Source organism: Cavia porcellus, unplaced genomic scaffold (assembly GCF_034190915.1).
Source record: "Cavia porcellus strain 051 isolate PalLab524CR breed Dunkin Hartley unplaced genomic scaffold, mCavPor4.1 scaffold_16, whole genome shotgun sequence".
NCBI lineage: Eukaryota > Metazoa > Chordata > Mammalia > Rodentia > Caviidae > Cavia > Cavia porcellus.
The window spans coordinates 9,911,304-10,425,538 of record NW_026947499.1 but is presented as its reverse complement, the minus strand read 5'-3'; the positions used below and the strand labels follow the sequence as shown (position 1 = coordinate 10,425,538).

General features: G+C 45.9%; 4 protein-coding genes, 4 long non-coding RNA genes, 1 other non-coding gene and 1 pseudogene across 17 annotated transcripts; 4 read left to right on the top strand and 6 right to left on the bottom strand.

Annotated features, from left to right (window-relative positions):
• Positions 1 to 45,032: 45,032 nt before the first annotated feature.
• On the bottom strand, positions 45,033 to 50,625 carry LOC134470784 (uncharacterized). Its single transcript, XR_010039946.1, has 2 exons — positions 50,524 to 50,625; positions 45,033 to 45,761 (listed from the first exon to the last, which is right to left on the bottom strand). It is a non-coding gene; the product is annotated as an uncharacterized LOC134470784 (long non-coding RNA).
• A 42,217-nt stretch (positions 50,626 to 92,842) lies between these two features.
• Positions 92,843 to 101,045, bottom strand: LOC134470629 (uncharacterized). Its single transcript, XR_010039631.1, has 2 exons — positions 100,997 to 101,045; positions 92,843 to 100,873 (listed from the first exon to the last, which is right to left on the bottom strand). It is a non-coding gene; the product is annotated as an uncharacterized LOC134470629 (long non-coding RNA).
• A 17,091-nt stretch (positions 101,046 to 118,136) lies between these two features.
• Positions 118,137 to 205,162, bottom strand: Ptpn11 (protein tyrosine phosphatase non-receptor type 11). Of its 2 annotated transcripts, none has more exons than XM_063225674.1 (16): positions 204,940 to 205,162; positions 183,235 to 183,357; positions 173,185 to 173,379; positions 167,094 to 167,286; positions 165,602 to 165,718; positions 164,500 to 164,613; positions 153,309 to 153,405; positions 149,971 to 150,050; positions 149,688 to 149,846; positions 145,443 to 145,574; positions 141,067 to 141,233; positions 140,101 to 140,168; positions 139,364 to 139,515; positions 124,443 to 124,555; positions 122,850 to 122,951; positions 118,137 to 121,921 (listed from the first exon to the last, which is right to left on the bottom strand). In XM_063225674.1, the coding sequence occupies exons 1-15, from the start codon at positions 204,951 to 204,953 to the stop codon at positions 122,882 to 122,884; spliced, it is 1,794 nt and encodes a 597-aa protein (XP_063081744.1). In that variant the 5' UTR covers positions 204,954 to 205,162; the 3' UTR covers positions 118,137 to 121,921; positions 122,850 to 122,881. The 2 variants fall into 2 exon arrangements, with proteins under 2 accessions (XP_063081744.1, XP_013000285.2); XM_013144831.3 differs by having other exon boundaries at positions 141,067 to 141,221; positions 204,940 to 205,161.
• Positions 205,163 to 215,672: 10,510 nt separating this feature from the next.
• Rpl6 (ribosomal protein L6) lies at positions 215,673 to 219,787 on the top strand. The gene is made up of 6 exons (XM_013144830.3): positions 215,673 to 215,918; positions 216,002 to 216,100; positions 217,499 to 217,642; positions 217,968 to 218,016; positions 218,976 to 219,160; positions 219,587 to 219,787. Exons 1-6 carry the CDS (start codon positions 215,673 to 215,675, stop codon positions 219,737 to 219,739), a joined length of 876 nt encoding a protein of 291 aa, XP_013000284.1. The 3' UTR covers positions 219,740 to 219,787.
• A 16,311-nt stretch (positions 219,788 to 236,098) lies between these two features.
• Positions 236,099 to 236,890, bottom strand: LOC134470628 (uncharacterized). Its single transcript, XR_010039630.1, has 2 exons — positions 236,702 to 236,890; positions 236,099 to 236,320 (listed from the first exon to the last, which is right to left on the bottom strand). It is a non-coding gene; the product is annotated as an uncharacterized LOC134470628 (long non-coding RNA).
• A 358-nt stretch (positions 236,891 to 237,248) lies between these two features.
• Positions 237,249 to 409,332, top strand: Hectd4 (HECT domain E3 ubiquitin protein ligase 4). Of its 5 annotated transcripts, none has more exons than XM_063225671.1 (76): positions 237,249 to 237,422; positions 290,012 to 290,529; positions 294,658 to 294,747; positions 295,357 to 295,487; positions 298,497 to 298,605; positions 299,217 to 299,355; positions 302,343 to 302,513; positions 312,426 to 312,618; positions 316,018 to 316,176; positions 320,745 to 320,858; positions 321,113 to 321,253; positions 322,820 to 323,052; positions 323,423 to 323,568; positions 324,847 to 324,917; positions 326,740 to 326,845; positions 327,612 to 327,732; positions 328,505 to 328,627; positions 330,548 to 330,672; positions 332,173 to 332,326; positions 332,761 to 332,861; positions 334,107 to 334,305; positions 336,510 to 336,629; positions 337,683 to 337,787; positions 338,885 to 339,048; positions 339,702 to 339,935; positions 341,004 to 341,196; positions 341,392 to 341,496; positions 341,915 to 342,003; positions 342,382 to 342,557; positions 344,853 to 344,988; positions 345,071 to 345,212; positions 345,325 to 345,491; positions 347,080 to 347,226; positions 348,061 to 348,245; positions 349,634 to 349,787; positions 351,059 to 351,339; positions 351,548 to 351,737; positions 353,026 to 353,107; positions 353,981 to 354,183; positions 355,694 to 355,829; positions 356,632 to 356,814; positions 357,281 to 357,445; positions 357,751 to 357,920; positions 359,471 to 359,586; positions 368,662 to 368,765; positions 370,534 to 370,695; positions 370,793 to 370,941; positions 371,547 to 371,626; positions 371,918 to 372,081; positions 373,953 to 374,190; positions 375,086 to 375,222; positions 375,750 to 375,876; positions 377,269 to 377,406; positions 377,944 to 378,080; positions 380,369 to 380,529; positions 382,994 to 383,175; positions 383,821 to 384,026; positions 384,279 to 384,409; positions 384,634 to 384,839; positions 387,057 to 387,236; positions 392,815 to 394,121; positions 395,004 to 395,211; positions 397,159 to 397,382; positions 397,471 to 397,622; positions 399,148 to 399,251; positions 399,843 to 399,966; positions 401,181 to 401,371; positions 402,113 to 402,259; positions 402,631 to 402,750; positions 403,124 to 403,279; positions 404,194 to 404,297; positions 404,391 to 404,612; positions 406,207 to 406,373; positions 406,560 to 406,755; positions 406,839 to 407,061; positions 407,530 to 409,332. In XM_063225671.1, exons 1-76 carry the CDS (start codon positions 237,249 to 237,251, stop codon positions 407,664 to 407,666), a joined length of 13,245 nt encoding a protein of 4,414 aa, XP_063081741.1. In that variant the 3' UTR covers positions 407,667 to 409,332. The 5 variants fall into 5 exon arrangements, with proteins under 5 accessions (XP_063081741.1, XP_063081738.1, XP_063081740.1 ...); XM_063225668.1 differs by having other exon boundaries at positions 336,483 to 336,629; XM_063225670.1 differs by having other exon boundaries at positions 328,505 to 328,633.
• LOC100732250 (coiled-coil domain-containing protein 126-like) lies at positions 260,808 to 261,227 on the bottom strand (annotated as a pseudogene).
• Positions 305,056 to 305,218, top strand: LOC111754870 (U1 spliceosomal RNA). The gene has a single exon (XR_002789547.1). It is a non-coding gene; the product is annotated as a U1 spliceosomal RNA (small nuclear RNA).
• Positions 409,333 to 412,084: 2,752 nt separating the features above from the next.
• Trafd1 (TRAF-type zinc finger domain containing 1) lies at positions 412,085 to 434,240 on the bottom strand. 4 transcript variants are annotated; one of them, XM_005000483.4, is made up of 12 exons: positions 434,103 to 434,240; positions 429,555 to 429,620; positions 425,101 to 425,236; positions 424,915 to 424,968; positions 421,093 to 421,498; positions 420,044 to 420,247; positions 417,646 to 417,722; positions 415,116 to 415,346; positions 414,105 to 414,225; positions 413,229 to 413,565; positions 412,893 to 412,950; positions 412,085 to 412,785 (listed from the first exon to the last, which is right to left on the bottom strand). In XM_005000483.4, the coding sequence occupies exons 2-12, from the start codon at positions 429,599 to 429,601 to the stop codon at positions 412,708 to 412,710; spliced, it is 1,749 nt and encodes a 582-aa protein (XP_005000540.2). In that variant the 5' UTR covers positions 429,602 to 429,620; positions 434,103 to 434,240; the 3' UTR covers positions 412,085 to 412,707. The 4 variants fall into 4 exon arrangements, with proteins under 4 accessions (XP_005000540.2, XP_003463034.2, XP_013000282.2 ...); XM_003462986.5 differs by having other exon boundaries at positions 412,893 to 412,947; XM_013144828.3 differs by lacking the exon at positions 434,103 to 434,240 and adding an exon at positions 433,559 to 433,734.
• Positions 434,241 to 450,678: 16,438 nt separating this feature from the next.
• On the top strand, positions 450,679 to 498,721 carry LOC134470627 (uncharacterized). The gene is made up of 3 exons (XR_010039629.1): positions 450,679 to 450,882; positions 451,480 to 451,815; positions 492,597 to 498,721. It is a non-coding gene; the product is annotated as an uncharacterized LOC134470627 (long non-coding RNA).
• The last annotated feature ends 15,514 nt before the right edge of the window (positions 498,722 to 514,235 follow it).

The following is a 514,235-nucleotide window of genomic DNA, read 5'->3' as shown; positions in this document are numbered from 1 at the left end:
TCCCAGAAAGTCCAGCTACTCCCCTCCTAGGTATCTTCCCAGAAGAGTTAGGGAGACACGCACACCCATGTTTACAGTGGCACGGTTCTTCATAGCTTTCAAGGAGGAACACGTCAGCCAACTCCAGACAGTGCACAGGCTCAAAGACTCTTTGTCAAGGGCAGACACAAAGGGATCAAAGATCCACCCCTGACTCGGCCAGTGGCTTCTCATGTGAGTTTCAGCAAAAGACCTCACCTTTCTGAGCCTCAGTTACTTCCTCTGGGAAATGGGTACAAAAAATGTGTGCTGGGTGGGATCGACTTAAAACACAGCACCTGGACCGTGCAGGTACTCCCCGTAAAAATACACCTGATTCCCATCTCTGCCATCCTCAGCCTTATGTAATCTACAGATGTCTCAGCTCCCTCATGCAATTATCATGTCACTTCAAGGCTGGTTGTCCCCATGAAGAGGTGACGCTGGCAGAGGAGCAATGTGAATCTTCAGGCACAGCCTCCTACTGTCTGGGTATTGTCCCAGATGACCTCGGCTGTCAAGCAAACTGACTCAAATTCACTAACAATTCCAAGCTGCTCCGGAAAGAACAGCCTGGGATTGCTGTGAATGCTGTTGATCTGTTGATTCTGGCCTCTCTTCTTAGATGAGAGCTTTTACCTCATGCTGGGGCCTGCTCTGCTTTTATTAGAAAGTTATTCACTGGAAAATGAGTAGGAAATGAATCTTTTTTTCATTAGAAAGGAAAAAAGAACCCTAAATACCCAGGCAAACAAACCCTGCTGGCAGGTCTGTTTTGCACCTTTGGTTTGGGAGGCATCAAAGTGCAGGCCACATGGGATGGGATTAGGAGGCTTAGCCCTGGGCCCAAGTTCGGGGTGAAGTCAGCTGAACTGCTCTGTGGGATGCGGGTGGCTTTAACTCTGTTGGCCCAAATCACCCAGCAGTCATCTGCCCTTTCAGACTGAGCCAGAGGTGGTGCAGACCCCAAACAACAGCACTGCGTATCTCCTAGGGGACCCTTGTCTCCCCCTCTGCACAGACAGGGCATCTCAGGCAGCCTCACTCAAAATCAGTCCCCCAAAAGTGCACGCCCGCTCAGAACCCAGAGTCTGGCCTTATTTGGAAAGAGGCTCCACAGAGGTCACGAGTCACAGTGTCATGCTAGAGTCGGGTGCAGTGGCCCACACCTGGATCTCAGCACCTAGGGAGGCTGAGGCAGGTAGATTGCAAGTTTGAGCCTTGTCTGAACAACCCAGCCACTTAGCAACTTGACCCTGTCTCAAAATAAAAACTAAAAATGGCTGAGGTGTAGCTCCAGGGTAGAGTGGCCCTGAGTTTGATTCCCATAGCAGAAGGAATAACAGGTGTCCTTTTAAGAGAAAAGCACACTCAGAGATGCAAACCAGGAAGAAAGTCACGTGACAGTAGACGCAGAGGTTGGAGAGATGCAGCTCCCAGGGGTTGCTGGGAGCACCGTGGTGACTTATTGTGTAGCCCCGCTAAAGCATCACACTGTCAATCTCTGTTCTTACCTCATCACAGCCCAGCGTCAGTTTGGGAGCCAGGACTGGCTCAGGAGACCAGAGTTCGCCCAGGCCTGTGACCCCCAGAGCCAGGCTGACTGCACTGAGAAAATCAATACGGTGCTCATAAACCTGCTTCCTCTCTGGATGGCTTTCCTGAGGTCTTCGTCTCCACTCTGTGACAGCCAGGGCTGCAAATGGCAGTCAGAGTAACATTTCCAGTTTGGGAGTGTGCGCTCTGGCTTGTGGTGTGACCTGGGCCTTGCTTCCTGCGTCTGCATAATGGGAATAACAAATGAGAAGCCTAACACAGAGACTCATGCAGCGATCCATGGAGACCACGCGTGTGATTTGCTTAGGCCCAGGGTTGGTGCCTGCACATCCACAGATGAACATGGTGGTTACAAGACCATAGCCAGAGCCACCTGATGCCGAGAGACTGTGCACACTTTGCTACTCTTCACTATTAATCTTGAAGGGAGGGGGAAATTGCCTCCTTGCCTCTGCCATAAGCACGAGGACCCGGGCCTCTACTGCACATGTCCTTCCCCTGATTATCATGGCCACTGATCAGCCTTCCAGAAATACTTCATCTGCAAGCAAGAGATCTTTAGGCATCTGCTCAGCATTGGAACCAATAACCAATAAGCCCTGGCAAATAACGGAACAGTGAGTTGCTGGGGGGAGATTCTACCAACATGAGTCATATGTCAGCCAGCTGAGCCCCGTGCAGGTGTGTGTTCAGGTGCTGTGTGCGCAGGCGAACATATGTGCAGGTGCAGATACATGCAGGTGTCAGTATGCAGGGGCGGTGTGTGCAGGGGTGGATGGCCGTGTATGTGCAGGTGTGGGTGTGTGCTGGTTGCAGGTGTATGCAGATGTGGGTGTATTTGAGTGTGCTGTGTATGTTATAGATGTCTGCAGGTGTGGGCTGTAGTGTGTGTAGGTGTGTGCAGATGTGGGTTTGGCTGATGTATATGCAGGTACACGTGTGCAGATGTAGGTATGCACACGTAGCATGCACATATGGGCATAGGTGTGCAGGTGTGGGTGTGTGCAGATGTACATTCAGAGATTGTCTTCCTGCCCAGAGCACAGCTCACCCCTGTCCAGAATCCATTAGACGTAAAGCTGGCAGACCCAAACCCCCCACCTCAAGGCTGTGTTGTGGGTGACACATTATGTCAACCTGAAAAGTTTGGAAGATTAGGAAGAGACTCAGCAGAGATCCAGGATCCTTATTTTGTAACTATCCTGAGCCTGTGCAAGAGGAGGGCTTGGAGGTGGTGTCAGTGGTACCCTGGGGTGGGAGGGTGGCCTGTATAAAATATAAGGGAGGAAGAGGGTGGCCTGGCTGCTGCCTTGAAGTGCTGCCCCAGTGCCATGTCACCCTGGCTTGGAGCCAGCTGATTATGGACTGAAACCTCCACAAACTGTAAGCTAAAAATGGGGCCAGGGATTTAGCTCAGCAGCATAAGCGCCTGCCCAGCAATCATAAAAGTGCGAGTTCAATCCCTGGTACAATTGTAAGCTAAATAAATGTTGCCTTCCGTCATCTTGAGTGTCCGCTATTTTGTCCAACAGTGAGAGAAAAGTAACCAAGACAGCGTGGGAAACCTGAGAGCAGAGGGTGCCATCAGCAGGAGCAGCTCCACACACATTCCCACATGAAGGATGACAGGGACAGCTGTACTGACTGATTCCTCTCAGGCAGCTCCAGGCCAGACAGGAAAACATTCTGAGCCCAAACTCCCTGGGTCCAGACTCAGCAACCGCAGCTGCAGCCAGTGTGAATGGGCGCAGAGATACAGATACCACCCCAGCTGCAGCCACCGTGTCCAAGGCACCTGTGGCCCTCACAGGTGGCTGACTACAGACTTCTGAGCTCTACGTCCCTCAGAGTCAGCTTTGAAGGCAGCCAGCTGTATGCGGGTTAACCATGGGGAGCAGTTGTTCACTCCAAGTCCAGATGAGAAAGTCAAGGCACCTAAACACCACACGTGAGCAGATGCAAATCTGGGCCAAAAGCCTTGCACAGTGAACGTTGGAGCCCAGCAGTTACAGCTTTGGTAAGTGAGTGCTTCCTGCCTCTGCCTCCAACTTGAGCTGTGAGGAACAAGAGGACACCCTCCAGAGCTCAGCATTTCCCTCAGGGTCCAGAACCCATCATAAACCCAGGTCTCAAATCAGACAAAACTGCAGGTCACAGGGCGCAAAGCCCTTGTTGGAGATTAGCTTGTCCACATGGTCACAGTGGAAGAAGTCATCTCCAAGCGGGCAGTGAGTTTAAGTGATGCTCACCCAGCACACCTGTCTAACCAAGACCTGCACCTGCACCTGCACCTGCACCTGCACCTGCACCTGCACCTGCACTGACTGGAAGCCTGTCAGAAACACAAGCAAGCCTACGAAATATGGAGCTTCGTTATGGATTTTTCTTGCTTTTATTTTACACCATCTCATGGGTAAGAGAAAGGGAGAGAGAAAACTACCAGGACTGCAGTAATTTCATTGAACTATTTTCTGTCTGTGCAACCCAAAGAAACCCTTTCCCTATAATTAAATGCCATCTTTCTGGAAGACTTAATTAGAAAGCCTTCGAGAGAGAAATCCCCCAAATGGGTGTGACATGATACCAACATCTGAAATTGCTAAATTAGAGGGAAGGAGGAAGAGACACAGCACAATCCACGCAGACTAGAAAAATATCCGTGAGGGGGCGAGGGGCTCTTCAACTGGGCAGAGATTACAAGGGGAATTAAGAAATCATCTCCAAAACAGTGAGGGAGTGGTCAGAAGCCAAGCTCTCCCTTTAAATTTAATAGGAGTAGGAGATGCACATTTAGGAAAGATCAAATGCTACCCGGTGGTGCATGTGTTTTGTACTTGACTGGCAGTTTTTGGCAGGCACCAGGGAATGGGTAAAACGGCTGTCACTATCGAGTTGTCTAATGCACCAAGTGTCAAGTTCTCTCTCTCTCTCTCTCTCTCTCTCTCTCTCTCTCTCTCTCTCTCTCATTCTCAGTCTCTCTCTCTCTCAGTCTCTTTCCTTCTTCTCTCGTATAAAATGCAGTGAACTATGGGAGTTCTTGTCTCTGCACAGTATAGAACACAGCACCTTCCTGCCACACCTAGCATCTCAAAACTCAGAGCCCGGGCAGCCCACACTCTCCTCCCAGAGCATTAGCACTGGGCAGCACCCGTGGCAGCTTTTTCTGCAGGAAGTCACAGAAACGTCATGGCAATGCCGAGTGCCCCGTCCTGTTCAGCCAGTCACAGGAGCTTGTGACAGCCTGCAAATGTTGGTGACTTAGGAAGCTGGGAAGATGGAGGAACAATAAGCAGCCAAGTAGAAAGCCTGTCTGAGAGGAACAGCCCAGATGCTGCAGTACGGCATTCTAGAGAAGACCAGGAGGAAGGAGACGGATCCTCTTGACTCAGGAAGAAACTAAAGTGAAGAAAAAAAAGAGAGAGAGAAAGTTGGACAGAAGGCGGTAGCCAGACACATTCTCACTGGAGCCGGTTCCACGGTGTGTGAAACACCACTGGGATCTGAGACACACGGTCACAGTGAAGCTGGGGTTGGCAAGCCCGAGGGCCATGGTGGGAGGACGCGGTCACAGAGGGGAGTGGCAGGCCAGAGAACAGCGCTGGCTCGCAGGGAGTGTGGGGGACTCAGTTCTCTTACAGGAGTGGGCGATTGGCCGGCTGCCATTTGGAGTCAGGCGGAATAAGCCAGAAACCAGAACTGCAGCTGGTTTCATTCAGCCACTCCTAGTGCAGAGCAGATTGGTAGGAATTGCTTGGACTGAGTCCCGCCCCTATACATGATCCAGTAGCCAAGGCCGAAGTTTCCCTAAAGCTATCCCTGACCAACCCTGAGCAGGCAGCACACACTAACGTGGTGAAGACTCCCAGTGGTTAACCAGCTCAGGAGGGAGAGGCCCTGCTTATACTCCGTAGTCACCAGAAGATTGGGGAGAGCAGCAATCCCTAGCCAGCATGCTTCAGAGTAATTATAACCAATACAGGGATCCCCTCTACTCACTTGTCTGGAAGAAACCAGGAACATGGCAAGAGGAAGAAGCAAAAAGCAGTCTCTGCAGCCTCCAGCCCACGTGGTACTAGTCCAGGAGAGAGTCGCACACCTGCAGTTTCTGAAGAAATGGCATCTGACATAAAGAAACAACTTCGTGAAATTATAAAAGACCTTAAAACAGAAATATTAATACAAGTAAAGGAAGATATAAGAAAAATAATAAAAGAAATGTAAGCACCTCTCAAGAAGACACAGATGGAAGAATGGAGGGGCATATAAAAAGGAGAGAAACCTTCAATGAAGAATATAAAAAAATTAGAATACATGAAAAAGATTCAAAGAGATGACCAGGAAATTAAAAGCTCCATTGAAAGCTGGCAAAATTGCTTGAAAGAAACTAAAGATAGACTATCAAACCTTGAAGACATGTTTGCAACTTGTGATCACGAAAGGAAAGATCTCTTAAAAATAACAAGGAGTCAGTAAATAACAACACAAAGGCTAGAAGATGACAAGAGGATCTATAACTTAAGAATAAAGACTGTGAGTGAAGAAGCAGGGGTAAACACAAGTGAAATACAAAGGCTATTTACAGAAATAATTAAAGAGAACTTCCCAAGCATAGGAAAAGGAAATGATATTCACATATATGAGGCATACAGAGCTCCAGCCAGCTATAATCAAAATAGATCTACACCCAGATATATAATAATCAAGATCCCAGAAATTCAACACAAAAACGGACTATTAAAAGCTGTCAGAGAAAAGAAGCAGATCATCTATAAAGGAAAACCCATCAAAATCACAACAGACTTCTTGACACAAACCATCAAAGCAAGAAGAGCTTGGAGTGAAGTATCCCAAGCCCTGAAAGAAAATGTCCAACCCAGATTGATGTACCCTGAAAAACTATGTTTCAAAATTAATGGAGAAACAAGATGCTTCCTTGACAAAGTGGAACTGGGGGAGTTCATGACCACCAATCCAACCCTACAAAAAATACTAAAGGACATTCTAGAGAGAGAGAAAAAAAGACCATGGTTTCAGGAACAGCAACATAGGAGGCTCACTGAATGAGGCAGCTGCAGATTGGTTGGAATGAAGGGGAAGCAGAAAACCAACAGCAGAAAAACAGCATTGCAGAGAAGGCTGGCCATAATCGCTAACATGGATGGCCTCGATACACTAAGAAACACAGACAGAATGGATCATTAACCTGAAAGAGGGTTTATGGAATGAAAGTTAAAGATGAGAAAATAATACTCTATGTGACGGAACCGGAAAAAAGTGGGGGTAGCTCGCCCATCAGCCGCGGATTGGTTGGAAAGTCATGACACTTTTATACAATGGAGAACTACTCAGCTATAAAGAAGGAAAACCTTGAGGCTCTTGTGGGTAAATGGATACAACTTGAGATCGCGCTCAGGGGGAAAAAGGTTCATAATCACTTAGGTAAATGGCAGGTTGCCTCCCTAATCTAAAAGCTAAAGGAGTTAGTGGGATACAAAATGTATACCCTGGGAAAGTGAAAGGGGAGGAACTGTCTAAAAAGGGAATTTTGTTAATTTTGTATCATGATTTGAAACCCATATTGTTTTCATCGCTCTGTTTAGTTTGGTTATATTCTGTTCCAGTTTGTCTACTTGTGCTGGATTTGACGGCATGGACAGCTATTCCAAAGATAGCAGCATATACTACGGTGACCATTTTTAATTTCCTGTTAACTTAATCTGAAACCCTGTATTGCTTTCACTGTCTTGTTTTGACTGATTTTACTCGAGTCTGTTTTGTTTGATAGTATCAAGGCTGAGAGTATAGGCAACTACTTTGAGGACAATAAGATTCACTATGATACCCACTCTGGTTTGACTATTATCTTCTTTTGAAGTCCTGTAATGTCTCTAATGTTTTGATTGATTTTGCTCTGTACTGCCATGTTCAATTTTATTATGCCTGATGATATGAGAAAGTCTATGGAAGATAACAAGAGACAGTATGGTAACCATTTTGATCACCTTGTATTTTGGTTTTAAGTCATGTACTATGTCCATCCTTTTGGGATCCTTTTAACTGACCCCATTTTGTTTTCTCTCATTTGGTTTTATTCTCTTCAAAATGTAAAAAAAAAAAGTGAAGTTTTGTACCAATTTCACTGCGCTGTCTCAGTTGGCTTTGTTCTGTCTTATTCTGTTGTATTTTACTACCTTCAAAATAATAAAAAAGTTTTTTAAAAAGTTGGTGACTTGTTGACCTGAGCCCAGAGCCAGGAGCCAGAGCCCGGGAAGCCAGCCTTGAACCAACAGCTGGGACCATCCGATTTCCTGGGATGCTCTCAGCGCCCTCTGCAGTGCATGGGGCAGGGAACCGACCTTGGCCAAGTGACAGCGTGACTTAGGAATGGTTTTCTGCAGCTCCCTGCAGGGGCTGACACCTGGGGCCATCTGCTGGTCACACTCTCCACAGCTGGACAAGTGTGAGCCCCAGTCCCTGTCTACCTGCATAGGGGACTCATTCCCCGAGAATGCACAACACCCAGAAAGGGCAGCTCAACCACCCAGAAGCCGCTGTCTCACCATCAGGAGCCGGAAGTCCAAGGTCAAGGCGTTGGAGGGACCGCTTCCTCCTGAGGCTGGGGAAGGGGAGGGTTCATGCCAGGTCTCCCTGGCTTCCGGTGGCTGCTGTCAACCTGGCATTCCTTGGTTTCTCCTGCGGCACCTGATCTCTGACTTCATCTTCCCTCGGGTCCTCCCTGTATGAGTCTGCGCCCAGATTTCCTCTTTGTGTCAGGGCACAAGTCACATTTGGAGAAGGGACCCGTCTTCCCTCACACGGACCATGACGTCTGCTGCAGCCCTGTCCCAGCTAGGACCATGTTCCAGAACCAGAATCAGCACTTTCATCGAAGAACAGGGATGGGGCAGGGTGCAGCTATGATACCCAGAGAGGCCGGGGAACGCGCCCGGGCTGTGGGTCCAGCCGCAGCACCTGGCCTACAGGCTAGGCCTCCAGGCTTGCACTTCATTCTCTTAACGCCACTGGCCGATCAATGTGAGGACTTTACTGGGTTCTCTGCTCCCCACAAAGTGGGTGGTGAGCTCTTCTAAGGTGAAATACAGGGTCAAGTCGAGTAATTAGTAGCCATGAGATTTTAAGTTTTCACAGGGTCTCAGGACATTCTGGTGTCCTGACGCCTGAGCCATGAGAGCCAGAAAAGCACGCCAAATGTGTCTGCACTCATGGCATGTCTGTCCGTGACCACACAGTTCGCATCACGCCTGCTGCCATCGGCCAAACTGGGGGAAACAGAAGTTTAAAAGGATTCAGGCAGGTACAAGCACGTGGAAGGGCTGGAATCAGCTGCCTCTGGGCTCCAGATCTGGGGACAGGGTCTTCCACCAAGCTGGTGGCTTTGGAATACTGAGGAAACTGGCAACCAATGTTACTCCTTCCTCGATTCCCCTTCCAGGCCTGAGGTATCAGCACAGGATCCCCCTCTGGGGTGGAGGGAGACTACACACAGCAGAGCCTCTCTCGAAGGGTCTTGCATCTGAAAGTAAACCCACACCAAGGTTTCCTGCCTGGCACATGAGTCGAAAGGAGAAGGCGGCGCTCTCCCAGAGAGCTTTGGCTTTCCTTTTCGTCTGCTTTATTTATTTGTGTGTTTTCATTTATTGAACTGTGGGGCTGAGGTCTGGCTTCAAGACAAACTATGATAGAGAAAGAAACTATTAGCCCAGGAGAAAGCTAGTGGCTTCTGACCCAGTGAGGACTACTTTTTTATTCTTGTAAACAACAGAGAACTAGAATCAAATTGGTATAAGCAAAATGTGGGGTTTGTTGTTTCAATTAATGCGCTGATAAGGTCTTCAGGAAAGGCTTGATCTGGAGTGGAAAAAACCATGCCATTAAGACTTTTCTTTCTAATCCCTAGGCTTGACTTCACTAGTTTGTTCCTTGACTCTATACGTTGCTTTTGACATTTTAGACACATCACACAAGGGCTCAATCTTTAGGGCATGTTAACAGATACCAAAACAATTACAACTCAAACCAGATAGAGGTCATTTACCTGCTAGGTAAGATGAATACAGAAATACAGCCCAGGGTTGTTATGGCAACCCTACAAAGTCACCAGCAATCTTTCCTTTCTGCCAGCTTTAGCACATGATTTTTATCTTCAAAGTTGCTTCACAGTCACAAAATGGCTGCTGCAGCCCTGAACATAATATCCCCTTACAAACAGGAAAAATAATAGAAAAAGAAATGGCCGAAGGGCTCTGGCCTCTCAGTGGACTCAGTCTTCCTGAAAGAATCTCCCAGAAACACCACTAAACACTTTCACTTACTTTTCACTGGTCACTCCTACGCATAAGTGAAGATGGGAATTGAAATTTTTTCAACCAGGTGTATGGATGCTCATCAACAGGACAGAGACTGATTACTGATTAAGATGTGGCTATGAGGTAGGCCACTAGCGGAGTAACCCAAAGCATTCCTCAGAAGGCACAGATTTAAGCACCGACATACACAGCCTTTCCATATCCCAAATTCTTCAGTCCTGAGTGGGAACCGCTATTTGGCTGCCACGTGCTTAATCCCATACTCAGCTATGCGGCCCGATCAGGACACCACCTGCGAAGGGGTGCACGTCCCTTTCCAAACGAGGTGACCCCAACAGCCAATCCCCACGTGTTCGCAGGGTGGGAGGAGCAGGAGAGGGCTAAGGGAGGAGAGTGCAGAAAACCCAGTCCTGGGGAGCAGCAGAAGGTCTCGGTCAGCCCCGGGCCCTTCTCCAGGGCAGTCTCCTCGTCTGCAAACGAGGGAAGAGGATTTCGCAGTGTCTTTAAAGATTCATTTACCACATCGTCGCTCTTGTGGACAGATTTCATCTCAGAGCCCTAGGAGAAAGACAGACACATCATTATTTTTAAAAATCCATTTCCATTCTAGTTAATAAGAGCTCCCCCCCCCCCGCCTTTTGTTAATGGAACTTGGAAATGAATGAACGTTAGAGACAGCATCTCCTGGATAGAAAGGATTTCCAAATTCCCCTGGCAGCTGTCTTTTTATCATCCGTCTCCTTGCGATTACAACACCAAGCAGGCTGTGTCTCGAACGCAGTTAGCACTGCCAGGGTGGGTTCCAAGAGTGGGTATTCCAGAGCTCGAAGCTCTTGCCAAGGAGCTGAAATAGCTAAATAAGGTGGCCCATCCCTGGGGGAAATGCACAGTCTAATCTTACTCCTCATGAGTGCTGCAAAGCTCCGTAGGCACCACAGCTACTTCCTTTATTTTTAATAAAAGGATATTTGTTAGCATAACAAATTTTAAATATTTACTGCTGACAAACATCTTTATGTTCCCTGATAGATTCCGGGATATTCAGTCCAGTCTCCCTGCTTGCCTCTCTGGAATATTGCTCCCCTGCGTGGCTATGGTTATTTTCCTGCTGGTCTTAACACTCTCAGATGCTTTAAGATCATCCCTGTGCCCACTGCCGGGCGGCTTTGGAGATTCCCAGACTCCTTTGCGTCACTCGAGGTCCAGGAGGAGTGGAGTGGTGTCCACGGTGGTCGAGTGACAAGCGGAGGCCTGGGTCACATCCACAGCCCGGGGGAGTCCGTCCTCCTACTCAGACCTCCCGTTTCCCGCTACGCTTCACTGAGTACTTGCTCCGTGCTGGACCCTGCCTCTGTGTATCATCCTATTTTGTCTTCACAGTGACAGCGAGGTGGAGATCCCAGCATCATAGCCGGGTAGATGAGAAACCAAACTCAAAGAAGCTGTCACCGTTCCACCCAGTAAATGACAGCAGGATTTAAACCCAGGTCTGTCTGACCCCATAACCCCAGTGCTCACACTGTGACAGGCTGAGCGATCACCTGGAGCCCTCGTCCTGCCCTGTGCCCTTTGCCATGTAATCTTGGCATTTCTCCCACAGAAGATAGTGTCCACCTCTCTGGATTAGCTCTGAGCTCAGAAACTAGATTTGGCCAAGACAGTATGGCAGACAGGCACCACACAGGCTTAGAATGTGTTTGCGTGGTTGGGCTTGCCCTCTTGAAACTCCATCATTATCAAGAAAAGAATATGGACCAAGCATGGTGGTCCATGCCTATAAGCCCAGCACTCAGGAGGCTGAGGCAGGAGGATTGCCATGAGTCTGAGGCCAGTGTAGGCTACATAAGCAAATTCAAGGCCAGCCTAAATGACATGGCAAGACCCTGCCTCACAAAAGAAAAGTCTCCCAAGAAAGCCAGTGAGAGGCACAGGAACAAAGCTACCCCAGTCTAACGCAAACTGGTCAACGGAGGTTACTGTTGACACCAACTTTCAGGACAGTATCTAGCATGGCTCCCCTCAGCATGACAAGCAGACAATTCCTCTCTGAATATGAGGACAGCCTAGCTGGCCCCACCATCTTCCCTTTCTATGACATCCTATCAAACAGTTCTGGATACCAGTCAAATGGCCCTGATTTGCTGCACACCATTCTTGCACAGACCAATCGGTCTCAAAGAGGAAACTGAAGACCAAGGTGCAAAGGCAACGGCCAAGACTGGAGCTCTCCCCAAAAACGGGGAAGCACAGTTCCTTCTTCTTTCCCTTTTTTTTGCCCGTCCAAGCTACAAGCCTATTGGTTGGTGCCACCCACATCCAGGTTGGATCTTTCCCCTCCAATTTGCTGGCCTATATGTCAATCATCCACAGACACACCCAGGACTTTACCAATCTACTAGGCAGTTCTTACTCAAGTCAAGCTGACATATCAGAATTAACACTCATACACTCCAGGAATCCTTATTGACTGTCTGCTACCTGCTACTTGCTACCTGCTACCACGGTATCCAACACAGCAGACATGGTCCCTGGTGGAATTTAATCCACCAGGAGTCTGGGAGATAAGCACAGTGCATGCTATTATGAGAGATGGCAGGTGCTCCAGGAAGGCCAGTTAGGAGCCACCTGCAGGTGGCAATTGTGGGAAGCTGGGATATAAATGCCCCAGCTCCATCACCTCCTGGATGTCCAGCTGAAGGGCCTGTTTTGCATTGGCTCCTGGAAGGATTCAGCTCTGCTGGGTGGTTTGCTAACAGGCCCCTCACGGAGTGCCTTCTCTGTCCGGTTGCCCTTTCTCATTTCTCTGTCGGCACCAGGCTCTGAGCTATTTACTTGGGAGCTGGTCCTGGGGCTTCTGGAGCGGGCCCAGCAGGGTTCTGTAGCCTCAGCACTGTAGTTATTTGGGGATGAGAAGGAGCTGTGCATTGCGGGATTAACAGCCCCGTCTGGAAGTACCAGTCACACCTTCCAGCTGAGATAACCTCAATGACATGGCAGGTAATCCCTGGAGGATAAAGTCTCCTCTAGGTGTGAACCTCTGGGGCAGAGCTTTGTGAATTTAGTGTCATTGGCAGCATCTAATTTCAGGACAGCAAACACGTGGTGCAGATCTACAAATTGCTGGATTCGGCCCAGGCAGACATCACCAAGCACCCACAGCCCTTCCTCCTCCTCCTGGCCCCCAGAAGCCTCTGCCTCTCTCCCTGCAGCCTTGCAGGTGGCCACTGCCAACCCACAGATGTTGGACGGGAGAATCACAGGGGCTGCTACCGTACCATGTTCTGCCAGCCCTGCATCTCGTGACAGTGCTGAGGGGTGTCTCCACCTTCCCCTGCCCCAGTGTGGCCAGAAGATGCACCTGAGCCCTCCGCAATGCACAGTGTGGAGCTCTCCACTGCAGGAGGGGCTGTCCACCTCCTGCGGGAAGAGAGGCCAGTGTCCTGGAGAGGGAGACCACATGCACAGACCCCCGGTTACTGTGAGAGCCCTGACTGCTCCCCGCCTTGTCTGCCAATTGGAAATCATTAACTGCAGGCATAATTCCTTGGAAGGAAATTTGTTCTTTCTATTTCTACATTTGTCCTTTAAGAAAACACACAAGTGTTACTTAGGCATGGAGTTCTTGATTGTCTCTGTTTTCTCCCATAACCCAAATATCAATTTAAATATGTTTTGAACCTAATCCAGTGTGAGCTGTGATGTTGTTTGAGCAGGCCGACGCTCGCTACTGGCTAATTAAGGCTGGGTTTTCTCAGACTCTCTGCTAGAAGAGATTTCTTTCTCCTGGAACAGAAAGACTAAGACCTGCTTCAGTCAAGCGCAGTTCAAAGAAAAATAAAAAATCTTTCCTCAGCTGTCACCTGTACGGACAGCAGAGACAGAAGGAAATCTAGGCTAGTGCCAATTAGGTAGACCACATTCTGCCTGAAGGGGAAAGGTCACATTTTAAAACAGGGCCCAAAGCCTTCTACGCTGACAGCAATGCCATGCACCTATTAAAGAGCTAATGACAACCAGAAGATGCCTGTGCCAAGCACCACAAGGATACAGAGCAACTGGTACCTTCTTCCTACATGGCTGGGGGGGACACAAGCAGCACAACCATCAGGCAAAGCAGTTTGGAAATTTCAGATAAAATGAAACACCAGTAATTCTATTCCTAGAGCTTGAATTAGATGAAATAAAACCCACATGCACACAAAAACCAGTACACAGATGTTTAAAACTGCTTAATTCATAATTCCCAAAGCTTGAAATGACCAAAATGACTCCATTATTGTGCGAGTCTTGAAGGTCACCCAGAGCCCCATGGGTTAAAGGCTCAGTCCCAAGGAAGCACTATTGGGAAGTAGTGGAACCTTTAAGAGGGGGGCCTCATGGAAGGCCTTTAGTTGTCGAGAGGGTGCCCTGGACGGGAATTTTGAGGTCTTTGTCTCTCCCCATGCCCTCCATGATGACTTGTCTGTCTCAACACAGACCCAACATGATGGGGTCAACTGATTATGGCCTGGAACCTCCAAAACCATGAACCAAAATAAATCTGTGTTTCTTATAAGTTCATCGTCTCAGATATTTGTTGTAGTAACAGAAAGCTGACTCACAGTTCATCAGCGGGAGAATGAACTCACAAGCTAGGATAGCCACACACAGAGAGGAATGAGCTACGGGCATGCACAACCCCACGGCGGCATCTCAAACCCATCTGGAGTGGTTAAGCTGCAGTGTCAGCTTGGTTAGCTCAGGAGCTACCTGGAGGACTAGTAAACACGTCCTGGGTGTGTCTGGGTGGGCCACAGGGGTGTGACCTTGGGGACTATGTCTGGCCGCTGGTCCCAGCTCTCTAGTCTGTTCCCTGCTCCCCGTCCCAGCCACTGTGAACTAAGCATCTCTGCTCCGGTACACCCTCCATCAGGAGGTTTCTGCCTTGAAACCCCCTGGCCATAGATCGAGTGCCCTGAAACTGTGAACCAAATAAAGCTCCCTTCTTTAAATCATGGAAAAATTATGGGGGTAAATAACAGCTCAGTGGGCTGTGGGCTGGAGGGTGGGTTGGTTTATCTCCAAAGGGGCTGCATGAGTGCGTCTGTCTCTTGATTGAGGTCAAGGTATCAAGTCTGACAGCATTAAGACCCATAGGACTGTGTACTACAAAGAGTGGATTTTCTCCTATGTAAACTTAAAGACAAATTTAAAACAAATCAAATATAGCCTCTCGATTGATTATACCACCCACAAATTTAGAATAGCTTCGAACACTTCTGAGAGGATCTTGTTTAGAACTGCTTTTTAGACTGATACAAGATTAAATGAGAACAAGAATGTCATGTGCCTTGAACATAAAAATTCTCAATAATAATGGGTACTATTTATTAATCAGCCCTTAGGTAGGCTATGTTGCGAGTGTGATCGTTACTTGCCTGTCTTGTCTACTAGGTTGTAGGTTTCTTCCTGGCAGGGAATATATCAGTGCATGTCACTATGTCCTGTCACATTCTTAGGTGAAAAAAATAATAACAAATTTTTATCAAATTGATATTGTGAGCAGAGATTGTTCATCAACTCAATTTAATAACACTACAAAGTTTTGGTGGGAAACATGGCTGCCTAGTTAGAGACTACATTTCCCAACTACCACTGCGGTTGGGCGCAGGAATTAGTACAGCCAATAAGAGGTCAGCAGAATGAGACACACCCTCCAACTGTGCCCTTAGCAGGGTGTAATGGGCTGCTAACCAGGAGGCCAAAACCAAAGCCAGTCTCTGGAACCCACAGACAGCAGTAACAGGGTGAAAATAGAGGTGTCCATTCCCCTACACCTAGAAACTATTACATGAGCAAAAAATGAGATTTTGTCTTTCTGAAAGCCTCCATTAAGGCAGGGAAATCAGTATCCCAACTCATACAGATGGGTCTCACTGTACGTACTGTTTATTCATTAGTCACTCAGCAATGTTTAAGGAATGCCTCGTGACAGCTGCTATGAGTCGCCAAGGGGGATCTGACTGGTCCTTGCCCACTGCAAGCTCAGAGTGTAATTGGGAAGAAAAACACCTACAGCCAAGAAGAGCTTAATAACTCTATGCAAATTAAGTCTTGAGATAATGCAAGCAACTCTCCAGGACCTTCATGGATTCAAATTATTCGGATGCCTTCTCAGTGCCAATCACTGTAGTGGGTGCCAGGAATACAATAAGGAATTAAACGTAATTCCCCACATTTAGGAGTGGAGGGGACAGAGAGAAAACGGGTAAACAAGCAAGCAGATAAGTCAGCGAGAGAAGGTCCAGGACAAGGAACTGGCTTGATAAAACTGGAATCATGTGACAGGAGAGACAGAGGGGGGTTTGGGGCATAGAGGTCAGGAAAGACTCCCTGAAGAGGGGACATTGTTTCAGACCTAGCTCTTGAGAAAGAGCTGGCCGTGTAACAATCTAGGGGGGAAAAGGTGTTGCAGGTGCAGGGGGATAGGGGGTGCAAAGGTCCTAAGGCAAGGGAGAACCTCAGAAGCCTAAATTTCAGGAGAAAATGGACATCAAGCAGATGGAGAGAGAGAGACAGAGAACCATCACATAAATATTCATTAAGTGGCAGAAACGCAAAGAATGGGCAGGAGAAATCATTGCTGATTGGATCTATCAGACAAGGCTTTCTGGAGGAGGAGGGACTGGATGGAGATACGGGCAGAGGCTTTGATCTATAGAGAACACAAACGAAGCAGTTTTAGAAAAACAGAAGCCAGGAGTGGTGGTGCATACCTATACTCACAGATACTCAGGAGGCTGAGGCAGGAAGGTTGCAAGTTTGAGGCCAGCCTGGGCAATTTAGTGAGATTTTGTCTCAAAATTTTAAAAAATAGGCCTGAGGCCATAACTCAGGATAGAACAGAAATGGGAGCCAAGATGGAAGCAAACCGGACCTGCCATCCATTGGATGGATGCACCGACGCAGATGCACCGCACACAGCCCACTGCACAGCACGACACTTCCTCGCTAGGGCAGACATTACTAACTGACCTCAGCACCTTCCCTGCAGAGCCTCAGCAGCCTTAAATCCTCATCCTCACTCTGCTGATTCCAATCAACTCAAGAGGGTTATGAGCAAGGAAAAAACCCTGTGAGTCAGCCCTGAGGTAATTTAAAGTCTCCCTTTCCTGCCTAGGAAAAGCAGAGAGAAAATCCCACATTTGAAAGAAATCCCACATTTGAAAGAAAGTTTGGACTTTTCTTTTTCCCGCAGGCGCAGGCCTGGCATAGAGCTGTAGGCGGACACAGCGCCCCCTGCAGCCCCGCGGCACAGAGCCCTGCCCCAGCCTGGACCCTAAAGCCCAGCACGCTCTGCCCTTTTGCCCGCGCTTGGCATTCTGAGGTCGGTGATTATGCAAGCCTTTTGGTGTGATGGGAGCAAACCCCATTTCCACACCGAGTCCACCCCAGTGCTTTCTCACATCCTCCCGTGTGCTCTGTGTGAGCTGCTCTCAAGTGTTTCTTCTGACAGCTCCATTCTGCAAATCTTGGAGAACCTTTATCAAGTCTTGCAGCGCAAGGTTGTGACTGTGCATCCCTGTTTCCAGGGACACGCACCCTTCTGAGTACCCCACACACAGGTCTCAGAGCCTAGGAGGTGTTGGCGCCCTGTCCAGCCATCCTCGTCCCACAGGGAGGGACACTGCGAGATACCTGCATTGACTGAGGACTCACTAGAGGCTGGTGTGTGTGTGTGTGTGTGTGTGTGTGTGTGTGTGTGTGGCTAAGAATATAACCCAAGGGCCTTGTCCAAGCCAAGCAAGCACTCTACCACTGAGCAACATCGCTCGGCTTTTCCGTCTTTCATTTTGAGCCCAGACTCTTCCTAAATGAACCAGGCTGGCCTCAGACTTACAGTCCTCCTGCCTCGGCCTCCTGAGTACCTGGGACTATGGGAGTGCACCACCATACTTGGCTAAGGGGGAGATTCTCTTATGATTCTCATTCCACAGATGAGGAAGCCAAAGCAGCTTGCCCATGGCTACCTCATGAATGCTCAAATTTGAACCCTGCTGCCCAGTTGTTTGCCCATTTCTCATCCCTGACTAACTCCATCTCACAACAACTTCCTTCAAAACAAAGGGCAAAGCAGATCATAACTCAGGTCTACCTTATGCCACCACTAAAATGCTTGCTGATCAGGTGGCCCTCACTTAATTTATTTATAAAACAAATATTTGTTGAAAACTCACGTCAGGTCAAGCACCAAATTGTTAATTGTTCAGCTGCTGTTTCTCTCCTCTCCGTTCTGCAAATCTTGGAGAATCTTTATCAATACAAATATTTTCCAAAAATATAGCCTGGAATAAGTCTGGGTTGGTGGTTGGGAAACCATCTTTCTTCACATATTGCTGGTTTTACTGCAAATCCTTTCAACAATTTGGTTTTTGAAATACCACTGAACTAGAGAAACACAGATCAATATGAGTAGATCACAACCATGACGGTGACTGCAAGAAGCTACTACAGCAGGAGCTATGTACTTTGTTATTATTTAAATAAAAGGAATGCATGAAACAACACAATAGATTTTGTTTGGGAGATACATACAAAAGAAATAAAAATATTTAATTATTAACATATGGGCAGTCACGGGCTGTGGGGAGGAGAAACAAGGGGCCAGCCCCTTCCTGTGAGCCAGCCAGCGTAGATAAGAGCCGATTCCCCACCACCCACCCCCAGCAACCAGCTGATCCGGAAGAAACATGGGGTAGGGTGATAGCTACTGAGATAGAAAAAAAAAAACAAATTAGTGCTTGCAGTGTTTAGTGTTTGGTTGACTTTGCAGGCCCGAGGCTGGTGGTTTGGGTGTCTATTTGTGTTTATTTGGAGGATAATAATATGCAGTATAGCAACTGTGGGAATTCCTTCTGAAGATGGTAGCCATTGTAAACTCTTTATTGTCTTGTTTTAAAGTCCTGTATCATTTTCACTGTGTCATTGTTGTTTGGTTTTATCCTGCTTTTCTTGGTTGATTTATTATATCTGACAGCACGGACAGCTATTTTAAACATAACAAGATATACTATGGTAGGCATCTTGATTTCCTTTTATCTTGTGTGGAAGTCTTGTATCACTTTCGTTGTTTATTCTGTTCTGTTTTGTTTGATTTTATTATGCTTTATGGTATGGGCAGCTATTTTGACGATAACAAGAGGCATAGGGTAGCCATTGTTGATTTCCTATGATCTTGTTTTGAAATCCTGTATCACTTTCACTGTTTTGTTTTGATTGACTTCATTCTGTTTTATTTTGTTTGGTTTGATTCTTTTTAAAAGAAAAAGAACATATGTATCACATTTAGAATGGGAGTTACTTTTGTCAGGTCATAAGCAATTGGAAGAAGACTCCAATCGCTTTAATAGGATGTTCTTTCTTTCTTTCTTTCTTTCTTTCTTTCTTTCTTTTTTTCTTTTGGGAGGGCTTGGTTTTGTAAGATAAAGTCTCACTATGTAGCCCAGGCTGGCCTCAAACTTCAGTGATCCTTCTGCCTCAGCCTCCCAAGTGCTAGGATTACATGGTGAGCCACCCCACGCAGCTCTATTTCTTAAACTGGAGGATGAGTGTGTGGGTTTTGCTCATATTATTCTGAATATTCGTACATTTAAAAGGATAGCTTTAAAATAGACATGTAGATAACTTACGTGGTTTCTATTAAGTGGAACCATAAGAAATTGTCAATACTGACTTTGTTATCCTATCAAAGGATAATTCCTTATCTTCAACAAAGAATACAGATCTACAGCGTGTTAATTCATGAAAAATCAGCCTTTTGAATAAATCTCAGTCATGGGTAATTGAGAAAGGGAAAGTGTGGTCTTGATGGCGGAGTGTGTGTGTGTGTATGTGTGTGTGTGTGTGTGTGTGTGTGTGTGAACTCCGATTGAGTACAGCTCTCAGCAGACAAAGTTAATCTAAGAGCTCAGAAGCACAGAGATGGAGAAGAGAGGTTTCAGCAATCAGTGGACAAAGGCAGTGCCTCCCGGCAATCATGGATTCTCCCTCCTCTCTTTGCCCCGGGTAACAGAGTTCTCGCAGCAGCAAGGTATCTGGAAAAACTGTCATCGGTCATTTCTTAGCAAGCCAAAATCCAGTGGATAAATTCCTGGCCATTAGAAGATCACCTAGAGAGCTTTACTGGAAAGAGGAGATGGCTCCTCATTTCAGAAACCCTAAGTACCCGAGCCATTTCCACTACCTTATACCCCCCACATCCCCCAGAAAAGGTCTATTTATGTCAAGTAACAAAGCATACCTCAAGACAGAGAGACAGAGGACAGAGTTAGACCCTATCACCATCCACTCGGCTCCTTGGTTCTTTTCAGCTGGCAGCTGTCCCCCCAGAGACATGTTCCTTTTTCTCCTCGCAGGTTTTAAGGAAAAACTCAAACTTTTTTGCAGGGAAGAGAGGCCCTGACTAGCACAAATGATCAAAGGGAAGAAATGATGCTTATGTAGGACAATTTGGATGCACAGAGAAAACACTCCTGGGCTTATTAGAAAGGCAACTTCCTCACATTAAAGCGCCTCAGAATGTGAAGATGGGGTGGGGAGCATGGGGCCAGGCGATGGGGAGGTAAAAATGATCAAAGTGTGTTACCTGCGTGTGTGGATTCACCAGTGAAGCCCGTGAATCTGCACCAGTGAGCAAAGATGCGAAACAGAACAGGAAAGAATGCAAATTCTAACTCTGCACCTAAGATCTGATGCAAGGGGTCCAGCCCTGCACCCAGGATCTGGGGGTTTTTAGCAAGTATCTTAGACTGGTGCCCACAGCCCCATGGGGAGACAAGGGCTAGAGAGGAAAGCTGGGCCACCCCGAACCTGGTCTGAATTCTCCCCAGTGTGAATCTGCCTGCCTGGAGTTCGTTCTGAACTGGAGAAATCCTTCCTTCTGAGCCAGTGTGTGGCAGCTGTCAGCAGCAGAACGCTTCCTTCCTGCCTTCCTTGATTCATTCAGCAAATATTACCAAACACTTCTGTGCTTGGTGATGTCACAATGAGAGGTTCACATTCCAGATAAAAAGAAGAGCAGGAAGGAGGCAGAAACAAAGAGAAAAATGTAGCTGAGCTGGAAAGGAAGGATTTTTAAAGAATCTTTTTGTTAAATCTCCAGGCAGTCCACGGTTGGAGACAGTACATGATTTATAATGACCACTCCATCATTTTCCAACTCAGTGCCCCTGGGTCCCTTTTCCCTTCCTTCTGGATGGTCAGCTACAGGCGGAGCTGGCTTGGCTGTTACCCATGGAGAGCCCAGGCGCTCCGGGGACGCTCTGGCTTCTGGCCTGTGGGGAGTTTGTCAGAGGTCACAGAGGCCTGCAAGGGAATTAATTAGCAGAGGCTGGGTTGCGGTGGCCCCAGATGGTGTAGTGACTGCCTGGGAACCTTACAGAGCACTGGGAGCAACCTCCTGGGTCCCCTCCTCCTGGAAGCATCCAGCTGCCACCAATCTCATCCGGTCCTCTTTGGTAGATGCAGCCAAACATTCTGTCCCAGGTCATCATGCCTGGTACTGGGATGTGCCACACATTCGGTGCTCAAACTGGGGAAGTCCCAGGCAGCCCAGGACACATTGGTCACCCTCTGTGACTGTCTCTCCCAAGACACCCACACCAGGGCAACAGAGCAGCCATGAACTCAGGGAGAGTGGAGGCTCTCTCCAGTGCTCACCAGCTGCGGGCTGCTGCATGGCTTGGGTCAGTAGACTAAACATGCCTGACCCTCAACTTGCCCTTCAGCAAAGTGGGGAGAATAATCAACTCTCACACACACTGTTACTGGGGAGATGGAATGAATCCCTGTCCCTTTGGGTGATCTGCCAGCGTGACCCACCTGCTGCCTACAAGCTCTAAACAGCATTTCTTGGAAGATGTCCCAGGCCCAGATGCAGATCACCAGCACAGAGCACAGTGCCTGGCACATAGTAGGTGCTCAATAAATATTTTCAGAGTAAATAGGCAGCATCCAGCCCCCCCCCCCAGCACCTCACAGACTGAACATTTTAGAAGAGCTCTTAGTGTCGGAGCTCTTCACAATCCAGTACCTCAGCAGCTCGTCTCTTCAGCACTAACACGGCAGATGCACTGCGAGATCTGCTTTTGAAGATTCAGGTAACATCTCAATATTTAAAAAGTAGAGTGAGATATGTGAGGTCACACGTGTCCCCAGACAACCTTCTCCGAGAGGGCTGCAGTTTCCCAGAAGAGGAGGTTTGGAGGTTTCTGTCTTTCTTTCCCATCAAGTTTTCCATGAAAGAAATCACCGGCCCAAAAGATTAAAAGCTGCTCCTTTCATTATCTGCACGCTGATGAGTCTGAGCGCCAGGAAATGAGCAGGAAAGCACAGGTGCGGTGTTGCTCTGGTTTATTTCCATATCCACGTGGTTCTTCTTAAGGTCCAGGGCTGGGAGGGAAAGAAAACACCAACAAAGGCAAATGCAGCGCGCCCAGGAGGCTCGCAGGCTGCCCTGTCTACAGCGCCCAGTGTGCCAGGCCCTGGGCCGGGACCCCTTGACGGCTCACGCAGGTGGTGCGGATCCTGAAACTCACCTGTCAGCAGCGTCCTCCGGGACAAGGGCAGCTGCCACCCTGCTCATCACGATGGGGCCCTGCTGCCACACGATACCTCTGTGGACGAGAGAATGGGCCCACGCTGTGCCGAGCACACTGTAGGTCCCCCCTGAGCACCTGCTGGCCGGCCCTCATTCCCGCTTGGCATCTGCTCCTTAACAATGAGCCGCCCCACTTGAAGCTGATCCCAGCACTGGCCCCGTTTCTCTTCCTCACAGTCCTGGAGACACTGTGTGCCCCCTTTTAACTCCCAGCCCTGGAGGACTGAGCTATTAACACCTGACTTCCCTGGGGCGTCCACAGCAAGTGAAGTCATGATTAGCTGCATTTCTCAGAGGTATAAAATCTCTCTCTGCTACGCAAATGTCCCCCAAAGACCTGGTCACATTCTGGGCCGACAAATACCCAGTGATGCAATTAGCCAAGGTAAATCTCATAATTGCTACAATTTATTAAGCGCCAATTACAAGCCAGGCACGGAGCTAAGCAATAGACCTCTGTCTTCATTAACTGTGCGGTGGGTGGTTAAAGCCACTGGCTTTGAAAGCAGACTGATGTTGGTTAAATCCCAGCACCGTGGCCAGTGGGTGACCTTCCGCTGGGGTGCTGTGTTCCCCGAGCTGTCTCCTCACCGGTGAGGTGGGTATAGAACAGCCTCACTGGAAATGTCGGTGTGAGAGTCAGTGGCAGAAAACGGCAAATCTGGTGATCAAAATCAATCAAGAAGAACCAGATGCAGATACAGCAGGTCAGAGACGCTAGTTGACTTGCCTAAGGTCACACAGCTATCGAGTGATAAAGATGAGACTCAAAGCCACCTTGGCCTTCTTCAAATCGTTTTTCCAGCACCAAGGAATGTCTTCCTGAGTGTCTCAAGTCTGAACACTTGCTCACTAGGCGAATTCTCTAGAGTGGATAGCGTTTCCCCGCAGGCAGCACAGATTAAAGAGTGGTGGCCAGCCACTCACTTGGGAGGTGTATTGGTCCATTTTCTACTACTATAATGAAATACCTGGAGCTGGGTAATTTTACAAATAAGAGGTACAGGTAGCTCTTTGGGTTTTGGAAGCCAAGAGTCCAAGATTGGGTGGCCCCATTGGTTCAGGCTCTGGGAAGGACCTAACAGTACAGGGCATCTTGGCAGAATGTGTAAAAAACAAGAGATCACATCGCCAGTCAGGAAAACAGAGCGAGGGAAGAGGCTGGGCTCGCTCCTTTTACAACAACCCTCTCTGGAGAATTCGCTAGCAGATCCCAAGGGAGCTATCTCCGTGCCTTCAAAGGACAGCACCCCAGAGCCCTCCCGGGAGACTCACCCCTCTGTGTCACCTACCAAAGACCAGGCTTCCAACATGTGAACCTTTGGAGGACAACCACACCTATGTCGTAACAGGAGGTGATCCCAGCAAGCATCCCCAGGGTCAGAGGAGCACGCTGAGCATGAAAACCGTGAGAGGGCAATGCAGGCTGTGGAGGGGCCCTCTGCAGGCCACCCAGGCCCGCTGAACTCCATCCCACCGAAGAGCTCTGGGACCTGGCAGTCATGTCTCGGTCACAGCCCTGGAGGGCAAGGCAGCTAGGTCTTTACACTGACACTTGTCACTGGTTGAGGGCCTGGAGTTCCTCCCCAGCCCTTTCACCTGCACCATACGTGAGGTCCAAGGACAGCTCTTTGCGAGTGGATGCGACTGGCACATAAGATCCCAGAGTCCAACATGGCGCACCGCCAGATTGGTCTGTCCTGTCATTTATTCTAGATCCTTCTTCTATCACGCTTAGAGCAACTGTCAGGAATTTACAAATTTTCCTGCTTACTCTCTGTTTCTCCCACCCAACTGGGAGTTCTGTGAGACCAAGAACTCTGCCTGTCCTGCCCCCACCAGCTGGAACACACTCAGTCCTGGTTGGACAGAGGGATGGGTGGGTGAGCGGAGAGGCACAGCCACTCACTGCATAAATTCTAAAAAAGTTTTGATTCATTAAAAATTTGAAACAGTGGTGGAGGTAGAAATACCATCTCCTGAAGCATAAGCTTGGGTTTTAAGACCCAATTTCAATTTTAATTAAAGTGTAAAAAGAAAGTGCACCTTGGAATCAAGTTGTCTAAGCTTCATGTATATTCCTAAGCTCCCATGGTTTTCAAAGAGTATTAATTTCCATGGGCACGGAATTGGGTTTTACTTGCTAATTTACAATTTTCCCTGAGTTTAAATCACCTCCATACTGTTCACTGTATTAACCCGATTTAAAACTCTCTCAGTATGCCTGTGCTCTGAGAGGCTGAGGCCAGCCTACACAACTTAGCAAGACCCTGTCTCAAAAAAAAAAGGGAACAGGGGCATCACTAGGGGTGGGACAGCCTTGGGTTCAATCTCGAGTTCCATAAAAGAATTACGAATCCCATCAAACTACAATACCTTCGTATAAACTATCTTTCTCTCTTTTGTATTTCCTAAGAATGCACCACCAGGAATAGAATTACTCTTGGAATTCCTACTTGTCCACCTCTGGGTATCTATTCTTTGTTCTGCAACAGAATTTTAACTGGACACATGGCGTCTGGGATAAGAGCTGTATTTCTCAGGGTCACTTGAAGCTAACATGTGGCAGGTGACTAAAGCAGGCCAATGAGATGCACGCCTAAGTGATCAGCACAGCATCTGAGTCGTGGGTCCCCAGCTCCCCTTGGTGTGGGGACAGGGTGGTGTGCCATCGGATTCTGAGATCAGGAACAAAACTCCAGGTCAAACAAAGAGAAAGAGTCAGCACCTGTCAGTTTCACCCAACGACACTTCCGGACCACTGTCTCTTGCTCGAGAAAGAGGAATTATCCAGTGTAAGGTGCTGATACCTTCTCTGTTACATTCCAGCCAACCGATTCATTTCTATGGTTCTCAAGCTCCAGAGTTTTAGCATGAGCCTTTGAAGCAGAAAATTGTTGCAAAGATTTGCATCACAATCTACATTTTGGAGGCCATTCTGCAGCTCTGAGCTCTTAGCTGCAGTGTGTTGAAATCGTCACGGCAGGGATGTGGTCCTGCTGTAGGTTTCTGGGAGGGAATGGCAGGACGGTGCCGGCTGCTTCTCCGGACACCCACCCCTTCCTCACTTAGTTCACGATTGCCTCTTGGTCTCAGAGCCTGGAGCCACCAGCCAGTCAGTCTTTTGGGACTGGACAAGACATTGGAACTCATTCAGCTGGGCCACGTCTTGCCCTTTTTCTGCCTCCCAGGCCTGAGCTGGATCATCCATGCCCTTGGCAAGCTTGCTCATGGGCTGCGCTGCAATGCCTCTAGCAATGGAGACCTCCATAGGGACACGGAGCTGGCTAACCCTCAAGGCAGCGCCTTCCCTGTAGGAAGCTCTAGACCTGACCTCAGCCTAAACCACTGCCCACCTTCTGTGGCTTCCCCACCCCTGATTCTGCTCACTGAGGCCCTTTCTCCCGTGTTGTCTGTCCTTTGGATATACGAAGAGGGAAACCCTCACGCCTTCTCTCGGAGAAGCTTTAAGCATCAGACTTGATCAGGATCCACCCTCACCCCACTTCTGGTCCACCCATCCCTCTGCCCTTTCCCTTCCCCCCGTGCTCCACTCCACCCCACCCCACCCCACCAATCACCCGTGACCTTGTGATTGAAATGGACCTGGGAATCAGTTTTCTCAAAAGGAAAAAAAAAAGGTTCCCAGACACGTTTATAGTTTGGGAGGCCTAATAATGGTGAGTCCACCAACCACAACCAGGAGAGGCAGGAGCTGGCTCAGGAGGCAGATCTGAGCTCGAGGTGAGGCTCTGATGGGTGTGAGGCCTCGGGTGAGAAGTCTGGCAGGGCGCTGGGCTGCTGGTCTGGTGGGTGGAGGTCAGGGAATCACCAGCTGGTTTAGATGAGAAAGGATGAAAGGCAACCAGAGGAATAAAGCCAACATCCCAGCGCGAGAGCCGGCCAAACCCCAGCTGCTCCAGACACGGTGAGCTCGGAGGCTGCAATTTCCACCAGGGATTGAGGCCGGCCAGCGCAGCAGAGAGGAGGCTGCAGGGAATTTCCCCTTGCTGCAGAGTGTGTGTAAGAATGAAGTTCCCAGCAGGACTTCCCAACTTAGGGAGCGGCTGTCCGGGCAGGAAAGATGCTCCGGAAATGACTCCCTCCTCCCTTGGCAATGTCTGGGCCTCAAAACTAATTTACTCCACTATCAACGCATTACAGATTTCTTCTGCAGGCAAATCACTTGTTCTCGTCAAAGTGTTTGAAGATTCAACCAGGGTCACATTATTCAACAAACACTTAGTGAACTACAAGGTGTGATCAAAAAATATGGTGAAGTTTTCACTTGAGGACAAACACCACCAATCCTGCTCCAAAGACTCCTGGCGTGTGAACCAGGCTCCACTATGCGGATCGGGAAGAGACTCAGCCAGAAGACAAACCACACCTTCTGGTGAGCTGGGAAGATGCTTGTGGTGCTTGGCTGGGGATTTAGCTCAGTGGCATAAGTGCCTACCCTGTAAAACAAGCAGTCGTGAGTTCGATCCCTGGTACCGATAAAAAGGAAAAAGACAAAAAAAAAAAAAAAAAAAGATGCTTGTGTTGCTTGGTTGGCTCTGCAAGCCTGGGCTGGCGCCTGGGCATCTATTTGGAGGGTGGCAGTGTACATTGTGGCACCTGTGGGGCATTTCCTTTTGTTTTATTTTTGAAATCCAATGTTTTGTTCTGTTTTACTGTTCCGTTTTATCCCTGTGTCTGCTAACCTGAGCAACTATTTTGAAGCGAACGATGTGCAGTGTCACAGCCCTTGTTAAATCCTTGCTTTAAAAACCGACATGGCTGTTTTTGTTAATGTTGTTGCCGCTGTCATTTTGCTTTTGTTGTTGTCTTTTCGGTTTGTTTGCTTCTTGATTTATCTGGTTTTTTTCTTTTTTCTCCTTAAAATAAAAACATAAATGCTCCAACTGCTTTGGGCACGTCTCTGTTCTGACCCTCTGGAGCTGCTGGCGTTTCCTTTTCGTGGTCATTGTGACTTTGGGGAAGAACGGGAGGTGGCTTGGTGATTTGGGGAGCAAGGTAGACGGATGCCCCAGTGCTTCCCTGGATGCACTCACCACCTCCTGTCTGTGCTCGCACCTCAGACAGGCACTCCCTGCAGAGGACTTCACACCTGCTGAGGAGCCACAGGCACAGGACACGGCGTGTTTAGGGCAGGGGTCCTGGGGGAGGAGCGGCAAGGCGTCTTTCCCGGTACCAGGCTTTTAAAATTTAAACATGTCCCATGTAATGTTATGAATGTGCCGGACACCGGGCACGAGGGTAATGGGAAGAATAATCACGAATGTAGAAGGCTCTTGTTAGGTGGCTTTTGGAATTCTTAATTTAAAAAGAGGAAACCCCGCCAGTTTTAGAAGTGCCGGGAATGTTCACTAACGCACATCTTTTCACTTGTTATGCTGAGGTGTGATCCTCATGGAATGCAATGGGCAGCTCTGCAGGGTGCAGCGCGGGAGTCCACCCTAATCAGACGGAGCACACTTCCATCACCCCCAAAGTGCTCTTTGTCTCTTTGTAGTCAAACCCAGCCCCTGGCCATCCGTGGTCTGTGTTCCATCACTGTAGATTAGTTTTGCCTTTTCTATAATTTCATTAAAAAATAGGTTTGCACCCTTTTCTTCCTACTGTTTTTGCTCATCCTAATGGTTCCGAGGTTCACCCAGGTGGTATTACCCCGTTCTATTGCACTGGATGAATTAATTATACCTCAAATATTTTTTCTATGCACCTGCTCACAGATGCATACTTGGTTTGTCTCCAATTTTGAGTCATGATGAACAAAACCGCTCTGGACTTTCCCAGCCTGGTCTGGCCATGGTTTCATTTCTGCTGGATAAATAACTTCAGGGTATGACCTGTAAATCATGATAGTGTACTTTTAGTTTCTAGAAAGTCAGTTTAGTGTTCTGAGTTCTCACACAATCCTCCCAACAATGCACAAATGTTCAGGTGGCTTCACAGCCTCACCAACCCTCGAGATTAATGACCCGTTTTCCAAGGCCGACTCCAGCGAGAACACGTCAGGTATGCCCTCTGTGTCTGGCAGATACGGTGTCCAGTCTGGGCTCATCCTGTCGCTTTCTCCACAGTGTCCCACATAGTTTCACATTTTTCTGAAGTTCAATTCATCAAAATGTTATGGTTCACGCCTTCATGTCCCAGCTTAGAAATCTTTGCCAATTAAAAAAAAAGACATCTTTGCCTATCTCCGAGTCACAGGGATTTTTCTCCTGTATTTTTTATGACCAGCTTTATAGCACTGGGGTTTACATTTAGATCTGGAACCATTTCAAGCCAAGGTTTGCATAGGGTGTGAGAGGTCTGGGTTGAGGTCATTCATTCACACGGAGTATCCAGCTGCACCCGTGCAATTGGTTGAAAAGAGGACTCTTTTTTTCATTGTTGATCTTGGTACTTTTTTTCAGATTGGTCTATCTCTCAACTCTCAATGCTGTTCCATAAATCTTTATCCACCAATAGCTCATTGCTAAATCTAACTCATTCCTCAATCTTGAACTCTAGTGGTTTGAGTCTTTTCATGCTCTTCATTTGGGCCATTCTGGATTCTTTGCACTTCCGCATAATTTTTAGGATTAGTTTGTCAATTTCTAAAACAAGAAGTCTGCTTAAGATTTCAGTGGGATTTCTGAAGTCTGTAGGTCCATGAGAGAAAGCTCCGCGTCTGCACAGGAGAGCCTTCCAACACACGGGGCGGGGTCTCCGCTGGTTATTTACCTTTCTTGAATCTCTCTGGCGGTACTTTGGCATTCTCAGTGTACAGTTCCTCCACATACTCTGTTAAATTTATCCCTAAGCACTGCATGCTTTAATGCTACTATGAATAGTACCACTTTAAAGTTTTATCTTTTACTCCTGGTATATTTTGGACCTTGATTGTCCAAATATCCAAGTCCTGAGGCTTGGTCCCCAAGGTAGCATCACTGGAAAGTGGGGGCAACCTCAGGCGACAGGACCTAGTAGAGGTCCTCGGAAACACCCTCAGGGTACTGGGGGACCTGCCCTCCCTCTTTCCTTTTTACTTCCTGGTTAATGAGATGAGTGACTTCGCCCCACCACAAGTTTCCCCCCAGGTGTACTGCCTCACCACAGGCCCAAAGCATTGTGCTTAGCCACGAACCAAAACTCCAAAACCATGAGCCAAAATAAACCTTTCCTCTTTATAACTTGATTCCCTCAGGTACTATGTGATAGTGGTAGAAAGCTCACCAATACAAATACTCCTAAGATACAGCAGTACAATTAGACATCTTATATTTCACTTGTATCCCACAACCTTACTAAATCCTTGTATGAGTTCTAGCAGGCTTTTCAACAGATTCCTTAGTAATTTCTATGTGCACGATCGTGTTGCTTAAAATAAAGTTAGTTTTTTTTTTTTTTCCCAAACCATATGCTTTTTCTTTGCTTTGCTGCCTTGGGCAAGATTTTAAATACAGTGCTGATTAGAAATGGTAAAAGAAAAAGTCTCTGCTTGTTCTCATATTTGAAAGAAAACCTTTCATTTCATTTGTCCATTATTCAGATGATGTCAATTGTAGATTTTTCATGGATTCCTCCTGCATTTTATTTTTAAAACTATATAGCATCATCATCTTTATTATTATTATTATTATTATTAAAAAGGATAAACATATTTCTTGTAAAAGAAAAAATCAAATGAGACCAAAGGGTGTGACATAAAATGCAAAAGGCTCCTCACCTAGTAATCCACCACTTATAGGCAAAATCACCCCAGTACCCACAGCTGCTGGGTCCCCTTTTTCTCTCGGAGTCTCACAAGCCCTCACTGTGCCTCAGTTTCCCTCTCCAAGTGCAGAACGAAAGGAGGACTGTTTTGGGGTCAGCAGGAATGGAATGAAAAGGCACAGGTCAGCCGTTACGAGCCCACGGCCTGCACGTAGCAAATCCACCCTAAGTGAGGGTCCCCGGCAGCCGTGGCCGTCTATCAGCCTCTAGCACTTCCTGAAGTGGGAAGACCTACTTGCCTCCCTGCGTTCTGCAGGAGTGAAATCAGACAATAAATATCAAAGACAGGGCATAAGAACAAAGGCAGGCTGGCAGCTAGAGATAGGAAGCAGAATCTCGTTTTAAGATCCATGTTTATTTTCGCTCCAAGTCCATTTCCTGTGAGCCCTAGTGCTTGGCTCCTCTATTGATCCGCCTCTGAGATTGGCCTGTATCATTTTGGGTAAGCAATATCCTCAACCTTTAAAGAAGGATTAATTTGTTCACTCTGGAATAAACCGTGGAGAAACGCAGTTTTCTCTCAAAACTGTTCATCTTTTCAAACAAAATCTCCAAACGCAAGAGTGCTTGGCGAGCCTCCCAGGTCCGTGGATTTTGGTTAAGATGCAGACCAGAAGCAAGACTGATCTTCTTAAGAACACTTTGTCTGTGGATGAGGGCTGTGAAAATTTAGAAATTAAAACACAGATCCTCGGTTACCTCTGCGTTTCAGCTAAACAATGAATGATTTTGTGTAGAAAGCCTACGCCACACACTATTGGGGACATGCTTGTAAACAAAATCCTTTGATTGTTTAGCTGAAATTCAAATGTAACTAGAAGTCTGTATTTTATCTGACAGCTTTATTATGGATTCCATTTCCTTGCTGTGCATAAAACATCCAAAAAACAAAAAATAAAATACAGCTAGCAAGTGTGAGAATTCAGACAAGAAGCAAAGAGCATCGCTGAGTGACTGCTGGATCCCATGGGTGCTTGAAACACACTTTTTCCTCTTGACTCTCTGCTCACACTCACACAAAGCCCCCAGGCTCGGTGTCACCTCGCACGTTCCCAGCGGGGGCCCCTGAGGCCACGTGCCAGCTTTCCGGCACTGTAACAAAATGCCTGAGAAAAAACAGCTTCAATGAAGAGAGGTTTATTTGGGGTCACAGTTCTAGAAGTCCCAGTCCATGGTGGAGGCTCCATTGCTGCAGGTCTGAGGCAAACAGAACATCATGGCAGAAGGGTGGGTGGAGGAGGCTGCTGACTTCCTGGAGTCCAGGAAGGAGAGAGGCAAAGAAGGAGCCGGAGACAAGATGGGGTCCCTAGGCTCGTGGCTTGTGACCCATCCCTTCAGCTAGATTCCAGATTTATTTCCATCACCTCCAATTGTGCCATCAAATCATGGCACAGTTAGAGCCTTCGTGAGCCGAGCACTTCCCAAAGCCCATCCACAACCAAGCCGTCAACACAAGCAGCCTTTCAGGGGGACACTTTGGATCCCAAACAGAACAAGCTGAGGAACATCAAGTGGCTTCTTGACTCTAAAGCAGAGGGAAGGGGATGAGGCCAAACTCTGGGGCCTGTAGGGCCAGCAAGAAAGGCAATGTCGCCCCGAGGGGGAGGACGAGTCTTTGGATGGAGCCGGAAGGGATGGGAAGGTCCCGGGTCACCAGCACTGGGGACCGGATGGGGCTGTTTTTCTTGACTTTCCTTCTCACGGCGACAGAAAGCTGACTAACACACATCTCTCAGCTCGTCCACCCGTAGAATCTGCCACGGGACTACCCAGGGGGAGGATGAAGAGTGCTGACCCCACAGTTAAGGGGGCTGCTCCCTGGGAACTGGTGCTTCCCACACTTCTGGGAGAAATACTCCAAAGGAGAATATTCTCACCTCACCTTTAGGAAGACAAGATCTCCTCTTTGCACAATTGGAGCTCTGAGCTCCTCCTCTGCTCCTTATCTGCAGTACACAGTATGATCCCCAGCAAGCCTGACCCGTGAGCCTCGGGTTTATCACCTTATTTGTTTCCTCGGCCCGCTGTAAAGATGTTTATTTTCAGCAAGGCAAGCGATCAATTCTTTCCCTCCTCCTCTCCGCGCTGCCTTCTCCTTGTCCCAAAGTGCCTTTGAAAGAGCCAAGGTACATCTCTGCACTGGCGGGAGGTAGACACACAGTCCTGTTCCTGTCCTGTCTGCGCCCGTGTTCCAGTGCTGTTTGTCCTCATTTTCTTTCTCCTGTGTGATTTCAAATTGCAGTAAAATTTTGAAAATTGCCTCATTCACAATAATGCAGATTTCTAGCTTACAGTTGAAAATCATCACATAGCACATGTCCCAGTGACAAGCCAAAATTTAGCACCTACAAGTAATGAGCAGGGTAGAGGACTGAATGTGGTCCTTAGCTGTGTCTTATTTAGCTTTTTGTACATGTCTTGGTTACTTTTCTTTCTTTCAATGCTGAGGCAAAATACCTGACACCCAAAAGGAGCAAAGGTTTATATAGCTCATAGTTTGTGGAGGTTTCAGTCCATAATCAGCTGGCTCTAAGGCAGGGTGGTATGGCAGAAGGGCAAATGTTATTCCATGGCAGCATAAGATACCAAAACAATCAAGAGCAAAACGGGGAGCGGCAGGCCTCTTTTCTTCCCTTATATTGTATGCAGGCTCCTGGTCCAAGGCCAGCAGGGCACTCACACTCCTAACCCAGCACTAGACAATAAACAAACCACAAACTCTAGATTCAGCCACTTCTGCAAAGCCTTCCCCCATGACCGCATGAGACTCTGGTGGGATATCCAGACACAAACAGTAACATTCCACTCCTGGGCCTCCAAAGACTTATGCACACCTCTTTAGGCAAAAGGCATTTAGTTAATGTCTAAGATTTGCCAAATTTCAGCATTGTTGAAAAGTCCAAGTTCCTCTGAGAGGTAAGGGAAACCCTTAGCTGCAAGCCCCTGTAATGAAAAGACACTTAAACACTCCAACGTTCAGTGGCACAAGATAAACATTTCCATTCCAGAAGTCACAAATGGGGATTCAAAGGATTCAGACTAAAGCAAGTCCAAAATCCAGCTACTGAGTCCTATAGGTCCATGTACAGCATCTGAAGCAATCTGTGGCAAGTTGTGAGTTCCAGAGGGCCTGGGTGACTCCACCCCACGGCACTTCTGATGCTTATGGCTCCCACGGTTTCTCTCTTAGGCCCACTTTGCTCCCACCTTACAGCTTTCCTTGAATGATCCACATTCCTGGATTTCCGGCCTTCTGGGGTCTCCTCTGCACCTTTGGCTTCACATTCACAGCTGCACACACTGCCCTCTCAGAGGCATGTTGCCTGAAAAGTGCCTTGTGAAATTGGGGTGGAAGCCTCCTTAACCTCATAACTCTTATTCTGCCTGTACCTAAAACCAGCACCATGTGTGTGACGCCAGTGTCTGCTGCCAGCTGGAGCAGTAGCCAGGCTTTCCTCTCTCTTTCCTGTAGAGGTAGGGTCCCTGGATTGCTGGGCACTCTGTTATACCCATTTTTTTTTGTGCCAGAGATCAAACTCATGACCTAGCCCCTGCCAAACAAGTGCTTGTGCCACTGAGCTAAATCCCCAGCCTTTTTGCTGGGCACTCTGAATCCAATTCTGAGGAACAAGTTTTCTCCACTGTTGCTGTTGTAGTTAGGTGTTGTGCAGAGAACAATTAGAATCAGGACATGAAGTTATAATATTATTTTTATAGTGGTCACCAGGAGTTAACACAAGAAAATGCAGGAAATCTATCCACAATACCAAAAACATAGAATATTTAGTCAAGGGCCTGAATCCCACAGCAATGTCCCACATGAGTCCAGATGAAAACCCAGAGCTCAGGACAATGCCTCCTACGAGTCCACCTGGAGGTCCAGAGCCCACAAGAAGGACTCACGCCAGTCTCTTTTATGGATCCGTGTGGGAAGGCCCAAATGTCAGCAGTGGAAGCCAGAAAGTCCACGCCAGCGGGGTGAAGGAGCTGCGCTGTGGAATGAAGGTTCTATGCTGGAGCCAAGAAGCCACACTCACAACAAAGACCAGGGCTGTCCTGAAAGGCACCACAGCCATCCTCAGTGACACTGAGGCCCTGAGCTCCTCCGACAACAAGCACAGTCAAGTACATGCAGGAAGCCAGTGTGACAAGTTCATCCTGGAGACAAGCAACACACATCTCCCCCTCTGGAGCTAGGAAGCAATGCTCAATGTGAGGACCAGAGCTTCTCCAGGAGAACCAACAGCTCAAACAGCAACTCATAGGAGAACCCACAATGCCTCAATGCATTAATGCCTTAACGCCCTCCTTCTCCACCTCTCTATTTATGCTGGCAACTTTCCTCAGGTGGAGCATCTATGCTCAGTGCCATGCTGATGTAATCTAGCTGACGTTAAATTGACCACCAGTTCTTAATCCATAACAGTTGCCATTCTGGAATGTGATACTCTGCAGCTTCCCTGCCCCCAAAACAAAGTCTTTCACTTTTGCTGGTTTGAGACTGCAAAGGGTGGAGACTTGCTGCTTCTTGTGATGCCCTCAGGCCAGATTTATATTCTCCTGTTCCTTCTCAGCAATGGAGATCTCCTCAGCTCTATATTTATTATTATTATCATTAAAAGAGAATAAAACCAACCAAAACAAAACAGTGGAAGTGGTAGAGGACCTCAAAACAATCTAATAGGAAATCAACAATGGCTACCATAATATATCTTGTTATCTTCTAAATAGCTGCCCATGCTATCAGATATAATAAAATTAAACAAAACAAAACAATGAAAATGATACAAGACTTTAAAACAAGATAATAAGCAATTCACAATGGCTACCACCTTCAGAAGGAAATCCCCATAATTGCTATATGTATATTGTTAGCCTCTAAATAGATGTTCAGACTACCAGTTTTAGCCTGCAAAATCAATCAAACAATACAAGCATTAAGTTGTTCCTGTTTTTCTCCAAATCAGCCAGTTGCTTACCAGGGTGGTAGGGGGCTCGACACTTCTGATCTCCAAGTCTGATACCAGCTGGATCGCAGGAAGGGGTTAGCTTTTTCTTGGTTCTCCTCCCAGCCCACTGGGCTGTAGCTGGCTCACAGCAATGGGTTGGCTCAGCCCACAACTTTCCTCAGCTCTGTCTTTGTAGTCTACAGCTTTACTGCAGCTTCCTTTCTGGCCAAATTAACATTTTAAATCATCTTACTGGGCTCTTTGCTGTTGATTTTCAACATAGATCTGGCTAAAAAGCCCCCAAGAATAGCCATGCCACCATTTCAACTCTCAACTGCCTTGAAATTTCTTCTGCTAAATTAATTAACCCACTACCCCTAACCTCAGTGTCAGGTTAAGTCTCCAGACAGGAACAAAATGCAGACAAACTTTCTGCCAAGTCATAACACATCATCCGAACTCCAACAACCAATGCAGTCCTTCTTCCCAGCAGAAACCTGAACCTGGTCTTTACTGGCAGGATTTCTGTCAGCCTTCTCGTCTTCTGAGCACTGACCAGAATTTCCCATACAGAACAGCCTAAGGTATGCCAGCTCTACATCTCCAAACCTTTCCAAACTCTTCCCACAAGCCATTCCCAAAGGCTCTTGGACCACATGGTCACAGCAACAACCCACGTCTTTAGTACCAAATTTTGTTTCAGTTACTTTTCTCTCATTGCTGAGACAAAATACCCAACACTCAAAGTTAAGGAAGGGGGCCGGGGTATAGCTCAGTGGCATTGCGTCTGCCTGGCAAACACAAGGTCCTGAGCTCAATTCTTGGGTACCAAAAAGTAATACTAACAAAGTGAATGAAGGGAAAGTTATTTACCACACAGTTGGCAGAGGTTTGAGTCCCCAGTAAGCTGGCTCCAAGACAGAGTGTTATGGTAGAGGGGCAAAGGTCCTTGTAGGGAAAGATAGCAATTAAAAACAAGAGCAAAAAGGGAAGGACATACCTTTTCCCCTCCCTTACATTGTATGCAGGGCAGGCGTAGCATTCACACCCCTAATTCCACACTAGACAATGAGCCAATCACGAACTCTAGATTCAGCTGCCTCTGAAAATCCTAACCCCATGACTGCATGAGGCTTTGATGGGACATTGAGACACAAACCATAACAGAATATTTGGCCTGCAATGTCCTTTAAATTATAAGTATTAGCAATATTAATAAATCAGGAGTTTTACTCCACAATTCAGATTCCTGGCTCCTCCCGAGAACTCTGTAGCTAAGGCAGCCCGCGGACCGGAAGTCATTTGGCAGCCTCAGCCACAGCTAAACAGCAGGGCATGGCCTCTGCTGTTCACCACGGAGTCCCGGCACTCCCTGTCGCCTCCCAACCCTGTGGCCAACTTTCATCTGCCATGTATCTTCTACACCTGGGTCGCTGCTCTCACTTAGGCTACTGTCACACGTCTGCAGACTCCTGAATTGGCAGGTTCTCATCACCTGAGTTAAATAGGGCAGATCCACAGATACCGTTTTACTTCCTCTTACAAAACTGTGGACCTGATTTGAGTTTCAGGAGGAGATGGAGTAGATGCATTGGAGTAGATGGTCAAGAACCAGATAAGGCACAAAATGACCTACATTTTAGCTTCATCCAGCCAGTTACTAGCTGGGACACCCTAAATGAGAGACATCTTCTCTCTGGGATTCAGTTTCTCTGTTCGACATTGTTTTGAGCATTTCTCCCACTCGAAGGACTGTTCTAGAAAAAGATGAAAAGAGGGATTGCAATGGAGGTTTTGCAGACATTAAAGCGTGGCTGAGAAGCCTTCAACACGCCTTCTCAACAGTTATGGTGTTTGCCTTCTTCTGAACTTGAGGACGCTTGTGGCTGCCTGACAGCTGGCTGAAGTGAAGCCCTCTGTGCTCCAAGGTCAGGCTACAAACGGCCACGGTGTTCACCTTGTCCACTGGGGGAAGCCCCAGTCATGCAGAAAAGCCACTTGCAGGTCCTCTAATTAACTGCTGGGCACAGAATTTGAGACCCTCCAGCCCTGATGTCAAGCATGTGAGTGAAACACCCCAAGCCACTCCCTGACCCTCAAGTCACCCCCAGCCATTAGAATCTTCCCAAGAACCCTCCCAGCCGAGCCCACGCACTGTGGAGTACAGACCTTTGGTTCCTTCTGTGCCATCTCCATTCCCGACCCGTGGGGACTGTAGGGGTAATGAAGTCCTCCAGACAGGCACCATTCTTCAGCGTGACTTACTATAGAGCATCAGGTAACCCAGACGGGCACTCACAGTTTTTTAGAGCTTGCTTACTGCAGCTAAGTATTTATGGGGCACTAACCAAGTTCTGGACACTTTGATGAGGTTTTGCAAAACAACTATGACCCCACATAATTCTCACCACAGTCCTAGCTCACAACTCTCATCATCTTTCCCATTCTGCAGAGGATCACCCCAAAGCAAAGAGCTAAGAAACTCACCAAAGGTCACAGGTCATTTCTAAGCAACCAGACGAGAGGCTGCACCCAGGCACGTGATTCTGTTGCCAACTGGCTTAGCCTCCTGTGTCCCGTCCACAAATAGCACATGAGCATGACCTGGGTCAGCATTAATCTAGTAGCACGGGCTCACATGGCCAAATGTAAACAGAAAGGATATTTGGGATCCCATTTTGCATCTTAAAAATCCGTAAGAACTTAGCTTTTTGTGCCTTACAACACAATCGCTCGCCACTGGATAGAACTGAGTGCCAGGAAAACGCTCCCTGCTGAGCCCAGGGTTCTAACTAGACCCAGCCCCGAGTGTGTGAGTCCCAGTGTGGATGGACCCAGCCCCTGCTCTAAGTGCTCACTTGCACACCAGCAACAGTGGAGAACACGGTGGGTGCACAGGCAGTGAGTCTGTGCTCATAAAAGCATCAGGCTTTGATCCCGGGCCCCAGTCTGATGGTCTATCTAATCCCAGCCACCCCCAAGGCCCCCTTACGAATACTCAGCCATAGCACACAGTGGTGATTAAACTCCAGCATGTGTTGCCAAGGAGACAGAACCTGCTCCCTGCCGGAGTGCAGCTCAGGGAGCCAGCACTTTCCTAGCGTGCACGAGGTCCTGGGGTCCGTTCCCAGCACTGCAACAGGGAGACAGTCAAGCCATTCAAGACATTCACTGCAAAAGGGAGACATTTCTCTTGTTACGGTTCATGTTTTTTAATAGGGGATATCACGGGAGGCCTGCGGGCTTTACCAGGTATGGACTCATCAGCTGGGTATCTGGAGACTACGACAGCACCGAGGAGGACACACGGTGCTTTGGAAAATGGGTAACTGTTGGCAGTGGTAACCACTGAGGCCCAGATCTGTGGTGCAGGTTCAAACCTCTTCTGGCCCGGAGATTTCTCTGAGTCAGTGGTTCTAATCTCTTTTAGATCACAGAATTTCCAGGGCAAACTTAGACTCTGTCCCAAAAGAGTATATACTTATTACAATCAGGCATGGGGGCACACGCCTGCAATCCCAGCACTCGGAAGGCTGAGGCAGGAGGATTGCTGTGAGTCTGAGTTTAGCTTCAACTACATAGGAAGACCTGTCTTAAACACACACACACACACACACACACACACACACACACACACTCCCTCCTCTATCCACTTTGACCCAATTCTGGGGTATCTGGAGATGCCATGCCTCTAAAACCCCATGAACTAAGGGCACTTAGACCTCGTTGCTTCCTGACGTTTCCCTGGGTTATGAATCTCATCAGGCTGAGCACAGAGCCACATCCATTGTCACCTGTGGCGAGGCTGTGACGTCCTATGCTGAGTGTCTTCCCTGCATCCACCTTGTCCTGCAAAACAGGGGCAAAGAGCCAGCGACGGCCAGACTTGCAGATTCCGCCGGCGACAGGAAGGAGTGGAGCTGCCCTCCCCCTGATAGAAACCCCTGGCGCATTGGGTTTTTTTGTTGCTGCTGCTGTCGATGGTGCCTGTCCTGATTTTGTTATCTCCACATTCAATGCAGAGTGAACCAAGATCTTAGATAGCCGCGGCGGATCCATTTCAGATACCCTTTATGCTCTCGCCCTCGCCACTGACCCCCTTTCGGTGATTTCTAGCTCTGTCCTGGATTTAGAAAACTTCCAGATACAGGCTCTGTGGCCCGGAGAGAAGGGCTCGGTCCAGGGCTCGCATACTTAGGGTACTGAGTGTCACCAAGCTCTTGGGCTCTTGGGCTGCTGCCAGGCCTGGGCTGTGTCCTGGAAAGCATCGCCTACCACTTAAGCCAGGCTCTGAGAGGGAGATCACTGTCACCTTCCTTTTTACGGAAGAGGAAACTGAGGCTGGGGGTTCAGGCAGACTGGCGAGGCCATCCGGGAGAAAGTGGTGGGCTCCGCCCTGTGTGAGTCTGAGACCCCAAGCCCTGCTCTCAAGCGCTCGGTGTTTGGACGGTGTTTGCTCAGCCACCCTCCACGGGGGCTGATTCCCACGCCTCCCTCCTAGCAAGTGAGGCCTGTGCCCCAGAGGTGCTGACCGGGCAGCCTCACGGGCCGGGCATGACTTTCCCAAGGTGAAATCCTTTGTCCACACGCTCACTTCCTGGACTCTCCAGCAGAGTGGAACCCCGATTTTGGTTCTGTTCTGCTTTAGTTTGGATTTTCACGGTATTGGGGATTGAACCCAGGACCTTCACTCTGAGCTTCGACCCCAGCCCTTGTAAGTTTTTATCTCAATAAACTAAATTGCCCAGGCCGGCCTCCCACTTGCTCTCCTCCTGCCTCAGCCTCCCAGAGTGCTGGGATCACAGGCTCGCGTCACCAGGCCTGGCTGGGACCGCATTTGTAGGAATCTAGAAAGAAATTCTAATCACAGGAAGCCTGACCTCACCACTGCGGGCGACATGTGCTGAGCTGGAGTCTTACAGGAAGAACCCAGGCCTGCTGGAGTGAGTCCGCCCTTTGCAGGGAAAGCTTGTTACCTCCCCTCCGCCCTCCTCTCCCCCGCCACCAAGACACTTTACCTCCTGTCCTCTCCTTCTGTCCACCACAGCGGCAACATAAGAAGGTGTCCCCACCCTGCGCCCGCCCGCAGTGAGCACTTTCCAACTGTCATTAGCGCAGTCGAGCGTGTGCTCTGAGAAGAGCCAGGCCATTAGCACCCCTGAATAATTTACTGCTCCCCAAACAAGGCCAGCATCTCTGGCTCCCTCTGAGGAGCTCCCGACAGGAGGGAGAAAGCAGCATTAGGAAAGAAGGCTTTTGGTGCCGCCTCATTGGCATCTGAAGGTATTACGGGGGCCAGAATCCAATTTTGAAATCAAATAAAGTCACACCGAAAGTACAGTTTAATTTGTGAGTTTCGCCCTGCTGGGAGAGAAGCTGGGAAGAGACTCGGCAAGCGAGCTCAGGGCGGTTCTGATGCGAGGCCTCGGCCAGGAGCCTGCGCTAGCAGCAATTAAGGAAAACAGCGATGAACACAGCCGGGAGGGCTGGACAGCAAGCGGTGGCAGCCGGAATCTGAGATGCACTTGTGTGCCTGACATCGGCGCCATGCCTGGGCCCCTTTGCCCACAGCGCCATCCTCCTGCAGGTGTTTGGGGTCACACAGGGCAGCCCCAGAGATGAGGGAAGCTACCTCTCCATCCCTCTGGGTGCTGCATCTCCTCTGCAACCCCTGCTCCAGCTGGACAGGCCGCCCCGGTGCCATCCCTTCCCAGAGGACTCAGACCCCCACCCCGTCACACCAACACCTCCTCTTTTCTCTTCCTGCCATCCCAGGGTCCTGGGGGTGGTGGCAGCATCCTTCTACTGCTGTCCCAGGACTTCCTCATCACCACCTATGTCTCTGTCTGTTTTATGATACTGTAAGTGAATACCAGAGACAAGGTACTTTATCAAGATGAGAGGTTTAATGGGTTCATGATTCTGATGGCTGCAAAGCACAAACAGCTTGGTACCAGCATCCAGTGAGGATCCTCCAGCCCCATCAGCCTGTGACAGAAGTAAGTGGCCAGGGAGCCAGCCAAGCGCATGGGGTGGCTTTGCTTTACATCGGCCCATTCTCAGGGGAGGGAGAGCAGAGGGGAAGGAGAAAACGAAAGGACTGACTTGTGTTCTGTCCATGTGCCAGCCGCCCATGATGAATGTGGTCATTACGTACCGCACACTTATTTTCCACAGTTCCCTGACAGAGTCCTGATTGATCAAACCCCCAGCACTGCCTCGTGCAGCCCAGGAAATACAAAATTATCAGGAATATCACTTTTCACAGCTGGAAACCTACACCACACCAAAGGGTCAGCCCCTCCGATACCCACAGAGCTGGAAATCAAGGCCTCCAAGAGGGGCAAAACCTTTCCAACCAAAAGCTTGCCCTCTTTGGAGTAATAAAGCAAAAAAAACATTTTTAAACAGACCTTTGAATTAAACCGACCTGCCTTTTACCCGCTGAAGGATGCTGGGTCGTTTATGCTTCCTGGGGCTCAGTTTCTCACCTGCAGGCTGGAGTGAATAACATCTATATTTTAAAGGGCTGTTTTAATATAGGCAGCATCTGGCACGGAGGTAACTCACCCACTCACACCAGCTGCTTTGCTCTGAAAAAAAGTTTACAGTAACTACGAGGAAGTCTGGGTCCAGCGCTTACCGCAACCCCTTCGATTTCTGAGCCCAGAAAGAAACACGAAAAGGTGCTCTCTGCACTTCATAGCGGGGCAAATGTGTCTCCAAAGAAAACTCTAAGGATAAATCATTCAAAAATAAAGTCATTTCCTTGAGCAAGGAAACAGAAAGTTCTGTTAGCAAATAATAAAACTTGATGCACAATGCTGCCCCGCATGATTTCAGCTTTGACGGAGATGAAAGAGATGCGCTGGGCAGAGATGCTTCTTCAAATGCCAGCTCTGGAGCCCCGAGGGATTGCTCCTGTTTCACAGGTTTGCAAGTGGCCCGGGGGACCCGGCTGCTCAGAGCGCTTTAGTCTGGAGCTGCTATGACAGGACCGAAAAGCTGGTCCTCACTCCCTCCTGTGATGTTTAAAATAAATCAAGGAAGTAAAGCCCTGAGCTGGGATGCTGATTGGTCTTTTTTTTTTTTTTCTTCCTCCAAATAAACCCCTGCTTAAAACTTTGAATTACCCATCTGATAAAGGATTAGCCGTGTGCTTTTGTGACTCTTTGGCAGAGACTTCTTCGCTATCTGATCTTTGGGCTCGCAGGATGAAAACTCTTCTCCTGACATCTTGATGGAGTCCTGGGACAGGGTTAGAGAGGACAAACGGCCACCGCCCCGACCTCAGGTCCCCAGGGGGAGGGAGCCAGGAGGCCTGGTGTAACTCAGGAGCCTCAAACAACCCTCCCCGGGCTGTGCGGGTTCTGTCAGGTGAAAACAGTCACAGCTGACACAGCCCCAACAGCCACCGTGCACAGCTGTTGCAAAGCCAGTGAAGATGTGGGCAGCTGCCACTATGGGGACCTGGCTCAGCTCCACAGGTCCCTATCCTGGAGCTCTGTCCCAGCGCAGCAGTGCTGAGAGGGGATGGGCCTAGAGGAAGGGGGCTACAGCACTGGGGGGACCACCCTAAGAAGAGACTAATGTAGTTCTCCTGAGACCTTGGTCAGTTCCCACGAAAGAAGAGGGTCCACTTCAGAGGCTAGAGAGGGGACTGCTTGATCTTAGACATTCAGCCTCCAAAACTATGAGCCAAATAAGTTACCCAGCCTCAGGCACTTTGTTACAGCAACAGAAAACAGACACATACACCAGCATTCGCAGACACCTGCATGTGCCACGCGGTGCCCCCACGAACAAACTGGCTAAATGTGCCAGAGACAAGTCCTGCCGTGGGGAGACGATGCTTGGAGCTGGGAGGCCTGGGCTCGGCTCTCAGCTGCTCATTCTTTTTCCTGATGAGCAAACCCCTCACCTCTTGCACATCTGAGCCACTGTATAAGAATACCACTCCTCACAACCATAAGCAATACCACACAGATCAAGGGAAAGAATGGGGAGAGGTGTGTTTGCTGGTACTAATTCTCCCCGTGAGTTGTCTGAGACTGGTTCTCCCGGAAGGGTGCAGGGGGTCTATTGGGAGGGAGACCCAGAAAGCACCTGCAGGGATAGGAAAGTGGGGAAGGAGAGAAGGGGCCCAGGAAGTGGTGCAGGGGCGGCTGCCAGGGCATGGTGCAGGACACACTCGGAGGAGCCTGGCCAGGGCCATGGCAGCAGCTCTCTCCCAGCAGGGCTCAGGGCTGGTTGGAGGATGGGCTGCACCCCACTCCGGCTGCCCTGGTGTCTGGCAGCTGGGGGACTCTGGGAGCAGCCGCGGAAGTGCAGCTGAGCCAGGACACCCGGGACTGCATCTGTAAAACAGGGGCAGCCCTGGTGCCCCAGAACTAGTCCGTGTGAGAGCTATTTCCAGGGGTGCCAGCTCCCAGCTGCACACTCAGGCACCAGCAGCTCCACCCGCCTGCCTCAGCCTACAGATTCCAGACTCCCGGCCCCTGCTAACACACCAGGGGCTTCTGGGTCCCGCTGGGGAGCCGGGATGTAAAACTCAGTCTGCTGAGCTCTCCCGCTGCTGCCCTGCAAGCCAGGCCTTCGGTTCACTGGCCGATAACATCCTATAAATCCCCGGTCTGGCAGGGGAAACACAACGCAAACCTTGGCCAGCAATTACCATTCTTTCCTTATTCTTTTAGTAGGAGATTCTTTGAACCTTAACTGAGCATGTAGCCACCCTACCTGAACACAGTTTCCTTTGCAGCTAGCTGTGGCCATCAGGAGAAATTCGGCTGGGGAGATCTGAACAGAAATGATGTGTGCAGTCTCTAAATGTGTGCAGTTTCTAATAGAGAAAGACACACACACACACACACACACACACACACATTCTCTCACCCTGCATGTGTTTAAGGGCTCAGAAGCAAGCACTAAAAGCTTTGGGTTCCCCACAAGTAGGTGAATACACAGAGCGCCCCTCTGGCAAAAGCTCTTGTCAACATCTAACAATGCTTCCAATGCATGCAGCCTTCAGTCCAGCAAGACCATTTCTAGAAATAGATCCTATAGAAACGCTTGTGCACATCCGCAAAGATATACATCCAAAGTGAGCATTAGAGCACTGCTTATAATAACAGATACCAGAAACAACCCAAGTATCTATCTATCAATTGCAGACTGGCTAAATAAATCACGCTCTCAACATGCAATGGAGTACCACACAGCCATGAAAAGAACTTGTGTATCAACCTGGAAAAGCAAATGAGATGTATTTGAGAAGAAAACAAGTAGCAGAATGTGTGTGTGTGTGTGTGTGTGTGAGAGAGAGAGAGAGAGAGGGAGAGAGAGAGAGAGAGAGAGAGAGAGAGAGAGAGAGAGAGAGCGCCAGGGAGGTCACTCAGTGGTAGGTCACTTGCCTAGCATAGGCAAGGCTCTGGGTTCCACTCCTAGAACCGCACACCCACATAGGGAAAAAAAATAGGAAAAAAATCTCATTTATATAAATAATGCACAGCTGAGGAAAATATGCTTGTAAAAACGTTTTTAAAATCTGAAAGCAGACCAAACAAACCCTTCACAGTGTTTTGTGGAGTTTGCAGGGGAAAAAAATCCTTTGCCTTTTACTCTGTTTTTGCATTTTTGTTTTACTTATAAAAATGGTTACTTTTCATTGTACAAAAAGAATTCGCAGGGAAAACCATTAAGCATGAATGGTCACAACGGGCGTAGGCGACGCATTTGTCAGGCTGCGGGAAAACATTTCTTTGAACGCAAATCAGCTTTTTCTTAACCGCTCTCTTTAGTGCTGCTTGCTAGCCTGCAGGGGTTTCTGTGTGAGATTTAGAAAATGAGGAGCCCTTCCTCCCACCCCGTCCTAGGTGGTGAAAAGAGGGGGGGGCTGGATTTCACCCCATCCATCTCCACCCTCGAGCAGTGAGCGGCCTGCACAACCGTACCCAGCACCCCTGGCTCTCACTGACGCACTGCTGTCTCTGCTGGATTTAAAGGGAGTCTGGGATTTTGAATGGGGAAGAAGAAGGAATCTGAGTCATTTGTTGTTATTGCTCATGAGGCTGCAGAGGAGGCAAATGTCTGCCTATAAATCCATATTAGTATTCTACTCTGAAGCCACAAGATGAAAGCCACAGGGCGTGCTGAGGGTATGGGGCCCGGGCAGCGCCGAGGGCACTCACAGCTCGTCCTTTCTCTGTGCCCGGCGCAGGGGAGGGAAGAGGGTCAGACAAACACGGCCAGCGCCCGCCCAGGTCTCACAGGTCTCCCCGAGTGGAGATGCTTGTTGAGTAATCGCACAAGCACACAATGACACCGCAGGACGGGCCGTGTGTAACAGGGGAGAATCCAGTCCGGGGAGTCAGGGAGGACTTCCTGGAGGAAGGGACGCTTGATCTGAGGTCCGAAGTTGTGCTGGTCCCGACTGGATAAAGGCAGGCGGGAGGTCTTGCTGCCCGTTCAGTGACGGCTTCTTCCAGATCCTTCTCATTCATCCAACTGAGAGCAAGAAACCAGAGATTTAAACAGAGAGTTAAAGTCTCAGCCTAGAAATGGCAGCAGCTCCCCCTCCGAAGGCCTGGGCACCCGCTGTCCCTGGACATCCCGTCGGTCATGTGTTCTTAGCCGGCCCCTTTATAAACACCTCTGCCCTGCATCGCCATGGTTCGATTCTCCACCTTCCCTGCTGAGCCCCGACTTACATGGCAAGGAATCTCCTGACCACCACACCTCCTGCCTGAGCCCCACAGTGAAGGCAGCATCCTCAAGACGTGGGGGTTTGGAGAAAAGAGGGCACGAGGTGAGAAAGGAATCATATTTCAGCTCCTCACTGAGTATTCAAGGAAAAGTGTGAGTATAGATCCAGTTCCTAGGTATAGACATAATTCTGTACTGCAGGGTGGAGGTTGTGGCTAGAGATGTGTACCTGGGACTTGGCAACACATTCAGATATTGAAAAACCTTAAGTCTAAAGAGGATTACCCAGAAAGGGAAGAGAGATAAAGAAGAGATGGGCTATGCAAAGGCCCTGTGGAACAAGTGGGTGTGGCGCTCTGCATGTTAAGAGCTTGGGAAAAGTCCCTGTGGTTGGAGCAGAGAGCCAGGGAGCAGTTTGGGATGAAGCTGCAGAAGACCCAGGTTTTTATCCTAAGACTCTAGAAGAGCCTTGTAAACCCTGAGGTAGAAGAGTCCCATTATGACTTCTAAATGGCAGTCCCAGTGAAGGCGTGGAAAATGGGTTTAAGCTAAGGCCCCACTGAGCAGAAATAAATTGCAAAGAAGATACAGGCCGCCTGATGACATCATGACAATGACACTAAGATCCAGTCTCCGGGAATGTGGTTTACAGTTCCTCAGGACCGTGGCTCTCAGTGAGAGAACAGCCCTGGAGTCTAAGGGTGCAGGGGCTCCTCGTCCCCACCCAGGCCCTGCCAGGGCTCCGGGGCTCTGCCCCACCGCCATCCTCTCTCTGCCCTGCAGGCTACAGCTCTCACCGCATTTGCTTTCACCAGAAAGAACTCTGCAGCTGAAAAAAAAGTCCTCCTGCCTCTCATTCCTCCAAGTCCCATGGGGAAGGGGGAGGTGAAAGCAGCCCAGTCTTGGCCCCCCAGCTGCCCGCCGGACTGTGGCGGTGAACAGGAGGGCTTTGGGTGAGGCGCACACCCACAGAAGGTGCCAGGGCTAGCGGGGGCTGGTTCCAGGGGCAGGGAGAATCCATGGCAGTGAAGGGTAAAGACGAGCCAGGGAAGAAAACTCAGAATACAGTCACTGGTCCGGGAGCTAAGACTGGACCCTAAGAGGCAAAGCTTTCAGGCATCTCTCCACCTCCCTGAGCCATGAAAACACCCCTGGCACTGCACAGCAGAGGGGGCAGACACAAGCTATCAGGTCCTGCTTCTCTCTGAAACAGCACAAGATAACTTCCCAGCAGTGACCCACATGGTGACTGCGACCGAGACTGAGGCTGCGGAGCCTGACGCCCCACTCGGGTAGGGCGGGCACAGCGTCCTCTGAGAAGCAGGTGGCAGGGGGCCAGCCTGCGGCTCTGGAGCCTGATGCCTTGGCCCTGAGGTCACTGCAAACCACCTGTGCAAAGAGCGGCTCTGTGCTTTGCAGCAGCCGCGCCCCCTAAAAAGGCCATGTGAGGCCCTGGGGAGCTCTGCGAGAGCAAAGTAGCTTTTAGGAAACCTGGTGCTTCTGGAAGCTGAGTTCCAAAGCCATTAAGGGAGGGAGGCTGGGCAAGGTGGCACACATCTGTAATCCCGGTACTAGGGAGGCTGAGGCAGGAGGATTAAGGAAGGGAGGCTGAGGCAGGAGGATTGCTCCAAGTTTGCAGTCAGCCTGGGCTACATAGTGAGTTCAAGGCCAGCCCGAACTACATAGCAAAACCCTACCTCAAAAATTAAAACCATTAAGGGTATCATTCACATCACAAGGTTATGCTTCCTCTTTGTCACCTGAGTCCACAACTGAAATTGAAATCTGACCTCCTTATGCAATTAAATTTTGTGTATAGTCCAAAATTCAAACCAGAGAGGTTAAATTTGGGGAATAAAAGATAAAAGAAATTGGAAGAAATACCATGGTTGGCCAAAATCAACAAGCATCCCAATGCAAATAAGTAACAGTGACAAATACTGAAACCTCCTGGCCCTGGCCCTGCGCCAGACGTTACTCTGAGCCTTCCGTGTGTCTGTCGCTTGTTTAATCTGCACATATTTTAGCTCTGAGATGAGGACACTGATTATCCCTGTTGTACAGGGAGGAGAAAGGTACGTGGAGGTTGGGGACCTGTCCACTTCTAGTAAATAGAACAGCCATGATTCACAGGTGGGCCCTCTAGATCCCGTATGTCAGTAGGAATACACAGCTTTTTGATTCATGAAGTTCAAGGGTCAGCCAAGATCAGTTTCCAGGTCCCTTCCATTGCTGGCATTCTGTGTAGAAAACCCATCTCTGGGACATGAACAGAGGCTTTTCCTTCTGGATTCCAAACTGAAAGCCACCCTGAATTAACCTCAAAATCCGAGCCTAAGTAGACTCGGGAAGTTTATTTGGGAGATGACCCTGGGACCAGAGATGAGGCAGGAGAGTTGTGTGCTGGTGAGCTGGTCACCTCTGCGGGCAGCCAGACCTCAGCGCTATGGGACAGTCTCCAGTGGACCATCCAGAATCTGGGGTATTTACCCACCAGGTCTTGTCGCCCACTGACTAAGGGTTCCCCCAGCCGTGCTAGCTCCCCAGCCCGCCAGCCACAGCCTGAGTGGCCTCCCGGGCATGGGAGGGAGTCCCAAGGCCAAAAAGCAGGACCTGTCTGTCTGGATACCTGGAGCGTGCACGGGCCTGAGAGGAGCTGTCCAGCTCCTCAGTGCTGAAATCTCACCTGCAGAGCGGGCCCAGCACGCACCACAACACCATCCATCCCCCACAGAGGCCAGCGGACCATCGATCCCTCTGCGGCCACCCAGACCTGAAAGCTGCTCCCCATCCAGGTCTCAGCCCTCTCTGTCCTTTCCTGGTAATGAAGACTAGACACATCTCCAGAACTAACACCGGCCAGGGGGCCAAGCCGGCACACTGATTCTTCAGTCCACAACAAAGTCCACTTGCAGGAGAGAAAATCTGATGGGATATCTCATGCTTAAGTTCCTAAAATATATCCCTGATCCTTTCAAGGCAGAATTCCAGCTCCCTCAAACCATTGTCCCCCAGGCTAAGCTGTCCCAGCCCCTCCATGTGCTGCACACTAGAACAGCATCTCCCTGACCCCTCCGCCTTGGCCACGCTGTCCCCTCCCTGGACTATGCTGCCCTCCCCGTCATGGCCTGAGACCCAGCTCAAGAGTCATCCCCTCTGGGAACTGCTGGGTGGGCTTCAGGGTCCTGGGCCCTCACTTCTCTCCTCGTCCCACTCCCACTCATGAGAAGGAAGACTTTCAGCCCACCCACACAGTGGCCCAAAGTCCACCACAGGAGTGAACAGGAGCAGACAGGCAACCCAAACTGAGAATCAGGAGTCTTCTCTGGGCTAGTGGGAAGTGCATCTCTCTCTCCGTGTTTTGATACCCCAAAGACATGGCTCTGTAGAGTTGGGAAGATCTCTTTCCCATCACAAGGGGGAAACGATCCCCCAGAAGCCAGCAGGGAGGTCAGCAGACCGGAAGTGTGTTGGTCTAGACTCCTGGTTTTGAGGAAAATAAACTGAATCCAAATCTACTTAAGCAAATAAGTGAACAAGCAAAAACTATGGCGGATCCAGCGGCATGTGTTTGACTCGGGTCAGGCCTGGCTGAATCCAGATACGCAACCGTTTTTTCCTCCCCCTGCCTCTCCTCCTCCTTTCCCATTGTCTGGTCACTCTCGCCTCTGCTTGCCTGAATTCCACACGACAGCCATCTCCAAGTCTGTGCTGTCTTCTTTCTAGCTTAGAAATGGAACAGAAAGAACAAACGTCCTCTCTTTCATCAATTCCCCAGTCCAGAGAAGTCTCTGATTAGCCCGTCCCGGTCATGTGCCACCCTGCACATCAAGGATCAGGAAGAACGACCCCCAAGATTGGCAGCCGTCGGGGCCACAGAGCAGGACAAACTGCAGCCCAAGGGTCCGATCCGGCCAGCGCCTGTTGTAAACAACACGGTACTGGAACCGGGTCATACTCGGTCATTTGTGTATTGGCTACAATTACTTACATTGTAATGGTAGAGTTTCAGTAGTTGGGAGAGGAAAGGTAGCCTTCAAAGCCTTTGTAATGGCTCTTTGGCCTTTTATGATCCCAGCCACAGGTAATGGGACAGAAGTGACCCTCCCTTGGGCTTCTTAGTGAGTAACTCTGGGCATGTGGCAACCTCTCTGAGCTTCTGGGTCCTTTTGCACCAATGAAATAATAATACCATCTTTGCAGGGGAAATGGATGGACCAGTGCACCCAGAGAGATAGCCCATGCTAAACCTTCCCCGTGCAACAGTGTGTTCTTTGGGGGTTAGATTTAATTAGTGGCATAATTAATCCAGAGCGGGAGACGAGCCAGGGAGACAGTGCACCTCACTGCAAGCAAAGAGCCAGAGCTTAATACAGAGTCACTCAGCAGTAAGCTCTCAGTGCTGGTGCCGGGCAGAGCAGAAAAATAAATAAATACGTTAATGGAAACCCGAAGGAGGCAAAGCCGCCCTGGAAAGAGGACAGAGTAAATAACTTGGCAGAGACACAGAATGACTTTCTACAGCGCATCCCCCTCTTCCCCACTGAGGTCCTGATGCAATTACCTCTCGGTCAGAAGAAAGCAACTGTGCCCCCATTGTGTAGCGGGGAGAAAATGGTCCCTGCTTTGATGCTCGAATTCCTGGCGAGGCCGAGGTAGCTGCAGGTGGCTGCCGGCCCAGAATGCACTGGGACCCTGGTTCTGGGAGCGTGTGGGGGAGGGGTGCTGTTCAGCCACGCCTCAGAAACAAAACGTTTTCATTCTAATCAGCGCAAGCGCTTCCAAAATAACTCTCCCTTATTGCTCCCGCACCTCAGAGCTCTCTGCTTCTAAGGGAACATCGTGAAGTCCGAGCAGAAACCCTCAGAGTGCAGGGTCACTCTGTGTGCCCATCGGGAGCCTCTTACTCTGTCTGGGACTCAGTGGCCTCATCTGCAAACTGGGCAGACAATGCTTCCCTCCTGTGGCTGTGGGACGAGCAGCATCTGTAATTGCCGTTTCTCCCCCTCTGCATGAAACGCTCTGTTTTCTGAAGGCCAAAAACAAGAATCCCAGGAGCGGCTGAGTGCAGTGATTCACCATGCCTGTCATCCCAGCGGGGTCGCAAGCTCAGGCCCACTGAGGCAGCTTAGCAAAACCCTGTCAAAATAAAAATGGGCTGGAGATGTAGCGCAGAAGCCTGTGTTCAATCCCCAGTAAAAAAAAAAAAAGTCCCAGGAGCACATTCACCTGCTGTTCCACGGGTTTCCACGGGCCAAGGCCACCCACCCGGAAGGCAGGCCCTGCCATTCATTAGCCCCTTTAGATGGGGAAACTGAGGTTTCTGCTTTGCCCAGGGCCCTCTGCCCAGTCACTGGTACATCCAAGCTCTGAACTGAAGTCTGCCTGGCTTTACAGCCCACACTTCTGTTTGAGAGAACTGGGACACCCCAAGGCTGAGTGACAGGCCAGTGGTCTCAGCCCACTCCTGGCCTATTCTCCACTCCAGACAGTGAGGTCCAGAATAAATGTGTGGCTCAGGGACCCAAAAGGGCACCTGGGGGATGTAATTTGTACAGCATCGCCCTGCCTCTTACAGGAACCCTCGGGGTGGGCACTTTATGATGCCCATTTTTCAGATGGGGAACACTGAGGGCCGTAACACCAGGAGTGAGACAGTGACAGGATGACTACAGGATTCACTTTGCCTGCTGTAAAGAGGGTTACTGGTGCTTGCCTGTTATTCTGAGCACCAGTCAGACTCTTTCTCCTCTATATAAACTAGCATAACCTTGATGTTCAACAAGAGTATGGGCTAGAACCAGCCTACTGGGCTTCAAATCCCGCCCCCTCCCCAACTGCTTACAACTCCTAGCATTACTTAATCATCCCTGGGCCTCAGTTTTGCCATCTGTAAAATAGAAATTAAACAATGGTATTACATCTCTTCCTCTGTGCGTCTCTTCCCCAGCCATTGTGTGGTACAGAAAGAGCCGGCTGTCTGTGCCACAGGATGTGGGGGGCAGCCTGGGCTGGGAAGAAGGGCACTGGTGTCTGGAGGGGGCGGGTGGGTAGACCGATGATGGTGGTGGTGGATAGGTAGATACATACATAGGTAGGTGACAGATGAGGGGGCGGAGAAACAGATGAGGGAGGGATGGGTGATGGGTGATGGATGGGTACGTGGATTTACAGATGGGATATTGACCAAGCACAAACTAGATAATAGAAAAAGGGCAACTTTACTTGGAGAAGGCTGGAAGATGGCACTCTAATCGTGCGACGCAAGGAAAGGTCGTCAGTCAGAAGATGGGTCAGAGTGAGGAGCCGCAGGGGGCGCAAGGAGACCACAGCGTGTCTTCTGCGACCTCCCACTAGAGAGGCTCCTCTGGAATCTAATCACCGGGAAACTCAGACGGCCCGCACACAGGAGCAGGCTGCAGGCCACCGCCCGTGACCTTCAAAAGTGGCAAGGTGACTCCAGCCCCAGAAAGTCTGAGACTAGGTGCCTGCCAAGCAAACGGAATGCCTGCCTCTGAGTTAACCCCCCAAGTGCCCAGAGGACAAGCTGGCAGCTGTGTGCCCATGTGACTGCTTGATTTGGACGGAGCTTCTATGGTTAAGCAGGGGACACCTCGTTTACAGAAAATAAGGGTGGGGAGGAGCAGGGAGCAACCTGCTCTCAAATGACCTTGGCGTTGTGCTCCCAGCTTTCCTAGAAATCTGTGATGACTTCCCCATGAAATAAAATAAGATTTAAACCAAGCAGCATCTATCAGCCATCGGGGCGGGGCAGGAAGTCCCAGTGGCTGTGAGCTGTCACCGCTATCTGCAGCCTCTCCCGTCATCCGAGCCCAGATAGACAGACCAAAGACACCAGCAGGTGACTGTCACTTAATTGGACACCTGGCCACCGGCCCGGCAGCAACCATTCCACCTGGCCAGGACCGTCCTGCCCCAGCACATCAAGGAGAAGCAGCAGGACATCTGTTCTCTTGGGAGGGTTTTACCGACAGACAGCGGCACAGCCCAGCAGCACATCGCGTCGGCTCAGCCTCCCGGAGAGCTCCAGACCTGGATGCTCCCCGTCACAATGCGGGAACACCCCCAAGCCAGGCGCCGTCCTCTCTCACCCACCCGGGGCACCCGAGCTGCTTCCACACTGGGCTGCCGTCACCCCTGGCCCACACGACACTGCAGAAGTTAACTAACGTTTAAAACCCCGATCAGGACACCGCTCCCTTCGACGTCTTCTGGAGAGGTCCTGCATGCCCACCTCTCCCATCACATCCGCTTCCTCTCCCCTCTCTCCCTCTGTCCCTCTGTCTCTCTGTCCCTCTGTCTCTCTGTCCCTCTGTCCCTCTGTCCCTCTGTCTCTCTGTCCCTCTGTCTCTCTGTCCCTCTGTCCCTCTGTCCCTCTGTCTCTCTGTCCTTCTGTCTCTCTGTCCCTCTGTCCCTCTGTCCCTCTGTCCCTCTGTCTCTCTGTCCCTCTGTCTCTCTGTCCCTCTGTCCCTCTGTCCCTCTGTCCCTCTGTCTCTCTGTCCCTCTGTCCCTCTGTCCCTCTGTCCCTCTGTCCTTCTGTCTCTCTGTCCCTCTGTCCCTCTGTCTCTCTGTCCCTCTGTCCCTCTGTCCCTCTGTCCCTCTGTCCTTCTGTCTCTCTGTCCCTCTGTCCCTCTGTCCCTCTGTCCCTCTGTCCCTCTGTCCCTCTGTCCCTCTGTCCCTCTGTCCCTCTGTCTGTCTCTCCCCTCCCCCCTGCTCAGATCCTTCCTCACAGAGACCCCTGCCCTCTCTGACGCCTCCTCTGACTCCTATTTAAGGTCGAGACCCACTTCGGCCCAGCACGTTCTCCCCCGAGGTCATGTTTTCCCCTAGCAATCTCCACCTGATAGAAGCTGTCTTTTTTATTTATTCTTTGTATTTGTCACCCTGTTTATAATTTGCACAATATTTGTTTCCTGGGGGCAGATGTCTGGGTGGATCATTTTCCACAAATTATCCCAGCACCAAAAACCGTGCCTCAAATCTGGCAAAAGAGGGACATGAGACTGCACAGGGCCACGCCTGGGGACAGGGTGTCCGAGGTCAGAGCCTCGTGTCTTCTCCTCAGCCACCGCTGACCCTGGCCAAGGAGACGCCCTCGGGAGACACAGCCACACACACCGCTGACACCTTCGCCTTGAGCTCGCAGTCTCCAGGACTGGGAGAAATCAGGCTTTTCTGCGGTCTCAGACATGCAGTCACTGGTGTTCGGTTCTGTGAGCCTCAGCAGCAAATAGATTGGGGAGAAGAGACAGGACGGGGTCAGGGTGCAGCTCAGGGATAGAGCACGGGCTCAGCAAGCACCCGGCTCTGGGTTTCATCTCCAAAAGACAGCAAGAACAAAACAGACAGGGTATCTGCCCCACAGCGCGGACAGTCTAACGCAGCGCCCCTCTGTCCTCGTGATTTTCCCATCACCAAGATACAATACTCAACACCTACAACTTAAAGGAAGGAGAGGTTCATATCTGCTCACATTCAGTCCCTAGTTTCCATGCAGGAGGGTGGCCTGGCGGAGGAGGGCGGCTCTCAGCAGGAAGCAGAGGGTGAGGGAGGCGCCCAGCAGGGAGACAAACCCTCCCAGGCCACAACCAGACCCCAGCTCCTAACAGCAAGCCAGCCACCTTCAAAAGCCCCACCACTCGCCAGTCAGTGTCCAAGAGCACACAAAGTATACAAACCATGACACCCTCAAAGGGTAGGCGCCCGGTTACTGCACGAATTTACCTTAGTGGATGCAAATAATGCTGAGGCTGGTCCAACTCTTGGAAGGCACTCAGAACCCCAGAGTCCCCAGGATTGAGTGCATGAGGGGAAACTGAGGCCAAAGAGGGGGTGGACTTACCTTGGACTGTAGACCTGGTTTGCTGGCTGGTTTGTTTGTTTTTTCCTCTGTGTCTGCAGTTCTGGGGGCCAAATCCAGGCCCTGGCACTCATGGAGTCTTTTTTTAATAATTTATTTAAGATGTTCCTGGGGCACCAAATAACAAACTTGTTGCTCTCAGAAAAAATGAACATAAACTTTGCCAACTCTATCAAAATGATCCACCCAGAATAAAATGGAATGTAGCACTCGCCAGTCTACCCAGAGACCCAGCGCATCCTGCATCGGAGGACCGCATGGATAAATACTGCTGGCTTGAGTGAAAACACCAGCTACCTTGAATTGTGAATCAGCAGTCCCGTCTCTGAGAAGGTCACCCAGGAATCCACGCCAGCAGGAGAACGAACGCATCATGACTTAGGCATGTTCACATGTGGGGGGACACAGAAAGTGACCAAAGTGTCCACTACCTGGGGAATGGGTCAGTGTGAGGCACCTCACAGAATGTTACTCCGACCTAACGAATCGTGCTGCTGACACCTCTGTGAGAAGTATTATGTCACTGGGGCAAGGTGAAAAAGAACAGAATACCATACAGTTACACGCAGTGTACACTGCGATCACACAGCACGCTGTGATCAATGAAAGACTGCATATAAAAATCCGTGTGGAATAAAACATCCGCATGGTTATCTCCATCTGTCCCCACTTCATCTCCAAATTACCTAACGTGATCAGCGACATATTTCTTCCAACACAGAAGAAAACTCAATTGATTATTTAAATATATTTTATAACATCAAAATATGTCCTTTGTTTTTCTCAGAAAACGAATCATGGAGTCAGAAAACCAACAGCAATGGAAATCATGTCAGCGGTAACGGTTCACATTTACTGAGAGTTTCCTAAACATCAGGTGTCGTTCTGAGCACTTGTGCTTGCTGGTTTGTTTGGTTTTGTGTCTTGTTTTTGTTGTCGTTTTCTGGGCATTAAGCCCAGGGCTTTCCCACCGAGCTGGCCCATCTTTACTCTTCCTTTTGAGACACGGTCCCACTAAGTGACCAAGTTGCATAGACTGAGCTCAAACCCGGAGTCTCCTGCCTCGGCCTCCCAGAGTTCACCGCCAGGCCCAGTGTAAGCACGTGGCTTTTCCTGACTCAAACTTTGCTTCCTAGATCGTGCCAGACGCACCTCAGTCAAGTTCTCTTGAACTCAGTGGCCAGCATCAAAGACACATGAATGGATGGATGGATGGATGGATGGATGGATAGATGGATGGACGGGTGGATGGGTAGATGGCATGGAGGTCAACTAAATAAAGGACCAAGAGGCTGCAGCCCGGAAATTTGATGTTTAACAACAAGCAAAGGTAGGTTCACAGGAAATTACCTCCATCAGCAGGAATTATTTGCAGGAACTGAAACCATTTTTATTTTAATACACTCGATACAATGATAAATAGCAGAGAGCAGGCAAATGCCAAAACAGAGGAATGGAAATGGCAGTATAGTTCAAACACTGACACTCGGTAAATCAGTGCTGTTTAGCCACAGCTAAAATGACAGCATGATTCACTCAATGCGGAGAGAATATATAAGGCCTAAATGTGAAGGCTTTTTTGACACTCAGCCCAGGCCTAGTTCATAGGCCCTGGCCCCGTGGGCGTGTACAAGTGTCAGTCCACCCAGACTAGAGGTGAACGCAGTCCATAATCACAGCACCAACACAGCAAGTGCCTTCCCAGCCTCCTCCGCTCCTGTCATGGCTTATGTCGGTGGGCCCGGCCTCCTGCCTTTGCATTGTGCATCTGTGATTGGTTCACTGTCTAGCGCTTGGGTTGATGGTGTCAGTGCTCCACCCACATGGGGGTGGAGCCAGCATGTGGTGTAATGGCAGGAAGAAGGTGTGTCTCTCTCTCTCTTGCCAGTTTTGGCCTTGCTGTTTTGCAGCCACCGTGAACTACAGCCCTGCCGTGCCACCCGGCCTTGGAACCAACTGAGAAGTATGGACTGAAACTTCCAAAAAACTGTAAGAAATAAACTTTCCTTTCCCAACTTGTTTGCATCAGGTATTTTGTCTCAGCAACAAGTAAAAAGTAACTAAGACAGAATTTGGTACCGAGAGTGGGGTCGTTTGCTGTGACTATACCTGACCATGTTGTTCGAGAGGTTTTAGAAATGACTTGTGGGCAGAGTTTGGGAAGGTTCAGACATGTCACCTGGATTCGTAGAGCTGGAGCAGCTTAGGCTCTTCTGCAGAGGAGATTCTGGTCAGAGCTCAGGAGACCAGAAGGCTGGTAGAAAGCCTCATGGTAAAGACCAGGCTTGGGAGGTTTCTGCTGGGAAGGACGGCATTGGTTGTTGGACTCCCCATGATGTGTGTTATGGCTTGGCAGAAAGTTTGTCTGCATTTTGCTCATGCACAGAGACTTTGCCTGAGATTGAAACAAAGGGCAATGGACTGATTAATCTGGAAAAGGAAATTTCAAAGCAGTCAAATGTTGAGGCTGTGGCATGGCTATTGTTGGAGGCTTTTAGCCAGCTTTATGTTGCAAGTCAAGAGCAAAGAGCCTAGCAGGATAATGTGAATTTGGCCAGAAGGAAAATTCCAGGAAAGCTGCGGATTATAAAGACAGGGTTGAGACTTTGATTGCTGAGGAGAAACAGAGAGATAAGAAAGATGGCTCCAGGGCATCCCAAGAAGTGGGTCCCCCCCTCCACCCTTTGCAGACTCAAAACTGCAAAACTGAAAGAATTTGCTCAGAGGAGAAAGCTGCAGAGCACCATGCTCCAGAATGGCGACAGAGGCCCACGAGGTTCCAGAATGGTGGCAGCATAGAGAAGCTTTTCTTCACAGTCAGTTCAAAGAGCCCAACAATCCAGGCAATCAATCTCTACAGCCAAGAGAGAGAAAAGCTGGCTACTGCTCCAGCTGGCAGCAGACCTTGGAGGCATCCACAGTGTGCTTATGGTACAGGAAAATGCATAAATTCTGAGGGTAAGACGGCTTCCACCTGGATTGCAAAGGGCCTGGGAGGCCAAGCAGTGTGCCCCTGGAAGGCAATTTGTAAAGAATGTGAAGCCAAAGGTGCAGTGGAGACCCCAGAAGTTTGGAAAAGCCAGAAATGTGGATCATTCAAGGAAAGCTGCAAGAAGCGAGCAGAGAGGATTTAAGGGAGAAGCTGGGGGAGCTGATATCCCTGGAAGTGCCCTGGGGGTGAAAACATCCAGACCTTTTGGCACCTGCAACCAGACTGCTTCAGATGCTGAGCATGGAGCTCTAGGACTTAATGTTTGTCCTGCTGGATGTTGGACTTGCTTTGTTTCCAATGCTTTCTATTCCCCCATTTGTAACTTTTGGAATGGTAATGTTTATCTTGTGCCTTTGCATTTCAGAAATGTTTAACCTGTTTCATTTGTACAAGGGGTTACAGTTAAGAGTGTGCCATAGATGCTGGAGGAGACTTGGGACTTGGACTGTTCAGCAATGCTGGAACTTAGGACTTTGGCAACTCTTGGAGGTAGGCTTAATGTCTTTTGTAAAAGGATGTACATGAGTCCTGAGGGCCAGGGGTGGAATGTCCCAGTTTATGTTGGTGGCCCCCAGGCCTCATGTGTTTGCATTGTGCATTTGTGATTGGTTCATTGTCTAGCGCTTGGATTGATGGTGTTAGTGCTCCACCCACAAAGGGGGGGAGCCAGGATGTAATGGCAGGAAGAAGGCGTGTCTCTCTCTCTCTCTCTCTCTCTCTCTCTCTCTCTCTCTCTCTCTCTCTCTCTCGTGGTTTTTTCCCTTGCTGTTTGCAGTCACCATGAACTGCAGCCCGCCATGCCAACCTGCCTTGGATCCAACTTAGTATGGACTAAAGCGTCCAAAAAACTGTAAGAAATAAACCTTTCCTTTCCCAACTTGGTGTCTCAGCGACAAGTAAAAAGTGACTAAGACAGTTACTCCCTCTTGCCTTTTGCCAAATGTTATTTGGTCCATAGGTCCACTCCCTGCTCTACTTCCAGAATCTAGTGACTCAGAATAACAATCATTTGCTTTGCCCCAGATCTGCACCTCGGGCAGAGCTCAGGAGCAGCTTGGCCAGAGCCGAGGACCCACCTTCAAGATGGCAGACTCGCTTTCAAAATGGCAGAGCCACCTTCAGGATGGTGACTCACAGGGCAGGCCCAAGAGTGCTGGCTGTCCACTCGGAGTTCAGCCATGGCTGTGGGCTGGGAGCCTTGGTCTCTTCTCACTGGAGACCCTCCAGAGGCTATCTGGGCCTCCTTACAATGTATGCTGGCTTCCAAGACTCTGAGTCCCAAAAAATCAGATGGAAGCCATATTGGGCTTTGATGCTGACCCTGTCTTGCTCAGATCCGGGAAAGGAACACAGACACCAACACTCAGGGAAAACAGACTCAAAGTCATGTTAGGGCATGTGAGATGGGACTATTTGATACCTGCAAAATGTAGTCTGCCCCCAGCTTTCTGGACAAGGGAGACCTTTTCCTCGGTTACAGGGACAAATCCTAAGAGCCCAGCATTCTGTTCCATGACCCACAGACCAGCTTAGATATGCGATATCCGAGCTATGGGAGAAATCTGCTGGCATCCTCACTTCTCCGTGGCTGGATGTGACGTTGCCTCTGAAAATGACACCTAGGATGAAGAAAGGCCTCTCGTCACCACGACAGCTGCTGTCATCACGATGACCAAGTAGAGCCCTGAGAACAAGGCTTCCTGGGGAGGCTGCAGTGGCACCGAGTCAGTCCTGGAGGCTCTGTCCCCTGCGGTGGTAATTCTCCTGTCTGAGCCCATGGAACCAGGACTTTTGTGTGTGCATCATAACAAGTGCAACCTGATCGCAATGGTCTGTTTTCTGCTCCTGTGGAAAGTACCAGAACCTGGGGAACCTATACAGTGAAGAACTGTATCTCTTTCCCTTTCAGAGGCCAGGAAGTCCAAGATCAAGGTGCCAGTGTCCATGAGGGCCTTCGTGTTGTGTCCTAACCCAGCAGCGGGCATCGCACAGGGACAGCAAGGGTGCTGTCCTCGAGCCGGCTTGGGCTTCCCTCGTTAGTAAGCCCCCAATTCCAGCCCAAGGGCCTCATCTTCCTGACCTCATCCAATCCTGAAGACCTCCCAAAGGGTCTGCCTGCAACTACCATCAATATCTGAAGCTGAGGATTAAGATTCCAACAGCTGAACTTTTGAGGACACATGCAAACCACAGCACTCATGGGTACAAACTGCTACTGTTTACTGAGCATCTACTATGTACACACCCAAGCCAGGCACGGTGGCCCACACCACACTGCCAAGAGATGGCAGCCCGCCTGAGAGCTGCATGAGGAATTCAAGGCCAGCCTGAGCTACATAGAGAGACCCTGTCTAATAATGACAACAAAATCGTAGCACGGACCCACAGCACACAGCCCTGACACCTCCTTGCCCCTCAGCCAGGTGGCACGCATTCCTTGTCCCCAGCCCTCACGGCAATCCATGAGTCAAGCAGTGTTCGTGGCCTCATTTTCCAGATGGGAAATCAAGGCTCAGTGGCCATTTATACCCCCCAGACCCCAAAGCCGGCGGCAGGGCTGGGGTTTGGACCTGAGACAAGGGAAGCCCGGGGTCCCACCCTCTCCCACTTCCTGCGGCCGTCTGCAAAGCCAGCTCATGTTTACAAATAGATTCAGAGAGCAGCTGTCACCCCCAGGAACGCACGACTCAGACGCAGGAGCAGCGAATGTCATCTCCCAGCAGCTCCGTGGAGACCCTCGGGAGGCCGCCCGTGAAACCCAGAGCAGATCGATTTATCCCACTGAGGACAGGAATCCAGGCTCCTGCTGGAGTGGAGATGAAACTCGCAGAAAGTGCTCACGGCTTTGAAGCGCCCTACGCCCGCTCCCCAAAAGCAAGGCCCTAATTTAGCTCAAGCACGACTTGCAGGATTTTTTATTTCCGGTTGTGATCATCTTAAACCCGTTCAGGTGCTTTTTGCTCCAGTGCTTAGCGTGCACCCCTCCAAGGACAAGTTTTCGCAGCTCCATCAAGTGTCCCGATGATCTACACCCGGGGAATCTAGAAAAAGCCACAGAGATAAGGGCATGATTGAGAAAGCAAGCAGAGACTCAGACCAAGTATCCTAACCCAGACACATCAGCCGCACTGACGCTGGGCAGAACGACTCTTCACCGCGGAATCCAAACAGCCAGAAGTGGCACACGGGGTAATAGTAAAATTGATTTTGCCTCCTGGTCTAGTCTGTCATTTCAAACTCTAGGTCTCATCAGCTTCCTGGGTCCATCTCTCCACCTCCCCATGTTTGACTTCTCAGTTAGAGTCTGCAGGCTATAGCGAACCTAAAGCCCAATTTGAAACATTAAAAAAATGAAAAGGAGCATTGGTTGCTGTCTTGGGGCACAGAAAAGGACCAGAGCTATGGCTTCAGGTATGGCTCGATCCAGGAACATGACAGACAAGATGGAAGGGTGGTCTCTCCACACATTGCTGCCCTCTCGGTTGGCTTCCTTTTCGAACAGGTTGTGGTGAACTACAGCCACCAGGTATTTTAAGATGCGGTGCTCTTCTCTACTAGATGGTGGGAGTCCTTCTGTCTCAAAGGAGCTTTTGAAGGATTAAACAATAATGCACAGAGACCGGGTCGCAGGCCAGGCTGTAGTCTGGGCCCCGGCCTTGGGCGGTCAGTCATTCCCACCGCCAGCCAGCGTCTGCGTCCTCCAGGCTCTGTACAGGACCGCTTGTCCCAGACGCTCAGACCCAAGGCCTGGGGCCAACGCAGCCCCACCCCCTCCCGGGGCCTGCAGCGGCAGCCTCCACCGAGAGCACCTTGTCCCTCCTGGCCCTGTCCCTCCCACACTCTGTGGTCAGTCCCCACAGGTCCCTGGGCTCAGCGTCTCAGCACCAGGTGCAGACCCAGGTTCAGAAGGGTCAAAACAGGCAGAGCCATGGGGTAAACATGATCCTGAGTTCGTCGGTGTCAAAGCTGAGTGACGGGCACCGCAGCACCACTGCTCCGTCCTCTGCCCGTTTGAGGTACCTAATAAAAAGTCTTAAAATAAGCTGGGCAGGACAGTGCACACCTGTGATCCCAGCAACTCAGGAGACTGAGGCGGGAGGATCATGAGTTCAAGACCAGCCTGGAAAACTCACTCACAGCAACAGTGAGATGACACCCAGGATTTGGAGGCAGATTTATTTAACATCAGACAGGTGCCGACAAGGAGGATTTTGTGGGGTTGCAAAAGGAGGGGGGTGGGTACAGAGACAGAGTACTAGGCTGCCTTTGATTGGCTCTAACCATCCTCATCACGGACGACCAGGCATTTCTAAGACACAGAGCCATCAGGACTGCAACAGGAACCGTCACCTGGGCAACTGGCCGGGGCGGAGAGGTGCACTCCCGCTGCAGAGGCTCAGTGGAGGGCACTTGCCTGGAATGAGGGGGCCCCGGGTCAGCTTTCAGCCCCGCAAAAAATAAAACGAAGCAGGAAGTAGATATTTATACGAGGGCTCGTTGGGAAGGATTCTCCTCAAGGAAAACGCGCCGGATCGGAACACAGAACTGGGCACAGAGACGCCACAGGTGTCAAACCCACTGGGCGTGGGTGTGGGGATTTGGACGCTGCTGGGAGGAAGCTGCCATGGAGGTGTGACCTGCACAACCACGTGTGGACGCCAGAAGGACACGAGGAGAGCTGGGGGTCCCCACGACACCCCAAGCCTGCACATCCCAGAACCTGCCAGTGTCAACCTCCGCACAGGCCCAATAACTGTGAAGAAACCGAGTGTGGCAGATGGCAAATGTCTCCTTCCTGCCATGTGGTGAGGAAACGCGTCTCTCACAGGCGGGAGGTCCAGGGCTTCGGTTCTGAATGTGAGAAGTCTGAGGTTCTTGGAGGTGCCAGCACCCACCGAGTAGCAGACATCAGGCAGAGGATAGAGTACTCAGTCAGGTCTACAGCAAAATGCTTTTATTTTCAACAGGACTTGACCTTTGCAGTGAAGCAGGGGCTGCCGTCAGCCCTCTCAGCACGAAGGAGCAACCTATCTGTGCCATAAGTCCATCCAGAAAGCAGAGTCGGGGATGGAGAGGGTAGACCTGGTGACTTCACTTGGCACCTGGATCAAGCCACACCTGAAGCTTGGCTTTTCTGTTGTATAGCTTTGTAGCTTCTGGCAATTTGGGTCTGATTGTTTAGTGACTTTGAAAAAATAATTCTGACTACAGAAAGAGAATGGATAAAGTCATTAGAGCGACTTCATCCTATGGGATATTATTAGGTTGCTAAAAAGAATTAAGTAAATCTGCACCTTCCGTCCTGGAAAAACACCCATGACCATTAAAGACTGGGCCTCACACCCACCACAATGACATAATTAAAAAGACAAGTAATGACACATATCATCAGCACGCAGGGAGACAGGAGCCCTCCTACACTGCTGGCGGGAGTATAAAATAGCACAGCTGCCCTGAAACAATTCTAGGATTTCTCAAAATGTTAAATACAGAAGTACCCTAAAATCCAGAAATTCTCTTCGTTCTATACTGCAGGACTTGAAAGCATAGATCCACACAAAAACTCATGGAAACTGTAGCTAGTGGCGTTGTTTGTGATTTATGATATAACCACAAGGTGGAAACCCCTCAAGTCCAGCGCCTGCTGTGGTGCCCAGGCACGAGAGAGAAGGAATGGCTGATTCACGCTCCGGGCCTCAGGACGTCGTGCTAAGTGAGAGAAACCCCTGGCAAAAGGTCAAAGATTATTCCACCAGCATCAGCTGTCCAGAACAGGAAAATCTATGGAAACAGAAAATGAGAGATTGGGGGGGGGGGGACCACATCTACGGACACCGAGTTACTGCTACTGGGTTTCTTTCGAAGACAGCAAAATGTTCTAAAATTAGATGTAATCACACAATCTGGTGAAGACACAGGAGACACTTGACCTGTACATTTCAGATGGAGGAATCGTAGGCTGGAGGAATTGTAACTCAGAAGAGCGGGTTTCAGCGGCCCTGCACTTGCCTAGCGTGGGGGAGGCCCTGGGTTCAACCCTCAGCCCTGGGGGGAAACACTGGAAAATAAAATACAAAACTAAAATTGGAAAAGAAAAGGAGAAATTGTAAGTTAGGCCTGGTGGTGCAGGCTTGTGGGTCCAGTACTCTAGGAAGCTGAAGCAGCAAGATAGCAAGCTCTCGTCTAAAAACTTTAATAATAATAATAATAATAATAATAACAGAAGACCTAGAGATTCAGCTCAGTGTGCAGGCCCTGGGTTCAATCCCCAGGTGCCACAAAAAAAATAAATACAAAATACAGGAGCAAATTGTACAGTCCGTGCAGTATAATCCTTCTAAAAGATAAAGCTCATCAACGGGTGGCAGAGAGAACGAGGCTGCACCAGCCTGGGAACCAGCACCGAGTGCGGGCCGCCCGGGACGGGAAGGGCCCCGTCCCAGCCCCTTCCAGGGCTCAGGCTGGCAAACAGCACCAACCTCCCCACCCCACCCTGTAGTGACCAGCTGATCCCGAGACACATAGGCTGCGCTGACAGCCAGTCGGACGCCTGTGGCGCTCTGGTGTCTCACTAGCATTGCAGGGCCAGGCCCGGGGGTCTGATCATGGGTTCAGAGGATAGCGGGGCACAGTGTGGCGTCTGGGGGGATCTCATTCTGGGGGTTGCAGCCACTGTTGATTCCCTACGGTCTTGTTTTGAGGTCCTATGTCATTTCCATTATTTTGTTAGGTTGGGTTTTATTCTCTTGTTTTGCTAGATTATGTCAAACCCAATGGCAGGAGCAGCTATTTCAGAGACAGCAAGGTGTATTATGGTAGCCATTTGGATTTACTACTGGCTTGTTTTGAAGTCCTTTATTGCATTCATTGTTTGGAGTGGTTTTTTGGTCTCTATTCTGTTCTGTTTGCTTGATTTTTCCTGTGTCTGAATTATCTGCAGGTGCACGGGGCCTCCTCCAGCAAGCCCCCGGCCACCGAGACCAGCCCTGGTCTCTGCTCTGCCTCAGCTCTGCCTCTCCCCCTGTCCTGTGCGGCAGGGAGGAGGACGCAGTGCCCTGGGCCCCGGAGGAAAGCGGCTGCTCCCTGAGGCCGGGGGGCTGGAGAGGGGCTCAGGGTGATTGAGTAGGTGGGAGATGGAGAAGGCTCCACTTTGCCCTCTGGCCCTGGTGAACCCACCTGCTCAGCCCAGACTGGTTCTTTGGAGACTGGCGAGGTGACAGGAGTGACCATCTGGGGACTCAGGGCCACCCAAGGTGCCTGGGATTAATTACACTCATGCCCACCCTCCAGGCGATGGGGATCTGCAGGTCTTAGTTCTGCGCAGGGCACTTGCTGGCCTCTACCTTCTCCGCCCAGAAGGAGCTGACAATCAGGGAGCAGAGGACGGGGAGGCTCCGGCTGCCCGGGTGGTGCCACAGGGGCTCAGGCAGAAAAAGGCGTCTTCTGGTATTTCCCGGTGCCTGCATGCTGGCCACCAGGCCTGCAGTAGCAGCTCTCTCCCTCTCTGATCCACCCAGGAGGAACCCTGATTCTGATGAGGTCTGTCCCCACTGAACGGAGGTGGACTGCGGCCTCCCAGCCCCCATCAGGAGCCCACAGCCTCCTTCCTGCCTCCACCGGCTCCCCAGAGGCTGCTGGCTTTAGGGGGGCGGAGAGATGATCTCCCCTGGACACTGCTCTAGGGGACACTGAAGAGAAGAGGCGTAACAGAAGGGGCAACAAAAAAGCAGGCCGGGGTTCAAATCCCAGCCTGGCCGCGAACCTGCTGTGCGCCTCTGGACCGTGGCTGGACTTCTCTGAGCTTCAGTGACACCATCAATTTTTTTACCCCCTTCGCTGTCTGGTGCCTGAAGTTTTTTCCCCCCGCCCAAGATTTTGGCTTGGAACTAATTCTCCTCTCTGCGAATCTTCTAAGAGGGAAACACCCTGACAGCCTCCTGATGCAGCCTCGAAATTTGAGAATGGATTTGTTTATGAGATCAGTCAATGTTCAGCATGGGATGGATGATGGGAGTCCACAGAGGGGTGTGTTTCCATCAGGGGAAGGAAGAAGCATTTCTCAGGAAGAAATTGCTCACAGAGAAAGGGAGAACGGGGAGAAGCTGTGGGAAATCCTGGGAACGGGATCCAGGCCTCAGTTTCCCCATCTCAAGCAACAGATCAAATAGAGAACACTTCACTGAGCACCTACTAGCTGCCTGGCATTCACTTAGGGCTTCACTGACTCTCTATTTGTGTTTATTTTATTATTTTACTTTACAGATGACAAAACTGAAGCCAGAGATGTTAAGAAATGGACCCCACGTTGGCCCACCAGTGCACAGAAGAGCTGACTTGGATTCCTGGAGCCTTTTTTGTCAGCATCCGTGGATATGTTACGGTTCCTTGAGGCACAGGGAAGCTGAGCAGGCTGGGGTGTGGAGAACTAGAAGCCCCTGAGACCAGGCCCCTGAGAAGGGCGAATCGCAGGCTGGCCTGAGGTCCCACCCTCCTTCCCTGCCTCTGGCTCTCATTGGTCAAGGCCCCTGCCGGCGTTACCATGGAGACCACTTCTCCAGGGGCCAGAGCGAGCTGGGCTGGGCCAGGTATCCCGCAGTGAGGAAAGGTTGGTGCCAGGACTGTGGAGTGAGCCACCGGGGGCCGCCAGGGGCTGTGCCAGGGTTCACCAGATGGCTGGGGACGCGAGGCCAGCCCCTGTCCCCAGGGCAGGTCCCTTGTCCTGCTGGGTCTCACCTCAAAGTGACAGCCTCCACCAGAAAAAAACTGAAAAGCAGCTGAAAATGGTTTTGCTCGCTCTGTGTATGTGTGTGTGTGTGTGTGTGTGTGTGTGTGTGTGTGTGTGTCTGTGGGGTGGGGGTGGGGTGCAGGGATCAATGCCATGCGCCCTGAAGGGCTCCACCCCTGAGGAACGCAGGGTCCCTGTCTTGAGCCCCAGTAGGCGCCGTAGCATTTCTGCAGCACCTACTGTGCACCAGCCCTGCCAGTGCTGGACATTGTCATAGGAAACGCACAGAGCAGAACACGTAGCCGGCAGGAAACAGTGTGAGGACCCAGCTAGGGGCTTGGGGTCCGCCCCACGAGAAGGCACACTCACGCTGCTCTGTAGTTTAGGACTCTGTTTTCCTGTGAGCACTAATACAAGACAGCAGCAGCCAGACCTGCTGTCCAGTCAGCACACGTCCACTCCCAGGCTACGGTGTAATGTCACTGTCACTCTCCCATCACAGACAGCAAAACCCAGGCTCAGAGAGGGTCACCCACCAGCCCGAGCACAAACAGCTGGCGAGCTGCTTCCAAGGCAGGGGGCCACAGATCAGGGCTGGACCCAAGCAGATTTCTCTTCTCATGGCTCTCAGCTCCACCGGGCTGAGGTCAAGGTATCAGGGAGCCGGTTCCTGCCAAAGGCCTGCAGGGAGAAGCCCCCCCCCCCGTGTGTCCCCTCCCCCACCCTCAGGGCCGCCAGACCAATCTGCAGCTGTCCACAGCCCCTCCTTCTCCTCCTCCTCCTCCTCCTCACCTCCCACCTCTCTCTTGTGCCCCAGCAGACCCAGGTGAACAGCCAGGTGCACGGCCCTCCCCCATGAGGCTCCTGGGCTTAAACCAGCAGATTTCTTTTGCCATCAAAGTCATAGACTGGCCGGCTGCTCCCGACTCCTGACATGGACTTCTCTGCAAAGTCCATCTGACTGCAGGGTCCGCTCTGGGCCAGTGAGAATAGCCCGGCTTGGGTTCTCCAAGCCCCAGGAGTTCTCATAAAGCTTCTCCCCACCCCAAGCCAAGAGCAGGCTTGGAGTCAAAGAGTCTGGGACCTCCATCTCTCAGCTCTGTGATTTAGCCATGCTCTTGCCTTCCGAATCCCAGCTCCACGTCTGTAAAGCGAGCATGGACAGATGCACCTCCTTTGACAAGGTCACATAGCGACAGCATTTAACACGGCTACGGATGTAGTGCAGTAGGAAAAAGCCCCGGCACAGAGTTGGAGCTGAATGGACCAGAATTATTACTGCTATCACAAAATAAGCCAGGCATGGTGGCACACACCTATAATCCCCGCACTCGGGAGGCTGAGGCAGGAGGATGTTCAGCCTGGGCTACATGGTGAGTTCACTATATAGTGAGATCTCGCCTCAAAAACAGTAAAACTTTTTCTCCAGCCGTCTCTTTGGCAAGGCCGGGGAGCGTCATTATAGCTGGATGTTCTTCTGGACTTCATCTGAAAGATCTGGAGGCTCAAAGGCTAAAACTGGTGCCCTGGACCCTCTGGGACCCAGACGCTCTTCAGGGAGCCCCGGGACGGGCAGAGAAGCCAGATGCAAGTGAGAAGCTGAGCAAAACCAACATGCAGCGCTCACAGTGTCCTGAGAGGAAGCACCACTGCGGGCTTCCTACCCCGATGCCACACCCGCGTCCGTGCTGGAGCTCAGGCCTGGCTTGATCACACGCTTGGTCTCCGCCAAGCAGAGCTTCTCCGGAGCCAGCCATGTGACAGGGCACGCGGGGCCAGAGCCTGGGGACTTGTTCTCGTGCTGCAAAAGCAGTAAAGACTATAATTAAGAGCCTCCCAGAGTCTCTACAAATGAGAAGCCCACCCCCCAAAAAAATATTTTGACAAGCGGGCGGAATGATCCAATAGGCATCACTCCCTACCCAGCGCAGCGCGTGGGCTGGCAGGGATTCTGTTTCCACTCTATTTCTTCCCTGAAGTCTTTATCGGTTGGGTTTATTATGGTTCCAAGACTGCCACGCTGCAGAGCACAGCAAAACGTGACAGGGACAACAAAGATGCTGGCAGAGGCACCTGTGTTTAACACATGCGTCTGCCACCGGCACACGTATTTAAATTAAGGAGCAGGAGAGGGCGTTACCCACTGCGGGCTGCTAATTTCATTAAGGAGACTCTTAATTATTTTCCTTCCTGGCTAGAAAAATACTAGGTCTGTAAGAGTGTGTCTTTCTGTCTGCTAGAGCTAAACATTGAATTAAAAAATAGCAACAGTGATTCAACAAGCTCTGAGGAGGGGAGGGGAGGGGAGGGGAGGGTAAGATTCCGGCCTGTGCTAACACAGTCCCTGAAGAGGGCCAGGGACAGTGTCCCAAAGGCAGACTTCTTGCACTCTTGCCATGACAGGAAAAAGGATGCCCCGGTGCCTGATCCAAGCCTTCTGGTCACGTGACTACCATCGTGCATCTGGACCCATTCAACTACAGGCCACCAGCCAGCTGTCTCATAGAAAACTGGCCTTGATCAATAAAATTGATTAATGCACTAAAAAGTTAAAAAAAAAAATAAAAGAGCACTTGGTCTACTCAAAATCAGTCCTTGCAAGCATTTTGTTGGCTAAAAAGCTGCATTCTCTAACTGTATATTCGTTGAATAAGTGTTTATTGAGTGACTGCTGTGTTCAGGAGGCCAGCAATGAATGACAAACTCTTTCCTCTCTGAGAATTCACCTTCAAGTGGGAAGAAGCAAACAGTAAACAAGACAGTAGATGCACAAAATCATTGCAGACAAGCCTAAGTGCATAAAGATAATGACAGTGGGGTGCAGAGGCTCAGGTGAGGGGTTAGTTTAGTAAGTGAGAGGGAACTTCTCAAAGGAAGAGCCGTGGAACTGAGACCAAAAACAGAAAAGCAGCAAATGCAAAGGCCCTGGGATGGAGGCAGGGAAGCTGGAGTGGGGCACGGTTTGTTAAATGGCCTACAGTGCCAAAGGCTCTAGCAGGAGGGTGCAGCAGTGAGCAGAGGGCCCAGGTTCATTCTCACACCAAGCCTCATGCTAGAAGACGGTGGGTGGGGTGCGCTAGGGGTGCACAAGGGTGTGGGGTGCCAAGGAGGAGCAGCTGGTGCAGGCAGAGAAAGCGAGCTGGAAGGGGAGAAGAAGATTCCAGAGAGAGAGAATAGGGCGTGCACGGGCCTCCAGGGTCACAGAGGAAACACAAGGAACAGCAACATGACTGAGCTGGAACAGAGGTGCGGGGCACAGCAGTGGTCACTGAGGTCTGGAGTCACATTCAGGGGTGCGCTGCATCGGCCCCAGGTTGTCAACAGAGTTCAGCCATGGCAGGGCGGGGCTAGATGATCACATCTGCATGCTAGAAGGCGCCGTGGGGGGCAGGGAGACTGGAGAAGTGGGGTGAAGACCAGAGAGGAGCACGGTGTGGTCGTAGGAGCAGCCTGGCCTGGGAAAGCGTGGCTGTGGGTGTGGAGAGGCAGGTGACCCTGCGCTGGGGTGCCGTCAATGCAGCGGGCTGCTGGGTGGGAGAGGCCGTGGTCAAGGTCAGCATCTGAACTTGTAACTTGTGGGCCCACAGCACGGATAAAGCAGTCTGTGGCACCAGACAGTGAGGTTCACCTGATTCTGCCTCCTGGTGTGATACCTTCCACAAGAAAATGTGCCTGTCCCGAGTTGGGAGGTCCCGGCATCTGAGATGCCAGCTTCCCCACGAGGCCTCATGAGTTAAGGTCGCAGGGGAAACCTGTGTGTGTCCTTAATGAATGGAACAAATAATTCACCTTGAGAACAGAAGTGTTCCCTCAAAGCTCGATCCGCGAATTTGCTAATTTAACTGGATATTTACTAAGAACCTAACCCCAGAGGGCACCTCAAATGCTTGGTATGGAGCCAACATCGCCAATCAAATAGCAGCAGTGTAACCGGGTAATTTTTCTCTCGTGCATATGCACGCGTAGCAGCCCGCTAAGCTCCCGCTGAGCTGCCACCACTCCTCCTCCATCTCTCTTCCTGCCGAACAAGACTGAGAGCCGAGGTCAAGGGACTGGTAAGCACAGCGCCCCAAAGCCCCGTGTGGCTGCAAGCTTGGGAAGCATAAATGCTACAACTTACAGCCGGGCCCAAAGGGAAGTTTATCTAAGTATCTTTTGCACTCAGTGCTGCAGAATTTGAATACGATATTTATCAGTTTTTTGTTTCAATCCCCCTGATGGTAGCTGGCAAATGTTGACCCACACAAGTTACTACAAGGTCACGTGGCCAAGGACCTGGCCAGCACAGAGAAGAGAGGGTGCGGTGGGGGACGGAACTGACCACACAGAAACACAGAGAACAGCGAGGAGCTTGTGGGTGGATGACCGTGAGCACAGACTGTGGAAAGTCATGCAAAGAAACACAGTGGCTCATGCCGTGTGGCTTCTCGGGGAACTTACTGGGCCACAGGCCCGGCCACGAGTCTGCGTCAATGTCATCAGCAACAGGGAGCCACTGAAGGTCTTAGAGCAGAAATGATCTTCGAAGCCTTTTTGGTCGCCTCCAGCTTCAGCCCGTGTCACATTCAGGTGAGTGATTAAGAAGCACTTTTTGTGCCTGAGGGCGTCTCCTTCCTTTGAAGGAGCGTAAAAGCTTCTGCCTGGCCAGCAGGAGGAGAAAGCGGTGGCTGTGGGCTCTGTGACTGCACAGGAAGAGGAGAAAGGGAAATTCTGTACATAAACACCCCCCTCACAAAGTAAAACACATTCCGAACAACTCCTCTGGCTCCTAGTAATTCTGTGCAATTGTTATCTAAAAGTATTACAGCAGGGCCAGGCTGGGGCCGGGAGGAGACCCCCATAAATCAGCCAGCGGCCTCCCTGCCCAGGAAGGCAGTCAGTGCGTCCCGGAGCCCTCCAGCCACAGCCCACCCAGCCTCCGTAAGCAGCCAAGGTCAGCCTGAGTTGATAGCAACCGAGGTACGAAAAGCAGCTAAATGCTTGTATCCTTGGTTGGTTTTGCAGGCCGGGGCCAGCGGCCTGAGCCTCTCTCGGGAGGATGACGGTATGCAGTATAGCATACCGGAAGGGGGATTTCCTTCCGTCTGTCTCAAAATTCAATATTGTTCTCACTGCTTTGTTTTGTTCCAATTAATTGTTTTCCTTTACTCAATGTCATGTTTTGATTTGTTTTATTCTGTTTTGTTTTTGGTTTGATTTTGCTGTACCTGATGGAACAGACAATCACTGTGAAGATAACAAGACACTCTACGGAGGCTACTGTTGTGCTCGGGAGCTCGCTTGGAAGTTCTGCACCAATTTTGCTACTTTGTTTTGATTGGTTTTGTTCTGTTTTTGCTTTGTTGGATTTTTATTACCTTTAAAATACAATAAAATAAAAATATTACAGGAAGCAGGGCCCAGTGAAGAGACCTTTAAAATAAACAGGCCGGGTGTTCCGCACAGCGATCTGAGGGAGGTGGCGGGTTAGGGCTGGAGGAGCCTGGAGCCAGAGAGGCTGAGCCATCTCACAGGTCACACAGCCGGCGGGACCCGACACAGGGCAGGGCACTGGTGCCCTTGGGAGGGGCTGCCTGCCCCACAGCCATGCGCTCCCCTTCCTGTGGGGTGTGGGCTGTTTTCACCCTCATTTTACAGACAAGGAAACTAAAGCCCAAAGAAGTGAAATTGCTCGCCGGAACCCTGAGCCGCGGCTATGAAGTCAGAATTAGAACCCAAGCCCGAAGCGACCCAGTGCTTTTTCCAGAGGAGAAGATGCAGCTATATTAGGGTCCCCTAATCTGGGGCAGAGTAGGGGTGGGGGTGCTGGGTGTCACTTGCCCCACTGTTGGGGTGCACTTTTTGCGCGGCTCCAGTGACACGCTGCATATGAGAGGCTTCTGCAAACTATGGGGTGACAGTAGAAGGCACGCCTCAAACAGGCCCTGGGCGCCCTCGTCTCATCCTGAAGTTACCCAGAAACCCAAATGACAGAGGAGATCACGAACAAGAAGCGGGCCCGCTCCAGAGTGTCATCAAACCATCTGGCTCAGGGGAAACGACAAACTTTCCTTCACAGCCTTCTGGACCCGTTTTATGCACAAGTCACGCCAGAGGTCACCGGGTTTCCCAACCTACAGGAGACTCGAAACCCCAACCTACCAGCACCGAAAAGGAAAAGCCGTGCTGGGGCGGGTAGGCAGGCGGAGGAGCGGAGGGAGCCGTGAAAGCCAATATAAAGGCGGGCGCTGGAGCCCCACGGGTGAAGGGCGCACATCACCCGGGCACAGCAAGACATGGCACAACGGCTGGAACCTCCGGTGACGGAGCCCGCGGTGACGGAGCCACCTAGAGCCGGCCTGGCTCAGTCCGGCCTCCCCCATCTGGGAAGCAGCAGACTCTGGCAGGGTATTGGACCTCTCTGCGTGTGATGGTTTTTTAATGTATTATTAAAAAAAAATTCTTCAGGTCAACTGGATTTAGGTCAGATTACTTGAGCAAAAACATGATTTGTGATAGAGCAGCTCCCAGAATAAGGCAGGCTCAACAGCATGATCAGAGAGAAGCGAGGCATAGAAAACAACTCTATCGACTAAGCTACAGTCAATCAAATAGCCAATCGGTTATGGCTTAGTTGATCCACCACAGGCCTCCCTGCGACCATCCAGAGCTGAACAACTGTGATTAAAGTCTCTGCTGGTTGGGTCTATTGGAGCCAGTGCAGTGGCCTACAGATTTGCCTCCACAGATTTGATTTAACAATATCTATGAACTTCTGGACACAGCTTCCTTCCAGAATAAAGCAGAGCCTCTCGTGGTGGTAAATACCTATAATCCCAGTGTGTGGGAGGCTGAGGCAGGAGGATCACAAGGTTATGATCAACCTGGACTACACAGCAAGACCCTATCTCCAAAGAGAGAGAGAGAGAGAGAGAAGGGAAAGCAGGAGGGAGGGAAGGAAAAAATAGGGAACAGAACTGACAGATACATCTTCTGAGACTAAGTCACTAAAGTCCTGTGGCGTCCATCTTGGTCTTTGATGCTCATGGATGGCTCAGTTTAGCCGAAGCCAGATGCCATGCCGGAAGGCCCCTTGGGCTCCTCTATGGGAAGGTAACCAGGGCCTCCAGCCAACGATCATCCCAGAAGTGGCTTTTCCAGTCCCTGCTGAGCCTTCCAGTGGTGGGAAGCCCTGCCCCATTCAGACCCCAGCCTCATGGGAGACCTCAGCCAGGGCCTCTCCGCTGAGCCTTCCTGAACAGTGACTCTCAGCAGCTGAGGGGGAGCCGCCTGCCTGCTGTTCAAAACTGCTACCTCTTGGATTAATTTGTTACACAGCTAGAGGTAACCAGTACACTTTGATCCCCTCAGTCTTGTAAATATACAATTGGGTCTGTTCTGTGAAACCATAATCAAATTAATAGACCTAACCATAATTCCAAAAGTCGTCTCGCGGCCTTTGCTAATACTTCCCAACCTCTCTCATCCCGTGGCAATATTTTACCTATTTCCTGCTGCTATAGATTAATTTGCACTTCCTGGGATTTTATATAAATGGAACCATGTTTTTCATCTTGGTTTGGCTTGGCTCAGCATCTTACAACGTAATTACTGAGTTTTTTCCACATTGTTCTCGTATTGATAGCTCATTTTCTGTTGTGTGACCACGCTTTGTTTATTCATCCACCTGTTAGGCAAATTTGGGTTGTCTCCAACTCTTGACTACTACAGTTACAACAGCTACACGCATTCCTGTTCCCACGCACGTCACCAGAAACAGGGCATGAATATTTAAGAGTATTTAAGAGGCCCACGGGCTCCTGGGAAGCGGCAGCCACTGAGTACGGTTCTTTTCCTCCCTGCCTTCCCCCAAGCACTCCTGAGAGGTCACCTTCAGCATGCACAGCGGGGTGGTGGCTTGGCTTTCGGTTGCTGTGACCAAATCCCTGAGGAAATCAATTTATAGGAGAAAAGACCCTTTAGGCTCAGGGTTCCAGGAGTTTCAGTCCATGGTAAGCTGGACTGAAACTTTGTTTGGACCGGAGGCCAGGCTGAACATCATGGCAGGGGAAAGCTGCCCATCTCAACACCCCCCCGGGTGGGGAAAGAGGGCGTCCTCGGGGAATGTCCTCCAGCTGCTTTTATCCCCGCCCCAATCCAGTCCCTCAGGCTATTGGATGGCGCTGCCCACACTTAGGGCAGGTCTCCTCTCTCAATTTGCTGTCCCACATGCCAATCATTTCTGGACCCTCCCTCACAGGCGCACCCGGAAGTTTGCTTCCTAGGCCTTTGTAAATCTGATCAAGTTGACAATCAAGATTGACTCTCACAGTTGGATACCTGACTGTTACAACAGAGAGAAAATTCAGTTGTTTCTGTATCCTCTTTTAGAACAGCAGAACAATTTAGAGTGAGTCCCGGAATGATTGCCACTAAAACCGCGTTGTACCAACGCACCAGCGAGGAGTTAAGAACATCATCTGGACTCCAGGCAGACCTGAGTTTCAGGCCCCAGCTGTGCAGTCTTGGGAAAATCACTTAACTTCTCTGAACCTCATATTCAGCATGCCCTGAATGACGGCCTTAGTGTCTTCTGTTTGGGTCTCCTGGGAAATACACCTCTTTAGAACTCAAAACTTGGGGCACCAAATAAAAGGGTCAGGAATTGCAGGAAGAAGACAAGAAACTGCTGCCTGGCCGCAGGTCCCCTCTTGTCTTCTGCAATCATCAAGGCAGCAATGAAACCACCCCCTTGGGGATGGGATATACTACCCACCCTGGGCCTTTGAAGGGTGCTTTTACAACTAATGTGCACACAGAAACCCTACTCCAAATATGGCCCCTGGGCACTCGGAAAAAAGGCAGAAAAAGAAGACCTCTCTCCTCCCCAACCTTAGGACACAATCCAGACCCTCACTCGAGTGCTGCCCTCCCGTACTTGGAGAAGGCCCCTCGTACCAGGAAGCAGGGTCACAGAGAATCAGGGCTCGCGGGCCTTGCCTTGTCCCCCCGGTTTCTTCCCATTAGCTCAGCCCCACCTGTTCCAGCCAGACCTCTCCACACCTACCCAAAGCTGGCGCGTGCTTGTTCCCTGGAGTCCTTGTTTTCTGAAGGCTCCCGTGTCACCCACGGCTCACAGGATAGAAATGAGCGCACTCTTCTCTGGTTAGTCTTTGTTGGTGTTGCTGTTTTGGGGCCTCAGCCATGAACTGCGGATGGGCAGAAGAGCGCTCAAGGCCGTCCCTCTGCTTCTCACACTTAGCCGGGTGTTGGATGGGGCTGGACGGCCAAGCCGTGTTGGGGCTTATCTCAGCCACACTTCTTCCCGCGAAGGTTGGGCCCTTTGCTGTGGTGATTTTTTTAAAAATTCTCTTCCCGATTCCTCCCCCTCCCTCCCCAAAAAGTCCTCAGAGGTCCGCGAGTGCTTGGCAGTGGCCAGGCAGAGGCAGGCAGGTGAGCTGGAGTTAACGCACACGGGTAAAGCAGGAAACCTGGCTGTGGGATGCTGTATTTTGGGCTGAGTGTTGTATCACTGGGGTGCTAGGGAAGGGGTGAAGGCAGGAGGAGAAAACACGTGGGGAGCCTGGCTGAAGACACCTCCAAAACCCGCTCGCCAGGGCTGAGAGGCAGCCTGTGCAGCTAACATCAGATGTGATACATCACACACTGTCAGAAGGCACAAAGCACAATCAGGCCTCAGCCTGCAGGCCTCCTGTAATCCGAGCTACTGGAAAGCTGAGGCGGGATGACCACAAGTTCAAGGTCAGCCTGGAAAATTCACAGTGATGGTCTAGTGCGTGTGAGGCCCTGGTTCATCACCAGAAAAATAGAGAGAAGCACCCCAAGATTTTCTGAGTGCCCCCCTCAGCCAGCCCGCTAATTTGAATCCGATGTTTTCCTGTCCTGTGCACGGTCTTACATTTCACTAACTGTACAGGTGATGTGTATCCCCAACTTTATACCGCTGCTGCCCAAAGGGAAATAATGTTCTCTGGGTGTTTGACCGGCTCACTTTTTCTATGCTGACGTGTGTCTGAGGGCATCGCCCTCGCTGATCCACAGGGCCAGCTCTTTCGTCTCTGGCGGCATTAATTTAACGGCATTAAAGGTGACAAAGGGAGGGTGTTTCTCATGTCTGCCCCAGAAGGGAGACGGGAATCAGGGTGAGGATCAGGGATGTGATGATCATAAATTAACTCGGATCAAGTGTTTCTGGGCCGCTGGCCTCCGGCTCTGAGCTTTGTGTTTGTGTGCACCTAACCCACCCTTCCCGGTCACCTCAGATGCAGCCAGCAGTGTCCCATTTTACAGATGAGGAAACAGCTCAAGACAGGGAGGTGATTTGCCTGAAGACAGGCTGCTTACATGAGGCGGAAGCAGGACTTGAACTCGGACCTCTGTCCCCTCCCCGGCTGCTTTAGCCCCACCATGGAAAGGACTCCCGGCAGAGTGACCTCGTCCCTATCAGGCATATGGACTCGATTTAAATCAGGTAGGGCTCTGTGAGCTGGTGTCAGTCAGCCAGCCCATTACCACAGAATGAAGACGCCCTGTGTTTAAAGGACCAAAACGGGATTTTCCAAAAGGGGGTTCTAATTACACCTCCAGGGATGCCCTAACTCTGCAAATCCTGGGAAACTGCGCTACTGTGATTCAGAAATATATGTAGTGCGATCTCTTTCTGCCAAATCCGTGGTTCTGGGTTAGGAAATGGGCCTCCCTGAGCACATACACTACCCCAGGCATGCGGCGGCTCCTCTGGATATTAACTCATGGTAAGGCAGAACATGTTACCCACAGAGAAATGGGAAGAAATGGGAAGCCAAACAGCGTAAGGACACCTATGTCGGAACACGGGGGAACCAAAAGATGCAGGTCACCTTGTCCCCTAAGCCGCCCAGGTGACCCCAGCCTGGTCCAACCTCATCTGCATTGAGAATTTGGACTTTTCTCCCCAACCTGCCTTTGGATTCCGTGACACTTTTCCAAAAGCCTGGTATGAGCAGAAACTCCCTCTCCCAACAGTTGGGCCAAGTCTGGTACCCACAGGCCACGGCCCTGTCAATCCCGAATCGTGCATCCCGTCCTAATCCCGGGACCTAAGAGCTCCAGGGCCGGCCTGTCGGGGCTGCGAGCTCCTCTCACTGGCCGGCTTCTCCCCTGCTGAGTGGACTTCTGCTTCTTTGGCTTTCGGTGAACCTTAACTCTTGTTCCTCCTGTGTCCTGCTCAGTTCTTCATTTGGGGTACACCAAACCTAGAAACAATGTCCAAGACCCTCCATCCAATAGTAATAGCACCTGGGGAGGACGGGGCTGGTCCACACCAGAAGGCGGAGGTCACTCTCCTAACACCACTGTGACAGTTAGCGGCAGACACGGTGCACCGTGTTTAACGACCAGCTGAGGTGCCAGTAATATTTTGCTTCATGCACGGTTGGAGTTATTCAGCTATTCCAACAAGTACACAGTCACTACTGTGATTAACGCTTTTAAAATCTAAGGAATACGCCAAAAAAAAAACCCAAGATGAGCGATCTTCCAAGTCATAACCAAGCCATTTATTTAGGAGTTTTCTGAATTAATCAAATCCCTACAGATCAAATTGCATTTAGTAACTTGTGCCCAAGGCAGGGTCACGTATAAAACCGTCAACAGCTTGACAGTGCCCGCCTCAACTTACAAAAAGGTTACAATGTAACAACCAAAGGTATACCGAGCCCAGAAGCGGGCATTGAGTGTGTCACCACTGATCGGCTGAGAAAATGTCACATTTCCTCGGTAGAAAAGGAAACCGGTGCCATCTGGATTTGCGGTTTCCTTTCCTGTCTCAGGGGCCAGCATTTCTCCACGGGGTACACAGATTCCCGGGGGTCCTCCCAAGACTCAGAAGCTTCCAGCCCTGGGTCTCATGGTGTCAAGTGCATGGCCAGCTGCCACCCTGGCCGGCCATGTGACTAGCAAGTCAGATTGTCCTACAGAGATACTGGACTTGCTTTTGTGTTCCTCCACATCGACCCTAGTAACGTGTCAAACCCACATAGGAGGAAGCACAGGAAAATGTTGACAGCCACGGGAGTGGGGAGGACGCCAATGATTAACAATGGCTGCCCAGAAGAGAGGTTAATTACTGGCATCTCACAGATCTGAGGGAAGATGTTTCCCACCCAAATCACCAATTAACCTCACCTCGGAAAAAATCACAGTCGCTGCAATGCACAGAAAGCACCGTCATCCTAATACCAAGAGGCCAGAGTTAGGGTAGGGGCTGCGCTTATGCCGCTGAGCTAAATCCCCAGCCCCCATACAGGTAACTTTTATTGAGCACTTACTATGTGCAAGACATTGTCCCCACACACAGGCACTTTGGTTTTTTATGGTCCCTGGTGCAATAGTTTGCTTTTTCTGTTTCCAAACACAGTCTAGGGTTTGATAGCCCAACCAAATCATTCTTCCAGCTATTCTGGAAAAGCAGCAGTTTTTTGGGGTTTTTTTTTTTTTTTTTTTTTTGCAGACTCACAAGAGAACAATGTATAAATCAGAGAGTCAATGCATGAATTCTGCCAAGAATCCAAAGCAAGGCCAAGCTCGTCTTCCCCACGGGGCACATTTTCTGCCAGTTACAGATCTATTCGGGGAGCCACAGCTCTCCACTGCTGATGTCCTTCTCAGTGTTCTCTGCACAGCAGATTTACAGATTCCGTCCTCCCGCTGCAGCGCATGCTAAGCCGGCACACAGAGCAGGGCAGAGGTGGCCACAAGATGACACGGCACCCCAGGAACAGCCCCAAAGTGGTGGATGCCCGGAGGAAACGAAGCACAAGTACTTCCCCACTCACACAGTGCGCTCAGCCTTGCATTGTGCACAACACGGGCTCCCGGACACAGCACCCTGCAGGCCCAGCCCTGGTCACCCCAGCTCAGGGCTGCACGCCGTGCTGACTCCCTGCCCTCCCCCAGGACTCACCGTCATTGGACAATCGAGGCCACTTTTATTTATGAAATGGTTCCAGCCCTCCCGACACAGGTAGGGGTCTGCAGGGCCCCCAGACTCACCAGTCCCACCACCGGGCTTCGGGAGGGGTGTCTGCTTTTGCTTTTCTTTCAATTTCACAAATGGAGTCAAGGTTCACATAAGGACATTCCATCAACAAAGGGACACATAACAAAAGGGGTCCCAGGAGGCTGTAATGGAGCTAAAAAATCCCTGTCACCTAGGATAGGTACACTGAGCAAGATGGATGCAGGACACAGCCTTGGGGCATGTAAAGTCTAACGGGAAATTAGTGCAACTGGGGAGAGGTCCAAGGAGCCGGGCGAATACAGAAGAACAATAGTTTAAATTGGGAACTAGTGAGCATGATAGATAGCACTAATTCTGGGGGCCCTTTCCTTCCTCCAGACGGTGGCCTGCCAATCTACCATCCATTTATGAAGAAAAAGACCCGGATGTATATAGTCTTAAAAACACAGACCACAAGGGATGTTGTTGGTGTCACTGTTTTTCTACCACACAAAATTCACTGAACGTTGCATGGCTGTCAAAAGGTTCTCAGGACGTGGATGTCCAATGTTTACTCATCAACTTTAATTAGAGAATGTGTTGGTCAGCCTAGGTCAAGTTATGCTGTGTAACAAACACATCTGTGTCTTGGGAGCTTCACACAACAATCTGCTGCCAACCCAACAGCTCAGGGTGCTATAACAAATTACTGTAGAGTGAGTGGTTTAAACAACCGCCATTTGCTTCTCGAACATCAAGAGGCTAAATGTCCAAGGCCAGGGTGCCAGCTGATAAGGTGCTGGTAAGGGTTCCTTTCCTGGTGTAGAGGCTGTGTTCTCCTTGTATGCTGAGCAGAGAGCGGGGAGGAAGCTTTCTGGGGTCTCTTGCTAGAAGGGCACTGATCCCATTCACAAAAGCCCCATCCTGATGACCTAGTGACCCCACCTCCTAATACCATCCCAGATGAACCGGAAGTCGGGGACACAGACAGCCTGGGGGACCAGGCTACAGTGACACTCCCCGCATTTTCAACATGAGGGCTCCATACTTCACGGAGCAGGACCTCACACGGGCTCTGCGCTGAGCCTGGAGGTGACACGGGGCCCTTCTGTTCACAGCCCGCCAGCCAGAGCAAGCCAGCTGGGCTCCAAGGGGCCACGAGTGCAGCCATGAGAGGACAGTTTCATGAGTGCTACCACAGGGCCACGCACATTGGCTCCAAAAGAGGCAGCTCCCAGCCCGCGTGAAGCTCAGGTGACAGGCAAACCTGCCACTGTCACACCGGTGCTCTCAGCACCCGCCCATGAGGCGCTCCGCTGAGTTATCGGTCCCTGCCACCGGCGAGTACCCAGGCGATGGCTTCATTCCGAGGACAAATCACCTAGAACAATGCGGTGCCCAGAAATTCCGCCACACGATTCCCACGACAGCTGTAAACACAGCCCGACGTGGCACCGTGCCCGGGATTTATTTCCTGGGCTCTGTGCTGAGTCACAATTCAGCAGGTCCAGCCGGGGCCTAAGTGGGACCAAGTTTCAGCACCAGTAAAATAAAACCTGAACCCGAATGTCCGGAGTGGGCACTGATGAGAGGAGGGGACCCCGGAGCCAGGCCACAGCTGCTCCAAACTCATCCTACACAGCCACGACGACGATGCTCAAGCGACAGGGATGTGACCCAGACTTAGCCAAGCCACGCCTCAGGCGTCCCCACAGCCCTGAGTCCTCCTGGGCCCCGCTGCCCCGCCGGGGGACCCAGGGAATGGGGCGACGCTGGGCCGGCCCATGGGGGTTACAGAGACCAAGCGGGCACGCGGTACTCTACCACGTGTGGGATCCCCACGGTGTCAGGAGAGGACTCATAGAGGCCACCGTGGGAAAAGACCAGGCCAGACCATCCCACCAGGCCTGAGTCCCAGGGCGACCTGCTCAGCTGGAGAGCAGTGGCTGAGAACTCCGGGGAGGTCACCTTGGTGCCCCAAGGCCAGCTGGGCCACGCTCTGGCTCTGTGACCTTGGGCCACACGATTGGCCTCTCTGAGCCTGTCTGCTCCCAGCAAATTGGGTGCTGATCCGATAGCAGAAGAGCGAGGTGCTGTGGAAATGAAACGGGTCCTCGGCTGAGAAGCAGCACACAGAGCCTGGCCCCGCGGGGCGGGCGGGCGAGGAGAGCATCTGTCACTCTGTACTCTGCAAGCAGTGGATCTAACCTGGGCCCCACGTCTACACAGAATAAGAGCCTGTGTGTGCTTCTGTCCTGCGCCAGGGGAGGGAGGGAAGGGCGTGTCACGGTATTAGAGGCAGCTAAGTCAGGCAGAAATAAACGTCTGGTCAGAGAGGGGTGGGCTCTCAAGGAGAGCAAAAAATAAGACAGAAAAAATAAGGCATCAGAGTTGTGGCTGGAGGCGGATCTGGAGACCAGGCTCAACCCAGACACACACGGCCAGGCCACGTCCCCCTCCGAGGGCCAAGCAGGAACTCACTAGCACCACCCGGCTCGGGGAGTCCAGACAGGCATCAGCTGCCCAGGTGGGTGACAGACACCTGGACCCACCCTTCCCAGAATGCCCTTGCTCCTCCATGCACCCCTGCTATGGGACCCGCTTCTCCGATGGACCGATAGGTGACAAGCGGCCGTCCTTGTAATCCTGTAGGTTGATGGGACTTTGACCCACGTTGCACCCACGCGTGACTTTGCTGGGGAAATCACCCTGGTAAAGGCCCTCTGTGGAGGTCCCGGGGGTCCCCGCCTGTCTCTCTGGAGCTATCTCAGGAAACCTCTCCTCCCCCAACCCCGCTGTGCCTTAGAATTCATTACCGGATCTCCAGGTAGCAGGCTGGGAGTTGTCGTCCTGGGTCACAGAGAACCCAGCCCTGCCATCCCCAGGCTCCCCGGGAAAGGGCACCTCCGTCTCTAGATGTTTTGGAATCAAGTCGACAGGTTGATTAAATGAGGTTTTCAGTTTTCAGAAGTTAGAGGAGTTTCTCCTTCCTCTCTTTCTTGAAAGCAGCAGAGGTCACTTCAGACTGAGGGGAGCTGAGACAGTCACTTGCAATGTTTGCGCTGCATCCAATAGCTTATAAAACACTTGCAGCCTCCTTTCTCAGAGCCCCAAGGAATAATTTCGGTGAGGAAGACAGCATGTCCGGTTTACACCCCTCAGAAATGCACATTTCTAACCCAGACAGACATCGCTAGCAAAACTCGGAGACAGCCTCACACCGCCCTCATTTTGGCTCTGTGTGGGTTGAGAACTTGACACCGGGCTCTGGAGGCATCTGGGAGACGGAATTGAGAGGCTGTCAGTTATCCTGTTCAAGAACAAATATTCCCACTTCCAAGATGCAAGTGCCTGCATCTCACCGAGTCTCTATTTTCCTAACTGAAAAATGGGTACAAATAATAGGGCATGCTTTGTAGGATTCTGGTAAGGATTAAATGAGGGTGTTACAGTGAAAACTGTCCCCACAAAACCTCATGTGTTTGAGGGCGGTGACTGGATCATAGGGTGCTATACTCATCCATGGATTCATTTGTTGATGAGTTTGGTAATTAAGTGCACTCTTCTCAGTGGGACTTGGAGGGAGGTGAGCCTGGGGGCGCGGCCTGGAAGGTTCTCTCCCTCCCTAGCTCCGCCCTTCTCCTTCCTCTTCCTGCCTGCTGTGCCAGGAGCAGCATTCCCTCCGCCATGGCCCTGCATCAAGCAGTTTCTGTCTGGGAGCTGTGGACCATGGACTGAACCCCTGCAGCCACAAACCCTCTGCTCTGAGGAGGTCCAAGGCAGAGGAGCTGGCTCCACCATCTGCACGATGCCCAGCACACGGGGCTCTGCGCACAGTGCGTGCAACCCGCCCTCCCCGCCCAGGCTCTGCCTGCTTCAGGACTTGAGCTTGGGACAGCCAAGCTCGCTCCACGCTCACGACCTTCGCCCTGGTCATGCCCCCTGCGAGGACCGTTATCCCCAGCCCTCTCTCAGGGCGGGGTCTGGGCCTTGGCTTCAAGCCCTGTTCCCGAAATCTCTCCGTCCCTCACAGCCCTCTCTGTGTCCCTGAACCCGGCCGCATTCCCTTCTGAACTCTGCACCAGCTGCGCCCCCACGTCCCTGTCCCCCACTTGTCCACCCTTGGCTGCTGCCCCTGTGAAAGCCCCGTGCAGCTGGGCTTCGGCTCATCTCAGTCACTGCTTGGTCCCCAGGAGCTGATGAAAACAGCAACTATTGCTGCAGGGCTGGAGGGCCGGGCAGCGGGTGGCAGGGCAGAGCTCTGAGCCTGCACCCCAACGCCACCCAGACCCACTCACCAAAGACGTCAGCGAGGAAAAATTTTGGATTTCTGTTTTTTAACTTGAAAAGGACTCTTGGGGGCCGGGGATGCCTGCCTGGCAAGCACGAGGTCTGAGTTCAATTTCTGACACCAAAGAAAAAGACTTTTGGGATTCCCTGACCGCACAAACCAGCATTGCCACGCGCAGGCTCTGTAACACATCCCTCTGCCTCCCAAGTACGTCTTACACCACCCGAGGGGTGAGCAGCTTCTGAAGAAACGGAGTTCAACCCAAGTACGGTGCATGCCTGTATTTCCAGTACTCTGGCAGGCTGAGGCAGGAGGATCACAAGTTTGAACCCAGCCTTGACAGCTCAGGGAGACCCTGCCTCGAAATAGAAGATAAAGGAAAGCTCGGGCCCTGGATTTGACTGAAAAGAAAGAAAAAAGGAAGGAAGGAGTAACCATCAGTGCTAGAGTGAAGGGCAGATTCTGTTTGAGCCTTTCTTTTCTGTGGGAGGTAAACTGAGGCACGGGTGCAGGTGCTGTTTGTTTGTGGATGCTCAGCAAACAAGGAGCAGGCCCAGAGGATGAGCTCCAGGGTGCTCCAGGCACCTGCTCCCTTCCTGGTTTATTTTTTGACTGAATTTTTTGACTGAATCATCATCCTTACAGATGTTTCCACAGCGGGCAGGGGAGGCATCCAGTGGTTAGGAGCTCAGACCTGGGAGAAGGGGAAGCTGGGTGCAGGTTCGTTCCCCATCTAACCAGAAGCCAGGAATTTACCCTCTCCGGGCCTCAGTCTCCCTGTCTGCAAAATGTCACAAGTGCCAGCTCCAGAGAGGCTGCCGTGAGGGTCCGCACACCTGGCGCTCTGCAGACGCTGAGCCCATCACCAGGCAGCCGCAGCCACTGTCACCGTTCACAGGGCCACTGTTAGTGGGCACGTGTATGTAAAGTTAGGTCCCTGGAGCATTAGAAGAACTCCCACTGAACACTCTCCAGGCGGAGTAAGGATACTTCAGTCCAGCTACAACTGCACTGACTGGGACCATGCCCTGACCTCGATGGTGGGTCACTGCAGCCCCTAAAATAAAAAGACAGCAAATGCATGAAACCATAGTTACGCTGGCCGTGGGCTCACCGGACATCAGTGCACTGAGGTGGCTTACTTAAGGGGAACGAGTGGGCGCTCTAAGGGTGCTGGCCCTGAAGTCAGAACGGATGCCTTCAAAGGTCATCTTTAGGAACCCCCACATGCGAAGGGCCTGGAGCGGGCAGAGGGATCCCTGTCCAGCGGGTTGGTGGTTTCATGGAGGGTGGTGGAACCGAGGTGGATGGTGGGCAGGGATGCTCATAGTGACCAGGGCTTCCTTGACTTCCTGGAGTCGGGCTTCGCTGGGGAGGGTGGATTATGTCAGATGGAATCTCGGCCTTGGGAGAGGCAGGGCGTGCTGCTGAGGATGGCCTGGAACGCTTCAGGCAGGGTTTGGATGAATTACACCTGCCTGACATCCGCGGGTGAGAGTTAAGGCGGACTCCGCAGGTGGCGGGCTGCGTCCTGTAACAGCTGCATGGACACTAGCGCATCCGCGGGTGGGGTGGATGCACATAACTAGAACTGGGGCACCCCGTGTGAATGTGCATCCCCCGGGCATGACGGAATAGTTTAATAAGATTTCAGTTCGGGGCACTGATGGTGTAACTTTTGTTTCTTCCTCGAGTTGTGTCCTGGGGAAATTATTTCCCTCTTGGGTTTACAAGAGCAGAGTAATTAGTTATGCTGTGAGGATCTTCACCTCAGGATTTTGTTTTCTGCTGTGTTTACTAGTGGGAAGAGAATTAGGGTAACAGACCAATAAATGGTGGGTGCTGATTGGCGACGGTGAGGTGAGGGTTCGGCTGCTTGGCCTCCGACTCATGTAAGAATTAACAGGTTTGCCACTGACACCCAGGGGAGACACGGCTAAGAGGACAGAGTGACATGCTGCGTGGTTTTGATAGGTATAAGACTGGAAATATGGCTAAGTTTACTCCTCAAGCTCATTGGGAATGGGGTGGGGACCAAGCATGCAAAGCAGAAATAGCGTCCTGGCTCAGTCTGAGGGGGGAGGGTGGCAGATAAATAGAGCCATTAAAAACCCATAGACGGGGCTGGGGATTTAGCTCGGCGGCATAAGCACCTGCTTTGCAAGCAGACAGTCGTGAGTTCGATCCCCGATACCGATAAAAAAGAAAAAGACCAAAAAAAAAAAAAAAAAAAACCCATAGACTTTGAGGGAAATCAAAACACGCAGATAGGTTTGCAAGCAAAGGAGCCCCCAGCTGCCTGCCAACGGGAATGCTGTTCAAATGCAGGCTCAGTTCAGAAAGAAACACTATATAGCCACTAAAAAACTGTCCCTGAAGACAGACAAGACACAGAGACTGCTCAGGAGAAAATATTAATTGAAATAAAAAGAATATAAAACTGTTACACATAATACAAAGCGCCACAATGTGTTAAAGCTATGTATCAAAACAAGGGCCAAAATGATAAACACTGAAATCCTCACAGTGGACTCTTACACATGCAATGATTATGCAAGCTCTCATTTTTTTCCCTTTTCCCCCAAATTATGTGGTAAATGTGTCCTTTTCACCACAGACAAAAATACGTTTAAGTTAAAAATTAAACATCTGTTAGAATATGTGTCAAGGAATTTTAGACCCAGACAAAACATTAGAGATCCACTAGTGCAAAGTTTCTTACTCAACAAGAGAAAACTGAGCCCAGAGAAGCTGAATAACTTTCCTAAGGTCACACAGCATGGGGCGGACCTCGGGTGTCTGGAATGTTCAATTTTGGACCAGTGAGCTGGAGATAATGTAGAGGGGAAGGAAAATAAAGAAAAAAGGGGGGAGGAGGGACAAGGAAGTGGGGAAGAAAAGGAAGGACAGAAGGAAGGAAGGAAGGACAGAGGGAAGGAAGGGTCTTCAAACTTTTTCCAAGCAGCCTGGTTTCCTCCCAAACCTGGGGAGACGACCTGTGCCCTGCTCAATTCCGTCCAGGCTGATGATCTTAATTTCATCAAGAGTCTGAACCAGTTCCTCTCCCTGATACTCCCCGAGGTAAGAAACATACAGGAAACCACCGAAGAGCCATCTTTCCTCTGATCTAATTACCGCAGCGCCTGCGAGGCGGCGCCCACCTCAGAGCCTCCGTGTAACCGAGCAGCTCGGGCTCCAGAAAGTTAATTCTGAATGTCAGTATGATTCCTGCGAGAACACGCTTCTATAATGCACCTTCCCGATCCATTAGGACTTTGACAGTGCAGGAACTGAATATTTTACTCACATCTCACAAACCAATCTGCACAAAATTATTAATAAAAAGGCTACACCACATGAAGGCACAGACCAGCTCGCCCCCGCGCCTTCTCACTGTGAAACAGGGAAAGGATGCTGGCTAAACACTGGCTTAGAGACCGCTGCGTCTACCTGAGGGTGACAGTAGATGCCCGTCATCCCAGGACAGGTGCAAGTTCAAGGCCAGCCAGGGCAACCGGGCCAGATGCTCTCCCAGAATAAAAAGGGCCGGGCACAGAGCTCAGCGGAGAGCGCCTCTTAGCAGGCCCGTGGTTTGATCCCCAGCACTGAAAAAAGAAAAAGGCGTCATTGGAGGGAACTGTTTCATAGTCACAGAAGGTCAAACAAGGGTTTGGAGCTGGGTGTGGTGGTGCACGCCCGGAATCCCAGCCTCCAGGAGGCTGAGGCAGGCGGATCACTGCGTGTCCGAGGCCAGCCCGGACAAACAAAAAAAAAAAGATTGAGCTAAAGATACACGGAGGGGCAGAGACACATAAATATGGAGTGAGAGACAACCAGTCAGGAAGGCAGAGGAGGAGGGCGATCTCCTCCTCCAACTTCAATGCCCAAATCAACGTCACTGTAGCAAGCGGAGGGCCATCTGGGCTCTGGGAGCAAGGTCACAACAGACTGAGGACGAGAGGAACCAAGCAGCCCAGCTCCTGTGGCTCAGCTAGAGCCCCAGGGCAGGAGGCAGAAGCTTCTGGGACATTCTAGAGCCGGTGTCCTTGGCACCCGTGTCCATCTCCTGCCCAGACATTGTCTCAGGAAGCTGCAGAAGCCAAGCCCAGGGCCACTTCCAGCCGTGAGCTGAAGACGGTATCATGCTGTCCCCAGACGTCACCGGCCTCCACACCCTCAGGATTTGGCCTGGATTTGCCCCCCAGATGGGCATTTACACAGCATGACACCCACGATGACGAAGGCGGTCACAGCAGAGAGGCACTGTGAGCGCTCCTTGCCTGGCAGGAACTGGACAAAGTCTTCACCTCAAGCTCACCACAAAACCCCTGCGTGAAGTCACCACATTCCGATCATGTCTGGAGGTTCCTGGAAGTGCCTAATGTTAACACTCAGGAGGTGAGGTCTGAACCCACAGCGCAGCTCTCAGACCCGGAGCCTCTCATCCAAGTCCCTGCCAGGAAGCTTCACAGGCTCAGGGACCCAAGCACAGCTCAGAAACGGTGTCTGAAGCCCACAGTCCTCCCACGGCCCTCTGAGCTTTGCAGGTGCTGTTCCCTCTGCCCACAATGCTTTTCTTCCCCTTCCTCCTGTCTCTCCCCCAGGCTTTGATGTCCTGCTCACCTGGAGATCTCAGCCCAACCCTCTTTGCTTCAGTGGGGGCTCCTGGTTACCTGCACCCACTCAAGGCCACCCACTCAAGGCCTCCTCAGAAAGAGATCCGTGCAGGGACGCGGAATCCGCTGGCACTCAGCCCTCTGTCCAGTGGCACCCACAGAGGCCCACTCAGGAGGCTGAGGCAGGAGGATCGTTGCAAGTTTGACACCAGCCTGGGCTACACAGTGCGCCCAAGGCCAACCTGAAACGCATAGTGAGACCCTGTCTCAAAAAGACAAAATAAATAACAGCCAAGATGCAGCTCAGTGAGAAGATCCTGGATTCAATCCCCAGTACCCAAAAAAGAAAGAAAAAAGGAGAGGAGAGGGGAAGGGAACAGAGGGGAGGGGAAAAGAAAAAGAGAAAAAGGAAGGAGGGGAATCTGAAAGTATCTGTCTAGGACTGGACCAAGCGTAGAGACACTGTTCTAAAAATCACACCTAATGGGACCGAGTCAGGGTACCTAAACCAAAGGCAACCAATCAGGACACAATATGCAGACCATGAGTGAAACTCTGTCCAATAGGAGTGTGCATAGTTGATGGTGGTAAAACCAGCCAATCAGATTCCGCTTCGGGAATTGTAACTAGGAGGGCAGCATCTGCGGGGCCACCCACAAGACTCTACAGCAATCGCCGGGAATTGTATATAAAATCACCGTGTTTTATAGTTTTCCAGGTGCTGTAGCTTTGATCAGGTTATCAAAGGAAACCATAACAAAGAAAGGTTCAAATATAGTATGTGAACGAGTAAATATGGTTGTATTTTTTAACTGGAAAATTTCATGCAAAAATCTAGATTTTCCGTATTCTCCTGAAATATAATAATGCTGTAATTTCTCACGATTATGATTGTTCAGAGCTGCTTTGCTGTGCTCCCTACAGATAGAGCGCGCATTCTCCAGCACCCTATCCCCACCTCCCCTGTGTTATCTTGCTTGCCTGCACAACATTCATGCCTGGACCGTATAAACAGTTGAGTTCGCAACTCACAGCTAGCAGAAAGTGCTAGTTCAGACTAAAATGTGAGTGGCAGCTATGTCTGCATTTTGGACCGGCTTCATGAACCTCTGTAGACCTGCACAGGTTTATCTGCATACTGTTTGTTCTTGCTTTGCTGGGGTTTATTGGCTGGTTGGGGAGGGGTTTTGTTCTGTTTCCTGTCGTGGCTTTTTATTATGCTTTGCCTCTCTGGGCATCTTGTCCCAGCTGCACCAGGACTCGCAGTGCCCTCTGGCTGACGCGAATTCCAGGAAGCTTTTGTCCCCGTCCCTGGGTGGGAGGGAACGCTCACCGCGAGCCGCTAGCACTCGGGTCGGGCTGAGAAAAACCCGCCACCGCTGCCCCACGCTGGGCTGGGCCCGTTTTCTACTGCCCCGTGGCACCTGCAAAGGGACAAGGTGACTTCACGGCCAGGGGCGACAGGGAGGGGAAACTAAGGCAGCTGCATCGCGTCCACAGCTCTCGCTAGGAACCAGGAGCAGTTTCTGCGGCTCCTGCGCAGCGAGGCAGGCAGCGCCCCTGCCGGTCGGGGCCGAGGTGCAGGCGCCCTGCTCGGCTGCAGCGGATCGCGCTGGAGTCCGTGTTTCCCGGGTGCCTCGGGTGAGGCGCCGGGTGACTGGCCGTAGAAAGTCGGTACAGGAGGTCGGGAAACAGCAGCTCGCATCACACGATTGTTCGGCTACTGTAAGTGTTGGGAGCCGCAGCCCCGAGCCCGGTCGCCTCACTTGGCGGACGTGAGGCCTGTAGTAAAGAGTAAAGCCTGAGGTAGATTACCCCTCCCATCGAGCACGTTAGTTTCCTGCTTACCGCATAAGCAACCCGCTCAACAATATAGTCTGCCTGGCAACTGATGATGTTAGCCAATCAGCTTGCCTTGCTCACTTTAACATGATTGGACATTGTATCCGTATATATACTGGTGCCACCCCTGGGGGGGAAGAAGAAGCCCGGAAGTAGAAGCCCAGAAGGAGCCGCGGGGAGCGGACCAAAGGAGGCTTCGGCTGGGAGCGATCCCAGGGCAGGCTGTACGGAGAAGGAAAATAAAAGAAAAGGTTGTCCACTGCCAGACTTTGTCGTGTGTCCTTCCTGCCGGCCGGGAGCGGACATCGACATGTAAGGAACACCTGACCTTTCCTGCCGAGCACTTATTCTCGCATTTTTCATAAACACTCCCATGCCTGGCATCGCAGACTCTGGCCCTCCTGCCTCCTGAGGGAGAGACCAAGTTCCAGTAAAGTCATTTGAAGCCAGGTGTGGTGGCCTGCAACGGTAATCCCAGAACTCAGGAGGCTGAAGCAGGAGGATCACTGTGAGTTAGAGGCCGGCCTGGGCTACACGGTGAGTTTAGGGCAGCCTGAACTACATAGTGAGACCACCTCAAAAAGCCAAACCAAAACAAAACAAAATGTTGTTTGAGCGCCTGGATCCAGCCATATCTGAAATCCTCCTCCTCCTAGTCTTTCCCAAGCCTTGAAACTATAAAGTCCTGTGGGGTTTGAGAGAGCGTTTTTGTTTTTGTTATTTTTTGCCCAGGAGGAGAGTTTATTAGGTACTCTCTTTTCAACCAAATCAAGTAATAATAAAAAATGATATACAAATGATGAATAGAAGTACATGCAAAAAATGTTTGTCTATTTGAGACAGGGTCTCACTGTGCAGCTCAGGCGGGAAGAGACTGCTGCCAGCTGCAAAACGCACACGGTGCCCGCCCCACCCCGTGTGAAGGTGGCAGCACCCGAGTGTCCCCTGTCCTGCCCCTTCCAAGGTTGTGGTGACCTTGGCCACTGTGCTCCTGCGCCCAGGAACCGGACCCCTCCCTGGGCTGAGAGCCCCTCGCCCCTTCCTCTGGCCAAACCCGAGGATCGGGGGTCAAGGGAGGCCCCCAGAGTGAGTTCCGTTTGGTTCAGCCCGTATGGGGGAGGGGGGTGTGAATTAAGGCTGCCGTGGCGGCTCCACCTCTAATCCCAGCCTCTGGGAGGCTGAGGCAGAACTGCAAATTCAAGACCAACCTGGGCGACTTAGTGAGACTCTGACTCCAAACTATATTTTAATTTTTAAAATAAATTGTCATTGCTTAACAATTGAGATCATAAAAATATTAGAGATCCCCAGTAACTTTTCTTTAAAAGCAGTCTAAGCGCAGAATGAGAGAGACAGCGCTGCCAAGCAGCAGCCTCCCAGAGTTTCCTGATGGCGGTTTCCACGCCTCCCTAGTTTCCTGTCTTCCGGGGCCCCCAGCCCTGAGTCTGACCTAAGGACAAACGGCTGAGTTTTCTCTTTTCCAGAAGTGGCTGTCATTGTCCCCATTTTCCTGGTGAGGAAACTGAGGCTCCGAGACATCTAGGCAGCTGCTCGTGGCCACACAGCAGCACGGATTTGGAACACAGTGTCTATAATAGCACCTCTAACACGGGTTTGCTGGTCTTCACCGGATCTTAAATTTTTAGCTTCGCTGAAGTCACCAGTGCCCACACTCAGCCGTCTGTGCCTCCTTCGTTCCCTCTTTCAGCATTTTGAACACTCCTGAAGGTTTGACTGAAACGGGAAATATTTCTTATTTTACCCATCCCTGGCTCCTAGCAACCAGAGGTGTCCTTGCCTGCCTGTCTCTTTCCCTTATTTAAGCTGCTTTACTTACATTTTATGCTGTGTAATTTGTCAGTTTCCTCTTGCCAGCTGCTGGCGGGATAAACTGCGCCTGCTGTGAGGTGCCCTGTGAGGGCAGCGCCGTCCTCCGGTCCTGCCGTGCCCAGCTCGGGCATGCCCGCCCACCCCACCTCCCACTGGGGTCTCTCCAGGCCTCGCTGTCCCCAAATGTCATGACAGTCACAGAAAGGAGAAGCATCGACCTGAGTCACTGATGGTTTTTAAATAGCATTATTTAATGAACATAATTTTCCACAAATTTTAAAAATTTGATTGCAAAAGTTACCCATAAAAAATACTCCTGTGTTGCTGTCAATTTTTTTTTTTTTTTTTTTTTTTTTTTGTCTTTTTGAGACAGGGTCTCTATGCAGTTCTGGCTGGCCTTGAGCTCAGTTTGTAGCCCAGGCTGGTCTCGAACTCGCAACAATCCTCCTGCCTCAGCCTCCCGAGTGCTGGGATTACAGGCGTGAGCCACCACGCCTGGCTTTATTTTTATTTTTTCCATGCTACTCTGCTTATATGTTTTTGAATAATCTTTGCCTCTCGATGAGGTGAAATGGTTCCATGAGGCGATACATCTGAGATCTGAAAATACGCAGCCAACATCATAAGACAAGGCCAAGGCAGCGAGTGTTTCACCTAAGAGAGCTCTGACATCGGGTACTGTATGATCTGGGCGCAGCTTGCTCGAAAGTGAACGAAATATAACAAATTTCAAACTAAAAGAATTTATTGGGTCATAGAGTTGAACAGTGCACAGGTTGACCTGACTTCAAGCGCAGTGCGACTCAAGGCACAAACGCTGTTATCAGGACCTGGTTTTTCTGTCTGGCATCCTGTCACCTCATGGGGTCAAAAGAGCTGCCAGCTCTTTTGAGGTTACATCCTGTCAGATTCAAGAGCAGTGGAGGAGAGCTGGTCTCTTTTTCTGGCAATTCCAGCATCCCTGGGGCTTGCTCTGATTGGCCAGCTTTAACCTGATTCCCATCTCTGAACCAATGGGCGTGGTTAATGGAATGAGAAGCACCAATCGGCTTAGACCTGGGACCCTCCTGGGGAAGACTGGGAACTGACCCTGGAGAGGGCCCAACAGATGATCCTGACCTTCTCTGCAGAAACCACCTGCTTGGCACCAAGAGGAGGAAGAATCAGCCTGCATCTGACGTGGAGATTCTTCAGAAAGTCCCGCTACAAAGCTAAGCACGGCTGCCCCAAACATTACAGGATCTCAGACATCAGGCACCCAGCGGGCTGAGGTCGGGTTCTGGGTTCAGATCCCAGCCCCGCCACTTGGCCCTGCGAGGCAGCTTGCACGGAGCCTCCGTTTAACACTAGCACCCACTACTCCACCTGTGGGGGGGCGGGGTGCAGAGCAGCACCCCTTGCTGGGCTGCAGTGCGGTCCGGTGAGGTAACCAGTGGGCAGCACAGTCCCCGGGAAGCCGCAGGCGATCAGGGCTGTCACAGTAAGTGTGATGCTCTCTAGGCAGTGCTGAGGTCAGCAGGGGCGGCCCTGGCTTTGCATGAGAAGTCTATGCTGTTGCTGGGGGGAGGAGAGGTGCTTCAGGCTCTTCTGATTTTTTCAAGCCTGAGGGCGGATTGTTATAGAAAATCTCCAGCTTGGGTTTTATTAATTCTCTGCAGTACATAATGATTACGTGCGTTGTGAGGAGCTCGTACACATGCATCGTACATCTTAGTACTTTTTACATCCTCTTTCCCTTCTTCATCTCTTGGCTCCCTTTCTAGTTTCAAAAGATCTAACTCCCTAAAAACATATAAATGTTAACAACAGATTATTTTGTGAGACACAGTCTCTCTAAACTGTCTGAACTCCAGCTTGCAACTGTCCTGCCTCAGCTTCCCCAGTGGCTGGTATTACATGCCAGAACCACCATCCTGGCTTTAAAATGTTTTAAATACACTAGACGCATCTTTCCCACTCAGAAAAGAAACCCAAATCATGGCAGATGCAAGTAATGTACCACGTCTGCTCTGAAAGACTCTCAGGGCCCTGGCCTTGGGTCAGCTGGGAACTCCGCTGGCCTGCTTGCCCCCTACCCCTTAACTCCTTGCTCCCCGGAACGTCTTTGCCCCTGTACCAGTGGACAATATGGCTTGTCAATCACCCCTTATGTCCAATAGCTCTGCAGGATGGGGTGGGGGGCGGGCAGATGAAGCAGGAGGGCCTTCAAAGGCAGAAATTGGCCAAGGGGAAACCAACAGTCCTCACTGTGGTCTGGCTTCAGCCTGAGTGTGTACAGCAGCTGCTCCCAGTGGTCTGCAGAGGGCACACCAGCATCTCCAGGGAGCTCCTTACACCCCCATCTCCACCTGGACCCCAAAACTCTGGGCCAGGCAGGACTCCCAGGACCTGTTTTAACAAGTCACCCAGTGTCATGGTTTATGTCACTGGCCCCCAGGCCTCATGCCTTTGCATTGTGCATTTGTGATTGGTTCATTGTCCAGCACTTAGATTGATGGTGTCAATGCTACATCTGCTTAGGGATGGAGCCAGCATACAATGTAATGGCAGGAAGGAGGTGTGTCTCTCTCTCTTGCTGGTTTCTGCCTTTCGGTTTGCAGCTGCCATAAACTGTAGCCCTGCCATGCCACCCTGCTTTGGAGCCAATTGGGTATAGACTAAAACTTCTAAAAACTATAAAAAATAAACCTTTCCTTTCCCAACTTTGGGCATCAGATATTTTGTTACAGCAATGAATAAAAAGTAATTAAGACAAAATTTGGTACCAGGAGTGGGGTCATTACCTTGACTATATCTGACCATGTTTTTCGAGAGACTCTAAAAATGGCTTGTGAGCAGAGTTTTAAAAGGTTCAGACATGTCACCTGGATGCATAGACTGGAGCAGCTTAGGCTGTTCTATAGAGGAGATTCTGGTCAGAGCTCAGGAGACCAGAAGGCTGATTTTTTTTTTTTTAAAAAAGCCTGATGCTAAAGACCAGGCTTGGGAGGTTTCTGCTAAAAAAAAAGAAAGGACTGCATTGGTCATTGGACTCCCCACGATGTGCATTATGGCTCGGCAGAAAGTTTGTCTGCATTTTGCTCATGCCCAGAGACTTTGCCTGAGGCTGAGACTAAGGGTAATGGGCTGATTAATCTGGCAAAAAAAATTTCAAAACAGTCAAATGTTGAGCTGTGGCATGGCTACTGTTGGGGGTTTTAGCCAGCTTTATGTTACAAATCAAAAACAAAGAGCCCAGCAGGACAATTTAAAATGCTGTGAGTAGGGGCTGGGGATTTAGCTCAGTGGCATAAGCACCTTTCTTGCAAGTGTGTGGTCGTGAGTTCGATCCCTGGTACCGATAAAAACGAAAAAGACAAAAAAAAAAAAAAAAAGGAGAAATAAAATGCTGTGAGTTTGGCCAAATATAAAAACCCAATAAAGCTGTAGATTGTAAAGATAGAGTTGAGACTTAGATTGCTGAAAAAAAATAGAGATAAAAAGATGGCCACAGGGCATCCCAAGAAGCAGCGTGTCTCCACCCTTTGCAGCCTCAAAACTGCAAAAGTAAAAAACCTTGCTCAAAAAAAAAAAAGCTGCAGAGCACCATGCTCCAAAATGGTGATGGAGGCCACATGAGGTTCCACAATGGCGACAACACAGAGAAGCTTTTCTTCACAATCAGGTTCAAAGAGCCCAAAAATCCAGGCAATCGACCCCTACAGCCCTCCCAAAAATAAAAAAGCCTGGCTACTGCTCCAGCTAGCAGCATCCACATGGTGCTGGTTTTAGATACCAAAAAATGCACAAATTCTCAGGGTAGGACGGCTTCCACCTCGATTGCAAAGGGCCTGGGAAGCCAAGCAGTGTGCCCCTGGAAGGCAATTTATAAAGATGTAAGGGTGAAGCCAAAGGTGCAGTGGAACAGAAGTTTTTAAAAGCCAAAAACATGGATCATCCAAGAACAGCTACAAAAAGTGAACAGAGAAGGTTTTTTAAAAAGCTGCCGGAGCTGATATCCCTAAAAGTGCCACGGAGGTGAAATCACCCAAGCCTGTTGGAGCTTGCAACCAGATTGCTTCAAAGGCTGAGCATAAAACTCTAAGACTTAATGTTCGCCCTGCTAGATGTTAGACTTGCTTTGTCTCCAATCCTTTATATTCCCCAGCTTGTAACTTTTAAAATGGTAATATTTATCTTGTGCCTTTGCATTTCAAAATGTTTAACCTTGTTTCACTCGTACAGGGGGTTACAGTTAAGAGTTTGCCATAGATCTTAGAGGAGACTTAAGACAGACTTTTCAACAATGTTAAAACTGTTAGGACTTTGGCAACTCTTGGAGATAAACTAAATAAACTAAGTGTCTTTTATATATAGGATGTACATGAGTCCAGGAGTCCAGGGGTGGAATGTCATGGTTTATGTCTATGGCCCTGGCCTCATACATTTGCATTGTGCATCTGTGATTGGTTCATTGTATAGTGCTTGGATTGATGGTGTCAGTGCTACACCCACAAAGGGGTGGAGCCAGGATGTGATGTAATGGCAGGAAGAAGGTGTCTCTCTCTCTCTCTCTTGCCAGTTTCCACCTTGCTGTTTGCAGCTGCCATAAACTGCAGGCCCACCATGCCACCCTGCCTTGGAGCCAACTGAGTATGGACTGACCTCCATAACTATAAAAAACCTCCAAAAACTATAAAAAATAGACCTTTCCTGTTGGGAGCCGCAGCAGCGCTAGATCACCATGCGCGGCGGTCATGCGGCCTGTAGGAAAGAGCGAAGCCTGAGCTAAATTACCCCTCCCATCGAGTGAGCCGAGATGGTGCCTGCCTCCTGCTTTCTGATTGTCCTGGCTACATAAACATCCCGCTCAGCGGAATAGTCTACCTAGCAACAACTGATGCTAGCCAATCAGCTTGCATCACCCGCTTTTGCTTGATTGGATGATGGGTCTGCATATAAGCGAGTGCCTCTCCTGCTCGAGACAGAAGCACGAAAGGAGCCGCGGGGAGCGGACCGGTAGAGGCTTCGGGGCAGACTGAAGCACGGAAGGAGCCGCGGAGAGCGGACCGGTAGAGGCTTCGGGGCAGACTGTACGGAGAGAAAATAAAGAAAAGCCTGACCACCGCCAGACCTTGTCGTGTGTCTTTCCTGCCGGCCGGGAGCAACACCGACACTTTCCTTCCCAACTTTGGGCATCAGGTATTTTGTCTCAGCGACAAATAAGAAGTAACTAAGACACCCAGAATCCGAAAAACAGGACTAAAGTTTGAGGTTAGACTCTTCTTCGATGTTTTGTGCTCAAATAATTTGTCTTTCTCCACCTTAAAATGTACTTCCAAAGACCCACTGCGTTACCCTGGCCAATCCCAGAAAGGGAAGCCTGGACACCCTCTTCGTCACATGAGAACATTCTTGTCCCCTCCCTTTGGAATGCTCTTATCAGTGAGAAGCAGATAGCCCAGTTAGCCCGAGTGCAAAACATCAGAGCAGACAGTTTACCAAAAAAGCAATATAAATGGCCCACAGACCCGGAAAGGTTTCCAACCTCACTCATCAGCAGAGAGATGCACTTTGAAAAACCATAAGGAACCACTACCTCGCCCCCCACACAGCCGAAATTAACAACACTGACAGGATCCAGCATTTGGGACTTTGGTGTGCTACTGAAGAGGATGAAAATTGGTACAATTTTGAGAGAAATGGTGATTCCTGATAAAGCTCAACACATACTTAGGATCAGTAACTGTACCCCTCAAGGTTCACACTTGCTATGGTGTATGTGGAAAATGTCCCTCAGTGACCTCGTGCACTTGTTGGTAGGGCTTTTTGGAGAGGACCGGGCCCCTGGGGTGCTCACTGTTAGGAGGCGGGGCCCAGCGGGGTCAGTGGGGTGACCTGGAAGGGTTTCTCTCCCTCCAGCTCCTCCCTTCCATCCCTCTTCCTGCCCTCCATGACACGAGCAGCCCTCCTCCGCCAAAGCCTTCAGCCATGCCTTGGAGCCAGCCAGCTCTGGACTAAACACATGAGCCAGAATAAGCTCTGGGTGTCAGGAACTGTGTCCCAGTGACAAACAGGTGACTAGGACACAGCTGTCTCCTTCAGTCGACCTGGATTCCACTCCTTTGCTTCTTTCCCAGCTTCCGATGAAGAAGGGAAGCTCCTCCTCCGTCCTTGATCTGGGCCCCCTGGCTGGGCCAAGGGCACAGGGCAGACGAACACCAGTTCCGGCCATGCGATCCCAGGCACGTCCACCTGTGCCCTTGGGTCTCTGATGGCACCAGGGGGCCGGTGCTCCCGGCTGGCAGTCTGGGCTACAGAGAGCATTGGGCAAGCGTGAGAGCTGGGCCGGCCCTCGGGCCATGCCAGAAAACATGAGCAAGATGGCAAGGCCGGCCCAGCGCCCAGGGGAAGCAGAACCAGCCACAGGGCGGGCTCTGCAGCACGCGCAGGGCCCTGGGTGCCATCCCTGCCCCGGCACATACAATGCTCCCAGCTGCTCCCAGCACCTTGTCCCACTGTCTTGACGCTTTCTGAAGCAGTGCTGAAGTCTTCTTGTGTGTCTTCACAAATGTGATCTAAAAACAACAGCACAGTGAACGCTGCTGCCGTGCGCCATCCAGTGTGAAGACGGCCCGGTGAGAGGTGACCCGTGTCCTCGGCCACCTCCTTTCGAGGATCCGGCACCGTGCGACTCCTGACTCTTCCCCAAGTCAGAATGACTGCGGTAAACGTTTTGAATCATTATAGAACATCAAGGCAGCCCCAACAGCACAAGTAAAGACCCTCATGAAAGAAGATTCCAGACTTGCTTCAGAAAGCGGCAGGAGCCACAAATAAACAATCTGCCAGCCCCTCCCTGCACCAATCCATAAACTTATAACTAAGGAAATCCTCCTCCATGCATGGTGGTGCATTTTTGCGGTTGCGTATGAAGCAGGAACAGGCAATTCAGAAGATGGAGGTCTCCGAGCTAAGCACATCGCCTCCAGGAAGCAGGAGATATTACAAAACATCGGGCCCATCACTTGACTCGGAGGGTTCTGATCGAACACTGCCCCTTCAATAAAACGGTTATGTGGGTTCTGTCTTTAAGCAATGAAATGAGATAGAGGCTCAGGGTTCACCCACGATCTTTATTTTCTTAGCTTAGTGTCAGGTCACTGACTTTGGTGTCAGAACCCTGAGCCCAAGCGGCTAGGCCCTCGGTGGGTCAGCCCCGTCCCACAGTGGAAATAAGGATGCCTCGCTGACCTCAGAAAGTCACCGGCTCTTTCAAAGGAGCACTGCTATTATTTGCAAGTGTCCATCAGTTTGTGGTCACGCTCATGAACTGAAGCAGCTCTGTCTACAAGGTCAGAGGTCTACTAGGACACTTTGCATGTGGCCCAAGGCCACTAACAAAGTCCTTCATTCCAGAGATGGGCTGCCATTACTATGGAGAGGCACTGTCATAGATGCTGGGGTACAGACAGCAGTGGGACCCACAAGACCTCTTCCTCATGGCAGGCATGGTCGAGTGAGAAAATCACACTGTGTGAGCCGGGCACAGGCAGAGTAGTGCATGCCTATAATCCCAGCACCTGGGAGGCTGAGGCAGGAGGATTGTTGCAAGTTCGAGGCCAGCCTTAGCTACAAAGTGAGCTCAAGGCCAGCCTGAACTGCATAGCGAGACCGTGTCTCAAAAAGACAAAAACAAAACAAAAATAAATATTTGCTTAAGAAGAAAAGAAAAGAAAATCACACTTCAAGGTGAGCCATACCCAGGGGGGAGTGATTCACTCTGAAACTCCAAAATTCAAAATATTCCACAGCCTGAAATTTTTTGAGCGCCAGCATGATACCATTAGTGGGGAATTCTGCATCTAACCTCATGAGTGAAACACTGCTTCGTGCACAAAATTATTTACAGTGATTAAAAATCACCTTCCAAGCTGAGGCTGTGTAGCTCAGGGTTAAAGCACCTGCCTAGCACATGTGAGGTCCCAGGTTCCAGCCCCAGCACCACAAAAGGAACCTCAGGAATGAAACAAGTGCACTGTATGTTTAAACTTGAGTTGTATCCCCAAGGTACCCCATTATTTAGCTGAAAATATTCCAAAATCTGAAAAACATCTGAATCCCAAACACTTCTGCTCGTATACATTTGAGACAAGGGATATTCAGCCTGTACGTGAAATATCTGGTTTAGTCTAGGTGCTTTTAATGGCCTGCAATAACTTAATGGAACTTGCCATGTGGTGTGGTGGCACACACCTGCAATCCCAGCACTCAGGAGGCTGAGGCAGGAGGATCACCGCAGGTTCCAAGCCAGCCTGGGCTACACAATCAGGTCAAATCCAACCTGAACTACAAAGTGGGAGTTTTAGAGTTTTCCAGGGAAATGGTCAAAGGCATTCTCAGGTTCTGTGGTCCATGCAAGCCACGGCCAACCTGACAGCTGTCTGTCCCACAGGGCCTGTGTCCACCCTGACCCCTTCCATGACCACACCCCAAACACTGGCACGTGGCAGTTCCTCATTTCTTACCATTCCAAGCAGGCTGCCGTGGCTACCTGGACACAAAATTTTTCTCCCCACAAGGTTCTCTTTGCTTTTCCTGAAAAGTGCAGAAAGTGGGTGAAATCCACGGTTTAAGGCTCCCAGATTGCTACTGACCACATTCCCAGCGCAGCTCGAAGGGCTGTTAAAAATCCCCCACGGGCTACGACAGAAGGATCATTCTGGCTCTAATTCACCATCGCTGTTCCTGTTTCTCGCCGTAAAAACAGTCACCTATCCTGGATAAAACAAGAAGAACATGAAACATACTTATTACGATAATGAAAAACTATCTATTTTCTGGCAAGGTATTTCCTGCTCTTTGCCCTTGGAATCTCCTCAAACCCTGTCCCATCACTCACCATCACCAGGGTGTCAGTTTCAGGGTAAACAGGCAGGAGGGAGGTGGGGTGAGGGGGGTGGGGCGCCCGCGATGTTGCCATAGCAACAGAGGATTTCGGTGATGAGTATCCATGGTGATTGGAGCTGCGGCCTGAGTGGTTTTAAATGCTTTATTTAAAATACTAACCCCTGTGCAGCTGTCGGGGATGTGATGGGGGAAGAGGGGAATGATCGGCTGCGTCGTGAACACATCCTCCGCGAGGAAGCAAGGTGGTTTAAGGACGGGTGCCACCCCTCCAGCACAGGCCCTTCACACCTGCGGCCCATCTGTACCCCCTGAGCCCGGCCCAGGGTCCCTAGGGGCAGCATCGCTGGAGGCTGCAAAGCAGGGCTGCTTGTCTTCCTGCATCCCTAAAGTCGCATGGAAAATGAACTGGAGAAACGGGATGAGAATCCAAATCTTCTCTTCCTAATCCAGAGTTTTGTCTCCTTTTGTATTAGAATGAAGTCTGGCTGAAATAGTAGAGACCCAACACAATAGGGGCTTTCACAAGATGGCAGTTTATTCTAATTTTACAAAGAGAAAAAAAATAACACTGAGGCTCAAGGAACCAGGTTGCTTCTGTCTTTTTAGGCACTGTGAAGGTATCCCATTTGCATGGTTACCTCATCATCAGGGAGGCTGCCTGGTTCCAGCCATCAATTCTATTCTGTTTCAATCCAAATTCTAGATCTCACTGCCAGATTCCCCAGAAGCCAGGCTCCGAGTGGCCTGAGCTGTCTTACCTGGTCCACAGTCACCCCGAGGGAAGGGCGTGTCCTTTCTCTCCCTTCCAATCTTTCTGATTATATGACACAGAAAATCTCAGCGGGGTGCTATCCAGGCTCTGATCCCCTCTCTCACATCTGCCCTGAACCCAGGGCCTTCACATAGAGCGATATCCTTAGCCCTTTGTACTCTTTATTTTGAGACAGGGTCTCACTAAGTTGCTAAATTGCCCTGGCTGGCTCAATTTGTGATTCTCTCCTGCCTCAGCCTCCCAGAATCCTGGGCTTATAGGCCTGCACCACCATGCCTAGTTTAGTGGCTCCTTTAAGCATCCCTAGGTCTCCCTGAGGGCTGAGCCAGTGTGCAGGGCACAGGTGAATGCTGGTGTCCACGTTGAGGTCTCGCCCATCAGTCTGGCTAGTGGGCCATGCTTTCCTCTAACATAAACACTGAAAACATTAACTGACCTAAAGAAAAAGCATGAAGCAGACAGGGGTGCACAGGATGCCCAGAGATGCTTAAAGCATAAGTGAAATACAGCACACAGGTGTGGCACGAGACACAGCCGTGGAGGCGGAAGAGGCCTGGGCTCTAACCCGAGCTCTGCCATTGCTGTGCTGTGTGGCTTTAGACGAGGTCCTTTACCTCTCTGGGCATCTATTCCCATTGTATCTATAAAGTGAAGAAAATGGGTTTCGGTCGTTTCTGGGGTCCCTGCTCTGAAGGCTGGAACACGGGGGTTCTACAGAGAAGCCCAGCTCTCACTCCAGGACGCCAAGCTCTCCTGCTCTAGCGATGAAGCGCTTTGGTGAGCGTTTGGGAGGATGGAGAGCAGCTTAGCTGAGCGGGGAGATTAATCTGTATTCAGAGCATCACACATAAATAAAGATGTTTAAAGCCAGCGGAGAGCCCTCTCCCAAACATGTGAAATTAGACTTGATTATTTTTAAAACAATACTTCCCTTAATGTGCAAATGAGCAGCACGGAATGCCAAGCAGGGTCTTATTTGGGGCGCTAAGCACCGCAGCTTTCTCAGTTGAAGGCGTTTATTCTCCCCCCCCCCATTTATTAATAACTCTGTCTTCTCCCAGCCTCTCAATTATCCCTGAATGTAAAGCCTGGGTGCGGAGCAGCTGCTGGCTTCTGTTCTATGTAAGTCACTTGTCTTATTATAACCCAAAACAAGGATGCGTCTCCCTGTTTGCTCAAGAAATAGTACAAGACTCTACTTTGGAGCTCCAGGGTTCCAGCTAGGGGTGGGGGGACAAGACCCACTGTCCCTCAAATACAAGTCCCATGTCCTGAAATGCATGTTAAAATCACAGTGGAGCCCAGCATGGTGGTGGCACATACCAGTAATCCCAGCGCTCAGGAGGCTGAGGCAGGACGATTGTCATGAGTTTGAGGCCAGCCTGGGCTACACAGAGAGAAGAGGGGGGAATCAGGGTGGGAGAAGATGTGTTAACAAGTTGATTAAAGAAGGGCTAAGTGACTTCTGACTCAAAGACTTGCAAGAAAACAGCCACTGTAGCCATTCAAGATGAGTACTATAAGCAGAGTGAACTACAATGCAAAGGTCCTGGGGTAGGAACATGCCCAGTCTGATTAAGGAAGAGGAAGGAAGCCCGATGCCTGGAGTATAGCAAGGGGATGGATGGCAGGAGATGAGGACACAGAAGAACACATCAGGCCTGAAAGCCAGAGTGAGGATCTTGGCTTTTATGGTGGATCAGATCAGATGAGAGCTGCAGGAGACAGACTTAGTAACCCTCAGCATGCTGGGCTGAGAGGATGGGGGGATGGTAAACAGGAATACCCGAGAGAGATTAGTGCAGTGCTCCAAACTGGTGATGGTGGCCAGGCCAGGGGTGGGATGGAAAGGTCTATCCTGGATGAGAGCAAGTGTGCTGAATCCAGGTGGAGCCGAGTTCAAATCCCAGCTCATCCACATTCTTGTGCCTGTCAGATGCCTGCTGTGAGTCTCAGTTTCACCAACCGTAAAATGGGATCATTCCCATTTGGCCATAGAGCAAACTCAAGCAACTGTTATCCTTGGACCCAGCCAGCAGCCACCTCCCCCGGCCACCCCACAGGCCCTCACTGAAGCCACCAAGTCATGGAGCCAGAGAGCTGAACTCTGAGAAACAGGGACCCACAGCCTCAATCTTCCTTCCGACCCATTGCTCCCACCCTGCCAGTGTACCCAGTGAAGGCAAGATACTCAGCCCTGCTTCCCAGCAGCCTCGCAGCTGGGCACACTGCCAGCTTTCCCCACACTGACACATGGCCACTGCAGCGGCCCCAGCACAAGGGGAGGTCACAGGCAGAGCAGGGACATGGCCGCTGGGCTCTCTCTCTGCTGCCTTCTGAGGCCCTAGGAGAAACACGAGTCAGTTTCCAGAAATGCTCACCTCCTGCTGAAAGGACTCGGGACTGTCCTTGGGGCCACTTCTTTAAAAGACTGCAAAGCCCAACCCGGAAGAGGAAAGACAGAAAACCTTAACACTGTGTGGAAGAGCCGGGGGTGCTGGACCTCAGCCCTCAGGAGGCTGAGACAGGAGGATTGCAAGCTCAAGCCCAGCATGTGCAATTTAGGACCTTAGTGAATCCCTGTCTCCAAATTATAAAAAGGCCTGAGGATGTAGCTCAGCATGAAGGCAGTGGGTTCACGCTCAGGACCAAAAAAGCCCACACAGCCAAACAGCTGTGCATTCCAGCTCTGATCTGCCTTCAAATGGATCAAACAAAACTGTTGGAGCTGAGCACACGTGCAGGGCTGTGGCGTGGCCCAGGCATGGCTAGACTGAGAACGAGGAGACGCCTTAGAGTGCACGATGGGCCACAGCTGAGGCCTCCTGGAGACGCTCTCCTGGGACAGTTCTCCTCAATTAGCATCGGCTGTTCCTGGGAGGGTCCCTGAACCCCTCCCGAGGTCCTGCTCAGCCACCAGAGTTAAGAGGGTTCTGGTCCTCCTGGAGCCCTAAACATCACACCACTTGTCTCATTCATTTGGGCCTTCGTTTGGGAGACTGGGGACTTAGGCACAGGCCCCAATACAAAGCAAGGTAGTGTTTTGTACAATCATTCTCTATGTTCTGTAACCATTTCTAGCTCTCCCTGGAAATGGCCTTGCAGAGTGAATGAATCATAAGCTGCCAGAGGACCGACGAGACTGACATCGTTCCAAGGGCGCCTCCCTCACCACGGACTCATCGTTCAAACTGTGACCCCTCTGGCACGGGAACTGGCCTCGCCCTGGGGACAGACCCGCCCTGGGAGGACACTTGGGGACGGACACCCGGGACAGGCACACCTCCCTGCTGGCTCGGCTTCCTGAACGCAGTGCTGCAGCTGCCCTCCTGTGCCAGCCTCTCCCGCGGGCTCCTCTCCTGCCTGGAGCCTGCCAAGGTACAGAAACCACGAGCCAAAAGAAACCTCTCCTCTGGGAGGTGATGGGTGGCAGGTATTGTGTGGCTGAGACACCAAGACAGTGAAGTTAGAAGGGTTTGCTTTAACTGATGCTCTGCAAAGACGGAACAGCAAGTTGGCCAACTAGACCGTGACAGAAGCAGGAGAGGAAGGAACACTTTCTTCGGTCTGGCAACACCCTGGCTGCAGGTTTAATATGCAGATAAACTGTGTCGGTCACAAGAGGTGCCCCAACCTGAGACGTCCTGAGGGGTCAGACCGTTTGCCTTCACTCAGGATTAAGTGTGGCTTCTTGGAGGCAGAGCTTGTACTCATGGTGATTTACTTTCACTGAGGCTCAGAGAGGGCAAGTGGCTTGCCCAGGGTCACACAGCGTGTTTGTCAATGCAGAGCCGTGGCTGGAACTCAGACTTCCGGCTTCCTCACAGTGTGTTTGTGCCATTCTCTCCTCATCTGTGAAACTGTCTCCCATTGCTGCCTCCCTCTGGGGACAAGCCCGAGTCCTCACGTCCCTGGAAGTAAGCACAGTCTGGGATGTGATCTCTGGCTGTGTTTCATCTTTTCCAGGTGTTAATGGTGCTTCCCATCATGCAATGCTCCGAATGCTGGCCTCTCTTCCTGCTCTTTGTGGTCTCAGAGAGATTAGAAGCGAAAGTGGCCACGTCATCTTCTTCCGGATGCGAATGTCCATCCTGACCACCTCTGCTGAGGGTTGCTTGACTGGACCCGAGGTGACCACTTCCCCTCCTGCGCGTGGTCCCACATCCCCAGTGAGACAGTGAGTGATGACAAGAGGTGCTCAGGAAGTGACAACTGTCACTGTCCCCTTCAACTGATATTCACATTGTTCTCATTACTGGGCATGGAGAGACACAGTGGGGCAGGTAAGACACAGGCATGTATGTTTGGGGTCAGACACACAGGTTTTAGGAGGCCAGAGAGGCTTCTCTTGTCTGGGGTGACATTTAGGAAGAACCCGGAACCATGAGAAAGAAGCTGCCAGCTAAAGCTCCTCTGCTGGGAGGAGCATTCCCAGCAGAGGAAAAGCATGTACAAAGGCCCTGGGGTAGGAAAAAGTGCTGAACATGTAGGAGGTGACCGCGTTTCTGCAGGAGGTGAGAAACTAGAAGACCAGGACTGCCACAGCTCCTCCCTGGCAGACGCAAGTTCATGAGTTTGATTTCTGATACTAACCCACCCCACCAAAAATTATCTCCAAAAGACCTCCAAAATCTGAAGACCAGGAAAAGTAGGAATGAGCAGGTCAGGCAGGGAGCATGGAATGAGGGTTTTGGTTGCATCGTAAATAGAACGGGAAGTAAAGATATTAAACCAGTGAAGGTCACCATGGCATTTCCTTTACAAAAAGAAAAAAGACTAAAATCTGGCCTAGGAGCAGGGTATCAGCGCCCAAAGTGATCACAGCTTTCTCCCTTTGCCCTGAAAGTTTAAACCTTGCACCCTCACGTCCCCCATCTCCATGACTACCGCGTAGCAGGGAATTCCATTCTCCCCAGCCCCGCAGGATCCTGGGAGCGGCTGTCACAGGTATTTCTGATCAACAGCCACGTTCAAGAGTTGTTTCCTGTGATTTGTATGGAATGACTCAGACATTTTAAGTGAAAGGGTGCCATCCAGACAGATGCCAGTGACAAAGCCCGCGCTGCGTTCAGGAAGCTGAGACAGCAGGGAGGAGCCAAGGAGGGCGAGAAACCCCCAACAGGCCCCGCCTCCCCAGCCAGGCCCCGCCTCCCGCCAGGCCCCGCCTCCCCGCCAGGCCCCGCCCCCTGTCTGCATGTCAGCTCCAGCGCCCCCATGCGCCAGTCGGCTTCCAAAAGCCCCAGCTATGAGACACTGGCGCTCTTAGGGGACATCAGACAGCAATGTGATAACAAATGCCACGCAGTTGCTATTGGGGGGGGGGGGAATGGGGAGCAGGAGGACCCTTGGGCCTGGGAGGAAGAGATTTGCTGTCCTTTGTTGCCAGGGAAGATCACAGGCCTGGTGTAGCCTGACCACCCCACCACCCTCAGGGGCGTTGTCATGGCTGATCCACCCATTTTTGTGGGGTTTATCTTCCCCCCACAAAACAGCGCCTGACTCCTCTGGAGATTCAGACCCGGAGCTCTGCCTGCCTGGCTCCGCTCGGCACTCAGATCTGAGAGCCCCACCCTGGCCCTCACCCAGGCAGCCTACCCTGTCCCCTGTCCCAACAGTGAATCATTCCCCGGCTCACCAGCTGCAGGCCACATCCGGCCCCCTGCTTGTTTTTGTCAATAAAGTTTTATTGGAACACAGTCGTAACCACCCGCTGGAGGGCAGCTGTAGTGAAAACCAGGGAGCTCACAAAGGTGCCCTTTCCTGTGGCACCGTATTCAGGGCCTTTGCCGAGTTTGCCGATGTCGGTTATTAATTGCTAATCTGGCTGTTGCTCCTGTTAGATAAGGCAGACTTTGGAGGTTGGCCGTTTCCATGTGCTTGTCCTTCCGCAGTGTCCCCTCTTCCCCTTCAGCTCCCTTCCCCCACCCACATCCTCGTAAATGGCTCTTTTATTAAATGACCCAGGCTCTGCGGGAAGAAGAGAGGTGATTTTTAAAGCTCCTCAGAGCTGCCGTGCGGATACCCTGGAGCTCACATCCAGCTCCTTCTGAGTACAGGGAAGCCATGTGTGTGGTTTACAGAACTAGACTTCTCAAGTCACCATTTTGCCATATTCCAGTCATACGTGCTTTACCATTTATTTAATATTTGTCTTTAAATTGATGCACACACCACCTCCTGTCTCAGCAAGGCAGAATGGCTCAGAACACAAGCAAAGCAAGGTAGTGCTTGCCTCTACTCCTAGTACTTTGGTAGGCTGAGACAAGAGGATTGCAAATTAGAGCCAAGCCTGGGCAATGCAGTGACTATAATGGTTGATACACTGTGTCAACTTGAGAAGTGTAGAAATTTAGCTAAGCAGCTCAGCAGGAAGCCAGGGTCCTTACTTTGTAAACATCCTTCTCTCATGAAGGAGAAGGGTATGCAGGTGGTGTGAGTGCTGCACCCACCCACCCCAGACAGCAGAAGGGAGGGAAAGAGGCTGGTTCTCCCCACTTTTGCTGACTTCTGCAGCCTTAAAGTGTTGCCCCAGTGCCACACCACCCTGCCTTGGAGCCAGCTGATTACAGACTGAAACCTCCACAAACTGTGAGCTAAGCAAACCTTTCCTCCTTAGTTTTGAGTGTTAAGTATTTTGTCCCTGCAAGGAGAGAAAAGTAACTAAGACAGTGACTTAGCAAGATCCTCTCAGAAAATAAAAAGATCGGGGATGTAGTTTGTAGTGACGGCCCTGGGTTCCATTCCCATTACTGAAAATTAAACCCCAAGTCTCTATCCTTGGATCATCTCAAATCCCCCTCAGTACTGCATCCTGCATTTGGCTCTGCCTTCCAGTTGGTTAGTGGCTCCCAGGTGAGGACCAGAAAATACAGGAGACGCACCCAAGGGCACAGCGGCTGCAGACTCCTGGAACGTACCTGGAAGGGGCAACCGAGGGTCTCCATCCTGCTCCGGTGCTAAGCTGGCATCCAACAGGAAAAGCCCCAAGTGTAGAGGCAAGCTTTTAGTAAATTCTACAAAAACGGGCAAGCCGTGAGGGATCTGAGCAAAGGGATCTGCAGAAGCCTCCAATGGGTTCACCTCTCCACCTGCCTTTAGGGACAATGTCACAAAAGGGAAGGCTGTAGCCACACTCCCAGGGCTGGGACGCCTGGTGTGCTGTCAACCGCGTGGCACACATTTTGCTTAGGAATCTTTTTTTTTTTTTTTTTTTGCTACTAAAAATGCCCATCATACTTCCCATTGGTTTCCAGAATTATTCAAGTTAATGTTTCCAGAAAGAAAAAGAAATGCAAATATAAAATAAAAATAAATTTTAAGTGAAGCTTCCAACTGGGTGTAGTGGCACAGGCCTGTAATCCCAGCACTCCAGAAGCTGAGGCAGGAGAATTATGAATTGAAGGCCAGCCTGGGCTACAGACAGAGACCCTGTCTGAAAAATAATAATTCATTAAACTTCTAGACAAGGCAGGCCTATAATCCCAGCACGCAGGATGCTGAGGCAGGAGGATCACAGAGAGTTCAAGTCCAGCCTGGGATACATAGTGAACTTAACTGAACTACATACTGAGATTATCTCAAAAACCAACATGAATAAATAAAAATAATAAATGTCTTAGCACCAGGTGTGGTGGCACATTCCAGCACTTGGGAGGCTGAGGCAGGAAGATTGCTGTGAGTTCGAGGCTAGCCAGGGCTACCATGGGACTTCAAGGCCAGTCTAGACAAGGGAGAGTGGAATCAGGAGAGAAGGGCCACCCCTGGGGGAGAATGGACCAAGTTCTGGGTTCCTCACCTGAACACACAGAATTGAAACAAAGGTCACCGAGCAGATGTCCCTTGTAAGCTCAGATGGTCAATCTAGCTGCTCCTTGCGCCTGCCCAGGCTTCCACATCAAGGTCAAGGTCAAGGTCAGCCCTCCCGAGTGCCCTGGGGCTGCCGAAAGAGCCCGCACTGAGGTGAGGTGCCAGGCAGAGGAGAGGGATGGTGGGGGGCCGTGGGGTGACCATGATCGTGCGGTGAGCTGTGTCCATGCTGCTGCCCTCACAGGGAGTGCAGGAGAGGAGGCGTCCTCTACTGCACGGCTCAGTGAGTCCCTGTCTCTCCGCATCCTCCTCCTCCCTGAGCAAAGCGGTCACTCTTCAGAGCCGGGGCTTCCCGTCCTGTGTCTGTCTTTGCAGTTTCCACCCAGCGATTTTTTCCTCCTCTTTTTTTCCTTCATTGGATCGTATGTTTTGTTTGTTTGTTTGTACCAGAAATTGAACTCACAACCTCGCGCTTGCCAGGCGGGTGCTTGTGCCGCTGAGCTATGTCCCTGGCCCGCTGTATTATGGTCATTTGTGTCATGCTGCACGGGTGGACAAGAGCTTTGCTCCGGTCATTTGCTGCCGTGTTTGCCCGCCTCTCTCAGCGCCCTGTTTGTGGGGATCCTGATCCGCTGCAGCGCATGATGGAACTCAGTGGGTGGAAAATACCATAACACCGTATCCACCTCTCAGGAGGGGACCTCAGGGGTGTGTCTGTGCTTCCCACCAAGTCACTTACATTTTCCTTCCGTGCCAGGGAGGAAGGCTAGGGAAGGATTTCTGATGCTAATGGGCTGTAGTAACACTAAAAAGTTGATGTGCACAAATAAGCCCTTGCAGGGGCAGTGTGAACTCGACTGCTATCCGTGAGTTTTGTTCACTGAGTCTTCCTGTTGCCATCGGTAATCCATGCAGCCTAGAAACAGGCCATCAAGGCCCTGCAGGGCATCCCCAATGCCATAAGAAAGACTCAGGTGTTTAGTGAGCACCTATTATGTGCCAGGCCATCCTGCTGCTACTCAGCTTCTAAATGACCCTTCAAAACAAGACAGGGACTGTGAGCTCCATTTTCCTCAAGAGTATCAGTGTTGTTCTAAAGTGACTAGCCGAAGGTCACATGCCTGCTAAGCACAGATTTTTCTGAGCTAAGGTCTTGGTCTGTAGTCCAGGCTGACCTCGACCTCATGGCAGTCCTTCTGCCTCAGCCTCTCAAGGGCTGGGATAACAGACATGTGCCACCATGCCCAGTTCAGGTGGTCTATTCTTAAACCTGAAGATAATAATCATATGATACCAACAAGAATTTTGGTCCATTTTCAAACGCAGAGAAGGTGTCAAACACAGTAAATCAATGCACAATAGGACACTGCTAGAGAATAATTCATATGGCTCAGCACAGGAGCTTTTCTCTGTCCATAAATCAAACCTTTGTTTGAGATTTTCTAAAACTTTCATACAATGTAACGTGGGGGAAAATCAACCCCGTAGCCAAAAAGGAAATTGATTTTAATATGAAGCAAAAATAATGGTAATGTAGAAAGCAGCAATCAAACATGTATGAATGAAGACAGGGAAAAATTACTTCTTACAAAACGAAATCTGTCAACACCCAGACATCTGTCACCTCCTGAGCAGACTTTAATTTTAGAGTTCGCTTCCTCTCCATTTCCCCCTCTTGCATAGCTAAGAGATTTAGCACATGCTTGGGAATTCACAAACTTGGGGTGCTAGGCGTGATGTCTAAGAATAGCTGGGTCTGTTCCCCAGGCATTTGTGATGATACTTTGCCTGGTTTTATGAGATCCTGTCTTTGGGTTTCTTCTTCCTATAGACCCTGGACATCCTGGCTGTCCCCTGATACCAAGATACTAGGCTCCATGACGCCAGAGATGCGCTGACCCAAATGTGCCGATAATGTCCAATGGCATTTGCTCCACAGGAAAAGCCTTAGGGCACCATGTCTCAAGCTACCCAGGGACTAGCGTGGTCCTAGTGATCTCATGCAAATGCGCACTCTGATTTCTAGGGTTGGGGGACCTGAGACTGCATTTCCACCAGCCCCGGAGAGGGTGACTGTCTTAGTTACTTTTCTCCTTGCTGAGACAAAATACCCAACAGTACAAATCAAGCGAGAAAGGTTTATTTTGCTCACAGTTTGTAGAGGTTTCAGTCATAGTCAGCTGCCTCCAAGGCAGGGTGGCATCTGGCAGAGGGGCAGCCATTCATGGCAGCAGAAACAACACAAGCAACAAGAATGGGATGGGGGACATCCTTCTGTCCCTTAGCACTCACACCCTTAACCCCAGCATTCAAACCATGAATTAATTACAAACTCTAAATTCAGCTACCTCTGGAAAACCCTTCCCTCCATGACTGCATAAAGCTTAATTACAGGGAGAGATTCCAGTAGGTCGCATCACAAAGGTGCTCTCTTTCCTGTTCTGTGCTGGGAGGCTGGGGCCTGTGGAAAGATGACAATATCTTCAGATTACAGCACCTGCAGATTACAATGCCTGTGAATTACAGCACCTGTGGATTACAGCACTTGCTGATTATAGCATCTGCAGATTACAGCCCCTGCAGATTATAACACCTGTGGATTAGAGCCCTGGAGACTACACCTGTGGATTACAGCACCTGCAGATTAAAACACCTGTGGATTACAGCACCTGCAGATTACACCACCTGTGGATTATAGCACCTGTAAATCACAGTATCTGTCAATTTTAGAAAGGAGGGCATCTGGGAGACTGGGAAAGCCAGGTAGTTCTTCCTTTGTGCTGAGCTCTTCTGAGCCTGCAGCTCCAGCCCTGGCATCTTTCTCTACAGCGCCAGACCTTGTTCCCAGACTCCTGTATCCTTAAGGCCTCACAGTGCTGTGGTAGTAGAATAATCAGCCTAGAAAGAGGACGCATCCTCAACCCTGGAACATCTGCATGGCAAACAGGACTTCACAATGCTGACTAAGAATCTTGAAATGAGATTATTCTGTATTACCCCGAGGGCCTCATGTTTCTATCAGCATCTTTATATGTCAAAGAGAGAGTAAAGAGGACCAATCAGAACTTGGGTGTGAGGCAAAGTGTGAAGGGGGAGGGAGGAGCCCTGGGGCAGGGCATGCATGTCACCTCCAAACTGAGAGAGGTGGGAATGGGAACGAGTCCCCGAGAGGGACACAGCCCTGCGGGCACCCTGACTGCGGCCCAGTGAGACCGACTCCAGATTATGGGCATAAGACACTCATCCCTCAAATGCTGGCACCTGCTGCCTGGGTGCCATAGTGGGCACTGGACACACGGCAGTGAGCAGGACGGGGGAGGGGTGTCTTTTCCGGTTCAGAAGTAATCAGTGTAAAACAGCTGGGGTGTGGCTCCATCCATTTCCACCGCTACACAAAGGAAAGAAAAGAGAGCGAGAAAGGGGGGTAGGGAGGAAGGAAAAATAACCAGTCTGAACAGCTGAGAGTGTTTGGCACCTAACTGTCCCTTAGTAAATAAAAGGTACTAGTGCCCTCTAGTCCCCTGGCCCCCCACAGCTGTTCTATTTCCCACCTTGCCTGCAGCCTGTGTCTGCTCACTCTAAATGGGCCATAAAGTCCTTAAGACAGGTGCTGAGATAGATACTTATCTCGAGCACCCAGCCCTGCCTGACCCACTGTCCTCATTAAGGAGTGATTGACCGATGGACACAGCTGGTACCTCGGGGTCTAGAAGCCAGTCTGAAGAAACTGCCCATTCAGCAGGCAGGGGGATAATTAAGACGCGGGCTGGCAGGGGGTTCGGGCATCCGTGCGGAGGCTGCAGTTCCCAAGGGCTGTGCTCCCCACCTCCAGGGGGAACTGTGCAGTTGTAACCGCAGCAAGGTGGAAAACGACAGAGCAGGCCCGGGGGAACCTGCCACCCTCACACGGAAGGGAAGGAGGAGGCTCTAGGGAAACTGCTCTCGGTGGCAGGATACAGGCACTGCTGTCACGCAGTTGTAAAGAATTCGCTACCTTCATCCCTAAAGGTAAAGACAAGACCCAGCCCTCAATGGTGAAATGTCAAGAGAAGTTCAGAGTTCACAGGCACGTGAAAAGATGACGCAGAACTGGCTTCTCTCACCCATCAGGCGGACAAGAAAGCAAGTGTGATGATACAGGATGGCGGTCCAGGCATGAACATGCTGGTGGAGACAGAACCAGGTTTAGCCTGACTGGGTGGCAATTTGGTGTAATTTATCCAAGCGACACTTGTAAAACTCAAGCACCCAGAGTCTTTATTCTTGGGACATAAGTTCAAAGCTGCTCAGGACACCTGAGTATCATAGGAAACAGTCAGGGGTGGAAGAGAGATTTCTATTATGTGCTCTTTTCAAATTTTTACATTGTATTTAAATGAATATATTACCTATTCAAAAATACATAAAAAGGTTAATAGTCAGAGGTGCTTTAAGAGGAGGCTGAGGCAGAAGGATCTTTGTGAGTTCAAGATGAGCCTGGGCTACAAAATGCGCTCAAGGCCAGCCTGAACTTCATAGAGAGACCCTGACTCAAAACACACACACACACACAAAGTATTAAGGGGTGAGAGTGGGGCTTCAGAGGCTGGGGATTTAGCTCAGCGGCATAAGCGCCTGCCTTGCAAGCAGGCAGTCGTGAGTTCGATCCCTGGTACCGATAAAAAGGAAAAAGACAAAAAAAAAAAAAAAAAGAGAGTGGGGCTTCAAAAATAAAAATGGAGTTGGGTGTATGGCTCAGTGGTAGAGTACTTACCGGGCAGGTGTGACCCTGGGTTCCATGCCCAGCACCAGGCTTGGGAGTGGGGTAAGTCATAAGGGCGAAGGTTCCCAAGATGAAAGGGAGGGGTGAGTCACCAGTGTGAGTGTATTAGTGCCACTGAGCTGTAGTCACAGACCGGCAAGACAGCAAATTGTATCCTGTATATTTTACTACCATAGAAACATTTAAAAAGAAAGATGGGTACACAAGTCTGAATCAGATCAAACTCACATATCACCACGTGGGATATGTAATCAGCAAAGATGCTAAACCCAGGGGCACAGACCACCGGATTTTCCTAGGATAGTTCCAATCAGATATAATGTTTTTTTTTTTTTTTTTTGGATTACATATTGCCATCTTAGAAATAATTGTTCCAGTCACAAAATTAAAGCTTGTAGAGTGGACATTCCAACAATGATACTGCAAACAGTTCTGTTCAATGATCCAATAAAACTCTGTGATATCATTTTCTATCTTATACATTTAAATATACATGCAGTTATATAGTTTAGAGCACTTTCTTTTCCTCTCTTTTGTACAGTGACTATTACACATTTTGGGTTTCATTGCTCCCACGGTTCGTATTGCTTTTTTGGAAGAGAGTAAAACCAAATGTGACATAACAGAACAGAATCGGTCAAGTCAAAAGGGTGGACATAATAGATAATATAAAAACATAATACAAGCTGATTAACAATGGTTACCATAATGCCTCCCGCTATTTCTAATAGAATTGCCTATATCATTAGTTGTAATACAATTGAACAAAACCGTAAAGAATAAAACCGACAAAACCAAAACATTGGAGATATTGTAGGTCTTCAAAAGTAGATAAAAGTCAACGAGAATGGGCCTCATAATGAATCTCATTATCTTCTCAGCTGATGCCTAAACTTTCGAACCTGATACTATCCAGCAAAACAGAATAGAGGAACCTCAGTCAAAAACAAGATGGTGAGAGTAATACAGGGCTTCAAATCGAGATAATAGAGAGTCAAAGTGGGTTACTATATTATATCCTGCTATATTTTTCCCTTTAATTAAATGGATAAAAATAAAAAAGTAAATAATGGAGTGGAGATTGAGAAAAAAAGAGGGCATAACAGCGAAACAGGGCAGATCAAAACATAACCATTTAAGCAGAATAGTGTTTCACCACCAGATAATCCTGACCCGAAAATAGTTACCATATTGACTCCCTCCCTGAAGTCCTTGAGTACACCTTCATATACTGTAGCATTAAGTATCAGATATAATGTTATCTTTCTTAAAGGAAATTTATTAGATGAAAACCTAATGGCTATTTAACTTTTTTAATGTGAATAAATTCAAATTAAACAAACTGTGAATTTGTATAAAAAACAATTATAATAAAAAACTTTTAAAAAATTTATTTAAAGACAGAATCCTACTATTTAGTTCAAGTTGGACTTGAACTCACTACGTAGCCCAGGCTGACCTCAGACTTGCAACAATCTTTCTGCCTCAGCCTCAGGGTGGGCTTATGGATGTCTACCACCACACTTGGTTCCAGTGAACTTGTTTTTTTCTTGCAAAACAGTGATCTTGGGCTGGACATACAGCCCAATGGGAGCGCATCTGCTGAGCCCGCCCAGGCCCTCAGTTGCATCTCTAGTGCCAAAAACTAAGAAGAGAATTGGGCCAGGGATTTAGCTCAGTGGCACAAGCACCCGCCTGGCAAGTGCAAGGTCATGAGTTCAATCCCCGGTACCAAAAAAAGACAGAGAGAATTGATCTCAGTAATGATCGCATTCAGAATCAAATGACTCATTCGAAGCCATGAATTACACTAGGGAATTCTAGCAAAACTAGCCAAGATTACTCAAGATTACTCAGATTTAGAATGAAAACACTCAAATATGTACGCACCACACTGTTGCAGCGTATCCAGAAGTGGGAGAGGGTTAGGACCCGAAAGTGATTTTCAGCTCAGTATACCACACTCTTTCAGCTATTGCTGATGTCAAGTCTCAGCATCACGTACGATCACGTTGTCCACAAACCACACACAGGCCTTGCGGTACGGTGTTGCTTGCTTATAATCCTTATTTTGGTAGCTATTTTTTCACTTTTTACATTAAGTGGACGCATAGTCTCACCTATTTATGGGGTGTGGTATGACACTGCAGTAGATGCATGGGACACATAATGGTTCCATCAGGGGAACTGGCATCTTCACCACTTTAATCACTGATCTTTTCTGTGTGTGAGGAACTGTCAACATCCTCTTTTCGCTGTTGTAAAATATGCAATTACTTGTAGTTAGCTGTGGTTGTCCTGTGTTGGCTGTCGACTTGGCTGGACTAAGGGAAGCCTAGCAGATGGGTGAAGATCTCCTGGGAGTGTCTGGGAGGTCATGGAAGCCTCATCTTGGGGACTGTATCTGGTCCCTGGCCCCTTCTCCTCCAGCACTGGCGTTCTGCAGTTTCCCAGCCACCGTGAGGTGAGCACCTCTGCGTTGTTCCCTCTCTGGAGCCGGGTGACTCTGGACCTAAACCTCTTGGAGTCCCTGAGCCAATGGGACCCACACTCTCCTGTGGGTGTCAGGAGTTTCACCCCAGGGACAGAAAGCTGACAAACCCACCCTGCGATGATTCGGAGCAGTCAGTTATTCCTCCCACTGAACTGCACCCCTCCCTGTTAACCCTGTCTCCGTCACCACCAGAGCTCCCCAGAAGCTGCATTTTATACCCTACATTGGCTGTATTTGGGGATTTATGGAGACTGACCTCAAGTGACACGAATATAAGCTCACTGGTAACTACACTGCCACCACCGACAGCAACTTCCTGTCCAGAGCAGCGTTATTTAGCATGTTCAGCGTTCAGCAACTTTCCCAGTTATTAGGGGGTGAAAAACAGCACTGCAATATAGCTATGCCTGGAGGTCGCCCCCTTCCTGCCTCTAGACGGGAGAGAACAGGGATGCAAAGCACACACAGGACGGGACCCCCCCAAGCAGCTGCTTGGTCAGAAGCCTTTTCACTGAGTGGCCAAGCTGCCCGAGCCCTCGGCCGTCTACACTGCCCTGGAGGGCATCCCCACACTGCTCTCCATCTATGCATTTTCTAGGGTTCTTTGCTGTGACAGGGACCATGGTAGGTCTAAGACCAGGGGACCATCGCAACCCTCTGCACAGCCTTGGAGCTCAGGAGGGATGACATGGACCAGGCTGTGTCTGTGTACAGCCTCTTTTGGGAACCCCTAGTGGCTGATGTGACTACCCATGAGAGACCTCCTTCTGCGGAAAACTGTGTCCCCTGCCATGTGCCCACCTGCCCACTGGAATCAGCTGCCTCATCTCTGTCTTGGCCCTTCAGGTTGAGCTACCACAGGGACAATCTGATTGTGCCAGCCTGTGGCAGCCAGCCACCAGGTCAGAGTACCGGTCTGCCCATCCCTGGGGTGTGGCACAGGCACGGTGCCTGTTTTGGAGAAGCCCCATGTTTTGCCAGCCACCAGGTGATAGGTAAAGTGTCAGGGAACCGATCTGACTGTTCTGTATTCCAGGTACCTTCAAGCTAACAGCTGCTCAATCCAGCATTCTGCCAGTGTGATAACCCAACTGATCACACATTTTTCTGGGCATTTGTTTTTGTTTGGTTTTGAGACAGTCTTGTTATGTAGTCAGGCTGGCCTAGAATTTACTTTGTAACCCAGACTGGCCTCAACCTGCGGTGACCCTCTGCCCAGCTTGCAAGTGCTGGGATCACGGTGTGCACCACTATGTCTGGCTCTTCGATCATTTTTATGAAATAAACGACAAACACTGTAATGTAAGAAAATGGTTTTATTCCTAATTTTTAGTTCCATACAGTTTACAAATACACTTTTACTCTGATAATACAGCTTTGCAACTAGCAAAGGAGTTGAACTAACACCCATAAATACAGGTAGGGAGGCAAATAACATCCACTAATGTTTCTCTACATAAACTAATCTTTAACGTCACTTTCTAAAAAACAACTGCAAAGGAACTACATAATATATGTGGGCAAAAGGCAATTAAGTGAATCTCTTGAAACACTACATGTATAATAAACAGCATATTATCAACATTTACATGATTCACATCAAAATGATGACATCCTAAAATGTATTCCTTTTAAAGGATAGATTTATCAATAAAATATTACATATCTTTTAATACTCTGGTACAACACTTCTTCATACACTGCAGGAAAATTAAATGTAGGTCTAGTCATCAGCTTAATAAAGGGCCCTTTTCCATTAGCTTTTATTAATGAAAGAATCACAATTAGGTCATAAATAAACAGGCAAATTATTAATTACATGATTTGAGGTTTAGGATGAAAACTTGTAAAAATTAGTTTGATATACAGCAAAGTTATACAACACACTAAAACCAACCATTTGATAGTTCTGCCTTGTGTGAACTGCCCATAGTGATCAAGGAACAGACTTAGTGAGGAAAGGTATAATAACTGTATTTGGGAACTCGTTTTTCAAGAGGGAGAAGGAAAAAGATTTCAGCAGAATTAAGGGCTAACACAGACCCTCAGAAACGCATCTTGAAACTGGGAGGCTCACGTGCGTGCTACGCCAAGCTCTCTTCCCCGCCAGCACGCAGAACCAGGGCCTGCAGGGGGCCTGAGGGGCCCTTGCGGACGGCTGATCTACACGCGTCACTACACATCGCATCCTGACCTAGAAACCACCCGAGGTTGTATCAGCTCTTAAAATCCCACTAAATCAATCACTAAGAAGCACCCCAACCCTATGCTTGGCTATTATAAAGCAACCAGGCTCTGTAAAGAACGCAGGGAAACCAAGGAAGGTCCCACCAGAGCCACCCACCCCATTCTGCCATGTTGGAAAAGTCATGAATTTCAGTGAAAGCCACACACTGGACACGAGCAGGCTTTTAAAAGCAAAAAAACTAGTAAGGCTCCTGACACCTGACCCAAAAAAAACCCCACTACCATGTGCCAGATAATTTCTTCACCCCCAAATATAAAATCCGATGCTTTTAATTGGAAAATAGCCAGCCAGCTACGGGATAGTGTGCACATTTAAGAACCCAGAGGAATTCCACATGGGACCACGCACACCTGTTTTCCAGGTGCCCTGACTCACCTCCTGCTGCCTGCTCTGGCCCCAGGCCCTCCGACATCCTCACGAACCCCTTCTTTAGAACTTCCACTTCCCTCTTTCTTCGACCCCGCACCTCCAGCTACCATATCCTCCCGGTCCCACTGCCCGATTCTTCCACACACAGAGCAACCACACCCAAAACCTGCTGCCACCTTTCCAAACCCAAAGCAGGCCTAGCAACCTGGACGCTGGTGAGTGTGGTCTTGGCATCAGTTACGAAGAGCAGGACGCTCTGCTGACTCTGGGGTGCACCAATGTGCTGTGACAAAGCTGGCCAAGTGAGGGCGTTTCCACTCCAAGAGCAAACACAACCGCTCCCTGGCTCCAGGCAGAGACACGGGTGCACGTCTGTTTGTCCAGTCAAACCCCTGTATGCTGGTGAAAGGCTTTACCCCCGAAGTCCAGTCAAAGCATTACCACAAACCCCTACATTATTCAATGTGAACACACAGCACAAAGAGCAGGATGCCGAATCCTGACTGCACACACTGACCTGGAGTCTCCTCCCCTGCAGGCTGACAAGAAGACAGGACCACTGCCTCCCCAACAAGGAGGCACCGGAGGCCACCCTTCCGGGTGGGGGAGGAGTCGACACACATTTTGTCCTTGACAATGGCAGCCACTGCACCCCCAGTTCCCTCAGGCTTTCCAGAGTGGAAGGTGGCCCCAGTCCTTCGGGCAGAGGCCAAGGTGAGAAGAATCTAAGGGGGACACATGCACACTACTCTCACTACAAAGCCAGCCCCGCGGTTTTCGCTGAAATCGTTCACTGAACACTGAGTCTACGCCGGGCAGAGAGGGAAGTCTTCGGAGAAGGCACTTAAGGCAGACATTCGCAAACCCCACTGGTTCAAATTAAAACGGGCCCACTCACCCTGACAAGAGGCCTGGTTCTAACCGCTCCTCCAGCGCTGCCTGCCAACCACCAGGGACGTTAAGAAAGCGTCACCCCAGCCGAGGACCACAGATGCCGTGAAGGTGGGCGATCTCCTCTCAAAGGCTCTGGCCCCCCTTACACATCCATCCTTCCCAGTTGCCCAAGTGACAGCTCAGAAAGTAGGTGCAGGCCTGTCCGAGCTGGCTCAGAAGCTTCTGGAAGGCCCTCGGTCCCTCTGTCACCTGACTCGCGGCTTCCACCAGCTACTGCAAACGGCTTCGGCTTCTCGCGGTCACAGCAGCCTCGGCTCGCACTCACTGGCTGCGCACGTGTGTCAGGCCGGACCCCACGCACTTGGCCTCCACCACACCCCTTCTTCACAAGCCTGTCACCAGGGAGCCACAGCAGGGGCTGCAGCAGGTCTGCCTTATGTCTGAAGAGGGCCTGGCCACACGTGCCACGTGCAAGGCTTCCCTCGCACCTGGCAGGTGGCACAGAGACCACAGGGAGGAGGGACCCTGAGGACTGCGGCCACCTCACGTCTCAGCCGACCTGCTGGTCACATGAGTGGCCGAGACAGAGGACAGCGTCACTGAGCCCAGCCTGCTCTCTGAACACCAGATTGTCACTAAAGGCAGAGGAAACAGGGTGCCCCTCTCCTCGTCACCACCCCCTCACAATGGCTGAGCAGCTGCTGGTCACCTGCTAAGAAAACACCTGTTACCCTGCTTCGCCCACCTCTGTGATCAACTTCTGAGTCTCCGACACTGGCCTGACCTCGGGGGAGAGGAGGAGGGAAGAAAGAAGCCACGAAAGTGAATTACCGCCTGCCAAGTGCCGTGGTGGTCAGATGGCCCCTGAAGTCTGTGCATGCGAGGTGTGACCTGGTGCCACAGTGCTGGGGGTGGCCTGTCGTCACCGGGCTGGGTTACAAAGCTCTGCCTCCCTCCCTGCTTGCGCTCCTCTCCCTCTGGTCTCGCTGTGATGCTTTTGGCCTAGTTACAATGCAGCTAGGGTCCCTCAAGAGATGTGGCCCCTGGACCTTGGACTGCCCGGACTCCAGAGCTGTAAGAAATCAATCTGTTCATCACTCTACAGGATTCTGCCAGGCAACACAAAACACATTACGACAATAAGCGACAGCGAGTGAAATCATTCTCACTTCTCAAGGATGTTGCTGCTTAATTTTCCCAAATCGTTTCTTTTTACAAGTGCCCCTTCATCCCCCACAAAAACAAAACAAAAAAACAAAATGGTTAAGGTTATTAAAAGGAAAAAGAAATTTCTCATAACTAGAATTTGTATCCCCATGATCGGCAAAATACAGAGCACAGTTTAACTGCTTCCTCAATGTAAAATAAAATTCTATAAAATGCAGCACTGTCTACATTGTAGAGATGAGTTCTTCTTAGTTGAGGAAAGGCTGGATCAGAACACAGTGGTTTCGAATTCTGCTTGTCAGAAGGTGGTGAGCCAAGGCACAAGCCTTGGGCCCCAAATTCAGCCTTCGAGAAAGCTCTCCTGCTCGTTGGTTCCTCATCGAGGGGGAGGATGAAAGTCCACATCTGGGGGAAGGAGTCAGAATTCTAAGGAGCACATATCTAAGAGGCTGCGTATTAACTTCAATGTCTGCGGTGCTGACAACGGAACCCAGGGCTTGGCACACACCGGGCAAGCACCCCTCCACTCCGCCCTCCCATGGCCCTGGACATCTTAAAGGACACTGAAAGCTTTTGGGGGAGGGGTATCTGGGGCTGAACCCAGGGTCTTCCCACCAGGCTACCCCTTCGCCCCCATGGCTTCTCTTTTGGGATAAGGTCTCACTAAATCCCTGAGGCTGGGCTCGCACTTCAAGTCTTCCTGCTTCAGCCTCCTGGAGTGCTAGGATGACAAATACACGCGACCACACCCAGCTGATTTAAGGTCTTTCAGTACTGGGTGAATTTCTCCCTTGCATTGCGTACCTGCATCCTGATCTAAAAAGGTGACCAGGCAGACATTTGCTAAAGGTGCTGGATCACTTCCCAGCCGCAGAGCTGGCAAGGATGTGGTGCTGACTCACAGAGGCCAGGGAGGCGCAGCGCCCAGGTCTCACAGCCGCTCAAGCTACTTGGGAAGAGAGCTCGGGTATCCTGCCCTCCGCCATCCGGCGGTGTCTCCGCGTCCTGGATGCCCACAGATTGTCCCAGCACAGCCTGGTAAAGCAGCGCTAATGACAACGGCAAGAACAGGGTGCCTGCTCTGTGCCACCACGCTCAGCCGTTCCCCTGGGCCGAGCGCCACCTCACAGCCCTGCACAATCAATTCTGTGTCTGGTTTTAATGCTTAATGAACTGTAAACTAAATCTACTTGGAGAAGGAAGTACAGGGCGAGGAGAAAGTTGCGAAACTCAATTATGACACGTTGTACAGGGACAGTCACAAATGACTCGCCTGCTTCCAAATGAAGCAAATTATATAAACAAGCCGCCGAGGGAGCAGTGGCCTGAATACCTTTCGCTGTGCTCAAGTCCCGGCGGCCCTCCTCATCTGAAGCTCTTCTGCTGCTGCATCAAGCCCACGTTCTCGTAGACTCTGGCACTGTCTTCTCTCATTCTGCGTGGGAAAGGAGGCAGACGCTCGAGAACTGCAGGCCACGCCATGCAAGCTTAGGCAACACTCGCCCGGCACACGCCGTGTCCTGCAGGCCCCTTCCTGTCCCCCAGGAGCTGATGCTGTTAGAGGGATGCAAGGCAGACACCAAGCAATGTCACGGTGACATGGAAAGGGGACCAGGAGTCTTAATGGGGGAAGTGGGCTGCATTCCAAGAGGGCAAGGCCAGGGGCCTGCAGGAGGTGGCGCCAGGGTACTACAAAGCGGGTGGGATATTACACAGGGAGGGGCCCCCCATCACCGCCAGCAGAGGGCCAGGGACAGGCGAGTGCACCAGGATGGGAAGGTCGGGAAGCAATCAGCGGTGATGAGTCTCAGGCCAGGGTCTGTGAAAGGCAACAGGCACTTCACCACCTAGGTCGTCGGCTTCCAGAGTCAAGGCACCCGTGTTCCTGCTGCATGTGGACATGGCAGGGTTCTGGGTGGGGAGGTCAAAGCAGCCCAGGCAGCAGAGGAGGATCAGAGCTGTGAGTGCCAGTAGGAGAGGGGCTGTGGGACAGCAGAGGCAGACAGCCTGTCTCAGGCCGGCCCCGTTACTCTGGCATTCTGGTGCCGCTGCAAATTACTGCAGATAGCAATTTAAAATATCAACTTTCCCAGTCAGCCCACTGGGACAGAAAAAGCAGGCAGAAGGAAGAGGCAACTTGCAGGAGAGAAGGCTTCTGCTACATAATCTCATTTCAATGCAAACAGAAAGCTAAGCAAACACAAGCTTCTGTTTGCTCTCTGAAACGGTCAGATACAATATGAAAGTCAGCAGGGCTTTAAAAATCCACATCAGGAGCAAACAGAGACAAGACTCTTACGGGAAAATAAAAAGTAAATGTTATACAGAGGGTGCCTTTAGAATACATAGGAAGATAGTAACTTAAAGTTGCTATTCACATCATCAATATAACACGTTTTTCCCATACTGTTTTGGTTCAAACAAGCAGCTGACAAAGTTTTTCTGAAAAGAACATAGTGAATATTTTAGGCCACACATGGTCCCTGTCACGTGTTACTCTGAAGTTTGGTTTTGTTTTGTTGTTTTTAGATTGGGCCGGTGGGCTGTAGCTTGTTGGCTGTTGGAAAGTTACAGACCACGGCTGTGCTGAGGGGTTTATAGCTGATTTATTGGTCTTAGTTAACAAAGAGTCTAAAGGCATCACAAAGGATGTTATCTCCCTCTGCAAAAAAACCTGGCCTCTGCAAAAGAAAACTCAGATTCTCCTTGACAAGCTTAAAATCCCCATCACCCGAGTCAGCACAGGGCCCGGCTTCACCCTGGGAGAAAGCAGATATGGCTTAGACAGCATCCGGGAATCCAGAGAGGCTGCGGGTCACCGCTATGCCCGCCGCAGGCAACAATCATGGGTATAGGGAGAGCCCTGGCCGTAAAGCTCGCTGCTACTGTCCTCGGGGCAGGAGGACGGTCCCTCCTCACTACTTACTCCGCACAGGGTGGCGTGGGTGTGCACGGCGGGAGAGGACTCTGATCGCCACCTGTCTGGTCCGCTAGGGAATACTTAATGTTGGTGTATTCGTGCCCTTTCCTCTTGCTTTTCTGAAAGAAAGGCAGAAAAGTACAAACATGAGGAAGTGTGCCTTTTTCTAAAGGAATAAAGAAACAAAAAAGGCATCTGACCAAGTGGGACGGAAAACAAACCAGTCGGGTTAGCGCCCTGAGGACAGGAGCGCTTGGCTGGCTGGCACGAGCCCAGGGCTGGGGTGCGAGCCCAGGGCTGGGGTGCGAGCCCAGGGCTGGGGTGCGAGCCCAGGGCTGGGGCGCTCACCTCCTCCACCCATGGAGATGCACTGTGTGCAGGAAAAGTTCACGCGGCCCAAAGCAGAGTCAGTGGCTGCTTCATGGACTGTGCTGAACACACCTAAGAATTCACACTTCCTCTCCTGCATTAGCATTCATCATTTCAGAATTCATTTGTAACCTTTTTAACAGTTTTCAGATAAAAAAGATGGGGAAAAGAGATCCAGAAATACTTCCTCCAAGGAGAAACAGGGCACAGGCGTTTGAGCCAGCAGGGCTCTTCCCGGACTCAACTTTCATTTCCAGCTGACAGGGGGCGCTGTGGGGATATAAACTCCTGTCAAACATGCAGCACAGACTATTTGGTAGGACTTCTGGTTAGATAATTTATCACCCTTCTGTATTCCAATATTCACCTACCCACAGCTGAAAAGTCCAACTCATCAAATAATCATCGTTCTTTAAGGCCACATTCATTTCAAGACAGCTGGGGAAAGTGCCAGCAGCAGCAAGGTTCCCACAGCGCACACCGACAGCCACCCACGGCTGGGGCAAATGTACCCACCTTGGTGCATGATGGGTTAGCGGAAGCAGGACTAAGGAGTCAGCGCGCAGCAAAATGAAACGGCACAGAGCTTTCGACCCTGAGCGCATCCTTCTCCAGGAAAACGCTTGTGCACGTGATGAAGGGCTGGGCGAGGGGCCCCAGGAGCCCTCACAGTCATATGGTGGAGCAGTATGTGACTGTGCTTTGCAGGATTGAAAGTATCCACACTTACATCTTAAAAATGTATCAACAGAGAATCTAGAGTAATCTCAGCTGTACCTGTTCAACTAGCTTCTCTTACAAGATGAAAAGAACTTCACAAGAACCTGACAAAAACGGTCAATTCTGAGTTGTAACACTGTACTTTTGAAGTGTTCAAAATAAAGTGTAAAGCTAGGAGCTTTAAGCCCATCGGGGAGGTATCTTCTTCCTCCCCTGCTCAAGTCACCAAAACCCACAGCTAATCACAAGTGGAACATCTCGTCACGCACAAAGCGAGAGAGTTTCCACTCGGGTCTACACTGAAGGCTTTCTGGTTGCTGGGGGCAGGGTGTGAAGGCCTTTAAAGTGAATCTGCGCTGCCTGACAGGAAACACACACGACCGGCAAAGGCTGTGCAGGTGGAGGAGCCCTTCCAGGTCCTGCGGAGACAAGTGCCACTCCCCTCTCGTGTGGCTGCCGCCACACACTGTAGGCCTCCGTTAGAACTCTCAGCTGCAAGGTCAGCAATCCTGGACCAGCCTAAGGAGAGCTGAGCCCTACAGGTGGGGTCACAGAGGTAAAAGGCTGTGAACTTCCCACCAAGCTGGGACCTGGGACCCAGGCCAGCAAGGAGAGGCCCGGGGGCAGGGACAGCATGGAGAGCACACAAGCACCTCGATCTGATGGCCCTTTCTGTTGTCCATCGCCACCCAGCTGGCTGAGGCAGCTGAGCTAAGGGACAGGGAAGAGGGAGACTTCTGAACCCTCCGATAAAGTAACAGTCGCCCTCTACATCAAAGCAACTCCAGGTCAAACTATTCAGGAAAAAAGGCAGCTGCAGTGCACCCGTTCAGACCGATTCTCCTGTTACTCCTTCACCACCCAGAGCAGAGCGCTTACTTCTGTTAGGCGGCACAAGCCACCTCGAGATGCTCTACAGCACACGGGAGGGTGTGTGTAGGTTCTGCACAAACGCTATGACATTTCACACATTTGACAGGGAGCATTCGCAGGCTTCAGGGTCCCCTTCCGCACTCTGCAGGGGTCCCAGTGATCCCACAACATCCACACACACAGAGGTGTTCCCATCGCAAGGATGACAAACATCTGAGTCAACAAATCTGAATGAAGCTGTGGACCGCAGCTACCTTCTTCCCGCACTACAAACCCATTCTAGACTGGGTGGACCACCGGAGAGCCAGCACACCCTCCTTGAAACCCAAAGGGAAAAGGGACAATACGCCACAGGCAGGCAGAGAAAACACAGCACAAACAAAATCAAACAAAAACAGAAAAGGAGAGGTGGCTTTGCATTAACCTCACAGATGTTCTAGATACGCTTCCTTTAAAAAAGACTTAAAAGGGCTGGGGACTTAGCTCAGCAGCATAGGCGCACGGCATGTGCTGCCTGGCAAGCAGAAGGTCGTGAGTTCAGTCGCTGCTACCAAGGAAGGAAGGAAGGACGGAAACAGAAAAGAGTCAAATTTTTTTAAAAAGACCTCAAAAAGAACTGAGCAATAAGCCAAGAGATGATGAGAAGCACACTGGGAAAGCACCAGAACCACAGAGTAAGAAGCACACCGGGAGCCGGCACAGTGGCACGAGCCTGCAATCCCAGCACTGAGGAAGTTGAGGCAGGAGGAGTCTGAGACCAGTCTGGGCTACAAAGTAAGCTCAAGGCCAAGCCTGAACTGCATAATGAGACCCCGTCTCAAAAACACAAAATAAATACAAGAAAAAGAAACATACTGGGCGTGATATGCATACCCTACTCAGATAGCTGAAGCAGGAGGACTGCCAGCAGTTTGAAGCCAGCCTGAGTTACACAATGAGTTCAAGGACAGCCTGAACTAAGTAGTGAGATTTCTGTCTCAAAAAAAAAAAAAAGAAAAGAAAACCTCAGTAATATAATAATACTTACACACAAAAAAACTGGAAACTGAATTCCAATGAAAGGAAACAAAAAATAGCTAAAAGTACACAAAAGGGGTCATTGTAAACAGACTGTAAGAAAATATACCACAAAGCTTGTTTAAAAAAAAATAAAAGCTGTTGGGTATGGTGGTGCATGCCTGTAATCGCAGCATTTGGGAGGCTAAAGCAGAAGGATTCCCATGAGTTTGAGGCCAACCTGGACTACACAATGAATTCAAGGCTAGCCTGAACTGCATAGTGAGCCCCTGTCTCAAAACAACAGAACAACAAAAACAAAAAAGCCTGAAACAAACAAAAACCCAATCACAATGCAACCTAGCCAACAGCTTATACATCAAAATAAATATACGTGCTGCCGAAATAAGCACTACACATCAAAATAAATAATTCAGGGAAATACAATGCCTGGCTAAACAACTGTGACAATTATAAATGTCATAAACTAGTCAGAAATCAGGATCTTCAAAACATGTACTAATTCTCTTTCATAGGTAGAACTACACATAAATGATATTAGCAAGAAGTTACATATCTAAGTACTTTTTGCCAGGCACTATTTTGAATATATTATCTCACTTTAATTTTGATGAGGACCTTCTGAAATGGATGCTTTTATTGACCCTGTTTTATGGGTGAGAAAGTATGCAATTTATAGGTAATGCCCTTAGATGAGTTGTTGGCAAAATAATAGCAAGTGTGATGCCTGGAATCTAGATTTCTTAAGGGCTGCAAGATAAGAATAATTTTGAAGTTTTAAACAGAAAAGAACACACACCAGAGCACACGTGACTTGCAAAGCCTTCCTTTCTCACTCTGAACCTTTATAGAAAACTTGCATTGACCCCTGCATTACCAGCCCTGCCCTCCCTGTCCTTGTGGCTCCTGCAACCATGCAAAAAGGAGAGGTGCCAGGGGACGAGGGGCGACCAACACAGTGTGAGCCTGGGTTCTGCCTCCCAGGACTGCGTGTCGGCCCAGGCTTGCCGGAGGAGACAAATCAGCCACCATTCTTCTCTCTGTTACAGCAGCCAAACCAGCTCCACAGACGATAAAGCAGCCGTCGCCGAATCTGAAGTCCAGCGATAGAATGCACAAGAGAAATCTAGGGTGAAAATGTCTCCATGTTGGCAGCTTTGCACTACTTTGAGTAACTTTTTAAAAAACAAACAAGAAAACTCAAAGCTGGTGAAAAGAAGCCATAGACTCAACAGTGCCGAAATCTTGATTTAGATAAAGAACAATCTTTAGAGAAATGACTTAACTTCAAATTAAATACTAGGGGCTATGGGGCGGCAGAATGCTGGGTGGGTCAGCATTCGTGTAGCCCTGGGATCGATCCCCAGATCCACTTAAGTTAAGTAAATCAAAGAATTGGTAGAATATTATTTTAAAACTTACTCTAAAGTCTAAACTTAACTCATGCTTTAAATATATAGTAAAACTAAAGAGTAAACTTGCTTTACTACTCACATTTTTTGTAAGTGATGAAAAAGTACACAGCATAGGGCCTGCTGACGAGGGCAGGGACCAGGACTGAGCCCAGGGCCCGCGCATGTCGGCCAGTGCTTGGCCCCTGAGCCTCACTCCCTGCCCATTAGCAGTATTTTTGGTGGGGACCCATGGTATTCACTGAACTCATCTCCTCCCCCTGCCCCCCTTTTTAAATTCTGAGGCACAATCTCATTAAACTGCTAAGAAGCTCAGACGGGGCTGGAACTCATGAGCCTCTTGCCTCAGTTTCCCAGTGTGCTGGGATGACAGGTGGGCACTACTGTGCCTAGCTGTTTTGTTTTGTTTCCTTTTTTGTCTTTTTGAGACAGGGTTTCACTATGCAGTTCAGGCAGGTTTTGAACTCACTTTGTAGCCCAGGCTGGTCTCAAATTTGAATGATCTCCCTGCCTCAGCCTTGAGAGTGCTGGCATTCTCGCCCGGCTGTGCCTAGCTCCTGTTAGTAACTTTTCAAATTTTCAGTACAATGTTATTAACTATATACATACTGTTGTATAGCAGATCTCTGGACCTACTGACAGCAACTGCCCCTTTCCCCTCCTTACTACATATGTTCTTGAAAGCCAAAATTAGTATTTCTACATGAAATAATTAGAATTTTATGAAGAGGGCTAATGGAACAAATGGTACAGGAACTATTTCAATGAATCAAAGTACCTAAACAAAAGCATTAAAATATTGGTGGCTTTTGAGCTTATTTAGGAAACATAAGAAATAAAACTGCCCTGAGTGCATTACAGATGAAGAAAAAAAAAATCTCGTGAAGCCAGATGTGGTGATGCATGCCTGTAATCCAAGGACTCCAGAGGCTGAGGCAGGAGGATTGCTGCAAATTCAAGAACCGTTTGGGCTACAAAGTGAGCTCGAGGCCAGCCTGCACTCCATAGAGAGACCCTGTCTTAAAACAAAACACACACAAAAAAAAAAAAAGAAAAAAAAAATCTCATGAGCCTAGTTACTGTTCTGCTTTATTTTGGGGAGGTGGAGGACATGCTTCTGAGCTTTAGAGAATAATCAGAAGCTGATCTGTCCTCTACCTGAATTCAATGACACAGCCTGGTTATCAAGTCTCCTGCCACATTTATAACAAATCTCACAGCCTCACCAACAGACACACTGCCAAGGTCAAGAGGAGGGATCCACCACAGGCTCCACAAGCATCTGGGGTGCAACAGTTTCCACGTGAAGTAATTTAAACATTAAATCACACACACACACACAAAAAAAAACGTTAAATCACAAAATCTCCAGAAGCCAAAGGTAGAAAGGGAAGGTGTCACAGCTTTGTCTGAATGTCCTCCCAAAGGCTTCCAGCGGCGGCTGGATCTGGAGTGTGACGCTGGGACTGATGCATGGAGCAATGGCAGGATTAAGAGTGGGAGAGCGCCGACCCAGGGGTAACCGGGGTGAGACGTAAGGGACAGAGAGCAGCTTGTGGCTGCAGCTCGCTTGCTTGGTACCTTCTGTCTCCCCCGCTGTGAACTTCTTCTCCTCGCCAGGCCACCCTGCCTTGGATGAGACCACCTATGGACTGGACTGGTGCCAAAATAAACCTTTCCTCCTTTCACTCTGGATTTGGGCCTTTTGTCTCAGCAACAGCGGCTAAATGTCAAGGTCACATAGCAACATGATCACCTGGCCAGGGTGTTCCGGGTCCCAGGACTGCAGACACCTCAGCAACACCTGCCACACCTAATCACCAAGGTGGGCTGGTCTTACTTGTCCCCAAAGTCATGAGCAGAGCTGCCTGCCCTCTGCACTCCTCCATCTGTTCCCATCGACACAGCTGTGGCTGCTCCAGCCTTGTACCCCTGGTCTTTACCCTCAAGCCGGGTCTTTCTGTGTTACCCCTATGCTTCAAACCACTCGAGAACCTGCCACCTCCAGAACAAGGTCTAAAAACCTTACTATGGCCCATGAGCTGAGTGAGAATCTGGTCTCTACGTCCTTGCCAACACCACCTTCACACCCCACACTCGCCACCTGCGACTCCACTCCATCCCTCCGGGCCCTCACCTCAGGACCATGGCACTTCCATTCCCTGGACCTGACACACACCCGTTACCCAGCCCCACCACTTTATATGTGGTCGAAAGGCCTTCACTGGCCAAGGAGACTGATGGGAACAAATAAAACATGCGGACACAGTGGGCATGGTCCCCAGTGAACACAGATTAACTTGGCAAAGCCGTGTCTGTCCCATTGACTGCCATAGCCCAAGCATCTACCAGCAGCTGCTACACTCAAGATGTCTATGTAAGTATTAAAGGAATGACACAAAACAGCAAGAAGATGCTTAATAAAACATAAGCAGTGAACGGGAAGCGTCACAGCAGGCCAGTTTAAGTCTTGATTAATTTGAGTTGCAGCAGGTTAAATGCAGCCCGTGCTGTCACATTTCCATCCGAGATCCATAAAGTAACTTCTGCATGGTTTACTCCAAGGGAAGGCTGCTCCGGTCCCGGTACCCCGCAGCTTAAATGCCGCTTCCAGTGGGGATGTGACTGTCCCCTTCAAAGAACAGAAGTACGGGTTCTCACAGGAGTACAGGCTAGCAATCCTGAAGCTGCTTTACATGCAGACCAGGCTGAACAAATGGGTACACAAGCTGCAGATAATGGGGGTGTAGCTTCTCCAGCAGAGAAACAAACTATCAATGTGCCAGGGGGAGGCCAGAATGAACTCGTGGTACTGGATGAACCACGCTGAACACACAGACAGACAGACAGGTCCAGAAACAAAGAGATGAACTTGTACATGCACACCTGCACCTGAGAGGATCCAGGCACATAGTTACTCTGTCTGCCAGGAGGGCACACTCAGTGATGCCCAGTGACAAGGCGCACCTCGAAGCCCCAGACTTGGTTTCTAAACTCCTTAGAAAACTGACTGGCTCTAGGGCTGCGGTGGGGACAGTGAGAGATGAGTCTGGGGCATTCTGCAGTGCCAGCAAGGATGGAAATGCTCAACAACAAAAGAATGCAGGGTTCAGAGGAGCCAACCGAAAAAGCTCCCAACGGCCAAAGCTGCGACAATTTGGGCAAAAGCATACATAGCACAGTACCGGGTTATAAGCCAAAGTATTAAGTATTCGTAGGTCTATGGTAGTATAAATGACTAAATAGATAAAAGGATAAACCTTCCCAAGGGCTCAAAGTAATTTACATGGCTATTACACATTCCAGGAGGCACAGCTTAATTCCTTTTTCTTCAATATGGTCTGGACTAACTGATTCACTTAAACAGGGAAAGAACAGGAGGCCCCGCACAGTGAGAGAAACCTGGCAGATACCACCTAGGCCGAATGACCGAGGCCGACCTCCCCTGGCCAGTGCTGCTAGCACTTAGGGTTAGTAACGAGCACACCACGGAACACCTCCGCGGTACTCTTCCCCATGATCTGCTACCATGTCTAATCACAGCAAAGCATTAGATAAACCCAGCTCAAGGGACACCGTACAAGGTGTCTGACAAGTACTCCTCAAATCATCGAGGTCCTGCCCATGTCAGCAGCACACACACAGAATTATCGAGGTCATGAAAAGCAAGAGACAACCAAGAGACGATCCCGAGTCACAGAGACTGCAGAGAAGGCCCGGAAACTCAGTGTGGGATCCAGAACTGAATCTCAGAATTGAAGAAGGACTTTCAGGAGAAAATTGGTGAAAACCACACAGATTCTAGAGGTTAGTTAACAGTAATGTGCCAATATTAACTTTTTAATTTGGTAACCGTGCCATGTTGAACTGTTAACTGTAGAAGAAAGTGGCTGAAGGGTCCAGAGAAACTTGCATATATGACATTACAGAAAGAGCAAACAGGTATTTGTCCTACGAAGACCCACGAATGGCCAACAGGCAAGTGGAGAAACACTCAATATCGGTAATTGTCTGGGAAATACAAATCAAAACCACAATAAACTATCATCTCCCATCTGCTAAAAAGGCTACTATTAAAAAGTCAAAACATAGGAGCTGGGGATTTAGCTCAGCGGCCTAAGCGCCTGCCTTGCAAGCAGGCGGTCCCGAGTTCGATCCCTGGTACCGATAAAAACGAAAAAGACAAAAAAGTCAAAAGATAACATGCTGGTAAGAGGAGAAAAGCAGTTGTTTCACATTGTAGGTGGAATGTAAATTGGTGCACTGTTACGGGAAGAAGTACCGAGGTTACTCAAAACACCGAGGCAGGAATTATCACATGATCCAGCAATCCCACTACTGGGTAAATATTTAAAAGAAGGGAAATCATACACTGTCTTCAAGAGACACTTGCCCCCAAAGTATGGAGTTACTCAAAAAATTAAAGTAGTAACTATCATGTTCCAGCGATCCTGCTAGTGGGCAAACATTTAAAAGAAATGAGATCATGTGCTGTCTCCAAGAGACACCTGCCCTCCCATGTCCTTTGCAATATTACTCAAATAGCAAAAATTTGGAACCATTCTAAGGGTCCATCAAAAGAAGAACAGATAAAGAAATGCTGTGTATACCTATACTGAAATACTATTTAGATTTAAAATAAAAGAAATCTATTTCCAACAACATGGAAGAACCTAAGGCCACTATGCTAAGTGAAATAAGGCAGACACAGAAAGATAAACACTGCATTATCTCATTTATATGTTCAATCTAAAAAACTGAATTCATAGAAACCGTGATCAGAGTGGAGGTTACCAGGGTTTGGTTGCAGGAAAATGGGGAGACCTTGATCAAAGGGTACAAACTGACTACTCAGCCGCTCCAGAACAAAGTGCCAAGGGTCTGCCAACAACAGCCCGCAGAGAAATCAAGGGATTCCAAGCCACACAAGATCCACAGGGCAATGACAGAGGAGAAGCAGCGGTGCTGCTCCCTGGGAGACGGAGCCCTGACTCAGACTGGGAGAGGCCCGCATGCCGGTCGGAGGCAGCAGTGAGAACAGCAGGTGCTTCCCGAGCGAGCGGTGCGCCCCACGGTCATGTCGAGGAGTGACCTGGAGCAGCAGCGCCCGGAGCCTTGCACCCAATCACAGGGGGCAGCAGCTGTAAGACTGAGACCATTTTCTCTCCGAGTGTTCGGGGCTTCAACTCCAGCAGCAGAACAGCCTCAGGGTCACTTCCGGGCCAAGATGCAGGAGTGGATGAGGGAAGGGCCGCCGAGCCACAGGAGATAGTGGGCAGCTGGACAGCAGACTCAGGGGAACTCAGCTGAGCAGCAGGAGCTGGGACCCAGACTCCACTCCGGTGAATGTCAAAAGCCAGTTTTAGACCTGGCTGCAAAGGCCTACAAGCAGCCCCCTGCTCAGTGACTGGCAGAGCAAGCAGGCAAGAGGCTGTGTGTGCTGGGGACAAGGACACTGCCCTCACCACCACTCCCAGGCTAGAGCCACGAGCAGGCAAGCGGCCCTGGCAGGGCAGGGACCAGCAGGTAAGAGGCCTTGGCTGAGGACAAGGGCCCTCGCCTACCGTGTCCGACCACCAGCTCGTGTAGGAGGGGTCGGCGGCGTGGCTATGGTCAGCTGGGCCCCACACACTGCAGTCACCCCGCTGCAGACTTGGGCTGCAGACTTGGCGGAGCTGTTCAGTAGGACTCCGGCTCTGACTGGGGAACCGGAGGAACTGGTTTTTAAAGTAACTGTTTTCTATCTTTACTCTTTAAATCTCTTCCCTCACCAGTCTTTCTGTATGCTCTGCTATTTACAGCTAAATGAACTCTCCCTCTAGTCTTTCTGTTTTGCTTTCTCCATTCTTCCTCTTCTTCCTCTCCTCCAGCTTCCCAGAGTTTGGGTGTCACTCTTAGTCCTCCAGCCTTGCTTCTACCACATTTTTCTTCTGCTATCACTCCGTTTTGTCCCCTACATCTCTTAGATTCCGCTTCCTCATATGATAAAATCACTCCACCCAGGAAAAACCCACCACATACAAATCCCCGCCCATGGTAGGTACTGTTCTATAACTACAGATTTGCTCCCATGATCAGCAGTTACCAGAGGTCACCAGTTTCTACGCTGTGCGTGACGATACTGTTACTGCTACCTGAACTGCTCTGGTCAGATGCCACACTTGCAGTGATCAGTGTGCACCCTTGTATGGTGACACTGTGACAAGCTAGGGTCACAATCATCTCACAGCCCAGTACCACAGAAATGGGTACCCGAGCCAAACAGCCGGCCACACAGCACCTCTAATAAAGTGGGAAGCAAGACCATGGGACAGACACAAAGACCAACAGCCAGCTACACCCAGAAGACATCTCAGAGGAGCCGATTCTTCATAGGGAAGCTTCGATACCAGTGGTAAAGCTACCCATCACTAAAAAACAAAAAAATTAACACAACAAATTAAAACTTTAAAAATATAAAATGCCAAGATGCAGAAGCAAAATGCAATTCCAGACTCCCAGCCCACCAAGGACAAATCCAGGGGACGATGAGATGGAGAAAGTCTGAAGACATCCACCCGGATTTACTGGAATCACAGGAGAAGACATATATATTTGGCTATAGAGAATATCAAAACATAATCTCATTATAAAAACCCTGCAGAAAATTAGAACAGATGGTCTTCATCTCAATCTGATACAAGCTATCTATGACAAACTAACAGTCAACATCACACTGAATGGTCAAAAACTGAAAGCTTTCACTCTAAAGTCAGAAACAAGACAAGGATGTCCACTGTCACCACTCCTATTCAATATAGTTCTAGAAACATTAGCCAGAGCAATCAGACAAAAAAAATAAAAGGAATAAAGACAGAAAAGAAGTTAAATTATCTTTATTTGCACATGACACAATACTCTATTTAGAAGGCCCCAAAAACGCTACCAAAGACTTCTAGATTTAATAACCAGATTCAGTCCCACAGCTGGATACAAAGTCAATACTGAAAAATAACAGCATTTCTGTACACAAATAAACAAAGAGAGAAATTTGGGAAACCATACCTTTCACAAAAGCACTGAAAAACAATAAAGTACTTAGGAATCAATCTAACAAAGGAAGTAAAAGATCTCTATACCAAAAACTACAGTACTCGGAAAAAGGAGATGGAAAAGGACACCAGAAAATGGAAAGACATTCCTTGCTCATGGGCAAGAAGAACATAGTGTAAACATGGCCACACTCGCAAAACTGTTACACAGATTTAATGCAATCACAAACAAAATACCATTAGCAAACCTCACAGAATTAGAGAAAACAATCCTAAAATTCATTTGCAACTAGAAGAGACTTAGAATAGCCAAGGTAATTCTGGTCAACAAAGGCAAGGTGTAACTTCCTGGTGGAGGAATTTGACGGACATGATCTTATTTCAAATGATCAAGACTAACCCACCAGTAACAAATCAACCACAACGTGCTCACGCTGGGCTGCACCAAGGGCACAGCACCCCTCTGTGGCAGTCCTGTCACAGACCTGACTCGCACTAGAACTCTGCTTTTGTTTTGTTTTGAGTTTTTTTGGTTTTTGGTTTTGTTCTTTAAGAAAGTCTCATAATTAGCCCAGTCTGGGCTTTTTTTCCCCCAGCACCGGGGACAGAACTCACTACTTTGCATTTGCCAAGCAGGCACTTACATTGCTGAGCTAAACTCCCGGCCCCTAGGCTTAATTTTCAATTTTCTTGCTTCAGCCTCCCAAGTGTTAGGATGATAGGATTATAGGTATATGCTACCATGGCCAGCTCTGAACTCTTAAAAATGTCTAAGCCATGTGGGCATGGTGGCACAAGCCTGTAATCCCTGCACTCAGCAGCAGAGGCAGGAGGATCATCTTGAATTTGAGGTCGGCCTAGACTACGTCGCAAGACCCTGTCTTAAAAACTAAACAAAAAAAATACCCTAGATTATTATGCATAAGTGTGCAACCTCGGACCACACTCAGGATGTCAGTAGGGCAAATTGATAAAGCTGAATATGGTCCCGAGGTTAGAAAACACCTTCTAGCAATGGCTGCCTCCCAATTTTGATCATTATGATTATGCAAGAGAATGTTCTTATTTTCTGGAAATACACCCCAGAGCATTAGAAGTAAGGGGGAATAAATATCTGCAACCAACAATCATTCCATTTTACAAATTTATTTATTTTCTAAATTTAAAGAGAATACATAATTATGCTAAAATGTCAACATTCAGAAAACACAGGTAAAGAAAATCTCATTTATGGTTACCAATAAAGCATGTTTTCATTCACTTAACTCACATGAAGTGTTTGGAAATTTAAAAAAGTATTACTATAGTAAATGGAAAAATTTGAGAATTTTCTCAGAACTGCTTTGCATGCACTTTCCCTGGTTTCTCGCCTCTGCGTTTTTATTTCTTCCTTCCTCATGAAAGTCCTATTTCTCTCTTCCTTCCCCATGGTTCCTATCCCCACAGTCATTTTTTTTTTCACTTACCCCTCATTAGCAAATTCTTCTAATCCCAAAAGATCTTAATTCATCCTAAATTAGAAAATGATTATATTTCAAAATAATCAATTATCTCAAATAAGTTTTGCCCCTTTGCTTAATTTAAAATGTAATTTTTTTTAGCCTGCCTCTGAAACCTTCCTTTAAATGAAGGCACTTCCCACTTGACCATGAACACAGAGCACTTTCCTAGTGCAATGTAAAGCATAGGATGCAGCTGGGCTACAATTAGGGGGAAAAAAAATAGTAGGCAAAATGTATGAGAAACAGGTTATACACACAATCTCAAGTATCTACCTACAAGGAATTAACTACAGAGCCTCGAGTGGTGGTGTACACCTCTAATCCCAGCACTCAGGAGGCTGAGACAGGAGGATCACCATGAGTTTGAGGCCAGCCTGGGTTCTATAGTGAGTTCAAGGCTAGCTTCACCTCCATAAGGAGACCATACACACATAAAACTCCTGCTGGGAGGCTAAGGAAACAAAACAAGGTATACAGTGCAGACACAATGTATTACAGGATCCTATAAATAAACTAGGCCAAGACATTTTGTAAAATCCAAAGGTTCATACATCAAACAGTTGTTAATATATGTATTAACACAGTGTTAGTACATACTGGCACCAAAAAAGTATGGGCTGAATGAATAAATGAATGAATGCAAGCGTCTACAGGAGGAGACTGTCAGGAAACTTCACTTGCTATACTCTATAAATTGTTAAAGACCATGTTTTGCTTTTGTCCCCCACTATGAAATCTCTCCTTCTAAATATAGCAGCAATAAATTCCTAAAAACTTTCCTAAATCCAATTTCACCATCAGATTTAGAGTGAGGGAGCCCCTGTGCTGGCAGTGACAAACGCTCAACTGCAACCCTGAAGTCTACTTATTCATCACGAAGTGCCAACACTGCCATGAAGCCTGGAAGACACCTGTAAAGTAAAGAGTAACTGCCAGGCGTGGTGGCTCACGTCTGTAATCCCAGCTCTCGGGAGGCTGAGGCAGGAGGATCGCTGCACGTTCGAGGCCAGCCTGGGCTACAAAGTGAGCTCAAGACCAGCCTGAACCACACAGTGAGACTTTATCTCAAAAAATTTTTTTAAAAAAAGAATATTTCATAAAGCTTAAAATAATACAAATTTGGAGGGCTAGGAATATAGCTCAGTGGCAGACTAACATGCAAGGTTTCAGATTTAAAGCACTAAAAAGCTGCACTTGATGGCACATGCCTGTAATTCCAACACTGTGTCGAGAGGAAGCAGGGTCTTGAGTTTAAGGCCCACCTGGACAACTGAGTGACTCAGGGACTCTCTCTAGAAATCATGCAGTTAGGTGGCAGATCCTACTTTGAGATATGTATAGCTCCCATTTGAGAAACTGAGTTCTCTGGGAGGTAACAAATAGCAAAAAAATAGATCAATACCACTGCTGCTCAGAAACTATCCCACCTGTGACAGCTTGATGGGACTGGGGTGGGGGGAGTTAAGTGCAGCTCCCCAAAAGAGCAGTCCTCATCTCCCCCAGCTCAGCATATTCCTAATTAACTCAGCTTTGTGTCTGTTATGAATAGCTTCAAATGGAAAGGATCCATCCCACATGCTTCTTCATTATGCACAGCTTATTAAAACTGAAATTTCACTGTTTCCAACTTGGCCAAATTAGTGACTCAAATTGCCATGAGCTATTAAGAGTGAGGCATTCATTTTAAGAGAGGGAATCAGGATAAACATGGCCTGGATCAAAGCTGGAACAGGCGCGAAGCCTCACTGCTCTCTCCCAGTTCTAAGCTTACCAGGCAAGCTTGGGAAAATCGTAACCATCCTGCACGGGAAAGCCTCAAGCTGGCAGGCCAGGACAATGGCACGGTGCCCTCCTCAATAACCTCTGGGCTGAAAACCCAGAACTGCCAAGTGGGAACAGTTTCCTGAGAGGCCCTTTTATCTGGGAATCCGTTTCCCACTCTTGAATAGACAGCTGTTGATTTAAAACCAAAAGGAGATGGTGCGTGGCCCCCAGCTCCATACCTGCTCTTCCTCGATCCTGCGCTGTAGTGTTTCGATGTAATGCTGGACAGCCATGTAGATAAACCGGTACTGGGCTTCGGTCTGGACCATCCCTGACCTCTGAGACCGCACCATCTGAATGGTTTTGGGAACGTCGATGTCACAGTCAACACCTGCAAAGAGGACACCATGAAGCAGCAGGAAAAACTGCAGAGCCAGGCGGAGCCATTCAACGCACAGCTTTCAGCAACTTGCAGAGAAGCAGATATGGCTGCTATCGCTCCAGCACTGAGGGGCAGAGGGCTGGACTTCTGAGCAGCCCTAGTGATGCCATGAGATACGCAGAAGGGCAGGGTCCCCTCCCCCTTATTTCCCTTTCAGTACCAGGGATCTAACTCACGACCTCGTGCTTGCCAGGCAGGTGCTTGTGCCAGTGATCTAAATCCTTGGCCCTAAGATCCCCCGCTTCCTAAAGGAGCCACCCCATGCTGCAAGAAAGGACTAAGCATCTGGAGAAATCATCTCCCAGAGGCATCACAAGGCCACAGCAAGGGGCCCTCTGTCCTGGACTCCAGGTTTTGCCAAAAGTTCGCACGACACCACTTCAGTTCTCAAGCAAAGTGAAGGTGAACTCTTTGGCCCAGGCTGTTACAAAAACCCTTTCCCATGCAAGTTCTCTTCCTTGGGTATTTTTCCCTGGCCCTGTCCTCCTGAACTACAAATACAAACTGTGGCTTTGTGGCCTCCAGAAAACCTACCTTTCTCTCTGATGATGTCAATAAGGATATCGATCACGATGAATGTCCCTGTCCGGCCAATTCCAGCACTGTGAGCACGAGGACAAAAGGCAGGGACAGTGGAGTCATTTGTGGGGCTCTTGTATGCAAAATCAAGCTATTAATATTCACAAAAACAATGCCTGCCCTTGGGAAGATTTATAAGATGGTCTCTGTTCTGCAAATATATTAGCAAAGAATATAGGGCTTTGGGGTCAACCCAGCCTACACCTGGTGCTCAGCCCTCCACGCAATGTGCCCAAGGCAAGTCCCTCATCTCTCTGCCCCTCTATCTCCTCTGTGAAGTGGGGACACAGGTACACACCTTACAGAGATGCTGTGAGGTTCAAATATGAACAATGGAGAAAAAACACTGAGCTCTGAGGCTGGCGCCCACATGGGCTCACTAAATAATAGCTTTAAAAAACTGAACAAAGACAGTTTCACGTGCATGTACTTGCCCAACATGAAACTAACTGAGGATACCAACTCTGCCTCATATAACCCGGAAACCAAAACTGGGTCAGCAGCAGCCACAACTGTGCAGGCCACATGCACCTTCTATCACAGGCCCAAGCAGGAAGCGGTCAGAATTTCACAGAGCAAACAAGTGTGGCATTGGGGGGAAGATTATGTCTTCTTTCCATGATAGAAGAGACGCAGAGTCAAAGACATGAATCCTAGATTATTACTATATTTAAAAAACAAAACAAAACAAAAAAACTAGCTAGACTAAAAGGGACCTTTGAGAATAAGGACTGGGTCCACCCTATCCCCTGCAAAACCTGAGAGTCCTGTAGAGCCCATGAGAAATATACTCGGGCTTCAAATGGCCCTTAATGCAGTTCACCCACACCTCAAATAGACCACAACGCCTTCCTACAGTTAAAGAGCTAGTGCAGGGAAGTAAAAGCAAGCTCTGGAATCCAGGCAGGCGCTGACTGTTACCTGCAGTGCACCACGACGGGGCCTGCATCCACGATGCTCTCCTGCTTGTGGTGGACCTCCTCCAGGAAGTCCAGCACACCCCCGGGGTCACTGGGCACACCGTGGTCCGGCCAGGTCCGAAAGTGGTATTGCCAGACCGTTCTCTCCGTATTCCCCTGGAGTAGAGCCAAGAAAAACCAGAACAGAATTAAATAAATCAAGGGGTTGAGGGTCGCCTGGTCCCAAGCTGTGCTAGATGCTGCGTAGACCAGAGGTCCAGAATCTCCCACATCCCATCCAAAGGTCCTTCTCATCACCCCCCCAGCACACTGCTCCCGTGGGACCTGACCAGGCATCTGCCCGCGTCACGGAGAACTAAGATGCCCGGTAAGGCCAGCCGCTCTGCAGGGAACTGCAAACCCAAACACCTCTTTGAACCACCAACGTAGGCCACGTCCCCTCCGCCTCAGCCAAGCGGCCCTCAGCTCCAGAGGCAACTGCGGTCTCTAAGGACTCAGGTCCCTCCAAGGAAACAGGTATCCCAAGACACCTGCTCCCTCGTGTCCTCTCCTATTCCCAACCCCCAGCAGGTCCAGGCCTGTGCTTCTATTACAGTGTTGCTGTATTTTAAGAGAGAGGTCATCACCAACACCAAGGGAAAACTACTGCAACCCAGGAACACCGCACAACGAAGAGCAGGGCCACCTGGGGTCCTGCCCATTTCTCCTCCTGTTTCTACTTGACGGCCACTCTCTTCAGCTCCTCTCCCACATCTGAGACTGACTGAACCTCCACACCTTTGCCCGCCATCATCAGGGGACCTGCACCTTGCCGACCTCGTGAATGCAGACAGCGCCCTCCACCCCCATCCGGAGCAGGGCCACAGGGCATCCTGCTCAGCTGCTGCAGCTACCAGGCTGCTCACCCTTGCCTTCTACCTGTTTCCTCCGACTCTGTCCCCTCCTGATCGAACTAGGACTCCACAGAGCACCGCTGACAGCTGCTCTCTGCCACGTGCCTCCAGCCCCAGGACCTTCCCCCAGCCACAGTGCAACTGCGCTATGCCCCAGGCCCAGATGAATCCTCTCCTACTGGCTTCATGTCCAAGGACCAGGGTGTCCTTGGAGAAAAATCACACAACCAGGTGTCTAAACACGCACACTCCCCACCTCAATCATGCACCCGCACTGCCCAGAAATTCCTGGATTTCTGGCTCTCTTTGCACAATTACTACTTCTACCTTTTCCCACAAATATCCCATCTGTTCTAAGCCCCTCTGGCTCCCAAGTGAAGGTTGTACCTCACACGTCAGAGAGAACACAGAATAAATCCGCTCCAAATGCTGACGCCTTGGCATCTGGGGACGCTTGTCCACCCTGCCCTCCTGTTACCACAGAAAAAATGCCACCACTGCTCCCACCCGGCGATCAAAAGCAATTCATTCAGGATACCCTGGGCCCATCTCCCCCATCGGGATACCCTGGGCCCGTCTCCCCCATCGGGATACCCTGGGCCCATCTCCCGCATCGGGATACCCTGGGCCCATCTCCCCCATTGGGATACCCTGGGCCCATCTCCCCCATCGGGATACCCTGGGCCCATCTCCCCCATCGGGATACCCTGGGCCCATCTCCCCCATCGGGATACCCTGGGCCCGTCTCCCCCATCGGGATACCCTGGGCCCGTCTCCCCCATCGGGATACCCTGGGCCCGTCTCCCCCATCGGGATACCCTGGGCCCGTCTCCCCCATCGGGATACCCTGGGCCCGACTCCCCCATCGGGATACCCTGGGCCCGTCTCCCCCATCGGGATACCCTGGGCCCGTCTCCCCCATCGGGATACCCTGGGCCCGTCTCCCCCATCGGGATACCCTGGGCCCGTCTCCCCCATCGGGATACCCTGGGCCCGTCTCCCCCATCGGGATACCCTGGGCCCGTCTCCCCCATCGGGATACCCTGGGCCCGTCTCCCCCATCGGGATACCCTGGGCCCGTCTCCCCCATCGGGATACCCTGGGCCCGTCTCCCCCATCGGGATACCCTGGGCCCGTCTCCCCCATCGGGACACCCTGGGCCCGGCTCCCCCATCGGGATACCCTGGGCCCGGCTCCCCCATCGGGACACCCTGGGCCCGGCTCCCCCATCGGGACACCCTGGGCCCGTCTCCCCCATCGGGACACCCTGGGCCCGTCTCCCCCATCGGGACACCCTGGGCCCGTCTCCCCCATCGGGACACCCTGGGCCCGTCTCCCCCATCGGGACACCCTGGGCCCGTCTCCCCCATCGGGACACCCTGGGCCCGTCTCCCCCATCGGGACACCCTGGGCCCGTCTCCCCCATCGGGACACCCTGGGCCCGTCTCCCCCATCGGGACACCCTGGGCCCGTCTCCCCCATCGGGACACCCTGGGCCCGTCTCCCCCATCGGGACACCCTGGGCCCGTCTCCCCCATCGGGATACCCTGGGCCCGTCTCCCCCATCGGGATACCCTGGGCCCGTCTCCCCCATCGGGATACCCTGGGCCCGTCTCCCCCATCGGGATACCCTGGGCCCGTCTCCCCCATCGGGATACCCTGGGCCCGTCTCCCCCATCGGGATACCCTGGGCCCGTCTCCCCCATCGGGATACCCTGGGCCCGTCTCCCCCATCGGGATACCCTGGGCCCGTCTCCCCCATCGGGATACCCTGGGCCCGTCTCCCCCATCGGGATACCCTGGGCCCGTCTCCCCCATCGGGATACCCTGGGCCCGTCTCCCCCATCGGGATACCCTGGGCCCGTCTCCCCCATCGGGATACCCTGGGCCCGTCTCCCCCATCGGGATACCCTGGGCCCGTCTCCCCCATCGGGATACCCTGGGCCCGTCTCCCCCATCGGGATACCCTGGGCCCGTCTCCCCCATCGGGATACCCTGGGCCCGTCTCCCCCATCGGGATACCCTGGGCCCGTCTCCCCCATCGGGATACCCTGGGCCCGTCTCCCCCATCGGGATACCCTGGGCCCGTCTCCCCCATCGGGATACCCTGGGCCCGTCTCCCCCATCGGGATACCCTGGGCCCGTCTCCCCCATCGGGATACCCTGGGCCCGTCTCCCCCATCGGGATACCCTGGGCCCGTCTCCCCCATCGGGATACCCTGGGCCCGTCTCCCCCATCGGGACACCCTGGGCCCGTCTCCCCCATCGGGACACCCTGGGCCCGTCTCCCCCATCGGGACACCCTGGGCCCGTCTCCCCCATCGGGACACCCTGGGCCCGTCTCCCCCATCGGGACACCCTGGGCCCGTCTCCCCCATCGGGACACCCTGGGCCCGTCTCCCCCATCGGGACACCCTGGGCCCGTCTCCCCCATCGGGACACCCTGGGCCCGTCTCCCCCATCGGGATACCCTGGGCCCGTCTCCCCCATCGGGATACCCTGGGCCCGTCTCCCCCATCGGGATACCCTGGGCCCGTCTCCCCCATCGGGATACACTGGGCCCGTCTCCCCCATCGGGATACCCTGGGCCCATCTCCCCCATCGGGATACCCTGGGCCCATCTCCCCCATCGGGATACCCTGGACCCATCTCCCCCATCGGGATACCCTGGGCCCATCTCCCCCATCGGGATACCCTGGGCCCATCTCCCCCATCGGGATACCCTGGGCCCACCTCCCCCATCGGGATACCCTAGGCCCCATCTCCCCTATCAGGATACCCTGGGCCCCATCTCCCCCATCAGGATACCCTGGGCCCATCTCCCCCATCAGGATACCCTGGGCCCATCTCCCCCATCAACGCCCTTCACATTCTCCTCCACCATCTCCTCCGGAAGCTCCTCGAATTTCCGGTCCCTGCCATCTTCACCATCCACCTCAGGGGGCTCCACCTTGGTCCTAATCCCTGGGCCCACAGGATGGATGCAGCACTCCTGTCCCCTCCAACCCAACAGAGTGGGGGCAAGCTGCTGAAAGCTTGGCTCACCCAGGGTTAAGCTCACACTGCTAAAAAAATCCCAACATCCCCCCACTCTTCTGACTCTGGATGCCTGGTTCCTACAAATCAGGCACTGGCTAACACATATCACCTGCTCTAACAGCTCTTCCCTGTCCACTCCATCTTGAGAACTTGGTCTCTCTTAAACACATCATCCAGCAGCCCTCACAGACCAGCATAATCTGAAGCTGAGTGGTGTAACTTTTAGATCTGGGGTTCTGCTGGCCCTATGAGGGCAGAGACAGTATCTGTCACGTACACAGTGCACCCGGAGCCTGAGCTGTACCTGGCATGGAAAAGGCACCCAGAAAGTGACTGTGCATCAACAATGCACATGTGATGCGTGCCAACCTGAACAGTGCAGGACCTCGGGTGACCACACACCCAAACGGTCACCAAAGTCTCTAAAATACGACAATATACTTACTTGTCCAACCTTGGAGAGTTTAAGTTCTCTTAGTGTGTAGTCATGAGCAGCACTCTCTTTGACATTCCTGACACGCATGACCCCATACTCTTTGAGGGCATACTCGTCCGGCCAGTACTTGACACATTTGCTCTGGTAGGGAGGGTTGGAGGAAAGACTGTTAATCTCCACAGGCACGGGGCTGGGGATTTAGCTCAGTGGCGTAAGCACCTGTCTTGCAAGCAGGCGGTCGTGAGTTTGATCCCTGGTACCGATAAAAATGAAAAAGACAAAAAAAAAAAAAAAAAAAGACTAATCTCCACAGGCACTGAGAAAAGCCTGAACCAGCAGCAAACAAGAGTTCAAATTTTAAGGAGCACCACCATGGAAAATGGCCTGCCTAACACGTTAGTCCACACAAAAGAAAAAGGGTTTTCACAGAGGCAGACAGAAGGAGAGAGAAAAAGAATAGAGGCAGAATGGGCTGATCCAAGCCACAAATCAAAGGCGAGTCAAGGCTTATTTATTTAGCTCTAAAGAAAAAAGATTCAGCCAGGTACGGTGATTGAATGTCTGTGATCCCAGTATTCTGGGAGGCTGAGGCATGAGGATTCCAAGTTTGAGCTCAGCCTGTACAAATCAGTGAGACCCTGTCTCAAAATTTTAAAAATGGGTTGGAGATGTAAAGGCCCTGGGTTTCAATCCCCAGTGCTACCACTGACGAAAAAAAAAGGGGTACAAAAAGGGAGGGACCAACAAAGTCAAGTGCTGTAGCAATCAGAGTTCTGAACTCTAGAGAGAGACCTGCCAGCCACTCGGCAGCAGAGGGCGGGAGCACTCCCCGGTGGACGGGCTGGCGCCGGTCCTGTTCACTCCGCACCCCAGCAGGAGGGCTCTGTGCCTTACCTCCCCAAGTGGGAACACCTATCACAGGAAGGCGGCTACCGGCCTCTGTGCCAGCTGCTGCTTCTACATCCAGATCATCTGACAGCTATTCCACATGGCACCGCCCCTGAACTGGGAGTGCCAAGTCTCACGTAGCAGCTGCCTTCAGGACAGGTGGGTTGAAAAATATGGCACGGAGGAGACTGTGCCTGCTGCCAAAAGGAAGCTATTCTGCTGAACGACAGGTGAGTTTGCAAGTATTTGGTAATGTGCCCTGGGTAGAAAATGCTGTTTTGTTTTGTTTTGTTTTGTTTTGTTTTGTTTTGTTTTGTTTTGTCTTGTCTTGTTTTGTTCCAGGACTGGTCACTCACACCATTCACTTTCCAAAACCATCAGACACAATTATCAGCAAAAGAAATTCACCGTGAGTATTAGAAAGAGAACAAAATGAACAGTTACACAAGCAGCAATAAGAGCACAGCTGCGGACGTCCACTGTCAGCGATAAAGTGAGAGAAAACAAACAAGGTAGCGGGAGGTCGACCGAAAGACGCCTCTTTATCATTCTTATTCTGAATTCAACTCTGCCTCTGGCATATGGTAGATCCAAAAACCTTTCAAAGGATTTTATACAAATTACATCTGCCCCCAAATATGCCCTTTTAATATGGGTTGTAATCAGTATTTTACTGGCCAATCAGTTCAGAGGATTGTTCCGATCACTAGAAAGAACACAACAGGGGACTCAACAGGGGACTTGACAGGGAACACAAAACTAAATCACGACTCTGGAAAGAACATTTTAGCCAACCACACATCTGCAGGCTGCTCTGCCCTCCTCCTGGTTTTCAAGCTCTCTCCTGGAAAGCTGGCAAACTGACACTAACTGTGGGGGCCATTACAGTATCTTTCATGTGAAGGCACAGGGACCGAGGGGTGGCCACGGCCGGCTTTCCTCCCGTGCTCTGGGGACACCAGCAGCAGGCTCTCTGCAAGGCCTGCAGAGAAGACAGAAGCCTAAGCCTGGCATGCCGCCTCTCCACACCCCCAAAGTGAAGAGGAAGGAGCCAAATGTGGAGGTAGGAGATGGGGCAGAGGGCTGAGGACTGCGGCAGGGTAACCTGGCCCTGGTTCCGTCTACTCCAGGAGCTTCCAGCACCTCTTCAGACAGGGACTGACATTTTCACCCTTGCAGCAACAAGAGACCCCTCTCCCCCAGCCCAAGTGCTCTGAGAACAGGCACCCTCATGCAACACCATCCGCTCCTGTCCCGTATTCAGGGCAGCGACCTCTCACCTGAAGCAGAAACCATGAAGACGCAGCGAGCGGCCTTTAATTCAAACCCCCTAATGTTACTGCAGCTGGAGAAGGCCTCTGCTGCACAGCCGGAATCTGAAAGGCACCAGCCGGGAGTGCAATAATGAAAATCCTGTGAGGTCACACTGCCCTTCACACCTGCCTCGGATTCACCAGCTAGGTGTGACTGTGACTGTCCACTCAGGAGACTAATTAACAGAGATCTAGAACAGAACTCTTGACTAGAACATAACAGTAACACAGTACTGTGGTCATATTAACACCCCCACCTGGGGCTGGGCTCACATCACATCAGGACAGCACAGAGGCTGCCTTTCAGTAAGATGTGTCTGCTTTTCCCTCAGTGTGGGATGTTGCGACTTGCAAGAACCAGGAGCACAGTAAAGAGTGTGGGGAGATGAGTTCTGGGCTCCGCTGTGGTGAGAATGCCCTGGGACATGCACCCTGGAGGACAACGGGCAGTGTATTAACATTCACAGCTCATGCGTCCTGGGGCCCAGCAATTCCTCTTCTTGACATCTACTGCGTGTGAGGGGAGGCCCAAGGTCGTTCACTTCAGCAAAAACTGGGACAATGAACACAGCATGACATTTAAAAAACCGGACACATCCACACCCGCACCAGTGCTCACGCGCACAAGATGGGCCAACGTGTACTAAGGGAGGGAGGCAGAGCATGGATTCAGCAGGGAGGAAAAACCAGCAAGACAGACAATGAAGTCACTGTGCGGGAGCACTGTGCAGCTGGAAAGCTGCGGGCTGGGGCGCAGCTCGGCGGTGCAGCACGCGCTTAGCATGTGCAAGGCCCTGGCCCTTACCCAGTGCCAGAAATAAGACAGAAGACAGACAGAAAGGCAGAAACACAGAATCACATGCTTCTAAAAGTGTGTACACATAAGCAATGCCAAGGCAGCTCTGCAGAAAAATTTGCACCGAACTTGGAACTGGGCTTCTATGTAGGTGCTAGGGGTGGTGTGGCAACAAGGGAAGCATCCACCTTAACTCCAATATGCTTGCATATTCATGTGTGTGTACTCTCTGTGTAATTCAAATTCAAAGTCAGAGAAGTACAGGTTATATGAACAGGAAAACCACCATGATTTCCTCACCTGAAGGGACCAGCTGACCACTTTCCCGCCCCCTGCTTCTGGGCCAATGGAAGCAGACGGTGCGTGCTCACCCTCCTCCCTTAGCTAACACACTGCAAAAGCCAAGCAACACCGATGACAGAGTCAGCAGACAAAGATACTAAACAGTTTAAATATAGTCCGTCTGCTCACAGGGCAGAGGAAATGGTACTCGTGTTCAAAGGAAGGACGCAGGAGATAATGAAAAGATCCAAATAAAACACTCAGAGGGGAAACGCACCATGTTTGCTGCTGTAAAAAAACACACTAAAAGGACTAAGAGCGGATTAAATGCTGCAAACAAAAGATCAACCAAAAAACACAGCCAAACGGCTTATTCAAATGGATGAATGGGAAAGAGAACAAAGTCAAATATGCACAGCCTCAGACCTACAGGTTAGCCGGTGTCCTGGGCAGGGTGAGACAGAGCACATGTTTAAAGAACTAATGGTGAACAATAACCAAATCTGAAAACTGTAGATCAGCAGACCTAAGGAGCAACAGGAGTCCCAAGCAAAAGATCATAACAGAAACTACACTGAGACAGTCTTAGTCAATGTCTTCCACTCCCTTCTACTCCAAAGGGTAGGTAAACATGAACTTAATTTGCTTATTCCATTTCTTGGTTTCCTTTTCTCCCTTTTTTTTTTTCTAAAGGCATGGTCAGCTTGTGTATTCCAGTCTGACCATTTGAACCCAGTGATCCTCCTGCCTCAGCCTCCTGAATGCTGGCATCAAAGACATGTTGCACCACTACACCTGGCCTTATTTTTTCCATTTCTCACCTGACAAGTACAATGCTTTAAAAATGCTTTCTCAGAGGCTGGGGCTGTAGCTCAGTGGTAAGGAATTTGCTAAGCACACATGAAGCCCTGGGTTCAATCCGTGGCATGCCAAAAGAAAGAACAGAACTTTTATCAGACAGAGGAGCCTGCGCACCTTCCCTCGCTCCACTTCTTTCGTCGTCATGACAATCACTCGAGAGTTCTCCTGGAACACCATTCGCCAAAAGTCGTTCACCGTGTTCTGCAGGCAGCCTTGTGTGGCAATGTAGCTCTTTTTGGGCTTTGAATTGTTGCACTTGGTTTCAAATTCAGGCTAGAAATTTAGGAAGAAAATCTTTCACACATCTAAAAGTTTCTTTCAGAAGGCAAGAAAGGATTTAAAACACAAAACGAAGCTAGCAGCGCACGGCGAAGACACGGAGGAACAGCGTGCTTACCATGATGATGTTGGCGTTGATGTAGTCAGACACAGGCTCATTGGGGTCACCATCGTGGAGGACGACCCTGGTGTGATCAACTGCAGGAGGAGAGAGTGTCGCCCTGTAAGGGCCAGGTGGGGCGGACCAGCTCACCCTCCCCAGTCCAATCTCAAGACACTCGCTGGAGTACCACGTGACGCCTCTGAACGCTTCTGTTACAGTTCCATGTCTGGACGATGGACCACAGGAAGCCACGTGGGCAGGGGGGATGAGGGACGGGTATGTGAACGCCTCGGTATGATTTTTTTTTTTTTTTGCCAGAGCTTTCCAAATGTTACACAAGCATTCTAGCACTAAGCAATATCCTCAGTCCCTTCTGAAATTTCATTTTGAAACCAATATCTTAAATTGCCCAGGAAGGCCTGGGACCTTCAATCCTTCTGCCCCAGCCTCCTAAGTAAATGGGATTATGGGTGTGTGCCACCCTGCTTCACCTCCACATCATGTTGGTAACTTCTTACAAGTCGAAAATTACTTCAAGCCTAAAAGTCTCTTGGCTTCTGTTTTTAAAAACAAGATCAACCTCAGTTTAGTGGGCCATATCTATAATTCCAGCACTTGGAAGCTGAGGCAGAAAGATCACCAAGCGTTCAAAAGCAGCCTGAACTATAAAGCAAAACCTGTCTCCAGAAAACAAAGAGCCAAGCATGGTGGCACACGCCTGTAATTCTAGCACTCAGGAGGCTGAGGCAGGAGGATTACCACAAGTTTAAGGCCCACTTGGGTTACATAGTAAATCCAAGGGCAGCCTCAACTACATAGCAAGATCCTATCTCAAAAAAACAAAAAAAAAAAAAGTACAGACAAATGATATTATACATGAGATTCACTTCAAAGTAATTTTGGGAGACAGGAGAAAAGAACCACAAGTATAAATGAAACAAGATGGGCTTGTGCTGATAACTGTGGAACCCAGGTGATGGAGATGGATGTGTGCAGGTTTTTGAATATATTTCCAGTTTTCCAAAATAAAAGGTTTGGTGGAGATGTAGCTCAGGGCATATGCACCTGCCTAGCAAGCACAAGGCTGTGAGTTCGATCCCCAGCACCAAAATAATAACAATAATAAAAGTTTTTAAAAGAATAAGATATGTAAAAATCCAGATTCTACCAGTATTGACTAACCAAATTCTGTACAAAAGAACATATTGGTAGCACCCAGGAGGCTGAGGCAGAAAGATCACCAAGAGATCAAAGCCAGCCTGGGCTACATAAGCAAGTTTGAGGCCAGCCTGAGCTATATGGCAAGACCCCTCTCAAAAAACAGTACATTACAGCATAAAAATCTGAGTGCTTTATCTAAGGCAACATATTTTACAAAGAAAGTGGGTGTGTGCCATACATAACTAATGCATGTAGTTGTGTATCTTTATTAACAGAATAATGGCTGGGCATGGTGATGCACTCCGGTAATCCCAGCACTCACGAGGCTGAAACAGGAGGATCACTGTGAGTTCGAGGCCAACCTGGATTACATACAGAGATCCTGCCTCAAAAAACAAAAAACAAACAGAAAAATAATAATAGAATCATGGGGGGGGTTTTGCCTGGTTCTCTGCATCTTTAAAGAGTTAAGATGTGGGCTGGGAATGTGGCTTAGGGGTGCAGCGCTTGCCTAGTATGTACCAGGCCCTGGGTACAAGCCTTAGCACTGCAGATAAAAACAGAAATAAGTGAATCAGAGAACACTTCAGATTGGACCGTTGAGGGGGCATTACTATATTTAGAAACTGCAAACTACTGTTGTACTGGTAGAGCCCCTGAGCAGAAGTGAAAACTCAGACCTAAAAAGAACCTGAAAGGAAAAGAAGCTTGGCTTCCCCAAGGACGGGAGGGCCTGCTGCTGCTCTGACCAGTTCTCTGCAAGCCCTCGTCCCTCTGCTCGGCCTGAGACATGCCTCCGTATTCCTGGCCTCGTCTGCTCCCACCGTAAAGTTGCATAAAGTAACACCCTAAAGTAACACAAACGGGGTGCCAGGCACACATACACACGCACAGTGGGTGTACAATAACCGGCCCAGTAGCCAGAACTGAAGAGGCATAGGGGGGCTGCTCTCCAAATCTGAGCATGCACCTCAATGACTCAACACTGAACACTGAAGTACACACACTCATGCCTAACAAAGCTCTACACTAGACTTATTTTTTTAAGCCAACTAAATACACTACACATGTACTCTGTCCATCAATGTATCAGATTTAAATGTTCCTTTTCTACGTAGGATATAAATAAATACAAGCTCCAAGTGGCCTTTCCCTACCCGCTGTGCACGGCCCACCCCAGGATCCCTGCGGCTCCAGGACCTGTTTCTCCCACTTACTCCTCCTTGCAAACTGGTTGACACAGTCTGTGAACGGGGACGATGGGAATGCCTGTTCGCAGGCACGTGGCATGGATTAGGTGATATCAACACGCAAAGCGTTGGGCAGAGGTGGACCCATGGAGGGGGAACTAGGACTGGAGCTGTGTCGTTTCTGGGGTCACCATACAAGGTGTTACGGTTTATACTCCAATGTACCCAAGGGGCTCATGTGCTCACAAGGCAGCCTTTAGGGAGGTGACTTTAGGGAGGTGGGTTATGGGGCCCCAGCTGGAAGAGGTGGGCCCACAGGGATGCCTGGCCCGGAAGGATTTCTCTCCCTCCCTAGCTCCCCCTCTCACTCTCTGCTTCCTGTCACCCATGCTGTGAACTGCTCTCCTCCGCCAGGCCTCTGTGCCATGCTGTCCTGCCTTGGGGCCAGCCAACTGTGGACTGAAATGTGAGCCAAAATAAACTTCTCTTTAAACTGTGGGTGTTGGTCCCTGTGTCTCAGGGCTCTTCTGCCCTTGTGGTCAGCTTGGGCTCCACTGGCAGGCTCTGTCTGGGGCACCCCTTATCTCCAGTAACTCCAGCCTGCACAAAGAGCCCCAGGAGTTTGCCTGCTTCCTGAGACTCATGTCGGCCTCATCCAGGACTCCTGAGCCCTGGCATGGAAGGCAAGGACACAAACCTTGGACCCTGGGGCAATGGGTGTGGCCTGTCACTGACCAATCACAAGCCTCCAGATTATTACACTCAGGCTGATTAAAAATTGATTTAACCGAAGGAAATGAGCACAGAAAAGGCCTTCCAGGGGCAATTTCACTCAGTCATCAGGATCCCAGAAACTCAGTGAATGAAGTCATCAGTCCCCACCATGGCTCATTACTTTGGAAACTGCTGGGACTTTGAGACACTAAGGTCAAGGATCCGTTAACACGCGCACACAGCTCCCAGGACACAGTGACAAAGACTGAGGCAAGACGTGATACTTACAGGGCAGGATGTTTTTGTACCTATTTTTGTTTTTATTTTCTTGCCTCTGGCCCTCTTTTCGGCTGTACAGAAGTTTGCACTCCTGTTGCTGTAGCGTCTAGAAAGGAAGAAAAGTAAGTATTACCATGTGCCAGAAACACGCAGAAAAAGCAAGCCAGCCAGCCTGGCTCTATGTGTGCTTTAAGGAATTCACGCAGGAAACATTCAGAGTCCATCAAAAGCTGCGAGAACGTCCATCTGCATGCTGCATCAAGCGCCAAAAACACTGTGAGCATACAGGTCCGAAAGGAAAGGGCTCACTCCACAAACGACCGGCCATCCACACAGGAGTGCTCTGTGGCCGGGCAAGAAGATGCCCTAGGAAAATGTTTATTGCCTTGGGAAGACGGTCTGAATCTCCCGAAAGAAAGAGCCAGCCTTCTTTCACGATCGTGTGAACTCAGCCACATGTGTACATTCACCTAGGAGCAAGAAAAGGCAGAACAACACCCAAAAAGGTAATGGTGATCTGATTTTCTCAAGGTAGTGGGATTATGAAGTCCTTTTCTTGTCTTTTTCCCCTAAATTTCCTCCAGTGGATAAAGAGAAAGTCAAGTAATCAGGAATGGACGCAATGAGCGCTGGGGTCACGCTCAGAATAATACACGTGCCTCCCCTGCTGGGGAGGGGAGAGGGGCAGTGCTGCTGCCACCAGGTGTGGGCAAGCAGCCCTGCCAGCACAGCATCACGGTGCTCTTAGGCCAGAACTCTGAGTTAGGGCCGCAGGCTGCAGCCAAGGTCTGCTCAGAAATCCACGCCCTGGAGGGACCCCAGCGGGACCTGGCAGTGTAAAGGGGACCTACGGGGAGAGGGGCAGGGCGCAAGCACCAGTGCACCGGGTCCCAACCAAGTGGCCACTTGGCCAGAAATCTCTGCAGAAGTAGGAAATGCAACCCAGGAAAGGAGAGAGACTCCATCAGGCAGCCCCAGAGGGCGAGGGGGGAGGGCAGAGGAAGCAAAGAGGAGGCCAACTGCAGAGTCAGACCCGCGGGGACAGGCAGGCTGGGGCCACGCCACGGGTGGGCGGGCTTCACCCTCAGAACTGCACCAGGGCCTCTGCGGGGCCACTGGCCTCCAAGAGGCCTGCTTTGTGTGTGTGCTTCTGCAGGGCTGGGCCGGGAACCCAGGGCCTCCAACAACCACACCCTGGCCCCCAGGGCTGTTTTAATGGAAAAAGCACAAATGGGCAAATCAAGAAAGTGAAAGCAGGCTAAGAAAAAAACAAAAACATTTTCTTCTATAAAAGGCCAAAAAGGGCCCCCTTGAAGACTTCCACGGGGGAGGCAGTCAGTATTTCACAAAGCCACAGCACTCTGCTGCTTCCATTTCATCTGTCTGAATTCCAAAGGCTGGTATAAAAGCCGGGATTTTAAACTGAGATTTGACTCTTGGCTTCAAAACACAATATTCAGCTCTGACACAAAACTCATAACACCAAAGCGTTCAGCTGGTTAAAATCTGGACAGAAATCAAACATGACACACAGAGAACTCTGACACCAACACCAGCACTCAGATGTCCGGAATGAGCTGGAGCACAATAATTAAAGTCACCGCTGCCCTCTGCAAGCTGGCCTTTCCCAGCTGGCCTTTCCGTGAACTGGGAGCAGCCTCCCCAGGCAATGTGGGTGCAAGAGGGAGGAGCGTGGCTCTTGACCTTCTGCAGGTCACCAAGGTGAGGATGGGAAGGAAGTTCAAGCACTGACCTGAATCGGTCACTTAAGACTCAACCAAGCTGAGGAAGAGAAACACCATCTAGGGCGTGGAAATAATAAGCAGCTCAAGTGGAGACAAACTCCAAAGCGTCCTGGCCCTCCTGAAGCGTCCTATGTGGAGGGCACTCGGCCAGAGCATCTCTAAGATGGGTCACCTTGCTTCCTGACGAATCACCTTATACTTCTCCTCTCGACGATCAAGTCCAAGGAAGTCCACAAACAGAAGGTGATCACACTATTCAACCGTTATTGTCACATGAGCTCCACGGCCTCACTGCTCTGCATATGGTCTGCAGGCCAATGACATCAACATCACCAGGAAGCTGGTGGGAGACCCAGGAGTGGACTAGGCATAGAGGCCACCCTGTGACTCTGGGTGTGCCGGAGGCTGAGGCAGGAAGATCTCAAGCTCAAGGGAAGCCTGGGTCTATGTAAAACCTGTCTCACAACAGAAAGGGTTGGGAAGGTAGCTGGGTGGTGGAGCACTTGCCTAGCATACAGCAGGCCCTCGGTCCAGTCAGTCACCTGGCCCCCCCAACCCTATTAGCTACTTCAAAACAGCCAAGTGATTGCTGTCAAGCACAGTAAGTTGCTTCACTGCATCACAGGATATCAGAATGTTCTCCTCCCGTCCACCTGCACCCTGTGCCTGTGAACCCTGCTCTCAGACACCTCCCTCTCCCATGCTCTTCCCAGGCTCTGGTAAGCACAATTCTACTTCCTACTCCTTTGAGATCAACTCTGGTCTCCACACAAGTGAGAAGACCTGGCTCTCACTAGTGAGCTGGAGACCACCTCACCACATCAGGAACCAGCACAGCGCCTGACACACAGTGGGCAGATTATTTGCAGAATGAGCAACTCAAGAGAGGGAGAGAGGGACAGGGAGGAAGACAAAGGTCACAGTGACAAACCCCAAACCAGCGAGGTGAGGTCTGGGCACTAGGGGCCACACACTTGCAAGCACCACAGGCCAATTCCAGAGTGGCATTTCCCAGGCTTTCCCCAAGCGCACCTTCCAGACGCTTTGCCATCTCTGCACCCACCTATCACATCACCGGCTCTCTTAAACTGGCTTCTCTTCTGTCTCTCTAAGACTGACTTATAAAGGAAACATCACGGAACCTGCATACACAAGAACCAGTACCACCTGCTGCCCACGGCAAGCAGCACATTGTCAGATCCCACCAGACCCCACCAGGGCAAGCCTGAGGCTTTGAGAGACAATCTGAGCCACTATAAGGGATGCTACCAAGAATCACATCACACACCCTCTCAACCAGATGACATTCCAGGGCAGAGAGTCCTTGTGGCTTCCACAGCATTTGGGCTGGACCACCCACGATGCCTGCTAGGGGCTCCTTCATCCTGCAGTAAGTCCCCAATGTCTCTTCCAGGTGGATGTGAGGTCAGACAGAAGGCTGGGCCCCGGACTCCCTCGGAAGGCAGGCCTGATGCCCTCCCCACCTGTCAGCTGTCAAGGACCGATAACAGCTAACAGTGCATCTCTCCCAGCTCCCTCCTCAGTGCCATGAGCCCATCCTCACCAGTGCCTGGGGCACGGGCTGCCTCAACACGTTTTGTTCCCACAGCAGAAGGCTGTGTCCATCTGAGTGAGGCTGCTGCAAATCAAAAGGCCTCAGAAGCTGTGACTGTCTGCACTTTGCCCCCAGAGGCTCCCTGGCCGCCCCTGCAATCAACAGCTGCCATCACTAAAGGGCACTTCCTCCCTGCACCAGGTTGGCAGCTCCTAAGAGCTGGAAGCGCATCCAGTAAGCCCAGCCCTGAGGACGCATCCTGCCCGGGTACATCTTCACAACCTTGTCATCAGCAGATCTGGTCACAGAGTCTCCCCTCATCTCCCCAGCCTCCCCAGGGACGCTAATGACACAGCTTGAGACAGGCAGCTACAATCCAGGCATTCGGGAGGCTGAGGCAGGAGAAGCAACAGTCCAAGCCTAGCCTGGGCAATTCACCAAGACTTTATCTCCAAAAATGAAAATGGGCTAGGAATGGGGTGGGTGCACTATACTCGATGAGTGAGTGGATGGCACTGTGTCTACCTAGAGTGTCACTCTAGGCCATGGGAAGAATGTACACCGCAAGGCTGCAGAAAGGGGAGCACACAGCCCTGGGCCACTCCACAGGGAGAGAAAAGCTAAGTGGCTATGGGACCTTCATGGGGCCGTCTTAACTGGCCATGAAGCTGTCAAGCAGCCCCAGCAAACAAAAACAACCCTGAAGAGAAAACCACATTGAGGAGGGTCGGAGGGGCAGAACTAAGGAGGTGACTGGGCAGAAACAAAGGAATCTCTCCACCACGGAGCATTCAACTCCATCACAAACTGCTGCCACTGAAACATTCTGTCCCAAGAAGGTGACAGTTCTATTAACCAACTGGGAGTCAGAGCCAAGGGAAGATTCTGGGGATGGTGCCAGCCTGCATCCTGACGCCCTGTGAAGAAGGGCGCTGGAGCCTGGCTAGAGGCTGGCGTTTGTGAAGCTGAGGCCTTGTCACCAAGGGAGAGGTCTCCGCTAGAGATCACCAGCAAGAATATTATTCCGAGCTCAGCTCCGGGGCGCTGTTAAAGCCTTGTTTCCATAAAACCGAACCATCTTGAAGCAGGATTTATAGTTCCCCTGAGCAGGAGGTAATCTCTAAAGAAATCACACCGGACTGTGGGCTGAAGGTCCTCTGGCTCCTCCAGTGGCACTGCAGGTAGAATCCAGGATATCCTCATGGCCGCCAGCGCTGACCCCAAGGGCTCGGCCACCTGCACCTCTGGGAGACACTGCGGACCACGCGAGGAGGAGCTGGGCTGCCAGGGCAAGAGACTACTACTGGAAGTGGGTTTAAAACACAAGACCATAACAACCCCCGGGAAGAAGGTGCTGCATAGGATGCTTTGTTTTGGGTTTATTTTTTTGTCTTGTTTGTTTTTTTTAGTGGTGATTTTTTTTTTTTTATCAGAAACAGAAAGTTCAAGAACGACAATCTTTCTGAAATTTAGCACTATGAACCTGAATTGGGCCTGTGGTAGAGGAACCTCAAAGATCAAAATGCACACCCACCATTCCGGAGTCAGGCTCCCCCTGAATGAGCTGTGTGACAGTAAAGCAGAACAGCTCAGAGTAGAGCCCAGAGCACCCACTCAGACTTCGTAAGCATCAAAAGCTGCTCTCCCCTGCATGTATACAGAGGGTCCCCATCCAATACACCCTCTCACTGCTGAAAACAGCTCAGCTTCAAGCGTCCACAAATATTTCCTGGACACAACCCTATGGCAGCTCCCCAGTACATTCTAGGGCAGCAGTGAACCAAACCTGTCCTCGTGGGGCCTGATGGGCAGGGGACTTTCCCAGATGATCTGCCCACGGCAGACATACAAAGGCAGGTCCAGCCGGGTATGCAGGACACACCTATAATCCCAGCCCTCTAGGAGGCTGATGCTGGAGACTGCAAGCTTCAAGCCCAGCTTGGGCTACTTATCAACTGTCTCAAAAACAAAAGAAAATCGGAAAGGGCTGGGGGACATAGCTCAGTATGATTTAATGTAGATTCAATCTCCACTACCACAGAGAGAGAGAGAGAGAGAGAGAGAGAGAGAGAGAGAGAGAATGCAAACAAACCTCTATGTGTGTACCCTATCAGCTTCTCCCAAGTAAAACCTCTATCCAGCCCACAGTGCACACAAATCATTCACGAAATCCAAGTGTGGTACGCAGTACCAATGAAGGATGCGTGGCCACGTGCACAGGGAACAGGAAGCACGAAGCCGGGAGGGCAGGGAACTGGACGCTTCCCCCGAGTCCCCGAGTGAAGACGCGGAGGCGCCCCAGGGAACCCTCCGCAGTCCTACTCCCACGGCACGTGCAGAGGCACCCTAACCTGAACACATGCGAACAGCTGAGGGGCCCCCGGCACCTGCTCCTTCTGGGCTTCTCCTCCTAGGCGGATGGCAGCTGCATCCACCAGCTGCTCAGGCAAACTACGCTCGCCAGGCCGGCCTCGGCTGTCGCACACACCACCACGCAACCCTCCCTTCAAACGCTGCCCATTCTACCTTCAAAGCAGCTCCACAACCCAGCCACCTCCACCTCTGCCCCCTCAGCTCCACTCTTCAGCTCGATTCCCCTGGCCTCCCCACCTCCGCCTTGCCTTTGTGTGCTCATGCCACTCGGTGCTCAAAATGCTCCACATCTTTCCATCTTCCCCTCTGTAAAAGCCAAAGGCCTTCCACAGGCCCACAGTGCCCTGCAAAACCTTACACCACCCTGCTCCCGTTTCCCGCAGCCAGCTGTACTGCCTGACTGGCTACACACACCTACTTCAGGGCCTTTGCACTTGCTCCTCACATCACTGTTCTTCCTGAGGTCCTTGCTCCAATCCACACTGTCAGAGCTTATGCAAAACTGTAATGCCCCTTAATATACCACTTCTATCTTACCCTGCTGTACTATTTCCACAATGTTTATGCTTGTCTCAGTGAATGGTTAATTTACTGCTTCTTCATTCATGGTCTCTCCCAACTGACCATCAGGTCCAAAAGGAAAGAGGCTGACTTGTTCTCCAGAACCTCTGTCACAGTCTTTGTTCAGTACCTACTTGCTAAATGAAGGAAGAAATAAATCAATGCCACTACCACTATCTGCAGTGCCCAGTATGTCTGCGAGCTTGCTACGATCCTCATCTCTGACAACTATTTTCCCCCAAACATGGTGCTCTGAGCAGGCCTATGTGTTGGACATGACTGTGTCCTTGGCACACTCTGTGGACCACAGGCAGATGGCATCTGGGCCAGAGAATCTCTGAAATGTTGGTACAAGTTGTCAGTTTCAAGATCTGAAAAGGACGTGAAGTAGGGTTGGTAGATCAGTCAACAAACAGAAGAATCTGTAAAGGTAAAGGAGAATGAGGCAGGAGACGGCGAGCAGGGAGCGGGGAGCGGGCTGGCTGGAGACGCAAGGTCCAGCGACAGCAGCAGCAGGATCACCGCCTGCAACTTGGCTCCTGTGGGCTCTGCAGTCAGACCAGTGCCCAGGCTCCGCCCACAGGGCACGCTGGCAGATCGGCCCAGAGGACGCAGAAGGCAGGACACGGCACACAGGGCGAATGCTGGGTAAATGCAGCCATGTCTTAGTCACAGCGCTGGCTCGGGAATCCAACAGTGCGCACAGTGCAGGCAGAGTTACAGACTGTGACCTGCCTTCTCCTCACTCACTGCAGACTCGCCTGAAGCCAACTGTGTTCCAACCAATCTGACAGCGACCTTTATTTTTCAACACTGGGATTAAACCTATGGAACACTGCGCAACACCCCATGCCTTTTTAAAAGACTGTATTCAGAGGCAGTCTTGCTATGTTGGCCTCCACCTTGTGACCTCCACCTTGTGACCCTCTTGCCTCAGTCTCCCAAGTAGACCCGGCTCCAGGGATGCACGTGACTCAGTGACCTCTTCACACCCACAAGCGGAGACACACAGGAGATGCAGACAATGCCACGAGTCACAAACAGGCGAACACTAAGAAAATTCAGACAGAACTCAGAGTCTGGGTCGTACAGTGTATCCTACAAAGATATCACCAGGGGTGGGGATTTAGCTCAGCGGCATAAGCGCCTGCCTTGCAAGCAGGCAGCCCTGAGTTCGATCCCTGGTACTGACAAAAAGGAAAAAGACAAAAAAAAAAAAAAAAAGAAATCACCAGCCTGAATTCATTTCCACTGCAAGGGACAAAAGAACCAAGGAGCTGCGTGAAGAGCAAAGCAAAAGTAACTTATAAGTGCCCTCTGGGAAAATATACCTCAAATGACACATAAAGATGAACAAAAAACCAGAAGCTGGCACAGAGACCAAAAAAAAGAAAGAAATAGGTGGCCAGAATTAAAGTACAATGGCATGAAAATTTGGAGCTTGGGTCTGCCCCAAAGACTACCAGAGAGTGGGGTGAGAAAGGTGTGATCCCAAGCTCATCCCCTGCACAGAAACCGTTAAGGTGCAATCACTGACATCACAATGCCTTCTGGCCATGCACCAAACTCCGCCCAGGGGATGTAAATCATAGTGAGTACATGCTTCCAAGCATCTGGGTTTTTCCTAAGATGGTTTGGTTCTGTTCACAGCCTTATTCCCCTGGCTCCAGGCTTACAGGGCCATTTTAAAACCTAACTGAACTAAAGAAACAAGTACAGAAGAGCTCTAGAAGGCTCTCCAGATACAGGTTCCACAGCCAGGAAACCTTAACACCCTGATTTAACGTGTGACGATTCTACCACCGCAGTGTGACCTCGTCAGAGACGCGGCGTGTACAGACATGCTCACTGCTTTCCGTGTCCCCCTAGGCCAACTCAGTTGTTCCCTTTTCTGTTGTTCATGGTTGATGACAGGAGGACTGCCCATGCCAGGTCACAGAGCCAAACCATCAGGTCAGCATCTATTGCTGCCACCTTTTTCCATGGCCAGGTGGTAAGTGAGGTCAAATCTTAACCACCAAGTGGATCACGAAAAATCCCCCATTGTCTTGCTGGGTGTGGGTGTGGTAACACCCACCTATCATCCCAGCGCTTGGGAGGCTGAGGCAGGAGAAGTATTGCAAGTTTAGGGCTAACCTAGACTACAGAGCTAGACCCTATTTCCAAAAAACCACAACCACAAGCTCCTTAGGATGCTTTGAACTTACTTCCCTAAAGTACTTGTCTCAATGAACCTGGTATTCAAGAATCCATCACTGTACCAGGCACTGTGTAATTTTTTTATTTTCCTACATATAATTTTTAATTTTTAAAAATGCTATTAATTTTGGGCCAGGTATGGTGGCCCACACCTGAAATCCCAGCTACTCAGGAGGCTGAGGCACCAGAATCAAAACTTTAAGACTAGCATGAGTAACTGAGCAACTTAGTGAGACCCTGTCTCAAAAAAATTACAGAGAGCTGAGGATGTAGGTGAGCACCCGAGTTCAATCAATCCCCAATATGGCAAGAAGATAAAAATGTAATAAAAATACTACAATTTTTAAAAAGTAATCACTCACTGTTAGAATTTTTTAACTTTATCATCACTTTAAACAAAAAGTCTTCATGCAACTGTGTAACTTTGGCTTTCTGTCTGCTTGCTTAATTGAGACAGGGTCTTTCTTTGTGGCCCAGGCTGGCCTCAAACTCCTGAGTTCAAGTAATCTTCCTGCCTCAGCCTCCTGGGCAGAGGGACTACAGCTGTGCACCATCACGTCCAGCTCAGCTATACATATCTAGATACGTATCTCTACTTTCTTTTCTTGCACTACTGAGGGTGGAACCCAGAGCCTTGCACATGTTGGGCTGGGGTGAGTGCTCTACTTCTCAGCTACATACCAGTTCTGTTATTTTTTAAATGAAGTATAAAAAAGTCTATGATGGGGGCTGGGGATTTAGCTCAGCAGCATAAGCACCTGCCTTGCAAGCAGGCGGTCATGAGTTTGATCCCCAGTACCAGGGGGGGAAAAAGTCTATGATGAATGTAATCATTATGAACTTCAAGCATATACTGACAAAAATAAAAACTTTTTAAATTTAAAAATACGAAGCTTAGTGTGGTAGCATGTGCCTATAATCACAGCACTCTGGCAGGCTGAACCAGGAAGATCTCAAGTTTGAACCTAGTCCATGCAACTTAGCAACTTAGTGATACCTTGTCTCAAAAGATTTTTTAAGAACATGGAGGATGCATTTCGGTGTGAAGCCCCATGTTCACTTACCACTACTGAGGGAAATAAACGGTCTCGGTTACAAAATAGCTCTATATTCTTTACAGTTAGCAAAAATTTTAAAAACAGTATTTTTCAGATGTTATATATGCCAACATAATAACGTGCATAATAAAAAGAGTAACAACCATCATTATTTTAACAGTAAACAAAAGGATTTAAGAGTGGTCAACGTGCCAGGTGTGGTGGTACATGCCTGTAATCCCAGCACTTGGGAAGCTGAGGCAGGAGAACTGCCTCGAGTTCAAGGCTAGCTTGAATTACATAGTAGGATCTGTGTCCAAAAAAAAAAAAGTGGTTGGCAAAAACAGGAGCGACGCAGGCACAAGGTGATGCCTGGGATGCCCTCTGCGGTGCATCTGGAACCCCAGCTGCGCTTCAGTAAGCCGCATCACCGATGGTGCGGCTGCACAGCGCAGCGCCAGCGCTGAGAGCAGCAAAGGAAGCTGCCTCTCACGTCACAGTGCGGCAGCAGGTACGGGGTGGACAAGAAGCAGAGCCAGGCCAAGGTCTGTCAAGCAGCAGCGTGTTTACCTCAGCACAGGCAGAAGGTGGGCAGAGAAATATGTAGCTACTTGCTTGTATTTTGAGAATGAAATAAAAAACTGTAATATTTTAAGCTGAGGCAGACATACAGGAAGGACAACAGAAGGCAAACTTGTTTGAGTATATTTTGTTTTTCAGAATTGACTTGAAGAATCAAACTCAGTATTTTACATAATTATAAATAAAACATAAAAGGAGTAAGTTTCTAAAATTTAAGTGTAAAATGAAACCAATAGGCTGAGCTGAAGTCAGAGAGTGTATGACCACACCGGGCCCATTACAGAGGAGCAAGCGGAAGGCACCGCAGCGTCTCACCGCACATCTCGGAAGGAAAAACCCAACGGGAGGCCAGACAGGCTGGGGCACACCTGTAACCCAGCACTTCGGAGGCTGGGCAGGAGGACCACTGTGAGCTCAAGGCCAGCTGGACTGCACAGCCAGCCGCTATCTCGAGAAAACCAAAATAACTCTTCAAACTTAAAAAATAACTTAAAAGCTTCCAGGGCTGAGAGGTGCAGGTCAGCGGCAGAGCACCTGGTTGGTGTGCATGTCACACCGGGTTCCCTCCCAGGCCGAAAAAGCCAAATAGAAATAAACAAAGCTTCCATTCCTGGGCATCACTGCTATTTCCCCTCTCTCAACTAGAAAGAGGCTGCAGACGGGCAGGTGACACGGAGGGGTCCGGCAGGACCTGGGTCATTTTCATCAAGGACACCCTCCTATCCACACAGGTGTCAGGGGCAGTATCAGTCCACCGAAACTCCCAAAGCTGTCCACCTGCACCACCAAATGAAAGCAAACAGGCCATGTTTCTCTTTGACCCTTTCATCGCAGTGAGGCCATGAGTCTTTGTGAAGACCCAGCGAGTGCTGGGAAATGCCCAGAGGAGTGGGTCTTTGCGGTTTCCTGGGGTTTGGCCAGTGGCTCAAACCAAAAAGAGCCACATGGAGCTGCTGGCTCGCCTGGTCAGCGCTGGATGCCACCCCTGCCCGAAAACACAGAGCCGCTCTGTCCCTGGCCGCCCGCCCCTGTGGCAGCACGATCCGCACTAGGAGGGGCGGCAGCGCCTTCAGAGCCAGGTCCAGACCTGAGGCCTCGCAGCCATCAAAGGCCACACCTCACGCACGCACAGCTCCTCCGGAACTCACCTCGAATTCTTCCCAGAAGCCTTGCTTGACCTTATCCGTGGTCTCGGCCAGTTTGCTCAACTCTCGAACCCGGCTTTCAATCTCGGCCGCGTTGATACGGGTGGTGTTGAGGGGCTGCCCAGGAGCAGCAGGTGGTGGGAAGGAAGAAAATGCTTTTCAGAGCGGTGTCAGCAGAGGGAAGAAAGACTGTTATGTCTGTGTCCACAGAGGCAAGGCAGGGAGCGCAGAGGACACAGGGGCGCACAGTGGAGCCTCACACGCAGGGGCAGCTGCACTTTCTTCTGGGTTCTGTCGGGAAACACTATGGAGCTTTCTTCACACTTCCCTCGCTATATAATTCACCTACTTTTCCTTCCAAAAAGACACAGCATGATTCCGAAATGAAACTGCAGCTGGCAAAAGGGCGCACCCTGAAGAAGCTCTACGATGAGTAAATGTGAACAACTAAAGGTAACGACCCAAAGGTGGACCCATCGGGAAAATTCTCTTTTAAATTCTCTGTAAGGAGAGCCAGGAGCCAGTGCTGTACACCCGAGAGGCTGAAGCTAGCGGACTGCAAGTTCCAGGCCAGCAGGACTGTAGAGTGAGAACTTGTCTCAAAAACAGCAACAAAAAACCAATTCTGTAAGCAGGCGGGGGAGCACTTCAGTGGGACATCACATGTTTAACATGCATGAGGCCTTCGGTTTGATTCCCAGCACCAACAAAAAAGTACAAAAAACGAACTCTTCAAGGACTTTTACAGATACACAGGGACCTGATACAACATCTGGAACCTGTTTCTAGATATCACAGGAGGAATGCCAGGTGTGATGGCACGTGCCTGAAATCCCAGCACTCAAGAGGCTGAGACAGGAGGACTGCTGTGAGTTCAAGGCCAGCCTGGGGTACACAGTGAATTCAAAGCCAGCGTAAGTACACAGCAAGACCCTGTCTCAAAAAAAAAAAGAACAAGAAAAACTTAGTTGTTTTTTTTTTTTTGGTACCGGGGATCAAACTCACTACTTTGCACTTGCCAGGCAGGTATTTACGCTGCTGAGATAAATCTCCAGCCCGGCACTTTAAACATTCTGAGGGGCTCTTAGTTTTCCAACAGGCTCACCTGCTTCAGTTGGAGCACTGTGCCCAATGTCTCTACCATGGGATTCTTCTTGTAATGCTCCACCAGATCTGTCAAGGAATCAAACCGTTCTCCTCCACCAACATCATACTTCAGTTCCTTCCAAGATAAAAAGACGATGGTTATTACAGTTACCTTAATCACTGGTTTCCATGGCCACCGCCACGTTATTCACAGTATCCAGTGTACAGAAACAACCTGTGTCCCTGTACAGAGGAAAAATGAACGTGGGGAGGGGCAGTCTGTACATAACAGAAGGAAACACGGTACTATCACAACAAAATACTAGTTTTAAAAAAAAAGGAAGGGAAATGCTATCATTTGCAACCTGTGAGCCTAAAGGATAAGCCAGCCACAGCAAGACAAATATTACATGATTTTACTTTTATATGAAATCTGGAAAGGAAAAAAAAAATCAAACAATACAGAGCATAATGGCAGTTCTCAGGGACTTGGCAGCAGGAAAAGGGGAGACATGTCCAAAGGTACACACTCTCAGCATGCCGAACGAGTTCCTGAGACCTCAGGGACAGGGTGACGGCTACCCTAGTAACAACGCCTCACGCAGGAAACTCGCTAACGGAGTAACCTCAGTGTTTCCACTTCAGGAAAAAAAAGGCAACTACCCATGGCTACACTAATTAGCCTAGATGGAAAAAAAACCTAAAACAACTTTTTCCATTTGAAACTCTAAAAGACTGACTCTTCCCTAAAATAGATCAAATAGTTGCAGTAGTACATGGGGGAGGAAGTGAAGGACAGAGACTCAAAGCAAAACAAAAAGGGGGTATCGGGGTGTAGAGCTTGTGCTCAGAAAGCACAAGGCCCCGTGTTCAACCCCAGCACCAAAAAAGGGGACTAAAATAAAATGAAATGGCACAGCATTTGCACATAACCTACAGTAGCCTTCTGTGTGCTTTAAGTCATGTCTCTGTGACATAGTAGGTACCTCATGTATGGAGGCTGGCACAATACAATCTAAATGTTACAGAAGGAGTTGTCATCCTGCATTGTGCAGGGGACGATGGCCAAAACAACTGTCCGTAAATGTTCGGTACAGAAACAACTGCTTTTCCCAAATGCTCTTTATTCACAGCAGGCGAATGCCCAGGTGTGGCACCCAGACACAAAAGGCCAGGTGTACAGTGCCGGGCTAGGCTGTGACAATCCTAAGGACAAGCTGAGGCTGCTTTGCAGACATGGAGACCTGGAGGTAACGCTAGCAGCTGTCCCAAGAAACAGAATAAACACTGCAGGGCAGAGGTGACACGTTGAAGCACAAATTAATCTGCCAGCAGAGACTGGACATCAAACAGGAGTCTGGAAATAACAAAACAATCGCAATAAACAACATAGTAACAGGGTAAAAGATCTTCGCTAAATGAACAAAGAACATCAGATTTTGGGTATAACGGCATCTGTCTTTCTCTTGCAGAAAACATCTGGAAGCATTGCCTGGAACGCAGGGCTTTACCTGGCAGCGGATCATGACGTGTGTCACCTTCGATTTGCCGTCATTGCTCTCCCCTTTGTCATCACCAGTGCGGACAGAGAGAACAAAATCTCCAGGGTGGCTCTGGCTCTCTCGGACAAGAAAGCTACCATGTTTTCCCTTCTCAGTTAGTAATTTCTCTGCTTCTTTCCCAGAAAGATGACCATGAAACCACCTAAAACATTTAAAAATGGAAATGAATTGAGTTCAGCCATGGATTCAAAACATCCTTTCACTAAACTATCATGTACAGTCAGCTCTCTAGAACACAATGTCGAAACAGACACATTCCTCCCAGGGACAGACTGATGAGCCTGCGACGAAACCAGCATCTCACACAAGCAGAAAACATGACAAGAAGGCTAAGAATGACCATGATTTTTTTTTATTTTTTTTGGAGTACTGCAGATTGAATTAGATTTTAAAAAATTAAAAATATCAGAGATAATCAGAATTGAACCAATTGTCAAACAAATGGACTTAATAAATATGTGCAGTGTTCCACGCAACAACAGAATATACATTCTTCTCAGGACACATGGAGCTTCCTCCAGAAGACCACATGCTATCTCATAAAGGATGCTTATGTATATGCAAAAGAATCAAAATTATCCCATGCATGTATTCAGATCACAGGGGAAAAGAAATCACAGAAATTATACAAATCCATGGAAACTAAACAATACCCTCTTGAATAATCACTAGGTCACACAAAAAAAATCAATGAAGAAATTAGTTCCTAGAATCCAACGATAACACTAGCACGACACACTAGAACCTATAGGACACAGAAAGCAGTCCTCTGAGGAAAGTTTCTAGTTCAGAAATATACAGCAAGCCCAAGTAAATAACCCAGTGAAGCAGCACCTCAAGGTCCTAGAAAAACAGGACCAATCCAAATCCAAAGCTACTACAAGGAAGGAAATTATAAAGGTAAGAGCAAATATTAATGAAATTGAGACTTTAAAAAGTATAAAGAATCAGTGAATCAAAGAGCTAGCTCTCTGAAAGAATAAATGAAACAGACTTAGCCAATCTTAACAAAATAAGGAAAGACTCAAATCAACACGATTAGAAATGAAAAAGTCAAAAAACTTTACAACAGGCTCTGCCGAGATCCAGATTATTAGTAACTACAATGAGAACCTGTTCTCTTAATAAAATGGAGAATTCAGAAGAAATGGGTTGATTCCTAGGTATATACAAACTACAAAGCTGACATTAGAAGACCCAAACCCCTGAATAATCCAACATCAGGCAATTACTGAGTAAGTAGTAATAATAATTTAGAAAAAAAAATGGCAACCAAGACAAGTCCAAGTCCCAGTGGATTCAATCCCAACTTGTTCCAGAACTTCAGGGAAGACACATTGCTACTCTCCAACTCTTAATGAAACTGAAAGAGGAGTAATTATTCCTGAAGTCACTCCTGGAAGGTATCCTAATTCTAAAACCAGAAAAGGACCCAACCTAAAAAGAGAACTAAAAGTCAACCTCTTTAGTGTGTTCACAGCGGGCCGTAATTGTGTCTTGCTGCTAAGGCAGCTGGATTTTAACTTCACCATCTGATGTTTTGTTTTGCTTTGCTTTGCCTTTTACAGACAGGGTCTCGTTACACAGTTCAGGCTGGTCTTGAACTATCTAGGTAGCCCAGGCTGGCCTCGACCTCACAATGATCCTCCCGCTCCAGCTTCCCCAGTGCTGGGATTTCAGGCATGTTACCTTGCCTAGCTTTCATCAGCTGCTGTTAAACTGCTAACCGCCAGTCGGTCGAGCCACCTGATGAGACAGTCATACATGTACTATGGGTGGTTTAAGCTGGCAGCAACATGTTAATGATTGTCAATGCAAAAGTCCTCAACAAAAGGGCTGGGGATATAGCTCAGCAGCACAAGCGCCTGCCTGGCAAGTACAAGGTCATGAGTTCGACCCCCAGTACCCAAAAAAAACTCAACAAGGTATCTGAAAACAGTATGCCTCTTCAAAAAGATCATACATCATGACCAAGCCTCATTCATCAAGGATGGTTCAACACACACACACATCAATATATGTAACAGACCACATAAACAGAAGCAAAGACAATAATCACATGATCATCTCAACTCATGGAAGCCTTTGACAGAATCCATGATTTCATCACAGCCATGTACACCTGGATTCCCAGCACTCAAGAAACTGAAACAGGAGGATTCAAGGCTGGCCTAGGCTGCATAATGAGCTCAAAGCCAGCCTGAACTGTGTAACAAGACCCTGTCTCAAGGAAGGAAGGAAGAAAGGAAGGAAGACAGGCAAGTCAGCCATTCGTGACAAACCAATGTCCCTAACATCATATTAAATGGGGAGAAGCTAAAAAGGTTTTCTTTAAAATCAGGAACAAGACAAAGATGTCCACTATTCACCAGTACTGTTTGCTTTTCTGCAGGGGGTGGGGGTGGGGGTGGGCAGTATGTCTGAGACAAGTTCTCAGTTTGAAGGTCAGGCTGGCCTTGAGCTCACTGTGTAGCCTCGTCTGGCCTCTCAACTTTCCAAGCTCCTCCTGCCTTACTTGTCAGTGCTGGGATTACAGGCTGCGCTACCAAAACTGGCACCAGTACTGCTCAATATGGTTCTCAAAACATGAGCTAGGGTAATCAGGCAAAAGGAAAAAATAATAAAAGGGATACGGTGTAGAAAAGGAAGAAGTAGAATTCTCATTATTTGCAGATGACATGACCCTCCACATTGAAGACCCGAAAAAGACTCTAGAGTCAATAACCAAATTCAGTAGCACAGCAGGATACAGAGTCAACACTCAAAAATCAGTAGTGTTCCTGTGTGCCAATCAGCTCACAAATTGGACAACAGCTTCAAGAAAAATTAAATACCTAGGAATTAACCTAAGCAAGGAAGTAGAAGACCTCTACAGTGAAAGCTGCAGTACTCTGAAAAAGGAGACTGGAAGAGGACGTGGAAAACAGAAAGCTAACCCCTGATCCTGGAGATGCAGAAGCAACAGTCAAAATGGCTCTTTCTTCAAAACTAATACACAGACTGAATGCAATCTCGATGCAAATGCCAACAGCCTTCCTCAAGAAACTGAACTAAAGAAACAGAACTAAAGAAAACAACCCTAAAATTCAGATAGAACCAGAAGAGGCCTAGAATAGTAAAAGCAGTCTGGGGAAACAAAAGCAAGGTAGGAAGAATCACAATTTCAGACTTCAAATTACACTACAGAGCTACGGTGACGAAAACACTGGCTGCATGGTGTAGTACATATGCCTGTAATCCCAGCACTCGGGAGGCTGAGGCAGGAGGACCACCTGTTTGAGGCCAGATCCCATCTCAAATAAATAAGTAAATAACACAAAACCAGCATGGTGTGGGAAAAAACAAAAACAAAACAAAACACCTTTATTAATGGAACAGAACAGAGAATACAGGAACAATTCAAAGCATATCGAGCTACCTGATCTTTCATAAAGGGACCAATGGGGATTTAGCTCAGTGGCTCAAGCACTTGCCTGGTAAGCACAAGGTTGTGAGTTCTATCCCCAGTACCAAAAAATAAAAAACAAAACACTGTGATAAAGGGGCCAAAAACTTTCGCTGGAGGAAAGACAGCCTCTTTGACAAATGGTGCTAGAAAAGCTAGCTATCCACATGCCAAAAATTCAATCCAGACCTATATATTTCACCAGGTACTAAAATAAAATAAAAATGGATCAAAAATGACATGTTAAAATAGAAATACTGAATGCATACGCCAGAAAATAACTAAGCAAAACTCTTAAAGGCATAGACACAGGCAAGGACTTTCTGAACAGAACCCCAACTGGAAGAGATAACCCTAAAAATCAACAAATGGGGTCATTTCAAATTCAAAGCCTCAAAATGGCTGCACCACAAAGACATACACTTAAGTAAGATTAACTGGACACTCGTGTAAACACTGCACTGCCCGAGACACGGCAGCGTAGATGAGGACCAAAATGGACAAAACACATTGTGAAACAGAAAGAAAACCTTCAAAGGGGAAGGGGAAAGAGACGAAGAGAAAAGAAAAATAACGATGAGAAAAGAAGGACAAACGGAAACAACGCTCTTGTAAGTAAGGGTGAAGGGGGTGACGGGATGATGGGAAGGAGAAAACAGAAGAATCGAGCTTTGTCATGAGCAGGTCCAAGTTCTCTGTGATGAATGTGATCATCATGTATCCCTAAAATGTACCAATAAGCTTAATTTAAAAAGCTTTGCACAGCAAAGGAAACAACCAACAGAGTGAAGAGACAACTACAAAGTGGGGTTGTATTGTTTTTTTGTCCCAGTGATTGAACTCACGACCCCACGCTTACAAGGCACATGCTTGTGCCACTGAACTAAATCCCCAGCCCTAAAAACATCATTATAAATTAATTCGAGCACGTCCAATTAACTTAAGTATTTCCAATCTGTACGTCAAAGGCCTCCAAATGTGCTACTGATGTCTTCAGACAGTATATTGGGCTAGCACCTCAAAGTGTAATGCACATAAGACTTGGAAGGGCCAAGGCTTGGATGGGCTAAAAATCCCTACACCCTATAACGAGAGATAAAAGATAGCAACACACGTAAGTCTCAACGGAAGCCAGGAGGCTTTCCAAGGTCATTCAAGGACAGATTTTTTTGGAGGCAGAGCCAATCCAGGCAGGCCTTGAACTCACTGTGTAGTACGGGCTGGCCTTCAACTCGAACTCGGTGGTGATCCTCCTGCCCCAGCCCCCAAGAGCTGGGATTACAGGCATAAGGATAGATTTTTAAATAGCACTGCTGTAAATTATCATGGAAAACAACTTGACATGGTCACATGAATGCCTGACTTTCTCCCTCCTCAAGCTGGTTACAAGGAAGCACAAGCTACCATAACAGGTCACACCAACAGCTCACCCCTAAAGGAACAGGCCAACTTAGTTTTCATCCACATATAACAGAAGAGTGAAATGTAGAAATAAACCTGAGTTTGCCCATAGTCCTTTGCTTGGATCCAGAGTGGTAGCTGAAGAAATATTAGGAGCACATAACAGCAATAACATAAAGTTGGAATAACCTGAAGATACTAAGCTAATTAAGAGACAGGATTGGGCCAGAAATACAGGTCTGCGGCACAGCATCTGCCTGGCAAGCAAAAACATTTCCAGAAGAGACATAAGATTTGTACTGAGTCAGAAAAAGAGGCTGAGAATTAGAAAACCAACACAATCGATACAAATAAACCAAGCCCCAGCCGTCACCAGCTTAGCTCCAGCACTCAGGAAAAGACCTTAACAAGAATACAACTGCCTGTAAGCAGGGCAAGCTCTCAAGCTTGTGAATACAAGGAAGCCGGGCCTCTGAGTTCTCCGCTCTTCCATTTCTGGGTTTAAACTGACATCTGTTGGTGGTTCTGCTACATAACGGGTTGGGAGCCACCACAGAGAATTGCTGGTGTTTGGGTTTATTATTTTTATTTTGTTTCATTGCCTTCAGTTTTGGTTTTTGCTTTTTCGACACAGGAATTCACTGTGTAGTCCATGCTGGTATTCAACTCACAATTCCTGCCTCAGTCTCCCAAGGGTGGGATGACACAGTCAGATACTACCATGCCCAGCGAGCTTCTTCAGCATCACCATAAGATCTGCATTCTTCTAATAATTCCCAAAGATTATCTGCTGAAATTCAATAAATCTTAAAATTACTGTATATACTGGGTATGCACAGGAACAGTGTGTGACCCTGCAGAATGAGTGTAAGTAACAATGCTGTAAGAAAAGGGTGGAAAAATGTTACTCCTATTCTTCTTTTTTCTTTTTGTAAACAAGGTCTTGCTATGTAATTCGGACTGGCCTTGAACTCACTGTGTAGCCCAGGCTGGCCCTGATCTTGTAGCAATCTCCTGCCTCCGCCCCGAGTGCTGGGATCACAGGCAGCTGTCACCACGCCCAGTTAACATACTTTAATTAAAGGTGACAGTCTTTGGAGCATTGTAGACCCCATGGTCCATCCCCAACATATTCATATGACACACAGGGCCTGACAGAGCTGCAAACTCTGTGTTGACTAAGATGCCACTGACCTTTCAGAGGTAGGATCTGCACAGTTCAGTGGATATTTGAGCTCGATAACGTCTCCATTCTTCTCTTTCAGCTGCCCATGATGTTCCATGTAATACTGGACCAGCTCAGCCAAAGTGGCAAACTTCTCTCCTCCATACAGGTCATAGTAGTCACCTGTGTTCTGAATCTTGATGTGGGTGACAGCTCCATTTCTCCTAAAATAGTCCATGCAACGAGGGAGGAAAAAAACAGAGCCACAGAATAAAACACTAGTAAAAATAGGTCTCATGTTCAGTATCAAATTTTACCTAGAAGTCAAAACCTGAGGTACAAATTTCCCCTCCTCTATACCAAATACAATGAGGGTGAAAACCTATGGTCAACCACCTCAACCGGAGGTGTCATCAGTCTCTGCACTCCACACACCTGCTATTTTGAAGGGCTGGCTATTTAACTGTATATGCTAAGTGACAACACCTGTTATCATTAAGTAAAATACATACCTTCTAATCCAGCAAATCTACTCCTAAGTATTTTGCTCAAAAGGAAGGAAATGGAAGATACCAAAAGACTTGCACAAAAGTACTCATTGCAGACCTTATAATAGAAAAAACTTGAAAATTCAAGTATCAAAAATGCATAAACAGGGGCTGGGATTTAGCTCAGCAGCATCAGCACCTGCCTTGCAAGCAGGCGGTCATGAGTTCGATCCCTGATACCGATAAAAATGAAAAAGACAAAAAAAAAAAAAATGCATAAACAACTAGTGACATGCTGATACAATAGATATCACAAAGCAAAGCAAAAAACAGAAACGAAAGACAGCAACCCCTCCTGCCTCTCAGCAGCTGTAGCTCTCACCACTGATAGATATTTCCTACTTAAAAAAAAAAAAAAGGGAGAGAGAGAGAAAAAAAAGAAAGCAAGAGAGACAGAGGCAGGGACAGAGGAAGGAAGGAAGGCAGGCAGGCAGCAGACATTACACTGGTACACTGGGCTGGGGTGGAGCCCAGTGGTGGAGTTTGCCTGGCATGAATGACACCTGGGTTCCACCTGTAACGGGGAGGGGAATGACACGAAGGAATATACCCTGTGTGGCTTCATTTATATGAAACTGTACAAGTAAAACTAGTCTACAGGGACAAAAAATGAAACTGGTAGTTGCCTCTTGGAAGGAAAACTGGAAAGGGCACAAAGCAGCTTTTTAGAATAATGGGAATGTCTCTGACTGGGCATAAACATGTTTATCAAAACTCAGTAAAGGGAGTCGGGCATGGTGGCTCATGCCTGTAATCCCAGCATTTGGGAGGCTGAGGCAGGAGGATCGATGTGAGTTCAAGATCAGCCTGGGCTACAAAGTGAGCTCAAGGCCAGCCTGAACTGCACAGAGACCCTGTCTCAAAAAGAAAAAAGGAAAAAAAAAAAAAAACCCTCAATAAAGATATTGCATATATCTTTAAAACTCACTGTAGGACTGGTGGCACAGTATGGCTTGGATTTAATCCTAAGCACGACATGCATACACATGCGTGCATGCACAAGATAGTAAAGGGAAAACCTACTTTAAAGACACATATTACTGACAGACTTCCCAACTGAGACAATTAATGTGTCAGCCCCTGATTATATGGAATTACATAAATATATCTCAAGCATACCAATATCTACCTTTGTGGAAACCAGGGGCCTGGTAGCCCCTAAAAAGGTAACCATGGCAACCACTGACATTCCCATGTTCCTTCTTTTTTCTAAGTGGTGGTGGTGGCACAGCTGCTGCTCCAAACTGAACGCAGGGCTCTGCACATGCTCGGCAAGTCCTCCACCACTGAGCCACACTGCACTGCCAGTCCTGGTCCCCAGCCCCCTGCTACACTACATTTTTTTCCTTTTAGTGCTAGAGACTGAGCCTCGTGTTCTACCACCAAGCTATCTCCTCAAGTCCCTTATTTATTTTTAGTCTGTCTCTATAACATTACTAATGAACGCTCTAGAAAATATGTTGCTACCACAGAGAAAGGAAAATGGGAACTAAGAACAAACAAAATCATCCCAAAATATTACTAAAATCTAATTCTAATTTTTCGTGACAATTTTTCCAGTGGGTTTAAAAAAAACCCACTTGAAGTCTCATGCGCCCCCAACTACATACCACATTATTTTAACACCTGCACTTCTTATTTTTAGCATTTACTTAATAGCTTATCACAAATATAGGTATTTCAAGTATGGATTAGATCAATATATAGCAACACAGGTGGCTATCAAAAACACGACACTGCACAAATAAAGGCATAATGCAGAACTAGATGACATATATACCATACCTGACAATCTAGGACTATGAGAGTATTACTCATGGGACATTTGAACACACCGTGTATATGTGCATTTATGTGTGTGTGTGTGTGTGTGTGTGTGTGTGTCACTGGGGACTGAACTCAGGGCCCTTGCTGAGCGCTTCATCCCCAGTCCTCCTTGTTTATTTGATTTTGATTTGTGCACGCATATGTGTGTTACTGGGGAATAAACTCAGGGCGACGCACTCAACTACATCCCTACTCCTTTTCTTATTTTTCATTTTAAGGAAGGACCTCGCTAAGTCACTCAGTTGCCCCGGCTGGGCTCTAATTTAAAATACCGCTGCTTCTGCCTTTCGGAGTATTAGGATTACAGCTATACACTGCCACACCTGGCCCATTTTTGTTTTTAATAAACTAAGGAGATATACACCAAATTCATGATAGTAACTACCTGTAAGGAAAACAGGAGACCAGAATCAATGAGCAATAGCTAAAAGGAAATCTCAAAAGCCGAGTGTGGTGATGCACACCTGTAATCCCAGCACTCAGGAGGCTGCAGCAGGAGGATTGTTCTGAGTTCAAAACCAGCTTGGGAGGCCAGGGATTTAACTCAGTGGCATAAACACCTGCCTGGCCAGTATGCGATCCTGAGTTCGATCCCAAGAACCCCCCCCCCCAAAAAAAGACAAGCCTGGGTTACAAAGTGAGCTCAAGGCCAGCCTGAACTACATAGTGAGACCCTGTCTCAAGAAATACAGGGGGCTGGAGATTTAGTTCAGCGGCATAAGCGCCTGCCTTGCAAGCAGGCAGTCGTGAGTTCAATCCCCAGTACCGATAAAAAGGAAAAAGACAAAAAAAAAAAAAATACAGGCAGGCAGACAGACAGAAATTTTACTTTATTCTGAAGGAAAAAAATGACTAGCAATAAATATAAGTGATTCTAACATAACGTTCTGCATCTGCCTATATTTTTCTCTCAAAGTTAAAAAAGGTGAGGATTCTCTCCTAGGCCAATTGAACACCAACATAATCATTAATTTTGCAGCACAGCAGAGTTTACATCATCTGCACAGAGAAAGAACAACATGTACACTACTTACACATACACAAGTGTATACTCAAGCATATATAGCATATATATGAGTGCCTGTAGAGTATCAGGCTCAGCATCCTTTATCTAAAAACCCCAAAAGCCATAGCTTTCTGAGCATCAACATGTCACAAAGAGAAAACCACACCTGATTTTACACAAAACTGACACCCGACAGGTCAGTCAAACCACAGGTGCATTAAAAATACTGTACAGGTAGGGCGTGTTGGTACACACCTATAATCCTAGCACTGGGAAGCCTGAGGCAGGAGGATCACTGTAAATTCAAGAGCAGTCTGGGCTACAAAGTGAGCCCAAGGTCAGTCTGAAGTGAGTAGTGAGACCCTGTCTCAAAGACCCAAAAAAACCCCAAACTATATGAGACTACCTCCAGGGTATCTGCATATGATGGCTACACAACATAAATGAACTTCATGTTTAGATTTGGGTCCCATCTCTAAGATCTCTCATTATGTATATGCAAATAGTCCAAAACTCATCTGTACTCTGAAACGCCTCTGGTCCCAAGTATTTCAAATAAAGACTACTTTACTTGTGTTCCGTATACATAAAGAAACATAAAGTCTGAAGCAGATGTGCTAGAGTCATAGCTCAGTGGTAGAACACATGTCCAGCATGCAAGAGGCCCTGAGTTTGATCCCCTGCACTAAGGGGAAAAAAAACACCTTAGAGGCAATGTTAGAGTGGTTAAAAGCACTGGTTCTGGGGCCGGGAGTTGTAGCTCTGCGGTAGAGCACCTGCCTAGCATGTGTGGGATCCCAGGTTTGCTCTCCAATACCATCAAAAACAACAATCAAACCAAAGCACTGCTTCTAAGACAGCTGACGGAAGAGATGTATAAATGGTCTTAAACTGAAAGGTGCTTTAGCTTCAATCATAAAACTAAAATTCATTTGAGACACCATTCTCATCCAAGGGGCTAAAATGAACAGCTTGAGCGCTCAATGGGCTGTGAAAAACCAGGCAGCTCTACGCACTGTGGGCAGAACCACAGCGCACCAGCCCTGTGAGGGGAACTCGGACACCCACACTGTCTAACACCTGCTGCCTGCCGCGCCCTCAGCCCCAAGGGTCCACCGTGACAAGCACAGAATAATATACGTGAATCACTCATATTCATTATGTGTATTCACTGAGGCATTATATATTTCAAAATATTGGAGAAAACTACACTGCTATCTGTAAGAGAGAATACAAAGAAACTGTGCAAGAGCCACAGGGTAGAACGCTATGTAAAGCTGATTAAAAAGATGAAGAAGTTTATAAAAAAATTCCCGAAAGTGAAAAAGAGAAACCAGAAGGAAATACATTTAACATTCTACTTCAAATACAAAAATAAAAGGAAAATAAACAATACATGTACCCCACTGATATGCATGATTTTTATGTTTTAATGTATCACATAACATAAAAAATAAATTTAAATAAGGTCATGCTCAGAGGGAGAAAAAAGAAAATAATAAGAAAAATATATATTTGCACCAGGTGTGTGGCACACACTTGTAATCTCAGCACTTGGGAGGCTGTGGTAGCAGGATTGCTGCGAGTTCAAGGCCAGCCTGGGCTACACAGTAAGTCACTGTCTAAAAACAAAAAGAAAGAAAGAGAGAGAGAAAAAAAAAAGAAAAACACAAAAGATAAATCAAAATTAGTAGAAATTAATCTCCACAGGAATGGAGACACTGTGCAAGGCATAGTTGTGAGAATGAGATTCCTGGGCCAGACATTTAGCTCAGTGGCACGAGCACCTGCCTGGCAAGCAACAAGGTCATGAGTTCAATTCCTGGTACCAAAAACAGAATGAGATTTCTCAGAATATGCCTTCTTATACAGTTTCGAAGTTTGATTCTTTTTTGTCTTTCTTTCTTTTTGTTGAGACAAGAGTCTCATGTAGTTCAGACTGGCCTTGAACTCTCGCTGATTTTCCTGTCTCACTGTTCTAAGAGCTCAGATTACAGAGATGTCCCACCACTCCCATGAATTTTGAATCCTACACGTTTCACAGGCTCAATAAATACAAATTAAATCAATAAAGACAAAACAACAATATAAATGGAAAGAAATGAACTTGTGTAACTTTACACCTATCCAGAAAATTGAATTCTAGTAAAATTCTGAAGGCAGTACAAACACTATGTCCATATTCTAGGAACAAGAGGACTCCAAAGAAATCTAGAACTTTATTTAGTAGGTTTATAATTAGAAAAGATAATAGTATAGTAATTTTAAAACTTTAATTTTAGGGTTGGGCAAATGAGGTCACACATTATGCTGTTGAAAACAGCAGCTCTCCTGCAGGACACAGGAAGTACAAACCCGTACTGCAGAAGAAGAGGAAGTTGGGCTGAAGGAGAACTATCTATCAGTAAGCACACTTGGTTTTAAACACATAAATATTTATTTCCAGCTCTGTCCACTCCTGGTAGGAGCCTAGAAGCAAAGACGTCCAGGAGCATAAACACACCCTGCACCTAGACCCTGGCTCCTGAATTCCATCTCCCACTAGAGTGGAAGAGTTGAGGCCCTGAGAGAAATGGGGGATTCCCAGTCTGGAAAAGGAAAATTTCAAGAGTCATCTGAAATGTCTCAGTCAGACCACAAGGAACTGTTCAAAGACTACTGGAGAACTGTCAACAAGATAACTCACCACACTCACCAAATCTGGGGCAATTTCATCAAAAAGAACAATGATGTCAATGAATCTGATACACACATTTGATAAAAAGAAAGAAGTCAGGCATGGTGGCACATGCCCATAATACCAGCACTTGGGAGGCTGAGGCAGGTGGATCACTGTGAGTGGATCACTGTGAGTTTAGACCAGCCTGGGCCACATAAGCGAATTCAAGCCAGCCTGAACTGCAAAGCAAAATCCTGTCTCAAAATTTAAAAAACAGAGAGAAAGAAAAAGCAACCATAAGTCCATGATACTCAAAAAGCGGGGCAGAGCTTGGAATGTTGCTCAGTGTACAGAACTTGGCTGGTATACACAAAGCCCTGGTCAGCTTGGGAGAGGAAGGGTGGTTAGAAGGAATGGGGGCTTGTTGGCACACCTCTTTATAGATGAATGCTGACCAATGAATATGGAAGAAATAACAATTACAAGCTGGGCATAGTGACCCATGCCTGTAAGTCCTAACATTTGGGAGGCTGAGGCAGGAGGACTGCTGAGTTTGAGGAAAGCCTGGACTACCCAGTGGGTTTAAAGCCAGCCTGAACTATATAGTGAGCTTGTCTCAAAAAAAAAATAAAAAATAAAAAAAATGGGGCGGGGGGGGGGGGAGGCTGAGGATTTAGCTCAGTGGCGTAAGCACCTCCCTGGCAAGTGTGAGGTCATGAATTTGATCCCTGGTACCATAAAAAGATAGTAAATTTCCAATTGCTAATATAATATTTAGTCAGATAAAATCCACCAACAAATGCTAAAACTGCTGCACAAAATTATTAGGGAGCTGTATGTGGTAGCCCATGGCTGTAATCTCAGCACTCAGGAGGCTGAGGCAGGGGATTATGTCAAGTTTGAAATCACCCTGAGCTATGTAGGAAATTCAAAGTCAACCTGAACTATACAGCGAGACCTTGTTTTAAAAAAAAAAAATTTTTTTTAAAGGAAAAACATGTATTAGGGAAGGAGAAATCTGCACTTCATAAACTATCCTTTTGCAAATCACTTACTAAGTACAAAAAGAAAACCATAACTTTATAAACAGAAAAATTCAGCAACGTTTTTACCAAGGGATTAAACTGAATACAACCAAAAGACAGGACAAACACATTTTATGTGCCTTTCAATATAAAAAAAATGAGATGCATCCAAACTCAACAACATATTATGCTTCTCAAAAATGTTTAAAACTAAAAATGAAACAACCAGCAAATCCAGTCTGGGGACCAACTGTGAAATAAAAGCAATGGCCAAAAGCCAAAAACTAAACCCTAAGTTTAAAAAAGACCAGGAGAGGGAGCTGTTCTAGAATAAAACAAAGCAAACCATAAAAATTAAATGAACTGAATCATCCTCTTTAGCTGGCTTTCTAGGCACCTGGAAGGCTTTGGGTTGGTGGATTTGGGAGATTCCTATGCAGTCTCCCTATGCAGACCAGGCTAGCCTTGAACTCACTATGGACCCAGGGTGGCTTCCAGTCCATGTTCCTCCTGCCTCGGCCTCTCAAGTGCTGAAATTACAGGTGTGCCCCGCCACATCTGGCTGAGTTTGGATTTTAGTTCCCATAAATATGTGCAATTATTAGGTACTGATTATAAATATAAAAATGTGGAGCAAAAAGCCAGACATGGTAAAGGACACCTGTAATCCTAGCACTCAGGAGGCGGGGACAGCAGAAGTATCCCCAATTCAAGGCCACCTGAGATATACAGCAAGCTCAAGGCAGGCTGAGCTACACAGAAAAACCCCGTCTCAAAAAGACTGGAAAGGGGCTGGGGATTTAGCTCAGCGGCATAAGCACCTGCCTTGCAAGCAGGCGGTCATGAGTTCGATCCCCGGTACCAATAAAAAAGAAAAAGACAAAACAAACAAACAAAAAAGACTGGAAAAACCCACAAACTTCGGGCTGGGGATATATCTTGGTGGGAAAGCATATGCCTAGTATTTGTGAGGCCCTAGTTCAAACTAGCACCCCAAAATTAAGTAAATACAAAAAACGTAAAGATGTATCAAGAACCTATTAAAACAATGAGGGATTTTTTTTCCCATTACTGGAGATGGAACCCAAAGCCTTTGCAGTGAGCCACAGTGTCTTGCTAAGTTGCCTAGGCTGGGCTTGAACTTGTGATTCTAACTGCCTCAGCTTCCCAGGGTGCTGGGATTATAACAGGCACACACCACACTTGACTAATGAATTAAATTTTTATGTGGACTATAATACTATCCAATCAATATTTTATTTTTTTTCCAATCAATTTTAAAAATCTTTCAATCCCCAGCATCACAAAATAACAAAACAAAATCTCAAATACAATAATATATTGTATAGCTATACATATCTTTGCTCATAGGAGACACACACATAAGTATTTAGAGGTGAAAATAAATGTTATCATCTGCTGCTTCCTTTCAAACAATTTGGAAGAAAATGCAAAAAAAAAAATTTTGAGATAAGTCTCACTATGTAGTCCACACTACCCTTGAACTTGAGGTGATGCTCATGTCTCAGCTTCCTGAGAGCTGGGGTTACAGGTGTAATCCCATCACCATGCCCGGCCAAAATATATGTATTACACACATAAATGCACACTGAAAAAGGAAAAAGCAAACACGGCAAAATGTTAACAGCTGAAGGGAATATGGGTATTTACTGTATCTATTCTTCAACTTTTCTCTGAAATTACTCAAAATAAAGGTAGTAGGGGGCAAAAGGAGAAAAAAAATAATGGGAAGCTGGTTCCATGATCCTGGCTCAGCTGCTCAGCAACATCAGCCTGTTTACCAACTCCGCCTCTGCCTCAGCTTCCTCCCGAGAAATAGGGGTGCTTCCTAAGTAAAATAAGGTGTGTAGAGTGCACAAGGGCTGGGCCCAGCGTCCTCAGCAGCACCTGCCATTGTCACCTCTGATCTCTACTTACACTCTGAGCTCACACGTCACCGTGGTAGGTTAGAGGCTTCTGCTGAGAGAAGGCCGAGGACTTGAGACCGCTCCAACTCACTCCTTATAGTAAAACGGAAGTAAAAGCCAACGACAAGGACTTCTCGAAAAACTAATCTATGCCAAAAGGGACTTCCTGAGTCTGAAAGAGCTTCTACGTACATTCCCAAGAGCATGTCTTACTTACCTCTTTATTCAAAACAATAATGATTTAAAAGTTAATTTATAAAACAGTTCAGTTCTAGCTTCTAGAATAAGCTAGCAGAGGGAAAATAAGAGGAAATCAATTCCTAGAAAACCTCTCCCAACATCTGCCCAAAGAAATATATGATACACTATTCATGAAAAGTAAAAAAACCACCCGATGTACCTCACTCGACATGCATGGCCCAGTGCATGAACTGGAGCGTTCACACCATCTAACTGCTAAACGGCTATCACGATGAGCAGTCAGTCAGAGGTGTCCGTGAAAGCACAGGACTCAAAAAATGTTTTCAATTGCAAAATGTTACACACGATTACAGAACCATTTATGTGAAGTTTAAAAACACGCAGGCAAGCCAACTTTTGACTGTTCGTACAGGGTACAAACGCAGTCAAGTAAAAAAACATGTTCAGGAAGGATCCAAGCCAACCTCTGGATGGTGGTTTCCTCTGGGGAGAGAGGGAGGGAAATGGGACTGGGCAGGGGAACAAAGGGGACCACAACTTCCTCAGTCATGTTTTATTTCTTGACAAAGGAAAGTGATCTGAAGAAACCCTTACGAAGTCTTTTTCCCATGAAGCAGTCAACAGCTGGGAAAGGAAAAATGCGGGAACCGGGCTCCAGATGCGTGGAGGTCCACCCTGGATCCCTGACTCGAGCCCTGCGGTCTCTCCTGGCAGGAGGTGCTGCTGTTGCCAGCTCTGGCTCCAGGACCCCGTGGAGCCCGGCAAGCAGGCCCTGCACCCAGAGGCCCAGCCACACACTCTGTGCTCCCAAGGAGGACAGGGGGGCGGCTGAGCAAGCCTGCACCCTCCCCACCATCCCCTCCCCTCCCCTTCGCTCCAGCTTACCTAACTGAAAGGGTGAAGTCTCCAGGGTTACTTTTACTGGGCCTCGCCAAAAAACTGCCATCGACTCCTCTGGTCAACAGTAGATTTTCTGCCTCCACGCCGGTGATGTTTGGGTGAAACCATCTTCAAAAGAAAGAGCGAGAGCAATGAGAAACAGAGGAGCCTGTAACGCATCTCTCCAGGCCCCAGCAGCTGGGGGTAGGCGGGAGGGGCTGAAGAAAGACCCTCCTTATCCCACACACATCCTTTTTCAAGGCAGGGCCCTGGGCTGCGGCCGCCACAGGAGCAGGGACAGGGCCAAGGTCAGTGGGCCTGGGGCAGGGGCTATTCATACGGTGCACTGGCAGGGCAAGGCCCGAAAAGCCAGTCCATAAGGTCAGGAAACTGGGCACATGGAAGAGACTGTAAAGTAAATGAAAAATAAGCTGCTCAGTAAGTAACCCTACTGCAGCCAGCAGGGGCCTTAACCCGAAACTGAACGTATCAGTGTAAGCTGGGGGCAGGCCGTTCAGAGATGGAACAGGGTTCGGCACGTAGTTCAGCAGTGCAACATAGGCTTAGCAAGTGAGGACGCAGGTTCAATCCCCAGCACAAAAGGGAGACATAGACAGAATGCACGCCTCCACACGCATGCACGGACTTCCCAGCTCCCTTCTGCAAAGGCTTGGGAGGATCAGCACAAGGAACACCCTTACTTAGATTCTAACTACCATTCTGTAATAAAAGAAACTACACTCCTTGGAGAAATGGCTGACTCCAGGATCGGGCCAATAAAAGAAAGAAGATGAGCGCAGAACGTCTGGCTGTGCCGTGGTAGGAAGTGTTCCAATGCGGACATGTTAAAGGGGTCACGGAGCCAACCTGAAGGCCTCCCACTGGTCAAAGTAGGGACAATCTGTGGCTCATAATGAACAGTGACATTAACACCTTATAACCCATGAATACAACAGGAAATCTAGAATCTATACAGGTAATTTTTTCTATTTAAAGGGAATAAAACAGAATGATAAAACAGTGAGAACCCAATATTGGATTTCAAAAATAAGACGGAATCTACAGCTTGCACCTGTAACCCCATCACTCCAGAGGCTGATGAGGCAGGAGGATCACATTCTAGGATGGACCGGAACATTCACACATCAGTGACAATATACTCGCTTCATGTTTGTAGCAACACCAGAGACTGCAAACAGGGCCTTGCACACACTAGTAGCCGGGCAAACCCCAGCCGCCCACAACCGTTTTAGAGACAGTCTTACTAAACTGCTCAGGCTGGTCTCAAACTTGCAGTCCTCTTGCCTCGGCCTCCCTAATAGCTAATAGCTCCCTAACAGATTACAGGTGTGCACTATCACGCCTAGCTAATGTAAATGTACTTCATGCCACAGAACTATGCATTTAAAAATGGCTAAAATACACTTCTGGCCATTAAAGAAATGTGAATTAAAACAACACTGAGATTCCATTTCCATAGGGTGATCAGCAAGAACTCAAGTCAAATGCTAGTGAGGTTGTAAAGGAAAGGAATTCTTCTAATACTGCTGGTGGGAGGGTAAACTAGTCCACCACTATGGAAATCGGCAGGGAAGGTCCTCAAAAAAACCAAAATGAATAGCCAGGCCTGGTGGCACATGCTTGTAATCCCAGCACTCAAAAGGCTGAGACAGAAGGATCACCACAGCTGGGGATTTAGCTCAGTGGCTTAAGTGCCTGCCTTGTAAGTGCATGGTCGTGAGTTCAATCCCCGGTACGAAGGAAAGAAAGAATGAATGAACAAAAGAAAGAAAAGAAAGATCACCACAAGTTCAAGGACACCCTGACTTACATAGTGCAACCTTGTCTCCAAGAAAAAAAAAAATTATAACAATGAAAGAATTGGCGTGGGGGACAAAGAATTATTCAGATTAAAGACCGCAATAAATCACAAAAAGGTAATAACTGTGCAATGCTGGACAATATTACGGACCAAAACAAAGAGATGAAAAAGGAAGAGCTTTTTGCCATAAAGTACATTGCTGCACCAGTCTAAGGAATCTGAAGTCTGGCTGGGTTGGTGTTTTGCAACAGGGTCTCACTATGTAGTCCAGGCTGCCTCAAACTCAAAAGCAGCTCTGCCTCAGCCTTACTAGGGCTGGGGGTACAGGCATGTGCCACCACATCCCGCATATTTTATTTCTGACATAGCATCTCATTAAATAACCCAGGCTGGCCTTGAATTTGTGATCCTCCTGCCTCGGCCTCCTAAGTAACTGGGACTACACGCATACAGCCAACATAATACAAATTGTGAGGACATACAGCAGTGCTGTGAGCAGCACTGCTTTGTTTTAGAAAATATACAGGGAAGCATTTGAGACATAAAATGTGATGTCTACAACTTAATGTCAAATGGTTCAGGAGAAAAAAAGTCATATACAATTATATACACACAAAACTGCAATGCGGGTTTGTATGACTAGCGAAGGAAACTGATAGAGCACGATGGTATAATGTCAACGGTACACACCAGTGAAAAACAAATAGGAGTTCTTTGCAATTTCTGTGGCGATTTGAAATTATTTCAAATAAAATGCTTTTTAAAACACACAAATCAAATTGGGCATGGGACTTCTCTGGAATACCAGTATTTGAGAAACTGAGGCAGGAGGACTCAGGCCAGCCTGGGTTGTACAATGAGATTCTGTTTCCAAAAAAATCCCCACAAATGACAAAGCTCACCACAGATGGCATTTGTTTCAAAGGAATCTTGCCTACTTTCAGCAAGATCTCCTTCATGGATTTCAAAGTCACCAAATTTCACTGGGTGTGGTAGTGTATACCTATAATCCCAGGACTCAGGAGGCTAAGGCTGAGGCAGGGTTATTGCTGCAAGTTCCAGGCCAGCCTGAGCTACACAGTGAAACAAACAAAAAAAAAGTCAAAGTTTCATAGTCAGAGAGTAACTTGTAAAGTCACATTATCCAGTACCTTCATTGGCTAATTAATGCCTGTAAATACGCTCAGAAATGTAAGTCAATATTAAATGTAGAGTCTCAGTACTGACAATCAAATAGACTTTTAAGAGACTTCTCAACAAATATTTGCCCAACTACATACAGTGCTTCCCAACAGGCAGGAGCGAGGGTGAGCAACCTGTGTGTCTCCAGACAGCCAGACAGGCTCACAGCCAGCAGCCCCGTGGCTCGGAGACAGGCTCTACCCTACCAGCTCTGCACCTGCACGAGGTACTCAGCGTTTCCTCTTCACGCTCCTCATCTGGAAGATGGAAACCACACTTCTTGGGTTATTTTAAGAGTAAACAAGACAGAGGGCCAGAGGAATAGCCCAGTGACAGAGTGACAGTGATAAAATGACAGGAGGTCCTGGGCAGCAGCCCAGCCCCACAGCAGAACAAAAAAAAAGTCTTTACACCAAGCTACACAGATTAAAAAGAATCCATACAACGAATTATTAATCTGAAAAAGAAAAGCGACACCAAAATCGCTAGAGGCTGGATGCAGCTTGCAAACACAGTGCTAGGGCGCCCCGTAAAAGAAGCCAGACCCCAGAGGCCAAAGGCTGCGCTGCACTGACAGGAAAAGCTCAGAAAGGGAAAGCCAAAGGACTTGCTGGGGGACAGGCGAAAGAGGGCAAAAGGGGTGGCAGCAAGGGCAGAGCGTCTCTTCTTGAGGTGACTAAATGTCCTGAAATTAAGGTGATGATTGCAATCTGTGAGTACACTAAAACCACCAAACCGGATACTTTAAATGACTAAACTGTATGGCACATAAATTATACCTCAACAGAGCTTTTTAAGAATAAGATTTATCTAGCCAAGTAGCGCACACCTGTCATCCCAGCACTCAGGGAGACTGATGTGGGAGAATCATAAATTCAAGCCCAACCTAGACAACTTAGCAAGACCCTATCTCAAAATAAAAAATAACAAAAGGGATATAGCTCAATGCAAAACCCCAAGTTTAATCCCCAGCACCATCAACCCACGTACACACAAACACCCCCCACACACACACAAAACTGCTTGAGATCCTAAAAGAAACAGGCTTCATTCATTCAGCAAACACTGAGCACCCACGATGGGCTTCCACAACCCTAGGACAGCAGTTTAAACAAAGTCTCTACCCACTCCAAGCTATCTTTATAATGGAGGAGACAGAAAATGAAAAAACAACAGGCAAATAAATGAAATGTCAGATGGTACTCAGTGCTGCAAAGAGGAACAAGGCAGGGGGAGGAAACAGAAAGCGGGGGCCCAGCACAGCGCCGGCGGCTGGGGAGGGCCCCCTGTGCTAAGCTCACTCTGCCACCAAGCACCCCGGCCCGGGACATGACATCTGATCAGGCACCAGAAGGTGTGATACGCAGGGGTGAGGGCGAAGAGGCAGGAGGAGCACAGGGGCAACACGAGGGGCCAGATCAAGGGCACGGGGAGACCATGTGTGATGCGGTCAAGTACACAACGCTGACAAAGAGCAGGCATGAGACAGAGGAAGAGATGAAGCCGGAGAGCTACTCAAAGAACAGATCTTGCAATGCTTCAGAGCACCCTGCAGAAACCCAGGGTTCGAGTTCTAGTGAAACGGGAAAGGATGGGGGGGCAGAGCAGCACCAAGATCTGAGTAAATGATCCTTCAGATGACAGTTTGAGAGCAAGGACAGAGCCTACAGCGCAGCCAGAAAGGTTCCGTGATAACACAGGCAGGAAATGGTGCCAAGAAGCCCGGGCAGAAGCTGGAGCAGCGATAAGGAGCCCCGGCGGGGCTTTTCAGATGCGGCCACAGGGCGGCTGAGGGGCTGCATGGAAGGGTGGAAAGGAAAGAAGGGGGGCTGGGGATTTAGCTCAGCGGCATAAGCGCCTGCCTTGCAAGCAAGCAGTCGTGAGTTCGATCCCCAGTACCGATAAAAACGAAAAAGACCAAAAAAAAAAAAAAAAAAAGAAAGAAAAGAAGGGAGCACGGATAAGCAGAAGTCTGGGCCAGAGCCGCTGGGGGTGAAGGTGTCCTGTGGGGAGGTGTGGAAAGGTGGGCGGGGAGGTGGGACACTAGGGCCATGCTGCACGTGTGGCAGAGGGAGCTGCCGACCAGTAGCGCAAGCGTCTGGCAGATAGCAAGCACTGACAATCGTAACAAATCCAAGATTGTTCAGATAAATCACCAGAGAGCAAGAGCCCCACCCCAAAGCAGCTCAACTTTGACATTCCCGTGGTTTCCATTAACCGAAACTTATTTTTAATTTTTCCTGTGGCATCTCATTACTGCTTTGAGAGGAATCTAAATATTATTCTGATTAACTGATTATTTTTTAAAGAAAAAATCACAAGGCTCAGAGCAAAAGAAGAAAATCTTAGCTCCCTCTGAGAGCTTGTCAGAAGATCAAGAATTTTCACCCACAGAAGCTTCGACCTCAATGTTTTTGTACCTCTTAATCCAGTGTCAATCCTTTTTATATTCTGTGTAGTTATTTCAATCATCCAATATAAAAAATAAATCAAAAACAAACAAAAAGACCTTGTCCGCAACTTCTTTGATCTGCAGTTCCCACATAGCTGCCCTGAGCTGTAAAAGATTAAAAGTAGTAGGAGCTGGGAATTTAGCTCAGCGGCACAGGCGTCGGCCTGGCAAGTGCGAGGTCGTGAGTTAGATCCCCGTTACCACAAAAAAAAAAAAAGGATTAAAACTAATAACATCCAGCTATTTGTAATTTTTCAAAAAATATACTGGAACGCATACGTTACCCACATAAGCTAGTCTACCCACACAAGCTAACTAACACGTCAATCCCCTTGGCTTTTGGCTGTCAAACAGCTAGGTTAACGCAGGATGGTAGTCTGGAAGCCGCGTGACATAGGTGTCTTCTACCAGGAGAAAAAACATGGAAAAACTATTGCATAATACAGGTCTGGGGAGCAAATCTCTTCAGAATATGAGTGCATGGTACCAAAGACAGAAAGGAAAGACAACCTTCCATTGGGTGAAAAAGCCTTGTAAATAGGAACAGAGTCTGGTGCCCGACTTTGCGCCAGTTGGAATCCAGCTGCAGACGCTCGGCTACTTATTTAGCCTGCTAACTCTCGTCTATCAAATGAAGACGGTGGTGCTCCTGGTGTCACAGGTCAGCTGCGAGGGTAGAGTGAGCTAATGTCGTCTATAGTATAATAAGTACCACAGTAAGTACAACACTAGGCCAGCACACAAGCTTCTCAGAGCCATCGGCCTAAAGGAACATCCTGCCTGATATCACCATTCAGCAACAGGACAGGGCTGGAGGGTGGTTCCGTGGGGGAGCACACAATCAGCATGAGCAGGGCCTGAAACCCAGCCCTTGGCACCAAATTAAATTAAAAAAGAAAACTACTCAAAAACCACAGCCTCAACATAAGCAGGATGCATAGAGAATGCCCTAATCCAAAAAACTCATAAGTAAAAACAAAAATAAGGCAAGGCGTAATGGCACATGCCTATAAACCCAGCACTCAGGAGGCTGAGGCAAGAGGATTGCTGTAAGTTCAAGGCCAGCCCTGGGTACACAGTGGGTTCAAGTTAGCCTCAACTGCATAATAAGATCCTGTCTCAAAAAAAAAAAAAAAACCTCATTAGGTGATGTCACACCTAACTCTGAAAGCCTTTACAGCATGCAAGAACTGAGGAAAAACTGGCAGGCAGGGCAAACAGGTGAGCCATAGGAGGCCTCAAGCTGTTCTGACATGGTATCCCAGGTAGAGAAAGTCCCTGCAGAGGTTTTCTGGTAGCTTGGAGCCTTCTTTCTAAAGAAGGGGGATGGGAGGATGGGGATTTAGCTCAGCGGCATAAGCGCCTGCCTTGCAAGCAGGCAGTTGTGAGTTTGATCCCCGGTACCGATAAAAAGGAAAAAGACAAAAAAAAAAAAAAAGAAGGGGCATGATCCCAGGAGGAAAAGACTAAAAGGTTGTGCAAATAAAGTTACAAAACCTAGATGAAATGACTAATTTTCTAGGGACATGCAGAATGCCAAAACTGACCCCACTGGAGTAAGAAGACTTAGGCAATCACTTTGTGTAGAAAAATAGAAAAGGAGCTCTTCTATAGAAAGCTAGCCCTTTAGAAGAGCGCAGGCCCAGGCTCTCACAATGGAATTCTACCAAACCTTCGAGACCTGCAGCACTCCGTAGTCCCCGTGGTCTTTCAGTTAGTTATTCCAAGACACTGGAGAGAGAGGACAATTCCCTATTTCCCTTTACAAAGCAAGTACAACGCTGACAGCTCCATTAGACAAAGTGTACGAAGAAGAAAAAAAGTACCACTGGCACCCAGAATATTCTCACCAAATTCAAACAAAGTATCACAACACATTAGGAAAAAACATATCATAACCAAATGATAAATCCATAAATGAGGGTGAATTTGTTAGAATTGTTAGAATTTCCTTAGACTAAGTCAAGTCTGTGTATAATTCAAAATCTAATAGCAATAAAACTTTTTGATAAATTAGGATTCTAATTTTAACACTGCCTTCAATTCAATTGTTTTTTGTTTTTAAGAAAGTTACCAAATGGTAAAATCCCAAGGACTGAAATCAATTCCAACCTCCAATTTGAAAGTCTTTCAACAAGCTGTTCATTCTGAGAACCAAGAAACAAGTTCAATTCCATTCCAAGGCAGCAACCAAACCGCCCACAAGCCAAGTTCTATGCTCATCTCAGCTGAAGAAGCCATCAACCCTTTCTTTCTTTCTTTCTTTCTTTCTTTCTTTTTTCTTTCTTTTCTTTCTTCTTTCTTTCTGGTACTGAAGATCGAACTCACAACCTCACGCTTGCCAGGCTGGCACCGTGCTGATGAGTTTTATCACCAGCCAGGAGACTTCATTTATAAAAGTAACAGGAGTCCAAATTCACGAAAACCACCGCATTATTAAATCTGGATGCCGGGCTTCGCTCTTCTAGCCTTTACTTGTGGTTTCTGCATTTTGTTTGTTGGTGCTGGGGATTGGACCTAGGCCCTTCTCATGCCAGCAAAATGCTCTTATCACTAAGCTACACCCTCAGCCCTGGCTCATGTTTTTCAATCTGCAAGACTAAAACCCACCCAAGGGAAAACGCTTCTGAAAAAGATTCTTATTGCTTTGTGAGACAGGCTGTTGCTTTGCAGTCCAGGCTGCCTTTAACTCACTATGTACCTCAGGTTGACTCTTGACTTTTTGATCCTCCTGCCTCAGCCTCCTGAGTGTTTGGATTACCCGGAAGCTGAGGCAAGAAAATTGAGAATTTGAGGCCAGCCTGTGTGCTAATCTTAGAGGATGTGAGCCTTAAAGCTATTAGAGCTCGTTTGCTTGTTCTCACCTTATTCAATACATAAGAGTCTTGTCTATACTCTCCACCACAGAGCATACCCTTCATCGATTTGAAATTACCTTGTATTCAATACATCATTTAATACACTTGATCGTGAATCCTATTTAGCCTGGCATCTGCTTCACCCAAATTCTCTTTGACTGATGTTTGTTTGATTTTTTCTTTGTCATTCTTTGTATGCTGATTTGTCGTTTCTAAATTCCACCTGACACAGACATTAATTGGGGGACTTAATCCATTATTACTGACAGCTTAGGTTTGATCTCGGCTTTGCTATTTAGCTACTTCCATGATTTGCAAGTTCAGACATTGTTCCTAATTCAGGTAAGATTCTAAGTACTTTTACATCATAATGATGGACCTGAACATTCAAAAAAACATCCTAAAACCCACAAGTAACAGCTGCAGAGAGGAGCCGATGCGCCCTCTGCCTGGAAATCGAGGCCCTCCCCGTTAAAGCTCTCCCTGACGCCCTGCCCCACCCTTAGCCTTCACAGAATGAAACTCTGCAGGCTGTGTAGTGGCCGCCTGTCCAACAGCTATCCAGAGGCCCCCACTGTCCACCTGCTGCTCATCGGTGCCCCGTTGCTACTGTTGTCGCTTCTTGCTTTTTTAAAAACTAGATTCTGGGGCTGGTGATTTAGCTCAGTGGCGTAAGTGCCTGCCTTGCAAGCAGGCAGTCGTGAGTTCGATCCCTGGTACTGATTTAAAAAAAAAAAAAAAACTAGTTTCTAAACTGGGCATGGTGGTGCACGCCTGTAACCTCAGCTCTCAGGAGGCTGAGGCAGAAGGATCCTCATGATTTGAGGCCTGTCTGGACTACACAGTGAGACTTTGTCTCAAAAAAAAAAGAAGAAAAAAAGCTCTAAAAGAATTTTTCAAGCTGTCTGGACCTCCTCACTGTCATGGCAGCCTTCCCACACTATTAAATGCTTCTACCAAGATCTTTGGGGCTGACCACTGTTTTTCATTCCTATTGGATCTTTCCTGATCTATTTTGGGCTGTTGATTCTGTTTGTTTGTTTGTTTGTTGTTGTTTTTGAGACAGGGTGTCACTCTATTCCCCAGACTGTCCTCCAACTCTTGAGCTGAACTGATCTTGAGCGGGTGCGGTGACCACAGGAGTGTGCCATGCTGCCCAGGGGTAGAGTCATTCTTACTGTTACACTGCAGGGTGACTCCAGAGCCTGGGGCACGCCAGGCAAGCCCTGTACCACCGACCTATACTGCAGCCCAATTTTTTCAGTCAGTTTTTTTGGACCTCATTGAGAAGACAGACTTTCTAAAATCCATTAAATTCATTTACTGTAACTGTTCAGGTAGGTAGGAAAGTGAAAAGGCCCAAGCTTCCCTCCAGATGCTCAACTGCACCTATCAGAAGTAACCGCTGGGCTGGGGGCGCAGTCAGAGGCAGAGGACTTGCAGGCACAAGGCCAAGCTCACTCCCTGCCCTCCCGGCCACCCCCACCACTCGGCCCACGCCATGAAGAAGCAACTGCACTAAGAGCAGTGTCTTAAACTGTACGGAATCTCAGGGCTGAGAGTGCAGCTCTGCGGTACAGCACTTGCGGGCGCGCACAAGGCCCTGGCTTCAGTCCCCAGTACCAACAGAAAACAGTCAGGTGTGGGCTCAACCACTGGAAGCTGAAGCAGGAGGAACATCAAGCTCAAGGCTGGCTACCTGGTGAGGCCTTGTCTCAAAATGATTTTTTAAATGCCCGTGGACATAGCTTAGTGGTAGAGTACCTCCTGGGTTCAATCCCTAGTACTGGTATAAAAAAAAGACTGTGCTTATGTATGTGTGCGCACACATTTAGGGGTCCGTGCCCAGTCGGTGAAGCAATACACATACACACAGGAGTCTCCTGATCCCTGACTAGAAGGCCTTTGGGTACCGCTACCGCTTTTCAATGGTGACACACTATCCCACTGTATGAGTGCACCAACCACAACCTAATCCTCCTTCAGGCTATTTACATTATCCCCAAGCTCGTGTTACTAAAAATCAAGCTCACCATATGTGGTGGCACACGCCTGTCATCCCAACATTCTGGGAAGCTGAGGCAGGAGGACCTCAAATTCTCTCTAGTCCACCGTGACTTTATAAAACCCTGCCTCAAATTTTATAACAAGGCTGGGGATGTGGCTCTGCACAAAGGTCCAGGATCAATCCTCAATACTGAAAAACAAACACAGAGGGAAAGCAAGAAGCAAGCAAAACCTCATCTTCAATGATCATCACTGCATAAATCTGCATCTGTAAATTTCTTTTCTTTTTTTTTTTTTTTGTCTTTTTCATTTTTATCGGTACCGGGGATCGAACTCACGACCGCCTGCTTGCAAGGCAGGTGCTTATGCCGCTGAGCTAAACCCCCAGCCCCTAAATTTCTAGGAATAGAATGCTTTACTTAGTCATGTAACATTTTATTTTGACAAGTATCGCCAAACTACCCTCAGAAGGCATCGACTGCATAAGAAATTCCATCTTTTCTCACTTTTGCCAATATCACACATATACCTTTTTTTTCAACTGTGTCTATCTGACCAATGGAAAATGGTAGCATCTTAATTTGCGTTTATTTTTAAAACCTAATACTTTTTCATGCTTTCAGATTATTTATTTTTCCGTTCTTGCCAATCTGTCACCACTTATTTCTTATTAGTTTTTTCCTTACTGATTTGTAGGAGCTCTTGATATAACCACAGAAGTACCCTTTGTTATAAGTGTGGCAAATGTCTTAGCATTTTCTCTATTTTTACTGTGTTATTTTTTTTTCCTACAGAAGTTCATCTCTGTGTCATTAGATTTATCACATTTTTCCATTATGGCTTCTGGGTTTCCTGCCACACTGAGAAACTAACTTAACACATAGCAAGCACTGTTGCATGATGGAAATAAATTAATATGCAAAATATCAGCACAGCAAAAAAAAAAAAAAAAAACTGCTTAGCACGAACCAACCTTCAACACTGCACCTTTGGAACTAGAAACTTTGCTTTTTCAGCCGGAAGCAAATACTTACAATACAGTTACAGATTTTAACGGGGTCCTGCGAGATGTGACTCCAACTGACCCATGCTCTGACAGCCTCTCCAATTTCCTCAAATGTGTCCCACGTGGCCTTAGTACATGCTTCTCCCTCCGGAAGGGATCCTGAAAAATCCCCATCCGCTCTTTTCCATGTACCCCATGCCTCGCCTGGATGATACACAAAGCTGTGGCCAACTGCAGAGTTAATACCACTGCCAGTTAAAAGGCAGGCCAGAAGTTCCCTGAAGGCAGACACACATCTGGTTCTTCCCCAATGACCTCAAAGCCAGAGCAGAGGGCTAACACAGGACAAGATGGCAGTTCCTTAATAGGCCTCAGGCACTTGAAAGGGAGGAGGAGCAGCCCGAGAGTGAACCCCACATCTGCACTCTCCTCTGCAGCTTCACAGCTCCAGCCAGGGTGGAGTCATCAGAACTGTCAGACATGCCTCCTCCTGCTGCAAGAGAAGACACCCAACAGGGGCTCACTTCAGCTGGTCCCAGCAGGCCTCTATTTCACAGAATAAAATGGCTATTGTTTACACAGTCACTTCTTACCGGATTTATAGGCACCAAAAAGAAAGTTTCCCCTATCTGTGTGCTACCATAGGATTGTTTTTTCTTTTGTGCCAAGGATCAAACTGGTCCCTGTACTCACCAGGCAGGTGCTTGTGCTGCTGAGCTACAACTCCAGCTACTACAGGAATTTTAGTATGAATCTGAGCTGGTTGTGATGGCGCTCTCCTGCAATCCCAGGGAGGCTGAGGCAGGAGGATTGCTATGAGTTTGAGACTACCCTGAACCACATGGTGAGACCCTGTCTCAAAAAACAAAAAAATTATCAGGGCTGGGTGGCATGCACTCAGGAGGCTGAGGAAGGAAGATCAAAACAAATCCAAGCCCAGCCTGGAATATATAGTGAGTTCCCGGCCAGCCTAGACTACACAGGGAGGCCGTGTCTCAACAAACAAACAAAGCCCAACCCATTCAGGCCCCTTCCTGTCCCTTAGGAGCTATTCCTATTCCTCCTCTCCCTTTCCTATTCCTCATTCCTTTTCCTCGATAAAAACCATCAATGGATCATCAATGAATTAAGGAGATTTTTGGTTGTGTATAGTGACACATGCTGGTAATCTCAGCACTTGGGAGGCTGAGGCAGGAGGACTGCCATGAGTTTGAGGGTAGCCCGGGCTAGATAGTGAATTCAAGGCCAATCTGGAGGGCCAGGGGGTTAGCTCAGTGGCACAGTGCCTGCCACACAAGCATAACATCCTGAGTTCCATTTCCAGCACCAAACAATAAATAAATAAAAGGCCAATCTGGACTACATAGCAAGACTGTCTCAAAAAATAATTTTAAAAAGGAGATCCCCAGTAACTCCCCCAGAAAATAAATTGTTTTTAGAGCTCTTATAAATTATAAAATTTAAAATAACTTACAAATGTTTAAAACTTTATTATAAAAATAAATTACCAAAAAACAGACTTGCGCTTGCCAGGTATGGTGGCACACATCTGTCATCCCAGCACCTTAGGAGGCTGAGACAGGGACTGAGAATCTGAGTCCAGTCTGGGCGCTTAATGCCTTGGTGAGATCCTGAGTCAAAAAACATCTGGGGACGGAGCTCAGTGCAAAGGTCCTGGGTTCAAGTCTCATACTGCACAGAATAGTATCAATCACTTCTTTAATGGTTATACTAGTATGTTTTTTAGTAATTATGAACCCACTCTGACAACAAGAAAAATGTGTCATCCATTTTAGAGGATACCTGGTTAAAAATCACAGTCACATTTGCTGTATACTAGCATGCAAAGCAGACTGAAGAAATTAAATTCCTGGGCAGAGGGTACAACTTGTCTAGCATGCATGAGGCCCTGGGTTCCATCCCCAGGACCAAAGAAAATGACGATGACGATGACGACGACGACAACAATAAAATAAAACAAACAAATCAAACAGCCTCTACATGCTGCTGCTTATTTCTAAAGTGGGAATTGGAATTCAGACGTCTCTTCCTGCAACTAACACTTCCCTGCACTTTCTGCTGACACCAAGGGCGGGCAGACACTGGTCAAGCAGCTGCAGGTGAGTGAGGCCCAGCACACACCTCCTCCCATCAGCAGGATCAGGGGCAGGCGATAAGGCCTGTGGTCGGCTCCTCACCCTTTTATTAAAGAACCTGTTATTGCATTTACAACTTATAATTCAACCTATCCTGTTATTAAGAGCAAACCGATGAGAGTGATAGTTTGAGAGAAACCAGCATTTAGCACATAGGCTGGACAGAGTGAGGATTTAATAAGCATTAGTTTTCAGTTGTTATGATTATCATCACCACTGGGTGCCTGCAGGATAGCGAGTTCGCAGGCATAATTACGCTGGTTTCACATGGGCCATTTTGAAGTATGTGTCGTGTAAGTTACATGGCCTATCCATACACTTACCTTCTTTGTGGCACTGAGGCTGTTTCTACATTTTTTCAAAGAACATGTAATTAGAAATTACAGTTTCTAACTGGGCATGGCAGTGCATGCCTGTAATCCCAGCACCCTAGAGGCTGAGGCAGGAAGATCACAACAAATTCAACGCCAGTGAGAGACACACAGTAAGTTCAAGGCCAGTCTTAAGGACAGTGAGACCCTGTCTCAATAAAACAAAAAAGTAATTTCTATTCCCAAACCCATCTCCTTGACTTTAATATGTTCCAAAACTCTCCACCCTTAGCTATTGTTTTCAAAAAGCATGCTAAAATCACCAGAACTTTTTTCCCAATTAGACTGCTTGCTTGTTGTTACTGCTTTACGGCACTGAAGATTAAATCCAGGACCTCACACATGCTGGGCATAAACTCTACCACTGAACTGCAGCCCCAGACCCCTTTCCCAATTATATGCCTAACACTTAATACTTCTGGTCAATCACCAACCATTTCTTGTTTGGCAGCAAGCAAAGCAACTAATGAGCAGCTGGAATTAATCCGAGACTTTACTATCAGAAGGTAGAAGACGGAATGAAAGGGACCCTCCTAAGCACTCAGGCTACCAGGAACTGAAGCCACGAAAAGCTCCACCAAGCTCCAGCTCATCTCCCTCCTGGCAGGCATCGGATACAACAGGAATGGACTACAAATCAAACAAAAAGTGTAACACACAAGCATAGATGGTATCTGATTATTAACGGCAAGACAAAGGTAAACCAGTAGGATTCCATCCGAGTCTCTCAACAAGGGGACACACAGGGGTTCAGACAGGATGAAAAGATGAAAAGAAACACATTTCCAATCTCACCATGTATCAGTGGACACTAAATAAAGGGCTGTGGACTGGATTCTGAAGGGCATGAAACAAAAGGTACAGAGGAAGACTGTGGGCGCACCTCCCTGGTAAAGCGTGCGTGTTTGTCACCTGTGAGGCCTTGGTTCATTCTCTTGTGTGGTCAAAATAAAATTAAACGTAAGATAAAGACTAAAAGATAAAATTCAATGTAAGACACTGAGGAAAGAGGTAGGAAGAAGACAAGTGAGCCTCTTTCTCTGGCTCAGTCTAACACCTGCCAGTCCTGCGGGGCCCTGATCCTCTCTTCTGACCTGCCATCTACTAGCTTTATCTGTGTTTAGTAAGGATCTCAGAATATAAAGTGCCATCCCATAGAAAGATTTATCAACACACACACACACACACACACACACACACACACACACACGCTACCAGATGGTGAAAACAAAGGACCCTCAAGTCCAAATCTCACACAGGCTCCAGGACCTGCTGTCCACGAGCCCCGTGCTCGGCGGGCTGGAAACTGGACGACAGCTCCCTCCCTGCCACGGTGTACAAAATCCTAAGGGCTGGCTCACGGGAGTGGGGGTCTCTGTGGTGGAGTGCTGGCCTCCCGGGCAATTGCAAAAACAATACAATGTTAAAACAAAAACATCAACCCCTGATTAGTGGGTACAGATTCTGCAAAGGCTTAGCTCTCTGAGGCTGGAAATTTACTTATGTCAAGTGAGTTTTTTAAAAATGCTGATAAAACAAAAAAAAAGAATACAAGGATGTGGGGAAACAGGCCAGCAGGCCAGTGATTTCAGGAACTAATTCTTGAAGCTACTATACTCAGAAAGGAGTTTAAGGTAAGGGTTCAATGTCTAATTTTAGTTTCTTGCCTATATATGAAGTGATCTCAGAATATCTTTTTTCCTCATGCTCCAGCAGAATTACCTGTGCCTTAGAGAAAAAGTTAGAAGTTTGTTACTTTCTGCAGATTATAAAAATATTCCTGTTTTCTAGTTATAGCTATAATATTCTATAAGAAAAAGTTAAACCATGAAAAGAATCAGTAAACAGGGACAAGTATTGTAAGTAAGAAGCTACCAAAAACCCTGTAAATCTCAGGTGTGATGGTGCACACCTGTAACCCCAGCACTTGGGAAGCTGAGGCAGAAGGATCTTCATATGTTGGAGGCCAGCCTAGGCTACACAGCCTAGGCGAGCTGGAAACACACAGCAACATACTGCCTCAATAAAATTAGAAACAAAGGCAAAAAAAAACGTGGTAAAAGCAGCTTTTGCCTGGTAGAGAGTTGGTAGTGTACGTCTCGTGCAGCCTCACTGGTCAGCATCCCCGCCCTGATGACAGAGCAGCTAGGGAAACTGCCTCCCCAAGCCCTTTCCAGACCGCTCCTTCCCGACTTCAAAGCCTCTCCGTCACTGTCTGCTCCCTCAGAATTCCTGCCTCCAGCAATCCTGCCTTCCGTGCAGTCAGAGGATATTTTTAAATACATCAGTTCAGTGTCGCTCCGCCTCTGATCACATCTTACTACGGTTTCACACTGCTCTCAAAACACAATCCAAACTCCTCTCTGCAGTGCACAGGACACAAGCCCTTAACAATTCTTGCAAAGGCCCGGAACGGGCGCACACCTGCAATCCCAGCATGCATGAAGCGGAGGCAGGAGGATAGTTGTGAGTTCAAGGCCAGCCTGAGTGACATAATATTCTTTCCAAAATAAGAAAGAATCCTCACAGAAGGTTGGGGGTATAGCTCACCTGACTCCTCAAGATGTGAGGCAGGACTGCAGTTCCAAAGCCAGTATGTATCTTAGTGCAGCCTTGTCTCAAAGTAAAATCAAAAAAGGACTGAGGGTGTAGTTCAGACGCTGATGTTCCTGAGCACGCACAAGGCTCTGGGTTCAATCCCCAGCACCACAAAAAATAAAACACTTTGTACAGCACGGGTGGACATGTCTATGTATGCACAGACACACACACAATTTATATACACATAAACACACGCAGTGTCTGTGTCTATGTTGGTGTCACACGGGATTCTATACCAGTCAATTTCACACTTCAGCTGCTGACTTTATCACTTTACACAGGCATGAAAATCTGTCCGCTCTCTGAACTCAGCACCTCTTGCAGATGTGGACAAGCTCTTTTCTCTTCCAGTGCTGCCAACTTCAAATGTCACAGTAAGGACTGGGGATTTAGCTCAGCGGCATAAGCACCTGCCTTGCAAGCAGGCAGTCATGAGTTCGATCTCCGGTACCGATAAAAAGCAAAAAGACAAAAAAAAAGTCACAGTAATGAACTGGGCTGTATTTTAGGGCATCTGAATCTTCCTTCATGCACCCCAAACCCTGGTATGACCCACAGTTGCCACAGAACCCTATGAACGCCAGCGTTTGCCTTTCTCTTCCTTAAAAATGTCAGCAGTGGATAGGGAGCGCTGTCTGCGTTTCCCAAGGGAAAGAGGATTGAGCTCAGCATCTCCAATGTTCCATGGCTGCAAACAAAGTACACCAAGGCCTGCTCAGCACAACTGCAAACAGGAGCTGGTCCCGTTCCCGCAGGTCACACGCCACTCCTCAGCTGCTGTCCGTGCCGGCCGTGCATAGGAAGGCAAGAATCTCAGCAGCGGCCAGTGCATGGGGGGCCATGCTGGCCGGGCCTCGGCCTCCCTGTCGGGACATGACATCAACAAAGACGACCCACTTTCTGCTGGGAAGGCTCAAAAGGCCAGTTTATTTACTCCCACGGGTGATAAACAAACACGGCCACCAAGGAGAGTCAGGGACAAAGTGTACTTGACCTGCGGCAGATAAACCAAAAGCCTGGAGTCTGAGAACAGGCTCCATTTTCTGCCCCTCTTAGTTCAAGCCACTGGGTATCTCCTTCAGAGGAGCAGAAGCAAACGTAAAGGATTCACTAGAAGTTGAAGGACAGGGAAAACACAGCCAGTTCCGTCACTGAATGGCGGGGTGGGGGAGTGGTCCAGTACAAGGACCCTCAAAATGTAAATTCAAAGGTACCTAGTGGGGTCCTGCTCAGCATCCTAGTTTAGTTTTTGAGTTTTTTGGATTTTGGAGTTTTTTTGGGTTTTTGGTTTTTCTGAGACAGAGTTTCACTGGGTAGCCCAGGCTGGCCTTGAACTTGCAGCGATCCTCCTGCTTCAGCCTCCTGTGTGCTGGGACTGCAGGCATGTGCCACCATGCCCAGCTCAATGCCTTAGTTTCTCCACCTAGGATGTTGACAGATACTAGAGCACAGAATATACTGACATTTTAATTACTGAATGCAAATGAAAATCTAAGCCTGACAAATAGGAAATATTTTTGTAACTTTGCAAAACAAAATTCAGAATATTTGTCACTCACGTGTAGGCGCATATTATCAACTCCCTAGAGAGAACTTACATTCCCTGAACTCTCTATCAAAAGAAATTATAAACTAGACAGTGGGGTCCAAATCTGTAATTCCAGCACTCGGGGAAGGTGAGGCAAAAGGTTTGGAAGTCAAGCCCAGTCTGGACAACTTAGTGACTTACTGAGATCTTGCCTCAAAATAAATAAAAAAGGGCCACAGATGTAGCTCAGTGTGAAGGCCCCGGGTTCAATCCCCAGTATTAAAACAAAACAAAAACCCACAAACTGTATTCTCCCCATCCTCACATTTTTGGAAAAACTAGCATTTATACTGAAATTATCATAAGTATTTATGTTTATTCTCTTTCTCAGTCATGAAAATAGGAATCTTTGCCTTTCTTACTGCTATATCCTACCCCAGCTCAATCACTACTTGATGAATGAATACTATTACAAAATAGTTTGAAAAAAAATAGTTTGAAAAAGAACATCACTATTTGATTTCAAGACATTATAAAACTACAGTAATTCAGACCCTGTGATACTGGTATAAGGATAAACAAATAGATCAAGAGACATAATCAAGTCCAGAAACAGATCCGTACATAAAAACAATTCATTTTCAACAAATGTACAAACTCTCTGGAGAGAAACAGTCTTTTCAACAAACAGTGCTAAGCCATCAGGTGGCACACACCTGTCATCCCAGCACTCTGGGAGACTGAGGAGGAGAATCCCAAGTTGAAGCCCAGCCCAGGCAATTTAATGATTTGGTGAGTCCCTGTCTCAAAATCTAAAACAATTTTTTTTAAAGAGTCTGAAACAATTGGATATCCATATGCAAGAAAGACACACGCACATACACCTGTGATCCCAGCATTCAGGAGGCTGAGGCAGGAAGACTACTGTAAGTTCCTGGGCTACACGGTGAGTTTAAGACCAGCCTGGACCAGCCACACAGAGGCCCTGTATTGAAAAGACAAGACGAAGAAAGAAACGGGTATCTATACCTCATTCCCTATGCAAAATTTTATTAACAGTAAATTATAAACCTAAAACTATTAAGCTTGCAGAAGAAAAAATATATTTGAAATCTTGGGTTAAATTTTCTTAGAAATGGCAACAAAAGCCATATATGTACAAAAGCAAACTGATAAACTGGACTTCATCAAAATTAAAAACTCCAGGCCCTCCGAGCACAGTGAAAGCTGGGCACAGTGGGACTTGAGTGTAATCCCAGCTTACATAGGAGGCTGAGGCAAGAGTTCAGGGCCAGCAGGGGCAACTTTGAGAGACCCTTGCCTCAGAACAAAATAAAAATGCCTCAGGATCCAGGTCAATACTATAGTGCTTAATTGGCATGCCTGTAGTTCTGGCACTCAGGAGGCTGAGGCAGGAAGATCACCTCAAGTTCTGAGGCCAGTTTGGACTACAAATGAGTTCAAGGCCACAGAGGAATACAGCGGGAGACCTGGTCTCAAAAGCAAAACAGAACAACAAAAAAAAAGTACATCCCTGCTTAATTCCATTTACATAAAAGTCATGGAAATGCAAAATGTGTAAGAATAGAATTGAAAACAAACAGTTGCCTGAGATTAAGAGGTATTATAAAAGGGCACAAAGACATTTTACCAGGGTAATGGGTACATTCATTCTCTTTAGTGTGGTGATACTTTCCCAAATGCATACACATGCCACAAGTTATCAAATCAGCCAGGCATGGAAGAGCATGCCTGTAACCCTAGCATTCAGAAGGCTGAAGCAGGAAGATCACTGTAAGTTTGAGGCCAGCCTGGAACTCTTAGGGAGTTTAAGACCAGTCAGAATGACATAGTGAAACACTGTGCCCTCCTCCAGAAAACCATCATCAAATTGTACACATGTCATTTATATCTCAGTGAAGCTGGTTAAACTATAATAATTGCCAATGATGTGTCTGTTCATAACTTGACTTTTTAGGTAGCATACACATTCCTTCTCTGTAACAGGTAAGACGGGCTGGAGGGGAGAAAGAATTATCCCATTTCAACCAGTCACCTTAACCACTTGCTGCTTTGGCTAAGCTCACACTTCACTGCTTCTAAACTAACAAGCCGGACAATGCAGGGTCTATTACTACTCGGCCCCTCTCCCCACCCCCTCCCTCAATCTTTTTGTATCTTAAAACAGCAGATCCTTACTTGTCTGGAAAAGCAGACACAAGGAACAAAAGGCTCAATGACTATTTGACAGATTAAAGAATAGACAACTGTCTTATTTAAAAGCTCCCTAAAGAATTACAGCATTTGAGGCTATACACTGTTCTGTTGAAATGCAGTTATATATTACCCAGATCTGCAAGCACTTGCCAAGAGACTTGTCCAAGTCACTCACTTCCTAAGACTTTGCAGTTTTCTTTTCCCTCCCCTTTTGTAGTCCACATCCATGCATGAATCACAGGCAGGTGTGTTTTAAGGAGACATTCCTAATATTTTTTAGTTTCTCAAGTAGCCCCAACAGCTTGAAACCATTTTTCTAATCTTCAAGGAGATGGCTATAGCTGGACAATCACGGAAAAGAATAGACAATGGGTCTTATGTGTGAATCCATGTAAAGAGAGATGACACAAATAGCAGGCTCATTATCTGAAAACCAGAGGTCACACTAGTGTTTAACAACAAAATTAAGGCTTATTAATGATTAGCAAGTTATATAAAATAATAACAGCAATGTGGTCATTAACATGGCAGACGCTGGCTCCACTTATTAGCTGAGTGACAAAGCACAGGATGCTTAACTTTTGAAACTGTTACTCATCTTTAGAACAGGATAATACTTTTGGCCTCATAGGTTTGTTGTGTGGATTAAATGCCGTGTTTGGCTCCTGGTAAGAGCTAAGTAAATGTTACGAGTAGTATTATGACCCCGAACTTTCAAAGGATCTCATTAACTCACTAATCCCCCTTCTTCTAACCCTTGTTTCAAATCCTGCCACTTACTAGCATGTTTTTATTTCTCAACCTCAGTTTCTACATCCGTAAAACGGGAATCAAGATAGTTACCTGACTTTTTTGGTGGTGGTGAAGACTTAAACACTTAACTAGATAAAAGCTGCCTTCCTTCCTAACCTCCCAAGGCTAAGATCGCTTTAGAGAAAGGAAACACTGCTTAGTGGCTTCAGATACCGTCAGTTTTTCCATTTCTGGCACGTGAGATGTGGGGGGAAAGAAGATGCAAAGGGGCACACAAAAGGGTGGGGGGATCCTGGATGAAGTCCCTGAACGCGCGCCCGCAGCAGAGTGACCACGAGCTGCTCGGCTGTCGCGCAGGTCCCCTCCCGCGTCCAGGCCGAGGAGCCTCCCCGAATGCGCGGGGTTATTTCGGAATCACCATGAGGCAATTCTCATGAGGCAATGGGTCAGGAATGCGGCGCCGAGCTGGGCCGCTGGCGTCCGCGGTTCTCTGGGCTGCTCTACCTGCCCCTGTCCAGACGGGCATCCCCGGGGCTCCGGGAGCCGGAACTCGGGAAGGCAGGAAATGAATGGGGACCCGAGGGGTGGGGGCGCCAAGGGCCCGGGGGCCCCAAGAGGTCTAGGGTTCGGCAAGGCGCCCACCCCCCACCAGGGACCGGAGTCCGAAGCCTGGCCGGGGCGCCCCCTCCCGGGCGGGGCCGAGCGGACGCGGCAGGGGCCAGGCCAAGGGCCCAGTCGGGCCCCACCGGGCTTCTCACCTCCGCGATGTCATGTTCCTCCCGCTCTCCGGCTCCGCGACGGACCCGCTCCTTCCTTAGGCTCCACTGGGCCCGGTCACATCGGGCTGGCCCGAGGGAGGCCCGCTCGGGACCGGACGGGGGGCAGAGCCAGCCGGCCGCGCGCAGACCCCCCTCCAGGCCTGGGGATCCCAGAGACTGTGCAGCCGCCCCCTGAGCCCGACTCGCTCCTCCTCCTTCCCCGCCCCTCGCGCTGGCGCCCGTGTGACGTCATCCACGCGACGCCCGCTGCCACTTCCTGCTTCCCGTCCGCAGGGGCTGAGTGGCTGCTTGTTCCTAATGGGCTTCGTAGAGCCGGCCCCGTCGCCTTTCACTTCCCAAAGCTCTGTTTCTCCGTCCTGTAAACCCTGCCTGCAAAGTGTGAGCCTCGCGTTCAGCATCGCACGCGCTCGATTGGCTCCCTTCCAGCCTGTCACTTTCCAGTCCCGCCCCGATGACCGAGTGGAGTTTCATTCATTTCATGCCACACATCTCTAGGCCACTTAATAGCTGTGTAACCTTGGGAAAGTGACTTAGTTTCTCAGAGCCTCAAGTTCTCCACTCTTTCCTTCCTGTGAAATAAAGATATTGTAGTAATTATGTTTTCCTTATAGGGTTATTGTGATGCTTCAATATGTCAAATGCTGAGGACTGAGCCTGGCCTATACTGTAAACCTTTTATGATTGTTACCTGGTATGTTAAACATCCCGTTGGGTATTTTCTGTTGAGTGTTAGGAACTATTTTAGACTACGAGTAACAGTAAACAAAAAACGCTCATAGAGGAGGTATAGTAAACAAGATAAACTTTAAAAATGCATTCATTTATGAGATGGGGTTTTTATGCAAGGCCATGAATTCCATCTCTAGCACTGCAAAACCAATTGATTGATAGAAAGGTATAAATGTACATGTATGCTACACAGATTATAAAAGGCTAAAAGAAAAGACAAAAAAGTAGAATAGGAGTAGGATACTCCTCTCCGTTGATGGATACGTTCCAAAACTCCCAGTGAATGGCTGAAACTTCAGATGGCACCAGACCCTTATGTCTTAGTTACTTTCTTCGTTGCTGAGATGAAATACCCAACACCCAAAATTAAAGGAGGAATGATTTAGCTCACAGTTTATAGAGGTTACAGTCCTGCAAGGCATGGTTGCATAGCAGACAGGTGCTACGGAAGTATTTCATGTTGGACAGAAGGTAGCACAACAATCAAGGGCCTTCCACAGCATCTATCTGCCCCTTTTGTCTTATCCAGGATACTTAGGTCAGCTAGCACCCACACCCTTCATCCTAGTGCCCTTGCACCTAATGTTGTAACAAATCAATTGTGGCCTCACACACTCTAGCTCCAGCCACTTCTGAAAAAGCCCCATCTATGACCCGTAAGTCATTGGGGGTGACATCAAAATGCAGACCATAGTACCATATTTGCTATGTTTTTAAATTCTGTGTAATAAAGTTTAATTTGTGAATTAGACACAATAAAAAATTAACAAAAATGATAGACTGTTGGATAAGTTTAATGCTATAGCAAAACATGGCTATGAGTTGATAAAACATCTTTTGTTCGATCTTCACCCACAATTTAATGCCTTTTTCTTATTCAGGCATGATCATGCATTGTGACCATAACGTCTGCATTCCAAACCGTGGCAGAAAAATTACCCCAAATTTCTTTTTTCTTCCTCACAGTCTCATGGATAGATGGTTCACTCTTACATCTTAGCCTCTGCATCTAATTTCTTTTTTTCTTATTAAGGTGATAATTTCTGGGACTGGGGATTTAACTCAGTGGCCCAAGTGCCTGCCTGGTAAGCACAAGGTCGTGAGTTCAATCCCAGCTTCCGCGAGAGAGAGAGAGAGAGAGAGAGAGAGAGAGAGAGCGCAAGAGAGAGAGAGAGAACTTCTGGGCTAGAGATATAGCTCAGTGTTACAGGGTACAGTCCCTCCCTGGCAAGCACAAGGTCCTGAATTTGATTCCTAGTATCCACCCAAAAAAAAGTGAGAATTTTTACCTTTTCCACTTAAAAGCATCCTTGTAGCTTCTCTTTGGCATCCAAACTGCCGGCATTATTACCCTTGCATTCAGGGCCTTTATTAAGTAAAAGAAGATCTACCTGAACATACTTGACGTAGCATGCAATTTAAAACCAACAAATTGTTTATTTCTGGAATTTACCAATTAATATTTTCAGCCAACAGCTGACTGTGGGTAACTGAGACCTAGGAAGAGAAAACCAGGAGAGGGGGTAGGGTTAGTAGGAAAAAGTTTTCACTGAAATGGCATTTGGATAAAAACCTGATCCGTAGGGCTGGGGATTTAGCTCAGTGGCATAAGCACCTGCCTTGCAAGCATGTAGTCATGAGTTCAATCCCTGGTACCGGTAAAAATACAAATACAAAAAAAAAAAAACCCAAAACCTGATCCGTTTGAGTAAAATACCTTAGCCTGGCATGGTGGCACATATCTTTAATCTAAGACTGAGGCTGAGGTAAAAAATCTCCACAAGTTCAAGGCCAGCCTGGGTTACATAATGAGTTCAAGACCATCCTGAACTAAAAAGCAAGATCCTGTTTCTAATCAACATCATCATCATCCCAGTACCGGGAGACTGAGGCAGTAGGATCCCAAGTTTGAGTTTATCCTGGGAAATTTAGTGAGACCCTGCCTCAAGATAACAAATAAAAAGGACTTGGGGTGTAAGGTTAGTATAAAAGTCCTGGATTCAATGTCCAGTAACATCACCACCACCATAAAAAAAAAAAGCATTTACTTGGGATGCTCTTTGAAGATTGAAACAAAAGGGTAAAGCTGGAAATAGACTATGACAGGGACTATTGTGGCTCAGGGTGAGAAGACGGAGTTTAACAAACGCCCACATGACTCATTAAAAATTGCAGATGTAAAAAAAAAAAATTGCAGATGTAGGAAATGACAGAGGCAGAATTTTAACCCCTATTTATTCTCCCCTACCAGCCTGCCCCAGCACTGGGAATTGAACGTGAAGAGAGCTAAACTATATGCTGGACTCTTTTTTCTTCTTTTTAAGGAGGAGATGGTTTGGAGGGACAGAGTTTCACTAAGTTCCACAGGCTGGCCTGAAACCTATGATCCTCCTGCCTCAGCTTCCTGGGAGACTAGAACTATGTGCCCCTACATCCAACTTAATCCACATCTATATAGCTTCAAAATTCTTCGAATTTTCTCCTAATGCTCCCATCTCATTTGAATACAAAGAACTTTCGGCCAGCTGTAGTGATACACACCTGTAATGCCGGCATTCAGGAGGCTGAGCCAGGAAGATCACCCCAAAATCAGGGACATCCTGAACTACACACACAGTGAGACCCTGTCTCAAAAAAACAAAAAAAAAAGGAGGGAAAGCAGGGGGGGAGGGAGAGAAAGAAAGAAGTAAGGAAGGAGGAAAAGGAAGAAAGAAAGAGACACAGAGAGAGGAAGGGAGAAAGAGGGAGGAAAGAAAGACTACACAGAAGCTCGTATGAGATTCCATGCAAACACCACACCATTGTATGTAAGGAAATTGAGCATCTGCCGATGCTGGAATCCATGAAACCCCCCAATTTTTTATCCCAAAAGTTTTATTTTATTTCTCTTGAAACAGGATCTCACTACACCGTTCAGGCTGACCTTGAACTCACTATGTAGTCCAAACTGCAACTTTCAGCATCCTCCGGCCTCAGCCTCCCGAGTGCTGGACTCACAGGCGGGTACCACCATGCCTGATGAAATCCAAAATTTCTGAACAGTCACCAGGTCTGGCTCCTTCTCATTTCACCGGTCAATCTCCCCGGCACCCACTTCATTTTATTTGATGTGATCGTGCTGAATGATTTCATTCTGCTCTGCGTGTTGCACTCCTTCCCTGTTCAGCTCGTGGCCACCTGCTCTGGGATAGGAAGCCGCATCTGTTCTCGCAGTATGAGATACCTGTCCTGGTTTACAACTTAACACACTCCATTGTAAGTCTAAGAGGGAGTGGGAAGTTGAGTCCCTAGTCCGCCTGCCTGGGTGTCCACAGGCAAACCATTGTGTTTCCTTCTCTGTAACATGAGGACCAAAACACAACCTGCCCCAGCTGGTCGAGTGTTGCAGGCCTGTAATCCCAGCACTTGGGAAACTGAGGCAGGAGGATCACAAATTCAATGTCAGTCCAGGCTACAGAGTGAGAGGGTTTTTTAAAGGCTGGGCATGTAGCTCAGCACTAGAGTGGGTACTAGCAGGCAGGAGGCCCTGGGTTTGATCCTCAGAACCACGGAAAAAAACAAGAGTGGGGGTGGCACATGCCTGTGATCCCGCCACTTGGGAGATTGAGGCAGGGGGACCTGGAGGCAAAGATCAGCCTGCACTGCCCAGTGAAAAACTATCTATGCCATAGGTTAGGTCTGTGAAGCACTTAAAATATTTCCTGTCAAAGGGAGCACTTTACAGGGTTTGTTGTTATGGAGGCGGTGATGGTCATTTAAGTTCTGGGAATGGAGCCCAGGGGTTCTCTACCACTAAGCTACTTGTATATCCCCAGCCCTTTTTTAAATTTTGGGACAGGGTGTTGCTAAATTGCTTCAGCCTCCTGAGCAGCCGAGATGATGGGAATCTGCCACCGTGGCCTGCCCAAGCACGTGCTTCATAAATGCTGATCTGCCTCTTTCCAAACTATAATCTCTGAGTCAGAAATTCCGTGTGACCTTGCAGTCTTTCCTGTATTCTGTGCCCTCTATAGCTAGAATGATCTAGACTACAAGGTGAATTCTGTCACTCCCCTCTTGCACGAAGGAGTTCAAAGCCTGGAGAATTAAACCGGAACCCTTCCATTGGTGCATCAAATGGACTCCTGCCAACATCTTCGTACAATTCACCAGTTTTCAAAAAGTCTTGTGCTGTTCCCTCCATTGCTGCCTTTCAAAGTTTACTCTCATTTTTTGTTGTTGTTTTTGTATGTTTGTTTTCTTTTTTGACACAAGGTTGCCCTATGTAGCTCAGGCTGGCCTTGAATTCACAGTGATCCTCCTGCCTCAGTCTCCCAAGTGCTGGGATCACAGGCGTGTGCCACCACCACCTGGCTCTCAACATTTGGTTCTTTTGGCCTGGCATATTCTTCACACTGTTCCCTATCTAAAAATGGTATGTCATGCAATACTGATCTCCAGTATTAGCAGCTCTTTCCAGGCATGTGACCCTTGACCGAGTCCTGAAAATAAAACACAGGGCCCCTTCCTATGCTCCCTGGGCTGCCTATCTGCACCGAGCACATTGCACCATTACTGCTGGCTCAGCCTTCCGCCCCTCAGCCGAGATGACAACTTCCTTTTGAGATCATGACGTTGTCTTCTTCATCTGCACATACCCAGAGCCTAGCACCGTGCCTGGTTTGTAACAGGCTCACGATAGATTCAATTAAAGATATTTTAGTTGAATTGTTTTCAACTATGAAAACAATACAGTTTTCTTGCGACAAGTCAAATAGAAACAGTAATTTTCTCCTCCGTGTCTCCATCCCCCTCATCCCAGCTCCTATCAGTGCTCATGGTTTGGCATATGTACTTCCACACTGTTTCTAGACGTGTGCAACTACATACACATCCCGTACTTACTCAAATGCATAGTACATATAAGGATTTTTTTTGTTTGAGTTTTTCGAGGCAGGTCTTCATTACGTAGTCCATATTGGCCTTGAACGCAAGATCCTCCTGCGTTAGCCTGCAAAGTACTAGGATTACAGATATGTCCTACTGCGTTGACTTTTTTTTGGTCTTTTTGAGACAGGGTTTTACTACACAGTTCAGACTGGCCTTGAGTTCACTTCGTAGCCCAGGCTGGTCTTGAACTTGTAGCAATTTTCCTGCCTCAGTTTCCTGAGTGCTGCTGAGATGACAAGCATGCACCACTACACCTGCTTTTTTGAGGTTTTATACTGGTGCACGCGTGCATGCGTGTGTATATGTGTGTGTGACTGGAGAATGACCTCAAACCACTGGATTTTTCGTTTTGAGACAATGTCTCCCTAAATTGTCTAGATGATCTTGAATTTACATTGCTCTGCCTCAGCCTCCCAAGCACTTTCCATGTAATTATGGGCATGTGCTGCTGCTATGCCTGGCTATCGAGTTTATTTTTCACTTTTTAACTGTTTAGTTGACAGTACTGGGAAGTGAACACAAGATGTTCATATAGAACTACATCCCTATCCTTTTTCTAATTTTTTAAAAAATTAAATTAAATTCCAGGTTTCTGGGATTTGAGAGGTGTGCACTGCATCTATCCGTCTAGTTTACTTTGATTTATTTATTTAGGTTTTTTTTTTTGAGACAAGGTCTCACTTAGTTTAGGTGGCTCTGAAGTCACAGTGATCCTGCTGCCTCAGCCTCCCTAGTGTTGGGATTACAGGTGTGCAGTACCACATCTAGCTTTTAATTTACTTTTAATTAATTAATTTATTTATTTTTGTACCAGGGATCAAACTCAGGACCTCACTCTTGCCAGGCAGGTACTTATGCCACTGAGCTAAGTCCCTGGCCCCCTAATTTACTTTTTAAATGGTTCATAATCAATACATATATATATTATATATATGTGCATTCATGGCTTCATAATATGTATATATTTATATTTACACACACAAGTTTCAGAGCGGATTTTTGCTTTGTTTTTGCACCAAAAATAAGACTGTCACAAAATTTCTTATGAGAAGATTATTGAGTGGCTGAATCACTATGTTGACCTTGACATCAATACTTAGAGAGGAGGTCTTATCAATCTGATTAATACCACCCCTGTTTTACTTATTTTTATTTATTTATTTATTTATTTTTAATTTTATTATTTTTTTAGATGAGATGGGGTCTCACTTTGCAGTTGTGGCTGGTCTTGAACTCACTGTGTAGCCCAAACTGACTTTGAACTCACAGCAATCCTCCTGCCTCAGCCTCCCAAGTTCTGGGATCACAGGTTTGGATCACTATGCCCGGCTCCATCTCTGTTTTATAAATGGGAAAAACAGACAAGCCAAGTTTATCATCCACACCGCACAGGCAATGTTCATCCCGCAGCACCACTGCCTATTACACTTTTCTGTCTTTCCCAGGAGGCAGATGAGAACATGTGTGTTTAAGTATATGTGTGACCTTAGAAAATTATTCATTGTAACCAAGTTTCTCTTTCATTTTAAATTCCTTCCTCAGAAGGAAGTTTTATTGATATTCACAGCCTTTAGTGTCTGTGAAAATGCCTGCTTTGTAATAAAAGTGGAACACAATTCAAGAGTATTTTATACATGACAAAACCAGGGTTAGCCATGTTTGCCCTGTAGGGAACATGTTTCTGCTGTTTTGACCTTTGCAGTACCACAACTAAACACAAGAGGGGGTTCAATTTTGCTTTTATATCTGTGGCAGGACTATTTAACAAATACTTAGGGATATTTAACAGGTTAAAAATCCTGATAGATTTTTTCTTTATTTCTTTTATACTTTATTCATGTATATTATATGTGTTAAGTTTTGTGAAACAGTAAAGGGTTATGTTCTTTTCCAAAAGCTAACATTCATATATTTTTTTTTTTTTGGTCTTTTTCCTTTTTATCGATACCAGGGATCGAACTCACGACTGCCTGCTTGCAAGGCAGGAGCTTATGCCGCTGAGCTAAATCCTCAGCCCCACATCCATACTTTTTAATTTTAATCTGAGAAAGTATTTTTTTTTCATGTTTATTAGTCGGTTCGCCATTTATTTATTTATTTTTGGTGGGGCTGGGATTGAACCCGGGGCTTCACACATACTAAGAAATCTTGGCAGTACAACTGTTTTTCCTCAGTGGTATTGGGGATTGGACCCAGGCTATTTTCTTTTCTTGTTTTTTTCTTTTTAAAGCCAGTCAAATTTAGCAGTGGGGGGGGGGTATACCAACTTTAGTGACACTAATGTTAATAAGTTCTGATACCAGCCATCCAGGCTATTTTCAAACTCATACTCTTTCTGCTTCAGCCTTCCAGAATGCTGGAATTACAGGCACATCCACATTCCAACTTCTTGCAGTGTTTCTAATGTCCGTAGTCAGCAAACTAAAGGCGTCACTTTAAACCACCACTGTGTTCTTTCTTGCATGGCGGCCCACCCTCGGGTTGTAGGGTATACTCTGTGGGGGGCCAGGGCGCACAGGGTCTCACTATGTAGTTCAGGGTGACCTTGAACTCATTACACAGTCCAGGCTCCAGGAAGTCTTGTTTCAGCCTCCTGAGTGCTGAGATTACAGATGAGGGCCACCATGCCTAGCTGTAAAATACACTCCCTTTTCTACTTTTCTTTGGCCCAAACTCACTCTGCAGACCCTGTTTCTTTACTGTCTCTAATAAAATTTTGCTACTATTAAAAATAGAAGAAATTGTTAGTTGGGAGTTGTGGCACACACTTGTGATCCCAGCACTTGGGATATGGAGGCAGGCAGGAGGATTGTCACAAGTTTGAGCTGGCTTCAACTACAGAGTAAGACTGTTTCAAAAATCAACAAACAATTGTCACCTTAAGTTGGTTTTAGAAATACTTGGGAGAATTTTCTCATCTGTGCAATTATTTGACAGACCTGAAACAGTTACTGTCTTCTGTAAGGTTTCCAGTACAGAGGAAAAAACGTCCTGGTGCTTCCTATCTGTCTCATTGGGTAGCCAGGACTAAATGGGGAAATAGAAAAAACAGAAAAGTTTTGCAATTTAGAAATAATCTAACCCACCTGTAATCCCTGCAGTAGGGCGGCTGAGGCAGGATCATGAGTTGGAAGCCAGCCTGGGCTATCCATTAGTCCCTGTCGTGAAATAAAAATAAATAAAAGGTTTGGAATGTGGCTCCGAGCTACAAAGTCCTTGGATTCGATCTCCAACACTAAATTAATTAATTAATTTAGTTTTACTGCAAAGAAGAGTCTAAAATTTTAATTTACATGAGAAATGCTGGGAAATCATTTCCTCTGCACGTACGTACCTGATCTTTCAGAAATTTAAAGTTTAAATATTAATTTGTTAAAAACAGTGATTTTTTTACCCCCTTGGTACTGGATATTGCACACAGGGCCTCACGTATACTAGGCAAGCATACTATCACAGAGACCAGTGGCTCTTTTTTTTTTTTTTTTTTCCTTTTTATCAGTATCGGGGATCGAACTCACGACCACCTACTTGCAAGGGAGGCGTTTATGCCGCTGAGCTAAATCCCCAGCCCAAGACCAGTGGCTCTTAAAATTAATTTTTTTTTTTTTAAAAATCGTGGTAGTTGGGGCTGGGGATTTAGCTCAGCGGCATAAGCGCCTGCCTTTCAAGCAGGCAGTCGTGAGTTCGATCCCTGGTACCATAAAAACAAAAAAGAAAAAAAAAATCGTGGTAGTCTTTAAAATGAAGCAGCTTTTGGATGTTTTATTTTTGATACTGGGTTTCACTATGTATCCCAGGCTGGGCTTGAATCCTCCTGCCTCAGCCTTTCTAGAGCTGGGATTACAGACGAGTACGTATAACGCCCGGATGAAATGAAACAAACCGGACTTGATGGTGCACGCCTGTAATTTCAGCACTCAGAGCGTTGAGGGAGGAGTAACGTTGAGAGTTCGAGACCAGCCTGGGCTACAAAGTGAGCTCAAGGCCAGTATGAACTGCGTAGAGAGACCCTGTCTCAAAAAAAAAAATTTTTTTTTTAAATTTAAAAAAAGACAAAGAAACATGACACAATATTCTTATCTTTACATGTTAATGAGGAATAGGACCCCATGGTGCAGGAAAAACTACACTTCCCATGATGCCCCTGACCCGGAAGGAAGTGAGACTAGACACTCTCGCGTCATTGCTTATAGACCGGAAGCCGGGAACTTAGTTCTCTTTCCCATCTTGCAAGGTAAGAATGGCAGGCGTCTGTATCAGACTCGATTCCAGGACTCCCAATCCTTCGCCATCCTAAATCAGAGGACTTTTAAGTCGACACTTACAGGGGTCGGACATCCCCAGGGTTATCTGAGAGGCCTCCTGGACCCCTTATTTCTATTGTCCGGGTTGACGACGGGGAGCAAAGAGGGTGAGATGGAGTGCGGTAGAGGCTCCGGCTGCTCGCGACCCACTTCAGCCTGGGCAGGACGCGAGGCTTCTGAGAGACGCTACAGCGTGCTGACCAGGCTAGAGGACGGGGCGACAGCAACTGCTCGGTAATCCTGGGCCCAGGTTCCAGAGTGCGTTTTCAAGTTTGTCTCAGCCACGTTGGGATTTGTGGCACAAGCCAAAAACTGCCTTCTCGTTTCCCCACGTCCCCGACCGGAAGTCGCCTCTGGATAGTTGTGGTTAAGTCTTGGCTGAATTTTGTGTCCTGGTTCTCCTAAGCCGAATTTCTTGAATGAAACAGTGGTCTTAAAAGTTAAGTGTAGAGACTTTGAAAGCAATTGGTTCGAAGTTCTAGACTGTCAACTAAGTTTTGGAGACTGTTTAAAAGACTTGTCTCGCGGTTTCTTATTCGCAAAACAGGACTTGAGTCCCGCTAAATAATTATTAAAAAGCACACGAAGGTATTTTAGATCACCAAAGGTAATTACATGGAGGTGTTAGAGATCTGCAGTTTTGGAGAACTACATATTAAGGGGAAAAAGCTATTATAGGGAAGCTCAGCCCATCAACAGCTTTAGCTTTGCCTTGGAATGATTCGTGAAAAATTTTTTTTTAATTGGTAGATGGCAGGCGAAAAAGCGGAGAAGCCAGATACTAAAGAGAAGAAACCCGAAGCCAAGAAGGCCGGTGCCACTGGCACTAGTAAAAAGGGTAAAAAGGGGAATGTGAAGGCTAAAAAGTCGAAGAAGGGGCAGCCCCACTGCAGCCGAAACCCTGTCTTGGTTAGAGGAATTGGCAGGTATTCCCGGTCTGCCATGTATTCCAGAAAGGCTTTGTACAAGAGAAAGTACACAGCTGCTAAATCCAAGGTAAGGGATGCGGGGAACTACTGCAGATTATTTCTCAAGGCTACTTCGTTGTCTCTGACCTAGTGATGTATTTGTGTTTGTAGGTTGAGAAGAAAAAGAAGGAAAAGGTTCTTGCTACTGTCACAAAACCAGTTGGTGGTGACAAGAACGGTGGTACCCGCGTGGTTAAGCTTCGAAAAATGGTAAGAGTTGGAGGACACTGAAACGGACTTTGGGGTTAGGCTTCGGTGCTTGGCAGATGTTTTTGTGTATTAAATCAGTTTGTGTTAAACAGTGGCATACTAATGGAAGGTGCAAGGTAATCCTGGGCCCAGGTTCCAGTGCAGTTTGCAACTTGCCTTTAAAAGGCACCATTGAACCTTAAATAAGTCAAGTTATTTTTCTAGAGCTTTGTTTCTATGGAGGTTTGTGGTGAAAGTGAGATAGCATAGTAATGCTGTGGTATAGTTAAAACTCGGCTATTATTAGGGCTGGCGGTGTAGCTCATAGCAGAGTGCTTGCCCGGAGTGCATGGGGCCCACAGTTGTGGGGTGTAGTGCTTCTGAGTCTGGGTCTTACTATGTAGTCCAAGCTGGCCCTGACTTCACTGTGTATCCTCCTGGCTGACCTAAACTTCAGCAGTCCTCCTGCCTCAGCCTCCTGAGTGTTGGGACCACAGGCATGCAACACCTGTGATTGTAGTTCTTTATCGTGTCTTCAGGGTGTGTTTTAACACTTAAGTGAACTATCAATGCCAATATTCCGTGCGATTTTCCTTTGTGGATAAAATGGGAGTCAGATGTTTTGGTAGGAGGACCCAATGAAATGGTGAAGACATGGTGTACTTTTTTTGAATTGGAAGAGAAGTTTTGTCATCTTTGTTTTTATTGTGTGCCCTTCTTTGTTTTCAAAATACAAAATGTAGGCTGGTCCGATGGCAGTGGGTTATCAGAACTTATTAACATTAGTGTCACTAAAGTTGGTATACCACCCCCCCCCCCACTGCTAAATTTGACTGGCTTTTAAAAAAAAAATACAAAATGTATGTCAACTGTGGGATTGTTTTTGTTTTTTTGTGGTTTTTTTGGGCTTTTTCATTTTTATCGGTACCAGGGATCGAACTCATGACTGCCTGCTTGCAAGGCAGGCGCTTATGCCGCTGAGCTAAATCCCCAGCCCCTGTTTTTTTATTTTTGAGACAGTGTCTTGCTGTGTAGTTCAGGCTGGCCTCAAACTCACAGTGATCTTGCTTTAGTCTGCCGAGTGCTGAGATTAAAGGTGTGTGCTCAGGCCTTTTTTCTAAAGGAGCATAGGCTGAAGGGGTTAGCTCCTAGTGAGGCTTTAGGGTGGCTGCTCAGAGCTGTAGAAAGGTAACTTGTGCCATCTCCAAGGTTCACCTTTTCCCCAAGTTTATAAAGGTAACCTGATTGATGCTATCACTCATTCTTTGTTAAATTGTTTCAATCCTGTTTTGCACATAAAAGTACCAAAATAAAGTTCAAGTTTTAAATAAGTAAAAGTTGTAGCAAACGTTTCTTTGACAACCAAACTCAGCTGTCCCAAGCCTAATGACTTAAGTAGGATCCATGTGGTCTTTCCAGCCTAGATACTACCCTACCGAAGACGTGCCCAGAAAGCTGTTGAGCCACGGCAAGAAGCCCTTCAGTCAGCATGTGAGGAAGCTTCGAGCCAGCATCACTCCTGGGACCGTCTTGATCATCCTCACTGGGCGCCACAGAGGCAAGGTGAGCAGGGTACCTTGGCCAGGAGGGCTTGATCATGTTCATTTATGTTGTATAGTCTGTTGGGGAGGGTCCCAGTTTCAAGTGTCAAGTTTAATCCATATGATACAATCATTTTCTACTAATGGTGATGTAATAGATGACAGGGGTCCATTTGCTCCCAAACATGTTTATATTTGATACATTTCTTCAATAAGCCAGTGTGCTTTGCTTCCAGAAGTGCTGAGCAATATGCATGAAAAAATTTCAAATTTAGATGCCCCGTGGATTTGACTAATTCAGAAGTCAGATTTAATTGCAATTTAAAGCTATTTCTTTACATTTTCAGAGAGTGGTTTTCCTGAAGCAGTTGGCCAGTGGCTTGCTACTTGTGACTGGTAAGGAAATCCTTGGATTTTTTTAATTTTCTGGGAGATTTGCTTTTTGGTTGAGTGGTTGATTGGGTTTTTTTTGAGGCAGGATCTTGCTCAGGCTGGCCTTGAACTCTGAGCAATCCTCCTGCCTCTTTTATGGGTGCTGAGCTTACAGGTGTGTGCCACTATGCCCAACCCTATTTTGTTGCTTAGTTTTTGGTGCCAAGTTTCGAACTCATGACCTCGAGTTTGCTTAGCAGTCACTTACACCCCTGAGCTAAACCCCTGCTTCCCCTATTGTGTTACTTTTTTGACACAAGTTTCACTATAGCCCAAGCTATACTCAAACTCACTGTGATCCTCCAGCCTGAGTGTCCCAAGTGGTGGGATTATAGGCATCCACCACCAGGCCTAATTTTGAGGCTTTTAATTATGTTTTTCTGTTTTTTAAACCATCTTGCTAAATTGCTTAGGGTAGTCTTGAACGTGGAGTCCTCTTGCCTGTGCCTTCCAGGTGGCTGGGATTACTTGTGTGCTCACCACACCTGGCCTCACTTAAGACTTTTAAACATTTGTAGTGTTCATTGCTTTGTGTACCTGAGGGTTTGGTGGTGGGTATTTTGGTTTTTTAGTGGCAACACATCAAGTAACTATTGACTAAAATACCCAATAATTGACCTCTTCCTGCGGAAGTCATCCTGCATAAACTTGTAATTACTCTGTCACTTGGCATTGGGTGAGTTTGTAAACATGAAAAGTGAATTGTTGCTTCCAGACAAGGAATACTTGGTTTCAGGGGCCTGTGAGTTTGACCAGTGTGTGTAAGTGACTGCGTTTTTCTAGCCTGGCTCACTGGAAAAGATTGGTGGGAGGATATTCCAGGTTCTGGGACAGTTTGAAATTTCTCCAAATCGGGCTTAATTCCTACTCAGTTACTAAGTGATTATTTCCCTTTTAGCTCATGAAACTTTTTTCCCCCTCAGGACCTCTTAACCTGAATCGCGTTCCTCTGCGTAGAACACACCAGAAATTTGTCATTGCCACCTCCACAAAAATTGATATCAGCAACGTGAAAATCCCCAAACACCTCACTGATGCTTACTTCAAGAAGAAGAAGCTGCGGAAGCCCAGGCACCAGGAGGGGGAGATCTTCGACACTGAGAAGGAGGTGAGGCTCCATCCTGTCTCTTAGGGGAGGGACTGAAAAACAGGGTTAAGCATTGTTGCGCAAAAGGAAAAACAGGTGTACCCATTGTGGTATCCAAAATACTTAGTGTTCAAGATGCTTCTAAATTCCAGTTTTTAATGAGGGTCGAAAGCTCAGTGTAGAAGATTTTTTAGAAGAACGGTCTAGGAATTCCTCCATTATATTGGAAATATGCTCTTGTCATCAATGTTAATAAAGTGGAGAAAAGAAAAAAAACCCTTACTTTGCTTATACAAAGACAAATGGTGTTTCACAGCTCCAAGGGGAGAGTGGTAAATTTGCTTTTAATTGTGTTCCTTGGTAATGAGAATTTTGAGATTCCCTGGTTATCAGGGTAGCATGGTGCTTGTGCTTGTTTTTGAATGTTTGCTTTTTCTCTTTGTGTAGAAATACCAGATTTCAGAGCAACGCAAGGCTGATCAGAAAGTGGTGGACTCGCAGATTTTACCAAAAATCAAAGCTGTGCCTCAGCTTCGGGGCTACTTGAGATCCGTTTTTGCTCTGACAAATGGAGTTTACCCTCACAAACTGGTGTTCTAAATTTCTTAACAAGAAATTAAATACTAATTAAAATAACTGATTACGTTTTCTGTGTGTCCTGTTATATTTGTTAGTTTTGAAAATGTCCTTGCCTTTCTGTGTGTCGGATTGAGCTTGCCATTGTGGTGCCACTTCAGGTCCTTATTTTTGGCTGTGGGTTTCTTCCTGATGCCTTGTAAGAAGCTGCCAGAAGTTTTCCACTTCTCATTCCATATGGAATAGGACAATTCTGGTATTGTGCAGCCTTGACTTGGGGTTTCCTGTTTAAAACCAGTCTCTCGGGTATGTTCTGTGCAATGAGGCTGGTGGTGTGTGTCAGCCTGCCGCTAACCCTAATGTTGGTGTAGTCCAGGCTGACCCTGAGCTCTGTAGTGCAGGCAGGCCTGCCTCACTCTTCCAGTCCTGGGCAACACTGCATTTGTGACCTCACTACATGAAGTCTTAGTTCCCCAAGTTATTTTTGAATACTTCACCGTCTAGGCTGGGCATAGTGACACACACCCATAGTCCCAGCACCTGGAAGGCTAAAGCAAGAGAGTATTGTCACAAGTTTGAATCCAGCCTGGACTGCATAGCAAGACCTTGTCTCAAGCCCCAAAAGAGACTTGTTTACACTATTGAGACAGACCTGTGTTTCCGGTCATTCATTTTGTGGCCCTAGGATTGAACCTAGAGGTTTCACAGAGCTGTGTTTCCCCGTTTTTTTTTTTTTTTTAGTTCTGAGCTGGTCTGGCTGAGTCAGTGGCTTAGGCTGGGAGAAATGGTGAGGAAAGGTTACAGGTAAGAGCTGGGACTGCTTCAGTGTTGGAGCTCTCCCAGATCATATGCAAGGCCCTTGGTTCAGCTCCTGTACCACACAGACAGATGAAATGCACAGGGTTTTTTCAAAAGAAGGGATGAGGGCCAGGGCTTCAGCACGGCAGCAGAAGTACCTGCCTGGCAAGTATGAGGTCATGAGTTTGATCCCTGGTACCTACAAAAAAAAAAATGGGTTGTAAAAGTGATCACAAGGAGGCTTTGCTGTCTCCGTACATGAAGCCAGTGATCGTGAAATTTTTTTCGAGAAAGAAGACACTAGGTGTTAGGTGCAAGCCTAGATTCCCAACACTCAAGACCAAGGTGGGAAGACCATTGTGTGTTCAAAGCCAGTCTAGGCTCTATAACAAGACTGTCAAGAAATTTTCATTCAATACATTAGTTTGTTTTCTGTTGACAATAACAGTACCACTGGATTGTGTAAAAGGGTTTTGGCTGGATACAGTGGTACCTACCTGTAATCCCAGGGTACTTGAGAGGCTGTGGCAGCAGGAGCACTGCAGGTGCGGAGACCAGGCTACACCACAGGAAGAGCCTGTCTCAGAAATCGAGCGGGGAGGGGTGGGGGTGGGGCTCAATGTTCTGGTGTCCAAAAGTCTTGATTCTTAAAACTATAGAGCTTCCACTCTCCCTACCATTTGCTAGTGGGTAGTGAGCACCCACATGACTTGTGGAATAAACCTGATAAACTATAGCAGGAGCTTTTGATGGTTTTACTTTTTTTGATACAGGGGATTAAACTCACAACCTTGCACTTGCCAGGCAGGTGCTTGTACCACTGAGTTAAAATCGCAGCCACCTGGTTTTAAATTTTTAAACCAGGATTTTGGGGCTGGGGGTTTAGCTCAGTGGCATAAGCACCTGCCTTGCAAGCAGGCAGTCGTGAGTTTGATCCCTGGTACCGATGAAAAAGACAAAAAAGAAAAAAAATTTTTTTAAACCAGGATTTTGTTAACGTGGTTGTGTCTTGATTTTTACCATATTAAAATTTTAGCCCGCAGGACAGGGTGAGGGCACAAGCCTGTAAACCCAACACTCAACGATCCTGAAGCAGGAGGGTTACCATGAGTTGAAGCCCAGTTGGGACTACCTAGTGAGCCTGAGGCCAGCCTGAGCTATGTATCGATACCCTGTCTCAAAAAAAAAAAACAAAATAGGGGCTGGAGGTTTAGCTCAGTGGCATAAACACCTGCCTTGCAAGCAGGCAGTCGCGAGTTCGATCCCCGGTACCGATAAAAAGGAAAAAGACAAAAAAAAAAAAAAAAAAAAAAACCAAAATAATAATAAAATTTTAAAATACTTTAAAGTGGCATTACTCTATGTTAATAAAAGTAATTTTGTCTTGTTTTGTGTTGTTTTTGAGACAGTTGCTGTATAGTTCAGGCTGGCCTTAAATTCATTAGGGATCCCAGGCTGGACTTGAGCTCATTAGCAATCCTGCCTCCGCCCCCTGGGTCTGGAATTACAGACTTGTGCCATCACGCTCACCAGTTTTACATTTTTGTTTTCAAATCAACATGTCTGTTTTAATAGAAAGCAGCTTCATTTACCCTGCCACCTTCAGTCTTTTTTTTTTTTTTTTTTTTTTTTTTTTTTTTTTTTTTTAATTTTTATTTAAGGAGAAAAGAAAAGAAAGAAAAAAAAACAGTGAAGGGGTACAAGTTATACAGATTTACAGAATAAAAAAATGCGCAGTAGGAAATCACTAGTTAATGGATTACATATTGCCATCTTAGAAATAATTGTTCAAGTCACAAAATTAAAGCTTGTAGAGTGGACATTCCACCAATGATACTGCAAACAGTTCTGTTCAATGATCCAATAAAACTCTGTGATATCATTTTCTATCTTATACTTTTAAATATACATGCAGTTATATAGTTTAGAGCACTTTCTTTTCCTCTCTTTTGTACAGTGACTATTACACATTTTGGGTTTCATTGCTCCCACGGTTCTTGTTGCTTTTTTGGAAGAGAGTAAAACCAAATGTGACATAACAGAACAGAATCGGTCAAGTCAAAAGGGTGGACATAATAGATAATATAAAAACATAATACAAGGTGATCAACAATGGTTACCCTAATGCCTCCCGCCATTTCTAATAGAATTGCCTATATCATTAGTTGTAATACAATTGAACAAAACCGTAAAGAATAAAACCGACAAAACCAAAACATTGGAGACATTGTAGGTCTTCAAAAGTAGATAAAAGTCAACGAGAATGGGCGTTATAATGAATCTCATTATCTTCTCAGCTGATGCCTAAACTTTCGAACCTGATACTATCCAGCAAAACAGAATATAGGAACCTCAGTCAAAAACAAGATGGTGAGAGTAATACAGGGCTTCAAATCGAGATAATAGAAAGTCAAAGTGGGTTACTATATTATATCCTGCTATATTTTTCCCTGTAATTAAATGGGTAAAAATAAAAAAGTAAATAATGGAGTGGAGATTGAGAAAAAAAGAGGGCATAACAGCGAAACAGGGCAGATCAAAACATAACCATTTAAGCAGAATAGTGTTTCACCACCAGCTAATCCTGACCCAAAAATAGTTACCATATTGACTCCCTCCCTGAAGTCCTTGAGTACAACTTCATATACTGTAGCATTAAGTATATCAAAACAATGTAAATCCATTTAAGAGAATAACAGCATTATAGAGTATTTAGAATCGACTAACAGAAAATGAACAATGGTCTCTGTATAATCTCCTTGTCTTTAAAAGGTTTTTTCTTATACTATCGTACATAGTAAAATCCAATAAGATACAACCTGTTTAGACCATTGGAGACAGAAGAACAAAAGCTAGATGAGATTTCAAAACAAGATGGTACTAAATCAGCATTACCTATTAAGATGTCATTTTCTCCAAAAAAAAGCTGTTCCTATCATCCAGTCTTCTCTGTCTCATTTCTGTTGAGCTCTTTTTCTGTCAGTAGCTGTCAGTTTGTCTTCTTCGTTTTGGTCTCTGCTCTATTCGTTGTGGCCTCCCCGCCCCTATTTCTGGGTTCTTTGTATTTTTCTTTTTTTTAGAATATCCTGCAATACTTTCTGTAGGGTTGGATTGGTGGTTGCAAATTCCCCCAGTTCCTCTTTATCTTGGAAGCACCTCGTTTTTCCATCAATTTCCAGGGACAGTTGTGCAGGATATCTCAATCTTGGCTGTAGATTATTATCTTTCAAAGCTTGAATTATTTCTCCCCATGCTCTTCGTGATTTGATGGTTTGTGAAGAGAAATCTGCTGTAATTTTGATGGGTCTTCCCTTGTAAGTGATCTGTTTCTTGTCTCTTACAGCTTTTAATATTCTGTTCTTGTATTGAATTTCTGGAATTTTTATTATTATATGCCTGGGTGTTTCTCTGTTAGGGTTGTAGGTAGCTGGGGTCCTGTATGCCTCATACATTTGAGTATCTTTACCTTTTGCTAAATTAGGAAAATTCTCCTGGATTATTTCTGTGAGTAGCTTTTGTAGTTCACTTGTTTGTGTCCCTACTTCTTCTTTTATGTTCTTAATCCTTAAGTTATGGCTCCTCTTATCATCTTCTTGTCTTTGTATTATTGCTGTGTGTTTCTTTGTTATTTTTAAGAAGTTTTTCATTTCATTCTCCCATGTTTCAAGTCTGCCCTCCAATTCAGATAGTCTGTCCTTAGTTTCTTTCAAGCTGTTATGCCAGTCTTGGGTATACTTCTTGATTTCTTGATAGTCCCTTTGCACCTGCTTCACATACTCAATGCTTTCTCTGTTTTCTCCATCAAGCAATTCTCCCCTCTTTTTCTGTTCTTCCACTCCACCATCTGCTTTTTCCTGGGTGGTGCTTAGCATTTCTCTAACTATTCTGCATACTTCTAGCTTCAGGTCATTGATAACTTCATTCCTGAATTGGTCTATGAGGCTCTCTAAATGGCGCTTAATGTATATTGGTACAGTGTCCACTATTGCCTGATTCTCAGGATTGGGGGTCGAGGAGCCTTTTTTGTTGCTTCCCTTCCCCATATTTTCTGTTCCTTATAAAATGTAATCTTACACAGGAGGCCCGGCTTCCCTGCCTGTCAGCTACAGCTTGATCGAATTGCGCTGGCTAGTTGTTCCAGCTCACCGCTGCGCCCCAGGGAGTTGCGGAGGAGGCAGCCTACGCGGAAGTCGGTCGCTCCTCCGGGCCACCGTCAGGCTCTGGGATCTGGGCTAGGCCAGCCTAGGGAGTCCGCGAGCAGCGTCCCTCCGGCCAGGCACCTTTCACCAATCCCGTCCGAGAGGGAAATGCGCGGCTGCAGTTGCCACCGCGCCCTGCTCTTACAGGACTGCCCGCGCCCAGAAAATCCTCCGCTGGAGTCAGACTGCGGTAGGGAGTCAGTTCCTCGCTCACCTCGCCACCAGTCAGCCTTCCTTCCTGCCCGTCGCGTTTCCGAGACCGTTCCCAGACGCCCGTTCCCAGAGCTCGGGGGTCGCGTCTCTCCTTGCTGAGCCGCTGTGGAGGTAGCCGGCCGCCGCGCGGCGGGAAATCCAAGCCGCGGTTTCCAATGGCGCGGAGTCGAGCCTCCACACCGAGATTTTTCTGTTCCTATTTTAGCGCCAGGACTGTATTCCAAGTTGGATTCTCTCAGCCCAGTTCGTTCCTGAGTCAGCAGAGCATATCTCTACTGGTTCGTATCTCCTTAGTCCGCCTCATTCCTGGCCTCTGAGCCGAGCCTTTAGAGAGCATTCAGTAGTTGCTGTTGTCTGTCCGCCATGTTCTCCAGAGTCCCGCCACCTTCAGTCTTTTGCAGTATCACATTGCCTGCAGCTCTGCTGTATGCTCACAAGAGAATGAAAACACGGTTTTAGTATGCTAAATTGTTTTGACCTCACTGAGTGTCTGTGTGCATGCATGCATGCTGGGAATGCACCTCCAACCCTCTTTTGGTTTTATTTTACAGTATTTAGAGATTGAGAGACAGGATCTCACTGAATTGCTAAGATTGGGCTTGTGTGATCCTCTTGCCTCAGCCTCCCCAAGTGCTAGGATTACAGGTGTGTGCCAGCTTCACTGATCGCTTTTCTGGGTGTCAGCCACATCGCAGGGTCCCCACATCTTTCTTTTAGATCCATTGCAAAGCTTTAGCACCTTGGCATTGTTCCAAATGGGAATGTATTCCCTACCTCTTTCTGGCTTGTTTTGACCAACAGAATGTAGCATGAATGACATGGGACGTGCAAGCCTATGCCTGGCAGCCACCATGCGTGCCCCCTGGGACACCATGGTACAAGAAACCCACGTGAGTCTCAGCGTAGACAAGATCGCAGTGCAGGGCCCAGCCCAGAGCCATCTTCAAACACCTACAAAGCAAGCAAGGCCATCCTAGACCAGGCAGGTACCAACTATAGCCACTCAAATGACCCTCGGGTCGATGAGCAGAGCCAGCCATGGGAGCCTAACCCAGAAATTACAACTTTGTGAAATGGTTGTTTTAAGCCACTGCTGGATAAAATAACTGATGCTATGTGTGTATACTTCCAAGAGGGTCTGGAAGGTACCAAATGTTAATGATTACCCCAAAAGATAGAAATGTCTGCTCTAACTTATGAAGTGCACACGTATTCCTGTAATCTGAGCTTCTTAGGAAGCTGAGGCAGGAGAATTGCAAGTTCAAGATCAGCCTGGGAAATATAGTGAGACTCTGTCTTAAAATCAAAAATTGAATGAATGGAAATTGAGTACGGGGGCAACAAAAACAAAAAGAGGGCTGGAGATGTAGCTCAATGAGAAGGCTCTGGTTCTATTCCCAGCACTCTGGAGGCTGAGGCAGGACTGCAAATTCAAGCCCAAATTAGGCAGTTAAGGAATTTAGTGCGAGTGAGCCTGTCTGAATAAAACATTAAAAAGGGCCATCTGGGGATGAGTTGAGTTCTGTCTGTAGCACCCACACACACAAAAAAGAAAAACCATATATATACTGTTTTTATAACAGTCAGTTATTTTTACTTGAAAAATTAAATTGCAGAAAGTTATCTCAAGTGTTACATTTATTTTGGGTGATTTTTTTGTCTTTTTTTGTTCAAAGATGAATTTTGTTAAGTTTCCCGGACTGGGAAACTTCAACCTCTTGGGGAAACTGAGCTATAGTCACTGAAACTGGCTTACACTTACTTTTAAAAGCACACGCATTGTTTTGGAAGCTAGGGGGATGTGTATGCATAAACACAAAAGTTAAAAAGGAATATAATTTACCCACGTGAATTTGGAAGCATATCCATAAAAAAACCTACCCATGGATATTCATAGCAACCTTCTTCATAGCTGGGCTGGTGGTTCACACCTGTCAGCATTTAGGAGACTGAGGCAGGCCCATCACCATGAATGAGTTCAAGTCCAGCCTGAACTACAAAGTGAGACCGTATCTCGAAAAGCCAAAAAAGGGGATGTGTGAGGACATGCTCCAATGATAAAGGCCAGTCTATGATGGGTTCAATTCTCACCACCATTAAACAAACAAACAAACAGTAGTTGTTAGGGTTTGGAGATTGGTTTCCCGAGAGATAAATGGGTGGAACATGGGATACTGTTGGAGAATGTTGAAGCTGAATACACGTGCAGGGCTGTGGAGTGGCCCAGGCGTGACTGAACTGAGGACGAGGAGACGCCTCAGGGGGCAGGATGGGCCACAGCTGAGGCCACCTGGAGACTTTCTGGATCCTTCTTCTGAATTAGCATCGTCTGTTGCTCTGAGGGGTCCTTGAATGCCTCCCAAGATCCTGCTCAGGATTCCTCCATTGTCCACTCAACTCCTTGCTCATTCTGCTTAAATACGGGCTGCCCAGGGTCAGTCGACCACCGGCTAGCAGAGTTTGGAGCTCTGCCGAGGATCTCACTTCTGCAGCCCTGAAGACCACGCCATGTGTCTCATTCCTTTGGGCCTTCACCATGCACCCATTTGGGATTGGGGGTCCAAGCACAGACCCTAACAGAATACTTAAGGCATGGAGACTGTTTTGTATGGTACCATAATAATAGGTATACACTTCTGAAAAGCCATGGCAGTGCATACCTGTAATTGCAGTACTCTGGGAGGCTGAGGCAGGAGGATCATGAGTTTGAGCCCAGCCTGACCAACTTGGTGACTCAGCAAGAGCCCGTCTGTAAAAAGGAAAAAACGGGGGCGGGGGGGAGCCTGAGGAGGTGGTTCAGTGTGAGGGAGCTGGGTTCAATCCTCAGCACTACAAATAAACAAGCAAATAAATAGGTCAATAAATAAATAAATAAAGTCTATTGTGCTGGATACGTAAGTCGGTGGTAAAGCTAGGGCTTAGCATGCATGAGGCCCTGGGTTCCATGCAAGTACTTGACATAAGAAGCATGAATCTAGTTTTAAAAGCATAGGACCTATGCTTCCGGCATAAGCGCCTGCCTTGCAAGCAGGCAGTCGTGAGTTCGATCCCTGGTACTGATAAAAAGGAAAAAGACCAAAAAAAAAAAGCATAGGTTCAAGGCCCTGAGTTCAAGCCCCAGTACCACAAAAAAAGAAAAAAAATTGCTTTAACTGTACACAGTGGTAGGCTCTCAGAGGCTTAGGCTCTCAGGAGGCTGAGGCAGGGCAATCACATGAGTCCCGCAGCCGGACTCTAGCACAGGCCACACAGTGAGACTCCAACTCAATATGTAATAAGAAAAATATAAATAAATTCTTGGACTAAAAGTCAGTTGGAAATGGTATAATGGTTGAAAATATTGTTTTGGGGGTCAAATGTACTTAGATTAGAATCCTGACTATTCATAAGATAAATATATAATAAGGGTAGCTGCACATGGTGGTACACATCTGTACTCCCAACACTCAGGAGGCTGAGGCGGGAGGATCACTGAGAGTTTGAGGCCAGTCAGGCCACACAATGAGCCCAAGACCAGCCTAAACTATGCAGTGAGACCAACCAAAAAAAAAAAAAATCTAACAAACAAAAAAGGGAAATGTTATGATCCTGACTATATGTCAAGTACCTAAAAATGTTTTTTTATTTTAGTAAAATATATAATACATAAAATTGCCATTTTATTTTATTGGGAATTAAACTGGTAGCCTTCCCACCGAGCTACATCTCCAATTCATTTTTATTTTTTTGGGAAACAATGTCTTTTCACAGTTTTGACTATCCTTGAGCTCTCTCTGAAGCCCAGGTTTCTGAATACTGGAATTACAGACATGGGCCACCTTGCCTACCCAGGGTGGCTTCCTGAGATCAGGATGGCACTGGCTTGATGTGAGACCAAGGAGCAGATGCCGATCAAGAGCATAGATTCCAGCAAGGCATCTCCAAATTCCTCCAGACTTTACTAAGCAGTTACTTTTTTCCAACATGATGCCAGGTACTAGGGACTCCTTAGTAACTCCTCTGACAAAAAGCTCAGTGGCCACCAATCCCAAACCCGCATGTTGTCCTTTGTGATCTGGGACTGGCTGCTGCAGCCCAAATTTCAGTGTGTAGCCTGACTGGCCTCAATGCTGAGACCCGCAGGACTGGGCCCCAGAAGCTTCCAGAGCCTGCACTTCCCTTGAGGGGTGCCGGCTGTGTGGCTCACTTCACCTCTGCTCAGAGTGCAGCTACCAAAGCGCATGTCACAGCCAAGCCCAGTCTGCAGCGGGGTGATTTCCTCCACCTGCTCCCGTGACAGTTTGAGAAGCCTTTGTGTTTGTTTCCTAGGGTTGTGGTAGCAAAGAACCATGAATGGCCAGGCCTAAATCAATGGAAATTTATTCTCATGGTCCTGGAGGCTCAAAGCCCAAAACCAAGATGTTGGCAGGGTCAGCGGCCTTTTTATCTTATTTATTTTGTTTTTATTTTTTTGCTACTGGGAACTGAACTCAGAGTCTTTGTGTTGCATTATATCTCCAGCTCTTCTCATTTTTTGAGACAGGGTTTTGTGCGTGTGTGTGCGTGCGTGTGTGTGTGTGTGTGTGTGTGTGTGTGTGTGTGTTGAGACAGGATCTTGCAATATAGTTCAGACTGGCCTTGAACTCACTATGAAGCCCAGGATAGCCTCAAATTCACAGCAGTCCTCCTGGCTCAGCCTCCTGAGTGCTGGTTCTGCAGGTAAGCACCGCCACCCGCCCTTCTTCCCATGCTTTTTCTCAAGGCCCTAGGGAGCACCTCTTCCTTGCCTCTCCTGGCCGCTGCTAGTGACCAGCAAACCTTGGCCTTCCCGGCTGTCTTCACAGAGCTTCTGCTCTCTGTCTCCTTTTTTCCCAGGGCTGGAGTAAAGCTCAGTGTGCAGTACTCACCTGGCCCTTAGTTTAATCCCCAGTACCACACGTGCAACTCACCCTTCTTGTTCTGTCTTGTAGTGCTGAGGATTGAACCCAAGAATTTTGCCCTGAGCTACATCCCCCATCTTTGCTGCTGTGTGCCTGCTAGTAATTTGTCATACCTTGGCTTGGGCCACTTGACTTTCGCACAGACAGAGAGGGCTCTGTGTGCCTGCCGCGCCATGTGAGCCATAGTGCCCTAGTACCTTGGAATGTGACTTGGTTTGGAGACAGAATCTCTCCATAGGTAACTGAATTAAAATTTGGTAATTAGCTGAGTGCGATGGTGCATGCCTGTAATCCCAGCAGTCAGAAGGCTGAGACAGGAGGATTGCTGTTTGAGGCCAGCCTGGATTACATAGTGAGACCCTGTCTCAAAAAAAAAAAAAAAAAAAAAAAAAAAAAAAAAAAGCAATAATTAATCAAGGAAGGAAGCAAGAAAGGAAGGAGAAACAAACATCTTTAATACCGTGGCCGCTCAAAGTAGATGCTGAGTAAACACAAAATGAATGGAAACATGCACTGCCTTTATTTTTGTGGAAACCCCACGGTCCTGTCTTCTACCCACGTTTCTTTTGTGGAAACGATCTTAATCTTAAATTCTGCAGCAGCGGCATGTTTGCAAATTCTCAAAGCAGACCTGAAAATTTTGGTGCAGCAGCAACACCGCTCATGCCCACCAGGTGACACCAGAGGACACAGCAGCATGCAGATCTCCATGGTGCTGATTTCTCCGAGGAAGAGAGAGGCAGGTCACGCACAGGTCCCTCTTTGGGCTTGTGCTCAAGGCTAAAGCCTGTCGCCTGGCTTCGGTATTTCAGCAGAGCTCCAAGGAGAATCTGTCTTTCCTCGTTCTGCAGTATCTCTTTCATGCGATCTCCTTTCCTTGCAGCCTCAGCGACCCACCCAGGAGCTGAATAATGGCCCGGACCCCTCAGCGAGCCTTGGGTGGGCTTGTGTTCCTCTTTGAGATCGTGAGCGGGGTGGAAATGATCTCCCCACAGATTCCGTCAGTGTGTGCGTGAACACCCGTACGCTTGGCAGATGCGTGTGTGTTTTCGCTTGGTGTTTTGCACCGCCTGCCAGTTCTACTAAGGTTTATCAAGGGCCATTTATCTCCACGCCACAGGCGCATATTTGTGAGCTCAGTAAGGATTACAGACTCATTTTACACCGTCAGCTGGTACAGAAAAGTCAGCAGCAGGGAGAGATATCGTGAAATCCCAGAGGGGCCCCAGTTTGAGCCCAGGCTGGTGAGCATCACGTCAGCAGCTGGGGCTGCAGGGAGAGGCCTCCCAGGTGACAGAGGCCCGACCTGTACAGATCCTCCTGCTTCCCTCACCCTTCTAGCTTCCAAATGAGGCTCCTCAGCCACGTTCCCAGGTTTCCCCACCCTGATCGTCCATCCTGTTTTTCACTTTCTTACTTTCTTCCCTGCTTCTTTTTATTCTTTCTTTCTTTCTTTTTTAACAGAATCTCACTATTATAGTTGAGGGTGGCCTCAAAGTGTTGGGATCTTTCTGCCTCAGCCTCCGGAGTGCTGGCATTACAGGCATGTGCCACCATGCCCTGCTCACCCTCTATTCTTGATCGAAAGAGCAGGAAGGAATAATTTCAAAGAAAACAATTTATAAGCCATCAATCTCTCCTGTTTATGAATTGGTTCTTTGTCTCTGTCTCTGTCTCTCTTTTTCCCTCTCTTTCTGTTGTTTGCCTAACTATGGATTCCCCGCCTCAGGCTATCAGCAGAAAGTTCTTTTGACCAGACATTTTCTTTATCTTGTTGATCTATTCTAAAACTTCCCAGTAAATGGTCTTATTTCCAGAGGGGAACTATAAATATTAATTCATCAGCTGCCTCATCAAGGTACAGCAGCAGCCATGTAAGGCCTATAACTAATTAATTACTGTTGTTAAAATATTAAATAACTCTTCATTATGCAGTCTAAGGACTTTAAGCCCTGGCTGTATGCTATTTTCACAAATTAGGGTGAAGGGCAATAGTTTCTTGGCACCTTCTCTTCTTGATCTTGAAATATAAACATGCAGAGCCCAAGAAATGCTCTCCAAACTACTCAAGGTCATTTTCAAATCATGGTGGGTGTTTGACAGAGGCTTGGAATTGTGAGCAAAGGAAATGAACGGGCTTCCATGAAGCCCATGTGAGGAAGCTAGGGTTGTAGAATCAGGCAGCCCTGGTTCAAATAGGAGCTTCAGGGGCTGGGGATATGGCTCACTGTCATAACGCCTGCCTACTAAGCGTAAAGGTTATCAGTTAGATGCCCAGTACCAAAAGAAAGAAAGAAAGACAGACAGACAGAAAGAAAGAAAGAAAATGGAGCTTCAATATTTACTGGGTTTGGGGCTGGGGATTTAGCTCACCGGCATAAGTACCTGCCTTGCAAGCAGACAGTCATGAGTTCGGTCCCCGGTACCGATTAAAAGGAAAAAGACAAATATATATATATTTACTGGGTTTGTGGCATTGAGCAGTCTGAGCCTTGGTTTTTCTAGCAGAAAAGAAGAGTAGAAATACTACTTTTTAGGGGCTGGGGATTTAGCTCAGTGGCATACGCGCCTGTCTTGCAAGCGTGTGGTCATGAGTTCGATCCCTGTTACCAGTAAAAATACAAAAAAAAAAAAAAAATACTACCTTTCTCAGACAATCACTGTGAGAATTTGCTACACTGGCCATCCTGTTGGTGGTGATGGAAACTGAACCCAGGGCTTTGAGCACACCTTTTCTCTGCCCCTGAGCTGCATCCCAGGCCTAATTCCTACACATTTGCCCATTTTACTGTTTTCAAGGCACCAAGCTGGGCTTAAAAGCTGAGCTCAGTGTGTCTATATTTGGTCTCTTTCCTCCATGAGGCTGTAGGCCCCTGAGGGATGACTTTCCTGCCCTGCTGATCCCAATAACCCCACATCGAGAACAAAGCCATATGGCAGTAATCAAGAAAGAAATTCTTCTGGAACGGAGAAGAGAGAAATGGCTGTGTTCTTTTAGGCTATTTTCCATATGTATTTGAAGAATTCCTCAGCTCTTTGAGAGCAGGGAATCCATTTTTTTACACCACAGTTCTTTAATATTCAGATCTGGCTATTTCTATTTTATACCTTCCCGGATTTGACCCCAGCCAGGGGCTTAATAAGTGTCTGTGGAATGAATCTAGTGAAAATGGAATGAACGATAATTGTAAGCATGAGATGATAGTCAGAATGCAAGAGTTATGTGGAACTCTGGGAGGCTGAGGCAAGAGGCTGACCAAGTGACCCCAGCCTGGGCAACTTAGTGAGATCTTATTTCAAAATAAAATATTTTTACAAAGAGATCTAGGGATGTAGTTCAGTCCAAAGGCCCTTTGTTCACTTTGCACTACTGCAAAAAAAATATTTATTTGGGAGGGAAACAGTGCAGGATGCATACTACTAGGGGTTCAAACCTCACTTCTGCCATTTCCTAGCCAGGATCAAGTCACTGAATTCTGAGCCTCTATTGTTTAGGAACTGAGGGTATCAATGACTGCTCTGAAGGGTATTGCATATAAATGAATGGATGTACCTTGACTCTTATGTGTTAAATAGATTGTTTTGTCTTTTTATGAGAAAAAAACCCAAATTTCAAAACAAGATATAGGATGATAACAATGATTAGTACATTGCGTATTGTTATCTTTAGTAACTCAGGGTACAATCTACTGGCATTTAATTGTCTGAACAATATTAGTACAAATCTTTCTTTTCAATGAACTAAGAGAAATTAGTAGTATAACTATCTTAACTTATATATATATTTTTGGTTTTTTTCATTTTTATTGGTACCGGAGATCGAACTCACGACCGCCTGCTTACAAGGCAGGTGCTTATGCCGCTGAGCTAAATCCCCAGCCACTTACATATTTTTTTTACTTTTCCCTTCCTTTTTTCTCATTCCCCATCCCAATGTCTCTTTCCTTTTGAAGTTTCTTCCCATTTTAAAATATTTACTGTACATTTTGAACCTTATTTACTCTTTCAGCTGCTCACACTAGGGAGACAATATGATGTTTACACATGTGTATCTGGTTTATTTCACTTATAATAATGGTCTCAAGTTGCATCCATTCACTGACAAAAGTCTCCAGTTTGTCCTTCTTTGTGGCTGAGTAGTACTCCATCAAATAAAAAGACCATATTTTTTTATCCATTCCTTGGTTGATGAGCAATTTGTGTTGTTTCCAAGATTTAACTATTATAAATCATGCTTCTGTAAACATAGATGCATATATTAGATTTTTATATTAAAAACACGATTTTTTTCAAAAGCAGCACATGTTCTCAAGAAATAACATGAAAAAATGTTAAAAATCTTTGACAATTAGAGAATGCAAACTAAAATAACAGTGAGATTCCATCATCATGACATCAAATAATAACAAATGTGGATGAGGCTGCAGACGAAAAGAAACCCTTCTGCACTGTTGGTGGAAGTGTAAACCAGGACAATCATGATGAAGATCAGAATGCAATTTCTTTTTTTTTTTTTTTTTTTTGTCTTTTTCGTTTTCGTTTTTATCGGTACCAGGGATCAAACTCACGACTGTCTGCTTGCAAAGCAGGCACTTAGGCCACTGAGCTAAATCCCCAGCCCCAGAAAGCAAATTCTTCAAAAAAATAAAAATAGGGTCAGGGGTTTTAGCTCAGTGGCAAGTGCATGCCTGGTAAGTGCAAGGTCATGAGTTCGATCCTCAGTACCAAAAAAATTAAAAATAGAAATTCCATTTGACCTAACTAGTCTCCCTATAGATAGCTTTCTGAAAAAGTTAAAAACATTATATTACAGTGATCCATGCACAGCCATGTTTATAGGAGCACAACTTACTATAACTAAACTTTAGAAGCATAGTATCTTTCCATCAAATGAGTGGGTAAAGAAAATGTGGTATTTATATACCATGAAGAGGCACTCTCGCAAAAAGGATACACCTGAGTCATTGGCTGGAAATGAATGCACCTTGAGACCATAGTGTTAAGTGAAATGAATCAGACCCACGTGCTTAGATATTGCATAGTTTCTCTTATATGAGAAACCCAAAGTATAAATAAAAAGCAAGATGAAAGACAAGTGAGGGCCAGGGATTTAGCTCAACAGCATAAGGGCCTGCCTTGTAGGCATGAGGTCATGAGTTCGATCCCAGGCACCAAGGGAGATGGATCTTTTGCGAAAGGGAAGGGGACCAAGAGATGGAGGGAGTGGTAAGGGAGGGGATGAGGGAAAGAATTGAGATGTGCGATGCACATGGACCAACTCCCCACAAGGAATGTGATCACTATGCACTGCCAACATGGACTAATAAAAAACTAGAAAAAAAATTGCAGACCTAGCCATGCTTTAGGAAGAAAACTTGGGAAATTTTCCAAAGTACAGCCCACCGCCCCCGAATCACCCTTAGGCACGCTCTTTAGACTCACACAAATGCCTCGTAGCACTTCTATCCCTATCCTCATACATGCCTGTGATTTTTAAAGGTGCAACCATCCTATACAGATCACTATTGCCTATTTAAATGTTATGATTTTTGTTTTGTTCAGGTTTTGGTATGTTGTCCAATCTGATCTCGAACTCGTGGCTTCAAATGATCTTCCTGCCTCAGATTCCTCAGAGCAACACAGGTATATGCTACCATGGCTGGATTTTAAGTTACGTTTGGGTTTTTTGTTTTGTTTTGGTACCAGGGTCGAATTCACGACATTGCACTTGCCAGGCAGGGACTTGTGCCATTGAGCTAATTCCTCAGCCTTAAATCAAATTTGAAACTTACTATTTTAGCCTGATTTTTTTTCCATTTAGCAATATACCATGAACATTTACTTGTATTAATATTCCTTTTTTGTTTTGTTTTGTTTTGTTTTGTTTTTATCGGTACCAGGGATCGAACTGCCTTGCAAGCAGGCAGTCGTGAGTTCGATCCCTGGTACCGATAAAAAGGAGAAAGACAAAAAAAAAAAAAAAAAAAAAAAAAAAAAATTGGTGTGTGTGTGGTACTGGGTATTGAACTCAGGGCCTTTGTACTGACCCACATCCCCAGCCCTTTAAATTTATTTATTTTAGGGCTCAGTATGTCACTGTACTGTTTAGGGGTAGCCTCCTAGATTCCTGGGGTTACAGGCATGTGCCCCTAGGCCCGGATGGTATGCGTATTTTAAAAGTTCATGTCAAGGTTAAATATTTGGAATGTAACTATTATTATTCATGGAAAATTTGTTACACACTGGGCCATAAGCATTGACAAACAGGTTCTTTATTTTTGCTGGATTTTGTTTTGTTGTGCGGGTCTTTTTTTTGGATATAGTCTCTTGATATATAGTGGAGGCTGGCCTCAAACTCACGGTGATCCTCCTGCCTCAGCATTCAAGTGCTGGGATTATAGGTGGGTACACCTGACTTTGTGGTGGTATTGGGAAGTGAATCCATGTACGCTCGATCACTGACCTATATTCCCAGCCTTAAAAAAAAAAAAGAAAAAAAAATATATATATTTATATGCCCTCTAAATTGCTCAGGCTGACCTCAAACTTGTGGCACTTCTGCTTCAGCCTTTGGGGCAGCTGAGATTCCAGGCGCATGGAGGCTTCTCCAGATTCTGAGTGCTGGTGCTTGGCTGTTTAGTATACCTACAGTAACTAATTAGTCACTGCTCAATTCTACCAAGTGTTTATCTTCGTTTGCAACTCCTGTTCTGCGACAGATTTTTTTTTTTCCCGGAGCTAAAAACCAGGGACCAGGCCTCCCGTTTCTAAGCAAACACACCAACCCAGTGCTACACCCCTGATCCTGCACCAGATTTTTGCGTATATCTCATTTAAACAAGCAGTAGGGCGTGAACCTGGCTGTGCTGCCTAGCGTGGGGGCTTTGGCCGAAGCGAAGAGCGCACGCCTGGATAAACAGGGAAGGGCAAGCGACGTCCTCTTCTCTTGGTGCGCCCCCGCGCCAGGCTGACCCCGAACGGCCAGGAAAGAAGGGACCCGGAGGTCAGCCGGAGGGCAGGCTCGACGCTGCGGCGCCGGGCTCGGGTTCTGCAGCCTGGGCGCTGTCTGCGGGCGGTGGGCGGGGATGGAGGTGGGCGGGGCCTGTATTGTCCGCTCCGCGGGGCATGCCGGGAGCCCCGCCCCCATCATGGCGTCTCACTGACAGTTGGCTCCGGAGCAGCAGAGGCGGACCTAGCTCCTCAGGGCGGCGGCGGCATCTGCAGCGGCAGGGCTGGGGTCTCCGGAGCCGGGTTGGGAGGATGGCGCCTTCGCAGATGGCCTAGAGCAGAGCTGCGCGGGCAAGGCGGCCGGCGGGCCGCTGGCATGGGCTGGTGAGCGCGCGGCCGCCGCCGGCGTCCAGGTCCGGTCGTCCGCTCGTCAGCGCCGAGCCCTCAGCCGGGGCCATGGGCTCCTCCGCGGCCGCGGCGGCGGCAGCGGCGGCCGCAGACTCGGCGCAGTGGCTCTCGGTGAAAGAGGAGACCATCTTCCTGCACGACGGGCTCATTCGGGTCACCGACCTGGCCGAGCTGCCCAGCGAAATCCTCGGGGCTCCGGAGGCCGCCGACACCGACCTGGAGGTGAGCGAGGCGGTGGCCGTCAGGGACCCGGCCCTGCCGACCCCCGCTCGGGAGTGCGGGTCCGCGTCCTCGCCGCGCCCGGGCCCGGCCTCGCCATGGCGCCCGCAGGTGCGAGTGGGCGCGGGGCCCGCAGGTGGGGGCCGCGCTCTGCAGCCCCCGCGCCGCCTCTGGCCTCGCGCTCGCCTGCTGGCCGGGGATTCATCTGCGGTTTCCTTTTAAACCTTCGGACCCTGGCGTTTACCGAGCCCTCGCGCCCCTGGGACTCGCTTCCAGGGCACACCCGGGTTGCTCAGGCTTGGGGACATTTTTATTCTAACATTTTAACCCTCCCTCTTCCCCCTTCTCAGTCTTGCTTGGATTGTGTGTGTGCGTTTGGAAGAGGGTGCAGCGGCAGCTGTCAGTCCTCAATGGGCGATCCAGCAACTTCTGTGTGTCGTGCCTCCGACAGACACGGGGGCCTTTGTCAGGGATGCGGGCGGTGTGGACGGCGACGACAGGGATGCCGCCAAGGGTCCCGGACGCCTTAGGCCGCAGGGCCTTTTTGTGCGCTCCCGGGTGTCCTCTAGGGTCGCAGACTCGGGAGTCGTGGCAGGTGCAACAGCAGATTCAGCAGTTGTGCTATTAGGGCGGGGGGCAGAAGGAAACCAGACACTCAAGGTGGATGGGAACTTCCTCCGACTTCGCTCGGTTTCATGTTTTCCCAGAGGTGGGAAGACAGGCGGTGTCATTTCATGGAGGCTGCGGGTGCTGACACTGCGCCCCTTCGACTTTGGAGGATGACATTTTGGTGTGGAGGCAGCGTTGAGTGTCTTGAAATTCTTATTGTCGCAAGGAGGACTCCCTGGGGTAGGCGCAGAGAGGATGGCCTGTCTCTGGCTATAAACGGAATGCGAGGAATCTTTTTGTGTTTTGCGGTTTTTGATGCGCTTTGCCTTTCAGCACGACGAACATTTATAGAAATGGATTGCTGTGTGTTTCTGGAAACGACGTGATTGGATCGCGTTTCCCGAGACGGTGGGATGTGCTTGAGATGCGAACACAGTCCACTGTATTTTTGTGTCTGGTTATGAGGTTGCTTCAGCATTTCCGTTTTGAACACTATAATTGACTTCTTTTACAATCTGCCCACCAAAGCCAAGAAGATTTAAGTTGGTAGGGAATTCCTCCCATGGAATCGCAATTTTATTATGTTTCATTTGGGCCTGTTCTATAAAAAGCGAGGTGTGTCTGAGTGTCTTCTTTGCCTGAAAACTCAAAGGGTATTAAGCTGCGATGGTGCAGTCTTTTAATTAAATTGACTCTGCTGGGTGTGAGAGGTGGGAGGTGAATGTCTTTGTTCCTTGGAGACGAATCGAAGTTCGGGCAACCAAAAATGTTTTAAAATATATAATATATACATTTATAAGTATATATAATTTATTTTTAGGATTAAAAAGTAGTATTAGTTAAAATTTTTGAGCCATTAAGTTGGGTTTCCTAAAGTGTTTACTCCATATGTACTGAGTGAATTTGTTAGGCATTTCTACCAAAGAAAGATTTTAAAAGAAAAATTCTATAACTTGGTAGATTTAAAAAAATGTTTTTACACATTTATGGTCTGACTTGGCAGAAACTAATATGTGTGACAGTAGTGAAGAACTTGCTTTTTTAAACATTTCTTGCCATGTTATGCATGCTGCATGGTATCAAGAGAAATAGATAGCTAAGAATGCTTTTGTGTCCCTGAGGTTTGTTTATGTGGATGAATTTATATTTGATTATTTACTAATAATATCAATTAAATAAATCCTATGTGTCTGATATTAAGAAATTCTCAAAAGACCTTAGGAACTAAATCTTGTTACTCATTTTAACAATTATATCTTGTACCCATTGCACAGATGAGGCAAGTAAAGTGCAATGCAGGTGTGTCTGGCATAGAGCACATAGAGAATCTGGAAATTAACCCAATTCTGTTTCTTTCCAGTACATCTGCTCCTAATCATAATATTTTTCTGCTTCCATACATGGGTGAGATTTGTATTTGCAAATTTTTTGTTTTGTTTTTGGTGGTGCCAGTTATCAGACCCAGAGCCTTGTTGACCACACCCTCTCCACTGAGCTACGTCCCCAGCCCTGTATTTGTAATTATTTTATTTTATTTTATTTATTTATTTATTTATTTTTGTCTTTTTCTTTTTTGTCGGTACCAGGGATTGAACTCATAACTGCCTGCTTTCAAGGCAGGCGCTTATGCCGCTTAGCTAAATCCCCAGCCCCTTGTAATTATTTTAAATGCCATAAATTGCTATTGGGGGAGTAATAAGCAGGTATTATTGTTTCCTTCCGAGCAAATGTTTCTTCTTTATATGAAGATTAGAAGTGTCTCTTTTTTTTAAAGTTCACTTTTCAAGTGCTACCACCTGTATAAAGTACACTCTTCCAAGCCTGCCCTTCCAGTGGACATCTAGGTGAATAATGGCTTTTTGCCTTGGTACTGGGGATTGAACCAGAGATTTACATTGAGCTACATCCCCAGTCTGATTGATCTTTTTTTTTTTTTTTTTTTTTTTTTGAGGCGGGGTTTTACTATGCAGTCCAGGCCGGTCTTGAACTTACTTTGTAGCCCAGGCTGGCCTGGAACTCACAGCAGTCCTACTGCTTCAGCCTCCTGAGTGCTGGGATTACAGGTGTGCACCACCATGCCCAGCCTGATTGATTGATTGGTTGATTAATTGATTTAGAGAGGGTCTCAGTAAATTTCTCAGGCTGGCTTCTAATTTGCCATCCTCCTGTCTCAGTCTTCTGAGTAGCTGGGATTACAGGCAGGTACACCACACCTGCTTCAAAAATGGCTATTTTTCATAGGTTTTTATAATTATATAGGTCCTTCAGCTAACAATTTTGGATTATGAGGAATGAGACTCAAACTAGGTTGAGTAATTTATGTTGTAACCTTGATGCATAAGACTGCAGTACAGTGACAAATCGTTATAGCATGTTAGAAGTTATCTGAGATGAGGAGAGTTTATGACTCAGTGGCTGTAGCATTGATAATTGTGGTAAGGCAGTGGCCAGACCTGGACTTTCTGGCCTTTGAATTCTAGTGTTCTTTCCTTTCTGTAAGTGCTGTGTGAAGTTAAATGTCATCTAAAAACCAGTCCATTATAAGAAGTAGATCACAGCAATTTAATGTTTTAATTTAAGGAACAGCAGAGCATTTGAATTAAATTTTTTCTTCTCAGTAAATTCTAGGCAGGTGCTTTTGAAAAAATAATAATGTTTGTTTGTTTGTTTGTTTTTGAGACAGTCTTGCTGGCCCTGCGCTCACTATGTAGCCCAGGCTGGCCTGGAACTCAGGTGATCCTCCTGCCTCAGCTTCCTATGTGCTGGAATTACAGGTGCCCACCACCACACCTGGCTAAATATTGTGTAATCAACAAGTTAATATAGTATTTGTGGAATTCAGAAGTAAGCTGGGTCCACTGTCCTAGATACTAGGGATACAGCAATGGGTGAAATAAAATCCTTGTCTTCAAAAGGCTTGTTTTAGTGAGAGAATATTGGCAATAACAAATAGTCAAATATTTATCATATATGTATATCCCAGTGTCCTTGGGAGACTGACGCATGCTGGTGCCCTTAGGTCAGATGGTGTTGTATTTGCATACAACCTGTGCTCATGCTCCCCAGACTAAATCAGTGGACTATTACTCAGCAATAAAAAGCAGTGAACTATTGATACAACATTGATTTATGCTGAGTAGAAGAAGCCAGATAAACAAGAATGCATATGTTCCATTTATATGAAATTCTAGGCTGGGGATTTAGCTCAGTGGTATAAGCACCTGCCTTGCAAGCAGGCAGTTGTGAGTTCGATCCCCGGTACTAGTAAAAAAAAAAAAAAAAAAAAAAAAAAAAAAAAAAAAGAAATTCTAGAAAATACGAAGTAATCTATAGTTGTCTGGAGATAAAGAGGAAATGATGGAAGGGAGTAGAAGAAAGGTTCATGAAGATACTTCTTTCTTTTTTGGGGGATGGTACCAGAAATTGAACTCAGGACCTTGTGCTTGCCATGCAGGCACTGCGCTGCTGGGCTGTATCCCTGGCCCCTCTGTTTCTTTATTTTGACTGTAGTGATAGTGTTACAGTTGTGTATATATGTCAAAGCTCAGCCAAGTGTGGTAGTGAACACCTGTACTGTTTTGGGAGACTGATGGAGTAGGATTGCCTGGGCAGTGTAGTGACTTAGCTGGGGTTGAGTCTGCAGCTGATCAACTGAAATTGTCCAGGCTTAAGTACTTTTAACACATGCGAAATTGTTGAGGTGATGTTTAGATTTTTGTTGGTCTGTTTTCAATACCACCAGCCTGTTAATCCTCTTGGCAAAGTCCTTTGGAAAGTGTTAGTAGTGTACTTTTATAGAATTTGTGTGTGTGTGTGTGTGTGTGTGTGTGTGTGTGTGTGTGTTTATCAGGGATCGAACTCACGACTGCGCTTGCGAGGAAGGGTCTTATGCTGCTCAGCTAAATCCCCAGCCCCCATTGTTTTTTGTTTTTTGAGACATGGTCTTGCTGTATAGTTCAGACTGGCCTTGAACTCGCTTGCCCAGGCTGACCTCGAATTGGTGGGCAGTCTTCCACAGACTTGTGCTACCATGCTTGTAGAATTCCTGATGCCTGATTTCAGAAGGGTTAATGAGCAAATTGCATCTGTTCTCATGCAATCAGTAGCCTTGGAATAAGATTTCTTTGAGTCTGTTGTTTTGTTTTGTTTTTGAAACAGAGATTCACTTGTAACCCAGGCTGGCGTTGAATTCACTATGGTCCTCCTGCCTCAGCCTTCCGAGTCCTGGGGTTACTGGAGTGCACCACCATGCCCAGCCATTTGCAGAGTATTGGTGCAGTGTCCCATGAGCTTGGCAAAAGGCTGCATAGGCTCTTATGGCAGCCTCTGGTGGTGCGTTGGTGTGATAATGAAGCACCTGAGGACCGAGCATCAGGACTGCTCGGAGGTGAACGTGGTGTGTAAGGAGTCAGCCTGGGATTCAGTTCTAGTTCCGACCCTGACTAGCCGAGGTCTTGGCCACTTCTCCACCTTTCATAATCCCTGGTTTCTTCTTCTGGTGCAACATCTTTGTCTTCATTGTTACCACTTCTGCCACCACCAAGACAAGCCACACAGTTTATTTTGAAGCAGGCACTGTGCTATAAACACTTCACACCCATTATCTCATTAATCCTCACAAAAACCTTATAAGATTATCCTCTTCCTCTTCCTAGTCCTCCTCCTCCTCTTCTCCTCATTCTAACAAATGAGGAAACTGGCCAAGATCCTGCAGTTAGTGGCAAACTGGGGCAGAATCAGCAGCAAGGCTGCGCGTTCACTTCCTGGTATCAAAAAAGAAAAACAACAACAACAACAGAAACCCAGCTGAGGCTGAAATCTGATTCCAGCCCAGGGTTCCTGTCCTTAAATTATTGTTAGAGCATCACCATTTTACAGATGGCAGTGATGATAGTTAGTGTAAGAATTAAATAAGAATGGAGATGATGTTAAACTCTTTACAAGGTGTTAGTTGCCAGAAAGTTATATTAGGCACATCATTCAGCTGCTCATTACAAATGAAAGCAAGTATCCTATCAACAGGAACTTTTTGGCTTTTTGGGGGTGGTCTAGCTGTGTAGACAGATTTTTAAATGATCCCTCTGGAATTTTCTTCCTTTATGGGTAGGCAGATGATCTGTAGTTTTCATTTTAGTTTTCTTCCAATTGTACATTGAAAATCTTGCTAAATACGTGAGCTTTGGTTATTATCTGTCTTCTTGGCTTCCATAGTGACTGTCACAAAATGCCACCTGTTGGCTGGGACTACTGGGGGCTTTGCCATGCATATGTTTTATCCTAGGTCACAAGGCACTGTGGTGATAATTATTAAAAAAAAGGGGGTGGGGGCTGGGGATTTAGCTCAGCAGCTTAAGCGCCTGCCTTGCAAGCAGGCAGTCGTGGGTTCGATCCCTGGTACCGATAAAAAGGAAAAAGACAAAAAAAAAAAAAAAAGAACTGTCAGTTCCTGCCACTGTCTGTTCTTTCTTCTCCCTCTCCATCTTTTCATTTCCTTTACAACAGTGGTTATGGGGTGAACACAAGGAATATAGTCTGCTTTGCAAGATGTTTAGTCAGTAGTTGTAGACAAACGGAAATAACAGCAGATGAACCAACTATGGGACAAATGCAGTTATTTCAAAAGAAGAGAAAACTAAAGAAATCATATAACTTGCTTTGAACCTCCATTTTAATTGTTCTCCCTGTACTGGGATTGAACCTAGGGTTTTGTGCTGACTTCTTTACCCTATTACTTTTTTTTGAATTGTGAGATAAGTTCTTGTTAAATCACTAAGTTGCCCAAGCTAGTCTCAAATTGGTGACCCTCGGGGCTGGGGATTTAGCTCAGCAGCTTAAGTGCCTGCCTTGCAAGCAGGTGGTTGTGAGTGTGATCCCTGGTACCGATAAAAAAAAAAAATGGTGATCCTCCTGCCACAACCTCCCAGACTGCTGGGATGCCAAGTATGTACTGCCACACTTGGCTGATTATCATTTTTTGAATGCCAGGAATAAAACCTAGGCCCTCACATAAGTTAAGTAAGCACCCATCACTGACCTATACCCTTAGCCCTTTATCAAATATATATATTTTTGGTGCTGGGAATTGAACTTAGGACTTTGCACTTGCCAGTCAGGTGCTGTGCCACTGAGCTATGTCCCCGGCTCTAAATATTTTAAAATCTCTGAACAGTACATGAGTGTAGTCTTATATAAAACAGAAACAACAGATAAAACCGAAATTCCTTTGTTTTTAATATTTGTATTTACTTTAAAAAAATTACCTATTTATTTATTGTACCAGGGATGAAACTCATGACTGCGTACTTGCCAGGCAGGCGCTTACCCGCTGAGCTAAATCCCTGGCCCTCTTTTATTTTTGAGATGGAGTCTCACTATTGTGTTCAGTCTGATCTCAGACTGGTGACCTGATTGCTCCCCTGCCTCAGTCTCCCAGACAGCTAGCACTGTAGGCATGTGCCACTATACCCAGCTGACTATCCTCAATCTTGGTCTGTATCGCCTACCCTGCTTAGGTCAGTAATAACACTTTTTGATATGTCTGTATTTCTCAAAAACATTTAAAAATGTGTTCGTGTGTACTAAGACATTCTTATTTTATGTAAATGATGTTATGCTAGACATTTTTCTGAAGCTTTTCTTAACCTAATGATATAACATTTCGATCATTCTAGGTCTCCATCTATAGCCCATTATTTTTAGGTGCTGCACAAGACACAGTGACAGAACTTTTGCTTACCCGTTCTCCTATTGATGGGCATTTTAGTTTTCTGTAACGAATTATCACTAATTGAAATGGTTTTAAGCAACACAGATTTGCTCTCTGCCATTGCCGGATGTCAGAGTTCTACAATGAATCCCACTGGGCTGATGTCCAGCCTTGGCAGGCCTGCAGCCTTTTATAGCCTCCAGGGGAGAATCTGTTCCCTTGTGGTTTTCACAGCTTCTGAGGGCTCCTCCTTCCCTCCTCAGACGTGAAGGCAGCTTCACCCTGGTCTCTGATCTGTCACTAAGTGATCTTCCCCTGACTGGCTTCTCCTTTGTCCTTTCCTAAGAGCCCTTGTGATTACTGTTAATTTAGGGCCCACCCAGATCATTAAAATCTCCTCATCCTCAGTCCTTTGCAAAGTCCAAAGTCCATCTGCAAAGTCCTTTTTGCCCTAAATGATCTCATGTACAGCTTCTGAGATTAGGTCAGGAACGTTTTGGAAGGTGCCATTCATTCGGCTGAGCCCAGTGGGTGTCTGGGTTGTTTTCAGCGTTTCCCTTTTGAAACTGTCCCATCAGTGCACATGACTGTGTGCCTGAACGCGCACTTGCGGGAGGTTTTCCCCAGGGTCCATCCTGAGAGGCGAATTGCTGGGTCATAGGTGATCACTGTAAATGTTCTGACTGCCTAGTTGTCCTCTCAATTTGCTCTGCAGGATCAATGCTTATTTTTGCCTTTCCTCCTCTTTTTATTAGTATGTATTTGTGATACATAACAAGACATTCATTGGAAATGAAATATATGTAAAGTATTGACTGCATCTTGATCATTTCACTTTGTCTTCTCTCCTTTCAGCTCTCTCCATTTCAGGATCCCCATCCCATCACTACGCAATCTGTCTCCTGTTTCCTAACATCTTACCTTTTATTTTGCTTTTTAAATTATTTGTACTATGCGTTTCTCTCTCTCTCTCTCTCTTTTTTTTTTTTTTTGTCTTTTTCCTTTTTATCAGTACCAGGGATCGAACTCACGACTGCCTGCTTGCAAGGCAGGCGTTTATGCCGCTGAACTAAATCCCCAGGCCCCCAGTTGTCCACTTTTGATTGGGTCTTTAATTTGGGTGGGGCTACTTTTTGTTTGTTTTTAGTTTTTTTATGTATTACAGAATTTTAGTCCTCTGTGTGAGGCCTGGCTAGCAAAAGTTTCTTTTCTTACTCTGTAAGTTGTCTCTACTTTGTTTTACTGCTCCATAGATGAGTCAGTAGGTGTAATCTGGTATAATTCCATTGATTCCTAGGGTTATTTTTGTGCATTTAGGCTTTCTGTTTAGAAAGTCCTTACTTAAGAAAGTCCTTACTTGTCTGTCTGTCTTTCTTTCTTCCTTCTTCCCTCCCTCCGTTCTTTCCTCCCCTCCTTTCTTTTTCTTGTTTTTATTTTTTATTTTTTGAGACAAGGTCTCACTGTGTAGTTAAGGCTGTCCTTGAACTCAGCATGTAGCAAAGGAGGGCCTTGAACTGGTGGCAGTCCTCCTGCCTCAGCCTCCCCGTTGCTAGGGTTGCAGGAGTACTCCACCCACCTGGCTGGGTTTTTTTTTTTTTTTTTTTTTTTTGAGACCAGGTCTTTCTATGTAGTTAAGACTGGCCTTGAATTCACTAAGTAGCCCAACCTGGCCTCAAATTGACTGCAGTTCTCTTGCCTTAGCCTCCCAAGTGCTAGGTTTACAGGGCTGTGCCACCATGGCCAGCCACCTATGTCTTTGAGAATTTATCTATTTTATCTTTCAGTAGATTGTTTCCGTTTTAATATCTAGTCTTTGATCCATCAGATTTTATTTTAGCATAGGGTAAGAGATAGGGGTTCAGATTTACTCATTCTTCTGCATGTGGGTGCCCTCTTTCCCAGCACCACTTGTCAAAGGCGCTTTCTGTTCTCCAGCATGGTTTGGGCCTCTGTCTTATTGAAGATCAAGTGGCTGAATGTTCCTGGGATCTTTTTGTATCTTCAGTTCTGTGCCATTTGCTTTTGTATCAGTGCCATCCTGCTTTACTCACAGTAGCTTTGTAATATAACGTGAAATATGGGATTGAAGGCCTTCTGCTTTGCCCTTGCTGCCCAGGTTTGCCTTTGCTGTTTGAACTTTCCTGGATCCATATGCATTTTAGGGTCCCCCCACCAGTTCTGTGAAGAATGCTGTTGATGTTTTGATTGGGATTTCATTAAATCTATATATCCTTTTTAGTAATAGGGCCATTTTGATAATATTGGTTCTGTCTATTCAGGAACAGGGGTGTCTTTCCATTTTCTGATCTCCTCTTCGTCTTTTTTCAGAGTACTGTAGTTTCTGTTACAGGATTCTTTTACTTCCTACTTAGGTTGGTTCCCAGGTATTTAACTTTTGTTTTGAAGCTACTATGAGTAAGTAGGATGAACGTTTGATAGAACCTCTCTCCTCACACTCTCACTGAGATCATTATAGCACTAAGAGCTTGCTTAAGCCAGTGCTCTTACTCCACAGGGGAGTTGGTACCGTCAGGTACTGTGAAGTGCAGGCCACACTGTGTTCAGCCATGCAAAGCCAAAGTTTTCCACTGCGGACATCTGGCTTCTTCTTTCCTTTCTTTCTTTCTTTCTTTTTTTTTTTTTTTTTTGTACCAGGAATCAAACTCACAACCTCACACTTGCCAGGCATCCTTTTCCTTTTTTTTTTGGTCTTTTTCGTTTTTATCGGTACCAGGGATCGAACTCATGACTGCCTGCTTGCAAGCAGGCGCTTATGCCGCTGAGCTAAACCCCCAGGCCCCCTTTTCCTTTTTTAAAGTCAGGATCTCACTATGTAGTTCTATGCACTCAGACTTGAACTCTCTGTGCTGGCCTTGAACTCACAGCAATCTTCCTGCCTCAGCCTCCCAAGTGCTGAGATTACAGGAATGTGTCATCAGGCCCAGCCTGTGCTGCCTACCGTTTATCACTTGCGGACTTCTCTCTTGCTTGATCTCTTTTGTCTCCTTGCATGAACCCATTTTGGTCAGTAATCCAGTTACTACAGACCATGTCCATATTTGGGCAGGAGAGTGCGGCAGTGTCTTCGTCTGATGGTTGGGGATGCTGCCAGAGGCCAGCAGAGCCAGGGAGCTATACTCTCACTCACTAGGCAGAAACTCTTTGGCTCTCACACTATGCTAAGGACACAGCAGTTGTTAGACTATTTGGACTCAGAGCCCCTGAAGTTTCTTTTTTCCATGCTGATATAATGATGAAGTCCATCACTTTTGGGCCTCTATGAATACTTGATAGTACATAAACTGTATTTTTATGCTATGCTACCTTATTATTACTGTATGAAGAATTAATACATGAATGTTGTAGAAAACAGAGAAAAATATTAGAAAGCATAAGAGAAATAGTAAATAAAAATTTTAAAAAAAGACAAACAGTAAATAGCCTGGGATTGCACCAACTCCCCCAAATATAATTTTTACTAGTTTCTTCTTCAAATCATATCATATGTATAAATAAATAAGTTGGTGTAAACAGTGTACAGTTTTGTATTCTTTAATCATTTATGGAATATTTATTATTTATTCATTTATACTAGGAATTGAACTCAGAGCTTTTGCTCTGAGGTACTTTCCCAGCCCTCAGTTTTTTCTTCTTCAAATTTTGAGACAGGGTTTTGCTAAATTGCCCAGCATATGTTTAAACTTGTGATCTTTTTGCCTCAGCTTCCCGAGGGCTGGGATTACAGGTATGCATCACCAAGCCTGGCTTTCAATACATTTAATAGAATTAAATTGTTTGCTTTTGTTTTTGTTTTTGTTTCAAGGTAGGGAGTCATTATGTAATTTGGGCTGGTCATAATTCACTGTGTACCCTAGGCTGGCCCTGAATTTGTGGTGCTCCTCCTGCTTCAGCCTCTCAAGTGCTGGAATTAACTCATTAAATTTAAACTGTTTTTTTTTTTTTTTTTTTTGGTAGTTCTGGGGCTTGAACCCAGATCCTTTTGCATACTAAGTGGTCTACCACTGAGATACATCCCAGGCCTTGAAAACACATGGTTTGTTTTTGTTTTTTTGAAACAGTCTCACTGTGCAGTTCAGGCTGGTTTTTAGCTCACTTTGTAGCACAGGATGGTCTCATACCACGATTCTCCTGCCTCAGCCTCTCAGTGCAGAGATTACAAGTGTGCATCACTATTCCTGGCTCTGAAAACACAATTTTAAAATGACTGTGTAGTTATTTATGGTTGTACTATAATTGTCGTATACCTTACTGCTTTTCCTTCAAATCTGCTGTTTTGCAGGTAATGCCAATTTTTAAATCCGTAGAGAAAATATTTAATAGTGTGTGTTTGTAGCACATGATTATCATTTATCATTCACCCATGTATATAACATGTCTTAATTTTTTTTTTTAAAGACAGAATCCTGCTATGTAGTTTAGGCTGGCCTCAAATTTTCGATAATCCTCCTGCCTCAGCCTCCCAAATTTTAGGCATGTGTTACCATGCCCAGCTTAATTCTTTTTTTTTGTCCCTGTCCCTTCTCATCCATCCTTGTTCCCTCCAACTCTTATTCTTCCCACTTGGAAAAATTGTCCCTACATCTAGTGTCTGTCTTTTTGCTCTTTATTTGTATTTTTGGTTTCTTCTATAAGAGAAAATATGCAATATTTAAACTTGTGTGTCTGATTTATTTCACTTACCATGGTATTGAGGTGTGTCTAGATAATTCCAGTTTATAGGAAGTTAAGTGATTTTGTGTTAGAGCATTATCTGTTGAAAGTTGGTAAATTACAAATTTGTAGTGATTATTGAAGTACATGTTTCTGCAGTCACTTACTATTGATGGACTTATAATGAAAAGGTATTTTAATAGTGCTGTGTGATTCCCCTCCTGATAATGTTGAAAGTTAGTGTTTACAAAGTGTTGCCATATTAGTCAAATAATTAACGTTCCATGACTGGCTACTTTGGAATGTATGCATTTGAACCTCTACCAAAACCTGCAGTTGGGCTGAACTACTAGATCAGAGCACAGTGTGTAGCAATTTTAGATTAACAATAAGAAGATGCATAATTTACAAACTATTTTATGCAAATTGTAGGGTTAGTAATGCTAATAAGTACAGATGAGTCTTTCAAGTAGTGATTGTATACCAACAAAATATTAACATTTAACTTGTGTTTATAAAGGATCTTTTTTGTATTTATTGTGTTTACTTCGTGCTCTGTAGTTTGCATTACTGATTTCAAAGGAGCAAAGTCTAATATACAGTAATAGATATAACTATTGGATAGACTTGAAAATTGGAACCTTTGTATCTTTTTTGAGTTTTTTTCCTCTCACTATTGAAATAATTAAAAACATTAGAGTCTGTGTCAACATAATTGTATTAAAACAGTGGTACATAGTATCAAGTTATAGAGAAGCTACAAAACAACTACTAGTTTAACCTATAAAGGGGCAAAATGGGTATAAAGGTAAAAATCAAATTGGGTAACTTTGGAGGAACCATTTTTTAAAATAAAATCTATGATAAAAGTTTCTTTTTCCCCAGTTTTTTTTTAACCCTGAATAGAATTTACAGGGTCTGTGAAATTGAATGGGAAAAATACTTTTAGCTGAAATTCAGCATTTCCTTCAATTATGAATGGAGTCATTAAACAACAGTAGTACTAGCAGGCCTGAGACTGTAACCAAGGGAAATCATAGTTTTTTTTATATTGTTGAACAAATTTTGAAATAATTTATGCTCACCATTGATTAGAAAGTATAATTGTTAGATCTTATTATTCAGTGTACTAATAAATGAAGCTCCTATATTATGACATCATACTTAAGTATTTTGATAACTATATTTTAATATGCTATGATGAGTTTCTCATAATCGTGTTTTTTTCTGGGTGTGGTGGTGCATATCTATAATCCCAGCATTTAGGAGGCTGAGGCAGGAGGATCATTGTGAGTTCAGCCATGATGTAGCCAGCCTCGGCTACATAAGCGAGTTCAAGGCCAGCCTGCAGGACAAGGTGAGACCCTGCTTCAAAACAAACAAAAAATCACATTCTTTGTTTTTGTTTATTTTTCTCCCTGGTTCTGAGATCAAACCCAGAGCCTGACATATAGTAGGCAGATCCTCTGCCACTGAGCTATATACTTAGTCCTTAATTCCGTGTAGTTTATTTTATACATTTAAAAATGTTTTCTGAGAAGGGTTCACAGATTTGTCGTGCTGCAAGTGATTAAGGGCCCATGACAGAGAGTGTTTTTCCTGGTCTCCTTTCTTTTTAGTTCTGTTTTGCCAAAGACCAATATAGTTTGCAGGTGTTTGAAGTGCAAGTGACCACATATTTCAAAAACCTTGAATATTTTCTGTGGTGTAAATATTATCCTCCTAGAAAACTTTCCATTACCTACTACTAATTGCAGGCTCTTATCTGGCAGTAGTTTTGTTGGGTAAACTGACTTTCGCCCATTTACTAAATGTTATCTCTTTAACAAAGAAGAATGAATGAATTTATTTAAATATCTGATTTTTAAAAAGTGACGAGCAAAGCCAAGAGTGGTGGCACGCAGCTATGGTCCTGGTGTAGGATCTTAGACTCAGGAGGCTGAGTCAGGAGGCAGTTTGGAGGCCAGCTTGGGCAAGTTAATGAGGCTCTATTTCAAAATAAAAAAACAAAGGGGCTGAGGATACATAGCTCAGTAGGAAGGCCCTTAGTTCAGTCCCAGTACTGTTTCTTTTTTGTGACAGGTCCTCACAGTGTAGCCCAGGCTGGCCTTGAACTCAAGGGGATCCTCCTGCTTCCAGCTCCCGAGTGCTGGGAAGACAGATGTGCACCACTATTCCTTGCTACTCCAGTGCTGTTAAAAGAAAAAGACACACTTTTTTTCACTAGAACAGTTCATCAAATAATTTGAGTCTCTTTTCTATTTGTCTGAGGAGAATGTTGATCAGATGAACAAATTTTGAAAATATACTTTGTATTAGTGTTTCATAGTTCTAATAAAAACCATTTTAATCAGTAACAGTTGATTGAAGCCTTGAAGCAGTAACAGTTAGTATCCAGGGAGAATCATTGTTTTTGTTTCGTTTGAGACAGGGTCTTGCTATGTAGCCGAGGCTGGCCTTGGACTTGGACGTGCCATCTTTGTGCCTCAGCCTTCCAGATGTTGTGACACAGGCATGTGCCACAACTCCAGCAAGAAATACTGTTTTTAAAATCAGAAGTTCACATTTTATTTTCATCTTTTCTGTAGAGTTATATGCTTATTGTTTCTGTAATTGTTCAAATTGTTATTTTATATTTGTATTGTCAAGATTGAAGAGTTTTGGTGGTGCAGCCTTTGTAATCCCAGCACTCGGGAGGCTGAGGCAGGGGGATTGTTGAGAGTTTGAGACCAGCCTGGGCTACAAAGTGAACTCAAGGCCAGCCTGAGCTGCATAGAGAGACCTTGTCTCAAAAAGAAAAAAAAAAATCGATTTAATAGTTTTACTTAGTCTCCAGACCTATACTGTCCAATCAGTTGGTCACCACTACTACGTAATAGTGAGCACTTGAAATGTGGCTAGTGGAAAGCATAGTATACTTGCATCTAGCGTAATTCCAGCTCTTTTGAGGCCAAGGGAAGAGGATTGCAAATCCAACTCTAGTGATTAGGAATTTAGCAAGACTCTCTCTCAAAAATAAGTAAATAAGTAAATAAGTAAATAAATAAATAAATAAAAGGGCTGAGTTGTAGCTCAGTGCAAAGGCTTGTGTTCAATCTTCAGTACTGCCCCTGCTAGGGGCTGGGGATGTAGTCCAGTGGCACAAGTACCTGCCTGGTAAAATGTAAGGTCCTAAGTTCAGTTCCTGGTACCAAAACACACACACACACACACACACACACACACAAATATAAATATAAATATATATATATATATATATATATATATATGTAGCTAGTGCTGAAAATGTAATATCTAGTATGTTTTTGAAGATATCAAAAAATGTAACAGATCATATTAATAACTTTATATTATGTTCAAATGTATTAAATTAACAATATTGAAATGAATTTTATCTGTTACCTTTTCAGTGTGGCTGCTGAAAGTAATAAATTTTCATGTGTGTCTCTCATACTTGTGTTGGGTAGTGCTTCATTAGCTAGACGATGGCAGACTAGGCCTTGGGGCCGTAGCCCACCCAGTGTCCATTTTTACGAATAAAGTTTTCTTGGAATGCCACCAGCTCTTTGATGTGCACGTTATTTCCTTCATGCCGCAGGCCAAAGCAGAGCAGTTGAATGAAACCTTGCTCACCAAGCTCAGGGCACTGTGCGGGGCGTGTTCATGTATTTCATCCTTTCAGTTCCATATGTGATGTTCTATAGACTTCTGCTTTAGGCAGCACTTGATCTGGAGGGCCAGTTATCTGAGACAGCTAACTGATGGCAGCTATTCCTTTTTTTTTGAAGGCCAGGTCTTGTTATGTGGCCCAGGCTGTTCTTAATCTCCTGAGCTCAAGAGATCTTCCTGCCTCAGCTTCCTAAGTGGCGGGGAGTAACAGTTTCTGCTGCCCCACTTGGTGATGGCAGCTATTCTAAGTAAGAACTACATAGCTCAGCCTGTTCTAAATATGGCTGTCAGAATAATCTTCCTAAAGCACAGTTGTGTTACCAGCTTGTCCAAACCTCCAGTGGCTTCCCTCTTTTTTGCAAGATAATATCCTAATTGCTAAAAATGGATTCAAAGTAGCTGTATTTGGCTGTATACTGCCCTTCCAGTCTTATCTCATCACAACCTTGAGGAGGGGCACTGCCATACAATTCCAGGGTACAGTGTAATCACAGTGATAACACTACTGATCATAATTTATGCAAAGCATTGCAAAATACTTAACTAAAATGTTAGAACTATAGAACAATTGGAGGATGTGAAAAAGAGTAAGGGAGAAAATAACAGTCACTCTGTCACCCCCACGTAGGTGAGAGAGTTCGTTTTTTCTCTCTTTTTTAAATCTTTTTTTTTTTTTTTATTGATACCAGGGATTGAACTCATGACTGCCTGCTTGCAAGGTAGGCACTTATGCCTCTGAGCTAAATCCTCAGCCCCTTCTCTCTCTCTCTCTCTCTCTCTCTCTCTTTTTGAGACAGAGTCTCACTGTGCAGTTCCGGCTGACCTTGAGCTCACTTTGTAGCCCAGGCTGGTCTTGAACTTGCAGGGATCCTCCTGCCTCAGCCTCCTGAGTGCTGGGTTTACAGGTGTGTGCCAGCACATCCAGGTCAGTTCATATTTTTATATATTTCCCTCCAGGGTTCTTCTATATATATGAATTTTCATATTGACTTTTTTTTGTTTGTTAATGCTAGTACTGGCAATTAAACCCAGGCCTTTATCCCTAGCTATGTCCCTTTATCCCTACCTCTGCCTTTTTAAAATGTTTTTATTTTGAAATGAGTCTTACTAAATTGCTAAGTTGCACAGGCCATGCTTGAATTTATGATCCTCCTGCCACAACCTCCCAGAGTACTGGGAATGCAGGTGAGTAACACAATGCTGGCCACACAGATGTATTTTAAGACACTGAGATCATTATATATTTGCTTTGTGTCTTGCACTTTTCATTTACCAGTAGCATTATTTTGAAGGGAATTTTCCCAAAACTTCCAGTATTGTTAAGTACCTAGTTTTTTATTTTCTATTTTTTGTTTGTCTTTTTCTGGGTTTCTCTAAGTTACCCAGGCTTGCCTTAAACTCTTATTCTTGCCAGTTTCCTTGTCATTGAGCCTTGGGAAAGCACATAGTTATAATATCCTTTTAGTGTTTATCCCATTTTGATGCAACTTTGTGCCATGTGAAGTGCCCATTTTTTAAATGCCACCAACCTTTTACTATCCTTTGGAATTACAGTAGCCTTGTCCCTGTTTTTTAATCAAACTTTAGTTGAGTTTACCTTAGACAGAATAAATATTTACTCTCACATTTACTTACCTTACTGTGGTGTTTTATATGGACATACTTTCTATGTATTCAAGATCATGAAATTACCACTCCCTATTTATGGATAAAGAAAGATCAATGAGCCGGGCGTGGTGGCTCACTCCTGTAATCCCAGCACTCGGGAGGCTGAGGTGGGAGGATTGTTGCCAGTTCGAGACCAGCCTGGGCTATAAAGTGAGCTTAAGGCCAGCCTGAACTGCATAACGAAACCCTGTCTCAAAAAAGATCAGTGATGAGCCAAGTAACTCCTTCAATGTCATCTCCTTTAAAAATTCTTAGAAATTCTTACTCTTTAGAAAAAGATCTCTGGCTGGGGTGCATGTCCTAATCCCAGCACTCTGGAGGCTGAGGCAGCTTTGCTGTGAATTCAAGGCCACCCTGGACTATAAAGTGAGCACAAGACCACCCTGGACTGAACAGCAAAAACCTGTCTCAGAAAAGCAAAAAAAAAAAAAAAGAAGAAAGAAAGAAAGAAAGAAAGAAAGAAGATCTTTGGTACTTAGCACATACCACATTTCATTTTGACAAATTTTATTTATTTTTATTTTATTTTTTTTGGTACCAGAGATCAAACTTGCTACCTCGAGCTTGCCAGGTAGGCGCTTATGCTGCTGAGCTAAATCCCTGGCCCCCATCATTCTGACAAATTTTAAATAGTGCATTTTAAGAAACTTGAAAGGATTACATTTTTGCTCAATACCATCTGCATCTAGGTGATGCCTGCATAATGTGATTAATCTTTTCCTATATAATGAACTTGAATCATTTTTAATTTTTTAAAAATCTCATTTGATAAACACTTCAATTTATGCTTATTTAAATGTGGGTAAATACTTCATTTGGAGGACAGCTATTTATTTTGTTTTGAGCCAAGTTTTTATTTGTGCAAGGTTCAAATTTTAATATACATATTTAAAATTTTACTACGATTTGAAATATTCAGCTATAGCACATGGTTGATGATACAGTTTTTGTAGTGATGACACAAAATAATTTGAAATCTGAGCTGGGTGTGGTTGCACACACCTGTAGTTCCATCATCTAGATAACTGAGGCAGGAAGATCATACATTTGAGCTCAGCCTGAGCAACTTAGTGAGACCATCTCAAAAACAAAAGATAGGACCAGGTATGTAGATCTGGCAGGGTGCCTGCCGGGCAAGCATGAGGTCCTGAGTTCAAGTTTTGGTACCAAAAAGAAAATGGCTGGGGATATAACTCAGTGCAAAGACCTTTGGTTCAATCCCCAATACCAAAACAAAACCAAAGCAAGCAAGAAAGTGTTGTTCCCTGGTTGTAATAGCAGCATTCTCTAAATGACACACACAGGTTTTTCTTTCTTAAGAGGCAGGGTGAAAATTTTCAGACCAGTGTATAAAAAAAGTACACTATCCTTCCATTTTGTCAAATGCTGGCTGATGAGATTAAAATTACTATTGCTGTCTAACGAGTACATTTCTATAACCTCATTAATAAACAGGTGGATGCTGAGGGCCAGGAAATGAAGAGTGCTTTAGCCTAACTTTCCCAGGTTAGAGGTTCGATCCCCCCTCACCATGAAAGGATCTGGTTGTAGTTTCTTAACCCTTTAGCAGTTGAAACCCAAAGGAAACCCATTGTGGAAAATATGTAAGACAAATGTGATGTGTTCTGTGAAAGAGGTGATAAAATGTAATAGTCTCTAAGTGGGCTAATAATTTCACAGCCATTTTCCCAAGGACCACGTTTAGAATGTAGGGAAACAGTAAAGGTTTGGAGAAATACCTGTTAACTTAGAAAGGTCCCCAGAAAGAATCCCTCACCATTCTCTCAGTTACCCGCGACTGCACTGGCGTCCTGTGCTCACCCTTGGAACTGCAGAGCCAGCAAACCAGTGCTCAGGACCAGCCTGGTCCACGTGACTTCCTCTGCTTCCATAGCATCATTCTGATTTTCTGTGCTTAGCGAAGGACTTAGTCCATGTCATGAATGTTTGCTAACATGAAGCCAGGCTTCTAGCCTGTTGGCATTGACTGTCTTGTAGAAATTCTGAAGTTTTCATTATTGTAGACAGTCCCATCACAAATGTTATGCATCGGTTTCTGCCAGTGTGTTTCTGAGAGTCACTTTGAATCAATACTCAGATTGATTGATTGTTTTTGTGTTTTAAAGTGTGTAGGTCTCCCTGTGTTGCCCAGGGTGGTCCTGAACTCATGCCCTTCAAGAACCCTCCTGCCTCAGTCTCCTAAGTAGCAGAAACTATAAGCACAAACTATCCCACAGGCTAAAATTGATGTTATTTTTTAAAATTATTTGTTTCTTATGTTTGCAAGACATCATAGAGAATTTCATTTTCCTTTTCTTTTCTTTTCTTTCTTTCTTTCTTTTTTTTTTTTTTGTCACATGGCTAAACATTATTTTATGGCTAAATCCCTGTAAGGCATTGTGTATTGTATTACAGACAACCTGAAGTTCAGTTCTCTATATCGTTTGGTTGTGCCCCTGCCTCTTTGTTCCCTTCCATCTCTGCCTTCTTTTCTCATCCCTTGAAACTGTTTTTATAGCCAGGAGGGGGCCTGTGTGAACTTAATATTTTCATGGCTTTTAAATTCAACTTCTGCATGTGTTTAGGCCCGAATGATTGCAGCTAGCTTCTCTCTAGGATTTGAAATATTAGAAAATGGGCAGGAACCCTTTCCTGAGAAGCATCCAGTTTCCAGGAGGCTTAGATAGCTGGTCACTTCAATTTTCTAAGCTTACTTCACTCACAACCAAATTTACTTAAAAGTAAACCTTCAAACTGAAAAGAAACATTCAAACTAAACACAGTTCTCTTATAAATGTTATTAGGTTCTTATGCGCATAAAAGATGTAGTTCTAGTCAGTGCCTTTCTTGCCTTTTCATTGTGTGGTGTAGTTTCTTCACCTGCAAAACAGAGGTGTGGTTGCATTCATGCTTCTGAGGTGGCAGGGAAACAGTCTGATGATAAAGCCAATTTGGTGTCATGAACAAGACCCTGCGGTTTCTCCTCTAAAAAACTACTTTTGATGGATTCACTACAAGATTGAGAAAGTGTTGAGATCACATTGAAGGACTTTACATCATAATAAGGAAAAGCAGTACTGTTAGATAAAGAAGTCTCAAGTTTCCTAAAGACATAAAATAAGATCTGCAGCAAATGGAATGAAGGCAGGCCGCCGCACGGCTTAGCCGAAGGCGGGTGTGGTGTTCTGGCTTCTTCCTGCTGTCATCGATCACTTAAGTCTTACTCATTAATTGTTCTCTTCCATTGTAAGGAAACATTTTGACTAGTAGGTTATTGCTTTAGCAAGGAACCAACAACATATTTTTGTTTTTATTCTGTTTTTTGTAGTGCCAGGGATCAAGCCTGTGGCCTCACGTGTACGGGCAGCTACCCTACAGCTACAAACTTGGCCTCAGGTTTTTGAAGCTTTAAGTGTCTGGTTCCAAGATGTCAAGCTCTCTTAAAGTATGTGTGTGTTTCCCTACCTTCTTTAGATGATAACCCATCTCACTGAAATTTCACAGCACAATTCAAAATATGTAATTTGGAAAACAAAACCAATCAACCAACCAAAACAAAAAATATATATTTTTAAGATAATTTCTTTTTTTTCTGGGTCTTTTTTCATTTTTATTGGTACTGGGGATCAAACTCACGACTGCCTGCTTGCAAGGCAGGCACTTATGCCGCTGAGCTAAATCCCCAGCCCCTATTTAAGGTGATTTCAACCAGGTTGGTGGCACACACTTATAATCTAGATACTTTAGTGACTAAAGCAGGAGGGTGGCAAGTTCAAAGCCAGTCTGGGTAACTTTGTAAGATTCTGTCTTAAAATTTTTTTTTAAAAACTGGGAATGTAGCTTAGTTGTATAGCACTTGCCTCATGTTCACTGGGCCCAAGTTTAATCCAGTGTCCTGAAATAAACAATGCAAATGAATTTCATTCTGACAGTTCTGTAAGACTACATTGTAGTAATGGAAAAGGACAAGTATTCTGTTCCAAATCATAATTTGGCCACTTAGATTTCTGACAATTGTGTTTACTCTCATTGAGTCTTCAGAGCTTTTCTTTATTATTTTGTCCTACATGTTTGTAATAAATAGAAGAAAGATTTAAGAAGTCCAATTTGAATATTACCTGACCAATGAGTATATATAAAATATATATAATAAAAATAAATATATATAAAATGTATATATTCAACAATTGCAGACCAGAAATATGGTTTGTTTTAATTTTAAAAATTTATTGCAATAAAAGACACATTGTAAAACACATTGCCACTATTTCCCCTTACTTTAAACATATTTGTCCCATCATTTTTTCCTCAAATAATATAGTTTATTTTATCCCTGAAAACAAAAACAAAAATGTCTACATCTAATCAAGAGAGAACAGTTATTCCAAACTTCACCTGGTAATGGTATATAATTAATTTCTTCATTTAAAGGTACAGAGTAGACAGTTTGGAAAGCTGTCCTCATGAAATAATATTTTCTCATACTTACTTTTTAAAATTTTTTTATTTTAAAGAGGGTAAAATTAAACAGAACAAAACAGATCATAAGAAAACAATTTAAGAGACAGATTTCAAAGCAATCTCATGCTTATTTTAACAAAATATAGTTAATGCTACTACTTATGATAGCATGTTATAATAATGAACAATGCAATATCTAAAACTAAATTCAATATAGTCTAAATCTAGAAGCTAGCTGCACTTGAACAGTTATTATAGAGAATAAATAATATAAAATACAGGGCACCATGTAGCAATCAGATTTGCTACCTGGAAAATTTAAATAAAGTTGTACTTTGTTCTATGCTAGAACTACCCAAGATTAATTTTTCTTTTCAATTTGACATGTGAGGTTTTCTTGTACTATATACAGCCACTTTTCCTGAAAAGATAGTCAATCTTTATAATTCAAATGTTCTTAATTATTTTAAGTCATCATTATATAAGATGACTAATCCACAATTCCATAGAGTACTCTTAGGTAATATAAATAATAACATTTTCCAAGCAATTTATGGAGTACAAATGCCTGTATTATATACATCTGAAAGTCCTTGAGTTCCCTTCTCTCCCACCAATGTAACAAAAGCGAAAATTACCCAATGTGGAAATCGTGTGCTTTTCTCAATGTCTTAGACACTGAAGTTCATTTCTGTTTTTTAGACAGCCTCAGTAAGTTACCTGGGTTGGCCTTGAACTCAGTTCTCCTGCCCTAGCCTCCTGAGTACTAGGGTGTGACACTGCACCCAGCTAAGGGCTTAACTGTTAAACCAACATTTGCGTATGTGAAAAATCATGAATAGAGTTGTATTTCATTTCATTATAAAAATATTTTTATTCAACATATATATAAGAAATTTTAAAGTTGAAATTAGATATACAGCTTTACTGTTATTAAATTGCCCCAATGCGTAGATTAGATTGTGGACAGTGACTGCTCCCACTGCAAGATTGTACTCTTATAAATGTCAGCTTTAAAGATACACAATTAGCCCTCCTCTGTCTTGAAGGATAGTATAAATGAAGACAGTCTTTGGGTCAAAACATCATTTTAATGTCATACTTTGTTTCTCTGTACATAATCTGAGTAGCAAAATAAGTATTGGAAGTAAGCCCTTTCTCTAACAGCCTTAATTGAACAGTTATGTCAATGTAGAACAAATGACAGAAGACTGATTCAGTAACGGTACTCTCCACTTGTCTGAAAACATGTTATGTACTTAGATAAATATGTTATGGAAAGCAAATTCACGTCTTGTGGTGTTTTTGTTTCAGCTTGACCTCAAAACACTTACACAAAGCTCAGCTACCTGCCTCCTACCTCAGCCCTGCTGCCCGGCTCCTTTCAGGATGTGGTGCAGCGTGGAAGAGACTTGTCTCAGAGCAGACTAGTGGCACTTAAATTTTTATACACAGGGTTAGAGTTCCACAAATCAGCAAATTCCTTGAAAATATGTTGGGCTTTAATTGTAAAGTATTACTGTTTCCTAGCCAGCAATTAAAAAGCTTTTCTGTGATAGGTTAGAACCCACAGCGGTGCAGTGGTACAGGCTGATCTTCAGCCGCTATCTGATGCTGCCCGAGGCATTTATTCTTTTATTTGTGGTTACTGGCACTAAATTCCCATTAGTGCAGTGGTGGTGTTAGTGGCTGAGCCTTTCACGACATATAGACGGCTTTGTTCTCCAGCTTCCAAGCCTTGTAAAATGTCATCCAAATGGACAGCAGCAGTTCTTTTCAGATATGCGTATCTTGCTATAGAAGCACCGTTCTCGACATCTACTGGGTTCTTATTTTCCTCTGCAAGAGCTTTAGCATAGCTGTTGCTTGAATCTAGTACTCGTCCAGGTAACTTGACAACTGCTTTGACGTCTTGGTTGCTGAAAAGCATAGTGCGGTAACATCACTCCCCAAACGAGTCCAAATACAATCAACAATAAACTCAATTTCTGGGTCATATTTTTTCTTGAGATTGTAAAAAGCATTTCTGATGAAGTAAACAGACTTGATTGTAAAGCAGTAACTGGAGACAGTCCCAAATAAAACTTTTGAATGAAAAAAGAAAGAACTTCCGTAAAATACATTCTTCATCGTTGGCGAGGTTGCTGCTCTTAATGTTGACTCTGTGCGCTCCCTGTCACCGTCGCCGCCATTGGCGGGGCTCCAGAGCCTGAGCCTCGCAGCGGAAGCTGGGCGTCAGGTGCATCTTGCGCTCGAGAAGCCGCTGGCAGGTCTGCATTTGTCCCCTCATTGTCACTTTCTGTAGCTGTTCTAGAAGTTCTCTCTTTACTGAGTATCTTTATAAGATGCAATAAAAAACACTGCTGCTGAGTGCCCTCCATTGGAAAGCCGGGCTTATAAAAACCTCATGGTATTAGTGGGAATGTAATAGAATCAGTGTGGAGACTCCTCAAAACACTAAAAGTAGAAATTCCATTTAATGAAGCTGGTCTGCTTCTGGGTATCTTCCCAAAAGAGTTAAAGACATCATATGCGTATGATACATGCAAGCCCATGTTCATAGCAGCACAATTCCCAATAGCTAAATCTTGGAAGCAGCCTGTGCATCCATCCACAAATGAATGGTTAAAGAAAATGTGGTTTTTACACACCATGGTGTACTGCTCTGCCACAAAGAAAGACTTCAGTCATCTGTAGGACAATGAATGCACCTTGAGAACATAATTTTACATTAAGACTGACACATAAGCTCAAATATCACATGGTTTCTCTTATGTGAGAATCCCAAAATATAAAGTTAGATAATAGCAAATAAGGAGACAGATTTTCTTTGAATGGTAAGGCAATCGAAAGATGCAGTAAGAGGCTGGGATCTAGCTCAGTGGCAGAAGCACCTGCCTGGCAAACCCCTCCCCCCAAAAAAGGTGGAGTGTGGAGGAAAGGAGAGCAGGGATAGGGGATGAAAGGGCACTAGGGTGTGTTATGTATGTGTACCAACCTCACACAAGGAATGCAAGCATTGTGTGCTGCAAACATGTACTAATAAAAATAAAACTGACAAAACATTCTTCAGCCCCCTTGTTCATTGGCTCTCACAAAATACAGCTTCTGGCTCTTCCCCAAAGTCAAAATGACCATGAAAGGTAAATGTTTTGAATCAAACTGAAGACATCAAGGCAGCAACAAAGCACAACTAAAGATACAAAAGAGGACTCTAGAACCGCCTTAGAAAGTGACAAGAACAATGGTGAGGGTGTTAAAGCAAGGGGTGATATTGAGTGGGGTTAGCTGCAGTGTGTTTTTCACTGAGTTAAAAAATGTAAGCATTTACTCTTTTCTTTGATCATGCCTTTCTTAGAACAAACAACATCCTTGTCAGTTTCACCAAGTAAAACACCCAAAATATATTTACTGACTTTCTTTTGTTCAGCACTGAGGATTGATCCCAGGCCTTCACCCTGAGCTAGATCCCCAGCCTGCTTCTTTTTTATTTTGAGATAGGGTGTCATAAGCAGCTAAGTTGCCTGGGCTGGGCTTGCATTGGGTGATCCCTGCCTCAGCCTCTCACTGTGCTGGGATTGTAGGCATTTGCCAAGGCCCGTGTTTTTATTTTTCAAGTACCAGCATTGACCCAAACTAAACAGATATTTTGGGCTTGTTGATGATTTTTCCGCCTCTTGGTTGTATTGAAACTATGCCACATATCCTGATCTATTTTTAAGAGACTGGCATTCTCTAAAATGAAAAAAAATTTTTTTCTTAATGCCAAAAGCTCTCTATTTCCACATAATTACATATGCTCTTCAGCCTTTTCACTACACATGGTGTGATAGTTTGCTGAATACTTGTTAAATTGAATGAAATTGCCAAAATATGAAAATGAATGGGCAGGTTAGTCATGCGCCCTATTTCATATTTCTGAGAGATAGCTGGTTATGGATCATTCTGTGTTTGTTTTAAAGACCAGAAAACAGGAACAAAGAGATGAGTGAGTGACATCCCTTGGAACAGAGTTTTTTTTTTTCCTCTTAAACACACCAAGCAGTATTATGATCTTTCATGATCCATCTATAGCTTTAACGGGTAGGGCAACTAAACACAGGAAGTTAACACCTTTTATTTTAACCTCTTGCCTAGAAATTTCTGTTTATTAAAGTGTGACTTTTTAAAAATCTATCCTGCTGCTATGAGTAGTTTACAGACAGAACTAGAAATCTAGGAGTTGTTTTGTTGGGGGACCTGCTCATCTAGTCATTTTTCCTGAACTGCTTGTCTGGTTTTTGGCTATTAAAAGATTATTTAAATTGGTTGCCAGGGGAAGGTTTTCCTGCTGTTGTGAGCCATATTCTGAGACAGCAGAAAAGAAGCCCCCTTATCTGTGTCCTAGCAGACACTCAGCTTCCCCCTCCCTGCCTGTTTGGTCCGAAGTGATAGTGTTGTGCCGTCACCACCACTTCTGACCTATGATGAGCCCCAGTCCCTTTATGTACACAGAAGCCTCTCTTCTGACAGCAAATGTCTATTACTTTGGAAGCAAGAGATTTGCATTTTTTGTAAACTAATAAAGCAAGTCGAAAGGATATGCAAGGGTCTGTCTGTTAGATGCACCAATACTGAAAGCTAGGTACAGATCTTGCAGATTTTCTTCCATCTGAGAGATGTAGAAATAAGCTCTTACCTAAAAACAAAACAAACCAAAACTCTTATCCAAACCATACTGTGATGGCTGCCTCCTTAGACTGTGAAACCAGGTAGCCAGGGAGACAAATAGGCCTTTCATGTAGGTTGAACCACTTGGTATTTGGTTGTGATTCACTGAGCTCGGCTTGTTAGCCAGAAGGGTGGACCCAGCCCTCTCACCAAAGCCCCTGCAGCCCAGAGAACAAAGAGTGGTGTGGTATGTGGCCAACAGTATTGGAGTCACCTGGGGCGAGCTGTGGCAGAGTGCTGGCCTAGCATGAGTGAGGCCCTGCGTTCATGGCCCGGCACCGCACACCCGAACTGCACCAAGCCAAGCCGACCAAATAAAACAACGCAGGAGGCTTCAGTCAGCACAGGCTATTGAGGAGAATGTAAATGCGGGTCTATCTTTCTGGTAATCGTACACTTTTTAATTGGATTACTTTATCATATGATAAAGTCTTAATCCGCCTGAGAGCTACTGTAAAGATGTAAAGAAAAATAAATTCATCTAAGAACTCCAAAGCATAAAGCTCATTGGGTAAGAATATACCCTGATATTGGGGATGGCCTGTGTGCCTCATTGACTTCATGGACAGCATTGTTAGCACATTTCTTTGACAGAGAAAAACAAAACAGGTATTTTAACTCTGAGGAACAAACCCTTGGGTGTGTGTTAGGCCGCTTAGATGCTTTGAGAACATAGCAGTGCTGCACTGAAAGTCAGTGGAGCCAAGCGGGAGAAATGATCCAAAATTATATTCTTCTGATAACATGCTATTTCCCCAGAAATGATCACTTTCTTGACTTGCTCATATTGTAGGAATAACACGTTTATTTTGGGCTTTGAGTTCTAAAAAGGTGCCAAAATAGAAAGTACCGCATTCTTGCCAGGCCTGGCGGTACACGCCTGTAATCTCAGCACTCTGGGAGGCTGAGGCAGGGGCCAGCTGGGCTACGAGGTTTAAGACATACGAAGTTTAAGAACTACATAGCAAGACCCTGCCTTCAAAAAAAATTCCTGCATTCTTATTACCACTAGCCTCTCAAAAACAAAACAACAAAAACAAAAGATTTCAGAAATCAAAAATTATTCAAGGTATTCCTAGCCTGCCTTATTTTTCTAGAATTAAGTAGGCTTCTTTAATCAAATTCAGTTTTCTCCTTTGCCTTCAGCCCTTGCCAGAAATAAAATCCTCCTACACCTGCTCATCCTTTTCTACTCCATAATACTCCAGGCACTGTTTCTAGGAAAAGGTTAAAATTAAAAATAATGTATTTCCTGCTGACCACCGTATTTGGAGAGTTCTAGCTGCATTCTGGGCCGGTTCCTCTTGCCATCTGTTCTCAGCATGGGTAAGTCAGGATTCACATACTCACAAGAGAGGGCAAAACTACGTGTTTGCATCTGAATTCTTCCCCAGAAGCTTGTTTATCTTTGCCAATTAGACTCTCCACTGGAAAATAACTTAACATGGAAATATCATACAACAAATTTTTAAATGTTAATTTTACGGTTCTTTGTAGGCTTCTCTATAATTTTTTAAAAGTAGTAAAAAGTATTTCATTTTTGTTTTGTAACCTTATTTATTCAACTAATGTCATGAATGTTTTCCCGTAGTAGTATGTTCCTCCTTCCACTGACAGGCAATTTGTGTTTATGGTATCCATTTGTAAAATAAGATTTAAAAACTAACTATAATTCCTCCAATATTAATATTTTTGAATCAGCTCCTTTAGTCTCCCTCTTATATATATAAATACCCAGGATATATACATTATATAGTTGGTTTATGTATAAAACATATGTGCAGATTCGAAAGTAAAAATAGAACTGTGCCTGCAATCCCAGCAGTAGGAATGCTGAGGCAGGAGGGTTGCCATGAGGTGGAAGCCAGCTTGGTTATATAAGCGAGTTCAAGGCCAGTCTGTACTACATAGTGAGATCCTGTCTTAAAACACCCCCAAGTAGAACTATGCTCTGTGTAATGTTTTAATGGATGTCAGTTTTAAGTTTTAGATCCACACAACTTGCTTAACATAATTAAGATGCTCAGAAACCCATTTCAAAGGCGTACCAGAATCTCCTTGCGACTGACTTTTTCAACCATAAAGTGAATCCATTCCTTGACTCTGCTTTTAGTTGCTTACACAGAGAGAAAGATGCTGGCGCTACTCAGGTGAAGTACAGGTCCTCCTAATTAACGCATTCTCTGCTAGAACAACGCTTGTGTTAACCTGATTTATTTATTTATTTTTATTGGTACTGGGATTGAACTCATGACCACGTACTTGCAAGGCAGGTGCTTATGCCGCTGAACTAAATCCCTGGCCCTCTAATTTATTTCTTAGTATCAAAGCAATCATAATTTTGCTCTGTGCTGTAGTGATTTAAGTAAAGATTAAAACAAGATTTCTACTTGTCATCCGAATGCTTGCTCTTTAAAACACTCAGCTCTCAAAGTTCACTGTGTCCCACCATTTCTTGGTCTGTCATCGCCATGCCCTGTCAAAGTAAGAAAAAGACTAGTATTTCTGACCACTCCTGAGACAGGGACACTGGTAAAGCCCACAAGGTGACAGTCTGAAAAAGCTCAAGCATGGAATTCTGTGTACTGTCTTACCACACATGATCCATGTAAATGGAATGTGTTTATAGTTCATCTGGCAAGCATTTGGCATGAGAGCGAACCCAGCTTGGGCCGACATACTGTCCTTATGTTCTAAGTCAGCAGTTCTCACCACCTGTCACGGGGACCCCCTCTCCTTCTGTGCTGAGCAGCACTGCTTTAGGAAGCCGCAGTGTGCTGTATCTCTCACGTGATGTATATCTCTCTGTTGCAATAGAAGAAAGGCTGTGAAGCATAGCTGGAAATTCTGTCCACAGGGGGTCCAATAGATGATACATGCAGATTGGTGGGTTAGTGTTAGGTAATTGCAGTGCAGGTAAATCTGTAAGTTTATCTGGCGTTGTAGGCATTTCAGTCAGTAGGTTATTCCTAATCCTGGGGTCTCATTTTCACATAACCAAATTGATAGATGCCAACTCATTTATCACCCAGGATTTTTTGTTCATTATTATTCCTCTTCCTCTGAAGTATATAAATAAATGTTGGTATAGTAAACTTACATATTTATAGAAAAAGATAGGAAAAATTGGGGCCCCTGGGGACTGCAGACTGTAGTCGGAATGCCAAATTCAACCTACAGGTAGGTTTTGCTGTGTTCATAGTTCAGGTTGGCCTTGAACTCATTACATAGCCCAGGCTGGCCTCAAATTCGCAGCAATCCTCCTGCTTCAGCCTCCCGAGTGCTGGGATTATAGGTGTGTGCTATTGTACCCAGCTGGTGTGTGGAGGTTTTAAGAAGTCCTTGAATCTCAGTGCTTTGGGAGGACATGCTTTCTCCAGTTGGCCATGGGCAACATTATCTCCTCCATATGTGGATTATATGAAATACTAATGCAAAGAATTGATAGCATGATCCTGCTAGGAAAGCTCTTATCTAGGAATGCAAAATTCTGTCTTTTTTTTTCTCCAGCTTTAAAAAGTGAGAACAACCAAATAGGACAGTCTCTCCACACACTGCCCCGCTTCTTTCTCCACCTCTGGGTTCATGATTAATGAATGCAAGACTCTTACAGCAATTGTGGGGACCATACTGGTTTAGAAACTATGGCCTGCTCAACGCAAAATGCGTTCTCTCAGCTGTCTGCTGGTACATGTTTGCAATCCCAGCAGCTCAGGAGGCTGACGCAGAAGGATTGCAAGTTCAAGGCCAGCCTGGCAATTTACCAAGACCCTGTCCCACAATAAAAAACGAAAAGAGGTGAGCATGTAGTTCAGTGTGAAGGTCGCATATTGAAAACCCAGTACCACATACATACACAAAAGGCTGTCTCATTTCATTTTATAAAGTAAGTGTTCCTTTCTCTCTAGAAACCGGAGAGTAACCAGAATCATTAGATTGCCTTGGTTTCCTTTGAGAATGCACTATGTGGCATTTGAACAGCTCATCTTAGTAATAAGAATCTTTTGATATGCATTAGTAGACTTATAATAAAAGTTTGGGTGGCAGTAGAGGGCGGGCAGGGTTTCCCAAATTGTACCTGGTAATAATTACTGGGGTGTCCTTTTTTTTTGTGGGAGGAGGGATCAAACTCACGACCTTGCACTTGCCAGACAAGCACTTGTGCCACTGAGCTATATCCCTGGCCCTCTGGGACGTCGTTTAACAAATTTTCTAGGATCTCTGGTGGAGAGAAGTATGATGCCATTCTAACTGAGGCTCAAGGTGATTCTTAGCAGGCACCTGTGGGAAATATGAGTGATCGTTCAGAATGTGGATTCTTTTTGACTTTAGAGACAGCACTGTTCTTGTTTTTCTTTTCTTATTTTTCCCTTTTTTCCCCCAGGATCCACAACCTTGCTCGTGCTAGGGAACTCCTCTACCACCAAATTACATTCATAGTCATTTTTATTTTTATTTTGAGATAGGATCTCATTAAGTTGTCTTTAAACTTGTGATTCTCTTGCCTCAACTTTTCAAGTAAATGGGATTGCAGCCACGTGTCACCACCCTTGGCTGAAGACAGCCCTTTCCTCCTGTTCATCATCTCCTGGGAAAATGATGTTGGCCGTTGGTTTAACTCACACTAGCAGTTCTTACCGGTGAAAGGGAAATGGTAGTTCCTTCCTACCTCATGCAACTGTTTTCCAGGTGAAGGATTCGTGAAAGGAGGCTTCTGAGCCACTTTTGGATTATGATCAACATTTGGTAAATGTTGCTTCTCCTCTAGTTAGGCATCCTTTGACCTCTTAAACCATGGCTTTCTAGAGCATTCAGGAAAGATGGATGTTTGCTTTTTTTTCTTTCTGAAATAGCATCTTACAGAAGTTGTGCATGAAACAAAAAAGTACTGCATGTTCCCTGGAGAAAATTTGAAAAAGCAAGAATACAGTATAAATTACTTACCCTCCATTGTTTCATGAATTTACTTTCAGACTCTGGGATAAGTCGTATATAGTCATTTCTCTTCTGTAAAATAATAAATTTCCCACTAATTGCTTACTTTGCTATTTACCTTTACCTTTGTCTGCCTTTCCTTTTTTCTTTTCTTTTCTTTTTTTTGAGACAGAGTCTTGCTACATAGTCTTGGCCGGCCTTGCATTCACAGTGATCCTCCTCGCTCAGCCTCCTGAGTACTGATTACAGGTGTGCACCACCACATCCAGCTGTGTTTCTTGTATTAGTAAAGTTTTGCTTGTTTAATTGGTTTTATTTTTGTAGACAGTAATCACCATCTTTTATTATTTTTGTATTGTTTCATAGTTGCTGTTTTTTTATTTCAGAAATTGTGTATGTGATAGCAAAACTCCAGACAATCCAGGGACCTGCTATTATTTTCCCATCTGCTTGTATTTGTACTGTGTGCCTTTTCCTAGTTCCGCTAGTGTGGGATTTGTACTCTGTATATCGATGGCTGGCTTATTAAGTTCCCTTTGCTGTGGTGTTTACAAGCCGTGTTCTTATGCTTAGCACTCACCCAGGCTGTTCTAGAAACCACAGGACCCACCTTACACTCTGCAGTTCCTTTGGCTTTCGGCTTTAGTTCTTTCACTAGAACAGCACAATTAAGGATATTTCTGTGATGGTTTTTCGTTTTTCTCTTTAAGGGCACTATGAGCTGAAATGGTTGGAGTCAGAATTTTAAAAGTTTCCTCAACCAATGGAGTGAAGCAATAACCTACAGAATGGGAAAAAAACTTTTGCCAGCTAGGCCTCAGATGGAGGACTAATATCTGAAATAGTATGGAAAAGTAAGCCAAAAAATTAGAGCCTCTCAAGTAAAACACCCAATTCAAAAAATGGGGAAGTGAAGTGAGTAGCCATTGCTCAGGGGAAACACAGATGGTCAGTAGACACATGAATACATGTTTGACACATCTGATCATTAGACAAAGACAGAGTAGAACAACAGGGAGATCCCATTTTACCCCAGAAAGAATAGCTATCATCAAGAAAGGAAATAATAGCAAATGGTGGTGAGCGTGCGGGGGATAAGGGAACCCCCTTTCTACATTGTTGGTGGGAATATAAACTAGTAAACCACTATGAAAATCAGCTTGGAGATTCCTCAAAAACTAAAAATAGAAACTCCACTTGACCCAGCTTTTCCCTTCTAGTTATCTTCCCCAAAGAGCAAAAGGTACCATATTATACTGACATATGCATAACTGTTTATAGCAGCATAATTCACAATAGCTAAATCTTGGAAGCAGCTGCAAAGTCCATCAACAGATGAATAGGTAAATAAAATGTATATATGCACCATGGAGTACTACTCTGCCACGAAGAAGGATAAATCAGTCAGTCATTTGTAGGGCAGTGGATGCACACTGAGACCATAATGTTAAGTGAAATAAATCAGACACACAAGCTTAAATATTGTTTGGGTCCTCTTGTATGAGAAACCCAAAATATAGATGAAGAGCAAAACAAATGATAGATATTAGAAAACAAGCAAATAGGTGTTTTGCAAATGAGAAGAGCCCAAGAGGTAAGGGAGAAGAGGGGCGGAGATAAGAAAGAATTGAGATGTGTTGTGTATAGGTACTGAGTCCCCACAAGGAAAGTGATCTTTGTATACTGTAAGGATATGTTAATAAAAAAATGAAAAAGAGGAAAAGAAAAAACTTAAAATTTCCTAAGAGTGATGGTTCTAAGTCTGTGGAAATTTACACCTATTACTGAAAATTGTTGAGTGATCTGTAAAACTTGCCTAAGAGGCATTGTGGAGAGAGTTTGGTGTCACCTTCAGTCCTGTCCCATCGCCCCCCTGCCAGGTGGCCCCTCCAGCACATCCATCCCAATGCTTGGCTTGGTCAGTCTCAAAACCCGGAGATGCTACCTGTGGGAGGAAGATAAGCAGTGTTTTTTTTTTTTTAAACCATCGGTTTTGTTATGTGCATAATTTTGCAATTTTTTTTCACTCAATGTATCTTAGAGCTTATTCATGTATTCCAGGGCCTGAAGCCCTCTACTATTGAGCTGTGTCCCCAACCTCAATCTCTCTTTTTGTTGATGTTTTTTTTTTGAGCAGGATCTCTGAAATTATTATGTATTATTATTAATATTGAGACAGGATCTCATTATGTAGTTCAGCCTGACCTCAAACTTGCAGCAATTCTCCTGCTTCAGCCTCCTAAGTGCTGAGTTTACAGGTGTGTACCACCATGCTGGCACTGAACTTAATTTTTAATTTCCTCATGGATTATTTAACCTTTTTCCTCGTGGTAGATATTTTAGTTTGATTTCATGTTTTTCCCTCTAGTACAATGTTTTCTGTCTTGATATTGCCTACTGCCAAATGTTTTTGAGTCTGTTGAATGCTTATCTGTACTTTCTACATCAAAGCCCTTGTCATAGCTGGGCGTGGTAGTTGCGCACCTATAATCCAGCACTGGGGAGACTGAGGCAGGAAGATGGAGAGTTCAAGGCCAGGATGGGTTACAGAGAGTTCAAGGCTAACCTGAGCTGTGTATATGAAGACAGTCTCAAACAGAACAAAAGCCTTTGAACTTGAGAAATGTTAGTTGAAATAAAATTCAGTAGTAGTTTTGTGAAAGAATTTGAAGTGTCATTTTGAGAGAATGTCACCCTTCCCAGTTGCCCATGTGCTCTGGGACATCTAGGATAAGTCAGGCTCTTTAACAGCACATTTAGGTCACACAAATACTTTCTTTAAGCCTTAGTTGTTGGAAGTTTATTTCGTGTTACATTGGATATAGCAAATTTCCAGTGCAGTAATAAGAAGAAAAAGACTTGACATGTCTGTGGAGGTGATTTTTGTCTTTGATCCTAGGTGTTTTTGTGAAGTTTAGAAATTATAGTTACATAAGTTTTAAAAAAAGGAATTTCACATTTCATTTTATTAGTAACCCGTTGGTATTATAGAGTGTGGTAAATTAAATGTACATCAATGTGGTAAATGACAGTAGTTTAGAAATAACTCTTTTCTGGGTGGGGTTGTCCTGAGGATTGGGTGCAGGGTCTTCTCACTGAGCTACACACATCCCTAGCCCTTTTTGTATTTTTTTATTTTGAGGCAGAGTCTCATTTAGTCTCTGAGCTATCCAAACTGGGCTTGAATTTGTGATCCTTTTACCTCTCAGCTTTGCAGAGTGCTGGGATTAGTCATGTACCATCATGCCTGGATTTAGAAATAGCTTTCTAAGATGTGAACATTTTGGGTGTGGTTTGTGCTTCACTCTGTTATCTCTTAATTTGCTTTGATGACAAATCCTGCTGAAAAGAGAAATTAAAATTTAGATATTTTGTGACATTTCAGAAAATAGATATAATGTAATATAATTTGTCACATGTGGCTTTGACAATAAACTTTAAATATACCTTGTAGGTATGCTCGAAGTCCATGATATACTAGTTATTTTTCATTGTTACAGAATTTTGTTTATTCATCCTGTGTTATTTCTAGGCAGATACTTTACTACTCTTGAGTAATATTAAAAGCATTAAGAAGAAGAATTTTATATATTTTACTTTAATAACTGAGAACACTTTTAGCAGTGTGAAATTACAGTTTCCAGATAAAGGCCGTAAAAACTGAACTTTTGGCAGGAAATTGTGTTTTTCTGATCATGGGAGGGATCTTTAGTTCGGAAATGAATCCTCTACATTTCAGACTGTGCAAAGTGGAACTATAGGTTATGACCCTGTATAAGCGCTGTGGTGTCCAAAGGGAGGAAAATGGAAGAGGAGACCTTTGGGGCTGATGCTCATGTTACTCTGGTGAGCAGGGTTTGCCGTGTGTCTCGGTTTCCTCAGTAGTTTGTGGATCTGCCCCAGTGCGGCCGAGATGGGAGTCGAATGTCTGAGGGACACAGGATGTTGCTTTAATGGTTTGTCCTTTGACTCCTTGCTCTCTGCCTGACAGCATCGTAAGTCTACCTAGAAAGGTACACTGGGTAGTTGTTAACATTTGTTCTTTGAAGAGTGAGGGGAGACAGATGGACTGAATTCTAAAGTGGAGTCTTTTGATTTAGAAGAGATAACCAGTAAAGTGAGAGACAAGGTTTCCAGGTAGTTTTTAATTAAGCACAGCTGTGAGCAGGAATGCTGAGCAGATCCAACAGTACAGAAATGGCAGCATTTGTCATGTTTGCTAGCGGTCCTTAGTGGTCAGCCATGGTCATCGGTGACTTCTGTTGCAGAGTCACTGTGCACATGCTCATATTCTTACCTAACACAGCCACACAGTTACAGGCCACAAGTGCAGAATTAGTAGTCTGCTCTGACAGTCACACTGGGGACCAGCTGCTTTCAGCTTGCTTATTGAGCCCTGAGTGAGGAAGTGGAGAGGCAGAGGGAGGGCGCAGGGGGAAGTGCTGTCCAGGAGCACGCTGGTAACGGTGCTGCAGGCTGTCTGTGGCGCTCTGTTGTCTGTCTTATTGCCAGGGAAAGGTGTGTACACTGTTGGGCAGCATTTTTAGTCATTTACTCATTCAGCATTTACTGAATATCGGCACTTATATAGTTTTCTGGTGCTTAGCACACATTCACGAGCAAAATAGACAAATTGTAATGTACACTGACAGAGTTGGAAATAATTTTGAGAATTTTTTGAGGGAAATAATGTTAGCTAATTCTATTGAATGCTTGCCACATTCCAGGTGCTATACAGTGGGCCTTATTTCTGGAGAAACAATTCAAAATCTTTTGTGCTTTTAAAGCACATGATGGCTAGATCCAAGGCCTCTCCCTTAAAGAGCTTATAGTCTATCAGAATCTTGTGGTATCGAATAATCATCTATAAAGCTGACGTTGCTATTTAGCGTGTGATTAGACTCTGTCCTGGCACAATCCTGAAGACTGACACATTTTGCAAGCTGAAACTTTCTGTATACCTCTTGTGAGAGGTTGCACTATCATCCTCAGTGTCAGATGGCATTATTGCAAGCACCCCATCAAGTGGTCATGAAAAGCCAAGGTTTCCAGCCTTGGCACTGTTGAGATTTTGGACTGGGGGATTCTTTGTGTAGGGGCTGTCCTGTGCATTGTAGGATGTTAAACAACCCCACTGGCCTCTTTGCAGAAGAGGCCAATAGCACTTCTGTATTGTGACAACCAAAAATATCTCTTGTAACCATTCTCTCCTCACTGCCTATCTGTTCTAGGTTTTTGCTTCCCCCAGACAACCAGCGACTTCTTCCAGAGGCAGAGCTGATTACAACAGTGCCTCAAGTTTAGCTTGTGCACCAGCCCATGCTTTTGCTAAAGGTGTGAAGCACTTGAGCTCTTCACACCTTATATTGGGAATATTCTCATTATACAGTGATAGAGCTACATCTCTAGAGAAGCCCTAGGTACCTGTCAGCATGGAGAGCAGTGATGCAGGTCTGCTTTTCAGGACTGGGAATTACACTCTAATCATCTGTGGGAAAATGGATGAATCTTGTGACCATCATGTTAAGCAAAATAAGTCAGGCCCTGAAAGTTAATATCATATGGTTTCTCTTACACAAGAAACCCAAAATATAAAGAGTAAAATAAAGGGGACGAGGTGTAGGAAATAGGGAGGTAGGCTTTCTGTAGATGAGGAAAAGGGTTGGGTACAGAGGGAAGGAGGCAGGGAGAAGGGAATCAAAAATAATCAAGATAATGTATGTACTGTATATATGTTTATATGTGTGTGTATACAACTATACCAGTTCCCCAAAAGCCATGTAATTATATATTGTAAGCATATTCTGTACCAATAAAATATTATAAAGCCTAAAAAGCTTTAAAAAGTGTGTATAAATAGCATGTGTACGTATGTGTTGTATGCATATATATGGTGGGGGTGTATCCATAGATGGTATATATCCTGGGTGTACATATGTAGCTATGGGACATCTAGATATAAGCCATAACAGTAGTCCTTTCAGAATATTTTTTCAAATTTTGTTTTCCTGTGATCCAACCATCCAGTTAAGAAATAGAACTTCATCAATATTATTTTTTGTAGTTTTGGGGCTCAAAGCCAAATCTTTATGCAAGCTAGGTTAGCACTTAGTACTGAGCTACAGCACTCGCCCCTCACCAGTACCTTGAAAATCCTCCATGTGCTTTGCAGTCCAACCCTATCCTGAACTGTTTTTTCTTTTCTTTCTTTCTTTCTTTTTTTTTTTTGGCATTGGAAATCGAACTCAGGACTGCATATTTGCCAGACAGGTTCTGTGCTACTCAGGACCTTGTGCTTGCCAGGCAGGCACTTATGCCACTGAACTATGTCCCTGACCCTTAAGACTATTATGCCATTGTCATATGCCATATATATATTTTTTGCTGGCTTCACTTGTGGTATGTGATTCTTCATGTTGATGTGTGTAGTTACACCTATTTTCAGTATTGCATAACTTTATGTAATGTATCACGTGTGTCTGTTCTTCACTAGTGGATATTTGGGTTTTAGTTTTCTTGTACTATAAACAGAAAGGCTGTCAGTATTCTTGTACTTGTCATCTGCTGTTCACAGGTAAGAGTTTCTGTAGTAGCTTGGCTTGGTGGTGCTCCCCTGTAAGTCCAGCATTCCAGAAGGCAGGGAAGGAAATTGCAAGTTTGAGCTCAACCTGGACAATTTAGTGATTCAGCAAAACTCTATCTCAAGATAAAAAATAAAAAAGGGCTGTGGATACAGTTCAGTGTGAAGGCCCTGGGTTCAAGTCCCAGGAGAAAACCAACCAACCAACCAACCAACCAACCGCCCAAAAACAGATGCTAATCCCTTGACCTGTAAATGTTACCTTGTATGCCGAAAGTCTGCAGATGTTGGCCTCTGCCTGTAATCATGAGTGCCACCTTTAAAGGGAGACGCAGAGGGAGCAGCAGCAGGAAGAGGCAGGAGGTGGGTTTCTCCCAGAGCCTGTGGAGCGAGGGGAGCCAGCCAGCCCCTGATTTCAGCCCCAGGGTGCTGATCTTGGCTTTCTGGCTTCAGTAACTGAACAAGAATAAACATCTGTTGTTTAATACAGATGTAATACATCTGTATTACAAAATTTGTAATAACATGTCACAACAGTTACAAGAAATTAACACAAAGCTTTTTAAATTTAACTAGATAGTGCCAAATTATTTCTACGGTTTTTATATCCATTTATGTTCCTACCAGGAATGTGTGGGGATTTCTGTTGCCTTACATTTCTTAGGGGAAGGGGAGGTAACTAGAGATCTAACCCAGGGTCTTTGCTCTGAGCTGCATCCCCTCCTCTTAATCTTGAGCCAGGGTCTTCCTCCATTACCAAATCGCCCCGACTGGGCTCAGACTTCCAGAGTGCTGGGATTATAGACATGTGGCACCACGTCCAGCCCTATTGCTTCACATTCTCAGCAGTATTTGGAACTTTTACCAATAGGATGTTTGTTAAGCAGTTCTGTAAAACTACTGAAAAATTTTAAAATTAGTTCAGAATGCAAAAACAAAAAATGTGAGTACATGAAGAAGTATGTAAAATGCTAACATTGTTAGATACTTTAATATTGAAACTGAAGCAGTGAGTTAAATTTATATGCTGTAGTTGATAATGCATGATGCCTGTTATTTCTCTTGCCTCACCTCCCAGCCCCTGAATTCATATACTATTTTTGGCACATACTCTTCCTTTTTCTAGAAAATAACCCAATGAGCTATTTGTACTCATGATATGAATTGACATGCTCTTTTATTTCTGCTTGGTTTATTTGTATTCTTACTCTGTCCTAGCATACAAAAGCTTTTTGGCTATCCTAACTTAGTAAGATCTCCCTCCCCATAAATGTAACCGTAAACTATCTGCTTGATTATATAGTGTATTTATGCATGTATTTTGAAGGAACAGATGTTACTTATCAACGCTGAAAGTGTATTACAGCCTTGTCTTATAAGTATATTATTTGATGATGAAGATTTTGCTAATACTAACAATAATTACACATTAGAGGTAAATTGCATTTGATGCGTTAAAAAATAATTTTTAGCCTGATAAATCTTGAGCCCAATCCGGGCAGTTTAGTAACTTATCAAGATCCTGTGTCAGAAAAGAAAAGGTAGAGTGTTGGGTTAGGGATGTAGTACAGTGAAGGGGCCCTGGGATTTATTTCTAGTACTAGAAAAAAGGTTAAGTGCGTTTTCTCACTTGTCAGCTTTTATTTTTTCTCTTATTGGGGCATGCTTTAGGGGTAAGTAATTTAATCAGATATATTTATTTCTGATGAAACTGGATTCATAATAGTTGTTTAAAGTTTGTTTGTTTGCAGTGCTGAGGATTAAACCCAGAACCTTCATACTAAGCTGCATCCTCAGCCCTTTTTAATTTTATATCACTGAGTCACTCAGTTACCCAGGCTGGGCTTGAGTTTGTGATGCCCTTCACCTTAGCCTCCCAAAATGTGACTGTGCCTAGCTATAAGTAGTTCTGAGAGCCTCAAGAAAAAAATTTTGTTAGCAAAATAAGGTGGTGTATTGAAGTGGTTTAGGTAAGCCTATTTTTTTTTTTTTTTTTTTTGTCTTTTTGAGACAAGGTCTCACTATGCAGTTCAGGCTGGCCTTGATCTCATTTTGTAGCCCAGGCTGGTCTCGAACTCGCAGCAATCCTCCTGCCTCAGCCTCCCGAGTGCTGGCATTACAGGCATGAGCCCCCACGCCCGGCTCAGGTAAGCCTATTTTTAAAGACTGCTGGTTTTAATAGCTTCCTAGCAGTAGGAAGAAGTAATTCTTTTATATCACTTACATTACGAGAAATATAATAGAGAGCCATCCAATTTCATGTTGATTATGATCAGGAATTGGACTCTCACATTTTTTCAGTAGACCCTGTTTTGTTTTGGACAAGCCTTTGCTAAAACATTTTTATTACGGAAAATTTGGAAAGTTGCAAAAAAAAAAAAAAAAAAAAGATGGGAGTCACATAATGCCTGTGCATTATTACAAACTTCATCAGTTACTCAGAGCCAGGCTTGCTTCATCTATGCTTCCTACTTCTCTCCTTCCCATACTCTTCCATTGTTATAATATATATATATATATATATATATATATATATATTGGATTTTTGAGACAGGGTCTTACTTTGTAATGTAGGCTGGCTTTGAGCCCACTATGTAACGCAAGCTGGCCACAAACTTATCACAGTCCTCCTGCCTCAGCCTCCTAAGTGCTGGGATTATAGACATGGGTCCCCAAGTCTGGGTTTCCTATATTATTTTGAAATGAACAACTTAGTTTATCCATTAGTATTTCAATATGCATCCAAAAGATAAATCTGCCAGGCACGATGACACATGCCTGCAATCCTAGCACTGAGGAGGCCTAGGCAGGAGGATCACCATGAGTTAAGGCATAATTTTTCAGACCCTGTCTGAAAAACAAAACAAAACAAAACGCACCCGCACCCACTTTAGACTGAACTCCGGCCCTTCACACTGAGTTACATCTGTTGCTCTTTTTTTCAATATTTTATTTTGAGACAGGGTCTTGCTAAACTGCTAACTTGCTCTAGCTGGGGCCAAAACTTGCCACCCTCCTACCTCAGCTTGCCAGAGTGCTGGGGTCAACAGACATGTGCTACCATGTCCTACCACAGCCACAGTAGCATTAAGCTATGTTTCTTTTCTCTCTTCCTCCCTCTTTCTTCTATTTTCTGTCTTGAAATTTTTTGGATGAAAAACCAAGTTCCTTTAACAAGAACCAAGATTTTTGTCCTATTAATTTTTCCATAATCTAGATTTTACTTATCATACCTCCGTGGTATACTTTACCATATTTTTTTGTTTCACTTTTTCCTGAAAATATATACAATATTTGAATCTGTAGACATCAGATTCAGGTTTGATTTTGTTTGTCTTTGCAAGGCTGCTTTACAGGGGACAGTGCATAGTTTCATTAGCAATTATATAATGCCTGGTTGCCTCCTTTTGTGATGTTTGCAGCTGCTAGAGGTCAATGCCTAGAACTATTAAATCTTTAGAGATTGCAAAAATGGATTATTATCTGCCAGATTATTATTATCTGTCATTGCTTCACTTATTAGCTCAAATGTGCCTATAAGATTTTTCTCTCACTAGATGTTTGCTTACTTAATTAGAGCTTTCATATGAAAAAAAACCCAGGTAAATTTTGTATCTTTCCTTATATTAACCAATTTTCAAACTAATGGGTCACTTTGCCAACATCCTCCAACAATGATTTCCCTTTTTTGTAGGTTAAAAGCTTAACACTACAAAAAGTGCACGCCACCATGCCCTGCTTAAGCATATTTGATGTGTTTCTCTGTCTTGCGGTTATTATCCTAATGGATTTGCCAGAAATTCTTTGTTCTCAAAATGGATTGTTTTTAAAGAAAACACATAGATGGCCAATAAATTTATGAAAAGATGTTAAACATTTTTAGCCATGAAGGTAATTGAAATCAAAGGCAGATGAGTTATCACTTACAACCACTAATCTGGCCCTAATTTTCAAAAAATCATGATAACAAGAATTAGCAGTGATGCAGGGAAGTTGGAATCCTCACATCCTGCTGGTGGGCGGCCAGTGGCGTTGCGTCTTGCACAGTCTGACAGTGCCGCTAAAGGATCATCATGGTTACCACATGACTCAGTAGTTCCCTCCTGGGTAGGTACACAGGATGACTGAAAACGTGACTACGCTACTTACACGTGAATGTCCCTAGCAGCCTTACTCATGATAACCAGCTCACCTGTCCATCTGTGGATGAATGGATGATCAGAATGTGGTTGTACTATACTGTATGATTTCACAGTAAAAAGGAATGAGTACTGATGGATGGAGACGTGTATGAACTTTGAAAATCTTATGCAAAATGAAGCCAGTCACAAAAGACTACATATAGTGTATTTCCATATATATGAAGTGTAAAGAACAGGCAAATTATAGAGGTAGAAATTAGATTAGGAGTTTCTAGGGCTGCAGTATTTGGGAAATGGAGAATGACTGCTCATTCTTTTAGAGACGATGAAAAAAAATTTTTTTTGTCTTTTTCCTTTTTATTGGTACCAGGGGATGAAAATTTTTTAAAATGTGAAAATATATTTTGCATTGTATTTTAAGTTGGTGATTGATTGATTGATTTTGGTACTGGGAATCAAACTCGGGACCTTGCACTTGCTGGATAGGGATTGTGCTGCTGAGCTATACCACTGGCCCCAAGTGGATGAATTTTGTAGTGTGTAAATTATATTACAGTAAACCTTTAACAAAGATTTTGGCTTTGGTTTTTTGATACTGGTCTTGCTATATAGTTTAGGCTGGACTTGAGCTCACTATGTAGTCCAAGTTGGCTTTGAATTCTCAGTGATCCTCCTGCCTCAGTCTCCTGAGTGCTGGGATTACAGGTGTGCTGCAGGGAAAGATTGTATTGTTAAAAAGGTGGTGGGAGGGGGGAGTGATGACTCCCTAGAATCACCCAGGGAGCCTGCTTAAATCTGATTGCACTGCCCCGTCCTAGACCTCTCAAGTCCATGGTTGGAAGTAGATCTTTATATAATAACAGAATTTTTACACAAAGTAAGCACATCCAGGATTCTGATGCACATTATGAATTATTATCAGAGTTCTTCATTGTGCTGTGCATCCCCATAACTTCCCACTTCTGCCTCTGGATTAACAGAGATAGGTCTTCTACATGGTCTGCTTGCAGTTTTCTGCAAGCAGCTCCCTCTCCAGACTTACTCTCTTGTAGGTCACATCCCCAGTCTGTATTTCTCACATGACATGATTTCCATATTAGTATCCTCTTCTGAACACACTCTGCGGTCTGTTAATGACTTCTTAAAAATGAGGTACTTGGAACTGAACAAGATATTCCAGTTGCAGTTTGATCATAACAGAATATAAATAAGATTATTATTTCCTTGCTTCTGACACTGAAATTCTACTGATGCATTTTAAGGCTATCTTAGCATTTTAAAAATCGTTGGCTCAAGTGAATCTTGTGTTTAATTCAAGGCTCCTTTATTTCACCCCCCAGCTCTCATAGCTTTTCTGGAATCAGGTCTTTTGTAGGGTAGTCTGGGAAAATTCTTTCTCTGGTATAAAATACGAAGCATCTTTAGTGCCCTAATAATTGGTGAGCAGTTTCAGTCTTTCAAATGCTACCTCTGCATTACCTTCTTTCATCTTCACAACTGTAAGATGGAGGCGAGCGATACCCTCTTTGCTTAGCTGTAGAGACACATGGAAAGAGCTCAAGTGAAGTGTCTGAGGTGGGAGAGTTATTTGCAGAAGATGAGGTACAACCTAGTTTTTCTGCCTGTTCAAAAGCTTTGCATTGCGTTCACCTGTGGAGTTTAAAAAACAAAACAAAACAGACATAGGTCTCATTCCCAGACAGCCTCAGTTAACTAGCCCAGGGTGGGGCCAATCAGTAGTTTAAAAGTGTTCAAAGCAGTTCTCCCCTCCCCCATACTAGGTCTGAACCCAGGGGTGTGATTCCACGGAACTGCATCCCCATTCCCTTTTAGTTTTCATTTTGAGACAAGATCTCATTGAATTGCCCAGAATGGCAAAAATGAAGTGTTTCTGCTTTAGCGTCCAGAATAGCTGGACTTACAACTGGCTTCATTTTATTTTTGTATAAAAGTTGTTACAATGACTTTTTACTCTATTTGTGTTAATCATCTGATGAATGTGTCACACTGTCAGTCTTTACGTTAAGGAGGGAATTCAAGCAACTAACAGTTGTTCCTTCCACCTCTCCTTTTGCTTCTATCTCCTGCTAAACTTAGCTGCCTTTTTTTTTTTTTCTGTTCACTTGCTGTTTTTTTTTTTTTGTTGGGGGAGGAAGGGGGGTCCTTTTGAGACAGGGTCTGGCTATGTAGTTCAGGCTGGCCTTGAACTCACTTTGCAGCTAAGATTGCTTCAGCTTCTTGAGTGCTGGAATTACAGGCATATGCCATGCCCAGCTAATATCAAACCATTTTTGAGGAGTTCATTCCTACAGTTTTCTCTTAATTTTATTCTGTTGGTTACCAACTATAGGAAGACAGTGTATATTTGTTCCGTAAAGATTTTATGTAAATCAGCTAGGTGTGGTGGCACATGCTTGTAATCCCAGCACTCAGGAGGCTGAGGCATGAGGATCATTACAAGTTCAAGACCATACTGGACTACAAAATGAGCCTAAGGCTGGCCTGAAGTGTACAGTGAGACTTTGTCTCAAAAAGACAAAAAAAAAAAAGATTTTATATAAATGAAAAATGATTTTTGTCCACAGCATGGTGGTGCACCCCTGTGCTCCTGGTACTTAGGGTGCTGAAACAGGAGGATCTCATGTTCAGAGCCAGTTTGGTCTCTACATAGTGAGTTCAACACCAGCCTAGACTACAGAGAAAAATCCTGTGTCAAAAAATATAAAACAAGCTAGGTGTAGTGCATACTTGTAATCCCAAGACAGTCACAAGTCTAGCAGGTCAATTTAGTGATTTAGTAAGACTGTCTCAAAATAAAAAATAAAGGGGATAGGGATGTAGCTTAGTGGAAAGCTTGTGTGTTCAATATTCAGTGCCAATTTTTAAAAAAAATATAGATTTGATGCTTCACATCAACTTTCTACAGCCTTTTTGTACTTTACTCATGTTTCCTTTAGAGCCATCATTTAAAAATTGATCAAAAATTGATCATTTTTTTGTTTTCATTGCTAGAACATTTTCCCATATAGTTTGTAACTGACCTTCTGATAGAGGTATATGCAGGAGTCTGGAAACATGGAGTGAGAGGACGGAGAGAAGAGGAGAAAAGAAAGAGAAATTAGTTTCTCAAAGTAGGTGGAGCAGAGCTGAATTTTGAAAGGTAGGATTTAGATTGAGTGAGACAGATTCAGGTAAAAATAGTAGAGGGACAGACAAACAGGACCTTTGTCAAAGATGCATGACAGGAGATGAAAACCGAGTGGTGGACACGTGTTTCCACACTAGGTTAACACTAACCATTGAATTTGATTCGGTTCTCGTCCAATTAGGTTTGCAACGAGAACTGTGGAAAGAATTCCGTGTGTGAACTGAGGTACCACTGTATTCTGCCTTACCTAAAGGTTTTGTAATGAGGATGTGAGTCTGGACAGTTGATCTCAAAATAATCCAAGGATGAATTCCCATTTATGCTGACAGATTCATGAAATGAATTGGTTAATGTACCATACTTGGGGAACATAGTACAGTAATGTAATTCATCTCATGCAAGCTTAAGTGATCCTGAGTTTTAAGCATCATTGCTTTTTGGAGAGTAAAAGTTTTACTGCTTATTGACAGTTCCTAATGTCCATGGTGGTTCTCCTGTTCCACCTCCCCACTCTTTGCTCCTAACCAAGAGCATAATCGGCCCTATATTTATTTGAGACAAACTGTTCCCAAAGGACAACAGATGAGATTTAGGGAACACAGTTCCTATGGGAAGTGATTATTCTTTGTCAGATATGTACCCTGAATTTTAAATGTATCCATTGTGTCATCATTTGTTTGGCTAACAGTTTTTTTTTTTTTTTTTTTTGGCTAACAGTTATTTAAAGACAGCATTTACTTGTAAAAAATATCAGGTCTAGTTTTACTGCCTTTCTTGTGTATACATATTTCACTTTTCATCACTTTTTTTTAAACAGAGAAAAATAGCACCCATAATTCTATTACCACGTATACTAATAAAATTTCAAAATTGAAAAAGCAAGTAGCACTAAGTCCTAATTAGAGGGCACGTATCATTTTTATGCCATTTTCTGTTGTTGTGTAGTATTGAGACCCAGTTTCTGTGCTGCCCAGAATGGCCCCAAATATGTGGGCTCAAGTGATTCCGTCTTAGCCACTTAAGTACTTGAGTCTACAGATATGTGCCAGCATGCCTTGTTGGCATAATTATTTTTAGTTATTTCATATTTTATTTTGATATAGCGTAATTTAATTAAAAATTTCCTTTTGGACTTTGAGATTGGTTCTATTTTTTGTTTTGATGTTTTGGTGTTTTTTTTTTTTTTTTTTGGTATGCGGACAGAACTCACCATCTCGCACTTGCCAAGCAGGCACTTATACTGCTGAGCTAAACCCCCAGCTCCTTTTTTGATGTTTTGAAATGGGCTTGCTATGTAGGTCAGTCTGGCTTTGAAGTGACTGTTAAACCAGACTGGTCTCAAATTGTAACAGTCGTCCTGCTTCAGCCTCTGGAGGGCTGAGATTATAGCCTGGCGTGCTTCCCCCTTCGCCCCCACCTCTTCTTCCATCTCCTCTTTCTTTGTCATTCTTATAAATAAGACTGCAGTGAATATCTCTGTATTTTTCATTTCTAGAATATTTCTTTAGGACAAATTCTTATAATTACTTTCTCCTTGATATAAACATATGGTATATACAAAGTTGATTTTTTAAATTCCTATTTTATTTAGAAGTATGCCATGATGTAAGAAAGGGTGATTTTATGTTCTTTGATTCTTTTAGAGTATTACCTCTCTGCTATCCTAAATAGCAAAGTAGATGGAATTTATTTATTTATTTGTTTGTTTTTTGGTACCGGGGATTGAACTCATGACCTCGTGCTTGCCAAGCAGGTGCTTATGCCACTGAGCTATATCTCCAACCCAGAAGATGGAAATTATAGTTACATTTAGTGGATTGTGTAGTTCATGCCCAGATCTTAGGTCCTGAATCTTTTCCAACTTTTTTTTTTTTTTTGCAGTACTAGAGATCAAACTCACAATCTCGCGCTTGCCAGGCAGGTACTTATGCCACTGATTTAAATCCATGGCCCCTAGGTCCTGAATCTTTTTGCTAATGATTTGTTAGCATCCTGATGCATATTTTCTGCCATTTCAAAAGACTACATATGTGTTCATCTTCATGCCTGTGTTTACTTGAACTACAGGTGAGCATTTCACATTTCATATCAAACTGGCTGGCTTCTGTTCTCCTATATTTTCCCAGATAGAAAATGGATATAAATTATCTAAAATGATCTGATCCTTTGTGACTGATATTATACCAAGTATTGGAGTCTTGGTCAAAGCCAGATTTGGTTAGCAAAGAATATTTTGCCTACCTTAATAGACTTTCCAGAATGACTGTTGTTGTCTTACCTTAAAAACATGTGTTATGTATGATAAAAATTACATTAAGGATGTGAGTTACTTTGGAAGTCACTCCTTAGTTAGGGTTACTTCCACATTTATCACTAATGTACAGTTAGTACATTAACTTTCTTTTTAAGGATGACAGGGATCTTCCCTTTTCTTTAAATAACTTTCCCCTTTTTCAAAGGAAAAATATTAATTTTCTAATGACATTTTGGTCAGGAGCAGTTACTGAGAGCGGTGGTTTTATGTAAGGATCTGAGATAAGTCATTCAATATTTATAAGTACCGGAATAGATCCTCCACAGCTGACTTACTAAAACCCCAAGGTATGATGCCTTTATAAAATGACTTCAGGCCATGACCTTCAAACTTTGGAATTCTCCACTGACATGGAGAATGCTGAGTAGTCTAATGGATCTCTGGGAAAATAGTATGCTTTAGATATTGTAAAATCAATAAATGCAACAGTCATTTAAGTGTGCATATTATATAACATTTGGTTAATTATAACTCAAATCCTTTAGAATATTTATCTTCCAAGTGGAATGCTAAAAATATGACTGAAGCACTTGTAAAAACAAAGTGCAGAAAAACACAGAGGATAGTATATATTTTTATTTGCTAATCATAACATTCTGAATTAGCCGTAGATTCTTTCATATACATCATTTTATGTACTATGAAATTATATCACAGAAGCAGTTTTGTTTCATATTAATAATAAAACTAAAGGGTTTAATATTACTGAGTTGCTTTTCTATTCTTGAGTTCAATAAATTCTATATTGAAAGTTTTAGCATTTGCTTCAGATGGCAATAGTTGATGATTGGTGTACCATAGCAAAAATGTATGTGGGGCACATATGTACCTCATATCAGAGTTGTATTGGGGAGAAGAAATTGCAAAATTATTATTGGAAAACTTTTTCAAAAATGCTATAAAATTTCTTAATTGCTTAAATATTTATAATTGAGAAAACAATCAGATTCAAAATTGTTTTTAATATCATTGAAAAATGTCAATAATTTTTGTTTATTGAAAATAATGGTAGAGTCTGGCTATTGATTTGGAGGGAGAGGTAACTCTAAAAAATGTCCCCCCCAAAAAAACTCCAAAACAAAAACAAAACAACAAGCCAGAAGGTGGCACATGCCTGTAATCCTATCACTTGGAAGGCTGAGATCGGAGAATTTCAAGTTTGAAACCAGTTTGGGGTACCTACTGAGACCCTATCTCAAAAGAGAAATCAAACAAACAAGGTTTTTAAAAAACGAAACACTCTAACTTACTTGGGTATGATTACCCAAAGTGTAAATGTCCATTGTTCTTTTTACTATATGATTTCTAATACACCTTTACCTAATGATACCTAGTTAAATACACCTGTAGCCTGGTAAAAACTTTTTCCATTTATGTAGTTTTACAAGTTATATAGTAAAATTGTCCTTTTTGGGGACGTATAAAAGTTTATTAATTTTAGTACATTTATAGAGGCATTTAGACGTCAACACTATTGCAATGTAGTTTTTTCACCCCTTCCCCTCTCATGTTATTCCTGTATATTCACACCCTCTTTATCCCCCTATACCCTGACAATCAGTGATCTGTTTTCCATCATAATTTTCCCCCATAGAAACGAAATATGGAATATAATGTTTTGATATTTTGGGATTTAAAAACATGTTTGGTGCTGGGGATTCAACCCAGAGTCTTATGTATGCAAAGTACACACTCTACTACTGAGCTGTACCCTAATGCCTAGTATAACTTTTTGATGTTGAATTCTTTCATCAACAAAATTCTGTTGAGTTTCATTGAACTAGATACACACACACACACACATGCACATTTTTGTTTGGTTTTGCTATGTGGTTTGGGCTGGCCGTGGGCTCACTTTGTAGCCCAGGCTGGTCTAGAACTTGCAGTGGTCCTCTTACCTCAGCCTCCTGAGTGCTGGGATTAGAGGAGTGTGCCACCACGCCTGACTGAAGTAGTTATATTTATTAGCAGTTTGTTTCTTTGCTAAATTTTTGGTTTAGCAAAGACCACTTAGATGTTATTTGACACTTAGATGTTATTTCTGATCTGATAAACTGGCCCTGTATTTTGATTATTTTTTATAATATGAATATTTTTTCATATCAGTTAAATGAGATATAGTTAATTTTTTCAACTGGAATTTGTTTTGTTTGTTTTATTTTTACGGTTTGTTTTGTTATAAAAATGCACTTATGTTACAAAAATACATTGTCAGTAAGTCATTTCTGGCTGTATTTGCATTTAGTACTTGCTCTGAGCAGACTTCTGCTTTTATATCTCAATCAGTTCCCTGTGTCACTTCATGCAGTCTTTATTTGCCAGCCTCCTGTGACTTTTTTCATCTTTCAAGTGTTTTTACTGGGTACTTTTTCTTTCTTTCTTTCTTTTTTTTTTTTTTTTTTGGTAGCAGAAATTGAACTCAGGACCTCATACTTGCCAGGCAGGCAGTGTGCTGCTGAGCTGGATCCCTGGACCCCTTTGATACATTTTCAAAGCTTATTCCACGTGTCTATTCTTCTGTTGTGCAATGGATGAAAATTACGGGTTAACACTCAGATCATTCTGAAGGTGTTTCATTGTCTTGAGGGGATTCTGTGTTATAAAATTTTATCAAAAGCCTTTTGCTTCTGTTATGTTTTTGGTGAGAGTCAATGTTTCAGGCTCTTTGCTTTGCCAGTAACATCCGTGTAGTCCCTTGACTGCAGAACAACGCTTGTTCATATAATTAGCAGTGAATTCCCATCTTGTATTCGTTCCACGGAGGAGACTCACAGCTTTAATTCGTAACTGCAGATCGCCACTTGCAAGCTTTACCGTGGTTTCCACCTCCACTAGTTGGTTTCTTTGCATTTTAGATGTTGCATGTGAGCCTCAGCTTTCCACTTTATCTTCTCTAATTTGCACGAGTATTTGTTTTTCCAGAAGAGCCTCTCTTTCTTTTGTGAATACCGTAAGTTTCGCTCACCAGCTCTGTCGTGTGCTATTCCGGGTGTGCTGCCGCTTCTCTACGTCTTCCGTCGTTCCGCCTGCTCTGCCTCAGTCAGAGCAGCAGCTCTGGATCTTGCCTGAGCGCAGTTCGCCCCCCCTGCCTGTGTGTGTGTGGTGGGGTTACCGGAGGCCGAATGCAGGGTCCGCGCTGTGGAGCTGCGTCCCCAGTGCTTTTTAATTCTGAGGTAGAGGCTAGCCAAGGTGCTGTGTTACCCATGAGCTCAAACTTGGGACTCCTTTGCCTCAGTCACCCTGAGGATGAGGGTTACGGGCAGGCACCGTCATGACTGCCTAAGTCTTTCATTTCAATAGCTTTTCTCCTGAGTATTGTTTTCCTTGTCAGTAGTGCTTGTTGCCTAATTTCATCTATTTTTTTCTCCTTAGCTAACTCAGCAATTTCTAATTTACCTTGCCTTTTCCCTTTAACATCTTGCCCTTCCTTTAGCTTCTGTATTGTTTTTATTTTATTTTTTGTGCTAGAAATCGAACTTAGGACCTCATGCTAGCTAGGCATTGAGGTAAGTCCTCGGTCTCTTCTGTGTTGTTTTTAAGCAGAACTTTTTTTTTTAGGTCAGTGAGTGGCTGTATAGCTAAACAAGGAAATTACAATATTTGTATCATTCTGGAAGTTATTATTTTACTGGGCCAATACGGTTTATGAAAAACAAAATTTGAAAGAGAAAAAATTAATTTTCAGAAATACAGTGAACTATACCCTTTCTTAATGTGAGTGCCAAATGACTTGACAGAAGTTTCTCTGCCTTTATTCCAAGCCTCTCCCCCTGCCTTTCTGGTCTGCTGAGAGTCAGATGGATGCCTGTGTGATCTGTTTCAGAGCCCTTGCTCCTAGCGTGCCCTCCTTTATTCCTTGGTTACGGTGGTGTGTGCATTGTAACCCACTCAAGCTTATGTGCACAAACTCTTTGCGTTGTAAAGGTAGTTTGATTCTTTATCTTGAGGGCCAGTCTCTTGCTTAATTGAGGAGCATTTAATGATTTTATCTTCCAGCTACTGAAAATCCAGAGGAACCCTCCTGGTAATTATATGTTTTGGCCAGAAATAATGGTGATTCTTGTACCTGTAAGAATTGCATAAATTTATACTTTATCACAAACTGAAGCAGTGGGTTAATGATAATAACTGGAGAGTGCTTCAAAAATCAAAGAACAAAACTGGTTGTGGCGGTACATGCCTGTAATCTCAGCACTAAGTTGAGGCAAAGTGTTGCTGTGAGTTCTTGGCCAGCCTGGGTTACATAGGGAGACCCTGTCTCAAAAAACCAACTAACCAAACAAACAGATCAAAAAACAATAAGCAATCCATAATTTATTAGTTGGAAGTATAAAGATAAAGCAGTTCTTGGTTGGTTTGTTTTGAGACATGGTCTCTCTATGTTGTTCAAACTAACCTTGAACTTACTATGTAGCACAGGCTGATCTCAAATTCATGGTGCTCCTCCTGCCTCAGCCTCCCAACTGCTGGCACTACAGGCCTGTGCTACCATGCCCAATTTAGCCGTTCTGTTTTTACTGACAGTTCACCTGGTAATCAGTTAGCAAATTAATATTTATATGTCAAGATCATTTAATATTTATAGTTTAAGTTTGTAAAATAAATTACATGGACTGAGTTCTGACTTCCAAGTTAAGTATAATTCATTTGTGATTTGAGGTCTTGCAATTAGGTCTAGTCCAGTGGTTTTTGTTTGTTTTGTTCTGTGTGTATGTGTGTGTTTGTGTTGTGGATTAAATCTAGGGCTTCTCTCATGTTAAACATGTGGTCTACTATTAAGCTAATTTCCAGCCCTTCTAATCCCAATTTTCATAGAAGCATTAGCAGAAAAACTGGCTTTACAGTACATTTTCTGTTTGGCTGCAATTAAAATAAATTTTGATGCAAACTATTTTTACATACTCTTGGACATATTGGCTTTCATAGATGACTTTGGTGAAGGCAACACATAACCATTTCTCCACTGTCATTGCCTTTAGATTTTAACATTTGAGACCAAGAACCCAACGGAACTAGCAGAACGTTTGCGCTCTGTTTGTGGAAATCAAAGTAATGCCTATGCCCGTCTGCTGGAATACCGCCTGAACGCCTTGCGAGGACTGTGGAATGCCCAGCGCCAGCTGGCCCTGGAAGAGCAGCATGACAGGGAAAGCTCGGGTGATGAAGAAACTTTGGCTCTGCTTAAGCGTCAGGGCCTGTTGCAGCAACCCGAGCAGGCGCCCTTCACATCACGGATGGGGCTCCTACTGGTCTTCCCCCTTATTCAGTCCCAGAGTCGAACAGACCCTTCTCTCTGTAACATAACTGCTGAGGTGCTATTGAACTGCCTTCGCGACTGCCAGCCTTTGAGCTTGACCAAGGAGCCTGCTGACTGTCTCAATGGAATTGAAACCTTGCTGTGCTCTTGGCTAGAGGAGACTTCGGACACAGGCCGACACATCCCACACAAGCAAAAAGAAAACGCTGCTGCTGCCCTGGTGGCGTTGGCATGTGCCAGGTGAGGAAAATCGGTTGTAACACCTGGTGACTGTGATTGGTCACCACACCTGGGCTGAGGGAGTGAGGAAGAGGCAAAGTGTGTCCGAGGAAGTCTGTACGTTTAGAAGGCCTTCTTTGTTTTCAGTTTCGAATTTTGTAGCCTTGACACAGAGTATGTGGGGCTTTTGCCAAATCTTGGCACCAGGTGCCCAAGCTGGAACTCAAGTTCAAATGTTGTCTTTCTGCTAGAGCATGATAACGGCTTAAACAGCGCAGGGTGGGAAACCAGCCCTTGCCATATCTGCCCACCCTCAGACTGCTGACGTTCTGTCTTAGGTAGTGTACAGAGGATGTTCTAGCTGTTCTTCTGGAAGGGTGGTCAGAAGTTTTGTGGTCCATTTACTTTCTTCCCCACCTAATAGAAGGAGTGCATCAGCAAGTTAGTGGGTTATTTCTCATTTGGACTCCTTCACAAGAGTGAGTAATAAATTATATTTTTGGCCAGGTATGGTGGCGTATATCTATAATCGCAGCACTTGGGAGGCAGAGGCAGGAGGATCACCATGAGTTTGAGGCCAGCCTGGTCTACATAATGAGATACCATCTCCAAAAAGAATTATAGTTTTGGGCCCCTGTGTTTACCTTCATTAGTGTAATTGAAGTATATAATCAAGACTTAAGCTGGGTGTCATGGTGCACTCCTGTAATCCCAGCACTCAGGAGGCTGAGGCAGGAGAATCATTGTAAGTTTGAGACTAGCCTGGGCTACCAAGTGAGCTAAAGACCAGCCTGAACTGCATAGTGAGACCCTGCCTCAAACACACACACACACACGCACACACACACACACACACACAAAAGATGTAATAGCGTACTGTCCTTCATGTGCTCCTTGATGTTACTGATTCACTGTGAATAGAGGAGGTATTGGAGGTACTTTACCTAAACAGGATTCAGACCTTTTCAGCAACCTATGTGATGCTGGCACATGTATCTGGGAGGGAATCCACAACCCTGGCTTCCCTCTAAGCTAATTACTCTAGAGACCAGTTAGGACCATAGTCTGACAGATAGTTTCACTACTCTCTTCCTCTTCCTCAAATTTTTGTTTCTATGTTATTGAGATCCTTTTTCAGTCAAGTGTATGTGGGAAAATTCTTCTTGGAGGATGATGAATTTTTTTTTTTTTTTTGAAATTCTTAGCTTATAAGGATTTTCTATTTTACCTTTGTGGTTTTAAAATTGACCTTCAAATGATTGAATTTCAAATTATTTTAAAGGTAAAATATAGCCTCAGTATTAATTGTCAGTTTCTTTGCTCTGAACAAACTGTAACAGCTTAGTTTTGAATTCCTGAAGACTGTAGTTGATTGCGGAAATCTTGACATGTGCTTAATTTGGAGACTTTGGGTGTTATTGAATTAGTTTTCCTTGGAAAGCCTTTAGATTTATTTTCTGCATATGCAAAAGATAATTCGAGCCCTAAGTAGATTTGTTATCAATGTAAAAATCCGATTTTGAGAAAAATTATCTTTACATGGTAGTACTCTTTAGACAATTTACTATGTTGAGAATATTCAATTCATTAGTTTCTTTTTTTATTTTATTTTTTTGTCTTTTTCCTTTTTATTCGGTACCAGGGATCGAACTCACGACTGCCTGCTTGCAAGGCAGGCTCTTATGCCACTGAGCTAAATCCCCAGCCCCAATTCATTAGTTTCAAACAATATAAATTATTAAACATTGCATCATAAAACTCACTATTTTGGGGCCAGGGATTTAGCTCAGTGGCATGAGTGTCTCCCTGGCAAGTGCAAGGTCCTGAGCTTGACCCTTGGTACCCACCTCCCAACAGCAGCAACAAAACTCACTTTTTTATTATGTCACCAATTCAATCTATATCCCAAATATTTATAGAAGTTGCTTTGTATATTTGAGATTCTAAACTCCATTCAACAGAAATGTGAAATGAATGTTTTTATTTTCTTCTTGGTTTTTTTTTTCTGTGATGGCTCCTACACTGTATTGTTAATATTATCATCTTCCGGGCTTTACTTACTCACGAGTCACTGCCTTTCAGCATTAGATCATCACCTTTCATGGAGTTCCTAGAGCATTGTTAAACTTGTGAGCTAATGTTCACAAACATGAAATAACTTTCCCAAGAGATTATTATGTAGATATTTATTCATCCAACCAGTGAACATTTATTTGTCTTACATCTTTGATATACAGGAACCTTGCCATGTTTTAGGCATAAAGTGATTTAAGATCTATAACCCTATAAAACTGATAAATTGAGTGAATTCAGAGTGATTCACTCTCCCAAAGCTTCTTGCTTGCTTACCCTACGTGAGGTGCTGTTCTGGGTGGTAAGGAGATAGCAGAGAGCAGGCAGATGACGATCCCCCAAATTGCAGAATGTATATGAGAGTGAAGTGGGTAGACAATGAACCAAAAGTACATATAAAAGGTAATTTCATAGATGGGCAGTATACAAAAAGAAAGCAAGATTTTGTTTTGTTTTTCGAGACAGGATCTAGTTATGTAGTTCAGGCTGCCCTTGAATTTACGGTGATCCTCTTGCCTCAGCCTCCCAAGAGCTGGGATTAGAGGTGTGCCTCACCACACCTGGCAGCAGTAGATGCTTTGATAGAGAGTGACCCTGCAGAGCTGGGGACAGCCTTAGCTGGAGTCAGCAGAGAAGGCCTTACTGGAGAGGTGGAATCTGAACTGGGACTGGGTGACGGGAAGGGTGGCCATGCTGAAGAGCAGTGGCAGACAGCCGTGCACAGGAGTAGCAGGGTAAAATGCTGACTCTGTGCGGGAGTAGCTGAGGGCAGATGCCAGGGGGCAGGGCTGCTGGAACAGACTGGTAACAGGAAGACGAGAAGGGATGAGGTGGTTGTGGCACAGGTGAGGGTAGAGGCTTGTGAGCCACGGAAGGAGTTGAAATTTTACTCTTAAAATATAATCAAGTGGCCGAGGGTTATAGCTGAGCAGCACAGCACCTGCCTGGCAAGCACAAGGTCCTGAGTTCGAGTCCCAATACCAAAAAAAAAAAAAAATCTAATCGAACCTGGCGTGACATAATTCATTAAAAAAGCTAATGGTCCCAAATTTTCTAAATGTTTTTACCCTTTTATTTGAATCTCCATCTTCCCAAGGGAAGTGTTCCTGCTGGGCAGATGAAGAAGCCAAAGTCCATAGGACTTAGATGACAGGCCGAGACTGCAGCTGTGAGCGGCCGTGCCAGGTTTCAGAGCCCATGAGTCCTGGCGCCCAATAGGTGCTTTTATATTGTGCGGCCTCCCTGCCTTATACCATTCTTTGGTTTGTTCTTTGAGCGCTAGAGATAGTGAAAGGAACAATTAAGAGGAGGCCTCTAGGCTGACTTGCTCCAGCAAGTATTCCATTTCTATTAGGCTGTAGGCACATGATACTTAGCAATTAAAACCTTGGCTAAGAGAATAAGGCACCAAGCTAAAGTCAGCCCATCTGATAGAGGCGATCACTTAGTTCGGAAGAGTTCTTGTGGTGATTTATACTTGGGATGTAGCCAGGTAAGTCTTGTGCGTCTTAAAAGCACCTTCTTTTTTAGATCTTGCTGACCGCATTACACACTTAGGAACCTCACGCGTTAGGAACCAAAAGGAAATCATTCTGCAGGTAAAATCACTGTATGCTACCCAGCAGGGAGAAGCAGAACAGTTCCAGCGCAAAGTATTAATTACTTGAACATACTCTTTTTAGTTAGATTGAATGTGACAGATTTCAGTGAAGTATTCTATGAAATGGAAAACTTAAATTTTGAAAAAAGCATGCCTGGAATTACTGTGGGACTTTAAATACACGGTTGCCATTTCCTAAGGTGTCTCCCCTCTAGATCAGAAAGTAAGTATCTAATACTCACAAATTCCTTGTGGTTGAGCCTGTGTTTCGAACTTCTTTGATGGGGAGACTATTTTCCTTTTCAGCGTAAGCAGCACGGCTGCTCTCCTGGCACGATGTCTTGCGCCGGTGGTGAGAGGTAAGAACCAGCGCACTTCGGACCAGCAGAAGTAGACAGGCATGTTATAGAGCCTTCTCACGTGCGTCATAAAATTGATTGACTTTAAACTTTGGTGCTTTTTCTTTTTCTTTTTAGGGGATCATTGAAAACTTTTGTCCACACAGTCCATCTGTTACAGAAGCAGACTGATCTAGGGTCCCTGCCGGTGGCTGACGTGCTGTATAGGTAAGTTGCCGCTTGTCACTTTGGGTTCTTATCCTTCCAAGCAAGGCACATTTGTACATAAAGCCTCTTATTGGAAGGATATTACTACACTGTGATCAATTAATGGTTCATATTTTTCAGTAAATACCGAATCATAGTTAACTTCTTTAGTATAAAATGTGACTTACCTGTCCTTCTTTGAAAGTGTTTCTAGAGCATATTATCTTTCATTCTTTTTTATTTTTCTGTCTTTAAGATGCAATAACTTACAATGAATCCTTATTGTAAGTTTAAGATGATAATGTATTAAGGTAAAGAGAATAAAGTTCAAAAGCATTCACGATCTCATCACCCAAAGGTAGCCCCCCAACACTGTGGTGTGCTTGCTTCCTAAGTCATGCCCCTCTCTACGTCTCTGCCTATCTGTCTCTCATACTTGTGTGTATGTAAAATACATATGTTTCACACATATAAAATGTATCATGCTATTTCTGTAAGCACTGCTTTGTAATTATTTTTCGTGGGATATGTTCAGATGTGAGACGATTTTGAAGGTGGGGGATAGGCCTCCGTTTTATAGCTGAAATGGACAATCTCAGCGCATTTACAACTCTCCTCTCCCTCGCATAGGTTGTTGCTTCTGGAAGGGGGGCCTGGATCCCCTTCCTGTTTGCTTGGGGGCAAACATATAGTATCCTGGGGGTATGAAGACATGTTGCCTGCGCCAGACAGCAACACAGGCTCTAGTTCTGAAAATAAAGGTAAGGCCCAAGTGTTTTCCTGGGGTTCAGATATCAAAGGAACAGTTTTGATCATAGTTTTAGATGCTTTAGATAACATTTGGTTTTTTAATTAAGAGTTAAAGATTCCCATACAGTGTGTTCATTGTCTTCTTTATCAGTATAAAACTGATACTCGGTGAGGTAAGAAAATGGATAGGTTCTGCTTTTACCGGGAAATGAGATCATCGTGTACTTTTGCTGAGGAGGAGGTGCAGATTCCTTAAATTTGTTCCTGGGTATTTGAGTTTGGGCATGGAAGCCTTCAGCAGCAAGTTTTGGTTGCCTAACAGGGTAGCACACCTTACTGCATGAGACTGTTTCTTTTAGTAATTTATCGTGTGTCCTAAAACCAAGAAATGAGAAGGTTCAAGTGTGTATGAACTGCTGAGTTACTGCTTTTAAAAAAGTAGGCTGAATTAAAATGTTTTTATGCAGTCTCATAGGATTGCGAGTCAGTTTATTCACTCTCTCAGCAGAAGTGGGCAGATTTCTTAAGTGACTTCCTGCACTTAATTGGCTTGCTAGGCGAATTACCCCTCTTCATTCGCTCCACAAACTTTCCAGTCTAATGCCGTGGCTGTGCATTGCTGGCTGTGGCGCAGCTGCTGGCTTACTCCCCAACCGGTTTCTTATTGTAAATGGCCCTTTAAATATTATTAATTATTACAATGCATTATACTATTACTGTATTGTTAAATATCACATATAATGGATGACAGAAACAACAGGGGGAAAAATATCGCAGGGGATTGTTTCCATGAAGTGGTTGGCAGTTGCAGAAAGACTGAACTGAAGGAGTCTGGAGAACTTGGCGCTCTGAGACCTGGTTCTACACTTCTTTTCCCTTCCCATCCCGCCTGGGGCCACCTTCCTGCACAGCCTAAGGGCACAGTTTGCAGCTTGAGCAGTGGCTACCTTTCCACTCTCTGCCCAGCACCTAGGCCCTTTCGCAGTCCAGCCTTTCTTCTAGAGATACTGAGAGGAGAGGCCAGGCCCTGGATGATTCAGGGCCTTCCCTGACTCAGCCAAGGTTAGCGGGAGGAGCGGGAAGTCCTCAGATACTGTGGGCTGCACCTCTATCGTCATGGAGAACCAGAGCCTTTCTCCCACTTCACTCCATGGGACAGCTCCCTGGGGTGCTTTCTTTTTGATGATGACAAATGTTTATGAAGCTTTCTGTGGAATACTGATTCCTTGGATCTAGCACAGTGTGACTTCTGGCTCCTCCCCAAGTCAGAATGTTCGGGAAAGGTAGATGTTTTAAGTCACCAGAAGACACTGAAGTGCACAGGACCACACAACTAAAGGCACTCATGAGAGGGTACTTTCAGAGTTGCTTCAGAACCTAGAAGGTGGCAAGAGGAATGGGCTAAGTGTGTTTTAAGTGAGGGATGGTGTTAAGCTGATCTGTGTACTTTTCACTTTTATGCCTTTGTTTTTCTGTCTAAATAGAGAATTTTTGGAGAATATTTTTCTTACAACAGTTTTTTTTGTTTTTTGTTTTTTGTTTTTTTTTTGGTCTTTTTGAGACAGGGTCTCGCTGTGCAGTTCAGGCTGGCCTTAGGCTCACTTTGTAGCCAGTCTGGTCTAGAACTTGCCACAGTCTGCTTGCCTCAGTCTCCATGCCCAGCTTTACAATAATTTTTAGAATGACTTTTAAAATTTATTTTTGAGACAAGATCTTGCTTCATACCTGAAGGCCTCAAATTCCTGGGCAGGAGGTCATCTTGCCTCAGCTTCCTGAGTTAGAATAATTCTATTTAACCTTTAGCATTGAAATGTTAAACATTGACAAATGTTGAGAGAACACTGTCATATATATTTATATATTTGTTGTTGTCTTTTTGAGACAGGGTCTCACTAAGCAGTTCAGGATGCCTTGGGCTCACTTTGTAGCCCAGGCTAGTCTCAAATTTGCAATGATTCTCCTGCCTCAGCCTCAAAATTAGTATTTTTTTAAGCCCACTTGAATAGATTATAGGTTTTTGAGTGTTAATTTGTTCGTTTGTTGAGAAACTCATTGGTGTAAGTCCCAGTCATCTCAGATTAATAGAATGAATTCTTAGTAGATTTAGTACTCATTTGATGGTGTGACACTAAATTTCCTCAAACTAAAATGACATTCTTTGGATAGAAAAACTCCCTTGGAATGGAATGCTGATAATCAATACTGAAAGTTTTAGTCATAAACCCTCTTTTAAGGCAAATTCTTGGGAATATAAATTAGTAAACTTAACTATTTTATAAGCTGTTTATTTTAGATTGGGAAAGACAAAGCGAAGGGGAAACAACTGCTGTCTTTAAAAGAAGAGAGAGAGTATACTCTCTTCCTGTTCCCTCCAGAACTAAAACGAGGACTTCTGAATGGAAACTCTGGGGAACACTGTAGCTCCACAAATACCAGTGATATATCGACATAATTTCACGTGCACTTTAGGGGGCGCTGGTTGGGTGCAGAGAGCAGCACAGGTGTGTCAGCTGTGTTATCTCGCTGAGCCGGCACAGTGTCCTGGAGGTGCAGTTTGCTATCTTGACATTGCACGTGAGCTGAAAGGTCAGAGAATTCCAAGGTCATTTAATGTTTCGGGCTCTTGGGAGCTCATGCCTTTTTATTAGGCAGTCATTTGTAAAAGTGTTGTATTCCTAGTCATTTCAGCTAAGAGTTAGGGGTGTTTACATTCTACTTTGGACTTTTGCTTTTCAAAAAGAAAAAGAAAATATCTGGCAGACTGAACGAGGTTTCTCTCCTAATAATGATCTGTTCCCTTTCCCTGATTTCACTCATTTCCTTGTCCTTTTTGGGTGTTTGATTTTGGGGATTTGAACTAATGTATCCTGAAAGTCACATTGAAACACCTTTTGTTTTTTAAGATGTTGAAGATTATCTTTTACCTAACTGCCTAACTGCTTTTTCATTTAGAAAAGGCATGTGTATAATTTTATTAGAAAAGGCATATATATGATTTACTTGTGAAAAAACCATTCCAGATGCTGACTTGGGACGCTGCCTCACTGCAGACGGTCTTTACCTGTATACCACTAACTCAGTTGGAAGAGGAGTAAGCAAATTGGGGTCTGGATTACACGGTACTCTCAGGTCAGTTGCATGGCACTTGGTGAATGGTTTGGCTGGAATGTTTTCCTCTTGTATAAATCTCTGTGAAGAAGACCTGGAGGTGTGTCCCGGTTCCCCATAGAATGGTCACTAAATAACTAGTCTGAACTAATTCAGATGATTCCAGTTTTTTCATTTTGCTATCTCCCTTCATCTTGTGCTGTATGTGCACTTTAGCGTTGTTGATTCTGAAGAGTTGGGGCTTTGTTTCCAGGCAGAAGTTTCTCTGTGATCAGATTTCCCTAACAGTATCAGTGACTTTTCTCCTTGTTGACATACGAACATTTTCCTAGTTACGGATTTTTGTATTTGGATTAGTAATGATTTTCAGTTGGGATATAAGGCCTATGAATTTCTGCCAAAAGAAACCACAGTTTTGGAGACTCATTATTTAGTGAGACATTTCCCCTACTTTTTCTCCTTAGTTCATTGTGGAAAATTAATATTTACCATTTTCAGTCCCAAAGTTAATGTAGTATAGTCACTCTTCAGATATTATTAGAAATTAGCTTTAAAAATGTTTGCATGCGCTGCGGGCTCTGGCAGGGCTGCAGGCGCAGCGTAGTGAAGCCTCCTGTGCGTTTCTCCCACAGGGGGTTTGTGTACTGCCGGAACGAGGAGCTGGAGCCCGGGTGGCTGGCCTTCGGCAGCGGCAGTCTTCTACACCGGCCTGTGTCTTTTGATAACAAACCTCACTCCCTTTTCCAGGTCATCGATCAGAACACCCTCCAGGTAAACAGAAAACCATAGCACTGTCTTTTGTATTTTGGAAGCTACAGTAAGGGAGTTCCGACCTCATCCAAAGCAATCCTAATGCACTGGGTGCATTTTCCTCCCAGGATGGCCTCCTTTCCATTGTTACAGCGTAGGCATTTGATTTCTTTAATGTCTTGCAGTTTCTGTACATTATCTGGGAGACTATGCTATTTACTTCTTAAGGGCCAACAGTAAACTTTCTCTGGTAGCTGAGGATGGAACCCAGAGCCTTGTACATGGCAAACACGTGTTCTACCATTGAGCGACATTCCCCTGCCCCAAACAAGTTGCTTTTTTATAATTAAAGTCTAGACAGTCAAAGATAGCATACAGACTAGCTGGGTTTTTTGCCTTTTATTTTTTACTTTTTTGGTACCGGGAATTGAACTCAGAACCTCAGGCTTGTCAGTCTGTACCTGGCACTGTTGAGCTATGTCCTCAGCATTTGCTTTTTATTTTAACTAGGTCTGCTTGGGGAAGGCATTTTCCTATTCAGTTTGCTCTAAACAGCCTCCGTGTAGGAAAAGGGCTTGCAGTGAGTCCTGGATAAATGGTGTGTTAGCTTAAGTGCTTGTCTGTGGGGCTCTCATAGCACTCCGTTATGGCACTCGCCGCATTATGCTAAATTACCTGCCTCTGTCTCACTTCACCGACCACACACACCTTTAGGTCTAGACTTGGTCTTACTCATTTGGAATAGTGCCTGACATGGAATTGATAATAATAGCGATACTTAAAGCTAGCATTTAGCAGCGTCTTTACATAGACTTGCTGTCTCTTCGGAAGAGGCGTAATTTGGTAAATTAATCTTGAAGATAGGACTGTGGAGTAAGGCACCTTGTAAGCGCTGATTGTTTATTCTTAAATGAAGGAATGAATCCCAGAAAGGTTAAATAACTTGCTCAAGGCCACACATCCAGCAATACCAGAACTAGAACCCACGATTCTCTATTATAGAATTTGAGCTGTTTATACTGCAACTTTCTGCTTTTTAAACAGAGCTGAATTGAATGTTTAGAGTTACCATCTGGGGAGTGAGTCGCCTGAAATTAAGTGGAGCCAACCTTGTGAGCACACCTGTAATCCCAGAGGCTGGGGGCTAAGACAGGAGTTCAAGGCCAGTTTGGACTACTGAGCAAGTTAAAGGCTGTCTTGGAATGTAACAAGATCCTGTCTTTTGAAAGTAAAAGAAGACTGGGTTTAAAATTTAATTAATTAATATGTATTTATTTATCTTGTCTTTTTGCAGTTCCAGTTGGCCTTGAGCTCACTTTGTAGCCCAGGCTGGTCTCTAATGCTCAACGATCCTCCTGTTTCAGCCTCCTGAGTGCTGGGATTACAGGCATGTGTCACCACACCCAGCATATTATTATTATTACTGTTATTTGTCTTTGAGACAGGGTCTTACTATGTAGTTCAGCCTGGCCTTAACTCACTATGTAGCCCGGGCTGGCCTCAAACTCACAGCAGTCTTTCTGCTTCAGTCTCTTTCTGCCACAGCCTCCCAAGTGCTGGGATTTCAAGCAGGCACTACCATCCCTGGCAAAAGAAAAGAATTAAGTGGACTGTGACATCACTTTTTGTTTGTCACTCAAGTATATCTTCCCCAGGGAACAGGGACTGAGTGTTGTTCACGATTGTCATCTCCAAATCCTCTAGTGGGTGCTCGGTAATTGTTTAATGAATGAAATGAATGAATAAGCAAATAGAGGTCCAGTTGACTTAACTGCTTGTCACTGATGCAGTCAGATGAGACTGTCTTATGTTTAGATGAAACAGGAGATTAAGTATGGAGCGAAACAGACATTAAATCTCAGAATGTGGTTTACATTGAAGCAGCGCCAGTTTACTCTGTGTTGCTGCTGAAACTTTTTGAAAGCGTCCCAGGAAGCAGTGCTGCAGATCACTAAACAACGTGCATTGGGAGCAGCTTAGGGGTGATGTAGGCCAGGCAGTAGCTGTCACTTTCTAGATTTAAACCAGTTAAGTTTCTATTACTGAAGTGGACAAAACAAGTTTGGGTAAAATCTTGTGAGTTGGAAGATCAGAAGTTGCCTTAGGACAGCTAGCAAACACATCCTTTCCAAAGGATGTAGTGATGGAGAGACTGGCTGATATTTCTGCTGCCCCTAAGGATACTTAACTCAGGAGGTTGAAGCAGAAGGATTACTGCGAGTTTGAAGCCAGCCTAGGCTACATAGTGAGTTCAAGGCCAGCCTGGACTACGTAGTGAGACTCTGTCTCAATAAAAGGAAAAAAGATGTAATTCATTACCTTAAGTTTTTTTACTAGGGAAATTTTAGAACATACAATTTCCTCTAAAACTTTGTTTTTTTTTTTTTTTTTTGTCTTTTTCGTTTTTATCGGTACCAGGGATCGAACTCACGACTGCCTGCTTGCAAGGCAGGCGCTTATGCCGCTGAGCTAAATCCCCAGCCCCTTAAAACTTTGTTTTTAATAAATGTTAGGTAAAATACCTACACATAGGGCCAGGGATTTAGCTCAATGGCATAAGCACCTGCCTGGCAAGCACAAGGTTATAAGATTGATCCTCAGTACCTCCCCGCAAAAATACACGTAGCAGATTCAAAAGTGTTTAGTAAATACTTTTTCTTATTAAAATGTAGTTTGAGGCTGGAGATACAACTCAGTGGTAGAGTGGTTGCCTACCATGTACAGGGCCCTGGATTCAACCCTCACTCAGCACTGCTACCACCACCACCACAGAAAAAAAAAGTAATCTGAATTACTCTAAATAACCTTTTCCTCTGTTTCTGGCTGTGCATATTTATGTTTCTACTCACTTTTGAACTTTTATATTCTCACTTTCGTGTATTAGAGATGAGGGACAGGAGATTAGGAAGCCTCCTGAATCCTCATGCTGGACTAGCCTAACAGTGACCGTGTACTTAGCCAGAACGTCTGTGTCGCTCTAACGGAGGACTTCTCCCTTTCGTGTCCAGGTGTGCCGGACGGTGCCCATGCCTGCCAACCACCTCCCTGTCGGCAGCACCGTGAGCACGGTGCACCTCTCTTCAGACGGCACTTACTTCTACTGGGTCTGGTCTCCTGCTAGCTTGAATGAGAAAACACCAAAGGGACATTCTGTCTTCATGGACATTTTTGAACTTGTGGTACGGTCTCCTTTTGTGTCTTTGCAGAGACATTTTTATTTGCTTTCTTTTTATACTAATGCACAGAGGTCCCAAGATCCTTGCAGCACACATAGTGTATTTACTGTTCCCTGAACATAGATTTTCCTCTTGGATGTCTGTGAAGGGTTTTTTGTTTGGGATTGTATGGCATAAGGAGGACCAAGGTTTTAGATGGTAATTTGGCAAGAAAGGAGATAACATTATGGGATGTGTTAAAAGGGGACTATTTAGGTAGGAATGCTCATGGGGTGTTGGAAATGTGGGACTCAGTTGTAGTAGCAGAAGGACTCTAAAAATAGAAATTGAGAAACTCCAAGAACAGTAACAGTAAGAGTACACTTCATTCTTCCCCCGGGTGTCAGCTGGATGCTCGCTAGGGGCCGGGCAGCATCTTCCTAGCTGGTGGCATGTACTGATGGGCAAAGTGCGCAGATTCCTGCTCAAGTTGGACTTGAATTCCAGCTCCAGGGTTGGTTGGAGTGATAGTGGTGGAAAAAAAATATATAACCATAGACAAGTCAGCAAAAAGTGACAAGATGGTTTTAGGCCGTGAAGAAAAGTAGTGGTGCCAGTTAAAGAATTTGGAGAGCAGGCAAGTGAAGAACATACCAGGGAGAGAGGACCTCAAGGCAGAGGTAGCCACCGAGCTGAACATAGAGGAAAGGGCTTGGGGTTCAGCTCTGGAGCCCAGGTCCAGATCTGTGCCATCCACTGCACTGTCTAGTGCATAAACTACCCAGCCACAAGTGGCTGTTTAAATTTCAGTTAATCAGAATTGAATAAAATTAGACCCTTAGTTGCTCAGTTGCATTAGCCACATTTGAAGTGCTCACTGAGGCTAGCTGGCTGTCTACTGAATACATACCATAAAATAGAGAACATTTCCATCGCTGTAGACAGAGATGGTCTAGATCACATTTACAGAAAATTAGAAAAAAAATGTCCTGAAGCCATATCTGTGACAGAACCAGTTTTTCATAGTATAATTCACAACATCCTTCTAGGAAGAAATTAGCATGGTGTAGGGAGGGGCACTATACTGTAATAATTCTCTAATAAATCTTAGTGGAGTTAACATTGTTCTGGGAGAGCAGTCATTCGTCCTGCCAGCACCCTGTCCGTCAGCAGGCACGGCCTTCACGGTGCCTTCTCTTCTCTTGCTCGCTAGTCGTCATCTTTGGTGAAGGATCCTGCCATAGGAGGCTCTGAATGAGTTTGCTAGATACTGTATTATTTAAACATGTGTTCATAGTTGTCAGAAAAGCTTTATATTGTTATTTATTCTAAACAGACTTATAGCTCAATTAAAGAATTTATGGGTCTTTATCTGAAGAGCAAGGGGAACACTGAAAAATCCCCCATTTTCCTTCACGTGCTTTGGCTTTTTAAAAATATGTGCTTTGCTTTTATTAAATTAAAAGAAAAAATTCTACCTAAGAAATCCACACCCATGATTTAAAACAGCACACAGAGACTCATAAAGTGAGCTTCCTTTGCTCTGTTCCTCTGGCCAGCTATCCATAGTCGGTCACCTTCATGGTTTCAGCTTTCAGTTATTCTGTGGGTTACTCTTCTCTCTAAATAAAATACCTATGCTACTGTTTCTTGGTTGATGAACTCCAGATTGGGGGACAGGCAGCACTGACAGATGAAGATTTGCCTAAATTCCTCCTCTTTCTTTTCTTATAAACCCTAATGCACTTATTTCATTTACTTTGTTATCTTGGTACCTTACTTTACTGGTATAGCATTGTTTCTTTTTTTTTTGTCTTTTTCCTTTTTTATTGGTTCCGGGGATTAAACTCACGACTGCCTGCTTGCAAGGAAGGAGCTTATGCCGCTGAGCTAAATCCCCAGCCCTCACCATTGTTTCTTGTACATTAACACTAGACGCTGTCTTTTTGTCCCTTACTTTAGAAGGTGGAAGGGTAGTATCCCCTCCTGCTCCTCAGTGTGGCGAAAGCCACAGGTAGCAGTGAGGAGAACACCGGGAGGAGGAGGGGTGGCTTGTCACCACTTCCCCTTAGAGCATCACAGGGCTGGAGATCTCGGATACTCACAGAGACTGAAGGTTTTCATGGAGGCCTCTCAGTCCCTTGCGCTCACACACACATATGCTCAGATGCTGGCTGCTTAGGCAGAAGACTAAACATTTATTTTCTGAAGAAACTGAATTACCCCACAGGAAAAGGTCTGTGTACATCGATACAGGGGTTTGTCTAAGGCTGAGACTTGTCTCTCTGGTGAGTCGCTCTCAGTGCTGTCTCCCAGTTAGCAGGACTTAGCCATGTCCACAGAGGTCCTTATCATGTTGACTGTTGAAACAAGAGCAGACAAGCAAAATCCCAAACATCCCTAACTTTGGCGAGGCATGTATGTAGAAGGGAAGGAGGAGAAAATAAGGCTGTCAGATTACTAACAATTATGAAGCTAGGTAAGGACACTCAGAAAATACGTGCATCATTCTTTTCTCTTTTGTGTTTATCAATTGTTTTCCATAATAAAATGCTTCAAACAATCAATACTTACCGGGCAGGGGAGATACCACATCACAAAGGTGGTTTTCCCAGGGCGCGGCTCATCCATTGCACTCCAGATGTGCTGACCCCTGGGATTTCCCCAAATGTGGGAAACTCGACTGTGTAACATGTGGTAGTGGGGGGCTGCATTTGTGCTTTCCCCTAAAAAAAAAACACCAAAAATCCTCAAAGAATTGACAATCAGGGTCGCCAGACAAATGAGGAAATGCTCTAATACGAAAACTAAGGAAAAGCAACAGAAGAGATAGTGCAAAACTGTATCAGAGTGCTGTGTGAGATGCGAGGTGGCACCACCTGTGTGACAGGGTGTCTCAGGAAACTGTCAGAGCAGGAGAGAGCACTGTGATTACCCAAAGCTAAAAGTTACTAGGAGAGTTAAATATACGTCCTGGGAAGTCAGACAAGTAAAGAAAGAACAATAAATATGAGAGAAAAAGTAGAAGGAACAGTGGAATAATCTAGCTATGTTCTTGCAGATAGGAATTCCAAAAAGAGAAGAGAGAAAATAAAAGAGGGTGATATGATCAAGAAATAATAAAAGAAAAATTTCATACTAAAATATTTGCTTGTGCTGGGTGTGATGGTGCGCACCTGTAATCCCAGTCCTCCCGAGGCTGAGGCAGGAGGATTGTTGCAAGTTTGAGACCAGCGTGGGCTACAAAGTGAGCCCAAAGCCAGTCTGAACTGAACAATGAGATCCTGTCTCAAAAAGGAAAAAAATGCTTGTATCTAGAGTTAAAGGTATGTAGCAGAAATGGAAAATACCCATGCCATGATACATCATCATGAATTTTTAGGTTACTTGGGTTAAAGAAGCTTTCAGAAAATATTTTTTTTAAAAGAAAAAGTGGTTTATTTTACTTAAGATCTGCAAGTTCCAGTTATATGCAAATGACAGCTGGTTTTTATACAGACCCTCTGTCCCTTTACCCCGTGAAAGTAGTTTTTTTCTTTCCTGAAGACACCGTAGGATTTCTTTCTTTTTTTTTTTTTTTGAAAGTAGTAAAAATGCAACAGCACGAGACAGAACAAAGCCAATTGAGACAATGCAGTGAAATTGGTACAGGATTTCACAGTAGGATACTGGGATAGTAGTAATACGTACTATGGTATATCTCTTTAACTTCACCATAGTTGTCCAGTCAATTAGGTACAGCAAAATCAAACCAAAAATAGAACATTATGAAACCAATTGAGACTACTGAATAGAGCAAAAGAAATATAACAAAACAGTGAAAACAGCCTATGCCTTCAAACAGAAGATAGAAGGAAATCCATATTTGCTATACTGCATGTGGTCATCCTCCCAAAAGATGCTGAGACATCCATGTCCAGTAGCTATGGGGGGAGGGGGAGGGGCGCGCGGGGGAAGGGTGCTTGATTTTCAGCCCGCATCGCAGTGGGCTCACAGGTAATGGTTCTCCTCCCGGCCCACGCTGCAGGCGCTTACCAAGAGGGCGGGTGGATAAGCTGCCTGAGTCCCACCGTGGCCAGATCTCGGGAGTTGTGGGTCTCCTCCTGGCCCTTGCCCAGAAAGTATTTTTTAAAGTTATATGCAAATGGTGAGGAAATAGAAAAGCACTAGGTTATTCAACTGCATTTGTGTACGCAAATAATGGAGCAACACTTGCAAAGTTCTGAGGGAAATTGATTTCTAACTCAGAAGTCAATATTCAACCAACGTATTAATCAACTGTAAAGACAACGTAAAGATATTTTTAGGCATAAGTTATATAATCAGAAGCCCATATCTGCCCAGCAAGAAATGGAACAACTAAAATAGCCCCTGCGCACAGCATGAAATAAAAAGTTGAGGAAGAAGGATCCTGCTCTAGGTTAAAAGAAGTACCTTTGAATCAGTTTTGGAGTCTGAGTCAAACAATCCAACTGTTAAAAAGTACCTTTGGAGACAATTTGAAATTTAAATATAAAAGTATTTAGAAGTATTAGATAAAACCAAGGATTAGAGCCAGGCATGGTGTGCATGCCTATAATCCAAGCACTTGAGAGGCTGAGGCAGGAGGATTGTTTGAGAACAGCCTGGGTTACAAAGTCAGTTCAAGGCCAGTGTGAACTGCATAGTGAGATCGTATCTCAAAATAACAAAAATGAAACAGAACCCCCCCAAAATAAGGATCAGTCTTAATTTATCTTTTTTTTTTTTTTTTCTGTGCTGAAAATCAAACTCAAGACTTTGCACTTGCTAGACAGGTGCTTATGCTACTGCGCTATATCCCTGGCCTTTTAAATTTACTTTTTAAGTCTAGTAATGAAATTATGGTTACATAGGAGAATATCAGACATTTAGAGACCTGTAGTGAAGTATTCGGGAGTAGAATTACATGGTATCTGGAATATATCCTAAAATATTTGAGCAAGCCAGGTACAGTGGCACATACCTCTAATTCCAGCTTCTCGAGAGGCTCAACTTCATCTGCAGCCTGGGCAACTTAGTGAGACTTTGTCTCAAAATAAGGAAGTAAAAAAGGATAGAGATGCTTAGGGTGGGTCAAGAGCAGGCAGAAGAGGATTGAAGACAAGGAAGAGGCAGGTGCAGAGGCTGGTCTGGTGAGGAAGGACAGAGCAGGTGAGGAGGAGAAAGGGAGCGGTGGGAGGTGAAGTGGCAGAGCTCGTCGAGCTGTCTGTGGGCCTTGCGAGGTATCTGGATTTTATTTGAGACAGTCTTTGGTTTGGTTTGGTACTGGGAATGGAACTCAGGACCTGGCCCTTGCCAGGCAGGTGTGTACTGCTGAGCTACATCCCTGGCTTGAGACGTTCTTGGAGAGTGTTGAGCAGGCACGTGATGGAATCTTGCTTTACAGGTTCATCGTAGCTCTTGGATGAAGGGTAAAGATGGATTTAAAGACTCTTAGAAACTAAGCAAACCTAGAAGCAATCCAAAAAGGTGAACCTAATGTTGTATGAAGTGTAGAGATCTTACTTGGTTCCTGAATCAAGCAGACCACTCTAAAAAGTAGTTTTGAAAAATTGGGGAACTCTAAAATGGGGTATATTAGCTGATGTCAAGAATCATTGTTCATTTTGCTGGGAATAATTACATTGTAGCTATTTAAGAAAATTTTTCTATTGTATAGTGATATGCGTTGAATATGTAAGGGTGAAATGACAGTGTTTGGAATAGATGAAAGTATGGCAGAACACTGATGAATGAATGAATATTATTTGTTCTTTTTATATATTTTTGTATTATAAAAGTTTTCATAATAAACATGTTTTTTGAAAGAAGGCAGTGAGGGGAGGAGCAGGAAAAGAACAAGCAGGAGGCCTTTGCCGCAGACCAGGTGAAGAGAGCGGGCGCGGGGCAGCAGCGGTGGAGGGTGGCGCAGGGTGAGCAGATGCATCCCGGTGACCATCCTTTCATGGTCCCAGTTACGGCACACAGCCGCCAAAATTACCTGTGGTTTCTTGTAATGCTAGCACTTAAAGCTTTAACTAACTGCCCCTAAGAAGATAAATATGGTGGCTTTCATTTTTAAATTTACAGTTTATTTTTCTCTAGATCTTCAAAACAGACCACCTTTTAGTTTTACAGTAAAAAAAAATTAACATTAACATTGAAAAACTGGGGGTCCTTGACACTGTTCTTTCGCTGTGTCATTATTCATGGACCTGTGAGTCGAGTTGGACTGCACGTTAGGCCTGGACCTCCCTGACTTGGTCACTGCTCTACAGGGTGCACCCTGCTCTGGAATCTTCTGCAGCTCTCTTTTTGCTTCTCAGAGCACTTTTCTCACCTCCTACTTCTATTTTGTTCTGAGAAGTCTTCTGTCCTCGTGTGCTCTCTATAAAATGCTGGCTTTTAGCTGGTTATACTCAGTGACAAATTGTTTTTTTTTAATTTTTTTTTGTCTTTTTCGTTTTTACCGGTATCAGGGATCGAACTCACGACTGCCTGCTTGCAAGGCACTGCGCTAAATCCCCAGCCCCTCAGTGACAATTTTTTTTGTTGTTATCTTCTTTATGTTCCTTCTTGAAGATATGGTCAGCACAATAATGGACACACTTGTCTCTTTCCCCTCTTCTCCCTAAGAGTTTATTGTTTTCTTTAAGTAATGAGCCAAATGATTAAGTTAATCTTAAGTATGTTCCTACTATATTGTCTTCTGTGGGAAACAGGTTAATGAGCTTTTAGTTATTTTTATCAGTACCCAGGGATCAAACTCACGACCGCGTGCTTGCAAGGCAAGTGCTTATGCCACTGAGCTAAATCCCCAGCCTCAATGAGCTTTTATTTTTATGGGACTTGTCACAGTTTGGGCAGTTAGTAAGGAAGTAAATAATAAGGGCACAATAACCCGGACTAATGATCAACGCTGGGGAAAAAGAGAACTGAATACCATGGTGGTGGTGGGTGAGGAAGGGACCCTGTCGAGTGCCTGGTGAAGCTTCTCAAGGGAAGACACGTGGGCTGAGACCTGAGTGATTGGAAGCAGCCACCAGCCTGACGGGACCAGCTATCCAGTTTGCTAGGGCAAAGACGCTTCTTAGGACATGGGATTTTCAGTGCTAGCCTTCACATAGTCCTAGGCAAGCGGCACTGGCACGTTGTCCAGGAGGAGGGACCAGAAGGGAGAGGGCCTGGAACCAGGAGGCAGCTGTGCAGGTGGTGGGAGACAGGCCAGGGTGGCGGAAACTACTGAAAGGGTCAGCAGGTGCTGGTGCTCGTGGCCCAGCTGCCAAGGGCCAGAGTGGTAAACAGGGCGGGATGAGTGTTTCTAAGTGGTCGGCGGCCTGTGTGTGGCGAATAAAGGGTGGCAGTGCTGGGTGGCAGTGGGAGACCGCTGGGAGCTGCTGCTGGCCTGGAAGAGGGTGGCCCCAGAAGCACGCCCTTGGCACCCTAACGCTGCGTTGCCTTTCTCCGCTCTGCTCTTGACCCTCCTAAATCGGTAGCTTTTATCTCTACTTCACTGAGGAGAGCTTCCTGGCACAGGGGCTACTCTTGCACCAAGCTCAAGTCCTTCATTCTTCGTCACTTTTCTTTTCAGGATTTCAAAGTACTCAAGCAAGTACAGTAAGCAAGTTTTTTGTTCTGTTTGTTTTCTTTATCCATTGAATTTCTTACAGGGCGGATGGGTAATGCTTTCGAATGCCACGCTTTAAAGAGATTGATTTTATCTGAGGTTCCTTTGAAGGGTTATATTTAGAGCTGTGTAGCAGAAATGGAGCTGTGGCTGTGGAAGGTTAGTCAGGCAGAAGGGTGGGGGCAATGCAAATGCGGACAAAGGGGAAGTGTTACCTTTTAGGGGACAGGAGGCTCTTCAAGTAGAAATGTCAGCAGAAAGGGCTGGGGCAGTTAAAAAAAGGGGCAACTGGACCTTAGTATTAAGGATGAGTCTGCAGATAAATGTGAGAGTGCTTTAAACTCTCCTTCCAGAGAGGGGGAGTTGGATTTGGGGAGGGCCTGGAGTTGTTTATGCAGCAAGGCACTGAATGCCTCCCAAGGGCTGAGGCTGTGGTGAAGGAGGAGGCAGGATCCCTGCTCCAGGCAGCTGCCGTGGGTCCGGGTGAGGGCAGTACGAGGGTGAACAATGAATGGGCTAATGTGCAAAACCATAGAGGCGAACTGAAAGTCCTGTGTACACCCCAAGCATGTTGTACTCTGGCCTGAGGGATGGGGACAGGTTCCTTTTCAGATTGGTAATCAGGAAAGGCCTCTTTGAGTAGGTCACATTCTACCTGAAACCTCAAGGATGAGAAGAGCCAGCCCCAAGGAAGGGGCAGAGTGTTCAGGCAGAGGTGGAGGTGTGGAGCCAGCAAGCGAGAGGAGGGGTCAGTAGCACACAGGTCAGTGCCCCTGTGTGAAGAAGGAAACAGACTGGATTCATCAAGACTGAGGAAGGGAAGTCTGAAAAAATCACGGGAAAGGCCCACGGTGTTGGTTTTAGGTTACTGGTGGGCCATTAGGAATATCTGCCCAGTTGGGTGTGGTGGCACACACCAGTAATCCCAGCACTCTGGGAGGCTGAGGCAGGAGCATTGTAAGTTTGAGCTCAGACCAGCCAACTTAGTGAGACCTGTCTCAGAATTAAAAAAAAATGGCTAGAGATGTAGGTAGTGCAGAAGGGCTGAGTTCATTCCCCAGTACTGAAAAAAAGCCTGCCTTTTGGAGGGCGCTGAATTTAGAGACCAACCTCAGGGTTAAAGTAAGACGCAGAAGCAAGGGAGCAGGAGCAGGATTCTGGGACTCTTGGCTTTCCCCGTCCTTGTGAGCGGGTCTTTCCTGGCCTGCTCCTGATGCCCTTGCTTCCTCTGGCTGGTTCTCTACTACCAGCTCTTCCTGTGGACTCCAGCCTTGCCTCTGCTGGCCTTGCCTCTGGAGACTCACCCCGAACCCGAAACCGGCATTCCCTCTGTCTCCTTGTCCCACGGAGGCAGAGCAGTGCTGCCAGCTCGCTGGTGGGCACTGCCTGAACCCACCACGGCATGCAGAGACCATGAGAGATGTTTGCGACCCTGGATGAAGACTGGAAATAGAAACATGGGTGGAATTTTCTCGGAATACCAGGTCTTAAGATTCCTGAGACTCATGAAGTGAAGGCAAAGAGAAAAGGAGGTCAGCAGAGAGGGAGACACTCAGACCATGTGAGGTGAGGGAGCGGAAGGGCAGAGAAGTGAGCTGAGTTTGCAGACCTGGGTTAGAAGCGCTCAGAGGAAGGAGCTTGAGTGGTCCAGGTCCTTTCAGCAGTGAGGCAAAGCCAGGTGATCTGCCAGAGGTCAAGCCACAGATTGGTGGAAGGATTTTGGCATCGCCACTCCAGAGATATTGCTGGGGAACAATTAATAAGTGAAAAAGCTGCCACGTCCCAGGAAGGGTGCAGCTGAGGTGGTGTGTATTTATAGCAGAGCCTGCCTTGCTCTAGGATTGCTGTGCCAGGGCTGAGCACCCAGAGCGAATGTTAACTGCTGTTGATTTACAGTTTGGGTTTAGCCACTAATTATATTTTAAGAAGGCATTAATCTCATAGTTGTCCTGAGCAGTAAGTCAAAGACTGATTTGTTTTCCGCTCATCTTATTGTGTATCTGTCAGAGGCTCATAGTTTGTATATGCTGTCAATGGAACTCAGGAATTTTAATCAACAACTTTGTGTAGAACCTATTAAAGATGGATCCTTATATTTGGGGTATGATAAAAAGTGAAAACTCACAAACTTAGCCCGGCCTTCATTTCATCTGCGGCCATTTCTATGGAAGACTTAAGTTTTGAGGGCTAAGTCTCCTTAGGTGCAGTTTTTGAACTGTTTTTTAAGCAGCTACATCATAATAATTTCACGTAAAAGTTTGCTGCCTAAATAGAAACAGACATCAAGATCTGTTTTCTTTTGATATCAGGTTGAAAATGGTGTATTTGTAGCCAACCCTCTTCAGGAACGCACAATTCTAATGAGGAAAGAAGGGGAGTCTGCCAAAAGCATTAATGAGATGCTTTTGAGCAGACTCTCTCGGTACAGAGCTTCGCCATCAGCGACCCTCGCAGCCCTGACTGGCTCCACCATCTCCAACACCTTGAAAGAGGATCAAGCAGGTAGGTTCTCTGTGCTTCCTCGTCTGTCTCCTTGGATAGCTCCATCCAGCAGCTTTTTGTTGAGTACTTACTCTGTGCTGGAGAAAGTATCTCTCTTTGCCACCTTCACCTGGTACAATCTTCTAGTCATTGTCCAGTTTTTTATTCCAAGTGAATACCTGTTGTAGATCATAAACACTAATTCATATGAATAAATAATAAATTTTTTTTTGGTATCAGGGATCAAAGTCACCACTGCGTGCTTGCAAGGCAGGGACTTGTGCCGCTGGGCTAAATCCCCAGCCCAAATAAGTAATAATTTAAAGCAGCTAGGGACAGGGGAAATAGTTCAGTGGCACAGCATCTGCCTGGCAGGTGCAAGGTGCTGAGTTCAATTGCTGGTAATGGAAAAAAAATTAAAACAGCTGTCTTTACATATGAATCTCTTATCGTCATTACTGTTAACACACATTCATTGATTCATGGTTAGCTTTGTGCTTCATGAATGCAAAATATTTAGCATTATCCTCACGAGATACTGGAGCAAGCAAGAGACAAACTTGTACAATATACCATTTAGAGTTTATCATTTAGTTTCTCTGATTTAATGCTTAAAATAGATGATACATTTATCACCAAAAGTAAAAACAGTGTGATGAACTAATAGCTACTATCATGTTAATAACACTCTGTTGACTAAACACATCTTGGTGAAAGCATCAGGCCTATTTGCAGGAACGTCTTAGTTTCATCATGTTACACTCTTCCCTCTCTAGTTAACTATAATTATTAATTTTGTCTTTCCAGGATTCCGTTATTTACTTTGAAAAGTAGTATATTGTATACCATATTCTGCACTTTTTTTTTTGGTACTAGGCATTGAACTCAGGACCTCAGCTTATCAGGCAGATGCTACGCTGCTGAGTCTTATCCTCAGCCTCTGTTCTGTGCCTTTAAAGCAGGAATTTCTTACTCGGAGGAGTTTCTAATCAGGACAAGCTTTTAATGCACTCGTAAATGTGTTTCCCCAGCTTTAAACAACGTTTTATATGTGTTCGTCATAACTTTTGTCAGATTTTTAAACTCAACCATGCCCCAAAAATGTTATGAATCGTTATTCTAGAAAACTTTACAGATTGCACCTAACCACATTGTCTTATAACAAACTATAAACTGCACTAAAAGATAAATTTAGAAAAAAGATTGCTGGGGGCTGGGGATTTAGCTCAGGCATAAGCACCTGCCTTGCAAGCAGGCAGTCATGAATTCAATCCCAGGTACCGATAAAAATGAAAAAGACAAAAAAAAAAAAAAAGATTCCTTCCAGTTATGGTGGCACATACCTGTAATTGCAGTATTTAGGAGGCTGAGGCAGGAGGATTGCTGTGAGTTTGAGGCCAGCCTGGGCTATATAAGTGAGTTCAGAGTCAGCCTGAACTACATAGTGAGACCGTGTCTCAGAAAAACAAAACAAAACAACCAAACCAATAAAAAACAGGGCCAGGGATATAGCTCAGTGACACAGCACCTGTCTGGCAAGCACAAAGTCCTTAGTTTGATTCCTGGTATCAAAAAAATAAAAAACAAAAAACAGCAAAAACTTAAAAAAGACTCTATATATAGAAAAAATATCTGAATTAATATGAATTTAATGTAAATCCTTTGCTATTTGCTGGTTCAAATGCTAGGAAGAGAAAATACGTGTGGTTCATTTGTCATGAAGCTATTGTTATTAGTTCACTTTAGAATTTAAGGGTAATGTGGTATTCCCACAAGCCTCTATCATAGAAAATGGACGTGAAGATTAGTAAATAAATGTTATAATTCGAGTTACAGGAAACACGTTATACAAGGTAGTTCTTTTTAGCTAAGAAATGTTTTTTTTGTTTTTTTTTTTTTTTTTGTCTTTTTTTTCTTTTTTATCGGTACCGGGGATCGAACTCATGACTGCCTGCTTGCAAGGCAGGCGCTTATGCTGCTGAACTAAATCCCCAGCCCCTCTAAGAAATGTTTTTTATGACAGACTGAAGTCTTGCTCTGGGTTTGTCCCTTGAGAAGAAATTAAGTGCTACCTAAACAGTGGAAATGCTACAGGAATGTTCATTGGCTAAGAAAATATGTGCAACAAAAAAGTAAAGTCTTCAGAAAGCAAGAATATAATCAGAACTCTGTAGAAACTAGTATCTGTGTTCAAATCATGTGACCTCATACTTTATCAGCAGTCTCTATATTTGTGTGACACATTGCTATGTTAAAAATTCACTAGTTATAGACCAAATGGACTTTTGAAAGTTATTTGAGCACTTGGGTTTTTAGGAGTTTTTATTTTGTGATACATTAATATCTATTAACATGTTATGTTATTAAAAAACATCTTAGTGAAATTCTTAGTCCCAGAAAGTTGTTAAAATAGTCTGATAATTGCCTTTTCTGGGTGTCTTACCTAGTGGAAATTTGCGTTACTGAATTTATGTCCTAAATGAAGAAAATACTCATTGGGGGCTGACAGTTTTACAAAATGGATTCCTTTGAAGCACAAGTATTCAAAACAAATATCAGACAGATTAGGTTTCAACTTTACTCATTTTTCTAATCTAAACTATCTGAAAATGTGTATTCATGTTGGCCTGAGTAATCCATTTCATTTATAGACTGATAGCTTTCCAAGTCCAGCATTCTGCTTGCTTTTCTGTTAACTAGGCAATTGTTATAAAGTCCTCAAACTCACAGTTTCGCTGGTAAGTAAGGGAGAGAAAAATACAGTTTATACTGCTTGATGATGAACACTAATTATTTTCTTAATGATAGTTTATGTAACTGACCTTAAGAAAAGAAATAGGGGCTGGAGATTTAGCTTAGTGGCATAAGCACCTGCCTTGCAAGCAGGCAGTCGTGAGTTGGATCCCCGGTACTGGGAGGAAAAAAAAAAAATGAAGGAAAATCTTTTGAATAGAGTATCCACTTCCTAAAGGAAACACAAACAGTAGGATCCTTTTATTATCAGATTTAGTCCATGTGAGGATTTATTCTTTGTTTGCTCTTTTTTTTTTTTTTTTTAAACTTTTTATCGGTACTAGGGATCGAACTCACGACTGCCTGCTTGCAAGGCAGGTGCTTATGCCGCTGAGCTAAATCCCCAGCCCCTGAGGATTTATTCTTTTAAAAGAACTTTTAGAGTCATGAGGACCTATTCATTTTTGGGAACGCCTTGGAGAAACGGGCAGAACATGTAAGAAGAGGCTTGGGGTCGGGCTCTGGAGCCAGCAGATAACTGTTTTTCCCATCGTTACTACTTCCTGCTTGCCTTCCTCATTGGAATGCGTCTTTATTTGAGTTTAGGGCTCCCTCCCTATACCCTGCTGTGCTTTAGTAATCACAGTAACATGGTATTCAGTCTCAGCTTTTCATTCTCTTCCCCAGCAAATACTAGCTGTGGGCTACCGCTAAAGATGCTGCGCAAGACGCCCATCTACACCTGTGGCACGTACCTCGTGATGCTGGTCCCACCTCCAGGGGGATCGGGCAGCTCTGCCACCCGCTCTCTCTTTGGTGGAACAAGTGGTTTGTCATCTTTAAAAAGTGAGTAAATTTTATTTGTGATACTTGCTGTGTATCGCAAACTCTGAAATTTAAGGTTTTCCTATTATTTTAAAGTTACTATACTAAACAGTTGCTTGTAGTAGCTCTCTGATAACAGCATAAAATAATAGTCATCAGTATAACTCTAGCCTAAGGAGGAATTTATATTTGCAGTCCTGGAGGGAGGTGTTTGAACCCAGGTCCTCGAGCTTGCTAGGGGAGCACTCGACAATTGAGCTACACCTCTAGGCCTGGAATTAATTTAGAATAGACAGACTTTTTCTCCTTCCTTCCTTCCTTCCTTCCTTCCTTCCTTCCTTCCTTCCTTCCTCCCTGTCTCCCTTCTTTCTTTCCTTCTTCCCTCCTACCTTTTCTTTTTCCTCCCTCCCTTCTTCCCTTTCTCCCTCCCTTCCCCTTTCTTTCTCTTTCTGTTACTTTCTTTGTGTCTCTGTCTCTCTGTCTGCCTATCTCTGCCTGCCTGTCTATCTCTTTCTTTTTATCTCTCTCTATCATTCTATGTCTCTGTCTCTATTTCTCCATCTTTCTGTCTCTTAACATTCTTTCCTTACAGACATCCTTTAACCCTCTTGAGACGTAGTTTTCCCAGTGTTTTGTTTTGTTCTCTTGAAATTTGTTTAGGTACATAAAATTAAAATGCTTGAAAACTCAGTTTCCTTGTTTTCATTTTTTAGTACTTAATGTCGTCCTCTTAAAATGATTTTCTTACAGCAATTCCGGTAAAGGATTCTATTTCACATTTGGACTTCAAAAAAAGCAGTATTTATGATCCCCTCCCATATTGAGATTGAACCTGAGGCCTGGCACATGTTAGGCAAGCACTCTGCCACTGAGCTGTAGCCACAACCCCCAAAGAGCTTTCTTGTTCTCACTGCAGACATAAATTTGACCTCAGCAGTTTAAACAAAGTAATTTCTGTAATATCAACTTTTTTACAGAAGATCTTCAGAGTTAGACACAAGGTCTTTGCACTGAGCTGCATCTGCACACCCTCCCCCCTTTAAATTAGTATATGTTTGTGATACATAAAATACACATTCATCTTGGGGAAGTGGTACATGTACATATCACATCTTGATTCTTTTTACTTCCTGTTTCCCTCCTCTTCCTCCCATCTCCCCCCACCCCCAGCTTCTCTTCCCAGTTCCCTGTTGCCTGTGTTTTATTTTATTTTTTACTTATACTTTCATATAAGAGAAATCATGAGATATTTAACCTTTGGTGTCTGATTTATTTCTCTTAGCATTATGTTTTCCATGTGTACCATTTTCCTATAAATGACTGTGTTGTCTTCTTCGTGACTGAATAGTACTTCGTTACACATAAATGCATATACATATACGTTTACATTTGTATATCTACAGCCCCTTTTTTAATTTTGAGACAGCGAATGGCTTAGTGTTAACTGCCCAGACTGGGCTCAAACTTGTAATCGTCCCTTCTCCGTCTCCTAGAGTGCTGGGATTCCAGATTTGTACAACAGCATCTGGCTAATACTATCAAGTTAATCTTAGGGCCATTTCAGGTAGTTGTATGTGCTTGATTCTTAGCTATTTCTAACAACTCCAGACTCTTTTTACCTTTAGATCAAATTGGTTGAACTTTTTGTTGACAGCCTGTTTTCTCTAAATGTGCAGGTGACCAGATCCTGTGCCCTTAGGCCTTGGGATAAAGTGAATCATGGATATTTACTGTTTGCTTTTGTCTTTCAGTTATTACTTACAGGGTTATGAGATGTAATCACACGAAGTTAACTCCCTTAAGGATACAGTTTAATGGAGGTTGTGTGTGTGTTACTGCTGTGTCTCCATTACCTCAAAAGATACCCAGGTCTTTGGCGATCTCCCTTCTTACCCCCCATCCCGGGCATCTTCCCGTCTACTTTCTGTCCTACAGCCTTTTCAGCCTGGAGCATCTGTGTTTTTTGTGGCTGGCTTTGTGTGTAGAGTGTTTTATTGGTTCATCCTTGTTGCATGAGTCAGTGCTTCCCTCCTTTTTATGGACAAACTATATTTCACTGTAGGGCTAATACTCCATTTTGTTCTCCCATTCTTCAGTGGATGGACATTGTTTTCTACTTTTTGGCTATTTTGATAAATGCTGCTATGAACATTGCTGTAGAAGGCTTTGTATGAACAGATTTTCATTTCATTTCAGTTTATGCTTAGGAGCATGTGGTAACTATGTGCTGACCTTTTGAAGACATTGTGAAACCGTTTTCCAAAGTAGCTCTACCCTTTTCCATTCTCATCAGCCATATATTATGGTCCCCACTTCTCCACTCCTCACCAGCATTTGTTATTTCCTTTCTGTTCCATTTCAGCCACCTGAAGGGTTGTGGAGTGGTGCCTCTTGCAGTTTTGATTTGCCTTTCCCTAATGACTGATGATGCCAAACATCTTTTCATGTGCTTAGTGACCATTCGTTTTTCTTCTCTGCTGCATTCAAATGCTTTGTCCCTTTTAAATGGGGCTATTTGTCTTCTTACTGACAGTTTATCTTGTTACACTCTGTTGTAGTCTCTTTGGCATAGATTTCTCACTCAGTTGAAATTGGGCCTGTTTGAGTAAAGCAGGTCTTCATGGTGCCATTTTTCCATAAGGATATAACAGACACCATGACTGTTTTAGCCTAACAAATCAGCGAATGCTTAAATTCCTTCTGGGTCTTGTTCCAGGTTAGACACTGTGTGATCTGGTAAATATGAGCCTTTAAGACAGTGGAAGCGAACCTATGGCACACGTGCCCCAGGGAGCTGTTTGTTGTCACCATCACTGCATTAGCAGCTCGTTGTCAAGTTAGGAGAAGTGATGGAGAGGGCAGAAGGCTCCAGAAGGTGATAGATGGTGCCGCGGGACTGCTTGAACCCCAGTGCACATCCTTCATGATCAAAGAAAGCAAGCATCTGGGAAGCAGGGCAGGTCTTCAGGGATACCTGGGTGTGTTGCTAAGGGGAAGAAAGGTGTGTGGTAAACGCAGTGAAAAGGCAATTTGAGGAAGATTATTCTGTTGGCAGACAGAATGGAACAGTGGAAAATAAAGAAAGAATACAATTTAGGACACTTACGGTGAACCTTTCATTAGAGATTTCAAAGATACAAACTACCTTCTTTGACACAAGTGGCATAGGTTAGCCACCATTGGTTTAGGGTGCACCTCAGGTCACGTGTGATCTGGCCAACTGGGGTGAGGGGAATAAGAAAAGGAACAAACCCAAGCCAGTGTGGTGGCTCAGCCTGTAATCAACAGCACTAGGGAGGCTGAGACAAGAACATTGCTTTAGGGGCTGGGGATTTAGCTCATTGGCATAAGTGCCTGCCTTGCAAGTGTGCGGTCATGAGTTCATGAGTTCGATCCCTGGTACCTATAAAAACGAAAAAGACAAAAAAGAAAAAAAAAAAAAAAGATTGCTTTAAGTTCCAGGCCAGACTATCCTACATAGTGAGACCCTGCGTCAACAACCACAAACAAACAAACACAAACTCAAGAGACACAGGGCTACAATTTATGTTCTGGAGTAGGGGAGAAAATGCATTGCCAAGTACAGTACCTAACAGATAGTGCTGGATATTTTTAACTCACTTAAATTTTATAAGAGTTTTAATTTTTATAAGGTAGGTACTTTTGTTATTTCCTCTTCACAAATGAGGATACAGATTCAGTAACAAAAAAAAAAAAAAAACCAACAAAAGCAAAATGACAGCAACATCAAAGAAAAATAGCTATATAAGTTTTCAAAACAAGATGATAGGATTTTAACAGTAGTAATTATGTTGCATATTTTTATCTTCAAAATATTTGCTCATGTTATCAGATATAGGAATAAAATAAAGCAATAAAATGGAACAAAACATTGGATTTCAAAAACAAGACAGAAGGAAATCCCCACAGTTGCTGTAATGCATATTGTTATCCTCCAAATAGATGGTCAGACTACCAACTTTAGGCCTGCAAAGTCAGTCAAACAATACAAGCATTAAGTAATTTTTTTTCTACTTAAGTTGCTATCATCTCAACCCAACTTGCTCAGAATTAGCCCACTGCCTGGGGGGCGAGGGGTGCTTTCTTGTCTGCTAGCCAGTGCACCAGCTGGCTCGCTCAGGAAGGCATGGTTTGGCTTCTTGATTCCCTTCCCATTTCCCATGGCGGCTGCCCCAGCTCACCAAAGTTACCACTTTAAACACCTTCCTTTTTTTTGTACTGGGAATTGTACTCAGGACCTTGTGCTTGCCAGACACTGTGCCAATGAGCTGTGTCACCAGCATTTAAAACACTTTCAAAACCAAGGTTCAGTGGAGGGAGGGTGTAGGGTTAGGAGAGCATAGTTGACTGGCATGCACACGGCCCTGCAGCACTTGGGGAAATGAAAAGATTCAGTTTTAAATTTATGAAGATATTTTGATGATAGTTTCTTTGATCTTTTTGTAGGTGTATTTCTGCCAATGGACAGCAACAAAAAAGGGATATGACTTTTATGTTTAGACCTTAAAATTTAAACTTTGAGAATTAGTCTTCAGGATCATTAAACAGCTTGATGTTTGTTTCCACAGTCCTTGCATCTAGCTTGGTTTATAATATTTCGGATGGTCAGTTCACGAGTCGTGCGGATCTCATAGATGCTGCTGGAAGCTCTCTGGGGCGTGGTGCTCTTGTCCCAGGATTGGGTAAGGGACATGCACAGATTTCCTTGGAAAATTCAAAGTTCTAACAGTTTCTTTGGAAAAACCTTAAAACTAGATGGGCTTCTTGCTGAGCCCATCTAGTGCTTTGCCAGGTAAACCTGTAGCAATAGCACCATGACTGTGAGCATAGAGACACCTTGCCCTCCATACTTATTATTAGATAAGTGGAGTTTCAGCAGTGCCCGTGTGCACAGGCAGTGGCAGCACAGTGGTTGAATGCAGTATACTCTTTGCAGGTGCCTGTTATGATACAGTGAACAACATGCTGTGGACATGCTCCAACGATTACATCGACCAGTGGTGTAACCCTGGGAATCAAGCCTTCCATTACGTGTGCCAGAGACTGGGAGTCAGCCACATCATCACTGAGCCCAAAGGTGAGGCGCGCCATGCTCCTGAACTGGGAACAGACACACCGAAGCACGCTACTAGCCTTTTCTCTTTGGACTTAGGAGCCTAAAGTCCTTTATCTGTGACTCTGATAGTTTGGTTTATGATTAAATATGAAAATTTTGGGTTATCTTTTGACTCTTTCTCTCACATCCACACCCAAATGGATATCAAGAAGTCCCGTCAGCTCCTACCTTCAAAATATATCCCCAGTCCGACCATTCCCCACCACTCTGCTCCTGCCCTGCTTCATCATCTTCTCGTACGTCACTGTGGCAGCCTCCTCCCTGCTTGCTCTTCCTCCACCTCCGAGGCTCATCTCCACTTAGCAGCCAAGGACTCTCCTGTAAACTGGCTGTCAGAGCTGTCACTCCTCTGCCCATACGTCTCCACTGGCACTGAGAACTCAGAATTAGAACACGGAGCCTCGAATATAGCTCAGCGGCATAGGCACCTACTTGGCAAGTGCGAAATCCTGTTTGATCCTGGTACAAAAATAAAATAAAACAGTATCAGAACATAAAGACCTTATTTATTTCAGTAGGTCCCAAACCTGGCTTTCAAAAAGTCTGGGAAAGAGATAAACATTTCCAAACATAAATACATAAATAAACATTTCCTCCAGTGCATTTCACTGTTGAACTGAAGTCCCAAAAGGCAGACAAGACAATGAGACTCAGGCTGGCCATGGGGTTACTAAACGATCAGAAAGTTCAGTTTTGACCAGCTCCACTTTCTCTGCAGCTTTTCTGGAATCCTGTCTTCGTAGTTCCCAGGGCCCACAGTCACTTTATAGCTCCAAGGTTCCCTGTCCAGGCCTGCTTCAGCACAATAGTCTATGTTCCCATGTCTTTTAGGGAGTTCATTTGAGCTGGTTTAAGGAAAAAAGCACTGTTATATTTTACCTATTTGGATTTTCACTTCCATTCTCTGAATGTCTGTAACCAGTCATGAAATATTTGTTATTAAATAAGAGGATGCTTGTCAACCTTCACAACTTTGATTGACTGACGTAAAGCTTAGGTGACTAGATAGAATAAAAATGTTGAGTACAGTGGAAGGCAGTGTTTGTGAATGAGGGCAGGGGCTCCTACCATAGGGCAGCCTTCGAAGGCTGAGTTACTTTCCTGGAATGGTTATCAGCATGGGTTGAAATGGCTAGAATTCAATCTCCAACTTTACTAGTTTATAGCTTTGTAATAATAAGGTGAATTACTTAGCCTCTCTGACTTTTATTTTACTGCCTATAAAACAGTGCTAAAATAGTATTAAGTTTATCTTCATGTTAAAAGATAATGCATTAAAGCATTTAGCTCATTGTCTAGTGTGCAGAACAGTCTCAGTAACTGGCAACCACTTACGTTTTAGAACAGTGGAAATTCTCAAGTGTTTGTACCCAACACTGAGTGCCAGGGGAAAGGCCCCCCAGCAGCAGTGGGAGAGATGGGAGCCGAGCTTGCCTGCTGGGTGGTGTGACACCTTTGTAAGCCGGAGATCTGCTCCTCACGGGTCACCTCTGGGGTGCCTTTCCTCACTGCCTTTCCATCTTCCAGAAGAGGCGATAACCACGAATGAGGTTATCAACCAGTTACTGCACCACGTTGGTGCGATGTGCATACACCAGCTCAATCTTCTGGCCACCAACCCCAATCTTCCCATCACAAGTGTCTTGGGCAAGCAGCATCCGATTGAAGCCCACCATGTGAGCAGCATTTGTGACATCATGGAGAAGGCCATGGTTAATGGAGATACCTGCATCATACGCTGTGTTCTCGTTGTCTTTCAGGTAAATACACTGGTAGGTAAGTAAGATGCTAGAGAGGAAGGAACACAAACCTTGGCTTCAGCCAGCTAGTATCTACTTGAAGAAAAGTTCAGTAACATCCTCATTTGCATCTTACCACCTCCTAGTCCTGTAATTAGAATTATCATCGTATTCACTGCACTGCAATTAATGGGGTATTGCTATCTGTGGATCACTGCAATTAATATATGTGAAATATTCACTAATTATACCACTGCATAAGGGAAGAGATTGTACTTAAAAACTCACCAGGCTCTCTATTCATCAGAATATGTACATGCACTTTTTAAATAGGGATAATTTTATTTCTTGTAGAATTAGCATTTTTAGATATGCTCCTATGTTTCCGTAGGTGGTGTTTAAGTTTTTCTTCAGCCCACAAACTGAAAGGAACCGAGACATCATTCGACGTTCGGGATTGCTTCTTTGGCAGTTGCTGATGGCACCAAAAGATCAAATCTGCCCCGAAATTCAGAAGGAAGTCTGTCTTGCCATCAGGTAAACAGCAAATGATTTTCTTTGTGCTCTCTGCAAAATAATTTTTCTGTAAGGCATTGTGTTTTTCCTGAAAATTGGTAGCGTGTTTAATCGTTGCCCATCCTACAGCCAGGACCCCATGCGTGGGAGATCATTAATAGAAAAGGTTTGTACCTTGATCTTCATGGGGCCAAAAGGTAAACTGGGTGCCTACTTTTCTTTGTCCCACAAGGCCAAACCCTCAAGTGACTAGTTTGTTTGCACATACATGCCCTCTTCTGGAGGAATGAGTGGCACAGGGTGATCAGGAACAGATCTGCTATCTGGCAGCCCTGAGTCCTAGTCTTTGCTCTGCATCCACTCACTGTGGCCTTGATTTGAGGCTTCTGTTTCCTCAGCTATGAGATGGTCTTAAAAACAGCACCTGCCATATAAATTTGTGAGGCCGTCCAGAGAAGGTCCAATGCAAGGCAGTGCTTAACTGTGTCGGCCTTTATTACCCTGCTTAAAACTTTGTTAGACTCACTTTTGAATTTAGGGGCCATTCTCTATTTATTGTCATTTTTTTGAGTTTAATTTAGTGAACTTTCATCCAGGAGTATAGCCTTAAAATGGCCAATATATTTAAGTATATTTAAGAACTGGGTGGTTGATTCGAAAGAGTTAGCTGGCAGGAATGAGGGTAGCAGGCAGGGAACTTTCCCCTTCCACAGTAGATTTGACTTTGGATATCTTTCTGTTGAGTGGGAAGGCAGTAGATAAAATCTAGTGCCGTGAAGAAACTCGTGCAGTGATGGGTGTCCATACACACACTGTCTCCGTTATAGGGGCATCCATGGGACAGGCCTCTCACATGGCACACTTGAAATAGTGCACCTGTTGTACGTCAGCTCTCAGTAAAAAGGAAAAATCTTTAAAAATTCTGGTGCTATTTGCTTTCTGTATTTGGAAAAACAGAATTAGACATTCCCTTTCTCAAGCTATTTTTTTGGGGCATTATCTATACTGTAACTGGCTTTACTGGCTCTTGTAGCTTAATAAGTCTCTTTAACAAGAGGGCCTGAAACAAGTTAACAGTTTGGTAATTCTGACAAGAGGAGAGGGATCCCTTTATCGGGGAGCTGATCGGACTAAATTGTGACAGTGAAGTTAGGTTCAAATGCTTTTTTAGCAATAAAACTTACTTCTGTTTTATATAACCAAACTGGCATCTGTAATGAAAATGAAAATCTAAATATTTAGAATTTTAATTTTCTATAGTATTTGTTTAAAAACTTTTTGACTTTTCTGTCATTTCAGCTCTGGTTTAAACATCTTGTACCCAGGTGAAACTGAAATCAATAACTTACTTAAGCTGGTCTTAACAGAAGGTAAGAATTATCCTGTAATTAAATTACCATCTTACTTTGTTTAAGGAGATAACTGGATATCAGTAGATTCTTCTTATCTGTTGTTCTGTATATTTTTAAAATGTTTCTAGGTCAATCCAACATTTCAACCAGACTGAGAGCAGAAAGCATATTTTCTGTATCTTTAATCCTTATAATCCTCTTTATAAAGTATTTCTAATGCTTAATGTAATGTACCTGACCCTAGATGTTCTACACAGGTTTTAAAATAATGACTTGTCAGATACATACCTGTAATCCCAGCATTTGGAAGTCTGAGGCAGGAGGATCACCACAAGTTCAAGGCTAGCCAGGGTTATATAGTGAGTTCAAGGCCTGAACTACTTAGTGAGACGTGGTCTCTCTGTCTCTCTCTCTCTCTCTCTCTCTCTCTCACACACACACACACACACACACACACACACACACATAAGACTTCTCGGTGATTTTCTTTTTTTCCCCACACATTAGAAACCAACTTTTTAAGTTAGACCAGGCAACAAAAATACCATGATAAAAACACTCTGCATTTAAAAAACAACATTAATTTAAGGAATGACAAAGATCCAATCCAAAAATGGGCATCTGAGATAAATACACACTTCTCAGATAAAGAAATACAAATGGTAAATAAATATATGAAAACATGTTCAATGTCATTGATTATTCAAGAGATGCAAATTAAAACAACACTAAGATTCCATCTCAACTCAGAAAGAATGGCTATTATTAAGAAATCTACCAATAACCAATGCTGGAGGGGTTGTGGGGAAAAAGGAACTCTTCTCCACTATTAGTGGGAATGTAGATTGGTGTAGCCACCATAGAAACCAGAATGGAGATTCCTCCAAAAACTAGGATTATAAGTCCCATTCCACCTAGCTATGCCCCTTCTGATATCTTCCTGGAAGAATTAAAAACATCCTCTCACAGCAATATGTGTGCACCCATTTTTTTTTTTTTTTTTTTTTTTTTTTTTTTTTTTTTGTCTTTTTCCTTTTTATCGGTACCGGGGATCGAACTCACGACTGCCTGCTTGCAAGGCAGGCGCTTATGCCGCTGAGCTAAATCCCTAGCCCCCGTGTACCCATGTTTATAGCAGCACAATTTGTAATACTAAATCTTGGAAACAACCTAAATGCCCATCAACTAAGGAATGCATAAAAAAGATGTGGTCTTTTTTACAATGGAGTACTACTCAACTGTAAAGATGGATAGACTTGAGACTTTTGTAGGTAAATGGATACAACTAGAGACCATACTCACAAGTGAGTTAAATTAGATTCACACATGTAAATTCATATTGTCTCCCTGGTATGAGAAACTGAAAGTAAATAAGATCCAAAGTGCTCAATAGATAATGTGAAATGGGAAGAAATTGTACAAAAAGAAAAAGAAACCAGGATATAGGGCAGGGGAAAGAAAAAAAGGGAAAAGGTAAAAAACAAAATACAAGATAGTTATACTACTAATTTCTCTTCATTAAAAAGAAAGGTTTGTAGAGCTGGGCATGGTGGCTCATGCCTGTAATCCCAGCACTCAGAAGACTGAGGCAGGAGAGTCTCAAGTGTGATTTAAGGTCAGCCAGGCTACAGAGGGAAATTTTGTCTCAAAAGAACAAACAAACAAAAACCAAACCAATTGGTTATGAAGTAGTTTTGCCAGTGATGTTTGTGTGAGTTTGTATTCCTAGTGCTGCTAGACTGCAGATGATCGACTTTAAAAAAAAAAAGAAAACTTTTAAATAGCATCAGTTTTCTAAGTACTATTTCCAAGAGAGTTATGGGGCTTTATTGTGCATTAGGAGAAAGAAACAGCGGACTCTCCCAGCTACGGGATGTGATCTTAACCAACTTAGCTGAACAGCTTCAAAACAATCGATTCGGCAGCGATGAGGATGATCATTACAGGTGACAGCAGTTATGTTATTTATACTTTTCTTGTGTCCTAAGTGATTAATTTACATTTCAATGTGTTTGATCAAGTTGGTCTCCTGTTTTATAGCTAATATTATTAGCGTGTTAAATCTAAAGTTGGAATCAGTTGAAAGGTAAACCCCATGGTTGCCCCAAGAACTAATAAGAGCACATTCCAGCTTTATCAGTAAAGCAACTTGGGCCTACTTTGGAAAGTGCTCAGCAGAAGACACCGTGATAGAGGGGCCATCACTCTGCTGATCCATGAGAGGAGATGTGTGTGTTAGGCCCAGGGAGAGGGAAAGTGAGGTTTGCTGTGTTATTTATAAAGGACTTTGATTGAATGCTTGGGTACCACTTTGCTTCTGTAAATGTGGCTTAGGTAATTTTTAGTTGTTGGCACCATTCCTGAGTAAGATGATTTTCTTGCAGAACCAATTAATTTCATTTCTTAGCTGATCATGGTGTACACATCTATAATCCCAGTACTCTCAGACTCTGCGTGTGAGGATGGAAAGTTTGAGTCCAGCGTGGGTAATTTAGTGATTTAGCAAGACCCAGTCTCAAAATTTTAAAACTTTCCGAGGAAGCTGGGTGTGTAGCTCAGTGTGAAGGCCCAGAGTTCAATCTCTTAGTACTGACCGATAGATATTTTTAAATTTTTAAAAATTTCATCTGTCATTTCATGCCAGTTGTATAAAATTTACCGTCTTACTAATAAACTGTCACTGTCTTGTTACATTTTTCCTGCATTTTAAAGGCTAAATGATGAACTTTTACACTACATTCTAAAGATCGTTGTACGAGAATCCTGTATCTTAATCACCAAGTGCCAAACTGTCTCTAAAGATGATTTTCAAAAGCTCCTTTCAACTGTGCCTGTAAGTAAAAATGTGTTTTCTGAAACCAAAATTATATTGTGTCTCTGTTTTTATTATCTTGTATGGATGGTGTGTATAGACATACACATACTTGTACACTCATTTTATAAAGATAGACTGATGGGCTGGGGGTGTAGCTCAGTGGCACAGTGCCTGCCTGGCAAGCACAAGATTGTGAGTTTGATTCCCAGTACCAAAAAACTGAAAATAATTTATGAGAGTTCATAGGTGACTATGCTTACCTTAAAAATGTGGAACTAGATGAATCCACTTGAAATGGTCTTTCCCAAGACTTTATCCCCGTGCTTAAATGTGTGGTGCCATAATTTGTTTGACTAGATTTGTCTTCTTTTTTTTTTTTCCAATGTGGTGACACCTCCTTCCTGTTAATTTAGCATTTTTTTCTAAACTGTTAATGTTTTAGAGAGATTCATAGGAAACAAAAGTTGTTTTAAGGGGTTGAGTAGCATCTTCTCTACAGAGATGCCTGTGAGACAGAAGGGGAGAGAACTACCACTAAGAGGAAAAATTAAGTCCTTGTTCTGAGAAGTGAGTGAGGACTGTGCAATGAATGAAAGACAGAAAGTAGTGGGAATACGTCAAAGTCTGGGTCAGAAGCCATGTGGATAGAATCACCTGCGAAACTAACTTGGTCTGTTTTCTGTACTTTCTCTTTTTGTTTCTCTTGTCAAAATCTTAAAAACGTGAGGATTACATGATCCCTTCTTTCAGTAAGGAGCAGACCATTTAAATGCCCTTATTTGTGTTAAAGGCTGCGTCCTCCTGCCTGCGCTATCTGATGGCAGTTCAGAATCACCTTCTCAGTAACACTATTTTGATTAAACCTGATGAGAATGATGACAGTGACAACTCCTTGCAGGGAGAGACATTGAAGGTACAGGTAAACACCAAGCTTTATTTTAGCGATGCTTTCTACCCAGTATGTAAAGCACAGTTTAATTGGCCAAGTTGCGGTGTGTTACGATGTCAGACTTCACCATGTCTTATATGCTTGTGAGAGGTATTAGGCCACTCATTTCATATATTTGTGTGTCATAACACAGCAGTTACCATATTTGTGATACTGTCATAGTGTGTTATCCGTGTGCTCTGGTCACGTGTGCCTTTATTTGCATCTTCCTTTAAGAGCTAAAATGTGGCACTCACAAATGATCTCATCACACCTGAAAATTATATATATATATATAATATATGTATATTTTATATATATATATATAGATAGATCTGGGAGCATAATATTTTAAACAATTTTGACATCTTGGATGGTTTGTTATATTTTCTTAATCCAAATAAAAGGTAATCATTTTTCAAAAAAAGGTAATCATTTTGTCAGTTTTTATATTGAACAACTTAACTTTGTAGACCTATAGTTTGTCTCATTTTATGTCATTATTCCTAAATTAGCTTCTGTGTGAAATCAATCATTTGTTCTCATGTAATAATTTATAGCATTCTGAAGATCCTTTTATATCAGCAGTCGTTGTAATTTTGATAGATACGCAATTGTTTGCATTGTTGTTCAAGATTTTATCTTTGTGAGAAAATTAGAGAAATCAATAAGTTTATTATTCTTTAAAATTCTGACTTAGATATACTGAAAAGTTAACTAAGGAAGCCATAAAAACCATTATAGTTAGTCTTTAAAAAAACACAAACTTTATACATGTACTATATAAATCAGACATCTGCTGTTTTGTATGCACAAGTTTCACTAAATGACTAGTTTTAAACCGGTAAACACAGGAATTAATTATTTAAATTTCTGATATTAACTTACTTAATTTTTCTTACCTTAGTTTCCTAATTAGTATACAGAGATGAAACCTTTGCTTTGTAAGCTTGTTTGAGGACTAAAGCCAAGCCATGTTACCGCCCGGCCCTGCGCTGCCACATGGTATATATCGTCAGTACAGGTTCACTGGTACTAATCAGTGCGACTTAAATCAGCTCGTCTGTCAGTTCAGAATTCTCTTTATGATAAAAATATTCTTAATGCAAAAAAACAGAGACAGGAAATTTCAACAAAAAGGTTTTTTTTCCGTTTGAAAATTGAATTTTATAAATTCTTAATTAAAGCATAGAGACAAATGTAAAGACTCAGAGAGGCACTATAGGCTTGATTGTCTAGTATTTCCAACAATTTAGTAACATATAGAGGTCACCTTGAGAGTTAATTTAGTTATATTTTTCAATAGAAAATAATTATAAACTAAACATTTCGATGACATTAAGTAGTATTTACTAACGCAGTATTTATAGTCTCATGAATTTTCTAACAACTGTTTTTAGTGTTTAATAGCCCATAACTATATACTGCTTAAATTGAAATTTTTAACTTGGTAGTTTTTAAGTATAACAGGTTAAAGATATTAAGTGAAAGGTCACTTGTACTGTTTGAGAATGTTGTTTTTGTCTCATTGTATCCACCGCCTCTACATGCACCTTTTACTGTTCTGTTTTTCTCTTTAGCTTCCTCATACCACCCAAGGCAGTCTTCCACCTGGACAGTTTCTGGGCTGGCCACCAGGAGCTCTCTTGTGCTGGATGGGATGGGAGCTAGCCTTTTCTTCTGTGCACGCAGTGTGCTCCCTGTGAAATACTGTGTATTTCTGTCTGCATTCCAGACCTTGCCCTCCCAAATAAAATTGCTACTGGCCATCCTAGCAGAATTCAGTGCTTGGGCTTGTCCTGCCACCTCATCATTCATTTGGGAATGTGTCGCTGAAGCTGTCACTTCATGTCGTCACTGTGTGTGATTTTCATGACAAATGATACTGTGATGTTTTCCACCTAGGAGCTGAAGGTCAGTATTTTGGCTCTTGCTACCCAAATCCTGACTGGATGCGATGAAGTGCTGGAAATGCTACAGCAGGTGACCACTGCCCTTATAAACAGTGACATACCCGACCGAGAACAGAGGTGAGGAATGGACTGCCCTTCAGGGAGAGAAATTTGCTTATGAGAGTGAAACCTTTTAGAATAGAACATCGAATGTTCATTTTTGTGAGAACAGGTTGAAATGGCGAGTGTTTCAAAGCTAAGTGCAATCAGAGTGTTTAATGTGCTTTTAGATGGAGTCAGGCCAGTCGCCATAGTCTAGGGCAGTGATGGCGGACCTTTTAGTGCTTTCAGTGGTACTGACTGCTGTGGCACACGTGCCAGAGGCTCGTCACCACAAATGGGAGGTGCAGAGTTATGCTGGGCAGCCTCCTCTTTGGCAGTGGGGACTTCTACATCGTCAGTCCCAGATTGGCCTTTCTCTTAGTTCTGTAGCTCCACACCACACTGCTTGCTTTTGGGAGAATAAAGTGACTTGGTGATGTAGTTTCTGCCCAAAAGACAACACCAATATGGTATCACTAGATTTTACTGTAATTTCACTTCTCCCAGTAGAGTGACCTATATAGAGGATAAACTCATTTTTCACAGTAATGAAGCCCTTTTCAGCACTGCACATTAAAATTTCTGCCATGGTTTGCTTTCCTGACATGGTTTGCTCTTAGGGATGAGTTGCATAATGTGTTTTTTTGATGATTTATGTGTTAGAGATGTTGATTTGATATCCAGCAGCATAATTTTTTCTTCAGTAACCTTGTCTATCCCAGTGTCTTTCATTCTCTCCCACTTCCAGAGGGAAGATGGGAGTTGGGACTGAGACCAGTGTAACCCAGATAGGTGTTACAGGAGCTTATTTGTGGTTGGTGTCCACTGTGGGCACAAGACAAGTTAAACATCCACCTTCGTACAGTAGTCAGAGGCACAGGGACAGGAAGCGGAGAGGTGGGCCAGGTGGGGGAATGGAGTTGTCAGAGGAGGGCAGAGATTCGGTTTTCAAGATGTAAAGATTTGTAGACTGGATGGCAATGACTGTACAGCTGCAGTATGTACTTGAACATGGGCAAGATGGTACACTTCATGTGTGGTATGTATTACCACAATAAAAATTCTGGGAGGAAAACTGACTGAGTCAGTGGTGCCCGCGAACCTCAGCTGCGGTAGGGAGGAGTGGAGTTCACAGCCACACACAGGTGAATGGTGGTGTTCTGTTCACTTGCTGCTTCTCTGAGTCTCAATCAGCAAGGACCCACAGCCCTGAGGCTGGGAGGAACTTGAGAGGTGTAACTACCTGAGCAATTATTTGCACTTAGAAAGTGCTTTGAATGTGTTTTTAGAAATGCACTCCCTAAACCTTTTTGGCCAAATCACGAGTCAAAGGTGGAATCTGTTAGTAGCTCTCTGTTCTTCCTCTCTGCCTTAGTGGTAGAAGGTGGGACATTTGTAAACTGGATTTCTACAGCGAAAGGTGTTTCCCTTGTTTAAGGAGATGGGATTTAAGAGATCAGTGTGATAGAGTTGATATCAGCAGCTTCTCTGCATGCTCAGCCATTGCTTAGGATCTTTTTCTTGAACTTTTTGTAGGCTAAAAGGCTTGGAGCAAGTCACCAAGGCCACTATGCTTGGTCACCTTCTCCCGGTGTTGCTGACCTCCCTGATGCACCCAAATCTGCAGACCTTGACCATGGCCGATGCCCTGATGCCCCAGCTTGTGCAGCTGGTGCTCTACACCAGCCAGGTAGGACCCTCAGTGCCTACAAGCCTGACCTCTGCTGGCCCTCTTCACAGTAAATATAACTGGGCCTCAGAAACCAAGGCAAACATAATCCCTAGAAACAAATTTGAGGGTTAAGGGAGCACATTTTATTTGTTTCTTTGACTAAATTACTGCTACGGTCACTGCTTATCAGCTGTAGAAATGCTAATCTGCATGCTACTGAGATCTCCTATCATATTTAGTCTGCCAGGCCCTCACCAGCCTAGAGTAACTGACAGAAATGATGTGTTCCCTCTCCACATTTAGTAGTGACATGGTGTGGTCTCGGGAGCCAAGCCTTTCTTACTGAACGAGTGTAGACTGGGATTGTAAAAAGATGATGCAAGTGAGGGTTCTGAGTTCGGCACCTGTGGTCTAGTGAGAGCTTTAAGGTGGCTGATGGTTTTGTGTTTCAGACGGCTTTGCTGCTTAAAACCCAGTGTCCTGTGTTTGCTGAGGTGGGCTGTTCCCCGTGTGGCGCCTCCGAGCAGAAGTGCAGGCTGTTCCCTGATGAGAGGTAACTGGCACTGCCTTGCAGGCCACTCTTCTGCGAAGCCTTGTTCTCCTTTGACAGTGATAGTTTTTAGCAAGGATCATCAAACTAGGGAAAGATTACAGGGTCAAACTTGTGCAGATGACTGTAGAGTCACTTTAGATTTCTAGCAAGATGTTAAAATAGATTTCCCTGTGAATTAAGAGGTTAGTTTATTTTTATTTTTTTGTTCCCAGGAATTGAACTCTTGGCTTTGGGCTTGCCAGGCAGATACTGAGCTTCTGAGCTATATCCCTGGCCCAAGATTAGTTTAAAATTGACCTGAAATTTTCATACATGAATGATGAGGTTGAGAAATATTAAGACTTTGGCAAACAGTGTGGGAGAGATTTTTGTGGTCATTATTTTTATCCGTATTTATTTTGTTGGATTTTTGTTTTATGAGACAAGGGTCTCACTGTAGTTTGGACTGTCACACTGGCCTTGAACTCACCATGTAGCCTAGGCTGACCATAAACTCATAGTGATCCTCCTACCTCAGCCTCTGGAGTGCTGGGATTATTAGAGGCACACCACCATGCTTGACTCTTTTTTTTTTAATTTCCCAAGTAACTACTTTAGATGAGAGTTAGTGAGGTCTTCTCCTATATATCAGTTGGGCTTCTCCCTTGAACAAGGGATGAAATGCAAATATAGTACTTGAATAAAAAAAAAATAGAAAAAAACAAATACAGCTGGGCATGGTGGTCCATGCCTGAAATCTCACCTCTTGAGAGGCTGAGGCAGGAGTATTGCCATCAGTCTGAAGCTAGCCTGAGCTGCATAGTGAGTTCAAAGCCATCCTGAACTGTGTAGCAAGACACTGTGTCAAAAACAAACAAAAGATACAAAATGATACTCTTAAGTTTGTATATAGTCTGTATATTACTATGTAAGTAATATAGTGTCTAACACCAATGTAGGAATTCTTTTTTCTGCTCGAAGAATAACAACATAGCATTTACTGAGTGCTTGTAATGCAGGCATTGTTCTAAACACTTTAAATTTTTTTATTAGTACGTTTGTGGTAAACAGTAAATACATTCATTGTGAGTAGTTGTATATGTACACAGAAAGTTTTTGAATGTTTCTCATACTAGATATTTAAAAGCCACAGTGCTTTCATGTTGCATGCTATCAATAATTTGAGTGCTTTCTTGTACTCCACTGTAGTTCCATTTTGTTTTTCTTTGCCTTGCTACCAAACTAAACCACTTTCTCTGGCCTTAGAATGCTGGAAGAAAAGGAAGAGCCAGGCTTTCTCACTGGCTTAAAGATACCTGCCCCATGGGCTGCCGGGAAGACTGTGGAAACAGTGCACCCTGTCAGAGACAACTATAAATTCAAAGAAACTGTCCACATCCCCGGAGCTCGCTGCCTGTATCTGAGATTTGACAGCAGATGTTCCTCACAGTATGACTATGACAAAGTAAGCAAGAACTGAGTTCTTATTACTGCCACCTCCAGTAAGCTGACTTCTTAGGTGCTTCTTATGTTTTCTTTGCTGCTGGTCACCATTCTTGACTTATTTCTGTCTTCAGATATCTCTAAGGAGGACTTTTGTAAAATAATGCCCCAAAGGGTGGTGATTGAGGGAGAAAATTGCTACCACCTCTGCAGTCTAACACAATGTTCTGATGCCATATTGAAAGTGTCCCTCTTGTAAGCCTTTAAAAGCTTAGACCTGAGGCAAAGGAAATTTCCCTTTTACGTTGCTGACTTCCTGCCTTTCCTCTCTGCTTGCAATTCCTGTAGATGAGTGGTGGCCATTCATCTTGAAAGGTCGTACTGCCCAGTTCTTGGGGCTTCTCATGTATCTTTTGGGGAGAAAGTGGCCTTTCGAAGGGCTTAAGATGTGCAGGGATCTGGCTAATATGGACTTACATACCTCTTCTTTGCTGTTACCGCAGAGTAGTTTCCAACCTGGTGGCTGAATAATAAAACAGAAAAGAAATCAAAGCTGGATATGGTGGCCCACACCTGTAATCCTAGCATTTGGGAGGCTGAGGCAGGAGAATCACTCTGAGTGTAAGGGCCAGTCTGGGCTATATAGCGAGATCCTGTCTCAAAAATAAGGCACAACAAAACAGGAAACATTTTAGGGGTTGACTTGTGGCTTGTCATGTTAAACTTATGAGGAAAGGCTAAGGAATTGGGACATGTAACATAGGAAGGAACAACTTGGAGATTATCTAGTAACTTTGTACACACAGAATAGCACTGTGTCTGCTCTCTTTATATAGCTTGTTAGCTTTGTGTTGTCTCTGTCCCCTGTGAACTGAAAAAGGGCAAATGGTTTTAAATCCCATCAAGGAAGGGTTTTAGGGTAAAAATAAAGAACTGCTTAGTTAAACCTGCCATGAGATGGTGAAGTTATAGAATCTTCTTTCCCATTATCTTTGATGATAGTCAAGAGTCCCAGATGTTTGGAGGATTTAAAATGTGTCCCCAAAACTTATCATAGCTGAAAACAGGAAATCTAGAAGATGGTCTTTAGTAGGCCTTTAAAGAATGCCTTCGTCAGCATCAGTCCAGCCTGCTTCCCGGCTCACAGGGTTAGCAGTGCCCATTTCCTAAGTTCCAGTGGAGTGACTACTTGAGTGGAAGCAGGTGCCCTTTTAGTTGATGCTATTTTGTTTCTCCTTTAAAAATAGTAGTTTCCATCTTCTGATATGTGCTCCCTTATACATTAGTGGTAATGATAAAGAACAGAGAGGTTCACTGCATGGATAAAGTACATTTGCTTTTCCAGTGATCCCTGTCTGGTATCAACAAAAGGTCCAAAAGGGTAAGAAATCACAAAATAATAAGCATCTAAGTCTGGGAAGTAGCATTTAGATGCAAACTTAGATGCAGTATGAGGTGGTCAGAGTATATTGTGGGAGACAGGGCTTGATATTCACAGAAGCTAGAACTTCGTTTTCCCTACAGAAGTATTTGAAGCAAGTGAGCTATCAGTGTTTCTCCTCCTTATTAGAAGCTAAGTTGACGGGATATAAATGGAAGAAAAGTTATGATACATGAAAACTGACCCAAGTAGGAGCAGCCCCCTTTCTCACCCAAATGTGTTTTTTCTTTTTATACCGTTAAGCAACTTTCTAAGTGTATATGGCTTATTTTCAATTGGTTGCATTTTTATAAATCCTTATTTATTCATTGATTTTTTTGGTGCATTTATTTTATTGTTGTGTTGGATATAGCCATCTTTCCATCTGTATTTGCTTACTTTATTAATTTTGGGGAGGTCTTAAGGGGTCAAAGTCTAATATTAAAGAGTTATATGTCATTGATTAGTATTAAAATAGCTAACTGAGCAATGTATGTCATATAGTTAGGTATGATGTTTAATGTGAGGTCCCCAAGCCAATTAAAGCTTGATCATATGGAAAGTATGCTTCTTGTTTTAATCACTGTTGTTTCTCTGTGGCTGTCCTGTAAATACCAACAGCTGATTGCCTCCAAACTAGTATCAATTATGCTGAAAAAAAATCAGGAAATATTAGTTAGATTAGAATGACACCAGTGCCTGGTTATAAATGTGTTTTAAAACAAATACTTTTTGCAGCCTTTTTATTTGTAGATGTTGTTTTTGTTTTTCTTTTACAGTCTAACGGTCTATTTTCTGTTTTGAAGTTGGTGATATACGCGGGGCCTAACACAAACAGTAGGAAGGTTGCTGAGTATGGAGGCAACACTCTGGGATATGGCAGCCGTAGTGTCTTAGGAACTGGTTGGCCGAAGGACTTGGTGAAGGTATGGTATCAGTCAAGTCGCTTTTTAGAACAGAAAAGTGAACTCACGCGCCTCATGGCCTGTGTACTGTACTCATCATAACCCCAGAAAGCACGGGTCATGGGGCTTTCATTGAAGGGAGGCCACCTGCGGGGCCTGTGTGCTCAGAATGACTCCTCCACTCAGGATGGCACCGCCTGCACTCATGGACCTCACACCCCGTCTGCTCCGGAGTCGGGCTTCCTGCCGCAGGTCACTCTGGATGGCGGAGCTGCTGTTCTTCCAGCCCACTCCTTCTCCAGACTCGGTGGTGCCAAGTACCCTAGAGCCACAGGGCCACTGCAGTTTATGTGCTGAGTTGACGTTTCCGGGGAGTCCGGGCCTGTGGAGACAGTTAATGACCCATTCCCGCCTGATGCAGTAGGGCTGCTTGGTGATCTGGGCCTCCCATGACTTGAAGTATCTGCTGAAACAATGAGTATGAGCTCAGTCAGACCCAAACGTAGGCCCTGATTGGCCTCCTGGGCCTTGACTTAACATGCGTCGTCCCCGCTCTTTAACTCAGCCGTGAGTCGCTGGTTTCTTCCCGGGGTAGTCGGAATGGGTCCCAGCCGAATCAGCACACTCTTACCTGTTCTCTGACTCACTGCAGCTCGTTCCTTACCGAGCAGGTTTGGAAACGCCAGGTGTTTTGGCACAGTACTCTGCAGGTGTGCTGGCCATTTGTTAGCCTGTTGACCCACGTGACGTGGGAAGAGCAAGCGAGGGCAAAAAGCATAGAGGTGCGAGGCCCTTATTAGAAATTCTGCTTAAGATTTACTTAATCTCCACTGTGATCCTGGTGTCGGGCAGTCCGGCCCCTTTCACCGATGCCTCACCCCAGAGGTGACCTAGGCAGGTGGGACCTGAATGGTTAGTGTCTAAATGAAAGGGGATGGAACTGGAATCAGAGCCAAGCAGAGAAGGAGGGAGACATAGCTAAGAGACTTTTGAAAGTACATCTCAGAAATTCATTGCTCTTTTAAAAATTGCATGTCTTGTTTTTAAAGTGCATTTTCCCCCCTTAAATTTAAGGTGGAAGGCGATACAGTCACCTTCTCCTTTGAAATGAGAAGTGGCCGTGAACACAACACTCCCGATAAAGCTATGTGGGGCTTTGCTTGCACAGTCCGCGCTCAGGTACTTGAATCTAACCACTGCTGTGGGCAGAATGTACTTTTTACTGTGTGCCTTGGTTACATACATCATATTTACCTTGTAAATAGGGCAGAATATGAGCCACTCTTCCATCCGTCTCTTCTTTCTGGCAGTAGTAAACTACTTGCAGTTAATAGTGGTTTTATGGCATAAAATGAGCTATGACCTAAATCAGTTTAGCCACACAGGAATAATCCATTGTTAGGGACTCTGTCTTCTAGGCTCGGAGAGGTGACTTGACTTCAGCATCTACGTATAGGGCAAAGAGGATTCAAACATTCAATAGAAGTAAGCCCTTGAGCAGCAAGACCCTGTCTAAACAAAAAAGAAAAAAGCACTTGAGAACCAGGCATGGTGGTACACTTGGAAGGCTGAGGCAGGAAGAGTGCCATGTGTTCAAGTCCAGCCTGGGCTGCATAGATCTCCCAGAAAGGAAAAAAAAAAAAAAAAAAAGAAAGAAAGAAAAGAAAAAGAAGACAAAGAAAAAAGCATTTGAAATCTGGGTTTCAAGAGTATTAGAAATTCTGCTAGCCCCTCTAGATACTGGATTTTAGAAAGGTATCTTAGACATAGAGGCTGCTTAAGGTTATCCAAGCTCTAGAATGAGAATCCGTGCCAGCTCCGCAGGGATCTTTGCTTTGCCCTCTGATACAGACTGATGGCTGGTACACAAAGGGCACTTAAGTATTTCCTGAATGAATTCAGTGTAGAAATTGACACATCATAGTTTGAGTACAGAACACGCAGCAAATTGAAGTAGTGCTTTGTAGTTAGAGAGGCTCAGCAGAGAGGAAGCTACCCAAAGAACCCAGGCTTCTTGCATGTGATTCATGCTGTTCGTGAGGTAGAATCTGACCAGCTGTAATTCTCTCTCCAGAATGTGTGTTGAGACTTCACTCAGTGGTCATTCCAGTGCCACCACCTACTCATGATGTTGGGTGCTGTACCTGTGTCCCATAGCAAAGCACAGTGCTGCTCTGTAAACCTCATGGCGGGCACAGTGCGGTGTGGTGTGGCACAGGTGGCAGCACTGGGCCAGGGTCGCTGACCAGTGTGGTTTGCCCCTGTCTGCATTGTAGGAGTCCTCGGAGGATGTCTCAGGAGGCCTGCCCTTTCTGGTAGACCTGGCTTTAGGTCTATCTGTGTTAGCTTGTTCCATGTTAAGAATCCTGTACAATGGACCAGAAATTACCAAAGAAGAAGAAACCTGTCAGGAGCTATTGCGGTCCAAACTTTTACAAAGGTAACAAAAGGTTCAAATTGACTTTGTTTTGTGCACAAAGGAGAAAGGCCTTTCTGTGAAAAGCTACTGTTGGTACATTTCCCAGCTAACTGTCCACTGCCTGATCATCTCACGGGTGTCACTGTAGCTGAGAAGTAAGATAAAAATGACACCATAGTGTCATTTTTGACCCTTAATTTATATCTCGAGACTGCATAAGCTTTTCTCCAACCCAAATATTGTGCAATGAGGTTGAAGGAACACCAGAAGGATTGACAGCTGTATGATAAGCAAGCAAATTAACAAAGTGTTTTTACAGAGTACAGGACAGTGGGTATATAGATATTCACCACGTAATTCTCTCTACTTTTCTGTACGTTAAAATATTTTCATAATAAAATATTGAGGAGATAGGCTTCCAAAATGTAAGGTACATTCTTATGTGCTCAATTTCTTTAACTTCTGGAAAAGGTTATAATGAATATGTTCTGGGAACACATTACATGATCCTTCATGTTTGTCATATTGGCAAGCATCAAGTAGCTTTCTAGTCATCTTCATTTTGGTTGGGATTTAATTCATGTTTGCAGTAATGGTTACATTTATCAGGGGGAGCTGGTACATGTTCATAACATCGCTGCCAGGGAGTGAAGAATCTTTCTCTGTCTGTCCAGGTGCCAGTGGCAGGTGGAAGCCAATGGTGTCATCTCTCCTGCCCTTACTCCGAGCCCCTCTCCACTGCCTCTGACCATAGAGGAAGACAGAGAATTTACCTACCCCTCGGATGTGCTTGTGCCTCCTGTCGGAAGCTATTTTGACCTGCCCCGGATCAGGCTGCCTCCAGGGATCATGATAAAGCTCAGGGAAATTTCTGGGCGTGCTAGACCTCAATTTAGACCAAGTATAAAGTATGTAGCTATCATTTTACTTTACCCAGTGTGAAAAAGTGTTTAGACAATGAAGGACAGTATTCGTTCTTGTGACCTAACAAGTGAACCCCTCCTAGAAAGGGCCGCTGGGGTCCTGGCATGTGAAAGGCCATGGATTTGATTCCTAGCACTGCAAAAAATTAAAATTTTACATTTAATGAATGAGAGCCAAGTGCTCTGGAGGGCCCACAGGTGGCATTTCAGCCCATGTTTCCAAAGTGTGGTCCCCTGGTCAGCAGCATTAGTACCCCAGGGACCTGGTTAGCGCTTCCCTGTTTCACTCCTATCATATCAGCCACTGTAAGGATGGGCCCAGTACGCTGAGTCTTAACAAGGGTCCTGTGTGATTCTGATGCATACTAAGACTTGAGAGGTTCTGGGTTTGTCTCAAGTGCTTTGACCTTCTACTAATACTCAACTTCTGCTTTGATTCTGGAGTGTAGAGACATGTCTTTATTTTTGATTCCTACAGAAATGGTGAATATAACTTACAGATGTGTTTATGGTATTCTTGCTTAAACTCTGTTTTACAGGCCTTTATCCTGTCTTCTAAGACAAGCCTGAGCAATTCAGAGAGAAAAATTTAGAGAGTAGATGGAATTTTAAATGAAAGAAATACAGAAAACATCGTTATTCTCAGCCAAACACTTATGCACACTAAACACCATAAGCCCTAATACTGTATGACGTAATTCATAGATAACTGGTGCTGAAGAACTTTTCTTTTTGGAGATGTTAGACCTATCCCGGCCCTGATGGAACTCTAGCTCAAAATACACAAGTCATACTAAATGAATTATCTTTAACTTTGGTGTTGAGCTTTATCAAGCCAGTGTTAGTTTTATCAGTTAATACACTACATTGTTGGCCAACATGTAACACCTATAAGACACCTTAATATTTAGATCTTTTACTCTATTGCAGTAAAGGAGGCTTGGTGCATGTTTAATATATTTAAATAAAGCCTAACTTCTTCAGCCTATGTGATACAGTTGTGGTAAGTTCAGAGCAAGACATATATCTGACTAGTTTCCACTGTAATCGTAGAGAAGTGATTCAGCCAGATGTGATGGAGGAAATGGTGGTGTCCTGTGTTATTAAGCACTTGAATTTGGTGGATGCACTGCAGTCCCTAATAAATTTCCAGTATCAAGAAGAACATGCCGAGGAATATGACTTACTGTGTAAAATTATGGGCGAGACCTTTAAGAAACTCAATGCCATGGAGAGACAGCTGCAGGTAACTGAGCGCTAAAACATTGGTATTTGTTTTCCAACTGCTATGAACAGTTTTTCTCCCAGAGAGTTAAAGAAGTTTAACATATAATGTCAGTGTTTCTAACTGCTATTACAAAATTAATTTCAAAAATACGGATTGCTTTTGCTTCCATTTTGTCTCTGTTTACACATGTTTTTTTCTTCATCTCTCCCTCAGAGTGTTGCAGAACTGGAACAGAAGTGGCAGAGTGAGGTTGAGGATGCCATGCAGGGGAAACTGGAAAACAACATGCCTTTCTTCTATGATTACCATTTCAATGAGGTGAGGAGGGTGTGCATTCACCACCGAGGCGTTGCATTTGTAAAGCAGAGGTGTACGGTGTGTGCAGGTGTGTGCACGCTGTGTGTGTCATTTCCTGAAATGAGCATCTCAGTATCCAAGTCATTGTTCTAAACTTTCATTAACAGGCTAAAGAAACTATAACTATTACTAAGTTTTGCTTTGAAGCATTGACATGGAAAAAAACCAGGCAGAAATAGAAACCTCAAAGGAATCCCCAGAAAGTTACCCATGCCTTTTTAAAAGAATTAAAATGTCAAATGTACTTTAAGCATAGAAGTGTGGGCCAAATGCATGGTGTTTGTTCCCTGGCATTTTCTTTTCCCTTTAACAAATGTACAATAAAGCTTGGTTGTTGTATACCCTGTATACCATCTTTTCTTGATTTTTCCTTCTTTAGAACAAAATGAAAGAACTAGAACTTTTGTGTTCAATGAAGGAAGTCTCCTTTGATGGAAATGATCTTGAAAATATGGTCCTATCACTGAGGTTAGTGATGTTAATCATTGTTAAGGCTAATACATCGCTCTAATGCTAAAAACACATTGCGAAGGTCTTGATAGATGTTTTATTTCTCAAGTGTTGTGGAGTCATCAAACATTTTAGAGTCAGAATGCATTTGGTAAGCTGTCAGTTTTGATTTGAACCTTCAAAGGGTAGCGTAGGTGTCTGAAATAGGAAAAGGGGTAAGGAGCAGCCTAAGTTTGTAACCCTGCTCCCCTGGAATGGGGCTGCGGCAGGTAAGCAAGGTTTATTAGATTACTTTTGCTTAGTTTTCCCTCGTCTTATCTTATCCTTTTCTGTTTTAAAAAATTTGTTTTGGGGAGGCTAGAGAACCCCTCAATACATATCAGTCATTCTTTATAGGGAGAAGTTCCTACAGGAGGTGAATTCTCTTATTCAGAAACCTTCACACCCACTGGCCAAAACAAAAACGCTGGTGAAGAGTCTGATGAACCGCGCGGAGCTGCTGCTGCACGTGACCATCGCAGCCCAGTCGGGCCTCACCAGGAGCATCTCGGGTACCCCGGCGGAGACCCCAGGTACTGCTCCAGCAGGGCTTCTCCCGTGGCTCTGTTCATAGAGTAGGAGTTAACTCCTTTTTATTATTACTTTTATTATTGATAGTAGTGAGTGTTGAACTCGGCCTTCTCACTGAGCTACATCCTGAGGGTCCTTTCCTCCTTAAAAAAAAGGTTCTTTTTTTTTAATTTAAAAAAATTTTTTTAAAAACTTCACTATGCAGTTCAGGCTGGCCTTCACCTCTCAGTGATCTCCTGCCTAAGCCTCTGAGTGCCATAACTATAGGTGTGGACCGTGCCTGGCATCAACATGTTTTTACTTTTTAGCTGACCTTTGCCTTTGTTCTGTCTTCTTCCATTTAAGTATCCTTTTAATTAATTAATTAATTAATTAATGTATTTTTTTATTGGTACCGGGGATCAAACTTACAACTGCCTGCTTGCAAGGCACGTGCTTATGCCGCTGAGCTAAATCCCCAGCCCCTAAGTATCCTTTTATAAAGCAACTATTCTCTTTGATATGATTAAGGAATTTGAGGTAAGGGGCTGGGGGTTTAGCTCAGCGGCATAAGCGCCTGCCTTGAAAGCAGGCAGTCGTGAGTTCGATCCCCAGTACCGATAAAAAGGAAAAAGACAAAAAAAAAAAAAAAAAAAAAAAGGAACAAAAAAAAAAGGAATTTGAGGTATGACTGAAAAATACAGTGACTGTTTGAAAGCTTATTACAGTAAAAGACACATTGTCATTAACCCTCCTCTCTTTGAACACACTTATCCCATCATTCTTGCCGCTTTCTGAAACAGTTCTGAAAGTCCTCTTTCGAGAGTGTCTTCTGTTGTGCTGTCCTGGCTGCCTGGTGTCCTGCATCTATTACAAATTTTGACGTGGGTAGGCGCCACCGGTTGCACAGTGCCAGGTCTGGTGAGCAGCGTGGCTGGGGACTCACCACGGCGTTTCCATGAGCCTGCTTCCTCTTGTGTGACACATGGCGGCGGCAGCATTCAGCGTATGTTTTACCATACCTTGTGAAGACACTCATGCGGGTGACTTCCAGAAGTGCTTCAGAAAGCGGCGAGAATGAGATGGAGGGAGGGAAGAAGGCGGAAAGTAAAAGAGAAGTAAGGTGTTAAGTGTCTCCCACGGTGAATGTCATTATTACTGCAAACATGTACTAATAAAAATGCTTAAATTTGTGGAATACAAAAGAAAAAATTTAAAAGGTATCAAAGATACGAGATAATTTGTTTGAAGCAAGGGAGAGTATCTTTTGTTTTAGTTTTGGTTTTTTGCAACGGTCTCACTATGTAGCTCAGGCTGGTCTTGAACTCTTAGTGATTATCCTGCCTCGGCCTCCTGAGTGCTAAAATTATAGTTGTGTGCCAACAAACCCTGCTAAGCAAGAGTATCTTGAGAATTAATGGTAATGTGTCTTTCACATCACCTGTGTCATTTTTAAAATGTAAACATTCTCCATGCGTTTTGTTACCCTGTCATCTCAGAGGAAGGGCCAGTCACATTCCAGTTCAAGTGTTACATTTACTCCTTCCAGAAATAATCAAAGTGGAATTCTCACCAGCTGGCAAGGAGTAAGCTAAATACATTTAAGATTAAGGGGAAACAGAGGCCATTTCTGGGGGAAAAAAGCGGAAAGATCTGGGTTTATTTGAATTAAGAATTTTGTGCTCCTAGCTGGGCATTGTGGTGCACACCTGTGATCTCAGCACTTGGAAGGAGGCTGAGGCAAGAGAATTGTTACAAGTTCAAAGCCAGCCTGGGTTACAAAGTGAGTTCAAGGCCAGCCTGAGCTACAAAGTGAGAGCTTGTCTCAAAAAAAAAAAAAAAATTGTGCTTCTAGAAATTATTTTCTGTGTCTTCTTTTGTTTTTTACAATTAAACATTGATACCTGTAAAATTTTCAGCTTTTCTTTGAGAAACCAATTTAATTTAATAAAAAGATTTTAATTATTGAAACTAAATTAATTTTTAATCTAATATTTGGTTTAAGAAAATTGAAATAGCTAGGCGTGTTCCACTCTACTATCTCAGTACTTCGGAGACTTAAGATAAAGAAGATCATGAGTTCGAAGCGAGCCTGGACTATCTAGCAAGCTTCAGGCCATCTTACACTACATAGCTAACCCTGTCTTTAAGTTAAAAATTGTCCTACAACTCATCAGTATGCTGTCATAGCTAGACTGGTACTGAGCTCCGTTAAAAAGCAAAGCTAAACTCTGGTAGCTCTGTGTTACATTTAGCCATTAAAACTCCTTACAAACTGGATAGCAGAAATGTTAACCTTTTTATTGCTTTTTCTCCAGCTTGTAAATCAGCTTCCGAAACAAAGGTGATCTCTCATGCTGTCCGGCAGCCTGTTTTTCTGCGCAGCATGTCGGCTCCTTCTGACCTGGAAATGATTGGTAATGAAGATTTGGAATTTACTAGAGCAAATCAGAGGTAAATGGCTAATGGCTGAGGTTGAATTCCCACGTACAGCTGAGCGCGTTCCTCAAAACGAACTATTTTGTCTTCCTTATAGGCGCCGTCATGTGACCAGCCACCGCAGCAGTTCCTTTACACTCCTGCAGTCACTGGCCACTGAGGACAGCAGGGACAAGCCCACCTACAGCGTCCTACTGGGCCAGCTGTTTGCCTTCATTGGCACCAACCCTGATCAAGCTGTATGTGACACTCTAAACTGCAGACGGACGGACGGACGGACGGACGGCTCCGGATGGCAGGGAGGGTCTCCTGACACTTAGCGGGAGTCAGCAGCTTCCTTCTGCATTGCAGGTGTCCAGCAGCAGCTTCCTTTTGGCTGCACAGACAAGGTGGCGGCGGGGCAACACGCGCAAGCAGGCGCTGGTGCACATGCGGGAGCTACTGACGGCTGCGGTGCGGGTCGGGGGAGTGACGCATCTTGTGGGGCCCGTGACGATGGTCCTGCAGGGAGGACCCAGGTCAGTTGCTTCTGGTGGCTCACACTGTCCTATCTAGACTGGGCAAGAGCCATTCTGGAGATTATTACCGGGACCACATAGACAGTGTGGTATTTGCTGATGTGTTCCCTAAAATACTTTGTTTTTATATATGTGGTATGTAATTTTACAAAAATTTCAGTGTATATGGAAATCTAAAAGTTTCTTAACATAGCTTGGTTTTCTAAATTCTACCCTGTTTCCTGTTCCTTGAGAGTTTATTGTACCAATCATAAGTGAATAAACAACTGTTTAATCCTCTTTGTACATATAACCATATATATATTATACACATACATATGATGCAGCATTCTTTTTTACATAAATAAGATTGTTACACATGCTTTTTTAGAATCATGATTGCTCAGTATGTCTTGTGTCTGTTTTTTCAGTCATTACCTATAGTCTTTGTTTTGCTTTTTGTTTTTTGAGACGAAAGTCTCACTATATAGTGTAGGCTGGCCTTGAACTCACTGTGTAACCCGTGCTGGCATTGAACTCCCAGCAATCCTTCTTCCTGAGTGCTGGAATTACAGACACATGCTACCACACTCAGTTTATTTTGTCATTTTAGCGAACTTTATAGTCTATTATATGTATGATCTTCATTTGGTGGGGGGTTTTTTGAGACAGGTCTCATTGTACAATTTAGACTGGCCTTGAACTCACAATGATCCTCCTGTTTCAACCACCCGAGTGCTGGGATTATAGATGTGCACCACCACATCAGGCTATTTTAAAAATCTAGCTGGGCATGTTGGTGCATACCCGTGATCCCAGCCCTTGGGAGGCTGAGGCAGGAGGATTGTTGTGAACTCAAGGCCAGCCTGAACTGAACAGTGAGACCCTGTCTCCCAAAAAAATTCTAAATCATTCTCTCCCAGTGAACACATCATGCATCATGTGTTTCTTTCTGCCTGTGGTTTGCTGTGATTTTAGCTACTCAACACCCTCTCAGCTATGTTTTTATGTTTTGTTGATTATTTTTATTAGATAATGTTAAAACCATGGGTGCAGGTGCTGTTTATAGGAAGGTTTTGTATATGAGTTCCCCGCTGGATGTCAGCGATCCCGAAGCAGAGATAGCAAGGCCTTTCCGGCTGAACCCCGGCCTTTGCCGGTGCTCCTGGCCATTGTTTGAGGAACTGTGGCCCGGAAGCAGAGGTCAGTGGCTGAGGCAAAGGTGAATGTCTTGGGAGATTTTGTCTGTCAGGAGAGGTCAGGCAGTTCCTGGGAAATCACTCCAGAGTCTCAGTGCCTGAGAAGACCAGAGTTCATTGGGCAGCATCAGTGAGTACTGCAGCCTCCTCCCAGAATAATGTCTCCTCACACTGGCAGCACTTTTCTTTTTCTCTCAAGTTTGTAATGCCATTCGTCAAAAAGTTGAAAAAATGCATAAAATTCTAAAGAGTAAAATTAAGATCATCTATAAGCCCACCATTCCAAAACATCTGTTAAGATTTTAGTGTGTTGGGCTGGGGATTTAGCTCAGCGGCATAAGCCCCTGCCTGGCAAGCAGGCAGTTGTTCTTGACACGGTCAGCAGAGCTGCACCTTGGTTCGTTCCACAGGATTGAAGAACTCACCTGCGGAGGGATGGTGGAGCAGGTCCAGGAAGCCTTTGGGGAGACCATGACCTCTGTTGTGTCTCTGTGTGCTCGTTATCCAATTGCTTGTGCGAATAGCATCGGACTCTTGTGTACCATACCTTATACCAGGTGAGCCCTTTATCATATGTAAGTTATGCAGCAGTAGAGATATCTGCAGCTTTCCAAATGTGAAAGTATTTTTGATTCATAAAATTGGACCTTTTTTCCTTTTTGTGATGCTGAGAATTGAACCCAGTGCCTCACAGATGTTAGGGAAACATTCCACCACTGAGCTACATCCCTAGCCTTGTTTGTTTATTTGTTTGTTTAGAGACAGGGTCTCAGTAAATTGCCCAAGTTGACCTCAGATTTTCCATGCCATCTCCTCTGAGTAGTTGGGATTATACTACCATACCTTGCTAAAATTGAATTTTTCTGTTGTGATTATCAGGTGTATACTAACCAAACTTTACTTTTGACAGACACCTGGGTTCCTATGTAACCAAACACTGCAGGAGGATTACATTATGTAGCAGTTCAAAGAAAAAAAATCCTTAAGAGATTACTTAAATATTTGTCAGAAATCTTTTTTGCATGAATACATTTATTTCCTCTTTTGGGTTACTTAATTTATAGTTTTAAGGTGCCAGAAGGATGGAGTTATTCTTTAAACTTCCTTAAGATGAAATACATTATTTTGTCTATTATGGTAACCTTACTTGATTCCATCAGTTTTTATTTCGAGGTTCCATATGATCAAACCAAAACTCAAAGTTCCTTGTTTTTGAAGGAAGTCTTTATAGGAAAGTAGCTTTGCATTCATTGTACACGGTGGCGTCCTCAGGTGCAGGCAAAGAACGGCATCAGCAGGTTCCTTGCCACTTGGACCCTCTGAAACGTCCTGCGAGGCTCCCCAGGGGAGTCGGATGTGTTTCTTCCATGGCACCTGTGTCCCTTTGCCAGGAGCGAAGAGAAGTGCCTGGTGCGCAGTGGCCTTGTGCAGCTCATGGATCGACTGTGCAGCTTGAGCAGTCAGACCGAGTCCAGCTCCAGTGAGAAACAAACCAAGAAGCAGAAAGTGGCCACCATGGCCTGGGCTGCCTTCCAGGTGCTTGCCAACCGCTGTGTCGAGTGGGAAAAAGAGGAAGGTGAGCGCCAGACTCCTTTCTACTCCTGCTTCTTCCCTCGTGCTGTGCTGGAGGGGCAGGTGAAGAAGGCCCTGCTGTGGCACATGGTCAGACTGGCTTCACCCGTCGGACTTCATCGCTGTGCTTGGGGGAGAGTCTCAGCTGCCCCCTAGCGCCCGACGAAGTCGCTCCAGTAAATGGGGAGGACATGTGTCTGTACTGGTCACATCTCCACACGGTTTTACAAAACAGCTATCATTTCACTGGCATGTTTCTAAAGTAATTTTTTAGTGACCAGTGAAATTTAAAAAGTAACCTCAGAGATAAGTGCAGTGATGTGTGCCTGTCATTCTGGTACTGTGGGAAGCTAAGGCAGGAAGATGGCAAGTTCAAGTGTGGCCTGGAAAACTTAGTGACACCCCGTCTGAAACACACGCATGCGTGTGCGCGCGCGCGCGCACACACACACACACACACACACACACACACAGCTAGAGCTGCAACTCAATAATAGAGGACTCCTGGGTTCAATATCCACCACTGGAGAAAATAGAAAAGGCAACTTAAATGAGTTTCTCCACAGTATCCCAGCCTGTGCAAATAAATTATTTGTCTGTTTTTCCATTCACTTTGCATTTTAATGTCTTGGGAACCTACTAGATTCAGGCAGATGATGTATCAGGTATTGTTCTTCCCTCTAAGAACTATGGTCTGGCCGAGTAGACAGACCACTGAGCAAAGAATTACAGTGGTTTCAAAGCTGTGACCAGGACCTTACAGAGTCCCGTGGAAGCATCAAGGCTCTTTGAGACTCACTGTGCACAGGGTGGAGGGATGGGGCGGAGGTTCGGTGAGGTGGTGACATGTGCGCTAGCTTTGAGGGATGAAGAGGAGTCTGAAGTGAAACAAATGGCATGCACAGGGCTCCAGAAGTGCATGGGGAATTCAGGAAATGGTGAATGATCTTCTGTCGCTTTTATAAGGGATGTTTAGTCACTGGAAGTATGACGGACAGGGAAAATACAGGACAGTCTTACTGTGTCCTAGGAAAGGAGGGTGTGAATTAAGAAATGGAGAGGATTTCATCATCAGTAAAAGACCGTTCTTCCCCTTCCATCAGTGTACTCACCTGTCATATATGAATTTGTTGTGTCATTTTCATTATGGTAAGATTTCACCCAACACAGTGGTTTTTGAAGGAGCCCTTAGATTTTCATGTGCAGATGTCGTCTAACGAAGAGGCACTAACTGTGTGGCTAGGAAAGCATTGAGCAAGGGAAAGAAAAACTAGTCAAGGCTTGGACTTTAGCCCCAGGAGGCCAAGTGGAGGGCATGCCACCCCCACAGGCTCTCCAGGGCTTTCTTGGGCGGTCACCAGGCTGCTTCTCTTTGTTCTTCTAACTCTGAAGGCGGCTCCACAGAGGCTGTGCACTCGGGTCTGGCGCGGCAGGTGTCCAGCCTCCTCACCAACCATCTCGCCCGAGCCACCGAGTGCTGTGGCAACCAGGCTGCTGGGAATGACGCACTGCAGGACGTCCTGAGCCTTCTCAATGACCTCTCAAGGTGGGAGGCCTGGACGAGCTGGGGGGAGCTGGCTTCCCTTCGCATGGTTGTGGTACCTTTTGATTGGAGTCATCTTTAGAAGTAGAGAAATGAAGTTGGGTGTGGTGACACACCCCTGTAATCTCTGCACCCAGGAGGCTGAGGCAGGTGGCTCACCATGAGTTCGAAACCAGCCTGGGCTACGTAGTGAGTTCTAGGCCAGTCTGGATTACATAGGGAAAACCTGTCTCAAAAATTTTTTAAAAAAGAAAAGAAAATACCCAAATTGCTAGTCCCTTTGAAACATGTCTGCTTCAAAAAAAAGAAAAGAAAAAGAAGTAGTCATTGAAACAGTGTTCAGTCCCAAACTGTGAGGATTATTCAGGTGAGTAACTGGATAGGAAGCAGTGTATTATCATTTGCTTTAACTCCTGTGAAGAGTGACTGCTGTAACCTTTTGAGCAAATGCTTTTGCATTCCATAACCAAAGTCTCACCCTCGGCAGGGCAGTCATGAGTCAGGACTGTAGTCGTCTTGCATTCTCATGCTGTGTCTTTAAGCAATTCTCTAGCAGTTCATTTAGTGCCCCATGTGCGATGACAAGGCGCACCAAGTTTTATCTGCCTCGAACTTCATGTTCTTCAGCTGCTGCTGGCCCAGGAAGATTTTCTCAGTGGAAAGAAAAGCTTTCACAGGTCCGTCCCACCACTGCAGTCGTCAGCTGTCGGGGCTGGACACCGCTGCATGTAGCTTTGCTCTCAGAGTACTCATGAAGAAGGACTAAATGGGCAACAGAAAAGCTGCTAGTCTGGGTTTCTAGTCTTGGTGCTCTGTGGAACACTCTGAGTCTTGGTTACCAGTTAGAGAGACTAAGCTGGGCATGGTGGCACACCCCTGTAATCCAAGCACTCCAGAATGCTGAGGCAGGAGCATTGTTGAGAGTTTGAGACCAGTCTGGGCCACAAAGTGAGCCCAAAGCCAGCCTGCACTGCACAGTGAGATCCTGCCTCAAAAAGACAAAAAACAAACAAACAAACAAAAAACCAGAAATCTGAAAATAATAAGTAAGTAAATAAATCAAGCAACCTAATACTTTCTCATAAGGCATCATTGGCAGGTTATATGCTTTTATCAAATGTTTACAAGAAACCTTAATTTTCCTTCATAGAAACATAGTACCAAATGCACATGTGCCCCCCAGAGCCTCGATCCATTGATTTGTTTAACCTCTCTTGCCCATGTCCATCAGCCCCCTGTCTAGCAATGTGGACCTTTTATTCTCGCTTCGGCAGGAGCCACATAGGGAAGGCCATCCTGAGCCAGCCAGCTTGCGTGTCCAAACTCCTCTCACTGCTCCTCGACCAGCGCCCGTCGCCAAAGCTGGTGCTCATCATTCTTCAGCTGTGCCGGGCAGCGCTGCCCCTGATGAGCGTGGAGGACTGTGGGAATGTGGAGCTCCCTCCGTGGAGCTACTCCGTCCCCTCCCTAAACAGCGAGCAGGAAGACCCCAGCGACCCTGCCTCTAAGATCGCCTCCTTGCTCTTAGCAAAGCTAGCAGACTACGTGGTTCCAGGTAAGGAGCTCGTGGACATGAGCAGGTACTGAATCAGGTCCACAAGGGCACCTGGGCATCCTGCAGACAAGGAAGGAGACCCAGAGGAAAGGGCCAGAGTGGGAGAGAAAGGGGAAGAGATGTTCCCAGACCAGTGTTTGTCATCTGTCCGGGAACTTCAGAAGCAGTGCTGCAGTCTTTATGAATGGACATTGCTTTTTGATTTAAGGATGTCAGACAGTTCTTTCTCCAACTGCTTCTGAACCCGACACCACGTTGACCAAAACCAGTCCCAAGAATTCCTTGAAAGGAGATAAAGATCCTGGAGAAGAGAGTGAGGCAGTGGATGGCAAGCTCTCCATCTTTATCCACAAGCGGGAAGACCAGTCCTCCCATGAAGTCCTCCAGCCTTTACTAAGGTGACGGTAATGGTTGTCATAGCTACGTGTCACCAGGCACTGCATGTGTCTGGGGATGCTATGAAATGAGCCCTTTACGTTCATTGGCTGCCCCAGCCTTCTGGACAGCCCTGGTGGCCACATAGTTACTGTGACCCTCTGGTGATGTGGGAAGAAAGTGAGGCAGGACTGAAACAGAACCCAGGCTCTAAGCCATGGCTCATCCTTTCTCTCCAACCCCAGCAGAGCAGATGGCAGGACTCATCTCAAAAGCCTGGTGTGTGCTAGGCAAGTGTGCTACCACTGAGCTACACTTCCCACCTGAACCTCCGCAGAACCTTTGCAGGCTATCGCGGTGCCTGTGTCCTGTGGGGAATCTGCAGTGTGGCTTGGTCTTTGAGAAGGAATCATGGTTTGGTTTTCAGTTGTTGGCATCCTTCAGCCATGAGAAAATTCAGGGAGGTAGAGAAATAAGAGGAATATTGTAAAGCTTTAATTCGGTTTCAATGGTATGATTGCTCATCACAAAAGTAGAAATGTAATTATTGCCCAAGTATTAGAAAGCTGCAGTCCCTGTTAATGGGATCCAGGGCAGCAGGAAGGCCTGCCACATGGCAAAAGGGAATTGAGGCAGTGTTTGTGTCTTTGCACAGTGGTCTTGCTGTGTGGTCAACCCGTCTGCCGTGCGGCAGCCAAACACACAAATGGTTTAATAGCAAAATCCAAGCAGGGTCACAGCAGTTCGCTGCTAAGGTAAAGAAATTTCCAAGAAATGTCATGGCCTTATAACGCATCACAGTCCAGAACTGGTGAAAGATGCTTTTGGAGAGTGCATTGTAGGAGGCAGAGGCAGCTGAAAGCTCAGGGAGTGTCAGCCCTTTCTGGGAGGCTGAGGGCAGCTGGATGCCTCCCTATGCCAGCCTCCCGGAGCCGGCTTCTGAGCATCGCTGTTGTTTATGCATCACTCTCATGTAGGGTGTTAGATGTCATAACTCATAAAATTAGGTAGTAGTCATTTTCTTTTTGAAAAATGGAGACTCTTACTGCAGACTTTAAAAAGTCAGTTTTGTCAGGCATGGTGGTACATACCTGTAATCCTAGCATTTGAGAGGCTGAGGCAGGAGGAATTGTCACAAGTTTGAGGCTAGTGTATAGTTTGGCAAGGCCCATCTCAAAAGAAGAAATTAAATAAAAGTTGGCTTTGGAATCTAAGAGTAACTGACCATGAGGGGCAGCCTGATAGCGCGTTTGCCCTAAGATCACTACCGTGTCCTTCAGGTCACTCACGTTCTGCCTTTCCTTTTTTCAGTAGCTCAGAAGGACGGCCCTTCCGACTGGGTACAGGTGCCAACATGGAGAAAGTTGTGAAGATGGATCGGGACATGACCAAGGTGACCCTCATACGGAAAACCTACTCCAAAAAAACCTGGGATTATGAGCACTTGCCAGGCTTTAAGATGAATAAGTTAATTAAGAGCCTGGTGCGTGCTAGGCAAGTGTTCTACCACTGAGCTACACTTCCAACCTGAGAAATCTCTGTATTTATTCACTTTTTAAATGGGTTGCACCGTGTGCCTGTAGCCTCAGCTGCTTGGGAGACAGTGGTGGGGATTCGCGCACTCAGGGCCTCGAGGCCAGCCTGTGCCACTCTTCGGAGGCAAGACAGTGAGACTCTGCCTGGGAAAAGATGTTCACAGGTCCACAAAGAGACAGGGTGAGACAGTGAAGGCAGTGTCTTCCCTAAGGCCGAGAGAGCTGGCGGGGCTGGTGCTCAGTCAGTGTGCCCCTTACCACACACGAGGCGGGGTTCAGGCCCAGCATCCCCTCCCCTCAAGGGAGAGAGGGCTGGTCAAAATCAGTTGCCATTAAAGGCAAAATGTAGTGAGTTGAGATCTCTTGGTTTTGACCTACAGATTTTTCTCTTAGCTCTTTTAAGAAAGTTTTTCTTTTAACCTAAAAATTATTTTTAAATTAACATTTGAAAGGGTGTTAAAAGAGTAACAGATATTCAAGAATAATAGACAGATAGATACCTCATGAAAATATATAAATAATGCCTAGGCTCATAAATAATTAGAGGAAAGGAATAAAAGCAGCAGTGGCATACCACTCTTTTAGCTGCAAGACAGGTAATGTTAAGAAAGATTGAGATGGCCAGTGTTGTCGGGGTGAGAGTAAGGAGGCCTTCTCAAGTGTCCAGAGAAAGGGCACAGTGTTGGGAAGGCCAGAATGAGGAGCCTACATGTCTTCAAACCGGTCTCCAGGGTGGCTGTTGTGAGGTAATTACAGAAGAGACCACCGCCGCCCTCCGGAAAGCGACCAAGTGGGCACAGTCAGGCCTCATCGTCAGCGTTGGGCCACCAGTGGAATCTGTCAACCCAGAGACTGTGAGTGGACTGTCCACAGGTGACAAAAAGAAAACCGCCCAGACCTCCATTTGCCGGGAGAGGAACTCTGAACTCGCCAGGTAAACCTTCCACAAGGTAGACACTGTCTATGCTCTCCTCACAGTGACTTCAGAATGGCTTTGAAGTTAGGGCTTTTAATTTAATTTTAATTCCTGTTAATTTTTACTGTTTCTTTGACCTGCTGAAAATAGGGAACGAGGGCAAAAATGACCCATCTTCTGTAGAAGTTACTCTCAAAGTGGAGTCTGAGATGCTGTTGGAATGAGACCGTGCGCATAGACAGGTGTCATGGAGCACAGGAGGGTGCTCCTGGCCAAGGGGACGTTAGTGGCAGGGGTCTCTGAAGTACTGGTGAACTCCTTCCTGTCTTCACCTCTTTCAAATAGTACTTTCCCACCATCTCAGCTGAGCACACACATTCCTTTCCAAGAGTAGAGGAGACAGGTGCGTGTTGCCCTGGAGAAGTGCGTGTGAGTTGTTACCCTTGCAAGTGAGGAGCAGCTGCAGTGCAGGGTCTTCCTTTGGTTCCTTCTTGTGGTTTATGCAAAAAAAAAACTTTTTGAGGTCCATTACTTCAGAGTGTTTTAGTCTTACATTACTGTAGTGAAGTGTTTTTTTTTTTTTTTGGTCTTTTTCGTTTTTATCAGTACCAGGGATCGAACTTACGACCACACACTTGCAAGGCAGGTGCTTATGCGGCTGAGCTGAATCCCCAGCCACAGTGAAGTTCTTCTTAAGACATCCAGCTTAGTAAGGAAAGAAGTTTATTTAGCTCCCAGTTTTGGAGGTTTTGAGGCTGGCGTTGGCCAAGGTCTCAGGTGGTCACATCGTGGTGGACTGCGATAGTAGGAACTCATGTCTAGGGGAGCAAGGGATTACATCTTCAGCCACAACCCTCTTAGAGAGCCTCCTCCCTCCTCCGGGTACACTCCCCAGGAACTTACGGTCTCCCAGGAACACTCCCCTGGAGCCACACTTTTTTTTCTTTTGTCTTTTTCCTTTTTATCGGTACCAGGGATCGAACTCAAGACTGCCTGCTTGCAAGGCAGGTGCTTATGCCGCTGAGCTAAATCCCCAGCCCCCACCACACTTTTTTTTTGAGACAGGGTCTCTCTGTGCAGTTCAGGCTAGTCTTGCATTCACTTTGTAGCCTGTGCTGGTCTTGAACTTGCAATGATCCTCCTGCCTCAGCCTCCTGAGTGCTGGGGCTCCAGGTATACACCACCATTCCCAGGGTTGGGGCCTTGGGCAACACAAACCAAGCTCAAACCATAGCATCGCGGGTTCTTCTGATACCTTAAAGATTTCACCTTACTGTTAATTCAGCATCTCATTGTGTCAGTCAGCAAAACCTGCCTTTTCATGGGTAAATAGGAAATATTTCCTCCTGACACTAGCTCTGAAAGCACCTTCTCTGCACTTTTTTTTGGTACCGGTGATGGAACTTGTGACCTCACACTTACTTGCCAGACAGCAGGCAGGCACTTATGCTGCTGAGCTAAATTTCCAGCCCTTCTCTGCACTTTTAACCACCTTTGGGCACTGACAGTTTCCATGTTGACCCTGCAGGACCGATCCCGTCCGGCCCTTCATCAGTGGGCACGTGGCAAACAGCATGGCCGCGGAAGTGATCGCTTTGCTGCACAGCCTGCTAATGGCACCTGAGTCAAACGCTGCTCAAATATGGACCACGACAGCAGAAAAGGTTGGCACAGGATGCCGCTTAGTTGAGGAAATAAGAGGGAGCTTACATTCCACGGCAACAGAATCCTGCCAGTCAAGGAGCATTTCTGTAAAGAGAGAGTCCTCACATTAGCCAGCGCTGTCTGTTGACTGATTTTCCCCTGCATATTGCTCTGACTTAGTAGTTTCCACGCTGGCAACCTGTTCCCTGCCACTGCCAGTTTTGGTTTTATAGCGGTTAGGATGGTGTTCTCAGGGGGAGAGTGACAGTCCTTGATTCCCTGCTTGTGTAGCAAGCAAGGGAAAATGGTACTGATAATAGGGGGAACGCAGCCTTGGTTGGTGGGATGTGGTAAGCACACTCACCGAGCCCTCAGGAAGCCGCAGTGTAGTTCATGTAGCTGACTGCTTTGTCCAGAAATAATTAATCACCACGGCTAGAAATTCAGTTGCCTAAAATCAGAGACCTGTAATCTTCTTCCCCTTTCCACAGCCACTCTGCAAGTAAGCAAACACTTTGTAACATGTCCTCAGAGTCACTGAGATGTAGCCAGTATGCTGGGATAGTTTTTCTTCAGATAACAGTTGCTTTCTTTTAGCAATTTTAGTAACACAGTGTTTGACCCCCCTCATGTTTGGAGGTTGTATATTTCCAGTTTTGTCTTTACATAAGGCATACAAGGGTGAAATGTCCCTGGCCATACCTGCTAGTGTTTTGGTCCCTCCCACACCCAGAGTTCCATCTACATAAGGGAACCAGACACTTGTTATCAAAACAACCAAAGCCTTTAACTCTTGGTGCCCGGGCTGCTTCTCCTACTTAGGTTGTGTCTCGTGCACTGATGTACATTCCACAACTGGGGAAATACGCGGAAAGCATTCTGGAAAATGGCAGCAGCAGTGGCAGAAAACTTGCCAAACTTCAGAGAATTGCCCGGCAGGCTGTCGCCGCACTGTGTGCCCTGGGAGGATTCAAAGAGACAATCAAGATAGGATCTGAGGTTCAGGTAGCTGACCACCATTTTCCCAAGTCATTGCCTTCCCGTGTATAGGCATCCCTCGATTAGCTGGTCATTTTAAGATAAGTATTGTCCACCTAACTGGATCAAAAAAACTGTCCCTTCAAGCTAAGTAAAGAATCTGGGAAACTTGTGAAGTCTAATCCATATTGTGCTGTATACATTATTCAGCTGCTAATGTAATACTGTGTAATGTTAACTGCAATATTTGTGTCCTATAGTATGGTTAGTATTTACAATATTTTGGAAACGGTAGTTTGAGATGATAGCACTGTGATGTTTTGGGCCTATTATTTTAGTTCATGTCCCAGCTTTGGTATCCACGTTTAGAATAAATTACTACTACAGCACAGTTACAGACAGCTGTGCACAGGCCCGCCCTGTTGGTCACTTTAGGTGGCTGCTTACACATCAGTTCTGGCAGGTCCTACTAAAAACCCATCTCTGTCCCTAGGTTTTGGGTAGAGGAATATCAGGAAGTATTGGAGTGGTGGCTTCGATCAACGAGCAGGAAGGTATAGCCACAGTCAGATTCCCACCCATAGACTGTCGCAAGACTTCCCAGGCCTCAGACACACTGACCATTCCACTGTCTAGACTTTGTGTCCCACGATCGGAGGTAAGGAAGCTTTGCACACGGTGTCACTGCCGATGCCGGTGACAGCACTGCAGTGAGTGCTGGGCTGTGCGCAGGACCGGGCACTGGCACGTCCTGGCATTGGTCCTAACTACTGACTAGTAACGTTAGAAATTTTCATCTAGATGACAAAATTCACTTATTTATTGGCTAAATACTGTTTATGTACTTTTGATTGATGAGATCTTACCTGCATTTTCTCTGACATTTTTATTTCACACCTTCATTTCCTATAAACTGACCTGCTAACTAGTTTTTTCCCATTCTCTCCCCACTCGCACCGTCAGGCGCTGCCCCTTCACAAGCTGTCCATTACTGAGAAGGTGGTGCAGGCGGTCCAGTCCATGCTACTTCCGCAGGAGGGCAGCCTCTCCATTCACACCTCACTGCCTGCAGCAGGCGACGGGTCAGCTCCTGTGATGGCAGTCGTCCGGCTTCTTGCCGAAATAAGAACCAGGTGAGCACCCTTGCTAGATGGCCTCTGTGTGGAGGGTGCAGGCGATGAGGCGGGGTGCCGGGTGGGCCCTTCCCCCAGATTTTTTAATTTTTCATGGTGCTGGCAGTCGAACCCAGGGTCTTGGTTTAGAAGGCAGGACCTCTACCACTGCACCATTGCCGGAGCCCCATCTCCAGATTTTGAAGGGTTTCAGCTTATAGCTCTTGCCACGTGCATAAAAGAAAGCATTGTTTCACACTCCGTTTACCACAGTTTGTTGCCCTCCCCAATGACTGCCCTCCAAAGTAAAGCTGAGACGTTCACCTAAAGTAATAAATAGTCAAGTGTGGTGGCACACTCCTGTAATCCTGCCACTCAGGAGGCTGAGGCAGGAGAATCGCCATGAATTCAAGCCCAGTTTGGGCTACACAATGAGTTTGAGGCCAGCCTGAGCTAGATAGCAAGACCCTGTCTCAAAAAAAAACAGTTATTTTTTCCTTGAGACAGGGTCTCAATGTGTAACCAGCCATGGCAATCCTCTCACTTCTTGAGTGCTAGGGTTGTAGGTGTACACAACCCCTCTGGGCTAAAACTTGAGTACCGAAATGTGATATAGGGGAATCATACATCAGGCCACACTGATTTACTCTTTAAGGGACTTTGTTCTATCACAGGAATAGCTCTGCCACTTTTTAAAATGGCTTAGGCCACAATGATACCTGTCTATCACTTAGAAACTGTTAATAAGAAAATCGGGGAATGTGTAGTCTTAGTGTTAGAAGGGAGCGCAGTCTCCTTTTGCAAATATGTCTATTTCCTATTAAACAGGAGTAACACATTCTTTTATTTAGGGTGGATATTTTTGTTTTGTGTTTTGTTTTTTGAGGCAAGGTAGCCTAGGCTGGCCTCCACTTTACAGCAGTCCTCCTGCCTCAGCCCCCTGAATACTGAGTAACCTATTTTCCTTTTAACAACAAAACTTATAATATGTATATTGAATTAAGTGAAAAGAATCAACATACAAAGTTACTAGTGATTGTCCATGCAGTTCAGCAGTTACTGTGAGAGAAAAGCAAAGTTACTTATACACTAGCCCCTTGGTATCTGTGGAGATTGAGTCCAAGATCCCCCTGGGGTACCCAATTCTGAAGATGTCCAAATCCTCAACTTAGAATGGCACAGTATTTTCACAGAATCTGGAAACATCTCCCATGTCCCGAAGTCACCCTTAGGTAACTTATAACACCTAGTGCAATACACGTGCTATGTAAGCAGTTGCAGGGTGTTATTTTGGAGCTAACTGTCAAAATAAACGTCAATACATGTTCAGTGCAGAAGCATTTTCCTCCCAAATAGTTCTGCCTCCTGTTGATTGAATCCACGATACAGAACCCCAGAGGATGTGGAGGGCAACTGTGTTCAGTATTTCCAAGCCAGTCCAGCTTAGAAAACACAAGAAGAATAGGGGGTGTAAACTGGGGGACAAAATTGATTGAACTGTTTTTCACAGTTGACTTTTTAGAGAATGAACATTGATGACTTTGAAATATTGTAAATCTTTTAACATTAAGAGCATGCCTGGTCATGGCCCAGCTTTTAGAAGACAGCTTATTTTGTGAAGAGTTCATTCAGCAGTGTCCAGCAGCTGTGGAAGTGCTTAACCTAGTAGCCCAGGAGTGCAGCGCTGGTGAGTACCTTCCGCCCTCGGTCAGTGAGTATGGTCAGCGAGTTTGGTCAGCACCCTGCAGTTTGATAATGGACGTTATCTGTGCTCATGCACACACCGGAGGGCCCAGCTCCAAGAACAAGGTTATCCCCAGTCGCCTGCTCCCAGCCCTGCAGGTGTAAATAACTGGCCTTCAGCCCGGAGCAGCAGGGAAATCAGTCTTCAGTTTGGCTTTTGCACCATGTCAGGTGCTTTCTTTTCACCACTCAGACGATCCACTTGCCAGTCCAGTTATTTAAATACAGGATAACCAAAGTGTGCATCTATTTTCATGAGATGATGTAATAGAAAATATAAAAAAATTTTTTTTGGTCTTTTTTGTCTTTTGATACAGGGTGTTGTTGCTGGGCAGTTCAGGCTGGTCTTAAGCTCACTTTGTAACCCAGGCTGGCCTCGGACTCACAGTGATCCTCTTGGCTCAGCCTCCTGAGTGCAGGGATTACAGGTGTGCACCACCACACCTGACCTAACAACAGCAATCTTGTCAAACTTATTCAATACAAGAATTGGCTGTTAAAATGACATCTAACACATGCACTGCCTGAGTGATCCTATAAGTAAACTGTTAAGTGGTTAATGCATTGCTTTCGTTTCCCTCTCAGTACTCTTTAGGAGCTGCTGTGGGAACGGCATATACATTTTGACTGCTGATACTGGCTACATTTGACTTCAAAATTAAGAGTTTGCACTGATATCCTTCCTTAGCAGGATATATATGTTCCAGAAAAAATAATAAGTGCAAACATAGGGAGACCAGCATACTGATCCCACTTGTCTCCATGGTCCAGCTTCAGAGATTATCTTCTCATGGCTGATCCTCTCCTCTTTCTCTTTCTCTCTTTCTGTCTCTTTCTTTCTCTCTTTCTCTCTCTTTCTCTCTCTCTCTTTCTCTTTCTTTCTCTTTCTTTCTCTCTCTCTCTCTCTCTCTCTCTCTCTCTCTCTCTCTCTTTCTTTCTTCTTTCTTTCGAGATCCTTTTGCATTGGGCATGGTGGCACATGCCTGCCGTAATCCCAACACTTAGGAGATTGAGGCAGAAAGATCACTGAATTCAAGACCAGTGTGGGCTACATAGGAGACCCTGTCTCAAAAAAACAAAACAAAACAATTAAGACCTGTATTTGTTGTTGTTGTTTGAGACAATCTCTGTACTTTATTTTTATTTATTTTTGGGTTTTTTTGAGACAGGTTCTCACTGTGTAGTTCAGGGTAGCCTCAAACTCACAGTGCTGGGATTACAGGCATGTACCACCCACACCTGGCTGGTCCTGTTTCACCTGTGCTGCACTCCCCAAGATTATTTTTAATTCTAGATATTATTTTTATCTGTAAAGATTTTAGTAAGTGTCTCTGAAAAATAAAAATTGTTAGCCAGGCATTATATGTACTTACCTATAAAATCCCAGCACTCTAGGAGACTGAGGCAGAAGGATTGCAAATTCAAACAAGGTAGCAAGATCATATCTCAAAAATTAAAAAAAAAAAAAAAAAAAACCAACCAAACAAAAATGTAAAAAATCACTGTGCTATAAAAAAGGATAAATTTGAGCTGGGTATGTTGGTGTGCACCTGGAACCTCAGAACTCAGGAAGCTGAGGAAGGAGAGTTGCCAGAAGTTTACTGTTATCCCGGCTACAGTATTAACAACAGTTCTGTAGTACTACATTTTCTAGGTTTTTGCAAGGTCATAATTGTCTTAACATTTATTTAAATAAGGATCCCAGAATGCTACACATTATAATTTGTTACCGAGTCTTACAACTTTCTTTTGAAGTCTAGCTTTCCCCTGTATCTCTTTTTTTCCATACAACTTATTGGTTGAAGAGTTTCTGCCAGTCTGGATTTTGCTACTTGTATGCATGCCTCTGGGGTCACTTACCAAGCTCTTTCAACCTCATATTTCCTGTGAATTGATGGTTGACCTGGGTGTTTTATGTGGAATTAGCCTTTTGTCCCCAAGAATAGAAATGGGTCATGATTTGATTGCCATTCCTTGAATGTCGTAGGTAACCACTCCCACCCACTCTGGAGGATAAAGCGGCGTCTTTAACTCCCTTGATCTTCAGTAGTGTTACTTTTATCTTTTGGGGATTATTTTTCTTTCTTCCTTTTTTTCCTTTTTCTTTTCTTCTTTCTTCTTTTTCTTTTTTCCTTTTTTCTTTTTGAGACAGGGTCTCACTATGTAGCTTAGCCTGGCCTTAAACTCCCATCAGACCTCCTGCCTCAGCCTCCCAAGTGCTGGGATTACAGATGTGCAGCACCACACCGGGCCCTGTTTTGCTTATCTATATTATTTACTATTGTTCAGGACATTCTAATAGCGTTTCTGTTTCACTTGTTTTGTTCTTTCACATTAGGTGACTTCTGTTGCTTTGTTGTTGGTTTCTCGGTTCACCTTTGCTCCTTTTCTGATGCACTCCTCAAGTCTGCCTCTGATGGGGACGGTGCGCCTGGCCCTGGCTGGGAGAGCCAGTAACGCTGCTGACTCAGGAGCTGAGAGGGGAGGGGGAGCCGAGGAGCAGAGGCTGCTGCCCCTAGGGTGAACCAGGCCACACTTTTCGCTGCCTCTGCTTTGTAATACTCTTGGGTTAGATTGCACTGTGAGACAGATTTCACCAGATTCTAGCAAGCATAGAGTTTGCTGGGCTAATTACTTGCTTTTCTGTAGCTCCCTTTCTAGGTTTCTAGGTCTCCGCTTTTATATATTTTAGAGAATAAAGAGGTCTTAACTTGGGAAATTAACATTGTTGTTTAATGTACAAAGTAGGGTTTGTAGTACTGCATATTTTTTGTTAGTACGTGTTTGTGTTACACAGTGATGACATTCATCATGGGGAGTTGCCATGTGTACACGACACATTTTAATTCTTTTTACTTCCTCTTCCCCCACCTTCCTCCACCTCTAGATACCTTTCCCATTGCGAAAGATCTATCTCTCTGATTGCTATTATCCATCCTAATTTTGCTCTTTAAATTATGTATACTTTGAATTTCTCATACAAGAGATACTAAACTTGTGTGTCTGATTTATTTCACTTAACATTATGGTCTCACAGTACATCCATTTTTCTATCAAATTTACCCCACTTAATGGCAGAGTAACACCCCAGGTAGTAGCTTAGAATAGTGATTCTGTGTGGTTTTGATCATACCCACAACCTATGTTTCCAGAGGAAAAGAACAAAGCGTTAGAAAGGAATGTATAGGAAATACTTTACTAATTACAGCACAGAAGAGATGACTGTTAGCCCATACACACTAGCTATATTCTAAAATAGTGGCCTAGGACAAGTTTATAGCCTGGCATGGTGACAAATGCCTCTAATCTAGCACTCGGGAGGCTGACGCAGGTAGATAGCCATGAGTTCAAGGCCACCCTGGGCCACATAAGTGAATTCGAGGTCAGCCTGAGCTCTACAGTGAAACCCTGTCTCAATAAATAAATAAAGAGTCCTTACTAACTCACTTATTAGGCTCTCAGAAGTAGCTGTAAGGGCTGCACATGGTAGGCACACACTGGTAACTTCAGCAGCTCTGGAGCCTGAGGCAAGAGGTTTAAAGTTTGAGCACTGCTCAGGCAATTTAGCAGCTTAGTGAGATGCTCTCTCAAAAATAAAATTAACCCCGCACTCAAGAGGCTGAGACAAGTCACTGCATGGTCAAGGCCAGCCTGAACTACACGGCCAGCCCCTGTCTCAATAAAACAAATAATTAATTAAATTTAAAAATACCTTTTCAGCTGGGCATAGTGGCTCACGCCTGTACTCCCAGCACTCAGGAGGCTGAGGCAGGAGGATCCTTGCAAATTCGAGACCAGCCTGGGCTACAAAGTGAGCCAAAGGGCAGCCTGAACTGCTTAGTGAGACCCTGTCTCAAAAAGACAAAAAAACAAACAAACAAACAAAAAAAAAAACCAACAAAAACAAAACCCACAAAAACCTTTCGAAGCTTAATGTAAATATCAGTTTGCTATTTCCAGAGTCATACCCACAAAAATCAAACAACCTGCACTCTAGGTTACTTTTCAGCACAGGAGTTATTTTTATGGTTTAGGAAAAACATTTTTCATAAAAGGAGTCGGGATGGGTAAAAGAGAAAGGACATTATCACTTATTGACAAGCTCTCACTGTGCTGCCCAGGCTGGGCCTACGTGCTGGGCTCAAGTGATCCTTCTGCCTCCGTGTCCCAAGTCGCTCTAGGTATGCACCGTCCCATGGACATTTGTTTATTGTTTATGTTTTTTGGTTTTGGTTGTACTAGGGTTTGAACGCAGGTCCTTCAAGTAAGCCACATCCCTAGCTGGACTTGAATTTGCAGTCCTCATGTTTCAGCTTCTCTACGAGTGCTGGGATTACAGGCATCTGCTGCCTGGCCTGGCTGGATTTTTTTTTTTTTTTTGTACCAGGAATCAAACTCAGGCCCTTGCACTTGCTAGGCAGATACTGTCTCACTGAGCTATACCACCAGCCCTGGGTTTTTATTTTTTTAATGCATTAGAATGTTTATTTTTATATGCAAATGTCATGAATTTTATTTTATTATTATTTTTGTTTTTGGTACCAGAGATTGAACTCATGACCTTGCACTTGCCAAGCAGGCACTTGTGCCGCTGAACTTCTCTATGTAGGAGGGGAGCACCTAATTCCCCTTGGAAAGGGAACATCCCTGGGCTTTTAGACCTGAGGACAAGGCCCACAGAAACTAAGAAAGCTCTCACCTTGATTTCACACTACCACAGTAACCAGACAGCTCCTGCTTGGTAAGCATGAGGTCCTGAGTTCAATTCCCGGTACCAAAAAAAGGGAAGAAACCAGAGTCTCCCAACTGTGTGATGATGTACGCATTTCCTGAACCATGTGATCTCAATCTTCGAAAGTTCCCAACAATTCCTAAAAAGTGTGTTTAAACTACATGCCAGGCAAATAAATAAAAACTAAAAGCTTTCCAAGCTCCACCAGAGAGTGAAATTGTTAAGTCAGGATGGACTGGGCAGCGTTACGCATTGACCCTCAGACCTTGCTGACGGAAGCAGTACCCCAGGTCTTGCCCTCACCTGGCCCCTACCTGCCTGTCCCCGAGTTTTCACAGCATCCTCTCCCCCGAGATCAGACCTGGTAGCTGTTTCTCAAAAAGCGCCCCATGCCCCAGCCTTGTGAATACACACATTTAAAACAGGAGCCCTGGTTATTCCCGAGCTGCTCTCCTCCCGATTTGTCTGCTTCACTCCGCACTCAGTCAGTTGGGAGCCCCCCCTTCTCCCCCGCCCCGCCCTCCCCCGTCTCCCCCTCCCCCTCCCCCCTCCATTCCCATTCTCTTGCCACATGGGCTTCTCCCGTGGAAAGGCCCGTGGAATTGATCCTGTCCTGCCCACTTCCCCACTAGCTCCTTAAGGCAAGCGCTGTTTTATCATGTTTTAAGACACTCCTAATTATTCTCCCTCACTTTTTCCCTTGCACTTCTTTTCACATTGCCATCACTGTTAGTTTCCTGAAGCCTGATTCAAGGGAGCGACTGACCAAAGCATGTGGGATGGTCAGTGCCTGGTTTCCCTAGGCGTAGCTACTGACCGGAAGCCAGGTGCGTGCTGGAAAAAGTTTACTGCTGCTTCTGGCAGTTACTTGTTACTACAGCCAGGAAGAATCAGTCCCCGGTATCTTAGATTTGAAGTACAGAACTGTAAACGCTCCTCTATTAAGCCCACATTTTAGCAGATACTCTTCAACTGTCAAGTAAGCCTGACCTTCAGCCTCTTCCCCAAGAGTTGCTTGTATCTGTTACTTAGTATGAGTTGTGTCTGCATTGAGCTATAAAGTGTTACTACTAACTGAAAGGACACTGTGGTGGTTATTTATTGTATGATCTGAAGTTTTGATTTTGCCACTGAGAAGCAGATTTCACTCCAAGCCTAAACAAAGGAATGAAGGGCCCGGCCACACCGCGTGGCCCAGTTTGGCTGCTGGCTCCTCTGACTTTGTTAGTGTCTCCTGTTTCTAGTCCTTTCTAATCTATACCATGGGCTGTGCTTGATGTATCTGTCACGACAGTAGAAGTGACAGCATTTTACATAAACTATGTTTTACTTTTGCTGGACTATATACAGGATAGTCTTGCTAAGATATCTTTTATTTATTTTATTTTATTTTATTTTATTTTATTTTATTTTTTTGTCTTTTTCCTTTTTTTTATCGGTTCCGGGGATCAAACTCACTGCAAGGCAGGCGCTTATGCCGCTGAGCTAAATCCCCAGCCCCTATCTTTTATTTTTTAATGGAGGAATAATTTAATACCAGTTTATTATTTTAAAGTATACAGCTTGGTGGGTTTTAGTATACTCACAGTTCTACAGATACCACCACTATCTAATTCTGGAATATCTTCACCTCCCACCTATCCCAAAAACCAGGGGCGTATCAGGCAGTCATACCGCTTCTGCCATCCCCTGTCCTCTGGAAGCACCTTTCTGTCTCTGTGAATTTGCTTATTCTGGGTGTTTTATAAAAATGGACTCATGCAACATTTGGCCTTTTGGGTGAGGCTTCTTGAATTTAGCATTAGGTTTTACGTTTTGTTTCAGGATCTCACTGTGCAGTTCAGGCTGGCCTTGCGCTCACTTTGTCGCCCAGGCTAGTTTTGATCCTCCTGCCTCAGCCTCCCGATTCCTGGGATTGTAGGCATGCACCATCATGTCTGGCTTTGTTGTTGTTTTGAGACAGAGTGTGGCCATGTAGTTCAGGCTGACCTTAAACTCAAAACCATCCTCCTGCCTCAGCTTTCCAAGTGCTAAGATTATAGGTGTGCACCACCACACTCAGATTAGCATAATGTTTTTAAAATTCATTCATGCCATAGTGCAAAGAATGCCACTACATTCTTTTTGATGACTCAGTAACATGCTGTTGAATGGATAGACCACATTTTATTTATCTGTTAGTTTATAGATACTTGGGTGTTTATTCTTTGGCTATGATAACTAATGCAGCCATAAACATTCACATACAAATTTTTATATAGAGTTTCTTAATTCTCTTGAGTTTATTACATATTCCTAGGAATAAAGCTGCTGGCTCATATGGTAATTCTGTGTTCAGCTTTTTTGAAGGACTGTTGCCCAAAGTGACCATACCGTCTACACTCCAGCACTGCCCAGGGTTCCGCTTATTATTCCTCACTCTTACCAACGCTCGTATTGGCCGTCTGTTCTATCCTAGCCATCCTAAGAGGTGTGAAATGGTACCCTTGGTTTTATTTCGCATTTTCCTAATCATTAATCATGCCGGGCTTCTCTTCAGTACCTATTGAATATCCTTAGATTTTCTTGAGAAATACTCTGTTTAAATCCCTTGTCCATTTTTTAATTTGGTTACCATGGTAACTCAGTTCACGAATGCTTTTGTTTACAAATAATTTGGTTTGCAAACAGAAGTGTTTAGCAGAATTTTGTTTTGGTTTTTGAACTCTCCTTTGCAGAAACAACACGACCAGGGTCATATTTACTGTGAAGATGAACATTGGCTGTCTTTTCCAAAATCATGGAACAAATTAAGTTTGTACCTCTTGTCTTCTTATTGTTAAGAGTTCTTTATATATTCTAGACATACTGGTTCTGGGTCAACTGTAATTTACAGTGTTTTTCCTCTATTCTACAGGTTTTTTTTTTTTTCCACTTTAATGTTAATATCTGTTAATATAAACAAAAATTTCCAGTTTTGTTACTTGTGCTTTTGGAGTCATGTCTGAGAAGCCATTAGTGTTTTAATCGTAATGGTGTTTAAGCCTGTCTTTTTATATGCTCTTAACCCGACACCCACAGTTTTGTTTTTTTCCCCTTTCCAGGCAGGATCTTGCCATGGTAGTAGTCCAGGTTGACTTTGAACTCACTACACTGCCCAAATCAGTCTTGAACTCATGGTGATCTTCTGGCCTCAGCCTCCTTAGTAGTGGAATTAAGGCATATGCCACCATATCCATTCTATACCTATATTTTCTTTTAACAGTTTTATGGTTTTAACTGTGGGATTTTTGTTTTTATTTTTTAATTTTTTGATACCGGGGATCAAACGACTGCGCCGCTTGCAAGGCTTGCAAGCTTATGTTGCTGAGCTAAATCCCCAGGCCCAAAATTAACAAATTTTCTTGTGGAGTTTTTGGGTTTTTTTTGAGCAGGGATAGAACTCATGACCTCATACATGCCAGGCAGGTACTTAAACCACTGAGCTAAATCCCCAGGCCGGGACTTTTTAAAATTAGGTATTTGTTCTATTTTGTGTATCATGTGAAGTGTTCCTAACTGCCTTTTACACTTGACTATTATAGACCTTTTCTCATAGTATTGAGCCATGTAGAATTCCCTTCCTTTTTTTTTTTTTTTTTTTGTTTATTGAAATTCTTCTCCCGCCCCAGATCTAAGTTACAATGCTGTCTTCAGTAGAATGGAGTCATGTGCCTGGACTTGTGCTTTGCATTATGTTTCTTAGTGTGTGTGGGTACTTATCTTGTGTCCTCATACACTTCAGTATGTAACTGTCGGCTCTGAGGAGGTGTCAGTAGACAGGAGTTCTTTAGGATCAGCTTAGATGTGAAGAGGAACAGCCTTCATTTGTCAGAAGGGGAGAACAATGCCTGTCATGAATGTTGGCTCTGTGTCAGGTACTTGCTGACCTCATCCTACCTCAGCCTCCTTAGTGCTGGGATTACAGGCATATGCCACCATATCCAGCTCCACACCTATATTTTCTTTTACTAGTTTTATAGTTTTATCTTATCCAAGGGCCATAAGCACGGTTGGAGGTCAGGTGGTAAATACTGAGCCATGGGGCCAGTTCTGAGGCCAAGCAGTCCAGCTCCAGAGCCACGCACTCCCCACGTTGCCAGGCTGCTGAGTCACGTGTAGTAGACAGTGGTGTCGCTGGGTGTTTGCTGTAAACATTTGCATGATCCGTACGAGTGCATTTCCTGTGTTGGGTGCTACCCCAACCGAGTCAGCACCCTCTAGGGGTTGCAGGTGTTGTTTTCACAGACCCTCTGTGTCCCCCTGCAGGAGAGCGACTTGCTGTGGTTGAGGTGCAGTGTGAGCGACTGAGGATGCTCTACCGGGACTGTGCACGGCCTCCGCCGCCACCCCTGCAGGCTGACCGAAGGCAGGTGAGCCCTCCGAGCTGCCTCCACTGCCCCAGGCCTTAACGTTGAGACCGAGAGTGTGCTGTTGTTTGGGAATGCACTCTGCGATGCCATGCTGTCACCTTCGAATGTCAGAGCCGACCGAGCCGGCATTCTAAATATTGAAAAATTACAACAAAGAGCAAAATTTATTAATTTATAAATAGCTTCTCTGTGTTAACAACAGAAAAAGCTTTTTAAAAATCTCAGTTGTATAGTTCACTTACCGAAAGCATATTTAGAGAATGAGAATAAGTAAAAACAAAAGTAGCAGAATATTAAAAGTTGGCGCGGCTTTGAATGCTTGCAGCAGGATTAGTCACGATAGACAAAAGTGAAAACAGCCCAGATAGTGCTTACATAGTCAGCAAATAAACAAGCTATGATATATCCACCCAGAAGTATGACGTATCCGGCCATATAAAGGAATAAGGTGCTTGACACTTACTATTACATGCATAAACCCTGAAACTAAGCTGAGTAAAAGAAGCCAGCAACATAAAACACGCACATCTTTATGGTTCCATTTATATGAAATTTCTAAAATAGGCAAAACCATAGATAAAGCAAACAGACTGGTGATTGCTGAGGGCTGGGTGAGGAGATGGAGAAGGGGCAAGCATTGAGTCCTAATGTGTACAGATTTGTTTTAGCTGGGAAAACCTGACCTATAATTAGATCTCAGTAGTGGGTTCGCAAATGGGTGAATATAGTAAAAACTCTGGTTTACATATTTTAAATGGGTGAATTGCATATTTTGTGAATTATATAAAACAACTTGATATGTCTAGCTAAGTGTACCAGACTGATACTCTTGAAATTTTTCTGTGGTCTTGAAATTATTTTCAAACAATAAAGTTAAAAGTACTTTTTAGAGCTGGGCATGGTGACCATATGCCTGTAATCCCAGCACTTGGGAGGCTGAGCCAGGAGGATCCTCAAGAGTTCAAAACCAGCCTGGGCTACAAAGTGAGCCTAAGGCCAGCCTGAACTGCATAGCGAGCCCCTGTCTCAAAAAAAGACCAAAAAAAAGAAAAAAAAAAGATATGCTTTGTCTGATAGAAAAGCCTGAAGTCTCAATGATTAGATTGATTAAAAATTATGAATATAAGGTAATGAACCTAAAAAGGGAAAACACCATTGTACCCTGCACAGCCTTGAGCTGTACTTTGAGTCATAGGAGATTGACTTCTGATTACAGACTGAATGGAAATGGCTCTGTAGCTACGTAGGACTCCAAGGATAAGTGCATGAGTGCGTGAGGAAAAACAGTACCTAAGGGGAAGGTAAAAATAACCTAGTAAGCACGGGAAGGAATACAGAGGTAAGTAGTAGATTTTAAAAATCAGCAGTTACAAGCCACGTGTGATGCTGCCTGCCTGTAATCCCAGCACTCGAGGCTAAGGAAGGAGGATTGTTGTAAATTTGAGATGGCCTGGGTTACAAAGTGAGCTCAAAAACAGTCTAAACTGCGTAGGGAGACTGTAACAAAAAGATGAAAAAAAATTAACAGTTACAGGATTACAAATGATTATGTCTAGAGAACAGATCTGAACATAGGAAGGAATACAGCGGTGGGGATGTCACTCAACAGTAAAGCATATGTGGGAAGCCTGAGTTTAACCCCTAGCATCGCAAGTATTTTTTTACATACCAGTATCTTCATATCATCAGATACAAATTACTTTCCTTCTTTGAGATGGTAATGGGACTTGTGTGGGCTGTTCTGCTGAATGCAATTTCCCTCATGTAGCCCAAGGAAATCACTTGGAGCCCCTCGAGAGTGTTTCCTCCTGTGCGAGCCTGCATGTTCTCGTCGCACTTGACCTCTGTCACCTTCCTGGCTGACCCCAGCGCCGGAGGAGGTCTGCCTCGGGGCACTTTTATCTATGCCACCTCACCTCTGCCAGTTCAGGTGAGACTGCGCGTGGCACAGTGCCAGTGGGAGGAAAGGCCATGGTTGTGACCCAGCCAGCCTTTCTGACTGTCACCCTCTACCGGTGTCTCTTCAGGCCCCTTCTTTTTACTGGGAAATTGAAATTGTTTCCTATGGAGATACTGATGACGACACAGGACCAATAGTTTCCTTTGGCTTTGCTACAGAAGCAGAGAAACGAGATGGAGCTTGGACCAATCCAGTGGGCACTTGCCTTTTCCACAAGTAAGTGGCTACTATTGCTTTATTTTCAAAACGAAGAGCATTCCAGAAAGCAGTAGCTTCCCACAAAGTGTTTGTAGGTACTCAGAATGCCAGAAGTGAATCCGGTCCCCATGTAAATAAGCCTGGAGGAAAGAAGGTGCCCTTTTCCCTATTGGGTGTTTACAGTGCGCATGTGTGGCGCCAGTCCTTTCTGCTTGTTCTGCACAAGAAGCCAGTGGTAGCACAGCCTGCTGCAGCATATGTGTTACTATGTTTTTCTGTATGGATCATTTGTCTAAACTAAAACCCCAGTGTTCAGGTGTAGTTGCAGTGTTGGCAGTTGGCAGTAAATAAGCCGATTCAGGGATGCAGTTTGGCCCTCAGTCTCTAAAAGGTTCGCTATCCCTGGCCTGGGAGATGCCAGGGCAGGTGTGTTTAATACTAACGTCCTATCACAGTGACCTCTGCACCCGCATGGGGAAATTACCGGGAATTAAATTGCATTTTGCAAAACAGAACCACTCTTAGGATGCTGATGGTACTCTGCTCCTGAAGCTCCACCTACTGTTGCCCTGCTCCTGTGCAGGCCACAGCACCCATCTTTGACTCCCTCTGCTTCCCCCTAGCAATGGCCGGGCAGTGCACTACAACGGCTCCAGTCTGCTGCAGTGGAAGAGCGTCCGCTTAGATGTGACTCTCTCTCCTGGTGAGTGCGGCCAAGGCTTTTTGACCTTGCATATTTCTGTTCATCGCACACTTGGGTCTGAAAGGGTTCAAGTCACATCAGTGTAGCAACAAAAGCAGGTGATTTGTGTTTTAAACCCCTGTCGTGGCTGTTCCACAGTTAACGCCACACCCTCCTTATGCAGCCATCACCCTCATAGCCTCATTCTGACAGCTCAGGAGACCCGTGTGCTCTGGTTCCCACTGTCACATGTTGCAGTTTACGTGTCAGAGGCAAACTGTGTGGCACCCATTGCATTCTTCTCTGCCGCAGGCGATGTGGCCGGAATCGGCTGGGAGAGAACCGAGGGGACCCCACCTCCTCCAGGGCAGCCGGCCAAGGGCCGGGTGTACTTCACTTACTGTGGGCAGCGCCTCTCTCCATACCTGGAAGACGTCTCTGGCGGGATGTGGCCTGTGGTTCACATTCAGAAGAAGGCAAGTTACTGCTGGAAAGGAGGGCCTGCTTAGTCATCGCTGCTGTTGAGAGGGAAAGCGGGAGCACCCACACGTGCTGCCATCGGGACTGCGGGCTGCACACTGATAGGAAGGAGGGCAGAGCGGGCCTTGGCCAATGGGCTCCTTGCTTTGTGTTGACCCCACAGCCTCGGATGGGGTGATGCTTCATCAGAGCACGGTGCGTAACTGCTCTGACCCTTTGCCATATCCCTGCAGGGCAGTTCAAGGCACACTGCTGTTCTTTCGCATGCCAGGGAGATGATTCTGCAGCAGGGGTATGAAAGTGACCCTCTTGAGCAGCTCAGTGTGCCAGGACTTGGAGGACTCTGGGACAGACTCCCAGTTCACACACTTCACCCAGCCTTCCCACCTGGAAAGCCTCAGGCTCTGGATTACACGCTGCCCAACCCGAGTTTATGTTTCCACCCTAGAATGCTCAGATCCCCGACCTCAGACCCTGCAGACTAGGAAATGCCTCACAACAGATGCATCCTTAACGTGTGGGCATGGACATGTCCAAGCGGGAACAGAGCCCTGCCCTGACCTCAGAGCTGCTGGTCCTCTTCCTCTCCGCAGATGGCCGTTCCTGCCTTCCACCTGCTCAGGCCAAAAACCTTCCTCCTTGACTATTCCTTTTTTTGTTCCTCGACCCCCAATGTGTCACCAAATTTGCTCTGCCTTCAGGTTGCATACAAAACCTGACCAGTTAGTCCATTTCTTCACTGACCACCTGGCCTGCCCACTGTTGTCGCTTGGGCAGCTTATCACTCGTTAGTCCCCAGCTCTTCCTTTTTCTTGCCCTTCACACAACTTTCTGCACAGCAGTCACAGTGATCCTTAAAAGCATGTGTTAGGACGGGACATGGTAGTACACGCCTGTAATCCCAGCACTCAGGAGGCTGAGGCAAGAGGGTTGCTGTGAGTTCAAGGCCTGGGCTACACAGTGAGTTTAAGACCAGCCTGAATTACAGAGCGACACCCTGTTTTACACACACACACACACACACACACACACACAGAGTGTTAGGGTGTAGGGGACTTGTCTAGCATGTGTGAAGCCCTGGGGTTGATGTCTAGCACTGCAAAAGAAAAAAAAAAGTCATTAGTTAGAATGTTGTTCCAAACCAGTCAATAGTTTCCCATGTTACAGGATTTAAAAGCCCAAGTCTTTGTAATCCTGTAAGACCTGGTGCTAAACTATGCCTCTGATACCATTTTTACCTCTTTATTTTTTGAATGAATTAGAGATGATTATAATTTAAGCAGCATTTCTCAATCTGTTCCAATCATTCATTCATTCATTCATTCATTCATTCAGCAAATACTTATCAGGCACCCACTATAAGTCAAGCACACTGTGTCAAGCTCTGGATACAGAACAGTGAGCAAAACAGACACAGTGAGTGTCTGTCTTCACAGGATTGTAATCAGCTGGAGGAACTGGTCAGATAATCTATATGTGTAATCACAGCCTTAAATGCTTGAGTGGAATGTTAGTCTCTATGGAAGCAGGTCCCAAGCCAATCTGTTCATGGCCCTGTGTCCCTGAAGAAGTGAAGTGAGCCAGGTCTGCTGGTAGCAAGGTTCAGTTGGAGGAAAGAGCGTTTCAGGTGGAGGAGCGGCTCATGGGAGTTCAGGGGGGAAAGGAGCAGGCCCAGTTCGAGCAGCCGAGAGCCTGAGCCTGCACTCCAAGGGCAAGAGGAAGGACAGCGCGCTAGGTACCAGGCTCCTCTCAGCGGCCCTACCTCGGAATCCCTTCTGATTGGACTTAGTAACGTCTCCCCTGGGGTGTTAAATAAGTAAACATAGCCCGAAGTCCTTTCAGGTCCTCTATATGATCTCCTTTCCAGAACACCAAAACTCGAGCCAACTTTGGTTCCCACCCATTTGCCTATGCCGAGGGCCAGGCCCATCGCAATGCCGCCGACCTGTGCACTGACCTGGCAGAGGAGATCAGTGCCAACTTCGAGGCCCTGCCCTTTGCCATGGCATCTGACAGTGACAACGATGCTGGCACCAGTATTGCTTCTGACCCGGGCACTCATGGGCCACCATGCCGGATTGCCGCTGTGGCCACCGCTCAGCAACGTAAGCTGCCTCTTCCTAGGGCTCCATTGCTCTCTGGGAATGTGGGTGCTGGGCATCCTACAAACCCACTTGCCTGCAGTCTGAGGCTGCAAGCTCAAGGGCCAGTGGGTTGCAGGCCAAGTGAAAGAACTGGGTACAGGAGGTGGCAGCTAGGAAAACACATTCTTCTCTGGCAATATTTGGTGCCAACAGAATGGTGTCAGATAGCAAAAGCCCCCAAATGTTTATGTGAAATCTCTTAATTTTGCAGTTTTACTCACTTTTTAAAATTGCTTTAAGCTGAGCTGGGCACAGTGGCACACACCTGTATTCCCAGCATTCAGGAGGCAGAGGCAGGAGGATCACCACAAGGCCAGCCTGGGCTCCATAGAGACATGCTAGTATAATATAGGATAATAAAATGCCACCTGTAGGATCTAGGTGGTGAGTATTGAGTCATGCACTGAAAACTTTTTTGATTCTTTAAGAAATTTCATAATCAAATTGAATAAAACGAAGCTTGGCAAATTCAGGCTGTTTTTGATACTGCTCTGCAAACTGTTTTTGCAACTCTTTGGTTTTTTTCTAATAGTAAAAAACTTTCCAGATTTTGTTCTCAGTTGAGTGAATCAATCTATCTCTCTCTCTCTCTCTTTCTCTCTCTCTCTTTCTCTCTTTCTCTCTCTCTCTCTCTCTCTCTGTCTCTCTCTCTCTCTCACACACACACACACACACACAAAATGTCAGGATTCATAGATGTTTAATTGTTTCTTGACTCTCCAGTTTCTTAGACATTCTGGGAGACCAGTTTATCCTAGGATGAGAAGTCTGGGAGACCAGTTTATCCTAGGATGAGAAGTCCGTGATTTTCCCAGCCTGCTCGTTTCCAGTTCACTGTTGTAATGCTTTGTTACAGAATATGATAGCGACACCTCCTGTCATTACAAAGTAGAGCTCAGCTATGAGAATTTCATCACCTCTGGCCCAGACCCTCACCCACCGCCCATTGCAGATGATGAAAGCGATGATGACGATGATGATGACATCCCCCAGGCAAGAGCGCTGAGGGGGAGGGCTAGGGAGGCCCCCCGAGAGCGCTGAGGGCTAGGTTAGGGCTGGGCTGCATGTGTTTAAATCCTGGTGACAGGGACAAGCCTTCAGGAGTACTGTGATGTGAGTGTGCAGAGCCATTCCTGTTACTCTTCTGAATGTGTCATCAAGTGTGAACACTCACCCTGCCACATCCACCTTTATAAGCCGCCTATCAGGACCCGTGTCTGCTGGGCTCCGAGCCCAACACCAGAGGTCCGGGTGTGGGAGAAATGAAGGACTCTGTTAGTAACTCCACAGCAAGTTTCAGCATGCCATGAGTGTGCCTCTGTGGCTTTTGAGGGCAAAGAAAAGCTTGCTCCTGTGGAAATGACCCTCTCTGCACCTTGAGGGGAGCACACCCCACGGGCTCCGCACCTGGACTTCCATTACTAGCTTTAGGAGGCAGTGTTTGGGGAGAGCTACGGGGAGGGAAGGCACATTGCCTGCGCCACACGCTCCTCTGCTCACCAGTTTCTTTCTCCTTCCAGGAGGACCACTATGCCCTGCTTGTGAAAGCCTGGGAAACCAAGGTTTTCCCCACCATCCGAAGGCGGTTCCGCAATGAGGCCGAGCGGAAATCAGGCCTGGACCAGATCAAGGGGGCTTTACAGCTAGGTCTGCTGCTTTTTGTTCTTGAGAGAAGCTCATTGCATGTGGTGGAGAGATAAGGGGTAACGGGGTAGATGTAAACCAGGAGAGGCACTTCTCAAATGTCATGCCTAACCTGACAGTGGTACTTTCTCCCTGTCCTGGAGTCTGATGTCTTTTGTTTCCATTGCTGGGTTTTTGCTTAAGTAAATGAGCTGATGACAGATAAAGGTCCTAAGACCTGTGCCTGGAACACAGTAAGCATTCAGTTACTATGCTGCAGACTGTCCAGATGATGATGGTGAGGTCCCCCCTTCCTAGAGCAGTGGCAAAGGCTGAAAGGAAGACAGGGAGGTGGCCTATAGTGCCCAGAGGACCACTGTTATAAGAGCAAATTGGCCTCCCAGGAAAGCTAAAAAAACCAGTCTTGGGCTCTGCAAGTTCTGTTTCTCCTTATTACACTGCAAAGATTATCATTCTGTAATCTCCAAATACTAGGCCACAGTTCGTATTTATTCTCTCTGATGCTCCTTTACATAAGCATCTTTCTGCGATTGTACCCCCTTTCAAACTGTGCTCAGAAAATTGCCACACCTTTTCATTACAGCAAGGCCAGGGAATAAAAGAACGGCAGATAAGTGTGATGGAGATCGGCCTGTTTAAAAGCAGGTACTATCAACCCCTGTTCTTTGCCCACAACTTCCTAAGCACTATGAGGTCTAAGGCAGCAGAGGCAAACCGAAACATTGGGCCCCACCTCACTGTACTCCCCACAATGCTGTCTGTCTGTCTGTCTTCTTTTCTTTGTTTTTTTTTTAAGTCTTTGGATACTTACTTGCTTGGTTTATTGCTTAATTGTGGCTGCTTTTGCTGTTGAACATAGTAATATGTTCTCCCTCTGGAGAGGAAGCACAGAGAAAATCTTAGGAAAAGTTGATACTGCTTAGCTCTCTCTCTCTCAAGCAAGCAGCATGTGTTTATTATAGTCAAAATCACACACAGCACATAAGTCTATAAAGTAAGAAATAATGTTACCCAACTTTTTCTTCCTAGTTATCCTGCAGATTGTTTCTTTGAATTAACTGAAATGAAATGACCACCATTTTTAACCAACTATGTAAAGTCGTTAATTCCATTTTTTGCTGTTGCTATTCACCAACAGTGCTGCAAAGAATGCTCTTGTGCATTTGCACACTTGTGTTAGTGTTTCCATGGGAGAGATCTGAGAGAGTCCTAGAAGTCATGTATTTAGTGTTTAGAACTGGTAGAAACTGCAGAATTACTGCCCCCAAGGGTGTGTCCCCCATAAATGGGGCATGAAAGATTCTCTGTCATTTCATTCTAGACACAAGTCAGTAGCATGGGTGATTTCAAGACTGTGTACCCTGTGGAGAGTTACCTGGTGTGCTGTGTTTTCAGGCATGGTAGACATTGCCCGACAGACGGTTGAGTTTCTCTATGAGGAGAATGGCGGCATCCCCAGAGACCTTTATCTTCCCACCATTGAGGACATCAAAGACGAAGCAAACAAGTTCACCATTGACAAAGTTCGAAAAGGTTTTGCTTTCCTCCTTACTACACTTAGGACATTTTGGATGAAAAGAACAGTTGGATTTTCCTAGGCAGGAACCACGGGGTCTGCCCTGTCTGTACGTGAGCTCCCACCATGAATGACTGGACCTCTCCCGGGCGCCTCCAGATGAAGCCTGCACACACCACTCGGGTGGTGCTGACATTCGGCCTCTGGCGCTCGCTCCCATGTTCCCTTGCTTTCTGGCCACGGCGGGTCTGGGAGTGAAGGAGGGAAGAGGGACCTGTGCTGAGGGCTCCAGATGGGCCTCTCCGCTCAGTCCCAGCTTCTGAAATGTCAAGCCTCATGGTCAGGGCTTACCAGCCTTTTTAGAACTTTAATATTGCAAATAGAGTGTGCTGGTGCATATCTGTAACCCCAGCACTTGGAAACCCAAGGCACTAGGCCAGCATAGACTACACAGTTCCAAAAACCAACCAACCAAACAAACCAAAAACTGCTGCTTGTTTCAAAGACAGGAGATGGTGATTCTCCCTGAAGCAGTTTCTCCTCTGCCTCCTCAGGTCTCACGGTAGTGACCCGTTCTCCAGACAGCAACAATGTAGCCAGCAGCACTGTCGGGACTGCTTTGCCAAAATTTGCCATCCGAGGAATGCTGAAAACCTTCGGGCTTCACGGAGTTGTCTTAGATGTCGATTCAGTAAGTGAACAGCTGTGGGATTAACACGCCCTTTTACACACACAGAGGCCTTCGTGCCCAGACTCCAAACACTTTACAAAGCGTTTGTGGACCGAGGGTGCGGCTCGGTGGGCCTAGCACACACGACGTCCGAGGTCAATCCCCAGCACCGCAACAGAGAACAAAAGGGATTCCACTGGGTTTCTCTTCAGAATAGGGATGAAGAAATCAAGGAAAAAACGCCACTGTGTCACATGGTTTATGTAAGGTTTCTCATGTGTCCAGATGGGGATTGGTGGTACATTATCATCCCCTGACTCTCACACTATCAGCCAGGTCCAGCTGGCCCTCCATTGTCCCTCCAAGGTCCAGGGGAAATTCTCCTGTGTCCTTGATGGGTAGATGACCTGCCATTGCCAGGATTGTTAAAGAGGCACAAATCAAAGAGCCCTGTGTTTGATCACACCTTTTCATTAACTCCTTCAGCCGGCTTCCCCCTCTGTCAAATGTGTATATTGAATACCATGAGCAGTTATCGTCTTTGTGCACCTAGGGCTCCCAAGGACTTGGAGGGGTACAGGAAGAGCAGGAAAGCAGGCTTCTAGCCAGGCAGAGTGGTGCTTGTAATCCCAGCACTCAGGAGACTGAGGCAGGAAGATTTCTGTGAGTTTGAGGCCAGCCAGCACTACATAACAAGGCCCTGTCTCAGACAACCTAGTAGAGGGCTGGGGATATAGCTCGACAACACAGCACCTGTCTGGCAATGAGTTCAATCCCCAGTACCAGAAAGAAAAAACCTACCTACCGAGAGGCTTCCTTTAGAAAGCTGTGCTGTGCCTACATGATTCTAAGGCTATAGGCATACTCTTGGATTTGAGATATTTACCATGCAAGAAACACTGGTAAAATTATACACAGATCATGATGAGAAGTACCCATCATGACATACTTTGGTTGCCATCTATCTGGGGTATGGATATTACTGAAGTATTGCACCATTCTCTTTAAATTGTTTTAAATTGCTAACTCATCATCACATCAATGGTCTTTATTATAGCAATTAAAATTTTCCATCTGATATAGAAAACTGAAACACTATCAGTACTCACCAGATGCTTTCAAACTTTTAGGCATAAAAATTGGCTTGAAGGTAGCATAAATTAATATGTCTATATATTTGTATGTGTATAAACAAATACACATATATATGGATATACATACATATTTTAAATTTTTTCTATTTTGATTGTTTTTGTTTTTGTTTTGGTATCAGGGATTGAAATCACAACCTCACTCTTGCCTGGCAGACACTTATGCCACTGAGCTAAATCCCTGCTGATTACATTTTTTAAATTAACTTGCTCTTAGTCTTTCTGCTGTGTGTTAATTTATAATTGAGAATTTTGGATATAAAAAGAATTAATGTATGTTATGTATGTGTGCCAGCTCCCCATGATGAATGTAATCATATAACATGTTATATATAATATATATTATAAAATGTAGCATATATACAAATAAATTAGTTAAAGAGGAAATTGGGGATATATCTCAGAACTGCAGACTTTGGCTAGCATCTCAATATTCAGCATTACAAAAAAAAACAACGAAGGAGGTAAATTATTAAACGTTACATGATTATTCTTGGGGGAGGGCAGTACTAGGGATGGAATCCAGGGCCGCATGCATGGTAAGCACTCTGCCACCGAGCCATGTCCCCAGCTCTCAGTTTGTTTGTTTGTTTTTGAGATGAAATCTTGCTTCACAGTTCAGACTGGCCTTGAACTCACAGCAGTCCTCCTGCTTCAGCTCCCCAAGTGCTGTGATTACAGGCATGCGCTGCCACATCCAACTAATTATTATTTTTAATGTTTTCTTATATTGTTCTTTTCTCAGGAAAGTACTTAACAAAATTGTATAGTATAAACCTGTATCATAATACATATTTCAGTAGTGTGCTATTGGGCAGGGAGTATAGCTTAGTGGTAAGGCACATGCCTGACACTCCCAGGGCCACCAAAAATAGAAAAGTACTATGAATTTTATATTCCCACTTGGTTCATTAATTTTAGTCATGAAATAGCAAGTTTGGTATAAGTTGGAGCATAATATTTTTAAAAGGCAGGTCTTAATATATACAGAAGGTACTTTTTTTTTTTTTTTTTTGGTACCCGTGATCAAACTCACGACCTCACGCTTGCCAGGCAGGCACTTATGCTGCTGCTTGATACATACATGTGTGTACATCAACTTGGAGCAAAGGGTCAGTGCTCAGAAAAAGCACCAGACACATCCGCTTCCTCTTGTAGGTGAATGAACTGGTGCAGGTGGAAACCTACCTCCGGAGTGAAGGCGTGCTGGTGCGATACTGGTACCCTATCGATATGCTGGAGAGGCCCCCAGCAGGCTACCGAAGGACAGCCACCAATGGGCTGGTCACACTGGACAACACCAACCTTCAGATTCACAGGTAAACTTGAGCCCTCCTTTCTCGCTTTTTTCTCTCTCTCTCTTTTTTTTTTTTTTTTTTGTCTTTTGAGACAGGGCCTCACTATACAGTTCAGACTGGCCTGGAACTCACTTTGTCGCCCAGGCGGGCCTCAAACTCAGAGCAATTCTTCTGCCTCAGCCTCCCAAGTGCTGGGGTTGCAGGCATGCGCTACCAGGCCCTGTGAGTCCTTCTTTCTGACACACACTGTTTTTCCACATGGACCATTTATACTCAACAGGAGAGCTTTTCCTTTAACGCTGAGAGTCAGAGGGTGAAGAGGCAGCTGGGAAAGGTGCAGCAGGGTTGCGGACTTGAAAGGGAAAGGTGGGAAGGTTGGACTCAGCGGGCCTGCACCCCACCTGTGTGGATCGAGGAGGCCAGGGCAGCTGGAGCCGGGGAGGTTCCACAGAGTCAGGCAGGGCAGGAAGAGGCGGGCAGGAGACGGCAGCTCAGGAGATGTCCAGGCTCTGTGTGGGCAGCCAGCACGTTCTCTCTTACATGCCAACCGGGTGTCCCTGGGTGCTGGCCTCTGCTCCTGGCACTGGCGGGAAACAAAGGTGCTGCAGGCACATGCTGCCCCCAGAGGGTTAAAAACTAAGGATCTGGCAAGGTTGCTACCACGCACCGTTACCATTTCCCCGCAAATTATTCCTGTCAGTCCTGAAAAGTTCTGCCACAGTTCAGAATGTAGTAGTAAGTGGAGTTCTCAGTAGAAGCCTCTGTAAACTATTGTTCACACCTGCCATTCTCCAGCTACCACAGTTCCCCCTAGGCTGTCCATCTGGAGCCATGTTAGTATGTCCTAGGCTTTCATGGATCACCCTTGGTGACACCTAAGTCCAGGGCGGGAGCGGACGTGCTGTGTGGCAGCATCACAAGGTTCTCCCGCAGTCGTCCTGCCATGGGCCACATAGTAGGCTTTGCCAGCAGAGTTCACACAGTAGCTGGACAGCTTGGTGTCCTGAAGCGGGGCTGGCGACTCTCAGGACAGCTTCCCCGGCAGCTTCAGGCCTTCTGGGGACCGGAGGCTGCAGCCTCCCTGTGCAAATGTTCTTTTCCTCAGTCCTCCCAGGCCAGAGGCTGCCAGCTAGCACCCAGGGTCGTGTTCACCGTGCCTGCTGCGTTGCCCAGGCTGGCCTCAGACTTGCTCTCCTAAGCCTCCTGAGGGTGGCTTCTTTGGCAGGTTTTTAAGCACTCAGCTCAAAGAAAGTTAACCAACAGCAATTCTTCTGTAGACAAGGAAAGGGTTTTCTGAACCTTTCAATCAAAGTAATAAGCACCTCAGATGAATGTCTTGCTGTGTATGGTGGTGCACCTGTGATCCGAGCACTTGGAGGGCTGAGGCAGGAGGATTATTTGAAGTTCAAGATCAGCCTGTCTCAAAAATGGAAAAAAAGAAAATACCTCCTGTTCTCCCCTGTACATGGAATCTAAAGGAGAGGATAAGAAAGTAGAAGGGAGGTTATTAATAGACTAGAGAATGGGAACAGGGCGTCTGGTACATGGGCGAGTAATTGGGGTGGATATGAGTAAAATACGGTGCACCCGCTGAACAGAAAGTGGGACTGGGGGAGGAGAGGGGAAGGGGAGGAACGGGAGCGGAAACAGCCAGCCGCTCTGAGCACGCGTATCTGCCAACATAGGACCATTAACCTGTTTAACCAGTTTAAAAGGAGTGGAAGCAATAGTAGGCCGCGTGGGAGGTGGCGGCTGTGTTTCCCCAGCCCTGCTCCTCTGCCCATTCCCTGTCTAGAAGGGATAGCAGCTGTCCTTGTCCTCCCAGCCCTGTAAGCCACATCCATCTGGCAACGTTCTGCCTTACCAGCTAGACCTCAACCCTGCCTGCCGCCCGTGACGGCCAGGCTTGTGCCAGCTGCACATGGGTCACCTTCAGAAGCAAATCAGGTCCCACTTCTTCAGTGCGGTCCCTCCCTCCCGCCCGCCCGCCTCTGGCTCACAAACCCCAGCGTGGGCCTCTGCACACGCGCACCCTGCCCTGCCGGCGCCGGCCTCTCCACTGCTCCCGCCGTCGGCTCCATTTCTCTTCAGGCTCTGTGTGGCCTTGCCCTGGACATGCAGCTTGAGCACAGCACCCCGCTTCAGACACGTCTTGCTCCTGCCCCTCAGCACTTTGTTCCCTTCCATGGCTGAGTAGTGGCACTGGGCGGATATGCCACTCAGGGAATGGCATTTGGGTTGCTACCACTTTCTTGCTTTTAGCCACTACTGCTGCTATGAATGTGCAGGTTTTTGAGTGAACATACATTTTCATTTGTTTTCCAAAGGGCTTTTCCAATTGAGAAGAAACTAATGTTAAAAAACACAAAAGACCCTCTTGGGGCCAAAACACGGGGCTGGCAGAGGAGACCGAGATGTCCTTCCCCCGCCCCTCAGCACGGGGGCCAGAGGTCCCCACTCAGCATGTCTCCTGCTCTTCCTGCAGAGAGCTGCTGCGCTGTGAGGCTGCGCTGGCCCGGCTCTACTGCCGCATGGCTCTGCTCAACATCTTCGCCCCCAAGCTGCCCCACCTTTTCACACGCCTCTTCCACATCCCCGCCATCCGGGACATCACGCTGGAGCACCTGCAGCTGCTGTCCAATCAGCTCCTCGCTCCTCCGCTGCCAGGTGAGGCTCTGCCGCTGGCTGTGCTGCTGCGCGTTCGTACCGTCTGGCAGGTGGAGATATATCCCGCACTTCCGAGTTAATCTGCTGAATAGTCATGGAGTGTCCCAAACTAACCACAGGTCAAGGAACCTGGCAACTGCACTGCCACAGACAGCAGCATGTGTCCCAGCTCTCGGGCCTTCCAGACCAGACCTTTTGAACTGTGCGTGTCTGCTAGACCTGAGGCCCATGGCTGGGGTGTGTGCTCCGCTGGGAAGGCAGCGTGAGGAGTCTGCTCGCTCTCTTCCTCTGCCACCCCAGCCTCCAGTCAGCTCCCCTTGACTTCCTAGCAACTAAGCTGGGACCCAGAGATGCGGGCAGGGAGACGACAGGGACCCTGAGCCCCTCAGCATCTCAAGTAGGCACTTTCCACCTCACGGCCATGGGAGTCCCACCAGCACGTTTGTGCCACATCTCCACTGGCTACCCCAGGAATCTGGAGGCTCCAGAACTTACCCATGAGAGCACTTTGCCATGATGATTACACACACTGCTTTGTAAACTCCACTTTGAGGCCCCTTATAGTTCCTTGATCCAGCCCAGCCTGGCCAAGTAGTGAAGTGGGTCGGCTCTGGACCCTCGATCCGTTTTCCTCCCTGTCTGCAGATGGCACCATCAGCTCCAGCTCCATCCTCCTGGCACAGTCTCTGCAGCACTGCATCCACTCCCAGAACTGCTCAGCCACAGACCTCTTCTACCAGGGTAACTCCCAGACAGTGAGGGAGTGGCTCAACGTGGCCATCACCCGCTCCCTGCACCAGGGCGAGGACAGCCTCTTGGAGCTGACCAAGCAGATCTGCTCCTTCCTGCAGGTAATGCTTTGGCCTTGGCCTGCGCCTCCCATTCTTACCGGCTTGCTGAAAATTGTTCCCCATCTCCCCTGTCCCACCATCCCCTGGGCTCTCCCTTCATGGAAGCCCTTCTGCTTGGTCTCACCCATGGCTTGCTTCCTCCCGGGGAACATTTTTGAGTCGATTACAGCATATGCTCAGGCTAATCCCTTTTGCTTGGTGAGATGAGAAATGAAATGAATGGAGGCTTTCCTTACTTGTGTCTCTTTGTAGACAGCACCAGAGCAGTTCCCCTCGGAAGAGTTCCCAATTTCCGAGTCCAAAGTCAACATGGACGTTAATTTCCCCGGGGCGGCTTTTGTCGTGGTGTCTTGTAAAGAAAGTCAGTCTGGATTCCGCAAAGAGTAAGTTGATTTTCTCAAGAGGAGTTGATGGGAGAAGAGCCAAGTGAATTCCCGTGACGCTGGCAGAGGGAAATATTCAAATTGTCCCTGTTCTTCAATGCATACACCCTTTAAAACTGGTCTGCAGTTCCCGAGATTCCCTGTGTGGGGACACGGCCCTCAGGGGTGCCGGAGAGGACTTGGCCAGCTTCCTGCTGTGTCTGTACTAACGCCTTTCCTCCCAGCTCCTCTCTGTACAAGGCACCATGGGCGCGCGTGCTCGTGTACGGGCTCGGCCACAAAGTGAAGCGAACTGGCCAGCTGAACCTCATCGAGGCCGCCTGTTACCCGAGGGACGCATCCCCAGCCAACACTGGGCTGGCCCCACCGCCCACCGCTGACCAGTACCCCTCCGTGGTCCTCTCCACGGACAGGGTCCACATCAGACTGGGTGAGTCTTCCCCTGCTCCGAGAGATGCACGTCTGGGTCAGCTGCTCTGTGGCCTTCTTGGTGGAGATGCAGGGGTCTGGCTGGGTCCCTGCTGCTCAGGGTGGTGTTTCTATGAAGCAAAAGGTTGAAGGCCTGGCAGGGGCTACCCTGGGGTTTCCCCGCCTTTCACAAGCGGCACTGGCATGCGGTTGTTTGTCGGAGGAGAGCAGTCTCGGCCTCACCTCATCCCGCGCCGCACTGTGCCAGGCGTGTGCCGCGGGTCTCACTGTGCGGCCCTACGCTCCCTCCCGGCTACCCAGGGCTCGGCTTCCCAGCAGGCCTCCTCTCTGTTACCCCGAGCCTGTCACTGCCTGTCCTCTTCAGATAGGAAAGCGGCTTAGCTTTTAGGCCTCCACAGCCCGCCCATGGCATGCTCCAAGAGAAAAGATCAACGCGTTTGTCCAGGACAGCAACAGATCACATCTGTGCTCAGCTAGGACGATGGCCCTGTGTGTCTCAGAGCCCCAGGCCCTGAGCATTGCCGCTTTACGGGATGGGATGAAGGACATTTCTCAAGGGACTCGGTCATTGCTAAACAACTTGATGTTCCCTTTTTAAATCTTTTTTCATAGTTTCTTATCTGTAGTAGTTGATTTTTTTTTTTTTTTTTTTTTTTTTTTATGGTACCAGGGATCAAACTCTGGACCTCATGCTTGCCAAGCAGGCGCATATGCCACTGAGCTAAATCCCCAGCCCCTGTACTAGTTGATTTTTAAACTTAACATTGAAAACAGGATTTGAAAAAAGAAAAAAAAAAAAAAAGAAAAGAAAACAGGATCTGAGCTGGGCATGGTGACGCACACTGTAACCCTAGGGCTTGGGAGGCTGAGACAGAAGGATCTCTGTGTGTTCAAGGCTAGCCTAGGCTACATATAGAGACTTAGTTTAAAAAAAAACAAAACAAAAATACCAGAATCTGGCTGAGAGTATAGCCCAGCGATAGAGCGTACACCAGACTTTGGGTTCAATCCCCAGCGTGAGAAAAGCAGATAAGAGCAGAGGCTGCGCCTCACCTTTCCCCTGTAAACATGCTCCCTGCAGCGTGTGAGCCAGCGTGCTCCCCTGCCCCCTTGCCCGACACCTGCTGGAGCCCTGGCTCAGGTGTGGCCGGGGCTGCAGTGGGGCTAGGTGCAGGGGAGGCTGTGAGGGCACATATTAAGAAAATTAAAACCTGTGGGTTTTTAGCTCAGTGGCATAAGCAGATGCCTGTTAAACACAAGGTTGTGAGTTCGATCCCCAGAGTGTCCCCCTCCCCCCAAAAAAGAAAAGAAAACTAAAACTCAAGGTCAGGAGCCCGGGACTGCAACTCAGTAGTACAAATAAATAAACATAAAAATAAAACATAAAAATAAAAACAAGGAGAGAACAGATGCAGTGACACATGCCTGTAATCCTAGCAATCAGGAGGCTGAGGCAGGAGGATTGCCTTGAGTTCAAGGCCAATCTGGACTATATAGAGAGACCCTGTCTCAAAAAAGGAAAAGCAGGGAAGAAGAAAAAACGAGGTCCTGGTAGCCTCACCTCTGGGGATACGCTGTTCCTCCACTGTAGTCTTCACTGCATTACAGCCACGGGAAAGGACTGTTCTGTCACCAACCTGGGGAGGGTCCAGCAAAGCGTCTTTTTTTTTTTTTTTTTTTTGTCTTTTTCATTTTTATCGGTACCGGGGATCGAACTCACGACCGCCTGCTTGCAAGGCAGGTGCTTATGCCGCTGAGCTAAACCCCCAGCCCCTTAGCAAAGCGTCTTTAAAGTATGACTTAATCCCCCGTTCTGGATCACAAGGCCAGTTGCTTTTGTTTTTTTGTTTTGTTTTGCTGCTGTTCTGTGACGGGGGGTTGCTGAGTTCCCCAGGCTGGCCTCAACCATGATCCTCCAGCCTCGGCCTCCAGAGTTGCTGGATTGCAGGTCACAGCACTGCACCACTCCTGCCAGGAGGGGGACATGTACCCCCTCTGCCGCACTACCTCTCTGCCCCTTGCCACTGCAGCAGGTGCACTGGGAGCCGGCCTTAGACCCTTCTGTGCCTGCAGCTGCCCTAACGGAGAGACAGGACCCAGCCTCCCCACCTCCAGCTGGTGGGGGTCGGGCTTTCCCCAGGTTCATGGCAGGTCCTCTCCTCCTGGGCTTGTGTGGCCCGGTGCCACTGGTCACAGCTTTGCTTCTGGACTCTTGTAGGTGTGTCTCCACCTCCCGGGGCTGTGCTGGTGTTACACTCCCTGCCCCTGGAGTTCCCACTGGCCATGGCCTTCGCAGAGCAGCTGCTGTCCTGGAGGTCAGAAGATGGCGACGCAAAGGCTGAAGATGAGCCCGACACCATTCCCACTTCGGTCCTCCTTCAGGTGGTGGAGCTGCTAGGTGAGGCTTCAGGAGCAGGGCCAGGCGTGCTGGGTGTGGGGTGAGCTGGAGCTGGGTGCGGTGTGCATCCCGGTTCGCACCCATGGCTTGCATAGTGGAGGATGGCAACTAACTGTGAGAGGTTAATTTGTCATGCTTTATATATGTGTGTCATTGCGACTGGGGGCAAAGAGTGACAGTGAACAGTGTCCCAAAAGTAGACCTCACGACTTCATAGCTCCTGAAAGGTCACAAAGGGTACAGAACTCACACGTGGCAAACTTCAGGGTTGCACATTTTCCCCTATGCACCCTTAGCTCAAACCAATTCTCGCTCTTTTTTTTGTGTGTGTTTGTTTTTGTTTTTGAGACAGGGTTTCACTATACAGTTCAGGCTGGAATTCACTCATTTGGTAGCCCCTAGCTGGCCTCAAACTCACAGCAATCCCCCCGCCTCCTCCTCTTGAATGCTGAGATTACAGGCATGCACCACCATGGCCAGCTCAAACACATTCTGAGAAAAGAGCTGGGTGTGAGTACAGGGCTCAGTGGGCACAAGGCCCTGGTCCAATCATACGCAGTAGACACACACGTAAACCTAAGTAAATACTGGACGTTCATATTGTTAGGTGGGCTTGTTTACACTTTTAATACACTGATATCTGCAACTTACCTTAAATAATCAAAACTTAATATGAGTTTATAGAAGAATAGAGGAGTGGGTAGATGTGTAATAACGCAAATATGTCGTCTGTAGCAGGAAGTAGACATATAGGTATTACTATGTAATCTTTCAACTTTTCTATAGTTTTGAATTTTTTCACAGTAAAATATTAGAGCCAGGTGCCTGTACCAGCATTTGGGAGGCTGAGGCAGAAAGCTTGCATGAGTTCGAGGTCAGCGTGGGCTACATAGTAAGTTAAAGCCAGCCTGAACTACGTATTAAAACCTTGCCTCAAAAAACTTAAATTTGTAAATAATAAAGATTGGAAGGGGAAAGCAGCTGCCAACCCAAATCCCCAGAAGGATGACACAACAGAAATAGAGGAGGAAAGAGGGAGGGAGGCCCCAGGCACCTGTCAGGCAGGACAGCTCACTGCTAGAATCTTCTACAAGATTGCCTACCAAAGTTTCTGGGTCTGTGATCCACTTTCTTTCTTTCTTTTTTTTTTTTTTTTAATTTTAAAAAGGGTAAAATGAAACAGAACAAAACATCATAAGAAAACAATTTAAGAAACACAGATTTCAAAGCAACCACTGGAGATCTTCACTGTCTATCATACTGTCTCTTGTTTTTTTCCAAATAGTTGTCCATGTCTTCACACACAGTGAATTCATACTGAACAAAATAGTACTAAGCTGATCAGAACAGGATGATGAAGACATTTTAGGTCTTCCAGACCAGACAGTAGAGGAATCAACAATGGCTGCCATAGTGTCTCTCGTTCTCTTCGAAATAGCCATCCCTACCTTTACATATGTTGAAATTAAACAAAAGAAAACAGACTAATATCACTCTGAACAGAGAATAATAGCATTGCTAGATTTTATATCATAATGCTACAGAATTAGCACTGGGTATCTTAGTGTCTCTTCTTCAGAGTATCTGTTCATTACATCACGCATGATATAATCTGTTCTCGTAAACTGTTTAGAAATTCTACACATGTGTGAATCTCTACCTGTATACCTATCCTTTCTGCATTATAGGGAAAAACAGATCAGAACAGGACAACAAAACAAATTCCTAGAAAAACATGAAACCAAAAAGACATACAGGACCACAATGTAGGTGATCTACAGTAGTTACTATGCTGACTCTTGTTATTTTCAATAGAATTGTCTACATCATCAGGCATAATATAATTGAACACAGCACTACATAGCAATTTTAATAAAAACACAACATTGGAGACATTGTAGGACTTCAAAAGCAGTTAATAATCAAACCGGAATGGGTATGTTATTGCATCTTGTCATCTTCAGAGTAGTTGCCTCTACTCTTAGACTTGATACTATCAAGCATACCAAATCGAATAAAATCAGTCAAGACAAAACAGCGATCTAACAAACCAGAGTCAAATAAAATCAGTCATAGTAAGACAATATACGTAATACAAGGCTTCAGGTTAAGTTAATAGGGAATTAAGGATAGTTACCATAGTGTATCCTGCTATTTTTAGGATAGCTGTGTGTGCCCTCAAATGTATTATGAGGAGACAGACTGGAACAGAATAAAATCAAACTAAACAGAGCATAAGACTAATGAGGCTTTTAAATCCTGATACACTATTAACAATGTCCTCTGCCTTCCTGTTTTAGACAGTTCCTCCCCTTTTCCTTTCTTAGGGTGCTTTATACATTTTGGGTCCCACTAACTCCTTTAGTTTTTAGGTTGCGGGGCAACCCTCTATCCACCTAAGTGGTTCTGAACTTTTTTACCCCTGAACTTGATCTTGAGCTGTACTCCTTTACCTACTAAATCCTCAAGGTTTCCCTTCCTTCCAGCTGTGTAGTTCTACACTGCACAAAAGTGTCATGACTTTCCAACCTATCTGCAGCTGCTGGACGAGCTGTCCCTTTTTCTTTTTGGTTCCCTGTCACATAGAGCATCATTTTCTCATCTTTGACTTTCGGTTTATTAACCCTCTTTCAGGTTGAGTATATTGCCTATTCAGAGCATTTCGATGGATCCTATCTCCTGATCTACTCTGCCTGTGTTTCTTTTTGTTAGTGTATCAAGGCCATCTGTGTTAGAGCTTATAGCGAGCTTATAGCCAATCTTCTCTGCCTCATCTCTGCTATGCTATTTTTCTGCTGTTGATTGTCTACTCTTCTCCTTCATCCTACTCTCTGCCCTGTTCATTGAGGCCTCTCTGCCACTGTTGCTAGAATCCTGGTATTTTTTTCTCTCTCTCTCTTTAGAATGTCCTTCAGTATTTTTTGTAGGGTTGGATTGGTGGTCACAAACTTGCACAGTTCCTCTTTGTCATGGAAACATCTTGTTTCTCCATTAATTTTGAGAGAGAGTTTTTCAGAGTACATCAATCTGGGTTGGAGGTTATTTTCTTTCAGGGCTTGAACTACTTCACTCCAAGCTCTTCTTGACTTGATTGTGTTGAGAAGTCTGTTGTGATTTTGATGGGTTTTCCTTTATAAGGTGATCTGACTGCTTTTAATATTCTATTCTTGTGATGAATTTCTGGGATCTTGATTATTATATGTCTGGGTGTAGATGTGTTTTGGTTGTAGTTGGCTGGAGGCATCTAAATGTTATTTCCTTTTCCTATGCTTGAGAAGTTTTCCTTAATTATTTCTGTGAATAGCCCTTGTAATTCATTTATGTTTACTCCTGCTTCTTTGCTCATGTTTTTTATTCTTAAGTTATAGATCCTCTTGTCATCTTCTAGCCTTTGTGTTATTACTTCCTGGTTTCGTGTTATTATTATTTTCTTTTTGTGGTACTGGGGATTGAACTCACGACCTCACACTTGCCAGGCAGGTGCTTATGCCACTGAGCTAAATCCCCAGCCGCGATTTCTTGTTATTTTTAAGAGACCTTTTCTTTCACGATCACACATTGCAAATCTACGTTCAAGTTTTGAAAGTCTAACTTTAGTTTCTGTCAAGGAATTTTGCCAGCTTTCAAAGGAGTTTTTAATTTCCTGGTAATCTCTTTGAATGTTTCATTTATTCTAGATTTTGTTCATATTCTTCATTAAAGGTTTCTCTTCTTTTTCTATCTGTGTCTTCTTGAGAAGGGCTTGGCATTTTTTATTAATCTTTTTATATCTTTCCTCACTTGAATTAGAATTTCAGTTTCAAGTTCGTCTATGAGGTCATGAAGGTATTTCTTTCTGTCCGCTGACGCTGTGGCTGATATTGCATGACTGCTGCACTGTTTCTCTTCTGTATTTACCTCTCCGGGGCTTATTTTCCCAGGGTCAGTGGCTGGAGGCTTTTTCTTGTTTCTTTCTCTTGTGATGTTTCTGGTTTCTTTCGGACAGGTGTACAGTGGAGGTCTCAGGCCCCTTCTGTATTGCTTCTGGTTTTTCTGAAGCGTGCTGGCTAGAGGATTGCCGCCCTCTCCAGTTTATTATTGATCTGAGGTGCACGCAGGGATGATGCGGGCTGGCCCCTCTCCTGAGCCAGTCAACTGGCAAGTGTCTTCAGCACATTAGTCTGTGCTGTGGGGACATCACAGGTTCGGGGTCGGGACCCAATAGTCAGGGACGAAACTGTGATCCACTTTCTGGAATAAATGTAGCTGCTGGGGGTCGGAGGCCCACGCAGGCAGGCGGTAGGATGTGGTGGCGCCCTCTGCCTGCTGCGTCTGCACTCCAGCCTCATACAGGCACTTGTGCAACCTGCGTGTCCCAGTGGGTGGGCAGGGCGGCAGACATCTTGGAGAGCCCTCCCCTGCCAGTCTAGCCTACTTGCTGCATTTAGGCAAAAGTTTTTGATAAAAGGATAAGACAGGGTCTAATTTTCCTTTCTATCAATTTTGAATTTGGAAAACATGAGCACTTCAGCTCTTCAGCCCACCCAAGGGCGCTGCTCCTCAGACCAGGATAAGTGCAGCCCCTGTCATGAGGCTTCAGGTGGAGCCCGTCTCTCCCCGTCTCTCCCCGTGTCTCTCCCCTGCCTCTCTGAGAGTTGGCACCGTGGCTGGTGCTGGGCCCGTCCCTTCTGCTGTGGGCATGGGGCAAGCGCTGACCTCAGAGCCCCCACCGCCTTCCCTGCTTCTTCCCTAGTGAGAATCTGTGTTCCCACCACAGTGTCGCCTGCCTTGTTTAAGGAACATGGCACCCACTGAAGGGCGAACTTATCATAAATTGGGATTTCAAATAAATATTATGTATCTGTGTCAAGAAGAAGAAAGAATAATACCAGCCGAAAGAACAACTTCTTTTTTGATGTTTGGGGCTTGAGCCCAGGGCGTCACACAGGCTGGGCAGGTGCTTACCACCGGGCTACGCCCTCGCTAACACAAGCCTTTCTGTTGACAAAATTAGGACTGCCACAGCCGTTCAGCTGCCACAATGGCTCATACCTGTAATCCCAGTACTCGGGAGGCTGAGGCAGAAAGAGCACAAGTTCGAGTCCTTCCTGGGCAATTTAGCATGACGCTGTGTGAAAATTTTTAAAATTTTCTAAACAGTTCTGGGGACATAGCTCAGAGTGAAGGCAATAGATCTGACCCTCAGTCCTTCAAATGAATGAATGGTTCGTAAAAAGGAATCATTTCCTACACTTGGGTAGGTGAGGGTTATGCATCCTGTCCTGTTAGCATCATCCCATGCTTTGGGGAACACTGATCTAATGACTGGCACCAAGTTGCTGGGGAACCTTAGGACACGAGAGCAGAGCTGCCCATCCTGTACTGCAGAAGTAGGCAGGACACCATCCACGGCATCGGGTTGAAGGCCCTGGCTCTTCCTCTGGTAGCAGTGACGCTGGCCAGGGCCCAGGCCTACCTGCTTCTTCCTCCCTAGGATTCGGGCACAATGACTACTTTCAGGGTTGTCCTGTGGCTGCATCTGGTGAAGTGCATGGCAGCGCCTTGTGAGTGATCGCTGTCCTTGTCCTGTCTGCCCCAGGAAACTTCCTGTGGACCACAGACATGGCGGCCTGTGTGAAGGAGCTCGTCTTCCACCTCCTGGCCGAGCTCCTGCGCACCGTGCATGCCCTGGAGCAGAGGAAGCACCCTGCCGGCCTGTCGTCCTCCATCGCCCTTCAGCTCAACCCCTGTCTGGCCATGCTGATGGCCTTGCAGTCGGAGTTGCACAAGCTCTACGATGAGGAGACCCAGAGCTGGGCATCAGGCGGTGGCTGCGGGGGCTCAGGCGCTGCTGCAGCTGGCGAGCAGGGCAGGTTCTCCACGTATTTCCACGCTCTCATGGAGGGGTGCCTGGCTGTTGCTGAAGTGACCCTGCCTACCAACATGAGTGTCACGGCCAGTGGCGTGACCTCCACGACTGCCCCAAACCTCAGTGACTCCTCCTCATCCTCCTCGTCCTCGCCAGGACAGACTCCACAGAGTCCCAGCCTGCTGTCCAAGAGAAAGAAGGTCAAGATGAAGCGGGAGAAGGCCTCCTCCTCTGGGAAGCGCCAGTCGTCCCGTGCAGTCGAGTCGGACTCCACCATGCTCAGCATCGGGGGCAGCAAGCCTGAGGACATGCTCTGGTTCCACCGAGCGCTCACGCTGCTCATCATCCTCCGCCACCTCACCCGGAAGGACCCGCAGGGCCTCGGTGTGACAAACGACGCCATCGCTGATGCCTGCCAGGCCCTGGTGGGCCCCACAGCCCACAGCCGCCTGCTGGTGATCTCAGGTATCCCCACCCACCTGGATGAGGGCATCGTCAGAGGTGCCATCCGCAAGGCCTGCAATGCCCACGGTGGGGTCTTCAAAGATGAGATCTACATCCCACTGCAGGAGGGAGACCCCAGGAAGCCCCAGGACAAGGCCGAGGGTGGCGACGGCAAGGCCGAGCCTGAGAAGGCGCTGGGCTTCCCGGGCGCAGACAGCCTGGATGGGAGCACATCCAGCAGCCTGGCCCCTGCCATGAGCATCAGTGCCTCCGCATCCACCAGTCAGGCCTCCATGTGCAGCTCCCAGGGCGTGTCGCAGACCGTCAGCGACCTCTCAGTGGACCCGTTGCCCGCGGGCCTTGAGCTGCCTATCCCTCCTGGCCTGCTGGAGCCGCATGCAGTATCCAGCCAGGAGAGCCTGGACATCTCTCTGTGCAGCACGGGCAGCCTGGGCAGCCTGGGCAGCCTGGGTGAGCAGCTGGACAATGCAGAGACGGCCTCAGTGTCGGACGTGGGCTCCATGTATACTGTCACGTCCCTGGACAACCAGCCCCTCACTGCACGCCCCATCAAAGGCTTCGCAGTCGTGGAGGTAATGGCTCCCCACCTCACAGCCACATAAATCCTGACCGGGTTGAATCCCCCAAGCCTCCCAGCTCATGTCCAGTGGGACCCCCGGACAGCAGCGTCAGGATTGTGTCGAGGGCAGTGATGTCACCAGGGAGTGCAGCACTGTGCCTTGGGGCCCGTAACCTCCAGGGGTGGAGCCCTGCAGGTGTCCCCACTGCCCTGGCAGCTGCTTCCAGACCTCTGAGACTGGGGCACTGTCACTGCAGGGGGATCTGCACTGACTGTGAAAACAGTCACATGCTAAGCGCTCAGGGGTTCTGAATGCCAGGGGGTGTCAGGCTCCATGAGAAGACTCCATGAGTTTCTTGTGCCACCATGTTTAGATATCTTACATCTGGGGTTGGCATGTACTTGGGAGGCTGAGGCAGGAGGATCACCATGAGTTCAAGGTCAGCCTGGGCCACATAGTTTGTTCAAAGCCAGTCTGAACTAGATAATGAGACCCTTGCCTCAAAAAAAAAAAAAAAAAAAGGCAAACTGGAGCCCGGGCTGTCACTCGGGGTGAAGTATATGCTTAGTGTCCACAGGCCCTGGCATGCCTGAGTGTGCACACACACACACACACTCAAAATTAATTGTTCCCCCGCTTGCTGGGTAGTAGAATGCTGGAGAGAGACCTTGCACTGTTTTCTCCCAGTGTGGCCTGGAGTCACTTCTTTGAATCCAGGGTAAAGCCACAGGCCTTGGTGGCCCACAGAAGAGTTTCCCATAAGGAGCACCCTTGTGGGCTGGCAGCTGTCCCCAGGCGGTGCAGGGAGGGCTCACAGGCCCAGGGGGTGGAGCCACCGCCACGTGGAGGGACCGTCACTCTGCTCGGATCTGACCCTTGTTTTTGTTCACACAGATAAGATCCCGAGCCAAAATTGAGAAAATCCGAGCAAGTTTATTTAACAATAATGATCTGATTGGTTTGTCAAGTTTGGATGGTGAAGATGAACTGATGGAGATGTCGACCGAGGAGATTCTGACTGTGTCCGTAGTGAATCAGAGCTTGTTTGATACGCAGGGGAGTCCGGGGCTAGAAGATTACTTCAACGATAAGTCAATTAAAGGTTTGGACTTGTTTTTAAGCAATAGGTCCTCTCAGGAACAGTTTTAGGTTATAGAAGAAGTTGAGTGAAATCCACCCCGCCATGCGCAGGCCCTGTCCTGCACACCTCGAGTGGAATAGGCTTCTGCAGCCAGCCCAGGGAGCTGCAGAGTTTGGGGGTGCTTTTGAGAGTGAGCAGGGTGCTGGGGAGGTGGGTGGGAGGCAGAGTGCTGGCTCCCGGCCTACCGGTCCATTGGGCTGTGGAGGCCGAATGCACGCCTGTCCCTGGGCAGAGCAGCAGCGACAGCCAGTGGCATCACGGCAGCCCCCACCCCACCAAGGCTCCTCACGGGCTGGCTGTCGGCCTGCTTTCTGTGTCCAGCTCGCACTCAGCCCTGTGGATTTAGCTCTGTGCTGTGCAGCTGGAATGTGACTAGGATATCGCTGGTAGTTGTATGGTCATGTGCTTAGGGACAGCTCTGGCCTCGCCCTTTATTAAAACTGGTTCTTAATGAATAACAGTTCCAGCTCTGTCTTCCTGAAGTCCCACTTCCCATCCCCGGGTCGTTGTGGCCGCTTTTGGGAGGGACCGGGTGATCCCTGTCTGGCTTCCCCACATCTGTTGTCTGGGACAAGGGCTTTACAGTTCGCCACAGAGCTACATCAGGCTGCAGGTGTCCATCCACAGCCCAGAAATGGGCTCGCTTTAGAAATGGCAGGAGTTTCTCTTTTTGTGATCAGCAGTGGTTCTTTATGTCACAACTTTGTTTCATATCAGCCTTTCTCAAAACGAGTAATCTATCTCCCTTTCCCTTTCTCTGAATTTTTAATACTGATTTTTTTTCTTTTTTTTTTTTTTTTTTTTTTTTTTTGGTCCTAGGGATCAAACTCAAGACCTTGCTCTTGCCAGGCGGGCACTTATGCCACTGAACTATATCCCCAACTGTTTGAAATTTCATAGTAGTGTTTGCTTTATGTTTTCCAAGTACAAAAACACAGTCTTGGTTTGGCTTTTTTTATTGTTTTGTATTTTGAGGTCTCACTATGTAGTTCAGGCTGGCAGCAGTCATCCTGTCTAAGCCTCCTGAGTGCTGGGATTACAGGTGTGTGCACCATGCTCAGCTCAGGTTTTCTTGTTTCAAATTATTAGCCCCAGTCATGAAATTTGGAAATGTTCCCTCAGAGCTGGCATCAGGGACGGTAAATGAGGTCTTGGGCACAAAATGAAATAGGGCCCAAACACCCGCATTACAATAAATAATGTTTTGAGGATGCTGGGTGTGGTGGCAGTGGAGCTCACACCTGACCCTTTAAAACTATTCTTGGAGAAGAAACCGCTCTGCCTTCCTTTTCCAAAGTACTAAAAACACTGGCTGGCTGTGTGTCCTTTGTGCCATTGGGACAAGTGCCCACTTGTGTTTCAGTGGAGATGGGCCAGCCTGCTATCATCAGGGGCCCAAGTGCAGAGGCTCAAACCCGCAGGGCTTGATTTCTTGCAGGTCCAAGAGCCCGAGTGAGCACTGAGCAGCGTGCTCTCCAGGATGCTTGTAATTGCTAGGCAGCCAAGTCAGGGCACAGGTGCACAGGACAGCAGCCTGGCCCAGAGAATGCACTCTCAGGCCGCACTTTAACTCTCGGAAGGCCTGGCACATGACAGAGGCCCAAGTGCCCAAAGAAGGGACATGGCCAGCACGTTACCTCCACTATGTGTTCATTATGCACTTGCAAAGCCCAGTGGTTTCCTGCCAGGCACAACAGTGCATGTCTGTAACCCCAGCACTGGGGAGGTGAAGCAGGACGATCAGGACCACCTTAGGGGCTACACAGTAAGCTGCAGGCCACATGAACTGGCAGAATGTGCCCCAGAATGGGTTTCTGAAAAGTAAATAAAAACAGAGCGCTCGCAGGGTGTGTCCTGACACACCGCGCTCACGGCAGAATCCTTTTGCCCCCTTTCCCTCTGTAACAGGGGAGAAGCTGGTGCCGGGGGCCCGGGAGGTCCTCACCGAGATATTCAAGAGCTGCGCCCACTCCGAGCAGACGCTGAGCCTGACGCCAGCGAAGCCCATCCGTGTGTCTGACATATACCTCAGCAAGGAGCAGATCAACTCCCAGACCCCAGGCAACCTGCTCCACCTCTTCTTCACCAACGTCCGGCCCCCGAAGAAGGTGCTGGAGGACCAGCTCACACAGGTAGCCGCCCTGTGCCCCCCTCGGCTGTGCGGGCCTCAGTGCCCCGGGCCGAGTCTGAGACGCCTCCCCGCCTGCCCGTGGCCCACAGATCCTCAGGAAGTACGGTGTCCCGAAGCCCAAGTGTGACAAAAGCAAGTACAGCAAAGCTGGCAAGGAGCAGCACCCCGTGAAGGTGGTGAGCACCAAGCGGCCCATCACCAAGCCGCCCGCCAAGGACAAGGCCGTGCTCAACAGCGTCAGGTGCACGCCCCGGAGCCCTGGAGCTGGGAAGACGCGCCCGCTGGGGGCGGATGCGGGTGGCCTCGGGGCGGCACCCAAGAGAGCGAGGCAGCCCTGGGCGGCCGGGCCCTCTGCCTCTTCCACTGCCGGTCAGCGCTCAGCCCTCGCGGTGCAGTAAAACCTGCCCCCTTTGGGCACCAGGCCAACACTGCCCTTTGAGAAAGCATCGCGGGTGCATAGCGCTTTCCTGAAACCAGCCGCACAGTGTTGTGTAGGATGATTAGAAAGGTCGCCTAGAGGACAAGGTTGACGCGGGCTGGGGTGTATCTAACTCAGGGCTAGGGCCTGTGTTTAGGCACCCCAAAAGGATGTTCTCACACACAGCCAGCACTTCTGACATTTAGCACACAACCTTTCACCTATGCGTGCACACTGCACAAATCAGTGTAGAGCTGCCAGGCGTATGCAGCCGGGAGCCCTCTGTCTTCACCTCACCCTGTCATGAGGCTCTGCCTGAGCCTGCTACGAGCGAGGTGGACACTGTCCAGTGTCTGAGCTTGGCTGTTCCTGCTTCACACTACTCTTGGAGATCACTCTAGACGGCGCAGAAAGAATGTCCCTGTCCTTTTTCTAATAGCTACGTAATATTCCATGTGCAGATCTGCGAATACGTTTCACAGAATGTGCTTTAGAAACAGGTTTATGTTCACAAATCCTCACAGTTGAAACCAGGAGCAAGTCTAACCCCGCACCGTGTCTGGAGGAGTTGCATGAGTGGCCAGGACAATAGCGACCCTTTTGCTTGGTCATTGTGTAGAAAGCGCTTTCCTGAAACCATCTCCTGCAGCCAGCCACCCACCCTGCCACTGGAGCACCGCAGAGCTCTTAGAATGTGGTGCGAATGGCCAAGGAACTAACTTGTGATGGTATTTAATTTTAGTCCATTTACCCATGAGTAGCTGCTACAGGTGACTCGGGGCCCTAAAGTACGTAGGAAGAATGGAAAATATTTTAACTCTTGTCACATTGGATGTGGGGGCACATGCCTGTAATCCCAGCACTCAGGATGCTGAGACAAGAAGATCACTGCAAGCTTGAGGCCTGCGTTAGCTGCGTAATGAGTCCAAGGCCTAACTGCATTACAAAGTGAGACCTTGTCTCAAAAGGAACAAAAATAAATAAAACAGATTTGTCACATCATAGGTGCAGTGGCACACACCTATAATTTCAGCACCCTGGAGGCTGAGGCAGGAGGATTTCTAGGAGTTCAGGGCCAGCCTGGTCTACACAGTGAGGTCACAGCTGGCCTGAACTACACAGGAGACCCTGTCTCAAAATACAAAAGATTGGCACCTTGTACAGGGTTGATCTATCCATCAGGGCGTTCAGGGTGCTCCCTTCACTCTGCTCTTTGGCAGGCGTGCAGAGCACGTGTGCACCCCAGGGTGTGAGCTCACACCTGCCTGCACCCTGGGAGAGTTTCTGTACGTCCCCTCAGGAGGTGGGGCTGTGCGGGCTTCTAATTCCAGTGTGTTGGCCTAAGCAGGACTGCCTTAAGTGAGAAGAAACCCACTGTGAAGCCCAAGTCACCAGAGAAGGGCAAGCCGGAAGAAAAGGATCCAGAAAAGTCACCCACCAAAAAGCAGGAAGGTAAATGGGCTGCTTGGGGTGCTGTAGGCACAGAGCCAGCCTCCCCGGGGGCCACACAGCCGCTCGGCCTCTCGCACCCTGGGGCAGCCCCAGGCCTCGGGGCCCAGCGTAGGCAGGCCAGTGGCTCCAAAGGTGCTGGGAAGCGGGCCAGGCTGCCGCGGGAGATGCTCTCTCCGTGATGGACACCAGCCTAAAGAGGTGGAAGTAGCCTTTCTGTGGTGCCGCACCCCAGGCGGGGAGTAGGGCTGTGTGCCTGAAACACTCAGACAGGAGAGCTGCTCCGGCCACTCTGCTGGAAGGCGCTGGTCAGAAGCACAGTGGCCTCCTGCAGCCCAGCTTAGGAGAGAGCTGTTCGCATGGCCAGAAAAGCTGCTTTCCCGTCCTTTGGCTCTGGACTTACAGAAAGTGGAAGGCAGGGTCCATCGCCACAGGGGTGATGGGCAGCCACGTCCCCCAGCTCTCACATGTGCTGTGTGGTGGGGAGGCAGCCCTGAGGGTTAGGAGGCTGAGGGAGAGCTGGGCGGCCTGGCCCAGGCGCGTGGCGGGTTCTCCTGCATTCCTGGTGCTGCAAATGTCCTTCCCTTCCATTAGTCCCTGAGGAAAAGTATCTGACCTTGGAAGGATTTCACAAATTTGTTATCGACCGAGCCAAGCAGGACATCCGGAGCATCTGGAGGGCCATTCTGTCTTGTGGCTATGACCTGCACTTTGAGAGGTGAGGGCGCCAGGCACAGCTGCTGGGCACTTTGCTGGTTCCCACTTGTTAGTGGTTTTTCTAACTCACCCTGCATGCAGGGGTGTAAGCGGCGTCCTGGAGGCAGGGGCAGGTGCAGGTGCTTTGCCCGAGGCCTCTGCTCTTGCACAGGCAGCTCCTTCTGCCTGCACCCTGGGGCAGGCTTCCCTGCCCTGCACCTCCTCTGTCCAGGATCCTTCTCCCGTAGTCAGGGGGCTTTGCGGGTGGGGCTCGATGTAGTCTCCTGGGCGGTCTCAGGCTTCAAACACGCACCTCCCTCCGGGTCTCCACTGCTTTCCTCCGCTGCAGGCGGGCGCAGTGAGACACTGCCCACCAGTTCCCAGGGTGCCCGGCTTCTCACACAAGTCACACAGGTCAAAAGCAGGCTTTTAAAGAACTCAGTTTTCAGAACAGAGAAGTGGTTTCCTGCTTGACTCCACATTTTGTACCCTGAAGGCTCTGGGTCAGCCCCTGTGTGGATCTTGGCGACACGCTGGCAGGACTGGTTTTCTGGACTCAGTAGGGTCTCACTGAAAGGTGGAGCATGGAGGGGAGGAAGTGGCCCCCGGAACAAGGGCAGCAGGCCACGGGCTCTGAGCCCCTGTCCCCCCTTCTGGGTTAGCAGGGTACCAGGCCGTCACACTCTGTGGACTGCTCTCAAATGCCTCCCACCGTGTTTCTGGGGGGTCTTTTCAGTGGCATCCGAGGCAGTAGCACCCTGCTGTGCACAGCCTCTCCCCTCCCTGTGTCAGTAGCACTGATGCTGGGCACTCGAGCTCTATGGGCGGGTGGTGCAGAGCACTCGGAGCCCCCAGTGAGGCCACAGTTGCTCAGCCCTGCAGCAAGGCTCTTCCCCTCTGTGCCGTGACACTGTGTGTAGCCACGTGCTGGCACCTGCGTGAGCTTTGCCTTATTCTGACCATGCGGCAGAGCTGATGCCGCTGTGAGCTTGTCTTACAGGTAGAGAAACCCAGGTGCAGACAGTGTGCATGGCCTCGGCTCCGGGGCCCAATGGGAGGGAGGTCTGCACTCCTGTGCCCGGCGTGTCCATCTGGGAAGAGCTTTGCTGGGAGGGGCAGTTTCTGTAGCAGGAAAGCGGAGGGAGCAAGGCTGCTTCCTGTATGTGCCTCGGCCGAGGGCTGGGTGGCACTGGAGGAGCCACTGTCACTCAACTGCCCTACCCCTCTCCACCCCAGATGTGCCTGCATTGATGTCCGACATGCGCAGAAGGCCTCCAGGAAGTGGACCCTGGAGATGGACGTTGCGCTGGTGCAGTACATCAACCGGCTGTGCCGACACCTTGCCATCACCCCAGCGCGGCTGCACCCGCACGAGGTGTATCTGGACCCCGTGGACGCTGCCGACCCCAGGGTGGCCTGCCTCTCCAGTATGTGCTTCCCAAGGAGCCATGCCCCGTGAGCGCGGTCTTTGGAAGGGCCAGGTGCCACCCCCACTGCCCAGCGTGTAAGGTGGAGGGCGCTGACAGCTCGGGGAGACAGGGAGCTGCCACTGGGCGTCACGCTCAGCACGACGCCCAGCCCTGGGCAGAGGAACGCAGGGTGGAAGGGCGATGGTGTCACCACGCTGGCCCAGCCGCTGTGGGAGCCAGAACAACAGGCAGCTCTCAGCCTGTGGGGGAGTGGCACATTTTATTAAAGTCAGGCATGACACAAAAAACACGCCCACACTCCTGGCTTCACCCCAAAAGTCAGCCCTGGCAGAGCCCCCAGGAGGTGGCCTTGTGTGGGGACATCACGGGCTGTGGCCTCACCTGGCAGCCAGTGCAGGCCCAGCTCTTCTGGATGCTGAGGAAGCGGAGGTGGCAAGGAGTTGTCCCTGAGCGCCGTGTCTCACGATGGTACCAGGTGCAGGGCCCTGGTTTGGATCCGTGTCTCTGTGAGGGAAAGTGGGTGAAAGGTCTGGGTGACTCTGCACTACTGCAGCTTCCTGGGTGTGTCCACCAAAACAGTGCTGGAAAACAGAAAAGAACGTAGGGCTGGCTATCTAGGACAGACTGCCCCGTGGTGGCCCGCTGGGTCACCGTCCCCGGGGATCAGGACCTCTGGGTCTGCCTGCAGCCAAGGCCCAGCGGGCTCAGCCTGGTCCTGCTCACCTCCCGTGCCCACAGCCGTTCCCATCGAGAGCCTGCGCCTGCGCTTCGCCCTGCTGCAGTCCCTCAACACCACGCTGGAGACCTTCTTCCTGCCGCTGGTGGAGCTGCGCCAGACGCCCGCGTACACCCGTAGCATCGCGGCCCTGCTGGAGGGGGCCAAAGGTCAGTGCTGGCTGGGGCAGCGGGATGGAGCGTGTGCCCCACACCAGTAACCCTGGCTCACGGCTGTGCGGCCTCCACGTCCAGTTTCTACATTTGAGCTTTTCCTTTGCAGTCAAAGCTGGGCATGAGTGTGGCCCTTCTGTTGGCAGTTCCCACCTGTTAGGTGGTTTCTGTGCGCGAGGTGTCACCTGGCCTGACAGTGACAGGGCCAGTGTGCTGGGAGTTGGCTAGGTGCTGACATCAGCCCCTGGGTCAGGACTGCTTTCCTGTGGCCCCCGGTGACCCTGACAAACCAGAGGGACGGTGGGCCGATGGCCCAGGCGACTGGGAGTAGGGCGGAGCCACACCCACCTTCCCGCCCCACTCTGCAGGGCTGATCTTCTATGACACGAAGGTGACGGTGATGAATCAAGTGCTGAACGCCACTGTGCAGAGGACGGCTGACCACGCAGCCCCGGAGATCACTTTGGACCCCCTGGAAATTGTGGGAGGTAGGTGGCCCTGGGGCCCAGAGCTCTCAGACCAGGCGGCCAGCCCTGGCCCGGGGCGCAGCAGCGTTCACCAAGCACAGCAGACTCGGAGAGGCAGAAGCTCTTGTCTCACTGCTTCCTTCGGGGCCTCCCAGCGGGAAGAGCAGAGTGCTCAGCCCTCGGGGCCATGCATGGTGCTGGAGGGAGAGGGTCCCGGGCAGACTTGCTTCTGGCTGGCGGGAGAGGTGGGCATGGGGATGCGGCCACGCCCATGCCCAGGAGCAGGGCGCCATGTGCTGGGCAGACTCGGGGATGGCAGACCTAAGGGCAGGTGGAGGCCTGGAGAATGTCAGCGGGGCCCCGGCCGCAGGGCTAACGTGCATCTTGCTTCCAGGGGAACTCAGAGCCTCTGAAAACTCCTACTTCTGCCAGGCTGCCCGGCAGCTGGCCTCCGTGCCGTCTTCCCAGCTCTGCGTCAAGTTGGCCAGTGGCGGTGACCCCACCTACGCCTTCAACATCCGCTTCACCGGGGAGGAGGTGCACGGCACCAGTAGGTGGCCAGGGCGGGAGGGGGCACCTAGACAAGCTCTGCACCGAGCCAGGGACAGAGAGAGAAGGAGACAGACAGAGCGCGTGCCCTGGTGTCAAGAGCAAGGTCCCTCCCGGTCACTAGCCCCCAGTAACCGGGACGTCCAGACCAGCACTGCCCTCTCGCCACCCCGCCCCCACAGGTGCCAGCGTGGGTCTGGGGCTGTACCCTGCCAGGGCTCCTCTTCTCGCTGGTGGCTAGCAGAGGCAGCCTTGGTGCAGGCGTGGCCTTCTCCCCAGACCAGGGCAGCTCCCGTGCTGCTCCCAGGCTTTGTCCCATCTCCCCTCCTCTCTGCTCGTTGGGGACAGTGTTGCCAGCAACAGCCTCCCAGGAAGGACAAATCACTGCTGGGCAGACTCAGGCTTAGGTGACACAGCCGAGCCCCCCAAACACAAAGCCACCACCGGCCCGGGCTCCACACCTGTGCTGCTCAGAGCACCAAATGCCTGGTTGCCGGCTCACTGCTCACGACGACAGTGCAGCTCACCAGGAGGCCGGGGGCCAGTGACAGAGGGGTCGGAAGCTGGGGCGGCCACGGGGAGAGGTCCCCTCTGGGACCTGGTCAGCACCCAGCCTCTCCTCCAGCCCGCAGCGCAGCGTGCGCAGCTCCATTTCTGCTGTTTGAGTCGGAGGGTTGACTGAGCCAGGTTCATAGACAGCCTGGACCTGGTGCTGTCCCTCGGGTCACCAGGTAGTAAGCAGCGGGGCAGGACTTGACCTCAGGTCCTCTGGTCCTGGACAGATGTTCTTTCCACCCCACCATGGTTCCAAGCAATTGGCAAACCCATTCCAGAGGCCAGATGGGGGGGAGTGTACCCCCTCGGGGGTCCACCATGACCGCCCCAGCACCAACGATGCACTCCTCTGTCCTGCAGGTGGCTCGTTCCGCCACTTCCTGTGGCAGGTGTGTAAAGAGCTGCAGAGCTCCTCGCTGTCACTGCTGCTGCTGTGCCCCAGCTCAGCCGTCAACAAGAACAAGGTGAGCATCCCGGTGGACGGGCGCGGCCCCAGCGCCCTCTCCTGCTGGCCACATGGCTGAGGACGTCCTCACGGCCGCTGCCTCCACCCACAGGGCAAGTACATCCTGACGCCCAGCCCCATCACCTACGGCGAGGAGCAGCTGCTGCACTTCCTGGGCCAGCTGCTGGGCATAGCCATCCGTGCAGACGTCCCTCTGCCGCTGGACCTCCTGCCCTCCTTCTGGAAAACACTGGTGGGGGAGCCCCTCGACCCCGACCAGGACCTGCAGGAGGCGGACATTCTCACCTATAACTACATCAAGAAATTCGAGAGCGTAAGTTGAGCCGTGTCTGTTCCAGGGCACAGGGCCGCTCTGCTTAGACTGGTGCAGACTCAGCCACCAAGAGCACGGGGGCTCATGCCCCCAGCTTATGGGGGCAGGCTGGGGTGACACGAGGAGCCTTGCAGATACTGTACAGGGCTCCTAGCAGCAGGAAGAGAGGGGTTGGCTCCCCATGTCAGTGCCACTGTAGGCTTGTCCAGGGTGGACAAGAAGCTTGAGAAGAGGACTTCCTCCTGGTCCCTGTGTGTGCTGGGACCAGCAGAGTCAGGCCACTGTCCTGGAGAAGGGGGCAGTTGGTGTCCAGTCTGTCAGCCAGGTCCTGCTGTGTTCCACAGGATCACAGTGACGCTGCTAAGTCAGGAGCCTTCTGCCGAGGGCAGCCGCACTGTGCGTGGCCCAGGCCTTCACCTCTGGCTGAAAGCTCGGCCAACAGGTCAGCCTCTTGTAGGTCCAGGCCTGCTGGCTGCGGAGCACTCAGTGCTGCTCTGCCTTGGGAATGAACTGTCCTGTCAGACAGGGTGGTGACCTCAGAGCCAGCTGTCCTGTAAGGCAACCCCACGAGGACTTCGGGTGAAGGAGCTGTCAGTCGATTCTGCTCCAATGGGCCACTGAGGCACCTTGTGGCCAGGGCCCCTCAAGTTGCCCCTTGGCCAGGAGGACACTGGAGGGTGCCAGCGCAAGAGCGTATCAGAGCAGGGTCCCAGGTGTCAGGAAACAGGAGGCTCTGCTGCAGTCTGGGAGGCCCTGGCGCTCCTTCGAGGGGTGGCAGCAGGGGCAGTCAGACGGAGGTGCACGACGGGGTCCAGCTCTGACTGGTACGGGCAGCAAAGCCGCAGAAGGTGCACTCTCGACAGTGGGTGCTGTCACCAGGAAGGCTGCTGCTGAGGACAGGGCCAGGTCCTTGCCCTCACTGCCACCGTCCTGAGCTGCAGGCTCCTGTCCCTCTGTCCCACCTGCTGCCAGCAGCCGCGCAGCCCAGCACCCACAGCCTTATCCTGATGCTCCGGATGGAAGGAGAGGCGCCCGTGCCACTCCGACAGATAGAATCAGTCCAGGCTCTCGGGTGGCGGGTGACTAGACTCCTGCTTAGAAGCATCTTTTCAGGAAAACAATGGCACACACCTGTACCCACCGCTCTGGAAGCTGGGGCAGGAGGATTGATTGCCTCCAGCTCAAGGCCAGCCTGGGCTGCACAGTCAGTTCAGAGCGACCCAGATGATACAGACACCCAGTCTCAAAAAGCAAAACAGATGCGCTGTGAAGTACAAGGCGCAGACACAGGTTTGGCCTTCAGGTGGGGCTGAACACAGGCCTCCAGCTCGGTCTCTGGCAGGTGAGCCGCAGCACAGGGACCCTCATGCCGTTAGGCGCCCACCACGGAATGAACGCCAGCTTCTGCACCCCAGCGGGACAAGCCCTGGCTTCAGCCCTGTCCTGGGCTGGTGAGCTGAGCAGCCAGGCTTAGGTCTCGTGTCCAGGGTGTGACGGGGGCGGGGGGGGGAGGGGGACTTGGCCACGCTGCCCGATGTTTGCACTGCGGTCCCAGGTGCACATCACAGGGCCACGCTCTGCCTGTGTCCCACAGATCAATGACGAGACTGAGCTGGAGGCCCTGTGTGCCGAGATCGCCTCCCAGCACCTGGCGGTCGAGAGCCCCGAGGGCCCCAACAAGCCCTGCTGCAGGTTTACCTACCTGACCATGACGGGCGAGGAGGTGGAGCTGTGCAGCCGCGGCCGGCACATCCCTGTAGCGTGAGTGCACACAGGGACAGGAGGGCACTGGCCAGTGGCACTGGCCGGGGAGAGACGTGGGGGTGGCCCGCTGGGGACTGGGACGCAGTCTTCAGCTGGTGGATCTTCCTCAGCCCTGGAGGAGGGGAGGTAGGCAGGGGCCAGGGGCCACTTCAGTTGTCCGTTATGTGGCCTCTGCCCTGGCAGGTGGGAAAATAAGGACATCTACGCAGCCGCCATCCGGAGCCTGCGGCTACGGGAGCTGCAGAACACGGAGTGCGTGATGGCCGTGCGTGCCGGCCTGGGCTCCATCATCCCCCTGCAGCTGCTCACCACGCTCAGCCCGCTAGAGATGGAGCTGCGCACGTGCGGCCTCCCGTACATCAACCTCGAGTTCCTGAAGGTAGGCAGCTGGCCGACAGGGCTTCCCCGGCCTGCAGACTCGGAGCTGGGACCCCGGCCGCTCACCCCGCCCCTGCTCCGCAGGCCCACACCATGTACCAGGTGGGGCTCATGGAGACGGACCAGCACATCGAGTTCTTCTGGGGCGCCCTGGAGACCTTCACCCAGGAGGAGCTGTGCAAGTTCATCAAGTTTGCCTGCAACCAGGAGCGCATCCCATTCACCTGCCCCTGCAAGGACGGGGGCCCCGACACGGCCCACGTGCCCCCGTACCCCATGAAGATTGCCCCCCCAGATGGCACAGCAGGTACTGTCCTCCCCAGACCCATAAAGATGAGGGGTCGGGCCGGGAGGGACAGGGGACAATGGGGATCATGCAAGCCAGGCCTGAAGTCCTATAGCTTCTAGCATTTTAAGAGAAGCAGAAAACCCATAATTTGTTCACCCCTTTTTTTGGTGGAACCAAGGCCTGAACCCAGGGTCTCTGACTGCTCAGCGACTCTGCCATCAAGCCGCATCCTCAGCCCTTACCTGCCTATCTTTAAATGTAGAAAAAGAATTTTTTTGTGTGTGCCGGGGATCGAACTCAGCCTCACGCTTGCCAGGCAGGCGCTTATGCCACTGAGCTGGATCCCCGGCCCTTAGAAAAGAACTTTAATAAACTTTCCACAAAAACAAAAAACCCTTGGCTGACCAAGCCATTGGGCCTGCAGCCGGACTCCTGAGCCCCAGCCCCGCACTGCCCGGCTCTGACGCTGGCCTCGCCCCTGCGCAGGTTCCCCAGACTCCCGCTACATCCGCGTGGAGACCTGCATGTTCATGGTCAAGCTGCCCCAGTACTCCTCACTGGAGATCATGCTGGAGAGACTGCGCTGTGCCATCCACTACCGCGAGGACCCCCTGAGTGGCTGACGGGGCCGGAGCTAAGCCATCGCCAAGGCCCGTTCTGCCGGCCAGGGAGCCGGCCGCCTGACCGACCACCGTCCCTCCAGCAGCGAGGGAGGAGCCAGCGCGCCCTGCTTTTGCGAACTGTGTCCAAGCCAGGGCCTCCGGGAAGACACCCTTTTGTATTCGTCCGTTCGTGATGGGTTGGTTCTTTTGCTGCCTGTTCGTGGTATATTCGTAGGGTAGTTCTGTTCCCAGTTTGTCTCTCTTGATCTTCTCGGACAGTGTCCCTGGTGGGTGCCAGACGCCACGAGGCCCAGCTGGTTCTCGCACAACCACCGGCAGGGCGTTGGCAGTGCGGTGACCGGCCACACAAAGCCAGCCCTGCCCTCCCGCCGCCTCTGCCAGCGCCCACCCTTGCACAGGGTACACGGGGAGGTCATTGGTGTCCTCTCCCTGCCTGAGACCGGTCCTGGGCCTGACTTTGGCGAAAAGCCCTCAGGGTCACTCTGGGGCCCTGCAGACAGCCCCCCCCGCCTGTACCCTCTGGACCCCTGGTCTGTGTCCCCAGGACTCCTCGGGAGCTGAAGAGCCAGGGTCCTGCTCAGCCTTAGTCCGAGGAGACAGGCTGGCTGCGTCCTGGCAGCAGGAGAGGACGGAGCTGACAGGGAGGGACAGACCCTCCTCCACACCTAGGCCGGGGGCTCCTTGCCCACATAATGAGGCGGCTGAGGTGCTCTGCTCCATGCAGACTGTCCCGTCCATGGAGAGGCCAGGGTGCCTTGGCCCCCACCTCGCCCCATAACCCCGTGCCCCCTGTTACGCGTGTGTGCCGGGGCTGAGCCCCTCCAGGCTCACCCACTGCCCAGTACATCGTGCCCCAGTGAGTCTTTGTCCAGTGGTACTTTGTTGACGAGCAGCACTCGCCGTCCGTCACACACTGTCTTCTTGGGCTTTGCCCGTCCCAGAAGCGTGGCGCGGGGTCCTCAGTGACGCTGCCCAAAGGCCACAGGGCACTCTGCAGGGCCCGGCCGCCTGGGTGTGGGCTGCAGTCGGGACCACTGCAGAGGAGCTTCTCCGACCTGAGGGCAAGACGAGCCTAAGGCTGATGGTCACCATCAGTCACATGGTGCAGGAGTCCCCTGCTCTGAGAGGAGATGTCACCGCTGCTTTCTGGGGGCCACAGCCCCCTTGGTGGGGTCACATCAGGACTGTTCCTGAAAACAAGGATCCTCTGACTTCCTTTGTGCATAGTGAAGAGCCTTTGACCCTCCTAGGAGGGGTGTTCCTCCCTGCATCCTTCAGTCCCTAGTTCCCGCCACCCCTCATCCCGTGAATGCCCCGGGGCTCTGTGGCCACCTCCCGAGAGGTCGGGAAGAGAGGACGGCTGTGAGGCGGTGTCTGCCGCCAGCCAGCTGCGCTGGGAGCGCAGGGGTCCGGACAGCCCACGCCTGGCCCCAAGCAATGTGTGCTGTAAAGTTACTTGATGTATATTTATTATAGTTATTTATGGTTGCATCTAACAGACTCTCCATTCAGTCTGATGCTGTTTACACTCCGCCGTGTAAAGGAAGCCCCTGCGGGAGAAAGTCACACCGATAAGCCCTTCACCTAACCCACCACCCGCCGCAGGAACCGGGCCGGGCTGACACGCTGGCGCCGCCCCGTGGCGGGAATTAAAATGTTCTCATTACCTCGGGCTCGGCGCTTGAGTGCTTCTTGCTCCCGCGAGCTGGCTCGGGACAGCTGGCGCAGGGCGCAGGGCGCAGGGCGGGAGCCAGGGCTCCTCCGGGAGCAGCGCTGCGCCCCCTGCTTCCCTCGCTTCCCGCTGTCGCCGCCGCCGCTCGGCCCCCACCAAAGCAGGGCTCCCCGCTGGCTGGGGCGCTGGTCACCGAGCCCAGTGCAGTGAGGGCGCCCGCCCGCTCCTCGGGTCCCCGGAGCACACCCACGTGCACAGTGCGCTGTCCCACGAGGGGACAACACGCACTCACGGTGATAGGGAGGCCCAGGCCCAGAAGACGCACCGCAGGGACCCACCCGCAGTCCTGGCGTCCACCCCGGCACTCCTGACACCAGCAAGGCCACTGCGGCTGCAAACCCCAGGGAAACACAAGCACTGCGGGCAGGCCCCGAGGGACAGAGGAACGATGTTGCCTAAGACGTGGAGCTCAGTGCCGGGCCGGCGCGGTGGAGGGGACGCGGGTGTGCACACTCAGGACAGCACAGCTGCTCAGATGGAACCCCGCGTGTCTCCTCAGCCCACAGCCTCCGAATGAAGGCTGCTGATGGAAAGTAAGGGAGGCACCTCAAAGCCCAGCACTCCGGGAGGCTGAAGCAGGAAAGCTGAAGTGGAACCTAGTGGGACCCTGTCTCAAAAAGCCCTGGAAAGGCAGCTCGGTGCAAAGGCCCTGGGTTCCATCCCCACTGGCACTAATAATTCAGGCAGCATCAATTGGAGGCAGTTAATTGCTTTTTTTTTTTTTTTTTTTTTTTTGGTCTTTTTGAGACACGGTCTCGCTGTGCAGTTCAGGCTGGCCTTGAGCTCACTTTTGTAGCCCAGGCTGGTCTCGAACTCGCAACAATCCTCTTGCCTCAGCGCCCCCCCCTCCCCCCAGTGCTGGGATTTCAGTCTTGAGCCACCACGCCTGGCTATTTGTACTCTCTTTAAAAAATCTAAAGGGCAGAATTTGAGGTCCCCTGTACCAAGAAGAAATAAGAAACAAGTTCAGGTCAGAAGGCAGTTTCTGTTTTTGTCAGGGAATCAAATATAAGACCTCGCCCTTGCGAACTGCAGCCCTGGCCCAGAAGCCACTGAAACTGAAGATCAGAATTCATATTGTGGGAGAAACCAGACAAGCTGCAAAGCCATCTCCTAGACCTGGGCAAGGGGAGGAGGCGGAATATCCTGGCCCTTCCAGGCGCACAGCAGCCCTTTCCCTGGACCAGGTCAGAGGACAGGACAGACCCGAGGTGCTGACTGCCCACCCCAAGAGCTGCACACAGCTGAGAGCACCAGAGGCTGCTGGACTCCCTGAAAATGGACACTGTGGAGGGAGACTATCCAGGGCACAAGAAAAAGATTAGCCAGTACTCTCAGCACTCCGGGAGGCTGAGGCAGGAGGATCCCAAGTCCAAGTTGAACCTGGGCAATGTGGTGACTCAGCTGTCTCAGAAAATAAACCGGGCTGGGGGTAGAGCTCAGGGCAAGGCCCTAGGTTCCATCCCCACTACCACAAAAACGAAATCAACACCCATACTCCCACGACAGGCACAGAAGGCATCAAGGACCCAAGATGGAGACAGCAGATCCATCACTGGGAAGACAAATGCCAAGACAGGGCTCAGAACTAAGCTACTGGAGGGAAAAGGCCACGCACCCAGGGCTCTGTGCCAACCACACACCTCCCACAGTGCCCGGGAGGCAGGCCTGCCGGCATCACACTAGTGGGTGGCACGTGGGTAATGGGTACCGAGTTTTTCTTTCAGGATAAAACTTCTGCAAGTGAACATGGTGATGGCTGCAACCTGCAGAATAAGGTACACTGAGTGCCACCATCATCCAAGTGTACAATGAGTCAAATGTCACATTTCAGACTTTATTTTTTACCAATTTTTTTTTAGACAAGGTCTCACTGTGGTTTAGGCTGGCTTTGAACTTGCAGTGATCCTCCTGCCTCAGCCTCCAGAGTGCTGGCAGATTGCAGGTATGTGCCACCACGCCCAGCCTGTTTTAATGTACAGCCATGCCAGGTGTAGGTTTTAGAAAAAACAGCTTAAAACTAATGCAGTCAACTACTAGGAAGGGTTTTGGGGGGAAAACAAGCAATTTTTAACTTGTTAGCTCTGTTTACCATATGTATTTTTTAAAATCTCTTAAACTCTCCAGTCATTGCAAAACACTAGAAACCGTATTTTACTAGCCAATAAATTGCCCAGTGTTCCATGGGAGCTGGATGACTTCCTAGCAGGTCTCGCTGCACCCACAGACAGTAGTGGGTTGCAGGACTACTCCCCGGCGGATGAGGGGACACTGTCACCACTGCACGTCTGTCCCTTTGGCTGCTCCCACCAGAGCTGGGAAGGCCTCCCCTGAACCCCAGTGCAGCCCTCTTCTGGTCTGGCTTCTCTCAGGCTGATTCCTGGCCCTGCCAAAAAAGTAGGGGGGCAATGGCTGCCCCACCAGGGGCTGGGGAAGGTGAGCTCCAAAGACACTGAGCCTACCGCCGCTGTGTGACCGCGAGGCACGGGGCAGTGGCGGCCTGCCGCGCCCTCCTCAGGACCTGGCGTTGAGAGCCCTCCCTGCCCGCTCCCTCGCAGTCCCGCGGACACTGGGCGCTGCCCCTCCAGCGTCTGGAGCTGCAAGGGCAGGGGCACCCTAGGGGAGGCGCCGCTCCCTGCCAGCCTGGGGTCTCCAGAGAGCTCAGCGAAGGAAGCGCAGGCTTGGCTGAGCGCCGAGTACAAATTTTATTTCTATTACAAGGAGGGTGATAATTACAGTGAGATAGAAGGAAGGGAAGGAGCCTGACACGTGATCTCCAAAGGAAGCCCAGGCTGCGGCCGGCGGGGCCAGCAGCCCGCACCCACACAGAGGGCCGAGGACAAAGGGGCCACGACACCTCCCGGAGCAGAGACAGTGATGCCAGACAAAGCAGCTTCAGACACCCCAGGCCACACCTTCCGTCGGCTCCCTCCTGGCGGTGCCACCGGCCAAGCACTCTGGCAGCGCCGTCCCACGCTGGGGCCGGGGACTGAGGCAGGCAGGGCGGTAACACGAGGGTCGCCCGCACACCCACTCGGTGGCCCCCAGGGAAGACCATCGCTTCTCGGGGCTGCAGGTCCCCAGAGGCCGCCTCTCCCTCCCCGGACACAGTGCCCGCTGCGCCCAGTGGCAGCTGAGGTGCGCCTGGCTCCCTCCCTGCACCCCGGACTCTCACGACACAATCTCAAAGACACAAAATGGCCATAGCCTAGAAAAAGTTAAAATCTGGAAACCCCCCTGCCTAAAGAGCCGGGGAGGCCGGATCCGTGGCAAGTGCTGCTATGCACAGAAGGGCGGGCCCAGGCGCCATCACTCCTCCTCCTCCTCCTCCACCTCATCCTCCGCATCCTCGGCATCCCCGGCTCCCGGCTGCTTCGGGGGCTTCGCCTGTGGAAGGGCAGACAGACATGAAGGAGCCGCACCGACCCCAGAGCCCTGGAGGAGCCCTGAGGACGCCCAGCCAGCGCCTCCCGGCAGGCAGCTCCCCAGGTTACCTTCGCACTCCTGCTGCGGTAACTGGGGGCGGCAGGGGTGACTCGGAAGCTCCTACTGCTGAAAAAAAGGAGGAAAAGTGAGAACCCCTGAGCAAAGGTCCAAAATCCCAGAGGGAACAAAGCGTGCTTTACCAAGTCACGCAGAGCCGCCACCAACACGCAACACAAAAAACCCGTGGCCAGCAAAGGCGCTCCCTGCAAACAGCTGACCGCACAGGAAGCCCGAGCTCCTCTCGTGCTGGGAAGCAGCTCAGTGGGAGCGCGGTGCCTCGCGTGCACGGAGCCCCCTCCCATGGCCCACGTTCCCTTCAGGACCCAAGCCAGGCCGATTCTCACCTGGCTGCGGGCCTCCCTGCGGGCCCCCGGGGTAAGGAGGGCGCCAGGCCTTCTGCACACAGGCTGCGCACAGGGTGCATGGCTGGGACAGGCCCCGCAGCCGGGGGCCCACCCGGGCTGCCTCGAGTCCGCGCCCGCATGTCCTGGCCATCCGAGGTGCTAAGCTTGACCACACGAGAGGGGCTGGGCTGGCAGCTAGGCCTCGAGGCGGACGGGGACTTTGACAGCCGATTACAACCGGCTGTCATAGTAACAGCTCTGCTGGGGGGCAGAGAGTAGGTGGGTCCTTTAGCTGCTTCCTGCTTGGTATCATCCATGTAACCAGAGGACAGGTCTCCTGAAAGAGGACACAGTGAGACTTCAGGGAAAGTGTGCTCCTCTGTTAGTGCTGGACTCAGGGAGGGCAGGAACAAAACAGTTCCGGATACGAGACAACCGCAGGACCCACTCCCACATTAACAGGGGCAGCCACATCCCCAGGAGGCGAGGGAGCAGTCTGTCTCCTCCCCACTTTAATTACTGGGTCCCCAGACACAGCCTCCCAGCTGTCCGGCAACACTGTGCAAGCAAACCTTCCGTAGTTTCCAGGGCCTCTTTCAAGTTTCAAACACAGTCTACTGGCCTAGTCATGAAATGCAGAACTATGACGGGGCCACACAGCAGACGCGTGCCTGGAAGCACTGACTCCGAGTGTGTCACATGGCTCGCCCTAACCCATCACCACCTAATCTACACTCAGCGGAGCGGCTCATCCGCCCTACCGAGGGACCACAGTTGGGTGCAGAGGAGCTCCCAGGCCCTCCCAGGTACCCCGAGTGTGGGGCCCCATTCTGTGCGGATGAGCAGGGGGAGACTGCGCTGAGGCCTGGCGCATACCCTGGTGTTTGACACGCCTCCTGGGCAGCTCTGCTGAGGTCTCGGGAGGCTGGGAGTCTTGCCGAGGAATTCCGTCCAGCACATGGTGGCTGGCTGTGGCTGGACGTTGGTCACACTGGTCCTGAACAAGACACGCTAGACTTAACGCCTCAGAGTGGTGAAAGGAAAGACACTAAGAGCAGGCGGGCGATGGCGGCCCGTGCGGAAGGGACTGAGCACCGCCGAGGCGGCCCTGGGCACCCCTGGAGTGGAGCAGCCACCCCGGGAGCACCTGGGATCTGGCCGGGGGGGAGGAGGGGCGCGGGCCGCGGGCCCCAGGAAAGCACGTCCGGACTCTGCTGGCTCTGCCAGCAGGCGACCAGCAGTGACCTGTCTGCATCTTGGTCCAAAAGCAAAAGGGTTTCTTCTAGAAATGACCGTGATATACTAACACCAGTGAAGGAAATGATATTTTCAGTAGCTCCTCCTCACAAGATTAAGCAGAAAATGGATGCGTTTTCCAGTAACAGATGGGAACCTAAAACTGGAAAAGCTGACTAAAGATTGCAGATTGTCTAGCCCAACTCCCCCGATTACAGCTATCCTCAGGAAGAGGAAGCAGGATCCACCTAAGGCCAATCGGAGGACACAGGCAAACTGGACCTCCAGGCTCCTAAAATGTCGTGTCCATGACATCACACGGTAAGAATCTACCTGCCTGGGTGAAAACAGAAGGCACCAATGACCTCAGGGAGACTGTCACCGAAGCCCATGCAGCAAGGCCTCCAGGCCTGCCCAGAGGGAGTCCTAGCTCTCCATCATCCCTAGCTACAGATCTGGTGCTTTCAAATGCTAGAAGGCAGGGCCGGTCTTGGCCTGAAGTATGAGGTTCCTCAGGTGGCTGGTACACAGGACAAGCCAGGTGTGTGGAATGCAACCTATAAGCTAAATACTGTCTTGGCTCAGGAAGCCACAACTTCTTTCACAAAAAATCATCAAGGAGCCAGGGAGAGGAGCCTCGTGGGCTCTCACCTGATGATGGAATAGCACCTCTTCCTCCAGCTGCACGCCACAAAATTCACATGGGATGATGATACTGTCTTCCACAGGGGGTGAGTCACTCAGGCCCATCAAAGAATCCCACTGATTACTTGGAGCCCGCTGCAGAAAGCTCTGGAAGACGACGTCAGGATCCTCCACCCGCCTCGGGGGAGAGCTGCCAGTACTGAGCAAAGGTAAGGCACGTGAACGGTTACAACTTGTCTGTAAGAAAAACATAAAAAATACAAATAAATCAGACATTAAAGAAAACAACTACATTCCTAAACCATTCCCACAAGCCGTGTTTTCTTTGAGAGACAGGATCTTGCTATGTGGATCAGGCTCATCTGAAACTCATGACTCTCCTGCCTTAGCTGGCTGCGTGCTAGGATTACAGGTGGACACCACATCAGGCCACGAAGCTTCCCTAATATTTAATGCTACTGTAGAGAAAGACTAAGCACAGGACACTGTAAATACAACATTCACTTCACTTTTAAACATTTCCATGTTATTCTAATTTTTTCCTAGTGTTTGTGATTCTTTTTTTAGACAAGGTCTCACTCTGCGGCCTAGGCTGGCCTCAAACTCACAGTGACCTCTCCTGCTTCAGCCTCCCAAATGCGGGGATTACAGATGCGCACCACCATGCCCTGCCAGGATTATTCTTTTTAAGAGTCAAAATTCTTGCCCACTCCTAGCACTGAAAAAATTTCAAAGTCTTCCTACTGCCATACAGTAAAAGAGGTGCCCAAATTCAAATGTTCTTCACTATCTTTGTTAAATATTCTTATGTGGCTCCCAAAACAAAAATTAGAGGTATTCAAATATCACCTCTTCCCATTTGTGGGAGGAAGGCACGTTCTACCGCCTAAAGCACAGGGAGTACTTAGTAGTCTGTAGAAATGCCAGGCGAAACCTGACACCTCTAATTCCAGCACTAGGAGGGCAGGGCAGGAGGACAGCAGAGTTCAAGGCCAGTATGAACCACAGAGCAAGGCTTTCCCTCTTGAAATACCAAAAAAGAAACAGAAAAGGAAAAAGAAGTGCCAGACAAATGAGGCATGATGGCGCACCCTTATAATTCCACACTCAGGAGGCTGAGCAGGAGGACCGCCAGGAGTTCGAGGCCCGCCAGGACTATATAGCAAGACCTTGTCTCAAAAAGGTTTAAAAAAAAAGGCCAAACCAAACTGGACAGACCAAAGACTACGAAGGGAAACTAGTGGTTCCCTCCACTAGGTAAACCTCAAACACAGCACATGACTATTCTTTAATCATTCCTATATGGCTCAAAAACTTCCTGTCATTCAAGTGATTTTATGGCTGGGGATATAGCTCAGTAGCACAGCACCTGCCTGGCAATGGCAAGGTCCTGAGTTAAGATTCCAGGTACCAAAAATGATTTCATACCTTCCATATACCAAGTAGTGAGAAATTTAGAAACTAGGGAAAACTAGAAGCTTCTCCCAAGGAACTCAGCCCAAGGGGATGACTACCAGGGGACCAGGAGACAAACTCCTAGGGTGACAGGCTATCAGAGCGTGGTGCACAGATGGAACCCTGAGCTGACCTTCAGCAGGGCCCTGAGGACCATTTCCTGGAATTAAGTCACACCCAGGCCGAGCCCACAGGTCAGGGGTCCACGTGGCTGGAGGCACTGAGGAGTGCTGGCAGGAGACTGCACCTTTCAGGCAGAGGAAGCAGCGGGGCGCAGGAAAGGCTGCTCAGCCTGCAGGGGACGGGGCGGGCGGACCTCAGCACAGCGCGGCTTGGGGTGAGAGCCGGCGAGTGCACCGCTCAGCAGAGACGTCAGCCAGCGCGCAGCCCTGCCTGCCGGGGAGAACAGCCTCTGCCGGATGAGCACTGCGTTTTCTAAGTGGGAACAAGGCGAGAGGCGCACCTATGTGCCGGTTACACCACGGTGAAGACCAGCTGCCGCTCCCACCACAAGCACTGTACTGGAAATTTGCACCACAAAATAGAAAGCTGCAGGAAACAGGGAGGATGAATTTCGGCAGATGAAAGTAAGTGTAGGGACGGAGGAGGAAGGCAAGATGGGGCGGGGAGGGAGCACTAAAGATACACACACACACACACACACACACACACACACACACACGCACGACTCGGCATGGCGCGCTCACTCGGTGCGTCTCACAAACGTCTTTCAGGGTGGCCTCAACTCACAGCCATCTTCCTGCCTCACTCAGTCTGTCTCCCAAATGCTGGATTATAGGCACGTGCCACCATACCTGGCTCTTAAAACAACTTTAACAAGTAAGTAAAATCTGTGCCCAAACTCACATTTCCCAAAACATCACATATGGCCTACTCATACTCCTACGTAAAGCCCACAGTGGCTGGCACGGTGGCACATGCTTAAAATCCCAGCACTTGGGAGGCTGAGGCAGGGCGAACGCCCCAGGTTTGAGGCTTTGAGGCTAGCACGACCTTGTCTATATAACATGAACTTGTCTCAAAACAAAACAAAAACGCCCACAGTTAATTCTCAACACACCTGATGGTCAATCAGCAGTTCCTCTGGGTAGAGCTCCTCACAAAACTCACAAGGCAACATGGTCTCGTCAGCTGTACCTAGGTAGCAGGCCACATGGTCAGACTTTAAACAAAAACCAACTGGATTTCAACCTTTTATTCCCCTTTTGGAGTTTTATAGAACAGTTTTACTTTGGAGCCAGACATAGTGGCACACACCTACAATCCCAGCACTCTGGAAGCCTAAATGGGGGATCACTAGCTTTAGCCCAACTCGGGCAATATAATTTAGCAAGAGCCTGCCTCAAAATAAAACATAAAAAGGCCAGATGTGATGGAGCACCCCTGTAACCCAGCACTCAGGAAGCTGAGGCAGGAGGATCGCTGTAAGTTCAAGGTCAACCTGGACTACACAGTGAGTTGAAGCCATCCTGAACTACATAGTGAGACCCTATCCCAAAAAACCAAACAAAATAAAGAAGGGCTGAGGATTGCTTTATTGAGGAGGCGCTGGGTTAGATCCCACTACTGGCAAAGAAAGCTGATGTCGGCAGCAGCACTAGCCACCATTCTATCTAAAGCAGCAACATCGTAAAAGGTAGTTCTACAGTTCTTGAAGTCATTATCCATACAGTGGAATAAAGAAAAACAGTAGCTCAGAGAGCTGCTGAATTTTCAGGCCCTTAGGATTGCTTACACTCTACTTTTAAATATGACATACGTCAAACAAACTTTTTTTTTTGGCGGTACCGGGGATTGAACTCACAACCTCACACTCCCTGACCCTCAATCAAACATTTTTGTGAGGTTAGTTTCTACATGAGATCCAAAAAGGGGCTTTAGCATTAACAATCTGAAATTTTTTTCCCTAACTTTTATTTTTTAAAACTTAAGCCTTTTTCTTTGTCTTGAATGAGTACTTGGGATTGAACCCAGGGCGTCTAGAGAGGTTTATTTATGTCCCTAAAAATTTAGCTCGAATTTTAAGTCCAACAATATTAAAAAAGAGATTTGTTTTTAAATAGGGTGGGGAGTGAAAGATTGGAAAAACATGAACCAGTAAAAGACAGCTGAACGTGTTGGCACATGCCTATAATCCTAGCACCAGGAGGTTGAGGCAGGATGATTTTAGCAAGTTTGTGCCCAGCATGGGCTATACAGTGAGTTCAAGACCATCCTGAATTACACAGTGAGACTGTCTCAAAAGAGAAAGAAAAAAAGAGGATAGAAACAAGAAAATTCACCAACTTTTAATAACCTTAGTAATATCTGCCTCAAGCAAGAAACACTAGTGAGCACTAAAATGGCCAACTTATGAAAATATTCCATATCCTAAAAATCTCAGAATACCCTATAATGAGCTCTTACAAAGGGAAAAGCTATCTTGACAACAGTGAATAATGAGACGAGCTGACATCTCAAGAATGACACAGAAGTACCAATGAGCACTCTTCTTTTTTTTTTTTAAACCGGTACCAGGGATCAAACTCATGACCACCTGCTTGCAAGGCAGGTGCTTATCCCAGTCCCCAGTGAGCACTCTTAACAGAACCTGTGTGACCTGAATCCAAACATGAGACACACTCAGGCTGGGCGTGGTGGCCCGGGCCTACAACTCCAGCACTTGGGAGGTGGAGGCAGGAGGATCACTGTGAGTTCAAGGCCAGCCTGAACTGCACAGTGAGTCTGTCTTAAGAAAACAAAAAATTAGATAAATCTAAATTGAAGAAAAAATTTTCTGTAAAAAAATTATTCTGGATTCTTTTCATTTTTTTTTTTTCTGGATTCTTTTCAAAGTGTCATGTCCTAAAAGATAAAGATTAAAAACAAAAAAAAATAAAAAAGTTTTAAAGGACTTAATATTCAAGTAGAGAATTTACATTCAATTTCCTGAGAGGTACATTTATTGTGTCTTCACAGAAAAATAACTCTTGTTAAGAGACATATAATGAAAAAAAAAGAAAAACAAAGACATACAATAAAAAAAAGAGAGAGAGACATATAATGAAGTGTTTAAGCATAAGCTATCCCGACTTGGTCTCCAATCGCTGAGGAAAAGGTGACATAAAGGTACACGTGGTGTCACGCTGCCGAGCACAGCCCAGCAGAGGTGGGTACGCACTCTACCGTATTGCTGCAAGAGGAGCCCTCGCTGTGTTGGCCAGCTGACCTCAAATGAGCCATCCCTCTGCCTCCATCTCCCGAGCAACAGGGATTAAAGACACGCTGCCTTGGCCAACTCTATTCTGACAATACTTAAAAATAAACTGGGAAAACCAACAATAGCAACAAAAAGCAAACAACCAAAAATAATTAAGCGAAGTCTATCTCACTGAAACCTTTTATGTTCTATGTTCATGTAAGCTGTACAAAGACTAACTGAAATTATAGAGAAGCCAGTGCAGAACACGCAAACCTACCCTTGGCGTCACTCCGAAACTGGGCAACACCGTGACATGGGTCCGCCTCACACACGGCCCTCCAGAAGTCCTGCTCGGCCACACTGGGGGTCTGGCCCTCGTTCTGCAGACTCAGGGCCAACATGAAGTCCAAGTTTGCAGTGTCTTCACCACCCTTTGGTGGGAGCTTTTGGCCTCTATCCTTTTCCTGCATTTGTTCTTCAACTAAAAAAGAAAAAACCAGCACTCAAGACCCATCAGAGATGTCAGCGCCCCTCTCAGCACCCCTCTCAAGTCCATGTCTAGCAAATGGTCAAGGGTTAAAATGTCCAACGCCACATGACCACCTCACCTCATTCTCACAGGTGTGTGAATATTGTCTGCCATGAGACCAGGCTCTGTTACTATTTTAATAATGTATTATTAAAAGCAGTGTGACTGAGCTCCAAAAGCAAGACAAGCACTTGGCAAACGGTTTTTAAGTATGGCATCGGACTACCTGAATTCAAATCTCAGCTGTACCGTTTACCCACCCTCCCATCACTGTCAGGCAAATGAAGCACATGTCAAGCACTGTGCAAGTGCCTGAAGCTCAGAAGGTGGTTTCTTTTGTTGAGACAGGGTCTCACTGTGTGGTCAGGCTGGCCCCCAACTCACGGAGCGCCTCCTGCCCCCCAAGTGCTGGGATCACGGGCTTGCGCCACCACACTGCAAGTCAGCTACTGACAGTCAGGACTGCCCTCACTAGCACCAGCGGTTCTTATCCCCACTTCATAGGGAAGTTAGCTATTCTTTCCCACACTAACCTGCTAGAGTCCAGTTCCTATAATGAAGATCTATTTGGCCACCTAAATCTCGGTTTCGGTTGCCCTGGGACTTTTGTTTTAAAAACAGGGTCTCACTATGCAGTTCAGGCTGGCCACAGACTCACCATGTATGTCAGCTTAGGTTGGCCTCTAACTCGCGATCCCCCTAAGTCTCCTGAGAGCTGGGATTCCAGCCATGTGCCACCACAGCCGGCTCCTGAAATTCTGATACTGTGTCATTTCCTAATTCCAAGCACAACTCACATAGATTATTCTGAACTGGAAAACGCGCCGTCACATTCCTTTGGTTGGCAGTCCTGTTGTGGAAAAGGTCTGATTCGAAGGCTCGCAGGGGCCTTCGGGGCAGCCTGGTGGGTGGGTCCAGGGCCTCGATGTGCCTGAGGAGCTGGGACGCAGCCCACATTCCATCTTGGCCCCGAGACTCATCGCACGCCGCAGGAGCCCCGGCAGCCTGGTCCCTGCTTTCCTCCTCCCCCCTCCCACAGACTGCAGGGTGAGTCTTCAGATCCTTCACGAGGACATTGCGCCCACAGCTGCTGCAAAGCTCTGTCCGGGCACCACAGTAATCTTCATGTTCCTTCAGTTTGAGAACAGAAAGCTCCAAGTCGCAGTGCTGGCAGACAGCAAGCCGCAGAGGGCACTCGGTCTCCTGCAACAAAGCAATGAGGCGGTTGACACCAGGGCAGAGCGGAGCAGAGCGAGAGTGGCCGTTCTGCAGGGGTGCACAGGGTGTCTTTGTTTTGTTTCTGACACAAGGTCTCACTATGTTGTTCAGGCTGACTTGAAACTCACTGGGTGGCCCACAGGACACAAAGTGATCCTCCCACCTCGGCCTCCCAAGTGCTGGGATTCTAGGCAAACACCACTGTGCCCCATGTGAGCTTGTTTCAATACAGGGAAAAGAAAAACTGTCATTTCCGTCTTCTCCTGTAGGCTGGGGATGTAACTCTGTAGCAGCGCCTGCCCTGGCACGCTTCAGGCCCTGGTTCGGTCTCCAAGGTGGGCAGAGCACATCTCTATCAATCCTAGCTCTGCTTGTTAAGCTTTCTGTATACTTGTATTTAAAAATCACGGCTTCTCCTTTTGTTTCTGCCACAAGGAAAGAAACTCTCTACTATCACATCATTCTGTGTAACACAAACACTTAACAAAGTAACCCAAAGCAGCCTGAACCGAGAAACAAATAGCAAGCACACCAAGCTGGGGTGATGGAGCGAGCATGCCCACAATCTGAGCTACTCGGGAGGCTGATGCAAGAGGATCACAAGATGGAGATCAACTTAGACAACAGCTCGAAATAAAAACAAGGATGCAGCTTAGTAACAGAGCATCCCTGAGTTTAATCGCCAGTACAAGGGGAAAAAAAAAGCAATTCAGATTTTTTTCCCTAAAGCTCCAATTTCTCCTTTCAATTACAACTCAGTCTCAAAGAGGAAAGAGGCCGCCCTTAAAAAGATCCTGGCTTTTCTAACTTTCATGTTTCTATGTAGTACTGGCTTTAAATAGATCTAATAACCAGGAATTACCAACGAAGATGAGCCCAGGAGTGGAAATGCACTCAGCAAATGGAGGATAAAACCTTTATGCTTGACCAAGGATGGTGGCACACAACTAGGATCCCAGCACTCAGGGAGGCTGTGACAGGAGCACCATAATCACCCAGCCTGGACGACTTGGTGCGATCATCTCAGATTAAGAATAAATAAGGACTGGGATGTCACTCAATGAGAAGGTCTTGGGTTTGATGCCCAGTACTGCTGAAAAATAAAAACAAACCTTTATACTTAACTGGAAATTGTTGATGATACAACAAAAACATTAAAATATAAAGGACTGTAACTCTGATAGACACAATCCAAAATTTAGGAGTTCAAGCATAAACTTTAACGTAACATTATTTTTAAAGTTTTTTTTAAACTTTTATCGGTACCGGAGATCGAACTCATGACCACCTGCTTGCAAGGCAGGCACTTATGCCACTAAGCTAAATCCCCAGCCCTATTTTAAAAGTTTAAATAAAACCACCATGCCAAAAAGCAAAAATTTCTTTTACATAGATATTTGGGGAGGGGTTTCTTTTTTTGAGACAGGATTTCACTATGCAGTTCAGGCTGGATTCGAACTCACTTTGTAACCCAGATTAGCCTCAAACTCACAGCAATCCTTCTGCCACAGCCTTGCTACAAGTACTGGGATTACAGGCACACACCACCATGTACCACCTGGCTCAAAAATTTCAAATAAATTGAACTCAAACTTATTTATTTATTGAGATAGGGTCTCCCTATGTAGGTAGTTAAGGTTGACCTTAAACTCATTTATGTAGCTCAGGCTGGCCTCAAACTCACAATGATCCTCCTGTCTCATTCTGCAAAATAATGTATACTACAGGAAAAGAAAAAGTTATATAAATATTTTAATTCTAATTTGGGGAGGGTTGAGACAGGGTGTCATTATGCAGTTTGGGCTGGCCTTGAATTCACTTTTATAGCTCAGGCTGGTCTCAAATTTGCAACGATCCTCCTGCCTCAGCTTCCCAAATGCTGGGATTACAGATATGCGCCACCATGCCCAGCTCTTTAATTCTAAATTTATTGAGATACCATGAGGTTACCTTTGATCTCTACAATTATAATTGCTCAAACTGGTGGCAGTTGGCTTCCAGACATTTATTAGTATGACAAATTGCTGAAGTGTGTAGACGTTTTTTGGTGGAAAAACACCAAATCATTTTTCTTCCAGTTTCTCAAGACAGGGTCCCAGTATATAGTTCAGGCTGGCCTGGAGCTTGCAATAACCCTCCTTGTCTCAGTATCCCGGACATGTGCCATCAGACTCAGCCAAATCAAATTCTAACAAAGAAGAGCTGCTATTCTATATCACATAATATAGTAACCACTATGTTAACAACCTTTAAAAAATTCTAGTAATTTATGAGAACAGCCACTACAATAAAAAGTATTAAAAAAAATTTTTTTTTAAACTCTAGAATCTCTGATCTTTAGAAAACTGTAATAGCCTGGCTTGTAGGAATGTTAGGGAACAGTCTGTATTTGTACATTTACACTAACTGGTACACTACCGTGGGACCCCCAGAAATAACGGACAGAGGCTAGAGGAGGGATAGTTTATTGGAGGTTATCCTCAAGAGCAGCAGATGCTGGAGCCAGAGAAATACTCATGATTGTTAATGTGACTTCAATCATACCTCCTAAGTCAGTGAGTCCTACTAAATCACCAAATACTTATGGGGAAAATGCAATTAAGAGTCCCAAGGTATTTATAAGATGTTCTTCTCTAGGTTGTGGGATTATAAAATGCCTTTTGGGCTGGGGATTTAGCTCAGCGGCACAGGCACCTGCCTGGCAAGTATGGAATCATGAATTCAATCCTTAGTACCAAAAAAAAATAAATAGCTAAATTTTTTTTCAATTTTTCTACATTGAGTATGTTGTAAGGATGATTATAAATTAATGAAATTACTTTTTTTTTGAGGCACAGAGAACAAAATGCTCCAATTTGAAAAGCATACCTTGATGACTTTTTCTGTAGAGTCTTAGATGACCATTATCTAAATCAGTTTTAATTAGTGAATTAAAACATGCTGATTCAACTTTGGTCAAGTTATCTTAAGTACTGACCACTTGATATCGTACTTTTTCTGACCAAATGCTGAGAACCAGCATGCTATCCAAATGATGGAGAACTCATAACCAAAATACAACACGTAAGACTGGCTATGTGCTGGTCAGGCTGCCCTGTACCTACAACACTGGCCTTGGTTCGTCCTCACTAAGGCTGCCAACAGCCAAACCCCAGCAGAAATGACAGCCTTGTTCCCAAGGGAAAGAATCTGAGGCCTGAGCCGGAGTACAATAGACAGGTGGCCAAATCTGGCAGCAGTCGAAGCTTCAAATAGGCTTTCAGAGGCGGTCTGCATAGGAGCTGCGGGGAACAAAGACTCCACCAGAGGGGCTTGTGCTCTGCAGGTGGCTCTGTAATCCCAGCAGGACTGGCCTTGGCATCCTCCTGGTAGCTCACTCCCCTCCCAAGTGCAAGACTAACCTCATGCTTCTTTAACTGCATCTTCTCAAACTTCTTGTTGCATTTGCAAGTCACCTGGGACAGGAATGAGAATCAGTAAGTGGTTGTGACGGTGTGCTCATCTGTTACTGCACACATACAGGCACAGTACATCCAGACAACGGCAAGTACTGCAGTTTCTGAAGGCCTGTGCAATCGGCAGCTCACCTGACAGTGTTCCGCAGTCATGTGGGTCTCCATGTCAGACTTGGGAAACGGCTCCTTGCAGATAGGACAGACACCAATGTTCCTCTGACAGTGGATCTCATGGATGGTGAAGTTAAACACTGGAATTTCTTTTTTGCTACAGAAACAGTCCAGAGAAAAACATAAGCATTACTAACTGACCTTGCACAATGGTATCACACAGAAGTTGTTTTTGTTTTGTTTTGTTTTGTTTTGTTTTTTTGAGACAGTCTAGCGATATAGTTCAGGCTGGCCTCCAAGCCATCCCCCTGCCTCAGGAGTGCTAGGATTACAGGGCTGTACCACCATGCCCCGCTGTCCTGTTTAAACATTAGTGTTCACTCTCTTTCTTTAGTGAATAAATGTCTACGAACTTATGATTGTTATCACTGCACTTCTCAAGAACTAAATCCTAAACAGAGCATGGTGGTGCATGCCTGTAATCCCAGCACTCAGGAGGCTGAGGCAGGAGGGTTGCCTGACTTCAAACCCCTGCCTGGACTACAGTCAGGGCCAACCCAAACTATATAACAAGGCGCTGTCTCAAAAAACCAAAGTGTGGGGCTGGGGATTTAGCAAGCAGGCAGTCGTGAGTTCGATTCCTGGTACCGATAAAAAGGAAAAAGACAAAAAAAAAACAAAAAACAAAAAAAAAAAAACATGTAAACTTGACAAGGGTATGTATACCCTCACACTAGAGGAACATGTACTGTTCAAAGGCTGTATTTTTAATTCACTTAGATACAGCCACTGGAAAACTCCAGGTGCAAGGTAGCTAAGAATGCACCAATTAGCATGACACCTAGAATAGAAATACAGAAAAATAAAATACCGAACAAGACCAATACAATACAGCAACAACCTCAACAAATTTGTAGATGACATCTATGTGGCTCGGGCTGGTCTCAGGCTTGGAGCTCATCTATCTCCCGCCTCAGCCTCCTGAGTAGCTGACACCCAGCAGCACAGGTCACCGTGTCCAGCAACAAGTCTTCAATGTCCTATTTCACCTCTAAGCCAACAGTACAAGAACCCTCTCCCACACCAACATAGGAATAGTTTATTTCCATTTTACAGCTTTAATTTTAATACATAATCCATGAAACATTTTGAAGGAGGATGATACGCTTCCAGTTATGGTCATTCTCTCAATATGAAAGGCCAAAGCACCAAACAAATACAAATTCAGTTTCCTCCAAAGACAAAACTGTCAAACTTTTTGACAGTTAGGGATCATGATCTTAGGGATCCCACGATACCCTAAGAATATGACTGGCTAGTGAAAGAACAACTGACAAACAAGAACACACAGCTGAATAAAAAGGGAACCACTACAAGACCTGACACGTTCAATTTCCATTATTTCTCCCAAATTCCTAGCTTTCTACGCAAATTATTGGTTTTAAATTAAATTTTTAAAACTGTAAAATAATATATACTGAAAAGAGCTGTACCTAAATCACCATTTATTTTTTTAACCTCTCGCTCCCCAGTTCTGAGATTCAGCACCGAACCTGGGATCTTCATAGTGAGCTATAAGCCAGTTCCTGTCTGAGTCAGGTCTCTATGCAGTTCAGGCTGCCCTTGAACTCACAATGTAGCCAGGTTGGCCTTGAACTTGCAGCAATTCCTCTGCCTTTGCCTAAGTCTAAGTACTGGGATTACAGGCTTGTGCCACTATGCCTGACCTGAAGCTCATTTTAAAGATTAAAACCAGTAAACTATAACTACTGAAAATAATATGGGACCAGGGATATAGTTCAATGGCACAGTGCCTGCCTGGCAAGCACAAGTTCGTGAGCTCAATCCCCAGTACCACCAAAAAAAAAAGTCTAAACAAAGCAGGTGAGCCGGGGATTTAGCTCAGTGGCTTAAGTGCCTGCCTGGCAAGGGTGAGGTCATGAGTTTGATGCCTGGTACCAAAAAAAAAAAAAAAAAAAGCAGAGGATAAACAAAGCAGGTGTGAATAAGCATGTACCTAACCCCACTAGGGGCTGAGGCAGGAGGGTCACAAGTTTGAGATCAGTCTGGGCGACACAGTAAGTTTAAGACCAACCTAGAACATAGCAAGAGCCTGTCTCCAAGGAACCAAAATTGTAAAAAGGGTTTAAACAAGAAGTTTTAAATGGTTCACAAAGTAAAAGCAGTGCCTTATCATGATTGAGTCACAAATGCTATGAAAAGTTAAAGTCACTTGTCATTACTTAAAGTGTGTACATCCCGGGTCCTTTTTAATCATTTTGGCAATGTCCCTTTTTTATTCTACAGGGCTGTTCAGAATAACCTGGTGACATGAATATTCTATGCATGGCAGACCACTGAAACTTTAGAACTAAAACAAAATGTATTAAAGACCACATGAAAATAATATGAAGAAGAACCAAAAGCAGCTGTAAGGTTAAGAGAATCCTTAAAAGAAAAAGGTAAGAGGTATTTGTAACAATCACATACACACGGGTAGGTGTATGTTTGTGCCCACGTGTGCACCTGCCTGTGTAGTTAATACTGTGTGGAGGCCACGCGTGAGGCCTTAGCTGTCTAGGACTGGTAAGAAATCCAACATATTCTCACCTAATATTCCAGCCAGGTAAAATACTAATAAACCAGCTCCCTACCAACAGAAAAAATGAAGATGGTTTCAGAGAAACAGTGATAACATAGTTCCATATACCAATAATACCATTAAAAGTTCCAAGGAAAGCTAAGTTAAGAGGTGAAATTTCATTTTAGATAGAAATGATTTAAAGGTAAGCCAAGGCTTCCAGAGAAATCTCTAGTAGCCAAACACTAAACACAATCAGAAATCTACTCCTGTACACAGTATATGCCAAAATAAAACACAAAAGCCTTCTGCCAGGCGTGGTGGCACACACCTCAGCCTCGCAGCGTTCAGGAGGCTGAGGCAGGAGGACTGCTGTGATTGCAGGAACAGCCTAAACCACAGACTCTACCTCAAAAAAAGAAAACTAATTCTATGCAGAGAAAGAATATTATGACCAGCAGTTACTCTACTTACACCCTAATTCTGCTTAAAGTTAGGCTGTCCAGAAAGAAAAAACAATACAAAAGAAAAAAAGAAAAAGGAAATATTTGGCTCAAACTTTTCACTAATCTGCACCAAATTATTTTCTTTACTTCACATTTCTCTCCATATACCACAATTTGGTAAATTGAACACAGGCTATCAAGATCTGCTTTGGGTTTTCTTTCAATAGGAGCACTTTGTATCACCAAATATTGGAATAAATTGTTAGGGAACCAAGTAATTAACTGGAGGTCTGGGTTTCATTTCAGCAAGAATGAGTTTTTCCTTCTAATCATTTATGTGGGTTAGAAACAGCAAAATGGAAAGTTTAACCTTCAAGACTATGTCCAACCCTCACAAACAGCTCTGCAATCGTGAAATGATTAGCCTGACTGCCTGGAGCTCAACGAGCCGTGCGGGGTGGTGCAGGCCTGTAATCCCAGCACTCGGGAAGCTCCGATTTTAGGAAGACCCCCAGGAATGGAAGCCAGCCTGGGCTACACAAGCAAGTTCAAGGCCAGCCTGACTACACTGGGAGACTCTTAAAAAAAGGCTCAGTGAGCCCCATCTCTCCCTTTTAAGCAGCAAAACTGTATTTAAGAAAGAGCTACAGCTGAGCTGTTCTGGTTGAACGGCTGTCACTAGAAGTAGAACCAAGCTCACTAATTCAAACAGCCACTTCGGCTGCTCTGGGTTACTGTTGCATCATACTTTGGGAAATGCTGATACAACCCAAATATTCATTATATGTTTCTTACCTGTTTACTATGTTCCAAGTTAAGTTCCCCTAAGTAGGTAAGGGAAGTGAGATTCTAGGGGCGGGGGAGCACAGCAGTAAAGCACTTGCCTGGCATATACAATGTCTTGGGTTCAAAACAAAACAAAAGGCTCTCAAGCAGTCAAGTGATTCTCTAAAAGATTTTTGGGGTTTTTTGGTTCTTTTTGTTGTTGTTTTTTGGGGGGTTTTTTGGTGGTTCAACTGGGGGTTGAACTCAGGGCCTTTACTCTGAGCTATATCCCCAATCATTTTTTTTTTTGTTTTTTTGACACAGTGTCTCAGTATGTAGCCCAGGTTGGTCTAGAACTCATGATTCTCCTGCCTCAGCCTCCAAAGTGCTGGGCCTTATAGGTATGTGCCACTCTGGCTAGCACTAAGTCATTAATTAAAAACAGAAGCCAGAGCCCTGATTCCCGGTCTCATGCATCAATCTAGGCACTTTGCTATTCTACATAATAAGCCAAGCATCTTGTTAAATTACTAAAGCAGGTAATTTATGCAAATTTTTGTTAAAAAGTGTTAAGATCATTTATTTGAACATCACATAGTTCCAATTTTACCTACCAAGAAATCAACAGCCCTACAGAAACTAGTTTGTGCTCATTTCAATAACTTTCCTTAAAATAAACTCACCAGTTGCCACACAGTCGAATATCCTGGTCATCTAGAAATTCAGCCATCTTTAGCTCTTCCTAAAAACTACAAAGAAAGAATCGTGAACTTTCTGTTTCATTTCTCCCTTTAAGAATGACATGCAGAAATTAGTAAAACGCTATTTTACAGACAATGGGACCAAAGGCAGCACAGGAAAGAATTTTTCACTGCCCCATACCGACCCTTCTCCTGCCCTCCTCTTCCTCTCTTTCTGCAGTACTGATGACTGCACCCAGACAGCAATAAGCTACATCCCCAGCTCTTCTTATTTCTGAAACAGTCTCACTAAGTTGCTCAAGTTGGCCTGTAATTTGTGATTCTCCTGCTCTAGCCTCCCAAGTGGCTAGAATTAGAGTGGGACACCATCACACAGCTTACTTTTTAAATTTTTAATTTAAAAGAATTTTACTTAGAAAACCAGTTCCAGCAAAACAGTACAAAAAATTCCCTTATACTCAAGTTCCCTAAAAGTCAACATCGTAAGTGACCACTGTAAAATTCTCAGCCATAGGAGATTAACATTAATTACAGTGTAACTAACCAACAGGTCTCCCTCAAATTTCAATAACCATCCTACCAATGCCCTTTTTTCTAGATCAGTATCCATTATTTCCCTTTAATTTTCTGTGACCTGGGATGCCTGTTTAGTATTTATCTTTCATGACTTGATCAGCTAAGTAGTAGCTTAACTAGTGGTGACTCACTACTAGCAGTTGATAGTAGTTTCACTAAGTCACTGGATAGTTATTTTTATAAAATCTCAATTTGAGTTGTCTGCTTTCCTAGGATCAAATTCAGGCTGTACCACAGAAATGACCCTATTGTCCACCTTGGTGCATTATGTCAAAGGCATACGACGTCAACAGACTTATTACTGATGATGTTAAACCTGATTAGGTAATTGAAATGGTGCCCTCCAGGTTTCTTCACTATAAATTTTTTCTATCTTTTTTTTGTCTTTTTCCTTTTTATCGGTACCGGGGATCGAACTCAAGACTGCCTGCTTGCAAGGCAGGCGCTTATGCCGCTGAGCTAAATCCCCAGCCCTGATTTTTTTCTATATTTTTAAACACGATGCCAATGTAGAAAGCAAATTACTGGCAACTTTACTACTAATGTTTGTTATTTTAAAAATGCCCTTAAATACTGTTCCGTAAGAAGAATCTACAATGGTTTTGGTATTATCAAACCCACTGCCACATTTCAAAATATATTCCTTTACCAATTCAATAGGTCAGTTCAGATCCTATAAGGATATTTTACAAATTAAAGAATACAGTGCCTGACAAAAGAGCAATTAATGGCCAAGAAAAGCAAGCAAAAACTGAATATAATCAGAGGTGAGTCTTTTGCTGCTGTTTTGGTACCAAGGATTGAACTCACCACCTCGCGCTTGCCTGCAGGAAGTTACACTGCTGAGCTAAACCCCAGCCCTAAGGTGAGTTTTTTTAAGGAAAAGACATATGAGGATGGAGGATGGAGAATGGAAGGGTGGTCAAGGAAGAACTTTCCAAGATGACATTTAAACTAAGACTCAAGTATAAAGAGCCAGCCAGGCAAAGACAAGGGTGGAGGAGGGAGTGGGAAGCCCCGTGTAATTACTGGGAAGAGCAAAAGGCCTGAGGAGATGAAACAGAAAGTAAAAGCACATGTGCACTAAGCTTATTAAAAAGGAAGGAAGCCTGGCTTAGCGATCCATCCCCACAGTGCCAGCACTCCAGGAAACTGAGGCAGGAGGACTGCAAGCTCAAAGCCAGTCAGGGAAATACACAGCAACTCAGTGAAATCCTGTCTCAAAATTTAAAAGGAGGCTAGGGATACAGCTGTGTGCGAGGGCCTGTCCCAGGACTGCCAAAAACAAAATGAAAAAAGAATGATTTGCAAAAGCTGTATCTTGTAGGAAACAAGGGATTGGATCATACTCCAAGCCCAGTGGGAAACTACTGGAGGGCTTTTAACCAGGGACTGACACCATTCAAGATACCCACTCCCACAACAAAGGTCTCCTAGGAATAGAATGCCCCCCTCTATGAAATCGAATCTCGCTTCCTGAAGGGGAGGGCCTAGATACCTTTCCCAGGGCAGACTGATTGTTTGTAGGTGTGCGTGCTCACCTGCAGGCCACTACACAGCCAACTCTAAATCCAGGCACAGAGAGGCGCACACCACTCCCTAGCGTGCCACTCAACTGCCACAGCATGCAGCTCGGCAGCAGGCAGCATCTGTGCCCAAGGACCCTGACTCTCACCTCCCCTTTGGCTCCTGCCTCAACGCTGCTCCCAGCCCTGCCACGGCCTCCGCATCATCAGGCTGTCACATGTGCAGCTTGGCCTGGTTTCCCTGGTTCCCTGATCACTAGCAAACACGCTGGGGTCACAAGGACAGCCTGGTGGTACGCTTGCTTGTTGGTGTACTTGCTGGTGGCCCCCAAAGCACGCGGGAGGCAGCTATCCAGAGCGGCACCAGGGACCACCTGCTGGACATCAGCAGCGGCAGCCACACTGCAATCCTGCATCAGCTTCCACCCCCAGGTGCTCCCAGCGACCACATGGGACACCAGCGACAGCCTCCTGGAACTCTCCTGCTGGCACTCAGGGCTGTGGGCATCTTAGAATGGGCAGCTGGCTCTTCACTGCTCTGAGGACCACAGGCCTACCCTATCATCCTCCTGCCTTCAGCAATGAGTGCAAGCTCAAGGGGACACTTCTTCCCAGCAACTACAGCCTACCCACCCTGGGGCTCTGCGTAAGGACCTGAGGACTGAGCCGGGCATGGGGGCACACACCTATAATCACAGCACTCGAGAGGCTCAGGCAGCAGGACTGCCAGAAATCTGAGGCCAATCTAAACTATGTAGTGAGTGCTAGGCCAGCTGAATTACAAAAAGACACCCAGTCTCAACAAAAGGCGGGGTTGGGGCTATAGTTCACAAGCACACTAGTGGGGAATTAGACAAGAACCCTCATATAGTATCAGTTAGTATGTTATACCATGGATCAGATAGCTTCAAAACTTGTGAGCTTCAAAACTAGCTCATAAATACAAGCACCTGCTGGCAAGCACAATTTTCTGAGTTTGAGTCCCAGTACCAAAAAAAAAAAAAAAAAAAAAAAATGAGGACCAAGAGGGGGAATTGAGTGCCTGCTGCCAGTCACCCACTTCCTCTCCAGGCTGTGACCGGCCAGAAGAGCTTGCCTCAGCTCCCAGAAACCTCTGAGAGGTGTACTTTCTTTGGATGAAGAGTTTAAAGTACAAGCAGAGGTACGGGATCTTTAAATATGTAAAATGTGGTATTTATACACAATGGAGTACTACTGTGCCCTCCAGAAGGATAAACTGGAGTCATCTGTAGGAAAATGGATGCACCTTGGGACCACAAGGTTAAGTGAACTAAGCCAGACACACTAGCTTAAGTATCACATGGTTTCTAAAACCAAAACATAATAAAGTAAAAGAAAGATAGGCCAGGGCTGCTAACACATGCCTATAATACCAGCACTCAGGAGGCAGTGACAGAGTACACCACAAGATCAAGACCTGGTGTAAATTACCTCAAAAACAAACAAAAAGTCAATCAATGTAGACAGAAAGAAACGGAGATAAATCTCTGGCAAAAGGGGAGGGGACTAAGGGATGGAGGGTGGAGGCTGGGAAGAGAAAAGGAATAAAAAAGAATTAAGATGTGTTATGGACATCTACAACTCCCCCAAACAAATTTAATTATTATGTACTGCAAATATGTACTACTAAAAATAAAAATAAACTACAGCATGACCTTAGCTAAGGGAACTGCCCAGTTTTCTAGCTGCACAGAAACTGGGGGTAAGAGAGTCAGATCCCTGGGAATTAAGTTCCAGTTTCTGTGATCAAATCCCTTGGGGATCTGACTCCTGGGGCAGACGACTGACAACACTTCCACCGGCCGTAATGAGGAAGCAATGGGCGAAAGCTTGAAAGGGCTTCTCCAGAGGCCAGGCCCGCACCAGAGCAAGCAGCCGCTTCGCACTGCAACAGCTGATCCCTTACACCTGCAGCCGCTTCAGTTCCCGGCCCCACTTCTGGGCGGTGAAAGCCAACGTCCCCACTCGCGACAGGGAAGGCGGAAGTGCCAAGCAGTCACCGCCGTGCCAGCTGATCGGAGTGGAGGCTCGAATCCGGGTTCCCCAGCCAGAGCCGCACCAAGCCGCTCGCTACCCCCACGCCCACAGCTCGAAGCTCGGGCTCCCCGCCCAGGCCGGCATCAGGCCCAGCTCCGCCCCGGGCTCCGGGGTCGCCGCCGGCTGCCCAGAGTCCCGGCCCCAGCCGCGAAGGAGCTGGCGTCCAGGGCGGCCGCCACAGTCCGGGTTCCCCGAGGAGAAAGCGCGGCCTCCTCCCGCCGCCCCGAGAGAAGCCGCGGCCCCAGTCCGGGCCCCAGCATCTCCTCGCACCAGCGGCCCCCAGCCCGCACGCCCTTCCCTCAAGCGCCCGCCACCTCCCGGAGCGGACGCCGCAGAAGCAGCCGGGGCGCAGGCCGCCACTGCCCTTCACCTGAAACGACAAGGGGAACCCTGAGCCGCCAGGCTGCCCACAGACACTGAGCCTTCTCAGCCCCCTCACTGAACAACGGCGCCCAAGCCGCCTCGCCACTTCCGACCTTCCGCGGAGGGGCGCGCCCATTGGCTAAGGGTGGTCCCCACTGAAGGCCCATTGGATAGCACTGTTGTCTCTCCCAGGGCCCCGCCTTCCGAGTCCTGATTGGTTCCCTGAGCTCCATAGGGGCGTGCCTTTAGAAGCCTCAACCCTCGCACATCTGGAGTGAGAGGGAGAGCTTAATGCGAGGTTTAGTAACTTCTGACTCAGTCTAGTAATATTTGCGTGAATAATACTGTGCAAACGTTACTAATGTGCCTAATATATCAAGACAGTGAATGGCATTTGTTCTTTTCTCATGGGCCATTAATACTGATGAGTCATATTTTTGTTTTGTTTTAGTTTTTGTTCTAGGAATTTCTAACTTTTCTTTTCTCTTCTTTTATTTTTTCTTTTCTTTTGAGAAAGGTTCTTGCAGTGTAGTTCAGGGTGGCCTTAAACTCTCTATGTAGCCAAGGTTGGCCTTGAACTACTGGGGATTCTCCTGCCCGACTTTCGTACTAGGAATTGAATTCACAAACTTCTCATTAATCTACATCCTGAGCCTCTTTTTAAATTTTTATTTTGAAACTATTTCTCACTAAATTGCTAAGCCCAGGATGTAACATAGGTGAAGGCGGATTTTAAAAAGACTTTGTACAGCCGGGCATGGTGGCTCATGCCTGTAATCCCAGCACTCGGCAGGCTGAGGCAGGAAGATCCTTGTGAGTTTGAGACCAGCCTAGGCTACAAAGTGAGCCCAAGACCAGCCTGAACTGCACAGTGAGACCCTGTCTCAAAAAGACCAATACGTTATTCTACAATAATGAAGTAGTCTGTTACTTCATATAAGTTACAAAATGAAATTAGAGGAGGTAAAAGTTTAAACTCCACCTTTTTACAATTTTACTTTTTTAAATTATATTTAAGAGATATTGGTTGAGGGCTGGGGCTCAGTGGCTCAAGCCCTTGCCTGGTAAGCACAGGGTCATGAGTTTGATCCCTAGTACCAAAAAAAGAGAGAAAGAGATTGGTTGATTGTAAACATTTTTTTTTCTTGAAATGTTTTGTCATGTTTTTTACGCAGTTGTATGAGGATAAAATATATTTTCAGTCCCATGATCCTCAATTGCAATCATTAAAAACACCTCACTCTGTTGTCCCTCTCCTTAGTTATCTATGCCTACAGTAAACTCATTTCAAGGTTTGTGTCAGAGGTATTTTGGATGCCTTTTTAAGTCAATGGAATATCCAGAACGGTCTTGTTAATATTATGTTCATCTGTAATGCATAGGGGAAACATATACATATATTTTTAATATTTTAAACAGTTGTACTGATTAATCACCACCACCCTCTGGTAAGCAAAACTGGTGAACAGATGAAGATATGGAATTCAAAGCTCTAATGGACCTTTTTGAAGAAGAAGCTGTGGCTTATGTGAAGTTGACGTGGGCCTCTGACGGAAGAAAGGTAATCTGTTTAGTATTTGTACATTTTTTTTTAAAGCCTACAGCACCCAGCATTCCCAAGCGGTCTCCCGTCCACGTACTAACCAGGCCTGACCCTGCTTAGCTTCCCAGATCAGACGAGATCGGGGGCATTCCGAGTGGTATGGCATAGATAGCATTTGTACATTTTACAAAATGGCAGCTTGTGTTATGTATCTGTTGTTATGATGCCAATGCCAGGATTTTAAGTGGAAAAAAATAACCTGTTTGCTTTGTGCGGTATACACAAGATTTCTGAGAATGTAAAGAAAAAGCGTCTTCATGGCTCACACAGTTTAAAAGTAGCCGTCACTCAAATAAATATATGCTCACAGTTGGGCTGCTTTTGTTTTATTTTAAATAAGTTGTTTCCTTTTTTGTTCCTTTTTGTTACATAGGGAGACAGGATCTCCCTACCTAGTTTAGACTGAACCTGAACTCATTATGTAACACAGGCTGACCGCCAACTCCCAATAATCCTCCTGCCTTGGCCTCCCAAGTGCTGGGAGTATGCATGTGCCCCACACTCAATAAATTGTTTCTCTTCTTTTCTGTTTTATCATAGAAAACTGAGGCCAGATAGAGCACTGTCTCCTGATGGGAGAAGAAGCAAGGAAAGGGGGGGGGGGAGGAAGGGGAGGAGGAGGAAGGGGAGGAGGAGGGAGAGGAGGAGGAGGAGGAAAAGCTAAATTGTTTCTTTAAATTGTTTTGGGTTTTTTGTTTTGTTTTGTCTTTTGAGACAAGGTCTCTCTATGCAGTTCAGGCTGTCTTTGGGCTTCCTTTGAACCCAGGCTGGTCTCAGACTTGGAAGGATCTTCCTGCCTCAGCCTCAGAGTGCCTGGATTACAGAGTGCCTCAGCTTCCCAAATGCTGAGATTTCAGGCATGCACCACCATACTGGCTGTTTTACTGTTTTTTTTTTTTTTTTTTTTTGAGCCAGGGTCTTGCTATATAGCCCAATCTCTCAAGTGCTGAGCTTATAGGCATTACAGGCGTACATCACCAACTCAATATGTAATCCAGGCTGGCCTCAGATTCACAGTGATTCTCCTACCTCTGCTGCAGAAATCAAGAGTCTGGGGATACTCTGGAAGAAACAAGATTTATTTAGTTTTGGGTGAACACCAACACAGCAGACTCATGTCTGAAAGGCCTGAGCCCCAAACAAAGGAATCTTGGGCAGGGGACTGGTGGGAAGCTGGAAGAGAGTGTAAGGGAAGCTACAGAATCAAGACAAAGGCAGTTGTTTACTCCATGAGAGTTTCACAACTTAGCCTTGAAAGAAGAGATCCCAGGATGTCACAGAACGCTTTACGGGAACATAGTTGTCAACCTTTATCAGAATCAGAGTGGAGGTCAGTAGTTACAGGGCAAAGGAATTCAAGGAGGAGCTGCTCAAGGCTAGGAGGAAAAAAACCTGATTTTCCTTTAAATTCTGCTTTACCTCAGTCTCCAGAGTGCTAAGATTACGGGTGTGAGACACCACACCCAGCTAACCCTATTTTTAAAAAATGTTTTTGAGGCAATTTATATACAAGTGTGGCCATGTTAAGAGCGTGATGTAATACATTTTCACATCCAGAGCCACCCTCACAATTAGAGATTATTCATTTAGCCTCCTGTCAATCTGTAATTGCTCACCAGATGCTGGCGTGCTGTAGTAGCACAGTATGTCTTTTCTACAGTTCCTTTTAAGTATTTTTTGAGACAAGTTCTTGCTATGTAGTTCAGACTGCCCCAAACTTACAGTGATTTTTCCTGCCTCAGCCTCCCAAGTGCTGAGCTTACAGGCATTACAGGTGTGCACCACCACACCCGGCACAATTTTAAAAAAAATTTTTTTTAAATCAGTACCGGGGATTGAACTCACGACTACATGCTTGCAAGGCAAGTGCTTATGCCGCTGAGCTAAATCCCCAGCCCAATTTTTTAAATTTTTTTTGAGACTGAGTCTCAGTAAAGTGTTTAGGAGGAGCTGACATTTATAGTCCTCCAGCCTCGGTCTCCCAAAGTGAGATGCATTTTAATTTTATAAACAATTGTCTTGCTAGGTGTGGTGCGCACCTATAATCCCAGCATTTAAGAGGTTGAGGAGGGCTACATAGCCTGGGCTACATAGTGAGTTCAAAGCTAGTCTAAACTACATAGCAAGACGCTATCTCAAAAAACACAGAGATAAGAAACTGCCAAAGTTTTCCCAAAGCATTTAACATTCCCCCCAGCAGTGTGAGAGACTTTTAGCTGCTCCATATGCTTGCCAGCATGTTGAGTGGACAAGAGAACAGCAGTCCTAAGCCAGGTATAATGGCACTCATCTATAATCCTAGCACTTGGGAGGCTGAGACAGGAGGATGGCTACAAGTTCAAGGCCAGTCTACTCTACGTGGTGAATGCAAGGCAGCCTGAACTCGTAATGAAACCGTATCTTAAAAAGCTGAGAGAGAGAGAGAGAGAGAAACTGAGAGAAAGGGGCAGTCTTATTTCTTGGGAGCAACGAATTGTCTTCCCTTGTATGTGTGGCTCAAATTCTAAATTCAGGACTTAAGGCGAAGGAGACAACATGGACTCAAAGTAGTAAGTAATAAGGTAGAAATCCCAGAACTCTGGAAGGCTGAGGCAGGAGGGTAGACACTTCAAGCCTAGTCTGGGCAATTTAGAGATTTAGCAAGACTGTCAAAATAAAAAGGGGGGGTGGGCTGGGGATTTAGCTCAGCGGCATAAGTGCCTGCCTTGCAAGCACATGGTCGTGAGTTCAATCCCCAGTACCAATAAAAAAGAAAAAAAGACTGTCAAAATACAGTAGCTCAGTGCAAAGGCCTCAGGCTCAATTACTATAGACAGCTAAATTAGGGAAAAATATTTTAGGCAATCAGATAAGACCAGGCCCTGGAGGGAGTCAGTGCAGAGGATGAAAACACATCACAACTGTAGCTAGAGGTAAATATGAAGATTAAAATTACAAAAACCAGATTTACCTACCTCCCTAAGGCATAAATGGAAGCTTGCGATTATTGGTGTCACCCTTTTGAAATTTCCCATATAAATAAACCGTTATCTCATTAGGAGTGGGTTGGGCCATCCTCTCCTACCCACAAAGACTAAGACTAAATTAAAACTAAAGGCAAAATTAAGACTATAGATTACTGAACAAGGTTAATGATGTCATCCATCTGTGACCTGGCTTCTCACATGGATCATGTAAATGGCCATTCTCATATTATTCATCATAGTTTTTTTGGTACCCAGGATTGAACTCACAACCCCGTGCCTGCCAGGCAGCTGCTTATGCTGCAGAGCTAAATCCCCAGCCCTTATTCATCATAGTTTTGACTCACATTGTTCCCACCTAGTGATCTTTCTGTAATAAACTTCCTTTGAGAAGTGGTTCCTTGGCAACCCATGTGGGACCCCTCTTACCTCTCAGGAGCTATTTCTGTTTCCATTCCTTTTCCCAAATAAATTTTCCTACTGTTAACCTCTGTTGTTCCTTAGAGTTCATTCTGAATTTAGAGTATCCAACATCTAGCATGTTCCAAGTTACATTGTTTCCCCTGTATTATTTGGAGATCCTATAATCACAATCTTTGTTTTGTTTTTTGTATCAGGAATGGAGCCCAGGACCTCCTGCTTTCCAGGCAGGCATTGTGCTGCTGAGCTATATCCCTGGCCAATCCTATTTGGAAAAAAAAAAAAAAAAAAACAAGAAGAGCTGGCAGATGCCTCTAATCCTAGCACTCAGGCTGCTGAAGCAGAAGAATCTCCCTGAATTTGAAGCCAGGTTGGGCTACACAGTGAGTCCAAGGCCAGCCTAAACTACATAAGGAAATCCTGTCGCAGCCAGGGATATGGCTCAGTGGCATGGTACCTGCCTGGCAAGTGCAAGGTCCTGAGTTCAATTGCTGACAATAATAAAAAAAAAAAATAGGAAAGAAAGAAATCATGTATCACAAAAATAAAAAAGAAGAAGAAACAGCCAGGTGTGGTGGCTCATGCCTGTAATCCCAGTACTTGGGAAGCTGAAGCAGGAGGATCACTGTGAGTTTGAGGCCAACCTGTGATACATAGTGAGTCAAGACCAGCCTGAACTATATAAGACCCTGTCTCAAAAAAAATAAAATAAAATAAACAAATAAAAAAAGAGAGAGAAGCAATAATGACCTTAAATTTCACTTAATCTTCTTGGAATACCTTATTTTTATTGGCCAGTGTACATGAATTTAAGAAGAAAAAACTTTAGGGCATTTTTTCTGGTTGGTTTGTTTTTTTGCCATCTTGGGTCTGGAAGCCAGGGCCTCAGACACACTGGGCAAGTACAGTCTCACTGACCTGCAGCCCCAGGGACATTTCTTTCTTACCAAAAAAGGCTTACAAGGTTTAGTGATTACACTGGCAGCAGAAAAGAATTAGATCAAGTTTGAGGAAAATCTGCTTTTTGTTTGGCAGGAATCTCTGGAGGAGAGGATTAGATGGAATTCCCTTTTGGTAGTGTTTCTAACGAGCTATAATTAGTCAAAGAAATACCTTCCAGCCCCTCAGTCCTTTGCCCCAGAAACATTACAAGTCTTGTTAAAAATTTAAAGGTCTGAGCCAGACATGGTGGCTCACGCCTACAATCCAAAGCACTTGGGAGGCTAACCCAGGAGGTTGGCGTGAGTTTGAGGCCAGCCTGGACTACACAACAAGACTCTGTCCCAGAACCAAAACAAACACATTTCGAGGTTTGATTGTGTATGTAGTTTTGGTTTTATTTCTGGTTTCGTGGTGGTGTTTAGGCCAGGCAAGGTAGTGGCTTTCTAATCCCAGCCACTACGGGAGACTGAGGCAAGAGGATCCCTAGAGTCCAGGAGTTTGGGCCAGCAATGTAGCAAGACCTCCTTGCCTCTAGAAGGAGGAGGAGGAGGAGGAGAAGAAAGAGGAGGAGGAGGAGAAGGAAGAAGAAAAAGAAGTTGTTTTAAAATGTTTTGATCTTGGACAGCTCCCCACTACCCTCCTCTCCCCCTCCCCAATGATCTAAATCTGAATTTCTGGTGCTGAGATCAAAACAACCCTTCTGGGTTCAGAGTCAGCCTTGGCTGCAGTGAAGTTTCGATACACCCCCAGGAGAGACGTTGCCTCGCCTTCCCTGTTCTGCCAAACTCGAGGCCCTGCCAGGCTAGGGGCAGAGTCCGCTCCTCTCCAGGTCTGAGAAGCCACCTGGGCCCCCACCCTTCCTGGGGCTCCCCCAGTGCCTGTCCGCCCCACCTCAATACTGCTGCAGGCGAGGGACCTTTCCCCATGTAAAGCGCTTTTCCTTGCAGTTGGAGCTCCCAGCCTCTTCCCTTCCGCCCTCTTCTATTTCCCAGCAGCTGCTGGGAGTCACAGATTCCTGGCCTGGAGCCCGGCACAGACTCGGACACATGGAAGGCGCTCAGTTCATACTTGCTGTGTGACATCAAGGTGTCTGTGCGTTTTAAATCTGGTCGGAGCCGGGTGTGGTGGCTCATGCCTGTGCTTTTAGCATTAGGGAGGCGGAGGCAGGAGGATCGCTGGGATTGGAGACCAGTCTGGGCTGCATAGTGAATTCAAGCGTGTCTCAGGAAAATAATAATAATAATAATAATTACCAAATAAGTAAATCTGGGCAGTTACAGTTGATGCTTTCATTTAGGCAGCATTAAATTAAACACTGAGCGGTAGCTTTGTTTAGTCTGAACACTACTGTTACCAAAATCTCCTGGCTACACCCAAATATTACCTGGTAGCTCCTTCCTTACCAGGTTCTGGGTTGCTCACCTCTCCTTCTAGAGTTGGATTCCAGGTTCTTCTCTCAAACAAAGAATTGAGCAGAATGAACAAACAGCAGTGGCAAAATTTATTCAAAAAGTCAAACTGAAGAGCAAAGAGCAGAGCCCTGCAGAGCGGGTCTGGGCCGAGTGAATGGGGGACGGAGGTCAAAGCAGACCCTGGAGACGGCAGAGTGGGGAGAGCCCAGCAGCAAGTTCTAGATGGTGCCTGCATCCTTTTATATTGTCTAAATCTTGAAGAAACCCACGAGAACTTCTACACACAGGTCCTGAGGGAGGTGCCGGGCTCACCCCACTGTCAGGCCGACCTGCGGAAACCCTGCAGGAGCTCTGAGGAGAAGCCCACGTGCAGGGCTTTGGGGGTGCTCTGTGTGTTCTGGGGTCCTGTAGTTAACAGGTCCTGCCTGCCTCCCCAGCCAGCTTTGCTACATCCTAATCTCCTATCTCACCCTAGTTCAGGGCCACACTTGTTTTCATGGAACTGGATTTGTTTCTACTCCTCTCCAGCTGTCCGCCTGTTGCAGGCCCTCAGCTCTGCTCTGGCTTGTTCTGTCTGTCTGTTTGTCTGTCTCTCTCTGTCTTTTGCAGAACTTATGCAGTTCAGGTTGACCTTGAGCTCACTTCATAGCCCAGGCTGGTCCCAAACCTGCAAGATCTTCCTGCCTCAGCTTCCCACGTGCTGGGATTGCAGGTGTGCACCACCACACCCGGCTCTGGTTCTCTCTGAACTGTTATAGTCTCCATGCTGGATCTTCCTGGCACTCTTTAGGGTACACAAGGTGGGGAGGGTCTGGCAGCGAGTCCCTGGATCCCTGAGAGTCGCCCCATCCAAACACTTCCGGCTTCCCTACCGTTCTTCAAAGACGCTTTTGATAGAATGGTACTATTACTCTGTTTTGTCTTCTTTTTAAATTTTTCTAAAGTATAATTATACTACTCAAGTCACAAGTCTTTAGTGTATTATACAGTGAGAATTTTATTTTATTTTATTTGTCTTTTTTGTTTTCTTTTTATCGGTACCGGGGATCAAACTCACGACTGCTTGCTTGCAAGGCAGGCACTTATGCTGCTGAGCTAAATCCCCAGCCCCACAGTGAGAATTTTAAATGACAACTTTGTTGAGGTATATGTCAGGCACCATAAATTCATCCATTTAAGCACACCCTTGAGCCAGTGGTACCTGCCTGTAAATCCAGCACTCTGGGAGACTGAGGCAGAAGGATTTCCAATTTGAACCCAGGCTAGGCAGTTAAACAAGTGAGCCAGACCCTGTGTCAAAATAAAAATAAAAAAGCTAAGGAGGCCGATTCCTGCAAAGACCCCTAGTTCGATCCCCAGTACTGCCAATGGCACACCCTAGGCTGAGAGTATGGTGTAGTGCTAGAGCTCACGACTCCAATATGCAGGCCCTGGATTCCATCCCAGTGCCCACAAGGAAGAGAAGGTGAAGGATGCAGAGAAAAAGAAGGAAAGGAAGTAGGAAAGGGGAGGGAGAGAGGCAGAGAGAGAGAGACAGAGAGAGAGAATGATCCAGGCAAGGTAGTTCCTGCCTGTGATCTCCCATCATTACTCTAGGAGGCTGAGGCAGGAGGATGCAAGTTCAGCTCAGCCTGGGCAGTACAGCAACTCAAAATTAAAATAATTAAAAAGGCTGAGGCGTAAGCCCAGTTGGAATGCCCAGAGTTCAATCCTCAGTCCCAGGAAGGAAGGAAGAAAGGGAGAGAGAAAGAAAGAAAGAAAGAAAGAAAGAAAGAGAAAGAAAGAAAGAAGTGTGATGCACACACCTATAATTCTAGCACCCGAGAGGCTGAGCCAGCAGGACCACTGTGAGTTTGAAACTAGTCTGAGTTCCTAAGTGAGTTCAAGGCCGGCCTGAACTGTATAGCCAAAACCCTGTGTCAAAAAACAAAAACCCAAAGCAAAACATAACAAAAAGAAAAAGAAAGAAGAACAGACAGTGTACCAAACGAGGGTTTTGGTGCAGTCAGAATTGTATAGCTGTGTGACTGTCATCACAATTATTGTATCTTTTTATTGATGGTGTCTTTTACTTATAGGAAATATTGGGTTTCAATGCGTATAATGTGGCTGATTGTATCTCCTACAAACTGAGCTTGTGATCTGACACCATCAAAGAATGAAGTTGTGAACCAAAAAGAAGTTAGGAGGGTTTTTATTGGAAATAAAATTTTCCAGGAGAGAAATCTGAAACATGGAATAGCCACGTGGCCCCTTCACCCGGAACTTTTTATGGACAAATGGAAAACGGGAATTCTTCAGTTGTTTCGTGGTCACGTCTCGCAGGTGACTCTGTGAGGTCCTCAGCGTGTAGGGCTTTGGTGGACGTCCCGGCACATGCCCATCCTCCAGCACTTGCGAGGCTGAGACCAGAGTATTTAAGTTTGAGGCAGTGTGGGCTACATAGTGAGTCTGAGGCCAGCCTGAACTACCAAGCAAGACCCTTTCTCAAAAAAATAAAATAAAATAGTTTTCTAAAACTTAGGGGCTTAGTAAGGAGGGGCTGCACCCCGTGTTGCCTGAGGGAGTTCAGTCTGGGTGCAAAGGCCCGTCACTGCACATTCCGGCCCTCATGGTGTGACAGATCACCCGAGTCCACCTCAGGCCCTTCTCCCAGCTGGCTGCCTGACTCATAAGCCAACCAAGTAAGTTATTCCTGTGCTGTTACCCTCCTCACGCCCCCACACGTTGGGCAGAACATGTATATTTGCCTTTCCTAGCCCGACTTACCTCCCTCAATGTGTTGATGATCTCTAGTCTCATCCATTTTCCTGCAAATGACACCACCATCTCTTCTCTCCTCCCTTGTTCCCTCTTTTCTTTTTATTTATGGCTGAATAATAATCCTTTGTGGAGGGGGGACATAGCTCAGCGGCACGGTGCCTGCATGGCAGGAGCAAAGTCCTGAGTATGATTCCCAGGACCAAAAAGGAAAAGATGTCCACTGTGGTCACCAGGCGTAGTGATGCGCTCCACAGCCTCAGCTCTTGGGAGGCTGAGGCAGGAGGGTCACTGTGAGTTCCAGCCTGTACTACAGAATAAGACCCTTTCGCAAAAAAGAAGAAAAATACGCTGTGCATCTATACATTTTCTCTACCCATTCACTCTGTTGATGGGCACCCAGGTTGGTTCTGTATCTTGTCTACTGCGAATTGTGCAGAAATAATTACAGCACCCCTGCAGCACACTGATTTTATTTATTTACTTACTTCTTTATTTATTTTTGGTATATGGTATCAAACTCGTGACCTGGTGCATACCAGGCAGGTACTAGTGCCGCTGAGCTTAAATCCCCAGCCCCAGAACACTGCCTTTAATTTCCTTAGCTATCATATATACCAAGGAATGGGCTGGATCAAATTGGAGCTCTGTAGTTTTGAGGAATCTTTTTAGTGTTTGCCATAGTGCTGTAATAATTTACATTCCCGCCAGTGGTATAGAAGAGCTCCCCCAACCAGGCGTGGCGGCCCACACCCATAATCCCAGCACTCAGAAGGCTGAGGCGGAGCATTGCTGTGAGTTCTGAGGCCAGCCTGGGCTACAAAGTGAGTTTAAAAGCAGCCTGAACTACAGAGCAAGATCCTATCTCAGTCAATCAATCAATCAATCAATCAGTCCTCCCCTCCTGTCCTTTACCGCGAAGATTTATTGGCCAATTTTACTTCTTTTGAGAAGTATCTGTTAACTACATTTGCTTATTTTTATGTTTAGGGAGGAGAGGTTTAACTTGGCTCACCGGAGAGGTCTCATCCCAGAGTCCCCTGGACCCAAGGCAAGACAGCGTGGCAGAGAAAAAGTTCCTCACGGTGTGTGGCAGGGAGCAGAGAGAAGGCCAGGCGTGGGGGGACACGGTGGTAATCCCAGCACAAGACAGGCTGAGGCAGAAGGAGCACCATGATTTGAGGCCAGGCTGGATTATACAGTGAGTTAAGAGGCTGGGCTGAACAACACAGTGTCTCAAAAAAACAAAACAAACAAACAAACAAAAAAAGGCAGAAGAAAGGCAAGGGAGGAGGGCATGGAGAGTCCCCCTGCCAAGCCTCGCCCTCGGTGACCCACCGACCATGACCGGGCTTCTCCTCCCATCGCGTTTGGCTCTAGACTCATGGGTGGAGTAATCCACAGATGAGGTTCAGGACCCCCTGATCCAGACATCTGCCGAAAGTCCCACCTGTGCATGCGTGAGTCTCTAGGGGGACCTCTAGGTGACCTCTGCCCCGGGACCCCAGAAGACTCATCCACATCTCTTCATGCAAAATGCATTTAGTCCATCGCTTCAGAGGCGTCACGGTGCAATGCGGTTCAGCACTGCTGAAGGGGCCAAGTGCAAAGTCTCCTCTGAGATTTCAGGCAAACCCCTAGCTGTGAGTCCTTGTAAAAATCAAGAGAAAGTTAAACATTGCAAAGTTCAAAATCACAGGCAAACACTCCCATGCCAAAAGAAGAAATGGGGGCAGAAAGAAAAAGAACAAAAGCAAGACCTAAACCCTGCAGGGCAGACAGCAAATCCTGCAGCTCCTTGTTCTGCAGCTGGGGTAATCTGTGGGCAGATGTGAGCTCCACGGTTTGGGCAGCCCCACCTCTATGCCCTCATGGCTCCCCTCGGGCCAGCGTTGCCCTCTCCTTGTGGCTTTCCTCAGACCTTTCACTTTGCTGGCTATCCCAGTGTCCTGGGGTCTCCACTGCCTCTTTGGCTTCACACTTACAACTTCACACGTTGCTCTCTCAGGGGTATATACATTCCCTGGCCTCTCAGGCTGCCTTCTGGAATTTGGGTGGAAGCGTCCCTAACCCCACAACTCCCTCGTTCTGGGTGTGCATAAAACCAGCACCAGATGGATGATGCCAAAGGCTGCTGCCCAGCTGGGAAGTAGCCAAGCCCTTCTGCATCTTGCTGGAGATAGCAGAGGCATTTGAGTGCCTGGATACCTGACTCCTGGGGAATCAGTTCCCTAGGCAACCTTTCTCCAACATAGTGCCTAGAGGTCTCTTCTCAAAGCAAAGCCTTGCACTTCTGCAATCTTGAGCCCGCAAAGAGGTCTTTTGGACCCGTCTCCCAGCCTTCAAGATATCCTTTGTACTGTCCAGATCCAAAGTACTTGGCTTTTTGGTTTGTTTTGTTTTTTGAGGTGGGTCTCGCTATGTATTTCAGGCTGGCCTTGATTCACTATGTAGCCCAGCCTGGCCTTGAACTCATGGCGATCCTCCTGCCTCAGACTCCCTTGTACTGGGATTGTAGGCATGCACCGCCACACCTGGCTTCTTGGCGTCTTGGCTTCTTTTTAATGCTAAACTTTTTAGCAACCAAGCTCTCCTCTGCTTCATCTTTGCAGGCTCCCACCTTACTGGAACTTCCTTTCAGGCCCAACCCAAAACTTTTAAAATCTTTCTGCTGTCCCCTTTGCTCTTGATTCTCAAGCAAGAGCTGGCTAAAAGCCCTCAACCATACCCAAGGGACCACTTCAACATTAGAGTGGATTGAAACGTCTTCTGCCAGATTCATAATCTCAGACTTCTGCGACATCTCAGGACACAGTGTAAAATCCAGGGGAAGAGGGAAGGCCAGCAGATACCGCCAGGCCTGTGGAAAGGCAACATGTCATTCACCTTGTCGTGCCCTGGTACAGAGCGTGATGACACCGTCTGCCCCGCAGGGAGGAGTGCGTCCCTTTCACAGGGGTAGAGAGAAGGCAGGGGATATTACACGGGAAGATCCCAGTGGATGTGTGTGGTTACAGTTCTCTGGCAATCTTGCATCTCAGGGGCAGAGTCCTTGAAGTGTCTGATGTGAATTCTGGGGTGTCCCCAGGACCTGAAAACTGCCTTGTCCCATCTTCTTTTGTGTGTTTGCTGATGACGTGACAGCCTTGCTGAGCTGAATCCCCTGCAGAAGGGAAGGTAAGCAGGCTGGGGGCTGGGAGAGTCGGGTCCGATTTGGATCTTACAAGAGCAGAGAAGGTAGGCAGATTTTCTGTTAGAGCGTAACCCATAGGGCCTGGAGTCCAACTACCAGTGGGGTCCTGGTCCCCAGCTGAAACCTCCCAGGCCTGGTCTTTATCATCTGTCTTCTTATCAGCATCTTGTTCTCCAGAACTCCAACCAGAATCTCCCGTTAAGCCCGACCCAGAGCACTCTGGTGCTGCTCCCCTCCTGGCCTGTCCAGCCTCCTCCTGGGAACCACTTCCAGAGGCTTCTGAACCACGTGGTCAGGCAGCGGCCCAGCAATGATCACATGTCTCCCCCGCCTTTGCCCTCTCTGTTTGTTTGTTTTGTTTTGAGGCCAGGTCTCACTATGTAGCCCAGACTGGTTTTGCCTTCACAGCAATCCTCCTGCCTCAGCCTCCTGAGTGCTGGGATTATAGGAGTATAATGTCACCACGCCTGGCTGAGTTTCATATTGGGGGCATATGGTACTCAGGATGGACCCATGATCTTCACACTGAAGTACATTCCTAGCCCTTCTAAATATTTTTAGAAGGCAAGCATGTGGCAAGCATGAGGCCGTGAGTTCATTCCCTGGTACCAAAAAAAAAAAAAAAGAAAAGAAAAGAAGACAGGGTCTTGGTAAGAGCTGGGCTCAAACTCACAATCCTCCTGCCTCAGCCTCAGAGTCCTGGGATTACAGGCAAGCGCCATTAACCCGGTTCTCCGTTTCCTTCTTGGATTTCTCAGTGATCCCAGGTGTGACTTGGTTGCATACACGCTAAGCAGTGGCCTCATAACCCAGAGGGACTTAGATAATGACAGCAGGGAAGGGAAAACAGGGTCCCCACCAGGGGGCGTCTGGGCGGCCTTATCAGGGAGGTGGCCCACAGGGGTCTGCGTCTGGAAGGACAGAACCACAGGGCCTCACCTGCGTGGGGCAGGTTTTAGGATCATTCTGTGTATTTTTAAGGTTTGTTTCTTCTGTGCTTTCACACCTGCTCACAAATGTATCATCTATAACTGGGGAAATACTTGTGAAATCACTGTTAAAAGCCAGTTTCCTAATAGAATTGCCAGGCCCCCAAGGGCTGTGTGTGTGTGTGTGTGTGTGTGTGTGTGTGTGTGTGGGAGTGGGGTGAGCAGGAAGGAGGGAATTGGCTGACATCTGGGGACTCCGACGTATTCACCAGGAGGCTGGAGATTGGACTAGAGTGCTCAGAGCATGCTGGGACATTTTCCAGGTGGCCTGGTTACTAGGCAGAGTTGCCAGGCACTGGTGCACCCCCCTCTCTCCCCTCCATCTTCATCCTTAGGCAGCACAGACCCTCCCAGACTCCCCAAGACGAGAGACTTCTTAGAATCACCTACACCTTAGTCTGACTCTCCAGGAAAACCTTCAGTTTTCTTCCCCAGAGTGGTTAAAATGTACTTCCCCAGGGGAAGGTCCCTCATGCTAAACCAGTATGTCTGAGGGGGGTTTGGTAGGAGAAGCAGAAGGGGACGGAGAAACAGGGAGGGGAGGGGGTTAGAATGTAAATTCCTAAACCCGGCATAGTGGAGCACTCAGGAGGCTGAGGCAGGAGGATCCTTGCAAATTCGGGACCAGTTGAGGCTGCAAAGTCAGCTCAAGGCCAGCCTGAATCACATAGTGAGACCCTGTCTCAAAAAAAAAAAAAAGTAAATTCCCAGGTGCACTGTGCAGATAAAGATTTCCAAGGATGCATCCTAGAGTGTTCATTTTAGAGGTGTAGGGTAATTCTCTGTGCTCACTGAATGTAGAAAATACTCTCTTTACTAATCAGTTAATGAAAAATTAATAAGAGACACATATTTGAGGCCCTGGTCAAACCCCACCCAGCTGCTCCCAAGAAACTGAACAATTTGCAAATCCACCCTCCCACCCCTGTCCCTGCCAGGACTTCTCAGTGATTCTTTTATTTATTTATTTTAAATATTGCATTGTATCAAATCGTATGGTATTGCATTGCATTGTATTATATTTTCCAGTACAGGAGATTGAACCCAGGGTCTTCACACTGAGCTACTGCAAATCTTTTTTTCTTGTTTTTTTAGAGACAAGAGTCTCACTGTATAGTTTACTTTAAAAAAAAATTTTTAAAGTTTGTTCTGTTCTGAGACAGAACAATGTCTATGTAGTTCAGGCTGGCCTTGAACTCACTGTAGAGCTCAGGCTGGTCTCAGGGTCCTGAACACTGGGATTACAGGCATGCACCACCATGCCCAGCTTTACTGTGTAGTTTAGCACTGAACTCAATGTGTAGCCCAGACTGGCTTCACATTTGCAGCAATTCTTTTGTCTCAGTCTCCCTTTGCTTGAATTACAGGTATTGCCACCACACCTGGCTGGTTTTGTTTGCTTTTTTGTTTTTTCTGCCTTTTTTGAGACAGGGTCTCACTGTGCAGTTCAGGCTGGCCTTGAGTTTACTTTGCAGCCCAGGCTAGTCTGAAACTCGAAAAGATCCTCCTGCTTCAGCCTCCTGAGGCACAAGTGTGCCTCACCACGCCTGGTTTGTTTGTTTGTTTGTTTTGAGACAAAGACTCATCACGTTGGCCATATCACCCTGATCGTGCCCGATCTCATCTAATCTCGGAAGCTAAGCAGGGTCGGGCCTGGTTAGTACTTGGATGGTGGTGGTCCTCCTGCCTCTGCTTCCTGAGTGTGACATTACAGGTGCATGCCACCATGTAAGCTCAAATGAAATAATTACTCTGAGTTTTTTTTTTTTTTTTGGTCCTTTTTTCATTTTTATCGGTGCCAGGGATCGAACTCATGACTGCCTACTTGCAAGGCAGGCGCTTATGCCATTGAGCTAAATCCCCAGCCCCCAAATAATTACTTATTATGAATATTGCTCTTTGTGCCCACTTAAGAAATTTTAGTTTTTCCCCTGGTTTGCAAAGTTTTGTTATAAAAGGGTTATTGTTTTACCTTTTACATTTAGGTCTATGACCCATCCCGCCTCCTTTTTTTCCCCCTGTATTGGGGATCAGATCGAGTCCCATCTCAATGAGCTGCATCCGGGCCCCCTCCTTTTTTGTTTCGAGACAGGGTCTTACCAAGTCATTTAGTTGCTCAGGCTGGATTTTGAACTTGTGGTCCTCCTGTCTCAGCCTCCCAGAGTGCTCAGGCAGCAGGATTGCGCCACAGGCCTGGCAGGTCCTTCTTTAGTTAATATTTGTGTGTGGTATGAGGTAAAGGTTATGTTTTTATTCCTTGTTTTGTGTTGCTAAGGACAAAATCTGAGCAAGTGTTCTACCACTGAGCTCCATCTCAGCCCCTTTGCTGTGTTCCAAAGGGCTTGCTCTATGGCTCCACCCCTTACTGGGGGAAGAATTCTCTCCTCCCCTGAACTGCACCTGCCCCGTGTCAGAAGTCAACTACATGTTCTTTCTTTCTAGACTGCTCTGCTGACCTGTTTATCTTTTTGCCAATTCTATACCTTCTGAATGACTGGTTTTATGGTAAGTCTTGAAATCTCATCACATTGTTCCCTGTTTCAAGATACCTAGGCTGGGGCTGGGGATTTAGCTCAGTGCATAAAGTGCCTGCCTTGTAAGCAGGCAGTCGTGAGTTTGATCCCTGGTACTGATAAAAAGGAAAAAGAATCAGTTTTGGGATCAGTTCCTATATTTCCTGGGTGGCTTTAATCTCTCTATAAACATGCCCCAGCCCGCCCCAGGCTAGCCCCAGGGTCTTTACACTGGGCTACATCTCCAGCCCCTCTCCCACCCCTTTTTTTAAATTTTGACACAGAATCTCTCTATATCCCAAAGTTTCCCAGGGCGGGTTTCAATTTTCCATCTTCCTGCCTCAGGCTGCTAGGGTGCTGGGCTTTTAACTGTGAAGCAGGACACTGGGCCCTGCTTGATTTTTACCCAAGGATGGATCACCCCACAGCACTGCGCCCAAAGGCTGCTCCATCTCAAATCAGGGGCCTCCCCCTTGGCCTACTGTGCAGACCCCCACACGGACCCAGCCAGCTCTCTGGATTCCTCATTGTGGCCCCGGCCTTAGCTTGTCCTTGAATGGAATTTGCACCCTATTCTGTGATTCGACAGAAATGTACGTGAAAATCTCACAAGTAACCCGGGCAGCACTGTGTGCTTTGTAAAAAGGATGGATTGTGCACCAGGAGGGTTCCATGGAACCAGATAAGATAAAATGAAGCTGGAACTGTTGCTCATACAGAAACAAATTCCAAATGGAAGCTGAGTAAGGTGGCAAGTGCTTCTAATCCCAGCCCTCCGGAGGCTGAGGCAGGACAACAGCTGTGAGTTCGAGGCCAGCCTGAACTACATCGTGAGATCCTGTTTCCAAAACAAAAACAAAGCTGCCATGTCCTGTGCAGCTTTCAAAACTGGGAGGAGGTAGGACAAGAGGATGGAGAAATAAAGGTAAGAGACAATACGTTAAGCTGAAGTCAGCTGGAGCCCTCTCTCTGGGTGGGAGGAAAGGAACCGCTCAACCACAGCACGGTTTTATTTATACTTTTGTATAAATGAGCGTAACTATTAACTAGCTCACCTGTCATGCTAGGTATTCTGGGGGCAGGAACACCTCTCCACCTGGCGGCTCCATGCCCTCTGGGCACTTTTGGCTTGATCACTAGCTCAGCCTCAGCAGCCCCAGGCCCAAACCCAAAACCAAAAACCATCCCCTAAATCAAAATGCAAACGATACACTTGGAAAAAGATTCAAATACATGTTTATGGCGTGGGACTAATATTTTTAATGAAAAAAGCAGTGACTATACATTAATGAGAAAAGATATCAGCCTAAAAAGAATGACCAAAGGACATACCAGATTGATCACAGAAATACAAATGTGTCCCATACAGATGAAAACATGCCATGTATGATTCATAATCTCAGAAATGGGAATTCACGTACAGCAAGATTTTTGTTTTCCACTGTGAAATTATCAGACACAAAAACTTGGGAACACACAGCTTTTCCACAGGAAATTGGCCTTTGTGCTTGCTACAGGCAAGAGTGCAGGTTAGTTCGACCTCTGTTAAGTGTGTTTAGGGAATATTTATCCAACTGGAAGGTGAAAAAGCTGTTTATGAAAGCATGTGAGGGGGTTGGGGATTTAGCTCAGCAGCATATGCACCTGCTTTGCAAGCAGGCAGTCGTGAGTTCGATCCCTGGTGCCGATTTAAAAAAAAAAATTATGTGAGTAGTGGTATCATTTAGGGAATTCCGTACTCCCTGGCTGTTCAGTGGCCCCAAAGCTGGTTTCGAGGTTCCCAGGACACTTCTATTTTAAAACAAAACAACAACAGGTAAATTTCATGGGGTATAGATTATCTACTCAACAAAGCTGAACACAAAACTATAAAAATACCATATTTGCTCTATGCTATTAAGCAAGAATAAGTGCCGTGAATATAGCACGAGTCCGGAATTCTGTTTTGGGTACCAAAACAAACAAACAAGGCAAAACGAAAACAAAACAAAATCCAAAAACAAAGAATGAAAATGAGACTAGGAATCCTAGCTGATTTGGAAAGGGGCCTGGCAATCTGGTGTTCAGACGCCACCTGGAGGCTAGGATACGTAATGCAAGTCAGGTGTACCCTTTTTTTGTTTGTTTTTGGTTTTTCTCTCATTTCCTCTCCTTTGCCCCGGTTGAAAACAGAAACTTACACCTGAGATACATCTGCAGATTTTTTTTTTTTTAATTTGAGGTAGGGTCTCATTAAATCACTGTTGTCCGGGCTGGGCTCACATTCATGATCCTCCTGCCTCAGCTTCCCAAGTGCTGGGATTACAGGTATCTGCTACCACACCTGGCTGGTTTTTAAAAATATTTTACCTTAAACAATATTTTTTATCATGAGATGGTTTTACTAAGTCACTCAGTTGCCCAGTGTGAGCTTGAACCTCTTGCCTCAACCTCCCACAGTGCTGGGATCCAGGAAGGTGCTACCACTCTGGATTTTGTTGTATGTTTTCTTTGTCTTTCCTTTACATGGATGACAGCCCATTCCTCGCAGAACTCTATGAGGTAAGACCTTTTATTATCATCATTTTACAAATGAAGAAACCCAGGCACGGAGATGTCCCCTCTCTTGCTTAGGATCATAGTTGACAAATGTCAGAGACTAATTTGGAGCCAAATTTGTTTGAGTTCAGAACCAGAGTTGCTCTTTATTCTATTTGCCAAAGAGTGGGAGATCCGCCACACAGTCTGTGAAATGGGCCGCTGTCCTGTGCATTCTGTGAAGGGTTAGGGTGACGTAGCAGGACGGATCCATCAAGATGGGACAGACAAGCTGGAAGAGTCTCAGGGCGGAGACGGAGAACCAGCACATTCGTGTTATTTTGGTTTCCCTTCTCCTGGTTTAAGAGCGAACACCAACACCTCACTGCTCTTTTGGAAGACAGTTTCTCCTTCTTTTTCTTCTTCTTCTTTTGTTTGAGACAGGCTCTCACCATGCATTTCACACTGGCCTTGGACTCCCTTCACTTACATAGGCCAGGTTGGCCCCAAACTCACAGCAATCCTCCTGCTTCAGCATCCCAAATACTGAAACTACAGGCCTGTACCACCACACCCAGCTGCTTTCTCTTTCTTTCAATCTTTCTTTCTCTTCATTCTTCTGGATCTTTTTCTTTTTCTTTTTTTCCAGTAGTGGGGATTGAACTCAGGTCCTTCACACTGAGCTACATCTCCAGCTCTTTTTATTTTTAAAATATTTTATTTTGAGACAAGATCTTGCTAGGTGGGAAGGGAAGGGAAGGGAAGGAAAGGGAAGGGAAGGGAAGGGAAGGGAAGGGAAGGGAAGGGAGGGGAGAGAAGGGAAGGGAATATTTTAGGAACGAGTCTGTAAGACAGATTCAGTAAGCTGAAGAATCAAGACACAGTTCTGATGGCAAACAGGAAATAAGTGTCAAGGCCACAGTGCAGACACCCCAGAGATCTGCTCAAGCAAACTCACTGCAGGTCTGTCTTCTGTATCCTCAATCCCGAGAGGAGATAGGGTTCTCTTTATGCAAATTAGCTCCTCTTATCTTGGGTGTATTTCAAACAATACCTGTATGTTCTTTCTAGGGGAAGGCAGAAACTACACTGAGCTTGCCTGAAGCTCTGCAGGAGCCGAGAAGGACTCATTAATGGCCCAAGCTATCCCTAGCCATGTCCAAATGTCTGGTTTCCTAGTTGAGAGCCCAACAGGTTCCACAGAAGCAACAATACAGTATTTCCTGATGCCCAGCATGAGGTCCACTGTGTCTGGGAGCAGATGATCTTAACTACTGCCTGTCTGTCCACAGGGCAGAGTAATTCCTCCACTCAAGGGCAGCGCCTACCTTTCTCCATCTTGGCTTTAACCTGAGGCTCCTCAGTGGGAAGCACACACTCCCTCAAGACTTCTCTAGGAAGATGTGCCTCCTACACAGGCTCTTTGGAATAAGAGCTAAATCAGCCAATAACACAGACAGGTCATAAATGAACTCAAATCTCTTGTTGTTCCTGATACCAGCCAAACCTTCACCTTTGTCTCCTCTCTGTCCTTGATTCCTGAACAGCTTGGCCCATAGGGGCACACTGGTAACTTTTTGGGAGGATAAATGAGAACATTATGTGATTCACTAGACATTACCATGAATGAATGTTGGACTTTATCAGAAGCTTTTCTGCATCCACAGGAATGATCATGTGGTTTTTACTTTTGGCTTTATTGATATGGTGGATTACATTTATTGATTTATGTATGTTGAACCATCCCTGCATGCCTGGGATGAATCCCACTTGGTTGTGGTGTATAATCTTTGTGATAATTTGCCACATCCTGTTTGCCAATATTTTATTGAGGATTTTTGCATCTGTGTTCATTAGGGAGATTGGCCTGTTATTCTCTTTTTTAGTGGGGTCTTTCTCAGGTTTTGGTACTAGAGTAATATTTGCTCCCAGGAATGACTTAGGACAAATTGCTTCCCTTTCAAATTCATTGAAGAGTTTGAGGAATGTGGGCTTTCAGTCTTTGTATTTCTTATAGAATTCTGCAGTGAATCTGTCTGGGCCTGGCTCTTCTTTGTAGGTAAGGACTGAATTAGATTTTCAATTTAGTTAATAGAATTTGGGTTATTCAGCAATTTTACATTTTCTTGACCCAGCTTTGGCACTTCATATGCTTCTAAGAATCTGTCTATTGCTTGTGTGTTTTTGAACCTATGAGAGTAGAGGTTTTCGAAATAGGTGTTGATGATCTTCTATATTTCCACAGAGTCTGTAGTGATTTCACATTTTTCATTCCTTATAACATGAACTTGAACTTTTTCTTTCCTTTATAAAATAAGGTTGGCTAGGGGCTTATCAATTTTATTTATTCCTTCAAACCAACTCTTTGACTTACTGATTCTTTAGGTTGTTTTTTCAGTCTCTATTGCATGAATTTCTGCTCTGATTTTTATAATTTCCTCCCTTCTTTTGGCTTTGGGCTTTACTTGCTCTTCTGTTTTTAGATGTTTGAGGTGTAACATCAGGTTGTTTGTTTGTATTCATTCTGTTTTCCTTACGTGGAGATTCAGTGCAATATATTTTCCTCTGAGGACTACTTTTATGGCATCCCACAGATTCTGGTAAGTTGTATATGTATTTTGCTTATAGGTATTAATTTCTTTGTTACTTTCCCTTGTGACCCACTGATTGCTCAAGCGTGTGTTATTCAATTTCCACGTGTTTGTGGGGTTTTTGCAGGATCTTTTATCATTAATTTCTCATTTCTTGGTGCTGTGACCTGATAACACACATGGAATAATTTCAAATCTTTTGCATTTATTTAAATATGTGCTGTGGGCTGGTATATGCTTTCATTTAGAGAATGTCCCATGTACTGCTGAGAAAAATGTATATTCTGACTCTCCTGATTGAAGAAGGTCCCTGGGCATAATCTAAAGTGGCCACGAAAACTCCCCGCCTAGTCTAGTGTGGCTGGAAGCTGGGCGGGTCTTGACCACTGGGAGCAATTATCTTAAAAATTCCCGGTGCCTGGGATGGAACACAGGAACTCACACCACCCTATGTGGAGATACTTTAACACAAAAATTTAGGACAGAATTCATTCCAAATTTTCATAGATTTTAATGTTTCAATGTGGTATACAATTCCTTTTTATTAAAATGAAACAATAAAATGTAACATCATTTAAATGTGGTTCTAAGATTTTATTTTCTCTTACATGCAAAAAACAACATTACTGAAGACGATACTGTATAAAGGAAATGCATTGAATTCAGATCTTAAACTTTAATCACTCTAGTTTTAGGAAAAAGAAACAACTAAATACCTTTTTATGAAACATTTCAAATAAAATAACTCGTGTATCCTTCACATTAAGAATGAAATATGAAGAATAATAAGTTCATATACGGTCCCACAACTTTCTCTCTATGGACAATCAATAGGAGTCTGCCAGAGTATTCATTGCCTGCTCACATTGTCCTATGTGTACTGAGGATTAGTCAAACCTCTCTTCATGTCTTGCCTTACCCCCTGGGTCTCCCTGTGTTGAGCAGTGCTGTCACAGAGCATATGATGGCACTCAGCTTCACCCTGAGGCTGGGCCCCTAAAAGGGTAGAGCTGGATTTGTCATGGGAGAGAACTTGAGGACCTTACAGGTGACTAGCAGTGCCTGTGGCTTGAGTTAAAAATCTTTGTTGTGGATGTTTGGCCACATTCTGCTGGAGCCAGTGTGGAGCGCGACCATCAGTGATTGCTAAAACCCAGCAGGCACAGGTGATAATGATGGAGCTTCTGAGAGATGGAGGTTTTGATGGCTCCAGGATCAACATAAGCCTGAGAACTGGACCCCAACATAAAAATCAACACCCATCAGGGATGAGGAAGAAGGACAGAGGGGTTGCTCTAAAGGCAGGAGTGTGAAATCTACATGACGGGGCAGAGAGTGGGGAGAGATGGAGGAGAAGTAAGCGTGTGATGGCCACAGTGAGGATGCTCCGAGAGTCCTTGAGCACCTGCTGCTGGTGCTCAACTCTGTGACAGTCCTTTTACGTTGCACCTTAGTTGCCTATTGTTCTACTGTGTCTTGTACAAATATGAATCTTTTCCCAACACTGCAGGAGCCTGAGGTCAGAGACCTGCTCTGCTGTCAGGGCAGCCGAGTGTGGGGAACTCTGTGTTTTCTCATGGGAGGAAGCACCTGCTGACCTCTTTCTCAGACCTCTGGGCACAAACCAGCCCCGTGTGTCCTTTTCAGGCTTTGCCAATCTGTGGGAAGGCTCCCAGTGCCCCCTAGTGTGATTTCATGACTATTTGCATTCTGTAGTTGTATTAAGTATCTTCTGTAACACAGGCTTTTAATTTCATTGTTGTGGGTTTCATAACAAAGTAATTTGATAATAACAATAGTTACTACACTGTCATATCCGTAAGAGAATGGGTAAAATCCTACTCCCAATAGAAGACATAGACACAGTAGACTCGTTCTTACAATAAAGGACAAACAAGAGAACAAAACTTTGAGTGAACAAAGAAAAATTAGTGTGACAAATAAGGTCAATTTGTGTATATCTTACAGAATATAACAGAAGACAGATTTTCATGAAGTAGGGAGAATTTTAAATAATATCCCAAAATTATCTCTTCCATTATTTTATTTTAACATGCATAATTTCTAATTTGAGTTTCCACACGATTTGATTTTTTGGTTTTTAAAATTATGATTACTTTGTTTTTTAAAATTTTTATTTAAGCAGAAAAAGAAAAAAACAGAAAAAGGGTACAAGTTATACAGAATTTTTAAAAAAAGCAGTAGGAAATCACTAGTTAATAGATTACATATTGTCATCTTAGAAATAGTTGTTCAAGTTACAAAATTAAAGCATATAAAGTGGACATTCAAACAGTGAGACTGCAAACAGTTCTGTTCAATGATCCAACAAAAACTCAGTAATATGATTATCTATCTTATACACTTAAATACATATGCAGTTATATCCTTTAGAGCACTTTCTTTTCCTCTCTTTTTTACAATGACAAATACACATTTTGGGTTTTATACTCCCATAGTTCTTATTACTTTTTTGAAGAGAATAAAACCAAATGTGACGTAACAAAACAGAGTCAGTCAAATCAAAAGGATGGACATAGTACATAATATAAAAACAGAATACAAGGTGATCAACAATGGTTACCATAATGCCTCCTGCTATCTTAAAAAGAATTGCCTGTATCATCAGTTGTAATAAAATTGAAAAAACAGTAAAGAATAAGATCAATAAAACCAAAACAGTGGAGACATTACAGGACTTCAAAAGAAGATAATAGTCAACCAGAATGGGCGTCACAATGGATCTTATTGTCTTCATAGTTGTTGCCTATACTCTTGAAATTGGTACTATCAAGCAAAACAGAATAGAGTAAAATCAGTCAAAACAAGATGGTGAGAGCAATACAGGGTTTCAAATCAAGTTAATAGGAAATCAAAGTGGGTTACTATAATGTATCCTGCTATTTTTAATTTATTTTTTCCCTTAATTAAAAAGATAAAAATAAAAAAAAATAAGAAAAAAGGAGATTGAGATAAAAGAGGACATAACAACAAAACAGCACAGTTCAGAATAAATTATGATTACTTTGATGACATCTGTTTATTCCTCTCCTATTTCTTGAAAGCCAGTGTGAAATGGTCTATTATTGATATTTTAAGTGTTATAAAAATCTCTACCACTCCACTTCAGCACCCGAGTTATTTTAGTGGTAGCATCTGGGGAAGGACTTTCCTTATTCAGACTGTGATTTTCCCAGTGTTTGACAGAGTGATTGTAAAATCTGTTTCCTAGGCTTTTGTAGAGTGCGGCATTCAGCACAGGTGTGTTATCAATGTGAAATGGTACCTGCTTTGGGCTCCTTAGTTTTCCCATTTATTTTTTCATCAAACGTTTTCAGGATAAGGAGAAAACACCTCCATTTGAAAACACTTAGTTTCAGATTTTAGAATCAGTACAGTTATGTTAAATGTGAGCTACTTGACATGAGCTTTCCATCTTCTGAAACTGTGAATCTTAATCTTTCCTTGTGAATTGGTGGCACATTGAAGATTATGGCTGCAGGAAAGAAATGCGTGTCTGATCTGAAATGACTGGACTGAAGCGTTTGCTCTTATCCCATCTGGGGTACAGAGAACATGTAAATCTCCACTGGCAATTACCTGGCTTCCCAGCAAGCCATCTGGTTCAGAAGCACAGGGCTGAGGCTTGGAACAACTCTGCCTTTCTACCTCCCTTTGCACTGAGCTGTTGTCTGCTCTGCACCTGAACACTCAGATACTCAGCCTTGTGCTTTGATTTCTTCTGCTAAGCTCATTGCCTCTTTTCAGGGCTGAAGGAAGCATTATAACTCCATAGATTTACAATGGATATTAGTATGCTATTACTTTTTTAATTGGAAGGATTTCCATAGTAGCAGCAACATAATTACTAAAGCTCACTGATGACTTACATAGATTTTAAAGCTAAGCCTTCTGACTTCCTGACTTCAGACAAGAATGAGGGAGGAAAAACTATATAGGTGAAGTTATAGTGGAGAAATGGAGTCACTTTCGCAGAGACAGGATGAACCCAATGACGGTACACATTAGGATAGGACACTTGGCATAGGGAGTACACACCTCTCTGTGATACTGGCAGGTCACTCACTATTGTCTTACATCATAGAAGGTGGGACTCTGCCTGGTACCACTGTGAACCACAAGCCCACATCTCTACAGTTGTTTCTGAGGTGGGACATGTCATTAGGATCTGAGTTTCTCAAGCAATTCATGTTGTCAAATTAGTTAAAGCAAACTTTGGAGGACATTTTTGCTTGTGATATTCCAAAAGATATCTGACATTGTTTAAAACTCACTGTAGGTCACAAGAGTAGAGTTCTCAGTTCCCCACCTATGATTTCCTATAAATCACTAAAAGTAAGTTCCTATGCTCCCGGGGGGCATCAGCTATATGGAAATCATAGCCATGTAGCCCATTAGGTCACCAGACACTGTTTCAGGGTTTTCCAAAAGTGCTGATGAAGAACATAACTTCACCTTGGTTGTCAAATAATCTTAGGTTTAGCCATTCCTGTCATGGGAAGGAATTTATTTTGTATGTTTTGATAAAGCACACTAAGGGACTGAATAGGCAGAAACATAAATATTTGCACACAAAAAATTGAGTGTCCTCTCTCTGCGTCTCTCTCCCTCTCTCTGTCTCTCAAGAGTGAGAGGTAAGGACACTTTGTAACTTAAAATTCATATGTGTCTTTGCCTGTTTAAACAGTGGAATTTGTGAATGTATATGATGTTATATCTTGGTCATGATTCATGGGCCAGAAAATGTCTTACTTAAAAGAAAATGTCATATTTTACAAGACAAGGGCATCAGCCCTAACAATGAGTTTGACAACACTGCATGAATAAATCCACACTGTAAATAGCAGTGAGGACCTCTCACACGCTTGGGGTACAGATCAGCCTCAGAGTGGCCCACCTTTCTTTGTAGGTCATCTGTCTCTCACTAGCTAAAACACACACACACACACACACACACACACACACACACTCCACAGCATAACTTGAGAGCTCTGTGCAGATGGAGATGAGGTGAACTAGCAATCTGGGTGAAGTTCATATGCATCCTGTGTGTGCACCTGATCCTGTGAGGCAGGTCAAACACTGGAAACTCCTGGAAAGTGACGATTGATATCCTTCTTTGGAAAGATCACTGGTGTGGTTTAGATGTGGAATATCCTTCAGAACTCTCACACACTCAAAGATGGGACTTCTGGAAAGAGATTAGGTCAGCAGGGTGCTATACTTATCAGTGGATTCATCTACTAATAAGTTCAGCTGCTGAGTGTGCTGTCAGGGTGTGGAGCTTGCTTACAAGCAGGTGACTGGGGCAGGACTTTGAGGGCGGATCTTTCTCCCCAGTTTCTTTCTTCGCCCTCTTGGTTTCCTGGATTCCACTAGATGATCACCTTTCCTCTCTCAGATCCTTACATCATTTCCTGCCTGCCTTGGAATCAGCTGACTATGAAGTATCTCCTTTAAAATATATGAGGCCACAGTAAACCTCCTTTTTTTTAAGTTGTGGGTTTAAATATTTTGTCTTTATGCTAAGAAAATGACTGACATCCACAGTATGAAATATAGAAAAATGGAACAAAGGATAAGGATGTGTGTTACACTGTTAATGCACTGTGAAAAGCTCTATGTTCTGTCAAATAAAATTCCTTCAGGACACTGGTGACTGCAAACCACTGCATACTTCCATACTTACACTCAAATAGATGAAATACTTCTAAGAAAATGTGCCTAGGACACCGTATTATTAAAATTGTAACTTATCAAAAAAAAATTGTAACTTATCTATGGTAATAATGGCACAAGAAGAATCACCTAGAGACTTAAGCTGTGGGACGATCAGATTTTATTCCTCTATTTTCAGGCAGGGTGACATGTGAGTGAACATCAATGACTATCTAGAGCTGGACTGCATATATATAGGTTTTAAGGTTGGAGATGCAATTTTAAGGAATCTCAAAAACTCTGGCTTGAGTTTCAGGTGTAAGGGGGATCACTGCAGGTTGGTACACAGAGGTGGAGTCAGGGGACTTCAGGGTGACATTAGGCCCTCATTAAAATTTTATTGCCTTGTTTTTTGTTGAGCACTTGCATTGTCACCCCAGTCATGGTGTCAGGAAAGAAAAACTTTCTCAAGCAGGATCTGGAGGCTCCTTCTGAACTGTGTGAGTCAGGACAATGGAGAGGGAAGCAAGCACAGGATAGATCAGTCAGAAGTTTTTGTCTCACTTTCCCTCTGGCTGAGTCACTGTGGGTTACGCAAAGCTACTGTCACTGCTGTGGTTCACTCCACAGTAGTAGACATTTTCATCCTCTTCTTGGATGTTCTGGACGGTCAGGTACTGATCCAAGCCAGAGCCAGATCCTGAGAATCGGTCAGGGATTCCACTCCCCTTGGAGCCCACAATATCACTAGTGCCCACTCACATCACAAACCGGGGGCCCTTCCCTGGCTCTGCTGGAACCAGTCCACATAGTAATTACTGTAGCCACTGCGCAGGGTACAGGTGAGTTGGAGTGTCTGTCCCAGGGAGGCAGATGCAGAGGGCAGCTGAGTCAGCACAGGCTGGGAGAGAGACCCTGGGAACACAGACCTCCATTAAGAATCCCATTGGGAGACAGGAGAATTGTTCTAGGGGGAGGACAGGGCCGATGTCTGGGTGTGGGCAACAATGGTCTCTGTGAGGCAGTGACGTTTGTCCCATCTGACCTGTGAAGAGAGTGGTGATGGTGAAGGAGAGGAGCCCAGGCCATGTGGAGATGCCCCAGTGCTGAGTCCTTCAGGCTCCCAGCTGAGACAGGGGTCTCAAGACTTTTATCCTCCCAGTTCATACTGGTCAGGGTCTAATTACCTATGCAAATCTTCCCCTTACCAAAGCTAGTATTTAACAAAGGCGGTGGCTAAGATGGATAATTTACATGGTTTTCCTTTCATAGAGATTGCTACCTCTGGTGGCCAGCATTAACTATCACCGTGTGGACTCATATAAGCTTGCTGAGCCCCTAAACCACAGCCTATAAGTGGGACCCAAGTGTGTGTGCTTTAAACACCTCATCCTCCATTTCTGAAATTTCATGTTATCTCCACAATGATTTTGCTCCCCTGGTGGCCCACAGTGGGATGCAGTGGCTCTATCAGCTAATTCTGGAACCTGTCCATGACACCGTTCCCAATTTCATCTTAGCATGGCAGGGTCTGTAAAACATCACTCAGTTAATAGTGTGATGTGGCCACTTGGGCCAGAGCTCTTCCCTGACACTTGGAAAAGAAGAGAAGAGAAGACAAGACAAGAGAAGAAAAGAAAAGGGAATAGAAAGGAGGGGAGGGAAGGGAAGAGAGAAGTGAGAGACGTGGCTCCTGCTCAGTGTGTTGTGTATTTGGTTCTTTACTGGAGCCCTCTGCTCACATCATCAGCTCATGCGGAGTGTTGCCCATGGTTGCCTCTGATGACTCCCAGGGAAACGCCCAGCAACTCACCCACAGGAAAGACATTTACTATAGTTAATGAGATTGTAAAGCACAAATCTCCTCATTTTCTCAAATCTATGTATGATAAAGGATTCTTTTTATTGTTTTTCTTTGTTCCATATTTGAGTTTACCTTCATGAAGTCCTCTACAACTAAGTAATTGTGGAGAACTCAATAACATCACACAGTAATAAATATCAACTAAGTCTTCATATTGTCACTTAATGTTGTTTGATCCTGATAATTTCCCTTTCTTCAGATATCTATAGTTTAGAAATACAGTTTCATACAATGTCGTATGAGTGAACATAAGGGAAGGGCAATGTGTTATAAGGAAGGTGATGGCGTGTTGAGGAGGATTCTGCTTTCCTCCTGCTGCTCTCAGATCCTAGGTTAAAGCCCAGTGGAGATGTGCGCACTGTAGCCCAGACCTCGCTTGTAATTCCGTATGGCTGTGTCCCCAATCCCGACATAGCTGGCCCACTGTGGAAACACCTGTCTCTTAGTCTAGCTGAGGTGGTTAGGGTTAGGGGTGACCTCTCACATGAACATCAGCTTGATGGCTGTGGAGGGACCTTCCTGCATGTTGGAAATGTCGCACTGGCTGCTGTAGGGTTGGGAAGCTTTTATTAAGTACACTGTGAAATATAGACTCTTCTGTTGCTATCTTGGCTGTTTATGGTTATTGCATGTTTATCATATGAAGGACTTTGAAAATGAGGGTGAGAATCAATATCTAAAATAAAGGCTGGAACAAATTTTCACAACTAATCTAAGATTTTGAGCAGGAGTATGTCTCACATAGAGCCTGGGGGACTTGCTTCAACATCTTTCAGGCTCTTGACAACAGCCCACACTGCCCTCTGGTGGGAGGAAAGATATTCCGTCACCCTGGCAGGGAGGAAAGCTAGAGAGCCAGAGTTTAGCGCTGGTATTTCCAAACAGCCCAGACTTTGAATTGCGTGTCTGAATTGTGAGTTTATGGCTCAGCATGGATGTGACAGTTGGAGATGATCAGGAAAGAGAGTGGTAGCAGGGGAGGGGCCGGTGTAAATTCATCTAAGAGTAAGTCTCAGGGTCGAAGAGCTGTCTGGTGCTACTGGAGAAAAATGCTGCTGTCTGCACTTACTCTCACTGTTACTAAAGATGACTTCTGTATAAGGTCACTATTGACATAAAAGTCACAGTAATTAAACAGATGAGAATTGGAATAGCAATCGGTTTTAGTGATTCCTAAAGCTGTCATAAAATGAGATCACAGACTGGACTACTGTAACAGCAGAAGTTTATTTTTTCATAGTTCTGGAGGCCGGAGCCCAGATCAAGGTGGTCGCAGGTTTGCTTCCTCTCAGATCCTCATTTCTAAGCTTACAGATGACCAACATCTCTCAGTGTCTTCAAATGGCCTTTCTGCAGTCTGTGTTCTTGCCACTATTCCTTCTAAGAACACCTGTTTTATTAAACTAAGCCTCCACTTATAAGATCTCATCAACTCTATTATTTCTTTTAAGCCTTTGTTACCAGATAAAGTAAAAGTGAGGGCTGGTGGTTTCAGAAAAGAATTCTGGAAGACAAATTTAGTCAACACTCTGTGCAGGAGCCGGCCTGCGAACTCAGCTAGGTGGTCCAACAAGGAATTAAAGAGAAAGAGACAAACTTCAGGTCAAGGGGGACCAGGGACCCCTTTCTCTAGAGGACAAGCTTTGTGAGATTCTAGAAAATCCTGTTTTTATTAGTAAAACAACTCAATGTAGCAATCATGCAATGAAAGTTCAAAAAACTAAACAATTAACAAGGAATATAACAACTTTCTATCTAGATATATAATTTTTTGTTGAGCCTCAGTGCTCTGCCTCAGGGCTTCTCTGAGAGGCTGAATTTCTGCGTGCAAACAGGGGAGGGGCCGTCTTTCACCCCTCTGCAGGCCCTTGGAAAGTTCAACAAGCCCTCCTCAGATCTCATAGTTTAGTCTCCCACAAATTTAATGCTACTTTTTTAAATGATGAGAATCAGCTAAAATGTAGTAAAATATGTGTGTGAAGGATATTTTGAAAGTATATTTTTTACATAGTTTTACATTTAACTAGTAATTGTTTTATCATAAAAGACACAAAACCTAAAATTTGGGACTATAAGTGTAGGTCAGTGATAGTCTTTGTCAAGGATATTTTTGTAAGTATATCTTGCTTTACATAGTTTGAAATTTATAAATATGTTTTCAAAACTGCTGCACGTGACTGTTTTTTTAACAGGGCAAGGCAACTTTGAAGAGAGCACATTATTTAAGCTGGTACCAGTGGAACAGTGCAGAGGGAGTTTGCAAAGCTGTGCAACTGGGTTAGAATTTTGACATATTTTTTATCAATGAAATTGAAAAGTAAGAGTGAAATCATGAGAGAAGCAATGGGGAAGGCCTTTGTTTCCCGCTGCTTGTGGCCAGACCTTTTGCAGTTGGTGGTCAGCTCTTATTTTCCTCACAGAAATTCACAGCCCTTGGACTGCTAATTACAGAAATATTAGTCTCTGATTGCTGTTGTCGAAAATATTCTGATTGCTCTTCTTTTTGCTCTTTGAGGAAACGGTGTATCTGGCCATGACTCTTGGCTCTGTTCCTCCACACCAACACCTGTTTTTTGAAAGATACCGCCTAAAACACTGCCAGACCACGTATCTCATAAGTCATCGAAATTATCTTGACAAGGAAGAACAGTCCTTTGTTCACCAGGATGGTTTCTTCTGCCATCATTAGATATTTTATTCCCAAATATGTCTATACACCTTGATATCTACACACCTTGATTGTCCACATGCCACATGTTCTTGTTCTTACCCTAATATCACAATCACAGAAAGACTCAACTAAAAAAGAGAAGTACAGGCCAGTCTCTCCGATAAATATAGATGGAAAAATCCTCAGTACAAAACTGGCACACATAAGGCAACAAATTATCACAAAGTTTGTACAGCAAAGTCTAGTGGAATTCATCCCAGGAATGAAAGGGTGGGTCAACACCCACAAATCAGTAAATAAAATACACAAAATCAAAAAAGCTGAAGATAAGAATCACATGCTCATCTCAATAGATGCAGAAAAATCTCTTGACAAAGTCCAGCATTAATTCGTGGTAAAAACCCCTTGGAAAATTCACATAGATGGTGTGTTCCCAATCTGATCAAAGCCATAAATGATAAACCAATTGTCAACATCTTACTCAGGGACCAAAGAAGAAACCCTTTGACCTAAAATCCGGAAAAAGACAAGGATTCCACTATCACCAATTCTGTTCAATATAGTTCTGGAAACATTAGCTAGAGAAATTAGAGAAGAGAGAGAAATGAAAAGTGTGGGGAAGGAAGAACTCAATAGTCATTATTTGCAGATGACATGATGCTCTACGTAGAAGACCCTCAAATCTCCATTGAAAGACTTCTAGAATTAACATCCAAATTCAATTATAGCTGTATACAGAGTCAACACCTAAAAACAATAACATTCTTATGCACAAACAGCAAACTCACTGAGGGAGAAATAATGGAAACGACACCCCTCACAATAACATCCACATAAATGAAGCACTTAGCAATTGATCTAAGGAAGTAAAAAAATCTGTACCTTGAAAAGTACAGCACTCTTAAAAAATAACGAAAGAGGATTTCAGAAAATGGAAAGACATTCCTTCCTCATGGAAAAGAATAAGAAACAATGTGAATCTGTCCATTCTCCCAAAGTTGTTATACAGATTTAATGAAATTCTAATCATAATAATTTTAGCATACCTCCTGTATCGAGGGAAAGCACTTGTAAAATTCCTCTGGAACCAGAAGAGAGCTAGAATAGCACAGGCAATTCTGGACAACAAAACAAAGACAGGAGACATCACAACCCTTGACCTGTTCTGTGACTCTTGTTTTTGCAAGAATCCAGTGGAAGCAGTGGCATCATTGTCATGACTATGGGAAGCTGTGACAGGGCTAACGAGTCCTGGTATCTGAAGTAGTCACCAACTCTGCAGCCTTTGACAAGTCTCTCCTAGAGCCAAACATCGCTGGCTGAATGTAACCTTCAGATTTTGATGTAGAGGGAACTAGAATTGGATTTTTGAGAATTACATTGTATCCTCACCTAGCTGAAACTGCTGATATATAGAATTACTTCTTTTATTTTATTTAGGTGTTTTGTTTTGCTTTGTTTGAGATAGGTTACCCCTGCACAAGTCAGGCTTGCTTTGAAATCATTTTGTAGTCCAGGCTGAGCTGAAACTCGTGGAGATTCTCCTTCCTCAGCATCTGGAATGCTGCGATCACAGGCCTCCTCCATCACACCTGGCTTATGGTTGCATTTCGGAGGTCAGTTGTCACACTTTGTACTAAATGGTGGTCAGAACTGTCACATTTAACTGTGCTAATTTTTGCCACTATAGTGCTTTTTGTCAGTACTGCTACCTACTTTAACGAAGAGTACCATGATGTTTAAACGAAGAGTACCATGATGTTAAATATTGCTGCGGTTATTAGTATAAAATACTCGGTTGGTAGTGATGTTTTAAACATTGATGACTGGTGCCAGGGAATCATTATGAGAAAGTCATGCTCTTGGTGCTAGTAAGTCATGCAATCTCAAAAGTTCATGGACTGTAATTTGTATCACGGGACATCTTTTGGAAAAACATGTGCTTTGGGAGGCTCATGGAAGTACTGATCTCCTGCCCAGATCCTTCTCCTCGGGTGCCTCCCTAGAGGCAGCCCCTTGGAAGCCCTGTTGCTGCCAGGTGACCAGGTCACGCTGTTATCTAGGCGGTGCTCCTCCTGAGCCCAGATCTCTTACCGGGCCTGCCACTCACTCATTGGTGATGCCTGTCGGGTGGGTGGGTGCTCACCTTAGTTGCCCAGTCTCCCAGAATGTGGGATGACAGCCCGCATTACTCAGACCTGTCTATGCTTCCTTTAGCAGCTCCCTCCCTTCTCTGTGGAAGGAAGAGGACACGGGGAGGTCAGAGAGGTACCAGGCTTCAAGGCCTGGCTGATATCATGTAGACACTGCTTTTCCCTGAGAGCTTCTGGTGGATCCCAGCTGACGCCAAAGCTCAGAGCCCCTGATGTGGCTTCCTGTCCCTGGAAATGCCTGTTCCTGAGGCACAACCTTTGCTTTTCTGAACTAATAAATTTTAGTTATTATTTTGTCTGCGTGTTTAATACCTTTTTGCTTTCTTTTTCTTTCCTCCTGTCATTGACAGATATTACAGTTGAAGATTACAGATTCCCTGCTTTCATAAGCAATTGCACAATTGTAGTAACTTTTCAAATATTGGTTTCCAAATTAGTATTTTCAAATTTCAGCCATATTGTATCTGGGCTACTGAATACAGAGACATAGGTAAAGGTAAAATGTGTTTTATTACTTTATCTACTGTCAAACTGCCACTTCGTCTACAATGTTTTCTATGCTATTGTAATTGTCTGTAAATGGCAATCCTTCTCAAAATTTTAAATGAGGCTCCATGTTCAAAATGTACTAGTTCTTAAACTGTCTTAGGAAGCCTTAGGATTCATTTGTTACTTTTATAAAAGGTCAAGTAAAATCTCAGTGACAGTGTCAATAAAAGTAAATAAATGATACCTATTTTGTCATGCTGAAGCTTTAAAGCAATCTTTTGTATCATACAGTGCAGTGTCCAAAGTGGCCCTGAATACATTTTCACTATTGGGTAGATTTTTTCTAAGGTTACGTATTCTATGTTAGTGTCTTGTGAAGAAAACTGAGGACATCTTTATATTAAAAAACAAAACGAAACAAAACAAAACAAAAAAGCTCCCTGCCTCCTGCTGGCAATTCTTACACCCCATGTCTGTTACAGTGCACTTCGTTGTCTTACTCCTTCTGACTCACCTGGTCCTCCAGGACTAGGTAGCAGCAGGTGCAGCCAGAGCCCTACATTTCTTAGTGCAGTCCACCTGGCTGCTTCGGCTTGGATGTTTCCTGGAGGCAAAAAAATCTAACTGCAGTAAGGCCCAGAGTGCCAGGCAGAAGGCTGTTTGAATCCATTCCCTCCACTTCATGTTTTGATATGCCCAGTTGCTAACTGGAATGTCTTAATGGAGACCTACAAACTGAACTCAGGTGTCTGCTTCCCACAGCTCTGCTAGCCTGGACTGAGGCAGGAGGGGAGGTCCCCCGGGGGTTGTCAGTGTACACCCTGTAAAACGTACACTGTATGCCTGTTTATTAACTTGTATTTAATTTAGACTTAGGAACAAAGCAGCTACAATTTTTCATATTAAATTCTCTTTATTCCCTAACTACTAATCTGGAGAAAGAGCATAAATGCAGAAGGTGAGGGGGGAATAGGTCATTGGGAAGAGCCTTTCTCATGGGAAATGCGGGCTGTGGTTTGGGGAAATACCTATGATTCGGAGACTCTCTTGGAGGAGGCAGAAGAGCAGGAGGGAACTCTGAGAATTTGGCCTGTGGGAGGGTTATAAATGGTGGAGGGAAGGCTGGAGGAATCAGGCCCTGTCCAGTGGTTTGGCTTAGGACAGTCAGAGCTGAACGTGACCTTTCTGAGAGCCTCAGGCTGGGGTTCCTGGCCCTGCTGGAGAGGGAGCCTAGGATGCCCGCGGCTCCTCCCACAGCGCTGGAAGAGCATGAGCAGATCTCCTTGCTCGGGCTGGTCTATCTCGAGGGGAAGGACCATGCAGGCAATGCTCTCTGTCAGCTGAGCTCTTCATCCCACTGAGAGCGGCAGGATCTTGGCCTAAGAGCAGAGCCTTCACCTCCATGGCACGCAGGATCTCTTTGGTGCAAGCATTTCGCCTCCTTAACTCCTGGAGCAGGCTTCCAGCAGTGGCAGCTGCAGCCCAGTTCTTTCGGGCTTCCTCCTGCATGCAGGTCAGCTGCCTTTGATGGGACTGAATGGTTTTCTCCCACTCCTCCTGCATGTCCTGGGCTATCTTCCTGTAGGCCTCCAGCTCTTGAACAGTGTGGCCCAACTCCTCTTCCTGTACGCACAGTTTCTTTTCTTGTTCTGCCCAAATTTTGGCCTGCTGTCTCAGTTTGGATTGGCAGCGCAGCACAGTTTGCTGGTGAGCCTTGCTCCCCACTGCAATCTTCAGCTGAAGCTTCTGGCGCTCCCCTTCCAGCTGTGCCTTGGCTGACTCCAGAGATGCTTTTTGAGTCTGGAGATGATACAGAGACTCTTCCAGTTCTTTATTAGTTTTCTCTGCCTCCCAGAGTTGAGTGCGAAGTTGGTTTCTTTGTTCTTCCATGCTCTTTAAGGATGCATTTAATCGAGCCCCACAGACCAGTTTCTCCAAAGGCACTCTTGGCTGATGACCTGAGCCAGGACCATTTTCCAGTTGACTCTTGACTTCCTGCCGTGAGTTCTCAGTCAGTGTGGTGTCTTCTGGGTGCCCAGAAGCCCAGCCATTCGTGATGATGATCAGGTGCCTTGTCAGAGCCTTGATGTGCTCTCCTTTCTCCCGAAGCAGTTGTTCTGCTCAAGCCTGGGAGTCTTGCAGTGCCCGTTTCTGTGAGCTGAGTTCAGCCACTCATTCCTTCCCCCGTCGAGCTTCCAGGGAAAGCTGTGAGAGGCTTTCGTGGAGTTGGGCATTCTCACTCAGAGTATCTGTCATGTGTCTCTGGAGCTGCTGTTGGCACATGTTCCCCAAGGGGAGATTCAGGTTACCTATTTCGGAAGTCACTGATGTTCCTTCCTCCGCTAGGGACCGGATCCTGTTGGCTATCTCTCCATCTCTGATTGCTGTTGTTGAACACATTCTGATTGCTCTTCTTTTCACTCTTTGAGGAGGTGTATCTGCCCTGGAATCTTGGATCTGTTCCTCGACAACAACCCCTTCTTGTTGGCCGCCTCCCAACGCTCTGCTGCCCTGGCCTCTTCTAGGCGGACCTCCTTGAGAGCTGTCTCTAAGCTTTGTGTTCTTTCTGAAGCTGGCCGAGTTTGTCCAAGAGTTGGCACTTTTCTTTCATGAGTCCTGCAAGCTGCAGGGTGAGCCGTTTTTCTTTGCTCACTGCCAACTGACTTCTAACAGATCAAAAAGTTTTCTATCAAATCAAGAGAAGGGTCAAAAGACCCACAGTGTCTCCCCCTCCATCACACAAGGCTGCGTGACTAGTTGTCTGAGCCACAGTACTGGCCTGGAATGTTCATTGTGTGGTCCAGAACCTAGCAACGGGAGTGGCCCACTGCTGAGCTGGTTAGGGGGTGAATTGAGGGGAACTTGGGGAAACACGATCTGCCAGGCATCATGGGCTCAGTTTCCCTGTGCGGAGAAATCATCAAAGCCGAAGATGAGAATCACATGCTCATCTCAATAGATGTAGAAAAATCTTTTGACCAAATCCAGTATTAATTCATGGTAAAATCCCCCTTGGAAAATTCACATAGATGGTGTGTTCCCAATCTGATCAAAGCCATAAATGATAAACCAATTGTCAACATCTTACTCAAGGACCAAAGAAGAAACCCTTTGACTTAAAATCCGGAAAAAGACAAGGATTCCACTATCACCAGTTCTGTTCAATATAGTTCTGGAAACATTAGCTAGAGAAATTAGAGAAGAGAGAGAAATGAAAAGAAAAAGTGTGGGAAAGGAAGAAGTCAATTGTCATTATTTGCAGATGACATGATGCTCTACGTAGAAGACCCCCAAATCTCCATTGAAAGACTTCTAGAATTAACATCCAAATTCAGTTATATAGCTGTATACAGAGTCAACACCTAAAAAATAGCATTCTTATATACAAACAGCAAACTCTCTGAGGGAGAAATAAGGGAATGACACCCCTCATAATAGCATCCACATAAATGAAACACTTAGCAAGCAATTTAAGAAAGGAAGTAAAAAAACCATGCCTGCAAAAGTACAGTACTCTTACAAAAATAATGAAAGGGATTTCAGAAAATGGAAAGACATTACTTCCGCATGGATAAGAAGAAGAAACAAAGTGCATCTGTCCGTTCTCCCTGTCGATGTCGCTCCCAGCCGGCAGGAAGGACACACGACAAAGTCTGGCAGTGGACAACCTTTTCTTTTATTTTCTCTCCGTACAGCCTGCCCTGGGATCGCTCCCAGCCGAAGCCTCCTCTGGTCCGCTCCCCGCGGCTCCTTCCGTGCTTCGCTCCGAAGCCTCTACCGGTCCGCTCTCCGCGGCTCCTTCCGGGCTTCGCTCCGAAGCCTCTACCGGTCCGCTCTCCGCGGCTCCTTCCGGGCTTCGCTCCGAAGCCTCTACCGGTCCGCTCTCCGCGGCTCCTTCCGGGCTTCTACTTCCCCCCAGGGGTGGCACCAGTATATATACGGATACAGTGTCCAATCATATTAAAGTAAGCAAGGCAAGCTGATTGGCTAACATATTATTGAACGGGTTGTTTACGCGGTAAGCAGGAAACTAACGTGCTCGATGGGAGGGGTAATCTAACTCAGGCTTTACTCTTTACCACAGGCCGCATGATCGCTATATGCGGCGGCTCGGCAATGTGGTGGCTCCCAACACTCCCGAAGCTGTTATACAGATTTAATGGAATTCCAATCAAAATACACTTTCTGTCCTTCTTTCTTTTATTTCATTCTTTCACTGTGTATTCTATATTTCTTTATTATATTTTGTCTGAATCACCTCCAAAGCCTTCTTCCTTTTCACCTGATGCAATAGTAACTTGCAATCTTTGCCCATAGCTTCACATTTTCTCTAATTTCATTTTTTGACTTTTTGAGACAAGATTTCACTACAGAGTCCAGGCTGACCTCGATCTCGAAGCGATCCTCCTGTCTAGGTTTATGAGTGCTGGGATTACAGGCAGGAGCCATTACGTCCAACCTTTCAACACCATTTTGGTTTTTGTTAGGATGAACCAATATGGGCAACTGATCAAATCTCTTTGTGTTTCTTTATTTGTCACTTCAGGATCTATCTGAAGAAACTCCAATGGGTTCAAATTGAAGAACAAGTCCTGGTTAATCTTTACATCTTACATTCAGATGCTAGAATTGAATCTCTTTTCTCTATTTATTTTGCCTCATAGTAGAAGTCATAATTGCTGCCTCCAATTCCCCAAGCCCCACTCTCTTCCAAAGCCTGGTATTCCAGGCTCAGCCATCAGGTGACCCTCTGCACAAATGACCCCCATAAGCCCACCTCTCTATATGTAGCATTTTTATAGTTGAAAAAAGTCTAAAAGACACTTTTAGAGTAATTCGTAGTTTTATTGCCAAACTTGCTATATAGTTGTCATGAGCAATATTTTAAGTAGTCGCATACTAAAGTCATCTATATAACATAGCATAATATATTTAATAAAAAGTGCAAAGAAAAAAATATTTAAAAACATCCTTGACCCACAGTGGTTGAGTCTGCATATGTGGATATGTAGATATGGAACACGAACAGTATATCTTATATTTTAAGGTGATATTTATTTTGGGCTCATGATTTATCTGGTTTTACTTAATATTCTGTATTCCCGTCAAGGGCTTTTGGATTCTTCTTTTATAGGCTGGACATCACGATGCTCAGAAGCATTCACTGACAGCCCCATTGTTTTTCTGCTTTTGTACACTTGCCAGCCACACAACCTCTAGGACGAGCTGTTATTCAAAACCATCGCGATGGGTAAAAAATGTGAATGCCTTATATTCTTTGAAGTTGACAAAACCTGGAAAACTTCAACTATGCAAGGCCCTGGCATCTCTGTAGAAGTGATCCACAGGCTCCCAGTCCAAGATTACACTGACTTTGTAGCTCTTAATCTCTAGTCTATTACTCTGGAACAAATAATCCCTAAATTCAGTGACTTACAACATTATAATGCTCCAACTTGTAACATAATTTCCACAAGTTAGGAATTAAGGAGTAGCATGGAGCTTTGTGGTTCTGGTCCAAGATACCTGGCTTCGGTAGAGGTGATGTGGGTCTGCATGTGTCTGAAGGCTTGGGTAGAGGGGTGGGATCAACTTCTCATCCCGTTCACACTTGTCACTTGTCGACAGCTTTTGTTTCATTCCTCATTGTGTATCTTTTTCCACAGAGCTGCCCTATGGCATGCAATCCAGAAGAAAGCAACTAAGACAAACCATCGTCTTTTTTATTTTAAAGGAAAAAAAGATAAACATAAGCCATAGTTTTTATAACCTAAATGCTATAGTGCTGTCCCAAAAATTTAGTATACTGTTGTTAGACTCCAGTCTCTAAAAGGGTTAAAGCTTACTTCTGTATATTGGTCACTATTTTTATTTCCTCACAGCAGGCTGCAAACATCACCTTAATCTACCACAGTCAAAATCAAACTTTTACACAACAGCTATTTTAAATTGAGACTAAAAGCATTTAGAGCCTGCCTGGTTCTCATTCACCATGAATGGACAATGAACATTGGCTAGTCACAGATAAGAAAAGCTACAAACTGCTCTTGCCTTTCCTTGTTCCCTGATGCAGGATTTCTGACTGCACTCATGGGTGACATGTCTCAGGAGCATAAGCCCTTCTCTAATTCTCCCCTTGGAGCTCTCTCCTCCCCCGCAGGGTGGTGGTCTGTGTTACTGATTGTGAGAAGTCTCATGATGGAAGAGACTTCTCCTTAGCTGGTACAAGGAGAGACCCAGTGGAGCTATTGCCAACTCATAAGTCATGTCCTTCACTAGCTAGGGTCTACGTTCTGAAAACCACTGTATCAGTCGCTCAGTACAGGCCCTGTCCAGGGAAAAGGGTTGGAGAAGGGTGAAAATTAGTGAAGATGACGTACACTGGGCCTCTGCAGTGGTTGCCTACCATGGCCCTCTCTCTGTTTTCTGAAGATTCACCTCTCTCTGAGCTATCAGAAATGATTCTTAGTCTGATGCTTGTCTTTGGATGCAAGAATGTGATGAGAGGCACAAGTTGTAGCTACACAAGAATGTTTGTGTCTCAATTCCTCATACGCGTGTGTCGCTGTGGGAATGGTTGCTATGCCACAGGGTACAGCAGTCGGTGACCTCATCTTCAGCCTGTCCCCTGTGATGGTGAGGACAACCTTGTCTCCAAGCAAGAGCTTGACAATCGGCAGGGACACCAGAGATGTGCTTGCTGGTACCATTAGCCCCAGAGGTATTCGGTAGGGCTTCTGTTGGACCCAGCTAGTATGGTGACTGGTTGTGACAGCCCCAGTACTGCAACCACAGGAGAGAGTGACTTCCTCCAGGAGAGATGTACAGGGAAGATTCCTGAGTCACCACAGCCAGGGATTCAGTCCCTGAAAATAAGTGAGGAGCCTGATGGTCAGGAGAGGAGAGGAGAGTGACACAGTGACACATGCATGGTCAGGAGAGGAGCAGTGTGGCCTTCCACAGCCTCAGCCAGAAACTCCCTGCTGACCTGTGATGTGAGACTGAGGTAGAGCCGGAGAGGAGCCCAGGCCATGGTGCAGACAGTCAGGACTGTGCCTTAGAAGACTGCTTAGCACACAAGCAGCCCTCAGCTCTCATCATAATTCTTAACACCCTTCTGGGGCAGGGTTCTCATGCAAATCAATTTGCCCTGACTAGTTAGCAACCTGGTCTGGTCACACCCACTGAGGTAACCCAGTGTGCATATGCTTAATGGAACTCAGTGTCTGCAAGACATTTCATTTTTTACTTGCACTTTGGCCTTGCAGTGTTGCCTCACACTGCCCTCTAGTGTTGTCAGTGGTAATACTACTAGTGAAATAATACATGGCTGCTGGTCTCTTTCTCTTAATCATTTTTTCCTTTTCTCGGAACCTGGAAGTTGTAGTTTTCTCGGTAGGTCAAAGTTAGGGGCTCAAGAGGAAACTAGGTGGAGAAATCTGGCTGTGAGAGAGCGAGTAAATTACTGGTTCTCTGTTTTCCTCCATGTCATAAACATCAGATTCTTTGAGTAGAGAAGTTGAGATCTTGAATTGCTTTGGTCTTTGAATTTCAGTTTGTAGGAAGTTCACATACTATAATTCCCAGAAAATAAGACCTAACTGGGAAACAAGCTTTATTCTCATTTTAAGGATTTTGTAATATAAGCTGTACCCCTAAAATGAGCTCTAGTTAATTAAGATTGCCAGACAGAAAGATGTATTTGGTATGTCTGTTGCAACAGAGAGCAGGCATATTAAATTATTCAATAATAAGAGTAACATTTTGTACCCCAAAAACAAGGCCCCATGATGTTGTTCAAAAAAAAAAAAAAAAAAAACAGGCAGGATGTCTTTGAAAAGAGTGCTTTATTTAAGCTGGCACCAGCAGCACAGTGCAGATAGAGTTTGCAAACTGTGCAACTGGGTTAGAATTTTTACATACTTTTATAGCAGTTAAACCAAAAAGTAAAGAGTGATGTTATGAGAGAAGGAATGGGGAAGGCCTTTGTTCCCCTTTGCTTGGGGTCAGAGACCTTTTGCAGTTGGTGGTTAGCCCTTTTTTTCCTCACAGGAATTCACAGCCCTTTGACCGATAATTCCAGGAACATTAGTCTCTCACAAAGGAAAGAATGGCTGACACTGCATCATTTGTCTCTCACAAAGGGAGCAAAGTTTGACACAGCCAACACATTACTAAGGTGATGACACCTACAGAACAGTATGGCGAAGCTTCAGTTAATGCATAACAAAGTGGTCGATGCTCTAGGGTGGCCAGTTGCAGAAAACAGCTGTGTTTTACAAGGCTGCTAGGGTGACAAGCATAGCACAGAATGACAAAGCTCCTTTTGCACAACATAACATATAATTAAATATAAATGAATAGTATTATTGAAAAAATACTTGAATGATAATAGAAATTATAATTATTTGTAAATATCCATCTGGACACCTTTGAGTGGGATGCAGATACCTCTGTAAACAGCTGAACTCAAGACTTATTAATGAATGACAAACTGGAGTGCAGATGCAAGGCATGAATAATTCACTGAGTTGATAACAAACTGGCCTGGGTTGTGTCTAGTGTGTATGTTTGTATGCCAGTATATTGTGTGTTGTAACAAAGAGTGCACTTGTGTGAAATAAAGAAATGTGTTCTGAATCCTGGGGCCTGCAATTTGTCATCACTTATGTGTGTAACATCATTTTTAAAATGTTTATTAGTGCATACTTGCCATACGTGGTGCTCACGTCCATCACAGGGAACTTGTACATGAAAATACTGTAACTTAATTCTTTGTTCCCATTTCCCTCCCCTCCCTTCATGATTCTTCCCTTCCTCATTTACAGAAACTTTGTTTCCATTTATTTTATTCTTTCCTTTTAAATCTCTTTCCCTTCCTTTCCTTCTCCAGCCCTTCCCTAAAATTATGGTGTCAAGATGCATCTATTTACCTACAAAATGCAAGTTTATTCTTTTTTATAACAGAGTAGTACCCCAATGTTAATAATGCCATATTTTCTTTATCTATCCTTCTTTTGATAGGAATATGGGGTGTTTCCAAGTCTTATGTCTTATAAATTGTGCCATAATATACACGGCTATGTAAATGTCACTGAAATGTAAGACTTTTTTTTTTTATTTTATTTAAGGAGAAAAGAAAAGAAAGAAAAAAAAAACAGTGAAGGGGTACAAGTTATACAGATTTACAGGAGAAAAAAATGCGCAGTAGGCAATCACTAGTTAATGGATTACATATTGCCATCTTAGAAATAATTGTTCAAGTCACAAAATTAAAGCTTGTAGAGTGGACATTCCAACAATGATACTGCAAACAGTTCTGTTCAATGTTCCAATAAAACTCTGTGATATCATTTTCTATCTTATACGCTTAAATATACATGCAGTTATATAGTTTAGAGCACTTTCTTTTCCTCTCTTTTGTACAATGACTATTACACATTTTGGGTTTCATTGCTCCCACGGTTCTTATTGCTTTTTTGGAAGAGAGTAAAACCAAATGTGACATAACAGAACAGAATCGGTCAAGTCAAAAGGGTGGACATAATAGATAATATAAAAACATAATACAAGGTGATCAACAATGGTTGCCATAATGCCTCCCGCTATTTCTAATAGAATTGCCTATATCATTAGTTGTTATACAATTGAACAAAACCGTAAAGAATAAAACCGACAAAACCAAAACATTGGAGATATTGTAGGTCTTCAAAAGTAGATAAAAGTCAATGAGAATGGGCGTTATAATGAATCTCATTATCTTCTCAGCTGATGCCTAAACTTTCGAACCTGATACTATCCAGCAAAACAGAATAGAGGAACCTCAGTCAAAAACAAGATGGTGAGAGTAATACAGGGCTTCAAATCGAGATAATAGAAAGTCAAAGTGGGTTACTATATTATATCCTGCTATATTTTTCCCTTTAATTAAATGGATAAAAATAAAAAAGTAAATAATGGAGTGGAGATTGAGAAAAAAGAGGGCATAACAGCGAAACAGGGCAGATCAAAACATAACCATTTAAGCAGAATAGTGTTTCACCACCAGATAATCCTGACCCGAAAATAGTTACCATATTGACTCCCTCCCTGAAGTCCTTGAGTACAACTTCATATACTGTAGCATTAAGTATATCAAAACAATGTAAAACCATTTAAGAGAATGACAGCATTATAGAGTATTTAGAATCGACTAACAGAAAATGAACAATGGTCTCTGTATAATCTCCTTGTCCTTAAAAGGTTTTTGCTTATACTATCGTACATAACAAAATCCAATAAGTTTAGACTGTTTAGACCATTGGAGACAGAAGAACAAAAGCTAGATGAGACTTCAAAACAAGATGGTACTAAATCAGCATTACCTATTAAGATGTCATTTTCTCCAAAAAAAGCTGTTCCTATCATCCAATCTTCTCTGTCTCATTTCTGTTGAGCTCTTTTTCTGTCATTAGCTGTCAGTTTGTCTTCTTCATTTTGTTCTCTGCTCCATTCGTTGTGGCCTCCCCGCCACTATTTCTGGGTTCTTTGTATTTTTCTTTTTTTAGAATATCCTGCAATACTTTCTGTAGGGTTGAATTGGTGGTTGCAAATTCCCCCAGTTCCTCTTTATCCTGGAAACACCTCGTTTTTCCATCAATTTCCAGGGACAGTTGTGCAGGATATCTCAATCTTGGCTGGAGATTATTATCTTTCAAAGCTTGAATTATTTCTCCCCATGCTCTTCGTGATTTGATGGTTTGTGAAGAGAAATCTGCTGTAATTCTGATGGGTATTCCCTTGTAAGTGATCTGTTTCTTGTCTCTTACAGCTTTTAATATTCTGTTCTTGTATTGAATTTCTGGAATTTTTATTATTATATGCCTGGGTGTTTCTCTGTTAGGGTTGTAGGTAGCTGGGGTCCTGTATGCCTCATACATCTGAGTATCTTTACCTTTTGCTAAATTAGGAAAATTCTCCTGGATTATTTCTGTGAGTAGCTTTTGTAGTTCACTTGTTTGTGTCCCTACTTCTTCTTTTATGTTCTTAATCCTTAAGTTATGGCTCCTCTTATCATCTTCTTGTCTTTGTATTATTGCTGTGTGTTTCTTTGTTATTTTTAAGAAGTTTTTCATTTCATTCTCCCATGTTTCAAGTCTGCCCTCCAATTCAGATAGTCTGTCCTTAGTTTCTTTCAAGCTGTTATGCCAGTCTTGGATAGACTTTGAAATGTAAGACTTGCAACTCTTTTGGGAAGATGCCTAGAAGGGAAATAGCTGGATCAAGTGGAATTTCTGTTTGTAGTTTTTGAAGAACATGCCACTCTGATTCCTATTCCTCTGACTGAAAAAATTTACACTACCACAAAGAATGTAGAGGTTTCCTCCCCCCACCCCACAGCCTAGCAACATTTGTTAGTTTCGTGTTGATAATCACCCTTTTTGGAATGAGATGGAATCTCAGTGTTGTGCTGAATTTCTCAAATGAACAGAGATGTTAAAATTTTTTTATATTTTTATTTACCATTTATATTTCTTCATCTGAGAAGTGTATTAATTTCAAATGCCCACTTTTGGATTAGGTCTTTGAATTTAGTTGATCTGATTTTTCAAAAAAAATCTTTATATAATCTAGTTATTAGTCCTCCGAGGAGCAGCTGGCATTTTTTTTTCTATTTGTGGGGTGTCTCCTCCCTCTGTTGGTCTTTTGTTTTACTATACAAAGCTTTTTAATTTGATGTGATCCCAGTTTTGGATTCTTTGTAATATTTCCTGTATGGCGGAGGTTTTGTTCATAAAGTCTTTAGCTTTCAGATATGCACAATGATCATACTCATCATGAAAAATCTGAGCCTGTACATGGTATAAGGTTTCTTTTCTCCCCATTCCCTTACCCTCTCTCAACACCTCCTCCTCTCCCAGGTACAATAACTTTGTTTCTTTTTTTCTGTCTTTTATCATTTTTTCCCTTCTTTCTATGTTATCCTCCCCATTTAAATATTTTCTTCCTGTTTTACAATATCTATTCTACATTGTGGTCCTTACTTACCCTTTTGGTTTCTCACACCAGAGACACAATGCTGTGTTCACATGTCTGACTTATTTCACTTAACAGTGTAGTCTCAAAGAGCATTCGCTTACATATGAAGGTCTCCAGTTTATCCTCCTTTATGGCAGAGTAGTAGCCCATTGTAAAAAAAATGTCATGTATTCTTCATCCATTCCTCAACTGATGGGCATTTGGTGTGTCTCCAAATCTAGGTATCACAAACTGTGCTCCTACAAATATAGGTGTGCATATGTTGCTGTGGTATGATGCTTTTAATTCTTTTGTGAAGCTACCTTGGAGGTGAGTGGTTGGGTCAAATGGAACCTCCAATCCTATTTTTTGAGAAATCTCCATACTGATTTGCACAGTGCTTGCAAAAATCTTCACTTCCACCAAAAGTGGAGAAGGGTTCCTTTTGCCCCACAGTTCCACCAGCATTTGTTATTGGTTGGTTTCTTGATGATAGCCATTCTTTCCAGGGTGAGATGGAATCACACTGTGGTTTTTATTTGCATCTCATAAAGTGATTTTTAAATCCAGTAAACACACTTGACCATTAGAGGTGACAGTCATTTTAAATAATTTTGGAGTCATAGGCAAAAGAAAAATGATTATGATTATAAAGTGGCACCAAGGAAAGAGGACCAGGAGTGATTTTATTAGTGAAAGAAGCTGTGCCCTAAACAGGGAGAATCACAGGGTCAGTGAGAACGGCTGCAGGGAGGGAAGGGTGGCTGGATGAGGAACAGGATGGAAATGATGAAGTCTGTGTGCCTCAACACAGGATGAGCGCACTGAGCACAGCTCATGTAGGAGCAGATTTCATGAAACAAACTTAGCAAACAAAAACTTCTCTGCTTAGAAGAGATTCTAGATAGAATTATGGCAAGATCTTGCTGTGACATACGTAGGTATTTGAAAGCAAAGTTTTATTTTTTGGCTGCCTAGACTTACCAAACCAGGATAATTAGAGATCCCAGGTATACTGACATCTTTCTGGTACACAGTCCCAGGAAGAACCAGGCTGATATTTTATGAGCTGGTGGCCTGCCAATCATTGGTTCCAGAGAAGTTCAATTTCAGGAAAGGACAGAAAATAAGAGCTCATTACAACACACGACTTTCTCACAGACTTCTGTGTCCAAACTCTGAGAGATGCCACAAGAAGAAGTGTGCACAATCTGCAAGATGGGTAATCTTACACTCAGTTTTCCAGGATAGGGTGAATGAACAGGGCGAAGACCTGGACCAAGGCCACATGAATCTCTGGTTAAACCAGAAAAACCAGAGACTTAGCAGAGGAAATGCACTCAATTAGCTTGAGGAGCTGAACAGGCAAACATTGGAGAACTTTCAGAAAATGTGTAACCTGTGTGTTGGCTAACGAGACATTGGGGATGGTGCAAAGAACTCCTACTTAGCCGATGATTCCTATCAGAGGAAATAGTGATTTCATCTCTTAAAGGCCCTGGATTTTGAGTGACAAGATTCTTGTATTTAAATCATACTTAGTGGCAGCTTTCTTGCTAATGCTCTGGCTTCCCAGATCCGCCTGGATGGAGGAGGCTCATGTCTGAAAGGTCAGATAGCTCCCATCTGGTTCCACCAACCCTACCTCAGCCAACCTTGAACAGATGGTAACAACAGGCAGGGGAAAGAAAACAACAAATTACATCATTAGGAAAAAGATGATATGAAAAGGAATCCTGATTGTTCTCCTGGCTGCTTGGAGAAGGATTCAGTAAGTCTCACCTCAGTGAGTCTCGTGCTCCTGAAGCCTTCCAGCATATCTGTTGGGGAAAATAATGGACTGTTCCTGCCCTTTCAGCAATTCCTGGAGCAGGAGAGGGCCTGTTCTCTGATCTTTTGCTCTGTGAAACCTAGGCAATCAGAGGAGTGGAGTGAGGCAAGGATGACCGGACCCTAAAGATGAGCTCTCCTTATGTTTCAGGAGCACGTCCATGTCCGAATTTGTAGAAGGAAGTGTCTTGTCCCCAATGACAGCAGGAAAGGAAGAAGTAGTTGCCAGCTCTTCTAAAGGCCCTCAGTGGGAAGGAAAGGTGCTCACCTCCATCCTGATCCAGGTGACTAAGAGCACACTGTGCACACGCACCTGCGATGGTGCGGCTCCCTGGGAGTCCTGTTCTGCTCCTCTGCAAGAAGAAAGAAAAAAAAGCTTTTCCTGTTCTTTAACAAAGCCACATCATATGCTTCATTTTCTTTCACTTTTCTGAGCTTGCTGATTTTAGAAATTTAGACACTCAGATAGCTCTAAATATAAGGAGATGATTTCATTTAAAAGAAGACAGGGAAATTTCCCTTAGCACCACTCCTGCTTATTTTAGCACTGCTCGTGAGGACGAGAGACACAAGAATGAAAATCATACTCTGCTCACAAGAGCATGAGAAATACACTACGTTGTTATATCTGTGTCTTAATTTTCCAGCAAAGAGAACACTAAGACACATACACGATTTTATGGGGAAATTCTTAGCTCCTAAACAGTACCTTAAGGTTACTTTCAGGTTAAAAGATAAGGAAAAGAGCACTCAAGTTGATTAAAATACATACTATTTAAATTTGGGGATTCCAAGGATCCAGGAGGATGTAGAGCTGGCCATCTGCAAGGTGCCTTGAGCCCCCCAAGGTCGGGGTTCAGCAGCACCTCCACAAGCTGCAGAAAGAACTGACAGGCAGCAGCTGTCTCCGTCCAGGCCCAGAAAATTTGGGGCAGAGATTTTCCCAGGTCTCTTCTTTGATCCCAGGTGACTCTTCTTGTGTGATCAGGATTATTATTTTAGTTTGAACCTACCTGATCCTATTCTTTCCTCCTTGCCATGAGGCCTTGAAAATATTAATCACCTGCTCAGTCCCTTTCCTTCATGGTCAAGGACACACCACGGCTTCTTGGGTACCCAAAATTTGGACAGTCTTTGGGATATTATGACAGTGTTATTTGTCACACACATGGAATTCTAGATAGAGGAGCCCAGGACTAGATTTCCAAGCAGAAGCATTAGCCTTTATCTGGCTGCAGACTTGCACCAGGTAGAGGGAAGGGAATAGGAGCCATTCTGTCAATGTTTTCACCCCAGAAGAGGAATAGCTAAGTCAAATGGGACCTCCACTCCTAGTCTTTAGAGGAATCTCCACACTGTTTTCCACAGCAGTTGCACCGGTCTGCACTCCCACCGATAGTGGAGAATGTTTACTTATTCCCCACAGCTCCACCAACGTCAGTTACTGGGTGATTTCTTTCCTTTTCTCTTCTCTTTCTTTTGTTTTACTGTTTGATTTCTTGATATCATTCATAACTTCTGGGGTGAGATGAAATCTCTATTTTGTTTTAACTTCTATTTTCTCTAATGACCTGTGATGATGAACTTTTAAATATATATTTAGTTGCTGTTTATACTTCTTTATTTGAGAAGGGAAAATTTGTCTCAGTTGCTCATTTTGAATTGAGTCTTTTATTTGAGGACGTCTGCTTCTTTTCAATAGTTTGTATGTTCTAGATATAAGTCCTTTTTCTGAGGGACAACTAGCTATAGTTTTTTCCACTCTGTTTGATTGTATCTTCACTCTGTTGTTGATTTTTCTTCCTGTGCAATAGCTTTTTAATTAGGTGAGATCCCATTTGGTGGATTCTCTGAGATACTTCTTCTGTGATCAGGGTTTTCTTCCAAAGTTTTGCCAACACAAATGTCTTCAAGTGTTCTATCTAGTCTGTCTTCCCATAGATTTAACATTTCTATTTTAATATTTAGGGCTTTGATCCGTTTTGATTTTAGTTTAGCACACGGTAAAAGATATGAGTCTAATGTTAATCTTTAGCATGTAGCAAGTCTGTTCTTCCAGCACCATTTATTAAAAGGGCTGTCTTTCTTCCAGTGAATGTGTTTGGTACCTTTGTCAAAGATAAAGTGACTAAGTGTGTCTGGAGTTGTTTCTTCTAATCTGCTCCTCTGATCTTGCGGGTCTGTCCCCCTCCCCTCACGCTTAATACGGTGCTGTATATTTTTTAATCACATTAGCTTTGTAGAACAAATTGAAGTCAGGGATTGTGATACTCCTACTTGACCTCTGTTACCCAGAATTGTCTTTGCTATTCTACATCTCTTCTGGTTCCACATTGATTTTAGTATTGTTTTCTCTAATTCTGTGAAATTTGTGGTTGAAATTTTGATTGGAATTGCATTAAATTCATATGTATTTACAGTATGACCATTTTTCATATATTGGTGTTTCCTACCCAAGAGCGAGGGATATCTTTGCATTTCCTGATATATTCTTTGATACCCCTTTTCAGAGTTCTGTTGTTTTCAATGTAGAGTCTTTTGCTTTTTTTGTTGACTGATTCCTTGGTATTTGATTTTTTGGATGCTATTGTACAAGGTGTTGTTTCCTTAATATCTCTCTCCATGAGTTTCTTATGTGTATCTAGGAAGGCTATTGATTTGTGAGTGCTGAATTTGTATGAAGTTATGCTGTTGAATTTGCTTTTTAAATCTGAAAGTCTTTTTGTAGTTTTTGTCACCTTCTATTTAGCATACCATAGTATATTAAAATAATGATAATTTAATTTCCTTTCTTATTGTTATTCCTTTTATTTATTTCTCCTGTCTAATTGCCTTAACTAAAGTTTCTGAAATATATTGAATAAAGGTAGGTGCAGTAGGCATCTTTGTCTTGTTCTGGTTTTAATGAGAACTTAAGTTTTTATCCATTTAGTAAGATACTGTTTGTCATAAGTGGATTTCATCAGATTTCATCGTCTGTTCCAAATTCTATATGGGTGTTATCATAATAAGTGTTGCATTTTGTCAGCAGTTGTTTCTGTATGTATTGAATTGATCGTATGTTTTCCTCCTTGGCTTGTTAATATGGTATATTACACATATTGACTTGTGTATGTTGAGCCAGCCCAGCATTCTTGGGATGAATCCTACTTGGTTTGTTTATATAAGCATCTTGATCATTTGCTGTGTTCTGTTTGCCAATGTCTTATTGCATGAGATTCACCTATAGTTCTCTTCTTAGTTGAGTCATTCTCTGGTTTTCTTATCAGAAATTGGATAATGCTTGATTTCTGTGACGAACTAGGGAGTATTGCTCCCCTTTCAATTTTATTAAACAGTTTGAAAAATAGTAGTATTAGGACTTCTTTAAATTTCTTATGGAATTCAACAGTAAATCCATCACATCCTGGATTTTTTTTGTTGGTAGGTTTTTATTACATCTTCAAGTTCATTGAATGATTGATGCTGTGGTTTTTTTTTTTTTACAATTTTTGTATATTTTAATTCAGCTTGGTAATTCATTTGTATCTAGGAATCTGTCCTTTTCTTATGCATTTTGCCTCTTAGTAGACTACAAATTCTTAAAATAGCTGTAGATGATCTGGATTTCTACAGAATTGATTGTGATTTCTCACCATCCAGTTCTAATTGTGTGTATTTAAGTCTTTCTTTCCTTTTTTAAAAATAAGGTTGGCTTATTGTTTGTTGATTTTATTTATCTTTCTAAGAACCAACTCTTTGATTCAATGATTCTTTGTCTTGTTTCCCTAGTGTCCATTGTAGTAATTTCTGCTCTCATCTTTATAATGTCCTCACTGATATGAGCTTTGGGCTTCTTCCATTTTTTTTTTTCTGGAAACACATTCAACATTAAGTTGTTTATTTCTGATTTTAATTGTTTTCCTGATATGGGTGTTTACTGCCATAAATGTCCCTCTTAAGACTGGTTTTATTGTGTCCCATAAGATCCACTATGTTGTTTTGTCATTATCATTCAACTGTAAAAATTGTCTCATTTCTTCTTTAGTTTTATCTGTGACCCACTGTTGGTTCAGTAGGGTGATATTTAATTTCTATGTATTTATGAAGCTCTTGTGGTTCTTTTGCTGTTGACTTCCAATTTCATTGCACTATGGTCTGATCATATGACTGGGTTAACTTCACATCTTTGTGTTTACATAGGCACGTTCTACAAGCTAGTATGTGGTCTATTTTGAAGAAGGTCCTGTGTGCGGCTGAGAAGAATGTATATCCTGATGCTGTGGGATGGAACATTCTGTAGACATCTACAAAATCCATTTGTTCAAAAGTGTGTTTCAATTCTAATAGACATTATTGATATTTTTGTCTAGTTCATCTGTCTCTTTGTGACAGTGGTGATATTGATGTCCTCTGGTACAATTGTATTAGAGCTTATTTTTCATGTCTGCTAGCATTTGTTTTATATATTTGGGTGCATTGATATTTGTTGCATATATATTTATGATTGTTATCCCTTGGATTATTCTCTTTATAAGGATATAGTGACCTTCTTTGTCTCTCTCAATACATGTTGACTTGAAATTCAGTTTTTCTGCGAACATAATAGTCACCCCTGCTGTCTTCCAGATTCCTGTCACATGGAGTGATAGTGTTTTCTCTCCTTTGACTTTCAATCTATGAATTTCTGTTTGTGTTGAAGATCATTATGAAGAGGCTCTAAGAAGGACTTAACTTGTTCGCTATCTATGTTTATCTGTGAGTCTGACTTAGGCCTCAGCCCCTTGCCTGGTGACGGGAGCTGACTGAGGCCTAGAGCGGCCTGTGAGGTCAGAGATAACTCAAAGGGCAAGGTAAGGCCACAGCCAACGACACTGGCTCCAACACTGATTAAGTGAATAGAGGCTGCAGTTGAAGGAATCTTATTCCTGCAGTGCCACTCCGACCTTAAATGTCATCCTAGAGATCAGATGGTCTTATTAAAATGGCATAATTTACTACTTGGAGAAGTCTTTAAAATGACTCCCGAGGTCCTGCTGGTATTATGGATATCCAGAGAATTCTTTGTCTTAGTCTTCAGAGTCTTGAGCTCAGCTAAAGAGTTTTGACCTCCTGGAGCCCTAAAATCATATCACTGGTCTCATCTCTTTATGCTTTCACTGTACACTCATTTGGGAGACTGGGATCTAGGTCAGGACCTGATATTTTTGAATTAAATATGTCTCTTGTGCAGCATATGTTTGGATCTTGCCTCTTGATCCAGTCTGCGACTGTTTCTTTTGATTGATATACTGAGTTCATTATCATTGATGGTTATAATTGATACATATTGACATATTTTCTCACATTATTTTCCTGTTACTGACCTTCCCCACTGTGCGGATATAATTGTTTGTCTTTCCTGGTGTATTCTTTCTGTTTTGGTGCTTGGACTTTTAATCCTTTTCATCCCTTTCGAGAATGTCCTTCAGAACATTTTGGAGTTTTAATTTGGTGTCCATGAAATTCCTCTGGTGTTGTTTGTCAAGGAAGTATCTTATTTCTCCATCGGCTTTGAAAGATAGTACATCCATCTAGGTTGGTGTTTGTTTTCTATTAAGGCTTGAAATACTTCACTCCAAGTTGTCCTTGACTTGAGGGTTTATGTTGAAAATTCAGCTATGATTCTAATCGACTTTCCTTTATAGGTGATCAGGTTTTTTTCCCCCCTGGAAGCTTTTAATATTGTGTTCTTCTGGTGAATCTCTGAAATAATGACTCTTTTATTCTTTGTGTAGATTTTTTTTTTAAATCATGGTTGATTGGGGTTCTGTATGCCTCATTTGTCTAGATGCCAAATTCAGGCAAGCCAGAGAAGTTTTCTTCCATTACATCTGTGAACAAACCTTATATGTGGTTTGTGGTATCTCCTGCTTTTTTAATTTACTCCAATCAGTCCTACGTTATTCTTCTTGCACTGTCTAACAAATGCTAGAATGCTTTCTAATAGTCCCTTTGTATTTTTTTAAAGAAATCTTTGTTTTCATGATGACTAACTGCACATTTGTATTCTATATCCAATATTTGTCCTTGTATTGATTTTTTACTACATATAATTTTTACTAGAATTTTCAATCTCCTGGTATCTACTTTAACCTGTTTCATGGATTCCATTTCTGTTCTCTGTTGGATATTTATAATTTCCATCATTTTCCTTAGCTCCTCCTTTTTTATAATATGTAGCTGCTATAGAGCCACTAAGCATGTTTCACATCAAGGTCGCCATCTCTGTTGTTATCTGAGAAATTATTTCTGAGTTGACACATTCTAGGACCTCACTCATTTGCTTCATTGTTACCACATCAGGGAAGCCAGGTTGGTGGCTTTCAGATTATCTAACCTCATTGTGCTCTTTGGATGTCTGGCGTTTCATCTGAAGTGTCTTCTCATTTTCTATTTTTTTTTAAGTTTAATTTCTGGGTTGGTGTTTATAAATTCCTATGGCAAGTAGCTTTTGTTAGTGTGTAGAGCTTTTAGAAAAAGACTACTTCTTAGAGGTGTCTCCTGGGTGTATATACTCTTTTTGGTTTGAATCTATTACAAGATCTACCTCTTCAGGGGATAGGGAATTAGAAGTTTTGGCCTGGTTGACCCAGTTCCTGTTTCTTTGAAACTGGCCCCCAGTATTTTCTATGACCCCGGGCCAATCTCAGTCTTCCTATACCACAAAGAGCAACTGGTTAGAACAATCAGCAATACAAACGGCATCAACTGGTAGAATCAGTAATGCCAATAGCATCAAACACAACTTAGAAAATGACAAACTGAGGTAATTTGCCACCTGCAAGCGTATGAGCTAAATCTGTGGTTATATAACAAAACCTAAAACAAGGCAGAAAATTGTACAGAGGAAATAAGCCCTCAATATGCCAATTTTTACCACAGGGGAGAAAAGTTTAAAGAGGTTAGGGCTTGAACAGAGAACTAAAGAAGAATTAGAGATTAGGAGCAGCACTGGGGAACAAGGAGAGATCACAAACATGTTGAGAAACTGGCGCAGAAGACAAGGTGGAAAGAGACAAGCAGGAAATAAAAGAAAGTGGAAGAAGAACAGGACAGAAGAGCAATCACAGAAAAGTTAGAAACTACAGTCCCCCTGATAGAAAGCAAGATCAACCAATGACAAGGCTTTAAAAAAAGGGAGAGAAACAAAAGAAAAGAGAAAGATAGAAAAAAGAAGATGTCTGCTTCAAGCTTTGTCTCTGCTGTCCCTGGTAGACAGTGTGTGGAGGCAGAGCACAGGTGCACGCTGATTCATCCCAGCAAGCGAGGATTAGCTTCCTGGCTGAGTAGTGGATAGTGTTAGTGCGCCCATGCTTTCATTTCCCTGAAGTCCAGGTGGGTTTCTGGCTGTGGGGCTGGAACCAGACCTGTTCAGCCTGCAGCAGTCAGGGCACTTTCTGCAGGCCTGAACTCAGCTGGGAGCCACTACTGGAGCCAGGAGTTGTGAGTTCTGAACTCACATGGCCACCTCCGAAATGGCTCCTGGACAATCACTCCCTCTCTCAGGATGCCCAGCTAAATCCAGTCCACCCAACAGACAGTGCAGTTCACAGTGTCTACTCCTCTGTTACACTGCTTCATCCCTCTGTGGAGGCCTCTAGGGTTGCCAGCAGCCACCATGTGTCCGCAGGTTTGAACCTCTTCTCCCATGTAGTGAGTCCTGACTCAGGGGAAAGGCGCCTCCCACCAACTCCTCCTTATATGTTGAACTTTTGCTCTTTGCTCTCTCCATGGTATTAAACACTGGCTTCAGATCCTTCTTTGGTACAGGAGACCCGCTTCCCTCCTCCTCTTCCTCACATTGCTACAGTTCAGTGTCCGAACAGCACATCTCAAAAAGACTCTTTCTCTGCTGCTTATCACTGCATCATCTTTCTAAAAATCCAGAATTTTGACCTTATACCTGTCCAACATCCTAACCTTTGTGGTTAGAGGCTGATGAGAGATTACATTAAATTCAGTCTATTATATTTATCTAACAAATCTCTGCCCCAGTACTCCATTCAGTCAGTTCTTAAATGAACTGCTGTGTTTGGCAATCCCATTATAATGTACCAACAGTGTTTGTATCTTAAGGATAGGCAGCCTCAATAATTAATTGATGCCAGGCATGGTGTCACTTGCCTGTAATCAGGTACTGAGGAGGCTGAGGCAGGAAGACCATTAAAAGTTTGAGACCAGTATAGGCTCAAAGTGATGTCAAGGCCAGACTGAACTACATAAATAGATCTTGTCCCAAAAAGATAAAACTTAATAAACAAAATAATAGATCCTTAGTGTTTCTACAATTGCTTGTTCTGAGTGTGTCCCTTATAATAGAACTATAGTATTCAAGATTGAGATCCTTGACTAATTACTGTGCATTACCAAATGAGGTATCCATGGGGTTTCTCAACTTGTGGTAAATTGATACCAGATGTGGTTTTTCTGGAATTCCTGAACTTCTGGCTACTGTGTAAAGTGGGGGCCTACTTGTGGAGGTTGTGCTCTTCACCAGAGAAATTTGACTTTTTACATGGAGTATAGCAGTGTAAACTCATTGAACAAATACCCTAGTTGAGTTTTGGAAAATTACATGAATAAATCCTGTCCCTGAAGAGAAGTGAGGCCCTCTCCCAAAAACTCAGGTACTTGAGCAGGCGTTGCAAGTTTCTTTGCAAGATTGTTCTCTCTCTCTCTCTCTCTCTCTCTCTCTCTCTCTCTCTCTCTCTCTCGCTCTCTCTCTCTCTCTCTCTCACACACACACACACACACACACACACACACAGAGAGAGAGAGAAACAGAGAGAGAGAGAGAAATGCACGCAACACATCATATACCGAGAGCTCTGTGCAGATGGAGATGAGGTGAACTAGCAATCTGGGGGAAGTTCATATGCATCCTGTGTGTACACCTGACCCTGTGGGTCAAGGTCAAGCCCTGGAGACTCCACATAAGTGAGCAGTGCTATCCTTCCTTGAAAAGATCACTGATGTGGTTTAGATCTAGAATGTCACTGAAAATTCTCATCTATTAAGAAGTGGGACTTTTTGAAGCAGCTTAGATCACGAGGGAGCTAGTGGACATCTACTAATAAGTTCACCTGCTGAGTGTGCTGCTGGGTGTGGAGTTTGCTTAGAAGCAGGTGACTCAGGGTATGATTTTGAAGGGTGGATCTTTCTCCCCACTTTCTTTCTTTGCTCTCCCAGTTTCCAGGCTTCCAACAGGTGATCATGTTTCTTCTCTGAGATCCTTCCATCATTCCCTTCCTGCCTTGCAATCAGCTGACTATGAAGTACCTCCTTTAAATATATGAGGCCAAAATAAACCTCCTTTTCTTTCAGTTGTGAGTTTGAATATTTAGTCTCTCTGATGAGAAAATGACTGACACCCACAACACTGAATATAGACAAATTGGACAAAAGAATAGGGATCTGTATTATATTGTGAATGCACCTGTGAACCACTCTACCATCTGTAAAATAAAATTCCTTGAGGATACTGGTGAGTGACAATAGCTACATATTTCCATGCATAAAATCAAATATATTTAATACTTCTGAGAAAATGTTTGTGCCCCAGGGGATACTGTAATCAAAATTACAAATTATGTAGTGCAATAATGCATGTAAGGAAACACTCAGAAATCAAAGCTATGTGGAAGATCAGATTTTATTCCTCTTCTTACACGCAGGCAGACATCTGGCTGAATATCAATAAGTATCTAAATGGAACACTGCAAGTATATAGGTCTTAAAGTTGGAGGTACAATTTTAAGGAATCTCAAAATGATCTCATTTGAGTTTAAGGTGTGAGGGGAATCAGTGCAGGTACGCAGAGCTGGCTTCTGATGACTGAAGGGTGACCTTAGCCTCTCACTGAAATTTTATTACCCTTTTTTTCTTGTTTACCAGGTGAAAGCTATTGCCAGTAAAGAGTACATTGTTTATCATGGGCAGCCCAAAACTCTGAGGCCAACTTCAGGCCAGTCCTGACATCTGGAAAGAAAGAATTTCTCAAGCAGGATCAGGAGACCCTCTCTTTGAACTGTGTGAGTCAGGACAATGGGGAGGAAGCAGGCGCGGGATGGATCAGTCAGAAGTTTTTGTCTCACTTTCCCTCTGGCTGCAGTCACTGTGGGTTATACAAAGCTACTGTCACTGCCGTGGTTCACTCCGCAGTAGTAGACATTCTCAACTTCTTCTTGGATGTTCTGGATGGTCAGGTACTGATCCAAGCCAGAGCCTGATCCTGAGACTCGGTCAGGGATTCCATTCCCCTTATTCCACAATACCACTAGTACCCACTCGTATCACAAACTGAGCTCCCCCCCCCCCGGCTCTGCTGGAACCAGTCCACATAGTAATTACTGTAGCCACTGCTCAGGGTACAGGTGAGTTTGTGTGTCTGTCCCAGGGAGGCAAATGCAGCAGGCAGCTGAGTCAGCACAACCTGGGAGAGAGACCCTGGAAACACAGACCTCCATTAAGAATCCCATTGGGAGACAGGAGAATTCTTCTAGGAGCAAGGACAGGGCTGGTGTGTGGGTGTGGGCAACAATGGTCTGTATGAGGCAGTGACCATTTGTCCCATCTGACCTGTGAAGAGAGTGGTGATGGTGAAGGAGAGAGGAGCCCAGGCCATGTGGAGATGCCCCAATGCTGAGTCCTTTAGCCCCGAACCTGAGACAGGGGTCTCAAGCCTTTTATCCTCCTGGTTTATTACTAGTCAGGGTCTAGTTCCCCATGCAAATCTTCTTCTCCTTACCAAAGTTAGTATTAAGAAGGGTGGTGGTGACTAAAACAGAGAATTTACATGGATTTGGTTTCATATAGATTGCCTCTCTCTGGCGACCAGACATTAACTATCACCTTTTTGACTCATAAACCTGTCTTGGTCCCTTAACCACAACCTTTAAGCGGGGTCCATTTCTGATATTTCGTGTCTTTGCCACAATTATTTTGCTCCTCTGGTGGCCGGCAGTGGGATGCGGTGGCTCTATCAGCTAATTCTGGAACCTGTCCATGGTATCCTTCCCAATTTGATCTTAAATGGCAAGGTCTTGAAACCATTACTCAGTAAAAACTGTGATATGATCGCTTTGGATCAGAGCTCATCCTTGACTCTGGGAGGGGAGGAGAGGAGAGGAAACCACAGGAGAGGAGAGGAGAGAAGACCAGGGGAGACCAGAGGAGACCAGAGGAGACCAGAGGAGACCAGAGGAGAGGAGAGAACAGAACAGAACAGAAGAGGACTCAGCTCCTGCTCAGTGTATATTTGGTTCTCTGGAGACCTCTGGTCACATCATCAGCTAATGCTGAGTGTTGCCCATGGTTGTCTCTGATGACTCCCAGGGAAACGCCCAGCAACTCACCCACAGGAAAGACGTTTACTCTAGTTAATGTGATTGTAGAATTTGGACCTGAGAAATGAGAATGTAAAAAGTTAAAAAGCTTTAAAAACAATAAGCTTTTTATGGCTTTTTGTTCCATATTTGAGTTTACCTTGATGAAGTCCTTTTGACTAACTCGCTGTGGTGAACTCACTACCACTACAAAGGAAATAAATATCAGTTATGTCTTGATATTGTAACTTGCTTACTGTTTTTTGATCCTGATATTTTCCCTTTCTTCAGATATCTATAACTTAGAAATATGTTTTCAGGAAATATGTTACGAGTGAAAATAAGGAATGAACCATGTAGCACGAGATAGATGATGGAACACTGAGTAGGATTCATCTTTCCTCCTGCTGCTCTCAGATTCTAGGTTAAAGCCCAGTGGAGACGTGTGCACTGTACTCCAGACCTGGTCTGTGATTTCATCTGGCTGTGTCCCCAATCACAGCAAAGCTGGTCCACTTTGTGGAAATAACTCTTAAGTGACTGAGCTACGTTAGGGTAAGGGGTGATCTCTCACATGAAGATCAGCTTGCAGGCTGTGTAGGGACCTTCCTCCATGTTGGAGCTGCCACAGTGGCTTCTGTAGCATTGGGCAGGTTTTATTAAGTACACTGTGAAACACGGATTATTCTGTTGCTAAAACGGGTGCATATGTAGTTTATTGTGAATGCACATCTATTGTGTGAAGGACTTTGAAAATGAGAGTGAGAATCAATATCTAAAATAAAGGCTACGACAAATTTCCCAGACTCATTTAAGTTTTGGTGTAGGAATATATCTCAGGTAGAGTCTGGGGGACTTTTCTCAACATCCTTCAGGTTCTTGACAACACACCCACACTGCCATCTGGTGGGAGGAAAAATATTCCATCACCCTGGCAGGGATGAAAGCCAGAGAGGCAGAGTTCAGTGCTGGTATTTCCAAACAACACTGATTTTGAATTGTGGTTCTGAATTGTGAGTTTATGGCCCGAGCATGGATTTGTCGTGAGAGCTGGTTAGGAAAGAGAGCTTTAGGAGGTGAGGCTCAGATGTAAATACATCTAAGAGGAAGAAGATCTATCTGATATTACTGGAGAAAAAAATATTATTGTCTGTAGTTACTCTCATTTTACTAAAGATGACTTCCATAAAATCTATTTTTAATGTAAAAGTAATAATAGTTGAACTATTACAAATTAGAATAGTGATCCATCCTAATGTTTTCCTAAGCTGTCATAAAATGAGATCACAGACTGGATGACTGTAACAGCAGAAGTTTACTTTTTCATAGTTCTGGAGGCCGGAGCCCAGATCAAGGTGGTCGCAGGTTTGCTTCCTCTCAGATCCTCATTTCTTGGCTTATTGATGACCAACATCTCTCCGTGTCTTCAAATGGCCTTTCCACAGTCTGTGTTCTCTGTGCTACTATTTCGTCTAATGATACTGTTTCATTAAACTAAGCCTCCACTTTTAGTGTCTCATTGAATCAGTATTATTTCTTTTAAGCGTTTGTCAGCAAAGTAAGCTTAAATCCTGGGGGTTTTAGAAAAGAATTCTAGAAGACAAAATTTAGTCAGTAACACTCTGTGCAGGAACCAGCCTGCGAACTGCCCTTGGTGGTACAATGAAGAATTAAAGAGAAAGAGACAGACTTAAAATCAAGGGGGACCAGGGACCCCCATCTCTAAAGGGCAAGCACTCTGAGAGTCTGAAAATATCCTGTATTTGTTAGTAAAACAAGACAATGTAGCAATCACTTAACCCAAAGTTCAAGATACTAAATGTTTAACAAGGAATATAACAACTTCATATCCAGATACATAATTTTTTGTTGAGCCTTGGAAGTCCATGTTGTTCTGCATGAGGGGTTTATAATCCTTTTTTGTTTTTTAAAAATAAAATAAAAAATAAACAATAACAACAGTGACAATTTCAGAACAAAATAATTGGAAATTAACACTAGTTAATATATTTCACATTACCTTTAGAGTAGTTGTTCAGATTACAAGATTTACACATAAGAAAAATCAAATAAATAATGAAAGCACACACTGTTCTTTCTGAGGTAGCAACAGAGATTAGTAGTATAATTATCTATCTTGTATATGTGCCACACACACATGTATGTAGACATATACAAACTCAGACTCGCATTTGTGAACATCTTATTGATTTTCTAGTATAAAAAACTGAAAGAGTAAATGAGCCTCAAAATGTTCAATAGATATTGTGGAAAGGAAAGGGAAAGCAAGTGCTCAGAAGGAAAAAACAACTGGGATATGGGAAAGGAAAAAAAGATCAAAGATGCTGTTACTTTTTGAATGCATGAAATAAAATTTTGTATGAGAGAAGTCAGCTTCTAAGGATGTTAAATCAAATAAACTTGATGTCAGTACTTGCAAATACATACTTACTGAATGCCAGTATTTAGAGACAGAAAGAAGAATGTCTTTGCACTTCATATACATAGTAGATTACATAGTAGAACAAACACAAGAAATAAATTTTGTGATATACTTTGGACCATCACCACATATACTTGCTATGGTAAGATCCTGACAGTTTCTAGGTAGCTCTTGAGAAGGTCAGAATGCAAAAGTTTGAATATTCAGGGCATCAAACATTATTTCTGAATGCTGTGTGGCCTTGTTAAGTCCCACTTCCCCATTCATCTGTATCATTGTGTTTTAACATTATGGCCCACCAATGTTCTAATCTACACTAATGATAGAGTCAGCTTTATCCCCAGAAATGATGCTGCAGATGGTCAAGTAAGGACAGTCCCAGAGCCAGAGCCCAAGAAGTGATTGGGATTCCATCCTCTTATTGAAGCTTCCATCTCTCTTAACCCTTGAGGGAGGAACCTTGCCTGGGCACTGCTGAAACCATGCGATGCCACAGGCTTTGTGCTCACTGCTCAGGGTGCACGTGAGTCAAGTCCCAGTGCTCTGCCCTGTCAGTTCTTGCCATACAGCTGTGCAGGAGCACAGCGCAGTGCTTTCACAGTCCCACAATAATAAATACAAAGAGCTGTGATTTGGGTCTCTGGCAGGGTAACCATGAGCCTATTCCTAGGACCCAAACAGATAAACAAACAAAAACTACATCATACTATTAAGTGATCCTGACAATGAGATTAGCCTAGAACTATAATAAAGTTCTAGAAACTTGCTGGACAGTAACTCCAGAAATATGTCATCCCACACATAGTTCTGGAGGTCAGTAATCTAGCGCCCACAGACAGGGCCATGTTCCCCATGATACCTCTAGGAGACTCCTTTCTCCCCCTTCCTGAGTCCTACTTGTGTTGGTCTTTGGTGCCCCTTCACCTACTGACGCATAAGGTCAGCCTCCTTCTCTGTTTTCACATGATATCCTATATATGTATCCCTGTCTCCCCAGGGCATCTGCTTATGGCGACTCCAGACATAATGTAATCAATAATAGTTTCTCTAATATCACCTCATCTTACTGACATCAGAGATCAGTTTATGTGATTCTTGACAGTAGCCTCCCATCATGCTTCTATAGGGAGAGTTTTTGCCACATAACATTAAAAAAACAAGATTTTTTCCCAAATTTTCATAGGTTTTAATATTTTAAAGTTGTTATCCCCTTGTTTTGAAAGCCTATGTTGTTATAGTTCTGGGCTCTATCTTATTGTTATTTGTCTCTCCTGTTTCTGGTTTTTATTGCATTTTGTTTTGCTTCATTTTGTTGTTTCCTGTAATATGGAAAGTATGTATGTCCATATACAGGCTGAAACATGCTTGAAGTACTGCTAATGAATTTACAAGAATTGATTTTTTACATTTCATGGTATGAATAGCTACTTTGAAAAAAAACGAGACATTAAGGTAGCCATTCCTGATTTCCTACCATCTTGTTTTGAAGTCCACTAATCCTTTTATTCTTTGTTTCCATTATTTTTGGTCTGTTTTCTGTTATTTGATTTCAATATGTGTGAAATGTTTTCTGTTATTTGATTTCAATATGTGTGAAGGTATGTACAGCTATTTAGAAGAAAACAAGAGGCATTATGTTAGCCATTGTTGATTTTATATTGTCTTGAAGGCCCATAAGGCTTTTATTCCTTTTTTTTATTGGTTTTATACTATTTTTTGTTTGAATTTATTGTGTGTGTGTAGGTAAGGACAACTCTTTTGAAGAAAAACAAGATATATTATGGTAGCCACTGTTGATTTTTTGTTGCATTGTTTTGAAGACCTATGTTCCTTACATGATCTGCTTTTTGTTTGATTGTCTTAAAAATTATTTTTAAAAGTCATGCAATGCCTTTGTAGTAAAATGAAAACTAATAAAATGTAATTTATATCAATGTCTTAAATATGGTAGTTTAGTTTTCTTTTCTCTTAGATGTTAAAAAGAACACTATGGAAGCAGCTTTTAAATAGAGAAAATAGTGACTTCAGTCTTCAGATCTTAAAGCACAATCACTGTACTTCTAGGAAAGAAAAATAACTGAATTCTGTTTTTGTATGAAAGATGTCACATGGAACAATTCATGCATATCCTTCGCTATGGTACTGGAACATGAATCAGCATCAATAAAGACACTTTTCTACAACTTTCTCGTCACAAAAGGTCTACAGGAGTCTGCCAGAGTGTGTATAGTGCAGTCACTTCATCAACTTTGTACTCAGGCTTAGTCCAGTGTAGGTTTATGGCTTAATTAACCATGGGGGTCTCCCCGTGTGAGCAGTGCTGTCACAGAGCATATGACAGCACTCAGCTTCATCCTGACACTGTCTCTCAAGGGTGTTAGGTGGACTCTGCCATGGGAGGGAGCATGCCGACCTGACAGTGACTTGGAGTATCTATTGCTTGTGTCAAAAATCACTGTTGTGAGAGTTTTGTGAGTTTCTGGTGGACCTAGGATGGAACACGACCATCAGTGCTTGCTACAAAAAGCAGCCATAGAGGAAAATGGCCGAGACTCTGACAAAGAGAATATTTGAAAGAATAGGGTATATCAGAGCCTGAGAACTGGACCTCAAAATAAAAATCAACACACGAGGGGAAAAGAAAGAAAGACAAAAGAGTCACTCTGAAGGCAGCTGTATGAAATGCACACCTTTTAAGACAGAGAGTGAACAGAGATGGAAGGAGGAGCACACGTGTGTAGGCAACAGGGTGGGCTTTGCAAGTATTTCTGAGAGCCTGCAGCTTCTGATGCTGTGGGATGATCCTTGTTGTCCCCCTCAGTGCTCAGTGAGGTCTCTGTCTATGGTGTCATGTACAAATATGAATCATTTACCAAAAGCATTAGTACAATTGGTTATAAAATTCTGACCTCAGGATCCTGTTCCCCTGCCAGGGATGTTGGGTGCTGTGAGCTTTGTGATTTCCCATGAGACGCAGCACAAGCTGAGACCTCTAGCTCAGTCCTTTGAGCACAAACCACAGGATTAACTGTGAGCCTTGTGTGTCCTTTCTAGGCTTTGCTGACCCTTGAGAAGACTCCCAGTGCCCTCTAATGGGCTCTGATGAATATCGTATTCTCTAGTTGTATTCAGTATCTTCTGTCATTTTTTATTTTAATTTTGTTATTTCATGTGTGTTTCATAACACAATAACCAGATAACAAGAATAGCTTATATATTGCCATATTCTTAAGATAATGGCCAAAACGGGACTCCAAGCAGAAGTCATAGACAAAAGGGACCCTGCTTATAATGAAGGAGCAAGCAAAAACCAGAACATTCTCTTGAGCAAACAAATACAAATTAGTACTATGAGTGAAACAATTTGCATATCTATAATGGATGAGAGAATTGTTCATGGGGAGCACATCCCTCTTTGTGACATTTACCAGATCACTTACGTTTGTCCTATGTCATAGAAGATGGAGCTCTGCCTGGTACCACTGTGAACTATAAGCCCAGGCCTCCGCATCTGTTTTTCAGTTGGGGCGTGTCCATCAGAAGTGAGTTTCTCAAGTGATTCATGTTGTCAAGTGACTTGAAGCACACTTTGGAGGACATTTCTCCTTGTGACGCTCCAGACTGACATCTGGCATTGCTTAAAACCTGCTGTGGGTCAAAAGAGTAGAGTCCTTAGTTCACCACCTGTAAATTTCCTATAAATCTCTCGGAGTGAGTTCCCACACTCCTGAGAGACATCGACTCTATGGAAATCACACCCAGGTAACCCATTCAGCCTCCAGACAGGTTTCAGGGGCTTCTGAAAATGGTGATGAAGAACCTAAAACCACTCTAGTTGGCTTTAAGCCATGAGTTCAAAAATTGTTGCCATGATAAAAGAGTTTTTTATGTGTTAGTACGGAATTTGTCATGCAGCAATGTACAAGTACATGCATACGAAAATTGAGTGCACATAAGAGAAAGATAGAAAGACAGACAGAAAGAGGGAGGGAGGGCGAGAGAGGAATGTAACTGTTTGGAAATAAATATATATGTGCATCTTTGGCTGTTAAAATCTGAGGAATTTGTGAGTGTATATGATGTTTCCTCTTGGCCTTGGTTCATGGGACACAGGGTGACCCACGCATTGGATAATGGCCTATTTCACAGGTGTAAGGCCTGAGCCTTAACAAAGTTTTTGACAGATAATATAAAATGTTTTTATACTCTCATAGAGTGTTCCTATAATATCAGAATCTTGCTCTGCACCAACAAAGAAATTTGTAGACGTAAAGTATCTTTAAGAAATTTTGAATGTGAGAGACCAGAAAAAAACATAAACAAACCAAGAGTTTATTGATATGGATAACCTTGAGCAGCTTGACCTAGTATTAAAGTCGTGTTCAAAATTCAAATATTTTAGTAATGATTTTCTTTGTCTCCCTTCTACCCGTCTGTACTTCTTCTATCCTGCTCAATGACACTATGTCCTGACACATTCTCAGGCGAGCTGGATTCCGCCCTCTCTCTCTTGTCCCACAACGTGGTTTGCTGGCCCTGATCCCTCCAGTATACTCCAGCCTAGTGCCCTCTACTTCATGGTGCAGCTGAGGCTTTAGGTGACAGAAAGTGAACCAGACCAGCTTGTACCTGAGATCCTCCCTGAGCCTGTGTTCTCCCTCCCCAGTTCATGTTTCGGTCCTGGACGCAGTGAGACACCAGCAGCTCTGGACAGTGTTGGATGCAAGCCAGGGAGACGTCTTTGGTGTGATGTGTGAAAGTGTAGAATCCCTGCTCTTGAGGCCAGGTCCTGCTTGGATGGACCCAGGTCTCTGATTAGCTGGGGGATTAAAGGTTTACTTCATGTTTTTTGTCAAAATAAAAATACCACAGCTATGTCCTTTTATATTATTGTATAATCACTGTACCACAAAGCAAAATTTAGCAAAACTCAGTTTGTATTTCTTTTTCCTGAGACTCTGGCAATATTCTTCCATAAATCGGAATGATGAATCCTGTTACACTGTAGTTAGATCCAAGAGTACTTACTGTAGATACAAGTTATTTTTACACTTCATGAGGCTTCCTAGTTAATTCACAGGGCATTTTGCAGTTTTTGTGCCACTTCTCCATCCAGGGGTGTCACTGTGAAAAGCGTCATTGTACCCGATGCCACAGTAATAGTCAGCCTCATCCTCAGGCTGCAGCCCAGAAATATGCAAAACACCTGCATTGGCTGAGGTGTCTTTTGAACCAGAGAAGCTGCTGGGGAAGCCAGAACCCACTTGCTTATCTGAGTCTGAGTAGTAGTGCAGGAGAAACCTGGGAGGGCTCCCTGGCTCCTGCTGGTACCAATATAAGTCTTTTCTCCCAACACTGATGTCACCTCTGAAGGTGCAAATAAGTCTAGCAGCTGCTCCAGGAGATGCAGAGAGTGCGGCCTCCTGAGTCATCGGATCCTGGGAAACTGCAAATACAGACCCTGCTGGACTGGGGAACAGTGACATGCTAAAGCTTGGCAAGACTCATAGCAGAGGTTGTGAAAGTGCAGCTTGTCTGTAAGGCCTGCTCTTACCTGAGCAGTGAGAGAGGAACAGGAGGAGGAGAGGGGTCCAGGCCATGGTGGAAGCAGCCCCCTGATCGCCCCCTGATCCCCACCATGCCTTGAGTTGCCCCAGGCCTCCTTTTCTTTCCCAGGCCCTGAGCCAGGAGCTGGTCATGCATATTTGTTCCCAGCTACTGTGGCTCAGCCCCTCCCTGAGCCCTGGTGCTGGTGCTCAGCTCATGCTGCAAAATGAAGAGGAAGAAAATTTGATTTCCTCTTTGTACAAGTCCTGGTGATACAGGGGGATGAAATTTCTGATCTACTGTGTCAGGTCTGAGCTCCTGTTCTTTAAAATTGAAGAATGAATTTTAGGAACAACGGAGGTGAAGAGTAGAATATATTTATTGAGAGAAAGAAAGCTTCTGTCAGGGCGACCAAAGGGAGTCCAGAGCAGATTGCCCAAGACTCTGTCTTTTCTAGGGACTTTATTATAAAGTAAAAGGATGGGTCCAAGGTGAGGGGGGAGGACTGGGGGAGACTGGGAACTCACAAGGCAGATGGGCATAAGGTGGAACATATCTATAGTTAGCCAGTAAGATCAATAGTTTAGTTAAAATTGATTATATTAGGGACAAATGCGAATGCAAGTCAGGTAGGAAGCCAGCATTCTTGGAGCTGTGACCTTTCTCCTATGGGTATGGGATGGTGACTCCAGGGTGATAAGGTACTAATCACAATATCAGTCCTTAGGATGTGGATGGTTTATTTGATCCTTTATCTTGAGGCCTGTCCCACAACAGGAGGTGTCCGTCTTCCCCAGAGTTGCAAACTACCCAGGCTTCTGTACTGGGTCCTCTGAGGACCTAGCCCTATCTCCATTGCCTATAATATTTCTGACTAACTCAGCTGCCTGCAACACTGGCAGGCAGCATCTTCTGAAAATAGTCAAAACTTGCTCAAACTGCTGTGCAGGTCACAGATGACACAGCAACTGAGCCTGTCAGTGAGCACTGGACTCAGTGTGCTGGTGCAGGTCCTCTGTGTGGATGGTTCTTTGCTTGAGCTGCACAGGACCTCAGGACAATCTTCTCACAATGCTCCCTTCTGGTCATGGGACACACATCTGCTCATGGCTCAGAGACCACAGAGTGCGTAACTTGGCTCTTGCTGATCACATGACTTCGAGGTTCTGTGATTTGATGTACTCTGTGAGGGCCATAGATTCTCACTCCTAGGAGTCTTGTTTATACAGATTTAACTTGACTTGCTTTATTTCACTTTGTCCTTGTATTCAGACTCATTTATCTGTTGAGGAATGTGAACGTCCCTGCATGCCTTCAGGGTGTGGTTAGTGGAGACTTCTCTACTCTCCTGTGTGCAAAAATTTATTTTATTTTGCACATCTTAAGTACATTATACTTTAAATAAGTTTAAGATGGTTGCAATCCAGATGCATCTTGTGTGAAAATGGGTTATAGGGTTAAGGACCAGGGTCTTTTTTTCTCCTGGAAAATATTCATTTTCTTGATTTGAGTGGGCTTCCGTTCAGTGTTTTTGGAATAAAAAATAACAGAGGAGCTGATGTTTGAGATTCTTGTATGAGTGCACTGGACTGTGAATACTTTTCCACCAAGGAATTTAAATCTGTGTCAGAAGACCAGTGAAAACGACACACAAACTAATTCTGCTATGTGACAAGAGATTACAGAAGCAGGTTACATAGAATCTGTCTCCACTGCTACATTCTGTCCCATTGTGACAGTCAGAATCTTGTTATTTCTGGATGATCTTGGATGCTCAACTACCGATCTAGGCCAGAGTGGAAAGCTAAGAAGTAATCGGAGATCATCTCCGATCCACCAACCAGAGCACTGCTGCTCATAACATCCTGAGCAGAGAGCACTTCCTTGGACTCCACAGTGTAACCTCTGTAGCCGATGATCCAGGTAGAGATAAGCATGACCGTCTGTCCTAAGGAGGCAAATGCGAATGGCAGCTGAATCAGCACAGCTGAGTGAAGGATCCTGGAAATAGGGATCCTCATTAGGCTTCATTTAGGAGACAGGTGAATAAATAATTTTTGTTGCAGAAAGGACAAGAGTCAGTCTCTGGGAGGCTCTTTCATATGAAGGCTCTGAATACTGTCCACCTCTGTCCCATGAGAACCTGAAGCTTGTGCAGAGAAGCCAGGCCACAGGAGAGCCATCCAGAACTCTGTCCTGCAGATCTCCATGCTGAGGCTGAAATCCTGGGACCAGTTGGCCATCTGTCTAAGGTGCGGTGTAGATTTTGTTTCAAGTGAGGTAACCACAAGGGCTTTGGACAGGTGTGGAAAGTTAGTTGACAATGTAAGTACTACTTTGTTTCTGTTTTTTTTCTCTTTGGTGCACTAATGGAATCCCAGGTGACAGAGCACTGAGACAAAAATTAATAGATGCCATATGCTATGGTTATGTGTACCTCAGTGAATCTTTCCAAGTCCCAGTGTCTCCTGTTCCTGTCTTTCTGCCCAGCTCACACCTTTGACCTCACCACTCAACTACCTGAATCACAGCTGGGCTAGGTCTAGCATCTCACTAGTTGTCCATTTTAAGAGATGAAGATGCATTTGTTTTTACCATAAATATTCATCCCGTGCAAAGTGTGAGGCAGCTTCACAGAGCATGGTGAACATGGGGAAGCAACACTCATGCGAAGTGTATTTATTGTTTAGAGACACTCAGCAAAATCTAAGAGAAATAGAGTACTCAGAATGAGACAGTTCCTCAAGATTAAGAAAAGCTGCATAGAGAAAAGAAATCTTGAATGGTCCTGGATTCCTTTGCAATATTGAAAAGCCCCAAAATGTCAGACTGGACAGGGTTCTGTGGTAGAACTGAGCTCAGTGGGTTTTAACCAATATATTCCTGTCTCAAGGCGATGCATTCCCAGTGTGTTCTATAGATGCTCTTCAGGACTAGAATGGAGAAAGAGAACTGAACAGCATCAACAGAGTAGGGAATTTTGTCACAGAATTCGTTTCTCAAAGAAAGGGGACACTTTTGTATCCTTGAGTCTGCAATTGGGAGAGTCTTCTTGATTGTTGACATGTTCACTTTACATCTTTCTTTTTGTCTTTGTAAAAGTAGAAACTTTTTGTAGAGACAGTAAAATCTTTAGCAGTCATACCTCTTTTGGTGGCATTTTCACTCAACGTTCATTTTGGGTTACAGTTTAAGTTTCTTAATGTTTCCTGCTCTATCACTTGCCCTACACATTTGATAAAAGAGGCCAATAGCACCCATGTAATGTATATTGGACTGTCTTGAAATTCCCCCCCCCCAGATATGTTAATCCACCATAATTAAGTTCAGTCTCCTCCTCAAGTCTTAGGAAATGGGCAACATACACAAATTTTTTGTGAGTGCGATCCAGGTAAACTTAATTATAAATGTGAGTGGAGTCCTTGTTTCCATGAGAAACCTCCTGAGTCGGTGTTTCCTATTTTTATTTCCATGAGCAGCCTGGTATTCTGAAATCTCAGCAGAATCACCTCTCAGGTTGTTGCCAGTAGTCCAGAACTATGACAGCTCGGTTTTTCAAACCTTTGCAAATTCCTCTCATAAGTCATCTGCAAAGCTTCATTAAACACATATTCAATTATATCACCGCAAAAACCCCACCTCTCTGTTATCCATTTTATGAATTAGTCAGCATTTCCATTGTTGTGACACACTACATGACACCCACATCTTCAAGCAGGAGTACAATTTGGCTCACAGTTTTGGCTCACAAGTCTGTTTATGGTCCACTGGCTCCATGTGAGGAAGGAGCAGAAGGGTGTAGCAGAGTAAACCCAGTCAGCGCTTGCATTGTGGGAATCAGAGCAGGGACCTCGTACAAAGAGGAAAAAGTGCCGAGTCATCTGCAGAGCTAATGAACCTGTGGCTTGCATGCTGCAGGAGAATGCTTGTTATCGTAAACAGCTCCAAAAGGTTTGCCTTTACTGACATAGTATATCTAAGGCCATCTATACATGGCCCACTGAGAAAAAGAAACAAGGACACTGGGCAGTTCTTTATCCAGTGAAGATAACATATCAGAATTAACATTACAAAGAGAGACTATGATTAGACAACATGTAAAAACCAAAGGTAGGTGAGTAGGGGATTTGGAAAGCTAATGAGAAGTCACATCTAATCAGACGTATTCATATTTGAAAGCATTGTACTGAAACTCAGGAAATCATTAAATAATAGGAACTAATAAAATATAGGGTATATATGACTTTTACTTCAAGAAGTGAATATATGAATCTGTAATGACCCCAGAAACTGTATCCTTTCTGAAAGAATTTATTGTTTTCTTCATTGATATTTCTCTTAGAGGTATAATCATTAGTAGGGTTTTGCTTTTTTACTGCCTTTTATACGTTTTATTTCCTTGCCTGTATGGTTGCTAACCCTGTTGAAATGCACTGATGGTTAGCTAAATGCTGACAGATATTTCTTTAATTGTCTGGAAGCAATGCAACCTGGCATTTGCCAAATTGTTTTTATGTTTCAAAACAGTACAGTTTATAAATCTGGCTTCACCTCCCATTATTATTGAACAAATATTCAATTTAAACCAGTGAAAACTTCTCGAAGCTTCTTATTTCCTACTGAGATCTACAAATAAACCTGAGCACCGGACTATGATTCTGGTTCCCTGGGCGTATGCTAGCTGGAGCTCCTCCACATCCATTGTGCACCTTTGGTGTGGTAAATCTTGACTGTTAACCTCACTGCATTTAGAGACACCCAAGAGCTTGTTAAACCAGATCTTGGATATGGGAGCTTTTCCAAAGATGAGTAGCAAACAGAGGGGAAAAGACCCATGCTGATTCTGGGTGACACCCTGACGGAAAGAACAGTGAAGAGAAAAGTTGGCTGCATTAGAAAGCTTGTTGTGAGTGTCTTTTGTTGCTTCTGTCACTATGGACATCAAATTTAAAGACCTTCAGGCTTTCAATGTGGACTCACTGAGCAATTTTCCAGTGAGGTGTGCAAACTCAGCTCTCTAGGGATCTTCCCGGCCTTCGGTGTGATAATTACACCATAATATTGGTTCCTTTTGCTGTGGGGTTTTCAGCCTCTTGAACTGAGCAGATACTTAATTCTCTGCTCAGCTGTCCTGATAGCCATAGTCCTGTAAGGAACTAAATCAGACAAAAGCTGCTTCATAAATTTATATGTAGCGTTATATTTCCTATTTAGTGTTTTCCTTTAGAGAATTCTAACCAGTAAAGCTTTTCAAACATCATCATCTCTTACCAGTAAGGTTAGCCTATTTTTTAGTCTCTCTGCAATCACCAACTTAGCCATTTGCAATGGTTATTGATTGTGTTGATTACTCAGAAAAACACATGAAAGATACAGCTACTCTGCTAAACAAATCCAAATATACTAAAATTAAGACTGACACCCAGAAATGAGACTTCTCCATGAGTGGCCCTAAAGATCAATTAAAGATTTACTTGTTGGCAGTTTTTGGAGAAGTCCAGTCCTATTATGTGATTGTTTCAATATAACCTGATACCTTACCTTAAACCGATGGATTTTCAAGGCTTCCGTGACCCTATCAAGAAAGCTATAGTGATGGATACCTTAAACCTTTGCTTACCTTAAACCGATGGATTTTCAAGGCTTCCGTGACCCTATCAAGAAAGCTATAGTGATGGATAAGGGGAAAAAATGGCAGAGAGCAACCATAACACACATTATGCTTTATCGTTGTTTTTGATGTTAGTCAAGTTGCTGCAAAAATTCTGTATGTCCTGAGATCTCAAATTGCTGACTAGGGAATTTCTTTTCCAACTTTTGTCATTCCTTGTATGTTGAAACAGGTTTTCCGAGGCCCTCACTACACCTCCAGAAATATTTCTCTTTGCATTTCTTTTAAAAAAGCAATAATTTAAAATATCTTGATGCTCAGGACTGGGACATCCAGGAGCCTTTGCTGGTCGTGTTTAGCTTTCTGTTGCACAGGTCATTTTATATCATTTTATATCAGCTGTCGTCTTCACTGTGTTGAAGGTGATTGTTTTCTTGTCCTTCACTCCCAGAACACAAGCAGTGATCCTGTGAGAAAACGGAAAGCTTTTCATTATATACAGGTTTTAGCATCTCTATATTTATGCAAACATTTCCTTTTTGAATGCTGATGAAATAACAAAATTTTGTATTGAGAAGTAAGCATGTAAGAGTGGTAAAACAAATGTACTTTAATGTTAGTACTTACACGTGTGTACAACTGTGTACTTACTAAACTCTCATGTCCGAAAACTTTAAGAACAATGTGTTTGCATCTCATATACTGACAATATAGCAGATGAAAAATGGGAAATACACGTTGTTGTTTTATTTTATTTTACTTTTGCATGATCACTACAGAAACAGGCTATTGGTAGGATCCTGACATAATAAAGCATTTTCTATGTAGCTCTTGACAAGATCAAAAGACAGAAAGTTTTGAATGTTCAGTTTGTCAAACATTATTTCTGAGTGCTATTTGGTAGCCTTGTTGAATTTCCCATTCATCTGTTCACTGTTTTTTAACCACAAGACACACCAATGTTGTAATCTGCACTACAGATATAGTTGGCTTCATCCCCAGATTGATGGTGGTGGTCAAACAGCACTCAGTTCCAGAGTTAGAGACCAAGAAACAATCAGGAATTCCATCCCCTTTATTGAAGCTTCTGGCACTCTTAACCAACATCAAATACTGAGGAGCCTTCTCCAGATACTGCTAAAACCATGCAATGTTGGAGATTGTATATTCACTGTTGAGGGTGCAGGTGAGCTTGGCTGAGGCTCTGAGAGAGGCTGACGCAGAGCGTGACTGAGTCAACACAGCCTGGGACAGAGACCTTGAAAGCACAGAACTTCACTGTAGTATGAAGAAAGGAGAAGAGAAGAGAACATTTTAGGAACAAGTCTGTAAGACAGATTGAGGAAGGTGAAGAATCAAGAATTAGTTCTGACCTCTGCAGTTAAAGATGGCAAACAAGAAATAAGTGGGATCAAGGCCATTGTGCAGACACCCCAGAGATCTGCTCAAGCAAGGTCACTGCAGGTCTCTCTTATATATCCTAAATCCCAGGAAGAGACAGACTTCTCTTTATGCCAATTAGCTTCTCTTACTCTGGGCCTATTTACAACCAATACCTGTGTGTTTTTCTAGGAGGAAGGCAGAAACTACACTGAGCTTGTCCTGAATATCAGTAAGAGACAAAAAGGACTAATTAGTGGCCCAAGCCATCCCTTAGCCAGGATGCAAGTGTCTGGTTTCCTAGTTGAGAGCCCAACAGATTCCATAGAAGTAGGATTACAATGTTCCCTGCTACCCAGGCTCAGGCACACAGTGTCTGGGAGCAGATGACTGATGGCTCCTGCTCAGACCATAACCTTAACTACTTCCTGTCTGTGCCCAAGAGCAGAGTGAATCTTCCACTCAGGGCAGCCCCTACCTCTTCTCCATCTGGTTTTCTACTTGAACCTCGACAGTGGGAAGAACCCACTCCCTCAAGACTTCTCTAGGAAGATGTGCCTCTTACACAGGCTCTTTGGAATAAGAGCTAAATTAGCCAGTAACACAGACAGGTCATAAATGAACTCAAATCTCATGCTGTTCCTTATACCAGCCAAAACCCCCCCCCCACCTTTATCTCCTCTCTGTCCTTGATTCCTAAACAGCTTGGCCCATAGGGGCACACTGGTAACTTTTTGGAAGGATAAATGAGAACATTATGTGATTCATAGATTCCTTAGAAATGAAGACAAGTCAGAAAATACAGAGAAAAGGTACAATAGTTTTCAGTTTTCCCATCACTGAGAGACAACCCACAATATTTGTAAAATAAGGGAGAGCTTTACTGCGCATCACAGTTCAGAGGCTCTAGTTCATGGCCAGCTGACTGGAAGGCCCAATTGTCACTATGGAAGGGTGTGGCAGAAGAAAGCTGTTCACTTGATGATGGCTGAAGTAGAGTGCAGGAGCGGATCCCCCAAGAGAAAGGGGCCAGGAACAAGATATCATCCACAAGGTCCAACATCCATCACCCATCCAGATGCCTCAAAAGGTGGACTTTGCTAACGGACCTCCCTCCAGCCAACTCTGTCACTGTAATCAACTTGGCCATCTAGATTGTCATGCGTGTTAAAATAAAAGATGTCACTTTGGGACATTAGGAATGGAAGGGATTAGAGATTTTCACAAAAGAAGAGTGAATGTGAATATTAACTACATAAGAAAGAAACTCAGGATCCACTCCAGTCCCAGGGAATGGAGTCTACAGTTTATAAAATCCTCACATGGTTTCTATGCACATTGCATCTGGTGCAACGCAAGCTTGAAGACACTGGTGTGGCTTGTGGTATAAATACTTCCACGTGGCTCCGTGTTTCTCTCTTTTTACTTCTCCTGAAAATTAACCATCTTTTTAATTTTGTACATTATATTCGTTAATGTACTCAGGATGTCTCTCTGAAAATACAAGCATCTACCTTAGTACACACAAACATAAAAAGTCCAGAGTAGGATTTTGTTGTTGTTTTGCTTTGTCTTGTTTTGTTTTGTATTCCCATCTTCTCAGATGTCTTCCTATGTGTGCTCTTAGACACAGTGCATTAGCTACCTGACTGTCATATCACCTCATCCTAATGGCATCTGGGATGACACCGTGTTTTAGAAAGATCACAATATGTAGTATTGAAGGTTGGCATCTCACCATATCTTCTACATGGAGATAATTTAACACAAAATTTTAGAAAAGAATTGTTTTCAAATTTTCATAGATTTTAATATTTAAATATGGTATTTAATTCCTTTGTATTAAAATGAAACTAAATAAAATGTAATTTATTTTCATTTAAAGGTGATTATTTTTATTTTCCCTTAAATACAAAAATAACATTACTAAAGATGATTCTGTATAGAGGGGAGGCATTGACTTCAGATCTTAAACCACAATCATTATACTTTAGAAAAGAAATAACTGAATTCTGTTTTGTTATGGAACATCCCTAATGAAACAATTCATATGTACCCTTCACATTAGGAATGAAATATGGAAGAGCATAAATTCAGACACTTTCACACAACTTTCTATGGAAAATCAATATTTCCCTGCCAGAGTATTCATTGCCTTGTCACATGATCATATGTGTATTAAGGATTAGTCAAACCTCTGTTCATACCTTGCCTTACCATGCGGGTCTCTGTGTTGAGCAGTACTGTCACAGTGCATATGATGGCACCTAGCAACAATGTGAGGCTGGGCCCCTAAAAGAATAGAGCTGGCTTTGTCATAGGAGGGAACTTGAAGACCTGGCGGGTGACTAGCAGTGCCTATTTCTTGCATCAAAAACCTTTCTTGTGGATGTTTGGCCACATTCTGCTGGAGCCAGTATGGACTATGACCATTAGTGATTGCTAATAAGCAGCCTCCACAGATGATAATGACAGCTCTTCTGACAGATAGGGATTTTGAAGTCTTTGGGGTCACCATAGCCTGAGAACTGGGCCCCAACATAAAAATCAACACCCATCAGGGATGAGGAAGAAGGACAGAGGCAGGTGTGTGAAATCTGCATGACGGGGCAGAGAGTGGGGAGAGACGGAAGGGAAAGTAAACGTGTGATGGCCACAGTGAGGATGCTCCGAGAGTTCTTGATCACCTGCTGCTGCTGCTCACTATATGACGGTCCTTTTATGTCCCCTACCAGTTATTGCCTATTGTTCTTTTGTGTCTTGCACAAATATGAATCTTTTCCCAACATTATCACCATCGTCAGGTGCAGGAGCGTGAGATCAGAGACCTGCGCTGCTGTCAGGTAGCCCAGTGCTGTGAACTCTGTGTTTTCTCATGACAAGAAGCATCTGCTCTGATCTCTGTCTCAGGCCTCCGAGCACACACCAGCTCTGTGTGCCCTTCTCAGGCTTTGCCAATCCTTGAGAAGTCTCCCTGTGCCCACCACTGTGTTTCATAACTATTTGTATTCTCTAGTCGTATTAAGTATCTTCTGTAACACAGGATTTTAATTTCATTATTGTATGTATGTGTCATAGCAAAGTAATTCAATAATAACTATAGGTACTACACAGTGATATTCTTTTTTTATTTAAAGGAAAAAAACAGTAGAAGGGTACAAGTAACACAGAATTACAAAAAATAGTAAGAAATCACTAGTTAATAGATTACATATTGTTATCTTAGAAATAGTTGTTCATGTTACAGGATTAAAGCATACAAAGTGGACATTCAAACAGTGAGACTGCAAACAGTTGTGTTCAATGATCCAACAAAAACTTAGTAATATGGTCATCTATTTTAACACACAGTTGTATCTTTTAGAGCCCTTTTTTTCCTCTCTTTTTTACAACAACATTTACACATTTTGGGTTTTATTACTCCCATAGAACTAATTATTTTTTTTAGGAAGAGAATAAAACCAAATATGACAAAAAAAGCAGTCCGTCAAGACAAAGGATAGACATAGCACATGATGGTAAAAACAGAATACAAGGTTATCAACAATGGTTACCATAATGCCTCTTGCTTCCTTAAAAAGAAATGTCTATATCATTAGGTATAATAAAATTGAACAAAACAGTACAGAATAAGACCAATAAAACCTAAACAATGGAAACATTATAGGACTTCAAAAGAAGATAATAGTCATGCCAGAATGGGCATCATAGTGAATCTTATTGCCTTCAAAGTAGTTACCTATCACAGGGATATTCTTAAGAGAATGGCTAAAATGTTACTCCCAATAGAACTCATAGATCAAGTAGACTCTCTTACAATGAAGGGGTAAACAAGAGAACAAAACTTTTTTTGAATGAACAAAGACAATGTGGTATGACACATAAAACCAATTTGTGTATATCTTACAGAGCAAAACAGAAGACAGATGACTAGGAAGTACGGAGAATTTCAAACAATTTCCCAAATTATCTGTTCCATTGTTTCAAAAATATTTTAAGATACATGGTTTCTAATTTGAATTCCCAGACAGTATGATTCTTAAAACTGTATTTTTTGTTTTTAAAATTACACTGCATTCACTTTGATGACATCTGTTTATTCCTTTCTCCTCATTTGTTGAGATATACTGTGAAATGGTTAATTTTCGGGATTTTATGTGTTTTTTTTGAAAATCTCTACCACTCACTTCAGGACTGAGTTATTTTAGTGGTGGCATCTGGGGATGGTCTTTCCTCATTCAGTTTGTGATTTTCCTAGTGCTTGACAGGGTGATTTTTACATTTGCGTCTTGGGCATTTGTAAAGTGCAGCATTCAGCACAGGTCTGTTAATGGTATGACAGAGAACCTGCTTTGGGTTCCTTGGTTTTCTGTATTAATTTTCCATCAAACTCACTCAGGATAATTAGAACGCATTTCTATTTGAAAGCATTTAGTTTCAGATTTTAGAATGAGAAGAATTATGTTAAACATGAGCTACTTGGCATGTGCTTTTCATCTTCTAAAACCATATCTTAATCTTTCCCTTTGAATTGGTGGCACAGTACAGATTTGGCTTCAGGAAAGAAATGCATGTCTGTTCTGAAATAACAGTCAAGATGGAAGCCATTGCTCTTATCCCATTTGGGATACAGAGAACATGTAAATCTCCATTGGCAATTAACTGGCTTCCCAACAAGTCATCTGGTTCAGAAGCACAGGGCTGAGGCTTGGACCAGGACTACCTCGCTACCTCCTTTTGCACTGAGCTGTTGTCCCCTATGCAGCTGAACACTCAGATACTCAACCTTATTCTTTGTTTTCTTCTCCTAGGCTCGTTGCCTCTTTTCAGGGCTGAAGGAAGCATTATTTCTCCACAGATTTGCAAAGGATATTAATATGCGATTACTCTTTTAAAAAGAAGCATTTCCATGGTAGCAGCACATCAATTACTAAAGCTCACTCATTACTTACACAGATTTTAAAGCAAAGCCTTTTGACCTCATCACTTTAGACAAGAAAGAGAGAGGAAGAACGTTACAGGAGATGTGACACTGGAGAAATGGAGTCACTTTCGGAGAGACAGGATGAACCCAATGAAAATACCCACTAGTGAAAGGATTTTGTGCCCTGGATAGGAAGCTGCAGTGGTGGGAGCCTGGGAGGCGGATCCAAGGGGGCTCTATCTTGAGGTCATCTTCCCCACCCCTAAGCAATTAACCTGTGGCATGAAATGAATTCCAATGGGCT

Coding starts and splice junctions, on each gene's coding strand:
- Hectd4 (XM_063225666.1), top strand. CDS start 237,249: ATGGGCTCCTCCGCGGCCGCGGCGGCGGCAGCGGCGGCCGCAGACTCG. Junction 299,356..302,342: donor TCGATCAGAACACCCTCCAG/GTAAACAGAAAA, acceptor TTTCGTGTCCAG/GTGTGCCGGACGGTGCCCAT. Junction 345,492..347,079: donor GTCCTGCAGGGAGGACCCAG/GTCAGTTGCTTC, acceptor TTCGTTCCACAG/GATTGAAGAACTCACCTGCG.
- Rpl6 (XM_013144830.3), top strand. CDS start 215,673: ATGGCAGGCGAAAAAGCGGAGAAGCCAGATACTAAAGAGAAGAAACCC. Junction 217,643..217,967: donor CTGGGCGCCACAGAGGCAAG/GTGAGCAGGGTA, acceptor TTACATTTTCAG/AGAGTGGTTTTCCTGAAGCA. Junction 218,017..218,975: donor TGGCTTGCTACTTGTGACTG/GTAAGGAAATCC, acceptor TTTCCCCCTCAG/GACCTCTTAACCTGAATCGC.
- Trafd1 (XM_005000483.4), bottom strand. CDS start 429,601: ATGGCTGAATTTCTAGATGACCAGGATATTCGACTGTGTGGCAACTG. Junction 415,347..417,645: donor AACTGCTGATTGACCATCAG/GTGTGTTGAGAA, acceptor TTTTTCTTACAG/ACAAGTTGTAACCGTTCACG. Junction 412,951..413,228: donor GCAGGGAGGCCCGCAGCCAG/GTGAGAATCGGC, acceptor CCTTTTTTTCAG/CAGTAGGAGCTTCCGAGTCA.
- Ptpn11 (XM_063225674.1), bottom strand. Junction 167,287..173,184: donor GCAGATCCTACCTCTGAAAG/GTCAGTGGCATC, acceptor TAAATGTTTTAG/GTGGTTTCATGGTCATCTTT. Junction 165,719..167,093: donor ACGTCATGATCCGCTGCCAG/GTAAAGCCCTGC, acceptor TTATCTTGGAAG/GAACTGAAGTATGATGTTGG.